The 535168-nt window shown below is 24.1% G+C and overlaps 13 protein-coding genes and 1 long non-coding RNA gene across 27 annotated transcripts; 5 read left to right on the top strand and 9 right to left on the bottom strand.

The window, feature by feature from the left end:
• Positions 1-23563: 23563 nt before the first annotated feature.
• On the bottom strand, positions 23564-25265 carry LOC129606594 (GATA zinc finger domain-containing protein 11). Its single transcript, XM_055516986.1, has one exon. It carries the CDS (start codon positions 25263-25265, stop codon positions 23979-23981), a length of 1287 nt encoding a protein of 428 aa, XP_055372961.1. The 3' UTR covers positions 23564-23978.
• A 20214-nt stretch (positions 25266-45479) lies between these two features.
• On the top strand, positions 45480-225937 carry LOC129606595 (protein vein). The gene is made up of 8 exons (XM_055516987.1): positions 45480-45546; positions 45607-45627; positions 133771-135444; positions 207955-208147; positions 208790-208911; positions 209230-209350; positions 216870-216928; positions 225568-225937. The coding sequence occupies exons 1-8, from the start codon at positions 45480-45482 to the stop codon at positions 225678-225680; spliced, it is 2370 nt and encodes a 789-aa protein (XP_055372962.1). The 3' UTR covers positions 225681-225937.
• Positions 225938-227046: 1109 nt separating this feature from the next.
• On the bottom strand, positions 227047-229879 carry LOC129606584 (uncharacterized). 2 transcript variants are annotated; one of them, XM_055516971.1, is made up of 4 exons: positions 229671-229879; positions 229445-229493; positions 228403-229322; positions 227047-228340 (listed from the first exon to the last, which is right to left on the bottom strand). In XM_055516971.1, exons 2-4 carry the CDS (start codon positions 229486-229488, stop codon positions 227298-227300), a joined length of 2007 nt encoding a protein of 668 aa, XP_055372946.1. In that variant the 5' UTR covers positions 229489-229493; positions 229671-229879; the 3' UTR covers positions 227047-227297. The 2 variants fall into 2 exon arrangements, with proteins under 2 accessions (XP_055372946.1, XP_055372945.1); XM_055516970.1 differs by having other exon boundaries at positions 228403-229325.
• Positions 229880-230638: 759 nt separating this feature from the next.
• Positions 230639-234449, top strand: LOC129606568 (regulator of nonsense transcripts 1 homolog). Its single transcript, XM_055516944.1, has one exon. The coding sequence runs from the start codon at positions 230713-230715 to the stop codon at positions 233986-233988; it is 3276 nt and encodes a 1091-aa protein (XP_055372919.1). The 5' UTR covers positions 230639-230712; the 3' UTR covers positions 233989-234449.
• Positions 234450-234996: 547 nt separating this feature from the next.
• On the top strand, positions 234997-236069 carry LOC129606602 (mitotic spindle assembly checkpoint protein MAD2A). Its single transcript, XM_055516996.1, has 3 exons — positions 234997-235120; positions 235180-235326; positions 235527-236069. The coding sequence occupies exons 1-3, from the start codon at positions 235039-235041 to the stop codon at positions 235928-235930; spliced, it is 633 nt and encodes a 210-aa protein (XP_055372971.1). The 5' UTR covers positions 234997-235038; the 3' UTR covers positions 235931-236069.
• LOC129606601 (uracil phosphoribosyltransferase homolog) lies at positions 235928-236980 on the bottom strand. The gene is made up of 4 exons (XM_055516995.1): positions 236755-236980; positions 236624-236699; positions 236287-236571; positions 235928-236231 (listed from the first exon to the last, which is right to left on the bottom strand). The coding sequence occupies exons 1-4, from the start codon at positions 236865-236867 to the stop codon at positions 236049-236051; spliced, it is 657 nt and encodes a 218-aa protein (XP_055372970.1). The 5' UTR covers positions 236868-236980; the 3' UTR covers positions 235928-236048.
• Positions 236981-237577: 597 nt separating this feature from the next.
• On the top strand, positions 237578-239998 carry LOC129606585 (protein ecdysoneless). Its single transcript, XM_055516972.1, has 3 exons — positions 237578-237894; positions 237964-238169; positions 238243-239998. Exons 1-3 carry the CDS (start codon positions 237654-237656, stop codon positions 239779-239781), a joined length of 1986 nt encoding a protein of 661 aa, XP_055372947.1. The 5' UTR covers positions 237578-237653; the 3' UTR covers positions 239782-239998.
• A 675-nt stretch (positions 239999-240673) lies between these two features.
• Positions 240674-242073, bottom strand: LOC129606596 (tektin-1). The gene is made up of 3 exons (XM_055516989.1): positions 241934-242073; positions 241353-241868; positions 240674-241283 (listed from the first exon to the last, which is right to left on the bottom strand). Exons 1-3 carry the CDS (start codon positions 242071-242073, stop codon positions 240704-240706), a joined length of 1236 nt encoding a protein of 411 aa, XP_055372964.1. The 3' UTR covers positions 240674-240703.
• Positions 242074-257404: 15331 nt separating this feature from the next.
• LOC129606583 (ribosomal protein S6 kinase beta-1) lies at positions 257405-314535 on the bottom strand. 2 transcript variants are annotated; one of them, XM_055516967.1, is made up of 11 exons: positions 312995-314535; positions 292814-292882; positions 275021-275061; positions 266139-266265; positions 259493-259624; positions 259227-259360; positions 258970-259161; positions 258787-258877; positions 258474-258722; positions 258290-258397; positions 257405-258134 (listed from the first exon to the last, which is right to left on the bottom strand). In XM_055516967.1, the coding sequence occupies exons 1-11, from the start codon at positions 313082-313084 to the stop codon at positions 257859-257861; spliced, it is 1509 nt and encodes a 502-aa protein (XP_055372942.1). In that variant the 5' UTR covers positions 313085-314535; the 3' UTR covers positions 257405-257858. The 2 variants fall into 2 exon arrangements, with proteins under 2 accessions (XP_055372942.1, XP_055372944.1); XM_055516969.1 differs by lacking the exon at positions 292814-292882 and having other exon boundaries at positions 257411-258134; positions 312995-314534.
• Positions 314536-316074: 1539 nt separating this feature from the next.
• LOC129606592 (rab GTPase-activating protein 1-like) lies at positions 316075-328736 on the bottom strand. Of its 2 annotated transcripts, XM_055516983.1 has the most exons (12): positions 328621-328736; positions 326841-327266; positions 325651-325797; positions 322178-322471; positions 321925-322108; positions 321661-321860; positions 320512-321593; positions 320371-320455; positions 320210-320313; positions 319440-320159; positions 318963-319373; positions 316075-318228 (listed from the first exon to the last, which is right to left on the bottom strand). In XM_055516983.1, the coding sequence occupies exons 2-12, from the start codon at positions 327106-327108 to the stop codon at positions 318076-318078; spliced, it is 3648 nt and encodes a 1215-aa protein (XP_055372958.1). In that variant the 5' UTR covers positions 327109-327266; positions 328621-328736; the 3' UTR covers positions 316075-318075. The 2 variants fall into 2 exon arrangements, with proteins under 2 accessions (XP_055372958.1, XP_055372959.1); XM_055516984.1 differs by lacking the exon at positions 325651-325797 and having other exon boundaries at positions 316083-318228.
• A 506-nt stretch (positions 328737-329242) lies between these two features.
• LOC129606611 (mucin-2-like) lies at positions 329243-331157 on the bottom strand. The gene is made up of 7 exons (XM_055517015.1): positions 331034-331157; positions 330865-330976; positions 330745-330801; positions 330627-330684; positions 330396-330546; positions 329523-330136; positions 329243-329406 (listed from the first exon to the last, which is right to left on the bottom strand). The coding sequence occupies exons 1-7, from the start codon at positions 331049-331051 to the stop codon at positions 329274-329276; spliced, it is 1143 nt and encodes a 380-aa protein (XP_055372990.1). The 5' UTR covers positions 331052-331157; the 3' UTR covers positions 329243-329273.
• A 2274-nt stretch (positions 331158-333431) lies between these two features.
• LOC129606597 (uncharacterized) lies at positions 333432-335039 on the top strand. The gene is made up of 5 exons (XM_055516990.1): positions 333432-333451; positions 333507-333534; positions 334111-334237; positions 334310-334566; positions 334657-335039. Exons 1-5 carry the CDS (start codon positions 333432-333434, stop codon positions 334918-334920), a joined length of 696 nt encoding a protein of 231 aa, XP_055372965.1. The 3' UTR covers positions 334921-335039.
• Positions 335040-340180: 5141 nt separating this feature from the next.
• On the bottom strand, positions 340181-445435 carry LOC129606609 (protein phosphatase 1 regulatory subunit 12A). Of its 11 annotated transcripts, none has more exons than XM_055517005.1 (21): positions 444164-445435; positions 401943-402055; positions 401519-401813; positions 401201-401457; positions 401050-401135; positions 400173-400340; positions 398367-398480; positions 398217-398295; positions 397075-397236; positions 396065-396142; positions 394955-395101; positions 393467-393659; positions 390673-391641; positions 388419-388524; positions 388205-388336; positions 388019-388128; positions 387644-387694; positions 352278-352414; positions 351711-351801; positions 351192-351281; positions 340183-341266 (listed from the first exon to the last, which is right to left on the bottom strand). In XM_055517005.1, the coding sequence occupies exons 1-21, from the start codon at positions 444416-444418 to the stop codon at positions 341180-341182; spliced, it is 3720 nt and encodes a 1239-aa protein (XP_055372980.1). In that variant the 5' UTR covers positions 444419-445435; the 3' UTR covers positions 340183-341179. The 11 variants fall into 11 exon arrangements, with proteins under 11 accessions (XP_055372989.1, XP_055372980.1, XP_055372986.1 ...); XM_055517004.1 differs by lacking the exon at positions 340183-341266 and adding an exon at positions 345844-346272; XM_055517008.1 differs by lacking the exons at positions 340183-341266; positions 400173-400340 and adding an exon at positions 345844-346272.
• Positions 445436-453861: 8426 nt separating this feature from the next.
• Positions 453862-464650, bottom strand: LOC129606615 (uncharacterized). Its single transcript, XR_008696769.1, has 6 exons — positions 464537-464650; positions 457716-457897; positions 457476-457604; positions 455418-455578; positions 454100-454182; positions 453862-454033 (listed from the first exon to the last, which is right to left on the bottom strand). It is a non-coding gene; the product is annotated as an uncharacterized LOC129606615 (long non-coding RNA).
• Between the last annotated feature and the right edge of the window lie 70518 nt (positions 464651-535168).

Consider the following 535168-nt stretch of genomic DNA (forward strand, 5'->3'; position numbering starts at 1 on the left):
TTTTTTTTTGGTAAAGAAGACCCTCCCATATAATTGTAAAAATGAATATAAAAAAAAATTATTTGTAGTCCTTTTATTTCTTATGGTTTCTTATGATTATTAATAAAAAATTAAAAACATGCCATTAAATTTTGTTTGGTTTTTTTTTTTGCCATTTTTATTACAAACAGCAAAGCGTTTAGGTTTTTCCCTACTTTAATCAATTTATTTTTTTTTTTGTTTTGTTAATTTTCCTATTTTCTTTCGAATGACAATAACAAAAATTACTGCCACAGAATGTATCATCATTGGAAAATTATGGCCGCGAGACTTTTAAACCGATAACAGAAAATTTCACCCATAATTTTTAATGGGCACTAAAACAGTTGTTGTTATCTTCATCACGAACCACAAGAAACAAATTAATTTAAAAATCAAGAAATCTTATACACATATACAATTTACTTATTCATTTTATGTACCTACAACAATAATATTTTATACAATAAAAAGGACTAAAGAAAATTAGTATGTGTGTGTATAGAGCAAATATTCAAGAAGTGGAAGAATTTATGAACTCACGGTTTCGTATTAAATCAAGTATAATTTTTTTTTTAAAGAAGATAAAATTATCGCGTAAAAGACATTTTTTTTTTTCATTTAATAATATAAAATTTATAATATAGAAGAACAAAAACAGCAAAAAAAAATTTATTATTTTATTCCAATCAGATGGAAATTTTGGGAGAAAAATATTTTATTAAAATTTTCTTATTATATTTAATATACAAAAGAAGAAAGAATGAAATTGAATTTCATATATTTAATGATTTCAAAAGAGTATATAAATTAATTATGAATTATTTCTTGATCAACCATGCTTCTTCCATTAACCATTAATTAAAATTTTAAATTTATTAAATCACATTTTATTAAGAGAATTATTTATTAAAAATTCACGGCCAGAATTTGAATATTTTCTTATTGCTTTTAATAACTGCATTAAAAAAATTAGATACTTAGAGATAAGGTCAAACGATTTTCTTGATCAGCTTTCTAATCAACTTTTCAATGTAGAAGAAAAGCGTAACGATGGTACAATATTACGTAATTAATGTGCCATATAAAGTTAATATTAGTCGAGTGCGACAACCAACCTAAGCACGGAAGTTTAAGCTGGTTATTCATTCTCCCTGATACTCTCTGGTGTTAGAGGAAATATTAAAAGAAATTAATAACACACCTGATTAATTATCATTAAAAGGTCATCGGTTTGGAAAAAAATATTGGCGGCAAGGGGGTCATCCGGTTAGAGCAGAAAAACAAAACTAAGAATATTTAATTACGCTCAGTTAAACCTGGATATTATATTGCACGGATGTTAAACCTGGTTAAAAATCAACCTATATAACTATCATCAGTTATGTGTCTAAATAAATGTCTTATATCTGGAATAGACTTATAAACTTATAATTATACTATTACCTGTGACTAGACGAGCGCTCAAAAGTGAGGTCATCAAGAGGGCCCCCAAAATGAAACAACGTGCGAGAATGACCGGGCGACCCTACGGGTCCGTTGATATTTCCTTGAACCGATATCCTCCTCGAAAGCTTTTTCTCCTCCGCATCAAAGCAAGAGTTCGAGTGCTCTTTGGACATTGTCTCTCCATGGTTCATCTAAAAGGCACGGGCAAGATGGAGAGTAAACTGTGTCGTCTTTGTTTAGAAGAGTAGGAGACGGGGCAGCGGTTCCTCCTTTTAAAAAAAAACATAACCTATATACTATTATGCCAGTAAGGTAAATTTTCATAATAATTCATAAAGTGACGCAAAACTATGTATGTTATTTGAAAGCTGTTCTAATCCAGTTTTATAACAAAATCGTTTATGTACAGAATAATTTATTTATTCAAATTAACGTAATGACATTTTACAAAAAAGAAAAACACCAAAAAGGGAGTAATATAATGTCAAATTAAACTGAAAAGATGTTAAGAATTTCATTATTTTTTATTAATATAAAATATTTTCAGTTGCTTGCTGACATTACCATTTAAAAATAATAACAAATTTTCTTCTCAAACTACTATAAGGATTTCTTCTATGATAGCACACTAAACATACTGGAGGGAAAAATATTAATTATGAATATTTCTAACAATGTTCTATTTAGTTTTAATTAAAATTCATTTTATCTAAATCTTAAAATCTTTATTTATTTAAATCAACTATACTATGACACCATCAGATTCACCTAGTCACACATAAATATTTTTTTGTAACATTATTACGCTAAAAATGAATAAAAATAGGAAAAAAAAATCATAACAATTATCTGGCATACGTGGCTTTTCTTTAATTGTTTTAAATTAAAATTTTTTAATATCTTAACTCTTGCAAAAATACAAAAGTAGTTAAGAAGAAAGAAAAGTAGTAGAAATTTTAGTCTCGCGTCTCATTTCTACTCTATAATGATTTCTATTCCGTTTTAGAAACAATTAAAATGCAAATGAATTTCGCTTATTTTAATAAAAATATTTATTCAAGTGACTTTTTTCAAAAGATTGTTTTTCAAGACACGAATATTAAATTAGTCTTTGTTACAAACGAGTTTGTGTTTAAATTGAAAGAGTAAGGCAAAAAAATCTTTTATTTTCTTTGATTATTATCAAGGAAGTTTACCATCTTAAGATTTTTGCAATTAATTCTTTTGTTGTATATTAGTATAATATGTATACCACAAAGATCCTTATGATTTTTTGGCAGTAACAAAATGTTTAATAAGAAAATATTAAAATAATTATAAAATTATTGTCGGTTTTAACGTTTACCAAATATTGTTAAGACTCACAAAATAAAGAGCTTAAGATTTTTTTCGAAAACGGAGGTGTCATGGTATCACGGCTTTTTACAAAACCTGGTATGCTGCAGGATTTTCAAAAAGGTCATTGAACAAATGATTATATTCATTTTTGCAAAGGCTCTCCTGAAGGCAGTTGGACGCTCGCAATTACAAAATTTATACAGGTTGTCAAATTTCTTGCAACGCTATGCGACGTGTTCATATTAAATAAATTTTTTTTAATTCCTTACTGACATGGAAAGCTCGAGTCAAGTTCGTTCTAGTTGGGCGATTCAGTTCTATAATTCAGCAAGATTGATTTGCGCTCAGTAAAAATAAACATTGTATCGAATTTCAAGCCTCTAGATTTTTTCACTCGAAAATAAAGGGCTTCAAAAGCTGACAGGCGGAAAGACTCATATGTCTAGCTTAAAATTATTCTTTGTAACAAATTTAATGTAAAATTTATTGAAGAAATTGTCCATACATAGTTTTAGCGATCGAAATATTTCAGAAACCAGCACATCCGGATATATTTTAATTTGACTTACCTGCTACAATATTAGACAACGGCAATAAATATGTTTTGAATTTTTTTTCTGATGAAAAGCTAATTTTTCTAATCATTACCTGCACTTTATGTGCTCTATAATAAAATACAAAATAAATAAGAAAAATTAAAATAAAAAGTTTTATTAAAAACAAAGATAAGAAAAAGTGAAAGAGAATTCATAAAATGTTCCGGTGAAATTAAGTTAAACTTATTCCTGTTAAAACCCCTAAAGACACATCAAGAAGAAAACTAAAATGAAATCTTGATAATAATGTAGAAAAATTTACACGAACGCTTTTGCAATAACAAAAAATCCGTCAAACAATTTCACGCTTATTGCGCTACCAAAAACGATCCATTTGACATGATAAATTTTTACCCCAAATGGGAATTTCCTTTTCCTTTCTTGTTTGTATTTTTTTTTTTCAATTCAATTTCTCTTGCACCCTTCATTGTATATATACATCTTTCTTCATGTATAATGTTGTATGTATGTGTATACTCGTATACTAATAAGTTAGAAATATTTAAGATTTGACTTTCGGATTGATATACTTTACTCCTATACCCTAATGCGATAGTTCACCCTATGAATTTTTTTATATTTTTTTTTCTCTCTTCTGACTATGTGTTGTTTAAAGAATATAAAGAACAGTGTGTCAATTTTTAGATTGAATGATTACTAGTGAAATGTGATTAATAATCAATGTTAAGAATATTGAAATGAAATCTATACATAGATGGAATGTTATCTACACCAAAGGGGATTCGTGTATAGAGAGAGGTCTTTTATGTGTAATAATATTTCAAATGTAAGGCTATTTATATTTGTTATTTTGTGATAATTAGTTGTATTGGTAGCACCAATAATAATTGAATCGTATTGATTGTGTTTAATCATTTTATCGATTTCGATTAAAAGTGCATAATTCATTTTATAAACTTGTTGAACTACTTTAATCATATTGGAATGGAATTAATTAAAAAAGTTATAATTGTTATAGAATGAGGCTTGCATCTCACTAGTAATTTTAGTAGTAAGGAAGTATATAGGTTTTAAATAGTTTAGGAAAATTTTCGGAGTAAAAGTAAAATTTTTTTAAATTTTGTGAAAAAAACTGAGATTTTTCTTCTAAAATACTATTGTTAATCATTTTTATCAATTATTGTAAAAAACTAATTTTAATAATTTAATAATTAAGATTAATAATAATTGCATCTGAATAATTGCCTGTGAAAATAGGAGTTTGATTAAAATAGAAGTCAAATATAATTGGATAAAAAAAGTGCCTACAACAAAATTTAATAGATCAAGATTCCGCAATTTTAAACCTAGATTTCTCTTACATTAAAATGGTTCTAAAACCTAAAACCATGTTAATCTGTTCTTGCAAGAATTTTTGCATCCAAATGAACAATATTCTCCCCTTTGCAGCGATTTATTCATTAAGTACATTTTTCAATATGGCCACTAAGAAATATTGAATAAAACCCCAAAAAATTAATATAGAAAAATTACAAAAAAATTTTTATATGAATTACATGATAATGTAATTTGTTTTCAGTTTTAATTTAATGTATTACATCACTGAATGTATTGTGTATATACTCGTGTTTATATACTAAAGAAATTAAAAATTTTTAAACCCATTCATATTATAAGCAAATTTTTGCATTAATAATCTAAAGTGCTTGTCGTAACTAATTAAAAAAAAAATGCTCTATAATTTATAAATGCAAAATATATAAAACTGTCGCTTCTTCTTAATTAATGTTTGTTGAAAAATATGTTCAGTCCAGTTAACCAATGTGCTAAAATTTAACATCCATCTATAAATTAACCAGCTGGTTTTTATGTTATTTAAATTCAAATATAGCCATATGAGAACCAAATACCATAAGTGTCTAGTAAAAACGTTCAACGAAATGCTTCGTTACATTACAATATGTGGTATAGATATATTAATTGCATTTTGAAAAAATTATTTGTGCAAAATAAATATAAAATTTTAGTGGAAATGTGAGTATATAAGTGTATTAAGTATTCTATTTTTGGAGTCTATGAAAACAGTAACATAATTTATGGAAAAAGATGAAGATTTTTGGGTGTATTTAAGTTGTCTGAAATCGCTTTTTCGTTAACCTTACCTTTTTATACGAATGTTAGCTTCTGTTCTCCAGGTGCAGGATGATCTCTTTACCCAACATCTGTTCCTTGATGTATGTATATTTGAACGGCTGCACTTTTGCCAACTTATTGTTTTCCAATTCATCAATAGTGTGCAAAATTTTCTATGGATTGGGAGCTTTTATTGTTCTGTTAGTTCAGATTCTTTTATATATTCCATTAAATTCTCACAGCTTCGGAATACTCTTTTCGCCTGTGCATTTGATTTTCTTCGAATATTATAATTATGATTTTGGATCGGTTGCTTGTTACTTTTAGTTGTGAATGTCTAAATGTTTTTTTATAGATCGTGCAAGTCATTCCGGCCCGACGTTTATCTGAATTTTTTCACGACTTTCGATTTGATTCTCCCTAGCCAAGTACTTTATGGCACTCATTCGTCTTTATGGGTCACATCACCCGATGTAATCGATGTGATTTCTGAGCCACTATGACGTGTATTTTTATATGTCATAATGAGGCGTCCACTCTTATTAATAAGAATTCCAATTCTATGACTGACCCCAATACTTGGAGCCAGATTCTAATAAAAAGTCTCTCATTGTTAGTTTATTATTGAAAATGGTAAAATTTTAAAATACATTTTTACGAATTTAATTTTGCACAGTTAATTATATGTAATAAATAAAATTTAAATTAAAATATTTTTTACCGGAAATAAAACATAAATTTGAATATATTCCGGAAAATTAGACCCCATCGTTCATATACTTGCACACATAATTATAAATATGACTATACACATGCATACATCAAATGTATATGTATACGCATTTACATAGAACAGAAAAAAAATGGTGCTCTTTTAATATTTAATTTATAAGGATTTCTGTAATTTATAAATGAAATAAAAAATTTAAGGCACAATAGAATTTTATTTTTAATTGCATAAATGACATCCCATTGTTTTCATATTATCTATGCAGCCAGCCGCACGCCATCTTTTATTATTACGTATACGTTCATGTTTACTTTTTTCATTACACAACAGAAAAAAAAGAGTAAGTATTTTTTTTGCAGAGTCAAAAGTTTTTATATGAGAAGAATTTACTTTTTTTTTTGCATATTTTTAAAAAAATTTTATAAATAATTAAAAGTAATATTCTTAAAATAAAAATAATTTTTGTCGTATAAAACATTTTATGAGAAGTTTGTTATAAAGTTATTGACGTTTCCTATTTTTTTTTTGACATAACAAAACAATATTTTCTGTTACTTGCCTCGGAACTATTTTGAATATTTGAAGTAATAGGCAGTAAAATCCATTTCATCAACAGTAAATGATAACGCGTCAAGTGAAAATTTTGTTTTTTCCATATTTAAAACACTTTCCTAATTTAATTTTTTGGCTAAATTTTTAATTTACTTTTAGTCACAAATTTCGTCGCAGTTGAGGGCTTTAAAAATCTTCGAGAATATTTAAGAAATCAATCAAAATTTCAACGATTACCCTAGTTTAAGGTTAATTCCAGGCGTGTACATTTATGTTGTCAATGTCAAAATTGCATAAACTTTCATTTTTACTTTTCGTAAATTATTATTTTTCATACATTTATATATGTATGTATGCATGTATTGACGTATGTATATGTTGTAATTAAATTATAAAAAATTTTGTATTTAATAGAAATTTTTTTATAAATAAAAAAGAAATTTATCCAAGCATAAATTTCATCTGTCACTAAAATACAAAGAAAGAAAGGATGACATTTTAACCCACTAAAAATATTTTGAAAATATTAAATAAGAATTTTAAAAACAAAAGGATTTCAAAATCTGTGGACTTAAATTTATCATAATTTTTTTTTATGTTTATTTTTGTATGAAAATATTTGTTTTTTATTTTATGAGAAGGAAGTTGTCTTGTATATTTAAAATATAAAAAATTTATTTAAAAAATATTAGGAAATTTTTAAATTTTTGATATTTTGCAATCTATGAGTACGCAAACTTAAATAATAAATTTTGTACTACTCAAAAATTTATGAAAAAGATTTGTCGGAATTGAATTTTTGGTTTGCCAGATTTATTTGAGTACAATTTGAATTTATACTGATCGTATAATCAATATGATCAATATATTTTCCGAAATATTATCACAAATTTTCGATCATTACTAATTAAATTCCGAAATTAATTCTTATTAATTTCGGAATCCGGAAATAATTGTTAAAAATTCTGAAATGAATTATTCTAATTTGATTTATTTTTTATAATTTAGTACATAAATTCGTTATATAAATTTCAAAGAGCAATTACAATGATTATGCAAATTTAAGGCAAAGTACTCGGGTATGGTTTAACAAAAATTAAATTTAAGTATATCATTCTTGTATTGTTAAGGCTTTAAAATTAAAATATGTTTTTCTGCATTAATTTTGAATTATTTACAATATTTTAAATTTATTCTTAATTATATAATATAAAATTTGTACGAATTACAATATGCATTTGCATTCTTAAAAAAATATTTGCTGTTATTATCTTAGAAAAATTCAAACATAATTTAAGAAAACTCAGAATATTTCTCAAAATTTCAATTCTTGCATACAAATATTCATACATACATAAAAAAATGTAATGCATTTTAAAAATAAATGTAATTTATTTAAATTTTTTATAACAGTTTTCTGTTATAAAAATAGTTTTGGATAATGTTTTCGCATTAGGCATGTGAGAGTAAGATTTTGATGTGTAAAGAGAAGTAAAATGAAAATTCGATGAGAATTTCTCGTGATTTAATTAAAATTGCGTTCCAAAATCCAAACAGACATACATAGTTTCATAATTTGTATACGAGTATCAGTAGATTTCTTATAAAAATTACGTTCCGGATAAACGCCTATTCATATTTTCTGTCATGACCGCTTTGGCTCTTTAAGAGGATTATAATTTTATTGTCAAAAAAGCTAGAGCAATTATTTTTTGTTATCACAGTAGTTTTATGACATACACAGTTTTGTCATAATTGCATTCATACAACACTTTTTTTGAAAACATTTGCAAAACAAGTGCAAAACTATATACAAACATACGTTAGCGACATTTAAATAACTTCGATACTAAAAATTCTAAATTGGATTTTAAAATGTTAAAAATCTAAAAAAAAAAAAAAAAAACAAATTTGTTTAAAAAATAAACAAAAAATAATAAAAATTAAAATCTTAAAACACAAAAACTTAAAATTGAAAATTTTAATGGTTTTTAGGCACTTTATGGGAGTTGAAATTTTCAATCTGGAACATTATGAATTTTCACATTTCAGAAAGTTTTTTGTTTTCGAATATAGTTTTTGTTTCAGTTTAAATTTTTTTTTTGTATAATTTTAAACTTTTTCTATACCCTCATATATATGTATGTGTGCATGAGTCTGTTGTATATTGTTACTGCTAAGTTATAGGCAAAAACTGGCAATAATAATTTTTAATATATAAGTTAGAAATTGTTCTTATACCTAAAAATGTATGTATAATATGCGTACAAATATTTATTTTTTGCCTTTTGCCAGTTCGCTATCTTTCTTATATAAACTTATGTTAAAATATTTATATAAGATAGATGTGCTTTTTACCGACCGTATTGTGTAAACAATAGGTAGGTTATGTGATGGCAACAAATTTTGCATATTTTCAGCAACCTGTCGGTCTGTCGGTCTGTGTGTGCACGCGTGTATCTCAAGTTCGGCTGAACCGATTTTGATGAAATTTTATATACAAGTTATCAGGCCTCGGGAACTGCACTTTTTAGCGGGCCTGTTTTACATTTTTGAATATTTTGAAGAAAATATTCAACCGATTTACTTGAAATTTTATATGTAAGCTCAGCTTGACTGTCCGCGAAACCTCCTAACTTTTGGAAAAAATCAAGCGTCAGCAACTGAACGTTTACTTCGGGCCAAATATACATTTTTGTGTATATAAAGAGAAATAATCAACCGATTTCATTGAAATTTAATATTTAAATTCTTCGTATTAAAACAATGAACATATAAATTTTTTGGAAAGATCAGGGCTTGAAAACTGATCTGCAGGCCGATTTTACATTTTTCACCATATCTACGGAACGAATTGATGGAATTTCTTGAAATTTGATATATGAGTTCCCTTTGTTACCGAAACTAACTGACGAGCATTTCAGGGAATTCGGGTAGCACAAAGCTCAAACTCTACTAAGAGCCAAATTTACATTTTTCTAGGTGTGTTAACTATAAGCTTACTAATGTCCTAAAAATTGGAAAGAAGTATTTAACAGACATTTTTATAATATTCTGTAACACTTTCATTTAACTAGACAATACACAATGCGGTCGGTTATGTGCTGATCACATCAGATATTTTAGATATCTACACAAAATGAAAGCAAAAAAAAACCGACAGTAAATAAAATTTTCATAAGAGTATTGTTAAGCAAATTACTAATATAACAGTATATAGAGTAGCAGTACTACTTTTTTCTTGTAAATTTTTTCTTTATCCTTCTTTCGCATAATATGTATTTTTCGTATCGCATAAAAACAATCTTACCAACTCTGTATATTATAAATTTAAAATTTATGTAAAGTTAATTCTGTTAGGCAGAGGGTTTTTAGTTCCGGTACAGAAATCTTATGCAAAAATTTATTTTTATATTAAAGAAAATATACAAGCAAATACATGTACATACGCATGTTAGTATAATTTATATACATACACATACATGTGTACATAATATAGGTAAATTCATAATGTTTAAATGAAATTCAGAAAATTACCAAGTTTCTACCAAGTTTTTGTGGTAGTGTTTTTTTTTTTGCTTTTTCATTTTATTCAAAAAAAAAAAAAGAAAACTTTAACAATGAAAAACCATTTTTTTTGCTCCTTGGTGTTCTCTTTCTGGAAAACCATTTTTTAGTAATCATAAAAATATTTATAGCTTTGGTGTTTTGTTTTTTATCCTTCTTCCTTTTTTTTTGGTTTTTGGTTTTGTTTTTGACTATACGTACAATATACACAAAATTTTTGTTTCAATATTTTAAATTTTAAAGCATATTTTATAAGTAGGTATATGACGTTTATTTGTTAGTCCTTTGGGAGAGAAAAGCGAGGAGGCAATAAGAACAAAAAAAAAAGAAATAAAAGCAAAAGTACATACAAGTGATATTTATGATTTGTTGTTAAATAATGAGAAATAAAATCTGGTTTTACAATATTGAAATTTACACATTAGGTAAGTTAAACATAATTATGTTAATAATATGAGTGCAATTGTATTAAATTAGTGACCATTTGAATATATTTTCATATTTAATATTATGATTTTAATGATAATGGCATACAAAGAATATTAATTCTTAAAATAATATATTATGGTGTGTTTAGACGATTTTGTGTGTTAATTAGAGTAAATCTTTACCTTTAAATGTACTCTATAAATTGTGAATTAAAAAATAATGATTTAAAAGGTAATAATTTAAGTAAGTTAGATTTGGAATTTTAACAAAAATATTATTGGAACAAACTTACCTCAAATAGGAATTTTTAATTTTAATTATCGGTCGTAATATTTTATAAATAATTCAGCTATTTCATTTATTACCTGAATTGTGTACAGTAATGTAATGCCACTAATTGACCAATACCATTTGCAAGTTTGCACTGAGAATATATTATTCACAGTGTTCTTCAAGTTTAAGGAGCATACAGATTGTTTTTTTTGCTTTGATAAAAATAAACTTGCCAAATGGTTGATTGATCGAGGAACAGATAGATGGAGTTACATTTTTCCATTTGGTGATACCATTTGGTGATTCTCTGTCAGATTCCTTTTCCAGGAGTCTAAGATTATCCACTTTCAGTGTCATATAAATAGTAGTGCTCGTAAAAATAGCAAGAATAATACCAGCGGTGGATACATGCTCGGCATTATCAAAAATCATTATCAGAGGTAAAGACAGAGGGACCCGAATTTTCATCAGAATTGTCAATAGTGAAGGACTTGAACCAAATCTAAAACAAACCTGGTCATAATTTCCTAAAATTAGTCAAACTAACCATCAATTTTTCTCTATCGTGTTTTTATGTTTACATTCCGGTAAAGGAAGGCATAGGAGTGTTGTCCGTACCTTAGGCTAAATCAAGAAGGTCTCGTTCGTTTCAGTGTTTCTGTCTTAATTGAAAGAAAGTTGAAGTCTTAATATTTACATGTAGTTCCAAACGAACTCAATATTCCATGGCACAGTTCCTTATTTCATCTCCTACTACGGGACACCGAAATACCTATTAATGTACATACTAAGGAGCACCTCCCACATTACGAAGTACCTTGTTCTGAGAAGTTTGTATTTGTTTGATATGTGTTTACTTGGCACAACCACATATAGCAGTCTATACCAGATGTCCATATAGGCTTGTAGATTGTAGATTCTAAGGGAACCGAGTGGGACAGGAGCATCCCCCCAAGCCACCGCAGCCATTTTTGACTTATTGTAGCCGCTCCACTCCCCCGTCTATAATATCCCCGTCCCAATCACAAAGCCGGAGATATCCCTAAGGGAGTTGGACAATAGTTCCCGAACACTTAGGGACCCATGTCCAAGACAATTGCGGCGCCGAACAGCCAGTGCCGGACAGTCGCAGAGAATGTGCACGGCGGTCTCATCGCCACCCCCACAAAATCTGCACAGGGGGGAACCCGACTTCCCCAGCCTATGCAGGTGGTACTTCACCGGGCAGTGCCTCGTGAAGAAATTCGCAATAGTGCGAACCCGGCTCCTGCTCATCCCCAGCAACTCCGCGGCGAATCCGCCAGAGCACGCCGGAATAAACACTTTCGCATGACGGCACCCTTTCGTGTCCCGCCAGTGACGACCGCATTCCGCCGCGAGTAGGCAGGCAAGCCTGGCCCCCACGGCGGAAGAAGGCAGACCACAGAAAGGCAGCGGCTGCACAAAGGCAGCCCCAGATCCCCTCCGCGCCAACTCATCGACAACTTCGTTGCCCGCATGGCCACTATGGCCCGGCACCCAAATGAGCATCACTCTGTTTTCCGATGCCAATTCCATAAGTGCAGCAAGGCAGCTCCAGACCAGCTTGGATGTAACCTGAGCTGAACGGAGCGCCAGCAGTGCAGCCCTGCTGTCTGAGAACACATAGATGGTGCGGTTTCTATACCCCCTTTCCAAATTGATTCTCAGACAGATCTCTATTGCATGTATTTCGGCCTGGAACACTGTGCAATACGGGTCAAGGGTTGCATATACACGCGTGTCCGGGCGGACACCGTATACGCCCGAACCCACACCCGACTCCGTTTTGGACCCTTCCGCATACCACACGCTCGAACCCGACCCAAGTACCGGACCACCCCGGTCCCACGTCCATCGATCAGGAAACAGAACCCTGTACTTGTGGTCGAAGTTGTACCGCGGCAGACAGGTATCTGACATGGTTATCCTTAGAATCGGATCGCCCTCAATGAAGTCTCTGTGAGTTCTGTGGGCCAACTTTAGCCCTGCCCCGTCCTCGCCAGAGAGAAGTCGGTAAGTCACCAGCCGAGCTTCCTTCAATATATGGAGGTGCAGTGGCGGCAATCCGATCATCACCTCCAATGCAGCGGTGGGAGCCGTCCGCATCGCCCCGGTTACTCCCAGGCAGGCCAGCCTCTGTAGCTTTTCCAGCTTGGCCCGCACACCCGCCTGCTGAGCCTTACGGCACCATACAATCGACGATGGGCCCAGCAAGGGCCGTATATAGCCACAGTGCTATTCTGGGACTAATTCCCCAGGTCCCCCCGATGAAGCTCCTACACGCCCACAAGGCCGCCGTAGCTCTCCCGATAACTCTATCGATATGGGTATTCCAAGAGAGACGATCATCCAGGGTTACCCCCAGATACTTCACCTCCCTCGAGTAACTAATACGTTCACCAAACAGAATTGGGCTCGTTAATCTGTCCCTGCTTCTGCGTCTGGTGAAGACGACCAAAGTGCTTTTGCTTGGATTTATATTTAACTCAACGCCTTTGCACCACCTTTCCACAACACGTAGATTTTGCTGTAGAAGATCAGAAATAGTGCTCTCAAATTTTCCCCACACGACGAAGGCCACATCGTCAGCGTATCCCCAGACACGCGCCCCGGAGCCCCTGAGAGCAGCGATTAGATCATCCACTACAATGAACCACAGGAGGGGCGAAATCAATGAACCACAGGAGGGGATATCCTGCGGATATCCTTTTGCAGCGGAGATGAAGAGTATATCGTCAGCTATGGTGGACTTAATAATCCTATCCTGTAGCATCCGATTAACCCATCTGCTAGTCGTCGCATCAATCCCTCGTTTGTGCAACGACTCACAGATGACATGATATGGGGTGTTGTCAAAAGCTCCCTCTATATCAAGGAAGCAGCCAACTGCCACCTCCCGCAGTTCCAGTGAGTTTTCAAGAACCCCCACCAGACTCTGCAGAGCGAGTACAGTAGACCTTCCCGACTGATAGGCGTACTGAGATTCGTGCAAGGGATTGCTTCCCAGTGCATCGTCCCGTATAAATCTATCAATCACTTTTTCCATTGCTTTCAATAGAAAAGAAGTAAGGCTGATTGGACGGAAAGACCTTGGGTGGTTGCTTGGTCGCTTACCCACCTTCGGAATGTACGTTACTTTAGCCACCCTCCATGCCTGAGGGATGTAACCCCACGCATAGCTGGCACGAAAAATTTCCAACAGTGCTCTAGCGATATGTTGGAAACCCCTCTGCAAAAATGCAGGATATATCCCGTCATCACCTGGAGATTTGAAGGGCTTGAAAGAGAAAACAGCCCATCTAATCCTGCCCATCGTGAAGACTAGACGGGATCGTTGCCAGTCATCCCTCCTGGGCCAGGATGCCCTCGGTTCGATGACCGCATTTGAGTGATTCCGAAGAATCTCCGAGTCAGGAAAGTGCGTTGACGCCATAAGCTCCAACGTCTGCCTTCCGTTCTCAGTCATGGAGCCATCAGGACGTTCCATTAGGCCCAATCCGCTAGCACACTTTATGGAAAGCACCCTATGAAGACGCGCATTGCTGGAGAGTTCATCAATGCCCTTGCAGAACGCCCTCCACGAAATTCTCTTCGCTTTTCTAATTGCCTCGTCGTATTTCGTGAGTTTTTATACTCTTCCCACGAGCCCGACGCCCTGGCCTTATTGAATAGCTTTCTGGTCTTTAGTCTAAGCCTTGAAAGCTCTTCATTCCACCACGGGCACTTCCCTATTGCTCCGCCTCGGCTTAGCGCGGCAGCTCCCATGGTAGGCACTAGTAATAGCCGCCGTCAGAGCTTCGCTGGATAGATCGATATCCATCACCGTTCTGACAGAAGCAGGAACGGATCCAATCCCATCCATGAAGAGCGTTTCGAATTGACTCCAATCTGTGGATTGAGGCACCCGGTAAATTTCTTCTGCCAGGCCCCCGGAGACCATGATATCAAACCTAATCTGCCTATGATCTCATTTGAGACATGCCATCCACCAACCCTACTGCCGATAAATTCAGTGCAAAGGGTGATGTCAAGGACCTCTTCCCTAATTGCATTTATGAATGTCGGCCTATTGCCCTCATTCATAATCATTAATTTATTGCTATATATTAATTCAAGTAGGCACTCACCTCTTTTGTTTATATTGCTGCTTCCCCAGACGGTGTGGTGGGCATTGGCATCACTTCCTATTATGAGTTGGAAGTTCCTCCTTCCACAAAAGTCCACTAGATCCTTCAGTTGCTCGTCCAGGTGGGCACAGTCCCCCGGGAGGTAGGATGAGCACACAATGAACTCTGTCCAGCCCCCGCAGGACTTCACCTTCACCAACGCAGCCACTTGATCCTTAGAACAGTAATCTGGAATGGGAAAATATGTTAGCCTTTTACTAAACAAAATGCAAGCCCTAGGCCTGCCCCCAGCTCACATTATCATACAATAGCTCACCTGTTAAGCCCTTAACCTGATCCTTCACTATGTAAGGCTCTTGGATAAGGGCGATATCGAGGTGATCCTTCATAAATCTATGAGCTAGAACATCAGTGGATGCCCTAGCATGCTGTAGATTTATTTGGATGCACCTCACAGCCATCTATGGGCTTTGGCCATTTAGACAAAGGCTTTACATGAGCCTTACCTCCCATTGCCACCTTTTTACATATCTTGGTGGGCGCCTGCCCTGCCACAGCCTCTTTTGCCGTCCCAGGTGCCACGCTAGCCCCTCCAACGGCAAATACCGAAGCAGTTCCGGGCTTCCCAATGGGCTTGAGCCCTTTTGGTTCCCCCGGGACGCTTGTATTTGGCGTGCTGGTCGATGGTCCTTCCGTTTCCCTTGCCGCCATTTTCGGAGCGACTTCAGACTTTCCAATGAGTTTTGGCTCTTTTGGTTGGCCCGAAGTGCTCGTCGTTGTCGCGGTGGGCACTTGTTTTTTATTTTGTCCTGCCCTGGTGCCAGCACCTTGAGAGGATTTTCTTCCTTTAACCCGAACGGTAACACGGAAGAAATTCAGGAAAAGTCGGAACTCCGCTTTCCGTAGATCTTCCAATCCGGAATCATCCACGGAAAAGGTGATGGAGCAGCCCCCGTCCTTTTCCTTATCCATCCTCAGCAACCTCCAGGAACTTATCTTGAGGCTGGGATTTTGCTTCCCTATCCTACTTAGAAATTTGTCCCTGGAGAGACTGACGGTTATCTCGTCCTTTGGTACGTAGGTGACGCAGACATGCTGTTTGGGCATGCCGTCGCCATCCAGTACCACGACATCGCAACCGTCCCAAGGCTTTATCTTCCTGCAGACACTGGTTATCCACTCCCTGGTGTTTTGATTGTTGCATGTTACGGATATCCATCCGTCCCTTTGCAACGCTGCAGTGAATTGTGGATGAGAGTCCACAACCCTATCCACTTCATCCATGATGGCTACTTTGATTTTCCCCATCTGGACTTCGGATAGCCTTTCCTCTGGATCCAGTCTATGAGTGATGGCCACCTTGACCTGTGCTACTGCATCCCGATAAGAAGTCATTTTCGGGTTTTGTTGAGGAATGTTCCCAGGGACCTTTTCCTCAACATTGCCCTTCATCGACCTCTTCTTTGAGGGCCCTGCATCAGGGGTGTTGCTTTCCGACCTTTCCCTCTTTTGGGGATGGTCGGCCACAACACCCGATCCGCAGGCCTTCAGCTTTTCCAGCCTTTCCTTCTCATATCTGCGAGCTTCCTCTGAGGACATGCCATCCCTGATATAAGCCGCGATACGCCGCTTGGATGCACCAGAGAAATATTGTTTTTTTTCCCTGATGTCCAACCTTTTCAGGTCCTCCGCAGTTTTTTGGATAATAGGTCCAAGAGGATCCTGATTATCCGTCTCCATCGGAGGCGCCGCCTTTTCCTCTACTGGCGTGAGAAGGAGTTCCTCCTCTGCGTCAGTCGAGAGAAGCTCTGGTTCCGCAGACCCTTGAACACTAACTCTGTTTGTATTAATGTTGTCCTTAGTATTGTTGTTGTTGTAATTGTCACTGGTGTTATTGTTGTTTGTGTTGTTGCAGTTGTTGTATTTGTCACAGTTGTTGTTCTTGTTGTTGTTGTTGTTGTTGTTATTATTGTTATTGTTTGCGTTCTCCATCTTGTTCCCACGAGTAGCGCGGGAAAGTGTAGTCACCCATGGCAGAGCCCGGCATACCATGGGAAGGCTCGTTTAAACTGGAGGGCGCCTGGTATCCAGAGTCCGCATACTAACGACCAAGCTCCCCCTTAGCCACGCAGTCATCGGCATATGCTGTTCCACCTTGACTTGGGACGCCTGTCGTCAGCTGACGTATAGATATAGGGCTGAAACTCACAAAGCAAAAGGCTCGCCGCGAGACATGACCACGACACGAACGTAACTTTGATCGTTTCAATCACCGCTTTATCCTCCGCCATTACCGGGGCCCACCACTAGGAGGTGACAGTTCGGTTTTGGGCCCCTAATATAATAAGGTAAGCCATATAGGCTTTATTATTTTTAAAGCCTAAGCCATATAGGCTTTATTATTTGGTTATATATTAACACTTTGCTGTATATAGTCAAATTAGTTCAAGTAGTCTGTTTTTTTTTCTTGACATTTTTTTTCCATCTGAGCTGTACATCCAAAGTCATTCCTAGGTATCTTGCTATGTTTTGTTTTGGATTGATATCCGGCACCATTCAAATTGTGTGATGGTTCTATAGAAAAATTGGCAATATAGGAAAATTTTAATGCTCACATGATATTTACTTATATAATATAATATTTTAAATGAATTCCTGAAACATATTTAATAAATATTTTTAATTTCCGTAATGAAGTTCAGTTTAGACATGAAGTGAATCTAAAATTGAAGTTTAAATTATAATTTTTGAATTGACCCTATGTGATTTTATTTATGCATATAAATTTTCACAAATTCCATCGCTATCTTCAATGTGAGTTTACGAATCTTTAAACTGACCCAAAGCCTTTTCAATTTCTGATTTTTTCCCTCAATATATTGACTAATTTGATATCCTTTTCATTTAATAAAATAATTTCATGAAAAAATCAAAAAAAAAAAAAATGTGAACAAATTTCATAAAATTCTTTATAAGTTTTTTCCTGATTTTAAGTTCATAAAAAAGCAATAACCGCAAACAGTTAGTAATTTAATTACCACACTTATTACGTTTAACAACTCTGCCATTTTATTTAATTTACATCTCAATTTCATTTTCCTTTTATATTCAAATGTATATAATATACATATATATGTGTATATATATATAGACACATATATTTTTTGGCTATTGTTTTTCTCCATTATTGTATTGTTTAACCGAAATGATACCCGTTAAAATTATTATCTTTTCATACCACTAGAATATAGAAAATCAAAAAAACCCAGGTGATGAAAAAATAAATTCCCCCTTCAAAAGAATTTTCATAAAATACACTTAATGCCAAATAAAAACACGTTTTCCGTATAGAAAAAGTCAATTTCCAAGAATCCACTTTATGTGTTAAAAAATTTTTTTTTTGTTATATTGTGTACTTAATAATATTCGTAGATCAACGGTATTTTAAGAAAATTACCCCCTTTTTACTGACTGCACTGCCTACAATAAGAGAGGTATTGTGATAGGATCAAATTTCCCATTTCGTGTTTTCAACAGAATGTTTCGATTATATAACTGAATTATAATTGGTTGAATCGATTTTTCTGAAAATTTTGTATTTGAGTTTGTTTTCGTCAATTTTGGGCAACTATAAAGAAAATACTAAGCAGATTTTGTAAGTATGGGTTTTATATGACTACATTCAACGAATCGCCTACCATTTCAAGCAAATAGGTTCTGCCTATCAGGTTTTTTCTACGGGTTGTATTTAGATTTTTGTCTATTCTATACATATATAGAAATAAAAACCATCCCCTCCATTTAAATGAATTAAAAATTTTAGCTCAAATTGCTAAAACAAAGAACTAGCAAATTTTTCGGGAATGTAACTGTTCAGGACCCGAACTTTCAGAAGGAGCCAAATATATCTAAAGAACTAATTAATAATTTTTTATAATATAAAGCTTTAATTTTGTCTGTGGTTTATCAACAAATATCTTGTAGCAATACTTTTACTAAACTATAATAGAAACGGTTTTATTAAAATTTATTTGTATTATTCAGAACATACACAAAGCTGTCGGTTATGATGGGACCACATCAGATTTTTTTTATGTTGAATAACTTTTTTCTATAAATAGGTTATAATAATAGTTGAGAAAAGGCACATTTTCAATTCAACTTTTTATATAATATGAAGGTATGGGTTCCATATATTTATATGTGTACATTTACATGTCTTGTAGAAAAGGCTTGGCTGTATATAAATGGGGGAGCACGATAAACACATACAGACGATTAAGCGATTTTAAGAATGATTGTTTTTTTTTTTTTGTTCACAGTTTCATTCTGGTTTTTAGATTATTATTATTATTACTGTTATATATACCTATATCTTTCATATATCAATGGAAACTCCTGAAGGCTAAGGGAAATTTTTGTGTAAAATTGTTTTTTTTTTGTTGTTGTTGTTTTTGTTAAAAGAAAGGGAGCTTCAAACGATTTGGTTGAGCAATGAAGGACTTTATTTATCTATATATAAATATATAGAAAAATAACAAATTGTGTCAACTTGCATGTTAAAAGAGGAACATTTTTTACAACAAAAAAAGAAAACAAAAGGAAAACAAAAAGTTCTTTTGTTGAAAAATCTGAGCGAGTGTATATTTTATTAGCTTATTTAAACACTTTGCCCTTTTAAGTAGATGTTAAATTGTTATTTGTTTGTTTGCTATTCTTGTGTTGAATAATGTTTAACTTTGTGTTCGGAAGTGCAATGAATAATTTATTATCAAGTTATGGTGGTTGTTTTTTTCACTGTTTTCGCTTTTTTTTTTTTTGGTTCTGACTACTTTTGTAGCAAAGTTTTTTTGAGTTATTAGCTTAAGGCTAAATGTTGTTTCATTTATTGTTTTGAAATATAAAAAATATATACGTATTACAGATATAGTCACTGTTATACGGTATATAGTATGTAATGTGAAAATAGCTTTAAAAAAATTGTAGGTGAGTATAAAGAGATGATAGAGGTAAAAATGAATTTTGATGAATTTAAAATATGGCGGAGGAAAAAAATAATAAAATTCAATTTTTGATAACAAAATTTCCTTCCTTTCCTTTATCCCTTTCCGTTCTATATCATCATCAGTCTATATATTCATTTTGATAATTTGATTTGGTTTTAGGTTATTATTGTTTTAAATGTTGGATAATTGATTATTTATGATTGCGATTATTTGCATTTGTATTATGATAATTTGATTTACAATTAGTAGCTCTTACTCGTATAATAGAAATTGAAAATATTTCAATATTATTTTTGTTTCATTTTTTAATTAGTTTTTCAATTAAAAATAATAGAAAGAAAAAATAAAATTAAATAAAAATTTTTAGTGTATATAATTAGAGGATTATCGAAATATTACCTGGTTAGTGTATTTAATATGTTAAATTTGTTGTGTGGAAATAGATGTGGGAAGATGGTATTTGTATATGACTATAATTATGTTTAGATAAGTCTATAATTTTGAACTGATTTCCGAATCATATTTGAAGGCCGTGTAGAAGTTGTATTAAAATTTTGCACCTTTAGAGGAATCAATGTTGATCTTATTTCAAATAAAATAATTCTAATATAAAAAATTCAAATTGTGGACTGTAATACTTGGAGCAAATAAATCATGCAGACGTTGATGCTATTATGAATATTAAAGCAATTCTATAGTTGAATTTGCAAAGGAATATTGAATTATATGAATTTTTCCATTAACCTGCTCTAGAGTCTGGTTGCCGAATTGTTATATATTTTAAATATTATTATAAGTATTCATAGATAGTTTTAGTTTAGTTATTAAGTTTTAGCATAAATAAGATTCAGAAAAGGTTTTTATACACTCCATTTTCCTTAATTAATAAAGTAATAAGTTAAGTTCTAAAATTAAAAGAGAAAAAAAATAATTAATAATATTAACAGCTGTAAAGAATCAAATTTCTGTATCTCTGTAAATATAGTATATAATTATAAGAAAATTTGTCAATTTATGGAGTTAAATAAATAAATAAATAAATAAGTATTCATTTAAAATTAAAACAAAAACTGTAATAGGTTCTCCAATTTACGGAAAAATTCCATACAAAACGCATTCATGTTTGTACAAAGATAATTTCATTGTTATTAATAAGGGTAACTTAAACGCAGACATAAAAATAAATTTCCAATTTAGAGAGAGGAAAAATAAGAATAATGGTGTTGTTTTGTAAATATTACAATTTGAAAGACGTATATTAATTTCAAAATTAATTTAATATAAAATGAGTGAATACTTATTGACGAAGAATTAAATTACTATTATGTTACTATTATATTATTATTAAACTCTTTTCTTCTCTCTAATTTGTAAATTTATTTTGTTTTGACATTTTATTAAAGCTCGAATATGATTTGCTCATTTCTCTTTTAGATAAAGGAGTAATTTTACGACAAATAGAAATCTAAACAATTTAAAAGGACTCTAAATGTGGAAATGAACTTGGTATAAAAAAGTTTCTGCAGTATTTGATTGGTATTTTATTGAAAACGGAAAATTCTTGGACCATTGGAAATAATTTAGTTTTCTCATGCGGGGCTTCAAGATTTTTTTATTTCAATTCTATATAATTTTGCTGTTATCGTATTGCTGCTAAAATTAAAAGATCAAAAAATTAATTTAATATAATTGTCAACTTTTAATTTTTTTTTTATTTCTATTTAATATACAACATGGTGATTTTTAATATCAACTGTTATTTTCTTCTGGTTTCATTAATTTTTTTCAAATTTTTTTTTTCAAATGAAAAATATTTTTATATAATTAAAATTATCATTATTTACTTTTAACTAATTTATTTGATTATTCTAATTTTTAATGTTTTTTTTAATTTTATAAATTTAAAATCAAAATAATAATAGTAATATCACAAAATTAATCTTAATTAATATGTATATACATATGTAATATAATTTTATATATAAGAATTTAAAAATAAAAATTAATTTAAGAATTTTATAAATATTTTTGAAATTGTTAATTTTTTTTGTATTTTTTTTTCATAATATTCTAAGTGTTATAATAATTTTTAATATTGCATTTCAATTGAAATTTTCCATTGTGTTTAATACTGTTATAATGTATGTACATATATGTGTAATCGAATTTTATATCTGAAATTTTATAAAATTAATATTTTATTTATTAAGGTTTTTAAATGTTCATTCATATATAACGGGACATTTAATTGTGACATTTAAATTGAAAATAAATTGAAAACTACTTGGTAATGCCAGATGACAATTAAAATTACAAATAGGTATAAATTTGTTGACAATACCATAACAATATTAAAAATGTACTCGTAAAGAGCAGAAAACAAACATGATTAATTATGCCGCAGCGGAATATTTAATTTTATTTATTCGTATGTGATCTGCCGCAACTGTGAAAGTCGTATGAATTCTCAGTGTTTGAAAATTTGCTTTCTTTTTATTCAAATTTAACAACTACATTTGCAATTTAGATGTCACAGTGTTTACGGTACATTCTTTTGATTATTTATTTTTATAATTTCTATTACTTAAATTTTAATTTTATACAATTGTAGGTTTTCAAATACTATGGTTTTTTTCTGGATTTTTTAAATTAATATATGTATATGCTTGTTCTATTTATGTTATAAATTTAAATTACATTTTTTTTATAATAATTAGAATTATAGTTGTTATACACAATATTATGTTTACATGTAATTTTTTTTAAATATTGAATATTGAACAATTTATTTTGATTTTAGATTTTATTTTAAAAGTGTTCTAGAGAAGTGTTCTAGAAAAATTGTAATTTAAAATTAGAATATAATTTTTTAATTTGCACTGTTTTGTATAAGTAACTATGAGCGTATGTCCTTAGGTTTCGAAAAAATTTGTAAAATAATATTAGAGTATTGAGAAATTTAAAAAACTGAAATTATATGTTAAAGCTTTAAAAAGAAAAGAATTTAAAGAGAAAATTTAAGAAAAGAATTAAAACATTCATATTATAGTATTAGTAAATGTTGTATAGGCTTAGCAGTTTAGCCTTGTGACATAAGTGTCGTAGTTTTACCGTCGGCAAAAATGCGGTTATATAGGAAATCATGATATTAATTACTTTCTAAGAAATCTTAAAGACAGCATTTATTGCCAATCAATTTTCCATTCTAAAATATGATTTTAATAAAGGTTCTCAACTGTAACTAAAGTTGTCAGCTTGAATTAATAAACAGTAAATCGATCTAAGCTTTAAAATAAAAAATAATATTAATGCGCTCATTTTTATAGCGATTTTTTGATAAACTATGATAAGAAAAATATGATAGTTAAAATATTTTTAAATTAATTTTTAATATAATTTTAGGATTCTTGAGTTTTTTTTAAACTCATTTGCTCCAGTTCTCAAAATTTCCACATAAATTAGTTCCCAACTCTATTTTGCTTCCATACTTAGTTATTTTAATGCAAATATCTTCAATGGGTCCAATTTTCTATTTGCTTCTAACTAGTTACTATTTTCATTTAGGTTCCAAACATAATAACATTAATTTTACATTAAAAGTTTAATTCCCTTTCGAAACTGTATATAATTTTTTTTACTGTACACCTGTAATCGATAAATTAAATGACATATTGCTAATTACCATTTATATATAGCTCTAATTTTTTTCCGGATTATGTAGATAATTTCAAAATATTGAATTATTAAATCAACTATGAAAATATCTACCAGCGTTAGATCATTTCTTTTCACTTCCTTTACCATTATGATCGTTTCGTAAATCGGTATCATCACTTTCTTTATCTTGATGTGCTGTCATATGTCTCGTTAAATGATGTCTTTCACGAAAACTTTCACAACAAACTGGACATTTTAATTTCTCTTGTCGTTTTCTACGATTTGGATCAATTGTTGATTCACTTTTATGATGTGAACGCATATGATAAACTAAATCACTTGTCATTCTAAATGATATATTACATTTAGCACAAACATTTTGTGATGTTAATGAAAATGTTGATGCTAATGTTGGTGGTATTAATGCTGTTAAAACAGCAGCTGCTGCCGGATTTCTTATAATTTCTGTTGGTTGTGGTACAAATGGATTTGGATTTGCAAATGGAAAACCAGCTGGTGGTAAATAATTTGGATTTGATAACATATCTGGTGAATTATTTGGTGTAATTGGTCTATATAATAATTGTTGTTTTAAACGTGTATTCTGTAATGCTAATGCATGTGCTTGACCAACTGTTTGAAATGCTGCTGCACCATTAAATTGATATTCAGGTCGAAAATGTTGATAAAAATTATTTGGTGTTAATTGTATTGGTCCACTATTATTATTTGATGTACCACCACCATTAGTGTTACCATTTCCAGAATTACATAATCTAATTGGTGGTGTTGTTGATATTGGTGGACTAACTGATGAACAACTTAATTGACTTGGACTAATTGATGGTGTTGTTATTGTTTGCGGTGAATCTGTATTCCTTTGTGAATGTATAACTTTTGTGAATGCACTTTTTGTATTTTCAATTTCTGGTATTATTGTTGGATCATCATAGATTCTTGGTGATGCAGGTGAATTAATTGTTGAATTTTTTTTTAATTTACGTAAATCATTATGATTATTATTATTATAATTATTGTTGTTGTTATTATTGAAAAAATCAGCATTATTTAAATTATTTTGCATCATTAAATATGCTTGATTATGATTTGGTGATAAATCTTTTGGATATGATTCAACATCAATTGTTTCTTCAATTTTTAAATGTTTTTCCATATTTTGATAATATGTTTTATGACGTAATTTTTCATCGGGCATCATTAAGAATGCAACATCAAATGAACGTTTTAATGATGTTGTTGTTGTTGATTTTAAATTTGTTGGTGATGTTACTGTTATAAAATCATCAGATTTATTATTATTAATTGTTGTTGTTTGATGCTGGTGTATTGGTGGTGATGATGATGTTGTAATTTCTGAACGTTGTTGTGTTGTTATATCCATTGTCATTTTTAATGTTTTAAATTTTAATTTTTTTTTTCTATGTTTTTCTTTATTTAATAATTATTTGGAATATTTTATTAAATATTATATAATCAAAATTATATGGTAATTTTTATTTTTATAGTTAATTAATGGTTAATTTTATTAAATTTTTATATTTTAATAATTTATTAAAATTTATTTTAAATATTTTTGAATTGTTTTTGAAAATCTAAAATTTTATATAGAGTTATTTGGAATTTTCTTATATATAGCAATGCACTGAATATTAATATTAATAAAAAATTTATTATTTTCACAATAATTAAGAAATATAATTTAAATAAATGTAATTTAATTTAGTCAGTGTCTTAATTATCGTTACAATTATTTTAGTTTTATTATCGTTTTCATATTTCATAAATTTCAACCTTTTTATTTAACAAAAAGGCAATCTTATAAAACAATTTAATCCAAATTTTTTTTTTTCACATAAAATCTTAAATAATTTTAATATTTTTATAATTTTTGAATAAATTTTATTTAAATCACCATTTTATTCTCTAATTATATATGCTTTTCCCAAATTCAGAAAAATCAAAAATTAATTATAAAATTTACAAAATTGTATACGAATGCAAAAAAAAAAACTAAAGCAAACTTTTCTAATTCGATCATTCCTATTTGAATGTTCAACACAAAATATTCACCTTCGTCAATCTGTTATTCTTTAAATATCCTTTTTAGAACATCCCATTTATATATAGAGTAAAATATTCTTATTGAAAAATCTAAAATAAAAATGAAGAAAAAAATATACAATACAATTTTTTTTTTCGAACAATAAAAATCTGCACGATATCCTGAAACATAAGGATATTTTGTATTTTTTTTTCTTTATTTTTATTTTTTTTTTTTGTATTTTGAATGCAATAATAATAATAATAGAGGGTTTACTTTTAACAATATTTATTTTCTAACTATTTTCAATTCAACTCATATACATATATATAAAAATTCTGTATACTATATACATTTGTTACACACATACAAACTAATGTACATAGCTACCATATCTAACTGCAAATTGGAATGGTATGTATGTATATGTGTGTGCATATGTGTATAAATCTACAATTTTTATTCTTATATTCACTAATTTTGTTTTTGTTTTGTTCTTTATATAATTGCAGGAATCTTTTCTACGTCTGCTTTCGAATTTACCAACATATTGGATTTTTTCGAAAAACAGTTTTATTATTTTATATAAACATTTGTTTTATTCAAATTTTTATTTTCTGTTTTTGTTATTTTTGATTTTAGGATTTTTTCCCTTTCCATTCACAATATTTTATATTATCCTTTAAAATATATATATATATATACGAGAACCGTTATAATATCATATGTCTGCAAAAAAAGAAGAAGATGAAAAGAAAAATAAAAAAAAGAATATGGTAAATAAAATTGGTGGATATTTTTAGTATATATATATATATGTATGTATATATATACAGGAATTATAGGGTATGCAGAAATTGAGGTGGAGTTATAATAAATATGGTTCTTATATGAAAATTTGTTAAACTGCAAAGGACTTTTGGAAAAATTTTTTTGAGAAGAAAAAATTAATATTTTTTTTTTTTCAAAAGGATATTTTGAATTTTGAATTTTTTTTTCTTTATTGTTTTAAAGAAAATATTTTGATATTTTGATCTTTATTACGTTAAGTTTATTGGATATGTTTGTATGTATGCAAGTATATACATATTTTACAATGTAGCGCTTAATTATATGTGTATATATTTCATATTTATGTAGATATATGCTTGGAATTTGAAAATATATTGAAAATTCGGACAATATAATAGCTAAAGATGCCTTGCTTGCTTTAGTAAAGCCCTTTAAAAATGGTTTGGTTTTTTCAATTTGTTTCTTATCATTGTGTTCTTTTTTCTTTGAAATTTTTGAATTGTAAAGTAAATAATAAAAAGATAAAGAAAAAAATTATTATATATTGTGGGGCGGTCTATTATAATTTTATTTCAATATGAAAAATTTGTTTTTCTTTCTTGTGTAATTTATTTTTGTTTTTTATTTATGTAAAAGGTTCTTGTATAATTTTCACATTTTTCTTATAACGGTAGGAATTTTTGATTTCCTTGAAACGGTAGGCAAAAAAAAAAAAACAAAAAAAAAAAAAATTGATATTGTTCTTATCATAGGGTTTTTGTTTTTTTTTTTTTTTCGAATAACAAAAAATAATAAAAAAGAAGGCCAAACAATATTTAATTCTGATGTGGATATACTCAGTTTTATTTGTAGTATATATTAATATACTATAGTATATAGGTGTGTATGTAGCGATAATTCGTTTACATTTTTTAGGTACACATATTCGTTTACATGTATATAAGATTTAAATATATGTATGTACATAATGTACATTATACATATGATATTAAAGTAGAATTAATATTTTGTATGAGTATATCTGTTTTAAAAAAGTCGCAAGTTCAATTATTGTTATAATTGAGAAAATATTGTCTGTTACATATAAGTATATCCACTGACCAGCACACCAATTTGACCAACCGAGGTAATATCTGTTTGTCTGCTTCCTGACCTACCCAGTTTGAAGGAAAACAGTGATGTTATTAAAGCAGATACGAGTATTTAAATTCCAGCAAGCAATTTTAGTTCTTGTTGGAATATTTTAATTATATCTAACTGGAAGAATTCAGTTTCAATTTCCAATAGATTTCGATTCTGTACGATTCTGTCTAATTCAGAAAAGGGGGACGCTATAGAAGAAAATTTGGCTGTAATAAATAATGTATTTTGAATAATGCTTAGGAAAATTATTTTAAAAATGAGTAAAAAACCGGTTTAAGGTTACGGTTAATTTGAAAATTTGATTTGACATGTTTACATTTGCCTATTAATTTTTTATTCTAGAAAAAAAGCTTGCCAACCTTCTGCGGTTCAAAAATTTACCAATTTGTTTGTGTTAATAGAGACTCGTAAGCGAATTTTTTTTAAAATTTTCTAAATATACAAAAGAATCTTATATCGGATGAGGGAATATCTTAAACTCCTCATAACTGAGAAATTCAGAATTTTAATAAATGAATTAAGATAATATACTACTCGTGATGTACTCGCACGTACGTACATATATATATAAAAAAAAAAAAAATTTTGAAATTACTAACTGAAATTCTTAGAAAATGGACTTAACTAATTTCAAAAATTATTTGCTTGTGTCACATATTAAAGTATACGTACATGGTTCTACATACCAAATCTATTGTATTTTAATCTACTTATTATTATATACTTGCAGATATTATACAGTATGTACATAAGTATGTATATTCATATAATATACATACTTATATTTAGAATAATACGTGAACATGTAATAATAGATATGATTGTTGCATGTGTTTATCTTGTATGTATGTATGTATATAAAATTTACACTTATTTACATATACTTATAACATGCTTATATATGTGATGCTCATGTATATATAAATTTTTTTTTTTCAATTAAGATTGAATAAGTATATAATATTGTCCTTTTACTGAGTACATATGTATTTTCAATATTGTATAAAATGTAAGTATGTTTGTATGTATGTAGTAATACAGATTGTACATAATGTTATTTATTGTGTATTAATAGAAATGATTTTTTTTTTTTTGTGCTTTTCATATGTACCGTTTTATAGGTTTTTTTTTTTCTTACTGTTAAGATAAATTTGTTGTTTTTGTTGGTTTTTTTTTTGCTGATTGTAGTTTCTTTATTTACAATAAATTTAATGTGTGTATATGCTTTCTTTTTCTTGCATATATCCAAGAATAACAAGGATAAAAATTGAAAGGAATAAAAAGCAAAAAAAAAAAAAAAATGTTTGTAAGTTTCGGGAACTTCTTTTGAATGTACGTACAGGAAACAAAAAATATGTGTGGTGTAAGTATATTGAGCTTTTCAGTGTTTGTTTGTGGTTCTGTTTATAATTTTTTTTTTGATATTTATTTTTAAATATTAAGGTTTTTTTTGTTGCTCAAACAAATTGGTATGGTAAATATGGAAAAAAGTGTAAGTTATTTTTTATTTCTTCTGTTTTCTTCTCTTTTATATTCGAATATTGTTATTTTTTATGATTTCAGTTGGAGTATGCATACAGTATGTATATATATGTATATATATATTTCAATATAATATAACATACAATATAACTCTTATAAGAACAGAAAATTTTGTTAAAATGGAAAAGCGGAGTACACTAAACAAAAGAAAATCTACTGAATTTTCTTCACTTTATTCCCGAAAAAGATTTTTATCTTTGTTATAAACAATATGAAAAATGGATTCTTTTATGCGATAATATTAATTTTTTTTTTAACATTATGCTCATGTACACTTGTATACACACACAACGAATATAGTGTAAGTGTAAATTTATTTTAAATGAAATTCTTTGTTTCATTTTTTTTGTTTTTGGTAACAACAAGAAATTGTGTAAAATTAATTATACTTATAATTTTTTTTTGTATAAAAACATTTTATTAATTAATATTAATTTATTTTTGTTTGAATTATGCGGTAAAAACAAAAAAAATATCATTATATTTTCTATCATCGGTTCAATGGTTCATCGGTTATGAACAAGTTTTGTCATTAATTTTCTAATTTTCATTTTTAATGGAAGTTGAATTTTTTACTTCGAAAAAATGTTGACCCCTGAAAGTTTCATTTGTTTGTTATTAAATTTTTTTTAGTTTAAAGTTATTTAATTTATTTTTATTTATTTATTTATTTCCCTACAGTCCAAAGAGAAATTAACTCGTTAAAAGGAAACGAATTTTTAAATTTCATTTCAGAATGGAAAAAATCAAAACTAAATCTTAAATTATAATGATTATATTCGAATTTAATGGAAATTAATTAATGAAAATTATTTTTACATTGCAATAAAACTAAATGAAAATTTTTATGAAAATAAATAACAGGTCAATTGTAAGTAAAACTAAGTATAAGCATCACAAATTTTACAAAAAATCGGGAATTGAAATTGACTAAAAAAAAAGTTATGTAAATTAAATTAAGATAGATCAAGTCATAAACTCTTTTTGTAGGACAATAGGATGTTTTCATTATTAGGACTGCTATAATGATTGATTGCTATAAATGCATTGAAGTTGAACTTCCCTAGTTCGCTACGATTTTACTGTGTAACAAGTTCCTGTTTCTGATATTTATGGAATGTATTTTATCCCTTCGGACCAACATATATTTGAAGTATGAATCCCTTGGTTTATATTTATTTAAAAAAAAAAACAAAATGTATAAAATTCTATTATTAAATGTGAAATTTTTAGATAAAGTTGAAAGTTATGTGAAAAAATGTTGAAATAATTTATTTTTGACATTTCATGCGTGATGATATAAGACTCTCAACTTTAGAACCTGTTTTGTTTAGTTTAAAATTTTTTAAATAAATTGTACTTGTGACTTCTACTTTTCAATTACTTATAATAATCTTCTACTAATTAAAATAATTTACTCTCTTTAAATTGTTAAACATATTCCGTAGCGTACATGGCGTACAACATTTGTATTTGAAAATCCACTTGCTTCCGAGGTTGGTTCTATACTCACTACTGTGATTACGGAGAACTTCTATTTATTGAATTTTTTTAGATGAAACAAAACAACCCGAATTCTCGTATTATAACTGATTTGCAAATAAAAAAACAACAGGTGGACCATCGAAAATATTTAAATAAACAGAAAGCAGTTAGAATTAAAAAAAATTAAGCTAAAACAGATCTACTCCTTAATACTTACATATATATACATTAAATAATTACTTAAAAAACTATTACTTAAATTACTATGCAGGATCACTTTGTATTGTTCCGAAAAGGCAAGTTTTTGAAAAGGAAAACAACGAACAATTCAATAAAATCATAAGAGTTTTTGAATTTAAAAAATCAACAAAACAAAACTTATAAACTATGATAATTTTGTAAGGCAGTGAATTTCATTTTCAAAGAGAATCAATATTAAATGGTTGGGAAATCAATCAGACACATAGGCGACGTTAAATGTTGCAATTATATAGGTAATTAAATCGAGTATTATAAACAGAGCCACCCTTTGAAATCTTAATTTCTCAGATAAATAATAGAGATTCTAAATAATTTACGATGTATAGTGGTCTTGAGGTTCTAAATTTATTTAACAGAATTATGGATTTTGCTATCGTAATTATCGAAAATTTTTATTGAAGGCTTTAGAAAAACCAATTAAATAATTTTTATGTAAATAGAAAAAAAAAATTTCTTTCGTTCTTTGACCTTTTATTAGTGCACATATAATCAATAATAATTTCTAATACAAAATCTCTACTATACACGAATATTATAGCATAGGTTTACAAAACTAATGGGTAAACACACTTGAATTATTATCGGTAAATTGAATTTTATGTGCTTACACTATTAGATTTGTTAAGAAAATATTAATTTTTTTTTTTTTTTTATAAATTATAGTTTTGTAGTTTGTTATAAGTCATTTACCATGGGTAATATCCAATTAATGTGAAAAATACTTTATCATTATCATATTCTACTCTTTTTTTTTTTTTGCTATAGCAACAAAAATATATTGAAAAAATCCTTTCTAAATAAAAGTTTTAATAAATAATTCCTATACGTTATATGCTTTTATGAATCATTAAATTGACATTAAGAATAAAAGTGTATACCAGTTCCCCCTCCTTCTCTTAATGTCATAATATTATTATTGTTATTATTATTGCAAAAGGTACACCTATTATATATATAAGTTTTTGAAAATTTTAAAGAAATAAATTTTAATTTAAAATTTCTGATTATTATATGAATATTCATATGTGTATATATAGAGATGTGTGCTTTACATATAAATGCAATAATTGAAATCTACAAAATACAAGTGCATAGGTAACAAAAAGCACAAAAACAAAAAACAAAAACTATTTTTGTTTTTGACTGAATCATCAATTTTTAATATTGAACAGCACTGCACTCTCTCATATCTTCTGCATTTACCCGACTGACTATATGTGATGATGAAGTAAGATTTAAAAAATTTTTTCTCTTCTTGTTTTTTAATTTTTTCGATATTTTTGAACTCAAAACTTTTTGAAAACTTGCATTTTGAAAAGGCAAACAAAAAAAAAAAATTATGTAATTCTTATCGGAATCATTCCACTTGAACAGATTTTTCAATGATAGTTTTTTTTTTCTGTTTCTGTTGTCTTTGTTTGTATTTTTGATGTTTTTAATATGAAATCCTTATTATTTTTTTTGCTTTGTACATTTCCTAAAATACAAAAGAAAAAAACAAAAATTCTATTCGGAAAATAAAATTTTTATAATGATGTTAAATTAGAATAGTGCAAAAGGTATGTATACGTGCACAATGCATAAGTACAAATGTATTTTGGAACAAATTGTGAATTTCTTTGATATTTTATCAATAAATTTTTATAAATTTATTTCGTACTTAAGTGTGTGTACCTATACATTTATACATGAAGTGTGCACTCCACATAATTAAAAAAAAATTTTCTAATAATTTTTAGTTTTCTTAAGTATGTATAAGGGAACGGCAACAACAAAATTATAGCGAATATGAGGGTCGCCTTTTTCGAACACTTTAATTTTTTGTGAAAATCTATGTTTGTATATAATTTAGGGTATCCATGGCATATATCTTGCAAAATAAAACATAAAATTAGTAGTGTCTCATGTCTCATCCAAGTTGCAAACCAAATACTTTAATAATGTCGTATTATCCAAAATGTAAAATTTACGTTTTGTAGATGCAAAAAAAATTTTCTTAGCGAAAAAAAAAATGTTTGTTCTTACATTTGTTTTGCATTAATTTTTTTAATGAATTTTGAAAATTATGACCATAAAATACAAATCATGTAAGCAATACATCTAATTTTTGCAAAAGAAACAAGATTTTTTTATAAGTATTGCTTGCAAGTGTTTCATTTGTGCAAATTTCGCAATTACATTTTCAAAATAGATGTCGCGGAACATATTCTCCGAATGATTAATCATTCTATTAGCCTAATTAGGCTAAAAATTTTAAACTACAAACAAATAAAGGTTAACATAAAAGTTGAAAACAATGCGAAAAGGTCTTTCTTTGTAAAAAAAAAATATTCATATCTGGTGCATGTGTCCATGTACATATATACAGTTTCATATTGCATTTCAGTGCATTTTGCCCGAATATCACCACAATTAAAAGTTTAATATTGTTTTCCAAAGCCAAACATCGCTATATACACAAGATTAACCTTCTAAATTGTTAAGCTTTGAATGTAAACGGGAAATCTCATCATGTATTCTCATTTTGAACGTATTCTAACGTAAAATGCTTTCTCGGGAGTTTGTCTCGAGAGTAACGGGATGAAATTAGCTCCAATTATACTGAAAAATTTTGTCTGCTACAATTAATCTATAAAATTAATTTCAATTAAAAACTATTATTTTAGATTATTAAGTATACGAGATAAACGATTACAGACTAATTATTTTCGGTTCTAAATATATGCACATAAATTTTGAAAATTTCATCATGGGAATATTAAATGTAGTAAAATGAATAAAGTTATAAATTTTTTTGAAAAATAATGGCCAATACCATGTTAAAAAAAATTAACCCTTTTCCCTAAATTAAATCTATAATAATTATCTAAGGAATTTATAAAAAAGCCACCTTTATTTTAACGTGATATCAAAATCATTTATCACGCACTTATATGACTATAAAAAAAATTATTTTAGAATCACAAGTTCAATTAAATGAAAGTTATGTGGATTGCAAAAATAATTCTTTTTTTTTTTTTCAAAAATGAAATTTTTCTTTCAAAAATAAATTTTCAAAGAAAAATGAAGCAAAAACAGTGAAACAAGAACAAAATAATAAATTGTATAAAGATGCACAAGAGTATAATATCAAAAACATAAAAAAATCAGAAAAAGAGAAATGAAAAAAAATATTTATTAACTTGTAAAGAGGGGTGATTACCGTAAGCATATATATACATCACCCAATATCTATACAAAAGAATTGTAAACCAAAAAAAAAAAAAAAAACAAAAAAAAAAGGACTTAATTGTCCTGTGTATACACGAATCAAACATTTTGAATGTCAAATAATTCTCTTGGTTCCAATAATAATGATTATTATTATCATAGCCAAGAACCATATTGCCAATTTATATTTTATATACATATTGTATATTCAAATATTTAAGCCATATATATAGAATTTAAAAGAATATAATATTTTGTATTATATTTGTGTGTGTTTATGTGTACGGTTATAACATTTTATTTCCAATTTGAACATATGGACTAGTGGTAACAATTTATATCATATTGAAATCCTATATGAATACCAATACGGGCAACAATACGGGAAAAAAATTTTTTTGTTATATCTATAATATAACAGTTTGAATGTGTGTATTTTTATAAAATTATAAAATGAATTTTCATATATGACAGATAAGTACTATTGAAATTAAATGCAATTTTCCTCCCTTGGCCTTAACTGACAACAAAAATGATTTTTTTCATTTTTATTATTTTTTTTTTTTTAGAAATCTATTCAAAGGCGATTTTAAGTAAGAATCCCTATCGGATAAATTTGTATCGTATATATAAGATGCTCCCTGACTAAATTCATTCGCGTTAAAGGTTTTGTAATGACGTGTACAAGTTCACAATATAGTAATAGTAACTTATTGTTAGTATAACATTTATAGAATTTAATTTTGCATGTAAGTATGTGTGAATATTCATGTTATATATTTGTTATATTTATATAATAGAAATTATATTTAACGTTTTCACCCCAAATCATATAGAGATTTTGGTTAAAAAAGTAAAAGTATTATGGTTTTAAAGGGAGCAAAAAAAAAAAACCGAAAACTGAAAAAAAAAAACTCTTCTTTCTTCTCTTGTTTGAAAAGATTCATTCAAAGTCTATATTTATAATGAAAAAATTATTTCCGAGGCTCATGTTCCACCCTCTCTCTCTTTCTCTTTATTCTCTTTTTATGAACAGAATTCATATTGTTTTTTCAAAATTCTTTCGGCTATGTGCATAGGCTTTAATCGTTTATTATTTACAATAAAACTAACACCTGTTCGAGTTTGAGATTAACAAAAGCATAAACATCTCTTATAATATTTATGAAGTTTTGATTAACTGTCATATATGTACATACATATACTATTGAATATAAAATGAGTAACTTGTTTGTGAGGAAAATTTAAATTTTTGTTTCTTTTTTTATAGGTTGGAATAAATTTTGGATTCGTTTAGTTATTTGGGACGAGAACTTTTAAATATCTTGTAATGAAAGTTTGATTATAGAAATATTGTTGTAGTAGCTAAAATAAATCAATATTATGTTTATGAATCGGAATTGAGATGGCGTGGGATAAATGCAATTTCTCTATGAGAAAAACAAACAGTTTCTGTTATCAAGATTGGATTATTATTCAAAAGGTAAATTTCAAGCAAATAAAGTAATTAACTTAAATACATACAATTCAAACAAGATGTAATAACATGATTTCAATATTTGGTACTCTACCCAATTGATAAGAATTTCACATTTCTGACCACAGGTAATATCAATAAAAGTTCTGGGATTATATTAAAACAGCCACCGAAAATTTTCTTCTAAAAGGTATAGTTGTTCAATAGTAAATTTTTAATAAAATATTTTTAAGTATAATTTTGAGAAAAATGGTATACAGCATTTTCTATTGAAAAAGTTATACTGATTAAAGGTTGATTCGCTCAATAAGATTAATTTTACGAAGTGTGAAAATAATCTTCACCGAATCATACGAAATACACAAAATATTCAAAAACGAAAAAAAATTTCACTCCATCTTAATTTTTTTTTTGACAATTATCCTTTCAGGAGTATTGAACTTAAAATTACCAAATTCTCTTATTTTAGTTGTCACTATATTATAATAATCGTGAGTATGTATTTTATGGATTAATTTGAATAAACATTTAAATAATAGTAATAATATAAAGAGTGCACATACATAGTTCCATACATATTAATTTGTAAGTTCATATTGTCCCACACCAATACTCGTAAATTAAAATATAATTTAAATTTTAAGTCAATGTGCCTTCTATATTTGATTTTGTTTTTAAATTATGGTTAAAACTGAAAATATTTTAAGGTGATGTAAAGAGAGAGAGAGAGAGAGAGAGAGAGAGAGGGAGAGGGAGAGAAGGCTTTATCAAATTCGGTATTTGATGACATATGGCCACTATTTTTTTTTTGTTCTTTATAATTGTGGTTTTAATAAATACTAAATAAGTGTTGGACATTTTTTCAAGAGTTTTATGCAAAAAAAAAAAAAACCAAAATAATTCCCTTTGTCAACCTTTTGATTTTGTCATTTTTTTTTTCATTTGTATTTGGAATTAAATGCAGTTGAAGTATTTGTATACACATTTAACTTAACGTTTTCAATGGATTTCCGCACTAAATATTTAAGACGGTTAATTTATTGTTGTGGTGCAATTTTTCTCTTTGATTTTTATTTGTTTTTGGAATTAGTATTAAACTTTAGGAAAATATTGACTATAATGGTTGTAAATTTTTATTTAATTTTGTGTATTAAATAAAATAGTTGATATAAATACGTTATAGTTTAAATGTACATAGCTAAATGAAATTATTTAAAATAATTTAAATAAGTTTGTTTGGATTTTTTGTATTAACACGTAAATTTAATTATTGAGTTACTAACTTACCATGATATTTATAATACAATTTTAAAACTCTGAGGAATATTATATTGTGATATATTGTCGTAAATGTGGTAATGTATAAATATTTGTGAATGTTTTGTGCACTACAAGAGCATTCTATCAAACATCTCTTTTGTCACGGCAGTAATCATTTATCTATTAATATATAAAACACATTACAACTTTCTTATACCCAGTTTAACCTAAATACTTGTGCATGCCTATATATACATACATACACTTATATTTATTTTCTAAAACTAACTTAATTATTGTTTTGAATTAGTAAAATATTTATCGATATTAATAAAACTAACTTAAACCATATATAATAAGTACGTTAGTCATCTGACGTAGGTAGCACCTTCAACGCTGCCATCCAGCTTTACGCTAACAGAAGACTTTCCCGGCACATATTCGATGAGGAAATATTCTGCCTCCCAGCCAGCTTTCCCAAAAAACAATGTTCCTTCAAAATGTCAACTGCAATGCTGAAATCCAATCTGCTCAACGTCAGCAGTTCTCTTGCACCGTTCCTCTTTGGCCACAGGGCCCTTGTTGGGCACAAGTTCGCCCACCATACCAAATCAAGGTTGCCTTTCTTCTAATATCCTCATCTATAATATTCTTCAACTCCTCCAACACTCCATTGCCATAATATCGGTTGCCGCCACCATTCTGGTCAATTCGTCCGCCCTTTCAATTTCTTCGACATTACTGTGCCTCGAAACCCAGCACAAGGTCACCCTGCATACTGTACACTATACTGTATTCCGGTAGAATAACAGATAATTCCAGTCCAATTTTTTAACAGAATACTCCTCAGTTTAATAAGTTTCTTTTGGAAATACAATATTTTATGTCGTTTAAGTCACCATAAGAAACGTACTCACCAATTCAATAAACCCTTGTATATATGTATGCACCTAAAAAAATAAGTAACTAATACTCTATAGTAAAAATATGATATAAAAATTTAGAATTTAAAATTTTATACTTATTTCTTTAAGTAAGAAATATGTATGCAAAGAAGTAATTTGAGCAGTTTATAATTTAACGACGGCAAGTCGAATTCATTCAGGTTTCATGATATGTCACAATGTGTGTTAAAGCTAATGTATATATAAGAGAATTAAGAGAATGATCATACAATGTTGTCAAATTTTTATACTCGTAAGTATTGAAATGTTCAAACTTCTTCACAAGTGCATGTGCAATATAAAAAATTAAATTAATTCAAATAAATTTATTTCTGCTTCGTTAATTATAGAGTAAATTTTTTGCAGTAAATAAAAAATTTTTTTTACAATTTTCTTCATCACATACCTATTTGTCATAATTAAACGTGCGTAAAACCAATACCAACCAGATAAAAATTTTATTTAATCGAAGATTTTCCTTAAGTAATTCCCTATCAATCTCTGCGTATAGTCTGCATACGGTTAATTAGCAACATTTATGATTATAGTACTTTCACCTTTCATCGAACCTGTTACTGCATTTCTATTTATTTTCCTGAAATTTTAAAAAATATAAAAATAATAAATTCAAAAAAGGTTTTTTTTTAATAGTATTTTACACTCAAAAAATTGTAAAACCTCAAAACCCAAAAAGTAAATATCCAGAGGACTATTAATTTATTTGACATGTACATGTACCTATTCCTATTGAGGATTTAATTTTTTAGATCTTTATAAAGAATGAAAAAAAAAAAAATCCTGTTTTTAATGTGTAAATATACTTGCATTTTTACATCGAAAAAATTGACGACACAACAAACAATAGAATCTTAAACCATATGTTGATGCCAGATTTGATGTAACATTCACTTGTCATAGCGTCACCACTAATTACATTGAAATCTCTTAGCATAATCTTTTCATCCCTTATAGTACCTTCATCTACTTTTCTCTATTTAGAATATTATAATAATGCTCTGATATTATTTTGTTGTTTTTTCACCCCACTTAATGCTGGTTATTTCTGGTTCGCGTTTTTCAACCATAATATATACGGGTTTAAAATATTGTATTTGATTTTTTCTTTTGAATGAAAAAAAAAAAAATAATAGAAAGGGAATAAGCATAACATAGTTTTAATGTTTTTTGAATGCACATATGCTCATATTTTTTCGATTTTTAAACAAAAAATGTAAAGAAATTGGAATAGAAATAAATTTATCTTGTTATAAGAGTAAAATGTTTTCCAATATTTAAAATGTGAAAATGGTGTGGTTTCAAACATTATTAATATTTTTATGGTGGTTGATTAAAAGTCCATCGGATAAAATGAGCAATTTACATTGTCCTTTGGAAGAATATAAGTAATGTTCCATGATTTTTGACAAACAGCGTTCTAAAAAAATGAGAATGATAGAATTAGAGGCAAAATGTTAACATGTTTTCCACGTTTATATAACTTAAATCGGAAAGTTGGCAAGATCAACTAAAGTTCAAATACATATTACATAAGCCCAGATTATTGCAACTTCAAACACCTCCATCAGCTAATTTGCATTATAAAAACATAAATTTTCCGAACCTTAATGTTCGGAACCTTAATGTAAATGTACTATACATCATAGGGCATGTGGTTCGAAAACGCATTGTGACATCTAGGGAAACTGTTTTCGATCCAGATTTTGTGACTACATGGAATATTCTTAAACATCTCCTTAAGCTTCCAATCAGTTGTACACACACAATCAAAATATAGTTCAATTAATTAAATTTCTGGATGTGACAACTAAAATCTCAGATCCTAATGAGAGAATTAATAATTTATTTTAAAATAATAATAAAAAATAGCTCTTGTTTAATCAAAATGTACCTTACCGTTTTATCTTTTAGTATTACGAAGCACAGTCTCATCGACAAGTTCGGAAAATCATTTCTCCTTTCACTAGCAAACGTAATTCTAAGACGCCTTCTTCCCTAACTGCGTTTCCTATAGATATTTTGCAATAAAACCTTTTAAACATCTTTTTTGAAATGTTCATCGAACTCGTTGGTTTATGACTAAAAAATTTTTTTGGGCTGTATAGCAGTTTGTAAATTTTCATATGATCTAATTTTCTTACATTTATAATAAAAATAAGCATCGTACTCGTATAAATGTAATGCAACATTTTAATATTTCTTTTTTCGCCTCTCTATCTTCTTTCAAAATTTAATAACAGGAGTAAAAACACAAGTTTTTTTCGATAATGAAGGGTGTATTTCGGACCAATAACAATAAAAATCTGAAACATTTTGAAAAAAAAAAATTCAACTTTAGAAATGTAGAACTTTAGGCACTTAGAATATTGAAATGAATGCTTTAGATTGATCTCAATAAATTATAATTTTTTTTTAAATTTTTGAACTAACAAAACAGGGTCGTACGATTTTAAAATTGTACTCTATGTCAGGTATATATTATAATATGAGTATGTGATAACTTTTTAAATATTAAAAGACGAAGATGTAGATTTGTAGATTTGTACAACGTGGCCAACAGTGCACCGCGACCACGTATAAGAATCTATTGTGCGCCCCCATCCGAATGCGGGGCATGCCCTACAACACACGCTGGAGACCCACCCTCCTGATGAACTCAAATAACTTGTGAGATGACAAAGATGTAAGTTTGACACATGTAATTCGGTGCCGCAAAATTTCATGTCTATTGTTGTTAAAGGCTGAAATATGGAATGCCAAAACACATTTTTAACTAATCTTTTGAAGCGTGCGGGAAATGTAAAAATATGAAGCTTAGAGTGAGAATTTTTACTTTTCGCCCTTGACCAGGCGTCATTTGTAGGAATCTGAATTAATGTGTTCTCTTTTTGAGTTAAGGAAGAAATTTATAGTCTCTTTTATCAAATATTTGTTCTCAATAAAAATTACTAATTTCCAGGCCATTCGTGATATAGCTAAATAGCAGTTTTGAATTCGCCCTTTGAGGAAGCATGTTAATTTGTTCTCTTTTCAACCAAATCCTCCTGAAAATAAATAAAATCATAGTATTCGATATTTTGTCTCATAAATTGTGTTTGTCTTATAAATTTTCTCTCTATCTCCTCATGTTACTCTATTATTTCGCTGTCTCTCCTCGTTTCTCTTCGTGTAAGTTTTTTAAAGAGAGTGAACGCGTCAAACTGTTGAGTACTTTTAAGTTAGAAAATTCATCAATGCAATTATAATTAAAATTATGTACGAAAATTTTTTGCATTCCGTAGTCCAGTCCTGTTATGTTTAATTTAACATTTCTTAATAATAAATCCAGTTAAAAACTAATAAGCCAACATTTTATAATCAAATAGTTCATTCAATAATTTACAATAATATACGGTATGCTTTTGTACTTGCAAACATTTTCTTTAATGAAAATTCTAATAAAAATGAATCTTTTTCCATTCATATTGGATTTTTCTTATTATTCAAGGTCTTTATAATAAAGTCTATGCGTATATGAGTCAAAAAAAAAAAAATACTAATTTCTTTTTTTTACTAAAAAATTGCACAGATGGTTCTTGAATATCACTTTATTAAGAGGGGTTGGGGTAAAAATTCATACCGAACATTTTGTACAAACCTACATTTCATTTAATTTTTCCTAATACACAGTCGGATGAAGGCATACTGAGATCTAAAAATATTGCATACATGACGTATATAACAATTATGATGGCATTGTATGGCAGAATTATTATATATAGGATAATTTACGAATATTCGCCAAAAATGAAAGAATATTGTAAATTAAATAATATGTAAAATGTTGTTATTGTTGTACATCAAAGGAAATGGGAAAAAAAGGTATGTTTAAAGTTATTCAACGTATTGTTTAAGTTCTATAAAATAGGTTTTAATTTTCTTTTTTTTTTGTTTTTGTCTAAAATTATGTGGTTCTAATAAGTCTATTTTTTGTAGTTTATTTGTATATGTGTATAGAATTTTTTTTTATAACTATATTATAAGAGTTTAATAACTGATCGAAAAATAAATAAAAGTTTTTCATCAGCAGGTTCTTGATTTTATAAATTTTAGGCAGGGCAATTGAAAAATCGCAATACGGGTTACGTTAGAATAAAGTAAATTTGTATTTTGTTTGTTGATGAAATCACTTAGAGTGAGTACAACAAGTATTGTACGGCAGAAAAGGTAATATCTCTCCAAGCAGCACTATAATTGCTTCTGGTCCCTTATAAGTAATATAAATTTTTAAATGCGTAAATTCTAGATGTTTAATACTTCCAATTACATCACCGCCAGTCTATATAAAGGTTTGTTTGAGTTGAGATTTGTAATTACGCACATTTATTCCGGTGGGTAAAAGTTTATAATGTAAAAATAAATTTTAGATCTCTTACATGATAATTAGTAAATCAATTTTTACTTTTATATAACAGGATTTCTATACAAAACCACTCTTCATTTGTTAATTATACCGAACTGCTCCGAACTAAGATAAAAAGAGCAATTTTCAATAAACAATGTATTATAATAGTACAATGTATAGTACAATAGTACAATAGTACAACAGTACAATGTATTACAATAGTAGTATTGTATTCCAGTATCGTGAATTGTAGAAAAGTCTTATTCACGTACCAAATGTACTCTCACACTGAGCTTGATATCTTCCCCTCTAAGTTTTCGACTCATTTGTTTTTCGTTGTATTTCATTGACGGATTTTGTAAATTTAATTTCCTGAACCCAGATTTTCACATAAAAACGTAGACACACACTTCGTTTAATGTCATATTAAAAATTATAATAAATTAATAATTATTTCTAGTTGCTTACTATCCAGTAACAAGACTGTCATGCCAGTATGTCGACAAACAAACATACAAATAATTTTTTTTAGTTTATTTCTAATTTTTTTTCTCTCATTCATTTAGTTTTTTCTACATATGATAATTTCCATATTTTTTAATGCACATAATATTTAGAACATAAGTAAAATGAAATAAATAAGGGATATTTTTAATAATATAATATTATATAATAAAAGTAAAGAGGATTTAATATTGAATTATTCTATAATCGAAAATACAAAAAAAAATATGTACGTCCTTGTCAATATGTTCAAAAATTATTAATTATGAAGCAAATTTTTGTTCTAAAGTGTCTTTGAAAATAAGATTATTAAGAAATTCTATATTCATGCATATTTGCTTACTTTTAACAAGGATTTACAAATTAAAAATGTTATAACAATTGATTTAATTAATACGAAATTATGGTGATGATTAAAGAAGATTATAACTGAAATTAAAATTATTTTTGAAAGTCTTTGAAAATCTTTTGAAACTTGAAAAATTGTTTAAGAGTCTATATTCTGATATTAATTTTTTGCATCGTTTTTGGATATTGTATAACATTTATAAGTGGCTTTGATTATGTTACTATCTTTGTCAGAAGAATTCATAGATTGCGAACTACGAATTCAAACATACAATATGGATTATATTAATTAAATTCTGTGTAGCACTATAAACTATATACAAAATGATTATGCTGATTTTTTTACTAATTTCTGCTTATTTTCTCTTTTAGATCGGATACATGCCAAACTTCTTCTTTTAGATTATTGGCGATGAGTCTAGCAAATAACATAACTTGTTGCACAAGTATTTTTCAGAATTTGACAAATAATGTTTTCATAATTAACGGTGCTTCATCAAGACCAATTAAGCAAGTCAATAAAATTAAAGGCTGGATTCAAAGAATGACCCTTCCCTCTCTCCACTCCTGTTCAATGCGGTGTTAGACGACGTCATAACAGGATCAACAACTACTGCTAGAGATATTAAACGGATCATTACGAATAGACTAGAAAGCCTAGAATGTTCAGACGATAAAGACATGCAAGACAAATTACACAATCTGGAATAAAATGCCCTGAGAATCGGTCTCCGAATAAACACAAAAAAGGAGAAAAATTATGAGAATTAACGCCTGAAATAATCCCAAACTAAAAATAAACAACACAGAAATAGAAGATATCACTGGATTCTACTACTTGGTAGTATATAATTATCACAGATGCTGAAAAAGATATGGAAAACCGTATAAAACTCGCAAAAATCACATTTGGGAAACTGTAAGACCGGTCTGAGACAACACCAGTTGGCTAGATGTATAATAATACGAATAACTATATTCAACACCTGCATAAAATCAAGTTTTCATAAACAAATACCAAAAACTTATATATATATTTATTGTACATATATATATTCTGTCCGAGAAAAGTCAAGAGCTCAAAGCTCTGGGATTTGACAGGGCCGAAACCCATAACTCAGGGTAATCGGAAAGTGGGCAAACTGCAAGATAATATGTGGCACAGATCAGTTAAGAAAGAGAAAAAAGAAACTTTTCTAAAACACAAAGCTCATGAAAACGGTCAACAAATCTTAAACCGTTCGGCCTTTTTTCATCAATAAAGTCGTGGGCATAAAGAAATTTTTAAATATAATTTAAAAATATTGAATTAAAAATGTGTACATTTGTTTATAATTTTTTCCTAATATAAAAATCATATGGTAAAAATTTCTTTCTGCTTAATTAAATGCTCTTTACATCATTTTAAAATCTCAATGGAGTCAAACCAAAATTATTTTTTTTTTTTGTACTCTTATACTGATGCGATCGCTTTAATGAAAACGCTCGTTATATATTTATGTTTTTTCCTATTTTTTTGTTTTTTTCATCTTAATATTACATAAAATTTTATTTACAATGTATGAATATTATTTCCTCATTTTTTATTTCTGCAAAGGATAATAAGTACGTATACACCACATAAAATATTTGAAATCATTACAAAAAATGGGGTGATAAGAATGGGGTAAAATAAGTATAAGAACTGGTTGAAGATTCATTGCATTACGATTTTATGATAATTCAATTTAGTTTTTAACGAAAGTAAAATCAAACGAGCATAATGATTTTATTCGCGATAGCAATTCAAATCAATGTTAACGTTTTCAAAAAAAAATATGTATACTTTTTTGTTTTAGAGAGTAAAATAAAAATTTATAGTTGAACAAACTTACTTTAGGGCATACAATTGCTAAAAATTTTATTTTGCCGTTCCCATAATCCTAAATTAAACATTTGCATAAGATGTCAGTTTTGCTATTAAACGTCAAACATAATTGATATATTTGTAAAATATTTCAAATAGAACAAAAAATATTAAAAATAGTTCTTGATTTCCAGGATGAATATTTGGAATTGGAGATTTGGAAAATTAGCAGCTCAGGAAGAATGGAATTCCACTGCTGTTACGGCTAATATGTGCTGATTGCGTTACTGGATCTTGAGAGATTTCCAAGTGAAAAGAACAAACTATGTCAAAATTAGAAAATAAAATGTCGCTTATTTCGATAAATCAAAATGCGAGTAGTTGTGGCACTATGATACAAAATGATCCCGCTTGTAAATCAAATTAGATTTTCAAGTTATTAACGATTTATTTTTATTGTTTTTTATTTTTAGATTTCGAAGCTGACTCAAAAAGTGATAGAATTTGGATTTTTCGGAAAGTTTAGCTTAAATTGTACTGAAAGAATTTCACTTATAATACCAAAATTCATTTAGAATTATAGGAGATAATAGCATGTATTATAAAAGGATAAATAAATTTGCTTGTGTCACAGAATGTGAAAGACTAAGAAAAAAAAAAACAATAATTCACGGTTAAAAGCAGCATAATCAGAAAATGCTTATGCGTTGCAAAATATTTACAATAAGTTTTGAATTCTATTTCTCTTTTTTGTTTTTTAATTTTTATTGTTTTCAGTTCAAAACATCTTTATGTTGTCCTAAATGTTGTATTGTAATAATTCATATATGTTATATATCTATTATAACAATCTCATAATTTTATTCAAATATTTAAATTGAATTGGGGAATGATTATATTTTGTTTATGTATAAGAAACCATGAAATATATAAATCATACAGTCATTCTATCTTAATATTCAATATTTCTTTCGACAATTTTTATGTCATAGTTTGTAAGAGAACGCTATAAATTAGTGAATTTTGTATATAAAAAATAAAAGGGGCATATTTACTTTTATAAGTTTTTATAAACATTTGGTAAAATATTATGAGGCTATACCCGTATATAAATTTTGTATATATGCTATTCCAAAAATATTAATTTGCAAACTAATATTTTAAAAAATGATATTAAAAATTGCATATTTTAAAAGTATAGTCAATAAATTTTTAATATTTTAATGCAATATTGTAATAAAATTTTTAAACTATTATGTAACACTCTTTATATATTGTATATTTGGTATAAGAATATTATTTTATTCAATATTTTTCTTCTTTTTTTAATTTATTTAAAATTTTCACTTTAACTCAATTTTTTAATTTGTTTAATGTTTGTGTATCGTTACAATTCAAGTTCTCCTTTTATTGAATAGTTCCATATAGATAATTATTGTTTGCACGTACTCGTATATGTTATACGTTTCGTATATAAAAACTTTAAAGAAAACGTTACATATTTTCAAATCAATATCACTTTGATTCGGAAATAAACATATATTATTATAAAACTCAAACCATATGAGTATCCTGAACTATAATATATTATACTTATATATATATGATTTTAAAATTCTAATTTATTTAAACTCACACACTCATTCTGTACAAAAGATTCTATTTTGTTATACAGAATAAGTTCTGTGAGGTAAAACTCATTCTGTATAACAAAATCAAATTTTCTTATACAGAAGTAGCCAAAATGAATGAAATTTATCCAAATTACGAATAAACCATAAAAACAATGCAATGTTGAATAACCCCTTTTGTCAATCTACAACCCCTTTTTGGAGACTAAGTGATACGTTTTTTAAAAAATTTTACAAGTAGCTTAAAAATTTGTGGCAACTTGTTATGTAGATGAAGATTTTCATGTGAAATTATTGAATATAAAAAAGTGTAATTATTGAAGATTTTTTCATAATTCTAATTTTAGCCAAAATAACCTAATTGTTGCCAATCAACAAAATTAATTGTAATCTCATATTTCTATAGACGTCAATTACCCCAAATTAAAGCTACTTATATGTACATAAGTACGAGTATCTATTTGTTTCACCAATATTCAAAATATTATTTTTTCTACAAATTTTCATTATTTTCGTTTTTCATATTATCTTCTGTTCGTAAAAACAAAATAATAAACTTTTCATAATAATAATTTGGTCATCCGATAATGAGAAACATATTCTGAGTTTGGGAAAAGAAAAATATTGTTTTTAATGTTTATTAAGTGTATGTATGTAAAAATCAATAAATAAAAACAAAAAAGAAGAGTAATATAATAATAGTTTTTATTCTCATTATTGAACTTTCTACTCTTCACCTCATTTCACATTTTAGTGCTCATTTATATTGGCTCTTCTCCATTGGACAACATAAATGCTGTTTTCTTCTGTATTAATTTCATTAGTTTCCAAATTTTTTCTTTCATAAATGTAAAATGTACAACTTTTAAATTTCCTTCACAATATTTTTAATAAATAATTTTTTTTTTATTTTTTCGTCTCATGGACTCTCCAAACTTTCACCACAATTTCTAATTTGCGTTTTTTCTTTCCATAGTAATCAATGTGAATTTTTTCCAATTGGAATAAATTTGTAATAAGAGAAAAAGTATGTTTCATTATTGCTAAGTTCTTAAAGTTTTTTTCAAGAAAATTGTCATTAGTTTACTTAGAAAAGTATGCAAGTTTTATTTAGATAAAATTAAATAATAATGAAAAGAAAAATTAAATGAAAAATAAATTTACTTGTTGTTTTTTTGTTGAGTAAATTTTCTAATGTTCTTCAGAATGAGAAAAATTTCTTTTTTCACAAAAGAGAAGGAAAAAATAAAAATGTTATTGTTGAAAATTGTTAAATGGAAGAATGCGAGAAGTTTAGGTTTTGTATTTTTTGTGTTTTTTATTTTGTTTTCTTAATTTTTTTTTTTTGAATAACTTATTGGGATGTGCTCAATAAAAATAAATAAATAAAGATTGTGGTTTATCCACAGGTTTTGCTTTAATTTTTCTCACAAAACATATTTAAGTACCTACATTATTATATATGTGGTTATTGTGAATTGCATTCAATAATCAAAATACGTTTGTAATCAAGGATTGTGAACATTTTTTATTTTACAAAAATAAAGTATTCATGTTATTAAACGAAATGGTGAATTTTAAATTAAAAATATATTGATATGAGTCAAATATGAAGAATTAAATGAGAGTCTCAGAAGCAGAGTGGCGAAAAAAAAATTTGTACTGCAATCGGTTATGTACGTCTTCTAGAATCAGTGATATTAGTTCCCAGTTTCGAAATAGTTTTTTTCCTATTTATTTTTCACAAAAGTACTATTGCTTTTGTAAAATTTTTTTTAATTTTCCAAAAGTAAAGTGGCATAACCCACATTGTGGCTTACGCCACTCTGCTTACGCCATTAAAAACTTTTAAATTCATGTTTTGTACGTGTTAATATTGTCGATGATATTTAAAATTAAAACTTGTCTATAATTCGAAAAAAATCGAATAATTTAAATATTTGTGTAAAAATTATTTAATATTTTAAATTAAAGAATCGACAACATGTTACATAAAACGTATAACCTCATGCACATTAATTTCGAAATTGTGAAATTTAATCTTGACATTAGATTAGAAAATATTCTGAAAATAATTTTCTTGTACTGGGAATTCTTTAACTTTCGTTAAAAGAACAATAGCCGCCCATATATTTTAAAACCAATATAAAAAAAATTTTTTAAAATTTATTTTATTGAAATAATGTTAATATAAGTGCCCCATTGTTCTTCAGATCAACGTTAATTTTCCCTCATTTGACGCATGCAAACACACAAAAAAAAATTCTAATTTTCATTGACTTTTCTTAACATTTTTGCTTACGTATATTTATTATGCATTCAATACAGCATTTTGTTAGTGGTTAAAAGTACTTAGCGGAAGGGAATTAAGAAAATTGAGAGATAAAAAACTAAAAAGAAAAGAAAAATAAAGAAACAAAAAAAAAAATGGAAGTAAAAAAGGATAATATGGTGATAAATTTAAGCATGTGGCAACTTTTTAGATTAAGATACAATTGAATTATGTTACAAATCGGTCACGTGCTCGTTATACATACGTCAGTGTTCATTTTTTTTTTTGTGGTTTGCCTCTTACTTTTAAATTTTTCAACAAATCGAATCCCTTCTAATTCTTATTGCTATATATACATAAGTACATATATACCTATAATTTACATGTAATTATGTTGATTGTGTGCACATCAATATCGTAATATTGACTATTAACTGTCATATAAGAATTAGTATATACATATATAAATACTTTATATTAAAAAATTCAACTGAGCGCGTGCAGTACTGGGGAAAAATTTAAACATAATTTGTCAAAAATTGAATTATAATAAATAAAATGTATCAAAATATTGCAATAAAATTAAAAACGATGTGAGTTCAATACTTTAAATTAATTTAATATTTAATCAAGCAAATAATTTTAAAACCACTATTATAATAAATGTAAAAGATTATCTTAATTCTACATAACCTAAAATAAATCGAAAAATTATCAGCGCAACAAGTTAGATTTTGTTTAAAAGTGACAAGTAAATATTATGAAAAATAAAAATATTGTTTGTTTGAAGAAAAAATTTTTAAATATGAAAATTAATATTTTATTCTTTTGTTCTTTTATTGCAGATGAAATCATAGCTGAACAAATCCTGTTCCAAACCAAAATGAGAGTATGTTACCAAATTAGACAGAAGCAAAAATTGCAAAAGCGAAAGAAAGAAGAGTTTTAAAAATTTAACACGATGAGGTGGAATAGGATACAGAGTACATTTCTACATCTACATGTTGTGCCAGTAGCTAGTAATAGTATCTCGTGAAAGTACAATTTTATTTACTTTATATTAGAATTTATTTATACATTTGATTTCTACTTAAAAATCAATTTTAAACTTGTAGATTCTTGCAGATTCTGGGATTAACATTTACAAATTAAAGGATTATTTTTAAAACTTTAATTAAACAAGAATATCAAGTTCGAGTATTCAATGCCGAAGTGTGTAACAGATGGTGAATTAGATAAAACAATATTAATGCTTGAATCAAATAGTTTATAAAACCATTGCGAAAAAAAACTGGAGTTAATACATACATACATACATATATGTACCATAATACAAAATTGTTACAGAAATTTGTTTAAAGCTTATTAAAAGTGAATTTCTGTCTTAAGTTACAACTCATAATCCTGATCTTCGAAAATCACTAATTATAATGCTTTTAAATTTTATATTTTTTTTACAATAATATTACAACATTTTCTAAACATACCATCTAAAATTCCATGTTTGTATTAAACCGAAACCCAATTATAAATTTGCATATTGATCCAAACAAAGAACATTGCAATGTTTAATGAAAATTTTATTTGAAAAAACAAGAAAATCAATTTAATTTTACTTCATTCCCTGAAACAAAAAAAAAAACTGCTTTTATTAACAAACCTACCCTAAGGACTAAATATTTTTTGTATGTATATTTACTCCCTTATTCGCGTATATGTATATACTCCCTTAGACACGAGCAGCACACAAAGTGTAAAAAGTTTTATATAAAAAAAAAATATGAAAACTTCATTTTTCATTTTAGATTAGTTGTAGCCTACGGTGGAGGTGTGTTCCAATCATTGAAGAAAAAAAATAACAAAACATAATGTTGTCCCTAATCTTCTATATGTGTCAGAATATAAAAATAACATATTATTAATTTGGTAATATTTGGTAATATTCTCATGGAATGATAAAAATTGATTGGGTTTTAGTTTCATAATACTTATTTTAAAGTTTTAGATATCTGTATGTAATTTATTGAATTTATATTATGGCTATTACTACAAATATATGAATTTCGAGCAAAACATGATATTGTATCGAATCCTGGACATTAAAATGCTAAACCAAAAAATACTTAGAATCACTCTAGACCACTAGGAGATGAAGAGCAAGTTTGAGTGATTAGTCGGCTCGTTAAAAGTTTAGTAAAATCATTTTTGAAATATAGATTGTTGTGGTCTCCAAAACTCTATTTCCAATCGGTTAGAATAAACAGCCATTTGTAAAATGCTTCCAAAAACAATAAAATTTTCATTAAATATTATGCTGAATTTTGTTGATTTTTAAAAATTTGAAAAATGACTGAAAGTTTCTTTGTAACTTTTCGTTCGATCTCGATACTCTTCTCGATATTCTTCAAAAATTTTGAAACTCAATTCAAGAAGGATTCTGCAGGATTTCCTCTTTCATTTGCTCAAATCCATGAAATTTTAGTTCAATTTTCTTTTCGTTATTCATTCGATTTGCTATTTATTGATGTCATAAAAATTAACATTTTGAAATTCTGTTAACATACATTCATAAAATAGTAAATTAATATAATCTACATTTAGATGTTTCTTGATTTTAAGGGTTGCGAAGCTAAAGCTAAATAAATTGATTACTAAAAAATGTAAAATGTTTTTCTTTACATCAAAAAAAATCACTCTTTGTGCATATAGATGTCGCACCTTAGTAAGTTTCATTTCAATGTTTCAAAAAAAGGAAAATCCAAATAAAATAAAATTTCCCTTTTAAGTTGATTCAACAATCAAAATTATTTTTGATATACAAAGTAGGTCCGCCATCTGTTTACCAAAAGTACAAACTAATACAATGAAATTTTTCAACCATTTCTAAAAGAAAAATTTTTTTTTAAATTTTATAATTTTGTCTCTGGTTGATTTAGTACTTAATAAAAACGATAACATAATGAAATATTAGTTTACATAAAACAGAGTACTCTAGTGACAAAAAGGAAAAACTGTAAATGTATGATGTACTGAAGAAAATTGTTGTTATGAAATGATTTTTAATTATTTATTTTAAATTACCGTATAAAAATTACGTTACATTTACGTTATGCCATTAAATTTTTATAATTACATAATTAATTCTGTTAAATTAATAAGTTATATATTTGGAAACTAGTAATATTTTATTTCAATTTTTTTATTATTTCAGTTTTAGACATGCCTCTTCAAGAAAGAGGTACAAATTTTAACTAAAGTTCCATGAAAGCATCATTACAGAGTTTAAGCCGTACTTCTATAAATTGTCCCATGCACATTTGCATATTCAGTTAATTAAATATTCGCCAATATTTTCGTTTCAAGTTCTTTAATTTTTATAATTTTCTTCATACTGACATCTGGAATCTGCAAAATTATGTAAATTGGCGTAATAGCAATATTTATTGTGCAGTAAGATATAAGCTCATTTCTTTCTGATTTCACCGTGTAAGAGTAAGATTTACGATACATTTAACTAGTGCCATGAAAATTATGTAAGTGCAACTTGGTTTGATTAGGAATGAAATAATTTTTATTATAAAATATCAAAATAAATTTGCAAAAAATTTGAAAATTTTCATATTGGCCCTTCAAAAAATTTTACGCAAATACATACATATCTACTTATATAAACATAATTAATAACATGTTATAAAATGGCGCCAAAATAAATTATATAGTTTCCAATGAAATTATTATTTTTTTCTCATCTTTTTTTTTATATTATTATTTAGTTTAAATTGAATATTCTTTTGAGAAAGAGACCGTCGTTTTGCGAATTTGCGGGATTATCAAAAGTTTTCAGAAATTTCACATACATACCAACATACATATAATACAAACGCGTAGTTAAATATTCTGATACATAAAAATAAAGGTTAAAAGATTAAACACGTGCTGTGTTTCAGGTCAGGCTTTAGATAAAATATGATTTTCATCTCGTTTACTTAATTTCGTTTTTGTATAATAAAAAAAGAAAAGTGAAAATAAAGTGCGAACATTTTTTTTTTTAAGGTGCTGATGAATAATTTTTTTTTCTCTATTTAGAATGTTTCTTAAGATAATTTAACACGTTATTAAAGATTTTTATCCGCATCTTATATTTTAGTTGTATAAAAAAAAGGTGGAAAATATTTAAGTCAATCTTTTGCCATCCTATTTTGCAACTGTTTTACAATATTTATGCGGAGCGCATGTACTTACGATGATTGCCTTGCAAATAGGAATTAAAGGAAAGAGAAGAAAGAATAAAAGTAACCATTATAATCTGGTAGTATAAGTGTAATAACAGTTGATAGTTGATCTTTCCTATCGGTTTACTAGAATAGTGACAGAAGAGAATAAAATTTTTTAGAATTTTTTACGTTGCAAATTAGATAAGAGGATTTCTGTTGAAATTAAGGCAGCATTTAAGACAAGCCAAAGCGAAATATTTTTCGTATCAATGCAAATGTATTCTGTCGTAGGTATAATACCATAGAAATGTGCACGCAATTTCACATTCAAAGAATACTATGCAGTTATTATACTGAATAACTAAGCCAGGTGATTATTGAGACACTGGTCATCATAGTTTTTAGTTATAGCATGCGAGTCTAGACGAAGAGCGTCAAAACCTTTACTGATAAAGGTATTCTATTCTTTTATGGTTCCCCAATTTTATTTAATTTTAGATCGCTTCATTTATAAAAACCTACAAGGGAATAGATTAATAATATACTAAACAAATATATTAGTAAAATTTACATACTCAACTCACCATACCATTTGAGAATTTGATTTTTCTAACAACTGAAATGCAATATTTTTGCTATAGTATCCACTCTTTCCATATTCCAGCACTGGATAAAGGATATCAAGAACTTCTCTGATTTCAAGTTTCACGAGCTTTACCTAAACGGAACGTCTTGAAGCAACTAGAATCCAATTGTGACCAGCCACTATTTGCCGTTTTGAAGTTTTGTTGTTTTGAAATGCACTCCCAATGTGTTTAGGTCATTATGAACAATATTTTCATATGACAGTATTGTATCAATTCATATAAATGTATTATATTTGAAATATTCAAGATATAGAGCGTTGAAAGTTGCATGCGTCTTCTGTAGTAAGGATGTGCTATAATTATATTTCAAATAATCGATGCATTAATAATCGATTGTCATTTGATCATGTGTTGTCGTTAGTTATGTTAAAGTTGTCAATAATTAAATTTAATGTAATAAGAATTTTCGAATTTTCTAATACTTAGATGTAAAAGTGTGCAGTGTATGCCAATAAAATATTGCGATCTACAACAATGTTTCAAATTTTTTTTTTTAATCTTAACTTTTTTTTTTGCTCTTATTTTTCCATACATATTGAGCGCGATAAGATTAATTTATATACAATATAATATGAAAATGATAAATCTTTTTAAATAGTTTGGATAAACGTGAGAAAAGGCATATAAAGTAAAGCGTAAAAAATTAATACGAAAAACAAGTGAAAAAAATAAAAACAAAAATAACCTTTCACTCTTCATTAAAAATTACGCAACCGCATGCATACACATACGCATAATATGTAGCGAAAAGTAAAAGAAGCAAAAAAAAAAACAGTAATGCAAAAAAAGCGATGAAAATAATACCATCACTAACCACCATAATTTTTGTAACCTTTTGCGTCAAATCATATTGCAGCGCAGTAATTCTTTTTTTTTCTGCTTTGCTTTTTTTTTCTTCTGTCTCTTCGCTCTCTAGTTTTGTTTTCATTAATTTTTTATTGTTATTATTATTAATGTTATTACTGACTGAGATTTAGTTCACACAGTCATTTGCAGTAGTTTGTTTGCAATTTTATTAATATAACACTATACGAGTAGTTATATACATATTATGTGCAATATTTAAATAAGTACTCGTATAAGAGAGAATAGGGTTTTCATAACATTTGAGTTTGTTTACAAATAATATAGATTTTTCACTTCACGGGTGATAACTTTAAAATGACACAATTAAATTCAAATTAACTTTGACTGCTTTATTTAATTTAAATTTAAAATTGAAAATTCAATCGAAATTGTGTACAGAAATTGTAAATATCAAAATTTTGAATAGATCATACAAAATTTATGCTTTTATAACTTTGATATTCCCCTCTATTATGTATATCGGTATCGGCCGATAAACGATAATTTATCGGCAAAATTTTGTGTTTGTATTACCAACATTGTTTAGCTGGTACGATAAAATGAAAAATGAGTACGATATATGAAAACTATAAATTGTCGGGTTTCCACCGATTTAAAAGCGGGTACAAATTTTTAGACGACAGATTTTTTTTTTTGTAAAATCTTCATTTTATCAAGGAAACTGGTGTAATTATTGCTTTTTTTAAAATGTAAGCATTTTTTCTAAAATATTTTCTTTCAAAATGTTATTCATATATTTTATTTAGGAGTAAAATCGTAAGCAACAAAAAACAAATTGCGCGGTTAGTAGAAAAAATGGAAGAGGACTTAAACCTGGCAAGGAATGATAATCTGAAATTCTGGATAAACCTAAAAAATGTGTACATATTATATAAATAATAAAATAAAATAGGTACATAAACATACATTTTATTGTCTAAATCCAATGGATTAGTTGAATCTCTTATGTCGTCTTTGAATAGCTTGCGTTTCTTCACTTACTACCGTTTCTTCACTTTAAAAATATAATGCACCCGACATTTTTCCGATATATGTATATTTTTATTTTACAAATTTAACAGAAAATAATTTGCTTACAACAACTTTTTAGCACATCAAAACCAAATTCAAAATAGTTTTAAAAATTTTTTGAAAATAACTTTTGAAAGAAAACAAATGTCATTAGAAAAAAAAACTTTTTCTCCAATTTACAAAAACAAAAATTTGTATGAAAAAGCTTCTTTTAATCGGTTGAAATATTTTTATCGGTATCGGTTCATAACACAGAAGAAACCTAAAACCGATTAGAACTGTCGATAATATATCGGCCGATACCGATGTTCATAATAGAGGGGATTAATTTCCAGAGTATCGATATTCGTATAAATTTTATAGTTGAATCGAATAGAATTGTTTTAAAAAACAATTCAAAAACTAATTGTCAATTTTAAGACACTGAAGAGAATCTGTCAAAATATTTGAGATTTGTCAAAATATTCAAAGTGTAGAGTTGTTGATCTTAAAATTTTAGATTAATCTTATTGGTAAATGTGTTATATTATATGTATGTTTGGGCACCTTTGTCTGAATAAATTTATTTAAAAATTTCTGTGATTTCATTTTTATTTACCTTTTTACACAACTTTTTTGTTTTTATTTTTATATTCTTATAAAAAGATTTCCTTCCCGTCAACACTTATTTTTTGCAATAATTGTAAGAATGGACCAGTAAACCTTTATTTCATTATATAAATTTATGTGTATGTTAATATAGAAATGTTTATACATAATATTAATAAGTTCTTATGAACAGACATACGTACATTATAGTTTATTATACAATAAGTATAATATGGGAATGCGAATATTGTTACATGGATGAGAAATCAGTTTATAAGGGTAGACAACATAAATAATATTGCTCTGCGGGCAGTATAATATAGTACAATCATTCCGGATTACAGCCAACTTATTTGCTGTAGTGTGTTATAGGCGTCAACCACAGAAACCGCAATAATTTATCTCAATTTTAAGGTTTTGATTCTTTTGACGCGATCCGCGATCCGCATTTCGTAATCCTTCCTCTGTTTTTCTTTTTTCGTTCTTATTTTGTTTTGATTTTACGTTCGTATTCCAATTTTCGGTAAATTTTTTCATTATTTTTTTCCCGCTTCTTGTTATATTTTTTTAATTTTTTTTTATTTCCTAGTTAGGTATTTCTTGTGTATGAGTTACTTGTTTAGTCGATTTCGATTATTCTAAAAAAAACGTCTGAAAATAAGAGTACAAAACGAAGAACAAGGTGAAAAAGCTTGCGTATGTATGTATGAATGTGCATTTTCCCGCTGTCATGAAGATATTAAATCATATTTTTGGTGAATAAATTATTTTTTTGAGATTATTGTGCTGTGTTGATTTTGTTGTTATTATGGTAACAACTATGAGTGCAGATCGAACTGGATTCGCATATAAAGTTATGTTTGCTCTATGTTTTGGATATTTACAAATGTATGTTTGTTCTACGAGTATGTTTTGGATTTTCTTTTGACATACAATTCTTTTTGCATATTTTGCTATTTGTACAAAAATTGTTCTGCTCTTGTAGTACTTTTTTCATATTTTCTAATTTATAGGATTAATTGAATAGAAGTGAACAAGTGATTCAAGTTCAAGGATAAGGTAGCAATTTTAAAGTACATATGTATGTATATGTAGCATTAATGTTTTAGAAAGTTACAAAAAATACATAGTTTAAGATTAAAATAATAAAAAATCTTAACCTAGTGGCAATCAATATTTTGTAAAACTAAAATTAATTAGGAATTGTAATTTTTGTCAAAAAAGCGATGTACTGGAAATTTCTAATAGAATCAAACATAGAAAGACATTTTTGATAAAAAAATGTTGATACTGAACAGATTATTTACACACACTCATTCTTTGTAGGAAAAAGAGACACATTTCAAATAAATATGGCTATGAATATGAGAAAGGACTGGATTTTTTTCCCCAGTAAGTATAAATAATGAATTCTTTAGTACAAATACATTGAAATATTTTAAATATGATATTTTTAATACGGTAAAAATAAAAATCCCACTGCGCAGGTTTTAAACGACTCAACTTTTGTTTAATAACACAAACGACTAAAATCTAAAATGCCTTTTGATGAGAATTTTATTTTCGGTTGCTTTTTCAATTCTAACCTGAGTTTAGGCTTAATTTGTTCTTGGTACTAAATCTTCTGTTAGTAACTCGATTTGAAAATGCGAAGTTTGAAAATGCAAAATTTCTATTTTCAAGCGCACTTACTCTATCCGATTGTAGAATATTCCAGAGCCTATTTTGAATCTAAAATAAAGGGACAAATTAATTAGCTATTTGAATTTTAATTGAACTAGTTACATTTGTCCAGTTTCGCATAAAGTTTTCGATAGAAATTCATTGTCAACATTTACACTTGATATCTATTGACATTACAGATGACATTTCGCAGCAACAATTCTTGATATTTCCATGATGAAGAAGTAAAATATTAAAGCTTTGTGTTAGACAAGGTAAACAATAAAGGGTAAAAAAAATTTATTTTCTTAATATAGAAAATGATTTGCAGCTTCAGTTTTTTTGGGAAAAAATTTACAAATGCCCGTAATATATATTTATAACTTGTTTATTTAATACACTCTTTTTCGTTTTTATTATTTTTGTGTTTATTACATATAAAAATTTGTACATTTTTTTCACTATACACACATTTTCTGCTAAATCATCGTTCAGCAGCAATGTTTTCGTTGTTAACTAACCGGCCTGACTAAACAATCTGTCACTATAATATTATTATGGTTAACTTCTTATAGACGTTATAAAAACCCTCTGGCTTCTGGGTCTTTTTAGTCCTTTTAGCATGAGATAATTTGACTGGAATTTTGCGTCGTTTTTGTTATATGATTATTGTTTTTTTTATTTTTCACTCATGTTATTACAAGTTATTAAATTATTTTTTTTTATTATTTTATTATGGTTACCTTCTTCCTTTTTTTAAATTGTATTTTTTTTTTCATAAAAACGTCTTCTTATATATTATTTTTCTGTTCGTGTTTAAAAGTAATTATTGTGTTTCATATGACATTATAAAGTCAATGTCCATTCGCAAGTGTTAAATTAAATCATGGTTTGAAATTTGAATTACTCTCTCATTTGTCAAATTATTGTGCCCTCTGGCGTTTAAAACAATAACACGTTCCTTATTTTCAAAAAAAATTTAGTCGATCACACTCATGGTTATCACAATCTCAAATTCTTCAGCAAATTAATTTTACATAAGCTCAATTTTTTTTATTATACATTTTTATTTGCACAATAAAGGCGAAATCCTAGAGTAATTTATTGCTTTAGTTAAAAAATAATAGTATAATTTTGTGTAAAAGAACGGTTACTATTATATATTGATTTTTATAGAAATTCCATAGAACATATAGTTACGCAAATTCAAAAACTATCAAATAGAAGAACGAAATGGAAGATTATGTAAAATAGAATATCTTTATTCAATATTTAATGTTAAAATTTGATATAAATCAGACTTGCCGTGTAGAATAAATATTAAATTGAAAATTAGAAAAAATCGTTTTGAAAATACTGTTAATTTAAAAGTTGTGTTCGGTGAATTTACGCGTTTACTGGATTTACCATTGTTGGTTTACATACAACAATTTGTCAAAAACTTGCATTTTTAACACAAGTTCGAGGTATATCCTATAGTTTCCTTTGAACAAAAATATTCATTTTTTTGTATCTAAAATTAAAAAAAAATTCTTAATTTTATTTGGTCTAATTTTTAATGAACATAAAAACATGTATGTATATATGTAGAAAATACATACATATTGTAAAGTATGATGAAGGTGAAGAAAAGATATTGGAATTATTTAGATTACATGGAGAATAATTACAAACGCAGGGGTTAAAACATTGTTTGTGTGAAAATCTGCATGTGGTTAAAAAAATTTTTTTTTCTTCCTTGTTTTTTTTTTTGTTATTTTTAATTTAACTGCTTTTGACCGATGTGACGCGGCGGCGATTAAATAACATGAGGAGATTGATGGGCATAGTTATATGTGTACATCTTAATAAATATTCCTTTTTGTCAACTCATTAACCACATATCAACTCATCGTCTCTAAATTTTTTTTCGATTTTTGTTTTTTTCATTAAGTGAATACTAAATTAAATGAAAATGTCAAAATCTTAAAGAAGAAAAATAAAGAAATAAATCTTAAGAATATGATTGTGAATCAGCGTTTATTGCGCTTTCGGTTTTTTTTCTCCATTATTGTTTTTATTGAATTTTTGTTGTTTTTTATTGATTTTTTGTTTTGCTATAGTTATAGGTGAGAATATTTTACTAAAAATTCAATTGAGATAAATTTGTAATATCATCATTTGGGATATAAAATGCATAATTTCTTTTATGACATTTAATTAATTGACAAATTTTATTTTAAATGCTTGGTTTAATTGAGAACAATAATAGAGAAATATACTGGATGGCCGATATAAATAAGAGATTTTATATAATATTAGAAAAATATTAATTAAAATCTGTCAAATCGTAGAATTCCAATAGATGATTCTCATAGGAAATTTATAAGAAAAACGAATGAAATGTCAAAAATTAAAGCTCGAAAAAAGAAAAAGCAAAAAAATTATCCGGAATTGACAATGACATTTCAATTTTAAATTGATAAAAGCTTTCTTGATTATTCACTTTTACATTTAAAATTTTCAATTCGTATTATAAAGGCAGAAAAAAAATATTAAAATTTCTCAGTATTGTTAAAATTAAATTTTCGTAATTTTTGCTTTCTTTTAAAAAATTCTTTTTATTTTTTATTTTAATAATTTAATTAAAAATTCGAAAAACTTGCATTTTTTAATTTTTCAAATGCAATTTTTTCTTTGATTTCATTTAAAAATGTTTTAATCCTGATTAATATGCAATTTTACTTTTCTTTTTTCAAAATATTTATTAAAAAACCCAAAAACAAAAGAAAAACGCCCAACTTCAACCAAAAGATACTCACACTTTATATTTCTGTATACATCATATGTATATGTGAATGTATACATACCTAAAAGAGAATCACAATTGAATTGGATTCACCTTTAAATTCGTGTTAAGTAAACGATACTTTTCAAATATTTTTCATACCTTAATTAAAGCCAAATCATTTGAAATATTCAGTTTAATGGTATTTCAATGAATGCGATCTAATTTCCCAAGGTATGCTAAGAAAAAAAAAAAAAAAACAGAAAATAATAAGAAGCATAAAAACGGCATAAAGAAAAATCAATTGAAATTCGAATTATTTCCACCAGGCTGCGGTCGGCATCGTTCAACATTGTTCTTTTTTTTTGTTTTTCTTTAATTCTTTTTTGCTTCTTGTTAGTTTTGTTTTGATTTTTCTTTTCTTTTGTTTTATTTTATCTTTTCAGCAGTCTACACTTTAATTTTATAATTTAATATTGTTTGTGTATTTTGTGTAAGGTTGCAGATGATCATTAATGTGCTAACAATTTTGTTTTTGTTTTTTTTTTTTGTGTACGTATTACGTTATGAACAGTATCCGGAAAGTGTCAACTTTTCTGTTTTGAGAAATTGTATTTGCTTTTGTTCAAGGCAATTCAATATTGATATCTTTAGGAGATACTCGTACCATGTGATTTGTTTTTATTTAAATTATTGTTAAATTAGTGTCAATTAGTAGTTAAATTTTTTATGTTAAAATTTGGTTTGTCAAAATTTAATTCTGCCATTCAAATTAATAACCAAACACTTCGTGAATTAGTTTTTCCTCGTAGAATAGGAAAATAGAGCTTGCACCAACTTTAAGGGTCATACTTCAACTTTTTATACCATATATTTTTTTTAAAGAACTAATTGAGATATTATCGCATTTTTATCTCGGTAGAAGACTTTAAATTTAATCCCACATAAAAACATACATAATGTGAAATGAATTTTAACTGATTTCTTCGTTCCACGAAATTATATAATCGGGAAAAAGTTAATCGTGAAAAATTATTTAAAAATTTGGTCTAAAATTTCAAATAAATTATTCCAATTGTGTTTTGAAAAAATTCGGAACTTATTCCTAACGAATTCGGGTAGCATATATTTTCTAAATTATTTTTATTTGATTTTTCTTTTCTAATTTACTATGCAAGTATATGTATATACCAACATACATACAAACATTTTATATAGCATGCAATATTTGAAATATCATAATAAGAATTTTATAATAATAAAAAATTTTCGTCTGGAATTCACAAAAAAAAAAGGAGAAGAAGGAAGTTTCCTGCAAGAATGAGGATTTAAAAAAAAAATAATAATAAAAAAAAAGATAAAAAATGATTTTATTTTTTCATTTATTTTAGTGAATCGCGCACAAATTTTACACTGAACAAATTAAGAAATAAAATAAAAAGATTTCGTTGCATCCGATCTTCAATATCATTGCACTTTACATACCTTAAACATGCGCCACTTGTTGCTAGTAATAAACCTTAATGGAATTTTACTAATTTAAAAATTGCTGATTTCGTGTGTGTATGTTTTTTTTTTTTTAATTTAAAATGAATAAAATTGGCCCTCTATGTAAAAATAAAGAGCCAGAATTTATTTTAACTATTTTTTAATGTTCAAAAATTTTAAATAAGAATGTTTTTTATTCGAAAAAAAAAATATATAAAATTTTTTTTTATTTCAGGGGAAATGAATTTTTTTTACACCTGCGCAAAGACTTGCTGTTTAAAAGCGTAAATAATTTTAATGCCATAATATGAAAAAAGTGAATTTTATACGTTCAACACTGTGTGGGATCTAGAGCGTGGTATTTATATTTAATATAATAACATAGTAAATTAGAAATACAGCTAAGTAAATTATTTTAAATATTTGAATAGCTTAGGTCAACATGATATAAGGATAAAGGAATAATATTGTGAAATAAAAAATATTGTCAGTGATTTCTTCTTTGTTTTCGTAAATCATGATGATATACAAAATTATTTTAGTTGGCAACCTTTTTCTGGTATTTTAAATACTTGCACATATAGAAATTATTTTGCGCTATTTTTACTGATCAATTTTCTCTAATAATATTAAATTTCATTTTATAATCATTTTGTTAACTAAATTTCAAAATAAAATTCCTGTTTAAAACTGTTAATATTTTTATTAGAGTCAAAAATCAAGAATGATCAAACAAATTTAAGCAAAAAATAAGAAAAAAGAAACCAAAGGAAAAATTATTTTGAAAAAGTCTTTGATCTTTGTTGATTCTGGAATTAAATGTTTTAATTTTTGGAAATATGATATATTATCGGATTTTATAAGAATAAAGTAGAATGACAGAAAAATTATACAAATTGTGATACATGTCAAATTCTTTGAACTCCCAAATTTTGCCTAATACCTTGCAGTATAAGTTAAGTATATGTTTGAGCCAAAATGCAGTTGGAAAAATTGCTATTTTGTTTCAAATATTTGACACAGAAGTGGAGTAATTAATGGAAAATGCATCTCAAATGAGGTTTACAATAAAATTTCTGGAAATATTGATGAGTTCAGATCACTTAACCATTAACGTTATACAGTGTTCATTGCAGACAGTTTTCACAATAGGATTAGTAATAGAAATTGAGCTCGTGGTTAAAGTAGGAATTTTTCGAGAATCTATCAAATTCTATATCTATCTGAGATGTTGAAAAACAGAAGAAATATAGAAATATAGAAATATTGTGGTTGTTGAGGTTATTTTGTGTCCTAAGAATGCATTGTTATCTCAAATTGTATTTTAGTTCTTAATTAATTCGTTAACTCCAATTTTTACTTCTTAGTTAATTTTTTCTATTTCTCGTAATCTATTTTCGTGTTAAGAACTAACGATAAGAATTATATTTAAGTGTCTGCAATCTTACGATTTTTCCTCCTTTTCCTATATACTTTGTAGTTATATTCAATTGTTAAAAATGTCAATGCTGAAAAATTTTATAAAGTTGAATAAGTAAAATTGATTTTCCCATCCAATTAAATTAAATGTAATGTTTAATTATTCGAATGGAAAGAGTTGCGTTTTTTTTTTTAATTAATAAAAAAATTATTCAGAAATGACGTGAATAAACAAACAATTAAAAATTGAAATTTAAAGAGTTTCCCTTTAAAATATTCAAAAAAAAAAAAAAAAGAAAAATGAAAGAGATCTATATAAAATAATTTTTATTTGAAAATTAAGTATACATACTTGCAACTGATCCAATTGCTTTTGTATGCACGCTAATTTTGAATAATTTTTGTACTTTTAAGTCCTAGCTAATATATGGGTAATTTTTTTTTTGAAGTAAAGGGTGTTTTAAGCTCAATTAATTGCACAATAAATTAAATTTTTGAGCATGTTTCCGACGACTGTTTTTTTTTTTTTAATTTCAAATGGTTTAATTTTAGTTCAGCGTATTTACATAAATCTATATAAGGATTTCTAGAAAATAACATTATCTTTTCTGGCCATATCTCTTCGTGATCAATATCATAATTATTATCAAAGAAAACATTATTGATCGTAGTTTGCCACTCTTAGGAATTTGAGATCCTAATCGGTGATCACCGGCCTTCATTTTCTAAGAAGAGAAGTCCATAACGATGCCATTTTTGAGTAAACTGCACAAAAACTTTCAATCTCATAGGGTCAATCTCACTTTTCTGTATAGTAAACTTTAAATAAAACGAAAACACCCTTTATTTATTATTGAATTAAAATACCTAAAATGAGAAATTTGACAGAATGATTTAAATACTTTAAATTTAATAAAACTATAGATAATTATTATCTAGGCGATTACATAAAAAGAAAAGATAATGAATTAAAAAATTATTAGCGACTTCATTTTAGCAGACAGTTAATAATAAAAGAAATAAAATCACACTAAAACAGGTAGACTTAAACGTTAAATTGTCTAAAACAATTAAATAGAAATTGAAATGCATGTCTAATAAATCTGAATAAGAAATGCAGAAAACAAGTGGAATAAAGACGGAAAATTAATTTGAAATAAATGCAAAAAAAATTGAAATTTTTGGAGTAAAAGTAAAGAAAATGTGCACCTATTAAACCTGGTATAAATATTTATTTAAATTGAATAGTTGGTGTCGGCACTTCCATAACATTATGTTGTATTGAGTATTATTATTGTGACTTTAGTTTTGAAAGATCAAAAAGAAAGTTATTTATAACAGGTTTTTTTGCAATTTCGCTAAACATTTACGACAACTAACTCGCGTGTTATTGACGATCTATTTAAGCTAATCATTGTTTTTTTTTATTTTCAGGAATTTAAGTGTCAATATGATGGACAAAAATGATTATTTTAGCGATCATTGGTTGAGAACTTAAAACGTTTAAAGTTAACTAGTAAACAGAAGAGGAGCGATTTTTCGCAAAAAAATGTCAAAATTTACAAGAACGGTTAGCTACCCTGAATTCCTACTTTATCCTAGCGGTTTTTTTTGACATTAACCGCTTCCATGTGTATGTGTTTTTCTGTTCGGCAGTTGTTCTGGGTTAACAACAGAAATTGTCCGACGTTTGCGGTTAACGCGTTTGTTCTAACGCGTTTTTGTAGTTAAACTTCATTCAGTGTGAATGAAATGCAAACTATAAAAGTTTTGACAGAATAAAATCACAATATGAAAAAATTCAAATATATTTTTTTTTTTTTTTGCAAAATAGAACACATTTTTATATTTTGACGCGTCTCGTTTAGATTTTAATCATAATTTTTTTTACATATATATAGGATTCAGAAAACATCGAAATACAAGTGTAAAATATTCTTTGTCTTCGGTCTCATCTCTTACTTTTTTTTTAATCCTTTTTGAATTGACACTTAATTAAATTGTGATAAAGATATTAAAAAATTATATTTTTCTCCAAAAAAAACGACAACTACATATAATATTTGGTTCAAAGATTTATGAACGCGTTTCTTAAGAATCATATGTTTGACGGGTTATAATTTTTGGATATTTTTAATAAAAGATTGAGCATAATCTAAACGTATGTATGAAAAAGAAGAGTAAAATAAAAAAAATTAAAAAAAGAACAAAAAAAAAAAACAAAATCCAGTCTTAAAATTTTATACCCTTGGCGGAGACCTTTCTTTAAAGGATTCATTTAGCGCGCTTTACAACAACAACAACAAGTAGAAGAATAACATAACAAAATTAATTTGTGTTACTTTAAACTTCGATTTTATTCAATTTTATTTTAAAACATCGGATGGCATAGGATTCGACATATATTCCTTATTTTCTTTTGGCCTTTTTTTTTTTTTGATGGTATTCAACTTTATGGTGGTGGTCTATGTTATTTCTTCTTCTTTTTTGTTGTTGTTGTTTCTTGTGGAATAAATTCGATTTGTAACTTTTATTCCGTTTTCCTTTTTATTTTAATTTTTATTTTTTTTTTATATACACATTAATAACCCCCTTCCAAATTGCGAATGCAAGATGATCAAAATGGAATATTAGTGAGTAAATTTGGTATTTATACTAAAGTAACTATCATACTACCAAAAACCCAATAAATACCTATTTTATAAATGTATATACCTAAAATACCTACATATATATGAATATTTAAAAAACGAAAAAAAAAAAACAAATTTTATGTAGAAGAAGTTGAGGTCCCACAGGGAGCTGTCGTTGTACATTAAATCCATTTCGCTTATTGTTGGTTTTTTGATACTTTTTCTTTCTCTCCTTAATTTTTTCTTACTCCTTTTTTTCTTTTTTGCTTTTTGTTTTCCTTTTGTTTTTTTTTTTTTTTTTTTGTATAACCAGTCGTTATGCTCTTTGTGTTTGTTTTGGTGAACTTTTTCTACCTTTACAGTTGCTTTTTTGTTTTTGGTTTTCTTATATTCAGGGGTATTAATTTTTCGTTGATAGTTAAAAATTTTTTTATCGTATTATGAATTTTTTTGATCGTAAGGTGAGATTTTCTAATGCATAATCTAAATTTACTGTTATGTCGTATTTTAGTGTGTTTCAAATTAAATATGAAAATGGACATTTTGCGATTTCATAAAAATTAGCTACACATGATTTCCTTTAACTATTATTTCCGATATCGTAATATCACATCGTAAATTTTTAATGGCGTTTAATTTAACTCAACTGTGTTTAAGATGAAAATAAGCTTAAGCTGCAGATAAAAATTACAAAATAGTATAGCTATTAATTTAATAATAATTTATAAAATATTTTGTGAATCCACCTACAACCTTAGAGGAACCGCTCTCTTTTGCTCTCTTTCACGTCCTGCTGCAGAAGTTTACCACCTTTTAAGTTTATTGAAGGTTTAAATCCTATAGTTGTCTATAATTAAAAAATTTTTAATTTAGTTTTTCTGATGAGATTTGATTTTTTTTCTTTTTCTTTTATTATTTGGTTTGTTTTCATTTTTTGTATTTTTTTTTAGTAGTGCGGGAATTACCGCAAATACGACTTGCATTTTTCTTCCTCAGTTAACTCTTTAAATGCTTTTTTTTGTTATTGTTATTGAGTTTTATTATTTTTTTTGGTGAAGATTGTGTTTGTTCCGTCGTCTGAATAATGACCATTTTATAAATGAAACGTAAGACTAAATCGACCTAAAAAAATTATTTTTGGAGACTTTTTTTTTCATATTTTTTTTAAATTTGTTTAAGAGTTGCCAGACATCATTGATTCCTTTTACAGTTATAAATTTTATTTATACAATTAAATAATTAAAAATTATTTGTTTTACATATTAAACTGATATTTAATTAACTGACATTTGAAGTATGAACATTGTCAATGAAAATTGGAAATGGCCATCTCTTGGAAATTTAAAAAAGTTGTCAAAATTTTGTTGATTAATATAAAATTTTAAAGAAAATACCACAAATGCTAATGAAATTGTAGCAATTATTTTGATTTTCTTCTGGACCGGTGAAAAGTCATTTCATTACGTTTACTGTTATAAAACTTGCACATATGGCAGCTTAAATCGTATGTTTACTTTTTTTGTAAATTTTTTCATTTTACGGAAAATTGGGGGTCCAATTTAACTGGATGAAAATTATTTTGTTATATTGTCGATAGTTCGACTTGATTCTCTTCAATAAATGATCGCTAAAAATAATAATAATGAAAAAAAAAAATGAAAATCAAAAGAAAATGAAATTTTTATTGTTTTTATTTTTTTGTATAATTTTTGTTTTTATTTATTTTGAGACAAAAGTAAACCAAAAAAGGCATCAGAAAATCGAACAACAACGATGACGATGAAACAACAACGGAACACAAAAGTTTTATCTTAATTTTTTTTCCAAAGTTTAGACCACACGCAGCAGATTTTTCAAAAAACCTGAGAAAACTGGGTTTAAATGCATATTTTTCGGAACTTTTATTTATGCATTATGCACTTTTTTAATAACAGAATTTTTTTAATTTTTTATTTTCGCGTTCTTATTTTTTATTTCATTTTTTTTTTTGATTTTTACATGCGTTTTAATGCAACAATGACAGGTTGATTGGAAAGCTTGAGAGAAAAATTTCTTTATCTCAATTAATTTTAATTTATATGTGAAAATAAAGATTCACAAAAAAAACAAACGACATAAAAACAAAAAAAAAAAGAGAAAAAAAGTCACTGACACTACTGGTATTTTATTTCACGTGAAACTATTCCAATATAATTTGCAACTGCTTGAAATAAGTGTGCATTCTATTTTATAATTAATTGGATCTAAATGGTCTCATATACACAATATACACACAATATCATTTTGGGCATAATAACCTTTTACATAAATAGTTTTTTTTTCTATATGGTAAAAAATTTTCTATAAATGTCTTTTGAGAGAGAATTCAATTTTCTAAAATTCAAGAATTGGAATTTATTTGATTGTATATAGCGATACTTTGATAAAGAATGAATAAATAGCTTTAAATAGTTAAGCAAGGTTACTGACGTAAGCAAATAATTGGAGCAGTTTATTTAGCAACATGGAGAACAAGATTTTCTTTTACCAAAGACAGACAAACATTTTACTTTAAATTAAAAATTTTGTATTTAATTATATCTACGTATACTAAGCCCCAAGAGAAGAAGCTGAATATATAAGAAATGAAAATACAAACATTGCGTAGATATTGAGGTAAAATAGTAACAATGGTCAAAAAAACTGCAATTGAACGGTAAGTTTAATACCCAGTCTCGATGTTTGGTAGCATTACTTTATAATAACAGAGGTTGACGGTCAGTATGATGATTTCAGAAAGAACAATTAGCTTATGGCTTATTCAAATTTCATATTTTCCTTTTTTTGAAAACAAATTTCTATTATTTTCATTACAAAATTGAAATATCTACTCAGAAAAAACTCCCGTTTCCTTACTTTTTCGAGAGCAAGGGACGGGGTCCGATGCTAAGTTGTATAGGGTGACAGTAAAGAATATTTCTAGAGAATGAGTACAAATGTTTTAGCGTGAAAAAACCAGGAGAAGGAAAATTAATGATTTAATAGAATGATTTGAAGTCATCTGGAGTAGCGCTCTAGGGTTGGACTCATCGTGAGGTAATCGAGGGGATTTATGGCAGACGTAAAAGGAATTTGGGTCCTTTTTAGGGATTTGTAGGCACTTGTCTAATCTGAAAGACAGTTACAGAAGCTTAACGATTACAATTACATTCACCCGTATTGGCTTGTAATAGCCTTATTTATTGAAAATTTAAAGGAAATATCGTAATTTTACAATTATAATTTAAATTGCTATTTTGTATTAGTATAGCTGTGTTACAATTCGAAAGCACTGTCAAATCTAATTTAAAAAAAAAAAAAACTATTTTCCATAAGAATAATTTAATTAAAACTTCACATTTTTAATTTGATTACATTAATTTTGTTCTTCAACTCTTTTAATTTAATATTATTCATATGAGCAATTTTTATCCTTATTCCTTTATAGCCTAAGCACATGTAATATGTGATGATCCTTTAATTGAGCATTGAAGTCTTTTGTTTTTTACATACAAATTTTTTGCTGTTTTTGTTTTCTTGTTAATGTTGAAATTTTTTTTACTCTATTGTTTCTTATATTTTTCCTTATTTTTACATATTTACCATAATAAAAGGGTAAAGTTAGCAGGGAATTTTTCGGCTTGCGAAAAATACATAAAAAAAAAAATATTAAGGTCTGTAAGAATTTTGCAATTCGCGCGTGCTCCAAGTGAGCCTTTATTTTAAGAACATCTGCTTTCTTAAAGTAATGGTTTGAGAAAATTATATATATATATATGTATATTTATATATGTATATACACGTACCAAGTCAGACTTCCTTATATTTTTTATCCCTTAAGATATTTAAAGTAAAAAATATTTGGAAGTAAAAAAAAAAAACAATTTTTTTTTTACTTTTAATTTTTTGAGTGGTTTTTTGAGTGAATATTTTGAGATTATTGTAGTTGACTAATGATTCTACTTCTAAAAATGGAAATGTGATTCAAGAGGGTCTAAATGAGAAATAAGAAGTGCAAAACGGGATTATGCTTTTTTCGGTGATTACTGAACTGCTGATATACTCGGCTAAAAACTTCTTTTTTTTTATATGAGCATAATTTTTAATTTTAGTATGATTCTCACTATTGTCAAAATCAATATAATATAAGAGATTTATTGAAATAAAAATAAACCATAATAGATGTCAGTTGAAACCTGAAGGAGCATTATTAAAATAAAGCTCAACAAATGCAAATTCAACATTTTAATTCTGTGAATTTTACATTAACAATTTTGTACTCAATTCTTATTAAACTAAATTGAATAACGAATAATCGAAATCAATATATTTTTATTAATTTCTTAATTAATTTCTATTTTGAATACAAGACATTTTTATAATTGCTATAATATTACAATTACATATACAATATTCATTCAAACCATTATAGTTTTAACCAACATTTTATATTAATTATCTTTAATTTATGAATGAATCATCACCTATTTAACAATATACCCTTAAAGTATACTTACAGTATTTACAATAACATTATATAGCTATATTAAACAATATTTGAAATGCACCTTTCTCTCTTCTCTATATATATGATATTCAATATATCTTGCATGTTAACAAAAAGATTATTGCGCTCTGCTTTGTATACTTTAGGCAAATATTAATTTTACCTTGTATAATAGTTACAATGTTGCATCCAGCTTTATTTAAATATATTTACATTTTTGAAGAATAACAAATATAACATATTCAGTATACTTTATTAGTAACACAAGCACCTTACAAATTGAATATATAGGAATACGTACATTACCGAGCAAATAAATGTTTTTTTTTTTGTATCAATAGAATATTTAAGAACAAAGACCGGAACAAAAGTTATTTGGTTGTTGTCCTTTTTGCTTAATATAGCAACAATACTGATAAAAATACTTTTTGTGATTATTTGCATTCCATATACATATTCCACTTGAAAAAATAATTGCAACGTTCCATTTAAAACCGTATAGCACTCTAAAAGTATACACATAACACTTTGACTAGATGTATAATACTCTCAAGTATACCAGCCTATACAATAGAAAAAACTTTTAAGAAAGAGAATAATATTATGCGCATTTATTCTGGTAGATGACGTCACATTTTTACCTGAAAAATAAACGTTAAATCCTTAATATTTAAATTTATATATATGTAGATAAGTTTAAACTCTTTAAATATAATCTTTTACCTTCAAGTATTGACAATTAGCTTAATAAAAAAGTGTCAAATCTTAGAAATATCTCTTGAAAATTTAAAAATTTTTAATTTGTGTCAAATTTTTTAATGTAAACTTCACTTTCATAGAGTTATCACAATTTACATAATTTTTTGCAGAGAAATTTAGTAAATGCACTCATTAAAAAGTTTCTTCAACTTCTTTTTAAAAAAACTCAATGCATGAAATTGGTATTTGATGTGAGCATTGAAATAAATTAAACTTAATTATTGTAATTAAAATAATTTCTTAAGGGTATCGATAATCTTCGTCGAATATCCAATGAATTTTTTTGTTATTTATTTGATTATAATTATTGAAATTTAAATTCGCAAGCTATTGTAATTTAACAAAAAACAAAAAAAAAAAAATAAATAAAAATTTTTTTTAATTTTCACCTTTGAAATACAAAAAAAAAAATAATTCCCAAAAAAATAAGAACCGAATCATATACGAAAAAAGTAAAAAATTTAAGAAAACCGAAAGTTGTAAAATACTTTAAAAAAATTAAAAAAAAACACAACGAACGTCAAAAGCAAAGAAAAAGTACCCAAGAAAATCCACATATAAACAAATTGAATTTTGCCATCTGCTGTTCAGTTCTGTTATTATTTTAATTCAATTCTGTTAAAATAAAATTAACGAACATAAAATTAAAACAAGCAAACATAACAATAACAGCTTGCACTTGGCATACATCCTCAATACATATTTATTCATACATATATAATTATTACATATAAGATATTTACACAAAATAATATATATTTACATACTCGTAAACATATGCACATACATGTTTATAAAGAGCCAACAATTAAGAAAGAAGCTTATGTTTAAAGCCGCGTGCTATTCCGTCTTATAAAAAGATAGGAGATTAACGAAAAATTAAAAATACTTTTTAAATAAAAATTTTCTACAATTTTAAGAACTTTGCGATAATTAAGAATTAAGTTTAATATACTCGTATTACTTTGTTGTCATTTGAGAATTCTAACCTAAATGTTTAACAATCACTGCCTACTGCTATTAAAATTATTTTTTTTCTTTCATGTGGAATATGAAAGAAAATAAGAACTAATGTCTATTATTTGATTTGGGTTTTATTTTAATTTTTTTAGAGTTACAGTACAACATCTTCTTGGTGTTAAATGTCAAAATTAAAATAAAATGTCAAAATTATTCAAATTATTTGCCAAATTTCAATATCCAAATAGTGGTATAGCGAAAAAATCAATATTTTCTTTTATTATACATACAATTAAACACATCAAATTTTAATTTTAGAATTTGGCAACTAAATTTAATCATAATTAATGTCAATTTCAATGTTTTTAAAGCAGTGACTTAAGTACCGACTTGTCAATTTACTCACACATTATTTAAGTGTATAAATTGTGATTTTATCGCAGACAGACAGACATTTATTTTTATACGTGAACTTAAATTCAAATTAAATATATTTTTAAAGTAAATTAAAAATAAAAAGGAAAAAAGTAACATGTGAAAGAACAAAAACAAAAACAAAAAGAGAAGAAAAAAAGTAAATAAATACTAGCCAAAGAAAACACGTTCGAATACGTTTGGGTTGCCACAATAATTTCTGAGCAAACATATTTTGTTTACGAGTCAAAGATGGTAATTACCAAAGTGTGCACTCCGCTTAGTCTACTAATCTTTATATAGCGGCGCTCTCGTTTTAAACCATCATCATGATAATTCACTTTTATAATTCCTTTATATCTTCTGTTTCTTAATTTCGCTTACCATAGCTGTTATTTTTTCTCCTTGTTTATTTTTATTATTTAATTTTTTTCTTTCGTTTTTCTTTTTTTGTTTGATCTGCTATTGTTATATATAGTTCTTGTTGATTTCTTTAAAAGTTTATCTTTGCTCTGGTTCCTTTACAGTTCTTTAACATTTTTGCTTTTTGCTTCTTTAAATTTCTATATAAATTTCGATAGTTTTTTTTTCTTATTTCAAAACAAGGTTAACAAACATTTACCTATTCAATTGTACAAAAAATATTGTAGTATAAAATGTTCTTTGTTCTCACTATTTTACCATTTCGGAAACGTACGGATATAGAATTTCACATACCATTACATCTAGTCAAGTACACAGTTTGTTCCTTTTTGTTATAATGCAGTTTCTGTACATAGTATTAATTATTTCTTCCAACTTTTGCAATATTACTACTTTAATTTGCATTTTACAAAATTGTTAAATCCTTTCATATTATTCAATAAGTTTGGTGATGATCTTTAAACAGTCTTGCACTTGTAATCGTATTCGAGGTATAATAATGTACGTCTTATAATTGGTTACGTTTGCTTAATGCAAATAATAGAGTGAAAATAAAGATTTATACATATTCTGAAATGAATGAAGAAAACATTCATATTGAAGTACATATTTCTAAAAAAACCAGATTCAAAGAATGAAATTCAAAACTTATTATTATTTAATAAAGCGAAAGTTATTATAAATGTTGTATTTAAATTAATTTCACATCTGGGAAAAATGTCAAAAAATTGAAAATGTCAAGAATTTGACATTTACGTAATTTAATTAAAAAATATTTCAAGTACTGCCATCTGAATTTTGCAAACTATAATAACGGATTTCATCCTTAAGTTGAAAACAGAACAAGAGCGGTTTTCTGCTGTGAAATGTCAAAATTCATATAAAATACAGAATCAATCCTAAATACCGTCTTGAATTTATTTTAATTCCTATTTTGTGCTAGCGGTGTTTTTTTTGAGATTATCTGCTTCTATGTGTGTGTGATATTGTATGCAAAATACTTAGATTTCGCCGTTCCGCTGTTGTTCTGGTCAACAAGGGAAATCGTACCCAATTGCTTTTTCCCGATTTAGTTATCTTTTCACAATTACCAGCCTATCAAATGTGTCACCTCAATGTACTCCGTATGCGGCGTGCGGTTGGCAAAGAAATAGTGATTCCATGTGTTTAAATCTACTCGACGGCCAAAATGGCCATCTCCATTCCATTGTTTTTGATACAAAAAAAAAATCATACTTTTATAGAAATGAATGTACCGTACAATTGCGGTTTGCTAAATAAACAAACATTAATAATGACATTTTGATATCTACTTTATAATATAGTCATTGATTATGTGTGTATGTATCTGCGTCTTTAAAATATAATCTCATCAACTTTTTCACAGTTCATTTTAAATCTAAAACTACTTATCAAAATTAAAATATGCCAATATTTTAATGCTTAATACGAAAAATAACTACAAAAAATATTTAAACACCATTAAACGTGATTAATAAAGGATCCAATAAAGATTCCTTAATTTTTTATCATGCTTTTATTTTCTGATTTATTTGTGTTTTTCCAAATACTTGGTTCGTGATTTTACAATGTGCGGGATAAATATGTTGACAAAGAATTAAATAAAAAACTCTAAAATCCATTCCAAAATTAACAAGTTGACGAAAGCTTAAACATTTCATTGGAGATCATTCCTTTTCATTTTTTTCTTGTTTTCATTTTTCGTGTTACCGTCCAATCCAAAATCTATAGATTTCAATGCGTTTTTTTAAATTCTATTTAAACTTATTTTTTTATATTTAATCAGTTTACAAACATTACAAACCCATATATTAAATTATTTTGCTTTTAAATGAAAAGTGAGATCTGAACACTTTTAATGAAAAAGAACTGCGATAATTCCAAGAGAATCCAATAAAAAAATAAAACAAAACAGCAGAAAAATGAGAAAAATATTTGATTGTCTGCCTATACAGACTTATTATACAGATTATACAATATACATAAATATGTACAGTGTGTTTTAAAATTAATTTTTAGGTGGTTTATTGACATGAACTTACATTTGAGCTGATAGGGATTGGTATCATACTTTCTTGGAACACTTTTTCATATGTAAAGACTGCCCGCATATGGAATTACAACTAATTAGAACTCTTCATAATAGATTGCAATAAATCTACAAATCTACAATCTAAAGAAAATGATGCGCAGTCAAGATGGAATAGAAGAAAAGAATTTTGTGCTCCTGACAAGATTGCTATTATAGGTTGTTCAAATATTACTACGATATCTCAACAAGAAGCGGCTATTCCAAATGCGCCCACCACCTCTGGTACGGTGTTTAAGCTTGGTGTTCAAGGCAGGAATAACCATATTAGCAAAATTAGGGATATTCAAGGTTTGACCAATTTCTCCAGCATCAGGAATATTCTGTCACTCGGAAACTAAAATTTAGGAATAAGAGTTGCTGCAAAAAGAAGCTATTTTTGTAACACCATGTACATTGTTATATTTAATAAGGAATTATTATCCTCCTTTTGAATAAGAATTTTGAATCCGTTCTTATATACATTTTTAACTTTTAAAATCGATGGCATTAATCTTAAAAAATTTAAAAACTTCTGAACAACAGCATTGTTATAGTCACCTGAAAGATATTTAATAGCCAAAAATTTAAGAATAAAAACAAAATTATAAGAACACCAACACAAAAAGAAGGACAAAAAAAAATTATTTGGGTGGTAGACATAAAAAATGCGCTAAAGAAGAAGCTCAAAAGAAAAAAAGTGAAACAAGAACAAAATATAAGGAATTGAAAATGAAAGCGTAATGAAGCAAATGATTAAGGCTACAAAAAAAAAATAAAATTAAGAAACATTAAACTTTTTCTATAAAATACAATTGTAACTACTCGAATCCGAAAAAAAATTCCGCAATTCTACTGCTATAGAGATTTTCATTATATTTTTTAGAAATTTTTTATACCAATATTAAGGAAAATTTTTAATTTACTAACTTCATTTCTATAAGAACGGAAAATATATTTAATATTCAATGATCTTGAAAACAATTTTGAACATACGCGAATAAAAGTATATGTGCGTGAATTGAATATTAGAATTCATACGTGCTACATTTCCTATTCATTCAGTTCAAAATTCAGAATAGGTTATAAGTTTCCAATAATGATTAAGGGTTTCTAACACTGAAGAAAATGACAGATGCTGAAATACATTACCTCGAACATATTCTGTATAACAGTGAGATATTCTAACTTTCAATTCGACAATACAATAACTATATTAAAAGATTTATGGTCTACATATTATAAATATTCTGTCTATTTGTCAGTCCTTAAAAATTGAATTCATGTTGTGGCTTAATAATTGCATCCTATTACTCAAATTGAATCATTCCTTTTAGGTAACCACCTCAAACACTCACTGACTCCGATATAATTTTAATTATCTCTCAACAATTTCCACATAATTTATTTCTCATTTGCTACTATTTATAAATAAAATATTTCCACCACTTCCCACCCATGTGTGTTCATCAATATGTTTCTGTTCATTATTTTTAAATTTAAAAAAAATTTTATAATTTTTTTCATTTCTTTTATTAACAAAAAATGTTGTAGGTGCATTAATTGTTTTTTTTTTTTTGCGTGTGAAACACTAAATAATGAAATACAATAAAAAAAAATATTTCCTTTAAAAATTTTTGATAATCTTAGATTATAATTAATCAAATAGAAGAATTTCTTCTTTTTCTTTCATTATAATCGATTGTTAACACTGAAAAACTACTAGAAATGAAAAAAAAACAACAAAAGAAAAACGAAGAAAACAAAAAATTGCATATTAAAGATTTGCAAATAAAAAAAGAAAATAAGAGAAAAAAACCTTGTAAAGAATGTTTAAAAAATTGACTGCGCTGCACCTGAAATTTTTATTAGCGTCCGCTCTCTATTAAAGCCTAAAAGAAAATTTTTTGCAATAAAATCAAAAAAAAAGACAAAATTAACAATAATAAAAAAAAGAGAAGAAAACAAAAAAAAAATAAAAATTTTCTCTGAGAAAATCTTAGTTTAGTGCTTAACTTTGAATGCATGAGAAACAAGGAAAATATACGAGAAAAATACGAAAAATAACAAAAAAAAAAATTAAAAAAAAAAGCAACAACACGGTAACTTAGGATTCAGGTTGATATCTTTTTAATGATTTCGTTGATGGTGGCATTTATTGGTCGCAAATATGCTAAAGAATTTTCGCATGCGCATGCATTTTATTTTTAATTTTTCTTCTTTTTTTTTTTTGTTGCTTGATATTTTCAACTTAACTTTTATATTTGTATTTTTTTTTCTTTTACTGTGACCTTAAATTGTAAAAATTATGAAAATAAAAAAGAAAACAAATAAAATAAATGAAATTAAATTGAAACCTTTATTTGGATATACAAAGAGAAGTTACAAGATAATATCAATGTACATACATGCATACATACAGAGTTTTATAGTACGATGAGACAATACATGAACACGTATGTATATGTATATACATATATGGCAATATATGATATGTGAATGTGTGTATTATTGAATACAATCTTTGTGTATAAGACGAGCGAATTAAAAATTTTAATTTATATTATTTTTATGGCTTTCACAAGATTTCCACTGTTCAACTACTTGCATATTTATACATACATACAAAAATTATATTATACATAAATGCGAATGTAAATTTTTGTGTTAAATTGCTTAAACTACATATATTTGTTAATATAAAAATGTAATTTATATACAGGGTGTGTGTTTAAGGTTTTTATTTCCTATATTCTTCAGAAATTTTCGTTTACCTTTAAATAAAGCCAAAGAATTTTTAGATCCGTACAAGTTAAGATTCGTTTTGGAATATGTTTGAACTTTCCTTGGTCTCTTTTGGTTTGACCCTAAAAAGTTAACTGCTATATATATTACTTTACTGCTGTTTATCAAGTTGGAGACATGACGCTCATTTCTAGTAATTGCGATATTGCGTTTATTCAAAAAGTCTTTTCTGTAGTTATTACTCTGTTCTTAGTTAGAGCTAGTTTCAAGGCGAAATTTGTTATTTGTTGAGATTTTCGATGTTTGTAACCATGTTAAATTGCAATTATGGTAGAAAAGAACTGAAGAGCGTTGTCTTTCGTGAACTAACTGCCAATGATCAATATGAACCTATAAGTAAATTGCCCAATACGGGCAGTTTGCAAAAAAACATTTAATTTTAAAAGTGTCCTTTACTGAAACATCCTGTATATGAGTTTTTCTTTTAATTTTTAATTCGATTACACAATGGTAACCAGAATTGTTAAGGCTCGTTGAGATAATGGATGATTTTCTTACTTAATTAAGTATACCTACCTTATAAAATAAATTCGTAAGATATATACACATAAATATAATATAAATATGTATGTATGTGAGGACATATATAAAATAAAATAGAATATTAGTCGATTGAAAACCAAGGGAAAATGAAAATTTAATTTACTTATTCACCTCTATGTACATGAACATACAAATGTATATATATGTAATATATATATATATATGTAATATATATATATATTTTGTTAAATATGCTACAGGTATGATAAATTTAATTTACAAAGTATAGAAATTTGATATTTAAGAGATTTTTTTCCATTTTCTTCTTTTTTTTCAGTTTCAACTCCTTTTGATGATTACAACTTTATTAGCAAATTAGGGAAATTTTTGTTTTCAGTGTTTTTTTTTCACATATTTGAAAAATTTAATGTTTAATCAGAATATTGTTTTCTTTATCAAATTTTCAGATTATTAAAATAAAACGCAGAAAAAATTATTATTAAATTATTTAATTATTATTTTGCTTTACATTTGACGCGATCTTGTGCATTCTTTCTTCGGTAATTTTTAAACAAAAAAAAAATTTTTATATACAATGTATGAAAATGTAATTTAAGATTTTTTTCTGTGCATTTATTTTTTTGTTATATCAGTTCATTAAATTTATGTTGAAATGTTAATTTAGGCTGCAGAACAAATTACTTTCTTTATTTTCATTATAATTTAAATAAATATGTTTTACTGCTATCTTGACATTTTATTATGTTTATTCACATACATACATATTTATCCATTTATAGAAATTCGAATGTATGAGTGCATGCAAATGATTTTTTAATAATATGTAATTGTTTTGTTTTTTTAAATCAAAAAATGCAAAAAATTAAGTTCAGTCATTTGAGTGGGCGTTAAATTAGTTTAATTAAAATAATATTTTAGTGCCATCTATGTTGGAATACTTTAATTATAATGTGCGAATATTTAATTATTATAAAATATTTGTTTAAATTTGGCAATCCATGACAATGCCACATATAGGAAAGAGGGGAGAGAAGCGAAAAAGAAAAACTGTGCATATACGTTCTGTTAAACATGTTAAACAGGTCCATTATGTAACTCTTTAGATCTGATTATGAATATAATCTAGTATGAGTTGGGTATACAATTTTCTGTATTGACTATTGTAATTTGTTTAAAATATTAACATTCATAATTTCGTGACATTTTGCAGTAGAACAACTGTCAATCTTAAATACATGATTTTTACCACATAATTTGTCAAATTTTTACTCAATACTTAACTTCAGTAGATATTCATCTTAAGGATATCTATTAATTGTGTAGCCTGTCTCTCTGTAAAATAAAACACAATTAAAAATTTAATAATTTAACAATTTAAACAATTTAAATTTAACTCAATTTATTTTAACGTTTGGTTAATTTTAGTTTGACAATTTCAGATATATTTAACAATTTGATATATTGGTATAAATATATGTTTATTTCTATATTTTATGTCATTTTACTACCCGATATTTAAATTTCATTTCCAATATTTTGTAATTCATTAACATTCACTATAAACTGGAATTTCGTTGATCTTAAAAGGTATTTAATTAACATTTAGCATATAAGTTTGTGGTAGGTAGAAATGTCAAAATTTTTCTTTTTTTTTCAAATTCAATTAATTAAATTTTAACAAGATCAAAAAAATGTTACGATAATCTTAATTATATTTAAGCTTCTTTTATTTGTTTTTAGCTTCTTAATAATTTCATTAATAAAAATTATAATAATTTAATACAAACATATAAAAAAAATGAAATTGTATTAAAATTAAATATTATTAAATTGCAATAAAATATTATTATATATGTAAATTGCGAAAACATTTATATTCAAATTAGATATCGGGGGCAAAAAAAAACAAACGAAAAAAAAATTGAAATTAACAGGTAAAATAATCGATAAAATTTTAAAGAGGATAAAATTTATTACCCTTTTTGCACACAAAATTATTTCCAAAACAAAAAAAAAATTAAAAGATAAAAAAATTAACAAGAAAAATTAAATTGATCATAACCAAAAAATATTTCTGTACATTCATGCACATACATATGTATATGGGGCATGTATGTATGCTTTATTTAAATTAACTTGTATATAGAGCATAAATTGAATAATTTGGCTCTACGGAGCAAAAAAAGGAAAACACACACGTTTGAATGACACATTTAATTATATTGCGCATATACCTACATTAAGGAATTTTTATATTAACATACAATGTACAATGTATACGTACACATTTTTCAATGTTGGGACTTTTGCTCTTCAGAGCAAAAATATGCCACTATAGAAGGTGCTTTTATTATCTTTACCCCATCTTCAAAAATATGATATACTTTTTTGCATTTTTACACCAAATTTTCTGCAGCATATTTCAGAAGTCATGAAACTGCAGAGCAAACAAATGACTTAAGCAGGTCAACGCAGCAAAAAAAAAACCCTCCTCTTCAAAATGGACGCGAACCATTGCCCTACTACTTTCTAGGCGGAAGCTTTATAAAGTCAGGTACAGAGCTTTATATGTCAGGAGTAATACAAAAAGTATAGTCGATTAGTTCTTCAAGTAGCCTTCTGCATCAATCATAATTACACGCTTTCTCAATATTTGACCGCTCGAACATCATTGATTTTGTTTTATTTCGAATAATGATTTTCCAACTCTCAAATTTGATTGCTCTCTTATTAAGTCCTAACACTGATCTACATAATATGAATAATTTATTCATTTGTTTTTATATCTTGTTATGCTCTCTCCAATTTTTTCTCTCTTTTTTTTTCGTTTTTAATTATAATAATAATCGAAAAGTTAATTTAATTTAAAAGCTTTATATTTAACCGATAATATATCAGCGGTCATTAATTAACAATATAAATAACATATTTATAGGGAAGCTATGTATGTCCATTGCTTATCTTGATGAGATTTCATCAGAATTATATCGTTACCTTCTCTGATTTTTTTTCTTATTGGATTATTATTGTTTTTTTTTCTGTTGCTGTTATTACTGTTGTTTTCATTAAATGTGTATAATCGTATACACATACCTATATACAAATAGTTGTTATCTTACTTTTTTATTGTTGTCTCTTTTGTGAAATGCGGCACCTTCTTATCAAAGAGGACAAAAATAAAATTATTGTTATTTTTGTTTTTTTTTTTTTATTTTGGGTTAATTTTAGGAACACGAAATAATGTTGTCCTGAATTTAAATCTATATAAATATACAGGTTTATTAGGGGCTATATAAAATGTCTATACGTGTATAGTTAAATGTCTATTACATACAAATAAAAATATAAATTTTTACCACACAGAATTTAAGAGATAACAAGCATCACCCGCATTTTACTTAATTCGGTAATTTTTTTTCTTGACTTTATTTTTTAATTTTTTATTTTATTTTGTCCAGTTAAAAATTTCAGGATGACTAATTTTTTTTTTTCAGATTAAATTTTTTGTTATGACTTTTTGATTTTGAAAAAGTGTTACCTTGTTAGATAAAGTTAACTAGAACTTAAAATATGTATAACGACATTGTGAAAGAAAATTCTAGATCAGGTATATGCAATATTAACCTGGACTATGGGCCAGACTAAAAAGTATAAGGATTGGAAAAAAAATACTTCACAGATTTGGTTGCATGGGTTACGGTAACTCTGAATATAAGTAATATATCTGAAAAAAAAATTTTGAATAAATGTGGAATATCAGTCGCACTGTCTCTTTAACGGCACCGTAACTCAAAACTATGTGCTATGTTCTATGTTAACATGAATAGAGTCGAATTTGCGATATAACGATTTTTTAATTACAATTGGAGTGTTAAGGAGAGAACTAGAAGTACTCTAAAAGAACAAGAGAACCGTAAAAGCAACGATTTTTTGAAAAAATTTCGCGGATCATATAAAACGATAATATAGTCCAGATCTAGTTTTCAAGAATTAAGTATGTTATACAAGCCTGTTCTAGACTGTACTCCGGCACTACCATAGAGAGAAGTATAATTGAATAAACATATAGGTACATACATATACATTATAGCAATACAAATATTACATATGTATATAGCTATGTAAGCTAATTAAAATGAAATCAAAATAAATGTCTGGTGTTTAAGATAGAGAATCGATTAGGTGAGATTCAATCTCATAAATTATAACGTAAAAATGTGATCGTCGTCGTTGTTGTCTCATCGTTATTTTTTATTTATTTATTTTGTATTTTTTATTTGGATACCATAATCAACATAATCATCATCGTCATCATTATCATAATCATTATTAAATGATCACAATCAATTGGGGAATTATTTCTCGCGCCACTGAATTGTTTTTTTTTCGTTTTGTGACTTTTTTTCTTTATGGGTATGTACGTGTATTTTGTTCTGTTGTTGCTTTTATTTTTTTTGTTGTGACCATCGAGTAATCCGAAGTGGTATACCTAATATGAGAATATTTTGAATTGATTAAGAGGTATTTTATTTTTATTAAGGTAAACCTTTAAATTTATATTGGATTTCATTATTATTTTATTATTATAATAAAAATTTTCAAGTAATTCTTAGAAAAGTTTACAACAATTATAAAAAAAAAATATGTTTTGTATGCAGTTTATGAAAATATCGGATGTAAATTGAGAATAAAGAGTTTTTTTTAGTTTGAAAAATATTGACAGGACCTCATTATTTTGGAATGACAACTTTGCAAGACTTTATGTTTACACTTAAATGAGCTTTAAATACATTAGAATGTAATGCAATTAGAAAGTATTCTAAACTGATAACCGCATATGACCAAACTTTAAAGTAATGAGTCATTAGAAACAATAAATTTACAATGGTGCCAATAGCAACTGCAAGAGCAGAGATTGTTATATAAAAACCTATGGATAAGTTCATAAAAAAATTTTGCAAATTCTTTGCCAGTCTCGTTTATATATTAGAATTATACCGAGTATATAAGGAATTATAGGAATATATAATAGGAACGAACATTAGTTGAGTTTGAGTGTCACAAAAGCTAATTTTCAAATTTAATTTAAAGAGACAATTTCCTATAAAATTTCTCTATTTTGAACAACTAAAATATAAATATTCATTTAAAATAGGAATAAAATAAATCTAGATTATTAATGAAAACATTGTGGGTGATATTTTTTTTTTGACAAAAAATAAAAACAACAACGACAACTCATACATATGTGAAAAAATGATACCCTTAATACCAATGTGTCAACTTTTGTAGACTTTAATCACATTCTTTTGTATTATTAACACATTTTATAGCTATTTTGATTATTTTGTTAGAATTTATAGCACTAATCATTTCACTTTTATTTGGATTTTTGAAGTTAAAAAAAAAAATCGAAACTTTGCTACTTATTGTTAAATATGTGCCATTATACTTATATTGATGTTCTTTTGTTCTTCAAATTTATTAAAACAAAAAAAAAAACGTACGTGGACAATTTATGGCAAATTTTTAAAAAATTCTATATTAGATTTGGTTTTGGCACCGAAATTTTTTTTTGACATAAATCCCACATTGTCGTTTTAAGTGATATGCACCAAAAGTTAGAATTTAAAAGTTTTAAGTGAAGAATGAGGGAGATTTTGTATTGAAATAGCTAGTTTGAACATGTCGTTCAAACTTGTTTGAATGCAGTAATGCAGTCAATTGAATTTTTGCTCCAACTTTTATTAGAGAAATATATTTCTTATATTTTAAACTGCAATCATTTTTATTCAGATTTAATGATTATGAAAGTGCTTCAAAAATAAAATTTTAGAAAAAAAATATGTTGAAAAGCTCATTTTGACATCCTTACAAATTAGTATAACAGATAGTATCGTTATGATACATAGTTAAAGCGAATTAAAAACGAATTAATCCGAACAATGATGTTCGATTAAACGAACAAGAATTATTGTATCTTAAGACTAGTACGGCTATGTATTTAAAGTTTTTTACATCAAGACGACAAACAATTAAACTTCAATATTTGGTATGAAAATATTTGGTATGAAAATATTGGAAATATTAATGATCTATACCCTTGTACAATATGACCAGTTTCTTTGTTTAAAAATTGTTAATTTAAAATAAAATACGTATCTTATTAGATCACTTGAATTCCAGGTACACTCTTAAAAAATTTCGATTATTCAATATTTTTTCTTTTAATAAAAATATTTGTTTTTTGCTTTTTTTGATACCAAGTAATCTGATAAAAATTGGTAGCATTTTTTCTAAATTCTTTATTTAACTAGGTGGTATAAATTAATTAAAAAAGCAAAATGAGAGAGAGAGAGAGAGAGGAAAGAGCAAAATAAAGAAAAAAAAAGGAGCTACACAATTTTGCGGTTAAACGTTAAAAGCTTTCCGATTTAAAACCAAAGCTGTTATAATTCTTACAATTTCTTTTAAAAATAATAACAAAAAAACAAAATAAGAAAAAGTATAAAAGAACCGTCAGAATGAAAACGTCAACGAAAAATAACACATACAAAAATAAAAATTATTGACCATTTAAATTAATGTGGTTATTGAGTGTTTATTGACCCTTGACAAAAAAATATTTTTTTTTTATTTTGAATTTTATTTGGAAATTTTTAGATGTTTTTTTAATGTTATGGGGTAAAAGAAGGTATGCAATTAATTTTAAAGTAAAAGAGGGTCGTTTATATTTATTTGCATGGGTCAGTAATTTTCGAAATTATAATTTAATTCGTGTTCTTTTACTTTATTATTTTTATTAAAAAAAAATTCTGTTATTACTAAACTATTGGAATTTTTTCACTAGTTCATAATTGTTTTGGGTGGTAGAAATTCCGAAAACATTCAAATTTTGTTGTTTTTTTTTTTGTACAATTTTCAAAACGGACAATCACGTATTTTAATGAAATGTCGTGCAAAATTATACAATCCGAAATGTATTTTTGCAACAAGGATTTAAATTTTCTTTCTTTTTTTTTATTTCATGAAATTATTGCGACTCTCATTATTATTTTTCGAATATGAAAGACAAAATCAAATTAATTTCTCAGAATTGTACAATATAATTTAAATTTATTAATGTATGTATGTACGTGTACTCATTCAAAGAAAACATATATAAGTATAGGAAGTTGAACATTTAAAATAAAAAATATGAAATTATAGAGGATTTAATCCGATATATAACTATAAATAATTTTCACTATTCAAAAATTTCTTAAAGTAAATAATGACATTCTTTGTTGCTTTAAAATTATTAATAATAAATAAAAAGAAAACATAACGGCAAATATATGCAACGGTAATTTGTTTCATTTCAATGAGCATAATGTGAGAATGTGACATATAATAATCGCACTATTGTCAATACAATGTGAAAGAGTTCGGGAATACTCAAAATTATTTTTCAAATTTAATTCCATTTTTAAGGTCAATTCTTTGATTACTTGTAATTATAAATGAAGACTTGCAAATGCATTAATTTTTACAGGAGTTGGCCGTGTTCTAATGAATTTTTGATATATATGATCAGTATATGTACTCTGACAAAAATTAGATGTTAAATCTTACTATTTACGGAATTAGAAAAGGGGTTTATGCTTAAATTAGGCAGGCAGAACAAGATAACATTAAGAAGTGAACTCTAGTTCAATACAATCAATATACAATTAAGACACTAAAAAAATGGATGTAACCTAAAACTCTTATTTAGTTGTAGGACTCCAACATTAAATTACTGGCACCATATCTTAAAATAAACACTCTTAATAAAAATCTTGTAAAATTTTATTTTTTATTCGGAATTTGTTAAGTGTTGCAAATTATTTAATAATAATCAAAAGGTTTATGTTACACATTTGGTGAGTGAAAAATCCAGATGGTCCACATAAAATAAGATTTAATAATCAATAAAAATGACAAAATTTATGATTAATAATTAAAATTTATTAGTTAATTTTATTTATTTTTTATTAAAATGATTTCCTTTAATGTAGTAATTATATTTTGTTATGAATTATAAAAATTTATTTCAAAACTTAATGAATTTCTCTATATAGAATTGGAGAACTTCTTTAAAAGCCGGTTAATATTATTTTAAATATTTATTTAGAAAAAAAACACAGTTTCTCAGACGTCTTAAATTAAATTTTAAGAATTTTCCTAAGAATTTTTAAAGCATTAATGCATTTCTAAAGCATTAAATATAAAAAATTTTACATAGAATTTCATGAAAAATCTTGAAAATTACAAAATATTTAAAAGGAAAAATTAATATTAAAATCTCATTAGACCTTCTTACTATACATATATATATAAAAAAAATTATATAAAATAAATAAATAAATAATAATTTCTTGAAATTTAATAAAAATTGAACAAATTATACTCAGTTAATCAGTGGGAATTCTTATGGAATTCTTTAAAATTTTTTGAGCCTTTTTTTTCTACTGCTTTCACAGTCTTATATGAAATAAATAAAAATATTTTTTTTACTCCTTGAAAAATAAAAAATATGAAATCATTATTGCGCTTAAAATTACCTCAAACTATTAACCTTAACATACAAAATGTATTTATTTACTTTATGGACTTATCCTTATATCAAATACATTATAAAAAAAATAATCTAGACTCTAAATTATGTACAAGAGAAAAAAATTTTTTATAATTGTTTTTATTGTCTGAAATTGATTTTTTAAAGCTCAGTTGGTATAGATCTTTGAATAAGATAAATAAATTAAAATAAAAACCACAGAAAATAAAAAGGATATATAAAAGGATAAAAACATAGACCACAATAAATATATGCATACATACAAGTACCTAATAGTCATATAAAAATTATGTACAAATTTTATTTCAATTTTCAAAACAGCTTGAAATATTTGTAAATTTCAAATACGATTTAATCTAATACAAATTACTATAATTTCTATGGAAAACCATTAAAGCTACATTCAATGTTATTATTCAAAGTAAAAATTTATTTTCTCCTATTTATTTATTACATTACAGGCATATTCAAACTACTGCCTGCCAAGCAAAGATTCGCCAAAGAATGACTTCTTATTGTTAAAATGAGTAGAGTCGAATAAAACGAATAGTTTGCAAATAAGCAGACTCATCTTCTTAAACAAATGAAAACACTTTTTCTCAAAAGCATGTACACTATTTACGTTATTACCTTAATATTATGATAAATCATAATTATTGCATACTTTTAGGAAGACAAGAAAAATTAAAAGTTCCATGAGAATTGATCACACAATAATCAAACCTGCTCAAATAAGATTTTTAGTAGTATCAGGAACGGTAATTTTTAGAGAGTCCCTCTCTCTAGTGAGGTAAAAAGTTTATTTCTAGAGAAATAATTTTGTGGCACACACTCATTTATGTATGTTTAAATTTCATCTTTTTGAAAGGCATAGCAGTTTTACAAACAAACGCGTGCATGGACAGATAACTAATGAGTAGACTTTTTTTTAATATTATAATATTTTAATTAGTTGCCTTATAAAAAATTTATTAGTTTTAGGAAAAATTTTAATTTAATTGTTCTTATATACATCCTTATTATGATCGGCAAATTCGCCAAAATTTTAAGCGAAATTATAATTTTGAGCGACAAGCTTAGCGAATGAAATTTCAAATCAAAATATTTTATTTTATCGTTTTACCTGTTTTTAGGTTATGATAATGTTATTTTTTTTATGACGTTGAGCTAACAATGATTGGGACTTGGCGAGAAAAAAAACTATTCTCGATCGTTTTTCGGAATGTCGTTCGCCAAGCCATTCACTTAGCCGATCGTAGTAAGGGTTTTACTTTCAGTTTTTTTCTTGTTTTTTTTAATTTTTATTTATTTTCAACCAAATATATGCCGCGCCAAAGTTCATTCTCTGCGATTTTTTTTGAAATTCAATTTTAGAAATGAATTTTGTATTAAAATCGTAGTTTTATTATACATATGTGTAGTTTTATTACTATAGAACACTAAAAAAATTAATTTGAAAATAAAATCTAAAAATGAAATCGAAAACAACAAAAATTTAGTCAGTTGAAGCAGACGTTTGTAATGGGCCCTAAGATTGAGAAGTTTAGGAATCTCTGTTAAATAGCAGTATTTTTATGCATATACAATTGTATTTGTGTATATAAAAAACGAGAAAATTTGTAAAAATTTCAAATTAATTTTTTGAAATTTGTAAAAATGAAAAAAAAAGAAAAGATGATCAACTAGAAAAAAATATAGAAAATAAACAAGAGAGTAAAAAAGATAAATAGGAGTATATAAATTATAAGCGATTATTATCCTTTTGGCAAGGAATACAAAATTTATTTATTTATTTTTTGTTTTTGTAAATTCATAAAAAAATGCTAAAGTTCCCATTTTCTCTTGATTTTCTCATTATCCACAATGATATATAAATTTTTTATATTTTTTTCTATTTCATTTTCGTTTCGTTTAACGTTTTAGAAGTAGAAGGAACAAAATTTATATTGCCCTTTCCATCAACGTCCTCTCTATCACCACTCACCCCCCTTCTACCTCTCCCATCAAATAAATCCATTTGAAAAATATCAATAATGATGATTTTTATATTATATTTTTATTTATTGTGCACACATTAAATATATTTTATATATAACTACATACATACGTACACACATATAGTAAACAACACAATTTTTTTTATTGGAAATTTTTCAATTGGAATTGAAATACTTATTGCGATTCTATTAGCTTTTCTTTCTCTCTCTCTCTCTCTCTCTCTTCAATATATTTGCTGCACAAGTGTAATGAAAACATTTGTTTATTTTATATAAAAACAAAAAAACAAAATAAGAAAAAAAAAAATTAAAATAAACTTTTAAAAACAAAATGCTTTTTTTTTCTCTCGAATACTTTAAGGACATTTTCATTCCTAGTGTCCTATCCTATCCAGGATATTTGTCGGGACATACAAGAGAATTGTATAAATTGTAATATTATAGCAAATAATGATGATAATGATGATGATTATTTGATTATTTTGGAAAAATCACTTCTTTTAACTTATTACATTCATATACGAGTATGTATATGTGTATGTATATTACATTAAAATTAAGTCGCCGTCTTGACGCTTAGTATAATAAAACATTTATGGCGCCAGGAATAAAAGAAAAATTTATATTGTAAAAATAAAAATAAAAAAACACTCCGAAAAACAAAAAAAAAATGAAATAATAAATGGAAAACTTAAATGGAAAAATGAAAATGTTATTTAAACTGTTATACACATTTATATATACATATACACATGCATAATAAACACACATTCAAAAAAAAAAGAAAATGCAAGAGGATATTAAGTTTTTTGAAATTTTAATTTTTGCATAGAAAAATCTTTTTCATGCATCTATCATTTGAATAGAACAATATTCAATATCATATACATATTTTATACGAACGAATTCATTGTGTGTTTGATTGTATGTTTACAATTTTAATAACTTTTAACTATATACAATAGAAGACTATGTATACATGTGTATGTGCATACACAGTGCATTTTAAAATATATTATTTTGTGTTTATATGCAATATTAAACTTTTTATGCAAAAATAATAGAATAGAATAGCACACACATATATACAAATAATTGTTAATATATTTTTTTGAAAATAGAATTGAGAACAATCAGCTGCAAAAGGACATAAAATTGTTATGCATAATAATGATAGCAATTCTTTTTTTCATGTTATGAAGATTATGAAGAAAATTTGGTAGATATTTGTTAAAAATTTTTGTATATAATTTTAACAGGAATTAAAAGCAAATTATTTTAGAAAATTGTGATTTTGGTGCTTATGGAAACTGTGCAATGGAATGAATAAAATCAAAAGAGAAAAATTTAATTGTTTTCAATAAATTTTAAAAAATTAGGTTCTGTATGTTATTATAAACTTTTATTTGAAAAACTAAAAAAATTGTATACTTTTAGGTGCAATTTAAACAAGTACGTATATGAAGTCTATATTTGACACAACAAATATATTACTAGAAATGTTTTAAACAGCAAGCCTTTCAAATATTTGACAATTACTCAACTCCACAAAGTGCGTAAGATGCCAAGATATAGATCGTCCTTTTTTTTTCTATTTATCTGTTATTTTATTATTCGCAATAGTTATTGTTTTAATTTTTTGCTATTGAATAAAAAATTTAATTTTTTTGTAATTTAAGTGTTTTGTGTCAAAAACTAACATTTCTGCAGCAGGAAAATTTTTAAAGAAAATTCTATTTAATTTCTTTACTTGCAATTTTATTGCATACATTTAGGAGCTATATTTGAAAAATAAATAAAATTATAAATTCCTTTAACTTGCCATTTAAAATAAAAAATTTATCCGAAAACATTTACAGTCGAAAACGTTTAATTGCAAAAGAAGTAAAATACTTCCATATACACATAAATAGTCTGCTCACATGTAAGTTCTCTGAGTCTCCATACAATTTACAAAATTTAATTGTAACTCATTTCTCATTGTTTGACTCGTTCTATCATTTTTGTCAGTTCGGTCATACATAATATTTTGCTTATAAAAACAAATTTTTATTTTGCTTGTAAACTCCAAAATTTTTGATAAACTTTTGACAAATACATTTGGGAATTAAAAATTTCAGCATTTTATTTGACTTGAGTTTCACTTTTAACTTAACTTTTGAAAACTTTCATATTGTATTTAATATTTTGACAAGACCGAACAGAAACAAACAAGTAATAAAAAATTCAGTTGAAAGAACTTTGCAAATTTTTTGAAAAAAAAAATGATGACATAAACTAGTTACACATATTTATTCAATATTTCTTTTTTTTCTATATAAAATTTATTTTACATATAAATGATGACAAAATTTCTAAAGAATGAATAATAATGATATTTAAAATGACACAACAAGCAATTATAATGCGCTTTTTGAATTAAGAAAAAAAAAGAAAATCATTTATTTTATAGTTCAAATGAAAAGTTTGTGCAAACACTTTGCATGCAAAAAATATTTTATACAATGAGAAAAATAATTAATTTTTCAAATAAATACAGAAAAAGTGACTGACATTTCTTTGACATTCACAATATTTCCTTGTAGTAGTCAGTGTGCGTCTTGTCAATTTTGTGTATAATTACAGAAATTTTTAATAACTTTCTTTAGAAATTGAATTTGAGTATTTTCCTAGTTCGGTTCGTCCTAGTTAAAATTTATGCTTTGAAATAAAAAGACTTTTTTTGCATTCTGAAAAATCTTAAAAATAAATTATTTAAAAACCTAATTTGTATTTAAATTTAAGTAATAAATATAAATTATAAATCATTATTATTGTTCGTTAATCATCATCTCAAAATATACAAAAAAAAATTGCCAATTTCAATTCTTTCAATATTTCCTCCCTATGTGTTTTTTGAAAATTATGCCCCCCAGCTAAATATTCTCACGCCTTTACTACATTATATCGTAAATTAATATGGACAGGACTCAAAAAAATGAATAATTATTGCATTTATTGTATGTGGTGTTCATATTTACGAAGGATTCATTTAAGAAAACCCACACATTCTTTATTATTCTTTTCATTTTTAGATAAAATATAGATATTGTTTTGGAATTATACTATTAATATTTAAACTACAATATGTACTATATAGTAATCAAAATGGAGAAGAAAAAAAATTTATTTGATTTTGGAAAATAAAATAAATAAATTAATAAAGAAAAATATCCTACAAGCAAAATTAATTAAAATCCTGTCAATTATGTGAGAATTAAAATTTTTATTCTCACCATCATATATAATAATCTTATCCCAATGGAAAATTAGATTAACTAGACATATTTAAACTTGGAAACAAAAAAAAAAAGAGAAGAAGAAAATCAAATGAAATATCCTAAAAGAGAAAAAATAAAATTTTTAGAATAGCTCATAAAACGCAAGTCCTTAAATAATTTCCCACGTTCATTTGCACTCTTGTGTATTTTTTTTTTTATATTATAAAAATTGTAATGCAATTTATTTGCTTTTTTTTACGTTGGCGTCAAAACTAAAATTTTGTAAGAAATAAAAAATTTTTTGTTTCAAATGTGAGTGTGTTCATTTCAAATTCTTGTTTATAGTATTTAAACGCCGCATTCTCGGCAAACACATGAATATTAACATAAGTCATGAAATTCTTTTTAGTTTAGACAACTAGTAATATTCAATGAAACCGTTTTAAGTAGTTGATACTATTTTTTGATTGCGAACTGCTAAATTTTATTTGATTTTCAATAGGGGCATAAAGAGGGCGTTTGGAAATGTTACTGTGGAGCTTTCGCGCAAAATATATTAATAGTAGTTTGCCATACATAGTAAGGTAATGGTGGTCAATTCTTGTCGATGACTTTTATTTATATTCTTCATTAGGCTTACACACTATAACAATGTGCTACTACTACATTTTTGGAATGCAGGAATTCTTATTTAAGGCCTTTTATTATTTTGTACATAATTTCAATTTACATATCTTTTATTTGCTTCGGGACTGACCATACGTTATCGAAGAGGGGCATACGTTATGAAAAGTGTATTGAGTTTAGGCAAGTAATTCACAGCGTTCTCTCAGCATTCTCAAGCAATATTCCCGAATAATTTTACTAATAAATCTTCTTTCATAATCAGAATTTACAAAAATTTAGTATAAAGAAATAAAATTAATCAACATTTTAAAAACAATATTTTCAAATTAAAATTTACTAAATTCAAATTTTTAAAAAACATTTCCCATAACTTCTGGGCGGTAAAATAATAAATAAAAAAGAACTTTTGTTTAAACTCAATTTTACCTTATTCGGTACACTTAAAATAATAAAAAAAAAAACAAAAATATTTTTTATTCAAACGTGTGTACAAAGCAAATTTTATAGATATAAAATGAGTTGTACGTGCCTTTTTTTTGGATCAAAATAAAAAAATAAATAAATAAAATGTAATTTTTTTTTTTGTAAATACAAAAACAAATAATTTTACATTGGAATTTAAAAGCGGCGGCTATCAATTTGAATTTGTTCAAATATATAAAACTAGTTCCATTATCTGTAAAGCATTCAAACATATAGTCCTGGAGAATTAAAATGTTTAAACATAACAATAATTTTTTGTCTGTGTGTGTGTATATTTATAAAAAAATAAGGGATTCATTAATCAAATGTAAATAATTTGTATGTGTGTGGTTGAAAGTAGTAAAATAAAAAGTCAAAATTTCCAAAAAAAAAAGGTTTACACTCTTAGAAATTCACTCTTAAAAAACAAATTTTCAAAGTATGCGCACATACATTGGAATATTAAGGAAGAGCTATCCCGCAGAGTTGTTATTTTTTTTTTATTGCTTAATGGTTTCTTTTTCTGCTCATTTTGGTTTCAATCAAGTCCTTCCGGGGCACGTATTGGCTAATTTACTTTTTTTTTTCTTCAAATTTTCTGTGTTTTAGAAATTTCTTAGAAATTGATCGTAAATTCCGGTATTAATATATCAAAAAGAAAAAATTAGTTTCTAATCGTTTGTATTTTACAATACGAATAAATAATTTGACTGATGAGATACAAAAGACTTATTTTTGCTTAAATTTTCTAAAAGTAATAATTAAATATTTATTGAAATTTACAAATATGCAGTTAAGATCACAACTTGTCCAAAATTTAATGATTTAGGTTAAAAATTTTATTATTTATGCTTCAAATTTTAATTTTTTACTTCAGAGAAAATTTCTTTACAAATTATAGCTTTCTCTTTCTTCACTCTCTTTTTAATGTAGTTAAATTTTAAAATAAATGTGATTTTATTTACAGTGTATTGTTTGATCTTGTCATCATTTCTTTTAATCACATTACATTTGCGAGCACACTTGTATTCTCATTCTTAATACATATATTAAATACAATGAGAGCGTTCTCATATATACAAAGTAAAAATAATCAATATTGCCTCAATATATGAAATTCAACAAAATCAGCATAAAATAAAGAGAAAACTTCTAATAATTTACAAAAAATTGGAATAAAATGGTAAATATATTATAATTAAAATAATTTTTTAACAAGAATGTTCAATATTTTATTTTCTATATAATAAATATAATAAAGTAATTAAAATAATAATAAATATTTTGCAGAGCTCAGCTTTTATAAAAAAAATAAATAGAATTAAAATTAAAACTGTATTCTTAAATATGTCACCATATTTCAACTCTCAAAGTTAAATGAGAGAAATTGGAAAACTAAAAATTCGAGAGTAATACAAAATGTTGTGAGAAATAATATGATCATTTATTTTGCAAATGGTCCAAGTCCATTTCAATGAAAAATGAAATATTGCGCCGTTTAGGTCTAAATTTAGTTAATTAAAAATTCGGTTACGAGTAATTAATTATTCTGTAATATATTTATTTTCCTATTCAACAATGTAAATTTAAGTTCGTACTATTGCTTTGAAAATAAATGATATTTTCTATGCTTTGAAATTTCAAATGAACTTAGATCACGTTCAAAATAAAACTTCTTTCAAATTAAAATTAAGAGTTTTAATAATTAAGAGTTGAAAATCTCAAACTGTTACAACAAAACACTTTCTATATATTCAGATATTATCATACATTTTATAATAGTTTACGAGTTTATAACATTTATTATTGAAATTTTTTATTTCTTTTAAAAATAACTACAATGTATATAGAACAGTTAAGTGTTTATCTTAATAACATAATTTTTAAATTGATTATAAATCACTTATTTCAGCAATATTTCAATATTAATGAAATGATAAAATATATGGGAAAGCGTTCAGAAAAAAAATTGAAATTTTTTTTTTCGTATTATTTTTATTCCCTTTTTCAATATATAAAAGGATTAAACCTTTTTATTCTCATACGAATACCGACATACTGGTACATACACACATACATAGCAGAAAAATATTGTTAAATTAATAAATTTTATTCATTATTATTATTTTATACGTTATTTTTTATAATATTAACATGTAAATTTAAAATTAAGAAAAGAAAAAATGAAGGTAAATCATTCCAAATGAAAAAGGGAAAAAAATAAACAAAACAAAAATTGTATTCAACAACAAATAAATTGCAAAAAAATAAAAATTACATATCAATTAATTAAAGTTTTTGTTGTTGTTTTTTCTGCTCTTTTTTTTATTTAGCTCAACATTTTATTTTAATCTCAATAAAACATATTCCATGTAGGAGTTTTGCACATAAAATTCACATACATTTTATTTTGCTTTTTGTTTTTTTTTTTTGCAATATTCCCAGAAAATATTCCACCAACATGCACACTTGTATATAGAAAAGAAGCAAAAAAAAAATTAACGCACTCTTATTTATACATTCCTGAATCAAATAATAAAAAAAAAGAGTAAAATTCTTCGTAATATTTTAAGGAATATGTATGTATGAATGTTCACATTCCTCTCTATACAAAAAATATACATTATATTGTGAATAAAATAAGGAGAACTGCTGTACATATATACATGCATACATACTTATATAAAAACATTGAAAACAAAAAATCTTCAATTCAAAATCGGCAATAAACCATAAATGCGATTGCAATATTTAAAATAATAAAAAAAGAAACAAAAAAAAAAACAGAAAAAAATAACATTAAAAATAAGAACAGCACAGCGCACAACCATCTCGTTCCACTAACCAAAAAATATATTGACACCTATAAATTACAGAATTGAACAGAAAACAAACACCGATTTTTCGGACTTGTTCAAACAAAATCCTAAGAAAAAATATAAAAACAAAAAAATTATACTTAGGTATATAAAAAAAAAATCAGCACCAATAATAAAAAAAAAATAATCAAATAAAAAAAAAATTGGAATTAAATATTGCGATAAAGTTTATTCCAACTATCGATGAATCTTGTACCAAGTGCAAAACTATATTATAAATGTTTAGATTAGCGAAAAATAAAGACAAAAAAAAAGAGGAATTAAAAAAAAAAGCAATCAAAAAAACCAAATCAAACCAAAGCAAAAAAAAAATTAAAACCAAAACCCACAATAATAACAACAACTTGATAAGAAAACAAAAAACCAAGAAAAAATTGAATTCACCAAAAATGTATTCAAAAAAACAAGGAACAAAAAAAAAGTGGAGAGAAAACCCTAAGTTCCAATAAGAAGTTTCCAAGTTTTTCTTCTCTTATTTTTTCAAAAAGAAACTACCATACCAAAAAAAACAAAAAAATTAAATAATAAAACAATTGAACATAAATGTGTGGGGATGTCATTTTGAATACCTTAAAATCTAATGGTTATTGGTGCATTTATAACAAACAATTTATTTATCAATGATTTTAATAAATTTTCAGAAAAAAATATTGAAATTTTTAACTATTGGAGACTTTTAATTATTTGGAAATTTTCCAAAATCATGATCTATTAAAAATCAAATATAATTTTCCAATATGGCGATTTGAAAAAATTTTTTAATTTTGTTTTATTAATCAACAAGTTTTCAAGATAGACTAAGTGGTGTTTGATAGTCTACATACAAATATTTTCATAAAGATTTGCGTATTTACTTAATGGAGAAATTTAGTGTTTCAATTACACACTTACAAACATTTTGACGAAAAAAATTTACTTTAAGCCCTGGATTGATAAAGAAATAGGTTTAATATAAAAAATTAAAATTGGGCGAAAATTCGATTTTATATATTTTACAGGTTCTATAGAAAATCCGAAATTTTAGCAAATTCTGCTTGAAAATATTGATTAAAGCCCATATAAAGTATGTAAACAAATTCATCAGTAAAAATGTTGCTAATCTAATTTGTTTATAAACGCTGCTAAATTCCGCAATTCTCATACTAAATAGCGATATTAGTATGAGAATAGCTCAGTTAAATTATACGAACTGTTTTGATTTTATAAAATAGTTAAAAATATATAATTTTATTTTAATTTATTTTAATTTTTGTTGCTAAGTATTGCGTTTCATAGTTATTGTGTTGCAATATTGTGTTTTTAAAATCTCTACAATTTACTTAAAAAATATTCTTGTTTATCAATTTTATTAAAATAAATATATTGGTAACACTAATAATATTGAGCCGAATTGAGTTTTCAAAAATGAGAATAAATATTATGAGATGTTGTCAATTTTCAATTTATTTTTATTGAATTGTCAAATTTAAATTTTTTTTGTTAAAATTAATTTAATAAAACAAATAATTTTTATTAAGGTGATTGAAATGAAGCAAAATTTAATAAAATTAAAAAAATAATTTCATTATATTTTAGAATAGAACGTTCATATTTACTCATCCACGTTCACAAAATTTAAAATGAATTCTTCTCGATATATTTTCAATTTTATTTGAATTTTATAATGTTTAGCAGCTTATTCTTAAATTTTTTTTTCATTTTTCTCTTTATTTTTTTTTCTTTATTATTTTCATTTTCTTTTTGAATGTGAAATTATTTTTATATGGCTAAATTTATATTATTTTGAGAAGATAAAATGTGCGGCTCCTTGTTAAGATAATGCTAATATTATAACTTGGAAAATATATTCGTGTTTTCTTTATACAAATATTATTATATATATATGCACACATAATATGTATACGTACTTATGTGAGTATGAACATATTTGTAGGTTTACATTTGAATATATATGAATCATACATATATACTGTGATATTGTATTCAGTGTATTCTCTTACTGTTAACTACCTTTGGATATATGGCGTCAAGATATTTCAGATAAGATCAATGGTGTGTCGTATCAATGCCCAATAAAATCGGAAAGATAAATAAACAACTTAAATACAAAAAAAAAGGCAAAAAAAAACACAAAAAAAACAAAGGAAAAGAAACAATAACAAGATATTCCAACAGCAGCAGCAGCAGCATCAACAACAGCAGCAACAACAGTAACAATATAACAACAACACCAGTAATAACAACCATATATTCACATCAAGTTAGAGGAGGATGAAGTCCCCAAAAAAAAAATAAAAATATTAAAATAAGAACAACAAAATAAAAAACTTTTCTCAAACTTTTGTTTAGTGAACATACATCCGCATTTATGTAGGTTTATGTAAATATATATATATGTTTGCATATGTGTATAATAATTGTATATAGAAAAATCATTTTCAATTCCTCTTATACTGAATATTTTCATCTCATGATATTGTTATTCTTGTTATCATTTTTTCAGTTTTTTAAGCTATTTTTTCTTTCCTTACTTGCATAATGTATATAGAGATGTATGTATGTACATGTACGTATATATATAATATATAGTATATTTTTTTTATTTTTGCGAATTAAATATTAAACAATAAATGCTGCAAATGTAGCAAATGGTTTTTGATGGACATATCTAAAGCGGGTGATGATAATCTGAAATATATGATAAAAACAATTGAAGCACTGACTTAATTCCACTTGTAACCAACCATATATATGTACTTATATAAATACAAACATAGTTAATATATATATATATATTGTGAATTTTATGTATATAATATATGAAAACATTTTTTGAAATATTAAATTAACTGTATTAAGGCTAGAATTTGACATTTTGTTAACTTCGTTGATTTTATATTTTAGCTCTATATTGGATAACAACGACAACATTCGGAATGCTATGTATGTGATATAGCTATGTATATTGATATGTACTTATGTATTATATAGAAAACAAAGAAACATGTCATTTTTTGTATTTTTTTTAGTATTTTTCTTTTTTAATATAAACAGATAGTAAAGGAATTTTTAAGTTAAAAATGCATAATGGGTATGTATGTATGTAATGAATTATTAAATGATGTGAATTTTAAATTGAACTGTATATGTATGTATATGTAATATAAATAGAATATTGCAATTTTTTAAATTATTATCTAAGAAAAATTTAAGAATTATGAGAAAGATTTCTGGTATTTTGCTATATATAAAAAATATTGTAATTTAAGTACAATGTATAAAATATTATAAAAGTTCTGCTCTATTATATGCTCTAGCATTTTAATTTTTAATTTAAATTGTTACAATATTGGAATTAAGTCATGAATATGTTCATGATATGTGCAAATATGCAAGAATGTATAAGTTAATTTCTAAAAAAATTTTTGTGGCAAAGCAATTAATTAATTAATACACAATTTTTCAATTTATTTCTGTTATACCAATAAAAAGCTGTAATAATTTGTATTTCATTTTTGAAAATTTAAAAAATTTTATTTGAAATTACAAAATATAAGACCTAATGAATTTAATTAATTATAATAACAATTATAGTAGATGTTTTCATTTAATCTACTGCAAAAATAATAATATGTGTAATTAATATATGTATAATCGACATGCATAGTATATTCTGAAAATTATGTATAAAATTATGAAAATGTCTTTTTCATTATTAAACTTAATTAATTTGCTGACTTAAATATAATACGAAAAAAATATAAATTGACTTCCATTATGAGCTTGTTTAGTCGGTTGTATCTAACGTACCTCAATATTTGATCTATTTCAAATATTTTTCTTTTTTAAATACAGCCAGACATTCTTCAACATTGGAACCCAAAATGAAGAAAAAAAGTATTATTTGCACATCCTGTCACGCCAACGACCATCAACCTTAAATCCAATGGTGATAGGCAGGCTATTTTAAAGCGAATCAATTCTTTCCCTTGCGGCATGAACGGCGAGTAATTTCAATCTTAAGGAACCTTAAAGACCTATGCTTAAATAATTTTATCCTTGCGATAATCAGGACAATCCTCATCGATAATTTTATTGAAGAACCTGATACAGCAGTAATTAAAGAACTCGTTAAAAGAACAGCACAGTAGTAGCTCTATTAAATACTTAATATACTTAAATACTTAAATAATTATAAAATAATTATTTAAAATAATCGAATACAAAAATGTTCACAAATAATGTTTTGTCGCCAAAATCATAATTAATTAAGCAATCATATAAAATACTAGATAATAGATTTTTTTCAAATCTAATAAAAACATATTGAAACATTAAAAATGCATATAAAATTTCCGACCACCCAAAACACCATTTTCAAAAGCGCCAGTTTAAAATAATCATCACAATTACATTTTTTTTTTTTATTTTAATAGTTTATTATCAGAAAATTTCAATTCAAAATGTAATAAACAAATAAATTAAATTGAAAAATAAAGAAAAAGAATAATACAAAAACAGAAAGAAAAACCAACATCTATATTATGATAATTTAATGTCCTTTTATATCCTTTTTTGAAAAATGAAATAAAAAAAAATAAAAAATCACTTTAAAAAGATAACATTATTTAGAAAAATTTCAAATTACTTTCAAAAATGAAGAATTTATCCTTCTTTATTAACTCTCTATTTTTTTTTTTTATTGAATCTTATCGTTTTGTCTCTTGAATACTTCTATATTATTCACATATCTATCCGATTATACAAAATATACCAATATAATATAATAAATACCAAAATAACTCTATATAAGTACGACACATAAGCCAATTTAATACACAAAATACTTTTAGTGTTACAACAATACGACAAAAATCGAATATCTCTTGGGAAACGAACAAAAAAAAAAAAAACAAAAAAAAAATGGGAAAAATAAGTAATAAAATAAGAATAAAAAAAAAATAAAAAGAGAAGAAAAAGAAGAGCAGTAAATGTTACCTTTTTACGTGCTACACAACATATCTCATCCACTTCACGGCGGTTCGCGGTTGTGTGTCTCATTTTAGTATAATTTTTTGTTGTTAATTTTTTATTATTTTTATTATTATCGTTTCTTTGCTGCTGCTGTTGCCTTGCTCTTGTTGTTATTGTTTTCGTTTTTTTGGTTATTTTTTGTTTTTTTTTTTGTATAATTATTTATCTTCGGTTTTCAATAAAGTGTTTCTTTATCGATTGTAAATGATTTCCTAGAATTGGTCGTATGCAATCATTGTGAAAATCATTTGAAGTCCGTTCAAATATACACACATACAATATGTATTTATTATATATAAGGAGAAAAATTATAAGAAAATCGACAAAAACAAAAAAAAAGAACAGCAACAACAGCAGCAGCAGTAATATAAACTAAAGCTGATTCTCAAACTTGAACTTAAAAAACTCGACATAAAATTCAAAAATGAAAAAGAAAAGAAAAAAAAGAGCACCAAAATACTAAATTGGAATAAAAATACAAAAATGTCGTTGCAGGGATTTTCTGCACGTGAAAACATACTTTTAAACACAGAAACTTCTTTTTCCATCTATCCTTAAATTTTTTATACATATATAATATAGCAATGTACTATAAGATTATATCCCCCAAATATGTTAATACATAATACACGTATATATTATTGTGACAGTGAAGTCTAGGTATACTTGATAAGAAAATCATAATGTTTATATCTGAGCTATAAGGAATGAGCCTACGGCAAAAGTTTTTTTGCAATTGTTGTAGGTTGGTCGCCCCTTCTTTCAAACTTTACATAATTTTAAATAAACTTTTACAATAATAGTTTGCAAATGTTGCACCTAAAAAAACAAATCATTAGAATATGTTCAACTATCTTACCTACCTGAAAGAAAAATTTGTACAAATCATCCGTTGCCAATTGTGACTTCTATTAATGGTACACATGTTCGCAATGTTAAATAGTATGACAAACCGTCATTCAGTTTGCAGCTACTTTCCCATTCCAATAATTTTGTGGGAATATGGAATTTTTTATTTTTCACTCCCAGATCGCCTTTATAAAGCATCTCGAAAAGTCACAAAAAGTTTCAGTCTTAACGGACGGACCCCGCCGCGTCATTTCCATTGATGATAATGTATGCCGCACCAACTGATTTAATTTGAAAGAATTCGAATCTGATTTAATTTGAAAGAATTCAACCATCCAAGTCAACAACCATTTAATGGCTCAAAGCGGATTTCGGCTTCGAAATTCATTGAACACACCTTAAATTCCTAAACAGGCTGCAGAATGGTTTTATGTAAGGTTTATTGGAACTAAAATATCTTCAGTTCTCTTCTGTTCAATTTTTGTTAAAAAAAGTATGAGTCCTTGCTTAAACTTTTTATTTTTAATTTATTACCATATTACCCTTTGAAATAGTTCCTTTGCCTTCATTTTATCATTCAAAGCTGTGGTTATTTTAGAGTTTCACTGTAAGACAGATGTACATATATATGTATATCTATGGATTGTGCCCTGTAATAATTTTGTGTATACGAGTATAGAGGAATGATGATGACCATATAAACAGAACTTATTTCCCTTAAATTTAATGCTCGTTTTGGTATCTTTGCATCTTGACCGCCACCGCACTACATTTTTTCGTTCTTTATTTATTTTTTTTTCTCATTTTTATTATTATATTTCTTCATTTTATGTTATTCTTTTCAATGTTTTTTTTTGGTGTTTTTGATTTTGGCTAAAAAGAATGTCCCATGAAACGCCTACCTTGACAGGTTCACTGCTTCTCATGGATATCAAAAAGTGATAAAAATAATAGCGAAAGTGCAATTTAGTTTCAAAAATTGTGAAAAAAAAGTGTTAACTTTTAAGTTTCCTAGAAAGTTGACATTAAAAATAAAATAAGTGATTTAATTTAGTTTAAGTTTAGTTTGATAAATAATTAAAATGAAATTTTTTTTATTGTAAATTGATTAATTTTTAAAAGTATGTTGTAGAAAAAATTTTTAAGTTTGACAATATGTAAAAAATAAAATACTTATCAGTTATCGACTTTCACATTCGTTTTGAACAATATGTCACATTCAAAACAAAAGTGAGAGCTATATGTCAACAAAATACTTGTTTGACATATTGTTAGAAGTGACAGTCGAAACTGTAAAATATTGCTTTTTCCTGAAAAATCAAAGATAGATAGACAATTTATGTATGAAAAATACTTGGTACAACTTAGGATTTTATTGCAGAATTAAAAATTCGGTAACAAAAGATTTGGTAACTAAACTTCAGAATTTGACTCGAGTTTCCAAAAAAAAAAAATATCGAGCAAATTTACCCAAATTGGATTTAGTAGAAAATTTCCTGTGTATACCACCAGATTTTCCGGTTTTCACGTCGGATTGCCGAGTTTTTTTGTAGGTTAAAGAAGTGTGATTGTGCCAAATTTCAAATGAAATCTACTTTGAAATTGTCCATACCAAGGTATCTATTTCTTAAAAGTTTGCTAAAGATTTTCGAAGGAAGTTGTACAACTGCGTATCTACACAAAATTTCCAATTTATTAGCAAGGAAGAAACTATATTAGGATCATTTTCGAACAGAAAAACAGAAATTCCATTTCTTAGTAAATTTTCATTTTGTTTTGTTTTTCATTTTTTTCATTTTTATTATTATTGTTATTATTATTGTTATTATTATTATAAATTTTATTATGTTTTTATATTTTGTATATGTGTGTATAAATTTATTTTTATTGCAATTCAATATTATATGTGAATGCATGAGAAAGACATTTTTGTATAAACAATTTTTAACAAAATAATAATAAAAAAAATATATAAAAATAATAACAATTTTAAATAAAAAAGTGGAAACATACAAATACACTCACTTATACACAATATATGCGAACATATTAAAAATAAAAATTTCATAATAAAAATAATAACAAAAATAATAATGAAAAATAAGAAGAAGAAAAACTCATAAAAAAATTAAAAGCCAAAAACAGTACCCAAGTTTAATCGAAATCTGACCGCGGAAAACACCAAAAAAGGGATAAAATTTCATATACATGAATACATGTATATATTGGTAGTACTTACACACATATATGTAAATATGTGAAAAATGTTAGCTGCAACTGCATATAAATGCATGTATGTTTGTATGTATGTAAGTTTTTTGCAAAAAAAATGAATTTTTTTTTTTGGTATTAAAATACTGCAAAATGGTATTATTATGCTGTTTATTTTTGGCAATGTATTCCATCTTTATAATTCTTTTATATTAAAGGTCTCTTATCTTTGATTGTAACTTCAACATACAATATGCACATACATGCATACATACATATATGCTATTATGGTGAAAAAGATCTTCTATATTCCTATACAAAATAATTCCAAAATTATACACTTACACATACATAATATATACACTTTGGACTTCATGTCGTTCTTTTTATCTGTTATACACTCGTACTATTATTATATTTGTTACTTTTTCTTATTATATGATATTATCAATATTATTGTTATTTTTATATTATTGTATAATTTTTGGTGTTGTCGTTGTTGTTGTTTCCGTGTCACCTTGTATTGTCAACATATACATATATATATAAGTTTGGTGGTACCATTGGAATGCAACAAATTACCAAAAAGGTGTTATGATTGTTCTTAAAAAACGGCGCTCAGACACCAAACAAGCATTATATTATTACATACAATATGTAAGTTTGTACATTATGTGCACAAATATGTATAAGTATATACAGTTATTATACATATATACATTACGTACATAAATATTTTAATAAAAAATTGCAAAGTGAATCATTTTGAGTTTCAACTGCATGGGAAAACATAAATTCTTTTTTTTGTTTTTAAAAATTAAAAAAAAAAATAATTTATTATTTTTGTAAATTTATATGTATACATATTGTATAAATGTATATGCATCTGTGTATATTGAATTTTTGAACTCTTTACATGTAACACATTATTATATTAAAAAAAAAAAATAATTGAAATTTTGCCAATTAATTGACTTATGCATGGTTGAATTTTTCTGGTTGTTTTTTTTTTAGTGAAAATTTCAAATATTTATTTTGTTTTTCATTATTATTTTTATTAAATAATTATCCAATTTTATTACAGGTCATTGCCGTAAATAATTTGTAATATTTATAAAAATTTGTTTTACAATATTTTGGATATTAAATTCGGATATTATTTCTTTGCTGGTAAGGTGCAATTTGAATGTACTTTAAAACACAATTAAATATTGTATATTAATAAGAATACATTAATAAGATTGCATTATGAATTTTATGAATATTATAAAATATTATAGATTAAAGTGTTACCACTCATGTAAGAAATATTATTGGATTTCCTTAAAAAATATTTCAAAATTCTTAAATTTCTCTTAAAAAATGTCTTGGTGTATTCAAGGATTCAAATTAACAAAAATTATTTTTTGAATTCATAAAGCAGATTTTTATGGAAAATTTCAATATTAATAATACACTATTCTAAGAATAATTATAAAAAATAATTTAATTATTATGGCAATTCGCATATTTTTCTCAGAAATCAAATTGAATGAAATTATTCAATAAGTAAAATGCCGTAGTTTCAATGAGGAATACTTGAGGAAAAAATGTACCGCACTTTACCTTTGTACATCAATTGGATATTTTACTCTTCAGCTTTTCGAAATTTTTTAATTACATAATAGTTCTTAATAAAAGCTTTTCATTTCCCATATATGTAAAGTAAGTATACCTAAATGAATTGTATACAAAATAAATAAATTGTGATTTGTTATATACCAAAAACTTCTTCCACATATAATTTTAATGAAACTGTTCTCAGTATGTAATGATGTAATTTTTGATGACTTTACAAAAAAAATAAACGAAAAAATTATTTAACAACATCATCTTAAAGGCATTAATTTAAAAAAAAAATATTTGTATAAAATTGGAAAAATAATTTAAATTATATGCGATGACAACTACTACTACGACAACTGTACGTTGAAATTGCAACAATGTTAACAATATTCTTGTAATTATATTTAATTAAATTTAAATAATAATAAATAATATAACTTTATTCAATTTTTTTTTTTATTTTATTTTATTATTATAAATCACTTAATAACCATAAATATCTGACAAAAGATGGCATTAAATTTTATTTTTGTAAGTCAAACAGAAATATTATAATAAAAAGAACAATTGAATAAATTTTATTCGATATGACCGACTATGTAAATTTACATTAAAGACTCTTACGAGTATTTAGATTCAATATATTTTTCACTAAAAATACGAAATGCTTAAAAGAATTGGGCCCGTAAAGCTGTTTATATCAAAAACAGTTAAGATATGAAAAAATGTCTGTCTGGAACGCATTTTGTATGAAAAACTGTTGAAGTATATGAAAATGTCTACCTAGAAGGCTATCTACATGAAAAACTGTCAAAATATTCAATAATTCTGGAACTCATTTTACATGAGAAAATGTTAATATATCCGAGAATGTCTGTCTGAAACACAATAGATCTTCTTGAAATTGGAAGTTCATATTGAAAATGACAGTCATTTTAGTATGTTGACGCATAAGCCTAAAAATATGCAATGAAAATTATGTGCACGATCATAACTGTCTTTATTACTTAAAATAAAATTTTTTTCTTACTTAATTGAAATTCACAAAACATTTGATCAAAACTCACGCACACACATAAATTTTTCACATTAAAATCTTAATTTTAATAATACAAAACAAAAACAAAGCAAAAACATATCCTTATCAGAAACATATCTTCATTTTTCTTAAAATTAAACCATATATGTATGATGTATGGTACTGCGAACATGATTAAAAAAAAATCAAAAACCAAAAAGAGAAAAATTCAAACGAAAAACCGAGAAAAGCGAAACAAGCAAAAATATATAATTTTTATTACCATCTCATAACTTTATTCACACACAACATGTTCATATTGTATAAGATTATAATACGAGTATATTATAAAATAAACAAAAATATTGATGACGGTGGTACTGTCTTAATGATGAATGATGATGATTTGGATCCAATGAAAATATTTTTGATAATGTTATTATTTTTCTTCTCTATTATTCCCATTATTATTATTACAATAAACATTTTATTCTCTTATGTTCAATATGCTACTGTTATGTACTATATCATGCATCTACTGTGATGGTAGTAGTTGATTATTATATTAATATTATCGTGTAAAATATCATTACCCAATTTTTCTGATGGATACCTTTTTAAAATCTAAAAAAAAAAAAAAAAATAAAAACGATAAAATAATAAAAAAAAATTTTCTCAAATTACCATAAATGGTTTTAACGTAAATTCTTTTTCAATGCATCAATTTCTTGCGTATATATATATAAAAGTATATAGCCAATATTAAATACTATTGATGATTATATCCTTATGAGTAACATAAATTAATATATACACACTTTATGTATATCTATATATATAAAATATTTTCTATATATAAAAAATAATATTGTGTAGCCGGTCAGTCTTCCTATGTCTATGGATACGATGGTTAACTTGAAAAATAACTATTAAATCAATTACGAAAAATGACAACAAAATAATTAATTCACGTCAAATTCTATATATATTATAATATATAACTATACATACATATATATGTATACTGTAGAGAATATAATAAAATATTTTGTGAAAAAAGAATATGGGGAAGAGATTATGGTGAAAAAATCAAAATAGAAAAAATAAAATGAGAGAAATAATGATAAAGACGGAACGTAACGAAACGGGGCAACAATAATGAAGATAGAAGAAAAATTTTGTGCTGTATGTATGTATACGTGTTTGGATGAAGATATGCAGATAATATACTTCAACTATGATTTGTCTACATATGTACATATATATGTGTGTGTTGAAATGTTTGTTCTTGTTGTGAGTCCTAAATTAAATACCTTTAATACTAAAAATGACGTCGAACTGTCTGCTAATTTTCATGAACTTGGAGTGCGCATTCTTATACCTAAGAATTTTTTGTTTTTTTCTTCTTTTTCCTGCTGGTTTTTCATTATTTATTTTGTTGTTTTTTCTTATTATTATTATACTTTTTCTTCATCTTACCTATGTTTTTTTAAACTATTTTTTTTTCCTATATATGCAGTTTTTGTTTTTGTTTTCTCTATTTTAACCTGTCTTTGATTATGGGTATAATTCAGACGACATGTTATTTTATAGTGAAAACTTTAACCATCTTAATACTGTATGCTTAGCTAATTGTATGTATATATAAGTTTTGTACATATTATACCTATTTATGGTATGTGTTTATGCACTTGTAATGTTGTTTGTTATAATATTGCCTTGTTGTTGTCGCCGTCATCATCACTTTTTGACATAAATGTATCTTTCTCATATATACATACATATATTATGTTCTCTCTTAATATACTTCTCATATTTTCATAGACATATTAGTTGAATATACATGTATATATGACACATTATTTATACATAGTATATAATAAATATACTTAAATAGCGTAAGCATAACTATTATTACTTTTGTTATTTACTTTATTTATTTAATTAGTAGACCTTTATGCATCCCGTATACTTTATCATGTTTATATCCTTGTATGTGTATATATTAAGAATACACTTGTCAAGTTTTACTATCAGGTTAATAAAAATAATATATGTATGTACATATATAAAACAAATATTGCTTATATAAATGGGAATATGGGGAATTTAGTTTGGTCTATAACCAGTCCTTTTTTTTAAGAAAAAAAAACAACAGTATCACCCTATGGATGAATCAAAATAAGGAAATTGTATTTTTACACGTAGACAATAATAACACGGTATTGTTAACTTGTGATGTATTAAATATATGTATAGTAAACAGTAATTTGTACATAGATTATCAAATTTGATTAATATTTTTTAAAAGCAATTTATTAATATTAATGAATTAACCAAAAAAATAATATAGAAACACTAAAAATAAAATTGCGATTTTGTATCCACATTGTTCACCATATTGTGTTTAAAAACCTGTGAATTGCATTCTCATTTGAAGTTTTTCTTGGAATAAGAATCAAAAACAAGGAAATACACAATAGCACTGCAATTGTCCCCCCTGCTGAAATAGTCCAAATATTGCGTTTACCTGAAAAATCCTTAACGTCTGATGATATGAAACCAACTTTATCTTCTACTGATATTTTAATTGTAAAACTAAGACAATTTATGCAAAATTGATAACGAACGGCAACCCAAAAAACCAAAGCTATTTACGAGAGCTGTCCCAGAATTAAGTAGCTTAACCAAGAAAACACAAAAATTTTGACGTGACCAAATGACGTGCAAAAGCTTAATCAAAAGCAAATGCAATACCAATTGACGTTAGACACGTGCATAATTTGTATTTGTTCGGGATGAAAAAATGAAACCTAGTTTAATCCCAGCTATAATAACCCATTATCGGAAATACGTCGTTTCTAATAACAAAAATAAAATCAATGACAAAAAAAAATCGATTCCTTTGTGATAATAGGCTGAAACCTGTCTTTGGTTCGAAATAACACGCCCTATTGTTTTGCTTTCAAAATTTAACTTTTTGAATTTATAGAACACGGTTTTTGAGAAAAAATACTTATTGTGATATTTTTCATAACTACAATGTGTAATTTTCTTGGAAAGGGCTAATGTAGCGGTCATTATCATAACTAAAATAGAAATTGATAGTAGCATCCCTACTAATTCTGGTATCTATACTAAATTTTTGCTATAAAAGCAATATGCTTCTATTTAATCTCTCTCATTATGAATGCAACAGTTAAGTAGTGTAGTGTTACGTGCCCCAAGTTATAATATAACGTAATATAATATAATAAGAAATACCAAAAACATACTGCAGCTCAGGCTATAAACTTTTCGCTGCATACCATCGTCAATGTATTAACAGCAGCGCACATACTTGTGAGTAGAAATCACACAAAATTATACAAAATTGCATGGCGTATCAGATAGTAAAGTGTCAGCCTCCAAACAAATTATATATAAAAAATTATCATAATTAATAAATTTAATACGATACTAGTTTTAAAGGCATAAACTTTCATTTTTCAAAGTATTTATTATTAAATCGATATTAATATTTTATTACACGAAGAAACATCTTTGTATCACATCTTTTATAAGCTTGATTTTGAAAATCTTTCTCATTAATAAAACTAACACTCCAATTACTGATCATTAACAAAACATAATTATAATTTATTAACAATATAATTTGCAATGTTCCATATAAAATTTCAAATATTACAATGTGTGACGAGATTTTCTCATATCTTGAAAATGATGTCGTTTAAGCTATCAAATTCCATACTAGCTATTTAACATTATACTTAATTAAAATATTTATATCATAGACATATGTGTTATAACTTGTATAATATTATTAACATAACATTGGCAAAGCAATATTAAATTTAAATAAATTAAATTTAAACGCGAAATTAGAATAAGATTCAGAAAAAATAGCAAAAAAAAAAACTGAAAATAAAATTGTAATTTGATTTCTTTGCATAATTTTTCATTATTTTACACCATTTTTTTTCTTAAATTTATTTTGTTTTCATTTAGAAATTAAAATAAAGTGAATGTGTAGCTAGGCTATATCTTAGAAATTATGAAATATATGAAATTCTATAGTAAATATTAAATCTCATGCATATTTAGTGAAAAAAATATACTTCAAAATACTCGTATACTTATTCACAATTTACAAACATACATAATATAACGAATATATGTAGTAATAAATGTAATGCAATGATGAGGCATGATGATTACAATAATGGTCTTGTTACGCCTTTTTAAGATGATGATACTAATATGTGTATAAAAGTTGCACTGTAAATCACTTACATTTAAATTTTATTTTTATTTTAATTTTCAATATTATATAGACTTGGTTGCCGTATGCACGTGAAAAAAAAGAGAAGTAGGCAAGCTAAACAAAAATGTTGAATTCAATGAATGTAAATTCATCAAAATTGCATATTTTCAGGAGTATATTTTTAACATGAATTTATAAATACCTGAGATAACAAAAAGAATGTACTAAGCGAATTTTTACAAATTTTATTCCAAAAATGAAAAAATCATGAAAAATTTAAGATGAATTTATTTTGTATGTATGTGTAATTTTGTTGCTATTTACAAATTTTTTTATAGGTATCGTTGCACATGAAATTTTTGTAAAACAGAATGTTGCAGTTCGTAGCGCTAACTACATAACAAATTCAAGAAAAACTTTTCGGTCACATCGGCACTGAAGCGCCAGATGTGTATCAAAAATATTATTCAAAATATTATGTAGAGCATATTTCAAGGAGCTCTATAGAAAAATCAATATTCACAGCATAAAATTTTGTGGAATTTATAATGTACTAAGTTGATGCCGTATAAGTACGAAAAAGGAGCCACTCTTCTCTGACACTTTTTTTTCCTCAAAAAGATTTCGGTATGGATGAAGAATTCGGGATATTAATATAGATATAAAAATTTTAAAAATAAAATTGCATACCTTCAGGCGTAGATAGACAATTTTACTAATAAATTGTTTTTTTAATTTTTTAATATCTAAAATTTTATTTTATTATTTTAAATTTCATCATAACACAAGAAAATTTGAATACCAATACAAGTAATTTAAAATATTTAGAACACAAGTTGTAGAGCTTATCAAGGAGTTTGCCAACAAAGATAGATATTTCAAGCTATACTTATTCACACTTTTAAAATTTTAATTCTTTGTATTATTTCTAATTTTATAAATAATAATTTTTAGCAAACTGCAATATTAATCATATTTTATTTAGTTGGCAATATTATTTCTTCTCTCTAAATTTCAAATTATAATTACGTGCGATATATGTAGCTATATAAAATCAAATCTATATACTGAAATATGTATATTAATATAAGTATATCAAATATTCAAATGTTTGCTTAAATTTATACTATATACTCAAATTGCACCTTATTGTTAACAATATTATGCTTGCGTGCCAATTGCTGTTATGCAGCAGCCATGCGATTATAAAATCATTATGCCTTTACAATCATTTTCAAAATATAATCAGCAGTAAAAAGAATAATAATAACAATAACAATAATATATACAAAATCTAGCAGCACATAATCGTTATACAGAGCACTTTATAATATTAACATAAAACAGAGAAATATTCATATACAAACACACATATAATATATACGTTATATATGTTAAATTCACAATATCGTAAATATAATTATTTAACTGACGATTCTTTTGAAATAAGAAACAAAAAAGTACGAATAAAGCAGCCCACAAATAAAGATGTTTAATTCCCTTAAAGATTTGTAAATAAAGAAGTTTAGAGTTGAAAATGATTATTTGTTTGGTATCTTTATAGTTTAAGAATATTATGTAGACAAATGAGACGCGTCAAACAAAGTAATTTAGGAAAGAAGATTTGCACTCACTCGGCTATCATAAGAAATAAATTTGTAAATAAAAAGATAAAAGTATAATTATTTTAAGAAGTTTATAAAAATGTTCCGAAAACAACATGAAATGGATTATTTAATTGTAATTAGAGACACATTTTACATGTATGTATTGTTGATGGATTATACGACAATTAATTTGTACTATAACAAAATTTTGACTAAAACTAATAAAATTTTTTATTAGAATGAAAACAAGTTTCATTTAACAAATCAAGAGTGAAGAATTTGTCCCGTATTAGCCGAATCCAAGGTTTGCCGAATCCACTTATATCTAGCACGAAATTAAAAATTTTACTGACTGCATTGCATTCTGTTTAAAGCACAACTATTAGTGAAATATCTGTCGGTCTGAAAGTAATGTAAATGTCAGTTCATCTGTCAATTTATCAGTTTATACACATCATAATACCTCAAATTTCGCCAAACAGGTTTTCATGCAAAATTTTTAAATTTATTTTCTGGGTCGTCAAGTCCTAACTGCTATATAACTATAGAATTCACTATAGAATTTTTCTAAACCACTTCAGAATTTTTCAAAACCAATGGAGAAATTTTGAGAAAAATTTGTACCTTTAATCAAAATTTTTATGTGACAATTGACTGTCCAAATATTTTTATATAAATATTAAATTTAATTAACGAGCACATTGCATATTCAGTATATACAGTTGTATTAACATAATAAACATAATAATAGAACATACATATTTATATTTGTAATTTGTTATGCGTTACTAAAGACACGATGACATTATTAAATGCGCACCTATTATATAACAAAAGAAAAACCTAAAATAATAGCAATAAAAATAATTGTAACAATAATAGTAGCATAACAATAACAATTCACTTCATTTCTTTTTGAATATTATATTTTAAAGAGAATAAGAAGAAAAAGAGGAAAAATTAAATTCAAAACAAGAAAATACCCAAAGTATTAAAAAAAAAGAAAAAAAGGGTAAGAAGCTGATGAACTTCACACGTGGTTAACTTTTGTGTACATACGGTGATTATTTTAAACTAACCGGCTTTTATCGATAGAAAGTTCAATCTAAAAATTATAAATTTTTCCTTTAATTTTATAGAACATGATAAGCACAATGCAGAATAAATAAATGCGGAATGTAAGGCTCAGTAAAAGTGCGATTTTTTAATGAAAAGTAAAAATTATAAAAGTGTTTCTGCCTTCCTGAATTTCATTGTTTCAATAATTTTTTTTTAGTTTGTATTGTAATTGTATTTATGCACGCAATATGAATTTTCGCAAATTTTTATTATAGTTATTATTAAAGTATAAAATTAAAAATCTTAACAAAAAAATTTGAAATTAAAATAAGATTTTTCATTAATTCTGCATTCTGCATGAATTTTAGTTCGTTTTGGGTCATTATTGCTCATTATATATAATAAAAGTCCAAATAGAACTATATAGACCAATAAATATATAAAATTTTATTACTTGTAAAAATTACATATCCGTTTTACAAAAACTTTTATTGTGATCAAATAAGTCTTGAAAAAACACATAGGCACCAGAGCATTAAAAAATTCTTATGACAGTCTGATTATTTCAATTATTTTAGCGGACTACCAAAATTATTGAAAAATTTTAAATAATTCTTTAAGAAATCTTCATTTATTTTGAAAAGCTTATTAATTTTATATGAATAAATTTTTTTGACTAAAACTTGTACATTATGAGGCGAACAAATTAAAAATAATTGGAATAATTCAAATTTTGATTCCATCTCATATTTTAAATGTAATTTAAGTCATACTATTATAGAGAACTTTAATTATAACACATTGTATGAGAGTGCAATTAATAGGAATTTGTTCAAATTATACATTTAATCTTGTATTTAATAATTATTATATACTCATATAGTTATATAGCAAGACAAGGCGTTAATACAGCGTATAATACATCAATTTCATATTATCATGCATGTTAGTTTATTAAAGCAAAATTTCTTAAATTTTTCATATATGTGACAAAACATAAATATAAAATTAAATGGTATGTAAAAATTTGTTACTATAAATGTCTGAAATCAAAAACAAAATAAAATTTATTTTGCTAAGGAATTTTTTTTATTTAATTTAAGCACTTTTCGTTTTCGATAAAGCAAGTTTTGGTTTTGAGCAAAATTAAAAAAATTCTTATTAGTAGACTCACTCTAATTAGACAAGATTATTAGCCTCACAATCCGCCTGTCTGCTCTTTAATGTGCTCACAAGGTTTAAAAAATTTCTTCATTCTTAAAGGAAAATCTGCAATTTGACCGTAAAAAAATCTATTTTTGCACAATTTATTGTGTCGAAAATACAATACCACTTCCATTAATTTATGTTTCCTTCCTAAAAGTATGCAATTAAAAATAAAATGAACAGAACATTGTTATTTCATAAAAAATTAATTATAGCTTTACTCTTTGTTCAAGAGATGTTCTATACTTACTTTGAACAACGCTGATTTCAACTGATTCTAACTGATTATTTTATGCTAAAGTACAATTTTTACTACAGCAACCTTTCAAATTATTTAGCAAAACTCCACATTAATAAAATGTATGTGTGCACATTACAACAAATATTACAAATAATTCGATTATTTATAGTAACAAAAAAAAAAATCAACCAACTTTGCAATTCAACCAAAAACTTCTTTTTCTTCCTCTCTTTCTTTTCTTATATTTTCTTTGTGGAAAAATCGAACTGAAAAATTTCATATTATTTGTTTAAATTTATTATGCTAACTATGTATAAATTTACAAACTATACACAAAAATATTATAAGTACACCCACACTCATATATCCATGTTCACATACTTACATGAAAATAAGAAGAATATCAAAAGAAGAACATAATTTTACATAAAACGTGGTATGTAGGAGAAATTCTTGATCTGAGCTTTGACAGTATATTTATTTAGCGCTCGCTATCTGATAATATTTAAGATATAAACGCTTCTGTTGTATTTGCACACAAAGCATGAAAAATTTCTGAACAACAACAATAAAATGAAAATATAAGAAAAAAATCTATCAAAACAAAACAAAAAAACACTCAAAAATAAACGCGATTTTCGTTGCTTTTGCTCACTAAACTACTTATTGCTAGCTTAGCCATAGTCATTTAGTATCTCTTTACTTTACTTTTGTATGTAGAACGCTAGACACAAAATAATTTACAAAATAAAAAATTAGTAGACGTGTGTGTATGTTCCTTCTTTTTTTCTTTTTCGTTTTTTATTTTTCTTACTTTTCTTCTTATTGTTCTTCTGTTTTCTTTTGTTGTTGTTAATTTTCATTTTTAAGAATAATTTTTGATTATTTTTTAATAGTAAATTTTAAAATATCATGCATACATAGAGAAAGAGATAGAACATATGAAATGTGAAAAAGAAAAGAGAACTTAACTGAGTATGTATATATATATATATGTGTAAATATTTATGTTGCTTATGTATGCTTGTATATACATGTATGTATAACTATGTAGTAAGAAAATTCTACGATCGTATAATAATGTTACCATTACGCTACTATATGAAGAACTACAATGAAGAATCACACCAGGCGACCCAATCTACAAGATGACTCGAAGAATGACTTATTAACTTTGTGCGGTGGTAGTCAAGAGACCATAACGAATTCCGTCAGATACATATTATTTAGAGTTAGGTTTTTTTACGTTATATTTTTCTGTTTTTCTTTTTTATTTTTTGTAATTTTATTATTGCTATAAGTTTTTTTTTCTTATATACAAAATATTTTGTTTTGCTTTCCACATCTTTTCAATATTATTATGATTTTTATTATTATGTTTTGGTTTGTACACTGTAAATATGAAAAAAAAAAATATGATTGCAATTATATAATTATATAGTTAAAGAAATGTGCTTGTAAAAATTATATTGTCGCGCCTTTTACCTTCTCCATCATTTTATTTGTTCTATTAGCACAAATTGAAAGTGTTTTCACTGAAATAAAAAGTGAAATAAGAATAAGTTAAGAAGAGCAAAAATAAACCTAAGGAAGCGGACTGCTCCAGTTGACTTGTGTGACAACCATACTACACTAAAACAAAAACCCATTTATATATAGTTTGATATTTTAAAGAAAAGAAGTGGGGTCATGTTACAAAATTTAAAGTATTAATTTTAATAATATCTCTAAATTGTATAAAAGAATGTGTGATAGAAACTGCTATACAAACTGTTATGCTAACTGTTATACTAGCTGTTGTACAAACTATTATATGAACTGTTATACAAACTGTTATACTAGTTGTTATACAAGCTATTATGCTAACTGTTATACAAACTGATATACAAACTGTTATACAAACTGTAATACTAATCTTCATACTAACTTCTTCAACATATAAAAATTTCATTTCGATATACAAATAAGTACTCCTTTTCTAAATTAAAATAATATCTAATTGCATTCTAAAAGTAAATGAAAGAAAAGAACTTTACAAAAGAAAACAAAACATAAAAAATAAAATTAAAAAAAAAACAAAACAAACAAAAATGTAAAAAAATTTAAAAAGGCCACCAAAAAATTAATTGACGCGCTCACTAAAATTACTAAACAAAAAAATTGCGTCAACGTGTGAAATAAACGCGCAACTATTCGATTGTTCAACTGTTAAAGATATTTATACATTTCTATGTTAATATACATATATATAAGTAAGTATGTATGTTTACTTAATAATATACACACGTACATTAACTAAAATATAACTTTCTATGCTATACATAATACTGTTGTGAGTTTGTATGTATTTATATAGAAATGAGATTGTGAAAATTACAGTAACAGTAGGGTTAAAAAACATAATTATCCGAAAAAATATATAATAATAATAACAATAACAAATAATAATAAATGATAATAACAATCATAAGAGTTTAAAAAACCAAGTTGAATTGGTTTAACCTTTGTCGGGGAATACAATGGGGACGACCATGAATAGTTACTCATCGTATTTTAATAACAAACCTTTAAAAAAAAAATAAGAATAATAAAAACGATAAAAGTGAAAAAAATAAAACGGAAAAAATGAAAAAGAAAGAAAATTGTTTGAATTGGAACTGTTGTGATGTTTAAAGAATGTTTATTTTTCAAACAAAAGAATAAAATAAAAAAATAACAATTCAATAAACTATAATTCTCATTCTTTATCTTCTATTTTTTTGTTTATTATCATTTAGAAGTTAAATAAGTTAAAAGTCAACTAATGGTTTTTAGGCAATATCATTTCGTACTTTCATAACATGAATATTGATGGCAATTCGTATTTGAACTGTTGAAGAAATGGACAGTTAAAATTTTAGACTAGAAGATAAAATAAAATAAATGATTAGACAATTTTGAAAGAAATGTTATTCTTTATTACTATCGAACTTCCATGGCAAGTTCTAAAAATTCAGCCTATAAAATAGTTTTAAGTTTCAGGTTTATTAGGTGGAAAATACCGAATGGTTTGTACTATATAATACATACTCTTTAATATTTTTCAGCTGTTTACAGTCAAATATGCGGTGTTCTTACATTTAAAGTTAAGGGTACAACAAGAAATATTTCAAATTCTTAGTATATAAGTATCATAATCTTCTTAATATAACAATATTTTTTAAAAAATTTTTATTATTCTTATTTATTTACAAAAATTTAACAAATGAACAGACGAACAGAAACAATTAATCTAACATCTGAATATTTTTCAAAATTTATTAAAAATGAACTAAAAATCAAATAGAAAAAAATTAAAATATTATTATAAAACGATAAAATTCTTAGAGAGTGTTTCATATTTTTAGATTAGAAATGCAGAGTTTATCAAAAATTTCAAAATTATTTATAATACTCGTAGTGTCTTGCGTTGTTTCCATTGATTTTGTTGTTGTTTTCTGTTATTTATATAATATAATATTTCAAGTGAATCCGTAAATTATTCCATTTTTAAATCAAAAAATATCTTTATATCACAGCTCCTGTTTGAAAGAATAGATGTGCCCCAATAGAAGGACATCTCGCGGAAAATAGTTAAATTATAAACTTCTGACAGTCAGTACAGAAAAGCAAATTCTTTGGTTCTTTGGAAGTCGGCATGTAAAATTTAGTTTAATTATCCTCCTAATTGCTAGCCAAGACTTGTCGAATGAACAAATGAACAACACTTCACATGATGATTAATTATTGTTACCGGTATAAGAAAATGTTACACTCTGTTTCAGAAATATTTTTTTTGTATATTAATTCTTAAAAAATTTATAACGTTTTCATAACTCTGTTATACTGAGAAAGGTTTTTTCTATATTTTGTAGACTTTTGATTGAATAAAGGAAATGAAAGTGCAGTAAATTGAACAAATTAACAAACTTCTTTATTCAAAATAGCCACAAATAAGCAAGCGATTAGAATGGTAGTCAAAACATAAAAATATTTACATATAATTTTTTTTTTGTATCTATAATGAAGAATTACAAATTTATTATAAAGAAATAATGAATTGTGCAGCAGCATACATTTAAAGAATTGAACTGTTATATTGAAATCAATGAATAAAATTTGTTAATTGAAATTTGAGTATTCAAAAGATTTTCACTTACAATCGATTATTAAATGCGTATATTGATTTATAATATTTATGAAAGGTAATTAATTTTCATTTTATTTTGAATTTTGAATTTAGAGTTAATCTTACAAATTTAATTAATGCTCATAATACATTTTGTACAATATGTTTTTTCATGCTATAACTTACACTTTTATGAAATAAAAGTTTAACTAAGTATGAAGTATCGATTACAATTATTTATGATTGCTCTTAAGTAGTACTAACCACAATAGCAAAGTGTGCTTCATGTTCGCATATAAAATCAAAATTATTAATTGCACAAAAAAAAAGAGTAAAAAACTTGGTTATTTGATACACTTGTATGAGTTACTCGTGGTTGTGATATCGCAACAATTGGTAAAAATTAGAAAATAAAAATTTTTGTTGAGTGATTTCAGTTGGAATGAACAACATGTCTTTTGTAGCATAATTAAGTATAATAAATGTAATAGAAACGATGAAATTATTAAAAAAATTTACCACTTTAATCAAAAGTATGACTTGATTTGAAATGTCAGTGATAACTAGATTTATATGTTTCTTTTTCTTATATGCAATAAGTCTAATTGAATGGTTCTTCTACCTAGATTCCGTTTAATATCCCGAATAAAACCGAAGACCAAAATGCGAAAAAACCATTTTGTCTATAACAATTTATAGAAGGGCAAAAGTGTTGTAACTAGGTTTGACTTACTTGTTCTTTTTCAGCAAATCAGTTTTTTTTTTCAGAAAATTTTAAAATTAAATAAATTTTGCACAGAAATTTCTTAATCAATCATGTAAACCATTTTTTATTGCATTTTCGTTTTGTGAATTTCAGTAATGATAGAACGTGACTTACATGGATTTAAGATGCCCTCCGTCTGTCCAAAAACAAGTCATAACCTACAGCATTGCCTCGAAAATCACGAACCTTAAGATATGAAACAGATTGTAGAGCTAGGTAAAATGTAGCTCCTTAACGTCGCCTTCCTTGTCTTTATAGGAAGGTATATAGTATCTCAACGCCTTCCTTCTCTTGTGAATCTAAGCCCAAAACTCAATTTTTTTTTATTTTAATAAATATTTGAACTGTAATATTATTTATTCTTACTGAATTTAATTTTACTTAATTTAACAAATAAAAAATTTTTTATAGCAGATACTTAAATTATCACGTAAATAGAATACAGCAGTCCCTAACAAATCATCCTACGACCTAGTATAAGAACAAAATTTTCTCATCTTAACTTAGCAATTTTACAAATAATATAGAAATATTTAAACAATATCCTAAATAATAAGAATCTACAGTGATTTTTAAAATACTATAAAAATTCTGTATTTATACAACTAAATACAAAAACAAAAATTGTTTTTTGCATTTACATTCAAATATTACAAAAAAAAAACATGAAAACTACGCCCCCTAAAAAAAGTATATAGAATCAATGCAGTTCCAATTTCATGAAATAAAGGAGACAACACAAGAAAAAGCAACGATAATGCAACAAAAATAATGTAATGTTGATAAGAATGAAGAAAAACAAAAACAAAAAAATATCAGTCGCAAACCAACATGTTAATATCGTATATAACTGATAAATATTGTTTGGTTGTATTGATATGGAAAAACCTTTTTTAAAAATTACGTTCAAACAAAAGCAAAACAAAATTATAAATTTTTCTACTCAATTTACGTTCAAAAACAAAAATTCTAAGCATATCGAACAAGATGAATTTAATACAATTTTTAACTTATTATAAAAATAATAATTTCAAAAATATCATGTATAAAATACAAATATAATTTTTTCAAAAAATATCCTTAAAATCCAAATTTTACAGTAAAATTTACGGTTATCTAAAATTATGTTTTATATTGTCTTTCAATGAAATCATGCAAACTTTATACAGTTTCAATCATACATAAAATCTGCAAAGTTAGTAACCATTGAATTCAAACCAAACAAAATGTACTAGGAAAGAACATATTGTATGAGATGAAAGATATAAAGAATAGAATTCAAATAAAAAATGAATTATGAATAATTACAGTTGTTCACCAATTTATTGAATGTTTGATGAAAACTTTAATTATCTTGAAAAAAAAATTAAGGTTAAGGGTAAGTAAGTTTTAAGTGATTTATTGAATGTAATGCTATTTTAAGTTAATTCTTTTTAAATTTTCCGATTTTAAGTTAATTCTTTTGAAATTTTCCGATTTCTATTTAGATTTTAGGGCTACATTTGAATGCTTCAGAATATGGTATATTCTTCAATTTTTTGCACGTTTGTACAGCTGAAGTAAAATGATTATATTTATGAAAGTATTCTTGTAAAACGAAGTAATAATTTTACTAAAACCAATTCTAGTATGAACAAATACAGAATAAAGATAATAATTTCCGGAAATCCAACGTGATGAGTCTATTGGAAGAAGAAAAAATGATACTGCATATAGTGAAAAGAATTTGCGAACTTTAATGTATGATGTTACACGAATGATACATACTTTAGTAGGAATATGTAAATTTAACCATAAGTAACTACAAGATTTTACATGGAATAGTGGGATTGACAGCCTTTACCAGTATTGTTCGGATTTGATGAAAAAAGAAAATATATAGTTAAACGTTTTTGGACAACTTGAAGTTAATGATTTTTGCAGCTTCAATAAATCACACTTAAGGACAAGCCTCTGAATCGTACTTTGGTGTGAGCTAGGCATTTTATTTCTCACCACGTTTTCCATCTGATTCGGCCTCCTTAATTATGGCTTATCGCCGCGTGTTTACTCTAATACCTGGCTGGCTATCATATCATGTGGCCTCCACAACTTGTGTGCCAGATATCTCCACTTTCTTTCTTTTATAGTCACATTTATAGGCTGAGTCTGGTTCGGAATTGCCCATAGCTCAATAACAAATATTGTTTCGGGCCAGAGTATTCCACATATTACGCATTGAATATTACGATCTTGGGGCTCTCTGCAAAGTGGGACGACTTTCATATAGAACATAACCGGCAGTTTATGGTAAAATATCATTTACAGTTTATGCTAAAATTTGTGTTTTATATGTTTAATTTGCATTACATTATTATTAATTTTTTAAATATTTTAAATAATGATTGTGAAATAGAAAAATAATTAAAATTAGAATACCATCTGCTAATTTTCTCTTATCATAAAATCAATAACTATATAATCAAATTAAAATAATTTCATAACATTTACAAAAGTGATGAATAAAATAAAAATAATCATTAACAGACATAAAAGGTAGATTTTTTTATTTTTATCTTTTCAACCACTTTCAAACATAGGGATGTTATACACATGTTCGATTAAACATTATATTTCACAACTGTATAATCATACTTCAACTAAATTATTTCTCTACTATCATAACACAACATACAACTTTATACTTTCAATTATTATTGTCTTGTCGTCTTGCCGCTTGGTGTGATGTTCAATCAACCAAAATTTTTTTGTTGTGATTATGTGTTTTTCATTACTTCTTTTATTATTGTTATTTTTATTGTTATGATTTAATGCAATATACGAATACGATTATACAGTCTGTTCTTTTTCTTGTTTTTTTCTTCTATTTTTCTGTTTATGAAATGAACAGAGTTTCTTCTTTTTTTTTTTTGTTTTCTTAGCACAGTATGAAAATCCTATACATTTTATATTAAACAGTCAGTCGTTCTTCGCATTGCATAAGTTGAACATTAAATTTCATTTCTTGCGGTAAAAATTAAAAAAGAGAAAAATACAATTTTTTTTTTCAAAAAAAAAAAAATATAAAAAAAAGTAAAAAATAAAATCAATCATTTTCTGTTTTACTTTAACTTTCTTATTAACGGTATTTGTAAACGCATTATAAAAAATTAACGGTTAATGTGTTTTTTTTTTTACTAATTTATTTACAAAAAAAAATAATTAATATTTATTAATAAAATAATTCGATTTATTTAAAAAAAAATTTTTTTTATTTGTTTATTAAAATAAATTAAAAAAAAATAATAATATAAGTTTTAAATTGAATTTGAAATATTTCAAAAATTATTAAAATTAAATTTTAATAGTAATTTTGAAAAAAAAGGAAAAATTAATAAAATAATGTGCAAAATTCATTAATTTTAATTAATAAAATAATTGAATTTTAATAATTAAAAATTTTAATTGAATAAAATAAAAAAGGAGAAAAAAATTATTGAAAAAAAATTAAACAATTTTCTAAAAAAATTTAAATATTACTGTAAAAATAATATTGAAAATTTTTTTTGAAAATAAAAAATAAATATTTACATTATAAAAAAAAATTTAATTTTGAAAAGTATAATGTAATTATACAAAAAATTTGCATCTATACATGAATATATTATAACATGTGTGTGCACACATATACATAATTATATAATATATATCTACGCATATTATAAATTATATGTATATATACGAAAATGTAAGTGAAATCAATAATGGTGATTATAAACTTCACTTTTATATTACAAAATTATATTTTAAATCCTTATATATATATTAATAAAAATTATAAAAATTTGGAAAGGCTGCAAAAATTTTAATAAAATTTTTTTAAATGAACCATAAAATTACAAATGAGTTTCAAAAAAAAATTTTTTTTTAAATTCTAAAACTCACTCATATATCAAAAAATTAACTTACAATAATAGAGTCAAAAAAATATTGTATTGCAACATTAGAAATATATAACATATATGTAGATGTAGATACGTAGTATGTATATACAAAAAGAACTAAAATTAAAAAAAATATTTTTACTCAAAATCAAAAAAAAAATTTTTTTTTTTTTGAAACTAAGTTAGGGGAAAATATTAGACCATTTAACTTTTCATTCACTATTTAACATTTACTTAGGTATATATACTTTGTATTAATTATATACATATATATTTTATATACAATATAATATATTGATATATTTTTACTCAATTCATTATATAGTGATATCTTCGCCCCCTATGTATTTGACAATTAAAAATTGTGCATAGAACAAAATTAATATTTTGTTATCAAATATAGATTTTTGTCTTGATATTTTTGAAACTTGTTATATCTAGATTAATATTTTTAAATGTTCTTCTTTTATAATAATGAATTAAGAAGATTTTGTTAATATTATCAGAGCTAATTCTACTCTAAATAATAATAATACCAAAATATAAAAATACTCTAATACTAAAATATAATATGAGAATAATTATATTTTTTAATAAAATGCATACTATGAGTGTTTTGTTTAAAAATTTTCTCTACAAATATAAATAAATTCATATACTTAAATGATAGTGTGCAAGATATGAATTTGTATATAATTTTTAAAATATACAAAAAATTTATATTTTAAGAATATAATCTCTATTCTCTATTTTACATATATATATAAATTTTTTCCACTCATACCAAAATCGAAAACCCTTTACATATATTACGAGTATAAACTTTATAATATGCAATAGTATAAATTGAAGAGAAATAGTATAATTTCAGAATATCGAATCATATTGTGTAGACTAATTGAAAATATCAAAAAGTAGTAGACGGACAAACAATACAGATATAAAAATTAAAAATATTAAATTTATGTATGTAAAATTTGTTTAAATAGAATTGAAAAAAAAAAACTCAAATTTCTATTAATTTTAACCTGCTCCTCCGTTCATTACAAAAAAAAAAATTCCTTTAAATATACTAAGTAAAAATTATAAAAATATAATTTGAGTGATACGAATGATGCGATTTACTCGCACTCTCACATACACTCAAAAGAACATAATTTTGAAAAAAAAAAAGTAAAAAAAAAATTTATTTTTATTTTAAGAGATTTTTCTTTTTCCACTTTTCTAAAATAGATCGATCGAATTCATTCTCGTTCTCCGCGTCTGAGCATTACAATATCACACAGAAACAAAAAAAAAAAAAAGAAATTCTACTCGAGACGATTTTGCTCTGTAGTCATTTGAAATTTTCGGTTTTCACGCATTCTGAAAAAATTAATATTGAAAATTTTTCAAAAAAAAAAAAAATTTTAAAACTAAAAAAAAATTAATTCAGAAATAAAATGATTATTTTGCAAAAAGAAAAATAAATATCGAAAATTAACGAGTTTCGAAAATTTTAATTGAATTTTTGAAAAAAATTTAAAAATAAACGAACTGCTGACAAGAAAAAAAAAAACAAAAACAAAAAACAGTAAATAAGTAAACGATTCGAAATTTCAATTGAATCGAATTTTTATGGTATTTTTTTTTATATAAGTATAACAAAATCAATAATCTACATTATATATACTTCTTATATACAGCTACATAAATTAAATTTTTCGAATTGTGTTCAATACGGTAATTAATTTAGTTTTTTTATTATCATATACATAAATACATACATATATGTATAAATGTACTTTTTATTCAATGAAATAAATTTTAAACAATCGAAAAAGAGAGAAAAATAAGAAAAAAAAAAAAAAAAATTGAAATAAAAAAAAAATTAGAAAATAAATGTTTCCGGAAAATTTTTAAATATTAGAGAAAATTTGAGTTTTTCAATTTTTAATTTACAAATTTTAAAATGAAATTTTGTTATGAATTTAATTTTTAATAAAATATATGAAAAGTTTTAATTTATTTTTGTTTTTATTAATTGTATAACTTAATTAATTAATGTTATTTAATTATTTTGTGTTCACCAATCTCAATTATATTTCGTACTTATGTGTTTCATATATTTTGAAAAGAAAAGAACAAGAATATATTGTGGTCTCTTATTCTTACAATTATTAATTATAATTAACAGCAATTAATTAATACACTTATTTTATTTGTGATTTGCAATAAAAAAAAAAATATTTTAAAAATCAAAATTATAAATAACTTTTAAAAGAAATATATACAAATATAATGATTACAAGTTGTTAATTAAATTAAATTCGATAAATTAATTATTAATTAATTAATTATCAACCAAATATTAATTATAGAAAGACGAATTTTACTTTTGAAATATAAAACAAATACAAAATAATTAACATCCCATAAATATTTGATTTTGAGTGAAAAAAAAAATTAATAATCATTATGATTTTAATATTTAATTATTAGAATTAATACAAATTATTTAATAATAAATAGAAAAAATAGAGAAGAATTATTATTTTTGCTTTTTTTTATATTTTAAGAACTTTTATGTTTATTATGGAATTTGATATTAATAACAGTAAATAAAATATTAAATAAGTATAATAATAATTATATTTTTAAATAATTTATATAAATAATATTAAATACATAACGTTCATTTACGAGTACAATAATAAATTATAAATAAATAAATAAATGTATAAGTATATAGCTATATAAAATAAATATATAAAGGAAACACAAAATGTTCGGTAAAGCATAAAAATAAAAAAACACAGTATGAAACCAAAAATAAAATATAAGTAAAAAACAAAAAAAAAAAAAATAAAAGTTAATTTCATTACTAATTTGAATTTATTCAACCAAAACCGTTTTCTTAATAGGTTTTCTATATGTAATATATATGTACATAAAATTTCTGTGTCAAAGTTAATTTTTCTATAAATATCTCAATTAATTTTTTTTTTCACACATACATTCATAAATATATAATACACATACACAAACATAGATGTAATATCAATTTGTTATAATTTTTATATAATATAAAATAATTGTATTTTATATACATAATGTACATGCAATTTATAATATATATATACTTATATATATACATCTATGTAATTCTATTATATTCTGTTATAATACGATATAATTGATCATCATTATCATTTTCATCTTAAACAATATAATATATTTCTAAGTGAATAGTATATAAAATAATTTAAACACATAATATGTACATAGAATTCATTTACTTACATATTAACAATTAAATACTAGAATATAAGTATTTTTATTTTGAATAAAGTATAAATTTTCATATAGAATTCACATTATATTTTTTTTCTGTGTTTTCATTTATTTTACCTTCTTTATTTTTATTTTTTTTTTGTGCAAGTAATGTGATCTCAAATGAATTTTCATTAAATATAATAATATTATTATATACTTGATTTTACTATTCTCTATATATATATATACTATATAACACCCATGTATACGTTTCTTATATACACTCAAGTGTGTACATGTGTGCAGAATATATTTTCATATTAAAAATTCTCTACATAAATAAGTTTATATTATGTACATGTACGCATGAATTTATTATTGTTAATATATAACTGTTATATTAAAATTATTTACAATTGAAATACGTACAAATTATGTTATAATGCATTTATATTATATTTAAATGCAATGTTTATAAGTAATATATTTTAATACATAATTACTAAATTAAATTACAATTAAAAACATAAAACTTTATTTTAAAATTATATTAGAAAATTTATTAGTTATAATTATTTTAAATTTCATACACTATTTAAAACATTTTGTAAAATTTGAGTAACTTGAGTAAATTATAATTACGAGTATTTCATTAAAATGTATAATGATAGTATTAGAAAAAGAATATACTGTATATTTGGTATTTATAAAATAAATAAGTGGCCACTGTCACAACAGTAACAATAATAATTTGATGTTCATAAAGGTCTTGTTCTATAGGTGTAAAAAGTTCAAAATTTTTTAGCCAAATATAATTTGTTAAATTTTATTAAATATCAAGTATGAGGCAATTTTAGATTAAAATTTTGTATAAAATACTTATTGTTGAGTAGTAGTTTTTCAGGTAAAAAGAATTAAAAAAAAAATTATAAGAGGAAACGTTTTTCAAAATTCAAAATTATTTATAATTAAAGTTCTTAAATAAGCAATATATTTGCTAAAAATTTACAAACTAAAATCAAAAATTAAAAGTGTTAAGTAAGTATAAATGATTTTTGATTTAAATAAATAGTAAAAGAAAAAAAACAAATTAGTATACTTCACTTTACATTAAATATTTACATGAAATCATAAATAAAATTATTTTCACAAATAGAACAACTACTTATTATAATAATAATATTATTATAATAATTAGTTAATAATATATAATATTTAACATAATTACTATATAAATATGTAAGTATATAGTAATTATGTTAAATAATAAATACTTGTTTCCCTTATATTTATTACATTAAATGATAAAATATACTGATATATAACGAAGTATATATATAATATATTATGTGTATATATATAGAGAAATAATAACAGCAACATAAACAACAATTAATAGTAATAATGATTGTATTTGTATAATAATAAGAATAACAATATAATGCTGATAATAACGCGATACATTATAATTAAAAACCATGAAAATAATTTCTTGTTGTTTTTTATTTTTGTATACTCACATAACTAATATATACATATACATATATATATACATAGATACTATTATGTAGCTGTACATAAAATTGGAAAATCTTTATTTAATTTTTCATTTTCTCTTTTTATTTTTCTTGTTTTTTTTTTTTCAATTGAATTTGAAAAAGAAAATTCACATGCTTTTTTTTCATGTCTTATATTAATTTTCTTATATTGTATTTGTTTCATAAATGTATATACATATATATGTATGTATATACATATTTAATGTTGCATTAAATGAAACAAGCAAAGAAAAATTAAAATACATAAAATTTATGTATATAAAAATACAAACATAAAAATTAAGTATAGAGTAAAATAATACGAGTACAAACAAGAATGATCTATTCTCTAAAAACAAATACATTCATAAAATTAAATAATCTTCATTTTTATATTGTTATACATATTATAATTAAATAGGCTTTACATGTGCATACAATATTTTTATATAATTACAACTTAAGTTTTGTATAACTCATTCTTATATTATAATTTATAAGTTATACTGAATTTTAAAAACATACAGTGGAAACTCTATTAAACTGCACAAGCAAATTTAGAGCTCTGTATGTTTCTTTGGGAGCATATATAATGCCACAAAATTTAATATAATCAATTCACAAAATAAAATAAATAAAATAGTAAACTATATACTATAAGTAATTTAAATTTTTCAAACGACTTGAAAGTGAATTCTAATTTTCCGCTGATCTCACATTATTAGTCACATTTTTTAGTCACATTAATATCTGAATAATTATTTCTCTAAATAGGTTTTCTAATATTTTAAAATATCAAATAAGCTTACCATTTTCTAATACATTTCACTCACTTTAATATTACATTATAACAATAAATAATAAATCACTTTTTTTTCGCCCGGTTAGCAAAGACAACAAAACTCTAAGATTCATTGTTAACATTTTAGAACTCATAACTATATAAGCCAATTCATAGGGAGTTATTGAGAATAGTTAAGCTTATTTATTACGGTTTACAATTCTTATATGACAAAAAAAAACAACCTGACATCTCCGGTGTACAGCAGTTTTATTTCCGGTGTAACAGTCTGTAATACTCTCTGTATAACAGTTATATTATCTGCATAGCGTTTATACCTCCCGTATAACAGTTATACTCCCTGTATAACAGTTTTACCTCTTGTATAACAGTTTTTCATACAAAACCACTACGTTATAAGCCTTATTCTTGAAAAATCTTCTTCAAAAAATTAAGCTGAATTACATGGGTAAAATTTCAAATAACAAAATTTTTTCTACTATTTACATCACTTACACATTTATAACAGATTTCAAACATTTATAATATTTTAGTTTTATTTATAAAATCAACTAAAATATATACCTACGTTAATGAATATTTATATGTATATTTAAAGTCAAAATTCTCTTATTGAAGAAAAATTGAAAATTAATTTTCTCATATCTCATATAACATACATACATATACACAATTTATGTATTATATACAAATAATAAGTATGAAATATAATTTTCCACCAGACTATCTATGTTTTATATTCAGAAAAAAAAAAAAACAAACTCTCGTACATATTTTTATTTTATGTGTGTATATAAAAATAAAAAATAACTATATTTATAAATATGTGTACATACATACAAACTTACTTAAAGATAAATAAAATGTTTTCTGCTTCTTTTCTATTTCATTTTATATAATGTATTTGTATGATTTGAAAAAAAAAATACAAATTGTCTGTGTTTTCTTGTGTTTAAAAGACTCCCTAATCATCAGATGAGTTTATACCTTTGGGAAAGGAAAAACTTCACTCAAATTATTTATTTATTTAATTTTTTTTTGTTGTCATCATATATTAGACTTTGTGCATTTTATATATATATATATATGTATATATAATTAAATATTTCGTAATTTTAATAAGAAAAATATACAAATACTCGTATGTAGATAAATTTGTAGCTCGTGCGTGTGTATATCATTTTTATATATACATTCAAAATAAAATGTAAGATCAAGAGGAAAAAAACATAAAATATAAAATTTTTATTTAATTTAATATTCAGAGTTTTCCTTCAAATTTTCATTTTAAAAATAAGAAAAGAAAAAATAAAAAATATACTTAGTCATTAAAAAGAAAATTTTTTTTTTCTTAATTGTTTTGTGCTCTTAGATTTCATTTATTTTATTTTGTATCCAAAAACCTACATACACACGTTGGGTATAGATATATAAGTGTTTGTATTCTAAAAATAGATATTTTTTTTATAAATCTAAATAAAACAAAATTCACACAAAACCAAAGAAAATTAAGAAAAAAAAAAAAAAGAAAATTATGTCGAGTGCGTATACGCCAACAGAAAGAAGAAGCGAACGCAAACGTCAAAAATATAATAGAGAAAAAAAAGTTCAAAAGTTTTTACAAAAAAAGTAAAACTCAAAAAAAAAAAAGGAAAAATTGAAAAATTGTGAACAGTCGCGATTTTTCACAGTGACGTATTTTTTTTTTTTGTATTTAATTTCTCTACTTTTATTTTGAATTTATGTGTATTTTAAGGAAAAGAATAGAAAAAATAATTCTTCTCTATTTTTCTTATTTATTTAAAAATTTTATAAGACAAAATATTTTGAGTCTTTTCTGTTTTAAAATTAAAAATTTAAGCAATTTTCATATTTAAAATTTTTGCAATCAATTCAACATTTTTTATAATTACTTTTATTTAAATTTTTACATATTTTTTTTATTGAAATGTACACTGAAAAAAACAAAAACAAAATTTAAAAAAAATATAGAGCGAAAATTAAAATTGGTAAAATAATTATAAAAATAGGAGGAAAAAAATTCTCCAAAAAAAATTTTGACAATTGTAACAGTTACCATTTCATAAATTGAAAAAAATATAAAAAAAAAATGTTTTTCAAAAAATATAAAAAATTATCACAAATTTCTACTAAAAGAAAAAAATATTCGTTTTGAATATGTGTGTGTGTAAATTAAAACAAATAAAAATTAAATATATTAAAAATGTTAAATAAAAATTACAAAAAAATAAAATAAATCTGAAAAATGTGTAAAATCTGAAATAATCTGAAAATAATTAAAAAATTTTAATATTTTCAATTGTTATTAATTAATATAATAATTATCTTTTTATAACCTTAAAAAAATTTAATTTGAATTTATAATAAATTTAAAATGAAGATCATTTTGAGCCATTTTAAAAATATAATTAAATTAAATTGTCCCGAAACTGTTAATCTAATTAATACTATAAATTATACGAAACTACTAAATCCAAATATAATATTTTTAATAAAATTACTACAACAACAACATCAATTATCACATTTACTAAATAAACACCATACAATATAAAAAAAAAAACAAAAACATATTACCACTGAAATTCAAAATAATTCAAAAAATAAATTAAACTCTTTATATTAAATAAATAAATAACATCAATTTAATAATAATTAAATAAAAATAATTTCTACTCAAAATTAATAAAAACAAAATAAGAAACAAATAGGGGGAAACACAAAATTAAATATTAAAGATAATTTTCATCCGTACCTTTATTTTTAAAAAATAAAGGCGGATCTGAAAAGAACGCCATGTATGCGCGAATATTGCGCAAATGGAGTTTAACCAAGTTTCTAATGTACCTGTGGCTTATACCAATAATAATGTTATTGATAACATGTTGTCAAAATGTAACAGCATTACATATAAAAAATCCATATTTAAATCAAAATCTAAATTATCATCAAAATCAATTAAATGGATTAAATTATCATCATTATTATCCTCAAAATCATCATCAAGAACAACAACAACAACAGCAGCAACACCATCAAAAACAATTGACGACAACATCAACAAATTTAACGACAACATTATTATCAATACCATCAACAACATCAAAAACATCAAAAACAACAAAATTAACAATAGCAAAAAATGCAACAACTTTAGCACTAAATTATTCACCAATATTATTAGGAAATATAGAAAAAATAAACAATTCTACATCTACCAATATTGCATTAATAAGAAATTCATCTGCAATAAAAAAAATCAATTATTTATTGCCAGATGACATTACTGAAAATGTTGATCAAATAAAAGATCATCAAAAAAATATTAATGATAATTACAATAATAATAGTTATAATCATAATAAAAATAATAATGATCACATTAAAAATAATACTAAAACAATTTTACATTATGTTCCAAATGTTCCAATTTTAAATAGTCAAATTAATTTAGATGATGTTAATCAAAACATAAATATTGGTAATAATAATATTAATAAAAATCATAATAATATAGATAATGATAATATAAATTATAATAATAATAATAATAAAAATAAAAATAATTTAATTAGTAGTGCAAATCTAGGTTTAATTAATAAATTATACCGTCATAATAATCTAAGTATTAATAACAATAATTACAATAGTAATATAAATAATTATAATAATGTTAGTAATAAACAAGTAATTAGATCACAAAATTTATTTAATAATACATTAAATAAGAATATTTCAATATTAAATATTAATAATAATAATAAATATAATGATAATAATAATGTTACAATAAATAAAACAAGCCTATACCAAAATATAATAAAACAACCAAATAACTATAATAATAATAATAATGATGTTCATAATAGAAAAAATAAAGCATTAAAACAAGATGTTGAAACCAGGCGTATTAGAAATTCTTTATTAATTAAAAATTTAAATAATCATAATAATAATAACAATAATTATGATAAATATAGCAACAATAGTATTAAGCCAAAAGAAATCAATAATGAAAATAGTAATAACAATAATAATGATCACATTTCAAAACCTAAAATTGACGAATTAGCATTACTAGAACATGAAATATTTTATTATAAAAATAATAAAGATTATATAAATGATCAAATTGAGAAAAAAAAGCGCATCGAAACACATAAATTATTATTAAATAATGATAATAATGATGATAACAATGATAATAAAAAAATATCGAATTATCGAAATCGTCGTGATTCACGTTCATCTTTTCCATTACATTTAACACAAATGCCATTATCATCATCACAATCATCCTCTATAACACATTCAATTAATTTACATCAAGAATATAAAACTCAACAACAATTACCATTTCAAACAACCGGAAATAAATTACAGACATCATCTTCTTCAATTTCAATGTTAGCTCTACCAACTACATCATATACAAATTCATATACAAAACAACAAACACAATTACAGCCATCTTCATCATCTTCTTTAACATCTTCATCACAATTATCACATTTAAATCCAATTTCATCAGTTTATTATGGTCAAAATTTACATTATCAAAATTATGATGGCCGACAATTTGATAATCAACAATATTATCAGCAACGGCAACAATATAATAATAACAATAATAACAACAATAATAACAATAATAATAATTACAATTCTGATTCATTTTATAATAATAACAATAACAATAATAATAATGACAATAGCAATTATAATAATCAACAACAGCAGGATACTTTTAATTATAATGATCCAAATGAATATTATTTTCAACAACATCAACAATATTTTAGAAATACTTATAATTTTAATAATCATGATCATCATAATCATCAACGTAAACGTCAAAAACGATATTGTTCAGCAAGAGATCCTGCACAATTAGCATTTGAAGCACCAACTGTATTTGAAGGAAAAATAATTTCAATGAGTTCTGATCGTCGTCAAAATTTTTCGGTAACATTTGAAGTAAAAGAAATTTTTAAAAAACAAATTGGAAAATTAATATTACCAGATTTAGTAAGATTAGATTTTACTTATCGTAATAATAGTGGCGAATGCGATATTTATCGTGAATATTTACGTCCGCGTGGTTTAATTTCAAAAGAGAAAGACAAAGAATTAGAATTAGGACGTATTTATTTATTATTTGTACAACAAATTGATATACGTAATTTTACAATATTAGGACAACCAATATTAAAAACGAAACGTAAAATTCAAGCAGTTAGAAAAGGTGTTAGCCAAAATTATGGTAAGTCTAAAAAAATTCTTATTATTTTATTATAATGAATTTTAAAATTTTTTTCAATATTTAAACATTAAAATTTTATTATTACTACTATTTTAATTATTATAATATTAAATGAATTGCATAAGATTGAGAACCTTACGTTGAATATCTGTCCGAATATATGAACCGCATATATGGAAACATATATTGAAACTGCCTAAGAAATTTGGACAGGTACTCATTAAATATAACCTTCGTTATACTCTTTGTCACACACATCTAATAATATCATCCTTTTGCCGAATATAATTTTATTTTCGCATTAAAACTATTTGTTAATTAACAATAATAAGTACTTGCTTAAATTTTAAAAATTCTGCTCTTCCTCCTCATAAATATTGGAAATAAAGTAATGTAAAATAAATTTGACAAATTATTCTCTCCCTCTACAAAATTTTTTATATAAAATAAAATTTATGTGTGTATTCTTTTGCATTACTTTCTAGATTACCTAGTGACTTACTTTGATATACATAGAAATAATAATTTTTATTTCAAATCTTCAATTGAATTTTAAAATACTTTCTTAAATTATTTTATAAAATTGACCCTGAAATTTTATTATACATTTTTTTTTTGGTTTGAAAAAAGGGGAAATATTTCGTATATTCTCCCTAGGGAAATTTTGTATATACATAAATTAATTTAATCATTATATTTGTCAATATATAAAAATTCTATTTTTGAAATTCATTCAATTACAACATTAATAACTTTCTAAGTATTTTTATATGTGCCCATAGAAATTTTTTCAATTCATTTAAAAACTTAAAATACAAAAAAAAAAAAAATATTTCAATTAAAATGTAATTTTTACTTTTCTCTATATAAGTATAGTATGTAATTTGTTAATAACAAATAAGTATGTCTAGGTATAAGCGTATGAAATTTTTGAAAATTAAAAAGGAAGGAGCTCACCTGACAAAAAAAGGAAACAATGCCCGTACAATATTTTGTATTATCGCTATTGTTATTCTTATTCTTGTTCTTTCTTCCCATATTTTATTTTTTCATATGGAATTTTATAACTTACCCGATACACACAAGAACGGACATAAAAAATACATACATATATCCTAATTTATATATACAAAAAACCAGAGAGTTGTGATTAATTTGAATGAGAGCCTAAATCATCAAAATGTAAAAACACACACACTCAACTGCAAAACAAAAATATTCCAAAAGGAACAAAGAAGTAAAAAAAAAAAGGAAAATAATTTTTTTTTTTCAAAAAAAGAACAACAAAAAAAACATAACATAAAAAGAAAGAATGAAACGTGCTACCACTCTTCTCTAGAAATTAGACACATCTGTTGTCCGTACATATTAAGCGCTCGAACATAGTTTAAGACACGATCATTTTTATTTGTTAATAAACAATGAAAATAAAATAAATATACTTTATATATATATATGTAAGGATATATTTTAAGAAAATCATATAATAAAAATAATAAAATTGTAAAATAATTTTTAGTATGGGGAAATACGTAAACCGTATGCGGATTCATGCGTTTTATATTTTACTTACATACTTACCACATACATACATACATACATAAATGTATATATAGAGAGTGATCACCGACATTCAATTATAATGTAGCATTAATAACTTTGGCAAATTATTATATTTTTATTACTTTTATATATATAAACAAACACACACATATGTTAACATTACTTTTAAATTTCATCCTTTTCGTCCTTTTTCAATTCCTGTATACACGAACATGTTTTATAAATGAGCTTGTTATACCTTTTACTTATTACTTTTATTGTAATTCAAAAGTTAAAAATGAAAAAGTTAGATTTGTGAAGAATAAAATATCCTTGATATGAGATTCATTTTTTTTTTTTGGTTTTTGATGGCATATCGACTAATGAATGTAGGTATAAACAATATGGAAAAGAGTAAGAAAAAAAAAAGGCTACTACAATATTTTAAAAGGACATTTTGTGCCATAATCGGGATAAACACATTAATTTTTATTAAAGGAGATTACGTTTTTGGTTTTTTCTTATTTTTGTTATTAATTTTGTTGCATTATTGAATTTTTTCTTTAATTGAAAATTTTTCATTCATTCCTTTTAATATGGTCATACACTTTTTTTTAATTTATAGATGATTTTTTTTAATGAATGTTAAGGCTTGGTATTTGCGATAGCGATTTGCGAAGTATAAAATTTTTTATTTTAAATCGACTTATAGGCATCAAATTAGAAATTTAAATGAAATTTAAATGTATTAAATTAAAGTGTTAAACAAATTGATCAAGGAGCTTATAATATGATGCTTTATATGTTATGTTATAAGCGATTTTAACTGGAATACCGGGAATTATTGATATAAATAGTCGAATTGAACATTTTAAGTACTTACCAAAGAAAATAATCTAGAAATGCATAATCAAATAATCTTATGCATGTTATGCCTAAAACGTGTAAACTCTTAAAAATAATAATTTGATTCTCTTAATAATTTTTCTATCAACTTTTATTACTATTAAATTAATAAATAACCTTTTGAATTCCACACAACACCGATGATTCGTAAAATTTTTCATGTTTTCTATTAATGTTTCATTATATTACTAATACTGACGACATATTATAAAGTTCAAGTTTACTTTTTAGACAAAAAGGCTATCATTATTTACTTTTAAAATAATTTAATCAATTAATTGCAAATATTTAAAGAATTACCAAGCATTCATAAATTCCTTTGATAAACCCTTCAATCACGCTATATTTTTTGAACTGTCATACAGTATGACACATTTCCATTTGTCAAACAGCGACGCGCCCCCATCTTAAGTAACTTTGTCATAACATGAACAGGAAATGAAAAATTGCTGTAATGATAAAGTTGTACTAAGAAAAATTATAAATCATTTAAAAATATTCATGCTTTCATGAATAATATACGGTTTTTCAATCAAATTCTGGCAGATATTGAATCTAATAAATGATTTTGAGCACAATCACAGTGATTTTAGTTATTATGAAATTTTTGATCAAATGTTCTTTCTTAGTCATTTGGCAATTTAACATCCAAAAACAGATGATACCTTAATTCGTATATTCGTATTAATAACATTTTATAGCAGAACGCTGTCACTGTCAAAAATTCGTCGATTATATGAAAACCGAATTTGACATTAATTTATAAATTTGCCTTAAATTAATTTCAACCTTTTTATGCTCTTGTAAGTGTTTTGTCTCTTTTGTTCTCTGTATTTCTTGACGATATTTAAAAATATTGTGATTTTTTTCTTTACATAGAATATCTGGTCACCCTTACATTTAGTGTGTTCATATGTCAACATTATTTACCTATACATTTATATAAAAATAAATGATCAATATGTGCTAAATGTTAACTATTTTTAAAATCACATAATATATAGAGATTTATTTTTAAAATTTAATTATAACTGGCTTATTATCAACAATTTTAACTATTTTAAAAATAAATTGTTGTGATAAAAAAAAAGATTTCAGATTTAAATATAAACTTTTAAGAGTGAATCATTTAGCAAATTACCGAAAGTTTAATAACAAAATCAGATAAAGAAAAAACTGTTTGTGTGCACGTATATATACAATGTGTACGTAAAATTAAACTTTTACCCTAAATTTTCTACGTCAACAAACTGTTAACATGTCAACATTAAAACAAAACACGACATTTTTTTGTGTTTTTCTGTTTTCTTCTTTTTTTTAAACATTGTTCGATACGATAATTATCGTAATAACGTTAAAAAATGATAAATTTACAACTGTCATAAGATTGTTAACATAGCTATATAAATGTCAATGTCAGTATGCGCTAGTGCAAAAATTATAATTTTGTACAAATATTATGTACGTGTGTTTATATGTACATATACAGATACTGTTATACAAATTACGTTTCATGTACGAGTATATGAGTACGTGTATAAATAAAAGCGAAAAATAAAGTAAAATGATAGTAACTTTTAATAGAAAAATAAATAATTAAAATGATGATAACAATTTTTATACACCTACAAACCACTTATCAGTTAAAATGTATTAAAATAGTATGTAAAATAGTATTAGAATTGAACTTGAAAAATGTTGAGAAATTTGAAGATATTATGAGAAGATTTGCATATTTCTTAATAAGATAGAATGTCCACTTATATTTTGGCTTGTTTCAACAGCTGATATTTTGTGACTTAATCTGATGTAATTATCATTTTCTTTTCTTAAATATTTCACTAAAAAATTTAAAAAATTCTTAAGTTTAATGTTTTCTTACAGTTATATTCATAAAATATGCATACGTCAAACTGTTCAATGACAATCGCGATTACTGTCTTTAAAGATATTTCAATTAAACATACATAATTTTATACAAATGAGCTTACGTCGTATTATGCTTATGATATCACTGTGTTCAATGTTGCCGTTTTATTGTTTTCAAATTTGAATTTCTATATTATTGATTATATTAACAAATCGACAGCTAGAAAAGTATAAAATATGTTGCGAAATCTGGTGGTTAGTTAGAACGCTTATCACAATCCGTGCTCTGATTTTGTAGTCATTTGATCTTCTTTATCTGTATGACGTCTTGGCCAGTCCCAGTTATAATCACGATCGAATGCACAAACCTACATCGTTCCTTTGATTTAAAAAAACAAATTTAAACTTTAAAATTTAAAACAACAAATTTAATGAGAAAACACTGTTATATTAAATTTAGCTATACGACTATGGACTGTAGTCTAGACATAAATTCACATAATTCACATACACAATACATTATGTACTTACATATCAATTATAATTAATATTGACATTTTTCAAAAAATTTTTGCGAACAAAAGTGTTATACACGTGTTTAAATATGTATTATTCAAGTACACTGAAATATTGAAGGTAACACTAATTTTTTATTTATAGAGGAAAAAACAAAAATTAGTTTATTTTTTTTACATTGAAAAAATATTAAAAATTCCCACGACTTTTGAAATATTTTTATTTTCTTTTCCATTCGACTCTTATAATAATTTTAACTTGACACTTTTAAGCCGATTACTATTGGAATCTAATTTGTAGCAATTGTACATAAGTAAATTAAGTGAATTTCATGTTTTTTTTTCTACCATTTAGCTTGATTAGATTATAATTGTGAAAATTACGACATTTTTTTTCATTATTTCAATGGTCACCTAAAATAATATTTTCAGGGTAACAAAAATTAATTGTTTGAATTTATTTAAAGATGTTTAAACATAAAATTTGTATAACAGAATTTTGTTGAACTTTTGTTTCAGGGCTCAACTAAAAAGGATGACTGGAATTATTTTTGCAATTTTGTTAATTAATTAATATTTAAATTTATTGCCTGACAAAAATATTTAAAACTTGCAAAATTAACTTATAAATCCAAGCTTGTATAACAGTTATACTAACTAAGCATATTGCTGAAATCATATATCAACAGAAATATCACTTACACGGTCTAGAAAGAAAAGCTATAATAACTTGAAGTCATTTTAAATTACAATTCGAATTTCATAAATATATAATATAACAAAAATATATGACTACATATTTCAATTCTTATAACAATTATGTTCATTTGTGTTTGTATTACTTTTACATATGTATATAATAACAGTCATATTCATAGTTATAACAAATAAATTATTGACATTAAATTGGGTATTTTCACCCTCTTTAGGAAATCATAATCACATTAATCTTATTTTTTAATATATCAAAAAAATTTCTTTATTTCATCAAAATTCAAAGAAAATATCAATGAGAACATGCCATATTTATTTGTAGTAGTATGTATGTATGTATATAATTTTCAATAGATGAAAACGGGAAAATAATGAACGCTTTTATTTAAAAATTGTTGTCAAAAAAAATTTTCTAATCTTTCTTTAATTAATTTATAATTAATTGCAATCGAATTTTTTGAGGATTAGAATATAGATAAGATTGGAATTGATTGAAATTGTAAATTTTGAATTTTTCCCCAAAAGACAACAATGGTCCTCCGGATTTTTTTTTTTGAAGATGAGATTGGTCCCGTTCTGATCAAGATCTCGAGGAGAACTTCAAAAATCCGTGAATATCTATGGTCATATGCAATTTATATTTGAAAATTTTCTAAATTAAAACTATAACAACATTTTTGTCAAACTCAATATTCCGACCGCTTTAGAATCTGATGTACAATTGAGGGTTAAAAATTTTTAAATATTTAAAAGGCATCCGTATATTGTAAACGCAATATTATAATTAATTAATATGTTGGTATATTCAAATTAATAAGCTCAAAGGAGAATAGAGCTATAGACCATTTTAAATTTTTTTTATAAAAATTTATAATTTGCTTAATTAAGCCAAAGGCCCATTCACTCATTCATCAATATACAATTGAATATAAAAAATAATGAAAGTTGTTAATTATTTTCTTTAAAAAAAAATGAACTATGTATTCGAAATATTCAATACTTACGAAGATACACCAAATTTCCCGCAAATATGTAGCCGGTTAAAATATCTAGTTTAATGTACGAGTATTGTTGTACTCGCACGTTATTACGAAAATTACTACTATAAAAGTACATATATAAACTGTTCAGATATTTATGTATCGTAAAAATTGTTATTTTTTTTTGGAAAGAATACTTATTATTATTTTTGGTTGTTTGTTTTTGAAATTTTTCCTCTTTTTAATATTATTATTTTTTTTTCAATTTTGGTTTACACATTTTTTTTATAGTTGTTTCGTTTTGTTTAAGAAACACACAAGTAGAAACAAAAAAAAAATAGAAAAATTCAATAGAAAAAGTAAAAAAACAATCGATTTCTTTCATTACAATTAGACATTGAACACGTTTATTTTAAAATTTTCTTCTATATTTCTTAAATTACTTTATTTTCTATTACTAAGTTAGATTTTTTCTAAGTATAAAAGAAAAGAAAAAAAATATTATATAAGTAAAGTAAATATGCGAAAAAATCGAAAAAAAATATAAAATTTCTTTCAATACAGTTACATACATAATGAGTACTTAAATACTTTCTGCCAATTTTTGAAAGATTGTGAATTGATATTCTCATTTCTTTTTTCTTATAATTATAAATTTCTATTTATTATATAAGTATGTATGTATACAGTACAAATTAATGTTTAAGTATGAAACTGTGAATACAAAGCTTATTGGAACATACATTTTTATTTGAAAAATGAGTTAACTGTTAATAATACAAAGGATAGAGCAAAATAAATAGCGACATTTTGTTGTTTTATGACAGATGAATATTTACAATTTCGATGACAAAATGGCATTTACGTCAGCATAAGAACTATGTGATCTATTTAACAGAAGGCAGAAACAAGTGATTTTGAATTGTCGAATTATTTGTTAATTTATCAACGAATTGTCAAATTATTTTCTTTGCGACGTGGAATGGCACAAGTTCTCGTTATTGAAAAAAATTTCGGCTAGTGCACAATATAAATTGCAATTATTACAATTTTGAATAAAGTTAATCTGTAATATTGCCGAAAAAATTAAAGAATTTCACTGAACACTATGTAAATGACATGTAATACGTAATTGACAAAAATTAATTTGTACAAAAGCAAAATGACCTATCAAATTATTTTCTTTATCTGTAAAATTAGTGACATATTTTACCGATTCAATCATTCACATACCACTGCACTTGCCTTTAGAAATGATAGTATTCTAGTAATCATACTATAAATACTCAACCATATTGCCGCTTCAACAATAATATTATAGCTTGTAAATTAATGCAAATTCAGATAAAAATCTAATAGAAAATCAAGATTACGAATGTTGCAATAAAAAAATATAATGTTGTTATATTTTATGTATAAACATGTCTGCAACGTCTATGAGCATATTAGTTCAAAAAATGTGAATTCCCACGTTTCGAGGCTTCTAAATGCTTCAAATTTTTTAAAATATTTTCAAAATCGATTTTTTTAAGTTAATAAATTTTTATCGCACGAACGCTACATTGTATATGGACTAAACTAGGTGCCCATCAAATACATTGTCTAATTCGATATTACAAAACAAAGACATATTAATATTAATTTAAATAAATAAATATACTTAAGAATTAAAAAATTTAATTGACTTATTCATTGATTCAACCTAATTTCTTTGCAAAGAAACAACAACAAAAAAACCAAAGAAGTAAACCAAATGAACGAAATCTATCACATTAGGCACATTTTTTTTCTCTTTTTATAATGCAAAAATTTGCCGACCGCCTGCCTGTATATCTCTCATTCATTCATCTCAAATGATCACATATACCCATAAAATATAAATATACAATTTTTATAAAAATTCTTATAATTTATTTATTTTTTTTTATATTCTTTTGCAATTTTTCACAAATCGAAGGTGTTTAAATCATTTGCATCTTGATATGAGAGTGTGTGTATATACATGCACTTATGATAAATTAATTACCATATTGATATGTTCTGAATAATTAAATTACAATACAATTATTGATTATTCGACGTTACTGAACAGTAAAAAAAAAAAATTAAATGCATTTTATTGTGTCAATGATCTTTTATTTTTCTATTGAATTCTAAATATTTGATTTAAAACAGAGCATATTACAGTACTGTAACAGTCGCAGCTACTTCAATTAAATCAATGCAAATATACAAACATATTATTTAAATAATTATAAGATGTTTAATGCTTCAATATCAATTGATCTTCTATATTTAAATCGATATACACAAGTGGGGCGAGGAAAAAGGATTTCAAATACAAAACAAAAAAATTAAAATTAAAATTGATTATCCAACCTTGAGAAAAAATGGAAAAACAAAAGCTACACATACAGAACTGACAGACAGATGAAAAAATTAACTTTAGGCGAAAAATAAAATTTTTCATTTTTCATTTATCTTTTTTCTTGTTTAACGTTTATTATGGCTTTTCCAATACAAGTACACAAAATTCATTTGTAAAATTTTTGCACAAATAAAGTATTTTTTGTTCAAGGTTTCTTGCAATACGCTCAATTCAAATCAAAATACACAAAATAGTTGAAGATATTCTAGAATTACGAGTATATACACACATTATATAATAAACTTTAATAAAAGAATTAAATTCAATATATTTGTATATAAGATCATGTTTACATATACATAGCTATAAAAGTAACATAAATAATTTTTGTATTTATAAATTTTTTTTTTTGATTTTTAAAAAGAAAAACCGTGTATAATTTTTAAAATCTTAGAAGAGTAAATCATCGTTAATTATTTATACAATCTTTAATTATTTAATTCGCATTTCACATAGATACTTTGTAATTTGTATACATATACATATACATTACTTATAATTAATTTATTATAATAAAGTGTTATAAAATTTATATGAAAATTTTGTGCTAAATTTGACAGAATTTTAGCTGATTATGCTAAATTTGGCAGAATTTAAGCAATTTTAGCTAAGATAAAGTATGACAATTGTAAATGCTTGTTATTGCTTTGGTGTTGTTTTTTGAAGCATACAAGAAATATCGAATTCTTTTGAGCACTTTGTCTTTGAAATCTCAAAGCTCTTCGAGAATTTTAAATTTAACTTTTTCATATACTTTTCTCTATAAATGTTACCAGGTTGGTTCCGACAATATCTCTAAAGTGGTCTCAATATCAAACTTGGCACAGATATGCATTTTTAATTATCACTACTCATAATAAGCAAAATCGTCTCATTTGAATAAATATTTGCTATACGTTAAAGATGATCCAGATTCCCAATAAATTACTTAATGTGACTTCGAAAATATTGTCGTGGCAACACATCAGATATTAGATAATAACATATTTAGTGAAATGTTCATAAATCGGGTCGTGATTTATGAACATTTGTACCTCCTGTTTCGGAACCTCTTGATACCTCATCATGAAAAGGTGTTTTAATTCTAGAATTTCTGGGTATTTATTTTTTTTGGCAGAAAACGAAATTTTTGACGTATTAATTTTTTGTATTACTTTTAAAATACGATCAATTGAAATTGGATCGATTAAGATCGAAATCGAATTAAATTGAACATATGGTGAAAAAAAAAGAATTGAATTGAAAGAATAATTTGATTTTAATTTTAAAATTATCAATTTTAAATACACAAATGCTTACATATATGTGATTATTTTCTTTTTCTGAAATAAAAATAACGATAAAATACGCTTTTAATTGAAGAAAAAAGAAATTTTAATTAATTTGTAATTTTATTACTTATTTTTATTATTAAAAGAGATTAAAATGAATCGACAATATAAAAAGGAAAGCAAAAATTGTGTTTTTGGAATAGCAAACGTGTACAATAATTATTGAACCCCTAATTGATTTTCTGTGAACTTAATATTACGCACTTTAAAGAACTTAAAACAACAGTTGGATTATCTAAATGACCCATATATGAGCATATATATATTTATATGTGTACATGTATGTAGTAGCGCTTGTTCTTTTTTATTAAAATCTTCATGATAAATCATTTAAACAATTTAATTGGGTCATTAGTCATAAATAAGAATTGTTAATTTTTTTTTCCCAAAAATAAGGACACAATTTTAATGACTTTAAATTTAAAAAAGAATCGCGACCTAAACACTTTGCAATTTTGTGTACCAATTAATTTTCCTTAAAAATTTTAAATTTTTACAAAACATTAATATTGTTTTAAATATAAAAAATGGCCACTTGCTAGATTTTCAAAAAGAAACTACAAATCTAATACGAAACCCGTAATGTTTTCTAATTGGAAATCCAATCAGTTTGATACAATTAGAATAATACATTGGAAAAGTAAGGCTAACTATTAGATGTTTAAGGATTCTGGGATAAACATACTTTTGAAAATAAGTTATGAAAATACCTCGGATTACTTGAGACCGGAAATTTATAATTCAAGTCGTAAGTTAAATTTCATGAACTATATTCTAATTATTATAATATTTGTACACTAAGGTTATATACAAAAATTTTCTTAAAATAATTTCCAAAAAAAAAAGGTTATTTTCAATGTCAATTCAAAAATTTTGGTAATATTCATAAAATTACGTGGAAAATTCAATTTGTATAAAATTCAATTACAAGTCATTATTCTACAATTAATAATAATAAATTAAATTTATTTTTCTTTTGTTTTCATTTTTCAAGAAATTAAATTAAAATCAATCAAAATAACAAGCAAAAATTTGTGACCAATGATTATGTTTAAATAAAATTTTGTGGTTATTTAATAATTACGAGCATTATGAATAAATACAATGTGCATATTATTTCGAAAATAAATGAACAAAAATTCAATTAAATGGCATTTTATTTATAACAATAAAGTAATAAATTATTTTTTATATCACGTTTAAAATGTCATTTATTATTTTTCATTATTTTGTTGGGTTTCTGTTTTTTTTTCTTAAACAATTGCAAAAATTTGAAGAAATTCGTAGACAATTTATATATGTATAACAGTTTTTGAATTTATTTAAAAATATTTTGGCAAATAAATTGTATTTAGTTTTAATTTTTGTATTAAGGTGAGAATATCTAACGTAAATAGACAAAAATACTCTCCTTTATTTACCAAAAATAATATGATTTATTAATCAACAGGCTATTGCCCATTTTAAAGGGTCTATTCGCTGGTATTTTAATGATAAATTTCAAAAGCAAGGCTCCAATTGTTCAATATTTACCATTTGATAAGCACCAAGTTAGGTTAAAAATCATCGAAAAATAACTCAAATTATAACGTTCTCAAATTGTCGTCAGACCTGTCTGTAATAGGGGAATTTATTACAATCTAAAACGTATCTGGGTGGTCATAACATCCTAAAACTAGTTAAACTGACAAACCATTCGTTTTTCAAACTCGTGCTTTTGTACCTATACTCTGTGAAGGAAGGTACGGATGCATTATTTTAGACCTTTAAGTTAAATAACGTGTATAGCAGAGAGCATTCAACATATTGCGAAGCATCTTTTTCTCGAAAGTTTGTATTTGCTTGATAAGCGTTTGCTTGGCACAACCCCATAGATGTATACCATGTATATATGTTGTCAATTTAGATCGATAACCTAGAAGCCAATAGTTTACTCTATATTTGTTTTCTAATTTTTACTTGACTTTCAAAGCCATCCCTAGGTATTTTGTGTGTCAAAATTTTCATGTACACATTTATTTTCATTTAGCTTTATTTTCCATTTATTTGTCAATTTACTTATATTATTACTTGCTTTCTGTAATTTTTTTGTCGATTCTCCAACATGAGGTTCTGCTGTCAACATTGCTGTATTGTCCAATGTAGCCGCAGTTATTTGTTTGCAGAAATATGTTAAAAAAAATTTAAACTGGATTTAAGCGGTAAGATCTCAGTGTATTGAAATTTAAGGTTCCTCATATCAAACAAAAATTTATTTCTTTCTCATGTTTTGCAATGCTTTTATATTATAACAGTAATTTTACCCATAACAACCGCGTTTATGTATGCCTAAACTACAAATTTACAAATTAAAGATGTTTTGCGCATATGATCAATTGCAAAAATGCGCATGCACGGATTTTTTTTATTAAAGTGATTTTAAAAAAATATTACAATCATTAGTCATTTTAATCGCTGAACATAGCGTATATATATATTCAAATTAAAAAATACCCAAACAATAATATATTCAAAAAATAACACTAAAATGTGTCATTACATAATATATGATATTAATTTTATAGAGTCAATTAAAACACCTGTTAAAATTAAGTAACACAATATTCCATGCAATTCGATACTCTTAATCTTTCATTCAAGCTGATAATAAATATCAAGTGTACGAACATATTATATAACGTACGTATGTATTATGTATATATGAACATGCAATTCCATACGTTTACATATAAGATAATTATAAACATTTAATGACTTTTGAACTTATACATAATTTTTATGCGACTTATGAGCTCTCTCTACATTTTAATAATTATTATTTTTATAAATTTATACCGCATAAACCAACCAACTATATCAAATCAATTAATAATTACATCATTTAATTTTTATGACGTTCTTTATATGCTCATACTTACTTGTATTTTATGTTAAATTTATTATATTACTTAATACATAATTATTATTTTATTTTTTGTTTATTAATATGCACAACACACGCATACTTTTGTTTTTATTTTGGTTTTTGAACAATAATAAATTTGTTGAAATGAAAATTTGAATGAGAGAACAACAATTTTTGTCTTCTCCCATAATGTCATAATTTGCTACAATGTAGTTCAAGAGTAAAGTACACTTAACAATAATAAAACGTCATAATATTTTAAATGTAACTAGAAATAGGATGAAAAATATCGAAATTTTTTTATTTAAAACTTATTAAAAATGCTGTTGTACATTTTACGAAACAATATATATCTGGGTTTGTAACAAAACAGATACGTTAATACTAAAAAAAAATTATAAAAATGATAGCAGTTAATAGCAGCACTTAATTCTTATCAAATTTATCTAAATGACACGTTAACTAATCAGAATTTCGAATACGATAATGTTAATTTTTCAATATTAAAACAATTTTGGTAAAATATATCGTAAACACTTTGTATTAACGATGTCATGTCTAATCTAGCGTCATCTAATGACGTCAAAAAGAAAAAACAAGAAAGGCTGGTAAACCTTCAATAATTAGTTCAATCAATCAATTCATGTTAATCAATTGTATGATGAAAATAAATAAGTAAACGTATTGTCCAAATGTACCTTGAAAATCAATCGTCGATTATTCAGTATTTTTTTAATTACTAAAATATTACATGCCATTCGTCATATGCAACCATCGATTTGCTTAAATTTGACGGTAAGTTGGTTTTCGAGAACTGGATCTGCCAATTGACCTCCAATGTAATGCGATTCCACATTTTTCCGATGTTTCCTGTTTGGAACTAGTTGAAATCACTGATTTATAAAAAAAAATTATAATCTTCTCATAGACGTCTATTGTTTAGACCCTTTTCTTCGTGACTGACAATCAGTAATGCTCAAATTTGGAATTCCGGAAAGCTCTCGAAGAAAAATAGAAACACTTGCCATAAGCCCGAAATTATTTTTTAAATACTAATGCTATTACGTACTGATTGTTATATCCAGAAAATCCTTTACCACTTTCCTACAAATCACTATCACACAGAATGACCACTATTAACATAGAGATAATTTTTAATGTAAATAATTTTCAAAATAAAAATATTTATAAGTATAATAAAATTGTAATCATTAAAATTATGATAAGCGATCAATACTAACTATTAACTATTAACTATATTGACTTTACACAATAATAATAATATTTTCTATAAAAATGAAAGCTTATATAAAAATTATAATTAAAATTATAATAACGATATACTTGTATGTACTTGTATGTATAAGTAGTGAAACAGGGAGCAAATTAGTATACCACCTATATGGGAAAATTTACGCAAGCACTTAAATTTAAAAAATAAAAAAAAAATAAATTAACTTTTATAACAAAATAAAAATGACTCTGACGTCAAACTCGTATATAGAGAAGATCATTAAAAAAATTGTAAAAAAATCAGTACTTTTTTTCAAATGCATTTATATATACATATACATATGTACATAATCTATAAAATATGGATATTTAAATCGTATTTTATTCATAATGGATTAATTAAAATTTACAATGAAAATATTAAAAAGAAAAAAAAACCAGATGAAATCTCACGAGCATGCAATTTGACCACCACACGAGTATATAATTAGTTTGGATTTTTCTTTTTTGCTATTCCGCACATTTTTTTATATTTTTATTGTTTGGTAACACAGGAGGGAAACAGGAGTTTTCCCTATCATAATAAAAACGTGGAGTACAAAAAAGAAACCGATGAAATACGAAAAAAAGGAAAAACAAATTTTCTTCTTCTTCATTTACAATCTAAACAACATCGTACTTTTCCCAATTTTCTAAAATTTCATTCCTATAAACTCGTTTATACATTTATATATACATTTACATATAAATATTTATGAAAACAAACACATGTTTTATAACTCAATATAAACACACATATGTTAATATAGTTTGTACATATTTTTTTGTATATAAATTAATACCTGTGAAAATCTTCATAAAATAATTGCATATCTATAGGCAATAATCATAGATATTTGTATATATTATGAGTACATACATATGTATGTGCATTGTAGACTTTTTTTTTTACTTATATGTAAGTACAAGTAAATTGGCATTAAAAAAATACTTGTATTAAGATCATAATAATATTAAAAACGACAAAAACGAAACATAATATAAAAATGTAAGAAAAATAAAAGACACACACAAAAAAAAAAAAAACTCACACGATTTTTCCTACAATATACTCAAAAACATATTCATATTTTTAATACACATATGTATGTATATATAATATGTAGAAAATACAATTATGATTACAAGTACTTATATTTGGCATTGGCAACAAATTAATTGCAGTTTTTTCTTTGCTATAAACAAAAATTAGTGTATATATATATGTCATTTGATACGTTGCGTTAAAGGAACATGAGCAAATATGACATACCCCTATATAGTATTATTGAGCATCCCCGTGTTGAGAAGGCAGTGAGTGAGTATCACAAATTCAAGAAATAGAATGAATATCAGATACATATTCGAATAAAACAATTTTCAAGTGAGAAAAATTTCCCGTTTTTCCTAAAAATATGCAAAATTCATTCATCAATTTGTTATTCAAGTTGGCAAGCTAGATAATCTGTAATTTAAAATGTTTAGTTGAAATTTTGAGAAAAAAATTAGAACATTCAATTGCAAACAACTTTGAGAAAATTAATAAAACAAAAATTCTAGTTTAAAAGTTAACAAAAATTTAAATATTGAAAAATAGTAATGTACACAATTTTAGCTATCTTACAGAGGCTGTAGTTTGAATTAATTTCTCATCGGAATTAACATATTAAAAGACTACTGCCAAATAAATATTAAAATATTGACTCGATTTTCTAAAATTTTCATTTATAAAAAGGTTAAAAGCGTTATATTAGTGTGATGAAATAAAATACGCACTTTATTAGTTACAAATGCAGGCACACTATGTTTAAATACATAATTACATAGGTATATGCAAATAGATAATTATATACTTACAAGTATATACATACACATTATGTCTTTATATGCATATTATGTTTATATTACATATATATATGATGTAAGTAAATTATTACTACATTTATAATATTATTTATAAAAATAAAATAATATACACATACATATGTATATAGATAAACATGTTATATGGTGATGTATAGATACATGTATATATATATATATATATATATACATTATATTATTCTGAATTTAATGCGTAATGGACTAGATTGAAGTAAATAGCTTTCTACAAATCCTTTTTTGGTAAAGGCATTACAAACTTATCAACACAGGTTTTCTCGGATTCACCTTATGTGGTGAATTATGTTTTATGTCAAAATATTGTTTTAAACTGAAGGTTTTTATTTTTATTATTTTGTTATTTATTTTATTATTATTATTATTTTTTTTATTTATTTATTGTTTTTATTGACATATAGGAAATTATTATAAAAAGAGATAAACTTTGTTTCTCTTTATTATTATTTTTGTTGTTGTTGTCGTTGTAAGATTTTTGTTGCAATAACACTTTATTATTGTGCTTCTTTATACTCTTAAATTGTTATTTTATTTCTTTTTTATCTCTATATACTATATTAAATATTGCAATATAGGCCTATAGATTTATTTTTTTTTTTTTTTTACTTTATGGAATTGTGAACCGAATGATCATGTGAATTTAGTTGTGAATTCACTAAAAAAAAAAAAATTAACTTCATTTTTTTTTTACTGTTATTATTGATTTTGTTTTTTTTACGCTTTTATATTCTATTGAATACATAATGTGTGTATATATGTATATGCTTGTACAAAAAATTATATGAAATTCACATTTTTATTTTGCTATTTAAATACATACATAAATAGCACAAATATTTAGGGTACATTATACCTTATATTTTAAACAGACATGCATACATAATATTTTTAAGTACATACTCGTATTTTTATTATGTGACATATGAATGTAATAATAATGTACATCCATTTCTAACAATGATGACATTAAATATTTGAACACAATAATGAATGTATCTATATATAAGTTTTATAGGTCTACAAATAAAATAACCAAATAAATAAGGAACTTAAACAATTAAATTTTTATAGGTCAAAAAGAAGGAAATCTGAAAAATGTTCCCATGTAGATTTTATTACTTGACATCTGTCATAATTGTCACCAAAAGTTATTTCTCTGTAATTTTCGATTTCATTGGATGTTTTTTAATTTTTCAACTATATAACAAAATTAAAAAATTTTGCAAAATATATTTGAGGCGTTATAGTAAAACTATTCACATATCTATAAACAGGAACACAATAAACAAGTTCCAATGTAGGTACTAATTATATAATAACATCATTTAATCCACATAGAAATTCGAATATATACGTTCTTTAATCCAAATGATTCAATAAATTTCTAAGTAAAAAATTATGATGACGACCTTTTCCTTAAAATAATTTTCTATAATTTGAAAATATTTTAAAAAGTAGATCAATATTTTTTTGCAGTTCATCATTAAAGAATGCAGAAATTACACTTAATCAGAATATGCATGTAATATGTATACAATGGTGGATACAGAAGTATTATTTAATAAAAGTTGCGTTACTACTTTCCTCTTAACACAAACATAATAATTATTAAATTCCAACAGAAAAATAAAAAGTCCCCATTAAAATTCTTATGATAATTCAACGTTATAAAGTGAGTGAGTGAATCACCCCTTAGGTTGTTATACATTTATGACATTTTTACAAATCAAAATTTTTCAATTTTTTTACATAGCTCTATATACTGTTACAATATTCTGGGTTCCTATAAATTATTACCTTATTAATTTTATGTGCTTATATATGTGTAAAGTTTAACTTTCATAATAAAAATGTTTTATACAAATTATCATTAATTTTTAATCTAATTAAAATCACGATTAAATTTTTATTTGTTTTTAAATTAACCTTTTTAGAATTTTTGATTTTTTTTTTTAGAAGAAAATTGAAAGAAAAAATATGTTCACCTTTACGTGCAAAAATTTTATAATGATTCCTTTTTATTTTGGGTTCACGCAATTCCAAATCGTTTTAATGGGTAACAACTAAATATTAAATTATGTACAAGAAAACAAAATATATATAGATGAATTAAATTATAAATGGCATATATAAGTACATACGTTAAAGGGTACAAAGAACTTCTTTACATATTTAATAAAGAAATAACGAAAAAAATAAATAAGTAAACGAAATTACATTTTATATATTTGTCATATATCTATGTGTACATAAGTACATGCAAGCATACAAGCATACTTAATATATTATAGTAATAAAAGTCATTTAGAACGATTTTTGATCCGAATTTGATTTTGTTTTTTTCGTTCTTCTATATTTAAATGTTTAATATGGAAATCTCGATATCATAATAAATTATAAATAGTTGGGTGCCGGATGAATATAAATTTTTTTTTATATTATAACAATTATGAATATTATATACTAATTTGAATTCTTCATAATTATTATGAAATTTTAATAACATGAATTAAATTGTAATAATGAAATTCATTTTTTTTAATAACAAATGGAAAAATTTCGACTACTTCTTCAACAGGAGCTTTTTTATTCGAATATTGATTTTAAAACAGTAAAAATCTATCTAGAAAACCAAATTACTACTGTCTATCAAATTTTTTAAACCATAAATCAATATAACAGTTCAATATTATATTGTAATGATATATAACAGTTCCTAGCAAAAAAAATGACAATTTTTGAAAATAAAAAAAAAGTTTGCGGTTAACAAAATGAATAATGAAGACTTCTGCTTTTAAATTGTGTGTGATGGCTCATGTTCTGCTCAAACGACAACATAATGTCTATAACATGGCAAATATTTTGTGGTAAATGTGCTTTCTTATGTTAACTCTTAAAAAGTCAATTAAAGCTGTTCTTACTAAATGAGTTCAGCAATCTATCAGTCACTAGGAACTAGATAAGAGTCGATACGACTCTCTTTGAAGGAGAACTTTCCTTCTGAAAACTTTTGCCTTCAGTATGTCCAATACTTCTTCTTATTAGTTAACATACATTTAATTTCCTGTTTTTTACACATATAAAATTCATTCTTAATCACAGTTATTTACATTGCAAAATTGAATCCAGTCCATTTAAATTTCAGAGTATTTTGTGAATTTACTCGCAACCAAGTGACGATTTTATTGTCATAATAATTCTTAAAAAAAAAAAAACAATCATCCTTCAAAATTTATAAACTTAAATAATTCCTTAAAGTTATAAAAACTAAGAAAACCTCGTAACGATTAACAAAAGGAATTTCATTCCATCTTCACACCAAAATTATTTTTGAAAAAAAAAAAAATTTAAAAAATGCCAAAAATCTCAAATTTTTAGTCATTTTGCGGAAAATGAAATTGTTTCAAAATTTTAAGCTTCTGTTTTTCCTCTTTGCTTATTTTTTTCTTGTTTATATTCAAAATTCCTTTTTATAAATTTTTCTTATGATTTTTTCTCTTTTTTGGTTTTTTTTTTTGTATTGTTATCATTTTTATTTCTCATTGTTTATTTTTTTTTTTCTTATAAAACAATATTTAATTTACACGTGTGTTCATATGTGTATACGCTAAAAATTTATTCAATGTGTTTTTAGTTGTCGTTTTTGTTTTCTTATTGCAAAATTATTATTTTAACCGTATCATTAGTTGAAAAGCCAATAGAAAACAACAACAACAAAATAACAAAAACAAAAATTAGGGAGAAAAATTTGTTTTAGAAAGAGATAAACGTTCACAAAAAAAAAAACAAGAACAAAAATATAAAAATGGGGAAAAGAAAAATTCACCTTTTTGAAGTCACTAATTTAATAAAGGTCACCGAATTCAAAAGAATGTCCAAAAAAAAAAAAAAAAGCGAAAACAGAGAGAAAAATAAATAGCAGAAGCATTATCAACAAAAAAAAAAAAAACAGCAGCTTGCAACATTATATGGAACAACAACAACAACAAAAATGTTAAAATATACGAAAATTCATTACACCTTTTCTGGTATTTTGTCGGATGGTTTAATGCAATAAAAATTTAATGAAAGTTAACACAGACAGTAAATAGTATTAAAAGAGCAATAACAACAATAACAACAACAACAAAATAACAACGGTAATAGCAAAAACAACAAGAATCATAATCATATTAATATTAGCGGGTACAAAAAAAAACAAAACAACAAAGCAAGTTTTTCCTTACTTCCTCTCTCTCTCTGTTTACTAAAGTTACTCTTGCTCTACTCTCTTGCTTGCCAACTTACTTACATCGCGCGTTTTTGTTTTGCTTATAATGGTTTGTTATTTTTGTTTTTGGTTCCAAGTTGCAACATTTGAACTTATTCGCAATATATTCACATTCACATCATAACATAATATTATTATATTTATTATTTTTCACTCTCTTTATTTTTCAAACTATATTTTTCTTTTTTGGTTTTGTTGCTTGCTTGTTTTCCGTTTTTGATGCCGATAAAAAAATTTCCCTACTGTTGGTTGGCTAGTTCGATTTGGTACTGTTGTAATTTTATTTTTTTTCGCAATTTTCCTTAAATTTTTATTATTATCATATATATATATGTGCATATGTATGTACATATGTACTCAAAGAAGATAATATGTGATGCTCAATTTGGGTATAGGTGAACTAATAAACATTTGGGTGGTCCAATACCATAAAATTTTTGTGCCTCACGGGCACATTTTTTAAAAAAATTCCCAATATAATAAATAGTATATACATATTATAAGAATAAATATACTAATATCTTATAATAAATATTATGAATATTTACGTAAATTTGTACATATACGTATGTACGAGTATGTATGAATGTGTCCTGTGTATATTATGTAGATTTACAATTATGATATTGATGATCATAAGATGATAATGATGATGTTATTGTTATTGCTGTTGTTGTTGTTATTTTTTTTATATTATTATTACTTTTTTTTTCTGTGTGTATATAGTTTTTTTTTTTAACTTCGCTTTGTTATTTCGGCTTCTGGTTTACCATTTTAGAACCCACTTTCGATGAGGTTAAAATTGAAGAGAGTAAAAAACACAAAACTTGGACAAAAATCTACGACCAACTTTTTTTTTACTGTTTTTTTTTTTCATGTAGAATTTTTCCCATCTTTCAGATGTAGGTACTTTTTGCTTTTGAATTATTTTTTTCTCGCAAAACTAACTAGCAATCCAACGTATATGTACATACATGCATAACAATACGTTAATCTATACGTAAATAACAAATGCATGTGAATTTATTTCAAAACTTCATATATAGTTTAGTACGTGTGTATGCACATATGTCGTAAAATATGCACATATTATGTGTGTGTATAGAAGAACTTCCAAGAACTTCATTTTCTTTGGCTGTTAACTATGTTAGTTGCTCCTGCATAATTTTTTAATACCTTTTGAAGTTTTGCATGCTTTTTTTATTATTTTTTTTTTGTTTTGTTTATTGTTTTTCAGTGTGCTTCCTATATAATGTTGACTGTTTTCTTATTTTGGATTTTACTTTTATTTTTTTTTCCAATTCTCATTATTGTTGTTGTTTTTATGTGTTGTCTTCTTGTTGAAATAAAAAAAAAAACAAACTTCAGAGAAGGAAAACATTGCTTATGAGCTTTAACTATATCTTTATATATGATTATGCATAAATTACTTGTATACATACATACATACACATGTAGATTTAAACATATTTTTATTGAAGGTCCGTACGTACATATATAAATATATTATGCAGAATTCGATTCACATCTGAACAAAATAATAATGTTAATAAAAAAATTAAAAAAAAAAGCATAATTGTGTGTAAAAAATGAAAATATAAGTAGATTAGGAGTACCTACCATCGTCAAACACATTATTCTAAATTTGAAATTTGAGAATCGGAATTCTGAAACTTCCCACTAACTTAAAAGCAAAGAAAAATAGCCTCACATAAACACAGGCGAGTTAAATGATTTGCACAATATAAAATAGAAAAAAATTTCACCCCGAAATTATTTGTGTAACTTTAAGTAAGTAACTTATCGTTTAAACCGGAGGCCAATTGAACTAACAAATGTCGCAAATGTCGTATTTGAAAACGAAGATGTATAACATTTCAGACCATTAATTTTGGATCACTTTTTTAAATGGCATAAAAAAACGAATATTATTGGCCAAGGTTTGAAGTTTAGCTGATTACTAGAAAATTATCGATAACCGTCTAATCGAAAATTGGAAGATTTATACAAAGAATAAAAACAAATATTGATAATATTCAAAATGATCTAAATGTGATTATCGTTTTCCCAACTTGGATTATTATTCTCGAATTTTCAGCGTGGATAAATAATCCACGTGTGTATATCATGTTTGTTTTTTTATATATATATGTACTTTATTACATTTGAGCAGGTAACTAACTGGAAAGCAGCAAAATATTCAAATTTCGAGAACTGCAATCGAAGAAAATTTAGCCAGATGGTAATCCTAATTAAATAAGTACTTTAAATATCACTATACACAACTATATATACATAACTGCTTTTATACATCTCTCTTTCTATATATATATTCAAACAAACATTCATATTATACATACATACGATAATAAAATATATCGCAAAAAATTACTTATCGACAATCGTCGTCATCATCATCGTTTGTGTCGGCAGTAGTTATTAGGAGAGTGGTAAACAGCTGGACAGCTGATAATTTCATTTCATATGATCATAATATACTTCTTATTAGATACCAATGATTATGATTATATTGATGGTGATGATGATGATGATGATATTGATGATGATACTGTTTTTTTTTTTTTCGAATATTTCGAGCACATCAGAGATACATTTAAATGTTTATATGGGTAATATTTTTGCAAGTAAGTTGAAGACTTTTGACTATATGTAGGTTTTTTTTTTTTAGATACAACAATTTTATTTAGTTATAGTTTTCTTATTATTTTTGTTTTTAATAATAATGTTACACTCCATTTAAAAATAAAAAAAAAAAAATAAGAAGAGAGTTAAAGAGTTTTGTACAGGAAACAAAAATGGAAATTATTTGAATACGTATAAGGTTTGAAGAAATGTTTTTGGTTTTTATTCTACTTGTTTTTTTGATATTATGCATGTATAGTAGGTTCCTACCTATATTGGTACACAAGTTCATAATTTTTATGAAGTTTGATAAACTTTTATTATTATTGCACTTACTTATATAACTACATACAGAATATAATTTGTGTGCACAATTTTTAGATCTATACATACATATGTATGTATATGACTAACATGTAATTATATCACATATTAGTAAATAAACACTTGTTATTTTTATTATATACAATAATATTTATTAACATACATGTATATTTGTGTATATATTGAGATATTGTATGATTTATTAATTAAAAAAAAAACAAAATAATTAAATCTTGAAAACAAATTCATTACGTTTGAGTGAGAAAAATCCTTCAATTTTACTAATATGGAAAACATATAAAAATATGATTAAATTTTTAATAAACCTACAATATTCCTATAATTATAATGACAAATTTACAATGAGAAAATTTTATATTTTTATAGATTACTCAATTAATTAAGCAGAAAAATTTGTCAATTTTAATATAAATGCGTTCCTATATATGTATGTGCATATTTATGTGCACATATGACAGCTTAAATGAAACTATTCCTTTATTTACAGATAATCTAATTAAATTTTGTGATTAATTTTGAAAAAATGACGTCCCTTAGTTTAAACTTAAACAAATCTTTGATAAAAGTTCGTTAAGAAATGCGCTTTGTAATTCGCCAATTCTTTTATTTATGCCCAATCAGCGCCATTTGCTCGATTTGCGCCATTGTCATCGTTCCAATTTTTCCTTGAAATTATCGATGTGTTTGAGCCGAATGACTTCTCATTTTACAATAACCTTTGTTTTTTAATGATAAGGGTGGGATTGTTTTGGAGCATTTGATATTTTTAGTCATGGTTTTTCGACAGATCTAAGATGAAATTGCTCAATTGCGAAATTGGTTTTTTTATGGTTCTTTCAGTTTTGGCAGAAGAATATTTTTGGCAGAAACTCCAAGCCACAAAAAAAAAGCAACATAGTTTGATTGCAAAACACATTTTGTGTTTTCTACTATTTTCAGCATTTTCGTAAAAAATTTAAGAACTTCGTACCAATATTTTTATACTCTTGCTGTCAGTTATTTATTTCTTCTAGTCAACTTGAATTTACTTATCTGTCGCTCGCTCTATTAATTTACGGTTTTTCGCCCTATTTGAAATACCAAAACTCAAAACTTTCGCCCTATTCAAAATACCAAAACTCAAATTTACATGCGTTTGACCTCTTAAACAAATTAACAAAAAAAAATAAAAATTTTTAAAAAAAATAAAAATCCCTCACTGGTAATTTTTTTTTGCTCGTGTACGTTCTTCGCAAATTTTAAATTATGTACTTGAAAAAAATTCTTAAAATTTCCGAAAAATTAATAATCAGAAATAAATTTTATTCTTGTGTTATTCTTCTTTTGTTTTTTTATTTTCATGTTATTCTTTTAATTTTAGTTTCATATTTTCTTTTTTTTATTCTTTTAAATTAAAATACAAGAAAAAAAAACATAAAATCTCATTTGATATCGTAATCATCCACCACCATCATCACATCAACACATAAATAGCTCGCGCCATACGTCATGTCAAAAATCCACTTTTATCAATATTTGTATGTATGGATATTGTTACTCTTATACTAATATACATACATGTTGTATACAAAATTATATACCCCTTTTATACTCATAATATTTCATGTATATGCGGCATCCAAACATACATACATCTATATACGTAAAGTATGAGTTCAATGACGCTTAAAATTAATTTATAATTATAAATAAATAAGCGAGAAAAATTTTTTATTATAGAATTTTCTTTAATAATTCTAAAAAAAAAATTGAAAAAAAAAAACAAAAATAAAAATTTCCTAAAAATAACAAACCTCGATGCAAAGCAAGCAATTTTAATCTAATATTTTTCAAATTGTTAATTACAAATGTATACATGTGATGCGTGTTAATGTTATTGTTGCTGCCGTTGCCGCCTATATGCTTGCTCTTCTATATATGCTTTGCTTTTTGCTAAGTTAGCAACAAATTTTCCAAAATTATTTTTATCTTGATTCAATTGAATATAAATTTACAATACTTATAAAATAATGATAATTACATAAGAATTTCTTAAATATTTTTTCTGAAGGTTAAAATTCAATGTGTTTCGTTAAATTAATTTGTGAATTGCTAAATTTGAGGTTAAAACGACAAAGTAATATGAATTTCACATATTATTGTATTGTAAATAAATTTCGTATTTTATTATTTTAATATTTTAATTGTTCTAAAATAGCTACATAACATTCAAGTGGTCAGAACATAATCGACTGCATTGCATATTTTTTGAATAATTAGTACATTTTCTTCTAAATCGATTCAACCATATTGCGCAACTGAAAATCAACCCGTTGACCGATTAGTTGACGTCTCGTAAACCAAACCGTTGAAAATTGTTTTGAACATCCCTAACTCGAAAAATTGTTTTGCTTTCAATAGTTATCTAACTTGATACAATTGCAATACCTATTTTATTAAATGTGGTGCGGTTTTTTTTTTGTTATCATATTTAAAGCATAACCAATTGTCTTGAAATCTGAAATATGCATGTATGTACTTACAATTAAAAAACCATTTAAATAATTAAAAATTTCAGTTTAACTCAAATAAAAAATTGTTACAGCTTATCTAGTTTATAAAATAATCTAGTCTTAAAGACATACCTACTCATATATACTTAAATTGAAACCGTATGTACCTGTACAATTAAATAAAATCTAATATCTTAATTAAACCTATAATTTTAAAAAATTGGTTAACTGATATTATTATTCCTTAATAATATTATTTATTATTATTTTATAGTACAAACGTATTATTAATTAATATTTTTTATATATTTTAAAATCTTAAATTTCAATTAAAAGTATGTAAAATAATTTCACTTGTCGTCGTCGTCTTCGTCGTACTTTTCCACAAAAACCCCATATACCATATATTTGAGTCAAATTTCATAACCCATATTAAATTTTTTTTCTCTATGTAAGTACTACTATTAGTAGCTATATTTCTCACAATATTCGTTACAAACCAAAATACACAAATAATAAATAAAATATTTACGATATTAATAATATCAAAATGTAACGTAAATCTTGAAATAAATAAATCGATTACATAATTTCAAATTAAAAACCATAAAGAATTCAAAAAGTAAAATTCGATCCTTTTGAAAAAAAATTTTTTTTAAATAAAAAAATATTGAATTATTTATTAACAACAACAACAATTAATGCATATCGTATACACATTATTGTCAATTAATATTATACAAATACTTGTTGTTCAAAGATTTGTATCGTATGCAATTATATATATATGTATATACAATCATAATGTAATTTATGTCACATGAATCTATGTACATATCATTTTGTAAATGGTGATATATTATACCCAGTTTATATGCCATAGATCACTCTACATAAATACCTATAGTGTTCGAAAAATTCTTCAATTACAATTTACTATACAAATTTATTATAACTATTATACATATTCTTTTCTACTTTTTGTGTTTTTTATTATTTTCTTATTATTATTTTGCTCCATTTAACCATATAGGTTGAAAAGACCATCTAAATTATATTGTTTTTGTTGTTGTTGTTTTTTTTCTCTAATATTTTGTAATTTTATCTATTTTGCATATTACATCAGTCAAAACATTCGTATACAAAAATATAAGTATGTATGTGAGTATAAAACCGATATCTAATTTAATCAACCAGTGCAGCAGCGCCTAATAAACCAATCAGTTTAAAATAACAATAAAAATAAAAAAGCGTGAATATAAAAAATAATAAAAAAAAAAAATTCAAATTAACCGCGTTGAAATATTTTTTTTTTTTCTGTAAAACATTTTTTTGCGGCTCAACTTTTCAATTGTGATGAAATGTACGAGTATAAAAGAAATGAAATATATTATAGTGCAAATGCAAGAATGCAACAAAACAAAATTGATTTGTTCAATTTTAGGGTAGTTTTTTTTGAGAAGCAAATTTTTGTAGTTAAGGAATTTGTTAATAATATAGAGCTTACTAATATCAGCAATATTTTCTTTGACACTTACATTTTTACAAGTAAACCTGAACTATTTTAACATATTAATAAAACAACAATCTTTGCCCGTCTTATTATGCTTACACCTGATTTATTATTTCCTTGAAAACTAACGTCAGCCAGAGCTTATATATACATACAATTTCCGGAAAATCTCTTTAATACATTTTCTTAAAAATAAACAAAAACATAAAATTGATCCGTAATAGAAATTCAGCTTCTAAGACTGCATCTTTTCCAAATTTCAATCAACTCATCCATTTTCAAATGTATATTTGAATATAAATGAATTTTTATTAAAATTTGGTTTGGTCAACACTAAAATACTGTAGTCTACAAAGCAACAATCAGATGTTTCATAAACAGCCAGAAATATGAATTACAATCACTGACCCATGATGTAATCTGCATGTTGAAACAAAAGACCGAACTCTATCACAAAATAAGACCTTATAGGGTGAAATACACCAAACCTAGTGGTTAAAATAAAAAGAAATACATTTGTTTTACACACATCTACATACCATTCGATCAGACATCAAATAAAGTAAGATCATATAAAACACAAATTTAATAAGTAAACACTTGATTATAATCGTTGTACCTCAGTTATTTCCAGTATTATTATCGAAAGAGCAATATTATCATGCCACTCAAATATAATGTATCTATGTAACAACTAAGAACAATAATACGCCATGTATAAATATCAATTTAGTAACTATTAATCCAATAAATTTCATTTTATATAATGGCATTTTTGCATATACATACATTAATTTTGTACTCATGTATTCTTTGACTTAAATTTGAGGTCGCCATCGTATCATCATTAAAATATTTTTGTTTTTCATTTTTTAACTATTGTTATTGCCATTATGTTTCTGCAATGTACATGCATTTCGATGGTAATTATAATTAAATTGTATGATTTATATTTATAGTTGCAAAATCAATTAAATTATTTGTCTTTAATTGATTTATTTGATTTATTTGGGACCGCTTTGTAATCTTTGATTTATTTTATTAAATTTTTTTATTGTATTTTTAATAATTGAATTTTAATTTTTTTTATATAATTTTATGTTTTTTAGATCAAATTCAATGAGATTATAGTATAAAATTTAATTGAAATTAATTAAAATTCAAAATTTATTTAATAAAATGGTGGACAAAATGGGAAACTCATGATTTCTGACGAATAACTATGTCGTTTATTCTATTACCACAACGTTCTTAACGTCATTATTATTATTGTATTATTAGTACCTACTTATTCATATAAACAATAATATCAAATATGTATAACAGTTTCCACGAAATTTCATCCAAAAATAACCTTTAAAATCCTATTATATTAGAAAATAAATTTGTAAACAAATTGAAATTAAATTTACATCATAATCTCATATACATTTGTAATTGATGACCAATTATTAGAAAAAATTCTAAAAATTCATATTATTCATAGGTGTTACAATTATAGAATTCAAGAAAAAAAAATTATTGATTTCATTAAAGTTAAAATTAAAATCATGATGAAACATGAATTTCTACACGAAATATCAAAATATTTTTATATAATTTTAATTAATTTCTTTTTCTTTTTGTACTGTTGAAATTAATTGTCATTTTGTTTAAACATTTAATATTTTATATATGTACATATAAAAATTTAATTAACTAATAATATTTTTCTAATTTCTATACTGTTATACAGCTATATAACATACATGAACATATATACCTACTTATATAGGTGAATTGCAAATAATGCATTTGTTAATTATTAATCATATTGAAATTTCGAAATCTAGTTGTATATAATTATGGCATGTGTATTACAGATACAAATATATGTGTCATATACTTTATTCACAATTAATAAGAGAATGTTTGTTAATGCATTTCTCTTTTCTCTAAATTTAAATAGATTGTATAACAATTTTTTAAATCATTTTCTGAATTAAAAATTTGAATGCAATCATTTTCTCTTTTTAGCAATATTCTATTGAAAATAAGATGAAGAAAATTTTTCTCAAAAATCCGGTCTCATTCATTAAATAATATGATAATTCTGTATAAAAATATAATAATAGTGCACAGCACATTATTAATTCTCATTTTTATTCCGAAATATTGGTGTCAAGTATTATGCGTGGAGGCGAATCATATAGAGGGAAAGGAAAAAAAAAAAAAATATTTTAAGAAAATTCTTTTCTCATTTTACTTTTGGAAATAAAATTTTGACAAGGAAAATTCAATGTTAAATATTTTTTTTCCGGGAAAATTTAGTAAAATAAATTTGTTATTCTAAAATCTGATTTAATTATATTAATGAATGATTGATTTATTATTGAATTTCTTTAATAAAATAACATTAATAAAATTAAAATACAAAAATTACGATTTGCTTTTAATGTTACGGCAAGTGCACTTTTACCAAATGTACTTCAAAGCAATTCAATGTGTTTGCGACTCCAAGCTCAAATGGAAATAAATTTTTTAATTATAGCACGCCTTCCACCTGATATAGTAGCAAAATATTCGGTAAAAACAAAAGTACTGAAAAAAAAAACAAAATCAGTTTAAATTTTCTTGAATTTTTGAATAATTTTCTTGACGAAAAATCCTAAATATTAATATTCACCACAAATAAAAAACTCATCACATACGCGTTGAAATAATGACATGCTAAAAATTTCATACCTGTACTGGAAAAAATATTACAATTCCTTTAATTTTTTAATATTATAGTTTTTAAATATTATATTGCATAAAAGTACATTTTTGACCCTGTCGAAAATAATTTTGACAGCAGAGGCAACAAAAAAAAATCAATATCACTACCATTCAAAAAATATTTTAAAAGAGATGAAATTTTTCCTAAAATTTAATAGAATATTGTGTATATGTGTGTACATGTAAATATGTATATGTAAATATAAATGAGCAGAAAACAATTTTTTTTGTTAAAAATAATAAACTTTTCTACCCACAACATATATGAAAATTATTGCACCAATTGAACCGTATATGCATACATACATATATGAGGTGTAGTTTTTCCTCAGAAAACAGAGAGATATGTAATTACAGCAAAAAAAAAATTAAAACCCAAAAAAAAAAAACTAAAGCAAAACGCAATAATCAAAGAAAACGCGTCGCGTCGGCGGTTCATAATAATATTCAAAAAAAAAAAAAGAAAACGAAAAAAAAATCTTATGATTTTCTTATTTTCTCTTGACGACTTAATTATTGTTATATTTTGAGAATATTCAAAAAAAAATATAATTTTTTTTTTGTAAAGCGCAAAGGAAAAAAACACCAATTTTTAATAATTTAATTACGACATTTTGTTTTATTTAATCAAGTGAAATACACAAATTTTTTTTCTCATATATGAAAATTCATTATGATGGCTTTTCATGCCAAATCAAAATAAGAACAAAAAAAAACAAGAGCAATAATCAGGGGAATAACAATTTACTCCTTCACATTATAAGGTGAGCGTGTAGCGGAGCAAATAGAGTACCTTTTTTTTTTCCTGTTGCTATCTTGTAATTATTTGTCAATGTATTTGTTTTTTTAAGTGCAAATGAATTGAATACGTTGTGTCAATTTTTCTTTTTTTTCAAATATTAAACATAAAAATTTAATGTAAAAAAAAAGCCCATTTACTTAAAATATTTTTTAAAATATATAAGATCAGAGTGTGTGTATGTGCATGTCTACGTGATATTTAAATGTGCCAGAGTCATATAAATACTGATCATATTTTAATCATGTACTTAGAGAGTATGATTAAAATATGGTAAGTATATGGAAATTTTATAAATATTTTTAATTATTGTAATACAGGTCAAGCGTGAAATATATACAAATTACTTCCTAAATTTTTACTCACCTTCGCATATGTATTTGAATGGTTGTCTTCAAATTCAAAATATTTTTAGAATTACAGCTTTTATATTATATATGTATGTAAATTGCTTGAAATAAACATTTAAAGAATAACAAGAATATTACAGAGACAAGAGTAAAAGAAATTAAAAAATATTGAATTTCAGCTATACTATAATGTTTTAATTTCACCTTTTTTGCGAAATCCAATTGATTACTTCCAGTAAATCTTTATAAAAAATTCATAATGTTTGATATATACATATATAATAGAATATTGGTATTGCAACATACTCTATTTGAAAACTACATCGCCACAGAACATTAAGTCATTCTTTTTAATAGTATATGCTCACATAATTGTATAAATATAAAAGTAATCTGTTAATATTAAAATAATTTTCATATTAGCTCTTACTTCTGAAATATTTTCATAATTATAGCTTTGTGATATTAAAGTATAAGTACATAGTTCGCGAGATATATCCTAAACTGCTCTACTGTTCTTAAATTACCGTTATAGAGTATATTTCATTGAAAAATACAATCATATTATTCTAATAATTTATTTTTAACTTATTTTATTAATTATTTGTAATTTTTACTCATTATTTAAATTATAATAAAAGAATCAAATGAATAATCTTTGAAAATCAAACAATTTTAATAATTATTTCATTATAAGATAGACAATATTACTTTCAAATAGTCCAACTCGATTTCTATTAAAAAAAAATAAATAAATTTAAAAAAGAAGAAAATTAAAAAAAAAGTCATTAATTTTCAACACACTTGAAAATTTTATAATGAGTTAGACTTCGATATCGATGTTTTGAGGATATGCCCTCTTACATACAAAAATATATAAAAATAAATCTAGAAAATTGTATCCGTTTAAATATAAATAAATAATTATTATAGGAAAAATGAAAAAAAAAAAGAAAATAATATAATAATCATTTGATTGTATTGCAAAATAACATACACACACATATAAACATTATATGAATCATAAAAATAAGTTCATATGTACCTACACATATCTAGATATTTATTTATATGAGCATACAATGCACTTTTATGTAGGAAGGTATGACATTTTATATACATACAAATGCATATGATGTAAATATATATATGTAAGTATGTATGTATATGAATATTTTATATTTTAATGAAATATCATGTCTGCAAAAAAAAAAAACAGAAAAAATAACAGAATTGAAGCAAAAAAAAAAATTACGCTTCCTTGGCTATGCGCCAATTTAATAGCCAAATTATTGTCCCATTTGTCATGTTGGATATTCTTAAAGTGAAAAAATGAATCGTACAGAGTTTTTTGTTTTTTAATTGAATTCAGACTCTTTTAGATTTTATTTTTTGTTCTTGTTTTTTTCGTATTATTTTTTCTTTTAACATTTGACTGCAAATAGTCAAATCATCTGATTTTTTCTTCTCTTTTTCTTAATAGAAAAGAAAGTTTTTTTATTCTTAATGCCGCATCTCATAAGTTTGTTCGTTCGTTGGTTTTTTTTTTTTGGAGTTTAATTTTATTTTTATTTGCAGTTTTTAATTTAATTTTATAAATAGTTTTTCATTTTCATATATTATGCAAATATTATAATGCGTGTATTTAAAGTAAATACCATAAATACCGTTAATATACATAATATATAGATGAGTACACGCACATACTTTATTTTTATTCAATTAATTTTTTTTTTTTTTTCGTTTTTTGTCTCCTTTTCATTAAAAACAAGAAAAGAAAAATATGTACACGAGCATATACCAAAATAATTATTTATTTTAAGAGCATATCCTTTTCATAGTTTTTATTTTTCTTATATTTGATTAACCCATTGAATTTGAAAAATACGTTTTCATTGTTACATTTTAAAATATTACTTAAAAAGATTGATATCGAATACGAGGGAAGAAATTTTTCACAAATTCTTGCGAATTTAAAAGATTCAATTCATTTTTCAAACTTTTGACTGCAAATCTAACCTCGAATCCAGTAATCGAAAAGCCTTGAAGCTTTATATTCTTTCTCTGTACGAGTATCTTATCGTTGTCGACTGTTATTTCGATTCTTTAACTCCTACTCCAGACTTTGACTCCTCAAGCCTAACTTTTCAATGCCATCTTTACAAATCAACTAGAGCTCACGATTTCGATTCCTCGACTCCGACTGCTAGACTACAACTCCTCGACTGTGACTCTCCGGCTTCAACTTTTACACTTCGGTTCTTCAGCTACTACTCCCGACTTTGACGGCTCACCAATTTTGACAGAATAACTCCACTTCCATAACACCACTTCGACTCCCCAAGTGTTGTTCTTCACTTCACTAGTCCTTGATTCCTACTACATCCCTGATTTTCTTTAATATATTTTGTTATGAAGTTTTTAGGGGGATAATAACAATTCCAGCATATAGTACCGTTTAAAGGGTTAATATAAAATCAAAATTATATTTATCGTAATTTTTCTGTTTTTTCTATTTGTTTTTTGTTTTTGCATCATTTTGCATTTCGTATATGCAGTCTATAAATTTTTGATCTTCAAAATTGCATAAAAAAAATGCTTAAATTAAGGATAAATGTGATTATAATTAGATGAATAAATAAAAAAAAAATCTCATGTATGAGAAAATAAAATCCTCCAATTTTGTTTGTAGACATTTTCATGTTTAACTAAGATCACATACAATTGACTTCCTGTCTATTAAATGTTCGCGTTCTTTTTGTATTTAAAAAAAAAAACACTATTCTATTTCTAAATAAAGAACTTATACTTAAGAATAATTTATAGCTGAAAAGACAATTTTTATGCTGGGAAAGACAAAATTTAAACCTTAAAGTATAGTTGAACAAATTATTCAAAGATTGATAAATGTTGTTTGGTGAGTTCCAAATAATTGAATTAGCTATGTATATTGTGATAAATCAATTTTATATACCTATTTTACCCCTATAAGTATGCAATGTCTAGAGCAGTCAATTTTAACTATTTTCTACAGTCAGACTTTACCGACATTTTTCGGCAGCTTACGATCCACATTAATTCTATTTTTCAGTTTCAAGTTTAATTTTTAAAATGCATTAATTTATCGTATTTATGACGCGGATGTCATGATGACACGAACAGATAATGTCTAAAGAGAATTATTTAAATTTTCATAGAAGACTATTTCATAAAATGTATGTACACAGAAGTGAAATGTAAAAAATGTAGATTGCAGATTTTAGATTACTGAGATTTAATTTTATATTGATAAGATTTTCTATCAGCAAAACTTTATTTGTTTTATGAATGAACTCCGTTCTTTTCTCCAATTGCTCTTGAACAGGTTTTTTAAATAATTTGAAGTGTGTTGATTGATTTCTTGGTGTAATGGAACCCCCAAAATTTAATTCCATAATTTATATGACTACGTAATAACGAATAAAAAACTGATTTTGTCACAGAGTTTGGAATTAATTTCATTTTCCTTTTAAATACTCCTGCCACACCTACAAGTTCAATGTGTACATATTCGAATATAATTGAGAATCGATTCACAATCCGAGATATTTATATTCTGTTACTTGTTCAAGAAGTTGATTATTAAAAAATATATTTAAAAATTTGGAGATAAAGACCCAATAATTATGAATTTTGTTTTGTTAACCTTTATCATCTTATCATAAGTTTTGATGGAAATTTCCTGAAAAATAAAAAATTATAATTATATATTCGCTATTAATACTTAAATGTGCTACAAATGCAAATTTATCCTCTACTTTTACTTTTCAACATTATGTTGAAAAAATTGTGGAAATTATAACACAACATCCAAAAAGATTTTACAATTTCATTCCTTTCTCCACAATTTTACTATTATTCAAGAGTAACTTTTACAATAATTTCGAAAATTTTTATATATTTCATACAAAAATAATTATAATTGGATTGAAAAAAAAATTTCATTAATTTATTATGAGAACTTTTTCTTAAAAATTAATTTTTCGAAAATTTTGTAACCAATTGAAATTTTGTTTTTTTGTCGTTTGATTCAGGAAATATTAAAAGTACAATAATAAAATTTTATAAAAATTTTAAAAAATTTTCCGAATGAAAGCAAAGAGAATTTTATTTTCATTCTTTTTTAATCATAATCGTTCACTTCACAATATTCCCACAATTTTCGTTTTTTTTTTTCGTTGGTAGCGTGTGATTATACTTAAAATATAATTTATACACTTTCTATTTATCCAAAATATTATTAAGTTTATCTATCATTAGCTAGTAGGTCAATTATTTTATATTTTAATTTTAGAGCTAGAAAATGAAAAAAAAACAAAAATTCAAAAATATTTTTCGGAAGTATTTAGAAATTTAAAAAAAAAAAATTGATCAAAATTATGATAAAGAGTCATCAATCCACTATATAAAACATAAACGTTGTTGTTGTTGTTCTTTTAATTTTTATTCATATATTTTCATTTTTTTTTGAAATTCATAAATTAAAAAATTATGGTGCTCTAGAAATCGTTGAAGAAAAATAAAATCAAAACTTATAAAAAATATTAATATTTTTCTTGTTAAATTTTTTTTTTTTTTTGATTCAAAAGAATTTTTGAGCAAAATCTTTTTTCATTCATCTATTAGGTCCCAATATATAATATGAATATAATTTATAATACTACGTCTTCATACTGTTTCCAATTGATTTACATACTATTGATGTACATACATATACATATGTATGAGTAGTGAAAATTTATATTGAATTAAAAACACCTAGCTATTATAAATTTTATGAAACAGAAATATTTATTTTTTTTTTTTAAATTTCTGATTCAATATAAATTATTGTTGATTTGGATAAAATTATGCAATTAAATATTTAACAAGATATATTTTAAATAATATTTGTAAAATAGTTAAAAAATAGCTATTACGCAAAAAATTAAAGAAATATATGAAAAGAGCGATTTAATTTATAGAATGACTCCTTAAAATATGCAAAATAAATTTATTCCATTGTATTTTATAAATTTTTCTTATTATGTCATTCTCATGTTGACTTTCATACTCTTCAGACGTGTATTTAAAGTTAGCTATTAAAAAAAGTAAAAAAATTTTTTGTAACAGTGAATAAAAACAAGGAAAACTGTAAAACTATCATTAATTTTTTTTTCTTGTGTCTTTACTATTCACAAAGAAAAAAAAACGTGGTACATAAATACTTATTAGCCAAATTTAATGGTGCTGATTGCATCCTTTAAGCAATCATGCCATCAAAAAAAGAAAAGAAAAAAGCGCTATTAAAGGATTCAATTAATGAAAAGCTGTGTGATTTGCTCGACAAAAACGAAATAGAAGCCAAAAAACGTAAAGCATTTGAAAATCGTTTGGAGGAAAATGTTTTGAAAAAAGAATTGGATAAACTTAAAAAAGAAAATGAGGAATTAAAAAAATTACTACAAAAATTTTTGCCATCAACATCAAAACAAAATGACGAAGAAAGGGGAAATCGTTACTCACCTTTAATGGATTTATGTAACGAAGATAACGATCTAGATGATTTAGAGAGCATTGAAGAATTAAATAATGAAATTGATCCTTATAACCTAAAAAAGCCTATCAAAATAAGCAAAGAAAAGAAAAAAGCTCAACACACTCAATCAGAGATGTCACCTGAGGTATCTTCAGCAAAAAAAGAAAACAAGATCACCAAAAAAATGCCACCCATCAATCTATTTAATACTGATATAAAGAAATTGAAAAATTTAATTAAAAATAAATTGAATATAAATAATTTCCTTGTTAAAGAACACAATGATACACATGCTACAGTGTTTACATACAATATTGAAGATTTCAACAAGGCACGCGGATTACTTCAAGAAGCCAGCATTGACCACTATACATTCACTCCGAAAAAAGAGAAGAAAATCACATATATATTAAAAGGTTTGAATAATTCGTACACTCCAGAAGAAATATTACAGCTCCTGAAAAATTATGAAACTGAAAACACAAGGTTCGAGAAAGTAGCACGGCTAACTACAAAATATTCCTTAAAAAACGAAATAAAATTGCCATATTATATAGTACAAGCTGCGCCAGGAAGCCTGCTTGGTGAAATAGAAAAAATACGTGGCCTTGATCACCAAATGGTACGCTGGGAAAAAATATACAAACAAAATATTTTACAATGCACCAGATGTCAACGATTTTCACACTCAGCCGCCAACTGCTCCATGCAATTCCGATGTGTGAAATGCGGAAAAAATCATCCAAATGGGCAATGCACAATAACTCCAGAAGACCCAAGAGAAAAACTATTTTGCATTAGTTGTCAGAAATACGGTCATCCAGCATCCTACAAAGGCTGTCCGGCATACAAAAAACAAATTGAATCCCGAGAAAATGCAATAAAAAATATGAAGCAAAAAATCGTAAGTAAATATAATTTGTCACAAAACTTTATTAACAAAAATATTTCATTTGCAAATGTAATTAAAAATAATTGTAGTAAATCTAATAATGTTGATCACCACAAAGATAATTTGTTAAATATTAATAATTCTAACAACACGGATTCAAATATTAATATATTACTAGATATAAAAAACACTTTATTAATATTTCACTCTAAATTTAACAATATTGAAAAACAACTTAAAGAACATTCTGAAAAAATTAGTTTTTTTTGCAATATACTCGAAATGACACCTAACCAACAATATAACTAATATAAACAATAATTATTACAGTCTGATATCAATTAATGTAAATTCTTTAATATCCAACAACAAAAAACTTTCTTTTATGCACTTTCTTGACAATACTGCACCTGATTTCATATGTTTGAGCGAGACAAAACTAAATGAAAACAACAATTTAGTAATTGACAATTATGACATGATCAGACGTGATCGACAATGTCTTATTACCGGTGGTGGAGTTGCCATATGCATAAAAAAAAATCTGTCATACAAAATATTTAGGAGCGAAGTTTTTGATGAGTTCACATGTATTGAACCGTGTATAATATATGCCGAATTAGGGAGAAATAAAAAATTATTCATTATCTCCATCTATGCACCAATCCGAAGTTCGAGTAATTTTATTGATGAATTTGATAAAATTTTTGAAACGCTGAATCTTGCTAACAATAATAATTTTTTTATAATTGGTGGTGATTTTAATGCCAAACATCGCAACTGGTGCAATACATATAATGACGCAAGAGGTGTACAGTTAAATAATTGGATACAAAATAAATGTATTCCATATAAATTAATGGTACATAAAACTGATGGACCAACATCCACACGTTCTGACGCATATATTGACTTAGTATTCACTGATATAAGGCTAAATATAAAATACCACGATGCTGGCAACAAATTACTTACAATACCATATGATAGTGACCACAATGCTATTAAAATAGAATTTTCTGTACCTAATAATGAAATGTTTTTAAGAGAATTGCCAGACAATAACAACTTTATGTTCAAATGTACTAATTGGAAAAAGTTCAAAAAAAATTTGGATATAAATTTTGAATTACAATATTCAAATGATATTAATAAGATTTTCGATAATTGCAACCTAAGCACGAAAAGTATTGATTATCATATAGAAAAACTTGATAATATAACAAAAAAAACAATTGATGAAGTGGTACCAAAAATGCAAATTAATAATTATATGAGAAAATTTTATTCTGCAACCTTAAAAAGGCTTTTAAAAAAGAAAAGCACTTTAATGAACGACATCCATAAAATCAAAAAACAAAATTTAAATTTTTCTTCGCAACAAATACAGCTTATGAAAAGCTTGTTAAATAATGTTAACATTTTAATAAGGGAACAACTGAAAAATGAAATTAATAAATATTGGCAAAACAGAATTAGTAAAATATCTCCAAAAAAATCCTCTATGTTTGCAGAAATCAATAAAATATTTAAACCAAAACACTACTCAAATATTAATCAATTACATGTAGATTCACAAACATTGCTATTATCAAACGATATCGACTACACAAAACTTAAAAAAACTAACGACAATAAATACATTCTTAAAAATCAAAAGGATATATATAACTTATTAGGTTCATTCATCGAAAACACACACACAACTACAGTACCTAACGACAATTTGCATAATAGAATAAAAAAATATAATTGGCGAATTCAACAATCGTAATGAAGCAAGAACTGCAAATAACATTACTCTCACGAATTTCAATGAAAATAATAAAGCTTCTGAACAGAGGGAAATAAATAGCTATTTTACAAATTTTAATGAACTTAAAAACATAATTAAAAATCTTAAAAATAAAACTTCATTTGGAATGAATGGTGTCCCTAATATAATAATAAAAAACTTGAGCGACAAAATTATAAATAAATACGTGATTCTGTTCAATAACGCACTTAATCACTCATATTTCCCAAATTCATGGAAAACAACTAGAGTAATAATAATAAAAAAACCAGGCAAAGATCCAACAGATCCTAACAACTATCGCCCTATTAGCTTACTACCAAGTATAAGTAAAACATACGAAGTTTTAATCAATGACAAAATTAGTAACTTTATTCGCGAAAATGACATTATGCCTGAAAATCAATTTGGTTTTAGACATAAACACAGTACGATACATGCGATTACGAAGTTAACTTCTGATATATGTTGGTATATAAACAATGGTTCTGCGATAGGAGCTTGCCTCGTGGACATTGAAAAGGCTTTTAACTCAGTTTGGATCGACGGATTAATAATGAAACTTCTGAATTTAAAATTCCCCCAACATTTGGTTAATCTAGTACACAGTATGATAAGCAACAATAAATTCTATGTTACATCAAATAATGAAGTAATTGTTGGTAATGTTAAAAAAATACCTAATGGACTACAACAAGGTGCTGTTAATTCCCCGATTTTGTTTTCTTTATATATATTAGAATTATTAAATATGCTTAACAGATTAAAAGGTTCTAATTTCACAATTGCTTTTGCTGATGACATTATAATATATTCAGCTAATGACAGAGTAGAAAAAATACAACTAGAAACACAAAAAATGATTAATATAATAAAAGATTACTGCAAAATATGGTTGTTAAAAATAAATTTCACAAAATGCCAAACAATACTCTTTCGTGATACGTATAATCATTTGAATTACAACCTAAAAACTAACTGGAAAAAGTTCAAAATAAAGGATGTAAATAATGTAACAATAAGTAATAAAGAAACTGTAAAATATCTGGGTGTTTATTTACAGAGAAATCTAAAATATATAGAACATGTAAAAAGAACCTTGCAAAATGGTAATAAAGCATTTTTCGCATGCAAACGCTTATTTTACAATAAATTTGTTAGTACAAGGGTAAAAGTAATAGCATATCAAACCCTGGTTAGACCGACGTTGACATATGGTATTCCTATATGGTACAATATAAGCGCTAGCTTAATGGAAAAGTTCAGGGTATTTGAGAGAAAGTGCATAAGAGTATGTATAAACAAATCAAAAAAGCCGGAGACTGAGTACAAACATTTTTACTCCAATAAATATTTGTACGAAGTGTCAAACATAAACAGAATCGATAGTTTTATGATAAAACTAATTCGTAAGCATTATGAGAGAGCATTAAATACTTCAGAGAATGGTTTAATATCACATATATTCTACCACAATGAAGAATACATTAAAAAGACGCTGCTCACAGGATTTATTCCCCCTGAGTACTTTATCTACTTGGATAGATATGGTTTTATACAAAACCAAATGCATGTCCCTATTCTATATCACTATAGAAGACGGGCTACATGTAAAATAATTGATTATGACCCGGCGAATATTAACGGAGAAAATTTGAAGTATGATATGAGTATACCTGATAGGGATGCATTAATCACCCGAAGATATTGGTGGTTAGAGGAGTCATAACGAGTGTTGTCGAAGAGAAATTGAATTAATTAGTTTCTAACTAATGTTAGTTGTAACTATAGGCTAAGTTAGGTTAAGTTAGGTTAAGTAATTTTATCTTAAAAAAGATTCTATACATTGTTTTTTCAAACCCATTTTCAATGTGAATTATGTTTTTTTAGAATCCTTTAAAAAAGGAAATTAATTAAAAAAAGATTAATAATTAACCAAATGAAATTTTATTAATAATTTAACAAAAAAAATTTTTACATTTTAAATGTTAAAAAAAATATAGAAATAAACCTTGTTTTTGTTAACTTTATTCTAGGTTAAGATAGACTAAGACTTTATTAAATGTGGAAAAAAAAAAAAAAAAAAAGAAAAGTTAAAACAAAAAAAAAAAAAAATTTTCTTATTATGTAGATCTCTTACTTTTATAGAACACACAAATCATTTGAATTTTTAGAGCCATTATTTTGCTTTTAGAGCCACATGCAGCCATTAACGTGAATAAATTTATTTTAATAAATTTTCTTTTATTTGTGTAATTCTATTGTGTCAGAATAGACAAAATACTATATAGTTGTCATGAGAATACCGAATAGTAAATATACCGAATATAGCATAATAAGTGCTCGCAAATATAGTTAAGCAAGGAGACTTAGAGTTTTACTGTTTAGTTTAACTATTTTAATTGAGTAATTAGACATATTATATATATAGGAACGGACAAGACAAACTAAGTTAATTCTTTTATTCTCTCCCTTACTTAAAGTAAGGGAAAACATCCGCATATCTTATATATTTTGGCAACAATTATTTAGCCAATTCCATTTAATATTTCATTTATTATACAAATTTTTCTTAAATTCTTTGAATGAAATAAGGTAACATTTTTGATCCTAATTTTTTATTCTTTGTTATAAAACACAATATTCTATTATTTTCGATATTTTCAAAAAGAAAAAAAATGAAAATTCTGACATCATAAACCAAATTAATCAACATTTTAAGCTAGAAATTTTCATGTATGTTTCATTTACTCACATATACTAAAATGCTTCGGCTATAGTAAAATTCGCCTAATTTAACTAAAAATTAAAAGATAACCAAATTTTCTAGTGTATATAGAATAAAAATATACTTACATAAAAATAAATAAGAACATTAAAACAAAAAAAAAAGAAGAAAAATAAAAAAAGAGAATTTGAAAACACCTTTTGTCCTTGATTAAGGCTGTTGACATCAATAAATTCGTCTTGAACTATATTTTGATTTTTCACAACTTATTTTTTTTTTTTTGCCTCTTTATCTTGTTAAACATCATAGTAAGTCTATAAATCTTTTTTTTTTCTTGTCGAATATATACACAAGAATAAGAAGAAAAAATAACAAGAAAAATAAGAAAAATATCTTTAAATTTTTTAATTGAATCAAGAAAAATGGAAAAATAAATAGTTTTTCTCTTTGTTTTTATCGGTTTTTCCAATATGTTTAGATTTTTGTATTCTTTTTTTGTTTTCTTTTTTTTATGTACGCGACCATACGGGTACATTTTTAAAGAGTATAAAAGCATATTCGGAAAGTGTACCGCATAAAAATGCTTTACCATCTTTACAAAAAAAAATTCTTATTTTTGTTTTAATATTTTTTTGTTTTTTTTTTTTTGGATAGTACATTTTGCTTAAATATTTTGTTTATGGGATTAAATGTTACACGTGTCACACCGATTATACTATATCAGTTTGAAAATTAGAATATTAAATGATAATAATAAGTTGAATACAAAAAAGTCTCTGCTGTTCTATGTACCGGTATGATAGTAATTTAACAATGGCAGCTAATTTTCCCGATATGACAGCAAATTTTTGCTGCTACAAATAAATGCCCTACTAATTTAGATATCTGTAGCAGCAATAATTTGTTACATTGTCACTAATTTCTTCAGCATATTATTTAATTTAAATATTAAAGAACATCAAAAATCACAAAACAATTTATAAATACGTAGCCAATAAGTGGGAGAGCATTCTTATAATGTCAATTTCAAAAATATGATACAGAGAGCGAAATATTTTTATAATTCACGTAATTTGTTATGGAAAAATTTTCTTTAAATACAAAATTTGCACATATATAGTACAATAATATACAGTACAATTGTTTAAAAAATTGTACTATATACTTATATTGTGAATTGAATTTATTGTTGTCAAATCTCGAAAATATTGTGAACAGAATTTCGTTTATATACCACAAAGAGCACTGTATTTGATGTCTAGAATAGCTCTTATAAAATGATGAGTTCTTCAAAGCAGAAATAAAAACAAAAAAAAACAAAAAGAATTTATCAAATTTTAAACGTACCATATGGATACTAAGTATCTTGTTAAAGATGAGAAATGAGCATAATCACAAACATACTTACACTTAATTATAAACACACACACATACTAGAATTTTTATTTTTTTTGTTTTGCGTAGGTCTAATAGTGTAATTATATTTCGTACGTAATTTATAATTAAAATCGATAAAAATAAAAAAAAAACGAAAAACTTATATAAAATTAAAAAGAACTTGTGCTGATCATTTTCGATTTTTTTCCTTTAAAAAAATATTAAATTAGAAAAATAAAAATTAAAAAAATCTAAAATTTTGTTGCTCTTTTATACTTCAACATATACCATTAAATAGAAGAAAAAAAAATTTAATGTATAATTTATGTTCAAATTTTTATTAAGTTCTTAAACTTATGAAAACAACAAAAAAATACAAAATAATTGTATAAACTTCTAAAGAATAAAATTCAATAAATAACTCTATTAATTATTATTGAATCAAATGTGTTATACGAAATAATTATAGATTTATAGCTTCTCAGTTGTTTTTTCTTCTTGTTTAATATTGTCTGATGATCATAAAATGAAAGGAGAGCAACAAAAGAATAATGAAAATTTTTAAGGAAAATGTCTCAAATTTTCATAATACGAAATTCTAATGAAAAATTAAGTGTACACATTTGAGTCACACGTTTTTGAGATCATAGAAAATTCAGAATAAATTTTTGATAATTGTTGAAAAAAAGAATCTTAAAATAAAACTAAAAATACGAGGAAATATTAATCAATAGCAAATAGGTAAAAAGTGCACTTTCTCTATTGCAGAATATTAAAATATTAATAATCAGAAGCATTGCAACCTCATAAAAACAAAAACATTTTTTTTTTCTGGTCACGTAAAGGAATTTCGGTTTACGGGAGTAGTTTTGCCTAATTCAATGCTGCAGCATTTTTTCACCTCTTTGTTTTCTGAGAGTGCCTACACGACTCTTTTATATATGCAAAATAGAACAACTAAATATAGTACGGTATATTTCAATGTTCGTGTCGAAATGATTGCTCATAAGTCATATTATATACAAGCCATATTCTATACTAAATCATGTTAAAATTTAGCTTCGGCTTAATTTTCCTAGCTTTTGTTTTTAGTTGTTTTTGTTTTAATATTTTAGCCTATGCTTCCTGAGTAACACAGTTTCTATGGATTTGACTATCTTCAAAATATTCGATATAGTATAGTATGCATGGCTCTCCAAAATATACTGTATAGTTTTCTAATATTATTTCCTATAACGTTTTCTTGTGTTCGTACTATTTCCAAATCTCGAATTTCTGCTTTCCACTGCAAAAAATAAATAAAAAGTTAGAGCTTCTTACTTTTTGCTTCTTGTTAATTTCAACTCCAAAAACTCCAATTTCAACTTCAAAGCTTGATGAAGGAAATGTGATATGCACGCACTCAAATAACGAAAAAACCTATAAAATTACCTTTACATCTGCTTATAAATATTGCTCCAATATTCCTTTTGCATCTGCATCGCATGTTCCCTCACCCTTCGGTTTCTTTTCTTCTAAAATTTTTCAAATCTTTTTGCACGGAGTACAACATTTGTTAAGAAGCTCTGGTAATTCCTGCTTGCAAAAAAAAAATATAAAAATTATTTAACTTCCAAGAAAGCCAAAACATCAGAAAACAATGAAGAAAAATAAATATTACAAGGACTCTAAAATATTATATCATACAAATATCCTAGAATTTCGTACATATTCATTTCTTCTTAATATTAATCAAGAGAAATGTGTACAAATTTCAAAATTTATTTGTTTTTTATTTAAATAAAAAGAGCAGAAAATGCATATAACACATACTTATATACTACATAAAATAAAAATTAAATATATTTGAATCACCTTAAGTACTCACAAAATTTAAGTGATTCAAACTTCATGGAAAATCACTTTGATGATCGTACGTTTATATATGTATGTGTGTATTTATAGATATATATATATATATATATATTTAAATAAATACAAACATTATGTGTATAAAAACATTATTATTAAAAAAACATTCAAAATCTTATATTTTTTTTTTGCTTTTTTACAAAATTTTGAGTGGAGGAAGTGGCAATGACGGTTCTATTTCTATCGACAGAATGTAGGTCACAAATGATGGTATACTCATATTCGAAAAATAAAAATATAATTACACATATATTTAGATTTATAGGTAGAATGTGTATAATAATTACATAAACAGAAGATTCGCAATAATTTGAACAATATTGCTATGTAGAAGAGCCAACAAGTTAATTTCCAACATACTGATCAAAAGGAATGAATTTATCTTAAAGTTCGCTCGTTAGGGCAAAAAATGCTTGCTGTATACAAAATTTTCATGTTAAAATTTTCATTATTACTCTTATTTTGACATTTGTTCTTTTTTTATTTAATTAGACATTTAAAATTTTTGTCAAAACAGTAGTGAGCTCCTGTGAAAAAATTATATCAAAAAATTATATGCTTTACTTTCTGATCTCAATTCGAGTTTTGACTTAGGCATATTAGACTACCCTATTGTAATTACATATAAAATTTTCTAAAAATTATTTTTTTTTTCGCAAGATGTCGCTGCGAATCTGTTCAACCCTGAACAGTTCTGACAATTTAATTTTGATTACCTATAATCAGCTATTTTAATTTTAATTAATTGAAATTTTATGAAAAATGGTGTTGCCAGTCATCTTGCATCTTAACTGTTCTATAATCTTTTGAACAAATTAAATCCGAAGAATATGAAAATGTCAATCAAAGTGGCGTTTAGATTTAATCTGATTACATAATATATATTTGGTTTTAACCAAAATTCATTAATGTTCATTACATTAGCGGTTACACTGTTTGTAATATATAAATAAACACAATATATTAATATTTATGTACCCACTATGCTCGTATACAAAGTTTTTATACATCTGAAATTGAGCGACAGAAGTTGCACTAAAAAAGTATTTTATATTTTGTTTTTTTCGTCTTCATTATATTTTTGTTTTTGTAATATATTTTTATTTATTTTTTGTTAAGTTTTCCCTCTATTAATGAAAAACAAGATATTTTATTATGTCATTTAAATTATTTTGTCATATTTTTCTTTTTGAAGAGTTTTAATTTTTTTTTGTTTTTAATTTTCGGAAGCATAAAATGTTTCGTTTTTTCTTTTTCAGTTTTTTTATTTTGTATTTTTGTAGCTTTTTTTCTTTAAATTCTAATTAATTTGATTGATTAATTTCAGTCACAAAAAGGAAGAGCACATTATGTGTGTATTTTTTTTATTTTTCTATTTTTGTTTGTGTTATGGTATAGAAATTATTTGAAATTAATTGAATAAAACATAATTTTAAAATAAGAAACGTGTATAGGTTTTTTTTTTAACTTAAGAAATTTTCCGACATTTTATCATGTTTAATCACCATACGATATTATGTATGTATTGTTCTATTATGGTATACAATGACATAATGCATTTCGTTCTAATAGTAAAACAAACTTAAAAGATGTATAAATAAACTATATATACAAATAATTTGGAAAGAGGCTATTTTTGATATGACTAAAATTTTTAAAATTTCTTGCATTAAACTTTTTTTTTTGTATAATACCCCTAAGTTAATTGATACATAAAAGCAAATTAGGATTTGTCAACTTTATTTTCAAATAACTTTATTTTAATGCGCGATCTATTGACAGTTTTTTCGTCAGTTCACAGTTTTGCCTTTACTATAAATATAAATGAAAAAGTGGCTTAGAAAACACAATACTGCATAGGTCACACTTTTGTACACTGACTGCATAGGTCTTAATAACCTTTTGATTATCACACTGCCAAGCTACCCACAGAGCAGAATTTACATTCGCATTTCTTTATTTTATTCTTATTAATATTTCGTATAACTCTTCAAAAATCATCCAAATTTACATTATTAGCCTAATCGTGTATCTCGCTTTTTTTTTGCTAATTTTTTATAAACTTTCAAATCAGAGTTCTCCGTTTTTCTAATAAATTTCATTTTTCCTCATTTTTTATAATTACTCATTTTTTCAATTGGGTTTTTGAATTTTTTTCTCAAATTATCAACTGAACATCTCACTTTCAAAAACAAAGTGAATAAATTTTGTAAACATTTTAGAAAAAACGAGATACGCAATACCGATTAATTCTTCTCATTCGAAAATTACATTATACAAATATATACTTAATAGTTTCTAATTTTTTTCTCTCTTGTCCAGCAAAATAGCGAGATAGACGATCAGGCCCTATATATATACATATAGCTACATCTGAATAGAGAGTACGGGTACTTCTATAGAAGGGCCTAAGATTTGCAATAAGAGACATTAGATAGGGTTTTATGAGTAATTTCCCAGAATATGCAAGACTATTTTAAGTTTTTATACCCAAATAATCAAAATTTTCGGTCGTGTTCTAAATGTCAAAATAAAATCTATAAACAAACAAATTATATTTATTAACTCTTAAATAAACAACTGGGAAAGTTTTAAAATTTGTTTCTAATGCGCAAGAAATATGTGCGCCAATGCGAGAAAAAAGCGATCTTTGCTCAATTAACTTCTCTTACTACAGCTGGTATACTCTTTATCATATTTTTATCATTAGATGAGAACATTTGTATTTTAAACTCGAATTTTATTGATGAAGAAGAATTTAAATCGTATTTATTAAATTTTAAACAATTTTTAATATCAAAAATTTTATAAAATTTAATCATCATATGAAATCAAATGAAATTGCAAAACTAAAACAAAAACTGTAAGAATTTATGTATAAGACCATCAATTTCAGTCGAAAGATTTAAGAGGAAATTTAATTTATATACTAAATTAATTACAATTTTCTTTAATAAATTAATTCAATTGAATTTATATAAAAATCAAAGTTCATAGATTACCGGTTTTTATTAAATTAAAATGGAAATCTTGCTATATTTATGTTGTTAGAATTGAATTTATTAAATTTTAATTTTTATATTTTTTTCTAAATAATTTCTCCAAAATAACTTAAAACACACATAATAATTTTATATATATATATACGTATATACATAAGTTTATGCAAGATATAAGTATTATAATGTTATTTTTGATTTTATTTACATGTGGAAATCTATGTTATTATGTATTCATATATACTCGTATATGTATGTAAACTTTACTTATATACATATCATTGTATATTTTTATTATATCTAAAGATTGAGTTACTTCACACCATGACATTTTATTAAAATTAAAAAAGATCGCAGTGTAGCAGCAGACAATATCAAACAAAAATAAACAATTTCAATAGAAAATATTTTCCACTATATTCAATGATCAAAGGAAAATATCCCTCCTTTTTAATTTTAAATTACAGCAGCAACGTCAAAAATAAAACAAAAACATGTATGTATGTATGTATATAAAAAATGTGAAAAAGAAATATTAGTACAAATGAAAATATTGGAAAAAGTTTAAAAAATATTAAACACACACAAATAAATGAATAAAAAAAGAAAAAATTCTTAATTGGGGCATATTAATTTTTTGTCAAAAAAAGGCGGGAAATACGGTATTTAGATTAACCGCATTTTAGATTTTAATACGGTATACCATATCTAATTCAAAAAAAATAAATATTAATTTCTGACACATTTTGTTGACTATAAACTCAAATTCAGGTTTATTCAGTCAAAACGATAAATCTAAAATCTTTATTACTCCGTTTTTGAAAATCATGTTCTGACTTCGAAAAATTCTAAATCCTAAATCAATAATTCTATTAATAAAAATATTCCAGAGTTCTTTTAAATCAATTAACTAAATGACATTTCTATTGGCAAAACCGCGACAAAGCTCCCGTTGTATATACAATATCAGTTTTAATAAAAACTTTAATTCATTATCTAAGTTTTTAAACCCTTTCGAACAGTATAGAAAAGTTTGCATTGATCTAAAGATCTTTTAGAAATGCAATATCTAAATTTAAAATATTTCATCAAAAAGTCTGAAGATCAAAATGTCAAAAGATATATATATGTATGTGTATATATATATATAATGAAAATTTTGAATATCATTCTAACTTATAATTTAAATATTTAATTTTAACGATTTTATTAAATACTTTTTTCTTAGAATTATTATTTAATATAAACAATTTTTAGTTAAAAATATTCTTTTTCTGTTTTATTCTATTTTTTTACTTGTACTTCTTGCCTGCATCCACACCATCTCTTTCTTTCTTTAGCAATATAACAAATTGCGATTATAGCATGAAAATAAATCCCAAAGTAAATACTTTACAGTCAAGGTATCTGTATATTTAAATTTTCCAGAAAAAAAAACCATCACCTTGCGGCGTTGATCATTGCTAAAGTGAAAAAAAAAACAAAAAACCCAAAATTATAATAACAAACATAAAACCAAACTCATTAAAATATAAGTACATAATTTTTTCCATTAAATATACTTGTATGTGTGTGCATATGTCTGTGCAATAAAAATCTTAATATTTTAAGTGGATTTTTCCCCATTTTTCGACTTCTTTTTCATTTTACGTTGTGATTTTTGTTTTTCTTTTTTTTTGGTAAAATTTGTAAACAATTCACCTGATAAAATGGCAGATCAGAAAATTTTTAAAATGTAAACAAAAAGCAAAAAAAAATTATAAAATTTTTCTTGAAATACTACGTAGTATTTGAACTAAAATAATTAAAAACTAATTAAAAAGTACCAAAAAGTGCACGTAAATATGCAATTTATTAAATAAATTAAGTTTCTAAATTGAAATACTTGAAAATATTTAATTAAATTAATTTGTTTTATCTATAATCAAAAATTTTTTTTTTCGCCTATTGTTGTGAATGAAATTTAACTTTCATATCAGGTGGCGTTAATTTCAAACAAATGGAAAATAACAAAAAATGTAGCAACAATACTTAATTTTGAAACTCTACGGTAACACTCCTGACAATAGTCTGACGTATTCATGTGCAAGCATTATTTTTTATTTTAATACACTTGTATAATATTAATAAAACTAGAACAAATTTGGAAATTTTGTTCTTTAAAATTATTCTATAAAAAGCGTTCCCGTAATATATTCGACAAGCAACTTAACTTATTATGTGCTGAAATACTAGAAAATCAAAGGTACATTTCAAAAATTTTTACAATTTTTATTTAAAAAATACAATTTTAGGCTACGCATCTTATACATTCAAATGAATTGAAGAAATTTTAGTCATGACTTTCTGAAATTTTGATGAGATTTTGTAACTTTGAAAACCAATCCGCATTTTTCTAGCAAATCAAGGTAATATTATTGTTAGAACTTGATTTAATCCATTTTGTGCATTTTAATGAGAGTGAATATTTAATGTTCTTTTTTAGTTTGTAATCCTTTACCCCAACTGTTTAATAATTATAAAGACGTACCTCAATATAGAGTCAAACAAACTTCTTATACCACTATAAAATTTTTAACGTTTAAATTAATTTAATTGCACTTATTCTTACTATAAAAAAATAATAATAATGAAAATAGAAGGAAAGAAGAAGCGCCATTTATGTAAATAAATAAATACATAAGCAATGTACTCATCTAAATATATAAAATTTTCTAAATTTAAATTTTAAAATAATCATTTATCTACAATAAATAAATTTTGGAGAAAGACAAACAAATTAAAACGGAAATAATTGAATTTTTAATAATTTTAAGTTTTGCCCATTAAAAAAAAGATGGAAAATCATATTATGCAAAGTAAATGAAATAATTTTAAGATAATTGCTTGGACTAAAAAAATTTCATTAATTAAAGAAATTATTTATGTTATTTAAGCGAACTTTAATACAATGAGAATTAATTGAATTTTATTTAACACAAGAACAACATAATAATTAAGCGAAAATGCTATATGTTAACAAAAAACTAATCCAACACATCATGAAATTACTGTATTACGAATTCTAAATAAACTATTGTAGAATATAAGAAATATATATTTCAAAAGGATCTAATTTAAATAAGTACCGTTCTTTTCACTGGTCGTAGACGCAATAATACATAATTTCCTTTAATAAGTACGCAAAAAAAACCATTTTAAAAAAAATCTGATGTGATCAGCATACAGCGCACTGGCAGGCACTGTTTAGTTTAATGAAAAGAGTCAGACACACCTCTGTTTAAGAATAGTTTGGTGCTCTCACATAACTAATTTGCAATCTAAATTAAATCTGTCATAATAGCAAAATCTTTCAGACAATTTTTTGAATTCCATTCGTGTTATTCATTATTAGAAAACTACAAGAACCTTAACTAAAATCGTGAATATTAAATTTTAAGATCAACTTTAAAAACAATTCTAAAAACAATTTGTACGAGTATAAACTTTTATTTATTGAATTGCTTTCAGATTTAATTTTTTTTTTTGGAAATTTCCCAAAACAAATTTTAAAATGAAAATCTTTCATTTAATATAAAGTGCATTTTTAACGATTCATTTTATACTTTTCTTAATTTTAGAATTAATTTTTTTTGTTTTATAATGTTTTTTATTCCAAAGTAATAAAAACTTTTCAAAAGTGATATACACATTCACTTATATATATTATTGTTCGTATTTAAGACAATTATAAATTAAGAGCCAAAAATTTTTAAATTTTTATGTTTGTAAGAAAAGCGAGTCAAATTTTTTATGAAATTTTGGCACATTATTAAAAACAATTACCTTGGTCTTTAGTAATTTGCCAAAAACAAATATGATACCATAACGATCTGAATGGCGTCTTTATGTATACGTATATACGTATGTATTTTCATTTGTAAATTTATAATTTGTGAAAAAAAAATTTGTTTTTAATTTTTAGGTTAGTTTCATACGTGAAATTAAATTATACACTCATTCACCAGCTTTTATCTCGATTTACTGAAGCCCCATTTTTAAGGCATGTTAAAATTTTATGTCAATTGCACTATCCGATATTCTTCATCATTTTACGAACAATATAAAGAATTAAAGAAATACTAGAATATTTCATTTGATTCTCTGGATCATGTAGTTTCCAATTAAGTGTAAAAAATGGTGTTGTTGTTGAATAATTGACTGTCGATTTATAAAATTTTGTTTCATCATATGATGTCACTCATGATGTTACAGCCGAAACGTTTATCTATGATCAATCGTTTGATAATAAAATTCAATAAATATTCTGCTATAAAATTAAATGGCAAATAGCTTTTTGAAATCGCATCAATTTATTTCAAAAACAGTTCCCTTAAACATTCCCTTCAAGTCTTAACCCTTCATTTCGAATTGGCTAGTTATGTAGCTATAAGTTTTTTATTATAATCGCAACCACAACTAAATAAATAATAAATAATTTAATAAAAGTTCAAAAAAATCATTCGATTCTAAAGATATACTTACTAACAAAACATTGAAATTGAAATTAATCATAAAATTTTATTTACAATTTTATATTTTAATTGATTGTCGACAGCAGCCATTTATTTGATTAAACAAATATATGTACATACATATACTTTTAATATTACATTATCGCCTTTTTAAAAAACAACATTAATTTTAAATGAATTACAAATTGCATAAATGACAAAAATGTAAACAAAAGTCGAATACAAAATAATATACTTTTGCATTTTAGTCATTTTTATGATTTGCTACTAAATTTTGACATTTCGATAATTTATCAAAACTGTCAAAAATGACTTATATATGAAGTGTAAACTTTGTTGCAAAAAAGAAAAAAACAACCGAAGTAAAAAATTATGTTTAAAATTTTATAAAATAAAAAATTTGTATTTCAATTGAATATAAATTTAAAATACTTTAATTTCTATTTCAAGAATTATTTTTAATGCAGTGTTGCCAATAATTTGTAATTTGTTCATAAACATTTCTTAAAATTTATGTAAACCGACACTTTTTTTTTAAATTTTTTTCAAAAAGATTTTATGTTGCCCCACAAAAGATCTAACACTGTTTTATGTAGCAACTCTTCTTAAGGTTTGCAATTGAGGTATTTGTCAGGTTAGTAACTGAGGCGAGAGTTTTCGAATTGGCCAAATTACTTTGCAATTAATACTTAGCATATGAACGAGCGCAATCAATACAGAATTTCCTAAACAAATAACGGTTTGCATTCATGAAATTGACCAAATAATAAAAATTAAGAAAGTTATGTAAGTTAATTTAAAATTTCGAATAACTTCCGAAATAAATAAAAAATATTGGTAACAACATTATTTTCATTCTTTAAATATTAAAAAATCAACAAAAAAATATTATGTTTTATTTAGAAAAATAAAAAAATAATTACAAAATTTAAAAATATTTTATTTGAAATGAAAATTTATTTATGAAATGGGATAAAATGCCACAGCAAGAAAAGGAAAACGAAAAAAATGCATCATATTTTTAGTTAGAAATTTATTTTTCCTCATTTATTTCCCTTATGCACAAGCATACGAACGTTATTCAGATGTTTTTTAACAAAAATTTCCAAAAATAATAAAAAAGAAAAAAAAAATACGCAACGCTACCAGAAAATTGTATATGAAGGGCGGGAAAAAAAGTCAATATGAAAATACGATTTTTGTTTTTTTTCGTTTACGGTTTCATATGAATTTTTTGCTGTTAAAGTTGATAAAAATATCCGCTAGTCCGTTTTTTTTAGAATATGATTTTTTATTTTTTCATTTTTATTTTGTTATATTTTTTTATAAAGAAAAAATAATGAATGGACATCAAAGTGATATTTGTATTTCATTTTAAATTCCTAAAAACAAAAAAAAAAAACGGAAAAACTTTACAGTCTCACACTATTTTCAATTAGCCAGTCGGTTTTTTTTTGGAGTCGCCTCGCCGCTCTATAAGATAAATGTTTGCCGATTATTGGATTGGTGTGGCTAGTATGGTATGGCGTTAAATTAGAAATGTACGCAAAAATTATTTTCTATATTTTCTCCTTTTTTTTGCACATAAAATGTTTTTTAACATTTGACAATGATTTTTCGTTTCTCTATATTCTATTTTTGTCTATGAATTTAAAAATTAATTTCTTGTTTTATATTTTCATTTGAATTTATTCACTGTATACAACTTTTGTCTTTTAGATTCTCTAATTAGAACTCAAAACATATAAAAGATTCATTGACTCCATGTATAGTATAAAATTCAGAAGTAATATGAAATTGTATTTTATATGTGGTTAAATTTATAAACTAGCTGTACATTGTTTTGCCAATTTTGGTATCAAATATTATTATATTTCATTCCAGATGCCAAGCTCTACTCATGTTGAATTCTCTAATTGCTTCAGTATTGCGATTTACTGGTAATAATTAAGACAACAAACGAACAGCAATGACATTATCACAACATTTGAAGATTTGATCACTAACATTGAAAACCTTGTAATTTTACTCGCTAAAATAATTTCTCTAGAATTTTATTGAAAATATTGGTTTTACATACTGTCAACTCAGTTTCCAATATTACAAATTCTACCGTGTTTTACAATCCTAAAACTATGCAATCGCGTTTTGTGCATTAACAATTAATATCACAAATGAATCGATCTGGTTTTTTAGTAACAATATTCAAATTCATTAATTATGTTATGTATATCACGTATATATTTTATGTATGTATTAATTTAAATATTAAGTATAGATAATAATGTCAAAAAATGTTTATTAATAACTAGAACATAATTAAAATATAATTTTATTTTGAAAAATCATCATTTTAATTAAAAATTAATTCATAAATATTCTATAAAATAGCAAAAATTATTAAGGTCATTTATAAAGATTTTTTTTTTAAACCAAAAATGTTAAATTATTTTTTTTTCTTGGGAAGAGAAATACATATTGGGCAAATATTTGTTACAGCATTTTAAACACTTTCTATTAACAATTTCAATATTCTCTAACACTCCCAATAACAATACAAAAATATTCGATTTAAAGTCCATGTTATAAGAGGATTCGAATAATAGGAGTGCCATTCGATTTTTTTGTCTAAATACCTAATTAAGTAATTTTATTCGTTCATCTGAAATTATGTCCAACTTGAACAAAAACTCATAGCTTACACAAAAAGGGTAGGACCAGATTTATCCAAATTGGGTTTCCTGAACTGATGGTATTACATATGGTGTACTCACTGAAATCATGTTATTTTTTGATGTTCTAAAGATGATTTCGAAATCCAGTAATATATGTCTAGAAAAAAATACAACAGTAGAGAAAAAATAAATAATATTTAATTCATCAACATTAGAAACAAATGTATTTTTATTATTACAGTTATATTGTGTTTACTCATATTTGGCTCAAAATTTTATAGTAATTCGAACCGATTAAAAGTATTTGCTATGTATGCATGTGTGTATAGAGCAAAGTCATATGAATTTATGTGTACTAATGAAAATTAAAAATTCTCATTTTCCAATCTTTTAACTACTATTTTATATTATCTACTAACTATTATAACTACTATATATAAGTAATTTATATTTTGAAATTTTTTTTTTGTTATTTTTTTAAGTCATTTTTAATTTTTAATTACCTTTTTTTTTAAAAAAAAAAAAAAAGAATGAAAAATTCTCACGATATGAATTGAACAGTTTTGAAATTATAAAAAGAAAAACAAAAAATTCAAAATTCAAATTATCTCATCCAGCTCAATAAAAGTTATATTTGATTGTTGTTGTTGTTATTGCCGTTTGTTGTTGTTGTCCATGTTGATGTTGTTGTTGCTGTTAAATTTATTTCTTCTTTTTCTTCTTATTATTTTTAGTTCTTATTTTATTGTACTTTGTTTTTTAATTTCCCATCAAAATTGTACGAAACAGCCGCTAGATCTTTTGTTTTTTTTGTTTCACATATTTTTCTTTTGTTTTTTGTTGTTGTTATTGTTTTTGTGAAAAAGTAACACGCTTGTAATCTGTTAATGTGTCAGTCTATACAGCATGTTTTATTTTTTATTTTCTTATTTTTTATTTCACAGTCGATAAAAAATACAACAGAAATAACCATATTTACGTTTTATTTTTTATTATTATTCTTATTTCAAAAGGTATACACTATATACGAGTAACAACGAGAGTTCAAGTGTATATTTTTAAAAGTGTGCAGACATTTTTCTCATTAAATTTTTGAATATAATTTTTTTATGAACATAGTCATGTATACATGCTTAAATATAATATGTGCAAATGTATATATATATTTATATTACGCGATGTACTATAAATGGTATAAATTCGCAACTATTACAATACAATTTGGATGAAATGATTACAGAAGATTTTAAGATAAGAACAAAAAAAAAATTCGGACCAAAAATAATATAACAATAGTACTCTTATATGTATATATATATGTTCAATGTTGTTCTCTTATAACAATAAAAAATAGATATTTTCGTTATATTCCAAAATAAGTAAAAGGATGATAGAGAAATTCATCGGATTAGTTCGTGTTTTGATTGTACAAAAATGATATTAAATTAAAATAACAATGACCCTATTTAATTTTTACAATTACAATATAGAAGAACACAATAATATAATTGAGTAACTACTATATGGTCAAAAAAAAATTGCAAAGTGTGTGTGTGATTTTAAGAAAAAGAAAAAAAATTTGCAAGATTTAAAACTTTGACCGAAAATTATTTCAATGTGCTTTCCATATTAATTGTTAATTAATTCACTAATTTTAATTATAAATTGGTAATCTTAAATCTAAATTTTAAAAAAAGTAAAAATACTTTAAGAAGCGGTTGACATAGTTATAACTGTAATAACTGTTATAGCTTTTAACTGTTATTCTTTAGTTTTTGGAATATTGCATTATTTAGGTCTCTATTACTTTAGCCCTGATGTTCTACACGGAATTAATTTTCAAATAAAACTAAGTACTTTTCGTTGTCAATTTGAAAGCAATATATTTTGAATCCTGGCTGGGCATAAAAAAAAACATGGAGAAATTGCAGGTTTTCATGAATGAGTGCCTCCGGGTCATATGTAAAGTATTCTGGCCGAACACAATATCAAACAGAAACTTGTTGTCAGTATGAGAACAGGAGCCAATAGAGAAACAAACTAAGAAAAGGAAATACAGATGGCTCGAACACATTCTAAGAAGATCTGAACACTTCATAGCAAGAAAGACAATAGAATGAAACCCGCAGGGATTAAGAAGTGTAGGAAAATCAAGAAATACTTGGAAGAGAAATTGCAGAAGTAGGAAAAACATGGATCCAGGTTAAAGCGTTTGCCCAAAATAGAGAAAGATGGAGAGGCTTTGTGGAAGCCCTATTCTCCTAATAGGAGTAATAAAGGAAAAACAAATCTTATTTTTGCAAACTTTACTAAAACCATAAATTTGTTATTATTTAAAAAAATTATACTGCAAATTTTTGTGTTTTAAAGCAAAATTAGGAGTAATTTAAAAAACTAACATGCTTACAATATTAAAACCATAAATGTTAATTTCTGACTTACTGTAAAATATAGAACCACCTTAACTTTATTTTTAAAATTTTGAAAACACATCCTTATAATATATGTCTTATTCATACTGATACTCAAAGTATTACAAGAAAATTTAATATTTATAAAAAATTTTTTTTTTTTGTTTTTTCTTTAAATGTTTTATAAAAACATTTACTTTGAAAGTTCAATAAATTAATTTTAAAATATTAAAAATTAAAATTTAAAATTTTCCTTTGTTAACGCAATCACAGTATTTTAGCATAATATTTTTGTATGCAATTTAATTTGACGGCACGCTGAATTAGCTCCGTATGGTATGCAATTTTTAATATGTCTTCAAATTCTTGCTCAATTTTCAAAGCATTCCGTTAAAAGCCTAACAATTTCAAAAAGCAAATTTTCATCTTTAGTTTCAGTAGTTTTTATTCTAGTAAATAAAACTTTGAAATATTATGTGCAATGGCATCCTATGTCACCTTGTTGTATATTCAAAATATCATTCAAAATATAAGAAACTATCTATACCCATATAAACCAACAACAGACAGACAAAATTTTGATAATTTTTTTTTCAATTCAAATAAATGACCCAAAAAAAATATTTAACACGGAAAATAGATACAATGATGTCATGTTTATTATTTTTTTGGGAAATTGTTTACAAACAAAACGAGAAGTAGATTATAAATCTTTGTATTATTTTCGGCAGAAGAATAAATTGAACCCCCCATGAAAAATAACAAAAAAAAAAACCTTAAATACATAATATAATGAAACAATGTTAAAATTTTAAATATTTTTATACAATAATTTAAAATACTTTTAAATATTGAAATGAAAAAAAAATTATATTCAAAGTTTGTACAATTTTCTTATAAAAATATTTTTATTCTAATTTTTCAAGAAATTTAATTAAGAATTATGACCTTGTAAAGCTTGCAAAATTTTATTTTTTTTTTTTCAAATGATATGAAAATTTAAATAAATTAAACAAAAAAATATTGAGGATTACGTCTAGTATAAATGGATAAGTTATAAGATTATTAATAACTTTATCATCGAAGCTTCTGTACGGAAGAGCATTGCAAATAAGCTTGTGCTTGAGTACTTTAAGAATTAAATAGTCTTTATTAATTTGAAATTATTGCTAATTCAATTCTTTACAGCGGTCGAGATCCTAGTTTTTTCAAATAAAGGTCTTGTTCTAAAATACTGCATATTTTCTAAGATTTGATTAAATTTTAATTGAAACTATGGTGGCAATTGTTAAGAATGTTTAAGAACGCTGTTATTTCCATGTTGTGGCTATAACAGTTATTTCTTATACTACAATAACGAATGTCAACTACTATATGTAACAGCTTAAAAAAGTAATACAATGGTTTGTGTTAAATTTCAGAACAATAACCACAATATTTTCGATAATAGTCAGAGATAACAGTCAAATTAAGTAGAGTTCGGTAGGCTAGGTTAGGTTACGTTGACGTCGCTATCAAAATTCAAAATATACGCTTAGTCCAAATAGGCTCATTGTGACACCGCTGGATCTCGCAAATAGAAGTAAGACCCAAGGAATCTTTGCCTTTCCTGTGCCAAATTGAATGTTAGCGATCACCTCCTCTTCTTCTCCGCATCTACAGAAAATTTTGCAAACATTGTAAGTGAGACATCCTGGCATGTTCGACAATCAGATAGTTATAACCTTACAGCCCCGATGTTTTCCCGAAAAAGAGGCATCAAATACGCGGTATATCTAGCTTAGACAAAAATTACAAAATTTTCATGTTTTTACAAATCAAAGCTGCTATATTATATAATATTATATAAGCTGCATTTAAAAGTTCCGATTAAGTTCAAAAAAAAAAAATAGAATAAAATTTTGTGAATTATTTCAAAATTATTTGCATGAGAAGCATCGAGAACACAAAATTTAAGAACTACTCAAAATTGTGCATTTTCTCATGCTATTCTTAGATAAGTTTTAAACATAAACTAGTTTCAAGGTTAATTCTCCTAAATATTTACAAAATAATAACAATAAAATATTATTTTGTATGTATAATTCTTCTATTTCCTAATTACCATGATAATACAATTTTCTACATGGACAATTTTCAAGATATAAGCCAAACTTGGCTAAAAATTAATAAGAACTACTTATTTTCAAATTCAATATCACCTCAACTACATTTAATACATAATTTTCTTAGAAAAAGATTATCACGAAAACTAAGTTTTTTTCCATTAAATTATTTTGTTTAATAAATTTTCATACAAGTCAAAGTTGGAAACAAAACATTTTGCACTACATATACGCTGTCACGCAATAACAGTATTTTTAATATTTAACCATATTAATACAATTATTCTTCATGTTAGTAACAACCTTGTCAATTTAATAACTAAATATGTACTCGTACATGTTTTCTATATAAATATGAAAAATTTTGAAAAATAATGTACAATGTGTGAACCTGTATTAAAATATTTTTTTCAATAAAAAGGAATTTAGTAAAATTTTAATTGTTTTTTTAAAATCAATTTGTTAAATATGTTACGAGAAGCATTAAATTATTAGATTCCAAATGTGCTAACATAATGAATAAAAGACTTCCAGTTTCCTTCCTGATTTCTAAAAATAAATATTAAAAGAACTTACCATATATTGTATTATAAAATATGGTATTCGTATTGCTCATATTCTTGACATTTGACAAGCAATTCAGCCATTTCATCAGACTGACGCCCGAGCATCGCTTCTATACTAATTTAATAAACATCAATTAAAAGTGAGTGGAATTGATTTCAGATGTCGGGCTTACCATAATCGCACTTGACAAGATCGTACGATTTGATGACACTTGTGCGGAGTATAGAAAATTTTCGTTTTTATTGATTATCCCGCATTGACCGTAAAACAATAAAGTTATTTATAATAAATAGATACGTAGAAGAATAATTGTAAAATATCTCGACCGAATAAATGTTATCAGTTTGGGCGAAATGTCCTGCTAATTCGCTAAAATTTTGGACTATTATAATGGACCACGTACAAGATGAGGTGTTAAGCAACATTTACATGCAATTATATATACTTAAAAAAATTATAATAATTTGCTTTATCTGCACAAAATTTAGAAATTAAATGCAAATTTTTTATTTTTCCATATTTTGCATTCAAAATATGAAAAACCTGACTTATAAGAAAGATAAACAAATTAAAAATTTTCAATGTTTACATTTAAATAAATAAACGTCATAAATACAATGTAGCCAACAAACACGCATATAAACTGTCAATAATAGATCAATAAATTTAATTCTCTCTCTTTATTTCAATTCAATTTTAATCTCCATATAACAATATATTGAATAAGAAACTGAAAAAAAATTCTTATTCCTCCATATATTATTATTAATCATTTAATCAATTCATTTTTTTCACTATAAGTATTCCTATTTAAAATTGCACAAATCTTAAATCTTCCAATCTTAAACCATAATTTCACAAATCCGCCTCCTTTTCAATATCCCAATATACATATACATATATATACATATTATATTGCAGCAATAAGAGAAATAAATAAAAAATAGAAGAATTTTGTAAAAAGTCCTGCTGTTCAATGAATCAAAATTTAATTTTACGTTAATCATATATAGACATCGTCATCATCACCATCATGATCTCAAATATACATTCTATAATCAAAAATTATACAAACTATGATATGTATATAAATATATACATACATATACTTAAAGCATAATATTATGATCTACATATATAAGGCAATGTAAATGTAAACTTTTTTACCAGGCAGACAAATTAAAACCAATAATCTAGACATGGATAGATAGCTGTTGTCTTGTTGTCTATCTCTACTATCGTATCTTACTTACAAATTTTTCTACTTGTTTTATATACATTGGAACCCTTGTAGTTTCATTATATATATTTATATATGAAAGTTATGTAAGTTTTGCAAAAAGAAAAATAACTATTTCATGCTTGGCATATCTGCGTTTCTTCTCTATCTCTAGGTATATGAAAATTTTAATTCTTTTTCTTTTCATTATTCTCTTACCGTTTATAGTTTTCGCTATAAGTTTTATTTTTATTCTATTTTTGTTGTTTCTCATAATATTCAGTTTTTTTTTTAAATGCCTTTGTAATGGTCCTAATGGAGTTCAAAACATACTCTCTTTAATATTCTCGTTTACTTTTTTTGTTCTTGTTTTTGTCATTTTTTACTCTACTATTTGTGTATATTTGCAACAATATATTAAATACAGCAGCAGCAGCAACAGTAGTATACAATAAGTTATTATGGGAAAACTCACAGTTGTCTGGCAACAGTGGCTCTAGCCTGTCTACTAATTTTAGTTCTGTTTTTTTATATTGCTTTTTTTTTGCTTTGGTTATTTTTTATAAAAAAAAAAAAAAAACATTTCTTTTCTGTTCTTCTTTTGAAAAATTGAGGCATTTCACCGACGTTTTTTTTTTGCTTTTCTTTTATTTTTTTGTTATTTCATTTTATTTATGTATAACACATCCGCATATGTTAAAATAGATATATTATATGAAAATCAACACAACTTATAATATAAATATAATATGTGAAATACACATTTTATATAAATATATTTAATGTGTACGTTGGTGTATAAAAGTGTATGTATATGTATGCATATATTTAGTAATTGGATTAAAATATGGTAAATTTATATATTTGTATAAGATTTTTATATACACTTACCTAACAAATAGAAAAACGTAAGCGTAGTAAAATAATTTTAAGAAAAATCTATAAATAAATTTTTGAATAGTGTTGCCATTTTTTAATAACAAGCGTAGCTAATATGTGATACGAGTATATAAATGTCATACCCTATATATAAATGGCATCACCTAAAATTTGCATTGTACACACGATTAATTTAAATATTTTTTTTATTATCATCTTTTAAATTTATTAAAATTAAAAACTATTTTCATATCGTGAGATTTACTCTTTTTTGTATAAAAAAATTTGCATATATCACGGGGTTATAAATCTCTTTATGACAAATATGCAAATAATTCATTGAAAGAAGGGCTTTTGAAGTAAAAAAATAGCCATATTTAGTGTTTGTCACATGTAATTAAAATTGAATTGTGAAATGAAGACAACACTAGTAACAGTTATTTAGTCACTAACTAATTAATTAACTAAGACAACACACCATTGTTCTAGGAAACACACTATGTTTTCTTAAATATCAAATTCAGAAATATCACTTTAGATGGCATCACTGTATTTTTGCTCTTTAATTATTATTATTACAATTGTTAATTTTCGTTCTCTTTTTTCATAGTGAATTTTTTATTGTTTCTTATTTTTTAATTTATTTTATACTTTTTCTTTTTTGACTAGTTTTTACTCTCATATTATAATATATATTTAAAATGTTAAAATTATTCATTGTACAAGGTGCAAGGGCATTAATACTTCCTTACTCATAACATGATTACAGCACAGGCACAAAAAGGTTATATTATATATATATATATGTATGCGTATGTATATATGGATGTATAAAATAGTGTAAAAATAAAATGACTTTGCATTAAAAACATCTTAGTGCTACATGTAAAAATGTTGGTAACGCAACAATAGTAACAGTAATGTAATGTGTGCATTTTTGTTTTATAAATTTAAACTATAAAATTAACCTATAAGAATCACCGAGGCACTTCAAAAGAAAAGTGACGAAATGAATGTGCTACAATTGCTATAGTTATTTTATTAAAAAGGGGTGCATTCAAGTAAAGCAAAATCTCATGCAATTTATTTTTTTTCTTTTCTTTATATTTATCTTTCGCAATTTTTTTTTTTTTGCTATTATATTGTTTTGTTTTATATATTTGAGGGAATAAATATTTAATGAAATAAAAAAAAAATAAAAAATGAAGCTCGAAATTTTAATACTTATATGCATTTTATGACATATAGGTACAGAAAAAAAAATAAAGTTATATACAAATAGATTTAAATCTAAGTAATAAATCGTTACCAAAATACCTTTCTTTTAATAAAGAAAGGTTTCCCACATAAATCGGCTATCCAATCGTATATACTGTTTATTTTACTATACAATAATCCTGAGCGATTATCATATTAAAATGGGAATTATTATAAAATGATAATTAACAATATCGTGAAATTATTTTTTCTTTTGTTGATTTTGGTCTGTAATTTTTTAAAATTTCATTCGTTCTTGATCTCCCACAATCTCGTACTAAATAATTGTTGTTCCAGATAAAAAATAACTCGAGAGGTCTTTTACGTTTAAGTCTCCCAACAAAGTTTTGAGCCGCCTCGACGTTGCCATGTTGGGATAAAAGAATTTTATGATTGGCTGCTTGCTTTTTAATTTCGTCTTTGGCACTAGGGATCCTGAGATTTCTGCATATATCATCATTACGGAAATACCAGGAAGTGTTGACGATGTCTCGTAATATCTTATTTTAAAATGTTTGAACGCATTGAATGTGAGTCTGCGCAGCACAGCCCCACATTTGAATACCGCAAGCCCAGACTGGTTTAAATATTTTATTATATATCAAAGCTTTGTTGTATATTGAGAATGATGAACCTCTTCCCAGAAGCCATTTGAATTCTCTATATTTTTCTTCTAGATAGGTTTTTTTCTTCTTTATGTGCACCATCCATTTGAGCTTGGCATCTAACGTCATACCGAGATATATCGCTGAATTTGCATGTGGGATTATGACACTATTGATTAAGACTGAAATAGAATTATCAATTTTCCTATTATTGTAAGATCTACGTGAATCGATTTCACCTCGTTAAGTTTCATATTCCAATTTTTAGTCCATCTCGTGATTTCATTACTGGCTCTCTGTAATTTTTGACTATAATTACGGAATATCACAAGTATACAATAAGTACAATATTGGTTCCAATATGCTTCCCTATGGTACACCGGACCCAATATCTCTAAGCAAAGAATATTCTTCTTCTTAATTCGAAATACTCTATTAGTAAGGTACGATTCGAGTAGTTAAACATACTGCTTCGACAGTAAAAGTAAGAAAAAAATTAAATTAATTTAAATTTAAAGTGAACACTACGAATACCTAATTGGACAAATTAAGTGAATAAAAAAAATCGACCCTAATATCAATGACCCCGAGGAATAGATTATTACAATTTTTACGAAATTTTTCCAATTTTTACAATAAATGTAATATATGTATATATACAGCATTATGACACAATAAATTTAATTTGGAGTAATCGTACCGAAATTTAAAAAAAAATAATTAACTACATTAAAAACAGATGTGGTTTTCACATACATTTTTGAAGCTGACTATTTGCATTTTGTATATATTAATTTTGAATAGCTCTCTCTCTCTCCTCGATTACATAAGTTTCTGATAACAAAACGCATTGGCTTTAAAAATAAATGCCTATTTGAATGTCCGCTAACCGAAATGATGTGAAAATTTATGAACAGACGTAAAAAAATTTTTTTTTAATAATAAATGATAAAAAGTCTTAAAATGCAGCATGCATATGAATGAAAAGTTTATTGCAAAATAAATTACAAAAACAAAAAAATTCACACATAAAAATTGCAAAAAAAAAAGACGAAATATAAATTTCAATTAATAAAAAAGGAAAGGAATTAAAAAAATTTTTAAAATATGTGTAAGTATAGGTGTATGTAAATAAAGAATGCACTAAGTATATAATAAAAAGGTAGAAATAGTTCAACATTATACGAAATCTTAACTTATTGCTGAACAAATTAAAAATTAAATAAAATGCAGTCTTTATACACATTATACAAACGCTGAGTTTAAAAAAGCAAAGCAAAAAAAAATGGGGGAGTTCTTATTCTATTCTTATACAAGTATACGAAAATTCATACCAGTTCTTATTAGTGGGAAAAGAAAGTTTTTAATTTATACTAAAAGAAGTTTAAAAGTCTATGGCGTAAAATTTGCAAATTATATAACAATATAAGAATAATAAAACGAAAACAACAAAAATAAAGAACCATAAAAATGTTGAAGTAAATAATTAATTTATTACACTTGAATATTTAAAATGCAAAAAAGTGCATAATATGCAGAAAAAAAATAGACGTGAAAAAAGAAATGAATTGCAAAATTCTAAAATTATTTTACAAAATTTATCTATTGTCTTCCTAAAAGAATTTTTAATTATTTTTTGATTATATCTCTTAATTTTTTTTCTTTATTCTTATAATTGTTATACTTTATGCATTTCTCTTGATCCTTCTTCCATGTTATTATTGTGATTATAAAAAATTAATGTGTATTCCATAATATATTTTATATTTTACATTATATATATATACATTTAATGTTCATGTATTAAAATTAGTATATTGTATGTTTTTCACTAGTTTAATTAAAAATTAATTTGCATTTTTCATTTCTACATATGTATTTCGTTAGAGACTACAGCAGAAACTAATTTTAATATCTTTGCATAAATAAAATTACAGGAAGAGTTAAACAAGTCTATTGTAAGTCATATAGTAAACAAAATGACTTGCTCTTATTTTTTATTAATATGACCGCTGCAAGTGCTTTCTTACATGGTAATACTAATTATAAACAAACCTTTTGACAGAAGTAAAAAGAAGTATAAAAATATTAATTATGACAGTTTCTCATTTAAATAATCAAATTTCAAATTTTTAAATGACAATTACCTCAAAATTGTATCAAAATAATACTTGCTCCTTATTTTAATGGAATATTCTATTATTATATTATGAATAGAATTAAAGAAAAATTTGGAATTATATTCAACTGACATGCTTCCCATCTGACGACTTTAATAGATAGTATTCATTCGGATGAGATATAAGTTCGATTACATACTTTCGAGGTATCTTCCACATTCTTAGTTGAAAAGCTAAGAATTTATACATTATATAACAACACAATTGAAATTAACACCAAAATACTTATCAGAATCTAAAAATGGAGTCAGCTTTGGATCAGGTGTCTTCGGATTGAAACCCCCCCTTTAGGCTGTCGCGGGGCTTTTCCAGTGATTTTCCAGGCAAAGGTCTTAGCTTTCCTTATTTACTTGACCTTATTTATGTGAAAACACTCGTAGGGTATATGTGAACAAAACCATTAGCATAATTTCGGATATTCAAGCGTCGTCAGGTTTTTAATTCTATATAATATTGAATTTATTGTGGGAACTTAGCAGAATAAAATTGTGCTGTCGCGAATCCCGACTTATGTCGGTATATATATATATGGTAATAGGGGCGGTAATGAAGGGGCCGACGCTCTTACAAATGAATCAGCTACAATAGCATTGTTGCCGGCCTCCTGATTGAATATTGCAAACTATTTCGCACAAATTAGAACAGCCTGTGGACTGTTTGCTTTTAGATTTTGCGATGATGAAAGTAATACAGCTGAGCATATATTTATATGCACTTGGAAAATTGGCGTGCTTGGGGTGTTGACACTTGGACAAATCTGTAACTACATGAGGATTATAAGCCTAGCTGGTGCTTTATAAACGGTGCGATAGTACAATAAATGAATTGAAAAATTTATAGTTTTAACTTTTGCAATTCCATAAGATAGATAATTATGAACGTATTACGAAACACATTATAACATCCAATTTGCACTTATTTGCTCAAGTATGAAAAAGATAATTAAAAAAAAATAATAGAAAATTACCATATAGGTATGTTTTCATATGTATATGTAAAAATGGGTATGTGTCTCGTATTACTATGGGCTTTCCTGTTTTTTTTTGACGGATAAGTTTTTCATTTTCACAAGTACGAAATTTTTTCAAAATGAAAATATATATACCTATGTATGCATATATTAATGAATATAAAGAATAAAAGAACGCGAATATTATTTTAATATCCAAGGGCGATAAATAAGAAAAATGACATCAAATTTATCTATTAAAATATATGATGGAAAATATTTTGCACAATTATAACAATAATATTTCATTAAAATAAAATTAAAAATAAAAATAAAAGGAAAAAAATAATAAACACCCAAAATTTTCCCATGATTTTCATTTTTAACTTTTATTGTACAATAATTTTTAAAAATCTTATAATTATTACAATAAAATTTTTTATTATTTCTTTTCTTTTATTGAAATTTAAAATGTTATAATGTTCAAGAGTATATATATATGTACATGTATATATTTTCCAAGTACATTAATAATTAAGTTTATTTAACGAACTTAACAATATTTAATTGTCATATAAATTATAGATTTTATCATTTTATATGCTTTTAAAATTAATTAAATTATTTTAAAGAAAAAAATCATTAATTTTCTTAAATTTTAACTAATTATATATAGCTAAGCATTATACTTAACCATTTCTTATGTAAATTTTAATTTATCGAATTTAAAATTATCAACTTTTTAATATTAAAATTAAATTTATTCGGTAAACTGCTGAAGTATTGAATACAAATTTTTATATTGAATTTTTGTGCGTCATTCAAACTCATATATGCTTATAGTTGCAATGAAAATGATATTTTATTATAAGTAAAATTAAGATTAGTATAATTTCCTGACTTATACTTATGATTTTATCCTGTAAAATTAATTTATTTCTACTGTACTCGTATAATGCACCATCTTCCATAATTAAGAAAGTACACGTAGATAGCTGTTATGGTATAGTAATTAATTGTTTGATCAAAGGACTCTACATTGTACTTCAAACACGCTCTATTGTTGTCTAATAGAAATTGATTTCCAGTTTTTTGTGCGATGTTTAGGTTTATTCTGACAAGTTAAGACTACGAAGGCGGCATTAAACCATCCGGATAAAGTTGTGCCGTGTATTTTTGCATAAAAATACTCTGATAGATATTCCACACATTACATCGAATATTTGTATAAACAAAATCCTTCAGTGCTAAGCTAGTTTTATTTTGATTAAGTCACCGCTACTAATAAAATTCTATTGTATTTTATTTTCCTGCCCTTATCAATATACTTGAATTCAGATGGTTGTCTCATATGAGTTGAGGTTGTTTTTAAGAATATTTTTTTTATAACACAATTTCGTTTAATATTTTTAAATAACCAAGTAGTTTTAATTTTAAAATTAAAATTTACTTGCGATTTGTAAAATTAAATTTAAATAAATAATAAATTGGCACACAATAATTTTTTTTTATAACTTTTTAAAATTTTGTGTGTGTGGGGCTTTTTATAACGTTTTATTTAGATACCGCCTAATTTAAAAAGACTTTTCCCACATAAAAATAGTTAGACGTCCCACAAATCACCTCTACTATAATGTGATCCATTATGCAATAATATTTTATTTAATTTTCTTTTCTCTTGTGTCAAAGAAATTAAATATTATACAACAATTTGTCTAAATACAAGAAACTTCCGAAATATATTTTCATCATTTTTCTTTTCGGATAATTATAACAAATTATTTTAATATAGTTTTAGATTTAGTCTAATTATACAATATGAAAACTAGTCTAATTTCATATAATATGAAGGTAAAATATTTAATTATTGAGTGTGCGCATATAATTACAAAATAACCTGTTAATAAATTTGATTTTTTCCGAAACTTGATGACTATGTAACAAGTTAATGACAACTACACTTATTTTTCGAAATATTCCAAATACAACTTAAAATATTTAAGACTTACGATATCATAACAATAGTGCAAATTTAAAGTAAATATTAAATATGTATGAATGTATATGTGGTTCTAAATTTACCGCTCTTTAGTGAGTTTTGCGACAATAAAATTTCTAATTTGTTTTTTAATTTAGGAATAAAAAATATTTTGCAAAAAAATATGAAAAAAAAAACCGAAACCACTTAAAACAGAACGTCCAGTGCTTTAAAAAATAAAAATGCTAAAATATAAAAACAAGATACTAAAATACTAATTTGAAGCTACAAGTATATGGTAATATTTATTTGTCTTTATGATTTTTTTATAGAATAAAAAACCGTATGCGACAGTTTGTCTGGAAATTAATTAAACGTGTACGAGGTGAAATCCAAAAATTTTGTGTATTATTTCTTCTCGTCATTTATATTAAATTCACTACAATTTGCTATAAATTTGCGCCCTTTAACATAATAACACTAAAATAATGTAATTAACTTCATTCTTAAATGTGAGTATCATATTAATGTAAAACCATTCCCGCATAGCCAAGTAAAACCTTTATCAGTAACATGCTAGGTTACTTAAAAAAAGCATATTAGAATTTTTTGTTACTTAGTTTTTATTAAAAGGAATTTCACTCAATTCGCCAATATACACTACAGTTTAATTAAATATTAAAAGTTTGACACCTTTTTTCATTTCATACACTCCTGTCTATAAATTAATTTTGAGCAAGTATTTTTGGCATGTAAAAAGCGAGAGCGGGAGAAAAATTTATAACGAAATTTTTTTATTCAACTCTAATCAGTCGACCGCCTCATTATGCATCCACTAATACTTTAAAATAGTTGATTGCAGCCGTGTTGCTCCGCACGAACGCAATATCTTTTGTTAATGAAAATCAAATTTAAATTTTTTTTGATGAAAACTCGTACTTCTTTTATTTTTGCAAATTTGAAAAGAAATTTTTTTTTATTTTTGCTTTTTGAATTAATAGAAAAATTTTACTGTCCAAATGTTCAAAAAAAAAATTTTTTTTTTTTTAATTTTTTTATCATAGATAAAATCACGTTTTTATGAGTCAACCGCATCAACGATGCCTACATAGTAACACATTATAAGTGTATGTACGTGTTTTACTCTTTTACTTATTATATTTTTGTTTTGTTTTTTCTTATTTTTCGCTAGACTAAAATAGCAACTGAAGGATTCTTATTTTAGCGAATAGTCAAAATTTATTTTAATTTTTTTTTTTTGTATTTTTGGCAAATGTTTGGTTTCAATTCATTTTTTTTTTGTTTGTTAGTAATTTTAATGGAATTTCAGTAAAATTCAAAAAATTATGTGGAAAAATTTAAATGAAAACAATAAATTCTCATGAATTTATAGTGATAATTATTACATTATAACTTATAATCATACATATACACACATGTATTTGTGACAACTTTATCTATTTAAATAAAGCAATTATATTTCTTTTATAATAATATATTCGTATGTGAATAGAATAAACACACTTTTTATCAAATTAAATTTGTTTTGAAAAAACAAAAATTTATACGAAAATTTTTCGGAGCAAAGTAAATCTTTATAGGAAAATTCAAAATATTTATTTTAAAAAATTAACACGTACAGATACGATGCGGAAAGAACAGTAAGTCTATATCTTAAATTCAAAATTCAATGTACGAATGAATTCAATAATTTAAAAGTAACATTGTGATATCGTATATTTTAAATTGTAGAGGGTAACAACAGTGTGACGATCCACTTCGACTTATTAAAAGTTGAACCGCACCCCACATGCTGACAAAAAAAATTTACTTTCTTCGGCGCCCCTCCACTGCCAAAAGAAAACCTCTCAGAAACTCTTTTCTAACGCAAAACAAAGCTCCCTGTCGCCATCGCACTCGAGACCTTCGAGTTTCGGCTTCTCTCTCGATTTTTTTCCTAAGCTCCTCCCGGACCTGCTGTGAGCCTCCTCCGCCCGCGACGACTCCGGACTACGTGGAAATTGATCGAGTATGATTTCTATAACAGCCAGTCTTTCCGACATAATCGCTAGTGTCTGTCTGATACCCTCTCACAGGATTAAAGCGGCACGCACATATCAATGACATCGTCTTCATTGGCTCGAAATGTTTATTACTGAGATTTATAAATGTTTACTACAACTCATATATATTCTCACAGTTTTAAACAAAAATCTATTCATCAAACTTAATAATAAGAAATTGTTAATTATGCTATAATAATTACACTAGCTATTTCTAAAATATTTTCTATTTTAAATTTAAGAAAAATTTTTTAATAATGTTTTTAATATTAAATCATTTTTTCTTGTATTTTTTTCTATTATATTTTTTGTTCTATAGAACAGCGCGCCTCAATTAGATCTTTAACTGCAAATGCAAATGGTATTAAAATAGAAGGTGATAGACGAGTAAAGGATGGTGAAGAATTACGGATTATATGTCGTGTTAGTGGTCAACCACCACCAAAAGTAACCTGGTTTAAAGATAATAAATCGATAAGAAATCGAAAATTATATCAATTTGTTCACTTAAAGTAAGTATTTTTTTATATAATAACATATTCATATATCCTAAGTAAATATTTCATATATTATTATCAACAAAATTTCAATGAGCTAAAACTTTTAATTTCATAATATTCATGGCATTCGTTAAGAAGCAATGCAAGAGCGCACGATCCTCACAATATAGAAAAACCCGCAAAAAGATGTTCTTCAGAAAAGAGTAAACTCTCGGAATCTTGTTTTTAAACATTTTTATTTGTAGCAGAAAACATTATAACTAAAATAAAAATTCATTCTTATATTTTTTTTTCTAAAATGGTCTTGCCAAAGCCCTTCTGATGCACTGTTTTCAAAACTTACCTTTTAATTTTTGCCTATTCTTTGGATATACGCCGCGATATTCGTGACTGTTATTGTTGCATTCAGATACTTTCGATGCCATTATATTCAAATTTTTCTCCTTCTCTGAATAAAATTATCATATATTTGCCGGGAAATGAGGAGCCCCAATGCACAGCACTTACAACATTTATAAAATAATTATGCTTTTTAAGCAAGTTTTATTGTATTTGTTATAATGTATATGCATTTATGTGATCAAAACAAAAATAATCGAAAAATTAAATAATTATTTTTTTTTTCTTCTTTCATTGTATATTTTGGTAATTTAGAAAACGATCGGAACTTATTATCAAATCATTCAATAGTTCAGACGCTGGAGTATACGAATGTCGAGCAAAAAATAAAAAAATTCAAAAACCGGAGAAAAAAACAATTAAAGTTGAAGCCCTTAGTGAGTATAACAACTGTAACACAAACACAAGCATACACAAATTATATATAAATTGTAGATTACAAAAATTTTTATTTTAATTTTTTTATTTTTATTATGATTTATTAGAAGAAGCTTTAATACGAGCATAATTAAAAATTATATTTTTTTTTATATTATCATAATTCGATCGGAAACTTCCGATGCAAAATGATTATATAATATATTATATATTAAGCACATATATACGTACATACGCACAATATTTTGAAGAAAAAATTATAATAAAGAATATTTTTTGTTATTTTTCCGTATTACTTAAATATTAAATATTTTTAGGATCAATTTCTGAAACAACTGCACAAAGATCTGGTGATGAATGCGCAGCAGAAATGAAACAATATTGTTTACATGGTGGAACTTGCAAATATTTCAAAGAAATTCATACGTTTTCTTGCATGTAAGTTTTATTTATATTTTCATTTAAATACCCACGGTATTCAATCGTTCAACTAGTTGGTGTTCATTAATAATTAGAGTAAATACCTGTAACATTCATTACAGTTACTCTTACTCATCACCTAAATATTTTCTTGAATTACTTGCAAAAATATTTTTAAACCACGGGTGGGCATATTTTATACTAAAAACCCAACTCAACCTCATAGTAATTAAGATATAATTTAAAAAAAATTTTTTAAAAATAAATTGATAAATCAAAAAAGAGTAAGGAACTGATAGAAATTTATTTCACAGTTTATTAAAAAACAAAACACATTGAACTTTCCCTTATCATTAAATTTGAAATAAAAAAAAAATAATTTTACAAATTTCTTAGAAATTCTTAAAAGGACTAAATTTAATGAATCCTATCTATAATCTAAAACAATTTTCTTGTATTTAAATATAACACTTACAAATTTAATTTGAGAGTGCTATCCAACTTTATTTTTAGATAACCTTTATCAAATATAGAATAAACACTCTTTGCTTACAGAAAAACCCAAAAAAAAGCAAGACAAATTAACAATATTGTTATAGATTTGAATGTCAAAAACAAAATTTCTTAATGAAATTGAACTCAATCTAAATCTTTTCATTAAAGAAAAGGGATCATTAACAGATTTTTCAAGATATAGAACAACAAACTACTTATGTATGCGCCATAACATTATACAATATTATTTTAAAATAATTGATTTGAGTAAAATAATTTTTAATATTTTTAGGGTAATTATAACTTAAAATTTCAAATATGTTACGGCTATGCATGAAATATAAAAATATTCTTTAAAATATTGATATTCATAAGTCATAATATTCTCGCCTATTAATATTATCTTAAATGAATTTATTATATTAAATTTTTATTATCAATCACTTAAAATATCAACATTGTGTTCAATCACTTAAAATATCCTACACATCATAAAATTGACTAAATATTTTAAGAGGTTTTATGTGTTAGAAAAAAGAAAACATTATTAAAATCGTTAAAAGAGTCTACTTTTGTTATTATATATAGAAAGAAATGGGATCACAGGATAAAAATAAAACTATCATCAAAAATGTTGGGAAAGTACATAAGTTTATACATATGTATCAATGTATGTATGTAACTTGCAACATATTATTTAAAACTATCAATAAAAAACATCAAAAATTAATTTTCTTTTTTAATTTTTTTTTCTTTGTATCCCTCTCTATAAGCAGCAAGTTCAATAATCTATATTTGTTCTATATATTTTTAATGATAAGAATTTTGATCTGTGCGACATTAAAGACACATAGCATATTCATTTTAAGATTTCAATTTTGTAAGAATATTTCAAAGTGGAGTAATAAAATTAAAGAATATCTTTAATAATATGGCGAAGAAATATAACATATGAGAATTAATATGTATAACATGAGAATAACATTTGGTATATAAGAAATAATGAATTATTGCACAGAATTGTCCCACATTTTGGTTCGTTTTATTAGAAATTTTTTAAATTTTAGAACTAGAATATTATTACATAGTTATTTTTTTCTCGTGAATGATCGGCCATAATCGGGCAATCTGAAATATTAACAAAAACCCTATTAGCAAAATTATCACCTAATTTATTTACAAAATAAAATATTCAACGACTATTGTATTGTACACAATTTTGAAAATTACATATGTATGTATTCATATGTATAATACGTAAATACATATATATTCATGTAAAGCACGATTTGTTAATTTCTATTTAAGAAATCCCATGCAACATTTTTGTCCTACATAATTTAATTTTAAAATTTCATACAAATTTTGCTTTAAAATTTCAATAACATTATTACAACCCTATAATTGTATTTTAAACCGAAACATTTGCACTTCCTATTATCAAAATGTTATCAATTATTTTAGATACATATACATATTTATATTAACCTTCATTGTGTATATAAGTGCATACGTACTTACTTCAAATTATTAATGAAAGCAAGAATTTTTATTTGTTTGTCCGGAATAATGTTAAAAATTTAATTACTTTTGAAAAATTATTAATAAGAAAACAAAAACCAAATCCCTTTTTCTACTCACATACATTTTTTCTACATACATATGTAAGAACAATAATTTTGAAGCGCAAAGGGAATCGGCCACAATAACCGTATTGTGTTTAAACATTTTCCCTTTGCAATAATCTTCCCTTTTTTGTTAACAGTTGAGTTATTGCTGTTTTTAAATTTTCATTATAATTTGAAGTAATGAAGAAAAATCAAAAAACCAAAAAAAAAAAAAATTAAAAATAACAATTTGTGATGACAAAATTAAATTAATGAAAACAGAAAAAAAAAATAAAACAAAAAAAAAACAAATAAATCCTCATCCTATATAGTTACACTAATATAAAATATGTAGGTGTGTATGTACATATAAGTGTGTACGCATATTTTTAATAATGTATGTATAAGTACATCAACGCATAAAAGACAAATCATATATTAATTTATATATATATGTATATGTATGTTGTTTGTCATCTTGTAATCATTATGATATGAAATGATCCCCAATATCGTTCCGGACAATTACCGAAATGTCGTCTGTTAATATTGTCGGTATTCTTTTTTTTTATATTTTTTGATAATCTTTGAATAGGTAATAAAATTTACTAATGTCGTATAGTAAAATACAAAAAGAAAATACTTATTATTTTGTAAATATAAATATGTACATAAACATACAGAAATTTTGACATTAACTTCTTGCTTATATACGCAACAACAAACCATTTATAATGGTTATAATAATACATATACATATATACTTATATATTTACACATTTAATTTTAAAATAAAAGTTGTCTTCTTCGTATTTTCCAAACTGAATTTCTTAAACTTGAATCTGTGATCCCATTTCTTTCTATAATTGTGAATGAATGAGTTCTTCACCCATTTATTTTTTTTTTTCATTTTTGTTTTAAGTAACATATAGCTACTATGAACTATATTCAAAATTACATTTTAAGGGGAATAATTAATTTGAAATTTAAGCAAATATAACAAATAACAAATAAAAATATAATAATTAAATAAATTTTATTTTAATTATATGTACATATGTAATTGTACATAATAAATTTTATTGATTTTTAATTAAAAAAGTAAAACATGAATCCGTTTATAGTTCAATTTAATTTATACAATTTTAATTATAATTTATATTAAAAATGCAGCATAAATCATTGCAGAAAAGAACATGAAAACAAGAGGTGGTTGTTCTTCAATTATATTTATATATAAAATTTCTAATAAAGAAAGAAGAAAAGACTTTCCTCTCAGAAAGAACTATTAATACATACAAATTGTAAATTAAATGTGTATACCTGCTTAATAATATGTTAAGAATTAAGTAAACTTGAATTGATAAGAATTTCATATACACATACCTATACATAATTTAATAAGAATAATGAATAATAATAATGAAATATATAGTAATTTGTTTTTCCGAACTTCTTCATATATCACAAAATTATTTATAAATAAAAATTTAATAATTTCAATTTTCAACTGCATGAAAATTCACCCAAATTTTTTAAAAATTAAATGAGTTTTGTGCTTGTGTACATTATGTTTATTAATTGTGCAAAAAATAATTACCATAGTAAACCTGTATTTAACACTATTAACAAAAAATTTTTCGGTATTCACAATAGACCTTGGTTTGATTTCAATTATCATACAAAATTGATTTACATTACGTTCAATCAAATGCGCTCCTATACATATCAATGGCTTGTAGGGCAAACCCTCTATGTTCAGCATAGGAAAAATTTTAAAATATTTGAAATTTTAATAGAAAAAATCTATGTGCATACCAAACCATTAGTAATTTACATTATTAACTGGTACTGCTATATTTTGAAAAATAAAGTATCTTCTTTCAAGTTACAGTGCGCATACTTAAATATCTAAGTTATTTAAAAAGTTTTAAAATCTGAGACATACGGTTTTTCCAAAAAGCTCTCGATATACAAATATGTAATATGTATGTCTGCACATAATTTCTATTGAACCTCTTGAGTATGTTGAAAGGTCCGTCGGCCCGTAACTCTGCCGGAGTAAATATGTGATTCCCCAGTATTTCTCTTTTCCGACCGGTGCGAGTCCCGGAAGGTGCACTGAGGCCTTCTCATCCTCACCACCAAATCTCTCTCAAGGGCTCTTTAATCTAATCTTTAAACCTGCAATGCCCTCCCAATATACCGGTAAAGATTCTCACCTGATTTTTGCCTAACCCTATAATATTTTTGAATCGATTCTGGTCTAATCTTCCAAAAACTACATTTGTATTGCGTATAATAATGTATAATATACATACATATATATACAAAATAGATTTTTTTCTAGTCACACTTTTCTTGTCCTTATAAATATCAATTTGGCAGTACATGATAATAATTTAAAAAAAAAAATTTGAAACATAAATACAATACACCCTTATCTTTTTATAGTTGTAAGATTTGATTTTCCTCAAAAATTTTCTCAAACACACATACGAACATATCACAAATATATATACATATGTAAATACATATTTAATATACTATACATACATACATATATTTTTTGTTTTTAATTTTCTCATTTAATCACTAGACAAAACCCATAAATTATATTTTTATTATATTAATGCTCTTTTTCTTTTGCTTTTATTTTTATTCTTATTAGAACTTGTAATAAAAATTATAATACACACAATTCGTTTCACTTTTCACATTATTCTGAAATTTTGTATTCGTTTTTTTTTTTTTTTTGATATTTTCATACATACGTAGGAAAATTTTTTTTTTAATTATCAAGCGGATAAAATTAAAATTTTAAAAAATTAAAAATTGTATTTTACTATCACTTTTCTTCAACAGAAGCTTTTCATATGATCTACATGCGCTGATTTGATTCAAGTGTAACATGGATTCAATAAATAATTTTGTTGATTGTAATTAATTATGTCGATGAAATTTTTATAAAAGATTTAAGATAGAGAAATTTCTGTAGGCCCTGTTTCATATACATACATACACAATGCAATACATACGATTGCAATATATAAAAAAAAACAAAACACCACATTTTATTTTCGAAGAAAACGTCAAACCCAAAATATTCATCTCAATTTTATAATAATAATTATTTTATTTCAATTATTGCTCAAATAAAAAATATTTGTCAATGAATAAGAAATTAAATAATATTGTTCTTTTTCTACTTATTGGGAAAAGAAGCAAGAATTTTATCATGGTAATAAAAGACTATATAAACTTCAATTGATTGCATCTATGAATGACATTTCTATTGTGAATTCTTGGACTGACAATTTAACTGATCGTTGACAAATCGCCACTCATCTTGAAAATTTTTCATGACGATTCTAACAAAAGAATATTATACATTTTAATTAATAAATTTAATTAATTATAATTGCTTAATTAAATTATAATATAATTCCAAAAATTACCTTAAATAACATATTAAAAGAAAATGTCACGTATAAAAAAAATGTCAATCTTATATTAGAATAGCTGCATTATGTTTTTAATCCCACTTAATCTTAATTCCTGTCATCTAGAATACTTTGTAAAAAAATTTTTTTTTTTTTACAAAATACCATCATCAAAGTGAAAAATGAAATCTTAAAATAGATTATTTTTTTTCCGAAATACAACATCTTCTACAATTATATATGTATATACATATATCAGTCTCTATATATTTCAGCTTTCTTCAAATATGTACCTATATTCAGTCAGAATTTAAAATATATTTTTCGTACTGCATGTTTATTTCTCCTGGTTTTGATTTTTTGTTTAGAAAAAGAAAAAGCAAACCTTATGTTAAAGAAAACAAAATATGAAGAAACAAAATGTTAAAAAACACTTAAATATTATATTATGTTCATATTTCGATTCATGAAAAAAAAAGTGATTACTCTAGGAACATGCATTATGAACCAAAAATAAAATATTTCATAAAATGGCTTATAATTTTATTGTTTTTTCGTTTCTAATTGTGTTTATTTATAAAATTAATGAAAATTACCAATAATATAAAACAGGTTATAAACAACTGTTTTAAAAATATCCTTTAGAATTTCAAGCACAACTATAATTTTCGAACATGTTATTTATGCAGACTTTACAGGTTAGATTTATCGAACTTAAGCTAGTACTAAATCATACAATATCATAATTATTTAAATGAATTTTCTACCAAATGCCCTTAAATGATGATTGTAAAATATCTTGAACAAATAATGCGTGCGAATAACCTAAATTTCCTAAGAGAGGCATGACAATTTAATAAATCAAAGTAACATAATAGTAAAGTTGCAATTTCCATAAAATTTATGAATTTCAACTACAACACAAAATACCTTATAATTAGTAAGATTAAAGATATTGCTCCAAATATTTTCTGCTATTTCAAAATTTTGAATTTCATTTTTTTTATTTTTTTATTTTTTTGAAAAATGAGGTAAAATTGTATTTATATTATACAAAATTAAAAAATAAAAACCAAAATTTTCTTATTATTTGTTTATGCCTTATTTTTTTAAGTACAAAGTATACTTATAATACGGATTCATACTATAATATTGTAACATATATACATGCATACATATATGTTTACAATTATTCCATTTATAAGTACTTACATACATATATACATACATATATGCATAAAAATAAATAATGGCGCCGGCCGCAACCGCCGTTTTAATTTTAAGTTCATTGGTTTTAATATTTTGTTGTTTTTCAAATAAATTTATATATGTATACTTATATACTTTACTATAAACAAAAATATAAAATTAAACATTTTGTATATCTAAATTATATATATGTCATATGTATGACATTTGTAAATCTATATAACTTCAGTATGTTACATAAATAATAAAATATGCACTTTATGAAAGTTTAAGTAAAAAAGGCAAAATAATACGAAAAACTTGGGCATAAATAAGATTAAATGAAAATTCTAGATAAATATTACATATGTATAACATATCCAATTAAACTATATTATTTTAAGGATTAACATTATAAAATAATAAATTAAATTCTCTGACAATTTATTCTCGGATAAATAACCTCATTTTTTTTGTCAATTTTTAATAATAATTTTTATATAATTCTGTTGAAAATTGTTAAAATTAGTTTAGAAATTCCTTATTTACACAATAATATCAAATAAATAAGTTCATAGTTTAAATTTTCTTATAAAATTATTCAATGACCATACTGAAAAATTTAGAGCAATTAAGAGCAGATGTACCGAATTTGCTGAAATTTTGACAGAAACATAGTTTTTCTTAACCTGTAAACATAAAATGTTTATACTTCAAAACTGTTATAATATTATTCATAATATTAAACATTTATATTTTAATTTAATGATTAATATTTTTTAATTTAAATATTTTATTTTTAAGATGTCCTGATGGCTTTTACGGTGATAGATGTCAAGAGAAACAATGGAATGAAACACCTAGTACGTACAACAATAAACCAGAATGTGACGATGAAAAATACTTAGGAAGTTTTTATTGTTAAAAGTTATTTTTCTATAGCATCAAAATAATCTACATAATATATATATATATATATATATATACATATTACTAAATTGCATTTTTGCTTTTATATTTATTATAATCAAAATATTTTTTATATAAAATGTATTAATTATAATATTATAATATGTATGTATATATGTATAAAAGGAATTTACAATACAAGATTTTCTTTAATTATTTTTGAAAGATTAAAAAATTTAAATGATGAGATTATAATTATACTATTAAATAGAAATATTTACACTTGTTTTCAATATGGTTTTAACCATACTGTGTAATTTAAATTAAAATCATGCAAAAAATTTCACACAAATACAAATTGAATCAGCAACAAAAACGATCAATTAAAATGGAAAATATTAATTATGAAATTTAAAAATTATAAAAATTTTATAATTAAGTGAATTATGCCGTTGTGTATAACAGTTAATAGAGCTATACAAAAGATAATTTTTGTAATTACACAAAGAACTGTTAGCGCTCTTCAAAAAATATTTTAATATAAAATAATTAAATACATAATTACAAAAATAATTTTCTGTATATAGCACTATAAACTACATATCGCTATTATATGAAATATTACATAATGAAATTAATAAATAATTCACATTTATTATATATACACTCGTATATAAAAAAAAATATTTCTATTTACTTGAAAACTTCCTGATTTATAACCCGAATATTCCTTATACATATTGAAAAATACTTCTTGTTATATACTTTAAATTATTACAATATTATTTACTTTAAATTTATTTTAAAACTTTAAATTTCCTTATGTGTTATACAATATTAAAAATTTATTGTTAACATTAATTAATCGATCAATTGGCACGACCTAATGTATATAATTTTAGTTATATACCAAAGATAATTCAAGCAAGGAATATAAAATCTTCAAACTATTTTTTCTTTTCAATAAATTTCAAGATAAAGAACAAAATTAAATATAAATGTATTAATATTCTCAACTAATCTTATTATATAATTAATTTGAAAAAATTAGACCCTTAAAATTCTCATGTAAAAGTTTACATTATTGTTTACATCATATTTACTTTTTACTTACATTTTCAATTATGAAATTATTTATTTTTAATTAATTTTATTCTATATTTATATAGGGTCTAAAAAAAATACATTAAATTGAAATAAGATCAAATAATTTCTTTTTATACATATTTAATCTGATTTTATGGTTAAATTTTATTTTATAACAATATTTCTTCAATAAACTTTAAATTTTAGTAACCATATTACAAATTTTATAATGTGCAGTAAATCGTAAAATAAAATTATGGTACAAGTGTACTTAATAAGTAAACAATTATATTGTTATTAAAAAAAAAACCCTAATTCAATATTTAATTTCCTTTTTTTTAATAATTATATGTACACAAAAAAGTAATAACAATATACACTTACTATATATACATACATATATAGGTATTAGAAATCTAATTAAAAAATAAAATTGTTTTAATTTTCATCGATTGTTTCTTTCATTTTTTTTTATAATATTAATTATTTTTACATCATCAATTTTTTTCAATTAAAAACATTCCATACATTAAAAAATATTTTAAAAATTATAAAAAAACAAAAATATTTATATAAATATACTTTTATAAAAAATATAATACTTGTGTATAAAATTTTTTGTTATTAATTTATTTTTATTATCAAAAAAAAAAAAACAAAAATAGAGGTGCTATAGAAAAATGTTAAACTTTTTCGATAAAAACATCCTAATATATTTTTCTTCTTTTTACATTATTTTTATGTATAAGAAAAGTTTGCATTAATAATAATAATTAAATAAAAGAAAATAATACAATAAAGATCATTATTTGTTTTTATTTTATATATAAATTTTTTTATTAATATTTATTTATGCTTTTCTCTTTATTAAATAATTATATATTTATATACTTCCATTATAATAATATTAAATTATAATATATGAGATAAATATATAATTATATATGAATATTAAATTAAAGAAAAAAAAATCCGTTTTTAATTATCCCTTTCTTTTTAATAATTTATTTTTTATTTTGAATTTAATTAGAACTAGAATATATAAGTATAAATATAATATTATATAAAAAATATTAAAATAAAAATTTTATTTTATTTTAAAATGATCTTTTGCATTATTTTCTTTTTCTTTTCATTTTAATTTCTATTTATATTATTTATTTATTATTATTAAGTAAAATAAACGCGAATTGAAACACACACACAAAACATACAAAAAAAAAATAATATGCGAAAAATAATTGATTATAATTTAAAAAAAAAAAAAACAAAAAATTTAATTAAAAAGAAAATCAAAATGGTTATAGTGAAAATCGTTATTGTTATTATAATTCTATAATTATTTCTTAATTATTCAATATACAAATTAAAATCTCATATTTTCATAATAAATTTTAAAAACAAATAAATAATTTCAAATTTTATTGAAAACATTAAGCTCATACAAAATGAATACTTCACTTAAATTCTATAATTAGTGAGTTCCAAAAATTTGTTTCAAATTCTAATTACATAATTTTATTATAAATTTATTATAAATTTATACAATTTTAGCTATTAACAATTAAAATATATATTATACAAGGTTATATTTTGATTCAGATTGATTTGTTTGAATTTTTCTTTTAATAACACTAGTCTACTTGCAACTTTTCAATTAAAATTTCAACACATTCTAAAAATTCAATGCTGCTCAAATTAAATTTCCATTCTAATTCTGGATTTGACTATGAATTCATTATTAATATATACTTTAACGATACATCCACATAACCATTTTAAATGCACTGAAAAAATTGGTATATTCTAAAAATAAAACAAAAAAAAAAAAAATAACAAATAAATATAAAAATAAATAAAAAAATAATAAGGTATATTTCATGTTTATTTTAAAATTTAATTAAATTTTTATTAAATTTTTGTACTTGTAAGCTGTATATAATTTTAAAATAAAAACTATATAATATATAATTAATATATACATGTATATATATATATATATTATTTATTAATGTACCAATAAATCAAGACAAAAAAAAATTTTGCAAGTTTAAAAATTATTTTTTAAATAATTTTTTTTTTACACTTACCTAATAATTTAAATGAAATAGAAATTTTAAAATCAACAAACTAAAAACAAAAAAAAAAAAACAGAAAAATAAAACTATTATTAACTAAAAAGAAAAAAATTATTAATTCTTTATTATTTATTTATATAAAATCAAATGAATCTTTAAAAACAAAAAAAAATCTGTAGTAATTAAATATTTAAATGGAAAGATAAAACATAAAATAAAAACGAAAAAAAATTAATTAACAAAATGTTTAACATTAATATTATATTTTTTTTAATGAAATTTTTTTTTTGTATTATATTTTATATATTATATTAAAAAAAAAAAAAACTTTTATTAATTATAAATAATAAATAATTTTTATTGTCATATTTTGTTGTTCATATCTTTTTTTATTCTTTCATTTACCAGAAATTTTCTTTTTCTTTTTCAAAATATTTTTGATCTCCGCAATAACTACCAAATAAAATTGTCTTATTATATAAATTTTGTTCTTAAAAATAATTTTTAAAACAATATACAGTTTACACATTTCATAAGAAAATTATTTCATTAAAAAAATTTCATTTATTACAAATAAAGGACTCCATAAATGCAAATGAATCAAGCAATTTTAAAAAAATTTTTAACGAAATAAATTTTTTTATTAATTTCAAAATTTCATATTTGTCTTATTTATTCTTATGACAAATATACTTAATCAACATATTTATTATATTAATATTTTAGAAAACATTAAATTTAAAATTAAACATCTAAATTTTAATAATAAAGTTTTAATTCACGAAATATTTAGAAAATATAAAAATAAAACATGACAAAGATGACAATTTTTTTTTTATTTTTTATAAATGTCATAACAATTTTTATATTAAATTTTTTATATTAAATTTTTTATATTAATTTTTATATCGTAAAATATTAAACATTTATTTATTAGACATTTAATGTTAAAGTACATACATATATAAAGAAAATAAAATGGGTAAAAACATTCAATACATTTTCATTAATAAATACATTTTTATTTTTCAATTTTAAATTTTAAAATTAAAATATGAAAACTGTTCTTTTTTCCTATATTTTTACTTTTAACAAAAGATTTATAAATTAATTATTTTTTTTTTTTTTCGAATTCAAAAAGAAAAATGAACACACAAAAACAAAATTAATAAATATTTTAAATAAAACTGATTAAAAATTAATTAAAATTAATAATTAAAAAAAAAATTATTGCAGTATTTTACAATTTTTTATTATAAATAATTTTAAATGACTATCGAATAAAATATCAAAAAAAGAAATAAAAATATTAAAAAAATTTATTGTTTTTTTTTTTTTGTAACACGTATATTTAAAAAAATATTTAATTATGAATTTTAAAATTTAGTACGAACTTTATTTAAAAAAAAAAACAATCTACTTAAATGAAGAATTAAAAAATAAAATTGTTGAAATATTTTTTTTTTCTTACTTTTAACTTGAATATTTTGAATGTTATTAGAAAGTAATAAATTATCCTATATTGACAGAAATTAATATTGGCTTTAATTTTATTCAATTCGACTTTAATATTATTTAAATTATTAATAAATATTTTATTATTAATTAAAAAACAAAATAAGAATTACAGAAAAAATATAAAAACGATTAAAAATTACAGAGAAATTTAATAATAGAATTTTATATTTTTTTTTTATTCAAGAAAATATTTTAAAAATACCAGTAATTAAATATATACATATATTTTTTTTTTTTTGTAAATAAAAACTAACAAATTTTGAAAAGCAATTTATTAATAAATAATAATTATAATAACAACATTAAAATGAAATAAAATAAAATTTCTTAAAAATTAAATTATTTATTTTATAATATTATAACAATATATATATATATATATATATATATAAAAAGTACCAAAACATTTTTATAAAAATACATCATTATTAACTTAATAATAAAACAAAAAAAAAAGTTTAAAATCAAACACTTTTTAAGCCAAAAATATTGTATTTAAAATAAAATGAAAAAAAAAAAACTTAAATAAAAAATTTGCAATAAAAAACACACTTTATTTTTATTTATTTCGAATACATTAATATGGAATTAAATTTCCATAAAAAAAAAAATTATTTATTATTTTTATTGTTCTTTTTTCTTAATTTTAGGTAATTTTTGAAACAATACATATAAAAAATCTAATGTTCAATTAAATTTTAAATTTTAGTTTAAAAAACTTTTATTTTAATATTTTTATTTTTATTTAATTATTTATTAATTAATTATCCTAATGTTATTTCAAAAATTAATTAAATAAATTTAGGTATATTATGTTTATGTTAGCAAAATCTTGTATTTAAAATAATAAAATAAAAATAAAAAATTAAATGTATATTTATATTTGTGTGATTTAATTATTCTTTTAAATTTAAATTATTACTCGTATTCTTCAAAAATTAAAAATTACAATATTATATTTTCAAAATTTTAAAATACTTATTTTGTTATAAATTTATTAATTTTAACTATATATTTTTTAATTTCCAAATAAAATCAAGATTTTGTAAAAAGGAAATTCTATGTATATGAAATTTAATTTTTGCTTATAATTTTTTTATAATTGAATTTAAATAATTGATGAATTATTTAATTCAATTATATATATTATATAAAAAATTAAAATACAAGTATATTATACAATGATTGCTTAAAACAACCAAATAAAATTATTGTATAGAATATTTATTTTTTTTCTTAAAAAAAAATTATTCTAAATTTTTTATGTTTTTCTGAAAATTTCAATTGTTTTGTTAAGTAATAAGAAAGTTAACTATATTATGTACTTAATTAACAAAAATTAATTAATTAAAATCTTATGTTGTTTCATATTTTTGTCAAGAAAACATAAAACTATTTAAAATTAGTTAAACTATCATTAAAATGTTAAAATTATGTACCAAAAAAAATAAAATTTTTTATTAATATAAATATTGAAATTTGAAAAAAAAAAAAATTGAAATATTATTAAAATAAATTATGAACAAATTTATTTAATTTTTGTATAGCAAAAAAATTTTATTTTCTGGTACCCGTATAATTATTTATAATTTCGAAATTTTTCATTTTTTTTTTTTTTAACATTAAAAATCTGGAAAAATTTTTAGTTTTATGAATTTACTATTACATTTATAATCATTCCACAAATGGATAAATATTTAATGCTTTGATTGAAGGGATATTTAGCAAAATTTAAAAAAAATATAAAAAAAAAAACAATTGGATAACTTTGATTATATTTTCTAAATTTTGAAACAAAAAAAAAAATACACTGAGGTAAGAATTAGAAATTATCGTAAAAAAAAAAAATAAAACAAAATTATAATTAAAATTTATACATAATTAGTATATTATTATATTTATACATATATTCTTAAAAAGTATTTTCCTAAAATGTGATTTTAAATTTTATGTATGGCTTGTTTTTTATGTACTTATTTACTAATAACTGTTGTAACATTAATTTTATATAATATGCTTAATATGTATATATTTTTAAAAAAAATATTAAATTTATATACATAATTTGCATAAAATAATATATGAAAACATATAAATGTCTGTATATCATAATAAAAATCCAATTATCCAAAATCAACAAAAATTTTAATAAAAAAAATTAATCAATCATTTTGTAAACGCGACGATAATAATTTAAAAAATTTTCTTTTTTTTTTTTCTTTTGGATTTTTATAATGACAATTAATATAATTTTAATAAATACCATAACAATTTATAATTAAATATGATTTGATTAATAATAATTTTCTTTTTTTAGTAAAATTTTTCACAAATTTTTTATCACTTAATATTCTAAAATAATTTTTTAAACAATTTTGTTTTTATATAATATTTTCATTAACAATTAATTTGTAAATGTTACATAAATTAAAAAAAAAAATAAAAGTTTTAATATTGTTGCAATAAATATAAATATTATTTATATTAATGTAATTAATTAAATTAAATTAAAAATCTTTTTTTCTTTTCCTAATCAATTTTGAACAATTTAAATATTAAATTTAAATATGAAATAAAAATAAATAAAAATAAAGTTGTTTCTACATATTATATAAAGGTATTTTTTATGCAAAATCTTAAATAATTTTTTACACTGATTTTAAAGCACAAATAATAACATTAATAATAATTTAGCTATATAAAATTAATAAATAATAAAGTTAAAAAAAAAAAAAAAAAAACAAAACATTTAAGAAAAGAAATTTTTGAAAAATAAAAATTCAACTTAAATAAATAAGAAATAATTATGAATAAAATTTTGAATACAATATTATATAAAGAATACTTTTCGAAATAAAAAAATATATAAATATAAATTACAATATTTAATAATAATATTTTAATTTTATTTTAATTTTTAATTTTATATTTGTTACATATTTTAATCAACATTAATTAATTAATTCAATTTGGTTACACCAATTTATAATCAAAACCATTTCATAAACTAAAATTCATTAAGAATCAAAGATTATACAAAATAAATATGTATTATTGACGAAATATCAGATTTTTCGAAGACATACTTGAACTTCATTTTCCTATTGAATAATTATATATGTTTTAAAAAATTTGTTTGATCCTGTTAAAAATTATAATTTTAAAAAATTATTAGTTCCATTTAAAATATTTCAATTTCCATTCAAAAAATTTATAACTAATTATTTATCTAATTTGGAGTACAAGAAAAAATAATGTTACACTTAAAGTGAATACAACTATTTTTTTTAAATCTGTTTAACATCTTGTAAAATTTTCATCTTTAAATAAAAAATCTTGAATTTAGATTTTTCATAATTTATCGTACTTATATCCGAAATAATAATTGAGACTAAATTTTCTGATTTTCGTCAAATAATTCATTTAATATTAATAAATACCATCAAAGAAACAAACATTTATGAATAAATTGATTATCATTAATTCACACTAAATACAACATTTTCATAAATATTTCAATTTTTTGTTTTTAACTTTAATATTTTGTTTGTTCAAATATCTTAGAAATTATTTGGGTTTTGAATTAATTTTAAAATATAATATAAAATTTTTATATAATGTAAAAGAATTTTTTTTTTAATTTGTACTCTATAATAATCACATTCTTAATATATTTTTAAAAAAATAATATAACACGTAATAATAAAAAATAAACTAACACTAAAATAGTGTAATTTTTAGTTTGTTATTATTATTTACATATTTGTTCTCATTTACTAACATTTAATGTTTTGTTTTTCTTTTAGTTGTTATAATTTTTATATACTTTATAATTTTAAATAAATTTTTATTTTTAGTAAAATTCTAATATTATATCTAATTCCATTTCATTTTTTCTTCCCCTTTTCCAGTTCCAACACCATATAATCCAGGATATTTAGCCGATGATACAGCAATTTTAGGATCTTTGACGATAAATAAAGAAAAAAAAATATTCTTTCACGACAGCACAAATTTTGATTAATGCATAATAAAATCTGATATAAAACTAAAAATATAAAAAATAAATATTTGAGCAAATAATTACAAAACAAAAATTAAATTGATTATAGATATCAAAATATAGAATTTACATTATTTTATATAAATTATATAAAATGTTAAGAGTAACTTTTTAAATACATGAATGTAAATTAACTTTATGAAAAAATATTAAATTAAACTCTTATGCAAATATAAATTAAAGATAATATGTATGTTTACCGAAAAATAAAATAGGAATAAATTAATTTTTTTTTTAAATTAATAAAATTAGTATTTAAATTCCTTAAGAAAAATTTATTTGAAAGTGTTTCTTACTTTTGATAAATGAATGAATTTAAAATATAGAAAAATTTTCGTCTAAAATCAATAAAAATATACACACACTTTTTTAACAATTAAATAAAATTTTTAGTGTAAAAATTTAAAGCTATATCCAAGTATTTTTTAAATATACATTATACATAATATGAAATTTTTAAACAGTGAAAAATTAAAAGTTCTGAGTCAACCTAATACTTTTTCTAAATAAATTCTAAGCACATTAATATTTAAATTCAACTAATTCGTAAGCAGATTTTTAAAATAAAACTAAAAGAAATTTGTTTACTTAATTCCAATGATTAATTTAAATTAAATTTGAATTTTTTTTTTATTATTATAAATAATGATAAAACTTTTATTTCAAGAATTGACGAAAATTGCCTTGTTTTCTAAAATAACTGGCTGTCTTTTGAATAATGCGATTTGATTTTTATTTAAAATGATTAATTATTACATTAATGTAACGAAAAATAAATATTCATTTTAATGATTTATAATTTAAACTTGAAAATGTTTAATATATTTTTTATTTTTATATCTTACATGATAAAATCTAGAAATAATAAAATTAAAAATAATTATTTTTAACTTATAATAATTATTAAAAAACTAACTTAAAAAGTTGTGAGTATTCATTATATTTGGTAACCAATATAAAAATTAAAAAAATTCTTCTTTAATTAATAATATTATAAATAATAAATTAATAATTACAAAAACAAAAAAAATATGAAAATATTTTCAAAAATTATTTCATTACTATTAAAAGAGTATATTATATAAGTAATAAGATAAATTGTACCATAATAGTTTAACACAGTTAAAAACAAAATTTTTCATTAAGTTTAATGATTTTTGTAAATATATTTATTTAGATAGAAATAAAAAAAAATATATATTAATTTGATTAACAAATAAAACCATTTCCATAGCTGTAATTAGAAGTTTTAATCAATATAGTAAATTTCCCTTAAAAACCTCTATGGACGTTTAAACGTTTAAATAAAAGCAAAATTTTAATTCTTATAAGTAATAAATTTTATTTATTCTAAATTATTTTACACACATGTACATGCTATCCAATATACATATGTATGTATGATTTCTTAAGTGCTTATATTCATTATATTATCTGACTAGCATCGTGTTTCATATATACATATACATATAAGTATGTATATATAAGTACTTTTCTAAATTTAAATTACTTATAAAGTTCAATTAATTTTAAAATAAAATCAGTTTTTAAAATAAATCACAAAATGAACAACTTTTTTCAATGACGCTTAAAATCTTCATAAAGTGTTGGTAATTCGGATTCAAGTCTCAATAATGTAACATATGTTTTAAGTTTCCAGTTTTTCCCATTTTCAGCTTCCTTATTAGTAAAAGTGGTATAATACGATACCAGTTCTTGACTTCCATCTTGATCGAGATCTGCGATTACTAAAGAATTTTCTTGATTATTCAAATCCGGCTGACAAATAATTTCTAATTTCTCATTTCGACAAAATTGTACAATGTTACTTTGACTAACATTTTCAATTCTAGTATCAGCTGAATTGAACACAATTAATACAACTTTTTCTTTTACCAGACGCATTTTATAATTAAGATATACGTTTGTTTTTTGTTTAGTTGTATTTGCTATACTACGTTCAGTTCTACTATTTTCTGATGGCAAATTGTAGGTTGAACGTTTGTCTATCAAATGATCAAATATATTATATTCATCAGCATAATTATCATATGAATTTTGTTGATAATTTTCGTTTCGTTTTTGGCGAGTTTGATAAGGCGGTGCTTCATTTAAGTATTTAGAATGATTTGGATTATGTTGACTCCATTCCCAAAACTTCATAACAAAACCGCAAAGTTCTGGATTTCCATTAACACCTTTAAAAGACCAATGAGCTGGAACCATTCCATACATTCTGGATCCATTAATAAAACCTATCACATGGTTTTTTCCATTTTTTTCGCTCCAAGTTACTGTCATATTACAATCATCTGGACATTTGCCCCGATTTTCTATAACCAATTCTTTGTTTTTGATAGTATAGATATTTCTCTGTGCTTCCGTATCTTTTCGCTGACCATACAACTTATGCTGTGAAATGGACTGTTCTTTTGTTATATTTTTCAGTTGTTTATTAGTTAACATTGAATATAATTTCAGTACAGACTTTGAACGCTGCTGCTCAGTCCCATTATTAATACAATTAAATGATACGATAGATTTGTCTTCTAAGTGAAATTTTCTAATATGCATACAATCAGATATTTTATGTCCCTCTCCAAAAGGAGCGCCAACCCTTCCTAAAAATACATATGTACACAATAAATTTAAACTATACAAATACAATTTAAAAAAGTTCTACCTGATATAATGCGAAGTAAATTACGCTTTCCATCTTCCTTATTAGTTGTTGCAAATAGTAAATCAAAAACTTTGTCTCCATCTAAATCCGGTAAAATCACCGGGAAATCTAAGACATCAACTTTTTTTGTTCCATTATCCCGGAAATTCCATAACCAAAATCCCCATACAGGATCAAATGCACCAAGCTGACCATATTCATCTAATACTAAACAATCAGGTTTTCCACTACGATTTATATCAATCAAAGTGCAATCTATAGCAACAGGCTCATTTTCCATTTCGTGATACCAAGAGATTTTCCCAGAATTTCCTATTAAAGAGACTATTCCGTTTCTTTTATGATTATTTGTTTGGAATTCTGCGAAAAATTTGTCTGATCTGTACATGAAAATTAAATTCCGCTCCCAACTTCGTAATCCATTAACTACATTAACCATCCCTTTTAATTCAAATTTGTCGTACGCATTACGCCAGTTATGTGTTTTTATACGATCCACTTGAGCAGGACAAGTTCCATTTTCATCGCATGGTATAACCCACAAAAATACGATAACTGTACCAAAACAAAGTATAAGTGATAAAATAAAGCATGTTTTTCGAATGGGACTCATTGGAGAATTTTTATCGTTTGAACCAAGAATAGCCACATTGTCGGCATCTGTTTGATTTCTTTCTTCGCCGTCTGAATTAAAACTAGTAAAATTTTGATTATGAAACTCTCCCATCCTCAAACAAGGGTGATAGTCAGAGTGTTGTAAAGGAGAAATATTAACTTGTAAAGTTCTCTGATTTAATTGTTGCTGCTGTTGAAATTGTTGTGATATTTGTTGTTGCTGATAGCGTAAATGATGCTGTGGTAAATTATGATGTGCAGAATTATGAATTTCTTCCTCACTTTCAGAATCTGTCATACCCTGGCTGCTTTAAAATAAAATTAATTTAATAACATTAATTCTCTTGCAAAATATACACACAATACATAATATACATCTATATATGTATGTATTAAGGTATGTATGTACACTATGTAGGTTAATTACCTCAAAGGAGCATATATTCCTTGTGGTGATTCGTTATTGAGCATTCTACCTAAAATAAAAATAAAAAATGAAATGGTTATCATTTTTTTAAGAGCCTGCAAGTAATTGTAACTGAGTAAAAACTTTATTACTTCTGTTTACGAATATTATATTCATACATATTATATTTATTTTACATATGTATGTACATATAAATATTTAATTCATATTCTCTAATAAAACTTACTTCAAGTTTGGAAATATTACGAACCCTTCAATCCTTTGCTGCATACCTTTTCAATTGATATTAAAATTGAATGTATTTTCTCAAATCTCAAATATTGAATAATTCCTTTTAAAATAGAAGAAAACTTACAAGCTAATTAAAAGACTTGATTAGATTTGCCTTTTAATCTTGAATATTGAACAATATACTGAACTTTTCCTTTTCATTATGACGTCAAAAATATTAGGTGCCTATGAAGAAAACCTCTGTTTCTTAAACATGTTAGGAAAATTAAAAAACTTAAAACTAAACACACACATGCTTTCTAATTTTAGACAAGTACATATTTTAGAAATTAATACAATATTACTACTACAATACTTAAAATTACGTAGTTACTAAAATTATTTAAATATATTTTTTGAATAATTTTGATCTTCATTTTGACATAGACCCGTCAATGTGGAAAAAGGTAATACAAAAAAGTGCAAGTTTTTTAATTTGAGTTTTTCTGATTACCACGCAAGAAATAAATACGCTATCACCAAATAGGTTTCCATGTTCATGAACTTAATCATTTAAAGATGTCATAAGTAAAACTGTGCAAGAAGAGTAGTAGCTTAGCATTTTTTTTAAATGATGTAGTCAAATGCAAAAGAAATGCAGACATGATTTTAAATGATTTGATTTATATTTTTGACATTTCATTGAACGTATTTTTTATTGTTAAATAAAAGATTTGACTCAAAATTAATTACACTATGTAGAGTATTAATACGTAAAATAATAATAATGAGTTATTAATTTTTTACTTATTCACTTTCCCATTTCAACAACGAAACACTATGAACGCATTTTTATTTAACATTATTGTGTCAAAATAAATAGTACTCTTTTAGTACAATTTGTAACAAAATAAACATATTCTCCACGTTGCTAGCTTAATACTTAATTGTCAAAACGGAGCTTATCAAATTTTCTACGTCAGTTGTGAATTCATGTTAATACCCGCAATTTTTCTTTATTTTCTTAATTTTAATTACGACTAAATAAAAAATTAAAAATGAGTACCGATACATATTCCGTTGATGCAGCTTTAACATTCCTTGAAGATGAGGATATAATGGCAGATACTCAAGCTTCTCAATTCGATTTTCAAGATTTTACACAACCATCACAAGGACAAACTCAAGATAATTTAAATGACTCTGGTAAAATGACGGATTTTAAATTGATTAGAAGTTCATTAAATGAGAATAAAGCTTTAGTCCCACCGGAAGACAATGATCTTCAATTTGAGGAGGAAGAGGATGAAACACAACTTGTTCAAGAATTACCTGCACATGCTTGTAAATATTGTGGTATTAATGATCCTGGAACAGTAGTCATGTGTAATATTTGTAAAAAGTGGTTTTGTAACGGACGTGGGGGGACATCAGCTTCTCACGTTGTTAATCATTTAGTACGTGCGAAACATCGTGAAGTCACCTTACATGCTGATGGCCCTTTAGGGGAAACCATTTTAGAATGTTATTCCTGTGGCGTTCGCAACGTTTTTGTTCTTGGCTTTATACCCGCAAAAGCAGATTCTGTTGTTGTACTTTTATGCAGACAACCATGTGCTGCGCAAAATTCACTTAAAGATATGAACTGGGAACAAGACCAATGGAAACCCTTAATTTCAGACCGATCCTTTCTGCCGTGGCTTGTAAAAATACCAACAGAACAAGAACAATTACGAGCTCGACAAATATCTGCCGCACAAATAAATAAACTGGAAGAGCTTTGGAAGGAAAATATTGAAGCAACATTTCAAGATTTGGAAAAACCAGGTATTGACAAAAACCCTTCTCAAGTTTTATTACGTTACGAAGATGGGTATCAATACCAGAAGACATTTGGACCCCTAGTGGGTCTTGAAGCTGAATATGACAAAAAATTAAAAGAATCCCAAACGCAAGAAAACATAGAAGTGCGGTGGGATGTTGGTTTAAACAAAAAAATAATTGCATATTTTACTTTGCCAAAAACAGACGGTGACATGAAATTAATGCATGGAGATGAACTTAATCTTCGTTATGCCGGAGAATTACATAAACCTTGGAGTAGTTTAGGTCAAGTTATAAAAATTCCTGACAACTATGGCGAAGATATTGGTCTTGAATTAAAAATTAGCCAACAAGTACCAATTGAATGTACATCAAATTTTGCCGTCGATTTTATTTGGAAAAGCACAGCATTTGATCGAATGCAAATGGCATTGAGGAAATTTGCAGTCGATGATAATTGCGTTTCTAATTTTATATACTCAAAATTACTTGGTCATGGTCGCCATGATGGAGCCGATGAAGTAACATTTAGAGGAAATATTCCAAAACATTTTAGTGCTCCAAACTTACCTGACTTGAACAGATCGCAAATATATGCTGTAAAACATGCAATTCAAAGACCACTGAGTTTGATTCAAGGCCCTCCCGGTACAGGAAAGACTGTTACCTCCGCAACAATTGTTTACCAACTTGTAAAAATGAGTGGTGGAACTGTTCTTGTTTGTGCTCCAAGTAATACGGCCGTAGATCAGTTGACCGAGAAAATTCATAGGACTAACTTAAAGGTGGTAAGAGTTTGTGCAAAATCTCGCGAAGCAATTGATAGTCCAGTTAGTTTTTTGGCATTACATAACCAAATAAGAAATATGGAAACAAATGTAGAATTGGTCAAGCTCCAACAACTTAAAGATGAAACGGGTGAATTAAGTTCTGCAGATGAAAAACGATATCGTACTTTGAAGAAAGCTGCTGAAAGGGAACTTCTGGATGCTGCAGATGTAATATGTGCTACTTGTGTAGGTGCCGGTGATCCTAGAATCAATCGAATCAAATTTACGTCAATTTTAATAGATGAAAGTATGCAATCTACCGAACCTGAATGTATGGTACCCATTGTTTTAGGGGCCAAACAATTAATATTAGTTGGTGATCATTGTCAATTAGGGCCAGTTGTAAGATGTAAAAAAGCTGCAAAAGCAGGCCTCTCCCAAAGTTTGTTTGAAAGGTTGGTAGTCCTGGGAATACGACCTTTTAGGTTAGAAGTACAATACCGCATGCACCCAGAATTGTCACAATTTCCATCAAATTTCTTCTATGAAGGTAGCTTGCAAAATGGGGTCTGCGCAGAAGATCGAAAACTGAGAGTAGCTTTCCCATGGCCACAAAAGGACAGACCAATGTTCTTCCTAGTAACGCAAGGTCAAGAGGAAATTGCTGGATCTGGAACATCGTTCCTGAATCGAACTGAAGCAGCAAATGTTGAAAAAATTACAACGAAATTCTTAAAAGTTGGAATTAAACCTGAGCAAATCGGTATTATTACACCCTATGATGGACAAAGAGCTTACTTAGTCCAATACATGCAGTATCAAGGAAGTTTGCACTCTAAATTATATCAAGAAATTGAAATTGCAAGTGTCGATGCTTTCCAAGGCAGAGAAAAAGACATAATTATAATGTCATGTGTAAGATCGAACGAACATCAAGGTATAGGATTTTTGAATGATCCACGTCGTCTAAATGTTGCCTTAACACGAGCTAAATATGGAATTATTATTGTTGGAAATCCCAAAGTTTTATCCAAACAACCTTTATGGAATCATTTATTAAACTTCTATAAAGATCGAAATGTACTTGTCGAGGGGTCACTAAATAACTTAAAGGAATCATTGATCCAATTTCAGAAACCTAAAAAAATTATTAATACCTTAAATCCAGGAACTCATTTCATGTTGAACTCGGTTTATGATGCCAAAGAAGTTCTTCAACCAGCATCTCTATATGATAAGAATAACGACGCTCTCAACCAATGTCGCAGAGGACTTCAGAACACATACATAAGTTACCCTCAAAATCATAACATGAACTTTGATATGCTAGCTAAAAACCATCATGACTCAATTAGTTTCATTTCTCCACAAAGAGCACAAGCAGCTATAAACAGTATGCCTATTCCAGTTGGTATGTTTATGAATATGAGTAATATGCCATCTCGGTTCTACAACAAGCATCATCAAGCGGTACAAGCAGTTAAACAAGGCAAAAAACCAGTAAGAAGTTCAGTTAAAAGCCAAGAAAAATCATCTTTACTAAATGCAAACAGCTATTGTACACCGCTTACACAAAATCAACAAAATATGACTCAACCAGGATATTTGTCACAACACTCAGAATTTTCCCAAATATCTCAAGCTGATGGAATGTTATCTCAAGATTCCAATTTTCAAGTTAACTTTGGTGATAAGATGAATTTAGATGTTTCAAATCCTAGAAGATTTTACCAGTCCTAGTGATAAAAAAATTCATAAAAAGAAAAAAAATCTGTCAGCGAATGCATAAAACCAAGTAACCATTTTATCACAACAACGATATGGACCAATGCATAGTCAGCATGTGTTTTATAAATGAAATGAAGAGAACAGCAAATTTATAAAAATAAGGGAAAAGTGCTAGATTTAGCTACTATTCGATGTAATAACTTTCACAAGATAATTAAAAAAATTTTTAATTATTGTGAAGGCATCTTGAATTTGCTGTATAATTTTGAGGAAGCTACCTATTTAGAGATAATAGCGCATTAATTTGCAGGCGACGTTAATTTCAAAAATGAAATATATATTTAATTTTTTTCTTCAGTTTTTTTTTTTTTATTTCAAAATTTTATGTAAACATATCGGTGGGAAATTTGGAATAAATATTCTAAATCTTTTTAAGTTTTGTGATTTAATAAATGCGCTTTTTATTTAATGTATTTATCTGCAATCGTTTATTATTAATATTTATTAATCTTTCCTTTTGTCTTCCCCGATTATAAGTAGTGGAAACAAAGTAAGTATTTATGTATACAAACACATTTTTCCAAAATGCCAATTTTGCGTCTTGGAAAATAAATTGTGACCACATTTGTGTCCATAAATTATTAAAAAAAATATATCCCTTTAACAAAAAGTTGAAATATCTAATTGCAGCTTTTGAATAAAACATTCTAGATAGAACCGGTCTACGAAGATTTTTGCTTGAATCCATGCTGGAACCTTTAATTTCAAAATTTAAATGCAATACGTATGTTCCTATTCTTGCAGATAATTTTTTCTCGTACTTATTTTTATGTGTAACCCCTCTTGTATACTTATTTTACGGGTGTGACCATAGCCTAAATTTCTCCTACACACACTTTGAAGTTTAATTTGTCAAGAAACTTTGAAATGTCAAAGTTTGAAAATAGAGTCTGGTTGCCATTTCTATTTGGTGTTTATAAACATACAAACATAATACATATTCAATAGACATTGAATAAACACTACGTTAATAATTTGAAAAAAATTGATTTAAAAAGAAAAATGTCAGCGGTTCAACAAGCAACTAAAACTTCTAATGCTATAACTCTGAAAGGTTCTTCGCAAATTATAGCAGAATATTTAAGTGAGTTTGCTGTTAATCTTTAAACAAATAATATTTTATCAATTTATAAATTTTTAAAGATTTTGGAATAAATTCAATTCTTTTTCAACGAGGAATATACCCGCCAGAAGGTTTTAGCAGCACCCAACAATATGGCTTGACAATATTTATGTCTAAGGATAAGAAAATAGAAGAATTTTTAAAAAGTGTTCTAAGTCAAGTTCAAGGTAAATTATAAATAGTAAAAAACTGTTTTTTTTTTTATAGAAATTTAGCTTTACAATTTGTAGTACATACATAATTTTCTTGTAATGTATACATAGATCTAATCCTTTGGGAAATTGATACATACATATAAAGACACGTATATATACGTACCTACTTCCCAAAACTTGTAATTTGATATAAAATTTAAAAAAAATTTCAGAGTGGTTATCCAAAAATTTATTAGAAAAAGTTTCCATGATTATAACAAATGTTCATACCAAAGAAGTTTTGGAATGTTGGGACTTTAAAGTACAATCCGATGCTACTGAACTAAAAGAAAATTCGGATCCAACAAATCCTACATCAAATAAGGACCTGAAACGAATCCAGAATGAAATAAGGGATGTCATGCGGCAAATTTCTGCAACAGTTAGTTATTTACCGCTTCTAGATTGCATTTGTTCGTTCGATATTCTTATATACACATTGAAAGATTGCACGATTCCAGAATCATGGAATGAAACTGAAGCAGTATTTATACAAAACTCTCAAGCAGTTCAGTTGAGATCATTTTCTACAGGCTTGCATAAAGTTGACACTATTGTTAACTATAAAATGTCGTAATCTAATCAAAAAAAATTTATTGAAATGTCTTACTTTTACAAATTATTATAATTATATAGCTTAAATAATAAAAACAAAATATAAATTAAAAATTGAAGAAATCGACATGGGTTTTCTTTTAATCAGTGCCAAAATATTTTTGACCGAAATGATTCGGTGCTATAGGATGGATTTCTGAAGTCAATATTTTCATTTGTGGAAATGCACTTACAACAGTTTTAGCAGCAGACGGTGTAGCAAATAGATTAGATAAAATTATACAACTCTCTGGAACTCCATGTTCTTTTAGTACATTGACCGCCTAAAATATTTCATAGAAGAATGAAAACTTGACAATTATTTATTTTACTATTTACTTGTAAAACTGTATTTCCAGTTGACATAATAGGATACATTAACAGTACTTGTCGCCTTGCTATATCATCTGGAAATCTTGCATAAACTACTCGTGCTACATGTGTATCTGCATCCGATTCGACTAAAATTTTTCCAATGCGAATGGATCTACAACAATCTCTTAAACCTTGTTCCATAGCTTCTCCGGATCTTATAATAGATACTCCACAATTTCCAGACCTGTATTTCAAACCTTCGTATAGTGCACCGGTTGGTGTTTCGACACAACAGTCCGAATAGGGTAACTAAAAATTTTTAATTAACAAAAAAAGTATGTTTTTACAATCTAAGTTTTACTTGATTTAAACTTTCTTCAATAACTAATCGAATAAGCCGGTCGGCATAAAATTTAAAATCGCTTCTGGATGTGTTTCTAAAAAAATATAATTTTAATAAATATTTATAGTATTACCCTTTAAAAAACTCACTTATCACGAATAATCGTTTGAAGTTCAACAACTTGCGGATTGCTATTCAAGATTTTTAAATTTGTACCGTATTCTGGGTCTGGTGGAGGAGAGCTGTTACTTCCACTTCCCATATTTGTTCGTTTTTTTATTTTCCTAACTTGGGTTTAAAAAAATTTTTTCCAGCAATGTTTTGTTTTGATTATGTACAAAAAAAAAAACGCGTTGCAAACTTTTATCAAGCATATGTAAAGAACATATGCTTGGCCAAATATGTCAATTGTTCTATTATGCTGTCAAAGTGTCATATCATATGGTAGCTGTTTTCGAGGTTATTCCATTGTGCATTAAATGAGTTCATGCCGATTGATTGATTGTCATGAGTGCAGCTATGATATTGATATTTTTTGACGAATGTCAGCAAAATTAATTCAACAATAATATGGTTTTAAAATTAATTTTGTTCCTCATATTTTTTTAATTACGGCTCTCTCTACATAAATATTGCTAAATGCTGTTAAAGTACATATTTAGAAAATTTTCTGATCCAAAATTTGAGTTAGGTTAGATTTTAGCTCTTTTAAATTATTTGCTTTAATTCTATAAAGCGTAATTTCAGTTATTTCAGTTAGCTTGTGTAAAATGTTCATGAATATACGAATATTATTATTGTTGCAAATGTTAAAGTCGTTCGGACACAGGTAAATGACACCGATATAAACGCAGCTTACGAGCAAAATCAGAACTGCAAAAGGGAAAATCATTGACCTTTAACATTTGTGGTAAAAGAATTCTAATAGATGTCGCTTCTTTTACATACATTTATTTAAAAATAAATGGATTTAGAAAAAGTCATAAAGACAAGAAGTGAATCAATCTAGCCTGCAGTGCAGTTGCACACACAAAGAATTTTGAAAAAAATGGTTGAATTAGTGCGTGAGGAAGATTTTGTGGAATATTTTTTATTTCCACAAATAAGTAATGGATTTAAAGATGCCGAAGATACTAGAAATTATCTGAATAATATTTTAAAAGAAATCAATTCTATAGCTGATTCAATTTCTCAGGAATACATTTGGCACAAAGATTCATTCCGTTTGAATATACGTACAGATGACAACGCTCAATTGTTGTTGACCCAGGAAGGAGATGAAATCAAACGTAAGACATTTATTAGTTGTAATGTTGTATTGAATATTAAAGTAAAGATTTGGCTAAAAATTATTGTAGAAAAGCTGCCGCCACATCTTTATGGAATATCGTATTATGGTGAAAATATTCAAGACGAATGGTTTATAGTGTATTTGCTGTCTGAAATTACAAAAAAAGTACCAGGAGTTATCGCTAGAGTTGTTGATTCAGATGGCGAATTTTTGTTAATTGAAGCGGCTGATGTTTTACCAAAATGGGCCAGCCCCGACACTTGTGAAGGAAGGGTAATTACGGGAAATATTAATTTCTTTGAACTTAATAATCTTTAAGTACATGTATTTTTCAATTCAAATTTAGGTATTTATCTTCAATGGTAAAATTCATGTTGTTCAAAATTCACCCTCTAATTCAAAATCTGCTCTCCCTTCATCGGTCGCTATTACCAAAATTTGGTCTAATCCAGCTTTGTATCAGGTTTCAACAGAAATTCAAAATGCTGTAGAAGAAAGATTTAAGGAATTCAAGGAAGAATCATTTAAGAATCTTTTTCATAACCAAATTGTTAGAGTTTCTATTGGTGTTGCAGCCTTACTTAAAGAAGATCCTTCACTAATTTCCTCAAGTGTCAGATCATTTTGTGAAAGAGATTCGCTAGACATGAAGGCATGTAAAGCGATGCGTTATTTTCCTCCTGAAGATCGCGTTAGAACTTCAATAAGGTTTACGAAATGTTTATATGCAATGCTAAGTCATTGTAATTATGTTCCAGATCAACGAATAGGTTGGCAACTTCCACCTTCCGGTACCAAAGAGTATAAAGAAGATTTGCTAGGAATAAAAATTGCATCTGGATTTGAAATTTTAGCTTCCCAGGGAAAAAAAGTAAGCAACAGTGAAGACATAGAAAACGAGAGCAATTGGAAAACCTATATTAACAACTTGAAGCGAAAAGGTTATTTTAAGGAATTCATAGAAAATTCACAGGATTACGTATCTTTGCTAAATGAAGCAAAACGTTTTTATAAAGAAAACAGGGATCAATTTAACTCTAGACCAAACGTGGGACAAAAAATATTGAAATTACTAAATAATATTGATGTGAACACAATGGAACAATTAAAAAAAGAAGAAAATAGTTTAAAAAAAAGTGACAGTGATGACTGGCTAAACATATCTTCCGAGGAGCTTAATGAAATGCTTATTAGCAAATATGGAATCAAAAAATTATACCAAGCAAATGGTAATATTAATGCTAACGAATTTACAAAAAATATTGGAGAATTTTTAGAAAAACGATCAGAATATGACGGAGTTGAAATAGAAACAGATAAAAACAAAGATGTTTCAAATAAAAATACATCTCCAAAGTCTTCTAAAAAAGTTGAAGAAAGTTCTTCAAGTTCTTCAAACAAACGGGACTCTAATCAAATAAACTTCGATCCTGATGCTTTTTCAACACATATTAAAAATTTTTTGGATTTTGTTATACCCGAAGATAATTGGGAATCGAATTCAGAAATGAGTGATTATGAAGACGAAGATGATTTGGAAAAAAATTTAGAAGATATGGTTAATGACAACGCGAAAGTAAATTTAGAATCATATTTTAAAAATTACACAGAACAAATGGACAAAGAATTAGCAAATACAAATGTTGGAAAAACTTTCAATACTTCCAAGCAACAAGATTCAAAAGATGATGATTTTGATGATATTGAATCATTTGAACCAATAGACATTAATGTTAATACATTAAAGAGTATGATGGATAGCTATAAATCACAAATTGGTGGTACTGGACCTGTTTCTACACTTTTAAATGCAATGGGTGTAGGAATTGAAAAAGCTGAAGAAACACAAAATAATTCAGCCGATTTGACTGAAACACAAGTTTAAAATTTGAAATGGACCATAATTTTTAATAATGCATTTAAAAACATATACGATATAAGTAAATTTAAAAATTTCGTTACCTTAAATACAATATGTATAAGCTTTTTAAATCATATCATGACTCAAAAGTATTTTAAAAAGTTATTATAGATTTATATTTTTGTTTTGCCCAGAGAATTTATCGATGTAGTTAAATTTGTTTACATTAAGTGAATAAATCTTCAAGAACTATAAAATCGTTGTTTAATTTTCAAAAATGCATTTTCAGAACACGGTACAAAAGTAGAATTGTATGATTGTATGATTGGCTTAATTGGAAAGATTGATTGCTTATTAATTTGCACTTAAAGCTTCATTCTTAAAATTTTTAATCTTTCTAAAGGAATTTATTTTGTTGTTAAGAGCAATTCTCAACTAAATTTTTAATATAAATAGTAAATTGTTATGGAATTAGGATTTTTTATTAAAAATATTTTTTAGCTTGTGAGTTTATTTATTAACTGATTCATTTGATTTGATTGGAATTACAAACGGTTTACTACTGCTAAATTTATCTAATTTGCAAATTTCATTTTCTTCAAATTTTAGCTAATGTGCTTTTAATTAAGTTTTATTTTGGTGATATTAACAGTGACGATTCCCTTTTAAATATAAACAATATTTCTAAATGTATAAGTATGTATAATAATACATGACCTTGTTTTTATAACTTTTGTTGCACTGATTTTTTTTTTCTAATTAAAAAGAATATTTTTTAAATCACTAATAGCATTGTAGTCGCATTTCAAACAGCTATTGCATAATCGCAGTTTTTTTTTATGTACAAGGTTTTTTAGAAATATGATTTTATGATTTTATTATAACAATTTTTTTTCTACATTTTGTAAAAGTGGGTTTGAGGCTTTAAATTAAATTTAAATTATGTTTATATTTGCCTATAAAGTAAATTTCTTCGTAATGTCATACAATTGACATCATCAATTTTAAGTGTATTCGTTTTTATATTGATTTCTTCTTCTTGCATTACTTGAGCTTGTAGCAAGTAACGAAGTGTAGCCTTATTTTCAAGCAATTTGTTATTCAATCTTCCTAATGTCGCCTTTAATGCTTGAAGTTCACTAAATAGAGATTCTTGTACATTATCTCTTGTCATTTCTAAACCAGGACGTTGGGCACGATTTCCTAGACGCATTTGACAAAGTGCCAAATATCCTTCTTTATCCGATATTTCTTTTTCCAATCTTTGAATATTTGATTGAATTTCCATTATATGTTTAAGGGTATCACTATGAGTATTTTCTAAATCTTCTTTAATTCTTCTAGTTTCTGCAATTCGTCGTTCAAATGCTTCATTAGTGCGATCACGTTGATTTTCTAAATCTTCAATAACTTGTTTAATTACAAGATCTATATAAGCTCTTAGTTCGGCAGCTGAATTTAATTCTTTTGCTGTATTCTCAATATTTTTATAAGTTTGATGTTGCCATTGCGGTAAAGTATATGCGCTTAAATAAAAAAATGGACATATAAGATTTTTTGAAAAAAATTATAAATTTTAAAAATTTTAAAAATACCATTTTTCTAATGGAGATTTGCCATGAAATACGCTTAATTGTTGTTGATTTTCTCTTAAAGATAAATTAGTTTCATCAATTCTCAATGATTTATCTTTTGCACTCAAATCACGATCTAATAGATAAAGAGTTGCTTTCAAACGCCTAATTTGTTCGTTAGTTTGATTTAATGTTTTTTCCAATAAAGCTTGACATCCATTTATTGTTCTTAATTCTTGTCGTAATTGTCGATCAGCTTCATCATCACAGAGATCAGTTCCAAGTCGACCTTCTCTAAATATAATACATTTTTGGCATATTGCCAGTGATGTTTCTCGACAAGTTTGTAAAGTTCTTAAAAGTCTATTTCGATATGTTTTTAAAGCATCTTCTTCTTCCAAACCAGTTCTTTTTTGTTGATTAAGTTCATCAACAAGATATTTAATTTCGGTTGTTCTTTCATGCAAACTATGATCAACTTCTCTTTTCCAAGTTTCAGTTGTATCACGAACTTCATCAACCATTCGACGTGACTCTCTTATAATTTGAAAAAAAAAATTTTTTTGAATGAAAAATTATTTTTTTGATCTATAAATACTCACTCTAAAACTCTTTCAGCATTCCTTTGCTGATTTTCTGACATTTCAAATTTTGATCGATTATTAAATTCCCAATCAGAATCAGAATATTTAGGAGGAGCTCTTGAAATAATTTCAGTATGGCATTCATTATCCATTCCCATACTATTTCTAGATCTGTTAAACTTATACATTTTATTGGATTTTCTCTTAATTTCTTAGTATAATAATAATAATTAATTTTCAATTGTAATTCCTTTTTGAAAATGCTAAAATGAATTCAATATTTTTGATAGGCATAAATTATTTGAAATAAATTGTAAAATTTAATTTATAAAAAATATGAAAAATTAAAAATCATAAAATTTTTTTGTTAACAAACTCTCAAACCAAACTTTTACGTTTGAAAAATTTTTTGGATGTGAGAATATTTTCGTTATAAGAATATTAATAAATTCCTTTATTAAATTAAATCGATTTATTGAACTAATTTTATGTGGTTGCCTGGGTTTCATGTTGTATTTCCTGATTTGGTTAAATTGAAAATTTTAAGATATGAAAATCTTACTGTTAACAGTATTTACATTATCTAACGAATAACAAAATGCCTGCATATAGTTACATACTACACATTTCATAAATTCACACTGCTTTGGCATAATAAAATGTTACTGAAAATAATGTCTTATTGCCTTATTAATTTTTCATCATGGTGTTTGTTAATTTTTTAATAGGCTTTCCAATATGCATTTTTAAAATTATTTAGATTTATTTGAGTATTCAAATTTAATTAGATTTAATTTAGTTATTTTAATAATTAAAGCGGTGGTATTGTAAAAATTGACAAATTTAATTAACGCATATTTTAATATTACATTTGCCTCTTCTTTCCAAAATATCTTTCAATATCACATATTTTAGAATTATTTGCTCAAAAATATATTCATAATATATTTTTGAACAAATAACACTAAAATTAAAAAATGTATATGGATGTATGTATGTAGTTCTAAAATAAAATAAGAACATCTCCATTATATGGCTGGGTACTGTTTGCGTGACTACATTTTTGCAAAATATCTTGAATTTTTCATCAAATTAGGTCAATATTTAACAAATATTATGGTAAAAATAAATAGAAATCAATTAATAGTACAACTAGAAAATAGTTTACATACACATAATTATTAGAATTTGTACATACATACATATATATTTTTACTATTCAGTTATTTAGGTTGATTTCAAGGTCCCTAAAAAAAAGTTCTTATAATATTGTACTAAATATATTAGTTATTCATATTTTCTAAGACTATAAGGCTAAAATTAAAATAAAAACTGGTTGATGTCAAAATTATTTATTTATGCTCTTCCTTTATATTTAGAAACACTCTTCTTTGTAAATATAGGAAATATTGGTAAATTGTAATTTGCCAATCACATTCGAATAAAATCAACAATCATATGAGAATAAAAGTATAAAGGTGTTAGTAATAAGATTTTAAATATATTTAGACTTAAAACTTTAATATAAAAGAGGTTATAATTTCATGAATAATTAAATTTAAAGGTATATTTATATTATTAAAGAACACATTCCTTGACCTCCTTTTTTCATTAATCAACAATTATAATTTTATACATATACATTAAATTATATACATATACATAATTGTAAGAAAAATTTTTAATTGTCCATAAAATTTAGTGAATTAATTGAGTAATCAAAATATTTAAATCTGCACATGCTTCTTGAAAATGAAGCAAAATATTCCTGTTTGTGCATTAAATGATTAGGAATTCATAATTCATAATGAGATTAAATAATAACAAATTAATCTTAAATTTAAAAATTTTAAATTTTATACTTTCTATTGTGAATTATCTATGTCTATGGTAATTAAATATAATATGTATATATTATATAATTAAGAACGTTATACTGTCGTCTACACAAAAATATTAATAACTACGTAATTATTAATTAATGTTTTAAACTTTAAAACTTAACAATGCGGCATATTTTTTATCTTTTGAAAATTCAAAAATATAATCTAATAAAAGTTACTATTAAAATATTGTAATAATTACAATATTAATATTTACAATTTTCCGAAAAAAAAATCTTGAACTACACAAAAAACAATTAATTTTTCATAAATAATAAATATATTTTTACTACAACAAAATCATCTAAACTTATTCATAGAATTTAATTTAAAAACTTAAAAAAAATAAATTAAAATAACAAGAAATCCATTTCAAAAGAGGCTGAACATACATCTGTATAATTAATCAGGTTGCAGTATTTGTCAATTAACGTTATTTCTTCAAATTACTGCAAAAATCTGCATAAAACCATACAACTTTTTCTGCAAATTACACAAATCTACAACAGATCAAAAAAAACTTTTTTATTTTTTCATAATTATTTTTACGGTATATATTCTAAATTTCAATCAATTAAAATATACAAAAATGAAAAATGAAATTTGTTGAACATTTTCAAACTTAATTTGTGACTACGAGCTTGATTTTTATAGTTGAATGTTGAATATTAATATTGTTGAATGTTATTAATTTAAAAAATTTTATAACCATTAGAAGTCAGCCATTTTTTCTTGTATAGATACAGATGGAGTTGCTACCTGAAATGAGAGCTTGTTCTAACTTCGAAATGAAAGGTTGTAGTGTTGCAAATTTCGTTTGGTTCTGTTTTGCCAATGAATTAGTTTCGTGTAAATTGATTTATTCAATTTGAATTTAGAAAAAAAAAATAAGTTACAAAAATTATAACAAATAAAAGATTTGAGAATTTTTTTTTTTAATGTAATTTTGAATTTTTATTAGTCACCGAAAAATGTTTCTGTTTTTCATCTTGTTTTACTGTTTTTTTTCTTTTTATAGTTTTTTAAATTTTTTTTCCTCTTCATTATTTTTTTATCTTTTTTTTTTGTCTCATTACATTGCATTTTATTTTTTTTTATCGCTTCTTTCCACATACCGTTATCGTTACATTTATTTAATAAATAACGGTAAACATTATGGATTTTTTTACATTTTCAAAATGTAAAATTTAATTCAATATTTTTTTTTCTTTACAGTTTTTTTTTTTTAATAACATTCGTCCAAAGTTTTCAATAACAATAAATTCACTTAAATTTAGGTAGAAAAAAATGTATTTTTTTTTTGTTTTAATTATTTATTTATTATTTTTTTCGTGTTTATTTGATTTTTTAATCAATATTTATTATTTATACAATATATGTATATAAATATGTTTGTTTCATAAACATATGTTCTTATATATTTTACAAATGTTATACAAATTACATGCATTAGATGTAAAATTACACATTTAAATGGTTGTAATTTTATTTATTATATTTATTTTTAAATATAATATTATTGATATATTATGTAGTATATACATATATACGATTCGAAATATAGCTATTTAATGTGTATATATATATATATATATATATCGAAATTTTATAAATTTTTTATTTTTGTTTTATTAATATTGCACACGCATTTTTATTAATATTATGTTTTATGAATTTTATGTGTGTACGTATTTGTATATTTTGTACATATTACTTTAATATTAAATAAATATACATGTGTATAATAAATAATATTATATATATGCAATATATAATATATATTTTATATATATATATATAGAATGTTAAGTTTATGTATATAGTTTTTAATTTCAGGTATTCTTAATTACAGTTTTTATATTCAGTTGTTTTTATGCCTTTTTTTTTCTTTAAATTTGAAGATTATTTTATTTTGTTTCAGAAACCAAAATTTAAAAAAAATAATAATAAAATATTTTTGGAATTTTTATTTTTTTTTTTCAATATTTCTCTATATATGTATGTTTGTTTTATAATATATAATTATGTGTGTATAAGTTCTGTTTATGATTGTTATACTTTTTGTTTTACACTTACAGTTTAAAATGAATGTTGTATTTTGTTATGTTGCCTTAAATATTTTAAATAAATTGTTTTTTATTTGTTTGTTTTTTTTTTGTTTTACTGTATAGGAAACATTCGTCAATTTATATATATTATACATAATGATATATATTTATATATTTAATTTATTATTATATTACATATATATATATATGTATATATATATATATATATATATATGTATATGAATAAATATATGAATATATGAATATATATATATGAATATATATGAATATATATATATATGTATATATATATATATATATATATATATATATATGTATATGAATATATATATATATATATATATATATATATATATATATATATATTTTATTTATATATATATATATTTTATATAAAAGTAAATACAATTTAAAAAAATATTTTATATATAGATAACTTCTTTAATTTCAATGTGAAAATAATTAAAAATATATATACTTATATATATATATATTATATATTTTATATTTTATAATAATGAAATACAATATTATGTGAAATTATATATAACACATACATATATTATGTATGCAATATATTTATGTACATGTACATTCATTCAAATATATTTATTATGATAAAGGTGTAATCGAGCATTGTAACTTTTAATGTTGTCAACATAAATTATGTTTCCATTTTTGTTGTGTAACCGATAATGCGAATAAACAATAATGTCCCGTAATTAATAATGTCAATTACTTGCCAAACATTGCTAAAATTTTTTGACATTTTTGTAAAAAAAAATTTTAACTGCTGAAATCGATTGCATACAAAAGTTATACACGAAAGTTGATATGCAAAAGTTTTTTTTTAGCATAAATTTTTGATTGTCAATAATTAGTGGCCGACCGTCAGATGCAATTGTTGTCGACCGTCATTTGACACTATCGATTACACCTTATATGTATAATTATATGAATATACATATATCCTATATCCTATACATATATTAGGATATATATATATATATATATATATATATATATATATATATATTCTAAGGGATATATATATATATATTATATATATTCTAAAAGTATATATGTATATATGTACTTTTAATATTAATATATTAAATTTTAATTATATGCAGGAATTAAATCATTAATCTTTTTTCGTTCCATTTATTTTATTAATTTTTTTTTGTGTTAATTTCATTATATAAAAGTTTTATTTTAATAATTTTTATTTAATTTCATACACAATTTTTTTTTTGTTTTTTTTTTTTCAAATTTTTAACTATATTTTCTGTGTTTATCTATGTATGTATTTTATTTACAAATCATGTTTTTTTGATATTAAATATTAATCTTAAAAAATATATTATAAATTAATTGTAATATTACAAGTATTATTGTATTAAGCACAAGAATATGCGCAATATTAATTGTATATATATATATATATATATATATATATATATATATATATATGTATATATATATATTTTTAATTATATATAAGTAATATTATAAATAATTTATTTACAATATGATTTTTTATCGAAAATCATTTTTTAATAATTAGATTTTAAATAGTATTTTTCTTATATATTCAATTCTATGTTGCTTATAAAAAAAAGGCAAAAAAAAAATAACAAACAAAAAAATTTATAATAAAAATATTTTCTAATTTTATAAATTTTTTTTTTTAGTTCTAAAAACACTACTAAATATTATACACTCTTATATTTTTGTTTTTTTATTATTATACATATTTTTATAAAATTTTAATATTAATAAAAATATTTTTGCAAATTTTTCATTTTTAACGCTTCTATTATTAAAATATTTGAATAAGTATTTTTTTATAATAAAACAATATTATACATAGTTTCAATGATTTTTGAATTAAAAACAAAAAATATTAGAAAATTATTTAATTATTTTTAATGATTTTTGTTATATAAAATTTACATTCATAAAACACACATAAAATTTCAAAAAAGGAAATACAAAAAATTTATTACAATTTATTAGTGTTTCTGGTGTTCTTTTTTTTTCTATTTTTAATTTATAAAACAAGAATAATTTTGTAAAAGGAAATTTTAAAAAATATACACGATATTTTTTTATGGTGGTGGATTGACATTGGTAGGTTATACATACTACCACCGTTAGATTTTCGGTAGTAAGGATAAAAAATTTTTCAGCAAACGCGATGTTGGAGTAACAGGGCTTATTCATTGATTTATTGGCTCATATTCGAAAACCCTATATATTGAATATTGAAGTCACTGAATCTGAGCTTGAAAATTTAAATCTTTATTCAATTTGAATAAGCCACTTTGCAAGAGTATAATTGATTTAAACTTTAAGACAAACAAAGATATTGACAATATAATTTTTAAATTTAAGTGATATAAATTAAGAAGTGTTTACATTAATATTAATTTTGACTTCATTTACAAATAAAGTGAGTTTTGTCAAAATTTAGTAGAAAGTAAGGATTATAATAAAATTTTAAATATCTTTAAAAATCTAAATAATAATTTTCTAAACTCTAAGTCCACATTTAGTTCTAAAAGTTCAAATAATAATAATCTTTCTAATACATAGTAACACAGGTATCAGTTATAAAGACTATAGGACAGTTATACTCGTAACCTATATGAATTATGCTTGATATTTTGAATGAGAGGAACAAAAATCACAAAAAATATCAGTACAATGAGTGAAATTTTCATTACCAAAACTCAGGCTTTCAAGTCTACTCGTAAATTCAAACTTTCTAAATTTTGAAAAACTTTGGTTATCTGACATGTAAAAAAATATTCAAAAAATAATTTTTTGAATTGCTGTGGTATTTTGATTACATTACTAGACATTCAAGCGCATGTATAACAGGACCAAAATCTTTGAAAGAAAAAATCTTGAACCGAAAGCTATTGAAACCTACATTTTTGAAGAACAATTTTCTTCTTTACAATTTTCTAACGAAGATCACGAGAACTAATCCGCTGGTATATGTTAATACACCACCATAGGAATGTGTCCTGTAATTTGTAATATATTGATATTTATTTGAGCTTATTTATCTATGAATAATTATTAAAATTATTAAATTATAAAATATTTATATAAGTTTTATTAGGTTACCATGTTGCAAATAACTTGATTTCTAAAATGGTCATTTGATTTAAATTTAAATTTTCGGGTTTAAAAACTACACCAGATCTTCATTTAATTCTTATCAAAATTATATTTTATAAAATAAATATTTTTATAATATCAAAAAATATTAAAATCAATAATCTTTATATTAAAAAAAATTTCGTTTTGTGCATTAAATATAATATAACCTAAATAATAGTATATAATAACTTTTATACCAGTATACTAAAATACCAGTATATACCAGTATACTAATTCTGAAAAATCTTTATATGATAACGTATATATGTATATTTATATTATTGTTATATTGTGTATTACAATTGTTTTTTTTTTGTCATTATTACACACAGCACTTTTTAAAAAAGAAAGCAAAAAAGTTTTATAAAATTGTATTTGAACAAAAAAATTTTATTTATTTTAACTATTTTTTTATATTTTTTCATCTATTTACAATAAAACACATTGTGGTAAATCTAATTGTTTTATATATTAATTACCAAATAAAAAAGAACATTTACAAAAAAATGAACACTTTTGGCAGTTGATTATAATATTTATTTAAATTTTCTATTTTAAGTACTCACATTATAAATATTTTGTGTTAATAAAAAAACATTGAAAATAAAAGGAAAACTAAAATTTAAGTTTTTTAGTAGACTGAACTCAGGAAGATCATTTTGTAACATTAGCCAATAAAAACTCAAATGCAATTAATTAATTTTAATTTTAATTTTTATAAACTTACACATAATATATGTAAGTATAATAAATTTCTCAAGATACGACGTCTTATAATACGACATTTCAAAGTACGACCTGAAATAATTTAAGTCATTTCTCTTTTCAACTTGCGACAAAAATTCTGTGATAGTTTTAAATTTAAAAAAAAATCTTTGTATGCAATTTATTTTTTGTTAGAAAATTATACAATATTATTTATTTACAATATTTTTTGTATAATTGTAGATTTTATTTTTAGTTTTTTGATCTATATTAATTAAAATATAGTTTTTTAAATTGCAAGTTTATTTTCATATATTATTGTCTCTACTTTTGCGACAATTCGACTTACGATTTAAATTTTAGTTACCGCAAAATGTCATATCTCGAGGTATCTAGTGTATTTGGAATTTTAAATTAAAATTATTAAAAAATTAAGAAATTTTTAAATATAAATTTTATAACTTTTATATATAAATTTTGTATCTTAAATTGTGAATGTGACCAGATGAACTCCGCTCTCAAATAAAATAAAAAAAATTTCTAATTTACTTTGAATTGAATAAAAATATGAAATATTCGAGAATCAAAAATTTATTCAAAAGCATCCAAAAACTAATAATTTTACAAATATATAGTATTATAATTTAAGAGCATTTAACATTTTTGTGTACTCAATTAAATGATTTTTAAAGTAAATGGACATTTAAATTTTAAAGTGAAAATTTTAATAGAAATATTCCTTTATCATTAGCTATTAATAAAAAAATTACGATATTTATTGAATTTAATATGTGATTATTACGATACACAATATTATTATTTATACAAAATATTATTCTTATATTTTTATAACAATTATGTACATAATATATATATATATATATATATATTGTTATATATCAATCTTGTGTTGTGTGTATAATGTTTTAATTTTTTCAATGGTTTAATTTTAATTAAATTTTTTAAACCATATTTGTATTAAGTATAATGTTTTTTTTTATTTTTGTGATATTATTTTTAATTGATTATAAGATATTTGATTGTAAGAAATTCAATTAGTTATATCTAAACACATATATAAATGCAGTTTAAGAAAGATATTTAGTTATTAATTTGTTTTTTATTTTTATTTATTAATTAGTTTATTCAATTTTATTTCTTTTGTCAAGTACAAATTATATTATATGCATATAATTCCAAAAAAAAACTCCTACATATATCGTTTATTTAACAAAAAATATTTATTCATTATTAAATAAAAATCGACGATTATATCATATAATGAGAGTATGGGAATTTTCGATAATTCAGAATAAAATCTTAAAATTTTTTTTTTTTTCTCAAAAATCTACAAGAATTTTTGATATCTTACATTTTTCTATGATATTTTTTTTTTTAAATTAAAATATTTTTGCAACATTTAATCATCAAAATCTTCAAAAACGCTTTAGAACTTTAAGCATGCTACAATTTTCGAATGCAGCTCTTTTTTAGTAAAAATTTATCGTACATACTATTTTATTGTTTGGATTTATAGAACTGAATTTTCGAAAATCCCCAACATATTGAAAATAAATTAGATATTTTATTCAAGTTCAAAAGTAAATATTGAATTTTATTATCAGCCAAATATAAATATATTTTTATTTTTTTTGTAAATATTTTAAGGATGCTAATAATATTTTAAAGATGAAATATTTTAAAAAAATTGAGTAGACAAAAATAATACAAAATTTACTAAGGAAAAATATTTAGATATTATATAATTTAGTTTTGATTAAAGATATTAAAATTATTTAAATCCGATAATAATGAAATCATTAAATTAATGATTTCATTATTATCGGGATAAATAAAATATTTATATAATAAATAAATCCAAAGAAAATCATTTAGTGCATTTGCTTAAAAAATTGTAATTGTATTTTTAAATTGAATAAAATTAAATTTTTGTTCAAATTCCAATTACACAAAAACTTCAAAAATATGCTGCTTTTTTTCTATTTCATTATTTTATTTCTATTTTATTGATATATTATGATGAATGTGTATAATGTTTGGTATAGAATATTATTCCTTTGGTTTTTTTTTAACACTATATTGTATTTTTTATAATTAATTACAATTATCGCTTCTTTAAAAAGTACAAAAATTTTTTTTATTTTTTTTTTGTTTAACGCCACCAAAATTTTTATTATTTTTTTGTTTTGGATTTATTATTGGTAATTAATTATTATATTTTGAACACTTTTTACTGTTTTTTATTTTTATTTATTTAATTTATTCTAATATTTATTTGTTAAATTTATAGAGAAATATGAAATAAAAATATACATATTTCAAAAGTAAGTATTATATCATATAAAAAAAGAGTCTTCAATTAAAACTAAGCAAATAAGGTCATTATGTTTTATAAAAAAAAATTAATTTTGATATTTTATTTTATATAAAGCTGCAATAAATCTACAAACTATGAGGTGTTAAAAAATAAAAATGGGAATAAGTAATTTTAAATTTTCTAATTCCAAAATTTTATTTAAGAGTTGAAATAAGAAAGTTTTATCATTCTTCATTCCCATTTTGAAAAAAATATAAATTAAATACATATTTTTTTTTTAATAATTTTATATTATTACTTCTCATAATTTGTTGGACATTATTACTCTTTATATTTTATCTTTATATAATACTTTGTTGACTTTTATGTATGCGATTAATCCACTTTTATTACATAGATTAAATTAAAATTGTATTTTAATTACTATTTATAATAAAGTTGATTCACTTTAATAATTTTTCATTTTATATGTACTTGATAACTAATTATTGTAGATACATGCTTATTATGAGAGCAACCCTTTTTTAATCATTAACATTTCTGAATATTATTTTAACAGTAAACCTGAAATCATATTTAAAGATCTTAATCCATTTTGAGATATAAAAAAATTATAAATGTATATAAGTGTTATAAAATATTGTTAATCAATTAACAAAACGCACTTCAAATATCATAACACCACTTAAATGTCACCGAATGGATGTGATAAAAAAAAACAAGTGTCTCTTATAATAAGCATGATTATTTTTTTTTCTTTTTTTTTTTTAAGTAAAACAAGGCAATTCATTAAAGTTTCAAAAATTATTATTTTACACTATTTATTAGGCTATTTTCAAATTTAATTAATATGTTATTGTATAAAATATGTATGTATAAAAGTATCATTCTGTGATTTAATTATTGTATTATAAAAAAAAAGAACGTTCTTGGTCTATAATAAAATACTTAAGATTTTAAGATTTATTAAAATTTCTGTTTAAATTACATTTAAAATTTTCTATAAGGAAAAAACCCTTTTTTGAAATCATCACTAGTTATGTTTTAACCGCACATATATAAAACAAATTTGAAAAAAAAAAAAATAAATTTTAGTATGCAGTTAAAAAGCTAATAAACTAAATTTTCACGCATAAAATTAAAAAACAAAAGAAGAAACTATTGGAAACCGATTAGATCAGTAAACTATAATTTTCAGATTTCGAATAAATGTGATTTTCATTTTTCTATAAAATTTTATTGCAAGTATATATTTTAAGTAAACAAAATTATAATTTGTTATTTACAAAAATAGATAATTTATTATTTTTATTTTATATTGAACTAAATCAGTTTGTATTTATTATAATTATTTATATATATTTTTTTTACTTTGAAAAATAATTGAGGTATTTTAAACTTACATTTTGTATTTTTAATTTATTTATTTTTTTTTTATTTTGTTCATTTGTTTCCTTTTCTAATTTTTAGCACCAAGTGAATAATTATTAATTTTTTTTAATTTTTTTAATTTAAAATATTATATTAACATAAAAAAATACGTATTTATATTATATTATATTCTTTTATATTACTAATTTCAAAAATTTAAAATGTGAACTATAAAATATAGATTTTTATAAAGTTTTCATTTTTTTTTCTGTATATATGAAATAATATTTAATAATTAATTATGAATTATTTTTGCAACTAAATTTGTAGCTTAAGACTAGCTTTAACTAGCATTTTGTTTAAAAATATTATAATTTTTAAAAATATATATCATGTACCTACATAGCTTAAATCAAATTTGTTTTTTCAAGTCTGCTGCGAAATTAATAGTTTTTTACTGTTTTTTTTTTTTATAAAGGGAGTTTAAAAAAAATGAATCCTATTTCTTAAAATTATAACATTTATTCTAAATTCATTTGACAAATTTAATTTTGAAAATAATCTCGATTATAAAATATCTGGTTTTACACATATCACAATTATCATGTGTGATATAAAGAGAAATTTAGTCGTTTAGCCCTATTAAACTTTAAATATATCAAGTTAATTGGATCATAACCATTCGTTACTTTGGAGTACTAAAATGGTGTCAATAAAACAATTAATATATTTAATATTAATTATTTTTTTAATTATTGTAAATTAAGGTAAATTCGTATACTCGCCCCCTTATTTTAACTAAAAATCACAATACATACTTTTTTAAATTTACTTAAATTGTAAATTCAGATGATTATATATGTAAATTGATATTAGCAAAAATTTTTTTAAATAAGAATTATAAATTACATAATTCTTTATCTTCAATTTCAACGAAACAACTTCGATCCTAACTAACTGATTTAAATGAATTTGCTTCATTTATTCAAGGACCAAAATAATAGTATATCGGGCATTGTATGAATACAAAAAAAAATTTTCGAAAATTTTTATATACAAAGCAAATTAAATTTTTGTTATATTAGCGTCTATAAAATAATAAGAAATTTGAAAGAATTTTAAATGTCTTAACACTGAAAAAAAAAATGTTTTAACAAACAAGGTTCTCTTGTTCTTCCATGAAACATTAATTGAAGTGCCTCATTTTGTTTTCAATTACTTATATAATATTATATTTATACATGTATGGTAACCTGTTTCTAAAAATGTAAAATTAAAAAAAAAAACTGTAATATAAGAAAGAAAAACTTTTTAGTTTATTTATAAAAACGAGGTATTATAATTCTTATGATATTTGAATATAAACTTTTGTTTTGTTTTTTTATTTTTTAAGTATATAAAAACGAAGACAAAAAAATTTTTGTTCAAATTTTTTTATACATAGGTAAGATATCTCTTTTTTCTATTTTTTTTTTTTATTTCAAATTCAATGAAATATGAAAATTTTTAACATTTTTATTATTTTTAAAATAAAACATAATAATTGTACTTAATATTTAGTTTGATAACAAAACAATAATGATAGCAAAAAAAAATTTATTATAATATTATTTATTTTTATATGTATACGCATTTATGTATGTAAAAAAATAGAAACAATATATTTATTATTGAATAGTCATTTTAAAAAAATAGATATCCATTGTGATTCAAATTTATCATTTTTAAATTGGAAAAGATATTTACGGCTTTAGAACAATTAAGTATTCGAAAAGTATTATTATTTTTGACAAGTTCTTTTACATAGTTTATAATACTTTCTTGTCTATATTTCTTTAAGATTAATTGATTCTGTTAGCTTATTTGAAATTTTGAATTGAAAATTGTAGCCTGCAAACTAGTGTATTTTTTAATTAGACGTAAATAAATTAAATTTTAATTACTATTTCAACATTATTTTCAAACTTAATTCTCCATATTTTTCTTTAATTATGCTACAAAATTTTTAAAAATTATTAAGAGATTTATCAAAATGCTCACAATGGACTCTTAAAATTTAAATAGACCAGATCAGAAATAAAATATATTTATGTATATATTAGAATTGAATTTTAAAAAATAAACTTTGATTTTATTTCATTAATTCAATAAATAATTTATTTCTTTTCTGATTACAAATATTATGCTGCAAAAAAATCTATTCATCAAAAACATAAAATGCAGACACAAAAAATATATTTTTTTTTGATAAATTTGTAGTCTTTATAATATTGTATTATGTGAAAATATTTAAAAAAAATTCAAAACTAAGTTTCTTTATTATGTAAAATATTATTTCAAATTAATTTTGGAAATATAATAAAGCAAAAAATTATGTATATATACACATATAGACTAAATTTATATGGAATTATTTTATTATTAAACAAAATTTCAATATCAACCACACTAAGAGGCTAGATTTATGTATTTTATTATCAATTTATTTTTATATATTTGAACATACATTTTTTAATAATTAAATTTTATATATAGAAAATGTCCATTAGTAATTTGATTCAAAAAAAAATCGGTATTGATACATCAAAATTGTGTTTTTTTTTTTAATATATTACGTTTTTTATCATCCAAACGTTAAATTTTATATAAAAAAAAAAGCATTAAGAAAAATTTAAAGAATTAAAAACAATTTTTTAACGAACTATTTTTATTTTGATTTTAAACCAATTATTAAACATTTTTCACTCTCTTACAGAATAAAAAACTGAAACAAAAATTAAATTAATATTTCTTTTTTATTGCAACTTTACGTAAATTTATCATATTTTGATATCAATTTAAGCTATGCACTGAACAAAAATATTGTATTAATTATTTTCAAAAGGATATTATTGTGATTTTTTGTAAAATAAATTTATTTTATGATTTAGATACACTTCATATCCAAAAAAAAAAAAAAAATTGTAATTTCAAAAATGTACTCATACATGAAAATTATATTAATTCAAAACTAAAAGTAATTATAATAAATTGAAATTGTTATATTTTATATTATACCAAGAATCTTTATTCTTAAAATTGTACTATCACTAATGATTGTTCGAATACTAAACCACATTTTGAAAACATATAAATTCCATAACTATATGTATATATAAGAATAAGAAAAATTAAAAGAAAATATATTTTAGAAAAAAAAATTCAAAATAGCTACATACTTTTAAAATAAACTGAAATTTTTTACTGATATTTCAAATTCTTATTTAAAAAAAAAATTACAAGAAAAATAAATGTGCAAATTTTTAAAGAAAAATCAAAATTTATAATGGTGCGTTTAGAATGCGTCTGCATGCATATCTCGAACGTATTACAAAAATAATTTCAAAAAGTTTTTTTTAAATTAAATATCATATTTTCTATTATACAGCAAACAGTTTTTATTTTAGAAAAGAAAAAACTAAATTATAAATTTTTCAAAAAATTCATTTCAAAAATGAAAACTAAAATATATATGTATATAATAAACAAATTTTATATTACAATGTTAATTAATATTTCTAATAAACATAAAAAATAAATTTTTTGTTTTAAATTGGCATAAATTAATTTATTTTTTTATTTATTTTTTTTTTTTCTTATTTTTAATTTTTGGAGTAAGTAACAACAATTAATTATTAATATTTCATTGTATTATATTATTTATATATATATACATATAATGTATTTAAATTTAATATTCATAATTCTAATTATTTATAAATAGTAGGTTCGCTTTTTTTTTGTTTTATATAATTAAGCAGTTTAGTTTTATTATGTATCATATACATCTTATATACTTTTATATTAAATAATTTATTTATTATTTTATATATGCAAATATTATATAGGTATATTTATATAGTATATATATATAGTATTTTAAAATAACATAAATGATTAATATAACATAATATTATATTATTTATTAAATACATATTATATATATATATGTATATATAATGTATTTTCGTACATAAATATGTATATACAAATACATATGTACGTATAGTTTATAATTTAGGGTGGTAGTTGGTAATTTACATTTTATGCATGACTTTTTAATTTTTATAAATTTTTTTTTCGTTTTCGTATTTTTTTTTTTGTTTTAAGTTTATAAATTTATTTATATCTGTTTTGTCAAAAAAAAAAAAAAAATATTATTTTAGTCGTTATTCTTAATTTTATTTAGTAGTTTCTTTATTATTAATTTATTTTTTTTCTTCTCTCTTTTTTATTATATTCATATAGTTTTATTTTTTTATTTTTATTAAATTTTTATCTAGTTTTTTTTTTTGTTTTTTTTTTGTTTACTTTTTCTTTATATAAATTTCCTTAATTTTTTAATATTTTCTTAAATGATAACACTACACAATTGGTAAACCCTGAACGTCCATCATTTCATCTTGAGGAGACGGACGTGGAGCAAATGCTTGTAAATGCGGTGGCGTCGCTCTTGAACCGCACATACCACGTTGCAAATGATGATGATTTGAAGTTGGTGCAGCTGATATTGTTGTTGGAAAAGCTGATAATCTATATGAACCATCATGTTGACGTGGTGTTCGACGTGGTGATCTAGCTGGCATACGATTTGTTCTTTGCATATCTTCTAATACAGATGGCGCAACATATGTAAAACCCTACAAATAAAATGTACGTATAGATAATTAAGAAAGAATTTCTCTCAAAGTATTTCCATGCTTTTAAAAAATACTTAAAAATTGCAAAAAACATTTATTAAATTAAAATCAACTGACATTTTATTTGTTTTTTTTTTTCTTAAAATCAAACTCACTTGGAAAATCAAGTTTGCACTTTCACTTAATGTTGTGTCATCTGGGGAATCAACTGGTATTTGACGTGTGAATTTTGTATCAAATTGTGAAACATCATCTTCACTTCTCTATAAATTTTTTTAATCAAAAAAAAAAGTTATATCATTTCAATTAATAATAATAAAATTTAAAAAAAAAACATACCAATATTGGTTTTATTGGAGGTTCTATACGGCGTGCTAAAACATCATCCCAGTTGACTAATTTAAAGAATGGATGGGCTCTTATAGCACCAGCATCTTCTGGACCGCTACCTAATCTTTGTGAAACTTGACGTTTCATTAATCTACGTACTAAGTCTCTGGCATCTGGTGTTAAATAGGCAGGTAAATTTAATTTTGCTTTTAATATAGTCTCAATTGTTTTCTTCCTGTTTTCAGCTGTAAATGGTGGCTATAAAAATTCAAAAATATGTTTTTAAAAATAGTTTTTAAAATTTTAATTTGAATAAAATTACCACTCCAGTTAACATATCAAACATTAATGCACCTAATGACCACCAATCCACAGCCTTACCATGACCACTTCTTGTTAAAATTTCTGGGGCCCTAAAAAATTTTAACGTATATTATTTTTTTTAATAATTATATTTATTTGATGAAAACTTTTTTTTTTGTCGCAATCATATTATTGTGCTTACATGTATTCTATTGTGCCACAGAATGTATGTGTTACAATACCCTCTTGAATATGTTCTTTACATAAACCAAAATCTGTCAATTTAACGTGTCCTTGTGCGTCCAATAATATGTTTTCAGGCTTTAAATCTCGATAAATAATTCCTAAAGAGTGCAAATGCTCTAATGCTAGAATGATTTCACTTAGATAAAAACTAAAAATATAAAAAATAAATCAATATATAAAATATTAAAAAAAAAAAAATAAGAAAATTAATACCATGTTGTATCCTCTAAAAATATTCCTTCACGTTCTAAATGCATAAAAAGTTCACCACCACTCAAATATTCTAAAATTAAATACAGCTTTCCACCAGTTTGAAAGGCATAAACTAATTCTACAATAAATGGATGCTAAAAAAGAAAAAAAAAATATAAAATATTGAAAAATTATTGAATATGTCCTTGATAAACTAAATGTATATAAATTTTTTTTTTGTTATAGCTAATTATATAAACAATAAGATATTTTTATTTGGTGCATACCTTGACAGCTTCTAGTATATTTCTTTCAGCTCTTGTGTGCGCTGTATCTTTTTGATTTGTGACTATTGAGGCTTTTTTTAAAACTTTCATTGCAAAATATTTATTTGCATCTCTTCCAGCTGTTTTTCTAACCTAAAAAATAAATTGTGAATTAGAGAATGTTTTAAGAATTTGTGTTTTATATTAAAATTATGCTTTATAAATAATTAAAAGTAAAGTTTAAAAAATTCTAGTATTCGAGTCAAGTACATAATTTTCTAAATAACAAAAAGTTGTCACAAGTATATTGGCTCATACCGGAGCCAGCTCTTTTCATAGCGGAGTTCATAGCGGAACTCTAACAAGAAATATTTATTGTAAGCTAAATTAAAAAAACTTTCTGAATAAAGGAAATCTTATAAAAAAAATAAAAATATTTTAATAGTATAAAAAATATCAGGTTTAAATTTATAAGATTTTCATAGAGGGCAGCTCTTGTACAAAGACTTTTCAATATTAAAATGCAAAGACTTGGCAAATTAGCCGACAGTGAAACAACGTAAAATTGCTATTTCCTTACGTACGATTAAAAATTAATTAAAAGAAAGAAATTATCATATAAAATGTATTTTTTTTAAGAATAAGAATTTAAATTTTTGAAATTTTATTATAAATCCATCAACATTAGAAATTTAAAATATTTTCAACTTTCTAGATTGAAACTAATTACATACTTAATACTTTTATTGATTTGCTTTTACAACACAATTATGTCAAATATTAACATAGTCTAAACTGATTAAATAAATCAACGATTAAATTATTGTAAATTAACTACAAAATTGTAAAATCACTATTAAATATATATATACATATATATATAGGATTACTTACAAGATGATTTTAACAACAATTTACAAGTGTTGTAAAATCGAAAATTTCTAAATAATTTTAAATTGCTTAGAGCTATCATAAATTATGAAACACTACTTTTATCTTATCCCTTCCATAGATAAAATTCTATTTAAAATATAGATAGTTTAATTTCAATTCATATATAAATTTTATTAACATTTAGTTAGCATTATACGTAATACATATAGAAAATTAAATAAAATTCTGAGTACATATTAATTATAAATCATTCTAATAAATAAATTTTATTAATATAAACATTAAAAAATCTTAATCCTAAAATTATTCTTAACAAGTTTTGAAATTAACACATGTTTAGGATTATTGATAATAAAATTTAATATTTGCAGAATTTATAGATAGCCATTATCATTGATTCAATATAAAATGTATTAGAAAATATGCACATTTTTTCTAATAAAATCAAAAAACCTGTGTAGGTTGGAGTCATAAATAAATTTTGCGACTTTTATTATGAAATAATATAAAATTTGATTTTGCTAACATTTTACAGTATTCTTACTAACAATGGAGTCAAAAAAAATTTTTTTTTTTTAAAATAACATACAAATAAATCTTATCGTTTGAAAATGAATTTGAAAAATTTGCAGGTGACTTTGCAAACTTAGTGACAATAATAAAATACATGTTATGTAGATTTACATATTATGTCGATCTAATTGTATGTAAACAAAAAAATATGATAACAATTGATCATTATACTATGAATGGTATGAGCCTGTTCAATAAGTAAGGGTGAACGTAAATGTGTATATGAACACTAGATTAGGGTTAAAAATAAAATATATAAAATTTTGTGGCAATTCATTTGAAATTTAAACTTATAATATTATGTAAATAAAAAAATTTCATACATATATATCTTACATATATCATACATATATATATATAGATCATATATATATATCATGCATATATGTTTATAATAGATATATATATGTATACACATATATATATATATATATATATGTATGATATATATTCATGAAAAACACAAAAATACAATAATTATTACCTAAATCTACATATATATAGGAAACCTTTTCACTTATATAGTTAATTATAATTTATTTAATTATATATAAAATTAAGTTTAAAATAATTTACCCTTCATACAAAATGAAAACAAATTAATACTAGGTAGAAATCATATGATCACAAATTACCATAAATATGTATTATTATGTAATGTAACAAGTAAATATACATGTATATATGTATGTAAATACATAAATTAGCAAATATAGCAAAATGAAAAAAGTCAACATTAAATTTACAACCATAGGAGTGCTTGAAATGCCGCATTCATTTTATTTACGCATTTGTAATGAGTACTTATATGGAAAACATTTTGATGAGAAAATTTATAGAATTTTCAATATTATCTTGATAAAATTTTAAAATTAAAATAATTTTGTAATAAAAAAATTATGAACTTACATAATATTTTTATATAGAACTGGAAATAAATTATAATATTAGGAATAATACGAGTAGTTATAGAATTGGAAAAAATATAAAAAGATGTTTATATTACACCTACATATTTTTAATGAAAAGATTATTGGAATATTTTACATAATACATTTTTCTTGAATTTCAGAATGGTACTTATAAAATCTCTGTAGAATACTTTTTGAACAAATTTAAAAGTACACACATATGTATGTACATAGTTGATTAATTTTCAAATAGAGTACGAACCACACAACTATTAGATTTACTGCATCATAGATTAAATTAATTCATTCCACTGTGTTTAAAACTTTCATTTTATTAAAATAGTTTAAGGAGCGTGAATATTAAATAGAATAACTTCAAAATTCAAATGGTAATATTCTATTTTGAACATAATTCAGCAATTACAAATTATAAGCTGAATTCTGCATTAGAGCAGTAGTACTGCAATTTTAAATTTAGAGATTTTAACATACTATCGCCAAAATAATTTTTTTTTTACACATAAAAATTTTTATTTTGAATGTACATAGAAAAGTAATTATTTTAGACGGTAAAAGTGCGCTGAATAATGCGAACAAATAGATTTTGGAAATTACATACATCCATACATATGTATTATATTTTAAACATCAAATTTTTTGAACTAAAAATAATTCAACAAGTACATGCATACATACATATGTATATTATGCCAAGATTATACATATGTATGTATAGAATGCAAAAAGATAGTTGTATACATATAACAATATGTGTATACACCATACATACTAACATAATTATGCACATTGAACATTAAGTATGAATATGTAAATGTTAAAATTTATGTAACAATTTTATAATAAAAATATTTTAATTTTTACCAAAATAATATTAATTATAAAATAATTATTGCATTTATTGTGAAATACATAAATGCTTGTCTTTTCATAATAACGCTACGTATAACAGAAAACAATAAGAAGAAAATAAAAAAAAATTTGCTTTGTCTACCAAAATGACGTTGTTGGTAAAAGTTTTACATTATTATATACAGAGCATATATATGTTTATATATCTGTTCATGTACACACTCTGTAATAAAATACGATATACGAGTACAAAAACGAAAGTATGTATGTATATTTTTATTTGTACCTCACTTGTTATACATTATTGTATAAAAATTCTTTAACTAAATAGTGAGCTTATTTTGCAAATTATTGTTGGAACAAAATTCCTCTAATGTTGATATTTCATTGATATAAACATATACATATACCTATGTATGTATGTATGTACCATATTTAATGCTATGTGTATTTTGTTCAATTGTTCCATGTAAGTACATGTGACTATAAAATCTAAAAAAAAAAAAAAGACAAAGGTGATATTTACGTTTTTAAATATGACTGACTACAAAATAATTTAAGTCGCAGTACTCATGTGTTTTATAAGAGAAAGAGAAATACATATATGTACATAGTATGTATGTATATAATATGTACTAATGTACATAACAAATTTATTTAAATGCGTATGTTTCTTATAGGTATACATACATAGTATGTATACATAATAATAAGGATGGAAAGTGGAAATTTTTTTTTCATAAGAACTGGAAAAAAAAATAAGTTTTTCTTGATTAAGAAAAATTGAACAGCATTTGTTTGACGCAGTTAAAATACTTTTGTTTTTTTTTTTATTATTGACTAAAAATTTGCATTTACACACGACATACATATATACATATACATATATATATATATACGCAAATAGTATGTGTATATTTGTCTGAATTGCCTTTGTTCAATAGTTATTGGTAAGAGCCATTAAATTCAATAACTTAACATACTTTATCAGTTACACCCTTATTTGAATATAAATTTATGGAGAATATTAATTATAATTTAAATTAAATTCTAATTTATTCAGAATTTATGTAAAAAATATTCATATTTTATCTGTAAATGAAAGTAGAATATCATCATACTTTCCTAGATTATTTCCTTAATCCAGTTAAATCACAGTAATTGTATATGTACACTACAATTTGCATTAGGAGTATATCGTAGTCCTGTAACAAAATACAATTCCCAACGTGTCAAAATCATAAAATTTTAAATAAATTTGTCATTTCTAAATGATGGATTTTGATTTGACACATTCATTTTTCGAAATAGTGAATGTGAACAAATTTTAATACCGATCTCAAAATCATTGCCACAAATAATTATTATTTTAAATATGCGTACACACAATATCACGGCAAAGCAAATTGTTATTAAAAGAGTGTATTAAAAAACTATTAAATTTCTTTTTCTAGCAAATTAAATTTTCTATTTATAAAATAAGGTATTAAATTAAGATTCTAATTTAAAAATTTTTATATTAATTATCAAAATTGAATAAAAATATATAAGGGAATGTCTTAATTAACATCCATATGGTTCTTCCTATATTATAAAGAATTTTATACCTAAAATAGGTTTAAGTACATACATAAATTGATGAGTATTAAATTTTTCCCTTTTGCACATTAGCATATTAAATTAAAAATTTTATTGAAAAAACTCCAAAAATATGAACAATATAATTGTAGTCAAGATTAATTTTGATTTCAAAAATTTCATTGATAACAAAACGATTTTATTGTAAGTAGGTATCTAAATATGTACATATATACATACATATATACTTAGATAATATTTTAAATTCTATTGTTGATTCTTTAAATTCCTACTTCAATTTCAATTTCAAAAGTGTGACAATTTCAAATACATAAAGTGTGATTATTTTAAAGTTGCGTTTCACCTACTTTGTGAAACAAAAATATTCCACTATCATTATTAAAAACGCAATTATTAACTACATATTTATATACATACATGAACATATTTTTGTAGTACATACATATAAATTTATATATATATAAGTAGTATATGAAAAAACTATGAGAAGCAAGTACATATGTTAATATAACAACTTAAACACACACGCGCTTGTTCATTTGAAATGCAATATGTACATACATATATGTATGTATATACATATCTACATATTTAGTATAAATATTTAAAAATATCTAGATATTTTTTTAATAATTCTTTTTTTTTTTTTTTTTTTTTTTGTGTTAGAATTTAGATCAAAAGTATGTATGTATATATTTATATATATGTGATAATGACACAATACCAAATTGTGTCATTATCAAAGTGTGTTCGAGTTTTTTTTTTTGTATACGTTATTTACGTTCTTATCATATAGATTGGTTATCACTTGTCACTTATCATTTTTATTTTTACATTAATAAAACAGAGAAGTGTCGATTAGTTTCTGTTTTTGTTTTAATAGTAAAGATATTTAAGCGTGTATGTAAATATATTCTTTTAAGTTTAAAGTACAATATTTAGAAATTTTGTCTTTTTTTTTGAATGCGCATATTATTATTGCATAATGCAGAAACAAATTTTGTAAAATAATGCAAAGTAAGAACAATTATTCAACAAGTTCTGAACTACATGTCGTGATACCTATTTAATTCACATACATACATACATATATTTATTTACGATATTGTGAATGAATTCCGAATGATTTATCAAAAGTTTGAAGGTGGAATTTTAAAAGGGATTTTAGTTTCATGCAAGTTATTTTGAATTAAAAATATTATTATACATATATATACATGTACATACATACATTTTAAAAAATAGTTTACTAAACTTCATATAGAAATTTAAAATTTGTGCTATAAAAGTACTGTATACGTTTACGCATGAAATAGTGTTTCCAAATTAAATCCCGTAAAAGGAGTAATTTGGAATCCCGTAAAAGAAGTAATTTGGAAACACTATTTTTAAGAAAAAATTTTCTACCTTTGGCAAATCATTCATATTTAATTCATAATCGGATAAATATGTACCTACATAATACGAGTCATTTCATAACTCTTAGAAATTTATAACAAGACCACTAGATGGACATGGTTCTATTCTCTGATATTTTAATTTTCTTTTATTAATATTTACTTTTAATTTGGCAATTATTCCTAAAGCAGTAATTATTCCTATTATAAATAAGGTAAATTGAGCTTATCAAAAAAAAAATATTATATACCCGAATTGAATCAATTCAAATGTTTAATTAAAATAACAATTACAGATGGATGTATCAGGACCTGTTAAACGTCTAAAAGGGCTATGAAGACCATTAAAAACCTTATAATGAACAAGTAAAATAATAATTTACTTCAAGTATTTTATTAAAAAAAAAATATTATTATTCTTACCTGAAATACTTTTCCATATCCACCACGACCTAAAACTTTTTTTAATTCAAAATCTTGAGGTCCTAATTTTAATTTTCCTGGATTAACATTTTCTTCTGAAAGTTGTATTGTTTCAGATCCATCTTGTCTGCAAATTAACAAAAAATAAAAAGAAAATTATATTTTAATTTTAGATATTTAATAAAAAATAATTAATTGTGTGCATATCTACGAGTATTATCATTTTTCCCTGTGGTTTAGATAGTAAAAATACCCATAGTAAGCATATGTACTTGTGGTACTTCATTTTGTACATTTATGCATGTGTTTGTGCCTCTAATGCCATTAAATGTGCATGTATGTATGTATACTTATATTATTTAAAATTAATATTAATTTACAGAAATTTTAATATTTCATGAGAAACAAAGTCATTAAATTAAAAAAAAAAAATAAATTATAGTTTAATGGTCATTGAGAATATTGAGACAAAGAAGAAAAAAATTTCTAAAATATTAAAATTTTATTTCTTAAGAAATGATATCATATTTTTATTTTGATAAAATCCCAATGTGAAATTTATAATTTTAACTTAGTTTTCAATTGAATACACACATAAAATATGTATAGGTATACATATATACAGTTGTTACTCGGTATATGTCGGCCCTATATATTTGTACTTCGCTTTGCCATACATCAGCGAGATTTTTGTTCCTCATTCTTAATTGCACATCGTTTCAGACTTGTAAATCTTATTTCTCTTAAAAATAAAAAAAATTTTGGTACAATTTCCCTAAAAATTAAAAAAATTTATGGTACATTTGCATCCAAGTCCATAAGTTTAGTACATTACAATTTTGCTCGTCAAAAAATTGACATTTTGAACGCAATATTCATACGGATTCAATTTCTATAATTGGTTTTTTATATTAAGGGCTAGATTGTGTATTTGTGTGCATATATCTAATTTTATATTTGGTCTTTGTGAACTTAAAGCCTTATTAAATATATAACAATATACAATATATTTAGTTCTGAAGGTATACATTAGAATTTTTAAATAAATACACAAATATATGTATAACTATTTCTATACGATGATTATATTCATAGGACGTGGTTGACAGAAACCATATATCGAGGCATTACTGTATATTGTTATGTATGTGTGTATGTTATACACATAACTTCTTTATTTTAATTTGTTTAATTTTTAATATATACAAATATTTATTATACCACAAATTCAATATTAAAATACCAGAATATTAAAATAATTTTTTTTCTTATACTTAAAATCTCTTTTATATTAAATTAATTTAATTAATTTTTATGAAATTTTGCAAAAAAAAAAAAATAAAAACAAAAATATGTCTTTTTTTATATTGTTTTTCTTTCTTCTTCTTAAAAGCTAAAACAAATAAAAGTAATTATTTCCTAATAGTTTAAGAGTCTAGACTTTTTTAATTCTCATTATTATTACTTTTTTTTTACTTTAGAAAATATTTTTTGCAAAAACTTTGCTAACTTAGTTAAGAAAATAAATTTCATTATTTGATAATGGTATAGGTTTGGCAACCTTTTTTTTTCTATAATAGTATTTAAAGAAAACAACATCTTTTTGTTTTCCTAGAAAATAAAATGTGGTTATAGTTAATTATGTTAAAAAAAATAAACGTTATTAATATTAATTTTTTGTTAACATTCTTGAATTTTTAATTAATTAACATAAAAATAGGTACTTTTTTTATTGTAAATGTATTTTAAAGTAACCATATGCACATATTTTTACTCTAAGAGAATAAGTATATAGCAGTTTTTCACTTATTGATGTATTAGTACAAAAAAAAAATTTCTCCGACTAGCTGTGACTACCAACGTCTCCAACGAAGGAAATTTTTGATGTTGAATTATAAAAAATTGACAATTATAATGTTTTTTGTGTCGTAGTTCGAAAATTTATTTTATTGTATTCAGAAATTTTAGCTAAGTTTTACTCTGATACATCAAAACGACAATTTGTAACAACCAGTGAAGGCTCATAACAATATGTTAAATTTCATATTAAATAGTAAATTAATTTGAGAATATGGCGAAGGCTATGAAAAATTTTCAAAATAATTTTAAATAAGAAGTGATCCGACTATTTCCTGAGGTTGAGATACTGAGGTTATTAACAATCAATATTTTTAGTATCAAATTGGTAAATATCAAAAGAAATATGGTTTGATGATATGGTTCTATAATTTCTTCATTGCAATACTATGCAAACGGGCTGATTGCAAAAAATTTGTTTAATTAAAAAAATATTCTGACATTATTTTGCTTTCTCAATATATTTTAAACGTAACACAGAAATTTCGTTTTAAACGAAGTTGGTCTTACAAATAAAATAAAATATATTGGAAGTACATAGTTTAATATCAAATGCACTGTTCGATTAGAAATGCCAGTATACTTAAAAAATATCTATTATTTAGAGACTTCACTGTATTATTATTTTTTTCGAAATTTATAAACGGCAATGCAATATTGTTAATTTAACTTACATAATTGTTTTTCCACGAAATTTTGTAATTTTAAAACACTGAGTGCATGTCGAGTAAGTGAAGTAAATTTTGTTGAAATTTTAATTTTAAGCATATATGTACATAGGTACAACCGAGCATACATGTGTATGTACATACATAATGTATACAGAAAATAATTTAAAAATTTTTCAAAATCTATCTTTTTCCATCAAAATTTTGCACTAATATTTTTCAATACCTTATTTACTTTGCTTATGTATTTTCAAAATTTATAATAAATAAAAACAAAAAAAAATAAAAATAAATAAGAAATTTTAAATAAATTAATAAAAATAATGGTATAACAAAAAAAAAATCATAAAATAAGCGGTTTCATTTTTTTTTTTTTTATGATTTTGTTTTTTTTTCCGCGATGAGTTAAATGACCTGACCTTGAGCTAAACACAACTACATAACTATCAAAAAAAAAAAAAATAATAAAAAAAGAAAAAAAATTTAACAATAAAAATAAAAACTTCAAAATTATCGTCACTCTTCTATTTTATATGTATGTAAGTAGGTATGTGGTAAAATTCTTTCGCCAATACCAAAATTCTAATACACACAATAAAAAAAAATTACTAAAATTTTTTAACTGTCGTTTTCCTCATTCCTTACAAACTATAATTTTTTAAATAAAATTGCTAAACAAATACTTATACATATATGAATTGTTAATATACAGGAATCCATTCTTATACGTGCAGATTTTCATTCATTTTTGTACTTATTTAGGCATGTTCTCTAGTAAATTATTCTCTACACAACTTTAAATTTTAATTTTTGAAGCCTATGGAAAATTTGTAGATATAGCAGAAACTTGTAAGAAATTTGGTTTGTGTGCACTTGAAGACCTGTAAATCGAATTGTTATAATTATTGGAATCAATAATTTTTTATTATTTAGCTTCTGTTTAAATTGATTTGTTGTGCAAAATTTCGTACGTATAAAAAAAACTATAAATATTTAAGCATAATATCGACGTCGAAATTATATAATCAAGTGTATATTTCCATAATCCTATATCTCAGATATTTTTGTTTTTAGACTGAAGCCTCATTAAAGTCATAATGAGTCATTAAGTCATAATTATTTTTCAATTTCTATAACCATTGTAATCATTTTTTTAATTAGAAATTATTAGAGATTTTAATAATTACGTTAAATGAAGGATTACTGTACTATATGCTTATATTTTTTTTTTGTTTTGTTATCAAAGATAAGCGTATGTATGTATGTAAGAATGTATTCTAATATTTGTTATCTATGGGATATGTAAAATACTAAATAGAAGTCAGCGCCTCTATGACAAAGTTATCACTATAAAAATTTTTGTAATGCTAGTCGATTTCTTTAAATGTCACTATAATAATAACTATAATAAGTATATATATTAATATAATATTTATACATGTATATATGCTTTTCTAACCTCATACATATATATATGAAGGTACATAACAAAAAAAGAAATACAATCAAATAAATTTTAAGAATGTGTGTACGAAAATATTAGAACAAATTCACATTTTAAATTTGTATAAAATTTAATTATACATACATACATACATAAATTCATATTAGATTTAAGAAATTTGTATTTGTGTGTTAAAAATATGATAATTGAATTATTATTAGTTTTGTGTTTTCAACAAATAAAAAAAAAATAATAACTAAGTTACTTACACTGTTATGACAATTATTGACAACATAACTTTTATTGGCAAATCGAATTTTGATAATTTTAAAAAAATAATTTAAGTTTTTGATTGCAATGTCAGAACACTCTGTGCATCAAACTAAAATTAGAGTTAGATTGTAGATTAGTTTTTTTTTTTATGGATCAAAGTCCTCTAGTGCGGCCTACTGTAATTAAACCTATATGCACACACAAGTTCTATACTTTACTTGTTTTCATAGGGAACCTGGTATTACTTTCGATAAAATACATAAACCATTTCCTAGTCAACGTGTCACAAATTCACAAAATCTGAAGCAAATATGGTTATAAATGTTACATTTGATTGCAGGATATTGATTAAGAAAATTTCTGCACAATCTCATATTTAAAGAAAATTTTGTTTTAACCCATTAACAAAATTAAATAAAGTTTGACTTTGACAGTAAATTAGATTTGTGGACGTAATTTTCATTTATCTACTCATTTATCTATACTTCAACCTCTATACCCATTTAAAATTTCGGAAAGTGTCAGTTTTTCTCAGAAACTATCGTCTAAAAATGTTTTTCATTTATCTAAAATTGGGAAATATTCTCCATTAACAAATTGCAAACACATTAAAACAAAATCCAAATATAAGTAGAATGGGTTTTTATGAAAGAAGTAAAAACTATGACTAATTAAAAATTATTTTTGCAAGTTTATTTAAAAAATAAAAAAAAATTGTTTGGAAATTCTTAGAAAATCATTCCCTCTCATACCTAAATACACATTTACTGGAAATAATTAATTTTCCAAAATTACTTTGTTTAAAAAATCATTCTAAATTAATGTTTAAACCGATAAAATTATTCGCAACAGGATTTGCAAAAAAATTTCCTCTTCTAATTTTTTTACTTTTTTTGTTTTGTTTTATCAATTATAAACGTCTAAAACGACTCAGAAAAGGCGTAAATGGAATTGAAAATTTTAATGTATTTACATACGAATGGTTCCCTGTTATACTTATCTAATCATTCGATTGTCTGCTAAAAAGTTAATTTTGTAATTATTTCTGCCGATCTAATACGGTTACTGACTACGAAAACTGAGAATAATTGCATTAAATTGTTGAAACAAAAAAAAAATATTGTAAAAATTTGCTAAAACTAGAACTTAAAGTTACGTTAAAACATAATAGGCCCTCTTCTAGCATTAAACCAACATGAGGTTGCGATTCTCACTAATTTTCATAAAATTGAGTTATTCTAGACAAGACTACAAAATTAGTTATGCCTATATTCAAAACAGCAACTTCAACTTGTTAAAGCACTTTATAGTATGAATAAATGAGCTGTCTAAAATTTATCAATGAAATTATAAAAACAAAAGGTGATTTTTCTTTTTTTTTTTTTAGTTTTCACCTAAAATACAATTTTATAATTAAATCACCTACTTAATTAGAATAAAGAGTAGATTATAATTTCTATACAACAAGACTTATCTAAATAATCTTTATTGTGATTATTATTAACAATATAGTGATAATGATTTTTGAAATAGCTAAGTACTTGAATATCTATTAATTTTCGAAAAACTTTTCGAAATGTCATGTAATCTTGATAATGAAAATCAGACATAAAATGCTTAAAGATATTTAAAAAAATTTTTATTTAATTTTAAATATTAAAAGTTATGTAACAAAGTTAATCGATAATTTTTATAAACTGTTATTAAAATTACGAGTATTGATAAGGGCAAATTAAGAAATAGAAAAGTTTAAAAAAATATCGGGAGAATTTTATATTACTAGAAGATTTATTTTTACACTTGAATATACGAGTATGCCAGTCATCTGCATTTTATTATATCATCTTAAAGTGTTTATATTTTTAATAAGAATTGCAAAAATTTCATTTTTGTTTTTCTGATTCCGTGGCCATGGATTTATTGTCTCACCTAAAATAATCATCACTAATTTCTCTTTTTTAAGGAGCAATAAAAATTATTGCAATCACAAATTATTTTTTTAAATTAAATTATTAAATATTTCGAAAGAAAATACTCAACTTTAGTATATTTATTGCTTAATTTTCAATTAAGTGTAATCGATAATGCGCGATAAATCATTTTGCATCATAATTGATATTGCAATTAACAAAAAAAGCATTGTAACTTTTAATGTTGTCAAAAGATGTCTACACTTGTTGTGTAAGTGATAATAAAAAAAAACACAAACTTCACATAATTGATAATATCAATTTCATGGTCATATTCAAAAAATTTCAACTTTTTTGTGTACAATGAAAAATTTTAAAGAAGATAATGAAATTTACACACTTTTAGAAAACTATTCAAATCACAAATAATTTCCTGCTATTAAAGAAGTTGTCACAAAAATTGCACAGTTGCATGCAAAAATTGTGAACGAAAGTTAATGGGCAAAGTTTTATTAGCATAAATTTTTGATTGTCGGTTTGTGACAGTCAGATGCAAGTCTTGTTGACAGGCATTTGACATTATCGATTACAACTATTATTAGAATCTGATGTTTTCATTCAAATTTTAATTTTTCTATTAAAAAATATATTCCTATGTACATACTTTTAAAGGTTGTTAACGTAAATTGAAATTTTTTTTTTTTTTTCGCAAAGAGTTGATAAACTACCTTACATTCTTAATCATAAATAAAAATCGCAAACACAAAATTTTTGCACTAATGTTTAAATGTTTAAATAAACAAAATTGTTTCATTTTTTAATTATATACAAGCATAATTGTTTCATTATACAAATGATTATAATTATAGGTATACAAAACTACACGCATACATTTTCATATACATTTAAATAACAAAAGTATGCTTCCTACATTTTTCACTGAATAGATTTTGCCATTTTACCTTCAAAATTAAAAAAAAAAAAACACTAAGTATAATGATAAGTTTATATAAATAAAAAAAAAAAGCTAAATATTATGGTTTCATTTTCACCTATCTAAATAAAATCAAACATATAAGCAAATTTATACAAATATTTCTAACACATACTAATATAAAAAATAAGCATAAAATTACAAAAAAAAAGAATAACATTTAAGAATATTGTAAATTAATATGCAAGTAGTACAGGTTTATAATAATATTATGATTATATAATAATAATATAACAATAACAATAATAATAATGAGAATAATAAATAAATAAAAATGATAATAATAAAACTATACTAACACGGCACTATTTTTCTCTTATACATATTTATGTATGTATATGTACATGTCTTATGGTATACAACAATATAATATAGGCCAGGAAATTATAATTTTTGCGGTCTCATTTTTCAGCTTATTTGTGTTCGTGTTTTCAATATTATAAAAAAAAAAGAAATCTTAAAGATTATTTAAGTATGTAGCTTTTTTATTTGTACTATAAGTATATGTTCTATAAAATTTTCAAAATAATTTTTAATATCATCAGAAACATTATTTTGTTGAACTTTAAAAGCTTTCTCAGATAAAAATACAAAATTCGAGTTACTTATTGCTTAATGTGTTATACTCGACACTTTTTTTTAATTTTTAAGATTTTTCGAATTTTGCCCACATTTTGATTACTCTCCTTGCTTTTGTCATGTTGTATTCAATTTACTTTCTTCTTAAAATACTCTTAGAATTAATTATTTAATAGGTATTTCATAGAATGATCGTGGAATTTCGAAAATTTTACGTTTAATTAATTCGTTATTCGTTCGTTACGTTAATTTTGCACTAAAAATTTTAATTAAAGCGGTTTTTTCTTTAAAATTTATTTAAATCTTAAGAGGGCAATAGTATACTACCAAATCTGATTATGACTTGAAAATTCAATTTAATCTAAGACGTAACAGATTTTGCATTAAATACTTGTTACATATAAATTATTACCCTGAAATATTTTATTGATAGTAAAAAATATTTGTTGAGTGTTGAAATTTGTTGAGTGAATCCCATTTAAATTTTAAATTATTTTAACTTATTTTTTCTCTGTGTATTAGTATGACACTAAACGCGCTGTATTAGTGTAAACTAGGAAAAACAATTTATGATATGACTAAAATACTATTTATTTTTCGAATAAAATAGGTACTTATTTATTTGTATTCGATGTGGAAATATTTTTTCGTATCGAATCTATTATTGATATGACTTAAATGAAGACATAATTATCATTTTTATTTAATTAATAAAAAAATTACTTTTAATATCTTATAACAAAAGAAAAGAGTAATTAATTTTAAAAAAATTCCCTAATTATTTCATATATAAGTATATGAAAAGACTATTATTTCGAAAATGCATTTGACATAATTTTCAAATGCAAAACTAAAATCGATTATGTCAAATTTGAAGTTAAAAATGTTAATATCACAATATTGACAATACGTTTATGGTGTATCTACTACAAAAATAGTGAGAGATTTTAATATGACAACTAAACTGTACTTATAATAATAACAAATACTTTTTAGAAAATCAGAGAATAAAAATCATACTCTCATTTCTTGTTCTCAAAATGTAGATTTTCAAATGTTTAATAAATTTATATTAATATAATATAATATTAGAACTATATATACACACAACACACATACATACAATAAAAAATATTTAAATATAAAATATCACTTACTCTGTGTGTTTGTTTATGCTAAGTTCTGGTTCTAGGTCAACCTGAAAAATTTAAAGAAAAGAAGAAAAATAATTTAGAATTAGATAAATATAAGTATGAATGAATGTAAATTAAAAAAAAAATTTAAAAACACATTTTTTCTATTATTAAAAAACAAAAAGAAAAGTTTTATTTATTTTTTAAAATTCCCATTAATAAATACACAATTTTGTTACAGAAGCAAAATTTTATAAAATTAAATTAAAAAACATAAAGAAAGAGACAGACACATAATGAAGAAAACGAAAAAATAAAGCAATAATAAAATAAAAATGTCATATTGTGTGTAGGCTTGGGTACCTTTTTCATATTTTAGAAAAAATTTTAAAGTAAAGGAAGCACACAACACCACAAATATTCTTTTTTATTATTCAATAAATTTTACCATTATTTTCATACATTGTAGATTTTTTTTTTGTTTCAGTTTTTTTTTATGTTCTTTATAAAAAAAATAATTTTTAGAACAATTTTAAAAAATTGGCGAAGATTGAAGAAACAAAAAAAAAAATGTAGAAAAAATTAATATTATTTTTTCTTTCTTCTAAATATTAAAGAATTAAAATATTTTTATTATTGTATGGCGCTTCATTTTGCTAATTATGTAAAGTAAATTTTATGTTTTATATAAGTACAAATATAATAAAAAATTCTTATACTGGTATATTACAACAATCTTAATATACCTGTTGTTACAACTGTTAAATGGTTGACATTCAGGAAAAGAAGGAAATGGTAAGTAAAATTAATATAATGTTTGATTCAATAGAATTTTCAATAAATTATGTAAAAATTAATGTTATACATATGTATTTGAAATTAGACCATAGTGATCAGCTTTACTTCAATATTTTGACAATTATTATGCTTCAATTTAAGGGAACATTATATAATTTTAAATTGAAAGTAAATTTTATAAAAATTTATTCAAAAATTATTCCGTGTTGCTGGCTAATTCAATTAATAAAATTGAATCAAACCAATGAAATTGTAAAGGAGCACCTTTCCTTAGAACAATTAAAAACATTACTTTTAAACACACCGTACGACAATATTCAAATTTCTTTAAATTTATTCAAACTTATACTACAAAATAAATCGACTTATTGCATACTTTTACGATGCGCAAAAGAAAAAAATTAAAAGACACGTTAACATAATGGCCGAATCCGACAACTAGTTAAGTGAATAAAGGATAAATTAAAAAAAGACTTGTCTCAGCTATGGGATAATTTTAACGACCATTTTGTCTATATTTAAAGTTCGATAAAGTAAATTTAACCCTCGGAAACATTTATAGCCAAGTATCAGGATCAAAATAAATTCGAAAACTAGAACTTTTGAAAGAGCAGTAAGAGACTTTTAAGTCGAATTCGACGACAAATTAAATAATTATTATAGCGATTTTAATAATGAATATAAACTTGAATCATTATTAAAATTATTACAAACACAAACAAATTTTCTATTTTTTTTTTTGTTGTTATTCCATGTGTTTTTATTACTCTGCTGCTGTTATTGTTATTTTTTCGCGAATCGATAGGTGAAACATCTTTCTTTTTTTTTCTAAAAATTGAAGTCTTATAATATATTTGTTTCATTTTTTTTTTTTTTTGAAAGAATAAAAAAAAAACAAAAATATTGAAGGCCATAAGTTCAATTACACTATGGTAAATAAAATAATAAAAAAAAAAAATCAAAGTAGAAATAAACAACTAATCAGTAGAAAAAAAATAAGCTTTACTTAAACATCATTCTTTTAAATTAGAAAATAAAATAAAGAGAGAATAGATAGAATATAGAATCTCAGTAAATTAAATAATATTTTATTATTATAGTTAAGTTGTTAATTACAAGTATTTCGCAAAGCTTTATTTCGTACGAAAGTGCTTATATGAACATTAACTGATCATAAGTCACAATTGAGAATTGATAATTTTCGTTTTTTAAATAGGACAATTTCAGGATAATTTTCAAGTCTATAAGTTATTCCTAACAAAATACATAATATTTATGTATAAGCACATATAAATAAATTTGTAGAGATTGTCAATTATTGTCTCTTACGCAATTGTGATTCGAAGAATAATGTCTTTGCACATTTATACATGTTTTTGTGGAATATATTTATAATCGTTTCGCTAATAAAAATTAAAATTCTGAATTGTTTCCATATCTGTAATCACAATATCAAAAAATTTATTTGGAAAAAACATTCAACCACCATATTGTCCTCATTTTTTGTAAAATGTTAATAAATTTCTCTCATATATTCTATCATCACGTCACAACAACAGTAACATGGTTCTGTCATACATTCTTTCTCTTTACAGTAATCTCAGCTCATTCACTCTTAAATTCTTTCCCTTTACAGTAATCCCAGCTCATTTTCACTTACATTTTTTCTCTTTACAGTGAAATTATCATAAAATGATCTTTCATTTTTATTCTTGTAAGCCTTTATTGTTACTTAATGATGTTTAAAATTTAATTGTTGTTGTTAGTTTCTTGTTATATTATTCGTTTTGTACTTTATTAAGAAAATTAAAATAAATACATACATACATTTCACATTATATACTCGTATACATATATAAATTGCATATAAAAATCTTAAAAATGATAAGATTTTTATTTATTGTATATTCCCGATGAATTTCAATTGCGTCAGCACATTTCAATACATAATACAAAGAAAAAAAATATGTATGAATCATAAAAAAGTTATGCAATTCAGGAAATGAATCATTTGTTGTAATATATACACATATACATATATATACTCACATACTTAAATACATATAGTTATATAGTGTTTTTATTTTTTGTTTGCTTTTACATTAATTTTAAATACGTCATTATATTATGGTTAGAGGTTAACATAAAAAAAAAAAATTATTTTTTATATTCTTAAAAAATGCCACACATGAAATTTGCTTAAAAAATAATTTAATATATTTAAAGCCTTTAATAAAATACAATAATTATGACGTCAAATAATCGATTTACGTAAATCCGAAGTCTGACTTTTCTTTTATTTTGAATAAGTAGATTTTATTAAAGCGTCTATTGTGAATTGTAATTAATAATATATTAAATATTGAATGTTTTAATTTTATTTGTTTTTTTTTTTAATTTAGATCAAAATAGTTTCTGTTTATTGACACCTGCCAAAATACAAACGTGACGATTAGTAAAGATGCAGAGGTATTAGAATTCAACCGAGTGTTGTTATAGCTAACGATTTGGAAAGAAAAGAAGAAATCAGAGTAGATTTTTATATGAAAATTATCTATTAGGAATGAAACCACATATCGAAGACGTATTGAGAAAATCACTTAATTGAAAAAATTTCAGATCATCTAAAAAAATATTTAAAATATTAGGTGATTTAAGAAATAATAGTTAAGGAAGAAGACTCCAAATTAAAAGGATTACACTTTATTTTGTAAAATATTGCGGTACAATAACCAGGAATATGGATTTACAGTACAATAACAGACATGTGTTTATTTACAATATTTTACAAATTTTTCTTACATTGGATAAAAGACTTCTTCTTACAAGTCATAGGCATAAGTATTTAATTATGAAGAAATTATGACGAATTTTAATGATGGCAAGATTCTTGCTTTCGCGTCCTTTATATTTTTACTCTATTAACAGCTATTGTGAATTATGGGATTTCATTTTAAATTTTTCTTAAATTTCAAGTTTTTGTTAATTAAATCAAATTGGCATTAATTTTAATGCATACACGTGTTGAAAATATTATTTATTTACCTTGAGAATATTATTACTTCACATTTGAAAAAACGAAAACCATTAAAAATTACCACATAATTAAAAATGCAAATTTTTTTTTTTTGTATTGTACACGATTATATACTCAATTGCATGTGCAAAGTTATTCTATTGAAGTTCTCAATTTACATAATAATTGTACATAAAATACTTAAACAATTTTATTCATTAATGCATTAGCTTGGAACCTATTCAGCGTATATGCAAGTATTTTTGAGAAAATAAAGAAATTATTTTTATAATTCAATTTAAGAATTGATTTATTAAGAAGGCGTCTACCGCACATGCATTCATTCTTTTTGTCAAATGCAAATTTTTTTTTTTTAAATTCAATTTTTTTTAATTTGCTTTTATTCATTTAAAAATTTCATTTATTTAAGAATGTTCTTTTTTTTTTAATTTTATTTTGATATTTCGTTTTTTTTTTTGGCAAGATATGTTCTTCACTTCTTAAATTAGTTCACAATGTTTATTGAACCTGTTTAATCATACCGGCGCGGCGCTAACATAAAATAAATAAATTACACATACACTCTTATAATAATGTGGTATAAAAATAAAATGTACTTATCTATGCAAAGATATCTATGTATACCAATATATGATTGAGTTATAAACACAGGTACACATATACAAAACATACATACAAACATACTTACATATATGATAAATTAAGTTTTTTCTTTCAATTGTTTGATTGTAACACTTCTGAATTTTAATTTTAGAAAAATTTAAATTACTAGCAAACAGAATGGAACGTTATTGTTAATTATTTCTTTGCATATAAGTATATATTTATGTACATAAATATATACTTATGTACATTTTTCAAAATCCGTACCAAATACCAATAATATTTTTAAACGATATTCAATATTTGCAATTCTATTCATAATAAATTTTAATAAAATTTATTAAAACAATATTAGCTTGTTGCTTGAAAAATGTATTGGTTTTCATCGAAACACCACTAACTGAATTAATTTTTTAGTCATAAGCAGCAATAAAAAGGAAAACACCTACAGTTGTGTAGATAGAAGTATGTATAATAAAATTTAGTCATAAAACCATTTTTTGACAAAGTCGTGATACGGTCAGAAATCGATTTTTTGACAAGGCCGAGGTACGTTCGAAAAACTATTTTTTGGCAAAATCGGTTAATTAATTTTGTTAATTAAGTAACAAATTGATCTGCAAATATATCCCAAAGTTTACTTTTGTCAACAAAATTTTTCCATCAATTTCCTTAATTTTATTTGAATTTATTTTAGTAAATTTTATTCGTGGCGGCAAATATTGTCGCCGACTGCATATTTTGTCTTAATTTTTTTTTGTTGTTCTTTTTCGTAAATTTTATTATAGAAAATTATAACTACATACATATGTATGTATAAATTCACAATATATGTATATTTAATTATATGATATACATACATACATCACTTAAAGCAAAATATAGGTAAGTACAAGCTTTTTTGATTTCTTTTTTATCAGAAATTAATGAAAATGAATAATAATATACACGCACATACATTTAGAATAAAAAAAAAAGAGTATTAATGTTTTTTTTAAAGCAAATTCTAAAATAATTAAAAAATTTATTCAAACAAAATTTTCGTACGTAGAATAAAATTTAAAAAAAAAAATTCTATACATAAGGTCAAAATTCTGTTGAAATAAAAATAGTTTTTAATATTTACAAAAGTTTTTTCTTATTGAGAAAATTTTCTCTCTCTCTCTAGCTAGATGTTATTACTATTATATCATTCAAATTTTAATATAATATTAACCATTTATTTTAGATTCTTAATGAACATTTTTTAAATAATTTATTCCATTAAGCAACATTTGGGTTTGTAACAAAAATTGAAAATCTAATATTATATACTTACTATACATATATGTATACTATGTATATAAATAAATTCATTCCAATTCATATAATATAATATATCGATAACTTCGATAAATATCGATAAGTTATCGTTATACTTATTATATAACGTATAGTATGTGTCTGAAACTTTAACTATACAAATGATTTAAATTTAATTTAAAAAATTAATTCATTTAATTATAGATGAAGGCGTATCGCGTATGTTTTATGTCAAAATAATTTTAAATGCTTGTTTTTAAATTAGAGCATCAGATTTTCACTAAAATTTATATTTGGGTTTACTTTGAGAGTGAGATGGTTTGATTAATTTTAGGGATATTTCAGTTTTCGGAAACGGGACCTTTTCTACGGTAAGATCATATTTCCGAAATTTGACAGTACTTATCGATAAATAAGTATGTATGATATCGCCGATTTACATACACATACATATAGTTCAATTACGTCTCTAACACGTTTTTAAAATAATTTAAATGAAATTACTGTCTGTCTCCCTTTCTCTTTGTATAAAGAAACAACACTCTTTAGTTAAATTTCTTCACATCCTTTTACCCCCACTAAAAATTATAAATTTTCATATGTACGTGTCTATATAAATCATATTTTTTTTTTGTAACTACCCGGTTGGTTACATACTTATATAGTACGTATGTTCTTATTTTAAAATTTTCCAGTAAAATATTTTTGAAATAGACGATAAAAAATCTTAGCATAATTTTACCGAGTCTAAAAACATACAAATGTACATAAGTACAAATTGATCACTCACTAATAATAAACACATACTTCTAGTTCTTCGGCAATATTATAAACCTATTAAATAAAATATAAAAATAATTGTATAAAAAATTATTCATTTAAATTTCTTTTAAATATATACTATACACATGTTTGCATTGTTTATACGTAGGTATTTTTTCTCATTTATTATGCGCTTAAGTGCAACATTTAAAATAAAATCATTTTTATATTGTTCTACACTTCCTATTTTCATATTTCAATACCTTTATGTTAGTAAGTGCCATGCACATATGTACTTGTTATGAAAAACAAAAAAATATGTATGCAAAAAACGAAAAAATTATTACTAAGTATAACAATTCATATGAAGCGCATTAACAAATGCCACATGCATGCACTCATAAGTGTTACATTCTCAGTATACTAAAAAAAAAATAATTTATGTATATGCAAGAAATATACATATATACTTGAACAAATATACTACATTATACATATATATATATATAAAACACGTGAATGCACTTGACCTGATAAACAAAACGTAATACGAAACTATTATACAAACAAAAAATATAAATAAAAAACAAAACCTTATACTTTTACGCGACTCTCTTCTATGTATTGATTCTTTATTTCCGTTTTTTATTTATAAATATAGTTATGACAAATTTATGTAATTATACAGGTGTTAATACATATTTATGCAGTTTTTATTTTTTTTTGTTCTTCATATACACACCTGAACCTATTTTTTATTTCAATTATTGTTTTTTTTTTTGATTTTAAAGTTATGCCGATTCATAATAATAACTTTATAGTTAAAAAAAAAAATAATTATTGAATGTTTACATAAATGATTTGATGAGCAGTAAAAAATATTGTCGTGTGTATTGTCAATAAAAATTTTTATAATAGGCACATGACGTGTTATATGCAAAAAGTACGTAACACACTTATAAATATATGATATAGCTTATGTATGACATGCATACAAAATATTAAAATATATTTGAAAAAAATATTAATACCTATTATAATTTTGAATTTCCAATATTTGTTTGAAAAATATTTTAAAAAATAAAAATTTGAGTATAACAAATCTAGAAAACTGTCGAAAAAATTCGTAATAGACTCTTAGTATCACTTTCAATAATTACCACATTAAAAAAGACGTAGGTGTAGTACATTTCTTATACAGTCACTATACTGTATGCATGTCAGCGATGATAACATTCTATTGTATAAATAAATGGGCATCGGTATTTTTAGTAATACTATCTTCTCCCCTCTAAAAGTTACATCCTCCCTGACTATTTATTATAACGGAACGACAAACAAATTTTTAATTCTGCATATGAAGAAAATTAATGGTGGGCCCTTTCAACGGCGGTACAGTAAGTATATTTGAATTTAAAAAAAAAACAATATGCTGTTAAGACTTACCGTTGTCTAAAATCTGTTCTTTTTTTTAAATTTTTGAAATTGTTTTTCTTCTAGACGGCAACTTAGATACTAATTTACAGTTTATTTTGTTAGAAGAAAATTCTTTTTTCCATCTCGATCCCCTGTTAGGCTAAGGTCTCTCAAAATTTTAACATTTTCGGTGACTTACATATATTGCCGAAAGAAAGCTAACTAAATAAAGTTTAATGTTGCAGATTCATTACCAAACTTTTTCAAACCAAGATCTCTATTTGTTACGAATATCACTATTAAAAAAAACAAAGTACTCAATTGTTGTATCATCCCTGATAAGTCTATTTATTAGTAAAAGAAATGCATATGAAGCGCATTACCAGATGTTGTTAGCAGTAAAATTGCAGAGAAACATGAAATTTTTTCAGGTATAATCATTTATCATCATTACTGTTGCTATTATACTTATTTCTTTCTCTTTTTTATCTCTCTTTTAATTAACTGTTATATTTCTCGTTTATACAACCATATTTAATAAATGCATATATGTATGTACCAGTATATATATATTCATAATGTGCCCAAAATCAAACCAAAAGATATTTATGTTAATTTAAACAATTTTAATGTTTTATGATATTGAATACCAAATTTTTTCGTGAAATTTTCACATTTTTATTATTTTAAATGAAAAGTAAAAAAAAAATGAAAAGAAGATTTTCGATTATAATAATGAATTATTTACAGCCGGAAGCAATTTTGAATTGAATTACAAATTAAAAAAAAAGTCTTAAATTATAACTTTAATATAACATACTTAATTAGTAAATAAATAAATGTTGTATATACTTAAATATTTTTTATGTTGATCACGTGAAAAAGACACACTTTTGTTATTAATTAAAAATATTTTTAAATTTAATTAAATTAAATTAATAAATTATTTTTTGTTAAGTTGTTAAAAAATTGAACCGTTATCCTTATACATGTGTATAACAGTTTTAAAAACAAAAATTTTAACACAACTTTTCTTTTAACAAATAAATAAAAATTTATTTTTTGTAAACCGTTTAACAATAAAAAAAACATTTTACATTCAATTCATTCAATTAAAAGCAGAAGATTCACTTGCACAATATTGAATAAATTCTGCACAACAGAAAATACACAAATTTCTGATTGTCATAGAACAGAAAAAATAAAAGTCCATTACGATTTTACAACGAAAATTATACACTACAAAAATTCAGATATTTTACTCTTGACAAAATAATTGGGGAAAAATAATTTTAAATGTTATTTTAATAATTAAAAGAACCAATTTAAATTCATAAATATGTTATGAATATTATCGACCTTAATACATATTTCACTCAGAAATAAAAAATTTTCAATACAATTGCAGTAGGCAATCATATGATATAAGCCATAACCAGCAGTAAATTCAAATAAAAGTAATCGGATTTCATTGTTGGATGATTACAATTTTAATCATTTTAGTAATAAATTTTATATTGCTGTATTTTTTACACATGAGTACAAACACATGAGAAAATATTAAAATGAAACAAGTGCTGCAATTTTATGAAAAAAGCGCAAAAATTTTTTTTTTTGCAGAAATGAACAATAATGAGTTTACACAGTTTTAATATGAATTTTAAATTTCGAAAAATCAACAATTTTTTTAAATTTAATGGAAAAATTTAAACTGCAAAAAATGCAGGTTATTCTAGTAAATATCTAGGTACCTCTGTTGATTGAAAATAAATTACCTACTTAAAATTGTGCCACACGTTTCTTTAGTAATTAGGATATTTTTTTCAAAATATAGACACAAATACAGTTAAAATAGCTAATAGTAATAGTGAGAATAAAAAAAAAATCGTTACTATGATTTAATTTAAAATTAGAATATGCCTTGTTTAGCAGTGTTTCCTTTAATATCCGAAAAATAAATTAAACTTATCTTAAACTTAAAGACATTGAAGCTGTGATAGGTGTGATAACGGCACATTATCTTATCGGCGAACGTTCCAGGAGATGGATGAAATCATGTAGGAGTTGCTGTAATGAATAAAAGTAGAAGAAGGTGGTCCATCTTCTCTGTTCGGGTCCGGCTGTATAAATGAGCAGGTGGCGGTGCATTGAGTAATTTTTTTTTACAGGTTACGGACCTGGTTAAAGCGAATTCGCGAGACCTTAGCAGGTTTCTGAAAAGCTTGGGCTGATTATTGTAAGGCTAGCTTTTAATAAGCTTATTAAACAATTTTTCTAAATTATCTAATTTTCTAAATTGGAAAAATATTATTATGAATTTGAATTAATTGATTTAGTAAGTGTCTGTTATTTTGTCTCATACGGTGCACTGGAATTCTCTGGAACATTTGAAATTCAAACAAAACATTTAGATACTAATAACTTTTTTGAACCTGTATACATTGTACAAATGCCATAACAAGAATATTGTAAGTTTTTGAGAGATTTGATTAACGAAACATTTTAGTTTTCGTAAACAATGTATGTATAATAATAATTAAGTATTATATCAAAAATTGATATCTAAGTATAATATTTTTATTAAAATGATAAGTAAACATATAGTTATTTAGAATAAACGTTAATTATAAAACTTTATTATCAAATTTATTAAATTAAAGCGTACAAAATTTGTACTTCAAAAATAAGTACATATTCAGAAATCTTCAATTTTTTTGATATAAAATTGATAATATTACACTTATAATATTTTGATGATTATTAAATAAGTGGGCTTAATGCCACTGAACTTGATTAGAAAATTTTTTTTTTATTATTTACTTACTTATTACAATTTAATCAAATTTCAATTAAATTTAATTATCTAAATAAAATGTCGTAACTTATTGGTCTATTTTTAGGTTTTGCATTTTTAAGGAAGAATTAATTATAAAGATAGGCTAAATATAACAGTTGAAAACATGCACTGATAGTGCAGATAAATGGGTATCTTGTTAAATCTGTTATAATTTATCTATAATGGTTATAAAAAATATTTATGGCAAATATTTATTTTAAGCTTTTGCCACTTTAAGTACCTACACTATTATAGACGATAACCAATAAAACCAATAAGAAAATTAAGTTTTAAAAATATTTTAAATTAGAAATAATTTATAAAGAAACAATAATATTTTATATGTATTACATCTTTAATATGTACAAAGTATTTTTACACAATCATTGGTATAAAATATCTACGTAGTTAGTTATGCAAAAAAAAAAAAACAAACAAACAATTTGCTTTCAAGAAAACTATATTACGCGTGTACATTTCAACAATTCCGGTATTAATTTAGTTGTAATTGTTTAATTTAATCTGAATTGTTACAAACGTATATTAGAATTAAGTATAACAATAATAATAAGTATAACAATAATAATTTGTACCCTATACAATTAATGAGAGAAAAATTACATAGTGTATATTTAATAAAAATTAATAACTGCGACAATAGATTTTTTTAAATCCCCCACCAGCTTCCCATAACAATGTAAAGGGGTGTGATAAAATTATAAAAAAATCACTTAAAAATATTTGTAATAATAATTTATAACAAAGTTCTTACATATATGTATCTACGTAGTTGCTTTTAGTTAAAAAAAAAAGAAAAAGCTTGTTGTATTTATTTTTTTTTTATTAAATACCTGAATTGTCCACGTGCCTCGCAAATTTTCTTTTAAACTGCTAGTCATGTTATATACAATAGATTACATTTATTGTACACGTATGTAAATATTTAATATATACGTAGTATATAACACAAAGCATACAATGTTTAATACGTACAAGAAAATTTTAAATAAAAATTATGAAAAAAAAAAAAATAAATAAATAAAAACTGTATAAGCTTTATTATAGCCACCAAGTTTAGTTTGTAATAATGCCTTTGTATTTTGTGCAATATACAAATACATATTTTTTATTTTACATAAATTAAAAAACATTCTCAATATATGCACTTATCAGTTTAAAGAAAAATATTACAGTTTTTCAGATATGTGGTCACAAGGAAAATTTTAGAGATATTCTACTTTAAAAGCTTTTTGAGTTTGGAATTAGAGATGATAAATAGAAATGGTTTGCAAACTACCTTAGAGATAGATTACAATTCGTTGAGTGTTAGGGAAACGTATGGTCTACACGCAATTCAGTATATTTAGTAAAGCAGTTTAACACATTGGGGCTACACAATTTTCTTGCTACGTCAACCGCTTACTCATTAAAAAGTTAAGCAGTAAATAATTTATGTTTGTGGATGTTTGTGGTTTACAGTGAAGAATCCTCTCAAGTATTTCCACAGGCAGTGATTAATTTTTGAATTAAATATCTTACAACCTCCATACGAGTGGTATCAATTCTGAGGGAATACAAATAAATTAATAAAAAATAAAATAAACGTGAACTCATTGATTTTCCGCTTTTAAGCTGAACTATACTAAATCGAATTTGATTAAAATTTTTAGAATAGAAAGAAAGGTGCACTAAAAATAAAGATAATGTAAAAATTTCAAATTTTCATATGAAATATGTACTTAAACTTATCGCGGAACCAAAAAACCAGTCAATACGAAAACGTTTTAATTTACGTTAAGAAGTTTTGCTTTTGGACCACCGATATTTTTTTCTTTAATAAATTTTCATATTATGTTTACTCAAATACATAACAATTTATTTCTAATACCTATTATTATGTATATTCATATTTTATATATTTTAATTGTATATAATAAGTTATTTTTTTATTGTAAATGTTATCAATTTATTTTAATATGGTAGTGGGTAGGTAGTTAATTTTAAAAATAAATTTTACATAACTGAAGTTGTTTTGTTTTTCAATCTGATAGTGAAATTTGAGATTGTATTTGTGAAAACGATTTGATTCTCTGTAATATATTTGTAAATATGTATGTATGTAAAATATTCTTAATGTATGCAAATGTATTTATTCTAATTATTATTTTACATACAATTTGTTTTTTATTCATCGATAATGGTTAGATAATAAATTTTTATCAATACAATTATTAATTTTTTATATTAATAAAAATTTTACGATTAGAAAAATCGTAAATAATTTATTTTTTACCTAAAACATATGTACATACATGTTTATATGAATATATCTACATATACACTTATGTATACGCATATATACTTATTGCTCAATTGCTGAAACAGTGACATAACTCAGAAAATGTGATTTGCTAGTTATTCACACACCAATAAGCACCACATATTTCTTTTCTGTTTCTCACAAATTCTCTACCTTGAAAATTGTTTCTTACAATACATTATAAAATAATTCTATAACGAGAAAAAATTTATTAATCTTAAAACTTTAAAATTCTCTTCTCCCATATCTGCAAATTTTGGGTTATGTCAACGTTTCAGCAAACACCCGATATGTATATTGTATGACACAATAAAAGTGGCAGGTAAAATGTTGTTAAAAATAAGGAAAAAAAAATTTAATTCTTAAAGGAAATTTTATGCTTTCATCAATCATTTTATTTTATTACATATTATTTAATTTCAAATTGAGTTATTAAATTAATATGCAGTCACAATGAATATATGTATGTGTAGAAATCAGAAAAATTCCACACACATTTTCATTATAATTTAGAATAATTTGTAAATGTTATTAAAAATATTGTTAAATTTCTAAAATTAGTACAATTCTTTATTTATTAAAATTTCACAATCTTATACCTAATGAAAATTGAAAACTTTTTCATACCATGATGAAAACACAACACACATTTTTTTGTTTTAAACTCATACTTAATGGCAGGAGCATCAATATGTCTAGACGCAAGACTAATAATAATTTTGCCTTAATATACATACATGTGTATTAATTGAAAGAAATAATCAACATGTTGCATTATTAAACTCTAATATCAGAGAAAATAAAAAATAAAAAGACCCAAACTCTCAAACAAACACATTTTTCGGAAGGCCCGAAATTAAAATTTGTTATTTTCTGTTAACACTTTTTAGGGATTAAATCATTAACTGCTAATTGAGGCTATAAAAAACAAATGCAAAAAAAAATTGGGAGTGAGAATTTATTAATTTCCTTTTGTCTAACTCTAGGATTCGAAATTGGATGTGAAAATTGTTATTGTAACTCAAACAAAACAAAAATTCAAATCCTAAAACAAACAATTCGTTTTTAATTATTTTTAATTTTATTTTTTAATTTAATAAATTTTTTTTAACCAATTTAAGTTCCATATTTACACTAAAAAATTTTATTAAAAATTCCTCAATAGAAGTTCTTTAATATCATTCCATAAATCAATAATTTTCATCATCATAATAAATATGAAACTAGCAAATAAAATTCTACATACATAGAAACCATCTTTTTCCAACCAACTTGATATTCTTGGCATTTCTTTATTACAGAATTGTTTACTTGTTTGTAAGAATAAATTATTTAAAACTGAACATTCGTAAAGTGTCGTTTTCAATATTGGTATCCATAACCATCTTAATGCAATTTCTGTTACATATAAACTAAATGCAATTGAAGTCACACAACGTAATATCATTGGACAATTTGATAAATTAAGAAAACTTGGACGTAATCTTACTGTTATACATAATATTGATATTGTAAATAATAATGATGGTAAATTTGGTTCTAATTTTTGTAATCCCAATGAATTCAAATCAAATACTGATAATTTCATATAATGAAAATAAATTCCAATTGCAATTGTTAAAATTATTTCTAAAATTGAATTATTCTTTACAATATAATCATTTTTTGTAATTATTGGTTGAATTTTTGGATATAAATATGGTAATTCCGATGGTGATTCCATTAAATTAATTAAATCTCTTTGGTACATAATATTTATGTAGATTGTCTTCTTTGAGTTATGAATTTAAAGCAAGATTTTGAATTTCTTTCAATAAATTTAAAAATGAAAAAAAATGCACTAGAATTTAGATTCTAAATAATTTTGTTTTTACAACTTGTAATAGATTTTATATTAAATTTGAATTAAATTATAAAATCAAAATATTGAAGTTTAATTTTTTTTTTATTTTTTACATAAATTTCATGATTTCCTGTGATATAAATGAACAATTTATGAAATTAAAGTATTAGGAATATTATTTTAGTGATCCAAAATTAAAAATTGTACACACTTCCGAAGGTATTAACAACTATACGATTTTTTGCTGAAAATTAGTTGAAGAATCATCCCTGATATCATTTGTAACCTTATGCGAAACATCCTGTTCTCAATAAAACAATAAATCCCGTTTACGTGTCTTTTTAAAATGTTAAAAAATTTTGGCAAGCGAAAACAAATGAAAGGACCTAATCAACAAATACATATGTATTTTTATATAGTGCTGTCTCTGAAATACTAGACATGGATAACTTGCTGAAAAGTATTAAAATTAAAAAATAAACCATATAAATTTAGCATTAAGATTAATTACAATAACTTTAAAGTATAGTATAACAGTTACAAGAAACGTCAATTGGAATTTCAAAAATTTGATGTTTAAAAAAGTGTTATACATACAGTAAAACCTGTGGAAGCATCCTGTTAGTGGCAAAAACGCTTTACTTATGTAGTGAGCAACAATTTCAGCTTAAATTTGCTAAAGCTTTTAAAATGAATACTAATTTTTTTTAAAAATCATTTGTAATTTCATAATAAAAATTAGGTTTTGCTACAAATAATTAAAAAAGATGTCATCATACAATTGAAAAACTCATTTTGAGAATAAAAGCTAAAAATATATTTTATTATCAACAATTATTATTTTGGTTTATTCTAAGAAAATTTAAAAGAAATTTCTTATCAAAAAAAAAATTTTTTTTTTTATTATTAATTTTCATTTACTGTTCTATTATTCTAATCTGTTTAACATATAGGCCTGGTCTTAAGAAAAAAACACAAGAGTACACTTTTCATTTTAAAAGCTTAATTAAAAACCTTAGTAAACAATAATAATGAATTCCAATATTTTTTGGACAATAACAATTAATTGAAGACTATTTGACATTTGTGTATATAAAAAATAATACATGACATGAGCATAAATTGTGTAAATACTCTCAAGATTAAATTTATTTATTTTTTGTTGTTTTTGCCTTCAACTTGATCTTTAAATTAACTTCATTATCACAAAAAAGCTTTTCAACAATCTTGTGATAAGGAAAAAAAATATACAAGTATGACAAAAAATTAATTTTACAAAGTAAAAATTAAAAAAAAAAAAAATAAATCGCTAATCATTGATTTTTTTCAAATATTTTATTTGACATCTACTGTGTCATTCTTTAACTGTCAGTCAAATTAACTCTGTCTGTAATTATTGTATTTTCAAAGCATTTAACAAGTAAAAGAACAAAATTAAACATTTGAAGTAAATGTCAAATTTGATAAGTGAATTTTATGTTATACTTACTTACTGATTCCGATTATATATTGTAAAATTAATTACAATTTTTTGAAATTTTGCAACTGCCAAAAATCAATTAGTTTACGAGTAATATTGTCAAAAGAATTTCATACAATCAAGAACGGATAAGTGCAATTGTTCGGGACGTGAAAATTTTTTGCACTTTTGCAAATTTGCACTCTTCCATGTGTGCCCATAAGTGCAATTTTTTGCAACTTCTTACACTTATCTTTAAAATGAATATTTTTTTAATTGAAACTACACACCGTATACTTTCAACGTAAATGCTCAATACTTTACTTATTGCACTAGTTAAATTCAGTTATCTGCACTCATACTAATGGTACATATTGAGGTTATGTTACTAGTTTCATAGAATTTTCATAATTTTATTTTCAATGTATGTAGTCCTGCCATTTATTTAAAGATTTTGCTATTATTTTTTTTTAAATTTAGTGCAAAAATTTTTTCATAGATGTCGTTCACAATTTTTTTTTTTGTAAATGTGTCATAATCAATGTCAAAAAATTTTTTTGCACTTATTTGATACATATTATATACAAATTGTCATTTGGGGTTGAAATTCTACTTGCACTAAAAATAAGGTTTTTATTCTTTTACGTTTTTGGTCTTATTTGTTAAAAATTACATCATGTGGTTTTTGCACATATAAATTATGCACTTATCGGTTCTTGATTTTTGAGATGAGGATGATATTTAATGAGTAATGATTTAATAACCTTTGTTTATTATAATCTTTAAGTATGATTTAAAATGTGATAAGGTCATTATTATAATAAAAATATAGGGCTATCTAAAATTTCTTGAACTCCTTACACAATAAGCAAACACAAGAAGTTTTAATTAAATTCTCGAATCCAAAAATGTATAAGTACTTATAACACAATAAAATGAAAGTGTAAGGAAAATGTTATTTAAAAATAAACTTAGAAAATATTAAACTTACTTCTAAATGAATTTTTTGAATTATAAAATTGAATGAATTCTTGTGTATGATTCTAAAGAAATAAATGATTTTATAATGCAATAAAAATAATTAAAATTTTGTCAATTGTTTAGTTAAACAAGTGATTGCATTTCATTTTTTTTTTAAATATTATAAGTACAATGTGTTCATAATTAAATTAAATTTTGAACTTTAAATTTAAATTTAAATTGTATTCTTTTATATTTATTAATTAATAGGTGCAATAATATTTTGATAAAAATATATTTTAAGTGCAAATTTGTAAAAAAAAAATTAAGAAAAATAAAAATTTTCTAATAAAAATAATTGAAAATAATTAAAATAAATATTGAATATAAAAATTTAACTAAGATATTGAATTTTTAAAACCAACTTCTACAAAATGGGTCCATCTACGATCACTACTAGTAGTAAAAAAATGCAACATACTTGATCATTAAGCGATTGACATCGATTACATTTGTTACAAAGTGTTGTTTTTCGGTTTCCAAAACTTACCTAAAAATAGAAAAATAAAATTAAGAAATGTTAATTAAATAATTCAAGGCATATATGAATGTATGTAAACATTGTACTTTTTAAAAAGCTAAACAAATTCTTAAATTACAATGTGATTAAATTTAGGAATTTTATAAAAATTTTAATTCTAATTTGCAGAGTAATTAAATTTATTTACAATTATTACATGAGCTTTGTTAAAGTTCATTTTTTTGACTTATTTTTCGAATCTGGATTATAATGAAGTTGATAAATTTAAAAATAAATAACATTGTCAAAAGTTAAAATTAAATGCAAATGTTAAATCATATGGTTTCGTCGATTTCAATTTCAAATATATTTCGTAATGTAAACAAAATACTTTGCAAACCTTTTATATTGCAACATTTAATATATGTATTTATTAGGGAAGAGTAATTTATTAAGAGAACTATGTAGTTTCTTGATCCGATGTTACAAGGCATCATTTATAAAGCAAATTTATAGTATGCTTGTTAAATGTTTCTCGTATTAAATTTGTTCAGAAGAAATTTGCTGTTAAATTTGCTGTAACAGCAAATCTAGTCTGAGCCGTCTTATAATATTAGATGTTGATTAATTTACAGTTTTTTCGGGCGACTTTGTCACTGACATAGTGATTATCAATCAACTTGTGCCGAGGACCATCGTAACGCCTTCGTTGCAATGATGAATTTCTGTTAGGGATAATGTAAGGAATCTTAGGTCAATTGAGTGGTATAATGTTTAATAGCCATTCTACACTTATTATAAAAGGAATGAGCCAGTTACTAGATTGCAACAATGTGCGGATTCTAATTTTTTAACATATTTCAACCTAATTTTTGTAGGGATGCTCTTAAATCTATAGATTTATCAAAGTAGCTAAAATTTTTCGTAATATTGCTTTTTTCTTACTCGTTTTAATTTGTACGCTTTTATTAGTATCGTTCTTACATTCTCAGTACCTGATGATCGGTATGTTGACAGTCTTTTTATTTTGTTTCAGTGTCAATTTTTTTCTGTGCTCGTAATTTTTTTTAATTTAATTGGAAGTCAGAAACTTCACGTTACTCATAATGTTTTGTTTGTTTTCTGAATTTGCTGCTATGCATTCTGTTTTATGAATAGTTCATGTATCATTTCGTAAGGTGCAATTTTTATAATTTAATAGTAATAATTTGACCTTTAACTTTTTAAATTTAAATTTACTTTTATAAAACAAATTATTTTATGACTTAAGGTAGGGTTTTAAAAAAATTTTTGTATAAGTATTTGTAAATGTCTACATCGATTACAAAAAAAAATCTAAAAAAGAAACAAAATCTATTCAATTTTCTATTACAAAATAAATATTTTTTTTTAGTTTGCAAAACATTGTGCACTTGTAATATTAATTTTGCAAATTCTTATGTATAGAAAAAATGTCCAATGTAAAACGAATCTAATGTAAAAAAAAAAAAAAAAAAATAATATAATAAGAAAAAAATAATTTGCTCTGACAACCTTGACACAAAACCCATGAAAAGAAAACACTCATTTTTTTTTTTTTTTTTCATTTTTCATTTTTTTCTAATAATTTTAACCTAGTTCCAAATTACTTTGGAAAGCTTTTTTTTTTTCTTTTTTGAAAAGCTTATGTATGTAGTAGTAAGTTAACCTGTATGGGACATAAATAGAAAAATCTATTTTTATGATTTTTCCTCATAATTAAATTTGTGTTGTTTTTTTTTCTTCTCATTTCTTTTTTTTATTCAAAAGAATAAAATATTTTTTTTTTTTTAATTTATAATCTTCTTTCTTTGTCTCTTTCACCCACAAATTGGTTTGAATTTTAATTTTTTTCAAAATAGAATTTTGTTTTTATCTAAATACTTATGAAAGCACAATGTCAAATAATTGATTAATTGTAAGTACTTAATAAAATTAAGAATCAAAATCAATTTATAGAAAGGATGTTATTTGTATGGGTTTAGTCTTTGGTTCCTTAATCACATCTTATTTAAAATTCAAATTAATTGAATGTGCATCTTTGCTATTTTTAGGAAATTTCATTTATTTTTTATAATCAACACCAGAAAACTAAAAATTTTTTAAGTTTAAATTAAAATAATAATAAAATTTATATTTATTTAATCATGCATTAATAAATTTGATAACATTGAATTGGAAAATTTTCAAGATTAAAGTGGTAATTACGTGTAAAGTATGTACTTATATAAATAAATTTTATTAATTACTATAATAAAATTGAAAAATAACATTAAGATAAAAAGTGAAAGGGTACATCTACAGTAAATGTATGTACCATATAAAATATAAGTAAATTAATTTAAGATAAAACGTGGAAAGACTTAAAAAGTGATAATACAAATACAACTACAAAAACGTTCCAAAGATTTTTGGGTTTAAAATTTCCGAATATTTCAATTGCATATTATACGAATTTATATGTTTATTAGTTATTACAAAAATATTACAAAATTATTGAAATAATGGCCGAAAAAGGAATGCTGCAGGACAAAAATGCTCCTTTTCTAAATTTGCTCCTATAAATATGAAATATCTGACTGATTCTTGAAATAAATGGCAAATCTGTTTATTTACACGTATTTTTTTATTGTTAACTGCGATTGATCGGTCTCTCGCATATTAAGGTTCCACATTCTAACTACCTATCGCACTATCGTTTGAACTCAATTATCTTTGAAACTAAAATATTAGTAAATGTGAAATAGTAGCAGGAGACGAAAAATAAATTTTGTTTTGTAGAAATAATTGTATATCGCTTTGATCACAATAAAATCTAATTGTATTTGTATAGTAGATATGTAAAATTTTAGAAAAATATTTCAACAAAGTTACATATGTAGTTGGTTTTTGAGGAAATTTGTTTATTCTTGAACAGTTCATAAGTTATTTTAATCCCTACCAGTTTCATTCTCAAATAATTAAAACACTTAAATTTTTATTAAAATTGTGTTAAGAAATTGCATTTTGAAATTTGACGCAAAAAAATTAAACTCAAAAATTTTGCTTCGTTGTTTATACGAGTATATGTAAAATAATTATGAACATACAATATGAATTTGAAATTAGCAAACTGATGTCCCCTGAGCATGTTCCTCGAACATTTTTTTTTAAAGATCTTTACTGACTTTTATAATTACACATATACATACGGATGTTTTTCACAGAGTAGAAATTAAAACAGATTCTAATTTTAATTACATACTTATTTAATTTTTGCTCCTTCTATTGCCATTTTTGTTTTAATAATAGTTAATCATATAATATGCACTTAAATTTCAATTGTGCAATAAATGCGTATAATATTTTATACAAAATTACATACTTATGCCTTGGTATCTATATATGTATGTATAATATAAATGCAATAATATTCAAAATCTTTATGAAAGGTTAAAAATTGAATTTTGTACTTAAAAACACAAAAATTTAAAAATTTTATTAAAGGAAAGAGAAAACCAAAAAAGAAAAGAAAAACAAAACGTGAATAAAAACATGACTTTGAAATTACTAGGAAATTAGGTAATTAATTCCGCGTGGCGGCAATTTGACCCAAATTTCATGTTTTCAGTTTTCAAACATTCCAACAAAAATGTTTGTTACTTTTCACCGTATTTTCTTTTTCGATTTTTTTTTTTAAGTAGTGTGTAGTGTGTTTTGTAGCTTGATATTTACTAATTTTTTGCTTGGTTTCTTTTTTTCTTTCTTTTGCTTGTATTTGTTATTTTAATGTTCATTTTAGTTAAAACAACAACAAAGAAGAAGTAAAAAAAAAAAAGCAGTCTACAAAGTGAGAAATTTTTACATAAAAATGTAGCCGGAAATATTCAAAATGACAAAATACCACCGGCTGATTGCAATAACAAAATAACCTTTATAATGAAAAGAAAATAAAACTAAAAAAAAAAATGTCTGTAAGTCTGTTATATTTTATACATAATGTATAGATATTTTTGTAATAAAAATAAGAAATGTTAAATAATTTCAAAAGACCGAAAGTTGGTCGTAATTTAATCAAAGTTATGTACGGATTAGTTAATAAAAACTTAGTGTTATAATGGGATCTAGTAAATATAAAGAAATAGGTAACGTATGTATAAATGTGTACATAATTTGTACAATATTAATTATAAATTTATTTATGGTATTTTCTAAATAATAACATACATATGTACATATGTACATAGTTTACGTATAATCGTACCCAAAAATTTAGTTTTGGTGCGAAATAAAATTCACACTATTTTTTATTGCGAAAATATCGTAAAGAAAAAAGGAATGGTAGTAAAAAATCACAAAAATCATAAAACACTTTGATTAATTCGAATTTTGTAGGATACGAACTTACAATATAAATGTAGGTAGTAGTAGGTATGTATGTATACAAAACAACTGAATACTTAAATCCGTAATAATAATTAATTGATGTTATAAAAAAAAGAAAGAGAAAGTTTTTTTTTTTTTATTGGAATCTACAAAAAATTTCAACTCAAACTAAATATTATGTTTTCTTTTTAAATACATACCTATTTAAAATATTTTTTTGTTTCGTACAGGGAAATCTCACGAAATTTGGAATGTTATTAACATACATATATGAATTTATATGAATTTTTAAGTTCCGATAGAGAAATATAAGAAAAAACTGACCAGTAACAACTTAATGGAATTTCGATAATTTTTTTATATTCAATACAAATAATAAAATTTGTATTTTAAGAAATTCCATGATTCTAGAATAGTATAACAGTAAAAGAAAAGTGTTATATTATTCAATAATTTTAAAAATTAAGTCCCTTTATTCTTTTAAATAAATTCTAATCAGTTAAAATTATAATTAAATTGAAAAACTGAACGGGGAGGGTTGAGTGTTCGATTTTCGAACAATGCTAAAAATAAATAATTAAAATTTAGAGTTTAAATTCACCATATTTTTTCTACAATTTTAATTTTTCAATAAAGTATGTGATTTATTAAAATTATATAGTTGAAAGTTAATAGACTTGTTGATGGAATAAAATTTGAATCATATTTTCAGATACAAGAATGAATGCACATATACATATACGCATACCCAAGTACAAATGCCATAAAAAAATTTTATTATTCAAAGTTTTGATAGTAGGAAAAATCAATTATAGTACCCTACTTATGTATATGAATAATCATTAAGTATTTTACTTCAAAAATGCAATATTCAAAAACATCTGGAAGAAACTGTTTGTAAGAGCGTTAAAATCTCGTTGTTTATTTAGGTATAGGTATATGCTTAATATTACAAATTCAAAATTTTTCAATTTCAATATTCAAGATATAAATTTTTTTTTTTATTCAACAATATTGTTAAGTGTATTTACATATATGTATGTAGTATTTTTCATTGATAATTTTTGATTTTTTATACACATTTACAAAAAATACTTTTGTAGGTATAATAAAATATCTGAACATACCTATTTAAAATAAATTAATTGCATTCCAATTTTATTAAAGCTTATAATTTTAATTGATTCACTACGTATTTAAAATACATGCTTATATACACATTTTATACACATATGTAGGTATTTGAATAAAAATTGTAAAAATTTAAAATTTTAATGTCAAATTTATAAAATTGTAAGCGTATGTAAAATACAGGCATGTGCATATATACACAAATAAATACATATTCATACATATATATAACATTTATGTAGCAGTGGATATATAGGACATATATACAAATTTATTAATAAAACTAAATTTACAAATAAACTCGTAGTTACTATTATGCGACAAAATATTGTATACGATAAGATCTACGATTTAACTTGGGTCTGATGAAAGCCGAAAAAATATGTAAACCCCATTTTATGTAAATAAAGTTGGAACTTTGTCTGACGACAAATAAAAATTAGAAATTATAATATTCTTATTAGATTTTTTGTAAGGAATTTTAAAAGTAAAATGGCGATCAGAAAAATCAGCTGATTTTTATTTTGATTATACCTAAATTTCGTACAATTGATGTTAAGTTTGATAACCATCAGGTAATTATTTAATTAATAACTACTAAACATTCAGTATTTTGAAAATTATTTCTTTAAAACTCACAACAATTAGTTAAAATCCTAACCTAATTTAATTAGGTACTGCCCTACCAAATGAATATAAAAATAATTCCTTTATAATTTATGTGATTATGTAAACTTTTTAGTTTTTTTTTTGCAAAAAAAAAAAATTCATTACATAATTCATATTTAGATAAACTTGGAATTTATGTACAACATACTCATATATGTACATACATAGATAAATAAATTATGTATTTTGTTCACATACGTATGTTTAGCTGTTAAGGAGGAGATGAATTTTATAATCAAATTGAAAACTATCTATGTAAGTAACTTTAAAAATAAAAAGAGAATGAGATAAAAAATGAAAAAAAAAAATAAAATTTTAAAATGAATGGGTACGATTTTTTTACTTTTTTTTTTTACAAATTTAAATTTTTTTTTATCTTCTGTCTTTTTCTTATTTAATTGACCTACTTTAAAAAAAAAGTTTTTTTTTAATTTTTAAACTGAATGAAATAGACATGAAAAAAAACGACATCATATAGAAAATTTTTACACGCAAACATACACACTCACACATAAAATTAGTTTATTTTTGTACAAGATTACAAACAAATGCAATATTAAAATTTATAAAAAAAAAATATTTTTTGTCTTTGTTTTTTTCTCCTAATATAATATTTTGATTTCATATACATACAATATATTCTCCTCTGTCTCTTTTCATAATAATAATAATAAAAAACTGAAATAAAAAGAGAAAAAATAACAGAAATGAAAAACGAAAAATGAAAAACATAATAAAATAGAAAAATTTAGGTCACTCGAACAAATTTCCACAATAGACATAACGTATGTGTATACATACACACCTATGTATACCGGCATATATGAACATATGCATATGCGTATTATATACATACCTACGTGCATATACTCATATATATAACAATAATAAATAGGTAAGTAATAAAAATAATGAAAGTATATTACACAATACTTATAAATATACAATACCTACAAGGTATATAAGTAGATATACATACTTACATATTATAATAGTCTTGCAAATTATATTTAGACGACACTAACACAATAATATGATAAATATTATAAAAAAATTTTATAACAAAATTAAAAAAAAATCCATAAATAACATTGAAAGTTATTTTTTCAATAGAACAATGTTGTAATTTTTCGTTCGTCCCTCTCATCATTCTCCTCCACTATTCATAATCCAAAATTTCATTTGACAGGCTACTTTGACAAATCATACAAAATCAATAATTTAATGTCTGTGCGGATGGGATTAGAGGAAGAGGGAGACCGAAAGAGAGAGAGAGAGAGAGAGAGAGAGAGAGAGAGAGAGGAGAACAAAACAAAAAATCTAAATCAAATTATTGGTATATTGGTGATTTTTCTTGTGGTGTGTTCATTAAGGTGATCTCAACTTGAATTTTGTGAGACAACAAATAGAACAGAAGAAAAATTTTATTCATTCAGTGAACATTATAAAAGATAAGCTTAAGGATTAAATAGGATTACACAGCTTTGTTTTTTTTTTATTTTTGGATTCAAGTAAAGCGATTACAATTTTCACGCATATTTTGTGTAAGAGGTTACACTTTTTTTTTTTTAGTTTTCTTGACCTTAATTTTATGCAAATAAGAGTAGATTTGTAAATAAGTTTAAGTAAGAAAAATATAAATGTACATAAGTAAATAGCTTTTGTTTAATTAATAAAAACATGAAATTTTAAAAGATTTTCTAAAAATATTTAATTGCTCTTTTACTATCATAATAAACGAGAATTGCTAGATCAAAATTCAAAAATTAAAATTTTGAATGCAAAAATGAAATTTTTTTTTAAGAAAATCCAATTAATACTCAAAAATATTTCGCATACTTATTAATGATATTTAGTATATATTGGCTTTTAAGAAATTAAATTTGTTAGCAAGTATAAAACATAAAAGATAACGGCTGCCATAATTTACAAAAATTGTAATTTCGGCATAAATTTAATGAAATGCAGTTAAAAACTACTTGAACAATTCGTTTCATAAGATGAATTATATTCCTGAAAATATGTACAGCTGATAAAAGTGTACATATGGTGCCAAGTACCGTTGTGAATTTCTTTATAACAGCAGAATTATTTTAGAGCAATAGGTGTGACTCCTTAAGAAAAAGTTGTACATATATGAAAATTTTACAAAAAGTTAAGGCAACAAAATTTTATCTTTCCCGTATTTTAACCTTGTAATTAATGATGAAGCTGTAAATAATGACGCTGGTTGCTTGTTGATACGTTTAGATATGACGGTTATGCTTATTTTACGACTATTTATTACAATCTTAATTAAGCCTTTAGGTGATAGGACCTAATGCCTTAATTTAAGCAACAATTGTCCGATAATTCTCCAAATTATAATTTTAAATTAAAATATTAATGCAAACTAATTATTGAAAGTAAAGAATTATAATTAAAAAATTTTTAAATAAAAAAAATCATTTTTCAATATTAGTGTTCATATTTATAATGTTTACTACAATTTAATTACGCAAAATCGGGATAATTTTATTAAATCATTAGTTTTAATATTAAAAAAAAATTAAAAAGAAAAATTTCCAAATTAAAACACATTAATCCACAAAATTTTATAAGAAAAAATCCCTGCTTTATTAATTTCAGTAAAACTTTTGATGTGACTGACCCCCTTTTTCTTATTCGAAATATCCATTCGTTTTTCCAATATAATGATTTACACATGTAAGTAATACGAAAATATATGTACATATTTTACTTTTATTGCGGTACAAGTAAGTAAATAAATAAGTATAATATTCATAATTTATCAATACAAATGTAAAATAAAAAGAAAAAATAAAAAACTGTTCTAAGAAGAATATTTTCGCCTACGCTGTCTGGTATCTGAATAAATATTATAAGAAATAATAATATCGGCAAGTGAAGATACACCAATATAAAATATACTGATATAACATACACTTTGCGTATACGCAAATATGTTTATATACATATGTATATACATATATCTAGATATACCCAAATTTTGTATCCACACGTATTCATTTTTCTTAAATATGTACATACATACATATATCTAAATCATTAGTGAATACCTACACGCTTAAATATTTTATATCAAATATATATATATATATATATATATATATATATTTATTTGCTTTACATTCTTATAACTGTTTAGGGTAAATTTTGCATATTTAAATATAAAATAACTGTATATTTCCATACTTACATACATACATACATACATTAAAATTTTTCATGAAACCAAAAATATAATATTCGTCGATTGAATTAAAGAGCAAATTATAAGAAAAATAAGCAAAAGAAACTTTGCAAGCCAAAAAAAAAACATAAAAACAAATATAACACTAAAAAGAGAGAGAGTTAAGAGAGAGTCTTTAATTTTTAGACATTTTTAGTTGGAAATTTTGTGAAAAGTTTTTCAATTTTACCCCGAAATGAATTTTTGGCAATTCTGTTAAATCGAAAAAGAAATTGGAATTTTTCTTTTTCACTTTGTACTTATGCTATGTTATAAGTTTAGTAGGTTAGAATTTATTTTTATAATATTATTGTACTGATAGACTGTTATACTAGTTTTTAATTTCAAAAAAAAAAAAAACAATTCGATTTCTGCAGATTAATAAATTCAAAATAAAGATTTTAATTTGGGTGATTGCAGTTTCCAAAACTTCAATTTTAAATTTTATGGCTATAAAGTTGTGTACACTTATATTCAATTAAATAAAATTAAACAATTACTTATATTTACTTAATAGAAATTAAATTTTCCAAAATTTTGAAGAAAGTCTAAAATTCTGATCCGAACGACTTTAAAATATGTATCTACAATGCGTGTTTCCTACTGAATTATTCCGAATTCGGAGTAATTTTATTACACTTGCAAAAATATTAAACGTCATATATGTATAACAAAACTATTATGTATAACTATAATACTCTAAAAACTAATAACATTTTACACTGCTATTTGCTTTCTGGACGAAAAATTTGATTAAGTTGATGAAAAAGTAGTAACTGTTATACTAAAATAAGAAGAAATAAACTTGTAATTAATTGCATATTTAAGTAACGTTGTTTTTCAACTCGTAATTAAGACAATTGAAGATTTTTATTTTCAGGCTTGAATCATGTAAGCATTAATCAAAATATTATTTTAATTTACTTTAATACTTAAGTACTGTTAAGTAATTGATTTTAAAGAAGAATAAGTAGAAATCTAAATGGGATTTTTGTTAATATTCTAACCGGTTTTGCTTAAATATCAGTAATTAATTAAGGTATTTGTTTTGCGTTTTCAAAAATTATAAATAAAAAATTTTGTGCATATATGCAAAATTCAGATGATATGCAAAATTCTTGATTTAATTTTAATTTTCTGTAATTATTCTGTATTTACTCTTTGATTCGCGAACCATTTCCCGTTTCTTAAACAGAAATCAATTCAATTTTAAATCACTGAAATTTGTAAAAAAAAGCAGATCTTAAATAAATTCTGGGGACTTAATGAATGCCTAATTGAAAACGAAAAGCAATTTAAAGGTAAGTATAAGTAAATAAAAATTACTTAAAAAATTGTTATTTTGGATTTCTCACGGAAAAAAGTTTTGTGAATTTATAAATTGAAATAAGTATCTAAATACCCTGTTTTAAGTGAGTATGTAATTATAAAAATTTTTTTCATATACTGGTAAAATAGGTTTTTTTGTATGAAAGATTTTTACATAAAAAATTTTTTACAATTATTTACATAAAATGGAAGACATATAAAAAAAATAAAAAAAAAAATACTTTAATTCTCACAATTTTCACGACGTCGGCACGATTTTTCAATTTCCTTCGTAATTCAATGTTTTACCATTAAAACTGTTCGAAATTTTTAATTTTTTGTACATTTTTACAAGCAATGACGAACTATAGTGACAAGCTAATAAACGAAACTACTAATTTGACAGTTTAAGAAAATAATTTGACAGATGAAGAAAATAGTGTGACAGATAATTTTTGCTTATTTCTGATCATTTTTGGTTTTTTTTTTTTGGTTTGCGAGCAGAATTTGATTTTTTTTTAAATTTAATATATTTAAAGTTTTAATAACTACTCACACTTATGAAAACCCATTCCACAACGCATGCCAGTGACGTCACAAAGAAAGTTATTTGACAGTTCGCTCTACCATAACAATATTAATAAGTAGTATTTTTAAAGTGTCATTAGTATAACAATTAACTAGATTTTGTGCTTGTATTAGAAATTGTATTAAAAAATTTTAACAAAATTTAATTAAAAAAAATAATTATCAAAAATTTTCTTCGAAAATAACTATTAACTTTCATATAGAAAAGAATTGCACTTTTCATTTTATAAATTTATTTGTGCACTCAGTTACTTTTTGCATTTTTCGTTAAAATATCATGAATTTGTTTTTTCTTTTGCATTTTATTTCCTATATTGCACATTAAGTATAAAATATTATTTTTAATAAATTCATGCTCCAACTATTCTGTATGGTTAGTTTTTTTTTGAAGTGAAAAAAATTTCTTATTCATGAAAATTATTTATATTTGTTTTAAAAATAAATAAGAAAAATAATAACTTTATATATGAAATTATGAACATGACAATAAAAACTGGTTATTTACCATATTTACGGAAAAGCGAATATTGGTATAAGTATGTATTTATATGTAAATATGTATATATAAAATAAATATTCTTATAAAATCATAAATTAGAAAAAGCTGTGAATGTTATTCAGAAAAAAAATGCAGTTTCGTATACAACATAGAGTAAATAACAGTACAAGAGAGAGAATACCATAAAGCAAAAACGGTATAAGAGGAAATATTTCATTATTCATATGCATAATGCACATTCTTTTTAGGAGAATTTTTCTCTTATTAAAAATTTTTCAAATAAGTATTTATAAATTATTGGTTTTAAAAATCAAAATTTTTTTTTTCTATGTTTCTCTCGTGACTCTAGTTGTCGCTTCTAAAAATAATAAAAAAATAATTTTCGCTCTACTTATTCCGTCGAAACATATAGTGTACTCTAAAACACAGAGTGACAGGTTTCTAGGTATATCAGGAAATGTTATTAAACACTTAAACTGGCGTATCTAACCGAAAAAATTAATTGTATCAAACTAAATGATTTGAAAAAAAACATGTTATAATTACCCTAAATATAGTTTAAGGGAAAATAATATACTTTTATAATTCATGGTTTTGCTAATTTTATTATTTTTTTTTTGTAAATTAAATATTTATCAAAAAAATAATATTATAGTCATTTTATAAATTTTTAAATAAAAACGAATATTTTTATAACAACTGAATTTTTCTCTTTAACTTCTTTTATACAGAATATTAATTAGAAATTTTAAATGTTATAATAAAAAATAATAACATTAAGTAATTTACATGTATACCTAATAACTAAGTATCTATAACATTAAGTATAAGTAATAAATAAATAATATGGAAAATAAAATCAACGTAGCCAAAAACTGAAAACACAAAATCAACAACAACTATAACATACATAATACCACCTTATAAATTTTACAACACGTTGTTGTAACGTAAAAAACGTTAAAAGAATTTATTACATATAAGTATATATACATAAAAATACCTATAATATATAATTTAACTTATGCATCAAAGTATATAAATATGAATAAACCAGTACCTACTTATATATTATGTATAATAAATATATAAAACCAGAAAAATGTATTAACTAGGCCAAGGCTGTTGTAAATATATGTTACTACTTTACTAGTAAATACATAACTATATTCATATACATAAATCATATTATATATATATATATATAAATACCGTAAATTGAAGTATGCACATTATACTTATAAATATCTATATCAAATGTATAAAATGTATATGGACATACATACATATCCGTTTATTTATTATGTATATAAAAGTAATGCTTGAGAAATCAATTTTTAATAAAAAAAAAAAAATATGTAAAAGGAAAAAAGAGAATTTAGAGAATTAAGTTAACCTAAAAATAAAAAAAAAAACGCACAATGAAATAGAAAAATACTTGTATACATTGTACATACATATGTAGGTATATAATTTAGAAATAAAGGTAAAATTTAAGTATATAAATAGAGGTATGCTTGCATGGCTACATTTTTTTTTTTCATAGAATACTTACTTATATGGAAAAACTGAATTATTGTGAATAAGTTTTAAAGGCACAAAAAAAAAAAAATAAAATTCTCAATTATTTGAAGAATTTTATTTTGAGATAAAATAGCTTTTTTAATAAAAATGTACTTATTAGGTGCATTGTAAGTATAAATTAATTAGCATTTTAAAAATTAAATTAAATAAACTATTATAAATACGTAATTATTTAATCAATAAATATAAATTACTAAAATTATTGTAGAATAAGAATTAGAATATTTATAGGAGCTAAAATTGCCAATATGAATAAGATCATTATAGCGAAAACTGAATTTATAATGTACTTAAGTTATTGAAATCATTGGGAAAAGTTTTCTAAAATTTTTATTACAATGAAATATTAAAACAGAATGTACGTAATTTAATATTCACTAGCACCCCTTAAAAATATAATTCGTTGTGTAATTACAAATATAACCCTATATTCATAATGATATTAGATTATTTTATTATGATTAAGTTTATTTATATATTATATGATTAAGTGTTTTATATAGTAATACAATATATTAGTTTATATGTTTTGCATATAATTATACTGAAAAAAAACTTATGATTTTAGATTTATTTTTCATTTTTCTTATGATTTGCTAATTTGAAAAATCCTGCCTTATAATAAATAACCAAAAAAATTAATAACTCATTGGTAGTAAAAAACTACTTAGTGTTCAGAGCTGGAGACTATCATGAGAAATATTACTGAATTAAAAATGTATTCATTGTAAAATTTTGTTCATTACATTAGAAAAAATGTAATAAATTTGAATAAAAAAATATTATATCTTACATGAGTAAAATTTAATTCTACAATTACTCTTAAGTATATTAATCAAAATTTTATTAAAATTTCCAACTATATTCATTAAAATACATTTGAAAAATAAAAGTAACTATATGAACAAATGTTAAAATAAAATTCATTCTTAAAGTATATAAAAATATGAGAGAAGCTTACACAAAATCTATTCTTATGTGAGTTTACGAGTATTATGAATTTCTCCAATAATACTACATAATTACAAAAAATTTTCATTTTTCAAATTTTTCGATTTTATTTGTTCTGTTGTGTACTAAGTAATTCATTTTATTTTTCAAACACAATTAATGTAATAACCTCTACAAAATAATTTTAATTGTAATATTGGCTTCAATATAACAATTATTATTATCAATATAATAATAATTGAACACAAAATACTTAGTCTACATAAGCTTTTTATATTCGACATACATAAGTAATGTACATTTAAACTATACTTGTGAAAAATTGTTATACGTAAACTATAAAATATTCATTCAAAATAATATAATGTTTACCTACATACATATATGCATTCAAATTTAATAATTTTGCATATTTTCAGAAATAAATTATTTTACTGATCTTTTCTTAATATACGATATGGTTACTATGATAATTGAATTAAATGAGATAATTTTTTGTATAAAATTTTTCAACTGTTTATGATATACTATTTAAATTACATAATATACCTAAAATAAATACTATTTTTTAAATAAAAAAATATATACATATATTTTATATTGAATTGCAATAACGAAATAATTATTATTAATTTTCTATTTTACTATTCTAAAGTAGTTGTAATAATTACACTGCATAATACTCTAGTAAAATTTTATTATTCTATGAATATAAATGTATTATATATGTATATGCTACACTATTTTTATAATAATATCCATGTAATAAAATAAATTCCATAATAAATAACTATATATACCTTTGTATATAAAATATATGTACGTATACACATCATTTATGTCAGTTGTCTAACCTACTTTATTTTATATATAATTTTTTTTTTTTTTTATATTATTGTCTTCTCTTATTTGTTTTCTTTTCTTCTTATTATTTATACTTTTACTATTTCAATTTACTAATACATTTCCAAATTATTATATAAGTAAATATTACTTATATATATTACAATTTTTTTTTTTTATTATGTACATATATGAGCATATTATATAAAAATTTCGAATTAAAGAAATAAAATAATATTTTGTATCTATTTTATTTTATCATACAAAAATTTTTCATTCAGTAAAATTACAAAAAAAAAAAAAAACAAATAAAAACAAAAATAATAGTGAGAGATAAATTCTATAACTAGTTTTATAATGTATATACATAAATACATTTATAAATATGTATATATATAATGGCACATTCCCTCCTTATAAAGTTATAATGCGCACCTACATAATAGCAATTAAAAATATGTAATATAAATAATAAAAAAAACGAAAAGAGAAAAATGAAGAAACAAGAAAATCATAGAAAAAAAAATAATATGCAAGTATGTACGTTCGTATGTATATGACAATGTTCGTAAAATTGCAACTACGTTGCACATAATTTTTTTTTTTAATTTTTTTAATTCATTTTATAAGTATATATGTATGTATGTCTATTATATATGATTTTATGTGTATTTTGTAAATCAACTTTTAAAGAATAGTTTTTTTTTTGAACACTACTTTTAATTAAAAAGAAAAAATAAATTTTACACTTCGTAACAATTTTTAAATACTAATGTAAACGAAAATATAAAAATTTTTTATAATCAGCTGATTTTTTAATTTCAAATACAATATGAATGCATTTGAATTTAATCTTGCAATAACCAATCTCAATAACCATTGTGAATTAAATTTTTTTCTTTTTTAAGTTTGAAAATGTAAAAAATAATTTTTTAAATTGGTGTATATAGTATGCGCATGTATGACTCATAATTAATTTATTACCATAATTTTTTTTAGTAATTTACATTATTTCAATATATATGTATATAGCTTAAGATTGATTAAGATGAGAAATCAAATGCTATGCTCCTTTAACTTTAATTTAGTCACGACTTTTAGAATAAACCGACAAAATGCAAGTCTATAATTATAAATGCATGTATGGAACAATTAAAACGTAGCAAATTTTATTCAAGATGGAACAACACAAAATTCTAAAAGTTGGCAGAGTAGAAGCATGAAATTCTTATTAAAATTAGAGTATAGAATTAAGTATTCTCAGTTATACTCTGAGATTGCTAGAAAAACTGCATGAAGTTTCAAATTTGAAAAATTTTCCAATGAGAAAAAAGCGTACTTATATATATATATATGTATAACGTTTATAACAACTAAATAAGTGTAAAATTATAGCAATTTTTGGTTCTTAATTGTATAAAATTTAGGATGGAAAGGTGCAAGTTCCTACATTGGATATTAAATTAATAATAAATATTATGTAACAGAATTATTCTTAATAATTATTTCAAAATGAACATGAACAAATGCACCTTGTTTGTAGTAGATACTTATTTCAACAATGACTGTAATTTTTAATTAATGTCTTTTGCAATTATTTACTATAAATCTCGCAGATATTTTTTATTAAAATACAAGTATATTTTAAAATACAAGTACTTATGTTGTTTTTTTAAACATTTCAAATTAATGAAAAATACTCTTAATCAGTAATTAATACTCGTATTAAAGTAAAAAAAAAAAAACTATTTTTTTTTTAATAGACACTCAATTATTTATTATTAATATCAGTGAAGATCTTATAATTTAATGCAATGTCATAAAAGTAATTAAATATTTTAGTACTTTTTAAGTAAGTAACTTCAAATATGTATTTAATTCAAATATTAAATTTTTTCTGTTCAACTTGGCCAAAAAAAAAACAATTCACAATCCATATTTTTGCCTGAGTATAGAAATTTGATTTTAAAATTAAGTACATATGTATAATTAAATTTTGAAATAAAAATATTTAATATATAAGTACATACATGATAAAGTGTAGATATCTGAGATCTTAAGTACCTGAATATCCTAAATCTTGAATGTACTATCTATATACCAAAAATAATAAATTTTATAATTATTTTTACTAAACAATAGTGATCCTTTCAAAATTAATATTAGAAATAACTAAATAATCAGGTACATATTTCTAGCATTAACCTACTTTTCAACGATTTTCTTAAATTCTAAGAAGTTATTCTTTAAAAATTCTTGGAATTTGCCTTATATTAAAAATTACATTTTCATAAATTACTAAAATATTAAGCTATTAAAACAATTAAACTCAATTAATTTTACATTAAATTTAAGATAATCAGCCGGTACTAATTATCTGGATTCTTTAAATATTATTAAATTATTCTCAAGAACTCTCATATGTCGTTTTCATACTCTAACTCCCGTCTTGCTAACACAATAAATGTAGTTTCTTAAATGGCTTTGTAAGATTTTAAATATTAATTATGGAGTCGAAAATACATGCAACAAAAAAAATGCCTCCGTGCAACAACAAACAAGGGTTAATAAATGCAAGGATATGAAATTGAGCAAAAAAAAATAAAATAAAGGGGTAGAAAATCAGAGAAATTTAAAAAATTTTAAATTAAATAAGAGTGCATAAAATATCTTGTAAATATAGGCATAGTTGTATGTATATATGCCTGTATAATAATATTGTATAAGTATTTTATATAAGCACAATACGGAAAAAGTACAGGAATATTTCAGAATTTTAATCAAAATGCTGTATTTGAATGATGCTGTAATTCGAAAATTTAATAATAAAAAAAAAAAACCAAAAAATTTTCTTTTCGTCTTGTTCTGAATTCAATAAATTCTTCCCTCTTGTATTTTATTTTCTGATGTTTTTTGATTGTCCCCTTTGTAAAAGTATTTTGTATGGTTGTATTTGTGTGTAAAAACTTTTTAGTGATACATCGAATTTGAATGTCATTCACTCCATGTTCCTTTATGTCTTTTACAAAATTTTTTTTTTTTTTTTTTTTTTTTTATTGTATTATAAGTTTTTTACTTGTGCACATCATTTTACAAATGACATACATTCGATTATGAGTAACAAATTTTCATTTAATGTTCAATAAACAGAATTAAGAACAGAAAAAAAAAAGAACAGCAAAATAATAATAACAAAAGAATAAAAGAAAATTTCTATAAAAAGGACATTGAACTTTATATTTTACGTACATTATTCGTGTGTATGTGTTTGTGTGTATAAAAGGAGGCATTTATACAAATGCAAAATTAAGTTAAGAAGAAGAATATTTTTTTTTTGTAGAATTTTTTTTTTTACTTGTAGCTGGGCTATTTTCATGTACAGTACAAAAACATAATAATAATGTCTAACTCAATAAATATTTTTGTATTATTTCATAGGGTATACATTTTATTTTATTTTATTTTGTACTTAATAATAAATAATAATGTCGAAATTAATATTTGTATGTTAGTATGTACCATATATGAATTTTTTTTTATATTATAATTATTGCATATCTTTTTATCCTATTCAATATTTTTTCTTTATAGAAACATACACAAGTAAACTTATGCAAATATGTAAGAATATTTATACTTACAGACATGTTTCTTACTAACATATAAGTAATATTTTATAAGTAGTTTATGCGAAAATGACAAAAAAATTAATTCAATAATAAAGATAATTTATAATATGTATAAACTAAACTGCAATAATAAAAATATGAAATTATTTAGATCATGACGAATTGAAAAAAAAAATTGTTTTTTTTGTTGCTCTTTTCATAAATAAATAAATTGCAGATTTGAGAATAAAATATTTAAGTATTTAAAAGAATATGAGTATAGTATAGCTATATTAAATATGAAATTAAATTAAGAATTAATATTTTATTTATAATTATTTTAATATTAATAAAAAATCATAAACCTAATTTAATATAAAATTAGTTATAGTAGCTCTAGGCTCATGTATTTTTAAGTATATATATGTGAATGACATACAAATTATCATTATAGCATAAAATTTGAGGTACCTACTTATAAACTAATAAATATTTTTCTTTTGTAATGCAGACACTTTTAATATTACCTTAATGAAAAATAATACCATATTAATCAAATATGTACAAGACTTCAATAAAAATTCTTGCAAATTTAGACAAAATTCAATAAACTATACAAGTGTTTTTTTATAAACATTCTCATTTTGTATGTATAGTACCTACATATATGATCGACTAAAAATATTTTTGCCAACTCTTAAAAATTTACATAAGTTTAAGCATAAATTAAAGATAACATATAAAGCATGGGCAGAAATAAAGAGACTCGCCCAATACAGAGAAAGTTGGTGAGGCTATGTTGAAGCCTTTGTTCCCCTTGCGGAATAATACAGTGAAAAAAAAAGCATGAATTACATACACTACACTTGAAGGTTAAATGAAGTTTTATATATGTACCTACTTATTATATGACTTTATTATGACAAATTTTTCTTATTTTAAATAACTTACTCATTAAAAAACAAAAACAAAAATATTTTCAATTTAAATGAATTTTTATTTTTAATTTTCTTATACATAATGTAGCTTTAATTTCAAAAAAACCATTAATTATTAAAAGACTTTGTTTGAATTACGTATACCTAGTTTAGTCACATATTGGGGTAGGTAGATAATAAATAGGTAGAGAAATGTCTAGTCTATCAGAAAAAGTATAGGAGTAAGAACACACACAAAAAAAAAAAAAACGTTTTCTTACAACAAAAATGTATAGATATATTTCATACGTCTACACATATAGACTACATTGATTGTATTCTTCTCAAAATTGATATTGTAATTTTTTCCAAAAATATTTAATTAATAACAAATTTAAATATACTTACATCATCTAATTCAATGATGTCGTCATCAGAATCTCTTGGATTCTGATCTTCATGTCCTAATTCTAAATCAAAAAGATCTGCCATTGCCATTGCAAAAAAAAAAAAAAAATTAAACAAAAACAGAAAAAAAAAATTGAATTTCAAACTTAAAACAAAAAATTGTTTTCGTTTTTTTAACTAGTTTTATTTTTTTAATTATTTAATTCTGTCGTTAATTATTTTAGTTAACAATATTTCAATTTTCAATTTAAAGAAAACTATTTTGGTTTCAATGTAAGATACAAAAAACAATTTGTAAAACGTAGGTAGATAGATAGGTACAATAATTATTATTTTATTAATAATTTTTTTTTTTTGTTTTTTTTTTTTTTTTCACAATAAACAAAACTTTTTTACTATTCAATTTACTATTTATTGGTTATTTTCTTTTTTATTTTCTAATGGCGGAAATTCTATATAAACTTATCTCATAAGTTTTATTTTGAGACTAGAGCAAGCAAGGCTATTATTATTATTATAAAAAAAAAATTATTATTTCCAATACAAATTTATAAACATTCAAGCAGACACTTAAATTTCTTTTATTTTTATTATTTTTTTCTTTTTTTTTTTGTTTGTTTGTAGTATTTTATATAAGAATTAATTTTTATAATTCATAAATTACATATTTAGATTTTTTCGTTTTTTTTTTTTCTTTTTTTATTGTAAATATTTAGGTATTTTTATTATTTTATAAGAATATTTTGTTAAAACAATTTTCAAAATCATAGAACAAGAATAAGGTAAATATTTTGAATTTTATAATTCTATCAAAAAAATTTTCAAATGACAAGTGTTTCTACCAACACATACGCATGTCAAATTATTGTATTTCTTGGAATTTGAAATTCTACAAACCAACACAATAATAAAACCACGCCAAAAACCTTTCCATATAAAACAAAAAGGCAAAAAATAAAATAAAAATCTTTGATTGGTATTTTTTTAAATAAATTTCAATAACTTTTAGAAAATTTTTCAATATTATCAAACGTAATTAACTATTTTTACACTTTTTCTTTATTTCCTTTTGTTTTTGTGAAAACGACGTCGCTTATTATTTTCTTTTTGAATATTCAAGCAAAAATCACTTAGTTAAGAATCATCATCATAAAAAAAAAAAAATCTTTTACTTTTTCTATCAAGCGAAAATTATTGTATGAAAAATCGTGCTTGTAGATTTTTTTTTTATTTTTTTTTTTTTTTTGATTCACTGTCATCCAACCAAACAAAATAATAAATACACACTCATTTAATTTTTAAAATTAGTTTTTTTTTTTATATTTTTCTATTTAACCGGCATTTTGAACAAAAATTTCGTATTATTAAAATGCTAAAAATATTTTTCATTAATTTTATTTTTATTAAATTTACACCAAATCACTTTTATTTTATAATAAAATTTTCAAAAAGCAAAATTTTTTTTTATTTTAGGAATTTTTAATTTTTTTTTTTTTATTAATTTACAACGCATTAAAATCACTTCTACTGAAACGTCCAATGGTTCTTTGCAAACTATTCAATTCAGATTTTTTAACAAATGTACCACATTTTTTTTTGTAATGTTGGCAGCATTTTAATTTTTAAATATTGCCAATTTACTACCGCGTTAAAATAAAATGCGAAGAGGAAATGCGGCGCTGTAGCGATATACTTTTGTTGTTTTTTTGAAGCCCTATTAAAATGATCGTTTACACTTTTTATTTTTATTAGAGTAATATTTTTATGTGTGACACGGTTAGTGTTAATACTTAAGTTCATTTTATATTATTAAAAATCAGTTTCTTTAGTTCCAGTTTTTAAAAGTAATTTACAAATATTTCTTATATATAAATTAGAAATTTGTTTGTAAAAGTAATTTAGTTTTCAGGATTTAGGCTGACTTTTATGAAAGTAAAAAAAGAACCAGAGTGATTTTCAACGGCGAAATGTCAAATATTACATTGAATGCACATAATATTGGACTGGATAAGGCGGTTAAAAAGCCTAAATAAAATCTTATTTCACCGTTGGTGGTTTGTTTTATTGACATCATTTGTTGACGACAGATGTGAAATGAATTTTGACATTTGCCGCGGGAAATTACTTTTGCTCTGTACTTGACATATATCAATCGAAGAACGAAAAATTTTTGAATTTTCTAAAATATAAGTTCTTCGGAGTAAGTATAAAGAGTAGATATGAAAAGCAGATATAACTATTTATGGTTTGACTCGCATATATGTATACATACCAGAATTCATACATACACTTCGTTTATATGGCAAATCGAGTATTTGACTTGAAATCTCAATCTGCCTTTATTATGTACAGATTGAAATAATGCTGCTTGAAATCGACTTGATTTGATACTAGCTGACAAGCATTCCACGTAATAATAGTATGTTTTTTTCAATTTTTCAAACCGCGTATATGAAGTGGATTTTCAAACCAAGCTTATAATTTTATCGGATCGACTTCATATTTCTGTACCTATGTAGCTTTCATATTAGATCGAACTCAAGCTGCATTATAAGCGCCTTAATAGTTTTATCATTTTCAATATTCTTTTACAATACATGGAAAGAACATTAAAATATAATACTAATGATAATTCAATTAAAATTGAAAAAAAAAGAATAATAGATTTCAAAATTGTCTTTGGCGAAAAATGAATTTTCTCAATTTGTTCGATCAATTTTCTGGATGACAATTTAAGGTAAACTTAAAAAAGTGCCGAATACATCACTTTTATACTTACGTATAACGATATTACATAATTCTAAATAAATAATCTGTTAGAGTACTTCTTTTAATAAAATCATGAAAAACAATTCAATAAAAAAGTACAAAATACTTAATTTAAGTTTAACTTAATTGATTTTTATTTTATTTTCTTTTTTCATTTAAATAAACAAAATATAGGAAATATTTTATTATATAGATTTGAGTATTATTACAACATTAAAAAAGGAAACATAACATTTTAGGCAAGTTATCTATTATTTATTTTATATATGTATGTATGTTTATATATATGTATATATACTTATTTATTTTTATGTTTAATATTTTTTTTTTCAAATAAATGAACTAATTCTTAATGTACCTATCTTTTTGTTTTTTATTATTATTTTCATACATTTATTTTTCATTCGATAATTTCGAATTTTATTATGAGTTTTTTAAGAGAACAAAATTAAAATTTTTTATTTTAATTAGTGATCCTTTTTTTTTTGTTTACACTTTAATGTTTTAAGTATGTATGAATTTTGGGTATAATAAATAACTTTAAATTTAAAATTTCACTCACACACATTTTACACATTTCATTTATACCGTTATGTGAGTAGAAAATTTTTTAATAAAAACAATACTTTTAACAAATTTGAAAGAAGAAAATGGCAATAGCAATTATAATTAAATTATACATATTATTTAAAACAAATTACATTTACTTTTCTACAAGTTAAAATTTTATTTTGTTTATTATAAATACCTAGTAGGACAATTACACAAAAAATTCAAACTTAGCGTAGCGACAATTCAAAATAAGTTCGAATTTGTTCAATTGAATTTTTTGTTTTTTAATATTTTGTTTTACTTGCTCTGTTGGTAAAATTTTTAAAAATATTATATTATAAGTATATTAAACTAAAACATATTTCGAAATTAAGACATATTGAAAATGAAAAGAACTAGTTTCTAGGACTATTGATATGATAATTCGTATAATTATTTGTTTTTAAACGTAGAACAGACCATTAAATAATTAAACTACATTAAAGAATAAAAATAATGCACAGTTCTATAAACATAGAATAAAAGAACATATTTAAGTAACTCATAATTTAAAAATTAAAACATTTTTCTATTATTAAAAATATAAATTTTTTTTTTAAAATCCTGGATTCATCATTAATCTTTTGCTATAGTTGAATTTTCCATTATTAATTTTGTGAACACCTTTAATTTAAATATTTTTTACTCTTAAGATCGACAGCAATATTAGTTTTTAGGTTTTGATTTTTTCGGTTAATTCTGTGTACAAATTTGTGTTTTGTAACTAAAATCCATTGTTATTCTCTCGAAAATGATTTTTATTTAAAACTGGAGCGCGTTCATATAAAGTTGCGTTTCTAAATTAATTAAACTTTAACACATAATTGATATTAAAAATAACTTGTTAGGCCAATTCAATTTCCCGTAAATTCAGAAGAAAAAATCAGCTAAAAATAATTTGAAGTATTTTGATTTAGATAAAGTAAATAAGTATAAGATGAAATAAGCTAGCGACTCGTTTTATTAATTTGGTAAGAATTTTTCTAACAATATCTATTATATATGTAGTTAGGTATATTTTGTAGTAAGCTTAATATTTACATTCATTATGTACTCATTTAATTTTTTAATATTTTCTTATATAAAAGTTTTTACTTTAATTTTCTACATAATATTGTATATATGTATTTCTCAAATAGCAATTCGCATATCTAATAGAAAACAAATTTGTGTGGAAATCTAAATCTGCGTGCTTTATACATACTTATTGTATATTACGAAACTAAGAAGCAAAAATTCGAACTTTAGCCCGTATCTAGAACAATATTTTCTGAGAAATTGTTTTCAAAACGTATAATAATTTTTTGATCCTTTTTTGTATATAAAATTCAAGTATCCGAACACTTACAACAAATATCTTTCCAAATTTTTGATTATCAGAAAATTTAATTTTGAAATTTTTATTATTTAATTAAATAAAAGATACATAGATGTAATCGGATATTGGCGTCAATAGTAAAGTATGTTATAAATTAATTTATTTAAAAACAAAAGAGAAAACAAATATGTAGATCATTTCCCAAAATATGAAATATTCTATAGATCTGATCATAGTTGAAAAATTGTATGTTTAATAACAAAACATTTATATGCACATAAATTACATATTATGTACATATTAAAATAAATTTGTATGAATATAAATTTTTAATAATGAAATTTATGATAAATATTTTTGTTTAACAATTTTTTTGAATATCTTGATTCATAAAATTTTTATGTTATTTAAGACTGGTAAAACTCAAAGCGCTTTGTAATATAGGACGATCTCTTTTTAAATCAACACTATTATTACGAATATTATTATGAGGTTGATATTTTGCTGGTAGCTTTGGTGAAGCTTCCATTTGTTGTTTTGCTGTCGAGTTCTTATCCTGTTAACGGGAAAAATATATATATACATATACAAAAAGAGATATTCAAAAACAAATATGTCAAAAATATTACAAAATATGATGTGCAACCAAAAAAATATTTATGAAAATAAAAAGTACTTCAACTATTATTTATTTAAATATTTATATTTAATTGTTAAAAGAAAAGGAATTTAAAATTCATATAGGAGCTCTAGTATTGTGATGGATACATCTATACTCTTTGTTTTTCATTGTAGATTTTGAAAAACTAATAAGTTTCAAAGCTTGTCAGTCTTCCATTATGCATTTACATGTGAATTAATAATAAATAAACATTTTTAATATTTTTTAAAATATGCAAAATAATAGTTGAAAATATTTTTCCAAATTTATAGTTGGAAGTCCAAGGAAATTATTTTTCAGTGGGCTACCAACTTTTTCATTCCGAAAATAATATTTTTTTTAAATGCATATAACAATATGTATATTAACGTTCAGGTAGCGTGTATGTACGGTATTTAGTCTATATAAAATAATAAATAAATAAATAAAACTTTGGTCAAACAAAAAATTTTTTTTTATTTCAAACAAAAATAACATAAACTTAAATTCAAAACAGAAAAGCTTGGTAAGAACAAAAAGCTATAAGGCACAAATTATAAAAAAAAAAAATTAAAATTAATATTTAATATCAATTTATTATTTCCTAAACTAACACATAAATTAAAGAGATACATATTCTTAAATTATACCTGACTTCCTGCATTATCGAGGTTTTGATTATGCGACGAGTTTGTATATGACTGGAATGTTGGAGTATCGCGTCGTGTTGTCGTAACTTTTTCTTGAATTGTGTTAATAGTTTTTGATAACCACGGTTGCCAGCTGTTTCTATTACTTTGCATTTCAGTTAAAGTTGTATTTAATTGGTGATTTAATTCTTGATTCTCACATTCAGCTTCAACTTTTGCTAATTTAACTGCTGCTAATTCTAATTCCAATTCACGAACACGTTGTTGAGCTAAGTGTAATGGGTCTAAGGGACCTAATGGCATTTCAACTTTTTTAGTGTTTTCCTCCAAAGCAGTTTTAAAATCTTTATTAATTTTTGTATCACCTTGATGTATACAAGTTGAACAAGACTGACATGTAGACACAGTTCTCTGAACAAAATTAAAATAAGTAATTAATAAAATACTTTTCTAATTATTTTATATTGAATTTCTTACCGTAATATCCTCCAACATACAATTTAATTTGGTTATTTGTTGTTCTTGCCTATTTATTATTTGTTTATAGTCTTCAACTATATTTGAATGACGTTTTTCATTTTGATTAATTTTTTCATTTGCATCATCAAATTTTTTTTGCAAATCTTTAATTTCTGCATGAAATTTTTTACGTTCCTCACCAAATTTTGCTTCATAAATTTGTGCTTCTTTTTCAAGAAGTTCTTCATTTCGTTTTCTTATTATGAATTCTTCTTCATATTGTTTTAATTTTTTAATTTTTCGATCACAAGCCATTTTCAAAACCCGATCAGCTTCACGTTCTTTACGACATTTTCTGGGTAAAGATACTCGAAAATATTTTAGAATACCCTCAAAATCTAATTGTCTTAATTCGTTTTCACAAATTTGTAATAAGGTTATAGCTACTTGAAATAATATTGTCATGCCATCTAAAAGAAATATATCCAAAACATGGAATACAAAATAGAGAGGAAATCTTGCATTGAACAATGTCAGAAACCATTGTGAAGCGAACATGTGAGTTTCGATACCATTTCGTTCGAAATGTTCGTATAATTTTGGTAGTAAATCTTTAATTAAGCGATTTAACTGATACAAATGCAAATAAAGTGTTTCGAATCCTTGTTTATAGAGCTCACGTAAACCGTATTCATACATGATTGATACCAGAACCGAAAATGAATCTTCTTCAGGCATCTAAAAACAAAATTTCTTAGTTTCAACTCTAACTTATATTAAAATGTTACATGTAAGAGAAGGCTCGCTGCAATGAAGCTTAGTCCTTGGCAATAACCGACTTCCATATCGTAAACGGCGTATGCTTTTGATACTTTGAATAATGAATCTTGCCCTAAAAAAATATATTCTTATAAAGTACTATTTTATGTAAGTTTCATTTGTTACTTACCAGTTCCACCATTTTCTCTAAAGTACTTATGTGCTGGAAAAGTTCGATTTATATCTTTCGTTATCATAGCTTCACATTTAGTTTCCTGCAAAGGTTATAGTATTTAAATACATTATTCAAATTTTTTTCGAGAATGCTTACTTTGGTTATTAAAATTCTGTATGTATCAGTCATGTCTTTATTTTCAACATTTGCCAGCTTTTGCCAAATTTTACCCCGAAGTGCTTCAGGGATACCACATCTTACAAGGGCCGCTAATGCTTTTGGACGTTTTTCATTGTCCCATTCTTTTAGAACAGGATTCCATTCATGTAATAAATCTGGAGAACAATCTTTTGATACTTCTCCAGTTCCGCTTAGTAATGGTTCATCACCGTCAGAACTACATTCAGATGGACAATCATCTTCAACGTCGTCCATTATACTTGAAGATTTAACTATTTTTGATAAATTGTTAAAGAATGTAGAGGCGCCAACGTGGTGTGTGGTTGAAGATTGTTCTATAATTTCTTCAGACGGATCAATAGAATTTACTTCCCACAATTCATCGTCGCTTCGTTTTAGCTGAAGATAAAATCTTAAAGACATCGAACTTTTTGAAATTAAGTTATTTAACCGATCCATTATTCGAATTTCATGCAATGGCTGTATTGAAACAGCTGTTTCAATAACGAAACGAACTGGTTCTTGTATTCCTTTAATAACTAAATCAACAGCGACGGTCAAAAATGTTTTTGAAGATTCAAAATTTAACTGCTTAAATGCTTTTTCTTTTGCTTTACATTCAGCTCTAATACGATAAGGGCAAAGTGCTTGGGATGCAACGGTTTCAGACCTTTGATATCCCATTGATACCATGTCTAAAAGTTGCATATCAGCTTGTCGAATTAGTTTTCCAGGACTTAACAAAACTCCAAAACAACGTTCAATGAATAATGGCTGTAATACGTCGGATGGAGTTTGTTTAACAATTATTGTTACTTCTTTATCTGTATTACAATGTAATTTAAAACATCCCTTATCACGTGTTACAGGACTGTATGTTTTTTTGTCTATTTTTTCACTAAATGAAAGGGTTACGATGAAATCATAACTAGCTGTATTCAAAGGATTCCCACTTTGATCAGATGTTATAGATGCCATCATAACACTATTATTATCTACAGCCGATGTAACACTTCCAGTTAAACTAACAGGTGGAACAAATGCTTTTGTGAAGCAAGCTAGATCATAGATTAAGAAATTTATTTTAAATTTTACAATAAAAAACATAGAATGAACAAAAATTACCGCTTATTTGAGTAATTGCTTCAGGAGTATGACATCTAAAAACATGACATTTATGCATTGCTGTATCGTAAGATTCGCCGTGACTCCATGTAAAAGCAAAACATGCTTGATCCGGACTATTTGGAGGACCATGAGTATAAAAGACTATTCTTTGAATTTCAAAACTATAAACTATTACATCAGTTTCAGCATCATACAAACTGCAAAACATCAAAACAAATCATTTTATTTAATATTTAATGAAATTTTTATATAATAACTTACACAATAGACCCGTCTGAATTATTAGGAATTCTGACTGAAACGATATGACCAGCTGAAGTTGTGCTACTATTTAATTCTGATATTCTCATTTGAACTTCTGGACCAGAAGCTGGTGAATTGATGTTTACAGCTCCCAAATGTACTATTCCAGAGAATGTTGTATAGCCACGATCAAAATTAGATGCTAAAATATCAAAAATATTTTATTTTAATATAAACAATAAAAAATTATTTTATTTTTTATTCAACTTACAATCCTCTTCAGAATCTGATTTCTCTGGTTTATCTTGCTTTTCGACACCATTTGCAGGTAAAATTGATAATGGACTAGTATCGATGCAATCGTAAAAAACTGAATGACCAACACGATTAATGTCAGGAGTTGATAAATCACTCTTAGGTGATAATAATTCATCTGATTGAGTTATAACTTTTTGTATTGATAATACTGTAGGAGATACCTTAATTGGTACTGGCTCAGTTTTCTCCTTTGAAATTGATTCAACCAATGGTAATGTCATCGATTTATTTGTATTTTTCGGTGGTGCTACATAAAATTATTAATATTAAATTTAATATTAATTAATTTATTTCTGTATAATTATGTACGCATAAAGTCAAAAAAGAAAAATTTTCAAAAATCAGCAACAATTTTATATATTTATTTTAAATATCTACATACTTGTATAAGAAATATTAAATGAATGACGATGTCTTATCAATGAAAAAATAAAAAAATTAAACAAAAATAAAGGGGTGGAATCTTCAATAAAAAACAAATAATAATATCAATTTTTTTAATAAAAATTAATTAAAAGAATTTAATTTTTTTCTCAATACGTTTTGTTGTTGTTTTTAATATTAAAACTCTTTTATACAGAATATTATTCTCTTTTAGCATTTCTGATCAAGCTTTTATACACACAAATTTACCCTGATATTTTCTTTTTTTTAAACAACCAAACATCATTTTCGTTGCTGTATTTTAAAATTTGTCTGTTTATTTACTCTATATTTTGAGTGTAATTAAAAAAAAAAAAATTGTTGAAATATTTTTTTCCAAATTTTAAATAATAGTTCAGTCTCTGTTCATTTTTATTTCACATCATTTCTCATTTACATCTTTATCATTACTGACTTTATTTTGAAATTTTGGATGGCATGCGTAGATAAATAGGTACCTATTATTGGTGAACATTAATAATTATTGAGAATAATTATATGATCAATATTTTTATTGTGAAATTATAGTATTGTCTTGCTACAATTCTTTAGTTTGACATAATTACGAATTAGTTTAAATTTAATTAAAAATATATTAAGTGAAGTAAATATGAAATTATGAATAAAATAGTGAGAGTCAACTTAAATTTTGTTTAATTTAATTTTGTATCTAAAATCAAACTGTATGAAATGTGTTTGCTTTATACCGAGAAATGTAAAGCAGTATGACATGAGTAATCGTTTTCAGTTTTATAAAAGAAAGCAATACAAACTAATAGAAAAATCAAATTGAATAAATCAATTTCAGTTCCATTTTAATTTTTCAATAACTTTGTCTCATCTCAAACAAAATAAATATTGACCAAACAACACGATCACACTCAAAATGTAGAACTATATGTATTATATAAGCACAATTCAGGTGTGTTAACTTCACAATCATACGTATACACTAATGTAATATAAATATAAACTAAATAGAAATAGAAAAAGCATGTACATAATAATTATTTTGATAACTATTACATTTAAGACTCCACTTTATGCTAAATTATAGACATTATATATTTTTTTTTTATTTTAGATCACCATATTGATCGGCATCTGTTAAATAATAAACGAATGTAAGTATAAGTATACATATATGTCGTAGCACCGCATGTTATTGTGTACAACATTTTCATTAAGTAAATAATTTTTTTGTTTTGTAATTTATTTGAACAAATGGTGTAGAACGATAAACGAATTAAATAAAACAAAATTTTAAAAGTTTCTTATTAAAAATTGGTTATACGTTTCAGATGCTCGTAATTTAAAAAAAAAATATTGGCCTAGAAAATATTAATCGTTTAAATTCGGAAAAATAATAAATTCAATTTTACTTGTTTATTAAAATGTAAAACATAAAATACAATTTTGTATGACGGTTTGTTCTTTTATCGTTATAACACAAAATTAGATTTCATGAACGTGGACTTATATTTAGAAATTTCATATTTGTAATTTTTTAATTTAACAATTTAATATTTATATTAATATTTAAATATTTTTATACTTGTAATTGAAATTAAAGCACATACACTTAAACAGTATAACAATATTAATTTTTCTTTAATAGAAAGCTTACACAAATATTTAAAAAAAAAAATTATGAAAACAATAAGTTCTTATATCTATGATTCCAGGTATTGATTTAAGTTACATTTCTTTATACAAAAATAATTTATACTCCAAAATTAATTACTTATAGTTTATTTAATTTCTTATTGAATTTTCGTTATCAAAAGCAAACAAAACATTCCCATGTTATTGTATTTATATAATTCTATAAATGCCAAATTTTTAAGATAAACAGTATCAAAAAAAAGATAAAATTAGATTATACTTTATTTCGACAAAATTGTAAATAAATTCCATGAGCAATAACGTTGAAAACAATTAAAACTTTCGGCCAAATAGATAATATTAACAGATTTACTTGTGCAAGTTTCATACAAAATAAATAGTATTTAATGAACTGTATAAAGAGTAAGTGATTTTTAATATTAAAGCCAAATGAAAATTATATTTATAAGATAAGAAAATAAAAACATATGATTTAAATGTAAAATATTTAAATTTAAAACAAAAACAGAAACAAGAAATTTGATTAATTATAAAATATCACAATAACCTGTAATTATAAATTAACATAATTTCTGAAATTTATGATTTCTTTATGTAAAATACATTGAAGAATGAAAATTCAAATTTTCTAATAGAGTTTGTTGGATTTTTTTGATTATAAATCATCGAAAAACATTCTAAAGTTCATCTACAAATCGTTCTACTTTTAACTTTAAGCCCAAACATATTGCAAAAAGCAGGATTGCAAGGACAGGATTGAAATAATTTTTATTTTAAGAAGGAAATTCAAAAATTTTTTGAAAAAGAAATAATTAAAGATGTTTTCCGTGTCAACTATAAAATTCTACATGTCTTTTATTTATTTATTTACTTATTCTTTTTATCTACAAAAATTAAAAAACTCCACGTTTTCACTTCCTAAATCTTAAAAACATTTGAATTGATGCTTGGAATTTCATTTTTGTAAGTTGGATCCTTCTTCTAATATTTTTTTGTAAATTATAAAATTTAATATAAAAGATTTCTGATTTCAAACTTTATTTAAAAGTAAGTCTTGAAAGTTATTTTCTACAATTTAATAAAAAATTTATTGTACTTAACTATAATCGATTAGAAATATGAATATTGATATAAATTGCAAATTTTTAAATTACACTTTTAAGAATATGTAAATATGAATGAGAAAATGAAATAATATTGATGCATGTATATTAAATATTTAATTAATATTTTAATTGTTTAATAAATTCAATTCTTTTTGATAGATATGAATATAAAATTTGGTAATGAAGATGAACGATTATAGCAAAATCAATTAAACATATTTCATTTAAAATAAAAAAAAGCCTTTTTTTTATTATTATTAAAATGAATCACCTTCAAATTTGTTTGAACCTTCTATGGTTGCATCCATTATTTCAGCCTTTAAAACAAATAAATCTAAAATTGGTGATTCTATAATTGGCATGATTTCGATTGAGCCATTAAGTAATGATTCAAAATTTGAATTGTTCTCGATATATTCTAAAGAAGACAGAGTATTAAAAGAATTTACAAACGAAATAAAAGAATTTAATTTAATGTTTTATTTTTTTTTTCTCGAAAATGTCGTAAAACTTTAATTCCCCTTTAAAATTTGTTTTTTGTTTTTGTGTAATTTTCCAAAATTAAAAACCAAATTATAAAATATAAGTTAACCAAATGAATAATTGCAATGCTTATTTTAGACAAATGTTGATTATACAAAAAAATGTGTTAATTACAGAAATTCATAATTTTATATTCACAGAATGAATTTGTTTAATTTGATTAGTTCTATTGAGAGTTACATTATTTCATATTAATTTATTTTTTAATAATTTAGCAATCAATGTAATATTAATATCAAAATTTTTATGCTGTTCTACAAAATCTTCAAAATAATAGTAATGATGAGCTACAGGTCAAAAATATTTCTTATAAGTTATGGGGGATGTTATAAAATCTAAAAATTATGAAAAGGATAGTGTCTCTATTTACATTTTATTTTACAATGTGTGATATCTCAAAGTTCTCAAAAGAAATTCAATATAAAATGTTTGTTCAAACGAATATACTAATTAACTATTAACAAAAAAATAAAAAAATTTATGTATCCCGGTACATGTATATACCGCCCATTATATGATAAGTCAATAATAGTGTTATAAGTTACTGCGGAAGAAGTGGAAAATAGATGTTCTCGAACAAAGTAAAAATTTGGCGATTTTTTAAGTTAAAACATAAGTAATTTTATTTTAAAATGAAATCATTCAATTCGAATAATTTTTATAAAAAAATATATACATAGATGTATATGTATGTATGTTTATCTAAAATGAATATACCAATATTTCAAAAATAAAGCTTTCCATTTACATTATAAAAATTACTATGATTACCCAATCTTACGATACTTTTTTTATATGTTTAATTTTAAATAACTTAAAACTTGAAAAAGAAAATTCCTTGTCTACATAATATTTTTCATGAAATTGTATTAGCATAGGTACACATACGTTTATATGTACATACATATATTAACTTACCTAATGACTTTTCCGTGTCCAATTCTTTAATAACTTCATTCATATCTTTTTCTAATGCTGAAAAATCACCATTATTTGCAATATTAAGAGTTGGAGATCTTGTGGTTTTCTTTTCATTTTTCGGAAATACTGAACAATCCTTCGAGACAATATTATTTGTTATATCTGTTATTGTTGTTGTATTTAATATAGGAGCTTCTGGTACTATTTCATATTCTCCACTTGTGCTTAATGAATCTGAAGATTTTGTGCTTAAATTATCTTCCATTTTCAAATTTTAATTATTCTTTTAATCAATAAGAGGCTTATGTTAATTTTTATGAAATAATTACTTATTTTAATTTTATTTCATTCTATTTTATTCAATGCCTTCGAAAAATAAACAAAATACTGTTGAAGTTTTCAAGTCATTCAAATGAATCATTTCTAAAATGAAACAAAATAAATTACAATATGTTAGATAAAAGTTTATGATAGATATATGTAAGTTAGATCAAACCAGGTTGCGAATATGCTTTAGAATTAATTCTTTTTTTATTCTGGACAGTTAGGAGAAAATGTACACTTTTAACTATTTAACTTTATTTAAAGTTTAATTATCATTAATATAAAAAAAAAATTAATTATATAATTAGGAACACTTAGATTTTAAATATTAAGTACGTACCTACATCAAATACTAAACAATAAATTCAGAAATTTCAATGTAAAATCTAAAAGGTTAAATATGTGGTTTTATCAAAAGTTTGTTTCTCAAAGTTTGATAGCAATCAACATTGCAATACAAAAGAAATAAGTGCACAAGTTTTGAGCTTTAATTTTGATTTCTCATTTAATAAAATATTTTTACAATTGTTACAGGAATTTTGATAACAGAAATAGGTTGGTATAATTACCTAACTAAGTACATATATATGCATAATTATAATGTTATTATTGAAAATAATTGAGAAAATTTTAATTCATTGTAAACATTGTATATGATTACAGGGTTAAATTTACGAATCTACATAATTATTTATTTAGGTCTAACAACCCAGTTTCTTATAATATATATACATTATGTACATATGGTACAACTATACAATATGTATACGAATGCATGTGTACATCAGATTTCCTTTTGTATAAAAAACATTGCGCAGCATACTTTTATTAAGCCGAAAACACGTTCATATATACTTCTACGAGTATTTGAGTACTCTTCTATTTATGTATTTTCTTCGACATGATTGTATGTGCATCTTTTGAACTGCAAAATTCATAGTAATATAATGGATGCGTAATAAAATTGAAAAATATATTTCTGTTTTATACGAATTGTAATTAACTGTACAATTATATTGTAATATAACAATTACAAAAATTGGTTCTAAATATAAATTTCTATCCTTCTAATGAGAATGTGCATGTACCTATATACTTACATGCATTCATATATTTACCTATGTTACCATGTTATAAGTAACTATGTACCTGTATACATTAAAATTTTATTATTCATAGAAAAAATTGTTATTTTTTTTTTTAATTCTAATTTTACACTAGATTTTATGATATGCTATAGTTTAGGAAATTTTACCTATTATTTTGTTATACCAACATTTTTAAGATTAAAATTTGTTTGTTAGAAAATCTAACATTATTTTGGGAAGTGCCATATATGTTCCACCCAATTTTGTTTTTGTTAAAATCGATTTTTTTCTTCTTGTTTATGAATATTTTTACATTTTGAACAAAAAATCTCAGTACTTTATATTAATTAAATAATAAATATTACCTAATAATTTAGTTAAACTTTTTCAAGAGTATTATAAGGTTGATTACAAAAAAAAAAAATAATTTTTATTTTTTTCTTTCAAAATTTGTACAGAACTTTGTAAAAATAAACCCCCCACAATAAAAGTTTTTACAAAATTTGAATTGTCAAATGTTAACATTTGTCAAATTAACAACCATGCAATTTCAGCTACCCTATAAACATTTTTAAAAAATAAAATGATGTTGCCGTTTACTTTAACACTCAGTGGATTTACCGTTAATGATTTTATTTTAATTAAAAAATTGCAAGAGTTCAAATTAAACGGTTACTATTTGAAAGAGTGAAATAGCTAATGACATGAATTATTTATGTTGACAAATTTAATTGTACAAGAAGTGATGTGTTGGCTCTTATTTGCATTTTACTACGTCTGGAAAAAATTGTGCTTGAAATATATTGATGCCGTAATAACGCGTTCAAAGGCTGACAATTCTGCTTATATTCCTGCAGTACAGTTATATTAAAACATTTCATGCAACAAAAATTTTGCAAAGACAGAAGAAGCATCATGTCCTTACAGAAGCACATTTTTACTTAATTGTAAAAAATAAAAATTGAAAGCAATTTATTTTGCAATATCTTTAATTTATTTCTGAATAACAATTTTGAAATTAAGGGTTAAGTCCGCATGAATTATTACATATGAAAGAACAAATTCCAAATCTGCAATCGAATGACATGAAAAGTGGACATCTGTTTTCTATTCCAATAAAATCACCATTTCGTTTTTTACATTGATAATAACTACAATAAAAAAATTTGTTATCATAAGTTATCATAAATATAAAAAGTTTATCCAATCAAAATCAACTTATTGTGTCAACAATTAGCGCGACTTAATTGATGAACTTAAAATTTACCTTCTACATGAGTTTGGTTTTGAAAACTTTCCAACGTATTGGATGCGTTGACAAAATAAAGTTGCTTCACTTGGTGGTGTTGTAGGTTTTAAAGTAGTTGTAGTTGTTGTAATCTCAGTTGTAGAAGATGTTTGTTCTTCTGTTGTGTTCCTTGCCGTAGTTGATGTTGTATTTTCTTCCTCCGGTGTAGAAGTACATCCTTCAGTTGTGGTTTCTTCTGTTGTGGTAGTTTGTTGTGTAGTTGTAGTTTCTGTAGGAGTAGATTGCATAGTTGTAGTTTCTTCTGAAGTAGATTGTGTGGTTGTTTCTTCTGTTGTAGACTGTGTGGTTGTTATTTCTGTAGTTGTGGATACCGTAGGTTCATTTGTACTACTTAATGTGGATGTTTCTCCATCCGTTGTTTTACTGGTAGTAATTTCCTCAGTAGTCGGTTTAAAAGTAGTTGTAGTTGATGTTATTTCTTCCGTTGTAGTTGTGCTCGTTGTTGATGTTACTTCTGCACTTTCTGTTACGGTCTCTTGCGTAGTTGTTATTGTTGTTTCTGGTTCTGTTGTAGTTGTCGGTAGTACAGTTGTGTTGCTTGTAGGTGGTGATGGTAAAGGACATGAAGATGTCTAAAAATAAGTTAAGCAGAATAATTTGTTTAATATATGTATGTGGCTAATAGTTAATTGATGTTAGAAAATGTGATGAAAATTTTATTTACTTCAGTATGAAGAAACTAAAATATTTGAATTCAAACTTATATCATTTTGAAATACATACATATGTATATTCTGCGCAATTACTGTTTATTTAATATTATTTGGAACATTGTTTCATATTCGTCTGGTCCGTTCTATTTATTGTTAATGTTATATTTTGTAAAATTACCTCTAACGGATTAACGCAAATCCTTTCAGTACTAGTATCGCAAACAAGACCATTTTCACATTTTCCAATTACATTAGATGGTTTCGAGTTTAAACAAATTGAAAATGTTTCGTGATTCAAACAAGCTATGTTAATTTTAGGGTTACAAGAACTGTCAAAAAAAAAAAAAATTTAAACACTTTGTAAACGCATAGGTTTTGAAAATATTTTTAACCAAAATTATTACTTTACCCACAATATCTGGCACAAGAGGGTTCTTTTGCTATTTCAACACATCTTTCTTCATCATCTATAAAATATATGAAGTCAATTTAGTATGAACTAGAAATTAAACTATTTGTAAATGTACCATGGTTGCACAGTAAATTGTTTGGGCAAGTAAAAGTTTGATCCAAAAATATTTCTCCTACAAAATTTTAATTATTCGAATATAAATTTTAAAACATAAAATTAAAATTTGATTCTGTACCATTAACACAGATTTTAAAACTAGTTGCATTGACACATGCAATATTTGCTGTTCCACAAACGTCACATTCACCATTAACTAACGCAAGTGTTTTGAAAAATAAAATTAAAACCTTAAATTAAAATATTTGTTAATAAATTTACAACAAGAATCTGGTATTTCCATTTACCGTTAATAGAATCTTCATCGTGTGTCAATTTCAAATATAAAATTTTAATATATTTTTATTTTTCTGTCTAGCTTTCCTTTATATACTATCATAATTATGAATTTTATGTAATAATCATTATTAATTCGAAAAAGATATTAATATTTAGTACGATTATTAAGAAATTTAAAAATCTTATCAGATTTCAGAAACCAAATTGTTTATTATTTTCTTTTGCAGTTGAATCGCACTATCATAAATGCATTCTCATTGTTTTCTTTTTGCATTTAAATTGTATAGATATCTAACATTCGTATGAAATTTACATGTATGTGTGTATACGTTCATGTTTATAGGAGACTTTTAACTTGATTAGTTTACTATTTTATTAAAGTGATTGCTGTGCCTAAACGTGATTTATCGTATGCATTAAAAGGTCAAGGGATAACTGTTCCTCTTTCAGAAGGCTTATCATAAATTATAATTTCTTTACAACATATTTGATTTCACATTAATACAATACATGTAAGTCAATAATAAAGTGTGTGTTGGTAATTTGCAGTACATTTCAGTAACTGGCATAAAACATAGAAAAAGAGGTGCCTCAAAACACATTTTTATACCGGTAACTTAACTTGCAAACTGCGTTTACGAAAACTTATATGTATTTATAAAATATTAACTTATTTAGAGCATGAAAAAACAAACTCTCAATCGTTTTTCACCTTAACCAATCTCTGTGAGCAAGAAAAAAAATCGAAATTCAGACGTCTTGTCAAGTCAGTTTAATCGAGTGGTTTGTTTTTTCATTGAGAGTAAAATTGCATAGGACATATGTATATCATTCCAAAAATTGGTAAATAATTACAAATATAACACTGAAACAACAGTCCGCTACAACAATCCATACAGAGAAGTTTGAAGTTATTCTGGTAAATTTTTACATTCAATACCCATATTTGATTTAATATTTAAGTTTTGTGTATTAGATTTTATTTTTATGTATGTATGTCATCAAATATTTCGATATTCATAGTAAATCTACTGTAGCTACTGTAAGTAATACGGTTTCTATTGTCTTGCTTATAAGAATTTAATTAATAAATGTTATTGAGAGCAGTATATTCTCAATACTATATAAAGCATGTATAATGACAAATTTTTAATAGGAGCATGACAAAACAATGCAAAATTTAATTCTTAAAATTTCGAATAAAATGGAAGCGTACATAGTTTTATTGTAAATATTTTCTTATAATTTGCAATAATAGAATTTATCTCAAGAAAATTATCATTTATCTCTCAAAAAAAATTCATCATAAATCATATTATAAATTAAACATTATTTAATGATAAGATTAATATTATTTCTCAAAATATATACACTATTTCTACCATATAGAGTCTATATGCAAAAATGTAGGTATATTCGTAGCATCACAAAACTACAATTTATAAGAAAGTCAAGAAAAATAAATAAATATTTTTTATCTATAATTTTATTAAAAATCTCATACTCGTATTGTTGCAATTCAGAAATTATGTAAGATCAAGTAAATATTATAATCTCTTAAATGCAATTATAGTGTTTTATAATTTCGAGCAACTTTATTTTACTAGTGAAATTTAGTTTCTGAAGTGCAACCACCGCAAATTTAATCAAATTCTTTCAGTATATTGTAGAATTCCAAAGTAATAAAAGTTTATGAAATATTTTTATTTGATTTTTATGAGTGCAATGATCCTCTTATATTTGAAACAGTATTTTATAAAATAAATAAACCCAAATCTATAATAAATTAATTAAAAAATTGACTTGAAATGTAAATCTGTCGATTGATGTCTTTAGTTATAACAGAATTATATATGTATGGGATTTAAATCGTAGAATTTTTACGAAATAGAAAGTGCTATTGTTAAATTACAAATAAATTGCAGCCTGAGATCACATATATAAAATGAAGAATTTCAAATCCTCACTAAATAAAAAAGTGTAAGATCTTTATAACGTAATTTATGTATAGCCTCCACTTTTTTTTTTATATAAATATCCAAAAAAAGCTTAAAATTATTTTAGTTAATGAAAATATTTTAGGCTTTTTACAGTTTGATATTTTTTTTTTACAAAAACATGAAATCATATTCAAAAATTTATTTTACGGTAAGGGAAAAAAAGGAATATACGATAAATCAGAATAATATAAACTGGAGAAAAAACTATGCATTAAAGGCTAATTTATTATTTAATAAAAATGGAATTGTAGGATTAATTATGGGATATAGTGTTTTGTACATGCCATTTAATAATATTTAAAAGATCATAATAATTGTGTTTACGTGATAGTGCAAAGTCATCGCTCACGATAAGGATTGTGATAAAATTTGTGTGTTTACATAACCTCATTATATTTTTATAGTTATGATTAGAAAAGAGTACCAGTAATTTATTTTTTATTAAATATTTTTTTGTAAAATATTACGAAAAATTTTTTAGGAAAGTACCTAGTTTAAGCATCCTGGGAGTAAATTGCTAACTTTCATACTTTCATGGCCATAGTTGTGAAATCTAAATTATATATGTTCATGTAATAGAACAATTTTTTGTGTTAATTGAACTATAAATGTATATTACCTTAACCCACTCGCTGCCAAGGACGAGTATACTCAACTAGACAATGGGAATGACTATAGATAATTTAGGCTTGTCAGCGAATGGGTGATAATTAATTGACATGTCAAACTGATTCTCTTGAAGTAAATAAATATAAAATTTAGCGTTTTAGGCAGTCGTTTTTAAAAATGTTAAGTGAGGCCTCAAAATTACAATGGTACGATATATTAACTCACATTTCATATAATAAATTTTAATAGCTGAATTGTGTAAGAATACAATATTGCTGCAATTTTCAAGCCATATGGCAAGTTACTGCTTCAGCTTATGTACATTTGATAGGCGAAAATATTCAAAACTGAATTTTTAAATTTGAAATCTCAAAATTAGTTTAAAATATTTTTATTTTAATTCAATTTATTTTATTTTTAAATAGAATTATTTTAAAACGATTATTTTCCATTAAAAATGTTTGCTTATTTTCAAGGTCCTATTCGTTGTTATTAGATTTCAAGGAATCTTTACTCAATGTACAGCACCAACACAATGTATAAAAGATTTACATCATGTATGCAATGGAGAACATTCATTTTTATATTGTAATAAACCTGGTGGTAAATTATAACAAAAAATTATAGCAAAATATCTTATACATAACTACAAAATTAAAAATATTTTTTAAATAGATATACCAGTAGAAGGAAATTTATATTGCCCACAGGGTAGTTATTGTGTTCATTCTCCAGAAATATGTTCGACACGTGAACCACCAGCATGTGAATCAAAATGTTCTATATGTGATAAAGGTAAGAATATAGCATGTATAAGTAAAACACAATTTGCATTCTGTTTACGTGATGAAGTTAATTACTCATTAAATCGCACATGTCCCAAAAATCAAGTATGTGCATTGGGAATTAATGGAATATGTAGTAATTCTAATGTAAGTTTATATTTAAAAAAAATTTATACAATATAATTTTTAAATTAATATTAATTTGTCTATTGTATAACATTTTAAATTATTTTTTAGATGTATCTTTGTGAAAAAGATAAACCGGAAAAACCTACTCCTCCAACAAATTTACCATCAAAAGATGAAGTTATTAAAAGATGTAATGCTGCACAAAAAATTGGTAAATTTGCAACAAATGATTGTAAAAAATATATATATTGTTTTATAAGAGCTGGAGGTTTTAGTGGAAATGTATATCCTTGCCCGGGCGACACTTTATTTAATTGTAAAACACAACAATGTGATACAATTTGTAATAATTCATGTCCTGAAAGGGTTTGAATTCAATTTTTTTTATTTTCAAATTTATTAAACACTAAAATTTTATATTTAAATTTAAAATAATTTTTAAAGTGTCATCATACCTCATAAATAGATAAATAATTAGTTTAAGAAACAACTACAAGATAGCTTATAAATAAAATATTTTTGCTTTAAAATTTTTGCCTTGTTACTATTGTTATACAAATTCAAAAGATGGTTTAATATCTTTAACTGACATCGAAATCATCTATGATCTTTTGGAACAGGTTTTTGCAAATAAAAATTATTTTATGTTCAGTTTTGTGAGAAGCTAGAACAGAAAATTTTGATTATATTCCAAATGTCGATTCTGTGATTGCAATTTCTCAAAATTAAGTATTAAAATCATATATCTCTTTTAGATACAAGTAATAACAACTTCATATATAGGTTTTATAGATTCTAATTTAGAAATTAAAGTCAAGAGAGTATTTTCGAAACAAAACCATATTTCAGTAATACGTGTACATATACATAATATAAGGATTCTCAATAATTCAGAAACATACAAATCTTTAAAAAATGTTTTAGAACTTTACAAGTGCTAAAATTTTTAAATAGGTTCTTCTATAGTAGAATTTTGATACAAAGATCTAAGTTAGAACTGATCCCCCTTATATTTTGAATTTAAGGTAAAAGGATAAAAGTTTATTATAAATTTGTATAACGCATTACTGCAAGAATATATTTTTATTTCAATATAGTTTACCGTCTTGAAATATTAGCTTTTAAGTATTTTAAAAGAAGCTTAGAAGTGGGGCCCAAGCCAAATTCCCAAATTGATTTATTGAAGAAATATCAAATTAATAAAACTATTTGCTATGTATTCTAATTTTTTTTTTAAATATCAGAGTTGCACGATCAGCATTATATCAGAGTGGCACGATTTGTTCAGAGTAAATAAATTACAACAGTAACAATGCTATTTACTGTTACCAGTCCGAAACTGTGCATGTAAAAACTTAAATAAAAACTAATTGAAAATGCAATTTATCTTTTCAAATTTCCAAAAAAAAAAATTAATACATTTATTTTTAATTATATATTTATAATGGTTTATTTTTTTTTTCTTTTTAAATTTTTTTTTTCTATTTTCTTCTTGATTTTCGTTTTTTTTTTTTCTTACTTTTGATTTACAAAGTTGATAATTTTTTTTTTTTAATTATTTATTTATTTAAATTATAATAATATTAATATACAAATATACGAGTATGTAATTTTATAAATTTTTAATATTAGTTTTTTTTTTCATTTTTTCAAATAGCTAGCATTACAAAACTTACATATTTTATTCTTCTTCTTTACTCTGATTTCTTCTTTAATTTCCTCATTTTATTTTACTTATTTTTAAATATATATAGTAAAAATAAAAATAATAATCATTAAATTTCATCAATAATTTGTTTTTTGTTTTGTTTTTTTTTTTTAAATAGTAAATAAATTTAAAAACAAAAAAAAAATACAAATATATGCATTTATATAAAGGTAATTTTATTTCTAAATAATTAAACATAAATTAAATATTTTATAAAACATATAAAATGTTGTAGACTTACACATAATTATATGTATGTTATTTTATTAGGTATAATAACTAAAAGTAAAATTAATAATATTTCATAATTTCAAGAATTACATTCTTTAAATTCAATAATAATAAAACAAAATTGTGTTTGATATTAACAAAAAAAAAAAAATAAAAAATAAAAATACAAGGATTTTATTAATATTAAGAAAATTAATCAATTTCATCTCTATTTAATATTCATTATGAAAATTTTTAATTTTTAAAGAAAATTACAAAAAATAAAAAAAAAAAATGCAATATTTTGTTTATTAAGGACGCTAATAAAATTTTCAAAAACGTTATACAAAAAAAAATTATGAAATGCAAGAAGGTAAAATTGATAAACTAAAATGCAAAATTAGCAAACTTAAAGTTATTTATAATTAAAATTTTATATTTTAAAAACAAAATATAAGAATAATACATAAACGGCATTTGTAAATATCAAACAGTTAATAAATATTTTAACATTTTGGAATTTGTGTTTTTTTATTGGCGAAAATATTTTATAGAAAATTTTTTAGGGGGGGTTTTCGTTTATACAAGCTACAACTTGAGAACTTTAATTTCTAAACTGCAATATCAAACAGTATATGCAAAACAAAAAATCCCCTTATTTTCATGGTTAATTTTATAAAAGTTTTGCGTGAAAATTTGCGGCAAGCATCAAAAACCATTTAATTAATAAAATTTTTCATAATGAATTAAGTATGTATGGACTTTTAAATCAATAAATGTAAAAAAAAATATTTTTCAAACAAAAAAATTTAGAAATGAGATATTATAAAAAAATTTATACATATATACAAAAGGTCTTATAAAAAAGCTCTCAATTATTATTACCCATTTGCAAAAATTTAATTTAGAAAAATTTTAAAATTCAATCCATTTATCATTACTTTTACTCTTTATTATTAGAAGAATAATTATTTTTTTTAAAAAAAAATCGTTTTTGATTTCTATTTTGGAAAAGAATTTATGCGAAATAAATTTATGGAAATAAAAAATATGAATAAATTTAAAAAAAAAAAAACAAATTTCCTTTGAAAATTATTAAAATTTGAAAATTATTTAAAAAAACATATTCGACACGGGAAATCAATTTTTTTTTTTAACTATTTATAATATTTATGAACATAAATTGAAACATTGAGATCTTTAATTTAATATTGTTAATTGAAAATTTGAAAATTGTTCATATTAATTTTAACTGAATGACTACTTTCATTTATATGAATAGAAAATTAATTACAAAAACGAAATTATGTAATTTATAAATATTTTACAATTTGTAATGGTAATTGTAAATAAATAAACATTAAATACAATATTGTTTTATAAAATTAAATATTAATTTTAATAAAATTTTATTAAGAATTGGGAATTTTTGATAATTTAGATATGCAGTAAAATTTCTAAATTAAATCTTTAAAGTCTTTTTGCATTTACTTACAAATTTTCAAATACTGAACATTTTTACTTTTGCAAATTTTATAACATACTCGGCTAATTCTTTAATATCCAAAATTTTTCTAATATGTTCTTCTTCCAATTTATAATATTTTTGCAGTAGTTATGAAAAATTTCTTAAGAACTTGAAACTACTTTAGCATATTTGAAAATGAGAGCGTTTGCAGTCTAGATTTATCTAATCTAGCTTTTTTATTAAAATAATATTAGAACTGAACTATCGTAAAACAATCTGAACTGAACTGTTATATAAAATAGAATCAAAATTTAATAATTTGATGATAATTTCAATTTAATTTTTATAAAGTTTTCTTAATTTTTCAGGATATAATGTTGATTAGCAAAACATATTATTTTGAATAATTTTGGAAATTGAAAAATATAAGAAATAAATAGTATTTAAATTAAAATTGTTTTTATGTATTTTATCATTTATTAATTATTTGTTTTGATTAAATTTCCTTAATTAATAAGAAATATTAAAAATATAAAATTTAAGATTTAAAAAAACTTTTTGATTGTTCAATAAATAAAATGTTGTAATAATAGGCAAAAAAAAATTGTAATAATAAAACTGTAATAAGAAAATTTTTTTAATACATAATTAAAAACTTACAAAAGGAGTAAAAAATTAAAAAACATAAAAAAATTCAAAAGATTTCTTAAAAAATATTTCCTTTGTTTTTCTACAGTTTATCTATTTTTTCATTTTTAATATTATTTTTTAATTTAATTTTTAAATTTTTAGTAACATATTTAACAATTGAATTGAAAATTTCTATAATTTTTTTATAAAAACTGAAAAATTATTTTCTTTTATAATAATTTTTAATTAATTTTTTCATGGTTTAATTATTATTTATTTTTTCTCCTTCTTTTTTTTAAATTAAAATTTAAATATATAATTTGAAAAATCTTATTAACAAAATTTTCACTATATTTCATTTTTTAATTTTCTCTCTTTTATTTTTGTTTTTTTTTTTTTTTTTTATTGTATTTCTAAAAAAGAACATCAATGAACAAAATTTTCTTATTCTTCTTAATTTAATTTTCTTTTTATTTTTTTTAATTAATAATAATTATTTAAATTATATATATATATATTTTTTTTAACAATTTCATTGTTCTAATAATATTTTAGTTTTTGTTTAATAAATTTTCACGCTATTTTATAAACATATTAATTTTTTTGTTAAATTAGTTTTGAGGTAATAATTAAATAAATGATTCGTAATTTTATTTTTGTATTCATATGAAATTTATGTGTGATATTTTTAAAAAATTTTTAATAAATTGTATTGTTTTTATAAATCGTTCGTTTCCACTTAATACTCGTAGTATTTTCTTGGAAATAAACATTGAAAATATCTATTAGTGGTTTATTTTTTTTTCTATTTTATTTTAAATACATAGAATAATTTAAAATAGCATTACATATATTTTTTTGTGATATTATTTAAATAATTAGAATTAAAAACAAAGTTATAATGATTAATCAAATTATTTTTTAATATAGCATTAGTAAAAATTAAAATTGTTTTATAAAAAAAAGTTTTTATTTTTTAATATATAAAAAATTCATATAGAATATTTTTGAATTATAGCATTATTTAAATAATTTATTGTGATATACAGAACACAATTTTTGTAATTACACAAGAGAACTACTTTTTTTTGAGTAGCGCTGTTTTAAATTAAAAAACTTAATAATTACTAGCGCCTCTCAAAAAAGAAGATTTTTGTGTAATTACAAAAATTGTCTTCTGCATAGGATTATAATTGTTATATAGTATAAAAAACATAAAATATAATATTAAAAAATTTCAAATCTTTTAAAAATTTAATGTGTATACATTCGTTATTATATTAAAATAAATATAAAATAAAATTATAAAAATTTATAATTATATTTTATATAAATTAATATTTTTGTAAATTTTTTTTTTCAATAACTTTGTTTTTTTAATGGATCGCATTAATTTCTACTACAATTAATATTATGTTAACAAGGAATCACTTATATGATCAAAACATTTATTTTACTAGTTTTTAATTATGTATTAATAATAATATGCAGTATAATAGCTTTTATTTTTTGTACATTTTTAATTTAAAAACCATTCGCATAATCATTTTTTTTTTTTTTTTTCTAAACTACATAATTATTTAAATATATTAATTATTAAATTCAATTGTTTTTAATTAAATTTTATTAAATTTTATATATGAGTTTTTTTGTTCATCTAATAATATATTAATATATTTATATGTAGAATATATAGGGGAATATAGAATTTTTAGTCTATTAAGATAAAATCAAAAATATATAATGAAACTTATTCTGGAGTATCGAATCACTAAATGATAGTAACATTTATCGTAAAAGCCTGAAAAATATTATTATAGACGTGAATCATTTATATTATTTGGTTTGTGTTTACAATAATAATGTCGAAATTTTTACGATATTTATCACTATCACTAAATATGTAATTTGATATTCAGAATAAGCTACAATGTTTGAAATAGAATTTAATAATTGTTTTTTTTTTTCACTTTATTTAATTATGATAATTTTTTATGTTCTATAGTAATTGCGATCTCATTTAATATATTTAAGTTTTTATATATTTTTAAGCTCTTTAATTAATTAATTAATGCTATTTTATGTCATTCACAAGTATTTAATTAACAATACATATTTAAAATTAATATCAAAACTAATTTTGTATTTCTATATATGTCTATTTTATTTATTTTTGATTTATTCATTTAACTACAATTATAGTGATTTTGATATTTCTGATTAAATATTATATTTAATAAAAAATATTAATCTCTTATTTCAATTGAAATTAAAAAAAATATATATATATATAAATATGTATATAATGTATATAATATGAAAGTTTGAAAAGAAAAAAATGAAACGGAAAACAAACAATTTTAAAAATCGTGTAAAAATTATAATTTAAAAACTATCTATGAAAAAAAAAAAAAATAATTAAAAATTAAGGAAATCTTCTTTAACTACAAAAGGATACAATGGTATTTATTATATAATATAATTTTTCATTTAGAAATTAATTTAAACATTACAATTAACATTTTTTTTTTTTGTTTTCAAGTGAAATTTTGCATTATTTTTTCTCTTGTTTTACATTGTGTAATTTATTATTAATATTAAAACTTTTTAAGTGTTTATTTACTTAATTTACTAATTACTCTTATTAGAGCGCCATTCTCTTCTTTAAGGCGTTGATTTTCGGTTTTAAGGAAATCCAATTGCTGAAATTAATTAAGAAAATAAAAATTAATTAGGAAAAATATAAAATTTTTTTTATTTTTTAAAAATTAAAAATTTATTAATGAAGCACTAAAACAAAGCTGGAAAAAATAAAAATATGATTAATTTTGTTTTGGGGGGGGGGGGGGGGGGAAATAAATGTTAAGTAACACATTATTTAATAAAAATGCCCACTCAAAACTTTTAAATTTTTTCGATTTTTTAAAGCACAAATAAAAATTTTGTTTTTAATGATCTGACAAACAATATATAGGTAGGTATAAGTCCTCATAGTAAATCGAGAAAACAATTAAAAAACATCAATAAAATATATATATTTTTTTTAAATATGCTTTGCTGAAAAAACAAGGTGGAAATATTTTGCATTTAAATTTTCTAAAAAAAAAACAATTAAACAAAGGTAAAAAAATTTGCTTTACAAAATAATAGATATGAGCATGATTTTATAATTAACAATATTTGTTCTAATTTTTTAATAAATGGTTCTCAAACTTAATTTCAGGTTTTGAGGACTACCGTATATTTACATTTAGAGATTAAAGGATTGCGAGATAAATTAAAAAATAATGAAAAATATTGCAGAATTTAGAAAATTGTTTGGTTGCATCAAGTAGAAACACAATAACTAACAAAAACAATTTTTTAGAAAAATCAATAATAATCTGTAATACTTGTTTTTGATGGGATTTCGATTCGAACGGAACGTTGATAAAACTCTATTTATCATATTCAGCGAATTGCTAATTTAAAGTGAATCAATTTTTTCTATATAACGTGTTAAACGAATAGGAAAATATGTTATTCGCCTATATAGTCTGAATATGGTAGGTTAGTATATCGTAATTTCTTTCATAAACACAGTATATCGTAATGTATAGCTAAAATTGCGCTATGTTTGTGTTAATAACCAAATGTTATTAACCTAATTTCTAATAATAATAATTTGTCTCAATACAGCGAAATTATTAGTATAACCATATGAACTGTTTTGATTTTGTAGAACAGTTAAAAATATATATATCATATTCATTACATTATGTTTTTGCAGTATTGCATTATGAAAATTTCTAGTATTAATTTTTTAATTTCAAATGAGAGCGGATTTGACTTATTTATTACAGAAGAGCGCGAATTTGACTCATTTATTACAGAAGACCGTGAATTTGACTTATTTATTACAGAAGAGCGCGAATTTGACTCATTTATTACAGAAGACCGCGAATTTGACTTATTTATTACAGAAGAGCGTAAATTTTACAAATTCGAAATAAATTTAGAACAAATTACAATAATAATATGCTCATAAATATTATATAATAAAAATAAGAACAAGTACAATATAACAACAACAATAAATAAAAATATTTTTTTAAAAAAAATATTTACAAATTTGATAATAAAATAATTTTTTAATATTTTAATTAACTTATTTAAAACATTCTATATATTATAAAGAACACACATTTATAATAAAATTTATATATATACATACAATGTATTTATGTATGTTTTTATATTAAAATATATATGAAAGAAAACTCAAGTATATATAAGCATTAGTGGCGAATATCAGGCAAGGATTTTAGATAGGGTTTGGATATATTTGTGGGGAAAAAAAATTCTAATTTCAATAAAAATTTTTCTTTTTTATAGCTTAATTTATTAACGTTGCTAAATTTTAATTAAAATTAAATCGCTCTTATCGAAATGTATTAACTATTGTTTTATTATACATAACCATAATAATTTTATATACAAAATATATATAGTAATTATTTGTAATAGAACACAATAACGGTATTATTAACGGCTAGTTAGTTTATTTATTTCATACCTTTTAATTTTTCTGTTTTTTAATAGGTAGTTTTTTTTTTTTTTAATTTAGCTTGGGCGTTTTTTTTTAAATTTTAATAAATTGCACACATTTTTTAGACATAGATATATTTTATTACAATTAATATTGACGACAAAACATTTATTATTATAAAATATTAAATTTTATTTTATTTTTGTTTATTTAATAAAACAAAAATAGTTTTTCGTTATTAAAATTATTTTAATTGCTTTCAAATTAGCATAATTTTGTTTTTATTAGTTTTGGTAACCAAAGTAGAATATTGAAAATATTTTATTACATTTTCAAATGGAGAAAAAATTAATTTTTTTAGTTAAAGTAAATTCAAACTTAATTAAAATAAATTTTGACAGAAATAGTAAATTATTTTTTAAACTGTGGTACGAAATAAGAAGTAAGCGGCAATATTGTGAAGTTTTTCATTTTTATAAACGACAATGTCACTGCTACAACACTTACACTGATATAACTCACAATTCACATTATTGAAAAAATCAAAATTTGTAGTTATAATTTTGGAGTTAATATTTTTTTCTCGTTATAGCATTCTCTTTAAAATATATTGTAAGCGACAATTTGTAAGGTTGACAAAATTGGCATTTTTGCAAAAAAAAAAATGTTTTGAGTGATAACAATAATAATAATAATTCAGATACCGTATTTTTTTGAGTTAGGTCACTCTTGTAACAAATGAGCAAAATAATTTTACTGGTTGCTTTCTCTCTCGAGTATAACGATTGACATTTCATTTTTATTTCAAATTTAGTCCTGTTCGATCACGTTAGCAAATAACAATATAAATTTTACAGAATAAAAATTTTTAATATTTTTAAATTATTTTGGGAAAAAGGTGTGAAGAAACTTTTTTTTTCATTAAATTAAATATTCATGATGACCATTATAATTTTTTTTTTATTATTACAGTATGTATGTGGGTGCTTGTAAAATTTCTTTTCTACAAAGATACAATATGAGGACTAATTATGAGGAGAATTGAAACATTTGGAGTACATAATTCAAAATTGATAATCTAAAAAAATCATATTAACAATATTGGTGCTCTTTGGTTTAATATTGGTAATTTGTAGATGAAAATTAATGCAATATTGTAACACTAAATTATGTATGTGATGTGAAAAAGTGCAATATGCATACTTAATTAATTTATTTTTCTTTTATTTTAGATTACTTTTGCTCTTATCACATGGATATAGAAAATATTTTGCTAATATATGAAATATTAAATTACAACACTAATATAATGAAGTTTGTATACCTTGGTTACCACTTAAGTGCAATTAAAATTTCATTCAGACAGTAAAAAGAAAACAAAAATCGCAAAACAATTATTTTAAATATAATTATGTACGAATATAATGCTGTCCATCCAATATTTAACTTGGCTTCTCATCACGTTGAATACATAGCAAATTTTCAACACGTTAAATCATTAATGGACTGATCAACCATTTGATGGTTGAAACTTGGTTGAAGATACTATTAAAAAATTTTAATTTTTGGCGGCATTACTTTGTATGTTGTATAAAAGTAAACTTGTAGTTTTAAAGAAATTGGAATAATGTGGAATCAACGTGTTGAACGACCAACTTGAATAATGGATGGGAGGCATAAATTATAGAAAACAAATTTAGTTTAATTATTCTTCATTTCACAATAAGTATGAGTAAACAAAAGGAAGAGATATCAAAATATAGATAAAATTTTTGTAAATATTTTCATCCATACTTACAAAAATTAATAGAAAATCTATGAATTGAATAATTGAAAAAAAAATCGATTAAGGATTTTTAATATTTTAAAAACCAAAGAAAATTAAAACAACATTTATATAAACATGAAACACGTTTATGAAATTAATTTTGATTAGAATTGAAAAATTTTGTTCTAATTAAGAAGATAATTAAGAAGTATTTAGCTAGTAAGATTTAAGTGAAAATAGAGAATTATGAAACAAAACTTCAAAAACAACATTTAAACAAAAAGAAAAAAAAAACAATTAATTCTTTTTTAATTAGAAAAATATAAAAATAAAAGAATTTAATTATATAATAAATAGGCAACAAAGTGTTATATAAAGTAACGTCATTCATACCGGAACCTTATTTACCAAAAACGAAAACTCAGACCTCCCGATTCAAAAAAGGATTATGTAACATTAGATTTTTTTATTATTTTTATTCATTTAAATTAATTTTTAACTTTTTTTTTTTAGAGTTTTTCACATCCAGAGAAGAATAGAGAGAAATTGTTCTACAATGTTATATTTTATATATAACTTTAATTTACTAATATAAATTATGTTTTATATTTTAATATGCCATTATTTTTAAGTTTAAAAAATTTTTATGTATAATTTATAAAATTAAAATATTAATTATATTTTATTCGTTTGTTTTTTTCCCGTAACTTTTATAATAATTCAGATAAATATTGTAATTTTTTTTGTATATTTTAATATAAGAAGTATTTTTTTTTTTGTAATTTTAATTAATAAACACTGTATGAAAATTCATTTTTTTTTTATTTTAAGAAATTTTATTGTAAATTTTTAATTAATTATCATCATCATATTTACTAATTTATGAATAATGTTAAATTTATAGAAAATATTTGTATATTATGTAATATAATATAAATTTAATAAAATTATATGTAGTAATAGCAGTTTTCACGTGATATTTAAGTTTCGTTTTTAATATTTTCGATTATTATTATTATTTTTTTTTAATTTATATATAATATTTCCGATGTAAACTATTATATTTGTGTATGTAGATTATTAATTTAACGGTTTACATTTTTATAATAAATAATAGTATATAAATGTATATTGGTTATTTATATACCACATAGTTCTAAGTCAAATTTAAATATATACATATTTATATACATATATATATATATAAATTATTTATATGTGATTGTTAGCCAAACTAATAACGATTTTTTTTTTTCATTAAACAAATTCTAGTTTTTGATTATTTTCTTTTTTTATTGTTTTTTATTGTGAAGTTGATTTTGTGCTGATGTTGTAAGCTTTGATACAACACGAGTTAAAGCACGATTTTCGGCTCTTAAACGTTCATTTTCGGCCTTTAACTTCTGCATTAGCTAGATTGATGATTATATAATAAATATATAAAAGAAAAAAGAAAATAATAATAAAAAAATAAAAGAAAAAAAAAACAATGAAATTATGTATTTATTTTATTTATTTAATTTTTTTTTTTTTAATAATTTATTTTGTCAATTAAATTTTGTTTCAATGATTTTTTTTTTTTAATTTATTTAAATTTGTAAATTAAAATAATTAAAATTTTCGGTTTCACGAATGAAATGGATGATTTAAAATAAAAATTTAACAATAAAAATTTAAAAACAAACTAATAAAAAAATTGGCTAATGATTTTTAAATGAATGACTGATTGACTATGACTGACTGGCTGGCTGACGAATTGTGAAACATATGAGTGATGATGAATTGTGATTAATAATTGTCTGTTTTTTTTTTTATATATAAGTAATTATAAATTTAAAGGATGAACAAAAAATGTTTTTTGACTAATCACGACATAAAATTAAAATATAATATAATTTAATAATGAAATTTTTATAATGATAATTTTTATTGTATAATAAATGCATTTTTCTTGTTTATTTATGAATCAAATTTTAAAAATTTACAATGAAAATCAAATTTGATATATGATTTAAATTTCAGACAAAATAAATTTTTATTTTAGCTATTCATATGAATAGATCATTAATTAAAAGGTGTAATCGATAATGTCAAAAGGCGTTCGTTGCATTTGACGGTCCTCAACCGGTAATCGACAATATTTATGCAAACTTTCGTATACAACTTTTGCATGCAATCAACTGCTTTAGGGAAAAATTATTTTTGATTTGAATATTTCTAGAAGTAAATTTCATTGAATAAAATTATTGTCCTCTTCAAAATTTGCCAAGTTGCACAAAAATCAAAAACAGCAGTTGAATTTTTTTTTTTTATAAACATACCAAAAAATGTTAACAATACGACATATAATTGACATTATTAATTACGTAATATTTTTTGTTTTTTGCATTATCAGGTATACTAAAAATGTCTACAAACATCTGTTGACAACAAAAATTTTTTCGAAATAATTGATTTTGAACAATAATAAAAAAAACTTATTTTGTCTGCAATTCTTAATAAAAATTAATGAATTTACGGGTACAGTGAGAAAACAAAAAAAAAATGGTGGAAAAATATGTTTTAAATTAAAATTATTGTTGGTTTTCAATTCTGTTTTTTTAAAGATTGTAAAGCTTTGTTTTAAATTAATAGCATTAAAATTTTATAAATAAACAAATTGTTATTTACATTATCATTAATTTATTTACGGTATTTAGTTCGATATTCTTTTTCTTTTTCAAAGTAAATAATTGTAAAAATTGATCTATCACTTTTATTCCATTTAAAACATTGAATCTATGAATACTAATAATATTTGGATGAAAATTTTCAAATCGATATTTAAAAATAAAATATGAAACAAAGTTTTAAAACAATATGCGTTTTAATGAAATTGTGTGACGTGACTGTTTCATAAAATCTGACATAACAATTGTGCGATATGTATTTTATTGTCATATTGTATACAAATGAAGAAGTACCATACTTTCAGGATGTATCAGAATAACATTATGAAATTTTGATGATTTTAGATGAATTTTTTTATACATATTTATATTAATCATAAAATTTGAGAATTGATGGCCCCTGTCATCATTGTCATAAAATGAATGAAAAGAATAATTGGCGCAAACTACCTTTCACCAAGCGCAAAATGAATGAATGACAAACAGTTGTACCGACTATTTTTGACAGTTTATTTTTTAATAAATGACACCAAAAATGAATCAGAGATTTACTGAAAAGTGACTGATAAAAACAATAATGACAGGTCTCAAATGTTTTAATAATCAAATAATATGACATTTAATAAATTTGATATAACATGACAAAAAAAATCTTTTTTTTTTGTTTTAAATAAGTGTTATACATCGTATTTAAATCATTTTTCAATTTAATTACAATTGTATATGAAAAAATTAAAAAAAATTTTTATTAACGATTAGAATTGTAATTTAATTTCAAATGAATTTCGAATAAATTTCGAAAATGAAATTTCGAATATGAAATTTTGAATTTGAAATTTCGAATATGTTGTGTAAAATGATGGAAAAAATGTATTTTAAAGATTTCTTGTAATAAAAAATCCGCCAAAGAATTTGATTTTGTTCAAATCATCTATGAAAATTTGTAAAATATTAAATATATTGTAAAAATTAAGTTTTTTCTTTTTTCCTTGTGTTCAAACGTAAAAACAAAAATATAAATAAATGTTTTACGAGTATTCGATTTTTTTTATTGGTGTAAAATTTTATAAAATAGAACGAAAATTTATATTTGCTTGTTTTATTCTTGTAATTTTAAAATGCAAAAAAATAGTATTTTAAAATTATGGAAAAAAAAACAAAGTAAAAAAATGTGTGCAAATTATATTTTGTTGCATAAAATAAAATATAGAGAACAAGGGCACTTATTAGTTTAGTTTTATAAAAGTTTTCGTTGAATTAAAAATATTTCATCATATTGTTATTATTATTTTGAAACATTGTATAAAACAGCAACAATATAAATTTTGAATACAAAAATTCGGCTTGTGCACCACTAATTCTTATAATTAATAGCCCGGCCGAATCCTTTTAGACTTAAGAACAACAATAAAACAATAAGTTTCAGAAAGCTGGAAGCATTTCGTTAGAATTTAAATTTTATATTTAATTTATAATGGCAAAGATATAAATGTGCGTCTGGGTTGTAAATGGTTAATCTTAAAAGAGAAGTGGAAATGTCATTTTCGACTTAAATGCATAAGATTGGTATGGTGCGATATTGTGGGCCTAATTGTTTTATAGGACCCAAAACTATGCGAAAAATTCAAAATTGTCTATAAATTGCATAAGACATTTTAGTCTACTTCCTTTTTATCCAATAGTTGTTCATCTTAAAACAAAATAAATAAAATTTATTTAATTATTTAATTTAATACTTAACATTTAAAAAAAAATGTCAAAAATCCGGGAAAAATGCAGTATTTACATGAAAATTTAAAAACAAAACGCAATACATTATTATCATTTTAATTGCAACTGTCGTAGTCATATTTAAAGTCTACGAATATTAATAATTTTTAAGTTAAATCAGAAATCTAGAGCGTTCACATTAAATTTTTATTGAAAAATATTTAATTTTATATTTATTTTTTTGTTTGAAACTTCGTTGCTGTCTTATTGTGTTTCAAAAATTTATTTATTTATTCTTTAATTTTACTTGGTTATTCCAAATAAGTTTTAAAAGCATAAGGGAGCCTCAAAAACACAAAATATATTTGTTTTGTTTAATATTTATCAGTTAGTTAATGTTATGTATAAGTTTCAGCCCCTAGCACGTACATTGTTTCATTATTTGACACCTACTTTTGAATATTAAGTGATAAAACAAAACACTATAGTTTAAAAAATAATCGATTTCTAGGTCTAATATTGTCAAAAACTGAAATATTATAGAGTTTGAAAAACTCTATATTATTTCTTCCCTACTTTTTGACATTCTTTAATTGCGGAAAGAACTTTGCTTTGTTTACTTTCAGAATTAATATAAGTTTCTGAAAAATAAAAATTCAAGAAACAAAATAGTGAGAGCGATTTATTTCGTATGATAAAATTTTAATCCCGATATAAAAGTGAGTTGTTTTGTCAAAAACAAATGACGTTTTATAATTTTAGAAAATTACATTATTATTTTTCATTTGACTAAACTCGTACTAGGGGCTAAAACAAAAAAAAATAGACATATATATTAAAAAAAATTTTGTTATGCTATAAGGAATCAAAAAACAAAGAAATTTTTTACAGAGTTGAGTTCAAAAGCTTTCGTCGAGTAAAGAAATAAAAATGTGAATCAAAAAATTTTAATTTATTTCGGTATTTGAATAATATCAACAGCAGAAGTAATGAATAATAATATGCAGGGCAAAATATAACAGAGCAATATAACAGATTATTGAATTTGAAAAAAAAATATGAGCTCGATCTTGAACTCTAGGTTATCGCTATTTTTTAAGGCCTTAGTCCTTTTTTAAGTGTTGGTAGTAAATTTTGTGAGGAAGAACTAATATGAAAATCATTAGTTCAAACAAGAACTAATATTACAGTAATACGAAATATTTTGTTATTTCGGAATTTTTAATTGAAATAATCTAAGGAAGGGCTTTTCCAAGTACATTTATTTTAGGAAAACGTATTTTTGATTGTATTGTAGAATTGAAAAATAAAATTTTAGAATTTAGCAAATATTAAGAGTTTTCAATAGGGGGACTTAGACCTCTAAAATAAATTTTGATAATATTTTGTTCTGCTTTTGTTATGTTTTTTGTTTAAAGTTTATGGTTTATTACAGTTTTTAATTTTAAGTATCTGTGTATGATTCAATAAAATTCTTAAAAGAAAATTAAAAATGAAAAAAAAACATTAAAATAACAAACTTTTTTTTTTTAACTTGTGATCATAATTATATTGAACGTTATTTTAAAGCTTTGCTGGTAAATAAAATATAGAAATAAAATTAACTTTTAGCAGAAAATATTACTGAATTTAAAATAATTTAATTTTTTAAATAAATCGAAGAACAAACATCTTTTGTACGTAAAAAAAAATGCTTGTGAACGTGTTAAAAAACATTAAGGAACAAAAATAAATTAAGTTAAATAATAATTAAGAAAAATAAAAAATTTAAAACAGGAATTAATTTGTGATAAATTGGTGATTTTCTTCTGTTTTTTTTACACAAAAATCACTAAAATGGTTTTTGCTTGTTTTACCAAAACAAAAAAAAAGGAAGCTTTATTTTCTTTTTTTTTTCTTTGATTTTTTAGTATTTTCTTTACTTAAAGAGGCAGCAATATTTTAATTCTTACCTTAAGTTCCTCTTCCATTTCGGATATTTTACGCTCTAAAGCTCGTTTTTCACGTTTATCAAGTTCTGACAATTGAGTATTTTTCGATGCCTGCAATTAATATTTTATAATTACCAAAAAATTTAAATGTGATATATAAAATATTCTACGAAAGGATAATAGGAAAATTTATTTGAGAAGTGCATCATCATCGATCTCTTCCGTAAATTGAGCATTAAATTAATTTATCGTACAAACGAATCATATTTGTAGATTGGTTTGAGTCCATGATAATAATTTTTGTAAGAAATTTAAAAATAAATATTTTGTGGATAATGACGTACTTCTCTGAATAAACCTGTGAAATTTAAATGAGATAAGCAGATCAGCTATAATCCTCTCTAAGAGTACCAAACTTTTATGTCAAAATAAAATTAGGCAGTTTAGCTAATCTTGCCTTAATACCAAACTTTTCTTTATGTCAAAATAAAATTTTAATTAACTTAATTTATTGATAAAATATGTTAGGAAAAAACTTACCGAATTTGATTGCTTGTCTAAGGCTGTTTTGGTTGTATTTAATTCTTCAGATTTTGTTTTTAATTCTTTTCTAAGTTTATCGTTCTCTAACCTAAAAAATTTTTAATAATAAACATTATAAAAATGTTCAAGTTATTTTTATATTTTAAATTGTATTGTCAATTAATAAACATAAATTGTAGATGGTAATTAAAGGTAAACAATGCACCGCGACCTTAGGCAAGGATATCTTTTGATTTCTTATATACCATTTGACATATTTAATCTCCCGTGATAAAGTGAGGCCACATACAAGGCTTGACACACAATAACTCTCAAAATTCCACCGCAGATGCTCTTAAGTAACTGTACATTTGCGCTTAATTAGGGTGAATATAATTTACAATAACCGAAATTCTATGGACTGACAAACTGGCTTTGAGCTTATAAGGCTTCGACAATATTTTTATGAAAATTTTCCTGTTATTCCGTGCTATTCTCAATATTTTTTTCATTTTTGATTATTTAAAGGCCCCGCAAAGAATGCTGTAAACCGTTTCGTATAGTTATTTAAAAATTAAAGCTTACTTTTCAGCTTCCCATAATGCTTTATAGTCAATAATTTCACCATTCGAGTCCTTAGTTTTACTATCACCAGTTTCACTATCTGCTAAAGAATTTGTTGAATTTGTTAATCGAGAACGAGACGTCCTATCTGTACCGCTCTGAAAATTAAAAATTCACATAAGCATACAATAAAAATATAAATAAAAAGAAATTAAATATATAAAAAATCTTTTTTTTTAAATAAAGAATATAGCGTTTAAGGAACACAAAATTATAAGACTGTTCAAATTTCAAAGCACTTTCTTCAGATTTCTTACTTCATATCCTTCACTTTTTTCGGATGATGCACTTGTCGATCTTTGAGCTATAGTTCGTTGCCGTGTTCGAGTACGACTCTTACGTTCTTGATCACGTAATGAATGACTTCGATTAACAATTGATACAGAAGGTGTATTTGTTCCGACAGTCGATTTATTCGATCCATATGATGATGCTAATGATGTTGATGATGCCGATTGACTTAATGAATTTGTTGGATTTATACTACTTGTGCTAATACTATTACTACCATTATGTGATTTTGATGAATAACCTTTTAAACTTAAACCAGCTGTTGTAATACCATTTTCATAATTACTATATGGGCTTATATATCTATCACTTGTATATGAATTAGTACCACCATGATTATAGTAGCTACTGCTACTACTATTTGGATAATAACTATTTCTTAATGAATTTCCATATAAACTACTATTTGAACTATACATTCCAGCATAAGGGCTCTGATAGTATGATGAAGAGCTACCAGATGTTGAAGATGATGGATAATAATTTGAATACGATGATGGATAATATGATGATGGAGTTGTATAAGAATTTGATGTAGATGATGTACCAACTCTTGAACTAGATAATGATCGTCTTCTTGTTGGAGGGGCAATCGGTGCCGTCCGAGTACGTGCGCGGAACGACATTTTTATTCAATTTTTTTGGGTTTTAGTTCACTTTTTGTTTAAATATATCTAATAATTTTATTTTTAATTTTTTCTATTGTTCTGTATTTCGGAAAACTTTTTTGTTTTTATTAAAATTTTTATTACTGTAATTACGTCAATTCATTTATTATATAGGAGAGCAAATCAGAAAACAAAAATTAATTTTTTTAAATTGTATTCTAAAATGTTTGTACAGCGTTTTCTTATATGATGTTCTACAATCAACGGTTAACTAAATAATAATATTTATATTCTAAAAAATTTGTAGAATTCTCTTGCTGTTCAATTCAGCATATTATTGTGAATCGCATTGTATATGTATATAGGTACAGCTATACAATAAAACTAATTTACTCTTATACATAGAGAGCATTGAGAACTCAGAGCCAATGTACAAAGTGAGAAAATAAATTTGTTCCGCCGCCGTGACGTTCGCCCACTGATAATTTTAATTTTATTGTAAATAATATTTTTCTTTTAACAATCGTCTGTATTCAGATTTTCTTAAGTTCTATATTTCTAAAAATAAATTCTAAAAAACACTAAAATTTCTCGCAGATTTTCATAAATTAAATGTTAAATTATATTTTGTGTTTTCTATTATTTTTATTTTTTCCGAAAGACCTGCATATAAAATTAATGTCTAAAATTTATTGATGGTTGCGAAAATGCGGTTTTTAATGGACAACACTTGGTAGAGCATTATAGATATGGTTTTATTTTTTTGAGTAGGAAAATTTTTTTATGCGAAAAAAAAGTTATTTATGTTTACATATTACTCCCAACAATAATTTTGTACTTTACGTAAAATTTTTTTAATATGCAGCCGAGTAGAACTTAGGTACAAATTTGTTTTGCACGCAAAATGCAAAAAAAAAAAACATTAATCAATTATTGTGAATCTTTGTGATGAAGTCCATTTTCTTTGTTGAAATTATTGGCAGATATTCAAATATAATAAACACATTTTTTTTAGATTAATTTTGTTTTTTGACAGGCGATATTCATCATTGTCAAATATTCGAAAATATATTTATCTTATAATATTTTGTTTATAAAAGAAATTGTGTTAAAATGATGAGCAAATTTTGTGATATTCGTATAGGTGCAGATATATATGTATGTATGTAAATGTCTACAATAAAAAGTACATTGCGTTCGAAAATAATTTTTTTAAAATAATTATAACCTATAATAAGTTCAAATTTTGTGTAACATAGGTCATTAAACTTTAAAGAATTTACAACAGGACAAAAGTGTTAATGTAATATGAAAAGAAAATTTTATTAAACTCCCACAAACGAATAAAAAAATTTGTTAATTTTAGACAAAGTTGGAGACAATTTACATATATTGTTTGAGGAAAAAAAGAATCGTTTTGAGAAAAAAAAAGTTACTCAAGGTTGTATGATTCCATCTGTATACTTTCTTTGTCATGGAATTATGACGACAGGATATCTGTGCTATAATAGAGGTTCTGAAGGGTCATTGGCAAACATGCAAGTAGAATGGGCCGCCCCCCTTTAACGATTTCTGTAGAAGTTCCTGATTCAAATGAAGGAAAAAAGAGATCCGGGTACCATAACCTAAACTGGTTTCGTTAGAATTGAAATTACATTGCAACTCTAATCTAAATAGTAGTTTAAACAATCAGTATGACAAATATTAATTTCTGCAATAAGAGCGTCAGCTTCACTTAATATGTCAAATTTAGTTTTTTTTTTCAAAATAGAGATCTGCTGCAGTTATCTTTATCAAAAAAAATTTTATTTGCACTTATGTTAAAAAAAATTTACTTTCTTTTCGTTCAAACAAAAATTTTTATTAATTAATATTTTTAAAAATAATTTTCCAAAGAATTTTTTTAATATACATTATAAAAAGAAAACAAAACATATACCGGAAATAATTATGATTTAGTCATACTGGAAACTTTAGTATTTTCTTAATAGCGCAACAAATAAAATTATCTTTGTATTATGGTTTGTGTTATGATGTTTGATTGAAAAGTATGTTTGATTTATAAGAATGTTTGATTTTGTTTTCGTACTACATTAAAGTTTTAATGCTCATTTTCATACATATAATCCCGTAACCACAACTGTTATTACTGAAATTCTGAATTATGGATATCTTAAACGAGTCAAAGTGTTAATGAGAATTACGAAGACGAACATGTGTATAGTTAGATATATAATATTAAAGCCTATATAGAGAACATATAGGCTTCAATATTTTTTATTAAAAACAATAACTTGATAAATATAAGCAGTTGAATCTAAAGTGTATTCAATTAAGTATTAATATTCCAAAAAATTTTATTATAAAAATACCACAAATTAATTTTTATTTTCACGCTTTATTAATGTTATAAAAAATTTTCCGCATTCTATAAAACCAGAAAAAAATTACAAAAAAAAAAAAAAACAAATTTTACTTTGAAGAGTTTTACTTTTGCACTTTTCTTATAAAACTACATACTACATTAATAAATATTTTAAGGTATGTTTTATCTGGATTTCATCCAAATAACTTTAACAGCATCAAAAAGGAGAAAAAAAAATTAGAAAATTGCGGATAATTTCAAAGGTGCTGACAATTTAACATTATTTTCCGCGGTTTTTTTTGTTCGATGTAGTATTTTGTGGTAAAAGTTTAAATCAATTTTATGTCAATTAAAAAAAATCATAGACTTGAAAAGAATTACGATTTCTGTTCGAAACAAAATTAAATTAATTAAGCTTTTTCTTCTTGATTAAATAAAAATTTTGCAAATTTAAAATAATGTGCATTTTATTCTACCTTGGTTTTGCTTGGAATTATAAAAATGTTAGAACCATATGAAGGGCCCAGGTTGAATAAGAAACCTATTTCTTTATACAATTTAGAAGAAAATTATTTGTAAAAATTTTTTCTACCTCCTTTCTAGCGTATGCTTATTCGCTTCTCAAACTTAACAAAACTTCAATTTATGCGAACTTATTTTTCGAAAATTTAAACTTTTGCCAAATTTCTATCAAAGCTATATTAAAATTTATATATTTACATGTACTCAAATGTAATTAGAATATTATTAGAAATTAGTCATTTACTAGGTAAATTTTGAATTTCTATTTACGTCAGTGCATTTTATAAATTGTAAAATTTTTTAAAAATGCTAAGTAGTATTTTTAAAATTTAAAAATAATGCATGAGATAAATTTTTATTATTAAGGTGGGTGCATCAACTGGGTTATTATTTCAATATACTGTGAATACCTGTGCAATGTGCTCTATAACTACAATGTTGATTCAATTTAAATATTAAAAATCGTCTAGAATATAATTAGAATATAAATAAAAACAAAAATATATAGAGAAAATTATAAGGATGTAGTTTAAGAATGTTTAATTTTTTTTTTTTTTGAGTTTTATTTATAAAAAATTTTATCAGATTCACAATTAAAAATAATATTATAAAATTTTCGTATATATGATGATTTCTACAAAAAAAAAATAATAATAATTCTACAACAAATTAAATTGTTGTGTTTTAATAGAGAAAAATAAAATTATAAAAATAAATTAAATTAATTAGATTTTACATAATAATGAAATGAAAAATTTTGGTATATACGAAACTTGACTAATACATTTTATTAATGTTTTTGAATCTTTTTTTTTTTATGAAAATTATGTGTTACCTAAAGAATATTCTCGAGCTTTCTCTAATTATACCTATATACACACTGTACTAAATTAACTGGATTTGAATAAGTCGAATTTCGAGGAAGAGAAATTTCACACGAGATTTCTTACCCTAATGAGATGTAGTTTTAAATTTAGTTCGATAGTTCTTTGAATATTTTTTTATAACATTTGTAATAAAAACAAAATATTAAAAAAAAAAAATTTTTTTTTTTTTGATAGAAAGGCAAATTAGTTTAACATTGTTTGTTCACCCGTCCGTCCGTTCGTAGACGCGTTAACAAAACTTTCTACACCCTTTAAGATAAAAAGCTCAAATTTAAAATGTAAATAGAACTTTACTAGAAACTTATGTATGTATATCCATAGAAGAAAATTTTTAACAATTTCCTTTTCTTATGTTTTTCCGCCACCATTAAAAAATTGGTAAAAAAGTTAAAATCTCTCGAAATTGGTAAAATAGAGCATCTTTTATTTCAGAAACTTCAAGCTTTTCCAAATTTTTATAAATGCAGAAAACTGACGGTAAATACCATGCCATCAAAAAATTTAAATATTTATCTCAACTTAAGCAGTTAACCCTTAAATTCGTACATTATGTTCACTTTAAATTTTTTTTTACCTCATCCTAAATATATGCAATCTTTGAAATATTTTGGTATATAAGTGAAAGTAATTTTAACAGTGCAGTAGATTGTTTTTAAAAGCAGTATTTTCACTTGTTCAAGGAAAGAGTGGTAGTTTACAAACAATTAGTTTGACCCAACTTTATTTTTTTTTTCCATTATTTAAATTTTAAGAATACTAAAAAAATATACCTGCCAATTATAAATATGCGATAATATTGCTATATTAGGAAACAATAAAATTAAAAATTTCTGTGTCCTTGCATTTTTGTGTTATGCAATATACTCATAATAATTGTTAGGAATTATTATAAAAATAAAAACTACTTTTACAGTTAAAGTATCAAATAAGTTTTGTTAATAAATATAGTTGACTAATTGTTATTTTAACAGCTTAGCAATAAAAATAATACTTAATTTATGAAATTAAATATAGGTACTAATGCACTATTGTACTGCAACAGCAGTACTATTGTATTACTTTCATTAAAATCTCTCCTTTCACCTCACCCACTATACTTATTGATTGGTCATTTCTGATTTAATTTAAACATTAACTACTTATTTTATAACAAAAAAAAAATAATTTCCATTGCATTAAAAGCAAAAATGTATATATGATGTCATGTCATTTAATTTGGAATTTTATTATACAATATATCATGTACTATTGTACCATATTATGTACATATATGTACATACATAACATAATAATAAATTAAATTGCGAATGTTAAATCGATTATTATTAGATCAGTAAATTTTGATTTGCAATTTTTTAATAACTTAATTTCAATGATATTTTTGAGAAAACAAGGCAAAAAAGCATGTAATTGCCTTTTATAGTATTAAAATGCTAGTTAATTTTTGAAAAAAAAAAAGAAGTTTTTACTATATAAATATATAATAAATTTATGAACATATGTATGTGTGTGTATATTTTGATGAATATTTGACATTTGAGTTAATTTTTAGATTAAGGCATAATATTTTGGAGTTCCATATAAGTGCGGAGTGCGTACACTATACAAACATTTTATTATTGTTTTGAGTTTAAAATATTGTTATTGTTATTTTTTTCTTTTTCTTGTGTCACTTTTATGATTTCTTTGTTTCAATATAAATTTGAGCTAAAAATTTTTGAATTTAGAGCTAAAAACAAAAAAAAAATGATAATATTTTTAATTTTAAGCAAAAAGTGTAGTGAAATGAATCAGCACTAAAAATAATTTTCTCACGATTTAAATTTTTTGTTTTTTCTCTTTTATGATTTTTATAATTTTTTAATTAAAATTTTATTTGTTTTCTTTTTTTTTATATTAGACTTTATTTATTTAGTGAAAAAAAGAAGTTTTTTTTTATTTTGTTTTTAATTTCTTCCTTCACGTCTAGTTCATGCGATTGCTAATTTACGACTGATCAATTCAGTTAAGTAAATTTTCATAAATGTTTTTATTTTTGTTTTTTTTTCTCTCTACAAAATTTTCCTTTTCAATTCCAATATATTTTAAATATTAAAAGAGAAAAATGAATGTATACGATGCTGCCCGCCGCCTGACGAGCAAAATAATAACAGAAAAAGAAAACAATAGCAATAGAATATGAAAAAATAAGAAAAATTAAAAAACCATAAGGTAAAAAAATTTTTATACAATGGTAAAAGTCAGTAGTACTACACGCTATTTGTGCACAGTAGAAAAGTCAATTATAAAAGAAAAACTAAGAAAAGAGAAAATTAATTCAGGAAAAATGAGAAAAAGAAGAGGTAAAAGACGTCACGTTACAAATGATGCCGATCCTATTAAATTTTATATGTAGATATTGAGAAAAAAAAAATCAAAAACAAAAAAAAAAAAAGGAAAAAAATAAATATTTTTTATTGAAGCCTTTGAAAATTTTTGATAATAAGATCAAAAGGTAATGATGATCTCTTTTCTTTGCTATTAAAAATTTATAGCTTGTTCCATTGCTGCCAAACTGTAACAACTCAAAATTCGTTAATTTTCAAATAAAACAAAGTTTTGTGTTTTTTTTTTATTTTGACAAAATAATCAGAATTTGCGATTAAATAATTCTATATTATTCTTCATAAAAAAAAATCTTCATAAAATGTCGTATTTAACTAGAAAATGAAATTTTTGGAGTTGTTACACATTTGTAATGGAGCGATATTTTTCAAAATGCCTGTAATTTTATTGAATTATTGAATTTACGTAAATCAATACATGTATAAGCATTTTAATATTTTTTGAAAATAGAAATTTTTTCATAATTCTTGAACATTTTCTACATTCAAAAGCCAAATTGAATTGATTTAAGCCATTTAATTTTTGCAACAATTTACACTTGAGAGATAAGAGTACTAGAAACGTTAACTAATTTTTAATATAAAAATCATTTTCTTTTGTGAAAATGTTGCCGCAAAATAATTTTAGTAAAACAATGTTGCAAGATTGTTCATTTCTTATTACTTTTCTCCCCTATGTTCAATAAATATACTACAATATTAAAGATGGTACAGTAAGTGAAATATTTCAAAATTAGTTAGTACTTTGAAGTGATTTATGCTTTTTTTTCGTTAAAAATTGATTAGATATTAATAAATGATTAGATTGAGTGCTTACGTAGTGCACACTACTGGCTTCTATAAACTCACCCTTATGCGTCTCCATAATTTAATTTGAAATGATTAAATTACAAATTTTATAAAATATATTTGTAATAATACATAAAGCTCTTTTGTTGCAACTTCCTATTAACATATGTAAGTTTTAGTTTTTACCCCTAAATATATGCAATTTTGTAACTTGAAAAAAAAATCTTAAAAAATTAATATTTTTTTCCAATATTACTAATAGCCAATAACAAAATGTCAATCAATTTTTAATTGCCTCTATATTAAATGAACTAAATTACAATAAGCTATAGTACTATACGTACATATACTTATACATACATATGTCTCACGTTATTTTACATATGTCTCACACATTAATTTACTATTTACTCTTAATTTAAAATATTTTAAATTCACGTATACCGTTTTGAAAATATTTTAAAAATAAAAATTTTAAATTTTTACACAGAAATCCATAACATAAATAACATTACTAATTAGTACTTTAACACTATTTCAAAAATCAAAATAAATTTAGCACTTGTACTTAAAGACAAATTGTACCTAAAGACAAATTGTGCGGAAAAGTATTATTTTTAGCGGTGGTGTACTGATTATAGATTGTCAAAAAAAATTAAAGTGTATCTTTTAAAAGAGAGGCAAGCACCTCTCAGTTTAAATTTTAATTTAAACACCTCTCTTCGAAAGTTTTCTTAAATCGAAAGTTCTTTATGTGCAAATCTAAAGTCTAGGGTCGTCTAATACTTAAACTACATGAACATTGCAGTTGACATTTAAAAACTGTCAAATTTTAATTACATTATTTTTGTAAACAAAAGAAAATGATTAAATTGAATGACTGGAAATTGAATACCCTAACATCTCTTTTACGTATCAAAATTCATGACTTCCCAATAGTTGAAGGCGTATAATGAAAAGTCCTCAGTAGTGTGACAGTTGTTATTTTTCGGAAACAAAAAAAAATTTAATGAACTTTTTGTAAAAAAAAAAAATATTTTCTTTACCAATAAATTTCATTTATAATTTTTGTGGCGTTCGCCTCTTAATATTTTTTTTTTGTTTTCTTAAAGAAAAAGCGGAAAACTCTTAATTCAAATAATTCTGACGTTAAGTTTATTTTTTATAATACAAAACCAGAAACAACAAAATAAAAAATTAGAGAAGAAAACAAAGGTGAATTTTCATTTTTAAAAATAATTTTTTTTATTTTTTACAGAAAACACAAAAAAAAAAAACGTGAAAATTCGCCTTTGTTTTTTTTTTATGATAAATTACTGCGATTTATAATTCTTTAGACTCCTTCACTTTTAATCGTTCGAAATATTTCTTTATGTACAAAACAAAAATATATACCAAGAAAAATAAGGGAAAGTTGTCAATAAATCTGTTCAAAATTTATACAGGTGTAACAATTTTCATATACATATATATATACCTACATATATAACTAGTCGTGTGTGCTTGCATTGCAAGCCTTGCAAGTATGATGCCTGTAGTTTTGAAATTGTGTTCCATTCTGTGGCTGAGATATTTTAAGTTTACTTTATTTCTTCAAAAACACACCCATAATATACATATAGATATGTTTTTTCCTGATAAATAATAAGATAAAACTTAAAACTTAAAATAAAAAAGTTCTGAGAAATAATTACCCAAAAATACATAATTAAACAAATAATTAGTTCCTTTGAAATCTAATACCTTTTGAGTAATTTATTTTAAAACTTCACTTTGAGTTATGTCGCATAAAATCGTAAAATACCTTCTACAATAAACACTTTTAGCCATAAATTATTGTTAATTATAAACTACAATTCATGCACGTATGTATTTGGAGTTTATAATACATGCGAATAAAACGCGTGACTGTAGAATGAGTTAACACCAATACTAACGTATATAGGGTAATACGTATTGCATACGATTTCTATGCAAAAAGTCTCAGGTTCGAACCCTGCAAAATGCGATTTGCCAGATCAACTTTTTTTATTGATAATTTTATTTTTTTTTTAAATAAAATTAAAAAACCTTCACCCTTACCAAATCAATATCAGCGAGTTTCCGTTCTAAAACTTTTACCCTACTTGTAAAAAGTTTAATGCAATAGAATAACATTTTCTTATAAAATTTTACCCTAAAAATATATTGTCAAGGAGTTTAATGTAAACTTATGTTTTGCTTTCTAATACATGTTGCAACAGATCCCGAGAAGAATGCACAACTAAATTCATATGTACACACTTATTATAAAACAATGTAGATTTTATTAAAACAATTTTCTTAAGAAAGTTTTCATTTTTTGTTATAACTCACACTTCCAAAAATGAATTTATATACAATATTAATACTTCCAAAAGTAAGTAAAAAATTACCCCTACAGGATGTAAAACCATTTTGTAAAAAACGGTTACAAAACATCTTGGGAGGGGGTGAAGGGGGAGGGCGGGTGGAATTCTTGCTTTTTCTGGTACCCTAGAGGCAAAATTCTACCTAATGCCTTTTGTCCCATGTCTCTAGCCCTTCTAGAAGTACCCGTACTTTTTACCACCTGAGAAGTAGCTATATATATATAATGTAAAATATGATGGTTTTTGATGAGTTATACGATATATGAATAAAATGTAGAATTATTAAGGGAAATTCAAGGTACTGCGTAGCCTAGTGGTTAGCGTGGTAGTCTCATAGCCAGAAGGTTATTGGATCAATGCTTGCCTGGATTGTTGTATTTTTCTTTTTTTGGATTATTTTAAAAATTTTTTTTTTTATTTTGTTTAAATTTTGTGTTTTATTTTTTTTTAATATATAACTGATAAATGTTATATAAAAGTTTAAAGAAAATTTCCAAAAAAATATTCTTATAATAGTTTGGAAAAATTCGCAAAAATTTTAAGTACATAAATATGTATGTAGTATGTATATTTTTTTTAAAGCTTACTGAGTAATTTTTTTAAGCTTTCTATATGAATTTAATAATATTCAAAACTGTAGAATAAATAGAAATAAATTTTAAACGCATAATTATTATATCATGGGGGTAAACTTACAAAAATTAATTTCTCAAATAAAGAAAAGGTTTAGTCAAAAACAAAATAATAATTTATGTATGTAAAAATATGTGCATGAATGTATATATGAATATATGTGTGTATGTATGTATATATGAATGGATTAGAATTGAAGATTTTAAAATTTTTCGTTCCAACATATGAACGTATGTACATATGAATGTATTAGAATCGAAAATTTTGAAATTTTGCTGTTGGAAAAATTATAAATAAAATTATAAATGCAAATATACATAATTATGAATAGATACCTGTTTTTTTTAAACTGTGGGTAAACATATAGGATTGAATTTTAAACATAAAGAAAAGGTTTAGTCAAAAACAAAATAATAATTTATGTATGTAAAAATATGTGTATGAATGTATATATGAATATATGTGTGTATGTATGTATATATGAATGTATTGGAATTTAGCATTTTTTACAGGTTTTCGCTCGAACAATAAAAATAAAATTTTAGGTAGATACATACGTACATAAATTGTGTATGTATATTTTTTTAAAGCTTGCTGACGAAACATAATATTCAAAACAATAACAAATGAAGCATTAATATTCAGTTGCCACAAAACATCTGATGTCTTTTATAAAATCTGACATTTATTTAAGTTTATTTCGATTTTTCGAAATTAAAATATATGTGAGATCATTGCATTTTCAAATATTATTTATTTCTCGGTTTGTGTTTCTAATAATAAAAATAACGTAAAACGTATCATTTATTTCTTGGTTTGTGTTTCTAATTATAAAAAGTATAAAAGAAAAACGTGCTTTTGTTATACAAAAATTTTTTCAGAAAATCTTAAAATAGAGCTATTTCGGGGCTAAAAAGTTCCAATGTCAGATTTTTCTGGTACCCTAGAGGCAAAATTCTACCTAATGCCTTTTGTCCCATGTCTCTAGCCCTTCTAGAAGTACCCGTACTTTTTACCACCTGAGAAGTAGCTATATATATATAATGTAAAATATGATGGTTTTTGATGAGTTATACGATATATGAATAAAATGTAGAATTATTAAGGGAAATTCAAGGTACTGCGTAGCCTAGTGGTTAGCGTGGTAGTCTCATAGCCAGAAGGTTATTGGATCAATGCTTGCCTGGATTGTTGTATTTTTCTTTTTTTGGATTATTTTAAAAATTTTTTTTTTTATTTTGTTTAAATTTTGTGTTTTATTTTTTTTTAATATATAACTGATAAATGTTATATAAAAGTTTAAAGAAAATTTCCAAAAAAATATTCTTATAATAGTTTGGAAAAATTCGCAAAAATTTTAAGTACATAAATATGTATGTAGTATGTATATTTTTTTTAAAGCTTACTGAGTAATTTTTTTAAGCTTTCTATATGAATTTAATAATATTCAAAACTGTAGAATAAATAGAAATAAATTTTAAACGCATAATTATTATATCATGGGGGTAAACTTACAAAAATTAATTTCTCAAATAAAGAAAAGGTTTAGTCAAAAACAAAATAATAATTTATGTATGTAAAAATATGTGCATGAATGTATATATGAATATATGTGTGTATGTATGTATATATGAATGGATTAGAATTGAAGATTTTAAAATTTTTCGTTCCAACATATGAACGTATGTACATATGAATGTATTAGAATCGAAAATTTTGAAATTTTGCTGTTGGAAAAATTATAAATAAAATTATAAATGCAAATATACATAATTATGAATAGAAGTTAACGAGGGATCAAATAGCGGGCATGTTAAAACAAGTTCAAACATGTTTCATCAGACATATTTCATCGTGAGAATTCTTCTACGCTGAATATTAATATTAAAACATGTTCAAATACGTTTCCAGCAAACATCATATTTCAGCATGAGAATTTCTTAACGCAAAAATATGTTCCCACAAAAAGTGCTGACGACATGTCTACGCTGTACTGTGAGAAATTTTTAGTTAGGAAAATAACATAAAATTAAATTTGCTAAATAAGCAAATTTTATACTATAAATTAGGTAACATTTAGATTAAGAATTTAGTCTTAGATAGTCTTAGACATTAATTGAACTAAGCATTAAAGTCTTAGAATAGTCTTAAAATTTAATTGTAAAGTTATATTAAATTTTAACCTAGTGTTGTGAAATAAAACGTATTGTAAAAGTAATCTTAAAGAAATAAAACGTATTATAAAAGTAATTTTAAAATCGAAATAAAATTATTTTTTTTTTTAAACGAATTTTGACACAAAATTCGTAACTGGCGCCCGAGCAGCAGGGACAGGTCGTAACAATAAGGTTCTACAAGTGAAGACAAGGTTAAATAACCCGTCATAAGTGAGCGTAACTCGTACCGCAGTAGGCCGATAGTAAATCTCGAACACTAACAGCCAAAAAGGAACAATACGGTGCCTCCAGTAGAAATCTGCGACCTGCGAACAAAGCACAACACAATCATCTGAGACTCCTGAAGTAACCTTCAGTAACACGGGAACAATAGGACATGCGAACCCGCGCTTTAATAGTCCTCATAATACTAAAGTAAGAAAATTTTTTTAAAAAAAGGAAAATTAAACAATTTAAAAGAAAAACGATTAACAATTCTAATTTAAATAAAAATTAATTAAATATAAAAACCAATAAAAAATTGAAATAAACTTAATAATTAAAAATTAAAAACTTAAATAAAAGAAAAAAAAAAAAAAAAAAAAAAAAAATTTAAATTAAATAAAAAAAAACTTAACCAAAAATTAAACTAAAATTAAATTAATATAAATAACGGTGAATTAAATAAATTAAGAAATCAAAATTAATTTGACTACTAAAATTTAAAACGAAAACTAATAAACGAAAAAAGTAAAGGTAGCAATACCACCAATACACGTAAAACATAGAAACCCTATTACTGGAGAACGAGAGTTGATACGAATAATCAAAATCGAACTATTGTTCAATAAAAAAATTTTTAAATTCAAAGGCTTAAAAATAAAAAATATAAGAGTATAAAATGGAAGCTCTAACCACAGCAATCAATAATTTAACGGGAATAGTGAACCGGCAAATAGAACAAATCAAAAGTTTAGAACAACGTATCGTAAATCTGGAACATTCTGCAACGGGTAGTGACTTAACACAAGAGCAAGAAGGTTTTATGAAAAGGCTGGAGCAACGGATTCAACATTTAGAATTTTCTGGATCAAGTGGTAATCAAACACAAAGCCAACAAATTCTAGCAACGCCAAAAACCGTTGACGAACTCAAAGAAATAAGCAGACTCCCAGACAGAGTGAAGGAGCTCCAATATTTCGATGGTGATCCAGTACAATATATCTCTTGGGTGCACGCCGTAGAAGGCATACTAAAAGATTATGAAATCGTTAAAGAAAGACCCATATACCGGACTATTTTACAAAGCATCAGGCAGAAAATCGGAGGCAAGGCTGATCTGGCCTTGATATCGTATAACATCTATGACGAAGACTGGTTAACAATCAAGGAATGCTTGTCGATGCATTACGCCGATAAAAGAGATGTGCGTACCCTCGAGCACCAACTGTTCATGCTTAAACAAGGCAACTCTAGCATAGATTCATTTTACGCTACCGTCAATCATCAATTTTCACTCATCGTGAATAAATTAAAAACGGAAACCTACAATGCTGAAACAATTGCTGTGCTTGTCGAGACATACAGAAATAAAACATTGGACGTCTTTATACGAGGTTTAAATGGTGAATTAGCAAAAATGTTAATGATTCAGAGGCCTCAAACACTGCCAGAGGCGTATGCGTTTTGCCTGGAGATGCAGAATTTAAATCTTAGGAACATAACAGTGCACCAAAAAAATAACAATAATCGAGTTTCGGTACCTATCAATAACATAAGCAGCAAACCAAGAATCCCTATGCCGTTCAGACCATACCAAGATGGTTTACGTAATCCGTATCAGCAAAGTTTCCCACAACGTCACCCAATAGGTGGTAACCAACCCCAACAACAAAATTACCAACAAAATAATCGCTACGCACCTCCAAGACCAACATATCCGAAACCACCTACACCGATGGATGTTGATCCATCGCTACATAGCAAGAGAGTCAACTATATAAACCGGCCAAGAAACAACGAGCCTGAATCCAAGCAACGGCTATTCAACCTGGAGCAGGAAGAAAATGACGATTCTAATCAAGAAACACCAGAAGTAGATGAATATCAGGAATATGAATTTGATGAAGAAAAAGAAGATGATCCGCAAGAGATAAATTTTACGAGCGGAGCCTCTCTAGCGTTCCTTACCTAGAGTACCATACCAGGAACAATGATATCCTAAAGTTCCTAGTTGATACGGGAGCCAATAAAAACTTCATCAGACCCGAGCTTGCTGTCGACACAAAACCAACCAACAAACCATTTAAAATTCGTTCTGCGGGAGGTGATGTTCAAATTACAGAAAAAATGAACGCCAAATTCTTCAAATGCATCGGTAATAATAGTACCTTGGAATTTTTCGTCCTGCCAGGATTAAAATCGTTCGACGGTATTTTGGGCGACGATACATTGAAAGCCTTGGAAGCCGTCATAGACAGAAAGAACAACCTAATTACGATAAAACCTGGTATTACTATACCTCTTAAGGAAAAAACATCAGTTCAAGTCAATAACATTGAAATCAAGGCAGACCATTTGTCTGAAGAACTAAAGGGACGAATCTCAGAAATTATCAGCAAGTATAGCAAGATTTTTGGGCCAATTAATGATAGCGAAATTATAGACACGGAAGTAAGGGCAGAGATCAAAACATCGAATGAAGAACCAATTTACACCAAACAATACCCGTATCCCAGCAACATGAGAGGAGAGGTCGAAGAGCAAATAGGGAATTTACTAAAAGATGGTATCATCCGACCATCAAAGAGTCCTTACAACTCTCCAATTTGGATAGTTTCCAAGAAACCAGATGCCTCAGGAACTAAGAAATACCGAATGGTGATCGACTTCAAAAGATTAAATGCTGTAACCATTCCAGACACGTACCCGATTCCCGATATCACCAACACGCTTTCAAGTTTGGGAAAAGCTAGGTTTTTTACAACTATTGACCTCACATCCGGGTTCCACCAAATCAAAATGTCGGAAAAAGATATACCCAAAACAGCATTCTCCACTATGAATGGGAAGTACGAGTTTACTCGACTACCCTTTGGCTTGAGGAATGCACCGGCCATATTCCAGCGAATGATAGACGACGTACTAGAGCAACACATAGGAAAGCGCTGCTACGTCTATATAGACGATGTCATCATTTTTGGAGAAACCGAAGAACAACATCTAACAAATATCGAGGAAGTGTTCTCTACATTGGAAAAGGCAAATCTAAGGGTTAACCTGGAAAAAACCCATTTTTTCAAGACAGAAGTGGAATTTTTGGGACACCTGATTACTCACGAAGGAATAAAACCGGATCCCAAAAAGGTCGAAGCCATCAGACAAATTAAACCACCAACAAATCTTAAAGAACTCAAGTCATTCCTAGGACTAACATCTTACTACAGGCGATTCATCAAAGATTTTGCCAAAATTGCGAAACCTCTAACGAACTTGACAAGAGGTAACAATGCGCAAATAAAAGCCAATCAGTCCAAACGGGTGATAGTAAAACTAAACCAAGCAGAACTAAAGGCATTTGATAATTTGAAAAAGCTACTAATGTCATCTGAAGTTCTCATCTTTCCGGATTTCGAGAGCACATTTATACTGACCACAGATGCGTCGAATCAAGCGATTGGTGCTGTCTTATCTCAAGGCGAGATAGGAAAGGATAGGCCTATTACGTACATCTCTAGATCGTTAAACAAGACAGAAGAAGGCTACGCTACTAATGAGAAGGAGATGCTAGCCATCGTATGGGCACTTGATAACCTGCGCAACTATCTGTATGGGGCAAGAAAAATCAAAATACTGACAGACCATCAGCCTCTCACATTTGCTCTAGGCAACCGCAATTACAATGCGAAGCTCAAAAGATGGAGGGCTCGAATTGAAGAATATAATCACGAGCTAGTCTACCGGCCTGGTAAGACCAATGTAGTGGCCGACGCTCTATCAAGGCTGCCGACTGAAATCAATTCACTATCAACTAGCTCCACAGAGACAGCCCATAGTTGTGACGAAGACAGTAGTGATCTTATTCCACATTGCGAAGCTCCGATTAACGTCTTTAAAACTCAAATAATCATCAAACGCAGCAAAGATATCACAGCCTATGAGGAACCTCATCCAGGATATCGAAGATTCACCATTGGAATGCCAAACATAACACGCCAGGAACTCATAACTGCGCTGAAACAAAGGCTCAATCCTACCATTATTAATGGGATCAAGATACCCGAAGAATATCTAAGTATGCTTAATGAAATTTACAAGGAATGCTTCAGTAATTTTAAGATTAGAATTACACAAAGAATGGTAGAAGATGTCGCGAACGAAGAAAGACGGCTCAACATAATTGAAAAAGAACACAAAAGAGCACATAGGAGTTCTGTAGAAAACCGGGAACAGATAATGGAAAAATATTACTTCCCTTCCATGAACAGACTCATCAGGGAGTATATCAAGGTGTGTGAAATATGCAACTGTAATAAATATGATAGACATCCACTCCGCCCACAGCTTCAACCCACGCCCATTCCTGAGTATCCTACGCAGATACTTCATTTAGACATAATGGAAATACAGGGTGAAAAGTATATCACTTGTATAGACAAATTCTCCAAGTTTGTCAAATTCTTTGGAATTAAAGATAAATCAGCATTACATCTCAGAGACAAACTCACAAAGGTACTTCATTATTTCACCGTACCGGAAATAATTGTCACAGATAATGAAGGCGGAATAATCAGTCCTATTGTGTCAACTTACATCAAGGCACTAGGAATAAAAATGTACAATACTCCATCTCAGAAGAGTGAAGTAAATGGAACTATTGAAAGAGCTCACTCAACGATTTTGGAAATCATTAGGTGTCTACGAAAAGAGCATCCCCAACTGTCACATAAGGAGCTAATTACAATTGCAGTAGATCGATACAACAACACATACCACTCAGTAACAAAGAAGAAACCTGCCGATATATTCTACGGAAGAACTTCTCGCGTCAACTATCAGAATTTACTCAATATCAGAGAAAAAATACATAGCGATCTTACGCAGCAAATCCAACGCTCGCAGCAAATAAAGCTCAATCGGGAGAACAAAAAAAGAAATGAACCCACTGACTACAAAAAGGGTCAAATGATCTATGTAAAAGATAAACAGATAAAATCTAAGCATAAACCTATATACAGAAAAGAAACAGTGTTGAAAAACAACAAAGCTACCATCACTACAATATCGGGAAAACGGATTCATAAATCCCACATCAAAAACACCCCTAACTAAAACCTTTTTATTTCAGATGTTATATGACGGCAGCCTCACTCAAAATTTTCGAGGTTACAGACACAATAGCCACACTTAAATTGGGAGAAGCCCGCATACTAAATGGAAGTTTTAACCTGATCCACACAATAAACCTCAAAAATTACGATGAAATATTGCGAGAATTAATACCATTGGTGAATAACGTCAATGATTCTAGCACCATCAAGCCACAGCTGCAATATCAAGTTGACCAGATAATGGAATCTATAGCCAGAATTCGAGGAACTAAAAGATCTCGGAGATCCATCAATTGGATTGGAACAGCCTGGAAATGGTTAGCAGGCACACCAGACGCCACTGACTGGGAAACTATACTCCAAAACCAGAATCAGCTGACCTATAATAGCAACCAACAGTACAGAATAAACAGTGAAATAATGTCAGTGACAAACAAACTCATGGAACGGTACAATAAGATACTAAAACAACTGGGCAATACCAATGATCATAGATTCGAACAGATGGTATTTAACAAGCTTGTAATCATCAAGGAAGCTATTAACGAAATCATCCTTGCAATTGAACTCGCGAAGCAAAAAATCGTCAATACAAACTTGCTGAGTAGTGATGAAATTCTTAACATACTGAAGGAGGTTAACACTCTACCATATTCTAACGACATTGAAGCAATCGAATACGCTGAACCAAAAGTAATAACTAATGGTCTTACAATCCTTTACGTAATTTCACTACCAAAAGCAGACGAGCGTTTATACGACCATATTTTGATCAAACCAACTATTAGAAACGAGAGTCAGGTATATCTAGAGTACGAAGAGCTGCTCGTTAACGAGGAAATCTATGGCGTAATAGGCAAGTGTGAAAACTTTAATGATGTTACCATTTGCAAGAAAAACAGACTGACAGCGTTGCAACCCGGACATTGCGTAACGCAACTCATCAGGGGATTTAATGCAAGATGTGATTTTCAATACAATGGGAAAGAAATAATAGAGGAAATTACCAAGAATATGATCTTCTTATCCAATTTCCATGGAGATGTTATAACCACCTCTACTGCGGGGAAGCTCTCAGGAAGTTTTCTCCTACAATATTCCAACGATACTATACGCATTAAGGGACTTACGTTCACCAACAACGAAGTAAGATCTCCAGAGGTACTACCAGCGTTCCTTCAAACAAATCTAACCCAGGCAAATAGGAAACTCAATTTGGAGTATCTTCATGATTTACAACAGAACAATATAAGAAAGGTGCAGCAACTAGCCACGTCAAACAATATCACAACATCAATCAACTCAGTTATCACCATTGCGGTAGTTCTAATTATAATAGCGATAATAATTTTCAAGAAGAAAAAGACACAAACAGAAAGGACATTCGTAGCAGAGATCACCCCTAAGGACTTAGCTACTAATCTTACCAAACTCAACGTTGATCTACGGGACGTAGATCTTTAGAGGGGGAAGAGTTAACGAGGGATCAAATAGCGGGCATGTTAAAACAAGTTCAAACATGTTTCATCAGACATATTTCATCGTGAGAATTCTTCTACGCTGAATATTAATATTAAAACATGTTCAAATACGTTTCCAGCAAACATCATATTTCAGCATGAGAATTTCTTAACGCAAAAATATGTTCCCACAAAAAGTGCTGACGACATGTCTACGCTGTACTGTGAGAAATTTTTAGTTAGGAAAATAACATAAAATTAAATTTGCTAAATAAGCAAATTTTATACTATAAATTAGGTAACATTTAGATTAAGAATTTAGTCTTAGATAGTCTTAGACATTAATTGAACTAAGCATTAAAGTCTTAGAATAGTCTTAAAATTTAATTGTAAAGTTATATTAAATTTTAACCTAGTGTTGTGAAATAAAACGTATTGTAAAAGTAATCTTAAAGAAATAAAACGTATTATAAAAGTAATTTTAAAATCGAAATAAAATTATTTTTTTTTTTAAACGAATTTTGACACAAAATTCGTAACTTAGATACCTGTTTTTTTTAAACTGTGGGTAAACATATAGGATTGAATTTTAAACATAAAGAAAAGGTTTAGTCAAAAACAAAATAATAATTTATGTATGTAAAAATATGTGTATGAATGTATATATGAATATATGTGTGTATGTATGTATATATGAATGTATTGGAATTTAGCATTTTTTACAGGTTTTCGCTCGAACAATAAAAATAAAATTTTAGGTAGATACATACGTACATAAATTGTGTATGTATATTTTTTTAAAGCTTGCTGACGAAACATAATATTCAAAACAATAACAAATGAAGCATTAATATTCAGTTGCCACAAAACATCTGATGTCTTTTATAAAATCTGACATTTATTTAAGTTTATTTCGATTTTTCGAAATTAAAATATATGTGAGATCATTGCATTTTCAAATATTATTTATTTCTCGGTTTGTGTTTCTAATAATAAAAATAACGTAAAACGTATCATTTATTTCTTGGTTTGTGTTTCTAATTATAAAAAGTATAAAAGAAAAACGTGCTTTTGTTATACAAAAATTTTTTCAGAAAATCTTAAAATAGAGCTATTTCGGGGCTAAAAAGTTCCAATGTCAGATTTTTCTGGTACCCTAGAGGCAAAATTCTACCTAATGCCTTTTGTCCCATGTCTCTAGCCCTTCTAGAAGTACCCGTACTTTTTACCACCTGAGAAGTAGCTATATATATATAATGTAAAATATGATGGTTTTTGATGAGTTATACGATATATGAATAAAATGTAGAATTATTAAGGGAAATTCAAGGTACTGCGTAGCCTAGTGGTTAGCGTGGTAGTCTCATAGCCAGAAGGTTATTGGATCAATGCTTGCCTGGATTGTTGTATTTTTCTTTTTTTGGATTATTTTAAAAATTTTTTTTTTTATTTTGTTTAAATTTTGTGTTTTATTTTTTTTTAATATATAACTGATAAATGTTATATAAAAGTTTAAAGAAAATTTCCAAAAAAATATTCTTATAATAGTTTGGAAAAATTCGCAAAAATTTTAAGTACATAAATATGTATGTAGTATGTATATTTTTTTTAAAGCTTACTGAGTAATTTTTTTAAGCTTTCTATATGAATTTAATAATATTCAAAACTGTAGAATAAATAGAAATAAATTTTAAACGCATAATTATTATATCATGGGGGTAAACTTACAAAAATTAATTTCTCAAATAAAGAAAAGGTTTAGTCAAAAACAAAATAATAATTTATGTATGTAAAAATATGTGCATGAATGTATATATGAATATATGTGTGTATGTATGTATATATGAATGGATTAGAATTGAAGATTTTAAAATTTTTCGTTCCAACATATGAACGTATGTACATATGAATGTATTAGAATCGAAAATTTTGAAATTTTGCTGTTGGAAAAATTATAAATAAAATTATAAATGCAAATATACATAATTATGAATAGATACCTGTTTTTTTTAAACTGTGGGTAAACATATAGGATTGAATTTTAAACATAAAGAAAAGGTTTAGTCAAAAACAAAATAATAATTTATGTATGTAAAAATATGTGTATGAATGTATATATGAATATATGTGTGTATGTATGTATATATGAATGTATTGGAATTTAGCATTTTTTACAGGTTTTCGCTCGAACAATAAAAATAAAATTTTAGGTAGATACATACGTACATAAATTGTGTATGTATATTTTTTTAAAGCTTGCTGACGAAACATAATATTCAAAACAATAACAAATGAAGCATTAATATTCAGTTGCCACAAAACATCTGATGTCTTTTATAAAATCTGACATTTATTTAAGTTTATTTCGATTTTTCGAAATTAAAATATATGTGAGATCATTGCATTTTCAAATATTATTTATTTCTCGGTTTGTGTTTCTAATAATAAAAATAACGTAAAACGTATCATTTATTTCTTGGTTTGTGTTTCTAATTATAAAAAGTATAAAAGAAAAACGTGCTTTTGTTATACAAAAATTTTTTCAGAAAATCTTAAAATAGAGCTATTTCGGGGCTAAAAAGTTCCAATGTCAGATTTTTCTGGTACCCTAGAGGCAAAATTCTACCTAATGCCTTTTGTCCCATGTCTCTAGCCCTTCTAGAAGTACCCGTACTTTTTACCACCTGAGAAGTAGCTATATATATATAATGTAAAATATGATGGTTTTTGATGAGTTATACGATATATGAATAAAATGTAGAATTATTAAGGGAAATTCAAGGTACTGCGTAGCCTAGTGGTTAGCGTGGTAGTCTCATAGCCAGAAGGTTATTGGATCAATGCTTGCCTGGATTGTTGTATTTTTCTTTTTTTGGATTATTTTAAAAATTTTTTTTTTTATTTTGTTTAAATTTTGTGTTTTATTTTTTTTTAATATATAACTGATAAATGTTATATAAAAGTTTAAAGAAAATTTCCAAAAAAATATTCTTATAATAGTTTGGAAAAATTCGCAAAAATTTTAAGTACATAAATATGTATGTAGTATGTATATTTTTTTTAAAGCTTACTGAGTAATTTTTTTAAGCTTTCTATATGAATTTAATAATATTCAAAACTGTAGAATAAATAGAAATAAATTTTAAACGCATAATTATTATATCATGGGGGTAAACTTACAAAAATTAATTTCTCAAATAAAGAAAAGGTTTAGTCAAAAACAAAATAATAATTTATGTATGTAAAAATATGTGCATGAATGTATATATGAATATATGTGTGTATGTATGTATATATGAATGGATTAGAATTGAAGATTTTAAAATTTTTCGTTCCAACATATGAACGTATGTACATATGAATGTATTAGAATCGAAAATTTTGAAATTTTGCTGTTGGAAAAATTATAAATAAAATTATAAATGCAAATATACATAATTATGAATAGATACCTGTTTTTTTTAAACTGTGGGTAAACATATAGGATTGAATTTTAAACATAAAGAAAAGGTTTAGTCAAAAACAAAATAATAATTTATGTATGTAAAAATATGTGTATGAATGTATATATGAATATATGTGTGTATGTATGTATATATGAATGTATTGGAATTTAGCATTTTTTACAGGTTTTCGCTCGAACAATAAAAATAAAATTTTAGGTAGATACATACGTACATAAATTGTGTATGTATATTTTTTTAAAGCTTGCTGACGAAACATAATATTCAAAACAATAACAAATGAAGCATTAATATTCAGTTGCCACAAAACATCTGATGTCTTTTATAAAATCTGACATTTATTTAAGTTTATTTCGATTTTTCGAAATTAAAATATATGTGAGATCATTGCATTTTCAAATATTATTTATTTCTCGGTTTGTGTTTCTAATAATAAAAATAACGTAAAACGTATCATTTATTTCTTGGTTTGTGTTTCTAATTATAAAAAGTATAAAAGAAAAACGTGCTTTTGTTATACAAAAATTTTTTCAGAAAATCTTAAAATAGAGCTATTTCGGGGCTAAAAAGTTCCAATGTCAGATTTTTCTGGTACCCTAGAGGCAAAATTCTACCTAATGCCTTTTGTCCCATGTCTCTAGCCCTTCTAGAAGTACCCGTACTTTTTACCACCTGAGAAGTAGCTATATATATATAATGTAAAATATGATGGTTTTTGATGAGTTATACGATATATGAATAAAATGTAGAATTATTAAGGGAAATTCAAGGTACTGCGTAGCCTAGTGGTTAGCGTGGTAGTCTCATAGCCAGAAGGTTATTGGATCAATGCTTGCCTGGATTGTTGTATTTTTCTTTTTTTGGATTATTTTAAAAATTTTTTTTTTTATTTTGTTTAAATTTTGTGTTTTATTTTTTTTTAATATATAACTGATAAATGTTATATAAAAGTTTAAAGAAAATTTCCAAAAAAATATTCTTATAATAGTTTGGAAAAATTCGCAAAAATTTTAAGTACATAAATATGTATGTAGTATGTATATTTTTTTTAAAGCTTACTGAGTAATTTTTTTAAGCTTTCTATATGAATTTAATAATATTCAAAACTGTAGAATAAATAGAAATAAATTTTAAACGCATAATTATTATATCATGGGGGTAAACTTACAAAAATTAATTTCTCAAATAAAGAAAAGGTTTAGTCAAAAACAAAATAATAATTTATGTATGTAAAAATATGTGCATGAATGTATATATGAATATATGTGTGTATGTATGTATATATGAATGGATTAGAATTGAAGATTTTAAAATTTTTCGTTCCAACATATGAACGTATGTACATATGAATGTATTAGAATCGAAAATTTTGAAATTTTGCTGTTGGAAAAATTATAAATAAAATTATAAATGCAAATATACATAATTATGAATAGATACCTGTTTTTTTTAAACTGTGGGTAAACATATAGGATTGAATTTTAAACATAAAGAAAAGGTTTAGTCAAAAACAAAATAATAATTTATGTATGTAAAAATATGTGTATGAATGTATATATGAATATATGTGTGTATGTATGTATATATGAATGTATTGGAATTTAGCATTTTTTACAGGTTTTCGCTCGAACAATAAAAATAAAATTTTAGGTAGATACATACGTACATAAATTGTGTATGTATATTTTTTTAAAGCTTGCTGACGAAACATAATATTCAAAACAATAACAAATGAAGCATTAATATTCAGTTGCCACAAAACATCTGATGTCTTTTATAAAATCTGACATTTATTTAAGTTTATTTCGATTTTTCGAAATTAAAATATATGTGAGATCATTGCATTTTCAAATATTATTTATTTCTCGGTTTGTGTTTCTAATAATAAAAATAACGTAAAACGTATCATTTATTTCTTGGTTTGTGTTTCTAATTATAAAAAGTATAAAAGAAAAACGTGCTTTTGTTATACAAAAATTTTTTCAGAAAATCTTAAAATAGAGCTATTTCGGGGCTAAAAAGTTCCAATGTCAGATTTTTCTGGTACCCTAGAGGCAAAATTCTACCTAATGCCTTTTGTCCCATGTCTCTAGCCCTTCTAGAAGTACCCGTACTTTTTACCACCTGAGAAGTAGCTATATATATATAATGTATTCTATATGAATGACACGTTTGAAAGTTAAACAAAGAATGAGTGGTAAATTTTAAAGAAAAACTGTCAAAGAGAGTAACAGCGTTGATGACGCAATATATTGAAAATTTTCCTTTCCAATAAAATTAAATGAAAATAAAATTTAGTTAATGGAAAAATAAAAGAAAAATAAGAGCTATTGTTTTATTTTTACGTATAAGTAATTTTGACAATTTAGTTTTTGACAATATTAAAATTATAAGCAACAGAAGTTTACGTCATAATGTAATTCAGTAAATAAGTTGCAAATTATGCAGATGTGACATTTATGATTTAGAAATGCTAAATATAGCAATTTCGGAAAAATTAACTAAAGTGAGTGTTAAAATACTTATTTCAAAGAGAATTAAAAATATTGAATAATGTAGAAAAATAGTAGAAAATTGCATTGAAATAAAATTCAACTTTTCTTAGTAGACAGCTAAAATTAAACAGTTATAATTTCTCAATGTTAATTTTGACATTATTTTGTGTAAATTATTGCGGCATACAAATTTCGGGAATTTCGACAAAATGAATTGAAACTAAAGTGATTATATTTATTAAATCGGTAAGAGTTGACATAAAAACTTAATATGCAATTGGATTTGGAAATAATTTTGAAAAGAATATTAAGGTTCTTCTTATATACTTTTTGTTTTAATTGTTTATCATTAAAATTAGAAGATAAAATTAAGCCTTTAAATTTCATTAGAACTAGAATTTTTCGAAACAAAACCTCCTTACAGGCAAATTTGTGAAAAATTTAAATAGGGAATCATATCGTTATTCTTACTAGCTTAAGTATATCGTAAAATTTTTACGGGATTGCATATTAAAATGTTAGAAACTAGAATCTATATCGTTTTTTAAATATAATAGCGATTAATATGACAAAATATTGTTTACGCATTTAAAAAATTAAAATATTTGCCAGATAGAAACCTCATAATAGAAATGATGAGGTTATTTTATATCCTGCTATATACATACACATATGCATATACTGATTTTTAATATAATTTTTTGAATTTTAAAATTAAACAAAAACCAATCAATTCGATAAAATCCATAAATGTTTTACGTAAATCGCAAGTAGAAGTAAACAATTTTTTATTACGATTTTCCTTAATTTTTCTGCTTTTTTTCTTATATTTTACTTTGAATTGAAAACATTTTTCAATTTGCAAATTACCAAAATAAGAACAAGAAAAAAAATATATATTTGAATTAAAAATTTATTTTAATAAGTTTAGAAAATAAACATGACCTGCGAATTTAATACACAATATTTTATTTTTATATTTAAAATTAAACTGGACAATTTCAAATCATAAAAAAATTGCGCATTAATATTGAAAATATTGAAACGAGCAACCGCATCGTATATTTTTTCGAAAAATATTTAAAAATATGTAATCATAAATCGAGAGAAAAACTTACACAAGACACCGAAAATTTTTTATGTAAACTCATTTTAGTTTTCAACAAAAAATTTGTAACTTTATTTTTTGTCAATTCATTGTTTCAACAGCTCTTTAAAGGCAAAGCTATGCGGCTATCGGTAATAATGTGTCGTTTACTTGTAAGAGTAAAATAAATAATGTTGTAGTAGATCTGGTGGATTTCGATTCAAATATTTTGCGCAGTTGGTTTTATAAAAATAAGAATTTAATTAGTACCAAAACTGAATATATGAATTTCAATATCTATTTTCCTCCAGTTTTTGATTATAAGTTGATGTTCCATTCAAACAGTTTGATTTCTGATGCTTCTTCTAATTCATTACCTTGTGACATTAATTTGTTTAAGAATTTGAAGAGTTGATTCATCTTTATCACATCAGTTTATATAGTTAACATAATGTCACCTATTATTCAATTTTTGATTCTAAATTGCAATATGGAATTGCTTGTTGGAGAGCTCTTATTCTAATTTTCTGAAGTCACTTTTTATAAGTCAAAAAATGCAGTTAGACTGATTCATGGAAAACTTCATATTACTTCAAACTCTAAATTATTTTTAGAATGACAAATTGTACTTTTTTAAGTTTTTAAAAATTTTTTTTTTTAAATGTGAAAAGACTTTCGTTAATTTCAAAATGATAGATTTGCTGTGATAACAATACCTCTTAAATTCAATTCGGTCTATTTAAAGTTGTATATGTAAACGATTTGTGAAAAAATCTACCACATGTTGGGTATTACTTCATTCTTTCTTTTAGAAAAAAAAAAATGGATAGTTCTTTAAAAAAAAATTAATGACATTTTTATTAGCTATTCACAAAATTATAATCTAAAATATGAAAGTGATTGGACCACACTTATAAAACTGTTAAAACAATTATGGTATAAAGTAAAGGGACAATATTTGAAAATTATTTTCGGCACAATTTAATTTAAATTTAGAAGAAACAAATTTAGCACCCAATAATTCCAAAGCAATATCTTCATTTCATTTGTTGGAAAAAAAACGCACTCATGTTTCGTTTATAAATTTGAATTATATAGATGTAATTTATAATGACTTAATTTATAATTAGCCGAATTATCCGAATTATTCCGATCGCTAATTAGCTGTTCACAATTAACTTTTTCTTTTTCCATGAAAAATAACAGATATTAACAGATACATATTTAAATATACAAAATTTGAGTAATTTGAAACAACTTTTTAAAAAATATTTTTGTAAATTAAAAAAAATTGGCATTCTACGTAACGTAGCTATTTAAAATTTTAACATCAAATGTCTAACAAATTTTAAAACGTAAAACATTTAATCTCATAACCTGATTCTTTCAAACTTTTTTAAACTTAAATAATATGTTTTGTATATAATACGAGTATACAACATAATTTTGTAAAACAAATGCTTTTAATTAATTTTCAAAAGAAATCTGTTCTAATTTTTACGACCTTTAATGTATTGTAATCTAGTTCTATTAAAAATGTCCATGGAAAATATGTTACGCAGTGATGAAATAATGCAATTCTTATGAATTTTTTTCATACTTCATATTATATATGTGTGTGTGTTAATATGTCAGTGTGGTATTTTTTCCGCGGTTTCTTCATATTTTATTTATAAGAGAAGCACGATGATCACCTATTTTTATTTCAAAATTTTACAGATTTGTGCCAAAATTTTGATTTTTCCTTTGTTTCTTTTTTTTTCTTTTAATACTTTTCGTTTTGTCTTTTTACATGAGGGCAGTAAACTTCTGATTCTATTATAACTAATTAATGTTAAAATAGTTTTTTTTTTCTTTTATTTTTTTTTTTATAAAAATAAAAATTAATTTACAAAATTATTAATAAATTCTTGATTATAAATTTAAATTATGTAGGTAAGTAAATTCTTTAAAATTTTAATATATATTAATTTGTAAAATATTTAAGCTGAAAAACGTGATGTAAAATAAAATTAAATAAATTTTAAATGTCTAAAAGATTATGGCAATTAATAATATTAATGAGTTAATATTCAAGCAGCAAAATTCTTAAAAGTGTGGCAAGTTCAATACAAAATGTTTTTGTATGATACACGAGCAAAAACAAACTTTGGTTTGATCTCTGTTTTGAAATATTTGGAAAGATTGTGAGTTATTTATGAGAGTCCTATACCACTAATTTTTTAAATTTAAAAATTACTTGAAAACCACTACAAAATTGATCAAATCTTTAAAAATCACACTACCAACATCAACAATGAAATTGTGATAAAATCGAAAAATTAATCATGGGGAGCATCTCATAAAAAAATTTCACGATTTTATGATTTAGTTGAGAGCATTAAACTTAAAATATTCTCTTCTTGTTCTCTAACCCAACCATTTTTGACTTACAATATAATAACAATGGGTGGAAAAGCATTTACCCGAAGAATGTTTGCTGCTTCAAAAATTGTAATTAAAATTTTAAACAAATTAATTGCTTTAAAATTAAAATTAATTAAATTATTTATTTTACACTGTTTACAAAAATTTATTTTTAAAATATATTTTGATTAAATAATAAATATATGCTAAAAAAAGGTTTCTCTATTTACCCTGATGGTTCTAAGACATCAAGTGGATTTGGGGCAGGAGTATTCTGTGAGAAAATTGGACTCGCGATATCTGTTAGGCTGCCGGACTATAATAGTGTACTTTAGGCCGGGGTTCTTGCGGAGGCCAGAGCCGCTGAGTTGGCGGTGCAAGGCGCAAATTAGGCTGAAGTCTCTACTATTTGTTTGAACAACAGGGCTTTTTGGGGAGCTGGGTTTCTGCATCGTTAAATCAAAAATGGTGGAAATATCTAAAAAAGATCGAGGTCGAAATTACGGCAATAGGCTGTTCAATGCTGTCACCCTTGGAGGAGTTTAAAAATGAGGAAATTGAGGAAACTAGAAGACATGGGAATTTGTTTTGGGATGGCGGGCGAATCGTGCGAAGACTGTGCTTGCATTTTTTCAAACAACTTCTTAATTTTTTATTATTTTCCATTTAAGATAATAAAATTTAAAATATAAAACAATTTTGTAATTTAAATTAGATAAAAGTATAAGATCCTGAATAATTTAATCTTACAATTTATAATTATAAAAAAAAAATATTCTCCTATAATATTTGAAATCCTCACGTTAATAATATTTTAGCCAACTGTCAATTGTGTCAAAGTAAATTTAATTTACTATCAAAACTAAATTTATTTTATAACCAAAATTTTCATTATTTATTTTCATGAGACACGGCTATGTTGTACGAATATATATGTACATACATTTAAATTAGATCATGAAATTAAAAAAGAATAATTATTAGTATATATTTAAATTATAATATTTTATTAAGACGTTCGAAAATAGTATAGAACATTGGAAGCAAAGAATCTAGAACGATTGGCATTAAAATATAGAAAACATTTAATAATAAATTATTATACGGTCTTAAAATTTACAATAACAATGCAACAATATTAATTGCAAATTTATTTTATATTTAATTATAATTAATAAACTTTTAATTTTTATTATTCCAATGAAAAAAAAATTGTTTGTATATTTTTAGTAACTTAAATAGAATTTTTAAAGAAATTTTCTTATTTCTTCAAATTTTCGTTCTGTTTCTTTTTGTTTATTTTACTTCTCTCTGGATCCCATCCAAAATTTGTTTATTACCTATTTGCTAAATTGTTTTAAACATTAAACATGCATATATACAGAATGTAAATGTTTCAATTATTTAATTTTATTATTACGAAGAAATCTTAAAATTTTATTGCAATTATAATTTATGTATGTACAAGCATATATATGTATGTATGTTAATATTACATAAAATATATGTGTGTAAATATACTTGACAATATGAGCTACTTTATTTGCAAAGCAAATAATAGTTAAAAATAATTGACATTAGTATGACTGCGTACAGCCGGCTTATGTGATTACAGCACTACCTTTTAAACTGCATTAAAATTATTTTAAGTTATGTAAAAAGTACTTAATTTTAAAATATTTACTTGTACTGGTTGATAAATTCTGTGTTTAAAACGGAATGTCATAAATGTCAACAATGCCAAAAATTGCAAATGTCATAAATGTCAAAGATTTCACAATGTTGTTAATACTACAATCAAATTTTTAAAAACATTTTGTGAATTTCAAAACTTCGTAATCTTGCTGACCTTTAAAAATTTCAAAATATTTCAGTTAGATGGGGTTACGGTTTCAATTATTGATTAAAATGACAATTTTTTTATTATCAATTCATCTGACAATGATATTTGACTTGATTAATCTTTCAAAATCTAAATAATAAGAATTAATGTTACTAAAAATTTATAAAATTTTGTCACTATAAAATTCTTTGCAATTGGAAATTTAATTGCGATGGAGGTTAATGCCAAAGTTCTACAGATATGAAGAAAAACAAAAAAAGAAATAATGTTGGTAATTTTTGTTCCGAGGTCAAAATAATTATAAAAAGTTATCAAAAATTTCACAAATCCTCATAAAGTTATTTAATTAAGAGGAAAAAAACAAAAAACTATTTTTAAATTTGTTTTTATATTTTCAGAGTTGTTCAATTAAAGAAAAGCCAATTTTCATGGACACTTTTTTTTTATATATTCAACACGAGCACAATTTCTATTCAACAGGTTGATTTGAATTTTATTCTGCTATTTTTTTTCCAATTTATAAAAATTTGAGGTTTTTAATTTACTTGAAAATGTATTTTACATTAAATGACGTCATCAATCGAAAAAAAGAGAAAAAAAATTTCAATGGTTTTCTTTATTGTTTACTTTGGGATTTTCATATTAAAACTCTTAAATCAACTAAAACAAATACATAATTTTTCGGAAAATGTTTTGTAATCAAAATATTTATAAAAAAAAAATATGAAAGAAATAGAAAATTTTCAGCAGTTTTTCTTTAAAGAAGACATTCTGTTCAATCAATAGGTTTTTGTAGTTTATTTTTAAACAATTTGAAGATAAAAAACATAATAAAAAAATTTCCCGGAAGTTTACATAAACACACACATAAAATTTATTCCTTTATAGTTTTACAGATGTTATTATAGCGAGGGAACATGCAATAATGCAAATTATTTTTCGATGAAAGTGTGTCACGCCGAATATATATTAAGTATGTAAATTTACATATAATGAAATTATATAATTGAAGATTTTTTATAATTGAGAAAACAAAAGTGAATTAGTGTAAAATAAGGTATTTTTAGATATCTACGTCAACTGTTAAAATTTGAGACTGATAGGAATAATTTTTCTTTTACACGAATTTCTGTTCCTAGCACAAAATCGGTTTGAGTCCACGATTATTATGAATGACCAATTCGACATCTTAACAATTTGTTTTTAATTTTATAATAAAAATTCTGATGATTCAGCGCTTAAAGAATATGTAAATAAGTCTTTGGTCGGACACGGCATCTGGTTAAAATTCACTTTAAATTTTTTAAATTGTACAGTTCAGAATTTTTGTAATCAGGGGCAAAAACCGTACACTCAGGGAAATTACTGAATTTTTCTTTAAAACTTATTAAAAAAAACGCTACAAAAAGAGTTTTTGAAAAAAATTACTAAAAAATGTTAAATGAAAATGTTCTTAAAATTCTGTTTCAAAGCATCTCTTGCTTTTTTTCTATCATTGCTGTTGTCACTATATATCTATTCTCATAATATCTATTATTATATTTATCTTACAATATTTCACTTTATAAATATCTTAAAATAAAAAATTATTATTTTTTTTTTCGTATTTTCACTCATGGCTATTATTATAATATTTCATTAAAAGTATGATAAATGAATTTTGCGGGACGTTCACCTGATGATGATGATGATTGTATTAAATTTTTGGTTCCAGTTCACAAACGATTAATTTACCGGAAAAACAAATACGTGTATATCGTATTATGTTTTGAAAATTGTCCTCTCAATTTCAAGAAATATGAACGAGGACAGTTAAATTGAATATTACGTTTAGTCAACAATAGAACGAATTATTGATGTAAAAAATAATAAGTGTCATAATATAATTTTTAAAAGCTATAACAACAGGATGCGTTACTAAAACACCGTATTATCAGACTGGAATCTCATTCTTATTTTTTGGTTTATTATCAGTTATATGAGAGAAAACGGTTTAATTTTATTTTGGAACTTAAGTAAAATTTAAAAAAAAATTTAGCGCAGGTTTTGTAAATTGCTGACGAATTTTTTGTATTTCAAATTTTAAAAAAATTCAATAACAAATTAGTTTGTTTTTATTTTTTTTTTTTTTTAGAAAAATACCTTAAAAAATTATATTCTTTTCTTGTATGCATTCTTATATACAAGTAGATGAATTTTAGTGCCGGAAAACTTTCAATTTTATTGCAATTAAAAATTTTAAAACAATTAAAATTCTTTAAAATTGAATTTTTTTTTCAAATTTGATGAGATATTATAAAAATGATTGACTCATGGCCAAATAACTACGTCCTTGAATATATTTATATTTAATTAGGTTATCTTACACTTAAGGCAAAAATTAAATGTTTCTTTTCTTTTCAATTTTAATTTAAATATTTAAATGAAATTTTAATTAAAAGAAAAATCACTCATTCATGCTTATTGTAGCCTATATGTTACATGACCGTGTCATAATGTCAATGACATTAATATTGAATTTACATATTTGTCAAAAAATTGTTACAAAATTAATTGAAATAATTGAAAGATTTTCTTAAATTGGTATAAGAGGGAAATTAATTACATCGGAAAGTCGATAATTAAATAATTTTAATGAAATTTGCTAATTCTATTCTAAAGGAATTTTAAATTCGAATTTATTCTTTGACATGACAGACAAAGTGAATATAATTTCGATTTAATTTCGTAAGTACAAATTTCATTTTTTTCTTTTTTTTTGACCAATTACACAAATTTTAATATAAAAATAAACTCAATATATCGTAAGTGTTCTAATCAAATTATTTTGATCGTAAATCCATCACTTTTGACTCTAATATTATTTTAAAAATGTTTTTTGATTTATGAATATTTTCCAAGAAAAAAAAATTTGAAAACATGTTGTGTTTCATTTTAATTTTTTTTTATGTTTTAAATTTGGCAAAATATTTTTAAAATTAGTTATAACCATAATTACGTGTATAATAGCGTTTTTAATAAAAAAAAAAAAAATAATAAATATCGATAATTTTCTTTGACATTGAAATTAATTTTTCTTGTCAAACGTCAAAAAAAATTTTATATCTTAATATTTTTATACAGAAATATGTATGCATGTATGTACATATTAATAATATAATTTCTGATTTTGTGTTTTAATTTGAACTTGTCATATAATTTTTACAAAAAATATAAAACTTATTTGGTTTGTTTAACCGACAAAGAGCTATAAAAATTCTTTTACAAGAGCGGAGCTGAATTTTATTAAAAATGCGACAAATCGTTTATGTCAGATGTCATTTATATACGAAAAACATTTGATCGTGACATTTTATATCATTATTATTCATTTTTTTTCAGTTGTCTGTTTACAAGCACATCAACACACATCTGTTTAACATACTTCTGAGTTAAGAGTGTCATATTTTCCAACTGAGTGCTATTCACCGAAAGTATGGAATTTCACCGAAAGGTAGGAAAATATTCCCTCCCGTCCCACTTCTATTTTTGGGAACGAGAATGGAAACGGAATTACATATATTTGTTTTTCTTTCTCCTGATGTTGCTCAATCTTGAACAGAAGTTTGTAATCAAATACCTGTTATAATTATAGTTGTTTTTTATCGTAGTTTCTAAAGTTGTTTAATAATATCTATGTAAAGTGCATTTTAAATAATTTTATGTTCCTTAACATTTATAAAAATGTACTATTTATGCAATATAACAATATATGATATAATAACACAGATTTGATTTTTAAACAATAGAATACAATAGAGTTGCAAAATTATTTTATCAGATATTAAAATTGTACCAATGTTGATTTTCTTACAAATAATATTCGTTTCGATATACCAATCTTTTAAGTTTATTTTAATCTAGGGGTCTGAATTAGAAGTTTATTACAAAATTAACTTTAAAATTAACTTAAAATTCAATGTAAAATTGTAAATTTTAATTAAATTTTGAAATATCAAAGGTTAACATACAAAACTGACAAATGCAAGATGCCAGAAAAAATAAAAATTTAGTTATCAGTTGTCACTATTTCTACTATTTTATTTGAAACAAGAATTTAAGAATAAAATTTGTTCGTTAATTTCTCTATACTATCGAAATATTGCAACACTATTGAAATTTTAATAATTACATTAATCTTATTCATTTTAATTTTATAAAAAATATTTAATACTTACTTCTTTCTCTTCATTATCACCAGGTGAGTCCTGTTTATCTGGATCAATATCCTGCAAATTAATAAAAATAATAATTAAAACAAACAAACATTTAAATAAATTTTAAAATTTCGAAAAATATACACTTTAAATATAAAATTAGTATGTAAAAAATAAATTTAAAAAAATTGTACACAAAAAAAAAAACGCATGCAAAAAATTAACACAAGAAATAAACAAAAATATTGATGAAGTACAAAAAAAAACAAAAACAAAAGAATAACATTATCCTTTTTAAGAAACAAAAAAAAAATTTTCTTTTATTTCATGATTTCATTTTTGTCCTAGAAAACGAATCTTAAGAAATACGATTTCTTCTTTTTTTTGAAAACTCACATCCATATCCACGTGTACTACACCAGTTGACCTTCTTTTATGTTTTCTTCTTCGCTGTATTACAGCTTGATTTGATTGACCACTACGACTATCATTCTCTTTGTCATTTTCTAAAATATTTATTAAAAATATTTTTAATAAATTTTATATATGTTAAAAAATATTGAAAAATTTATAATTTTTTACCTTTATCTTCATCTCTATTGTTATTATCACTACGAATTCTTTCATTAGTATTATTATCAGTATTCGATTGTGTAATGGGTGGTGCTGAAATAGGTCTTGCTGGCTGCTGACTTGATTGATTTACTGTGCTTACTATAAAAAAAATTTTTTTTTCATTATTATAACTCAGTCAATATTAATTCAAATTTATATAATATTATTATATTAATATTACTTGGATTACTTCGTCGTTGATTTGCAGCTGCCATAACAGCTGGTGCACTTGTAATTATTGTATTATTGCTAGGAGGATATGTTGAAGTTGCATCTTCAAGTTTAAACTACAAAATATCACAAAACAAAAAAAAAAAAAAAGAGAATATAATAATAAAACTAAATAATTATTGAAATCAACAATTAATTTAACAATGTTTCTAAGTTACTTAAAATCTTAAAATGTAAAAGTATAGTTTAAGAAAACTTAGTAATTATTCAACGTCGTGAAAAGAATAATATGATTTGTGAAAAAGGCAAATAAAGAACAAAAAATAGTATATGTTTTTAAAAAATTGACAAAATTGTCGCAGTATTGCACTGATTTTCATTCAAAATATTGCAAATCTTTGCAATTATTCATGATTAATGTTATCTTTTATCTTAAAAATTCTTTAAAAACAGTCACAATAAAAGCTAAAGAGTGTAGTATTTGCAAGCTATTTTTAAAGATAAAGTGTAAATAAGGATTTGAAGTATAAGAAATACTTTTACATGTACGTACCTATGTATGTATGTATTTAAATTTTACAGAATTTCAGGTTTTCAATTTATTGATTAAGGATATGTTAAGTTTTTTTTTATGCGATGAAAATTTTTTATTAACGTGTAAAAATTTCATTTACTATTACAAGTTTTAGAAAACAAAATTCTAGTCATTCTTTTATTTATCCCTAAATTCAGACAGCGTGCGGTTTAAACAAAAAAAATTGTTATATTTTATATTAGCAATGAAATGATCAATTCGAACTGTGCTTTGTTGGAACTAAGCACTGTTTTCTATTATTTCTTTGTTTGATTTTTTATGCAAACGTCAGAGTACATTTATAAGAACGAATAAATTTCACCGCACTAAGAAATACAGGGGCGGAAATATAGAATTTTCGATAACGAAATATCGTATACCAGGTGTATGTGACGGCCCGAAATTTAATTTATGATGTAACTTAAAAATATGTTCTAGCTCAATTAGCCGATTATAGGATAAAAATTTCATTTGAAGTGTGGAAACAACTATCATTGTTTCGATATATCATGTTTTTTTTACTACTATAAATATATTACCCTTTATTTTAATAACGAATAGAACTAAAATAAGTTCAAACTTTTTGAAATTACTTAAAATTACTGTATTAAAAGAGTTGACAGTGTTAAGAGCACTTTGGAGATTTGAAATATCTACTACATTTGAAAAAATTTAGTGCAAAATAGTAAGTTATTGGAAAATTGAAAAACTTTATTTGTCCTATTCTGCTGGGCCCCAGTTATTTCAAAAATAGGTATAATGTTAACTTATATTTAACAACATTTGAGATTACTTAAATATTCCGGACTAAATTTCTGAACCAATTTTAAACTTTTTTAAAATAATTTTTTATCCGAACTAAAATTATATTTAAACCTAAAGAAAATTTTCATAATTATTTTATCACATATTTTTAATATAAAATTTAAACAATAAAAATATATATCTGACCCATTTATTTTATAAATAAATATATATATGTATGAATATATACAAGATTAAATATAAAAACCAATAATTATATAAAATAGAAGAAGAAATTATAGCATATTTACAAGATTAATAATTAAAACACCAATTATTAAATTAAGTTAAAGAGTATAAATTGTTAAGAAAGAGTACATAACCTTAGTTAAGCTAGAAGAGTTATATATTTTTCATTTATTAAATTAAATTCCAAAATTATTTCATTAAAAATCTTTCGTGTCTGGATCAACACAAAAAAAAAAAAAAATATTATTTTTTATGAATCTTACAATAAAATACAAGAATTTAGATTATTTTATTTTTTTTTTATTATTATTATTTGCAATCCCTTGCTGCAAGAGAAAATTGTGTGTGCAAAGTGGTTCTGTAAATATTTAGAGTGTGCATTTTTTATGTTCACAGTTATTTCGTTTAAGTTATACAAGATTATGTGTGTATTTTGTTTCTTTAATGCGACATCATACAAAAATAGCGAAAAAGTAAAGACAAGACAGACAAAAAAAACCAAATATTGAACGAAATACAAAATAATTGTTGAAAGAAAATAAAATGAAATTCAATGAAACGTTTAACATTTAAATTATAAATAAAGAATTCTAAAAGTTATTTTATATTTTTTTGTATTTTAAAATATAAGAATCTATCCTACATTTATTTTCTAAAATCTGTTTTAGAGTTTCTTATTGAAACTGTCATTTATTACCTTATTTCCACTATCAAATTTAAGACGCCAAGACGGCCTACGGTCTGAACCAGTACCAATGCCACCTCCACTGCCAGGTACCGGTGATGGTGACATAGAATCAGATTTTCGATTATTTAATAAATTATTAATTGTTGAATCTTCTAAATTATTTAATGTTCCAGTTGTTTTATTGTTACCTATTATTGATCTGGCAGTGGTTGTTGTTGGTGATGTTATTGTTGTATTTGAACCAATATTTCCACTATCATCTGTATATTTATTAGCTTCATTTCTTAATTTATCAGCTAATGTTAATGAATTTGCATTATCAATATCAAAAAGTGATCGTTTCTCTCTTAATCTAACTGTCGTTGTTAATGTGGTATCTTGTTGATGTTGTTGATCAGAATTTTGTTGTTGATCACTAATATTTGCTGAATTTATATGATTTATAGTTTTTATATTCATATTATCAGTCTTTTTACTATTATTATTATTATTATTATTATTAGGCACATTAATTACAGTTGAAGATGTTATAATATCATCTTTCATTGATTTTCTGTCATTTAATGTTGAAGATGATGTAGTTACTGAATCTGATATTGGTATCGAAGAAATAGATTTCGATGGTGATTCTATATTTAATGATGTTCCTAATGTTGTTTTATTATTTTGTAAATTATTATCATCGTTCTTATCAAAATTACCAGAATTTCTATTTTCTCTAAGTTTAATTGTATACGGTGAGGTTGTTGTTGTATAAGTTGTTGTAATTTCTTTTTTATCTGAAGTAGTTGTATCAATTGTAGGAGGTGGTTGAATTACAGGTATTACAACAGATATATCACTAGTTGCTGTACTTGGTACTCGATCATTAATTCCACCCGTTCCTAATAAACTTGTTGTTGTTGTGGTCACTGTCGAAACTGTGGGATTACTTGACGATATAGTTGAAGTTGTCGTAGTTGTAGTTTGGGATTGACTCTGTTAATTATTTTTTTTTTTTATTTTTAAATAACTTAATTTTCTTTTATCATTAAATCAGAATAAAATTATCATTTTGTATTTATATTTATATATATGAATATTTATATTTATATATCCTTTCAATAAAAATTATAACTATTATCGAATAACATTTTATTTAGAATTTAATTTAAAATTGAGTTTAAAAATAGTTTTTATATCAAAATAAATTTAAAAGAAAAAAAAAAAGAAAAGAGCAACACAAAATGGATTTCGAAACAATTTTTGATAAAGCGTTTTTAAATAAAAAAATATTATTTTGGTTTTAAAAAAGCTAAACTGATTTGAAATGATTCGTGACTTTTATATATTTTAAAAATTGTAGTTAATTTTTAAAAAAATTGTATACATCATGCAACTTCTTTTTTATAAAAAAGTATGATAAAATTCATTCAAATTTCAAAATATTTAAAACAACATTAAAAGATTTCAAATAAATGTACTATTTCTGTATAGAATTGTATAAATAAAATTTGATAATATTTATTTTTAAAAATAAAAAAAAGAATTGCAGTTCCTAAAAGTAGCAATTTAAAATTCTGTAGAAATATTTTTGAAAACAGTTGTAATTGAAATATGAAGTTCAATTCATTACAGTATACTACCGCTGAGACTTGGAACTTTAATCGTTGAAAGGGTTTTATTTTGAAAATATTGAAATATATTTACAAATATAAATCTAATTATTTATCTCCATATCATTGTTTTTGTTTAATTAAAATATTTTTGTATAGAATGTAAGAAATATGAGATACTTTTAAAACAATATTATAAGATAAACAAAATATTTCAAACAATTTTCTATATCTAGTAATTTAGCGGCAAATTTGCTAACTTAATTCATTTTTATTTCTATAATAACTTTTAAATTTTCTTTATTTATTTATAATTTAGTTGAATTTCAACAATGAACTAAAAATATTATTTTTGATTTTATGATTTTAATGATTATAATATTCACATTAAATTAAATAACAAAGTTGTGTACATATCAAAATGAAAATGCGAATGAATATGAAAAAAACTAATAAGAAAAAAAAAAAGGAATTTAATTTTCTTATTCAATTAGTATTTTGAAATGTACTATACATGTATAATTTCATTTAATATTAGAATTTAAATAAAAAATAATTTTAAAATATATTAGTGTTTACCAAAAAAAAAAAAAATATCACATAATGTAGCTTAATTAATAGCTATTTAATAGTTATTAGATAATATGATGGTACAATGTAACATAATTTTTATATATTTTTTTTATGAAACCATAAATAATGTAAACTAAATTCTGAATTAACATAAAATAATGACTTGATACCTGATGAATTTGTTTTTTTTTTATAATGAAACATAATTATTATAACAATACATTCAAAGATGAAATTTATTTTACAATTTTTTCAATAGGGGCCTGTTCACTTATAATTCGCATTAAAAATATAAAATTGTATTAAACATGAAGTTGTTGAAAAGATAAACCCAAAGTAGTTTACATAGCTGCTATTCACATTATAATTAAATTATATTATAAAACTATATATGTAAAAAATAATATTATATTATTATGTAAAAATACAAATATAATTCAAACCAAAAATTAAAAAAAAAAAAAAAATTCAAAAGAGAGTTTTTCATTTCAAAATTCTGTTTTTTGATTTTCATCTTCTTTTTGTAGCTTATTGGTTTTGTTAATTGGGAAAATTAACTCAGAAAATAAAAATAGTCACACAAAAAAAAAAAAATTGTCTTTTTTTTTTGTTTTTGAATGCATTAACAAACTTACGTTTGTTGAGTTATTGTTAGTGGTTGTTGTCACATTATTGCTATTTAAATTCTTCTTTTTAACAAGTTCTTCGGCACTTTTGATTTCATCTAGAGTAACACCTTGAGTTGAACGTCTTGTTTCACGAACACGTTTTGCATGTGCTTTACGTTGTGTTTCACTTTCTTCATCACGTACTGGTGGTACAAAAGATCTAAAAAGTAAATTTTAATGTTATTATTACGTTTATATATTACAAATGTTTTTGTTTTTTAAGTTAGAAAATAAAAAAAAAATTTTTTTAATTAAAAATTGTTAACAATTGAAACAGTTCTTTCAGATTACAACAAAAATTATTATATATATTTACATATATAGGTATATAATATATATGTGTTTTTGATTTGCATTTAATTAGATTTAGAAATATTTTTTCATAGTTTTTTAAAATTATTTTAAAGTTATTATGAAGCCTCACACTAATATTTGTATTATGTTTTGTAAAATATAAACATTAAAATATAAATTATTTAATTTATTGTAAATATCTATGTAAAAAAAAAATTGTTAACAAAATATTTATAAGTATTTTCTGTGATAATAAATATCTTGGAAATTCAATATTGCATTTTTTTTTTGTAGTTTCATAAATTTCAATTCATAAAGTGAAATACATTATTAGAAGATGACATAGATAACACAAAGGCACCCGGAAAAGGCGATCTTATATAAACATATAAAAAAAATTTATGAAGATTGTAGGTTTCTTAAATTTAAAAAGAACAGATGAATGTATACTAAACGATAATTAAAAAAAAAATCAAAAAAAAATTATTGTCCTTTAAAAATAAAAAATTTTTAAATGACAACGATGTCAGACCTGTGAAAAATCTTTACTTTTGAAATTAAAATTGAATAAATTAGTTATAAAAAATTTATAATTTCAATTCCATACATATTTTCACCAGATAATGCACGAATACTTTTATGTATAATAAATGTATTGTTCTAAAATTATCACATCCTTGCCCACATTGCAATGAACTGCTCACATCAAAATGAGCTGCTCACATAAACATTTAACAAAAAAAAATATATGTAGTCAGTAAAATATCGCACTTATGTTTTACAAACAATTGATTAAAATTTTTATCAAAATGTTTTTATATAAATTAATTATTTCTAATAATTTTAGTCGACAAAAATTACAAAACAACCTAAGTTTTACAAAAAAAAAAAAAGGAACAAAATAATATTAAAAGCCAATTAGTTAATGTATTCGGGGTTATTATTTCTTATTTAATTTTAAAAAAAGCAATTAGAAATTCAATTATTCGAATAACTTAAATTTAAATTAATAAACTAACATAAAAAAAACATTAGTTTTAACAAAAAAAATACAAAAATAAATTAAAAATACAAATTACAATAAAAAACAAAAATTAAAAAGAAAAAAAAAACCACTAAAGGAATATAGAGTTCTGCTTAGAACTTTTATAAACTAATTACTTGAAGAAGTTTTTGATCATTGTTCCTGGCGATATTTTAACACGGAAAGGATTCGTTGTTTCATTACTATTTACTTTCGTATCATTTGAATTCATATCATTTTTATGATTTTCCTCTACATGATTTTGATTTTGTGTATCATTTTGACTATAAAATTTTTAATATTTATGTATGTTTTGTTTTAGATTGTCGATTGTATAATTATAATATGGAATATTTTACAAATAAATCAAATTAATATAATTGTGTTTTTTTTTTTGTTAAAAATTTATAAATTATATCTATACTTTTAATAATATTACCGTTGATAGAAAAATCACATTTAATCATTTAAATAATAATTTAAATAATCATTTAAATTGTAATATTCACAAATAAAATGTATACAGATTATAAAATTTACTTTTAACAAATTTATACGTACAAAATACTTGTAACAAATCATTTTTGCGAATTTAAAATTGATTGATTTACTTTATTAAATTAATTATAATACATTTTCATTTGAAGTTAATTTTTTTATGAATTACATATTACTGCAGTTTAATTTCTAATATAATTTGAAAATTTGACTTATATACAATAATAAATTTTAAATTCTCGCAAAAATGGCAACAATTAATTAAATAATTTTAAAAGAAAATCGCAAAAATAGAAATTTCGCAAAGAAGATTATTAAAAAATTATTCACATATAATTAAAAATATTAAAATCAAATTAATATAAAAATCAAATTCTCAAGATTTAGAATTGTTTTACTTTATTTTTGAAATGTTAGATTTTACAAATTTAGATCATAATTTAGTTTTGTGAATAATTTTATTTGTCTTATAATTTAAATCTAAAATTATTAAAAAATTTGAGCTTAAATCCATTTTATGAAATTTAATAATTTAAAATTTCCTTCTTATAACAAAATTTCTTGTAAAACAAAACTTTAATTTTCTTATTTATGATGCAAATTATTAAAATTTTAAATTATTAAGTTAAATTTTACGGTATTCTCTTTTTTGCCTACTTGATAACCTTGATTTAAAAAATTATTTTGCGATTTTCTTTCATAAACACAATCTTAAAAAAAAAACAATTCTTATTATTCCTTTTATATACCTTCTAACAAGTGCTGTTGTATTAGTCTGTACTGGTGCTGCTGGTGCACTAGGACTGACCGGTGGTGATGTTGGTTTCCTAAAAGAATTTATTTTAAAAATTTTAATTTACAATTTCATTTTTAGATTTAAGATGATTTAAATATGAATTAATCGCAATAATAATTACATGTTTAAGTATGTTATTTAAATTAAAATTTAAATATGTGAATATAGATTTCATGCAAGAAAAAATAAAAATAATTATCATTAGATATTTTAAAAGAAACAAACAATTAAAAAAAAAAGACAATTCACAAACTAAAAATATTTATATGTACATTTTAAACTTATACATACTTTAATTTATTATGAACTTAAACTAATTTATTGCAATTAGTTAGTTGGAATATTGTGTTAAATTTTATGCTTCAATTAAATGGATGAAAATATGAATAAATGCTAATTGTTTTTACATTTCTATATCAAGTTTTTATTAAATAAAGTAGAAAAAGTGAAATAAATATTTTTGTTTTCAGTTAAGGTAAATAAAATTTATAAAAATTAAATATTTTTTTCTTAAAAAAATTTATAATATTAGCGATTTTATTTATTACATTTTTAATTATTTTTTCATATACGAACTAGAGTTTGAAATTGTGTCGAAATTTAATGTTAAAGTAATTTAAGTCATAGGATTAAGTCATATTGCTTTGGTTTTTTAATCGAAACAATAGTGAATTTTTTAATTAAAATGAACATGAAATTCTTTTTTCAATTAAAAAAAGGCAAAATCCTTATTCAACATAAATACACAAGACTGAATACAAAACAAATGCACATGTTTCTTATTAAAAAAAATCTTTTACAAAAAATAATCTTCCTTTTTCAACATCTTAGTGTAAAATAAATTTTATTTCACTATTTCTATTCATTTCAATTAGCACTACATAATATTTTTATTTTTTCTAATGAGTTATAGATGAATTAGAAATGTTTTACTTTTTTTTTTTTTTTTATTAAAGTGAATACCTGAAATTTCTATGATCTTTAAGTGAAGCTGATCTTTGAACGGAATAATTATTGTTTGATGAATTAACAGCACCTAAAACACCAGTTGTTTGTGTCGCTGGTAGAATCGGGCATGAGTTAGCTTTTATTCTAGCCCGAAGCTCATGATATTTTTGATAGAATCTTTTGTTTATTTTGTAAGTTTTTCAAATTTATTATTTTGTGTTATTGCAGATAAATTTTAAAATGTTCAATCAAAATGGTGTTTTTTTTTAATTCAATGTTGTAAATTTTAAATATTAATTTTTATTAATAGTTATTATTCAAAAAAAAAAAAATAAATGTTTCAATTAACATATTAAAATACGTGTTTTAAAAATAGCGGGCGAAAACAATGATGCAAATAATAACATAATAAAAAAAAAATAACGAAAACAAAAAGTTTTATTAATTATTTTAATAAAATTGGTGTAATTTGTGTTAAATATTATTATTTTATTATGAATTAGTATATTATTGTAATAGAGCTAAAACGACATTAGTATATCAAAGCGTTTTGTTTTAAAAAATAAAATTAGAATCTAAAGTTGTTGATCTTCCACTAAATATAAAACTAAGAAAATTATTTTATTTAGATTGTCTGTTATTATAAACTATTTACAGAATTTTTTTTAATTATTGAGAAGAGAAAATAATTGTGTATAATATATCTATTACAGAAATATAATTAAAATAATGTAGCTATGTACATAATTTAGAATAATTTTAGCATAAACAGAACAGAGAAATGTAAGATAAAAAACAAAATTTAATCAAAATCTTATTATTTTTAATTTTAAATGTATTTTTGATTTTAAAATTAATAAGTATAAAGAAAAGAAACCTTAATTATTCAAAAATGGTAGTCTTTTTTAAGATAACAATTATGCAGTTTCAAAAAAGACTTTTCTGTTTAAATTTCAGAAATGGTTTTAATTTTTCATAAAATGAATAACAAAAAAATTTTAAGATATATAAAATTTTGAATGAAATACATTTGATCAACAACTTAGTATTCTCTTCATCTTATTTAATTTAATTATGTATGATTGGTTTTTTTAAGTTATTTTAAAATATTTCAAACAAAAAAAAAAAAAACATATACATATTTAAAAAACACGTACTTCTGATCATTTTCAAAGCTTTGGGTTCGCCTTAAAATAACATCTGATTCAGATGATTTTACTTCCACTTCAGGAACTTCTAAAATTACAAAAAAAAAGAATTAATTTTTATTACAATTTAAGACAATATTTTTAAAATATGTGTATTACTTTCTTGAGTGTTATTGCGTGTTCGAGCACTATTCCTTCTCCATGGTGCATCTTCATCAACAATTTCGGACGCTGTTTTCTTTACTGGTTCACTTGGTGGTTTTGAAATTTCCTCTATAAAAATAAATAAGATATAAATTAATATTTAAGTCAAACTAAAAAAAAATTTTATCTAATTCAAAGTTTTATTAAACTAAATATAAATTCAAAAATAAATATAATATAATTGTATGAAAAAAAAAAACAATTAATTAAAATTAGTCATTCATGCTTTTCAGTGGAAAACTTTAATTTTAATGTATTTTAATATTCTTAACTGTTTTAAAATAAATTTACTTTTTAACAGTTTGCTATTCTTGTAATTTTATTAATTTAAAAATCAATTTTAATGTCAATCATAGAAATAACTATTCATAAAAATAAAATTTTTATTAACTATTTAATGAAAAAATATTTCAACAAAAATAATTTATATTAAATTTATATTATTTACTACACTATTCATCATACCTGAACGAATTCGAATGTAATATAATCAAAAATAATTTATAATGAGATCAAAAAATATTTTGTATTTCAGCGAAATTCATGAAAAAGTGTTCTGTGATTTTTAATTTATAAATTTTCGAAAATTTTATGGTAAAATTATTTATTCTGAATAAAAGTATGGAATTGGCTTTTTTTTTGTGTTGAATTTGAGAATATCTTAAAAGTTAAAATTTTAAATTATTGAAAATTTAAATATCAATAAAATCAGGCATTTAATGAGTGATGTAAATAATGTTATTCATTTTGTTATAAATATTATTATATTTATATATAGCTTTATTTAATATGATTATGCAATAATTAGCTTTCTCTGAAAAATAGATTTTTTAAAAAATAATCCTTAATATATTTTAATGAAACCTACGTTTTGTTTTTGATACTAATTAAACTAAATAAATTTAAAATGTGTCAAAAATGATAAACTATGATGATATTTATAAGAGAATTATTTTAATATTCGATATACATAAGTAATAATATTTCCAAAAAAAAATATTATAATTTTTTTAATAATGTACATAATATATACAAATTCATTTTTATAATATTCTTGAATTTTTGAAAAGCATCGCAACAGTTTATATAAAAGTTAATGCAATATTTTGTTAATTGTTACATTATCATTTAACTTATTTAAATTTTATAAATCACATATAAATTTTATTGTATATAATAATAAAAAAGTTAACAAAATATAACAAAAAAATTTAATTTACAATTAACCAAAAAAAAAAAAAAATTATAAACAAAAAATTAATTTTAATTGAAACGATTCACAATAAACGAAACAAATAAAATAAAACAACAGGGAAAACGAAACGAAACAAAGTATAATAATTAAAAACGGTTTTGTAATATTTTGAACTGAACGGAAATAAAACGAAATTATTTTGTTTTTTTTTTTTTTTGAGAGTGTACATAGAAATTAAAATAAGCAATTAACTTCCGATTTTCTATGTATGTAATACATTAAAATCTAGTACACGATACATTAATTTTATAATAAAATGTATTTAAATAAAATTGAATCAAAAGTAAAATTGTAATCTTTATATAAGTAATATGCAGTGAATGCATAAATTGTCATTATATTATTCAATAAGTCCAAAAAATAAGTTCATAATTTAATTTATAATAAATATTAAAATAAAGTATTTGATAATAAAATATTAGAATAAATTCTGTATCGTATACTAAATTTTGTTTTTTAGTCTGCTTCCATTTTTTGTTTTTTTTTTGTTTTGAATATTTAGGTACCTTCAGATTCCGAAACACTGGTTGAATGTGAACTTTCTGTTGAATCGCTCAAATCTGAATCGCTTTCACCCGATTCATTGCTTATTGGTTTAATAACATTATCATTTTCATTAACAACTACAGCCATTTCTTCACTTTCACTATCAATTTTAGTATTTTCTGTTGAATCTAGAAAATTTTTTAATTACCACGCGCGTCATTTGTTAAATTCAAATTATTTAATTGGAATCAAAATATTTTATTGAGCTCTCCCTTTTTGTTAGATTTTGATTAAATTTATGTTTCAAAAATATAAATAACTTAAAATTGATATTTAATTTGGAAAAGTTTTATACAACAAAAAAAAAAAAAATATATTTTTGAACCCTTTAAATATGTCTAACCTAAAATTTACAATAAGTTCCTACCAAATTCAATAACGAATAATATTTATAAATTCAAAATATTCAGTGCAAAATTAATTGATATTCCAAAAAATCTTTTTTAATCCATTGAATCTATTTATAATTTTGGACAAACTAAAAATTTTGAAATAATAAATTATTTATTTAACTTTCATATTCCCGCTTTTATCTACTGATAAGAAATTAAATTATTAAATCATACAAATTATCTAATCTTCTCAAAAATTTTCAAAGTCTACGTAAATGTGGTTTAAAACTAAGTAAATGCTAGATATGATAAAAATATTAACCAAATATATAACTAATGGTAATTTTTAAATTTTAATTTAAATAGACAGGAAATAATTTTGTTTTGTATTAAATTTTGGTAGAGACTTATTGAGTCATAATTTAGCTTCTATAAAAATTTTCTATTATTTTCTACACCTAATCGAAGGTAATAATAAAAAAATAGAACTTAATTAGATTATTACCATTGATTTTATCTTTAACTTCAACTGGTTTAACTTCAACGCGAACTTTCTTGAAATCAATTTGATTTTCAATACGATCAGAGTTTCTAAAAATAAAACAAAATATAAATAAATTTATGTATAATACAGAAAAAAAAACATTTAATTTTACCTAATTTGACTAGAAGGTCGTTTAAATACTTTACGATTTGCTTTTAATTCTTCCATAAACTTCCTCATTTTAGGTTCATCAGCTACATCAATACAATTTTGTCCTGAATAATTACGTATTTCCATATCAGCTTGTGCATCAACAAGCATTTCAACTGCTTCTCTTTGTCCCCAATGAGATGCAGCATGTAATGGAGTCCAACCGTCATTATCTTGTTTATCAATATTTGCTCGTCCCGCTAGTAATAAACTTAAGACCTTAAAAAAAAAAAAAGAATAATTATGTTTGTTTTTTTTAATTTTCATAAAATTCTTTTACTTTTGTATATCCTTTGGCTGCAGCAACATGTAAAGGTGTAGCTCCAGTTTTTGGATGTATTGCATCAGCTTCAGAAGCATCACTTCTTAACCATCTTTTAGCATCAGCTAACATTGTTTGTTCTTCTAATTGCCTACATTTTTCACAATCAATTTGATTTGATTCAAATAATTCTTGTAAATAATCGCTCATATTTGTATTTGGTGGAGCAATATCAACTGCTAAATCGCCATCATTGTTCACTATTGTTAAATCAGCTCCATGTTCAGCTAAATATCTTGCTATGCTTACAGATCTAAAATATAATTAAAAAAAAAATATATATATAATAAGTTAATTAATGGATCGTTGTTAAAACATTTAAAAAATATTTATTTTAAACATCTTTTTAGTTTGTTTAATTGAATTTTAAAAATTATATTACCCGCAAGATGCTGTTGCATGAAGTGGTGTCCATCCTTCATTATCTTGCCTATTAATATCTGCTCCATATTCTAATAAAAATTCAACCATTTCTAGGTTATCGTCAATGCATGCCTAAAATAAAAAATAAAATCGATTTTTAAGTAAAAGTTTTTAAAAATATTGGCAAAATTATAAAATATATAAGTATACTAAAAGTGATCAATTTTCATTTAATGTGCGGTTTTCGATCAATAATCAAAACAATCCGCTAGGCTAGATACTCAAAATTTCATTTTTCTTTTACTGTTTAAAATTGAATTTTAGATTTTTTATACGTCATTTAACATTATAAGACAAAAATAGATGGCGTCATTTGGTCTTATTATTTTTGCAACAAATTCATATATTTTGTTGCTTGAAAAAGGACAAAAATTTAGCAACATTATTTAGATACAATTTTTCTCTCTCTACTAGTTGCTCATTAAAATTATATTTTTTATGTCAGAAATTATTTAAATTTAATTAATCACAATTTAATTTTTGATCAGTTATTTGATTTCAAAGATTATTTTTTTCTCAGATTTACTGATAAAACAATATTTATTTAATAATTTTCATTATAAAGTCGACACTATGTATTAACCTTATTAGGAAATTTTAATAAATTTTCTTTTTCAATTATTCTACTTTATCAATTTTCATTGTAGTTCTACACTCTCTATCTTATCATAATTGAATTAACTCACTTGATGACTCAATTCACTTCACTTATAAATTTATTATCTATCATGTGGAGAATTAGTTATGTCAATACGATTATTATACTAATAAGTAGGCTCATAATAATATTCATGTATGTATGTGCATTGATAAAGAATAAATAAAATCTTCTGAATTAAAATACAAAATAATTTCCTACAACTGATTTTATTTAAGAAGTCAACCCCATAGGCCAATGACCTACAATAACATTTTTTTGTTAAATAATTTTACTATTTCATAATATACAAGTCATCCGGCTATATATATACAAGTAAATATTTCAAATAATTCTTATTATACAATTTTATAAAAATTAAAAAGATTTTGTTATACGCACTCTTATGTGTTATGTATGTATTCTATGTATATATACATACATATATTGTGTATTTTGTAACATTTTTTTTTAAAAAAAATTAAAATGAATTAAAAATTATGTCTGATTTACGCTATGCTCAAACAAAGTTCTAGGGTTCTTCTTATCAATTTGCTTCTCTGTATGCTCGTTTGCTTTGAAACTTGAATTTTTTTTTCTCTTTTTTTTTTTGTTTTGAAGAGTGACAAATATCAAAACCTGTGAATTACTTTATTTTTGATAATTTTCATTATTAAGGAATAAATAACAAGAAAATAATATTAATCTATTATTTTTACTATATATTTTATTATGAATAATGAAATTACTGTGGAAATTGAGGACAATATATCAAAATAAAAAAATATAAATTTCTTGTAAATATTATTTTAATAAAATTTAACAGAAAATAATATGCACTTTGACTTGACATTTAAATTGTATTAATATAATTTTATTACACAATTCAGAAATTAACACTCATACTCGTAATTTGAATTATGCAGCAATATTTTATTTTTTGCAATTTGAATGTCAGGGATATTTTAATAAATTTTTTGTATTTTGTGAATTGAAGATTGTGTATAGTTGTGAAATGTTTATAGTTTTTATAACACATTAAGTGTAAATAATCATAAATTTAGCGTAGTCTAATTTGGGAAGAAATACAAGTGAGAACGGATTTACAATAATAGTTATTGTATTATAATACAATTCAGCTTATAAGTTTTAATTGCTGCATATATACCTGTATGTAAGGAAGAATACAGGTATATTAACACAATTCTGAATGATTATCAAACTCTGTAAATTCATCAACTAAGAACATGTGAGAAATTAACATTCGACTCTCTTCTGAATAAAATGACAGAACTCTAATTTAACAGTTTAGCAAATTACCAGTTTAAATAATCACGTAAAACAAAATATCATCAATGTCGACTTGAAGAAGGTGCTAAAATTTTGTTCCGTCTGTTATTTACTTCTCATTTTCAGAATGAACACAAAAATAACACGGTTTACTTGTGTAATGAATTTTAACTGTAATAAAACATTTCAATTTATATTTACAAATTTTATATTTATTTTTTTTTTAATAGCTATTATATAATTATTTTTAAAAATCTGACAGTAAATTATTTAAAATTTATGGCATTTAACGTCATCAACCCAATATTGTATTAACAATAATATTGATTTTATATTTGTTATGTATATAAAAATAATGATTATAAACTCATTTTATACAATACAAAAATAATTAAAATTTCACATCTTTTAAATATTTATTTACATACATATGAGTATACGAGTACATATATGAGTATGAATTGTTATACTTAATTGGTATACGAGTATATGTGTGTGATATTGTGTACCGTATATATTTATAGATTAAGTGTAATCAAAAATTTAATTTAACTTAATTAAAATTTTAAATAAAATTTTCATACATACGGTATATATATGTTTGTACATATACATATATATATATATATAAGATAAATCCCCTTATATAATTAATCAGTAAACGTAACAAGTATAACATTATACGAATGAAATTACAAAACACTTTATGCATACAGTAAAATACCAAATTCAGTGAATAAATTTCAGTGATAAGTTGAATAAGAGTTAGTTATCACTGATAAAGTTCAGTGATAACTAACGGCTTGGCGGTATAGTAAACAAAATTGGCTTTACTTTCTTGGTATTTTAGAGAATATACCTAAAATTTATACTCTTCATCTAGGATATTGTATAAAAAAGTTTGATTCTAAAAGGTCAATTGATATTTTAGCATAGTTTTTCACTTATTGAGATTCGACTGTGAATAAAAACTGAAATTTAATTTAAACAAATTTTTCGAAAAAAAAAAATTTTTTTTTTTTTAATTTTTAAATTTTTATTGTTTGTTTTTATTTTTATTTTTTAATTCCAGACGCGAAAATCTATTTTTGGATATTGTATTGTTTATAAACGTTATTATAATTTCTATCTATAGAGCATGAGATCTTCCCAACTGGAAAACGGCAAAAGTTTTCTATTTATGTTTTAATGAAAATGTTAAAATTTTATTATTTTACTATTTTTGTTTTTTTTTCTTAAATTAGTATTCAAATTTATGTAAGATATAAGAAATAAGAATTTTTAAATGATTTTTCATTAAAAGCGTCTATCGAATATAGCAAACCTGGTTACCGAAACTTTTACAATATTGTATGACAGGTAGAATCCAATGGCAGCTTTGCCCTATTCAATTTAGGATAGGGCAAAGCTGTCAAAATATTGTGAAAGAGTGAAGATATCTCAATAATATATCAATTTATATTAGATCAGCATTATAGGGTTTTATTGTAAAAAGTCAATTTTTACTTAGATGTTTATTTAAAGAATAGCGTAGATTAACTATCTGAAGCAATAATTAGCTAATTTTCGAATAGCAATTACAAATGATTCAGCTTACGCTAATGCTCAAAATAAATTGATTACGACTGAAAAGTTTCGACACCCCTAGAGATATAAAGGGCGCCAAATAATTATAACACATGTAAATTTTAAAAATTTAAAATTGGCTGCTAACATCATTGAAAAAAAAGACAACAACAAATAAAATTAAAAATTTTCTAAAAATACAATGCAAAAAATAAGACAAAAATAATTTTAAAAATTAAAAATATTAATTTTTGTTTGTATATTTTTGTACAAAATTACATTTGACGTCTTATATACGAGTACATACTTTACTCAGAGACAATGAAATCATATGTTTTATATTAATTTCCTATAGTTATTTTACAACATAATGTACGTAAGTATGTGCACATATTACAACCACGTAATTTTTAAGAAATAGTAAAAATTAGAAATGCATTCATTCTTTTACATAAAAATATGAGATAAGAAATAAAAATAACTTGGCACAAAAACAAAATGACAGCTTCAGAAATGTTAATAATATAAAAAAAAGTTTAAAATTATGCTGCGATATTTTATATTAAGAGAAAAATTTTTAATTTTCTACTCTTATTAAAAATATGTTAAGATATGAAAATGTAAAGATAAGGTTGAATAAATTTTTTATTTTACAAAATGTCAACAAATTTTCTAGAACAAAATTTACGATAACAATTTGAAGGAATAGCTCAAGAATAAGTCAAATTTTTTCAAGGATTCAAAAAGCTCAAGAATAGCTCAAATTTTTTCGAGGGTTCAACAAGCTCAAGAATAGCTCAAATTTTTTCGAGGGTTCAACAAGCTCAAGAATAGCTCAAATTTTTTCAAGGGATCAACAAGCTCAAGAATAGCTCAAATTTTTTCAAGGGATCAACAAATTCAAGAATAGCTAAAATTTTTTCAGAGGATCAAGAAGCTCACGAACAACTCAATATTTCTTCATTTGGTGTTGTCATAAATGTTGATTTAAAAGTCTCCGGCTGAAAAATTTTGTAAACAGTTTTCCATTTCGAAAATATCAATGACAAATTCACGAATAAGTATTTTAATTTTTATTGACATTTTCAGAAATAAAACAAAATTATTCGGAAATTCCTTTCTAAATTTCATTTTCATTTCGTTCGTTTTCTAGAATGTATGCAAATTTTTTTTTTTTTTTGAAAAATCTCGTACATATTTAATACCGAAAACATTTTATTGAAGTTTAATAAAAATTATGAATTTTTATTATTTAATTTTTCTTTTTTCAATGGAATGTAATATGACGTCATTTGAAAAATTTCTTATAACAATAAAAAAAAAAAATAAAATAATTTTTTTTTGTTTTCAAAAATTTCAAAATTATTTTCTGACATCATTAGAAAAATATTGTTTCAAAATTATACATACACATAAATGTATATGAATGTTTGTGCATCTGTTAGAATTTCTAAGGAGAAAAATAGTTAGAAATAAGGAGAAAAATTTAAATTAAAAAAATATCAAAAAAAAAATTTCAAAAAATGTTCAAAAAAAAAGGTATTTTTTAATTTGAAAAACAATAAAAAAAATTTTTTTTTTTGAAAAATAAAAATTGATATTCATACATGAATAATTCTGAATTTATTCACTGGTGTCTCTAGTTATGCTTTATTATTGCATTCATTCCAATTTGTAAATTATAAAAATTTTATTTTTATTGCTAAGTACCAAGTTGAAAAGAAATTATTTTTGAAGTAATAAATATTATGTATAATAAAATTTGCGACGAATAATAATGGCTACAGTATTCCACACTTAATTTAGCAAAAATGGAAAAAATTAAATTAAAATTTTAATATATGAAAGCCTTATTTTCCAATAAAATAATATTTTATAGGAATTTCAAAAAAATCGCAAAATATTCTTAAATTTTTCATGTTTTTTTAACCCATGAGGTTTTTATAAGTTTTTGTATAACTTTTACAATAATGCAATAGTGGAATGTGTCAAGTGTCTGCTTTTACAATCTTTAGAAAGGGGTAAGTCTTAAAATTTTTAGTTAATTAAAATCTAAGAAAATTATCATAAAAAAACTCTCTTAAAATTTTATATTGGAGCTTTTTTTGTCAACGAAATTTCAAGGAGTGTCGAATTATAAAAGCCAAAGGTATACCTCTGCTTATTGCTTATTTTTAGGGGTTACCAAGTAGAAAATTTAATGATTTTCTTGATATTTTAAAAACTATGCAAAAAAATTAATAAAAATATATTATTTATTAAAATTTGTAAATGTTATCAAGAAAATACATAATATGCCGACCAAAACACGTCAAATTTTTGCTATTTACGGTCAACAGAAAATTAAGTAAGTATCAAGAAAAGTATAAAATAGAGGCTTACTTCAAATTTCGGAAAGCTTTTTCTTAAGAATTATTTAAAGCTGCCATATTCATGATTCCAAATATTTCTGTTGCAATTCTGTTAATAAAATAATTTTTTAAATCGCTTTATTAAAAAAAAACTCATGCTATTAAAACATTTTGTTTTTTAAATACAAGCTAATTATGTAATGTTTTATTATGATTATTTTCAAAATTTTATTATGTTAGATAATAAAATTTTCATTAACAAAAGATCTTAAAGGAAAAATTTTATTATACTAAAGGGCTAATAATTAATTCTTGAAAAAGATTAAATCAAATTTTTCAAATATAAAAATAAATACTTTAGAAATGTATGCATAAAATAGAATGATGAAAGCAAGTGTAAACCTTAAATCAAAAATTTGACTTAATTTTCTTTAAATGCTTAACATTAAAATTATTTTTAGAGTGGAGGAAAAATATTCCAAAACGTGTAAAACATATAAATTATTGTATATTTTTTTTTTTATTAGATTTTTAGCAAAATGCGAAGAGGTTTTATGGGTGTTTACACAAATTTATATTAAAATACTGAATTTCTAATAAAAGCAAAGATTAAAAATAATTTTATAATTAAAATTTATTTCCAACCAAATGAAAAAAAAAAAATTGTTTTTAATTCGAAATAATCATAAATATATACTTAAAAGTTATAATATATTCATAAAAAACAATAAACAAACAATTTGGTTAAGTATATGTGTGTAGAAATAAATTGTCACATGTTTTCGGTGACCCATGTTGTTTTACCAAATTGTGTATCAAATTTTTTCACACGTTTCGAATATTTTAATGCCGGAAACATTTTTATTTTTTTTTTTTGTGTTTTTGTTAATAGCAATTCATTGTTAACACAAATTATGTACTACAAAAAAATTCTAAGTTCTAATTTCAAATTTTACATTTCCTCAACAAGATTCTTTTAAAAAAAAAAAAAAATAATAATAATTTTCTTTTTTTCCTGAAATGTAAAAAGGAAAATGCTTTTAATATTAATAAATATTAAATTTCGTACAAATTCCTAGATCAAATTTTTAAGAATTCGAATCAAGGATGTAAACCATATTAATATTTGGTTTGTGTCCATAATAATATTTGTTGCAGTTTAATAACGTATAGTAAGATGCGTTTTAACTTGAAAAATTCGAAATTTTCTACTAAGCAGTACTGCCAAATAGTTTAAACCAAATATTTTCGTTTTTTTTAAATAAAATTTTCAATTTGTAAATTCGATAAAAAAAAATTCTTCAGGAACTCTTCAAGATTTTCAATTGAAGTTAAATTAAAACAAGTATATGAAGCCAAAATATCGCAATTTCAATTCGAACCAAATCAGACACATGCACAAAGAAAAATCAGTTACATGCACAATGACATATGATGTCATAAGCCGCATGCGCACTTAGTTAATTCGCCAAGTCGATTAATAAAGAATTAATTTCAGCGGAAAATATTAAAAATTTTCTGCAATGGAAGAAAGGTTTTTTTTTGGGAATTTTGGAAAATACTAAATTGCAATTTATTGCAATTGCAATTGCAATATTTACAAAAATATTCGGAAATGGTGACGACTCCCTGTTATGTACTCAAAACAGTAGAAGTTTTAAAGTTGTCCTATAATCAACGATCAAAATCAATATAATCAGATCAAAATGTTTTTGAATCCATCTCAATAGATTTCTTCTAAAGCATATACACTTGATATTCTAACAATTTAATTTTTTTCTTCTTTTCTGTCATTTTTTTTCTCATATTTCTACATATTTGTCATATTTTTTGTCATTTTTATTTAAATTATGCGAGAACTTTGTGTGCCATTTTTTTTTCTGTTTTGTTGGATAATAAAATTTGTTCCATCTTTGTTCATTATTTATCATAATGAAATGTGGGAGGTCATGCGAACTAAATTAATTAATTGGACAATTGCCAGATTTTTCTGCTTTTTTCGTTTTTATTTTTTTCCCTTTTTATAATGTAATTTTAAGAGAAAAAATTTAAACTGAATTAAATGAAAAAAATCAAAAAAATTAATATTAATTTTTATTATTACATAATATCTAATACTATAATCGTAATGAACTGAATGACATCTTTACGCAAAATTTAACCATGTTTAAAGGGGGAAACAGAGTTGAGGAAATGATTTTAAATGATTAAGTGAATTAAATTTATTTAATTAAAAAAAATTTCTGAAATTAAATTATGTGCTTAAGTGTAACATAAGAACAATGTGAAAATGTACACAAAATTAAATGTTGAAGCTGAAAATAACTACTTGTCCTTGATTGTACTCTGAATATACTTGATTAAAAAAAAATAGGAAAATAAAATCAAATATTTTTTTATTTGATTAATGAAGATCCATTAATTTACATGATCATTGAATATTGATTGCTACATTAATTATGTTCCCATGCTATTCAATATTTTATAGGTCATCTTTATTCTACATTCAAATTTTTAATCTTATTTTAATAACACAATTTTCCGAATTCTGGTATATTGCTTCCAAAATTGAAAACAATTAATATACGCATAAAATAATTACCTTGTTATTTATATTTGAAATTGATTTCTATATTCTTTATTTTCTCTAATAATTTTTGTATAACAGAAAAAGCAAAAATATGGTAGTCTTAAACGAACAAGCTTGAATTGAATTGCAAGTACATTTTTAGATTTTATTCAAATTTTTTGCTCTGACCGAAAATATATTAAATAAATTGCTGTGAAATTACTGTAAAATTTTCTGTAAATTGTAATTGCTAAAAATAAGGCAATTATCTTATTAATTGCTGTAATTTATCCTTAGACAAACCTTAATCACTAAAAGGGAATTTTGCAAAGGCAAAATTTGCAAATTAATGCAAAATTTCAATAAAAGGGAAAATATTAAACGGAAATTTTTTAATTAAGTCAGAAAACCAAATTATATCAGTTTTTACTAAATGCCAATTAATAATTGAGGATTATGGCAACACTTATATATATGTAATATTAATCCATGTATGTTCAAAAAATTTTTCAAACAATTTCCTTAATTATTTTCCCATATTATAAAAATATTTATTAAAAGAACCCTAGGAATTAATTTGAATATAATTTCCTTGAATTTTTCACCTGATTTTTTTCTTAATATCCAAGAAGATCATGGTTATAATTTTTATTATTCCTTCTTCTATTTATTTTTTTTTTTTTTTCAAAAATAAATTTAATTTTTAATTAATTATTAAAAAGAATTTTTATGACACAATATGTAAAATCAAAGAGAAGGTGAAAAAACAATTTTATTTTTGCCATTTTTCTACACCCATATACCTATACACACATGTTTACCTGACAATAATTTTATTTTTGTTTGAAATTCGCATTTTAGCGAATAATGTCTAGATCTAGATTTTAATCATCATCATCAATTGTGTATACCATGGCGTTAAATAAAATAACAACAAACCAAATCGCAAACAATATTATAAAGAAATGAGGTAAAAAAAAATAAAGAGAAACAAATTTAAACAAAATATTTTTTCATTACTCATTGGACACCTTAAAAGTATATTTGTGTATAAAAAAAAATGAAGCCTTGACCTGTAAATAAAACAAAAAAAAAATATAGTAAGAGCGAAAAAATTAAAGAGTAAAAAAAAACAAAGAATTGCAAAAATAACACGCGTCGGAGACATTTTTATTCTAAAAATCTAGAGCTAGCTCACTTTTTGTTTTTCTAAAAGAATTTCTTATTTTATGTTTGTAAATTTGTTTATAAAATTTTCTTAAATTTTTAATTATGGCAAAATTAATTTTCTATTCTGAAATGAAATGAAAAATAGCAAAAAAATAATTTTCTTTTTATTCGCAAAAAAATTCTATTAAATTCTTTTGGTTTTTTTTTCTTTTCTAAAACTAAATTTATAAAAATAGAATTTCCGCTTTTTTGGCGCTATAATCGTAACATCACCACCATTTTATTATCAAATAGTGTATAGATACAATACAAGGTGCCTCGCCATAACTCACTGCGTAATAAAAATGAAAAAAATACCATACCTAATCAACAAGAGGTACGTACTTGAGGAAATTTCATAAAATTTTTTAATTGGCTCCAGGATAATTGATTCGTTTTCTCGCTGATTAGCTCATTATGGTTATGAAATTTTTTCGCCAAATTTTGATATAGGTCTAAAACATATGTCTTGAAAATAAGATAGGTCTTGGTTGAATCACAAATTACATTTATCTGATTGTGTTACTGGCTGCATGAATTTTATTGTTAGAAACATATAAGTAGATACATACATAAATGTAATTCTACATTAAAATTTTTAAGCTTATATTTAAACATCAGTATTACAGCGTAAATAGAAGTTCTTTGACAATGAGATGGAAACACGGGGGACAAATGGGTTAAAGAAATAATTATGTACAAATAAACACAATTTAGCTATTAATTGTGTATGCAAGTACCTAATATAATATACATAATTTTAGGTACTTGCAGGAAACTATAGATATACACTCTGTGTGAAAATTTTTGGGGGCCATATACAAATTTATTAAATTAATAGCATTTTAAAAATTTCATTAAAATTTATTTTGATTTTAAAATAAAAAAAAAATTTATTTTTTTTTTTTATATTTATTTTAAATTTTTTAAATATTTTATTATTAATTCTTGTTTTTCTAATTTGTTTCAATGATGTTTTTTTTTTTTTTTTTGCAATACAATGTTAGAAAATATAAAATAAATTATATTTATTTAGTATTTTGAAAAAATATAATATATGTATGTAACATGGCTAATCTAAATAAATAAATTAAACGTTAAATTTTCACATTGAACTCAATGTTCTACGGAATTGCAAAAAAAAATTAAAAATATTAAAAATAATTTAATTTAAAAAAAAAAATATTTTTGCATAATAATTGCAACAATTTATAATATGCATGTGTGTATTCGGAAATTATTCCAAATAATTTCAACATTTCTGCCCTTAAAAAGCAATAAAAATTACACATAACAAACAATCCTGTATTAAGTTAAAAATTAATTGAAATTTTTGATAAATCCTTCGAAATTCGAAAAATTATTAATTCGAAATTTTTAAATGAAAAAATTAAGAAGAGATTGGAGTCTCGAAATTCCCAATAATTTTCTCTTACAATATCAATAAAAATTTTTATGTGTGCTGATTACTGAATCTAAATGAAAGTATAGGAGGTCATAACTGTACTAAAGCTAAGTCCCACAATGTCGAACGTATTAAAAATTTTACTTCTTTTTTGTTACCTCTCCTGTGAATTTTCAACTACAAAAAATTAATACGCCATTAGAATTTTATCTCCCATTTTAACAGTTTCTCTTTCTTGAACAATGGAAACAAGTGACAAACAATTAATTTAGAACACGATTAAATCACGTGTATACACTATTAAATTTGTATTTAGTAAAAAATATTTGCTTTTATTTTTACAAAAATCATAAATATAACAAGTAACATAATATTATAAAAGGATCCATAAAATAAAACAGTTAACTAGATTTTCTTTTATCGCTGTTACTAACACAATAGTTGTATGTGATTAATTTTCTGTGCAAAAAAAAAAAAAATGATAAGAGTTTTTTATTGTAAGGATTTGCTTTTGTTTTTTGTTGAAAATTTTATTGTTTTCGCAAATAACTTTATAAAAAAAAAAAAAAAAAAAAAAAATATAAAAGTTAAAAGTGTTTTATAAAAGTAGGTTAAAACTGACAGAATTATTAGAGTAATTGTAAACTTTAAATAACTTTAAAACAGAAAAATAAAACCACAATTTAACTAGGGTACAACTAGGTTAATATTTGACTAGGTCAAAATGACATTCATAAAATATAGGGAAAACACTTGAAAGGAATTTATGTTTTAATGTCTGACATTAAGTATAACGTCGACTTACTTGTATTACATTTGTACAATTGTACTATATACCGTAAAATTTATTAGTATGCAAATTTAATAAAGTAGTTAAAATTGTTAAGTGAGAAAATGTTTATGAAAAGGGGGGAAAAAGTATAAAACTATTGTAATTTTTTTTCTGTGTTAAAATTGTTAAACACAAATAATCTTTGATTTTTTGAAAAAGTCTAAATATAAAACGTGTGTTTACACCATTTTTTTATTCTTTTTACAACAATTTTCCTCTTAATAAGTAGATTCTTTTTAAATGACTATGGGAAGAAATAATTTGTAATATTTCAAAAAATGTGTGGAAAAATGAATTATTCAAATTTTACTTAGTTATTTGCGATTCTTAGTTGAGTAAACGGATGATAATGAAAACCTTTTTTTCTTAAAAACTAATTCTCTTGCAATTTTTCTTACTTCAAACATTGAGAGCTTTGCCATTATGGTCAACACCTATACATAAACGCCATACCTAGAACTCTAACAAGCTACAATTTTATGATCATGTCAACCTGCGACGTCTCCGAAAAGGATAAAATATTATTAGTGAAACAACTGTGTTTTAAATAGGCAAGAGCATTGCATTTGTACAAAACATGCAGAGTTGTCTTATTTAATTACAGAAAAATTGATCTCTTTTCTGGTAGGCTAAAAAGAATAACGTCCAGTGGCAAGTAACTCTAAAAGTAGTAATTTTCTGGGTTTTCTACAAATTAAACTTGCGGATAAATAAACTAATAAAAAATTAGTTCACTATTTCGCCGCAGAATTCTACACTTACTAATAATACTCATTACGTAAGTATGTACTAATGTACATTCTTGCCATATTTTTATTTCAATATTTTTTTGATAAAATCATTATTCCACTTTTAATGTCTGAACAACAAATGAGTTTATTTGTGCTAAATCATCAATACATCAAATTAATCCAAAATATTGACTTCAAATATTTGTGCATAAGTACTACTTATACATACTTACATATATAAATATACATTTATTATTTTTTAACTAATTCTTCAATTATTTGAATAAAATTTTTTTCCATTTCTATTGAAATTTTTGCATTCATTTTAGAAAAATAATTGGGACACTTGACGAACAAAACAAACGAAAAAAAAAACACAATCTTAATGACTCCCTTGTTTTTGTTCGAATTTTTTGTTTAGCTACATAATCGCTCAATAGCACAATATTTTCAACATTTCAAAGCACAAAAGTACACATACAACGTTGCAAATAATATTTTTTGTTTTCGCCTGTTCAATGAACGATTTTCATTCTTTCTTTTTAAGTATTCTAGAATTATTTTTGTAATCCCAGAAAATGCAAATTTACATCAATCAGATCATAAGTATAACAGAATTTTCAAATAAACAAATAAAAGAGAAAAAAAAAATTCTGAAAAAATGAACTTTTTGATTGGATATGAGAGATAATAAAAAAATATTTGGCATATAAAAAAAAAAATTATGTATGTATATGTGTGTGTACATTTCAAAAGTAAATATTTTTATATAATAAATTGTATGTATGTAAGGTAAATGAATGTAAAATCGTCTAAAAGATATGAAATTGGCCTATTAAAATTTCCTTTAATAATAATTGCTTGACAAGTTCAAATGAAGTTGTCAAGAGGTCAAAATAAAAATGTGTTTTTTAATACGTACATATGTTATGATTTGGATTAAATTCGAGTAGAATACTCGCCTCCCTATACATCTGTTTTAAAAATTTCCTAGAACCTCCCTTATAGTTTTTACGTCACTAAACCCATACTGACATACTGCATGAAGAATAAACGGTAACGCACTTTTCTGCAAAATTTAGTTCTGCAGGAGATCTGTGACTACACAACCAAAATAGTTTTAACGGAGGCCTTATGATTTTAAGGTATCAGACTGCAGTAGTTTTAATAAGTATTTCAGTAATGAAAGGTATACTTAATAAAATCATAAGTATGCCTTATGAGTTTAATAAGTATATCAGATTGCACTAATACGGGGGCCACTATTTGAAATTTGGTACTCAAATTTACTTAAATATTTGCTAATTACATTCTTTATACGATAAACATAGGCACTATTTATGATTCAAGGTATATTGATTAATTTTTCTGAACCTATTCCGATAACCATTTTTCTGAAATTATTGACTATTTTTCCTGAAACTATTCTGAAAAAAAACAAACTCTGCGTCAGTTCGATAAACTATATATGGTGCTATGGAACAAAAGTCAAAAAGTTTTTCAAAAATCAAAATCTTTTCAGTTGCATCTTATACTATTGACCTTGCAAAAGTAATTCTTGATATTGCAAGAAATCATGAGTCTTAAATTAAAATTTCGATCATTCCAAAAGTGAGACTAAAAATCTGATGAGAAATTTAAAATGTGCTTGTTTAGAAAACATTTTTTTCATCCTCTCTTAATTGTCATCTTCGTTTCTGATATTCAAATTCAAAATTTTACACAAAGTCAAATTGAAAATTTATTTAGCTGATTTTTTTTCTTCATTATAGTATTCTAGATTCTAAAAATCTAAAGAGATAGTGTTACTGATAGTAAATATAAAAAAAAATGTTTACTTTTCAACTAATGTTAATAAAAAGCTTTTAGGGGAAAAAAAATTAACCGCAACATTTATAGTATAATTATGATAATATACATACGTAGTGTTATATAATATTAAATGTATGTATGTACATATGTGCATATACGTTGCATATTACATCATCAGGGAAACGCATAAAAACGGTTTATATTAAATATAACACATTTTATGTATGTACCAATAATAATTAAAATTAATTTCAAAATATCAAATAGAAAAACTGATCTGATGTTGACTTCCAATTCGATGGACATAATTTTCATTTTTTTTTTTCTAATTAAGCGTTTATAATATTTTGCGAACAAAGAATTTAAAGAAAGTTTCAAATTACACAATAATTACGAGATAAATTTTTGAATGAAAAAAAATTCTAATATTTTTTAATTATTAGTAATTGAAAATGAAATTATTTTCTGCTTCAATACATGCATATAAAAAATATATTCTGTACTATTCGAATAATTCTCCAACAGTATACGCATATTGTAAGATATTAAGATATAATTTTTCTGACAACATCGATATATTCGGCGACTGGCGAAAGATTGTTAGCAAAAGAAGAAACAATAATTTATTCGTTTTTGGCATTCGTTTGTCATGAATTTGACATTTCAAAAGCTTTCAAACCAGTGTTCAATTCCTACTTAATATCAAACGGGAATAAAAGCCTCTGGAGGAGATATGTAAAAACATCTCCATGGAGAATGGAGCTGTTGGAGAATGGGTAGACAAATTTAGGCGAGTTTTGAAAAACTGAAAATATCTCACATCGTGGAAGAAGTAGACAGGGCAGAAGAAAATATAGAAACAATGGGTATCAATTTTTCTTTTAGAATTTTAAGGCAACTGTAGGAAATTTTTTCTATAGAATTTTGTTTAAAAAAAAATTAATATAAAAAATCTTTTATAATTCAAAGGATAATATGTGTTATACTGTCAAAAGGAATTAACTTGAAAATTATGAGTACAATCGCATAAACAATATATTTTAAATATTCAAGTACAATATTGCAAAGAATATTAAGAAAGCTAGAATAATAACAAAACATAACAAAAAATAAAATTAATTGTACTATGGAAAATACCTGCCTGCCTGCCTGTTACCATATGTTCAATAAATCATTTGTTTTGCTTTTTGTTTTATTGTTTGTTTTTATTGTTTATTCATTTAACCCGACCTGTTTAACCCGAATATTTTTTCTTCTTTCAAAAATAATGACAGAAACATAAAATTAAAATTATAATAAGAATAACAATAAGAAATTAAAAGAAAAATTTAACAGAAGTACTTAGTGTAAAAATAATAAAATAAAATTAACAGAGAATAACGATTAACACTTTATCTATAACTATACTACTTCCAAAATCTCGATAATGTTAATGTTAACAGAATAAATTGTATAAAAATCTGTTAAGATGAACTCGAACTGCGCCTAGTTTTTATTTCTCAATTATTTTTTTTTTCTATCTTCTAAAATCTTTTGAAAAGTTTTTTCTTGTTTTCTAATTTTTTTCTTTTTCTAGTTTGACATCATATTTGCAATTAATAATTCGCAAAAAGTAGTTAAAATATATTTTTTGTTATTGTTGTTATTATTGTTGTTGTTATTACATAATTATTGTGTGAGAGTGGAACATAATACTTTATTTACTCGAATGTATACAATTTTTTAACAAACAACAGTGAGGTTTTATGAAATTAATTTTTTTTTTTTATATTAAAAAATATTTTTCATACTTAATACATTTTATAATTACTTTAAATAATTCTAGCTCTAGATATCATCATTAATATCATCAGTATTTCAATCATAATCATTTCTAGATATTATCAACATCATCATCACTGAAAAAAATCGTAATTCAAATATTATATTTTATTTTTGTACATTTTTTTTTTTGTAGTGTAGCTTGTGATGATTACTACAATCATTGTGATGTATGTATGTACACATATATGTTTGTAAATTATTTACAATTATATTAAACTACATCTGTTATATGTAGAATAGTTGATATAGCAATAGAGACAGACTCTCTCATATAGCATTATTTATTACATGCTATACAGAATATTTTATTCTATTATGGAATAAGATAGAATCATTTCAAGTTTAAGAAAGTGTGATGAAGAAAGAAAATAGAATTAAAATTTAATTCCATATTATGAGATACACATATACAATTGAACATACATACTTAAAAATATATACATATATAGAAGCTTTAAAAAGAAAAAATTAGATAATTAGGTAAAAATCATATATTTTTTTTTTTTTGTTTGCTGTTGTGCTTTTGTGGTTACTATCAAATGTCAAAATTAGATCACACAAATCATGTTTGCGTTTTTATTATTTAAGACCTAATAATAATGTAAGTATGAATTTATATTTATTGATTTCTGTTAGAAAATAATTTCATGCTTGTTATAAAACTAAATTTTATATTGCGGGTAAGTAGTAAACGCCGGTTTACATAGCTGTTCCCAGAAACGCACTGCAACAGAACACAAGTAGAACAGTAAGGTATCGTTTGGAGGTCATACCTCGTGTGATAAGTGACAGCTTTAATCTTAACCCAACGACACTCATGTTTTCAGACTAGTCACAGCCAAAATTGAATATTCGTAAAGAAAATGGTTGGCTATCCTCTCAAAACAAACTCAAACATGCATTATAATAGATAAATGCATTTTTAATTGACAGTTATTTTAACGACAATTACTGTCACAATAGAGAACAATAATTTCAATACTGTCACATTCAAACAATTTATTTTATTTACGAGCTCAAATAGTTTTTTTATATTTTTCTAAATTAATGTTGATAGCTGTCTTTTAACTTATGAAATAATTGATTATATTGGCACGATTTTATATTACAGTATATACAATATAAAGGGTGTGATATTAAAATGAGTATAAGTGATTCGCAAGTACTTGAATTAAAATAATTTTCTAACATTGTTTTTTTTTTATTCTAAAGTAAATAAATAGTAAATAAAATTAATTTTCATTTTTTTTCTGATTAAATAAATGAAATTTTTAAAATTTAATTTAAATATTTTATATTTTAGGAGTGCCATATCTGGGATTATTTTAAAAGAGCTTTGACAGATGTTCTTAATAAATCAAAAATAAACAAGAAATTAACGGCGATCTATAAATGAAACAGGCATACCTATATATGCGATTATCAATATAAAATCACTTCGGCATTCCGAAATTTTAACGCTTGATTAAAACATTACTTCGGGTACGTTCGGCTGTCGTCTTTTTTCATTTTGTGTTGGCCGTTAAAAGAAAATAATAACAATAAATGATTTCAGAAATCAAGACTCCCATTGAAAAATTTATAGACCACTAATTTTAGCCATTAACATATCTATAAACTCTAATACTCTTAAAATACAATTTCAATTTTAAAAATTTTATGTTTAAATTTTTTTTTAAATTTAAAATCCAATTTTAACAATAAATTTTATCATACCTAATAACAATAGTTTAATTAAATTTCCATAAGTAAACAAGTACTTGTATATTAAAACAATAAAATGGATACGTCAATTATTTTCTATTTACTCTTCTATAAAACCGAGTATGTTTTATTAACAGAAAAACATCTTTAGCTATATAAATAAACAAAATCTTTTTTTTTTTTTTAATTTATAACTAACATATGTTTAAAATATTTTATTTGTTTTTATTTGAAAATACATACATAATTAAATTTCAATGTCAAAAATAAATCCATTCTCCTGCGTCAAATAATTTTATATACTAGGAGCATAAAATTTAGCACATTAAAAAAGTTATTTAAAAAATTTAAATTTAAAATCAGAACTGAAAGGTCGGATTAAAAAATGGAGAGAAGGATAGACTTTTCTTAATTTGAATAAAGTTATAGTATTTTTAGTTTACATAAAATCTCAAAAGATGTCTCTGCTCAATAAAGTTTGAGAAATGTTTCAGATATATTTAAAAATGTCAAGAAATTTAATATTTTGAGATTTTCGAACTACTTTTAATAATGTGTTTACAAAAGTAAATCGTTAAAAATTTTTATTATATTTTTAGAAAGGAGAAATTCATAATATCCTGAAAAATCCTAATAAGTTTGAGTATGCATAACTAATATGAAGTAAAGCGGAACAGATTCAATTAAAACTATAACAGATCAGGACTATAGAAGGTAAGATTCTGACTATAGCTAGTCAGATTCGATGAATAAATCGTATAAAATTACTATTGCGAGGCGGGCACAATAGATATGGTACATATCAGAACCCCAAATGCAATTGCATAACCAGGAGTGCGAGCGGTTTATTGCATGTTCTCATTTTAAGTATTTTATTCTTCTTTAATCACAATTTCAAATTGCAGATTTTAATTGCAATTACTCATTTTTAAATATATATTTTTTATGTAAGCAGTCATTTATCAAAACAATAATGATGAGTGTAATATTAAATAGGAAACATAAAAAGGGGAAAAACCTTATATAATTTAAAAAACACATACATACATATTTGAAATACAATATAATATTCCTGAATTAAATACTTTCAATATGTCAAAAATATGATAAAAAAGCTAAGTTTTTTATGAGCAATCTCCGTATTATCATTAAAATATTCTTAATGTATTTTAAGACCATATAATAACAAGTAGATAATGAACAAAATACTTAAGATATTTTCATAAAATTTAAAAATATTTTCCTATTTGGCACATACCAAAATCCCTAATTAATTATTTTCTTTGAGCTTCAAATATAAATTTATAAAGAATTTGTAATTAAGTGCGCTTTTATGCAATTACGTTATTTAGTTCTCTCCAGTCCCATATAATAGGTAGTAAAAAATAATAATAAGTAGCAGTTGTAATAATGGCCGATAATAATGATAGTAGCGTTGAAAAGATGTAAAATAATAAATTTTTTTTCTAATAAAACTTAATTGTAATAAATATATTTTATAAAGAATTTGTTATTTTTGAAAAAACGAGAAAGAATAGAGTTGACCTTGTCAACACTGTGATACCCGTACGAATTTGTTGTCCTATGTGCGAATAAATATGCCATAACTGACTATGGGACAGACTATAACTTTAAGTTGCCGTATTACCATATTAATTTATGCAAAATTTCAGTACTGTGTTTTTCAAAATACTGTGTGTGCCAAACTATAATGAAGTTGTATGGCAGGTACCAGAAGGAGTCAAGTAATTTCAACGAATTTTATCAAACACATCGGCCCTACTAATATATTCGCTTTTGTGAAATTTCAATACCATAACTTTTACATTTTCTGAGATATAGCCAAATAACTTTTAAAGTTGTATGGCAGGTACCCGAAGGAGCCAAGTAATTTTAACGACTTTTATCAGACACATTGGTCCTACTAATATATTCGTTTGTGTGACATTTCAATTTTACAACTTTTATAGTTTCTGAGATATAGTCAAATGAATTTTGAAGTTGTATTGCAGCTACCCGAATCAGTACCCCGATCATGACCAATTTAAATAGGGTTTTGGCACTTACTACAAATAAATTATTTGTGAAAATTTGGTGAACTTAACTCAATTAATTTTTGAGTTATCGATGGGGCGAACGGACAGATAAAAATAAATCAACTCAAAATTCGATGTTGATCAAAAACATACACTTGAGTCTATATCTCGGAGCATTATTTCTAGCAATACAAACGGTAAGGCAAATTTAGTATACCCTTCAAACATACGTTCGTTCGGGTATAATCGTTTTATATAAGTAGTTTTGTATTCAAGAAATTCTTTTTTTTTTTTACAAAATACGTGTAAGAATATAAAGAATATTTACATTCATGGAAGTATTATGTATGTATGTACATTCATAAGAATTTATAATAATAAGAAAAAATTGGGACAAATAAATGGTTAAATTTTTAACCTACATTTTACTTACACCTATATAAGAATTTAAACGTCAGGTACGGACGGATTTGATATAGAAAATTTCTTTGAATTCATTCATTCATTTTTATTTTTTATTACTTATAAAATGCTTTTCAACCTTTTTTCCTTGTAAAATATCTACAATTTGTTGTTTTTTTTATACGGAACACCTTAGAATTAAAATTACCCTATCAACACATTGTTTTGAATGTATTCAGATCACGTGCAAAAAATATGAAATAAAAGTAGCAAAAAATTTCTATTTAAGTAGAAATTTATAAAATAAAAATATAAACAAAACTTTTTTAAGTAAATACAATCTTTAACTTTTGGTATAACAGAGGTAAAAAGAAGAAAAAAACACGAGAAAAACAATTATTTTTATTTTCGGCCTTTTTTTGTCAATTTTTGAATTCCCATTTTTAGAAAATTAAATTTTTCTTTTACCCTTTTGCGGTTAATTTAGAATGGTTATGTAAATTTTAAAATCCACAAAATTAAATCGAATAGTTTTTGGGACAAAATAAATGCCAAAAAATATTTTTTACTAATAAAAATACCCAAAATAATGTTTAATTTAGGATGCATTTGCGGGAACAGAAACCGAATCGATAATCGACCGCATTAATAAAGTTTTGTGTATAAGATGAAGATTACGCTTTATTTGATACAAGTATACCTAGGTTTTGGTTTAGGTTTAGGGTAACGCGGTTACTTGAGGATACATTTAAGCCAAATAAGCACGTTCTGGGTTAGGTCCTTGGCATTTGCATTCCGTATCCCTAGTTATTTGTACCGTGTACTAAAAAAAATCTGAATTGACCGAATCAGAAGGCCAAATTTTCTTTTAAAACTGAAAGTATAAAATTATAAAAATAAAAACAAAATGAAAAACTTAAACTTTTGTTCGAAATTGCGCCTAAAGAAATATACAAAATTTGAGGTCGTGTGGACCGCCGTCTAAGCTAATATTACTATTTTACAAAGGAAATAATGCATAGTGCAAATGCTCTTAATCTCTATTTTATTTTCAAATTAAATTCATTATTAATTTTATAAAATACTCAATTATATTTTACGATATTATACAACATTAAAAATATTATTTATGACTAATTTAAAAAATTTGTTATACTCGTAACAATTATAGGTCATTGACTTCATACGTATAGTTTCTTATAAAGTAAGTTTGTAATTTTTAATTAATGAAAATTCTTGCTAATTACATATATTTTCATATATGTGTATATATAAACATTTAATATGTGTATATAATTAATACAAGTAATAAATACAATTTTTAAGCATGGTTATGGTACATGATTTCACTTACATTTATATGAGAGATATTGTTGTTTCTTAAATAATTTAGTATACCCAGACAGGCTATTTCTCATTTTGTTTAAATACTTCTTGATTTCTTGAATTGAAATTTATAACAATAATTATAGAAAATATTTATAATTATCATATAAATAAGTTAATTTTAATTATTCAGTCTAATTAGTATATAATTTTAATAAATTTTTTTATACAAAATTATTTTTACAATTATGGCATATTAAAACTTGCAATTACGCACACGACTGCCTATTTTTTATTGAATTTGAGGAATAAATTGATATTTTTACAAATATATTGTGAAAATGAGAATGAGGACCGGCTCTAGAATTTTTTGCCTTAATGCTTATTTATAGAGAATGGTTATCGCAACTGGTTACTTGAAAATCATTTAATAATATGGAACTATACTTCTAATTCACATTATACCCCTTATGCATATATGAAAATAATCCGATGATTATCATAAATTTTGAAAAAGTCTAGATCTGATGGAATTATTTACTAATTTTTTAAACTTTGTGTTAAAATAAAAAATTTTTACTTGGTTTCTATACCGCGCTTCAAATCTAATTTAATTTTCAATAAAAAGATTTTAGTAAAAAAGCATAATTGGTTGAAAATCTTACTTCTTCTTCCCTTTTTTCCCTAATGTCTACATATATTAACGTGTGTTAGAGTAATTAGATTACAATTTATTCATTAAAGCATTCATTTGTATAAAAAAAAATGTTGATTTTACAAACTAATTCTAACAACATTCATTACACCATTTTATTGTAAACTTTTATTTACAAAATTGCATTAAATTATATACAACAATTTTGCATACATACTTACATAGTAAAAAGTTTTAGTATAGTGCCAAAACACTTCTGCGGTCAATGGTATCTTGATAACATATGAAATCGTGTACACACAAACCATGTATTATAAATTTATTACTGTGCATATGTGTATAACATTGTGCTGTGTTACATAATATTCTTATATATGTGTTAGTATATATAATTGGTAAATTATTTATTTTGGTTGTTATTATAGCCAAAAATTCAATTTAAAAATTTATTAGCAAGTATGTTACGAGTACTATATGAGTTTATAAATTTTGTATTATGTGCACCTATATGCCTTATACACTTGTTCGAATAAGTAGAGTTTTTATGTATATGTAAAGAAAACCTAATAAAATAAAGAAAATGCTCTGAAGTTATTTCATTTGAATTTCGGGATATATTAATGAGAAGTTATAACGCTTTTGAGCAGCTCAATACTGCTTCCCAAAGCTCAAATCCGAAATGGTGCAATCCCAAAACACGGAACTGGTTTTACTCTCCATTAGACTTATTATAATTCTTTCATTTCGGGTTGCAAATAGTTTCAAATAAAAAACGACAATAAAATAGCGATCATTGCAGTTTAAGAAGAAATACAGGCCGATGATGTCAACAACTGCCAATAAGATAACACAAGTTTTACGTATTTCAGGACATGACAAGTACAACAACTCACATGATTGTGAAATATCATGAAATAAAAGTAAGCGGCTCAAGAGTACCCTATCATGAAGTTTTTTCAATTGTACTCGTACGAGTTCCTCAATGTGGAGACTTGTATTGGGAACAAGTAAACAGTATTGAGTTTCTGTAGTTGTTTGAATTTACTATATTTTTGGTTGGTTTTCCTTTCACATTTGCAAATGTTGTGTAGTGCAAAAAGAGTACCGGTGCAAATGTTGTAAAAATTTAAAGCAAGAAAAGAAATTATTGGTTAATAAACCTATACAGTGTACATTATACAATAATTATTGAATAAAAGAGAGGTAATTAAAATGATAATTAAAAAATTATTGATAATGTTAGAAAGTGAAGCGGATTTCTTTATGAACACATTACATCGTATATACACGTTTGCATTAGTAAAGTAAGTAATTAAAAAAGGAATCGTAACTATAAATGTATGTATGTATATGTAAATACAATTGTAATATTGAATACGGAACTAAACGTGTGTTTATTAATTTCTAAAATTATTGGCATGCGTAAAACATTGCAAGTGTTATACAAAACTTGTGGGTTTGTGTATGTATGAATGAATTTACTTTTACTTAAAAATTTAGAAATTTATTTTTTTTTTTTTTGCGGACCATGTAATCGCATAATGTCGAGCATTTATAATTGTTAATGAAATAAAATTTAATAGTAATTTGTAATTGAATTTTAAATTTAATTTTATTATTAGTGTATAAGCATATTACACTGCAAGAAATTTTTAAGTAAAATTATTATAAGAATTAGGTGAATAGAATGTAAATTTTATTAAATTTTAGAATTCATTTACTGCTTGACTCTAACCAAGTACTATAAATTCGTACAAGAACCTACACTCATAATAATTTACATATTGCTAGTATATAGTTATAATATATAGTTCCAATTCTTGAATACGGGTTAAATTCACAATACAATCCAAAATATGAGATTTATGAAATTTTGTTAAGCATGTTCCATGGTTATACTACAAATATTAAAAATTTTAAACTAACAGGAATAAGTTTATTTTTTTTTTTTTACTTTTTTAACTGCTAACATATTTTTATATACATGTATGGAAAGAATCATATGAACAGTACAAAGTTAAGTAAGGTCTTTGCGCTCATAAAAAAAAATATTTATATAAGAATTTTGTAACAACAAAAAAAGAAACTTTTTTTTTAAATTCCAAACATACAATGTTTATTGGCAATTTACCAATAAGTATTTTTCCTCATATTTTTATATGAAATATGCAAAAAAAAAAAATCTGATGTGGTCAGCACATAACCGACCGCATTGTGTATTATCTAGTTAAATGAAAGTGTTACAGAAAATTATAAAAATGTCTGTTAAATACTTCTTTCCAATTTTTAGGACATTAGTAAGCTTATAGTTAACATACTTAGAAAAATGTAAATTTGGCTCTTAGTAGAGTTCCGCTTTGTGCTACCCGAATTCCCTGAAATGTTCGCCAGTTAGTTTCGGTAACAACCAGAATTCAAATATCAAATTTCAAGAAATTCCATCAATTTGTTCTGTGGATATGGTGGAAAATGTAAAATCGGCCCGCAAATCAATTCTCGAGCCCTGATCTTTCCAAAAAATTTATATGTTCATTGTTTTAATACGAGGAATTCATATATTAAATTTCAATGAAATCGGTTGATTATTTCTCTTTATATACACAAAAATGTATATTTGGCCCGTAGTAAACGTCTAGTTGCCGATGCCTGATTTCTTCCAAAACATACGAATTTTTGCGGACGGTCGAGCAAAGCTTATATATAAAATTTCAAGTAAATCGGTTGAATATTTTCTTCAAAATGTTCAAAAATGTAAAACAGGCCCGCTAAAAAATGCAGTTCCCGAGGCCTGATATATACCAAAAGTTGATCGATCCGTGCCATGGTGGAAACAAACTTACATATAAAATTTCATCAAAATCGGTTCAGCCGAACTTGAGATACACGCGTGCACACACAGACCGACAGACGGACAGACCGACAGACCGACAGACCGACAGACCGACAGACCGACAGACCGACAGACCGACAGACCGACAGACCGACAGGTTGCTAAAAATAGTTTATTTACACTTCCCTACTATGAAGAAGTACGTTCCCATCGAAAACTCGATATGCAAAATTTGTTGCCATCACATAACCTACCTATTGTTTACACAATACGGTCGGTAAAAAGATTAACCATTATAAAAATTTATTATTTAAATTTATTACCACGTGGCGACTTGCTGATGGTGCCAGTCCAGAATTATTATTTTTTTAAATAATAGTGACACAAATTTATATTTTGAAATATTTGCTATCGTTGGTTATTTTTTTTTACCTTGAACTTAAGCTCCAAATTTCATACTTCTTTTGCAATTTCCCTTAAACAATATTCAAAAGTTCATTCTATTTGAAATCAAATTTTAGATTTGAACGCAACTAGTTTATAATTTCGGAAAGAAAATTGTTTGCTAGGAACCCAAATTTCATATTCGCCTTAATTGTATTCTACTAAAATCACACTCTAACTTGATTATTGCCTTATAAATGATTAAAATAAACGGATTTTTTTAAATTTTATCATTCAAAATTTTATTTTTTTAAAATTTTTTACAGTGTGAGTTTGATGTAAATTAAAACTAATCAAAAGAAAACATTCTATTAGATTATAAAGTACGAGAAAATCAAATTTACAAAAATATGCACAATATGTAAAATAAATTTCAGAATTAGAGAAACACAAAAAAAATTTTATAAAATAAATTACAAGTACTTATTATTGGTTCAATCTCAATAGCTTTCAAATTCAAAATAAACTTAAGCAAATATCGTACTCAAAAAATGTCGGAATTCTTTTGAAAATTTTATTATTTAAATTTACCATCTTGAATATTAATTTTAAAATAATTTATAATTTATTTAAAAATATTTCAAAAATAATTCAAAAAAAATCCTCTTAATTCATTCGAATGCAATTATTCCAAAGAATTTCAATAAACTTAAAGAAATTTTCAATAATTTTTGATATGAAAAATTTCCATTCATTCAATCAAAACAAATTCTATTAGATAAATTCATTTAAAACCAAAAAAATTTAAAAATTTTATAATTAAATAAAAAAAAAATTTTTTATTTGTCCATGAAAATCAAAAATATCAAAAGAAATTTTACAAATTCGCCGTAAAAATTAGATAAATCCAATTGTATATTTTAAAGCGAATTTTAAATATTTTCGAAAAAATTATTAAAAATCAAAGAAAGAAAAAATTATTTTGTTTTTACACTACCACAATCAAACGATATGGAAGTGTATAGAAAAATAAATATTCCTTGGTTTTTCTTCAAGAATGGAACGGAATATGCACACTTTTTTTATATTTTTTGAAATTACTTGTTAAACTCAATAGTTTTACCGCTCATAATTTGTTTGAGAAATAAATTATTGGGCGGTAGGTATATCGACGTTAGATTCCATAATAGGAGGGAGATCAAAATGGCGGACTTTTATTTCTTAATGGGAACGAAAAACTATGTACTCCCAAAGCCCCCTACTTCAGAGAGCACATCTTCCTGAAATTTTAGGAGACAATGGTGATTCTTTATTATTTACATTGCGTCCTAAAAATTCGGATTATGATTCCGAAATTTTAGAACATAATGATAGGACATGACAATAGATTTTGTGTATACATTACCGACTCGAATTTTTTTTTTCTATACTAGTCATACAACCATATGTATTCGTTCATTTGTACAATTGTACTTAAACTAGTCTTATATGTATTGTTTAATAAACATGTTTTAAAAAAGCTGTCACTATATAAAATTATGCACCTAGTTATAATTCAAAAAATATATTTATATAAAAAAACAATAACAAAAAATTATAATAATAATAAAAATTAGCACGCAAATACAATAATATAAGTCACGGTCCTTTAGATCTATTCTACTTATTTTGCGGTTTTAAAAATAGATTGACGCGAAAAAAAAAAATAAAACAGAAATTAGAATAAGTGAAAAGAAAAATTCAACAAAAATTTCAGTGAGAAAATTATATCAAGTCGCAAAAAAATAAAAAAATAAAAAGAAAAACACAAAAAAGCACAAAAAAAAATATGAATTTTTTGCAAAAAAAAATTTTTTTTTTTTAGAAAAGAAAATTAAGTAAGAATAAGTATATAAAAAAAAAAATTATTTGAAAAATTTTCAGCCGGAAAATTATTTAAAAAATAATTGCGGTGATCAAATAAGACACGCTTACAATTTTCTATTTTTTTTTACAATACCACTTTTAAGTAGTAAGTACTAAGAGTAAGAAGTGAGTAAAATGATAATTTTAAATTAAAAGTCAAAAAAAGGTACTCCGAATTGATCGTATTAACTTCATTCATGTTTAAATATAGTTTTACTATGGTTAGTAAAATCAAATTAAATGTAAATAACATTAAATAACATTCGGAGTTACTCCGAAAATATAAACGGTTTTCGGAGTAATTCCGAAAATATAAATTTTCGAATTCTGAATAATTTAGAATATAAGAATAAATATAAGGATGCATTTATATGAGAATGTGAAATAATTCCGAAAATTTAGTGTAAAAATGCATACACTAAGAGATGAAATACACTAAGAGAAATATATAGTTTTACGAGTTCCAAATTTATTATATCCTTTATACTTCTTCTCTAAGTGGTAATCAGATTTATAATTTTTTATAACCTTGTATAACAAGAATAGAACTAAATAATAAATTTTAATTATCACACTTTTCGACATTTATTTCCATCATAAAAATTTCAGGTCTCCGGTACGACCTAATTCACATCTAAATTTATAAATTATATTCTTTTAGTTAGTCCGGTATAGTTTCGAATATTTACAGTGTCTTATACATCTCGAAAACTTTAAAAATGTTGTTATTCTAGTACAAACACAAAATTTTATATTTAATAATAAAATTGACACAATTTATTAATTAAATATTAAAAATAAAATTATTTTTTTCTGAATTTTATATATACATATATAAAATCCTCCACTAATTGAATATCATCACTCTTTGTGTGTATGTGAAAATGGGAGTAAATATATCAAAGAGCAACAGTTTTAATCGGCACATTATTAAAATAGTTTACTCATAATAATTTCTAGAGCAATATCCTGAATACAATAAAAGTACGTATACAATACACACATATGTACGTATATATATTTCATAAGTCCATAAGTTATTGACATAATTTTTCAATATTCCATTATGTTGTACACACACACACACAAATATTATATAAAAATCTGTATATATTATTTCCAAACATTGTGCCTAACCAAAGTTAAAAATTGAATATGACGTTATTGAAAATTAGGAATAAGAAAAAATTATTATCCTTTATAAGTTTGTATCCTTTCTGTAACAAAAAAAAAAAACAGATTTTTCAAGAAATTTTTCAAATTTTTTTTTTATTTTGGAAAAGTTCCCAAAAATATATTTTAATGCCCTTAAGTATTTTGAGAGGGGAATCTGATTCAATCTTATATAATAAAATTAAATTTATTTTTTGCTATACAGAAAACTTGAATGAAAATTTTAACAAAAGAATTTTTAAATTGAAAAGCTAGAAGGTACTTGATGCAATTTTTAACTATAATGACATTGGCAGCTTTTGTAAAACTCAAGTACTTGCCATTTTTCTATATATACAATCTTACTTGTAGAAACAAATTTTAACCCCTTGTCAAAAAGAAAACCATAAACTTTAATGTGTGAAAATAATTGTGTTATACACGTGTTTTATAAACTAATTTAAATTTTTAACTTGTAAGGCAATAATTTTAGAAATTAAATTTGTTTTTTTTTATATACTTACTACTATCTTGTCACCATAAATGCTTCAACGATTTTCTTATACAAACAAAACCAACGAACCTTAACTATTTTAATAACTTAACTTTACTGTTATTGTTCACCCTACCAAGGAAAATTCTAATAACAATATTTATAAATAATTACAACTATATGAAAAATTAGAAAAAATGTTAGTTACAAAATAAAGTGGACTATTTAAATGTTATAAATGAAAAACATGGAACGAAAACACCTTGTTACTTAAATATGAAACATTGTTACAATTTTGAACTTTGAATGTTCAAGAGATTTTCTATTTTCATATATAGTGAATCATTTAATTCAAGACAATTTTAAATTTAAGCATGTTTATCATTTTAGGTTGATCCGCTTCCAAATAAAGATATTATCACAGGCCGTCAGAAGACTCAATACTGTCATACTCTGTCGAATTGAACCGAAAATTCAAAATAATACAAAAGAGCGAGTCAAAGAGTATTAGATAAGAAAATACAGCAGAAGTGTTATCTCCCGAACTCAATCAGAAAATTTATGAAAGCATTAGAATTTCTTTAGAAACCATGAAAAATTCGTAATTATACTCGTACAAAGTTGCAAATTACATAATATTTCTTTTAAAAATATTAAACAAATTATATGCACCTATTCCGCACACTTGTCATTAATCACATATTAATATTGAAATATAAATAAATTAACACATGGACCGTGATATTATAGTTATAATGAAGTATGAAATTTGCTACTTTAATAAGACATCATGTTAAAAGATTAAAGATCACTGATTTTCACAAATCAATATTGTAAAAGTAAGTTGTGTAGAAAATCAAATTAACTCATTCGATATCGTTGTATACACAAATTAATATGAGCACACAAACCCCTATACCATAATATAATTTCAAATGACTTAATTATTTTAAAATGTTCATGGATGCTTTATGTACGTGTAAGCGTAAATAAATATTTTAGACATTAGAACGTCACAATATTGGCACATTTATATACTTGAACGTAAATGCAAATTTTCTTTTTCTTCTTATTATTTTCGGTTTTTTTTGTTTTTTTTTAATACGAATGCACGAAAAAATAGACCAAAATGCGTTCAATTCTTATACGTACGTTTACAATTTTATCTTGCCAAAAATACTCACGTACTCTATAAAGTTAAATTAAGAAAAAAGCAAAAATACAAAGTAGAAAAATTTTCAATTTAAAGAAAACTATTTTTAATATAATTGAAAAAAAAAAAATCGGAAAATAAATATAAAAAAAAAATAAAGAAAAATGTTTGGAAAAACTTAATCTGTTGACTTTAGAGCCTTGCTCTGTGACATATTTTATATTTAATTTTTATTTTTTGTACAAACAAGTGTATTTGTATTTTTCTTATATGTACGTACATGTACAGTAAAACCCTAATAAAATGAATTAAATTAATATAAGTGAATAATTGCTAGTACACTAAGACTCTTTTCGCAGTTGGAGAAATTATAAAGCTAAAAAATCACGAGTGTATGTTAGTTATAACAATTAATAAAAAAATAAATTTATTCAAAAGTTCTTCTAGAATTTAAAAATGCATTTAAAATTTGAAACATACAATAAAATCTTCTTACATACTCACATATGTGCAAAAATTAATGGAAGACAAAGAATGTCTTGTAAATTTTTCCAAAATTTGATATTTTTAAAAAAAAATATTTTTAAATTTGAAATTACTAAATCAACATACTTGTATTAACAAAAAAAATTCTTGTGAAACTGTTATAAAATAACGCTTGTGTACAGTTTAATGTTTAGATCATGGTTCAAACTGTTGTCGCAATTTAGATCGCCAAAAATAATTTTGTTTTTTTTTTTGAAACACATTTTTTGCAGTCAAAATTTTCAAAACAATTTGATTTTTGACGTCAGACGTAATGAAGAGCTTAATTAGATTTTCGAAAAATTTTAGTTTTCACAGTGCTCACTTAAAATTATAAGCTATGCTCGATTTTTCTTTTGACAGAAACAAAAAATTTTATATAAACTACCTTTCCTTTTATTGAAAATCAAAAACCCACTTAACGTTCCAAAAATTTATATATAGAAAAATTCATTAGAACGAAGTTCTATTGTATGTGCTAATATAAATTTTTTACTACGATTAAATACATGAAAAATAAAAGAGATGATCTTATTTACATATGTACTTTAAAACATATGCAATTATATATTAAATACAATATCGTATAATTACATACACTAACAATGATTCTCTAATTAATAATTTACAAGATTTAAAATGCGTTCTATGGATCGTAATTTTGTAAGCACTATAGGTACATAAATTATTTAAATATACATGTAAGTATTTACATATGTATTTACTTAAAATTACTTACTTTCAAATTAAATTAAAATATTGCAACTATATACATATACATATACATATCTGAACTAACATACTTAATGCAAGATCAAAAAAGTGAAAAAAAAAAAAGAAAACAAAAAGATTCACTCGTAAAATGCATTTGCTATATAAATACATACATACTATGTATACATTTATATTATATACTAACATGGAAGTATATATTTTAAAATGTAGTATTTAAAAATTTCGAAAGGTTCTTGCCCCCCTTTTTCGTAAATATTTTTTCTGTTGTTATTTTATTTCTCATTCTTTTTGTTTTTCTTCTTTTTTTACTCACAATCAGTCAATCGATAAGTTTTCATTATTACATACGTACACACATACATACATAGTATAAAAGTAGAATTTCATTATTTTGTAAATAAAAAAAAAAATTAACAAAAGAATAAAAAAAAGCAGAGAATAAAAAAATTAAATAAATTAAAAATATTGAACAAAACTATTTTTTTTTTTTTGTTACAAAGTAGGTAAAGTACTACAAATATTGGCAAAACAAATATGTATAAGGATAGAATGAAGTGAATTACAAAAATCAGTTTGATTAAGGATCACATATTTCCAAAAAAAAAAATATCAAAGTATGACTTTGCTTTCAATTAATATTCGAGAACTTAAGATGGAACAAACAAATTTGACTGCACAGGCCACTGTATTTGCAGATAAAATTCTAAACATAAGATTTTTGTTCTAAAATGTCATCGCCACTTGAAGGATTTAGACGAATTAGGTGTTAAATGACATTTATGTCATATTTTGATGTTTATATAGGAAGTTATCAATCTTCAAATTTTTTTTTGAATACAAGTTAAAATATTTAAAATTTAATTTTTCAAAAAAAAATTTATTAATTCATTTTTAGGGTATACTATAACTAAAAATTACCCTATTACTTATATGTGCAGCGCTGAATCTACCACATCTGCTAAGTAAGCATTTGAAATGAGCACCGGAAACAGGGAACAGAAAATTGAGAACTTATATAAAAAAATATTATGCGCTCATTGCATATTAATCATTGTCAAAGAGGGGGCGCATTTTTGGGAAACTCCGATAGGCCGCCAAACAAGTCGGAACCGGGCCGTTATATGTGAATAAACTTGATATTTTGTACTTATATATGATATGTAAAACAACAAAAAATTATGCATCTAGTAAATAAGTATTAAAATTTATTCTCATATTTTATTTATAGAGAAAAAAAAATAACAAAAAATTAAAATGTATGACTAAGACCATTTAGAATTTTGATTTATTTTTGGAATAGAAATTTTTTTTTTTAATTTTTAAAATAAACTTTATTCTTTTTTTCTTAATGAATTAAAGTAAAAAGTACTAAAGTACATAAATGTGTATAAATAAATATGCAAAGTATATTGTGCTATAAGTAGTACATAAAAGTAAATTTTACTTTGAATAAAAGAATATTCATTCACTCATACACACTATGCACGAACATATCGCTTATTATTCGACCATAAGTATTTAAAAGAATTTTCATAAAAAAAAAGTATTCGAATTCAAAGGAAATAAAATTTCCTGGAAGATTTTAAATATTTGCGAATTTTTCTCAAAAAAACACAATATGCAAACAGAAATTTATTTTTTATTATGTATTTTAGAATTGGAACAAATACAGTCAGATTATTATCTGTTATAATTCCATTTCCTATCAGAGAAAAGAACATCTTATTAATCTAAAGGATTTTAAGAGAATCGTTGCTCATCTTCACGCTATGAAAATGAATTTCAAATGAAAGACGATTGAAAATACGAGTATTCAAAAGGTTCCACACAACTTGATGTTATAAAATTTATTGTCAGTTACATATAGTTCTCTTCTTTCACTAAATTGTCAGAAACGACTCAAATGGGATACTTTCGTGCTTAGCTTCCCAGATCTATCGCAAATTCAATTAAATCGGCCTAAGTACGATAAAATTTAACTCCAAACAAACTTTATACAAAATTTACCAAATTTAATAATTATTTAGACAAAATATACTGAAATTCTTAATACTTAGTCCTTGGAAAAAAAAATGAAAAATTTGTAGATCAGCGAAGATCTTGAAATATAAATACTAATTTACCACCATTATTAAATGAATAAAGTAATTTATTTTAACTAATTATTCTAAAAATAGTTGAAAATCACAAAATATTTTTTTCACTAGATGAGCAATAACAGTAAGTAAATTAAAAAAATTATGTGGTTTTCAATTTTTTTTTTCGCTTATTGTACATTAAAAAATCATCGAAGCATTTGATTACAAATAAATATCAACACAAAAGGTGAAATAAAATGAATAACAATTGTTTGAGTCTGGAATTTGCTTTGAATTTGCTTTTTTTATTTTATATTACTTATTAGTTAATTTTCTCTGTGAGATAAAGGGGGCCTTAAATGATTAAATCTAATTATAATTTTAATTTCATTTAATATGCGAATATTTAATTTCCTATGGTTTTAATATTAAATTTGTCCTCGAAAATTTTTAGTTACTTATTTAAAAAAAAAAAAATTACTTAAATAATTGCGATGATGCAAAACTCACCACACTGTTGGGAAGTATTGGAAACGCTTAACAAGTGAATAAATTTTTAGAAATCATTAAAATAACCCGAAACTTCGAAATAATTAAGGCAACATTTAAATTGTGAAGAATATAAATATGTTAACGTACTGCAAGGAAAGAAATAATTTAAGTGTAAAAAATTGTTTAGTACATTTACATCTGCAATTTTTTAACATACTAGCACTAATAATTTTGTCACATTTTACTTTTAAAAACTTTAACTGAAAAACAAAACAATTCAGACAATTTAAATTTAATCTACTGTAAAAATTTTACTTAAATGAAAATATTGAGTAAATAATTCACCATTTTTATAGTGTTGAATAATTTTATATTTCACCATTTCCCATTACTTATTAACCTGTGATAAAGAACTGCGAAATTACCATATGTTGTTAATTTTCAATAATATTTTAGTAAAAATATTACAGTAACTTTGTTTATTTATATAAAATACAAAAACAATTAACCAGCTAAATGAAAATATTTATACATACATACATACATAATATAAAATATACATAATTATGTATACTTATATTTTAAATTATTTTCTCTTTTTTCATTTTTTTTTTTCACTTTTAAATTTTCTATAAATATTGACTTTTAAATGAACAAATTTTCAAAATAAAAAAAAAAAATTATTTGCAAAATATTTTTGCTAAAGGATGAAAAGACCTTAATAAGATTTATGTCCTCCGCAAATGAATTGTGTACTAAAATAAATACAAAAAATTACAAATTGTTTAAAAGCATGCATAATTTTAGGAAATGTTTACAAGGTGTAATCAAATTTGCGATGACAGAAAATAAATTTTGGCAAGTACTCAACAAATTTTTGGTGTGTTGGCAACAAATTTTTGGTGTTTTGGAAATAAAATTTTATTTTCATTTTCAAATTTCTAGAAAATTTTGCTTTTTTATCAAGCCATCCATAACAATTTTTTCAGATATTTTACTACCATATTACAAATATCCATTTTAATCATCGTTTGACTTAAAAACTTCTTGGAAAAATGGAAAATAATACATTTTAACAATGTGGTTTTCATGTACTATGTTTGTAACTTATTTCAAAATAGATATAGATTATTAATTAAATCAGCTTCTAAATAATTACATAATAGCTAAATATTTGTATATAGGCTCCTTTAAATTCACTTCAAACATAATTGCAGAGGAATATTCGAATACACCCCATTGTATTGCCGAGACTTAAAAAATTATATTGAAAATTTTCATATTTACAAATATGTATACTAAATGACAAATTAGGGCAAAAGATTCATTGGACCAATAATACCCACTACAATGTCTTCATATTTCTTAAATGAATTGAAAGAAGAAAAATTACTTAAAATACATAAATAAAAAATAATTTATAAATAAATTAAGAAAAACGAAAATATCAAAACAAATCATGAAAATATTAAGAAGAAAAGCAGATTTCCAGGTGTCATCTTAAAAAAAAAAATTATGATTATTTAAATGTTTCAAGGTTTATTTTCATACACAATTTGTATTAATATATTCATTTTCATAATTACATACATACATTTTTATTTTGTATATATATATACATAAAGCGGTTCTGAACTGCAAATCTCACAAAAATAAAAGAATTAAAATGAAAATAACAAGGAAAATAATCAAAAAAAAAGAAAACTCAGAATAAATTAATGCTCAATTTGAATTCACCAAACTGTGTTGAGTTTCTTTCTTTGAAAATTCTCGGAACAAATTTCATTTATTTTGTGTTAAATTTCATTTTTTTTTTATTAACTGGAAAAAAATAGTAAATATATTATTTGTGAAAAATCTGGGAACATGTGATTGATTTCTAAATTATTTTTTCATAATTTTTTTTTTTTTTGGTTTATTTTTCTTATTTTCATTGATTCACTATTTACTCGAGTGCAATTATTTTTCTTTTGAAGTCAATTGTGAATGGTAAATTTTTTTGGTATAGCCATTGTGCATACACATCTGTTTATAGTGAGATACAGAAGACAATGTTTGTAATTACACAATAGTACAATTATTTTTTTTGAGTGACGTTGTTTAATTCACACGCCACTTTCATATATGGGCAGTCTCCCCTTTAGTAGAATTTCGGGAATTGCAAATTAAATTATACAATATTGATTTGTTTCAAATTATTTATACAATAGTAATCAATTACAAATATTTACTTTGTAACTACTTAATTACTTTTTAAAAGTTACTCTTTTCATACATTTTTTCTCTTAAATTTTGAGAGATTTTAAGTTATTCGATGCGTTTTCCAAAGTAAATCAGTGTAATTAGAAATATTTTATTAGCATAATTGCAATAAAACATGAGATTTAATTCTTGTTTTTAAAATGCAATTTGATATTACTAAATAATTATTAAAATAATAAATATTTTCTGCTCAATTTATTTATTTTTACAATTAAATTAAAATATAATAATTTAAATAAATTTATTCATCGATATTTTAAATAAAAAATAAAATTAACATGAAAATTCAATATTGTGAATTGTTTTGAAAAATTCAAATCCAAAGTAACACAAACTACAATAATTGTTAAAATTCGTTTTCGTGCACCAATTTTGTTTAAGTAAATAAATAAAAACATGCTTCAATACAATAATAATTAACTAATAATTAGTTTAAATATCTGTAAATATGCTCAGGTTCATTTAAAAGTCTAAAATTAAAAATGTTTTAAATAATTTTTTTTTTTTTTATTTTGTTCATTTGTTCTTGTATTTTGTGTATTTTATTAGCTACACCATAAATCCTTCTACCATAAATAAATATCTCTGGCTCTTCATAAATATCAATAAATTTGTTTCTTTGAATGATTAATTTTTACAATAACATTTACAAGATTAATATTAAGTGGAGTACTCCTTTTAAAATTAAACATACAGAAATAAAAAATAAAAAACATAAATTTAGTTTTCAAGGTTTGCCTGAAGAAAGATGAGTGCGGGAAGGCATAGTTTTTTTTTTTGTTTGTGTACAAGGGAAATCTTTTATGAATTAATTTTATTTCCTTTAATTATACAAAAATAAGTGAAAACTTCTGTTTTTGATCTTATATTGCAGGAAATTAGCTAAATATAGAATAAAAATATCAAGTTCTAATTATTTGAAATTAAAAAAAAAAAAATTTAAGCTAAGATGAGGTCAAGTTTATTATTCAATCATTTCTAAAACTTAATGGAAAAAAAAAACAAGAACATCATATTTTAAAGCCAAAATTATTGAAAGAATAATGAGATAAAAAAAAAACAAACAGATGTGAAAATTTCCGTTCTTACTTAAGTGTTGGCTCAAAAAAATACGTTTATAACATCATATTAATTAATGTGACGACAACAAATTCGAACTTTATTTTCAAACGCTCTCTCATTGGAACTAAAAATTATTTTTCTTTTGTTTTATTTTATATTCAAACCGAATCATATTGCTACGCCATTCAATTTCGGGATGCCAGAACGACAACACGGAAATTTTAAAACCGTGAATTCGCTCGTTGTTTTCGCCGCTAGGCCAAGATTGACCTAGTAAATTTTTGTATATGTAAAAATCCAATAATTTTTGCAGTACAATATAGTTATTTACATTTGGTTTCTACATACAACGGTAATACTAATTAATAACTATATCACCTGTTAGAGATTCAGAGCTCTAAATTAAAAGTTTTACTTTTTTAATTTAAATTATTTTTCTTTTCATTTAAATTGATAACGAAGTCTATATTTTCAAAAATGAATACACAAAAATAGAAAACTGAAATTAATTGACGTAAATTAAGGTATAAGTGTATGTAAACTTAATTATTTTAAATATTTTTATTTTTAAATTGTTGCCAGAAAATTTTAATTTTTAAACGTTTTCCTTTATAAAAATTTTAATTTGTAATTTTATAAAAATGAAAAAATTTAAGAAAATAAAAAAAAAAAAATAATATTTTTATGTTTTTAATGTTGTAGAATTTAGAACGTTTTATAAAAAGGCAAAGAGTAATAAATCAAATTTATACTTAAGTTGATCTACATAATTATAATGAATTTGTGTGTATGTGTATGCCAATATTTTTAAATTAACAACGCATATGTACACACTAATGCTCATATAGTTTTAGTACAAAATTTGTTTTAACATTAAAAAATTATTTTTAGAATCTTGTTCTAGGTCGAAATTATTTTTACTTATAAACTTAAGCATTTTCTTATCTACCTAAATATATAAATAATAATCTATAAAATAATATACATAAATATGTATTTATTGCTGTAAAAATAACAGTACATACGTCATGAACATATTAAGTACCCCTATAATATTTCTTAAAGTAGTAAGTAAAGTAATTGTTTGACCGGAAATTATTCTTATCGTAATTTGAAACTTTTACCTTAAAACTTAATATTTATCTATTTCAAATACTATTTATTTAAGTATATGGGGGATGCGTTCCAATTAAATAATTAAAAACGTAAAATATTATTTGACACAGTTTGTAAATCATATTTCAATTGGTGCATGATAGATTTGTGTATATGAAAATTGGACTCCAGTTCGTAAGCAAACGTCACATGGATTTTCAACTAAAAATTTCTAGATTTAAAAATTTTAAAACAAATCTTAAAAAAAAATAAAAGTTTTAAAAAATGATTAAGAAGTTTTAAAAAAAAAAGAGTTTTCATATTGTTTTTAATTGCTCATCATAGGTGGCAATAAAAATTAATTTTTACAGCATTGCACCATTACAGTATGAATTTCTTTTATTGTCTTTTTAATATCTTGTTTTTGCCAAATAAATTTTTTAAACAATTTTTAATAGCAATTTTTTTTTCTTTGCTTTTGTATAATAAAAATTGGTTATAAAATTTTGCGAAGTGGAACGAAGTACGTCCATAATAATTTATTTCGCTTACAGAATTATCATCGAAGAACTCACAAGTTTAATAACGCCGTTCTTATAACAATTTAATATAAATGTTCATTTATTTTTTTCTGCTTTCATATTATAACCTTAATTATTGATAAGTAGGTAATAAGAAGTGAGCGTTAGCTGCTGCCAATGTCATTAAATTTTTTGGCACCAGGAATTTTTGTTGCCAGTGCGCTGCTTTTGTAATTCTTTTATAGTACAGTTTTAACAAACAAGATCATTTGCAGTCAGAAGTGCAAACGCAAGTAATGCTTAAAAAGTAAAAGTTAGCAGCTGCGAATATCATTATTTTTTTTGGCACCAGGAATTTTTGTTGCCAGTGCGCTACTTTTGTAATTATTTTATATTGCAGCTTTAACAAACAAGATAATTAATTTGCAGTCAAAATGCAAACTAGAATTCAACCACATAATCTATTCAATAATTTTTCTAAATATTCCAATTACTTATATTTATTTTATAATTTTGTTGCAAAAATTCCTTCACTAAATCAAATATTTATCTAAAAATTAAATTGTTTTATTGACCTCTATAGGGTAATAAAATTTTTTTTTATAAGAAACCGAAAAAAATTTTGAATAAAATTTGATGAAATGAAAATATTTTAAAAGATATTTATAAATCCTATAATATTATTATGAGTAATAAATTAAACAACAATTAAATATGTTTTTTTTTTATTATGATAAATAGTATATAAAACCAATATAATAAGTACCTAGTATAAAAATAATTAAATAGAAATATTTCTGTTATTTTAATAGTTCAACATCTTTAATTTTAATATACCCCCACACCTACTCCCCCTCCACTAATCACTTCCTAGTAAGCACCACTTGAATAATTTGATGAAGGGTGAAATTTGTACTTGACCAAAATAATATTTTTGACCAAAGCAAATATTTTATTTGTTGACTAATTGAAAAACCTTCGAATTTTTTTTTTTAGGATTCTTGCAAATCAAATTATGATTAATTAGAAAATTAAAAATGTTTATTGAAAATGTTGATATTTTTCCGAAATAGTCATGTAAAATTTTTATATTAATTTTTTTTTACAATTAGTTTAGAGCAAAATTTATCGTATCATTTTAATTATTCATACGATTTGTTTTAAATTACAATTTATTATTAGAATTCAAAATATCTACTTAATTTTTAAAATGTAATCAAATGTTTTTTTTTTGCTTTTAATACAGCTGCATGTTCTTTTGATCATAATCGAATTTCTTCCACTAAAAAAAAGCATTGTACTTAATAGCTTTTCAGAAGAATCATTTCGCCTATCTAGAGCAGAACAATTCTAAGTCATAATTTGTAAATTGTTCAGGAGAGGAAATTAAAGATCAAAATTTTTATTTATTAAAAATTTTTTAATAGATGAAAAATCAATTGTATTGACAATCCTGTGTTCACATAAATAAAATATACGTAGACATAGGACTATTGCGCGTAAATGATTTTTAATTCAAACTAGATAATAGTGGATCAGCGAGTGCATCAAAATGATAACAATCTCGCATTCAACACGCTATAGAATGTTGTTTAAAAAAATTTTTTTGAAACAGAAATGGACATAAGACAGTTTTACTCCTAAACATGCGATTTACTTTAAATATCTATAAAAAATCGAAATAATCTTTGAAGAAAAAATGAATGAATATTTTTTTATTAAATAGGTAGAAACAACTTGAAATTTAAAAAATTAAAAATATGAAATCCATTCAATTCTAAAATTCTTATAATAGCAAAGTTAAAAAAACAACAAACTTTTTTATAAAATAAAAAAAAAATTTTTAGAGAAAAATAAATTTTATAAGACTATTATACTTGTGTTTGTATAACAAAAAATCATCTTTTTAATTTTTTCTATTTTATTATGCTTTTATTTTCTCGCCTTGCTGCTGCCTATTAAATGAAAAAGTAAACGAAAAACAAAAGAAACGAAAAATTGAAAAAAAAAATTCTAAAAATAAAATTTTCTGCTTGATCTTTTCTGTAATTTCGGTACATAGAAACATGCATTTTTATCTTTATTACATAGATACGTCATGTATATATACATATTTCATGTGTATATACAAAATATAAAATTTATATACTTATATAACATTATCTAATGTGTGTAAATAAATATGAATGTATAAAATATTGTATAGATTTACAATTAATATAAAGCAGGCTCATTAGAATTTTGCTAGAATTGAGAAAAAAAAAAATATCGTAAACAACAGAAAACATTTTTTTGAATATTTCGTAATTAAAATTATAATCAGCTAGCTATTCTAATTTATTTCTTTAACATGTGTATTCCATTTTAATATTATTTTTTGTGAATTGTTATTTATTTTAAGGAAATCGTTTCCCATTGATATTGTTCTTACAGAATATGCAAAAAATAAAATTTTAACTTATGTAGGTATGTGTGTTTATTTTTTAAATATTAATTTTATCTATTAGCAATAGGTTCTACGATATTAAATAAACAACAAATTAAAACTTTTATTCTAACAAATTCTTATCATATTTCTAGAATGGATTCCGGTGTTCTAATACACACCATCTTTAAGTTATCTTGTAATAACTTTGGAATATTAAATTTTACTACTCAGTGTTAAGATTTTAAAAATTTTAAATGACGCAATTTTAGACTCATTTAAATTGCATTTCAAGTTGACAACAAAATATAAAATTCATATTAAAATAAATTGTTATCATTATCATAATATGATCATGATAGGTATAGGTACACAATATGTTATCTTCATATATTTTCTAAAATTTCAGAAAAAATTTTGGTTTCATAGTTTAAAAACTTGTTGAATACAGATTGCATTAAGCATTAGGTTATATACGTGCATATTCAAAGAGTAGCTACAGGATTTGGTTTTTAATAATACACTTTTTTCCTTTAATATCTAGCGGATTATTTCATTAAGATCATCTTCAATTAATAAGAATTTGAATTTTAAACTAAAAAAAAAATAAAATAGTATAATAAAATAGTATAATAAAATAGTATTGATGATAAGATTAATTATTTAAAATATAATGTATATTTATAATGTAAATTTCAAAATTTATAAGAAAAATTTACTTGATGTAATGCTGTTAATCCATCAATATTTGTTGTATTTATATCAGCTCCAGAATCTAATAATTGTATAACTTCATCTTTGTCACCGGCAACGCATGCAGCTAAAAAAACACAACCAGATGGAAATTTAATTCGTCTACCTTTTGAATTTTTTGGTTTTGTTGGTTCACGATTTGTATCGGATTCTTCCCAACGTTTTAATTGTTCAGCGCGTTTCATTAACGCCGAATTATTACGCGTATCAAATGAAGACATTTTTTTTTTTTCTGTTTCTCGTTTTGTTTCTATTTTAATTAAAATATATTTCAACGGTTATTTATTGTTATTTTTTTTTTAAATTATATTCTATGTAGGTATATAAATTAATTGCTTAAATTATTTTTGTTATGAAAGAAAGTAAAAATATCAAATTACTTGTTTTTTTTTTTTTGTTTTCTAATTGGCGTTTTTATTTGTGTCGGCCAAGAAAACGCTAAAGCGTATCTTAATCAAATTTCAAAATTTTTTCATTTAATTCTAAAATAATTTCACTTTTTCCTCCGTTTTTGATATGTTGTAGATTAGTAATTCTATATTTTATGGCTATAAAATTACTTTTCCTTACAATTTAATTTTCAATTTTGGTCTCCACTAATTTTTATATTGAAAAACTTCTTCGTAAATCTTTAAAATCCTTCACTACTAAATGTAAGCGATCTTTAAAGATTTCATTTTTTTTCTTTCTTTCTTTCTTCTTCTTTTTTATTAAAAAAAAATTTTATTTATATTTTTTTGAAAAATTTTCACAAAATTTTTTAAATTAATTAAATGGAGACATTATGAAAAAAATATAAAAATTTAATATAAAATTTCACATTATTCTTTATTGTAAAAAAGAATTGTTAAAATTAAAAAATTTTTTTTTTTTTGAAATGCTCTTTATGAAATTTTTCTTTTTTTTTTTATTTTTTTATTACTCCTCTTGACACTTCTACAATAATTTTCCACATTCGCTATATTAGCGAGTTACACAACAATAAAACAAAAAAAAATTTTATTCTGGGCATTTTACATTTTTTTAAAATCACTTTTTTTTTATTTTAAATCTTAAAATTTTCTTTTTTAATTTTTATTATTTTAAATATTGCTTAGTTATTTTTTATAAAATGTAACTTAAACTTAGCAAATAGCGATAAAAACTGTATTTAAATTTATTTTAAAAAAAGGAAATAATAAAAAAAAACTGGGGGAGCGGTCTTCTCTCTCACTAATTCGAATGTTTCTTTTCTGCCATTCTCCTGAACATTTTCAAAAAAAAAAAAAAAAAAAACTTTGACAATCAAATTTCATAGCGAAAATAAATTTTTTTCATTTTTTCTTTTTAAATTATATATTTTTCTCTTTTTCTCAATATTTTCGTTTTAATGTTAAAAAAGGATAGATTATTAATTAAATGTCACGATTTTGGCATTTAAAAATTTACATTAGCGGCGAAATTTTGTTTTTTCTATTGTCCGATAGAGGTTAAAAATTTATATTGATTTAGCATCACATATGACTTTTCACGTGGTTCAATAAAAATTTAAAATAAATTCACAATTTGAATACAATGAATCTGTCATTTTGTTAGACATGTCATTCTTGATATTTTTGAAATTTTATATTAATAAAATTTATATAAATTCATGTTTGATTCTGAATTTGTTTCTATAAAGAAATTTAAACATAATATTACTAATTTTTATATTTTATCAGTCTATGTTGAGGTATTGTTTAATTTTTTTCATATTTGTTACAAATTTTTACTTAAATATTTCAATGTACATGCATACATACATTTTATAAACTCTGTGTAAAATTTTCGATTTACAAAATTGGTAAGGTACACGAACACAAAATACGATGACGAATCGAAACACGATATGCAAACAAATACGATATTCTAAAAACGATATTAGAATGCATTCGAATGAAAATAAAAATAGAGAAACATATAAATTTTGCATATCATTTTGAATTCAATACTTAAATTGTTAGATTGTAATATTTTTATAAAATTTTTTTTTTTTTTTTAAACTTATTATGTAAACTAATTAAGTGAAACAATATTAAACGAAAAATTATATCAACTTATAGATTATTTAAGCATATCATATTAATATATTGACATTTAGAATATTGACATACATATGGATTTATTTGAAATATAGAAAAAAATTAAGTAATTATGAAAAGTTATAAAAATTAACGACACTAAAATTAGATATTTCGATTTCGCCGAAAATTATTATAGCAGTGATTTGTGTGTTTCGATTTCGCCGGAAATTATTGTATTATCGCAAAGATTTGTGTAAAAAAAACTAATTTATAAAATAGACACATAAGATTTTATTTACGAAACTTTTTTTTTGTTGAATTTTCAAACTAAATTATAATAAAAGGTTATTATCACAAGTACTTCAAAAATTTTCGCAAGATGGCTAAACAAATGAAAATTATCTATTATAAAGAGATTCTATCATTTACTAAATTTTATAAATTTCCTACGAATTCCTAGATAAATAACTTTGTCTTAGACACACTATGCGAAAATGAAGCATTTACGTGATTGTGAATACGATATTTAAAAAATTCCTATATTTTTAATAGCAAGAAATATTTAGCAATGTTCAAAACCTTTTTATTTAATTATGAAATTAAAAAATGTTATGACATTGCATAGTTTTAGGACAAAATGTCACGGGAATGCTTTTTAAAAGTTTAAGAAGCTAAATTTAAAAATAATTTTTTAAATTTGTAGTTCAAATTTTTGTTTCAAACAAAAAAATATTTTTTCAAATGTCACGGGAATGCTTTTTAAAAGTTTAAGAAGTTAAAATTAAAAATAATTTTTCAAAAATTTTATTTTTCCAAAAACAATAATTCTAATATTTACTATGAATTTAAATTCAATATCTGCATCTCGCTGATCTTGTTTTTTAACCTAGACAATATTCTGTACGTTTAGGTACAGTACTTTTATTTTTACGATTAGCGAATTTAGCACGATTAGTGCAATAGAGCCAAGAAAGTCTAATTTTTTAACCTCACCTTTTATTCATAATAATTTGTCCAACATTATATATTTTTAACTAAACTCGAAACCTGCAATTATGCCACCTGATTTTGTTAAAAAAAGAAAATATTCACATTTTCCATAAATAACTTAATAATTATAATTTTATAATAAAATAACAAAATAATAAAAATATGAATTTAAATAACTGAGACATCGTCGTTTTAATAAAAAAAAAAATAATATTAAAGAATAATAAAAAATAATTTTTTACCCCTTTTTTTATATTTTTACTTGATACACAAATCCTTCTCATCCCTATTCCATATTTTTTTATTTTATAATATTTTTGATATTTATTAGCTAATTAGTTTGTACACCCATCAAAATGCCAACGACCATAAGTTTTTTTTTTTCAATATATGTACATACATACGTGTATGCAATGTCAGAAGAAAACACATACCAATCGATTATCATTGCATGCACGTGACTTCCGAGAGTCAATTTATGAATGTGCAATATAAGAATAAGATATATATATATATACAATATGTGTGTTTGTTAACAATTCAGTTGCTCATTAAATTTATTTGCTTAATATTTTTTTGTTACAAAAATATCCTTTTTCATATATTAGTTTGTGTAAATGTTATACAAGCACTTGTTTGTATATAAATATAAAAATAAAAAATATGTAAGTCGTATACGGCTGGTCACTTTTATTATTTTAATATGTTCGTTAAAATATTGCAAAGGGTCTTCGATTTTTGCTTTCCGTTTTCTTTTACTTCTTCTTCTTAATTTTATATTGACGCGTCCTTATTTCATAAATGTATTTTTGTCTTTACATTCTTTACACAAAAGTCAAAGTATCCTTTTTCACTTGATTATTATCATTCATCAATTTCATATTCTATTTTTTTGTTCCTGAAATTGTAAGAAAATAAGATGTGAATGAAATTTAAAGGTTAATAAGAGGGTTAATATTCACGTATGTTGGATCTATTTCTGAGAAAACATAAAAAGAATAAAATGAAATTTTTTTTTTTTTTCAAGGATTCATACGAGTGAATGATTAAACGTTTCAAGTACTAGGCTACTTGATGGGAACCAAATATTTTTATTTTTTTTTTAATTTCTACTTATTTTTTTAAAATTATTATTAAATTGGTTGTTGTTTCATTAATGATATACTTAGAATATCTTAGGAATAAAATAGGTAGAAAATTTTGAAATCCCTAAAAAAAAAAAACAGAAAAATTAATTTTTTTTAATTAAATTGTGAGAAATGAATTTTCTAGTGATAAATCAAAAAAAACTGGGGTCTAGGCTCTGTATAATGTATCTCACTGTGGATAATTTTAACTGTTTCTCGTGCACAAATTTACAACATTACAATTAATGAAACCTGGATAGATTGGCTTATATATTTGAGTCAGTTAACCAGTCCTGCGACTACTTTAGATGAGCTGATATATTCATAATAATTTTGTAAATGTGGGGTCGAACATAATTTCTAATACATTTTAAGATTCATATCGGATGATTTAAATACTTTCCATAGCTGGTCCTTGATTATACATTCGGGACGGAGATCAATGTACGAGCTTTATAAATTTAGAGCATTAAAACAGACAACACTTTCCAAATCGTTATATGCCAAGCTTGTTCAAATTTTCCTACGAATTTTTTTTTTAATGCTATACTTTCATACATTAGGAGGACATATATGTGAATTTATTTATACTGGGGCAGGCTCTTTCTTGAATTGGAAAATTTAATAATATTTGTAAGTATGTGGTCCAATTTATGTGTTTTCATATTAAGTGACGATCTATTTCTTGGACAACTGCGATCTGGTGGTGGGCTCTTTTTCCATTGTAGGGAGAGTTATCGATTTCGAAAATTACTGATTGACCTCGTTTTTGGCCTAGTGCTTGGGTGTCGTGTGGAATGATCATGAGACACCACTTCGCTGACTAACTATTGGACAAATATTGTTGTAGAATCTTCCAAGAACGTGTTTCACCAAAAATTTCCCCTGAAATAAAATAGAAAATAAAGAAAATTTTAAAATTTTTAATTTTATTTTTTTGTTTTAAATATTTTAAAAATAGCTGTCAAAATTTACATATATTGTTTAATTATTTTTTGCGTTTATATTTTTTGTTATACGTACAAGGTGCATTTGCATTAAATTTGTAAGTACATGGTGTTGTAATTGAAAATTTCTTCTACTTAACAAAAAAAAGTCCTCATTTTTATTAAGATTATCCTTTTTCTTCCTGTTGACTTTATATTCATTTTTTTTTTATATAAATAACAATGAATATAATTGTTTTATAACAAGAATGGGTTCATTTTGTGTGCGTTCATTATTGTTTTCATTATTATTGTGGAAAAATGAAAATCGTTAAATCTTTTAAAATTAAATGTATGAATTTTATAAAAATCAAATCCCTATTTTCTCCCCATATAGCAATAAAGAAGATTTTATGTTTTATGCCCGAGTATATGTGTACGAGTTCATAACTTACATAATGTAGTTTGTATATTAGTGTAGGATCCTTGTATAACATCAAAACTGAAATCAGTTCAATTTATTTTATTTTATGTGAAAAAATGTGTATTTACAGTGTATGTGCTAATATATGTGTAGATAAATGTAAGATACTTCAAATGTTCCGGGCTCTTAAGTTAAGATTAACTGTAGCGTGATTTTATATTATATATAGAACCAAGAGAACCCTATATTTTGTTTATATTATTATGAGTTTTTTTTTTGTAATATGAAAAGAAAATTTTTTATTGCATGTGTTCACAGTTATGTTTTTCTAATAAAAAAATTTGTTAATATTCCTCTGGCAATTATAGGAGTATTATATAAAATTTTAGTAACGCAACAATTAAAATAAATTATTTGCATATACATGCACATACACGTACATACACGTACAAGTAATACTTATTCTGTGTAAAATCAGATAAAGTTCAAACTGCAGTCGGCAATTAGTGCTTTTAAGTTAATTTTTCTTTGACTTCAAAATTGTTGGTTGATTGATGTGGCCCCAGCAGGTTAGCCGTATCCGATTCAAATGCAGGTCGCCATCAAATGCAGGATTGCATGATGCCTATCTAAATCACTATTTTGAGGAATCTCATTAGATCCCCGATTGCAATTTTAGACACGTCGTCAAGCCACGTCACACTTGCCCGACCTCACGTGACCAATGGAGCCTCGCCTATAGCCAGACAAGGTAGTGAAAAAGTGTCTCCCTCTTGTGCACTTAATAATGTTTTGCTAGTAAAAACAATTCGTATAAGCTCTGTTATAACATCTACTCTTAATTTTCATGTGTATATCTAGTTTACAAGAAGATGTACATATATGATTAGATGTATGTAGTTGATTTTAAATGTTAAAAATAATTATTACAAATTTTAATAGGAAATCTATTTGTAAGAGTGTACTTGCTATCATTTTTATTAATTTCAATTTCAATCAATCTCAAATTTTAATATGTCAAATTTAATATTGAATTAATGTCAAATTTAAATATGTCAAAAAAATAACTCTTCCTATCTGTAGACTCTCTTTAATACACAGAATCTCTATTTACTGGTAGACTCTTACAATAAATGGGAGGAGTCACACAGTTTTGTTTCTTATATAAGAATGAAAATTCAGAAACGGACCGACAGTTTAATTGACTTGGATCATTTTTTCTTTTTAAATTTTCAAAATAAAATTATTCGTGTTCCCTATTTCGTACTGTAATTATGTTTTGCTGATATGTAATTGTTGTCCTCGATGATTTAGTAAACATCACGCATCCTTTTTCTCTATAAATTTTTTTTTGTTTTCCTCATTTCAAAATTCACAACGAAAAAAAAAATATTTTTTTTTTTACAAACATAAATGATTGTATATGCAAGTATGTGCGATGAGATTGCAATTTGCGTAACATGAAGAATTATAGTAAATAAGCTGTAGAAAACGACAAAAAACATAAAAACGAAAAAGGGATAATAAAGGAAGGATAAGAAAAAAAAAAGTAAAATTTTTTCATTGTTGATCCCAGTTTTTTATATTATGTACCTACTTACATGTTGGTGGTGCTTGTATTGTACCACGAAAATAACATTGGTACCTTGTACCCTACAACTTATGTACGTATAGTAAGGTAGTAAATGAATTCATATTGCAGTCAAATTTCTTTCCTGTTTTTTGTTTTTCATTTTATTTTTTGATTTAAAGTGTATATTAAAGGTGTACATATATTATTGTGTGTTCTTATGTGTGTGCATATATGGCAAATAATGAGAATGTCATATGCGCGTGTCATTTTATTTTTTTTCTTTAAATATTAAATTCATTAAAGAGATTTGATGAAGCGAAGATGGATTTTATCGCTATAGAATTTTGTATGTGACAAAATATTTTGACGTATGCAACTATAAAAAATTAATTTTTATTTTAAAGGAAATTTTCATTAAAGAGGCAGGATATTGATTAATTTTTTTTTAGGAAATAAAATTAAATTGTGAAAGACGCAAGTATTAAAAAATGTATGGTGGCATATAAGAGATTTTTTCGAAATTCTCAAGGAAATTTATAAAAAAACGTTTTTTAATTTTTACAAATTTAAACGTTTACAAATTTTTAGTGCACAGCGAGGAAAATATACTGCGAGACGAATTCCTACTTCTTTTAATAAATTTTGCCGCTTCTTCTTTTTTTTCCTAAAACTTTTTCCTTTCAGGAAGAACTTCTTTCACTTCTTCTTTTCAGGAATATCCGGAATATTTTGGCAAAATTTTTCATTCTCTTTTTCACATCATAAAGAACTACAAACAAATTGTCAAAATATTTCTTAAATTAATAAATAATTTTACCTCTAATAGATTAATAAATAATTTAAAATCTCCAAAAATAATTTTACCGGATTTAAAGTAATTGAACTATAGTTATGCACACCAATATTAGCATTGATAAGGAAAAAATATTTCCCTCTTATAATTTTTAAACTTCATAAATTTTTTTGTTTTTGTAAATAAATTTAAAACAAAAAACGATAATTTTTGTGCCACACGAATTTTTCTTATCGCATACTCTCGTAGATATAATTACGAGTATAACGTTTCGTGGCGTTATGACGCGTAGGTAGACTTTAGTCTATCAGTTTTAAAATTAGTCATATTTAACTTAATATACGTTTATGTATGAATTATGAGCGAAAATTCAATTCAAAATTTATTGGTAATTTCCCTAAAAATTCTAACATACAGAGTATGTTTCTACATTAATCTATACTATGCGTAATTTTGTGAAAATTTTAAAGGTAATTTCAATTTTGTTGAAATTTTTACTAAATTTTTTTTCGTTACAACCATTCCAATTTCGTATTTTTGCCAATTTCAATATTTAATATTTTCCCTTTAGCTCATTTTCGTCTTAAAATGGGTGGAATTACTGAGATTTAATAAATCGAAATGAAATTAATTGACATTCCATACGTCATAATATAAAAAACAAAAAAACAAAATACTGTTATTTGTCTATATAATATATATACATGTACATTTGTACGAATGTATGAATGTTTGTTCCTATTCCAGCCTCATGTCAAACTCGATAAATCTAATTAAGAAAGCAAATACACCTTTCTTTAACGCAATCATGTTTAAATATTAATTTTGTATTTTTTTTCATGTTCAAATCCCCCAGGCTATAAAAATAGAAAAACTATCCAAATTAAAAAAAAAAATTTAATGAAAGGATAAAATAGGAAAAATAATATTTGTGTGTGTACAAGGGAAAAAAAATTTAAGGGAGAAAAGCAGGAAGTTTTTAATATTTTTCGGATTTTTATAATTTCTCATTCCCACAAAAATGTTATTGTTAAAGTCTCAAATTCTCAAATTGGAATGTGAATATAGTTTTTTTTTGTATACTTAAAATTAAACTCAAATTCACATAACGTAATATTAGAGCATAAACGTATGTATGTAAATATGTATATATGTGTGTATATAATAACATTCTAAATCTAATCCTTAACGTCGCCTGTAATTTTATCCTTTTTCTATTCTCATTATATGTATTTATATTTGTATAACAATGTACACATGACTTAAAAAGCAAAAAATCCAACAAAAAAAATGAAATATCTACTATTTCAAATACAGGATACACTTGAATCCTTGAGAAATTCCCAAAAGAATTTTTTTTTCTCTAATTTTATTCTTATATAATTTTAGTTTCATGCAATGTTACAAAAGTATGTAGTTTCAGAAAGAAAGTTCATTTGATATCATAATTGCTAGTTACATAAAAACCTAATCAAGAAATGAAAACTATAAAGCTATAAGCAAAAAAAAAAAAAAACATGAAAAATAAATAAAATTCTCTAAGGTAGCATTCATCATTAGTGCCAAGTCAATGCGATATTTTTTTGCAACACTTCAATAATTTACTACACACTACAAAATTAATTTTTTGAGTTCAAATTTTATCCTAAAATAAATGAAAAATTTAGTTGATCAATAATTTAATTTTATTTAATAAGGACTGTAGATACCTGTGATCTCCGGTTATAGATTTCCTCATTTTTCGTTTTAGTAGCTCTCTAATACAGGCGTGGGGAAAGTGCTCCGAACAATTGAAAATTGTGTTCTCCTTCTTTTTGCCGGATCACTGCAATGTCTTTCATACAGAGGTGGTTGGTGAGAATTTCGAAGAAATGTAACGTAAATAAGCTTGTGAGACAATAAACGACTTAAGATTCTTCCTGATATAGAGAAACTGGGCACGCCAAGAATGTTGTGAATTTCTATAAAAAAAATTTAAATAATATTTTCAACCTTTTAATGTTTTGCTACTTTAAGAAAACACTTACTATATGACACTTCTATTGAAATTTTATTTATTGCATATCAGGTTCCTCATAAAGTCGCTAGGTGCCGTGTTATAAATTTTGAACTAGAATACGAGTAATCAAATGTTAACTACGCATTAATTTTCTTCTATAACAATTAGAAATAAAAGACAGGAAAGGATCCGATTGTCTTAGACCTATAAAATTATAATAAAGAACTAAATATTTGGAAATAAAATAATGAATTGAAGGGAGTAAATGAAATTTAAGAAAAATAATTTAAATTTGACCCCAATTATTTAAAAAAAAAAAAAAACAATTTCTACTTCTATACCCGTTCTTCGACTTCACCGTTTCTTCTTCCTTTTTAAACGTTGATTTTTCATGTTCTTTTAATCGATTCTCTTTTTTTTTACGTATTCTTTTTAGGTTTCACGTTTTTTTTCTTTTTGATACTTTTGTAGTCACATTTTGTTGACATCATCTGAACTTCCTGTTTTCACGGTTCTTGGTTATGTTTTGTTCTTTTTTTAACTAAATCGATTCAAATTTTTTTAAAAAAAGAAACAGAATTTTTTATTTTGTTTAATTGCTCTTTCAAAAAATCTGGGGATTTTAATTCATTTTTTTTTTCTACCTCTTTCAATTTTCTGTCAAGAATTAAATATTCATAAATTCATGACTTTTAATAAAAAACTAGCAAAATGCTAGAAAATACTGTGTGCATGCATGCTTATGTGAGTAAGATGTGTTGTGCGCACATTATTTTGTGTGTTTGTTACCTGTGTATAGTTTCATTAGAAAAGTTTTGTATTAGAAATTATATTAGTGCGGTTTGTTATTCTTGTTTTCTCCTTTTTTTTTATTTTTAATATAGAGGAAAACGTTGTAACATTTTTACTGTTTTATGCAAATTCAATCGTATGCATGTACATACATGTTTCTTTAATAGTTTTTGAAAACAGAGAAAAAAAAATGTAAGTATTTTGACATTTGAAGAAGATAATTTTTCTGTGTATTTTGTCAGGTCGTTTACTCTGAATTATTGGGAATGAAACGCATATTCTGAACAAAGTGAAAAAAAAATTAAGAGAATTTCTTAATGCTTTGAAGAGAACAATAAAATCACGTGAGTCATGGGAATTAAATCAAATGGAAAATTTAAAAAAAAAAATTTTCGTGAGTAGTACCTCACACGCTTTACTTCAAGATTTTTTGACATACAGCCTTCTACAGAGGTATCTTCAAAGATATCAGGACCTAGGAGTATATAGTTTGGAAATAGAATGTTATTTTGGGTAAAAACTCTCTTAAAATACATAAAGAAGTAAAAGTTTACCTTTAAATTTAAATATTGAAAGTGCGACGATTATTTCTCATAGAAAAATATGAAGCCATCTATCGGAATGTGCAGCACTACTCTTTTGCACTCCTTATATTGTATATTGTTGATAAAGTACGAGAGAGTGTGTAACCCTAAGGCAATGACCTGACGGTTTCCTATAAACAAATAAAAAAAAATTGGTTTATAATATTTTATCGAGAATAGTAAAGAGGGGGGGCACTTCTACATATTGAATATTGTTTAATTTAAATAGAATTTTAAATCAGCTTAAGCGTCTATGAAACTTGTTTGCAACAATTCGAATGAGATCTAATTCAATTCATTTCTAAATCAAAGAAAAATTATGTTTTCGATGCCTTTCGCAATTTTTAAATGTGTCATCTTTAAGTTCTACCAGAGTTCTACCAGTGTTGCTGCAAAGGAACAATATATAAATTTTTAATTTTCACTTATTGTTCAGTTCATCCGCAAAAATGTTCTGCCATTAATAGACAGGTATAAATATATAATTTTAATTATATTATCTTAGAAATGCCTTTCTTATAATTTTCATTTAAGTTTTTAAGGGATTTTGATCACACAAATTTTGCTCAACTACTTAAAATGTTCACTTTGGAAAAAATGACTTTTTGATTTTTCATCTGGGGACTCATGGTAGGTACATTTGCGTATTACAAATTTCAATTTAAATCTTAAAAATCTTAAAAAAACCTTCAACTGTTTAAATGTTTAAGCCCTACGTACTTAGATTTTCATATTTTCTTTGATTTCTTTTGACTTATACCGCGTTATATACCTTTTTTAAACTTTTATAATTTTATTGTCTTTTGAGCAATTGAATGCATTTTCTTTATTTTTAAATTTTACAATTGAAATACCATTTATTTACTAAACAAGAGAGAAAGAAATAAAAAAAAATTTACAATTAGAAAGCAAACCAACACATTTAAAATAAGAAAGAAAACTCTTTTTACCGTTATCATTATAAAAAAAAAGAAATGTCACTGTATAGACGCGGGTATATAGAAAAAAAAAATGAGGGCATCGTGTTTGCAAAACTTTCAATATAAAATTTATTCATTTGTAATTTCTAAACCTGTAAGTTATTTCAAAGTATGTGTATATAAAATTACCTATAACACAAACCTATAAGTTCGTTCGATGAAAGTAAGCAAGTTTTCTTTTAAGAAAATTGAAAATATCTTGAAAATATCTGTTGTATGCTTATGGATAAAATACGCGATATTTTCTATAAGCGCGGCGGACCAATATGTGCAATAACTATAAAAAATAAAAATATAACAACTTTTTTTTTCTTCTTTAAATGAGGTTAAACTGAGTAAGTACGTGAATTAGGTAATGAAGAAGAGAAGAGAAAGAAAATAATATTGCGACTTTTTCTCATTTTTCCATTTTTCCAATTATGCTTTTAATCGTAAGCGCAACATTGTGTAATAAAAGCGCAATATTTCATTCTATATATATTTAAGTTAAATGGAAAATTTCTGATGGAAAATTATATCATATGATAAGTGGTAAGAACAGTGTTGCTTCATAAAGTATCGAGCGGCACAGATCTGCTTAACAAAAGCTGAAGCTAATATGTGTTATTATATAAAGTTACTTACATATTTAAAATGTAAAATATCTCAATAAATGACAGAATGTCTCAATATTTATTCCTGCAATAGAAGTTTAATTAAGATTTACCTCCATAGCCCGTTTGTAATGCTAATAAACACCTACAATTCGGAATAAAAATTCGAAAATAGCTTAGTAATACGACTAAAACTGAAGTAGGTACTAAAATTTTATATACCTATAGTAGCTTAGTAATGTGGATATTAATAATTAATAGACCAACATTTCTGAATAATTCAGCCGACATTATGCAATTACGGAAATAACCCTAGAATCAATATAGTATTTCTACGTAGAAAATTAACGGCAGCTTCCGTATAGCTTCTTAAGAATGTGTATGTAACATTAAAGTTATAGATAATAAAATGCTTTGTTTAATTCATTCTCATCATTACATTTTGGTTCTCATACCATAAAATTTCCAAAAATTTCTCATTGACACATTTGTGACTGCCACTAACGAAAGACTTCTGAATTAAAAATATATTTGGAATATAATAAAATGGTAGGCACCCCAAATGTTTACTTCTGTTACTGTACCTAAAACAAAAAAAAAAAAATAGAAATTAGAGAAGTATAAAGAAAGGTAAAAGGTATCAATTAACACATACACAAATTGTATATGTTTGAAATAATTACATAGCTACTTACATATGCATTAATTCACAGTTCTCTGAACACACTAAGTCCATCAATTCCATTTGAATAAATTTAATTTATAATTATATGCGGCGATTGTATCCCACAAAATGTAAAAATATCTGCATATTAATATAAAAGGTATTGCTAATAATAGACCCATAAAACGTACTCAACATATATGTAGGGAAAAACTGGAGTATAAAAAAAATTATAATTTTATTTTAAAGAAAAACTAAGAAACCAAAATTTAATATAAAATTTTGTGAATACCACATTGAATATGAAATGTCGTAATTATCATAAAAATATTTTTAATATATGCGCATTTAATTTCATATACAAATAAAAACATAACCTAAAAAAGATGAAAGAAAAGAGCAAAAAATTGCACCACCATTAGAAAAAAAAGTATAAACATAGTATTTTGGTTTCAATTGTAATGATGAAAAGATTTGAATTGGTTGTCGCTGATCTTTATCTTCCCAATATGTAAATATACGAATTGTATTGTAAAATTTAGGTTAGGATTGAGCAAAATAAGAAGTTTCTAATGTATTAAGTTGAATTAAATTCAAAATAGAATTAATTTGGATAAACGGGGGAAGGTGAAGAAACAGTGAAACTGTGACAATTATAATTTAAATTGTAAAAGTCTGTTCAAACATTATTTAGTCTAAAAGGCACAAAAATGGAACTCTTGATATACAACATCTTTTCTATTCTAGAATTTCTAACGCACTCAACGTATAATTTTAATAACATCAACTGGAATTTCACCTTTCCGTTCTTGTCGAATTCCCAATTTCATTTGGGATTAAAATTTTTATGGATACACAAAAATTTTGTCAAAGAGAAATAATATTTCCACATAGTTTTCTACGCCAGAGTATTGCTCATTCGAGTGCCGGACCACTGTGGGCACAGGAGTGATGAGATCGGCTGACGAATTTGTGCGAAGGAGGTCTGACATCTTTTTTGCTCAGCCCGTCTTCTTCTGAATCGAATCTTCGCTGAAAGGTTACTGAGGGATGTCATTATGCGAAGCTGTTCTTTCCATCTTACTCAAGGAAATTCCCTTCAGAACTGCTTGGGATGGATCTAAATCGGGTTCGTTTCGTTACTGGTTTTTTTTTTAATGCACATTGTCCGGTGAAATTTCACTTGCATAAGCTAGCCAAATTGAACTCCCTTTTGTATAGATTTTGCCGGCGCGATGAAGAAACGGCCATAAATATTCAGTGTACATTTTCCTGCTCTGGTCGTCAAGAAAGACAGATGGTTTGGTGGGGTTTTCTCAGTGTTAGGAAGCTCAAGTCAAACTTCCTGGTGTATGTCTTCGGGTATATCTTACTTTAAAAACTTCTAAACAATAATAATAATTGAAGAAAATTCTGATTACTGAAAAAATTTTCCACATCTAAATCTCTTAAAAATATTAATCACTAATAGAATAATAAAAATTTATGAGATGGCGTATAAAATTTCCAATATAGAGCTAATTTGTGTGTATGTCTATACTTAATCAATATAAAAATTTTTAATCAAAAAAATTATTGCGCATACATGCATTTTCTTCGGCATTTTCTTTTGTATCGTCTTCTTGCATTTTTAAATTGTATTCAATTTTTAATCATAAAATATGAATTGAAAGGAATTGGGTTTTAGCTTAGAGCAATATTTCTACTTAGTACAATATTATTTACCGTATATAGTCTCTGATATTTTACAAATACGCAAATACATTGCAATACTATTTCAGGTCTAGCCGAAACCATACGGATTTTAAAAAAAGAACGTTACGAAAGTAAAATAGATTTTAATAATTTATTCATTTTTATAAATTCATAAAAAACTTAATTTCGCAGTAAGTGCAAGACTCAATGTCGGATTGAGCGCAAGAAATACAGTTACTATGAAGAGATGTCAAATAACAATTTTATTATATACTATGCGTATTTAACTCAAATATAGCGAAAACGCGGATACGTGGTTTTGTCATACGAAATCCAACGAATTTTAATGAAAGATATACGATATACATAAAGCAAAATTCAAAGTATAATGAAATAAATACTAAAAAGTATATCATAAACTTAAATTAGGTTATTTAATTTTATAGTATTGAACGAATTGGAAAAAATTAAAAATTTTAAAACTATTCGATTATTTTCGTCTTATTTCCAGCAATTATGTATGTATGTGTATATGTATATATGTAGATATATGCTCATTTCATTATATTATGCTCAACATGTTGAAGGAACCTAAAAAATCAAAAAAAAAATCATATTAATTTGTTGATGGTGAACAATGTATTGTTCCGCTCTTTTTCCGTTCTATATAAAAAATAATTGAATTAACACATTTAATAAGTAACATAAAAATAAAATTAAAGTATTATACTTACATACATACATAAATATATATGTACATATCTACACAAACAATGTATAATTTAATTTTTAAAAGTGGCTTTTGAATGCTTTTTTCTGTTCCATGAAATATAAAGCGTTTACACAATGTATTGAAATTTATAAAGACTTGGGATCCGTTTTTATTTACCATGGTAGTGGCATAGTAATTTTTGCTTATTGTTTTAAAATAAAAAAAAAAAATTTTTTTTTCTTTAATATTTTTTAATGTTACTTTTATTTTCTTTTCATCTACTACTTATTCTCTATACCTACTCATAATATAATTTTTCACCCTTTTCTTGATTGAATAAAGTATAACGCAACTCTCTTATATGAGTTAGAATATACAAGAGTAACAATAATAATTACAAATAATAAGACAAGAAAAAAAAAGTAGTAGAAGACCCTCTTTTTCAGTTTTAGGTTTTTCCTTTTATCAAATCTCATAAAGTCTTAAGTTTTCTACATATACATAGTATACGAATTTCATTAAAGTGTGACCCCTTAAGAACATGTAATAATAAAAGATATAATGAACGCGGAACTAAAGTTATATGTATATATATATTGAGACATAAAAAAAAGGGCAAAATAAATAATTTTTTTTTTGAGAAAATAGTTAATAAATATAGTTATACTTGAAAATAATAAGATTCGAATTAAAAATCTATGAGAATTCAATAATAATTTTGTTGGATATTTAAAAGTCACGTGCTCTTAAATGACACAGTGTTCCTAATCCTCTATCATGTAACAACACGTATATTCACCTCAAAGAAATTTCCCTACACATTTTAAATGTATGCTTCCGCCTCAAATTTTCTGAATTTCCAAAAATATTTACATTTTAATTAAAGTATACATTTTATCTTACTGATTTGCCTTATAAGTAAGACTGTTATAAAGGCATTTAATTCAAAATTTATTTAGTTACTTGTATATCGACTTTAAGTGAGTCTCAACATTTTGTATTATAGTTAACAAGAATGTCTCGTTTGGAATCAACAATATATTTATAAATTTTCTGGACATTATATTAAAAAAAATTATAAAATAACAAAAGCTGTAAAGGGTTAATAGAATAAATTAATTATTATTCTAACAGAGTATAATGCACTCAGGTAATAGAATTATTTTTATAAATTCATATGGAAAGTCTACATATGTATATGTAATATATGTAAATCTGTGACGCTCCAAAAAACAAGTTCGCAAACCACAACAATACAAAACACATTTGAACGTCATAATATTACTTTTTTTTTATACTTTTTTATTTTAATGAAATATTGCTAAACCACAAGACGATAATTAAAAATTCAAAAATGGTTAATATTTGAAATTTGTACAGTAAAAATTAAAATGTCAAAATATTCGTAAGAAGTGTTGCCGAGTCAACAAAATTTGATGAAAAATTGATTTAAAAATTGTTAAGTCACTGACGATTGTAGATTGAACATTATGCTTTGGTAATGTACCACAACTAAAAGATCTATAATGTTCTCCCTAAATGCTCAAAGTGTCGCCTTGAGTACTTTCTTGAGACCCACATCTCTAACGTTCGTGTGGATTCCCATTCTCGTGTGGATCAACATTCCACAATTATTGAGAAATTTGATTCACAGCGTCCTGCCGTTTACAATATCTCTTTATGTTGACGTAATTTGTTTTTTACGATTTTGACATTAGTTGTTGTCAAAAACTGTAAGACTTAATAATCATCTTTTGGATTTTGAGAGCTGAAACTTTTAGAAACATGAGATATGTAAGTAAATAAAAATTTTCTTCATAAGAAACTAAATTTCTCATAGTGATAACAAGCTAGAGAGCGCAAAAATTTTATAAACACTTTAACACAGACAAAACTAAGTTAAAATCCGTGAGCAAATGTTTTTTTTAATTTTTTTGGATACTCTTTAAAAAATAGAATATTTTGATCTATAATTTTAATACCTTCTATTAAGAAATCGATTGCTAGAATTTTTTTCTTCCTGAAAATTCCTGAACCGTACACACACCATATTATTTCGTTTATGCGATCAGAACTCTATATTTATACTTTATATGATCTGATAAAATATTTTTAAAAGTTTTCGGGGCACAATTTTTGTCTAAATTTTAGATATCAAATTTAAAATCACTCGTATAATAATAATAGACTAAAAATGAAATTTATATTCTAAAAAAAAAGTACCTAGAATATTCGATTTATGGTCAAATTGTCATGTGCATAACCGTACTCTACTATATAATCAGCATATTTGTATGTGTGTGTAAATTTGTACAAAAAGTAAACGCAATAAATTTTCTTATTTTCTTTACTTTTCACTTATTCTGCTGTTTTTTTTTTGTTGTTGTTGATTTTCACATCATATATAAAATTTTTTTTTAAAGATTTCAGGGGGGATAACAACAACCAGATGCATGCATAACAACCCAACCATAAGAAAATTTTTGAAAAAATAAAAGAATACATAATGTGTTCCGCTTTACCTCATTCCAGAGAAAATAATGGGAAAATAAAAAAAACGAAAACTAGTAGAAAACACGAAAGAACGTTGAGTTTAAGGAATGAGAAAGGAGGGAAAGGTGGGTGGGATGGGCTTTAAGAAATTAGTGGAAAATAAAGCGATATTGTTTTTTATATAAAGAAATTTGTTTTTGTTGCTTTCTATGGTTTGCTTCTAATGATTTTCTTGGACAAATTCTTCTTCTTTTTCTATAACGCTTAGTTTTAAGATTTTTATATCAATATAAAAATAACATTTAAGTGTTTTTCTCTAACGAGACGGTATTCTTACTCTTCTATTGCAAGTTTTCTCCTTTTTTTTGCCTCTTTCTTTTTTTAATTCATTCAATAAAAACACAAAAATTGGAGGAACAAGAAAATAAAAAGTAAGAACAGAAAAGAAAAAAATCTTTTGTGAAAACTCGGAAGTGTTTTAACTTTTCTTGTTACCTTCTCATTCCCCCTAATAAAGGCTTTAGGTAGGCTTCTTTACTATTTATAGAAGTAAAGTAAAGTAAAAATATTTTTAAATGATTCTTTGGAATACAGTAAAATTTAACAGATACTTTCAAACTTATTAATTCCATTTATAGTGTGCATCTTGTGCCCAGTTGATATCAAAATTTTCGTGTATTTTGAATTGAAAAAACTTGAAATTGTTAATATAAAAAATGGCAAATTGATGATATCGGTGTGTTTAACATTCAAATGTCATTCATATACATACATACGTTTACGCAGTTTTGAGCTACTTAAATTAGCCTGCATTCAGGTAGAATGTTGCGAACCAGACATTCACGAATTGTCAAAATTAAAATCAAGAAGTTACGGAAAACCATTTTAAAAATCGAAAATTTCAAATGGTTTTCGTTAACTTCTATAAATGTCATCTTTGACGTTTTCAAGCTATAATATATAGGAATTCAGTTTAGTTTTAAGTTTGAGACTCTCAAATAACCTTAAATATATCATTTCTGTAGTAAATGATAGAGCTCTTTGTTAACAAAGAGCCAAGAATTTTTATAATTGAATTTGACATAAGAATATTACATAATATTACAATACAAAATATTAGAAAATGATTCACAGGTTTAACCATCTTAACAGTGAAAATCTATAAATTTTCATACAGTTTTTATTAAACCACAATACAAAAATTTTTGTAAAATTTACATTATTTTAACCGTTATGTGTAATCAATATGACAACATCAAAATTGATTTTTTTAATTCATGAAAATTAAATTCAAATTATTTGGTTAGTAACGAACGAATTCTTACAAGTAAAAGGCTAAAAATTATAAATTTTAATTTTAAATTTAATTTTTTTATTACATAATATAATTATTTAATTATATTACAGCCTAAAATTTGTAGAAAAAATGTAGAAAATTCATTTTTTAGAACAAATAATTTTCTTTATTATTTGTTCTAAACTTCATAATTTCCCAAAAAATTTTTGGTCCATAATTTTTATTAATAAATTATTTTAATGGCTAACAAATATTTATTAATAACACAAATAACATTTTTTTAAGTATAACTGCATATTTTTTAACGATACATACTTGTATGTAAATTCCCGACTCCTTTTACTTGTAGTATTTACAAAGTATTTTAAAAGAACGTGTAACTTTAAGTTTTAATAATTATACTTTGTACTCCAAATTCTTTTATTAAAAAAAGAATATTGCGAGTATTCTGTAATTCAAAATTGGATTTACTTATTTGCAAAGCCTATATTATGCAGAGATTTAAGTAAGGTAAGTGAAATTTTTCTTATATTGAAATTTTGTATTCAATTTCAAATGATCAAGGTGAAATAGAAAATGGCTTCAAATATTTTTATAAAATAAGAAATTATTAAATTCAATTTAGAAAAGTTACTTTAAAATATTTCTAATTTACCTTATAGGTCCACAAAATTCTTGCAGTTATGTGTTTCATGTATAACAATTCTGCGTTACAGCATCATTTTTCTCAACAAAAAAAAAGAAGTCACCAATCAGAATTCATTTAAATTAATATTCGCTCTCAAAACTCTCTACAATTTTCGTACAATTCGCTCCATAATTTGATTACAAATTTTTCTCTTTCTTTTTTACAAATTTTCATGTGTTGATGCATTCAAACTTTCTGTGTTGTTGCAGCTGTCGTTTGTAATTAATTAAATCTATAAAAAATTTTAAAATGTAGAAATTTAATATTTTCATTTACATTTTATTGAATTTTTAATATTAACTTTAATCTCAACTAAACATAACCTCAAATATTCTGCCATAATTTTAAAAAATTATTTATTATACAAAATGAAATCCAATAAATCAACATTATGATCATTAAATTCACCATTTTCAGTAATATTACAAAATATATTATTCAAATATACAATTTTCGATTTTAAATTCATAAATCAATACTAATGCAGAAAAAAAAAACTGTAGATCTTACAATGCTTACAAAATTTAAAGGAACTTTCTATTAAAATACAATAAAATTTAATAACAATAAATGGAAAAAAATGAAAAAGTACCCTCATCTTTTTGTTTTTTTCTCTTTTTAATTAAAATTAAATACGAAAAGTTCTTAATATTCTTGCGTGTGTGTGCATGTTATTTATTATACAAAACAATCGAATAATATTATAGAAAATAATACTAAAAATTTCCTTTTTTAAACTCAAATAATATGAAAAACAATAAATTTTCTCAAAAAATTCTATTCTACAAATATTTAAAATTTATTAATTTAATAGTATACAGAAAAAGAATGTTAAATAGAGAAATTTTTCAGATTAATTCTGTATTTTATTTACATTTTAAATACATTTAATACTTACGCACAGTCACACGAAATAATATTAAATTTAATAAAATTAAAAATCATAAATCACTCGTTAATTCCTCTAGTATAACAATTGTTTTCTCTCATGCACAATAAGACTATAATGCCTCATATAACTGCCATCTACATTCATTACATTTATACTACAATTACATTCATTATTATCTGTGCTTACATTTTTTGCAATAATTTTATCGAATATAGCCGCTGTTCCCTTCAAATATATAGATATAGGGGATAATGAGATTTACTGTTATATTGTAATAAGGGATTCTATAATACTAAACTTGCTATTATTACTGTTATTACTATATTATCATTAAACGAATGGTAATATTCACATCCATATTTAAAAATATCAATAAGATTAACTGTTTTTCTATATTTACCATTTTGTAATTTAAAAATATGTTTTTAAAAAATTATACTGTGCATATACTTACATATTATACACGTTAATACAATGCGTATAAATGTTATATATGTAAAATGTAATTGATTTATTGCTATAACTGCAAATAATGGAGAGAAAGTTCTTAAAATCGGAAGGTATGCACGTTTCCATATTGTTATTGCAAATTTGAATAAATAAAAACAAAAATGTTACCGCATCATAAATGAATTTATGAGAAAAATCAGTATTAAATAAATTAAATTTTATTTATTTTACGTATGCAAACAGAATTGGTTTAAAGGGATTTTGGGTATTTTTAAACAAAAATTTTATTAATTATTGTTAATATTGTTATTATTTTTAATTATTATATGCATACAATATTGCATTAATGAGCAGGAATAAAATTATAGAACCACCATTTGAGAATTACCACAAATTAATTTTATATTTTTGTGAGCGAATTCTTCGTTTTATCGAAACAGTCTAAAAATAAAATAAAAGACAATTCTCGTATAACTATATTTAGTCGTTACTGAATTGGCGACAAATATGGCAAGTGATATATGGGATATTGGCATTTGACAACATCGAATTCATTATTACAATACTGCCTTTTACTCTACAGTTACTGCGAAGTGCGGTTTTTGAAAATTCTGTTTTTGTCGTTTCAGTTTACCAAGATTGAATCGCACTTCAATTCAATGCCATCTATTTTCATCAATGTGAAATAGACATTTTGTATGAAATGCAAAAATAATAATAAAAATATTTTTAAAAAATTAATTGCTTTTTAGGTCCAATAACGCCTTTCTTAAATTCGAATCTCAAACTTATGAACTAAAGTTTTCGTAACGATCGAGTGCAACATACATTCAAGTCTATCCTTAAGTGTAGTGAAATTTTATGCAATATTTGGTACAAAATTTCACAGTTTAGTTCCAAAGCCGCATACGTTTGTTATTGAAAATTCGAATGTGCCGGTTGCCGTTCGACGATTTCGCCATTGTACTTGTACATTTCAAATATACCGATAATTTTTTTTTTTTGATAAATCAAAGGGATGCCGCTATCACTTAGATGCAGAACCTACTTGGTGTCATTATTCTATTTCTTACTATATAAACATAATACTAACAAAATTGAGAATCTATACTACATAAATTCGAAAAAATTCTAAATTTATGAATGAAAAATTTTGAAAAACGCAGTGAAAAGAAAAGCGACAACAAAAACACAAACTTATTTTGAAAATTCTGTTTTCAACCAAACCAACCAAAAATATACAAACAAAATTTATACGTCGCCTATTTTCATATCATCGCTTTCATAAAACGTTGAAAGTTTTTCTTTTTTTTTTTCTATAATTTTCTTTTATTTTTATTCCCGTCCCGGCCATCCATACATGCACCTATGTATGCTTATAAATGGAAAATTTATTATAAATGTGTAATTATACACATAGTAGGTATGTGTACACTACACATCGTTTTAATAATGCATACATACATATAAAAATGAAAAGCATAGCTTACCTTTTAAAGGAAAAATTTTAAAAATAACAACAAGAAGAAGAAAAAGAATAAAATAGAATTTCATGTTAGATTATCGCGTACTACATGCACAACAACATCTAAAAGGAGGAAACAATAACAACAAACAAAAAAAACAACAACAACAAAAAAAATGTAGAAAAAAAAAAACAGAAATAATTAAGAAAAATAAAAGAAAAATACTGAGAAGAAAAACTTTAAGAAAAACAAAAAAAAAGAAATTTTATATGGGTTGGTTTGGTCGGAAAATTTTCATGTTGTTTTTCGGTTTTTGGTTTGGGTCGTTGATTTGTTGGTTCATTCGTTGTACTTTAAACTTTGTTTTATTTTTGATATTTGTGGAAAATTCATACACAAGCACATAAAATACCTACAGAACTGCATATATGTAGACACAAACATTTTAACTTTTATTATAATTAAATGTTGCCACCCAGGACTAGCTCAAATACCCGATAAGGAAATGCAGCAAATGGCCATCTTTCCCAATAAACCAAACGCAATACTGAAATCTTCCCTGTTCATTGACAGGTAGTAGCAAAGCCCTCACCGCCGACCGTGTACCAGACGACAATTATACTGATATCGCAGTACGCAATTACTTCCTTTTTGGACGACATTTCCATATAAGTGTGTTTATATGTATGATACGCTTACGTTTTACTATTAAAGCTTTGCATTTCATTGGTACAAAAGATTTCACCCTTTAGGAGATTTAACTTTAAAGCTGGAATTCTCGGCAAACTATTATAGAATGCCGTGCAGTTTAGTTTAGTAAACAAATATTTAATTTTTTGATTTTATACTTTCGTAAACAGTACTGTTCTTCGGATTATTCACCTTAATTAGAGAATGGTCAACATATGCCTTTTATAACTTTATTATCGTATAATAATATTCGAAAATTTGAAAAAAAAAACTTTACTTAAAATGTTTTTATACTCAATGAATGCATAATATTTTTTTAACTTTCACATATTATACATGCATACATAAATATTAAATCTACCTTACCTACTATAAGGTAAAAATTTTCCCTACTTCCATCTCTCATACCTATTTTCTCAATATTCTCCCATTGTTTTTCTATTTTGTATAACTTTTAAATATAGTGCTGTTGCATTATGTTTTTTTTATGTTGCATTATCACTTATACATTCATTCACGTATAACTTTTTTTTTTTTTTTATCTAACAAATATATTAATATATTCCTATGTATATACATATGTATGTATATAAAGCGTTTTTACCGTTTTATGTTGTAATTTCTATTCTACACTACTTATATTTTATGCATTAACATCCATGCTCACATTTTATTATAATTATATCTATACATCTCTTATATACCAACATTCTACATATATGGGCTTATATACTACTCTTGTGTACAATATAATTATGTACCATATTGTATTATTGTTTTTTTTTAAGTTGAAGATAAATTTGTAATAATATGCGCCTATAAAATATCTATAAAATATTCTTGGTTTTGTTTTATATTATATGCACTTTTACATTATTCATATATATATGCACATACATTATATATGGGTACACAGAATAAGAAAAATAAAAAAAAAAATGAAGAAAATTTTTCGATGTTTACCTATAGGAAAAAAAAACGCCACTATACGAGTAGATTTTTCTTGTTTGTGTATGTAATAGTGTATAACAAATAAAAAGAAGAAAAATAGAAAAGCAGCATAAGAAACAATTTTCATTCAGAGTTTTTAATGCGCATCAGTAATAATACTAGTAAAAAAATAAGAAGAAAGTATACAACACGGGAAAAAACAAGAAGAACAACAAAAAAAAAACTATAATACGCGAATATTTTTTTTTTTGATTCATAGTCATACAAATACACACATCCGTATTAACGTACAATTGTATGTGCATAGTGTTAGGCGCATATTAAAAAAAAAATAAAAAAGAATAAAAAATTTTAAAAAATTTTCTTTTTGCTTTTTTTTTTTTTGGTTGTGTTTCTTGGGAAATGGTATCAGATAAAAATTAACTTAAAACTCTAGAAAATTGTTAAAATCTAACACATATATGGAAAATTATTTATTTATAAAAATATTAGGTACTCAAGGCATAAAACACTTATGTTATAGTCTAAATATGCAATTCTCGGAACAAAATATGAGCCATGTTTGCGGATTCTAAATTGAATTTCGTTTACCTTACAGAAACTAACAATTTTCAGTGGGAATTTTATAGCTAGATGGAAACCGAAATCTAGCAATATTAATTTTTGTCAATAAAATGTGTTAAACCTTAAAACTTAATAATTTTTGGTTAATAATTATTCCATTCCGAGTTATATATAGTACAAAAATATGGGTACGACTAATACTCCCATTATGTTTGGCGAGTCGAATGGCTCAGCGAATCGAATGACTTTTCAAATTATGATTGGCGAATGTTTACCATATCCAAAATATTGCTTCCTCAAGTCATTAAAAAATGACAATATCATAACCTAAAAATAGTTAATATGATAAAAAAAAATTATTTATTTTTAATTTCAATTTCATACACCTGTTTAATACTTTTCACGCAACATTTTCATTCGAGAGATGTGACAGATTATTCGCTTAAAATTTTGGCGAATTCGCCGATCATTGAAGTTAATACACTTCTTAGGAATTATAGTATTCTCCTACGCATGATACGCCAATTATAATTGAAATTTCTGCGATTATGCAATGGAACAGGCTTAATAAAGAGTACTTTGCTGAATCATAATGTTCGTATTCACCTTGTTCATCGTTAAACAAATTGCCTTCTTCACTAAAAAATTATAAAATTAGCTCAATTGCATCTTAAATATTATATAAACTACTAAAATCCAATCGCTAAATGTTTGTAATATGAAAAAAATTGAATATTTCATATTTATTGTTTTATGTAAATTCATATTACTAATAAAATTCAAAAATTTCCTCTGTATTTAATTTAATTGTGTAGCACATTAACATATGCACTTCATAATTACATAATTACAATGACTTTTTAGTTTGTTATACGTTAAGCTAAATCTTTCACATATAGATAAATTGTATATAAACGGGGAATTACAAAATTAAAATAAAATTGTTTTTTTTTTATCTCTCTCTCTTTCTCGTTTTCATTATAATTTATTCATTAATAATATAGTTAATCCTATGTATTTCCCTTTGGGGGACCATTAAAAATAATTGACATTTTATTTAATATATATAGATATTAAAAATTTTATCCTTTTAATTACAAAAACCATTTGAGAGTACAGACATATACGTATATTGTATGTACATATACGTATATGTATATACATTACATATTTACGTGGATACATAATACAAAACATTGCATTAAATTTAACATTTAAGAGAAAATCCCCAAAATTGATATATTTTTCAATTAGAAATTATAAAAATACCAAAATTTTATTACAAAATATTTTAAAATTTTTTAAACACCTATGCCACCTCTAATTTACAGCTTGATTTTAAATCTGTAATTAACATTTTAAATTTTACATGTTTTATTATACTGTTTTTCAAATATATAACATACATATTTGCTTACATATATTAAAATTTAATATACATACATATGTACATATTTTAATGTAGAAGACAGGACATCATCGCAATAAACCGTTGACCTACCGTAAAATAAAAACAGAAAGAAAAATTATAAGACATTTTATCTGTAATACCATTCTTAACAATTTCATACATAAATCGTATGAAATCATACAAAGTTTTGTATTACAACATTAACATTTTCAAAATATGTACATGATGTTGCTTTATGTCATTCAGAGAGAAAATAAAATAAAATGGGCCTAAGGTGAAAAAGCATAAATTTTCATTTTTTGTTTGTCAAAAAAAAGAGGTGTGTGGTCCGTTTCTTAAGAAAAAAAAAATAAATCTATAAAAAATAATTTATAATATATTTTGACAGTAAACTTTGAAATTTAATCAAAAAATCTGTGGTAAACAGACAACACTGCCCAACTTAATATTTCTAAGGTTTTAAATAAATCAATATTACAGATTTTAAAAAATTTTTTTTCGAAATTTCGAAATTTTATCTAAAATCAAGTTTGTAAATTCAGGTTAAGATATTTCAGTTTTATCAACTTGGTTTTTTATATAAGAGAATTTTACCACAAATAAGTTCCTGTAGTATATAAATGTTGTTCCCGTAGTTGTATTGTGTGGTAATCTCATTTCAATTTGAAAATTTTTAAATTTTTTGAATTGAACGGAATCATGGGATACTACATGGGCTTAATAAGTTGTCTTACAGTAGCTTTTCTTAATTAAATCAAAAAAATTATGAAAACTATCATTGAATGATAATGTCAAAAATTTGAATTTTAAATAAAATATTTCAAAAATTTAGAACAATTTCTTACACCCATTATTTGTGCAATTAAAAAGAGATGTTAATAGATTTTATCATAGACAACTATTTCTTGCGAAATGAGAAAACAATGCTGTCATCATAGCCTGCAGGAGTTTATTTAATGTTGAGGCTTATGTTATAAATTAACTTCAAATTTTATTTACTTAATACAATTGTACTTTTTCTCTCTCTCTCAATTTCTCTATTATAATATTATTCTCTATCCTCAAATTCATTTCATATTTTTGAATTACTCAAATTTACATAAATGCATTCAGTAAAAACCTAGGCATACAATATGCACATAAAACTATTTTGTATTAAATAAAAAACTATCGCAAACAAATACATTAAAACTATAAACAATTTGTAGCATAAAACTATTATATGTATAACAATATATAAAAAAAAATTATATTTATATACAAACATTTGTACATTTATATATTTTTCATTTTAGCGAATTTTTTTTTTTTTGTTTTTACTCTATTGCATACCTTTATATTTATACATACATAAATACAATTTACTACATGTATTGTACAATATTGTAGTTCAAAAACATAATTATGTAAATATATAAATTTACATATATTTGTATATAATATATAACATTATTTTTCTATTTTATTATACAAAATGTTTGTACATATTTATGAATGTATTTGTAAATTCCATAATTTTTAACTCATCTACGGTATACTACGAACGATGATGATTCTTTTTAACTATTATACACAATTCTTCTTCTCTGAATTTTTGCCTTTTTAAATAACATGGATATCTACCTATATGTGCAGCAGCAGCGGCAACAACAACACTAACAAACATTAGCATCAGCATCAGCAGCAAAAGTAGAAATTTGAAAAAACTTTTTATATTTTTTTTTGATTTTCTGTTATACGATCTAACAAAAAATCTAACTAACAATTTTATAATAGTAAAAGTAGAAAAACAATAATAATAACAGAGAGAAAGAAAAAACAAAACATAGATATATGAAACTGACATGATAATGTGTAAATTTTAGTGTACATACATACACACATAGTTTTTCTATACATATGATGTAAGTAGACGACAGTGAGTGTTATAAATGTATATCTCACTGTATATATTATATAGAAAATGATAGAAAAATAAAGAAAAACTGTAGTTTCTCTATTTTTTTTATGTTTTTATTATTGTTTTTTTTTATGTTTTAGTTGATATTAACGGTTCACTAATAAAGCATCGCAAAAATAGAATACTTTTTTATTGTTCTGTTTTTTTTTTTAATGTTATATGGCAATACCAATATGAAAAATCATAGTAAAGGAAAAATTTCTGTTTTCTTGTTTTCTTACTCGTTTAGTATGAGTTTTATTACAAAAATAGTAACACATTCTAAAAAGTGTGTTCAATAAAGTTAGTCAAAAAAAAAAATTTTTTTTTTTTGAAAAAGAAGAAAATTGTTATTTTTTTGTATTTTAGGGAAATTGGAGGAAAATATTTCTTCTTCCCCTTCTCTAAAAATTGGAAATAATAATAATAAAAAAAATTAATAAAATAATAAGCAAAAGAGGAAAAACTAACTATAGAAGACGACTTTAAAGGAAGAACAATAAAAAAATAAGTATTGTGACTTAAGTTTTATTATTGTATTTTTTACTTGTATTCTTATTGTTCTTTAAGAGATTTTATACGGAAATGAATGAGTTTTGTATGTAAATGAAAATTATGAAAATAATAAAAAAATAGAAGAGAAAAAAATAAACAATTACCGTTATAAGAAAAAAAAAACAGTAAAATATTTTATTTATTTCTCTATTTAATAAACAATACCGATAAAAAAATTATTTCTAATAAAAGAATTTTATTATAAAAAAAAAAAATAATAAAATTGAAAATAAAATATTAAGGGGCGATATTAATTTACCAAAAAAATAAAATATTTAATTATCAATTTAAATATTGAATATTTTTTTTTGTATTGTGAAAATAAAATATAAAAATTTTAATATTTTTTCCCCTAAAATAATAAATATAACTATACGTAATTTAATTGACATTACGACATCAGTGCCCAAATTATTAGATTATGACAAAAATGAAAATCAATTGAATTAGAGAAATTTTGTTAGTTTTACTCGGAGGCATTAAGTTAATTAAAAGAAAAAAACGGCATAACATTTTTCAATGTGTTTGATAAGTGGTGATGTCGATATTTTGTTGTTGTTTTAATATGAAAAAATAAAATTAATTACCTAGTACGTATACGATATTATTTTGTGTTGTGCGTTTTAAAAACTATGAAATACTGTTTTGCTATATTAGACGCATACATTTACACATATTATTAGAGCATAAAATATATTAATCGAAATTGCGTAATAAATTTCATATATTGTTCGAATATTTTGTGTACATATGTAGATTTAGTATTATTTAAAAGGGGTAAATTATGTTTACAATTTAAAACGTTTTCCAATTAATAAATTAGAGGACGGTATATGTTAATCAATACTAAAACGAAATTGAATTTTTAATGACTCGATTTCATTATTAAAAAATATTCTTTAAATTCCTTGAAAAAATAAATTAAAAGTCAATTTCTTATAAAATCAACTTGATTTCGATATTCGGGTATATTCCTTTGCGTAAATAGTTTTTTATTTACCTAACCCAAAATCACTACGATAACTTGTAAACCAGTCCAGATAACCTTATATTTAGACGAAAATGGTCTGTTTTCGAATCACTTTAAGTTTTATAGTATACTTTCGGTTTGTATAACTAAATTCAATCCGCTTAAGTGAAATTAGTTGTCCAATAAGAAGATCTGCACATATCTGTTAAACTTATTTCCTTATTTTTAAGATTAACTTCAGCTGTAATTTTCCAAAGCTTATTGATTGCTTTCTGTTTTTTCAAATTTTAGTAATTTTCCAAAGCTTAGTTTAAATTGCTTATTCGATATCCTGTAATTTATTAAAAAAAAGTTGTTAATATATAAAATAAGACTAAATTTTTATTCGACATACATTTCTAAATATTATTTCAATAGAAAATAAATATATATAAACAAACTAAACATTTTCAAGCTTTTACGTTACATACATATTCAAATCAAATCGTGAAAAATGCAATGGGGAAATTCCAGTTCTTATGAAAATTAATTTATGTTTGTCCTACTTACATACATGATCGATTTCCGGCTTTCGTCGTATTTATGATAATTTTTTTAATATCGCTTCTGTTCATGACTCGAACAATACATTTTATAATATCCTGTCATTTTCTAGAAAACTATAAAAAAAAATATTAAATGGTAAATTATTGTTAATTTAACTTTACATCTGTAAAGAAGAGAAAATTTTTAATAGAAACAACATTACTGATTATCGATTTTAATTTACAATTAACAAACAATTTCCTTTTTACTTTGATGTAAATACAAGTAAAACAAAAATTACAAAATAATAAAATGAAGAAACAAAGAAAAATTTAAAGAAAACTCATAATAATTGCGCTCATAAGAAAGGTGAATTTTACAATTGAATAAAAACAAAAATAATTATAAATACAAGTATTGAAATAAAGGAATTTCAAAAAGATTTGACTGATTCTATTAAAATTAACTGACGACCAAAAAGTTTCCTGAATACTAATTTAACTAATTTTAATTATCCTGAGAAATATTTTGAAGGCTTAAGTAATGGAAATTGTAAAGTTACAAATTCTGTATACTGTCGCTATTGTCATTAATTTTTTATTGAAGGTCGGAGAAAAACCGAACTTCAGAATTTATTGACGTTTACTCCCTTTTTGTCAACAATTGAATCTTCTTTTCTTCATATTATTTAATTATAAATTAAATTTTCAATGACATCTGCCTCACTTGATAGCAATCGTTTCACTTGTTCGACATATGACTCACTTAATCTCAATTTCCAACTCAATAGTTCGACACCCAAATCGCTTGATCAATGACCGAAATACTAATTCGGATATCGAATCCGACTTTCTATTAAATTTTTCAATCTGCTATTAATATATTAGCAAGTTCTTTCACCAAATTTATAGCTGTGGAAATTCGTACTGTTTATTTATTTAAAAATGCAGTTTGGATCTTCAAACAAACAGACGGTCTACATATTACAATATAAATTTCGAAACTAATTCTTGCATAATAATGTATAAAATACTTGCATAAAGTATTCAAATCCAATTAGAACAGAAATTTTTAAATTTTAAACTGTATACAAAAATAATGTTTTCTATACAAAATTAACAATCTACTACTTAATTACTATAATTATTATTATTATTTTAGAAATATACATATTATGTTTAGATTAAGATTTTAATTTTTTGAAATACAATCTTTTTAATAACTCATACTATATTTTTACAAAATACAAGAATTGCTGGAATTATTATACAATTTAATTTTGATAATTCCAATTGAAAATTATTTTGTTTTTATTCAATTTAATATAAATAGAGAAAATTGTTTTAAATTACGTTAATAGTTAAATAATTTCCGGGATATTTTTTTTATCACATCCTGACATACAATAATATAAAATGAATATTGTTTAGAGAAAATATAATAACAAAATAAATATGATGATATACAATTTTTTTGTTTTTCATGATTTCATAATTTCCTTTAATTATAACACATAATAAAAAAGTATGGAAATTATGAAAATGCAATTAAAATATGAAATTAAATATATCACACCCCTGCATTAACTCAAACGAATCGGTTTTAAAAGAATTGCAAAAAAATGATCAAGGTTAAAATTCAATTAAATGGTATGAACAATAGATGAATTTTAAACTTAGTACTGTGCAAAACATTTAAAAATTCTTAATAATTTCTAATAATTAAACCGTTTTCAAACCTGGAACATAGTATTTTTTGAGTTAATACGTCTTGTCGCAGGATTGTAATATATTAAACGATTTTACATATTATATTTACATATTTTATATAGTATAGATAATTAAAATTTAAAATTATAAATGACATAATAGTAAATTATTCCAATAGATCACCTTAAATTTAATTAATTTCTTGATTTTCCTATCAATGCATTAAGATTAATAGTAGATTAATTTTAATAAAATCAAGCTATTTTGTGGAAAAGTTTATATATTTAATTTAATTTAATCTATTTTATTTTAAAAATTGCTATGTATTTACAGAGTGGTTTTAAAGTACCAAAAGAATAAATTTAAGAAATGAATTCGGTTTAAAAAAAATTAATCCAATAATTCCAAAAATTTGAAAATTTAACACTAAAAATTTTTGAGTACATAAATACTAAATAAAAAAGTGCTTAGAACAAAAAAATTAAAAAGTAAATGATAAAAAAGAAAGTAAATATAAAAAATAATTACAAAAGTAAACAAGTGTACAAACAAATACACTTCAATAATATTTCAATCAAATTTATCTATAAGTGAAAACATAAGAATTTTTTGTGCAGCATATAAGAAACTAATTTTAAAAAATTGTAAAATTTAGGGTAAAATGAAAAAAAAAATTTAAAAATAAACACAGAACATCAAAATTAAATTCTTCAAAACAAAAAATAATAAAAAATTCTAAGAAAATAAAAATCTTCGAACTGCTTTCGGAACGGATGTACCACCAATCACACTTCCAATTTCCAATTAGACAAACTAAAAAAAATAAGAAAATTAATAAAAAAGTTTATCGCTTGATTTTTATTCTACACTGTATAACATAATAACATACTCACATATATACGTTACAGTACAGTGCATTCACAATTATAAACAAAAGCTGATGCAACAAAATTTTTTATAATAAAAAAGAAAATTTTTGTATGAATGTTTGTATCGTTAAATAAACATCCACAAATGTTTACATAAAGTGGTTCAAATCTAATGTTGTGCATTTATAGGAAATCGGGATTCCAAAATTGATTTGATATTTTTTTTTTTGTTGAAAACGGAAATAAACTGAAAAAAAAGAAAATGGTAAGATACACAAAATTTTCAAATTTTATTTATAAATATAAGTATGTATGTAATTATGTAAGTATACATATATTCGTCTGTACATATTTAAAGTTACAAAATAGAATGTTTTTCTAATTTTCGAAATTTTTTGTTTTGTTTACACAAATGATTTTCTTATTATTTTAATAACATTTTGGTTTTTCTTTTGGTTGTTTATTTCATCTACTTCTTGTTTTTTATTTACATTTCTTCTGTTTTTAATCACGCAAAAAAAAAAAAAATTTTTGGGGGACAATTTACGAAAACAAATTTTGAAATGCAACTTTAAAGAGCTCTATTGAGGGCAATAGAAAGCGAACATTTTTTGAATTAAACAAAAATTAATGTATGATTTGAGGGTATTGTAGTTTTTTGCTTAGTGCATGAATCCTCGAAAAATTGTAAGTGTGCGGGACTTAAACTATTTTGATTTAGAAACTTAAATTTTTAAAATGCAGTAGAACATCTAAAATTAAAAAAAAAGAGTCTAGTTAATTTAAAAAAAAAAATTCCATATTTTAAGGCGTCTTAATAATTGGAGCTTGATTTCTTTTTATAATCTAAACTTGCATTTGAAAAAATTGAAATATGTATAGGTATTTAATTGAGATATGTATTTTAAAAAATTTATTTCCATAATTGTTGTTTCAAGTTCTTTTTTGAAGTGTTTTATACCAATATTGCAGTTAGTTGTTAAAACCTGACTTCAATTTGGCAGACATATTGCAATACTACAGTGTAGAGTTGAACTTTAATACTACAAAGTTTAGAGTTTTGTACGGTTGCACTTATAAGGTTTGTATCTGCGCAATTGAAGAATATAAGAAAATTTTAAGAATATAATATTAGAACATGGTTTCGCTAAATATTTTTCAAATTACGTCCCCGCTTACTACGGCATATTTTAGTATAACCACTTGTAATTTATCTAAAATCATAAAGAAATATTATGACAAAAATTTGTCAGTGTAAATTGAATTTGTTAGCTAACATAAGTACTTGCAATATAATCCATATATGCGGTCTATATTGGCTTCAATTTAAAGAAATTTCGAATCACTAATTTCATTTTTTTTTGTAATCTTTTTTCTATACAATTCCAAGCATTTTTAAATGAATTGAATTCAAGCATGAAGCAGACATCATTCTAATTCTACTATATTGCATCATCATGTAGTATTTCCCAATTCTAAAAAATTGTATAATATGTAATAGAATCATAGAAGCATGGTGGTATTGCGATTCCCCTGTAATGAATAATTTCTTATAATATAAACTATATGTATATGTATTTTATAGGAAATCAAATTGAGGTCTACAATATTTATTTTAAAAAATTGTGAATATTTTTAATAAATTCCATTCCAATAACATGAGAACATTGTTTTCTTTTTCTTTTTTTTTATTTTCAATGTAATTAAATTTCTCTAAATCTCAATATGCAGAAAAGTTTTTTTTTTATTCGAAGGGTCTGGAATGTAAATTAAGTAATACAATACAATATAATAGTAATAGTGTATTTTCATATCATACACTCTAATATTATAAGAATATTTAAATAAAATCTTAGAAAATTTTTGAAATAATAATGAATGTATGTATGTATATATATATATAAAGAACTATTTGCATACACACGTTACATCATAATTTTAATGTAGCGTAAATAACCTTTTCAAAGTAACTATGGGAAAATAAAATATTCAATTACATTACATAATTAATGAGATTGCGTTCGGTTTTCATCATATCATCTTCAAAGTAATTATAATTTTGAAATAGAATTTTTGTTGGTTTTCATTTTAATTAAGTTGAGAATTTAAGTGTATCTTATAATGATAACCAAATTTTTGCATAATTAGCATAATTTTCGTATGTTTTTATATGATTTCCATAGTAAAAATAAAATTTATTTGATTAATATTTTAATAAAGTACAAAATAAATGTGGCCGGCGGATATTTTTAATTAAAATTTTCCTAGATTTATTATTATGCACCCTTTCTAAGTTAAATGTACCTAGTCCAGTACATATTTATATTAGATGCGAATGTAAGAAATATACTGTAAAAAAATTATTTTTGAAAGTTCTTTTAATTAAAAAAAATAATTCGGAAAAAATTTTCTATATGTTTTCAAAGCTAAGAAAATTTTTAGACTATTCGGTGGAAATTACTTATTTTATTAAATTAGATGGTAATTTTACTTTAAATTCGGGCTAAAATATGGAAAACTAATGGTTTTATCGATAAAGGTACTATCGACAAATATATTATACTCAAAATATTAATTTATCAAGTCAAAAATCACTCCTCATGGAGGGGTTAACATTACTCTGCTGAGATGAAATTCTTCTAATTTCATTACTTTTATTGAAGAATTTACCGTTCAATTGAGCAAAAAACGATCTTATTTTATTTTTACCGTATAGTAAGATATTTTATATTATTTAAGTTTTCTTACTGTTATTGAAATTAGATTTTTTAAGTTATTAGTATAATTTAACACAACATTTTTTACAGTGTATCATTTGATTCATTCTTTCTAACTGCTAATGGAACTCTTCTATGGAGCCTATAAAATAAATTTATTTTGTACTGACTACATGCTCGAATATTTTAATTGTGCTTCTTATGTTCGAAATTTCTCTATAGTGAACCGGCCATTCTCTTTATTAGCAATATTTTCTTAAAGAAATGGAATTCAAAATTTGTAATTCCCACATTTAAGACTCTAAAATACACGCTATATTTATTCATTCATTTACATCAACATTCATTAACATGAAAAATATGTACTTAAAAAGGATATTTTTTTTATATATGAAAAGGATATTAAAACTATTTTTATGTATACACTTTCACTATATCTAAATATAAAAATATGCATAAAAAATAATTATTATAGGCTTAAAGCAATATTTCTGCACATTATATTTAATGTAAATATGCAAAATAATATAGTTTTCTACTCATACACATACATTTTCCATTTAATTCTCTACTCAGACATAAGCATAATATTTTTTTCCCGATTTTAATATTAAGAATTTTAAAGAAGCGAATTTGGGTTACTTTAGGTCACGAACTTTTTATTTATCCATATAAATGAAAAACTATTTTTCAAACTATTTTTCTCGTTTTACAGAGAGAAAATTTATTTTTTAATGCAAAAACTATTTATGAAAATGAAAATTTAAATGATGAAGAATTCTTTGGCTACATTACAATTTAAGCACCATTATGATGTCAAATATTAAATATTGTCTTGAAAAATAAATAAAAAAATATTAAACGCCCTTTTCTGATAAAAAAAAAATTAGATATGATCAATTGAGTCGGTCAACTTCTTAAATTGATCTTATGTGGTCATACACCAAAAATGTTAAAAAAAAATATTGATAAAAATATTAATCGAATAATTTGTATGATATTTGAGTCATAAAAAATATGGGGGTGTCATTTTCAATACTTGATATCTATTTTTAGTTTATACTTTCAATAATAATTTACAGTCACAATAAAATTAATAGAATTTGTAAAAGAAAGCAAAATTAATAAGGCCTTAAAGGCGACTCATCACTATGAAATTAAAATTGAGATTTAAGTGGTTCAGATTAATGATTTTTTCGAGCATGACAACTTGCACTTCTGTTATGAACCAATATACGAATTTTGATTCAATTACAAAATCGCCCTCTCATTGTTTCCACTGCGAATTCTCGTAATACACTTTTAAGGCATGAAGATTTACGAACCTGTAGATCACCTTTGAGATAGTTTTTAGCGAATTTTTTTTTTTAAAGTTAAAAAGAAAGATCTGGTCATGTCTTTTCATTTTGTTTTCTGATTTTAATAAATTTTTTTTAATATTTTAGTACACATTACAAGTGCATCTCAATTTAAGCTTCCGGATTTTTTTAATTATTTAAAGTATGATGATGTCGTAAGAACATATGCATTTTATCGTGAAAGAGGTCATAACGAAAATTAGCCAATTGATAAGAAAATATAATTCCGAACTTATTCACGAAAAGAGTCTTCCTGCGCATAAAACATTAGCTCTAATCGCATTTGATAATCTCGGAAACTTTAAATAAGATTACAACAGTGTTAATTAAAAACTTAATGTGATATGAAATTTATAATTAACGTTTTTCTCAGATTATTATTTATTTTTTCATTACAAGATAATTAAAAAAAAAATTATAATCACATTTCATCATTTATTAAAGAATCTGAGATTTTCCATAAATGAGAGGAAAAGAAAACAGAAGCAAAATATAAAAAAATAAAATCTTTTGATAAAATTTTCCTTTAAAGGTTAAAAACTCTTATAAAATAAAGGCCGATTCTTTTATACTCAACCATTGTAAGAAAAGTTTTCTCATAGAAAATGTTTTTTTTCTCTTATTCTCTTTGTTTTTTTTTTAATCATTTGGATTTAATATTTGTAACATTCAAGATGAAAAACAAGAAATATAAATTACGCTCTGAGAACCTTAAAATGAACTATAAAGAAATTTATTAGGTGAATAAAATGAAATCCGATTTTTTTCCTTTTATTTTAAAAAGAATTTCGTGGTTAGTGTTTTTTTTTAAAGAATTTCTATAATAATTTTAGTTCTCACACACAATAAAATCTTAGATATTGTTATTTTTCTTAACAATTTTTTAATCCATATTAAAGGTAACGAGTTCCCAACATTTATGTATAAAGTATTCGAGTGTTGCATTAATGCTATTTTCTATCAAGAGTTTTTTAATTTTTATGAAATTCATAGTGGTGGACAAAAATGACGCTGTATTGCAGAATTTTATAAGTAGGCAACAGAATAAAAAATTAAATACAATTGTTTATAATCACATACAAAAGGTCCACACCCGACTAGTAAAGAATTTTGATAATAAGACATCCAGGTCTACCTAAAATGTAATAGAGCATTGGTTAAAACTCTTTTTGAGAAATATTTTATAATTTTTAAATTAAAGACATAATATTGAAAACTTACCAAACGCATTCTTCAATTAAACTCATAACATTGCATGCTTGGCAGCACTATTCTACTAAATTCTCTTCCCTAAAGTTTTATATTTCCCGGCGCAAGAACTTTAAACAACGAACTCCATTCTCTCCATCATGAAATTATAAACTTAAATGGGTTTCATGTTAGAAATATAACTTGTGCCATAGTAACATAAGACAAATGCTGAAATCTTGCAGATTTTATTAATTTTAGAATGCTTTCTTTGCGTCCATTTAAATGTTCTTGATTGTATTCATGCATCGATAATGCATTTTTGTAATATTTTTATATTAAGATATTAAGAACAATAAAAACAGAAAAAAAAACTGAAGTGATATAAAAATTCATCACTTCGGGTGATGAAGTAATATAAGATCCCAAAAGAAGTAATACATCACAATAACATTTCCTTAATCAATCTAAATTTGATTTGAGGCCCCCTTTTGTTTTTATGTTCTCTTTCTTTAATTTAAATGTTTTCTGCTTTTCTTATTTCGTTTTCCTAAATAATATATCGGACATTTTGAAATCGAATTTTGTTATTTTATTGAATGTCATTGCTTTTTTGTACTATTCTCTTTTTAATATGTGATTTTGAGTATAATTGTTGTTGTTGTTTTTGGATTGTAATAATAGTAAACCAATCATAGCTTTTATTCTTTTTGCTTATATTTCCTCTTTAATTTTTTGTTTTTTCCTCTTTCTTTTGTATGTTATTTGATTTCATTGATGTGGCCTTCAACGCCATTTAGAAAACATTTTGATGATGAAGATTGAATGACTTACAATAATAATTAATGTGGCCGTATGACGTCATGTTACATAAAACTTATAACCTAAAAGAAAAAAAAATTATTATTATTTTAGTAGATTTTTCAATCTTATGAAACTCAAATAATATCTTCTTAAGTATTAGTTAAGCCCTACTATAAAAATTTGTAAAGAATAGGGAAAATACGAAAAAAAAACTTTTTTAATAGGGTTTCTTTTCTCTTTCTAATTTTGTACTTTGTATATACGACAAAATAAAATATGCGTTTTCTTTCTTTTTCTATTCTGGAATGTTATAGTAAAATATTCGGACCTTAACTAATACTATTATGATATTTGTATCGAATTTTATGTACGTAGTTTAAGGTTACCATATTACCAATATACAAAATGATAGTTTAGATGAAAAACACATGCATTTCATTGCATCCTAATAAATTTGAAGACTGTATGTAGGACCATAGTTGACTCTTTTTTTTTTGTGTGTTACTGTTGAATCACATATTTCACATACTTGTAAATATTTTTAAGGAAATATTTACGTTTTCCTGTATTTTTCATGAATAATATTCCTGTATTTAACAGCATCCAAATAACGCCAACTTTTTTCTAACTAGATCAGAAGTTAGAGAACTTTTGACATTTCGGAAAGTCTTCTCCCTTTAAAATTCGAGTCGGCGTATTGGACCCTGCACAATTACTAGACTTGTCATATGCGTATGCATGAATCCTGTTTACTACTCGTATCTCAATAAATGTCCTTTAATGCTTCACATGTGCTTCACATTCGCTTTCAATTGATCTGGCATCCTTACAATCTTTAAATTACATTGTAAATAGAAAATCTTTTTTTTTCCTCTCTTATTTTTTATAAATTACGCAGCACATATTTAACAATAAAACACTATAAAAAAAAAAACAAAAAATATTTCTATATGTATATTAATTTCGTTAAAAAAAAATAGAAAAAGAAAAAATTGAAAAGGGAAAAGAAAAAAATTGAAAAAAAAAAAAACAGAACTTGAACGGTTGAAGGCAATCCACTTTGACCTAACGACAACAACAATAAATAGTTTTTAAGAAAAAAAAAATGGTTTCTTTTTTTTCTTCCAAAAAAAAAATACCAAAAGCTTTGAAGTTACTGGCGCTTTTAAAGTTAAATTTGACATAAAGAAAAAAAGGGAACAAAAACACAAAAAAATAAAAAATAAATTCCAACATTAATTGCGTAAAAATTCATGAGCGGAAGAGAATGCGTTATAGTAACAAACATAACACAACACAACAAAAAACAAAAAACGTAGAAACGCAACACAAAAACAATAATAGCAAACAACATAAGAACAATAACAACAACATTCTTTAAGTAAAAAAAAAAAAATAATAACAATTCATCCATTCATACATTCATGTACCTACTTATGTAAGTAATTCTTAACGTACTCATCATCGCACTCGTATACTATTAAATAGTATCGCAATGCACACACACACGCGGCCATACATACATGTTGTAATATATACGCTTTAACGATTTGACGTGAACATGAGTGTTTGGTGTTGCGTTTTCTTTTTTTATTATGAATTTTCCTTCTATTTATCATACCTACTCTATATGCGAGGTTTTTCTTTTTTTAAATATTCTGTTTGTGAGTTTATACGCGCATATTTGCACACACACACGTTCACACGTTAATTTTCAACATAAATATTTCACACTATATACAAAATTGTTAATATAATATGCAAACATATAATATGCATATATGTATACTTTTTATTTTATTGTTTCAAATGGTTATTTATGAATATTTTGTACTTAGCAATCCATTGCAACCATTTTATAAGCATAAAATTGTGAAAACCTTATGTATTAAAATAAATTTTATTATCCATCAAGGTTTTTCTTTTTTTGTTCTGCTTCTTGTTTGTTTGAATTATAAATTCACAATAGTTTCACAATAATTCTCCATAACATAAAAGTTTCACAATATTCCAAAAACAAAAAACGCACATAAATCTATCGTGTGCATTAAAGTTTAAATTAAAATCAAATAAAAAAAAATGTTAATAAACAAACATAAGCTGAAAATATTATAAACGAAAAGGTAAAATGAGGTCGGAAACATTTGTTCTACTTTATTGAATTTATTGTTTGAATTTTTTAAAAACACTATTAAATTAATTAACAACGTGGAACGGAAGAGGTGGTGGTGGTGGGTGGTTGTATTTGGATATTATTAAATTGAACCTTCAAAGTTCATCACCGCATATACAAAACGAACGCAGTTTTTTTTTTTTATTAAATCTTCTTTAAATTGTTTGAGTTTTTTATTGTTTTATTTCAGTGTTTTTGAACTCGTATACTTGTACAATATTGGAATAACAATAGAAAAAAGTTCAAATTCTTTTAAGTCATGTACACATTGGTGCAATATAAACATTATAAACACATAAATACAAACTCTATCAAGTATATTATGTAGCTATGTATATGTGCATTGGCTTTTGGATTGGCAAACTATTTCATACTGAAAATTTTTCATAAATTTGAAAATACATCTTTCTTACCCACATGATTTACATCAATGACCACTCCACCAAAAAACACTCATCAATCTGATCAAAACTAAACGAGCTTCATTCTCATTTCGAAAACATTTGCTCATACGTAGCATGCAATATAATATGTATTTTTTTTTTTATTTTACTCTACTTTTGAGCATTTAGGACCCTGTGTTGCACTTTTTATCATCAAGGTTAAGTTTCACTATTTATTGTGTATTTACAACCAGCTGTAAATTCTTCTTTATAATAAAAATTATAAAGAAAAATCAGCAGTGGGCGGCTGAGGCTCTTAGATTCTTCTCATTTTAACCCATAGGATCTTTTATGATTCCCATCCCACCTACAATAATGCTATATCTAGGTTGCTAACAAATTGCAGTATAGCAGCTACCCCAAACCACAAGGTTCCCAGTATTGCTTCTGAGGCATCCCAGTAGTAGGGGATATTGCATTTACAGAATAAGAACTCTGCCGTTTTGTCTTCTTCCAGGTAAAGTCCTTACTCACTGCCTTGCCTATTCTCTCCAGATGCACCATTGAGAGGCAGTGTGCGGTGAGTAAACCTGCTAGTATACTCAAATCTGGACAGCCAAGTGTGGCAACCTTCCACCTAACGGTCCCACGGAAGATATAAATTTCTGAATTGAGAAAGGCCCGGACAAATGTCTTATTAGTTGACCCTGGTGCGTTCTTCCAAGTCATTTAGAGCCCGCAGAACCTTTGCGCTTGACATCCGAAAGCATGGTTCCAGCTCAATAAAAGGAGTTTGCGCTCTGCTATGCACGAGAACATCAGCTTTCTCATTTTCGTCTATGCCATAAGGTCTTGGCACTGATATTAAAGTTACCTTGTTATACCTAGCCAGTACGTTAAGGACATCAACGTATTCCTTTAGCAGTTTGTACCATCAGACGGGTGCGTCCCAAAAATCGCTCTACTATCCGACATAATCTGACTCCTCCTATGATTCCTTCTGATACACTCTTCAATAGCATATGTTTGAACCTGAAATATTGATAGATAAGCTATTTAATATTAAGTATCACTTTTATTATGACCTGAATAGGGTTTGGATCCGAGACCATTCGATTAAATGCTCAAATTTTGTATCATTCATAAGCCTTAATATCGGGTGTTCTTAAAAAAATTTATTGTCTTCTTTTAATCAAAAAAATTATTTTTAAATAATTAAAAAGTTCAAAATTCAATACAAATTTTTCTAATATTATTTAGTACCGTTTCAAATTTAATGTAGGTTAAGTAAAGTATTTAATATTCGCCGGAAAGTCTAAGAAATTTTTACAATTCTTCTCGATCCCTTATCATATTTATACTTTTGGCAAAACCCAAATTTGCAATGTTTAAAAAAAATTCTAGACAATCAACATAAAAATTTTCAAAGATAATTTTTTAGTGATAAAGAATTGAGTATTGCTTAATTAAATTTAATATTAATAGACGCAGATTTTGTAAATTATCGTAATCATAAAATTTTGGGCATTCCAATAATTTACAAAAAGAAGAAAAAAGCATAAGTAAATAAACAAATTATGACAGCGATAAATTAAGCTTTTTTATTTATTTCAGGAATTTATTAAGCGCACATGGAATTCCTCTAAAATAAAAATTCTTTAAATTTTACGATGTTTTTGTTTTTTCTGTTTTGTGATTAAAAGTAATTAAAAAATTGCAATTAAAAAAGCACAAAAATATAAAGAACTTTTATAATTATTTTTGAATGAAATTTAAAACAGGCATGCGGAACCATTGCAGAACTATGATTTGTTGGTTAAAAAGTAAAAAGAATGCAAGAGTTGGCTTACTTAAAGTAGTATCTAGTTAGTGTTTCTGGTTTCTTTAGCAAACTAATTTGCCATCATTAAAAATTACAAAATGTTCATTCTATCGAAAATTCCAAGAGGTGTGTGAATATGGGAAAATGCGAGAACTCAAACTTGGCATTTTCTGATTTTTTAACCAAATTGAAATCTTTTTTTAATTAATTTGTGTACATATGCAATTAATTCTTGCCGCAAGTGTGTCAGGTTCAATTTTTGTTAAATTTAACACCGTAGGTTGCACATGCCTGTTATGGAATAATTATCGCATAAATATAAAAATTTTATTTACAAAGACCTACTTTACTTCTTAGAAATCATAAAATCTTAATCGGAAATTTTTTTAAACGGTATTGTTTAATTGGTTTTCGTTGTCTTTTAAAAATATTTCGTAAAATATACTTAAGATTTGGTTTAATTTTAGGTATTCAATAGAAATTACCTATATTTTTCGTTTTCATTCTTAATTACAAAAAATAGAACAAAGCAAAATAATTATAAAAGAAAAAATTGAAGTATGTACAAAAAATTTTCATTAAAAAAATTGTGCAACAATTTTTTAATTTTAATTGCACACGAATAAAATTAAAATTAAATAATTACAAAAAAAACGACATAGTCCCGGTACGAAAAATCTATTGCCAACCAGTAACTCCCAAGCGCATTGTATAACGTCAATAACGTTTCAGTCATCCCAAACGGCTAAATTATATCCTGCAACTTGACAATTTCAGTATAAAAACTTGTTTTTAAAATATTTAGAATTAACTTTCACGGTTGTATCAGTATGTATTAGTTAATTGAACCTGTCAAACCACACCATAAAAACTTTACTTATATGTTTGAACTATAATTGGACACACGACTACCAAATTGCATGGTGTTAACTTTATTATTTTTCCAACTACTTAATATCAGCTTTTTGAGTTATATGGCAGCTACAAGGAAAAGTGCAACTATTCCATTAAAATTTTCACAATATATATAAGTCAATATTGGACACACATTTACAAAAATTCTTATTAATACCGTTTTTAGTTTTTGAAAAATTTAAAATAATCGCTTTCAATTGTGTGGCAGCTATTCGAACCCGCTGTCCGAATTGGTCAAATTACAATAGGGGCTGTCCTTGTCAGAAAACAAACAACTTCTGAAAGTTTGTTATTATTCGCTTTTGATTTGTCATGCGGTGGAACAATCAGAAATGTCTAAATCAAAGCAGAAGTTTACGCTAAGCAGACTCAAAATATTTTATATACATTTTCACACTGCGGACGACTCCTTCAAATAGTTACAAACTCCACATACCAAAGTTATTATTCCCTTCACGGGTGCATGGTGTAAAAAATCACGCAAGAGTCTAAGAGTTATGCTGTGAGATTGTATCCAGCCGTTTCCTTCTTCCAGTTGTTAAAACCGCAGTGTCTAATGAAAAGCCGAACTGCAATTAATATTTTTGTTGTAATTCTCCAAAATGGACAGTTTTGTCTGTTTCATGAACGATAGCTAGTAACATCGCTTCTACCAGAGATCAATTTCCCCTTTCAGAGGAAATGCACGTAATATGCAATTATAATCATCTTTACATTATTTGCACATGCATGTAACTATTTCAAATAAAGAAAAATTGTTTTTTTTTTTTTTTATTAGGAATTGCATTGGAATTTGAACATTGAATTTTGTACTTCTCCCTTTCTATTTCATTACTATGCAAATATTTTTTTTTAATCTAATCACAATTCTGAGAAAAATTCGCTCTTATCGTATTGAATTGTAGCACTGAGTTTCTTTTCTAAAAAGCTTTATTCAAAACACAAAATACGTTTACTCTACAAGGGTACACAATTATTTATTATTTTGTCTAGACAGTTTATTGTTTATTTGTAATAGCAAATTTTAAAAAAAATTCAAATTAGCAGTACTAATGAAAAATTTTACGATAAAAGCAAATTACTTTATTTTTAATTATTTTGTGTAATCACTGCCTTTTTTTCTTTAGAAATTACTCAATTATTTTGAATGATAATTATGTACATATGTATGTGTTTTATGCTCTAAAATATTGCAATATTTATGAAATTATTTATGAATATTAGAATAATTTTTCATAGAACAGAAAATATTTCAAAATGTTAGAAATTCGGAAGTAAAGGAAAACGTGATATATGTAATTTACAATTCTGTTGCAACTTATTTATTAATATATGCAATTAAAATTAAAATTTTGCAAAATTTGTAAAAATAGTGAGTAATATTCTAATGATCTCTTAATCGACGCTTTACACGCTCAAATTTAGATTAAAGAGTCCAAATAGCTGTTTCGTTAATTTACCAAATAACTAGAGAACGAACAAAGGAAAAACGAACGGGCGACGTGGGAATTGCGAGAACGTACGAAGAAAGTGAACTGAACGGCAAAATAATTGCACGCTATCACAATCATACGCTGATGTTTTTTACAGTTCGATTTCAATTCGAATAGTTAGTGAGTTAAGCTAGCAGAAAGCAGTAGTAAATGACGACATTAATACCATAATTTATTGATGTTCCCCATGAGGATAATATTCTTGCCTACATGTAGGTCTTCCTAATAAAATTCTTATATAGAACTCTGTATTGTTTCACGAAGTTTCACGAGTTTAATAAACGAAATTTTTTTATTATAGAAAAGTTATTGTAATTATAAAAATAAATCTTATTATAGAGTTCGTATCTACTAAACCTTCATGTTGTAGTTATACACATCATTATCCGTATGTTTATATTTTAAATAATTAAAAATTAAATTATAATTAACGGAATTTTGGTCAATTATTTTGATTTATTATTTATGCTTTGTTTGACAGCTAATTTTAAACATTTCTGCAATTGCAAAATATTAATTAGAGAAAATATATTATGTTGTATGTACGTAATTATTTTAATATACATATTTACATACATATATGCTCCAAATTTGAATTAATTTTCATTTATGCAATATGCAGCAGATATGTCAACTCTCATATATGCTATATATAGGCACTTTATTCTTCAAAATATTAAAAATTCCAATTTATGAATTCAAAAATATTTCCAAGAAAATTTGATTTAATAATTATATATATATAACAGATATATATAAATATATATAACAGATATTATATAAATTAATATAACAGATATATATTAATATATATAACAGATATATATATATATATATATATCTGTTATATATATATATATATATATAACAGATAATTAAAATAAAATATAAAGATTTTTAAAGAAAATCCTCTATTCATTTAAGATTCGAATTGTAAAGTTCATTAAACTTTCTGTATGTATAAAGAAAAAAAAATCCGAAAAAATCTAAAGTGTAGAAAAATTCTATTTCAAGAAATTCCAAAATTTTTCTTAATTTTCCATAAAATTTTCAGACAAAAATTTTTTATTTCTCTTCCTTATTTTCTTTTTTTTTTTAATTTTCATTTTTACCGAAATTTAATGTAATTTTTGTAAATTTTGTGATTTTACTTAAAATATAAATTTTAAAATTGTCATTAGATTAAAATATTGCAAATGTCTACAAAATTAAATCTTTTTTTTTTATATAATACAAAAATAGAATTAAAGAACTAGACACAAAAAAAAATATTTTCCATCTTTAACATCCAATTATAAAAGACAAAAATATATGTACATATAAAAAAAGAAATCAAAAAACCCTAAAGACAAATATTCGTCTGGTTCGGTCGGTTCAAATTAAAAATAAGAAAAAAATGAGAATAGGTAGAGTTGAACGTGTCAACTCTGACACTCTTCCGAATGAATAACTCTAAGAATTGTATGGTAATCATAGCACTACCTAATATATGTGCTCCCCTATTGTGGTCGGCCACATCACTAGACAATGCAGATTGAGTTACTTGAACAAATTGAAATAATCTGGGGGTCCTTTATGTAGATTTTGTCATCATGAAAATGAGACGTTATATAAGCGTTGACGGTAAGTAAACATATTCGCCGCTTTTGTGAAACATTAACCTAGAGGGAATAGGTTTACCTAGCGGGATATGTGGTGGAAAAATCTGTTATTACGTGAGGTTATAATCCTCAGCCAGCTGGACGGAAGTTGTTGTGGATGGCAGAAGACTTACTGCTGCACTGTCTGATGCAGAAAAGAAAACGTTTTTGTTTTAGAAGTACCACTTCACTAGATAGGAGGAATTCTGGAATAGTATAATTTCACTAGGTTAGAGGAATCCTGAAATAGTACCTCTTCATTAGATTGGAGGGGAAGAGGACTCTCTGGTATATGGACGATATCTTGAGTTTTACTTTTAGAATATATGAGACACGAGAGAACACAGTTAAGATTTTCTAAAAAGGGAGAATGCGTCGTTTTATCCCCCCTTTTTTACTATCCTCTTCTAACCTATATCTATATCTCTGACTGTTATTTCTTAACGTCACAAGCATAGTGGTAAATTTATAATACCTTTCAAACATACCTCCGCAAAGGTATTAAAAAATGAAATAAAATACAATTTATATAATTAAAATACATGTATGTATAGGTATATGAATAAATTTTTATAAATATACTATAAAAATATAAATGTTTTGATATATAAATGAAAAAAAAAACGCATAATAATTTATAATAATTTTAATCAAGAAATAAAAAAGAATTTTAAATTCGAAAAGAAAATTCTTGTTCTTCTTCTGGTATTTTGTTTCTTTTTTTTTTTGTCTTTTAGGTTTTTATAAATTCACTTTTTAATAATGCGTCTTCTACGTATCAAAAGTCTTTATTTCTTTGCATATTTAAAAAAAATGAAGAATTATCATAGCAAATTGTTTTTTATCATTTTAAAGTACTCATTTTTACCTTGGATTAGGATTAAATTTAACATAAGATTTTGTTGACACATTAAGCCACCTTTCGGAAATATTAAAGTATTATAGGAATTTGTAAAATTGATAAATTTTTTAAATTTTATTTAATATCTTATCATTTATTCTAAAATTATTCATGTGTGTATGTGGTATAAGGCGAAACTTCGTAAGATATTTTAGGAAAGAATCTTTTTATTCCATTATTTGAAAGCAAAACATTCCGGCAAATTTTTGTTCAGTTAAACATAAAAATTGAGCAGATTTTTGACAAAATGTAAAAAAATAAAGCCGTGGAGGTCAATATGGAGTAACAGTCGAGCTCGTAATGCAGCATTTGTTCTGATTTCCAAACAAAAATATAACGAGAAAATATCGGAAGTCTAAAAGAGAAAAAGAATTTCAGAAAAAAATTATTTATACAGACTGTCACATAATAGAAAATTAAGCGAGTTAGTCAACCTTGGTCCAGAAATTACATGAGGATTCTCTCTTTTACTGGTATACCTTTAAAGACAGTTCAAATCTAGATAATGAAACAATTAAAATAGCGGATAAACATAAGTTATTAACAATCAATAGATCGTTTGGATGATATGGATTAGGTAAATGACATTATCTTGCTTTCCCATATAAATAATGAGACACTAATAAAATTTGATCTTATATGCCGTAAAACAAAAAGAACTGGATTTCGAATAGTTTCAATGAAAACAACAAGAAAAAGATAACTGCAACAAAACTCAATTGAAATTTTTCTAAACCTTGCAATTTTTCTTCAAAGGGAAAATGGAGAATGGAGAACAAACCTCAAATGGAGAACGGCACAAACAGTGTTCGAAAAAATGGCCGAACAATAGATATACATGAATTGCTTTAGACAGAATAAAAAATGAAAAAGTTAAGAATGTTCAACGCCTACCGAGACTGTTGTAGGAAATTCAATTTCGCGTCCACATAGCTAATAAAAATTATATAACATAGCATTGTGGCAACTTTATAAGTGAAAAGCCCGTATAAATTCAAGTGAGAAGAAGAATATGGTGTCGAATGTTCGATCAAATCACACTGAATTTTTAATTGTAGAACCAAAAATGACAAAATGTTTAACAAGAATTCTGTAAAATGCCTGAAAAAAGGCTGTATAAGAGAAAAAAAATATATTAAGCGACATTTACATTTGTTTATGATGTATGTGCATGTTTTAAACCACAAATTTGTAATATCTTAATTTTTATATTCACAATTTCTAACTAATTAATATAAATGTTATTCGTGCAAATGTAGGATATATTGGTATGTAACACATGCTTGCAATAACTATGCATATATTACATACACAAGTATACTTGAATACATACACATGTACTATATGTATATGAAAATTCTTTGATGTTCGAGTTTATCTTTATATATGCGAATTATTATCAAATACTGCAGTCTTCGTCGTCGCTGGCGTCGTCGTCATCATAATCATCATCATCGTCAATCGTTGTCGTCTTAAGTGTCTTCCATTGAGGAATAGATCTATTATTCAAGATAATTAACAATGGATTAGCGTAAAACTGTGCATTTACTTTTCCTTTTTTTTTTATTTTTTATTTTTCTATTTAATTTAACAATGACAAATTCTAACTGCATTTATTATATTCTAAAAGACAAAGAAGGAAAATATATGCATTTATAAACGCATAGATTGTTAACGTATACGTAGAGATAGGTAAAAAAGTACGCTCTTAAATTTGATAAAAAAGGAGGAATATTTTATGACATACTTAATCGCATATTCTTGTATGTACATACATACATTGACATGCAATTATATAAATATGAAATTGAATACTTCAGATTGAGATTAAGCATTATAATGTGGCAATCTAAAATAATATTATCATAACTGTATATACACACCCATACTCATTTGTAATTGTATGTACTCTTATATATGCACTAAATTTTGCAATCTTATTCTATGTACGTGATATAAGACTCGTATATTAAGTGTGTAGGTACATAAAATTTCTTTTTTGGTTTCAAAAAATTATGAATGAATGAATATACAAGAAAATTATCTTTGATGTAAAAAATCTCGTGTAAAACTATTTTTATACCAAAAACAAAACAACAACAAGATAAAAAATTAGAAAAAAAAATTCATTTTTTGATTTTTTCACGTTCGTCAAAAAAATTTTATTTTTATATACGAAAATATATGAGTGTATTTATGTATGCCCAAGTGCAGCACTTATTTTATTAAAAAAAAATATTTTCTTTAACATAAAATTTTCACATATATCCTTTTATAGTATTATAAAATTAACATACATACATATATACAAACATATGTACATGCAATATATGCGGTAAAAAAGCTAATGAACTTTCCATAAATAGAAATTCAGGTCACGAGACAAGAATAACCAAAATCTATTGCAATGAAATGCAATATGAAAACCATAGATGTCATCTTTTTTTTTTGTAAAAAAAAAAAATAAAAAAAAAAAAGTTTTAAAATATATTTTTGGTTGACAATTTCTGTTCTTTTTTTATATTTTTCTTATTTATTTAACAATTTATCTTGGAAAAATAGACAAGAATGAAGATGAGCTAAAAAAAAACCGATTGAATCTTGTATATGAAGAGAAAAATATAAATATATGCATAACAATATTGTAGAGATGTGAAATATTTGCGTGTGTTTGCTATATATCAGAGAACATGTGTTCTTTCATTTCATATATATATCGCACCTACAGAAGAACATTATCACAAATAAAAAGTTTATGTTATGAGATTTATTATATTTAGTATTTGTTTTCAAAAATACTTACTCAACTAACGAAGAGTAAACGAATGTTAAGCATATCAAAAATGTATGAAAGCTAGTTGGTTGAATTGTCCTGTAAAATTCGCGTATAAATATAATGGTTTAATACAATGGAAATGGTTTAATACAAATATTAAACCATTTCGACTATCTCAAAAAACGAAAGTTTGCGATTTTTATTATCATTAATTCGTTGTCACGACATTTGTGTTGTGATAACGTTCTTATGTAGGTGCGATACATACATATATAAGATGTGTCAATATTGTCAAATATGGTGCGATATGCATACATCACAATTGTCATTAAAAATACAACATTGTAAAATGCAACATTGTCTTCTCTTCATGTATGATAGATTTATATGAAAAAAATTATGGTGCCTTATATTAAACTGACTATATTCATATTTAGTCTTATAAAAACATTAATTTTGCCATATTATTAGTCGCCTTGTATACTTTGTTTATTTTATAGAAATTTGATTTCATTGTTTATATTGATAAAATATATTTCGAATCAATTTAATAAACTCTTTTAGATAAAAGTAAGTAACTTGATATTATCATTCGATTACATATTTTTGATACTATGACTATATTTGACCAAACTTCATTTTCAAATGTTGGAATTCTAGTAATACTGAATCGTGTGTATTCAGCTTATGCGTGCTATAATTGGTGCATTATGCCATGTAATACAGTATTATTGCAAAACCGATGCCGAAAATAGTGTTATGATAATATTCCCCTATTTATTTGATTGAATTCTAGGATGACAATTTTTACATAATGCAATTATAAGATTTATATAATGTAGTTTATAAGTTCAATTTGAAGAAAGCAAAATGTGAGACTTGTTTTATTGAACTGAAAAAAAATCAGCTTCAAATGTTAGAACAGTAGAAGAAAAATGCTTATTAATAAAAAAAGGTATCTACTACTTAATTAAGCTGTCTCTACAATTTTATGTATCTATATAAATGCATTATATAAGAAAAATAAGTCTACATACACATATTACAATAGAAATTGTAAAATTCAACTATTTACATTTAATTTTTTATTGCGTGTGTAAGTGCAATAGTACCAAACTCCCCTTCACTCAGTGCCTATACGTTTTATTAATCTATTTGAACCTAATTGACATTTTATACCAATAGCATTTGACATTTTATAGATTTATAAAAATGTCAAACTAAATTTCCTTCTATCTTATCTCTAATATAAATGTCAATATTAAATTGTGAGCCGTGAATTAATAAAAGCATTCGTGAGCTGTGAGTAATAAAAAAAATATTATTTTTTATTCTTTTATATATACTTTAATATTAAAATTACCTTCAATAAAATAAAATTCATTGAAAATTTTCCCAGAATTTTTTTTTTGATTTTGATTTGATAAATCAGTTTATATTTAAATAATTATTTATAAAAATTATATACAAAATTGTCCGCCCCCATTCAATTTTAATTCAATTAAATATATAAAAATATTATAAAGAATTCAACATATTCATTTAAAATTCTTTTCGTGTACAGCCATCGTCAAATGTGGAGGAATTTAAAAAAGCGGATTTGAAATTGAATACAAAATACGAAGAGGTACGACCATTATTTCAAATTAGAATTCGTACATAACTATTATTTTTCTTTTCTTTTTTACTTGTTATTATTTTAATGCTGCCTACCTACTACTTTTACTAATTTTTATTTTTATTAAAAAAAATAAATATTATCGTTGAAAAGGATGAGAACGCTGCCAGGAAATGTTTACAAATTTATTCTCTTATATTTTTTTTTTATTTTTTTTTTATTATATTCTATGAAATATGATTGTTTTTGTTATTGTTTCTGCGTTGTTGTTCTTTTATCGGTATTTTTATTGCTTATGCAACCTTAACATTTAAAAGAATTTGTTAAATAATGAACGGGGTAAGAAAAAAGAATGTGTTTTGATCCAATGAACTCTAAGATAAATTGGTTAGAAGCTTAAAAATAAAATTCCAACGAATAAAAAATATAAAACAATTCCAAGACTGCTACCCTGCACAAGGTTAATACACAGAATGTGGTATCGTAACGTATCGTAACGTAATCGCCATGTACATCCGAAGAGGCAATGGTCTTGTCGTGTTCCCGAATAGTCAAAATACCAACCGCAATTCGGAGATTCCTCTCTTTTCGGCCATAGATCCTTTTTTGGTCGACAACTCTAAACGACATCCCAAAGCAAGTTTTTCCTTCATTTTTATTTCCTTTTATATAATGTTTCTCAATTAACCGAGTAGTGAACCTACTATAGAAGAACTTTATTTTTCTCACATGACGCCTTCAAACCACCCCTGTTCAAATTCGGCAATGTAGGAATCAACCGTTTAAGCAACCATCCCGTTGTTGCCTTCAGTCGAGGCGCAAACGTTCGCTGCTGAGTCCACTGCCTCAATTTAAAATACACTTCTAAAGTCCAGCATTTTAATAGATGTTTCCATACCGCATTACCTCTCAGAAAACTCCTGCCTCAGTCCAAATGAATGTCTTAGAACAGTCAGCGTAAATAGATAAATCTCAGCCCAAAGCCGTCTCAAAGAATAGCTCGAGTGAATTTATTTAAAAAAAAAAATTTATGATTTGTTGAACGAAACCTCAATTTTATAATATGACTGAATTTTTGAGAACAATTTCATCATATAAATACAATAACCCGATAAAGTTTAAAAATTTTATGAACTTATAAGTCTATGCACAATACCATCATACACACAAACTAATATCAATGTATATTTAAAAATGTGTAAACATAATTGTTGTTATTTAATTCACCTGTTCCGGACCTTCTTTTTGTTTTTCGTTTAAATGCTGATGTTGACCCTTTCTATTTTTTCTCTTTTTCACTTTTATTTTTTTTTTTCTTGATTAAATTCATCGTAACGATTGAGTGATTTTTGATTTTTTTTCCCCTAAAATTGAAAAATTTTTGTATATTTCTCTCTTTTTTTTTTCTATATTTGCAGTTGCACTTTTTTTTCCATGTTGAGGAAATAAACCTAGAAAAAAACCAAAAATGCATAAGAAGAACTAAAAATTATTGTTCACGAACCAGTAACTACTGAAACCAATTTTTTCTCTTATGACCCCTACCATAAATTAATTGGTATCGCAACTATTAAACATCAAAACGAATTCAATTGTACAGGACCGCGGTAGTAGTTAATAATTGGAATAATGTTAAATTTTCAGAAAAAAAATTTCGTGTGTTAATTTGAACATTGAATTTGAGAGTAATTGAGGAGCAAAATGGAAAAAAAAAATACAAAATATTAGAAAACTGTAATTAAATGAAAATTTATTTATAATTAAGTTAGAAAAAGGATGCTACGGGAAAAAATTGAAAAAATAATTTGAATGTGAAACTCAAAAATACAAAAATATTTGTAGCTCTTAAATGAAATAAAAAATTTGCAGGGCAATTTACTTTTATTGATATATACATACATATATAAGTTATGCTGTATAAATATTTTATATTATAAGTTTACAGTAAAAATTATGATAAATTGAAGTAAATGGGAAAGTATGGGTGACTTTTCATTTAAAATTATACTAGGCATGGATTTTTCAATTTTTATATGCGCGTTTAATTGTTAACACTACTCTTGCGGTAGATATGCAATTATGGTGTCTTTGAAAATTAGAAAGATCATATTGTCTAAATTCAAAAAATCCGAGAATTTAAAATATTTCCAAATGACTTTCTTCAGTATTTTTACTGATTCATGTCTTTTTTATTACTGCAAAAGGGGGGAAACCCTGTTTCAACACTCTACCATCTTAAACAGAGACATAATATACCGAAGACGATTGAATACCCTTTACCTTGCATAATGGCTGACAGAAGGTTGATGCCGCCTTGCAAAATGCTTGAAGGAAAGATGTTGACTCTCAAGTACACATGACATTTAAGTTGATAGAAGAAATTTTTTTACACAGGTCTTAAAAATTACCGATACGAGTAGACAAAGACAGGCGGATTCAAAACGCCGACGCACCTATCATTAGACGTTAATCAAAAACTGACTAACCATTAGTTTTGTTCTATCGTGTTTTTGTGTCTATATTCCGTGAAGAATTTTAAGCAAAACCAAGAGGTTTTCTTTGTTTCAGTCTTGCTGCCCTGCTCACTCTTTTACAATTCAGAAGGATTAAATATTCACATGCTGGTTTAAACGTACCGTATGTTTTATGGCACAGTGCTTTATTTTTTCACTTACTTTAGTTACACCCAAATCCGTGTGACTGTCATTATTTCGTACATATCAGGGAGTACTCATCATATTACGAATCACCTAGTTGTAAAAAATTTATAGGTGCTTGGTATGCGTTTGCGTGGCACAATCCCATAACTGTATATCGTATGTCCACATAGGCTTTATTATTTGATTTTATATCAACACTTTGTTGTATGTCGCCAATTTATTATTAGATATTTTGCTGCGTTTTGGATTGACACTGTAGCATCATTCAAAAATGTAATTGTGGCGGGCTTACTAAATTTTTGTTTGTGAAATTTACATGCACAGATTTACCTTCATTTAGTTTTATCTTCCATTTATTTCTTCATTTACTTATATCAGCCCGATTCTTCAACTTTAGATCCTACTGCCAATATAGCTGTTAAAAGAGATGGCAATAAAATTAAAAAAAAAATTAAATTGTTAAACACTGCCATTGGTAAATATTTGTAATTTTTATAAAAAATATATAAAAGAATTCTTTAAACTTCAAAGGATTTTTAATGTTGCATTAGAAGGTTACATAATGTAAAACTTTAATTAATTTTTATTAAGCAAAAAACTATATGCTATTGCACTGCATATGGTACCATTAAAATATTCTGTTTCTTTTTATCCTTTACTCTTTTTTCTTTATTATTACTATTAATTAAATTGTGAATTGAAAAGAACAGAAATAAATATGTTTTTGACCCGAAGAGACCACCCCTTACAATATTTTTTCCAAACTCTTTTTTTTATTGCAATTCTTTTCAAAAATTGAACAGAAATCGATTTGTTCATTAAATGGACACATTTTTTTTTTTTAATTTTATTGAAAACAAAAAAAGAAACAAACAGAAGGAAAACAAATCGTTTTATTTGTAGAAAATTTACTTTAAAAGGACAATATGCTTTCAAAGGATATAAAAAAAAAAATTTTTGTTTTCAAACAATCCTTTACGTCATTAATTCCGATATTTATTGCAATAATTTTTTTTTCCTATATTATATAAAGGATAAAAAGGGTTATTTTTTATATTATCCTTTTTTCATTAATAGCAAAACTTTTGTATAATTTCATTTATTCAGAATGTCCAATCGTTAAATCAAACTGTACAATATATGATGTAATCAATGTAAAAGCCTATAAAAATGCAATGTCCATAAAATTTTTTATAATTGCTGACTCAAAAAATAAATTGGCAAGAGACTGAAAATTATTGAAGGAAAATTATAAATCAACTGATATTGTGTAACTTTCCCGATTTGTTTTTTATTAATTTTTTTCAAATCTTAAATTTAGGGGGATTAATGAGGTGCGCATTTGAAAAATGAAGATAAATCTCTAAATTTCACATGAATTCTAACTGTAATACAACTCCGAATTATATAAATGTAAGTAATGCTGATTATGCTGGTAAAATAAAACTTTTTTTTTCAGTAGGAGACCGAAACCCTTAGGTTCTTCTCACGTCGATTCATAGGATACTTTGTGGTAATAAAGTAAACTTATTTTTGCTATTGTTTCATAATAACGGTACGAGTTAGTTAAATAGCTAAAGCATGTGGCATTTCCCTGATTTGTATTGTTACAAGAAGCTGCACTTGTTTACAAAATATTTTCGTAGAAAATTCAGCCTTTCTGAAAAAATTGGCCGTAAAATACAACAAGTTCTTCGAACAAGCCTCGACAAAGCCTATGATTTACAAAGTAAAATTTACTATTTATTCGAGGAAGCCCGGATAGAAGACGCCCCAGAATACAAGGAATATTCATTATACAAAATTTTTAACATTTCATTATATTTCCCAAAAAAATGATGATAAAAATAGAGGATGATAAAAATCTCACTGCTCGTTTATTACAATTTTTTTTTCTGTATTTTTCCGATAAGGGATCAATAATGATTAACTGACTTTCACGCATTATTACGACCGTAGAAAAAATAATTTCCAAAAAAAAAAATATCAAAAAAAAATTATAGGAAGACAAAAAAAAATATAAATTTGTTAAAAAATAAAGGACGATTGTGAACGACGAGGGTTAGAATTCGATTTTTACGTTCTGGTTTTTTTTTTTATTATATTTGCAGATTGCACACGAGAATTCTAAAATAAATATGTGAAAAACAAGGGAAAAAAAACATCAGAAGAGCGCGTGTTCGAATTAAAAAAAAAATTGTTCAACCAATTTTGTTTGATTTTTTTTTTTTTCATTTTTCTTTAATTTTTATTCTAATCTAAAATGCAGACATTTTCAAACATCGTCGGGGTCGTTTCAGTTTTTTTTTTTTTTGGATTTTTTATTCTGTTTCTTATTCTATTCCTCGGTATTGTCTACTTCCGCAAAGGATATAGAATGGTTTCGGATTAACATCATCAGAGAAAATAAATATGACAAGAAGAGAAGAAAATGAAAAAAAAAAAGGCAAAAGTAAACAGATAAAAATTTTATGCAAGCGAGTAAATAAAAACAGAAAAAAAATAATAAATTCGTATAATAAGAGCGAAAGCAGTGGGAACTGTAGAGTTTGTTTTGTTATGTCGCGATATTAAATTTCATAAATTGCAAAAATTGTAAAAAAAAACAAGACAAACAAAACCTTATCATTATAGGAAAACAAAACTGGCAAAGAAACAAAAATAATAAATGGTCGTCTCTATTTGGAAATATGGCAAAACTATAAGAAAAAAAAATCATGTTGATCTTACAAACTATGCGAAAATGAAAAGGTTCTTTTATTAGTGCCTATTATAAGATAAGGAAATTGGTAAATAATCGTTCAAAGGTAAATTTTGATAACAAACAATTAATAAAGTGTTTGTTTACTTTAAATTTTATATTGTTTAAACAAAAATTTTAAGTGCGAAACTTGACCGAATCCATAAAATTTGCTATTGAATGTAAGATTGAATATGTAAATAACAATATAAATGGGTGTTTCATTTCTTTAAATTAAATAAACACAAGATTTAAGTCTATACGTTATAATTTCATCATTTATAATATATCACATGGAATAACAAGAATATTGAGCATAGACAGTGAAGAAGTCATTAAAAGTAACGGCAATTTCTGAATTCCCCCCCAAAGAAGTGAGTGGAATTAGCTGGGATAGAAATTGAAAAAGACAAAAATCTAATTCAGTTAAAGTACTCGTATTATAAAATATTCGTTAGAACTTTTGTCAACTCTCGTCACCATTTTTGCCATTATTAACTAAAGCCAAAAATAATAGTATATGAGAACATGTTTCTCTGATACACGTTTATTTAACAATAACGGGTCGCAGAAAAAAAGCAAAGGCTCTACTGAAGCTATAAAATTCTTCGGATAGGCTCAATTCATAAGCTTGGAGACTGAAAACACGTGGCTCAATCTTTGAGCACATTACTTAAGCTTCTGGTTCATTATACAGCAAATGCAAAAGATTGTGTTGAGCTGTTTCCTCTTACTCGCTATGAAATGTACACAATCTATTCAACATCAGTCCGCAATTAATTTAACATCAGTCCGGAAATAATTCCAAAATAAAATATTTAGTCTGTTTTAGGTACAGCACACCACGCCATAAAATCCACCGAAATTTTTCAGATTCATTCTTCTCACAGCGCCTTTCAGTAGCATGGTCCTATAGAACACAGAAAATCTGATAAAATATATCATAAACTTAGGACTAATTTCGTAATATACAAAAAAAAATTTTTTTTTCAAAATTTATGAAATGGATTGCAAATATTTTGCAATATAAAAGAATACAAATATAAAATTAGACAAAAAATAAAAGAAAAAAAAAATGTAGGAATTTACACATGTATGACACCACTCTGTGTATGTTGACGGGTCTTATAGCTAGGAGGAATTAGATTTCCTTTCAAATATCGACGTTATTTTCACAGATAACATAACCTATACACATCTGCAAGCACACATTTATTTTACCGGGTTTTATCATCGCATATACAATAAGGAAAAAGGGTGATGGCTGAGGGGTTGAGCATTGAATAAATTCCGGTTGTTTTTTTTTTTGAGTTTTCTTCATACTCGTATGTGTTTTTTATTCTTTCCTTGTTTTTATTTTATTATTATTATGCAACTTTCATGGGAAAACGATTTTTATAGCATTATTAGGGCATTTTTATTACTTTTCTTATTGTTTTTTTTTTTTTTTTGCACAATGCAAGGATTATCTAAAATAATACAGACATAAGCTTTAATATAGATTTTTTTTTTTAAACTCAATGTATTCATTTATTTTATATATGTACATATAAAATATAAGGATGCACCATTAAGGATTTTGTGATATTTGAATGGAATGAGTATTTGAGTTATAAAAATGTTCGTATATTTTAGATTAAAAGGGCGAAGGTTATCTCTTTTAGTAATATAAAAATTTTTTTTATATTATTTTTGTTTTTGCTGTTTTTTTGTTACTTTCTGTATAAATGAAAAACGTAGTAACAGTAAAATTATACTTACAAGGCAGAATATTTTGTTCTTGTAATTTATTTTTTACATTCCCTTTACTATTCTATGCAATAACAAAACGAAAAAAATAAGAGAGCAAAAATAAAAAATAAGAACAAAACCTGTTTAAATGTGATTTTTTGAATTCTAAAGAGAGTTATTATCCTTGCATTCATAAAATATTAGAGAAAATATTAAATATATTGTATATATATGCTTGTTGGAGGGTAGAATGTGTTTATGAACAGAACAAGATCATGCTAATGTTCATCTAATGAAAAAATATAAAATCTTGCTTTTAATTTCATATCATTGTCATTTGAGATTTCAAAAAACAACTTGGAACTATATTCAATTTTCTATTCTATGAATGAAATTATATACTTTTTTTGTCTTATATGAATTATATTTTAATTCTATTTGTAACTATTATTGGAAACTAATTAAAATTTTAATTGTATTTAATAAAGAAATTATAATTCAAAAGATAATTTTAAATTGAAAATAAATAAAAGTGAAGAACAAGTAAAGCTTGTGAGTTTAAAACTGTACACATGTTGATAATTTATGACAGCTGTGCTCACAAATCACAATGTATAATTAAGATTCTCTTCTCTTCTCATCTAAATTCTTTTAAAATTCAAACAGTTCACAATAAATTTTAAATAATCTAACATAATTTAATGTAATCTAATAATTTACTTTAATGTAATCTACATTATTTAATGTAAGTAGATTAATTTTAATAATTTTCTTTTCTTTTTTTTCTAGGTAAGCTATGGAGTTTCATCTCACTTGAAAATGTACATTAATTTTGGAAAGTTGGTACTTAAATAATTAATTTTTTGAGATAAAATACATATGTATATAAATTTGTAAATGTCATTTTTTAGTTGCCTATAGGCTCTCTATCAAAATGCAGATGTAATATTAGCTTGACTTAGGGGATTTCCGTTTATCCAGTTCTAGAATAGTTCTAGTTTGAAGTACGTTCAAAAATTCACACTACATACACTGAAAAAATAAAGTTTTCCTTTCGTTCGGAAATTACTGGCTGTAATAAAGTGACTTCGAAAACTCTATCTGTAATAAAGAAATGCCAGAAATGAAGTTTTATTTTGTCGCTGCCGCATAAAACTTCTTTTTAATGAATAGTGAAATTTTACAACTTTTTTAAAAGCTAAAGACTGATTTCATTTTAAATTTTCCTAACAATTGTATCTTAATATTCGAATAATTTCACAAATGTTGTACATATATAAAAATTTATATGAAGTTTAATATTAGGGTCAAATAATGTCTAAACATTTTGAAAGTAGAAAAATATAAAAAAATGCAGCACATCATATATAACCCATATTAATACCATTTACCAATTTAACTTTATTTATAAAATAAATATAGAAAATTAAAATTAATTTAAAAACTGACATTGAAAATTTTTTAAAAGGGCCTCTGGATTTTTTTGGTTTTTCAATCTGTTTTTTTTTTTTAATTCATTCTGTATATTTGAAGTTCTGCTTGTATCTTGTTTTTTTTTTCTGCTGTAATAATAATTCAATATTTACCCATGAATTTGTTCTGCAGGCGTTTAAAGTGTTCGTTTAGTGAACAAAAAAAAAAAAAAAATTATTATGGTAGTTTTCTGATTCTGTTTTTCTTTTTTTCTGTTTTGGATAACCTTACTCCCTACCACATTCATCTTCGCATGTTTTTTTGTTTTTGTTAAACTTAATATCCCAAATGACAAAATTCTCAGAAAGTCAAACAGCTGCTTTAGTACTTTTAGATATGATATACGAGTCCCAGTTACGAATAGTCTAGTTGAAATTGAAACTCAATACCGTTGTAATGTTGTGAGAGTGGACGTTTATATTTTAAAATGTAAACAACCTACTAATTGGGCAATTATGTTATTAAAATGAAAATGAGCGGATAAAAATAAAAAAAAAAACATTAGTTGTCTATTAGTAAACAAAAGGGTCTCCGAAGTCCATGTAATTGGTGAACAAAAAGACACATACACAACCCGAAAATTAAGCATTCGTGAACGTAAGTCCCTAAATCATATACATGCAATGAAAATCCCTAAACCATATACTTGAACCACTTAACCTCTTCAACGAATCTTAAGAGGTGCGCAGAAAAGGGCACCGATATATTTCCCAGGCGATCGTAAAAGAAGAACCGCAGTGTGCCCCTCTACAGACAGGCACAAAGAACATGTTGAAAGATCTCTGTCTTCGCAATATCCTGACATCCCCGAAAGATATCTATTGATATCTCTTAGACTTTTGACCATTTTCCATAAGAGACAGTTTCCCGTCAACACCCCCACCAATATACTGACACCAATCCTACCATACTCCAACAACACCTTCAATCTCTTCTCATCGTCTTCTCATAAAACGTTCAAGTTACGTCGTATACAGCGCTCTGCTCATAGCCCCGTTACTTACAGAAAACATTTCCAAAACGTCATAGCGATACGTAACTCAGTAATTTGATAACGATTTGGAAGGAAAGGACTCGTATAATTTGAACAAATAATCAAAAATCAGCAGAAAAACACTAAATAATTTCCCAAAAAAAAAAAAAGGAAAAGAAATAAAAAAATAATGTATTAAAGATAAAATAAAATTCAAAAATAAAATAACAACAAAAAAAAAACAAAATACGGGCCCTAATTTTCACTTAAATGAAGATAAATTAGGATACGGGATTGGATTACTTCCACAATGTCTTCCCTATATACACTCATATGCATGCGCATATTATTTAAATATGCATGTATACACTCTTATGTAAAATATATTTTATAGTTTTACTGTTATTGTCCCAATACCTACATCCTAACATGCTATAGCTCCGAATGTCATCAAATTAAAAACAACTAAAATGAATTTTTATAACAAAAAAATTATTGTTATTTTTTTTCAATAAACTGCTGGCGCATCGCATCGGTTGAAAAATTAGACCTCATTATAAATTTTTGTTCGTTTGCATAATCAACAACAATTTAACCAGGCATATTTCAAACACACACACACACACATTCTATTATAAGAAGCTAAATATGTTTATAAAATGCGGTTCCTTTTATTACTTACAATCTTATACATATATACGATAAAGAGGCACCATAAAACCAATCATCATCACTTTTTAAAGTGCATAATGCACTCACTTTTAAAATTTATTTCAAATTTATGAAAATCTTCTTACAAATTATTACAAAATTTTTAGTCCAATGAAAATCAAATAAAAAAAATCAGTATGGTTAATAAAATTTTTTAAAAGAAGATGATCAGAGTGTTGTTGCAGAGGAAAAAGAAATAAGATTAAAATTTGGAAAAAGGTAACTTAAAAAAATTAAATTAAATATTTTTTTTTTATATCTGAACCAGCCGCAAGTAACGACCATAGTTTGAATTTTTTAAAGCTTTTTTTTTTTTATGAACAAAGAATGGTAAAAGAAAAACGCGTAAAAAATTAATCAAGAGCCAGTTATAATTTTATACTAAAAAAAAAACCCTATAATAAAAATCGAATAAAAATAAAAACATGTATTAAAAAAAAGATTTTGGATTAAGATTAAAAAATTCTTTACTAATTTTAGGAAAAATAAAAAAAATAATCAAAAAAATGCATATATGAATAATTTTTTGAATTTTATTTAACTAATTTTCATTAAGCAATATAACTTGAGAATATTTTTAAACCACAGTGCTGGATTAAGGGGCTGGTCATGACACAAAAATCAAATATTTTTCATGAATTTTGTTTGATTCAATTAAAATTTACTGAATGTGTGACATAAAAACGTGAGCAAATTTTGTTTGTCTTTCAAATTTTATCAAACACCATCCACGAAAACGCTTGATGTTTAAATACCGCCTCGCCAAAAATTTATAAAAATTTAAACAGAACCCGCGAATTTCAATAAATACTTGCTTTTAAGTAAGAGCAAAGTATTTATTGTAATTTTTTGATATTGACGGCTCATTATTGTCATTATAAGTATTTAATCACGCATCCACTAGGGAATGCTACTCTTATACAAATTTATAATACGAATTGTCAAATTATTCTCTTTGTGACGTAGATAGGTAGTATTTTTAGTAGGACGAGTTTTGTTTTAAGTAAAAAACGAAAATTACTTGCAAATATTAAAATTTAAAACCAGTAAAACGAAAATATTTAAAAAATTCATTTAAAAACAAAAAAAAGCATTCCCATTCATTACAATGATGTATTTGTAGTGATAAAAATTTCAATAGCTGTCCAACTACTAGTAATGTCCACTTTAATAAAATTGAAGGGCGAAAATGTGATGGAATAATGAAATGGAATAATTCTAAACTAAGACAATAATTAAATTTAACTGTTATCATGCATTAATAGTAAGCAAAAAGAGTGAAGTTTGCACCCAACCATATTAATTTTAAGATAAATTTAAAAAATATAATAATATTTTCTTGTTATTTGAAATTTTCAATAAAACTGATAAAATTTCTTTAAATTTTAATGTTGCCATTCACAAAATCATTCATTTATCATTCAAACAACTAGTATATTACAAAATTAACACCCATAATTATATTACTAATGTATACCTAAGTACCTATTCGGTATATTTTAAGAAACTCAAATATATAACGTGGCGTCAAAATAGTTTTACATTATAATTATTAAGAAAAATAAATATATAAATGCAATATACAAAAACTTGTATGTAAAGTTTACTTTTAATAAAATTACTTGTGAAAATTTCAAATACCGACTAAGGTGGATATACAAACATTCACAAAGCAAAAATTTATATAACATAAATAAAATATGCATATATCACTTATCATCATTTTCTCGGTGGACCCTTAGGCTCTCATCTTAACAATAATTCTGTTTTTTCAAAAAAAAAAAAAAGATGTAATTTTAAAATTAACATTTCTTATTAAAGGGTTTTTTTCTTAATAATGTTTAAGTTCGGTACAATAGAATTCTATTGAAATCGTAGGTACTTAAGAATTATTTATTTCCTTGTTTTTTAACTAAGAAACCAAAATCACATTATTGTGTTTTCAATAATTCAAAAAAAAGAATGTTGTAAATTATAATTTTAGGGCACTTTAAAAAAATAAAATATGTATGTGTACTTGTATGTGATGGTGTAAACGTTATCATCACTTTACTCACTCTACCCTCTGCAATGCATGCTGTTGCAGCATTAATACTCAAACCATTCAAATAAAATATTATTTTTTTTATTCATTTTAAGTATATTTTTACTCGGATTTCTGGAATTTCATTCATAACTCATCCAATATTGTACAACATGCATATATGAACAAACAAAATAACTAATTAAATATTTAAACATGATTTTTTTTCTTTCGTTTTTTCAAAAGAAATATTCAAGTTGCATTCATGGAAATTACTTTATTTTTTTGAAAACATGAAAAAAAAAGAAAATTAAAAAGTAAATATATGGAAAAAATGGCTGGTTGGCTGTTTTTTTTTTTTGGCACATTTTCAAAAAATAATGTGGAAGAAATGTGCTCATTAGCTTCTCTCGTCAGTACGTTTGTGCTTCCGTTCGCAAATAGTACTTAATGTAAAAGTACTTAATGTATTTAAACCGAAAACAATTAGTAATTGCTTCAAAAAATGAAGCTTAGCAATAATTTGTTCAGTTGCAAATAACTATAAACATTACACCAGATTAATGAATCGATTGTGCTAATTGGATCTTTGCATGTGTCTCAAAACCTAAAAGATTGTAAATATTGATTAATATTTTATTTTCACTACTAAATTTCTTTACTTCTCCTATTCTTGACTTATTCACTCACATAATTTTTAAAACTAACAAGGACTTAAATTCTTAAATAGAAATGTGCTATATTACAAACTATGAGTTTCACCGACTCCTTTTTTTTTTTCTTTCAAAATTAATGTTTTTATATCGTTTTAAATGAGCGATATTTGTAAAAAGATAACTACAATTTTAAACATACTAAATAAACATTAAATATGAATAAAAATGAGAAGGGCTCTTCTATTTTGTAGGGCAGATCTTCTTCTTCTAGAAGAAAAGAAAAAATTTTTTAAGTACCTTTGCATTCACCGTACACAACAAATTTAATAAAACATATTTTTAAACTTTAATATTTTTATTTTAACAAAATTTATAGATAAAAAGCCTAAAAAAAAAAATTAAAGGCCTTGTTATTCAAAAAATATTTCCATATAATGGATGAAAATATTTTATTGTTCAACATGTAAATAAAATAAAAATTAATACGATAAAAAAAAGTACCTACATACAAAAAACAACAAAAAATTTTTATACAAAATGCAGTTGATAAATTTTAATTCTTTAACGCTTATGTCAATGAATTTTTATAAACTTAAACAATTTTATAAAATTTTTAATTAAATAAAACCAATAACGATTGGTTTGTTCGCAAAACTTATTGAAATAGTTTCTTTTCAATACAATTAAATTATAAATGTATAGTGCTATCGATTGTTCATCGAACCAGTTAGGAGGTATTTTTTGTTTATTAACAAACACATTCAACCAGAAACTGATCGTTAAATACAGATGAAAAAAAAAAACTGATTTCCAACATGGTTGCTAATTCCGGTTTCTTGTGAACAGCGCATGGATAAATGCGCTGATGAGACCGTGGATAAAACACGGTCTTCATTACGGATAACAGCAGAAATAGTTTTTATTTGTATGCACTCTATTTGCTATGTACTATTTTTGGAAATTTCTGAGAATTGTTCAGGCGCCAGTCACTCAATTATAACAAATCACGTATGAAGCAAAATATTTTTGCAAATTTTCTGAGAATTGTTCGGGTGCCAGTCACTCAATTATAACAAATCCCGCTTGAAGCAAAAAAAAAAAAAAGCATTAGTGTAAAAAAATAATTAAATGTTTTTTTATATAAAAACAAAATCCCAATTCTCTTTATTAATCACTTCTCGTGAATTTTGAATACGTATACTTAAAAAAAAAACAAAACTACTAATTTATTAAGAATCTAATAATTTAAGAATCTTGCTTTTCTCAATTATTATTCTGAATATATTATTTAGAATACAACCCTGTTGATTTACATATGTATAATATATGAGCATCTTAACTCAGCTGCATTTAAACTTCTGAAGTAGGTACTAATTTACTTTCATTTGATTTATAAAATTCCATGTAAATCATATTTTATTTATTCTATGTACATATATCCAATATCGATATTCAAGTCTATTTATAAATTCTATTCAATAAAATTATTCCGAATCGATTCCCAATTGATTTTAAATTAAAATAAAATACAAAAAAAAAACGACTTAAATTGGACAAATTTTTGAATTTTTATTAAAAATTTTCTTTTTTTTGTTCATCTTTACATCTCTTGTTACTTTATGAACATGAATGTTTTTATTGGAAAATATTCGAATACATACTTATATAAAATTTATATTATTATTTCTTTTTTTTTTAATTTAGTAATATCAATGAGATGAAAATTCCAAAAAAACAAGAAAAACAAGAAAAAAAAAAACGAGATGTCTATAATATTTTATTATATTTTATGTGAATGTATTCAAAACTTACATAATTTCCTTGATATGGATAGGGTGATTTGAAAATCACATTGAATAATTGGAAATATATCGACAGTGCTTGTGTTAGAATATTTTTCTAAATTTTTCTAAAATATTTAAAATTTACATTTTTGTTCTGCAAAATTTCGATCATTATTTTGTTTTTGACACCGGAAGAGTATAAAAACTTTTAATTTTGAATTTCAAGGATTAAAGCATCAAAAAACTTTAAATACACCTAACATAATACTCTCGACTATATATACAATTACATCAGCCTATAAGGGTAGTTTTATGGCCTCATATATTTAAAATCAAAAATTATTATTAAATCCTCCTTGTTCAAATCTCTTGGCTAATTTTTATTATTTTATCCTCGACTTTTCAATGATTTATTCTTATCCATTCATTTAAGAAGTCTTTTACTTAGTTGAAGAGCATTCTTCCTACATTCATAGAAATATCAAATAATTTATAAAAAAAAAGAAACAGGTAATTAATAGATATTTTATTATTTAACAAAAATCTCTTCTATCTTTTCCATTCTCAATTAGTTCCATTTACTACCTCCTATTATCCGCTTTCGAATAATGTCGCATTGCTCAAAGATTTTGCTACTGTATCAACCCTATAATGATCTAATATTGAATGATCTACATTTTCATAAGTCACCCTATAGAATACAAGAATAAAAAAAAATATGGTATGTACATTATAAGATATTCAAGTATAAATTAAAATTTAATAAAAATTTTTATTAAAAATAAAACGATTTCAAGAGTTTCCTTATGTCTGCATTCAAACTGCATGACACCAATATATAATGTCGTTTTATTTCAGTACACAAACTTATATACTTGTAATATGTACGTAATATAGGGATACATATATTATTTTTATATTAATTTATAAAAAGTATTCTCCATACTTTATTTGTACATTTGTCGTTTTAAATCTGACTGATTGTATATATACAAATATATTTATTTTGTTTGTTTTTTTTTTAATCTCAAGAGATTTAATCAACTTTTTTATATAAAAATGAAATTATGTATTATATATATATGTATAAGACATAGTGAACAATGTACTATACTAAAATATGTATGTGTATAACAGTTTCAATTCCCATCACATTTGGTTTTACTATCTCATTCATTTATTATTTATATTCTGTTACATAATTAAATGATATTTGAAAAAAAAGAAATATTTATATATTACAAATAATTCTTTAATGTTTCAGGAAGAAAACTAAATGAATGTGTGTCTGTAATGATATTTTTATTATCAGAAATCTAGTCCAATTGTATAAAATATTTATAATTGTATACAAAAAAAAAAACAAATGTCTTTGAACATGCACACTTTTATACAGAACTTTTTTTTTATACAAAAGAATTATTAATTAAAAAATTAATTTAATTTTATACACACATATATGATATAAGAATCATGCAATAAAGCATTCAAAGCACATATTACAAATAAATAATTATGTATAAAAATGATAAAAATTCTAAATAAGAGAAATTCTTTGCTTGAGTATAATATACCTATGTATTTACAAAATGACATACAATACATAAAATGACAAACACTCTTTGACAGATCAGAGTAACACGGAAAAAGATTTTAGGTTATAGTTTAGTCACCTTTTATTTTATAAAAAAAAATAAATTTCTGTTTAAGAGAATTCTTGATATAGCTAAGCAAACTTACTTATAAATTTCGTTATACAATTGAATAAGAATCGGTTCGGTAACTTGAAATATTTTAATTTCAATTGAGAGACTTTTGAAGAACATTTTTACGAAAATTCAATATATAATTGTAACTTTGATGTATCACATCACTAACTAATACGGTTGTAGTTGAATTATGTATAGTGAGTATAGGCGACGTAAAACGAAAAATTATATGATTCGTAAATAATTACGACAATGGTGAGTTTACGGCATTTTTATAACAAGCAATGGGGGCTTGTGTAAAGGTTGAGTTTATAAAGAATTTATAGCTAAAATAATCCCAATATCATTGAATTTATACGAAATTATTTGAAATGAAGTGTATAATGCCTTAAAGACGCCACTTCATTCGAAACAATTTAAATTTCTAAATTAAAACAAACTAAAGTTCGTAATAGCTTATCTAAATTTTGACATATTCATTACAAAAATTCCATTTTCAAATTTAAAACGATATTTTAAACATTTTACTTTATAAACCAAGCAACTTCTTATAATAGATTTAATCAATCATCGTTTTGCAACATCGTACACATTTGAAAATATTACCATTAAATATTCGAAACGCTTAATATTTAATTTTGGTAATAAAATATTACAACAAAAAAAAACATTTCTAAAATATTAAGTACATTTTCCTGTTATATTCGCAACATTTTAAAAGGGATATGACGTATGTACTTGTCATTTATATCTGATTAAATGTCGCATATAATTAAAAATTCCCTAATAAAAATTCAATTTATGAAGAAATATTCACATTGTTACATACATACAAATATCTTTATATACTAACGTAAGATTAATATAGTTATAATATTTTCTTCCTATTATACATATCTCTCTTTCTCTTTGCAATTTTTGAAAGATCGGAACGGAAGCATCATACTGCGATTATGAATATTGTCAATATTTAGGCACAATTTTTTTTTTCATTTTGTTTTCTGGCAACCCTCCTTATTAAAAATGCTTTATGTACGCATTTATTTTATAAATAACATTGAAAATATTAACATATTTGTTACATACATAAATAATTTTTATATTCATGTAAATTTATATTGTTATTTATATCCTGTTCCGCTTTTTTTTTCCAAATTATTATTGCGCAATTTTCAATAAAAATATCCTATACATACACATGAATAGCGAATTTGTACGTATGTACTATTAAAAATCATTAAGAATCCATCGTTTCGCATCGCAATGTTAAAATTGTTTGGACTTTATTGCATGCTAAAAAGTAATACAATTTAAAAAAAAATGAGAAAATCTTTTAAAGGGCGAAAAACGCAAAAAATGATTTTTATCGCTTATCGCAACGCGAACAGAATTTTCTATAGAATTTTAAGGTATACAAAAATAATTATAATTCCTTTTTTTCTGTTATAAATTTTATAGTATAACAGCATAAAATATGAAGTCTATTAATGTGAACCCTTCAGAGGCCGAATAAAATATAAATCAAAAAACAGAGAGGACTGAATTTAAAAAAAAAAAATTTACACCCAAAAAGAAATTCAAATTGACGTCATTGAGAAAAATATAAAGGGGATTTTCTTTATATTTTCTCTATTTAAAAACTCGCTGTATGAATTTTTAATCACCTCAAGCGAAAAATTTTTTAATAAAAAAAAAAAAACAATTTTTTTTTAAGAATCCATTCACTATTTTTTTTGAATATGCACACAAAAAAAAAGTAAAAATAAGAAAGGAATAAATTTTGATAAATTAAAAGAGATGAAAAGGCTTGGTATCGTCAAAAATTTTATATACTTAGTTGCATTATACAAGATGAGGTAGGTTGCAATTATTGGGTGCTTGAAATTCTTATGTCTTTAGAAAATGAAGGATTCGAATATTCAAACTTTATAGCTTAATTTTTGAAATAAAAACAGAATAGTCTGAAGACAAAAGATTTTATACAACTCTTCAGCAAAACTTAATCTCTTATATGGTCTTGTTTTTTACAGAAATCAAACATTGTCTGGTTTATCAACGTCTTCATCAGTACAATTTCAGTTGCATTTTGAAACATTACGCAATGCACAATACGTTTATTTCAAATGTCCTTTACTGTAACGTGTTAAGTTTCATATAAATAATTAATATAATCTCTTAAGATATACGCGTAAAATGACGATATGATCTGAATAAAGATAGTATAACATAAACTAAACACGCAAAACAAAACTTTTTCACTATAGTTTCTAAGTGAAATTTCCTAACATTCTCGTTTGATTGTCCTGTTTAATCTTTTTTTTTCATCTATAATATTGTCATATCCGCAATGCGTCGCAATTTCTTCCTATTTTCAATGCGTTTTAAAAAAATCTCTTAGATGTTATAGAAATTCTTTTTTTTAAAAAAAACAATAATAAAATGTTGTGTAACAAAATAAATATAAAAGAAATCTTTTGATTTGAAATTGCAATAATAAATGTATAGGTATATATACATACATTAATTTTTTAATAATCTCAAATATATTGAAATACGTAATGTTTTATAGGTTGATATATACGAACAGTAAATGCTGCTTTTATCTACGTTTCTTCATTTACACCGTTAGGAAATCGTTTAATTTGTACGGAATTTAAAAGACAACTATTCGGAATTTAACACAAGCTTACTCATCTCATATACAATATATTTAATATTTGTACTACGCAATGAAAATATTTATCGAATTGTTATTAATTATAATGAATAATCAAAATACTCGGCTAAGCATCAGACCGAATTCATATTCGAAGAACATTCCTCTGACTTTTTCACTGAAAATGCTTCATTCAACCACATCAAAACATTGAACTAAACAAAATTTGTTTAATTTGCTTCCTTTTTTGTTTACCAGGCTCTAGTACAAGTTATATTTCCAGCTATCCAGATAGCAAAATCGTATTTCGATTTTATTTATGAATTTTAATACGTATAAACATCATTAGAACTTTTTTATACCCTTCACTTCGTGAAGGGTATATTAACTTTGGTATGGAGTTTGTAACTACTTGAAGGAGTCATCTGCGGTATGGACATATATATATATTCTTGCTCAGCGTAAAATTCTGCATTGATTTAGACATGTCCGTCCGTCCGTCCGTCCGTCCGTCCGTCCGTCCGTCCGTCCGATCGCATGATAACTCAAAAACGAATAATGCAATCGACACCAAACTTTCACAAGTTGCTTCTTTTGTGCCAAGGACGAACCCTATTGTTATTGGACCAATTCGGACAACAGGTTCGGGTAGCTGCCATATAACTCAAAGAGTTTATTTTAATTATTTCAAAAACTAATAAAGGCACAAAAATAAAATTTTGTATACATGTGTCCAATTATATTCTACACATGCTTTAAAAATTTTAATGAGATAGCTGCACCGGTTCGGGTGACTGCCATACAACTCCAAAAGCAAATTTTTTATATTCGGCAAAATAATAAAGTCAGATTCATGAAACTTGGCAATCATGTGTCCAATTATAGGTCAAATATATTTCTGAAGTTTTAGAGGAATCGCTTGACAGGTTCGGGTACCTGCCATACAACTCCAGAAGCTAATCTTAAATATTTGGAAAAATAATAAAGTCAGATTCATGAAACTTGGCAGTCATGTGTCCAATTATGGGTCAAATATATTTCTGAAGTTTTAGTGGAATTGCTTGACAGGTTCGGGTACTTGCCATACAACTCCAAAAGCTTATTTTACATATTTGGAAAAATAATAAAGTCAGATTCATGAAACTTGGCAGTTGAATGTCGAGTTATAGGTCACATATATTTCTGAAGTTTTGGTGGAATTGCTTAACAGGTTCGAGTAGATCCCATACAAGTCTAAAAGCTTATTCTTAATATTTGGAAAAATAATAAAGTCAGATTCATGATACTTGGCAGTTGTGTGTCCGATTATAGATCAGATATATTTGTGAAGTTTTGGTGGAATTGCTTGGCAGGTTCAGGTACTTACCATACAACTCCAAAAGCTAATTTTAAATATTTGGAAAAATAATAAAGTCAGATTCATGAAACTTGGCAGTTGTATGTCGAGTTATAGGTCACATATATTTCTGAAGTTTTGGTGGAATTGCTTAACAGGTTCGAGTAGATCCCATACAAGTCTAAAAGCTTATTCTTAATATTTGGAAAAATAATAAAGTCAGATTCATGAAACTTGGCAGTCGGATGTCTAATTATAGGTCAGACATGTTCGTGAAGTTTCTATAGAATGGTTTCAGAGGTTCGAGTAATTGCTACACAATAACGAAAGGTGCAGGGTATAATTCAATCGGTTTATACCGACTGAAACGTTTTTACTTGTTAAACAATTGTTTAAGAATAATAGAGGCGGTCAATCATGGTATCAACAAACGAGTAAGCCTAGTTTTTGTCTTTTTCAGTCCATGTCCCATTTTTGCTTCTTTTTTGTATATATATCATGATTTTGGCATTTTTGATGTAGCCATTCATGGTCAGTTTTCCTCATTCCAATTACTCACAGGATGTCCGTTTTGCACATTCTTTTGTTTTAAATGTTTGTTACCGTGACATCACTTGTATTTCCGAGGTTATCAAATTTCGTTTTTAATCTATTTACACTATCTAAGAGAAGATTGGCCTATCGTAGAAGTCCAATTTGATATATAATTTCTGGCAAGTTTTTCGCTAATGCAGTCAGTTTTTAGCCATATGCCGTTGCGGCTACCGAGTTAGCCAAGTGGGAAAGTACTTCGATTACCTTCTCTTTTTAACCAAACTAATCCCTTGAATTTTTTATATTTAATATTATCTTGGTGGTTATCCTTTTATTGAAACCATTGGGTTCATAAATAAATAAAGATTTTATACATCCATGAAAAAGTTGCCTTATTTAACCTAAAAAAATATTAAGTTTGTTTTAAAAAAATTTAAGCAAAATTGAATTATCAATTTTTTGTGAACTTACATATCTTGAATATCGAATTTTTCGGATTATTTTTTTCATGTAATTTCAATTCAGGTTCATTTAGTCTACTAACATCATTATTGACAACTTTATCAATTACTTCTGATAACTTATTGTTATCTAAACTAAGAGAAAAAGGAGCGTGCAATTACGATAAAATAAACGATAAAATTGTATTACGCATGTACGTACGCACATTACTTCAAAGTGAAAACGGTCAAAAAAAAAATAATACATATGATTCAAAAAAAAAAAGGCACCAATTCAGTTTGCTTCAATGATTTTTAATTTTAAATTAAAAAAATACAAAATAGTAAAAAATTAAATTTAAAATAGTTAAAAAGGGAATAAAGTGCGTCTAAAAAAACCTATGATCTCAAATAATATACACGTTACACACACATACTTGAATATCAAGTTTATGTTTAAATTCGGCTATTTTTAATTTTAAATAAAATATTTTGTTGTTTTTTTTTTCACTTTTAAAGATTTTTAATGCACCTGGCACGCTTCTCTCTTTAAAAAGAAACAACAAAATATTATGTATGTATGTAAAAATAATATGAGAAAGAAAAGTAATAATAAAGGATCTCTAAAATATCTACCTACCTACCATAATACTTTTATAACAGTATAATGAGCAGATGCCAAACGATTATTTCTCATTTTTTTATTATTAAATTGTTGTCGTTATTGTTTTTATTATATTGTATTTTGTTGTATGTCATACAAGTAAATTATAAATGTTGTAATATTTTGTTACCTTTCTGTCTTATTTATAATTTGAAACAAAAATTTCGGGTTTTTAAGGTTTTTAGGTTTGCTTATTTTTTTTTCATTTGCTTATATTTGGTTAAAATTGAAAAGTAAAATGAAAACATCTGCTCTCTTCATCAGCATTTAAGCTGGCAAGCTGGTACAAAAATTATTATTTTTTTTTTTATTTTATATTATGTTACAATGGTTATTGTTGGTTTTTGTTTTTTGGTATTTTATTTTTGAAAATTATCAATAAAACTTGAAAAAAATGGCATTTGGCATGGGCCACATGCTCTTCATAAACATATCTATATTTTTTATATAAATCTATAACAAAATATATTAGTGCAATTGTATGTAAAATGTAGATCACCACTGTAAATATTTAAAAAAAAAACTAAATAAAATAGTGGTTGCAGGGAAAAGAAACAAGTTATTTCTTAAAAGAGAGAGAGAGAAAAGGAAAACATGAAAAAAAAATTTAATTTTTCTTCATTTTTTCTGATTTCTTCTTTTTTATTAAAATCACTTTATTTAAAAAATCACAATAAGAAAAACATCAAAAAGGAATCCTTTTATTTTGAAAATCTTTTGAAATTCAAAATTTAAAATATAAAAAAAAAAGGTGCAGAACACACAATTATTTTCATTCACGAAAACAAAATTCACAATACGTAAAAATTGAGTCAAAAAAATAAAAGGATATTCTCTAAGGATATTCAGTACGAACACAATGGTTAAAAAACGACCAAATTCAGATATAAGAAAACAATTGTTCAAAGAAAACATAAATTTTTGGTATATATGGGTGCGTATATAAGAACTTAAGTACTTAAATTTGATATTTGATGTAGATTTTGCTAAAAGAAGAAGAGATAAACATCAATACGCAATTTCGTTTATTTATTTAATAACGCCATTTAATATTTTCATTAATGAAAAAAAAATCGAAAGAAAATTAAATCAGTTGACGTTAAAGCTCGATGTTGAAGGTTAGCAAGTCTTTACATTTATTGCGACTTTATTTTTTGAATAATGTCTTTCAACTTATTTTTGATTTTTCTATTAAAATTTAATCCGAACAGATGATGTTCTTGTCAAACAGTTTGACAGCATTCATGGTGCTAAGGTGCGTATTAGAACGGGTTCAATTTTATGTGAGACTACCTGCAGACGTTATTGGAACTGAATAGGAAGATAAAGATGAAATCTCCTGCATATGTGGATATATATGTATGTCACAAGGAAATGGATTGTTGCTTAAAATGTAGAGCGAAACTTGGCATTATTGATTCAGAAATCTACAGTTGTTTACAAAGATGCCAGGCATCAGCTCTATTGAAGGAAGAATCTGCTATTTGTAGTATAATTTCTGACTAACTTCCTATTGTTCTATAAATTCACAAAAACAAAAATTGTTTAATATTAAAACTGTTAATATATAGAAGTAAGCTTTCAGTTGGAACATGTTTTGGAACATAAAGTACATGTTTTACATCAACTATTTCATGAATTATCTATGTATATAATTTATTTATAAAATTTATTATAATATACTACGCGTGAGCTCTGGTAAGGTCATGTAATTTTTTACAAAGATTTATGTAGTACCACCGAGACAAAACCGTTCCTTTATTTTTCAAACAAAAACATCAAGATGAAATATTTTTTTCGTTTCTACTTTAATAATTGACGATTTTCAATGAAATTTTACCAAATTCATTTTTTTTTTTGGCAAAAATACAATGCACAACATGACACATTTATACACTTATAAATTTTATAACTGTAAATTTTAATGCCAATTAACAATAGCAAAACACTCGACAAGAATTTTTCACAATTTTTGAGGAATAGTTACATATTTGCTTTTTTTTAATTTTAAAAAGATCCTCAAGATATAAATTCGGTAATATGAGCTCTATGTAAAGTAACTACTTACACACACAGATATAGTATAATTTTTGTTAATAAAAAATGGATTTACTGCTATTATAAGATTTTAATTATAACAAGCAAAATCTTAAAAGTATGAAAAAATGTGATTAAATTGCGTATATTTTAAGATAATGTCAAGCAGTTCTAGTGTGTACCAAAAAAATATATACATATTTTTAAAATTTGGTAAACCAACAATATTAAACGGATGATTACTTCTTATAATGCATTCATTCATTCATACCAGATTAAGGAGGAAACTAGAATTGATCGAACAATGGTTAGGAAGAAATTTCATATTACAAGTATTTGTATATAAAATTTTATATTTTAGAGATATTGTCAGTTTTACTTATAATTTATCAATATTTTTATTGATAATTTTTAAATACAAGTTATAAAATGCTTTAATAATATTAGAAGAAAAATTTTATTTTCTATACCATTCCAATTTTTATCATATAACCTATACATTTTAGTGTATATATAATTTTTAATTTGCGGTTGAATGAATTTACTGCCCGATTAAGACTTTTTTATATGCAAATACATGAAATTAATACACAATATTAAATGCAATACGATTTCATTATGTGAAAATTTTCAATATTCTATACCATGTTTTTACCCTTTATGATTTTTAGCAAAAAAAAATAATATACATACATGAATATTGCAAAGATATCGCAATAATGTAAGATAATATTTGAGCAGAGTGTGTCCTATAAGTTCAAAAAACACTCTATAACACTAAATAACTAAAAAATTTAATGGAGATTTTTCTAAGTATACTTAAGTGTTGTATTCAAATAGAATTTCTTCAACAAATGAAAAAAAGAGTTGGTTTCATTAGCATTCAGTGGTCAAAAATTAGAGTTCGATACGAAATATGTATAGAATTTAATATAATTTTAACAATTTACTTATAATTTATTGTTCAAGAATTAAAAAAAATTTTCAACGCAACTTAACACAAAAACTCAACAACCGAAACTTTTCGGGCTCATTCTTTATAATTTTTGTATAGTTATTGCCAAGTTTTCTTTGTCAATTTTAAAATGTTTACAGTATTGTATTGCAATCGACACACCTTACATTTAACTTTTTGTTTTTGGAAAATCACTAATTATACTGTGAATGATAAAATTGTTAAATCAATCGATTCGTTTCATATACATGTGTATTATGAAAAAGCATATGTATGTATAGTGTGGCGTATAGTCTGACACTATATCCATACATTTTTCCCAGTTTTAAATGTAAAAATAAACTTTAAAACGTTATCATATCATGCATATCTTGTTCGTTCATATATAAATACATATGTACTTACATTTTAAAGGGTCAAATTTCATCACTTTCCTTTTGCATAAAAATCTATCCCTCGTTATTTTGTTTATCACATCATATGACCTGGGGGTGTATATTTTCCCTTATATACATTATATTTGTAACATCTATTAACTAGGTATGGTTTTATTTTCGATTCTTTCCTAAAAAAAAGGGTTGATTTTGTAAATTTTTTTTCAATTATTCAATTTTATACACAAATATTACATGGTATTAAGTGCTGCCGCTAATTCAATTATTGTAGTTATTTATTATCTTTTTTTTGTTTATTTTTTTGTTCATTTTTTTTCTATAATTGCAAATGTTGTTTATGTTAAACGATCAGTGCCCTCAGATTGGCCGACAATTCAATTGTCATATTGTACTGTTTCATTTCCAATATCCAGCGAATGCAAGCTATCATTGTATATAAATCTAGCTACGGGTTTTCTGTTTCAATCATCCCGTTTTTTTTAAGGATTGCATTTATGTATATCTCTGATATTATTTTTAGATTTCTTTTCTTGATTTAATTACTCGACTGAATTACGACATTCTCATTCTATATAGATCTGGACACTAGTAGAGGTAGTAACAAAAATTCTCCTGTTTTAACCACAAACCAACAACAAAGCCATTTAAGATTTAATTGCAGTACTCATTTTTGCCAAATATTCCGTAAAAGACCAATTTCCAGCGCACATCATGACCAAATTGACAGAGATAATACTTTATCAGATGTCTGGTCGACACCTTGAAATAATTTCATTCTTGTCGTATTTTGCTTAGCGTTCCTCACTTACACCAATGTTTCCACATGCGATCTGTTCATAGTTGTTTGGAAAATATAATTTGAGCGTAGAAATTTTGAAAAAATACTATTTAAACCTGTAAAATAGAAAAGAAATAATAGTATAAAACGGCAACTCTAAATTCTCTATTATTATTTAAAAAAAATGTAAATATTTGCATGTAATTTTGATACTTTTGTATATAAAATATGAAATTTTAAAGACTTAAAAATTATGATAAAATTCAAATATAAAAAAAAATAATAACAAAATGACTAGACCGGATATTAAAATTTCATTAAAATGTTGTTTATTTCTTGTTATTTTTTTTTCATTTCATGTTTTATTAAACATAAAACCCTTTTTAAAAACATAATATCCTGTAAAACAGGAGATCGATAAATTTTTATATTGATGCGTAGTTACTCTATGAAAATGCATTGAACTAAAAAGGATATCTTTAAAATACATACATACATAAATACGTAATTTGTTTATAAATATGTTGTTATTTATGCAATTATTATATTATGTACGTAATTTTGTTTAAAATGTTTGTGTATATAAACATTTATGCAATTTTTTCAAGGGGATATGAAATGAAGATTTTAAATAATTTTTTTTTTATATTTCTAATGGAGTTATAAAATTATTATTTCGAATTTCCATTAAAAGATTATTTAAAATTTTAAATTAATGTACGGTAATAAAATCAGAAAGTGTAAGACTTAAGAAAAATATTTAGAAAATTTGGTAAATTTTGACGAACTAGCACAAACGAATGTTTGTTAATAAGAAATATAATATTAACAACACATAATCAATAAAATTTCGAAAATTGAAAAGAAATATTACCCTAATTTTTTGAATTTTTAAACTGTTTCAATTTTTTTAAAATTTATTTTAAAATTTATTAGTTGCGAAAATAAAAATAATATTTAAAATTAAGAAAATATTAATTAAAATAAAAGAAACCCCCAAAATCTCTACATTATAGAGTCGAGAAAATTAAGAATAATGTAGATTAAATTTATTTTACTGAAATAAAAAGAAATTCTACGCATCTTTAAAATTTCTTTATCATAAGAATAACAAACAATTTTGAAAGTCGTAAAGATTCGTCGTTCCTTGTACTTTAGAAACCATCTTTAAGAAGTCAAAACAACATGACGCAAATTATTACACTTAACCACATAAAATATATATAAAAATGAGGGTGAATATTATAGCAATAATTTTTATTTGTACAAATTTTTGAAAAATCAAATCATCTTTTTGAAATTGTCTATCTGTCCATACTTTTGCTTTTCTGAAAATCAATTTTAAGCTGTTTAAAATAAAAATTTTGACAAATACTATTTTTCATTGTAAAGTTGATTAAAGATGAAGCAGAGCGGTGTCTGCCAAAATACTTTATGACTTCAAGCTTGTATTCTACAGCAACATTTAACTTTAATTTGTTGTTTTGGTAACTAAAATCAATTCTATTTTTGGTAGATTTTACTAAAATTCAGGGAAGTCAAGTTTTTAATTTGGTAAACGCCTGAAAATTTCTTACAAATTTCTATTTTTCAAGCAAGTTTTAACTAAAAAACAATATTTTTGATTTATGAACTCATCTATGGCTGTCTTTTTTATTACAATGGTGGAAATAAATTGCTGAAATTTAATATAGAAAAATATTAATAAAAATACAAGAATATTATAAGTCTAAAAGAGAAAATATTAAACCTTTTATGAATTGTTAAATTTCACTTTTAAAATGTCCTTTAAGGACTCGTATGTTATTATGCATTATATACTAGATAAATGAATGATTGCAAATAATGACTTAAAAATATGTAAAAACATCATTTTGGGGTAAAATTTCAAATAGTATCGGGAAAAAAAAAATTGCACAAAAAATGTACAGTGAAGATCAAAACTTTTTTTCCACACTCTAATTTTTCAAAAGGAGCTTATGCTATTGATTATTAAGTGGTACAAATAAATTTTAAGAAAGCTTGAATTAATTGAAGAAATGCAAAAATTGCATACATAGTTGCTTAATTATTTTATTCAATTAAAAAATGTAATCAACTCCATAGGATTATATACGCCTAGAAGCACCATGTTTTGATGAAGTTGTATATTCATTATTAATAAACAACATAAAGTAAGTGATGGTGATTGTTATTTTTGAATTGCTATTAAAAAAGCAAAGTTATAACACTCAAAATATTCGAATAATAATGGAAATTAATCGAAATTAATAAAAATTATAGCCGCAGTTGTTCATAATAGATATTTTTAAATAGTTTCAAAAGTTTTATGTTAATGAAATTACAAATTTTAAGTTACGTTACTTATATTATAGACAATTTTTTATTCTTCCACTGTATATATCGAAAGTATATGATATAAGTAAATGCAAAAAAATTCACCACCCTAACATTTTAACACCATACAAGTATTTTTTTTTTTAATATAAAAGTTAATGAGAATCTTGTAATTATATAACATTGAGTTGAGGAGTCCTTCAAAAAATATTTTACAATAACCTTTATAGTATTTATAATAATATAGAAAAACGTATAATAAAAAATTGGCAAGTTTTAACTCTACTGTTCTTTGCTTATTCCATTAATATTAAGATTGAAAAATCACCCTCTTTTAAATATCTCTTCCTATTTCTCTGTCTTCGTCCCTTTGCTTTATAATATTATACCATATATAGAGATTTTGATTGACTGAAAACTTTTAAAAAGAAAATTCATTGGTAGAAAAATGGAAAAAAAAAATAAGTTTATGTTTTGTAAATGAGAATTTTTTAACTTATTTTATAATAGAACGGTCGTCGTCATTAAATGAGTATATTGTAACTGTATAGTTGTTAAAATAAAAAATACAAACTATTCATTTTAAAATTTACGTTCTTTTTTCATTTCTTTTTAATATTTTTTTCTGTATTTCCCCATTTTAAGGAAATTACAATTTATATTTATTATTTTACTCATTTTTTTTTTTTATTTTTAAATTAAATATGGATAAAATGAACTTGAAAGAATTCCTTTTAAGGAAACAAAATAGAAAATTAAAAATAACAAGAAAATGCGAGAGGAAAATTGAAAAAATTTTCATTTTATGAAGAGAAAGAATGCAAAAGAAAAGCATAGTATAGGTTTTATCACTTAGCATGGCATTGCAATATAACGCATAACAAAAAAAGCAGTCAACATTATTAGAATATAAAAAATAAGAAAGATAAAAAATTTTCCGAATATGAAAAACGTGTACATAAGTTAGCACATAAACGTACACTACGCTTACATAATTTATATATTTGCTCTTGCATCGCAAGCAATACAAAAATAATCACAAAATATGGAAAAAAAAATAATATGAATAGAAAATTAATTTCAAATAATGATAATGTGAATGATTTTTATAATACATACATACAACCATACATAATATATAATATACTTGAGGCATAAGGTATACATATGTGTATATTAAACGTACGTGCATTCATATACATTTTCCTCGAATTCATTTTTATTTATTGAAAACTAACGATGTAAAAATGTCGAACGTGCCTTTTTTTTGAATGATTTTTATATATTTTTTTCTATAATTTTTTTTATTTTGTAATATAAGAGTTATAAAAATAATATGTGAAAAACAAAAAGGGAAATAAAAGAGAAACGAAAATACAATATAGAAAAAAAAGGTTTCTATAATGGAAAAGAAAAATCAAGAGATCCTTCTTCTTCGAGTAACAATTTCTCATCTTAATATTTTTCATTTTTATATTACATTTTTAAAATAAAATGTGATTGCATCTATGTATGTTTGTATGTGTATTTGTAAATTTATAAAATATAAAAAAAATTAATGTCTATATTAAATTTTAAGATTTGCCTTTTAAGAATATGAAATATGTTTGCATGTAAACAATAAGTGCTAGTATATTTATAACTGGTTTTAAAGTGACCATTTCTAAAATTTCAAAATAATTAATTACCTTTTTTTAACTAAGTAGGACTAAAACTAACTATAAATTTAAAAAAATTAAATATAACTAGTTTGTAACAACCAAATTTAATTCTGAATCAAACTTTTAAAAACGTTTTTTGATCTACTTATTCTAAAATTTAAAATTTTCTTATTACTTTATTCCTTTTTGAATTGTCCTCAAACTGCAAATGAACATAATTAAGACTTCATGAATGTTTGTGAAATTTACGCAATAATATCGAAAATTGAAAAAAATTTTTCCAAAAAAAAAAAGGGTTTTGCTATGGAAATAATTTGAGAAATATGTGACGAAATTTTTCTAACTTGTATTTTTTGGTCGTTGACTTTTGTCGTTCAATTTTTTGGCTTTTTAGTTTTTTTTTAATTGCATTTTTTTTAAAAGCGTTTTACATTTTAATTAACATAACACAATTACATAAAAAAATTCAGAAAAATCAAATTAACAATAAAATTAACAACTTTATTAAATTGCTCGACTCAGACATTTTTGGCTAATTACCACAGTTAATTCATTAAAACTTTATTAATAGTATTTAATCTCAAACTTACACCAGCTTTTATTTCTTTTAATATTTATTACATTTTTTTAACAATATTTTTGAAAATTAAGGTTTAATGAGTATAAAATTTTGAAATAACTTTATAAAATAAATATAAATGGTCACCTTAATTAAGATAAATTTTATATACTATGTACATTTAAAAACAAAAAAAGAATTTATTCATTATATAGAGAAAATAGAAAGATACATTTAGAATACTCTAAATATGTTTCTTTACTTTAATTTTACAATATAAGACTATAAAAATATGCATATATGTATGTACATATTTTACATGCACCTAACGGCATATACAATCATATTATTTTGTTTTTTTTTTTTAATTTTTCCCTGTATATATAGAAAAATAATATACTAATATATAAATACAAATTTATTGTATAGTAGAATGTTATATACGTTATATAGATAAAATAAATATATACGATAGATAGGTTCCGACAAGTAAATCATATCGGCCTCTTTAAAGAATTTTAACCTCCATACATACATATACATATGTACATATTATTCAATTTCATATTATTTATATTTTTTATGTTTATGAAGAATTTATTATGCACTTTTATATAAAACAACAGAGTGTGCAAGATTTATTAATTATAACGGTTTATACACAAATAATTAATATTGAAAATAAATTTGTTTAAAGTCAGGATATTATATTTATCAAATAAAATATGTAGATTATATATGTAAAATATGTAATGTGTATGCAATGTGCATATCTACTTATAATATATTTTGAGCTGTTTCTAAAATTTATTTAATAAGTTTTAATTAAATTAAGACATTATAATTGAAAGTAAATACTCACAAATTTTAGTACCTAATTATTGTTTAACTCGATTAAATTCCAGGAGCTCCTCAGCAATTTGGGCCTCTATGATAGAGATTTCGATTTTGTTCTGTTAAAGTAGGTACTATTAAGCAGCTTTCCAAGTGTAAGTAATGTAAGGTTTTTTACCCATGAAGTAAATAAATATGATCGAATCAACAGGCACATATTCAAACAATTCAAAGTATGTAGGTATAACATTGATTTTGAGCTACTTTGTACACCTTATATATTACAATACACATTATTTTTATGTTGAATTCTTGTAACATGTAAAAAATAGACTTCTATGGTGATTTGAGAGGCAGTCTTTATTTGATTTTAGTTGAATTTTTCTGATTATGTTCCAATTAATTTGTAATGTTTTTTAACAATTACAATTGTACGAATATTAAAATTGTGCTTTGTACGTATACATTGTTCTACTTATTCATTTTTCTATTTGAATTCGTGAATTTTTCCTCTTCTTGCATTCCATGCTTTTAAAATGAAAAATATGTTCAAATTTTATAATTTTCTTTCAAATGACTAAAATATGAAATGAAATATTATGTATATATAGCTATCTTAGAAAGAAAAGTTAATGACAATAAAAATTTTCTTGTAGTTAAGCTTAAAATGCTTTAAGTACATATTTCAATAATCCTTGTTTTATTGCATAACTGCCTCTTTATACAGATGAATTGTTGAAGCCATGTATTTACGTTGAAAAGATAATAATTTACCTTATACATATTATTTTTAGTTCATGTTGTACTCTAAAATAATTGTGGGTACAAAAATATAAACCTACAGGTATGAAAATTTACAAAAGCTTATCAAAATATGTTTCAATGTTGTAAATATGTACTTATGTACATATTATGAATATGCATATAGGTACACATATGTGCTAGGATTAATTTTGTTTTAATGAGCAACTTAATAGTTTAAAAATTTTCTTCATGGAAGCTTGTCATGTCATACTATGAAAGCTGGTGGAAGGCAACAATTACGGATTTGTTTTGATCTTATTATTTTAAAATATATTTGATTTGTAATAGATTATGTAGTAATAAAATGATTTCGTATAAAATCGCGTATAATCACAATTTTCAAAAATCAATATACAATTGTATCTTAGAAGAAATAAGTCTTCCTAATTAACATAAATAGTGAAGTACTCACAAATGTATATATGTATACACATTTTTTATTTATAATTTCATAGACTGAAGATAATATAGAAAATTTCTTACCAAATCCAGTAATGAAATAACGTATGTACATACAGTATATTTCTATATCATATTATTCTGCATGTTTGAACTACCTCAAGATGGCCAAAACGTACCGAATAGTCACCCTTTAATTAGCAAAAAAAAATTAAACCGTTTTAGGCTTTAGTTTTATTACTATTTTCTTCAATTTAGGCTTTCATTACATTTCACTTTTTAATATTTGTTAAACTTAAAGATTTAATTTTTCAAAGCTTTATTATTTCATTTGCACTTGTTAGCTTTCTTTTTCAAAACAAAATTTTCAATCGAACCGCAGTTTGATTTTAAATTATAATCAACGCCTTTCTAATGGCTTGTTGAGTAAAAATCTGTAATGGCGAATTTAAACCAGGTGCTAACGTAGTTGAATTCTAATATAGTACTTCCACTACATTTACGACGATAATACTAAGTTAACGCACCATAATTTTTTTATGCTTTTCATTTTCGAAAATTGGAAATAAGTATATGTATGTTTAAAAATTGTATTTGAATCATTTTAAAATTTTATTAATTTTTTTCATTTGTTTATTTTTAATGTTTTCCAATTTCAAACCAGTAGTGTTCAATAGACAACATTTTTCACATCTCATTAATTTTTAAAATAAAAGCTATAAAAAGGTTTTATTTTCAAAATCTTAAATGTCCTATGTGAAAGAAAATGTGTACAGTGTATTTCAAAAAAAATAAAAAATCTTGAAATACAAAATGAGTTTTACGAGAATTATGAGAAAAATTAAAACGACATTTCGTTCCATTTGATTTGAGACAAGGGCGTAATCTTGGAAAAATAATATACGAATACAATTTTAAAATAAAAAATATATCACATTTCTCCCATTTAAATTTAAAAATTATTTTTATTTTTGGTGTTAATAAATCTTCTCTTCCCTTTCAATTCTTTTATCCTTATTTATGTAATTTATTTTGATAGGACCATTAATACTTTATAAATTTTTATTCTATTGGAAAAACATTAAAATATTTTCTTTATACATCCATTTAAAATTAAAAAATTTCATTTTGCCCACCAGAAAATAATGGAAAATAAAAATTGTGATAAATAAAAGTTTTACAAAATAAAAATGCGCTGTTTAGCGTTAAAGAAATTATTTTCGCGTTAAATTTTAATTGAAAACACCACCGCAAAATTTTTATGGCCTTGCTGTTGCTAAATATGGGGTTGTTATGTTTAGCTTAAGTGTTATTTGCGGATTTATTTTATAAATTTGCCATAAGGGTGTGGGAAGAAAACCATAATATTTTATTAGAGATGCACAAATGCATAAATTTTTAAATAAAAGTAAAAAATATTTAAATTTGAATTAACATAAAATAAATGTAAAACTGTTGATATCCAAATGTATGCTTATATATGTACGTAAATAAACATACATACATATTAAGTAACAAATATATATGAGTATTAATGTAATAAACAAAATAGGAACGCAAAAAATTGTTTGTAAAATTTTCAAACTATAAATAAGATCAAGAAATTTTGCAAACGAGTATCAAGTTTCAAATCATAATGTAGGAGTAGATATGTATGGTTGTATTTATGTATGGAGTAAGTACATGTGTATGTAGCCCCTTTGCATAAAAACGAAGAGACTAAATTAAAAAGACTAAAATGCAAGGATTACGTGTGTTTCCTAATTAGTACATTGGAAGCATAAATAATTAAAACATTATTCTCAGAAAGTGTTATAATTCCATATTTCGATATTTTTATCAAAACTTTCTTATAGCTTACTATGTTATAAGCTGATATTACATATTGCACTTTCCTCTTTAATTAATTAAAACAAACATTAAATTATGTCAATAATTTTTGTTTTTAATAAGGTATATATTTATTAAAACTTTTTTAAATTATTAAATAATCTAGTTAAAAAAACAGGGAAAAACATTGCATATGCTATCAGCATTTTAATACAGAATTTTTATTTTAAAATTTTCGTCAAGGATATTTTATTAATAACATTTTAGGATACGTGCAATATTTTCCGTTTACTCCCTATTTTTGAACTCTTTTCATTTTGCATATACATACAGAAAATATCGATCGATATTTTCGATTTTCTTACTTCGTTTCAATTTGACTGTTTTCAAAACAAATTACGTCACAGGTTGATTGTTTTTTTGTAAACAAAAATATCAAGTGGCAGAGTGGTCGATTAAAATGAAAAAGAGACAAATTTTCCTAGTAGTTTTTTAAGATATTTTCAAATGTAGAGGTACACATACATATGTGCATATTCCCACATGTTAAATGTAAAAACAAAAATAAAATTAATTGAAACAGAACTGTCCAGCAAGGACATGAAATCAAGGGGAAATTTTTGAAAGGGATAACCAAATTATTGCGTATCTATTATGTTATAAGGAAAATTCGATTTTTTTTCTATTTTTGTAGTTGTGCTTTTCCAAATAGACAGCTGTTAAGAAACATAACGAAAACATTGACAATTTGTACAACAAAAATCGAAGCGATGTTGTTACTAAGTTTTTTTACCCTTTTTCTATATATAAAATATATATATATATAAAATATACATATGTACCTCATGTATTCATAAACATGCATATGTATATAAAAAAACAGCAAACTAACTAAATAGGATAAGGGTAGTAAGGGTACAGCTGGTAGATGTGCCGCTTCAAACCGACATGTTAATTTTTCTTTTTATATCAACATTCGTACAAACCTACAATATATTTCGATTTCTTAAATTTTCGGTATGTATAATAAAAAATGAATGGCATGCGCCAAAAATTAAAAACATCAAATAAAAACATAAAAAATTCAATTGTACAACGGAATACATGCAAACCATAAATATAACGTATTTAATAGTGTGCGAATGACAGGATGTTTGCTTATATTTACACACAAATTTTAATAGTATTCGTGCGTAAATTGTATAGTGTATTATTAGTATTTGTACACGCACGCACACTGAGTAAAAAACTAAAAATTCCATTATGAATTCTTCTTAAACAGCCAATTTAAACAAAATATGATAGCAAGGCAGTTGTAAACGTCAGTGACGTAAAATACAATTGAAAACAATTAAAAACTTTAATAAATATCACATTTTGCACAAATATAAAAAATTAAAATGCCTATCGTTATTGTTTTTATGATTCACATTTTTATTTTATTAAAAAATTTCAATTACTTTAGCTGATTCGATATTAATGTTTTTTCATGTTTTCATATGCTGCTGCAAAAAAGTAACTTTATTTTCTTAAATTTCTGACATAAAATAGTTTTATATTTAAGTTGGCAATGAAATACTGTTAAATGTTGACTGTAATTTAAATGTTCTATTTTTTCACCTCAGAACCGTCAAAAATAAGTGGAACTACTTTTATGAGTTTAAATTTAAGGTATACATTTCGTTCCATTCAAATAAAATACGCTAAAATTAGGCGCGAGTAATGTGTATGTACATTTTTTTTATTTTATTTTTGTATTAAAAATTTTACTTTCACAAACCTTGTATTGCTTTTTGAATTCCACATCTTTTAAACGACAATGTACGACGCTGTTCAATTTTATTTTTCTCAGAGTGCTTTAGGAATGGAATTTATTATTAATGACTTTTTTTTACATGAATGAGAATGTATTAGTGAAGACTGCGCTAAACAGCTGTAAAATGTTTGTAAAAAAAAATTGTACATTTGTACACATGAAGCACACCACTACATAAAGTTTCCATATGACATGACGGCATTCAGTTTTCCCACCCTATCTATTATAAGATATTTTCATTTTTTTCTACATTTTTTTTTTTTGAAATAAAAAAAAATTCCATTCATGGCAAATGGTTGCTGCTTCGGTTTCCTGTTCAACACAGACAGGTATCAGACACTTTTCTAAAACAAAAATCTTGAATGTTCAAATATCAAATTGTAATTAATACAATTGTAAATAATTGTGAAAGTAAAGTAAAACAGAACAAGTATCAATTCGAAACTTCAGAAATCAGCTGAGAATGTAAAAGGAAAAATCTTACTGATTGTTTGTGAAAGGTGTGATTTAGCTTACATATGTAAAGATAATATAATTTTGTTAAGGCCGAAGGAATGTTTATTCTAGAATTCATTCGAAAAATTACGTTAGAGTAAATAAAATTTATTTTACAATAATTTGTGATATTTTTATAATTTACCTTAATCAACTGCTTTGTTATTTTTTTACATTTTTCTAACGAAAAATAAATGTACTGAGAAATTTTACTACATAAATTGACGAAAAACTATAATGTCAAATTGTACTGAAATTTTTTGAGTATAAAAACTCTGATGTATCTTTATGTATCTTTATGATATTTTAAATCGCTGATAATTGTAAAAAAATAAATAAAGCAGCTAAAAGCAACGGCGTATGATTTTCGCTGTTAACTCAAAACAATCAGCGAGACGCCAAAATTAACTGTTTTGTATTTTGCTTATAACGTCGCATGGAAACACCGATGTCAAAAAAACCGTAAATTCGCTTGATTCCCATAGAGCAATCCCATATAAACAAATGTATTATTTATGAATTTTGGTATTTTACCGCGAAAAATCGCTCTTGTTCTGTTTTCAACTTAAAATATTGAGATCAGCTTTTACTTTCAACAACGCATCAAAAATCAGAATTTTACATATTCTGAGAATTTGTTGATAATTTTGCATGTCGTATATATTTAAGGTTAGCTCTGAAAATTAAATACAGTGTTTTTGGCGAATTTTCTAGCATTTGCGCTTGTATTCTACATATTAAAATATGTCAAACTATTGTGAACGATTATTCGCTTTTAGAAAAACGTATAGTTGGAGCGACATTTATAAGATTGAATTGACTGGTAAAGG

The sequence above is a fragment of the Condylostylus longicornis genome, unplaced genomic scaffold (assembly GCF_029603195.1).
Source record: "Condylostylus longicornis isolate FDR11 unplaced genomic scaffold, ASM2960319v2 ptg000019l, whole genome shotgun sequence".
NCBI lineage: Eukaryota > Metazoa > Arthropoda > Insecta > Diptera > Dolichopodidae > Condylostylus > Condylostylus longicornis.

Coding starts and splice junctions, on each gene's coding strand:
- LOC129606609 (XM_055517004.1), bottom strand. CDS start 444,418: ATGTCTTCATTTGATACGCGTAATAATTCGGCGTTAATGAAACGCGCT. Junction 401,814..401,942: donor CATGCAACAGCATCTTGCGG/GTAATATAATTT, acceptor ATTATATTTTAG/ATCTGTAAGCATAGCAAGAT. Junction 393,660..394,954: donor ATGATCAAAAACTTCTTCAA/GTAATTAGTTTA, acceptor TTTACTTTTTAG/ATCTTTTGTACCACCAGTAC.
- LOC129606597 (XM_055516990.1), top strand. CDS start 333,432: ATGATTAGAAAAGAGTACCA. Junction 333,452..333,506: donor ATGATTAGAAAAGAGTACCA/GTAATTTATTTT, acceptor AAAATTTTTTAG/GAAAGTACCTAGTTTAAGCA. Junction 334,567..334,656: donor GAATATGTAGTAATTCTAAT/GTAAGTTTATAT, acceptor ATTATTTTTTAG/ATGTATCTTTGTGAAAAAGA.
- LOC129606596 (XM_055516989.1), bottom strand. CDS start 242,073: ATGGGAATGGATAATGAATGCCATACTGAAATTATTTCAAGAGCTCCT. Junction 241,869..241,933: donor AATGCTGAAAGAGTTTTAGA/GTGAGTATTTAT, acceptor TCAAATTATAAG/AGAGTCACGTCGAATGGTTG. Junction 241,284..241,352: donor AAATCTCCATTAGAAAAATG/GTATTTTTAAAA, acceptor TTTTTATTTAAG/CGCATATACTTTACCGCAAT.
- LOC129606601 (XM_055516995.1), bottom strand. CDS start 236,867: ATGGGAAGTGGAAGTAACAGCTCTCCTCCACCAGACCCAGAATACGGT. Junction 236,700..236,754: donor CAAACGATTATTCGTGATAA/GTGAGTTTTTTA, acceptor ATATTTTTTTAG/AAACACATCCAGAAGCGATT. Junction 236,572..236,623: donor TTGAAGAAAGTTTAAATCAA/GTAAAACTTAGA, acceptor AAAAATTTTTAG/TTACCCTATTCGGACTGTTG.
- LOC129606602 (XM_055516996.1), top strand. CDS start 235,039: ATGTCAGCGGTTCAACAAGCAACTAAAACTTCTAATGCTATAACTCTG. Junction 235,121..235,179: donor AATTATAGCAGAATATTTAA/GTGAGTTTGCTG, acceptor AAATTTTTAAAG/ATTTTGGAATAAATTCAATT. Junction 235,327..235,526: donor TGTTCTAAGTCAAGTTCAAG/GTAAATTATAAA, acceptor AAAAAATTTCAG/AGTGGTTATCCAAAAATTTA.
- LOC129606584 (XM_055516970.1), bottom strand. CDS start 229,488: ATGCTCAATAACGAATCACCACAAGGAATATATGCTCCTTTGAG. Junction 229,326..229,444: donor GGAATATATGCTCCTTTGAG/GTAATTAACCTA, acceptor TTTATTTTAAAG/CAGCCAGGGTATGACAGATT. Junction 228,341..228,402: donor TTTACTTCGCATTATATCAG/GTAGAACTTTTT, acceptor ATGTATTTTTAG/GAAGGGTTGGCGCTCCTTTT.
- LOC129606568 (XM_055516944.1), top strand. CDS start 230,713: ATGAGTACCGATACATATTCCGTTGATGCAGCTTTAACATTCCTTGAA.
- LOC129606594 (XM_055516986.1), bottom strand. CDS start 25,265: ATGACAATGGATATAACAACACAACAACGTTCAGAAATTACAACATCA.
- LOC129606592 (XM_055516983.1), bottom strand. CDS start 327,108: ATGGAAGATAATTTAAGCACAAAATCTTCAGATTCATTAAGCACAAGT. Junction 325,798..326,840: donor GGACACGGAAAAGTCATTAG/GTAAGTTAATAT, acceptor TGTCTTCTTTAG/AATATATCGAGAACAATTCA. Junction 321,594..321,660: donor AGCAATTACTCAAATAAGCG/GTAATTTTTGTT, acceptor TCTATGATCTAG/CTTGCTTCACAAAAGCATTT.
- LOC129606595 (XM_055516987.1), top strand. CDS start 45,480: ATGTCGCTTATTTCGATAAATCAAAATGCGAGTAGTTGTGGCACTATG. Junction 45,628..133,770: donor TTTCGAAGCTGACTCAAAAA/GTGATAGAATTT, acceptor GTGCAAATCTAG/GTTTAATTAATAAATTATAC. Junction 209,351..216,869: donor ATTCATACGTTTTCTTGCAT/GTAAGTTTTATT, acceptor TTTATTTTTAAG/ATGTCCTGATGGCTTTTACG.
- LOC129606583 (XM_055516967.1), bottom strand. CDS start 313,084: ATGGCAATGGCAGATCTTTTTGATTTAGAATTAGGACATGAAGATCAG. Junction 292,883..312,994: donor ACATCATTGAATTAGATGAT/GTAAGTATATTT, acceptor TTCTATTTTTAG/GTAAGTTTTGGAAACCGAAA. Junction 275,062..292,813: donor GTCAATCGCTTAATGATCAA/GTATGTTGCATT, acceptor TAAATTTTTCAG/GTTGACCTAGAACCAGAACT.
- LOC129606585 (XM_055516972.1), top strand. CDS start 237,654: ATGGTTGAATTAGTGCGTGAGGAAGATTTTGTGGAATATTTTTTATTT. Junction 237,895..237,963: donor GGAAGGAGATGAAATCAAAC/GTAAGACATTTA, acceptor AAATTATTGTAG/AAAAGCTGCCGCCACATCTT. Junction 238,170..238,242: donor CCGACACTTGTGAAGGAAGG/GTAATTACGGGA, acceptor ATTCAAATTTAG/GTATTTATCTTCAATGGTAA.
- LOC129606611 (XM_055517015.1), bottom strand. Junction 330,685..330,744: donor CAATTTACTGTGCAACCATG/GTACATTTACAA, acceptor TATATTTTATAG/ATGATGAAGAAAGATGTGTT. Junction 330,547..330,626: donor TCTTGTGCCAGATATTGTGG/GTAAAGTAATAA, acceptor TTTTTTTGACAG/TTCTTGTAACCCTAAAATTA.